Genomic DNA, 575,821 nt, shown 5'->3' on the forward strand with positions numbered 1-575,821 from the left:
TAATAACCCTTCCTCTTGATCATTTGTATCATATGCTTGGTAACTCAGTGATGCCATTTCCTGAATTATTTCAGGGAGTACATGTTTCTATTCAAATTGAAAAATACGTGTAACTATGATAATGCAGGGAGGTGGAGGGTATGGCTGTAAACTTATCGTCTCCTAGAGAAATAACTAAGGGCTAGATAGATTAACCCAGATTGCAGAGCAAATGCTAAATAGTCTGAGTTCCCAATACTTCCATAGATCCTCCTGCCTTGTACAGGACTATTTGTTGTAGGTTATGTACTACTTAATGCTGTCATAAAAATGATCTGGAAATGGTTTTATTTTGTGAAGTGAAATATGCTTTGTAATTTATGATAGTGTAAATGGAAGGAGAAATCCCATTAAATGTGTTAAAGAGTTCTGGTGTCTGTCGCTCTGACCAGATGGCAAGCTGCCAGATGAAAATCAATCGCTAATTACGATCCTGACATTGCTGGGAACTTTCCTGCTGGGAAAACTTAGAGCAGTTTTACTGCATGTCAGCAGTTCCAGGCTGGCACTTGGATGCCCACACAACCACAGCCAAGCCTATGCACACATTTGTTTTGTGTGACCATCCTGAAAAGCCTCTGTGTAAAACTTCAAGTGAGCAATGAATCACAGTATCAATCCAACCAATACCCCAAAATGCCATCAGAGCACTTTCTACTCCCTTGAACACAAACATTTGTATTCAATATTTATTGAATTACCAATGATTATTTTTTTCTGGTCAGTTCAGTAATGAGTTAGGGTTTTTTTAAGGCAGGAGCAGTATTTTAGAACCCTTTCATTTATTTTTTTTGTAGGAAGACAAGCAAGCCATTCTGCTTCTCCCTTTCCCTCTACTATGAGCATACTGGTAGCTTTGAAATATCTCACCATCTGGGGTCTTCCACACACATCTCATCTTAAGGATTCAGTGACAGTACAAACCTGTGTGTTTAAAAAAAACCTATGCTTAGAGTCTTCAGAGAGCAGACATTCTAATCTGTTGGACAGAGGGAAAGGTATGATTATGCATCTTAAAACACAAATATCTCATGAACTGTTCATGTTTGTCTCGGCTGATTTAACAATGCCCAGCATCCTCAGCAGCATACTGAGCATGGAGGTGAAGGGACCTTGTCCCCTCCGTACCTCGTTAGTGCCACCTTGTGCTCACGCTTCATCTCATGTCAGACTTGCTGTAGCCGTCACTGCTGCGTCTGGGGCCAAGCCGGACCTCTGAGATCGGATTGTCTCTGTTCCAGATCCACCATTCAAGGAAATAAAAAGGCAGCAGACTTACTTCTGTAAAACTTACTGCTAAAACAAAAGAAAAAGGATATTTATGGAAGGCTACACTTCAGTACACAGGAAAAAAAAATGAATTACACCAAAACCTTTCCTTTGCTTCAAAGCATTCAGTAAGAGCATAACTTCTCTCACATGAGGCACTACGAGAGAGTAGTAAGAGTCATTGGAGAGAGGCTCCATGAGGCTATGTTCAAGCTGATGTAACTTCCCTGGGGGTCATTTCATCTTGAGTGGAACCAGCTCTGCTCCTCTGGAAGCAGGTGAGATACCTGTGTCTGACTGCACTGGAGCCTGCCTGCAGCTCGGTGTTGGGCAGTAACCTTCTTCCACTCCAGGTACTGGGTGGAGTGCCTTTGTTGGAGTGCTGTGGGTGCAGCGGCAGTGCCCTACTGCAGGCATCCACCCATGAATCCCACCTGCCATTCAGCTAGTCCCATCTTCTGATGTGATGGAGGCAACTCTGCACCTCCTTATAGCTCATCCTTGGAGCTGCGGGATGAGACAACTTGACCCCATAAAGCAGAGGTGTCTTAGCCACAATTACTAAAATATGCCCTGACATTAATGGTTTGTAAGGTGGTAACTTCCCTGAGTGCTGAGGAACAGCTGAAATCTCTTCTTTATACCTGTCTTTGCAAGACTCATTGCTGTCAGGTTTAAATATTTCAAACCTTCCAGGGCAGCTGAGTGAAGGAATTGTTTCCTGAGAACACCACGGTGGAGACAAGGCAGCATGTGCTCTGTCTGACTCCAAAGTGTACTGAAAAGTCAGCTGGCAGTCAAAACCAAACAGGGAACTAACTGTTGAAGGGTTTCCCTAACTAAGACACCAATTTAGGGCTCCTCTACCTAGAGACCAGTGTTGTGAAACTTAATGATCTCTCCTCTGCTGTCAAATACCATTAGAATTAGACAAAGGATGTAGAAATTTCTAAGGAAGAGTTTGCAAAACAAGAGAAACAAAGAGTGTAAGTGCAGATACTGTTTCCTCAGGAAGACTTCCTAAAAATGAAGCTACAAAGCAGACAGAGTTTTGCTCTCAACTCACCATTCTCCAAGCTGATGTCAAATTAAGCTGCGCAATGGGTCTAACAGAGCACAAAACTGGTACCACATTCATTTTATTTCTAAGCAAGAGGTAAGACTACACTTTGCTATACACATAACAGACTCAAAGCTCACACAATGTTTATGCTTAATGAAGGAGGCAGGGCTGCAGGGGCACTTGGACTGAGACTCTGGGGAGGAATGTATCAGGTTTGGGATCTCTTCCGAAATAAGGTGCTTGAAAGACCTGAGCTGTGCATTACTGTCAAATTTAGGATACACGAGGGACTGTGTGTGTAGTGTTGGGCAAAACTCTGGTTTTAGTGAGACCTTGGAGAGGTAGCAGGAGTAAACAGCTGGGCTGAAGGAAGGCTCAAAGTCACACTGTGAGGAGGTGAAAATGAAGGTAGGTACTGAGAGTGGTTTGCAGAGTACATGGAGCAGCTGTGTCTTTTATGATAAGCTCAAACACTGCAGAGTGAGTGCAGTACAAATGAGACACTGTGAGATGATTAACTGTGTTTGCACACAGGGCCCTGCCTGCACTCATACCCAGAGGGAGGGCGTTTTCCTAACCTAACTAGGCTGCTGCTGTCTCCCTGTTCTTCCCAACTGGAGATGGAGACAGCCGACAGCCTCTCCTGCTCTACCTTCAGCTGCTGCCAGCATCACACTCCCACATGCAGAGTACAGAGGGCAAGGGCAGCCTGCTGCCCTGATCCTGCTGGTGGCTGGGGCCAGAGGGGGCAGAAAAGGAGATGGGGCTGGGAGGAAGGCTTGCAGAAGGGTCCACAAGTGGGCATTTCAGCTGTTCAAGCTGCCCAGAGTGTCAGCAGCTGGAGAGGCTACATCATTTTCCCTTGATGCTGCACTATCCCTAAATCTTGCTGTACACATGAACCTGTGTGGCCACAAACCTATTCCAAAGCTCCATCACCCGTGTGGTAAAGAAGTTCTTCCTTCATGTTCCTTCCTGTGTTTTAGTTCATGCCCGTTGTCTCTTGTGCTATCACTTGGCATCACCGAGAAGAATCTGGCCTCATCCTTTTTACACCCTCTCATCAAATACTTACACACATCGACCAGGTCCCACTCTCTTCTCAAGGCTGAAGAGGCCCAGCTCCCTTTTATTTCTTTATTGACAAGCACAGAGTCAAGGTCTGCAGAAAAGGGAGGATGATTTGAGTGCCAACAGACCCTCCTGCCAATAACCAAGAACTGATGAAAACTCTGAGTAGGAAGGTAATTCACAAACGCACAAGGAGAAGAATGCCATCTAACTGGATCTTCAAAGCAGAATTATATTGCTATATCCCCTACAGCTATCTAAAGGCAATGAAGAGACTATAGGGCTCATGTATTGATGCTCTCAATCTTATCTCCATTTTATGTTCTTTAGCTGTAGAGATTAATTCCTTGATTAAAGATCATGGCTGAGATTCAGAAAGCTGAACCTTAGGGAACTATGATTATAGCTGAATGCTCTGGGGCTTGCAGATTCGGGACATCAATGGATCTTGCATGGGAGCCATACTTTACATTATCTTTCTCTGAAGGCATAGTATTCTGGATATAATTATGCTGATGCTACAGCTAGAGCCAGGACTGGGAGTTCAAAGCCTCAAGGCCCTGGATTATTGCAGGATGTTGTAAGGACTACAGGTAGGAAGAAAGCTTGTGCCAGCTGGAGCCAGTGCTTTATAAGCTACAACAGAAATGCGAAGCTGGTTGTAAGTGGAGAAGCTACTTATAACCAGTTCAGTTCACTTATAACCAGTCAGGGTTCAGTTTGCAGTAGACTCGGGGATAGCAGGATCCAAGCCCATCAAAGTTCTGCAAAGCCTGACGAGGTGAGGGTCAGAGTATTCTCTCTTTCTTGAAAGCATGAGCCATCTGTTATTAATCCAAAGGTTAGGAGGAGTAGGGTTGGCTCCAGGATTTTAAACTGTAGATAATGAAGAACATAAACTGCTGCAGGTAATATTTGGTGATACCTGATTTTCTGTTCTACTGTATGGCAGGCATGGGTATGACCAATGTGCATGAAGATCTGTATTATTTACCACATGCTGCTGCCCAAGAACATTAAGAGATTGGGGCTCCATAGGTATGCATAACAAGGTAACAGGTTAGGTACCTAAATACTGAGGAACCTGTGTTATTACTACTGCATGCTGCCCAGTTCTCAGTATTAGGAGGGCCAGTGTCAGTACAGGACAGTTAAGGTTTTCTGTTGTTCCAGACATTAGCTTCACAGGGTAGGGATCAGGGACAGACTTTGGAAATCTAAAGCCTAAAGAACCGAGTTGTTACTGAAGTTGCAAAAACTGCAGTGTGCTGGCCTCAGTAATGATCAACTCTCTCTCCCTGTTCAGTGTGTGGGTTCTCTGCTCAGGAGTATGGATATTGGATGAATTGGGGTTTTTTGCAGGGCCTAGGAAGAGCTAGGAAGGAAGGGTACTGGTGTCAACAGCCACAAATACTTGTATTCTGTTCTGCTGTAGGAACAGGACCTTACTTTTATCTTCAGATACCATGATAGAGGACCAGTTTTATTAATGAGTATAGTAGCTGACTTCCATGCATTGAAAAGAGTGGGTTGTTTTACCTTTTTATATCAACATTGTAAATTTATGCCTAGTGAAGGAACGCACTGAGTGCTGTTGCAGCAAGAAAAGGGCAGGACATACATTTTCACTGTCAGAGCTGTTTTCATATAAACACTAACCTTAGTGACAGTCTTGCGGAACAGCATGTTGTGACTGATTCCCAGCAGTGACTTTGAAATGCAGAGCAGGTTTTGTTGTTCTGCACCACCACATACACACACAAGCAGCACCCTCCCACACGCACGTCTCTTACAAAGCTTTCCAACCTGCCTGTCTCTTTTCAGCAGACCCTGCTTTCAGCAGTGTCGAAAAGGACAAACCTCTTTCACTGAGAGACTCTTTGAAACAGGCTTGACTGGGAAAAAAATGCACCAATTTGATATAAGTCTGGCTTTATGTGAGCTAAGAGGTCAGGTCTATGGTAATCAAAATAATGTAAGTAATACAGCAGTGAATGTTCTGTGTAAGCTTGTAACCAGAATGGAAGCTATAAATGTCAAACAATAACATTGTGAAATAGGCATTTCAAAATAATTATTACCTTTATTTCTCTGTAAATTCCCTTTTTCCTAGGCAGTCCCCTGGGACACAAGATGAGGAGAGATGCTGGTGCTCTCTTTCTCTAAAGGTACAAATAAGTAGCAAAGGAGCAGGTCATATTCAGTAGGGGAAACTTGACCTTATGATCTGTTACTGTCCTTAGCCCAAGAAAGCCCAATGCCCTGGTGCTACCCATCTTTGAAAATGTTAGTTGCATACGTGTTAGGAGGGAATGTAAAGGCTGCCTTTTCTCACTGGAAGTTACTGTTTTATTCCATAGGAAAGATATTTTTTTTTTGCTGCTGATATTAGTATAATAGACAGTTTAGAGCACTTTCAAGTGGTGTGTGCATCCATATCTGAAAGCCGTTGGTTTGAAGAGAGCAATCTAGAGAGTAATGTAAGTGCACACCTCAGGCTCCTCTCCCTCAGTAGCCTGCAGTCACCAATTTCCATACATATTTATGGGCTATTCAGAGAAGCTGCAAGTAGCAGAAGGTGATCTGCAGACGATGAAGGTGAAATACCACTGCTCGCACAAACTCCTCCACATGATCACAGACATCCCTGAGTAAGTGTGTAGGTCATGGGAGGGGTGTTAGGCATCAAGTGTGTGTTACAGGGCAGAGCTCTCCAAAGAACAAATCACCATTTTTAACACGTGGTGTGGTACAAGCAAATCTTCCTTCTCCTTTCTGGATGAACAAAACAAGGTAGAAACATTTGTATGGCCGTATCATAGAACCATAGAACCATAGAATGGGGTGGGTTGGAAAGGACCTTAAAGATCTAGTTCAACACCTCTGCCAATGCCCACTAGACCAGGTTGCTCAAAGCCGTGTCCAGCCTGGTCTTGAACACTGCCAGGGATGGGGCAGCCACAGCTTCTCTGGGCACCCTGTACCAGTGCCTCACTGCCCACACAGTGAAGAATTTCTTCCTACTACCTCATCTAAATCTCCTCTCCTTCAGTTTAAAGCTGTTCCCCCTTGTCCTATCACTACATGCCCTTGGAAAAAGCCCACTCCAGATTTCTTATAGGCCCCTTCTAGGTACTGGCAGACTGTTAAAAGGTCTCCCTGAAGCCTTCTCTTCTCCAGGCTGAACATGCCCAACTCTCTCAGCCCGTCTTCATAGTAGAGGTGCTCCAGCCCTTTGATCATCATGGCCCTTCTCTGGACTTGTTCCAACAGTTCCGTGTCCTTTTTGTGTTGAGGACACCAGAACTGCACACAATACTCCAGGTGAAGTCTCATGAGAGCAGAGTAGAGGGGCAGGATCACCTCCTTCTACCTGCTGGTCACGCTCCCTTTGATGCAGCCCAGGATATGGTTGGCGTTCTGGGCTGCAAGCTCACACTGCCAGCTCATGTTCAGCTTCCATTCAACACACCACCAAGTCCTTCTCCGCAGGGCTGCTCTCAATCTATCACCACGCAGAAATTCAAATCCCAATTTTAAGCCAGTTCAAGTAAAGATACGAGACGGCACTGCCTCTCTTAGTGGGCCAGCTACATTCTCCTTGGGTTTTTCACAGAGGCAATTGAAGACAATTCTGTTTTCTCTAATGCTGCAAAACCTTCACCTGCGCTCACCCGCTGTGTGCATGCACAGAACGTGTTAACGTGTTACCGTGTTAACGTGTTACCGTGTTAACGTGTTACCGTGTCCGCCACGCAGGCTGACCCCATCGCCTCCGCTGCTCAGCCCGGGCTTTCACTACGCCCTCACCCGCACGAAGTCCCCCCCAACCCCATCCCTGTCCCTTCACGGCAGGGTGTCCCTTTAGGGGGTCACGGACCCTCCTGCGGCCCGGCCCCGCCCCGCCGGAGCCGCGCAGGTGAGAGGGAGCCGCCCGGGCACCGGGGCCGGCCACGCTGCCGCTCCGCCCATAGGGGCGAGCCGGGGGCCGGCCGACACCTGCCGCGGCCGCAGAGCCGCCGCTCCTGCTGGCCTCTTGCGTCCTTCCCGGCCGCGGCAATGGAGCCGTAGGGGCGGCCGCTCTTCCCCGGGGGGTAAGGAGAGAGCTCCCGCAGGCGGCGGGCAGGTCAGTGTTGCCTCCTGTACCTGTTGCGCCGGGAACCGGCGGGAGGGGAGGAGGGAGGAGGGAGGGAGCGAGAGAGGCCCCATCGCAGGAGGTACACGGGCTCCATCGCAGGAGGTACACGGGCTCCCGACGGGAGGCAGCAGCCCCAAGGTACCGGACTTCGGGGTCCACTCCTGGGGCTCGCGGGCAGTGAGCGCAGGGAGCGTGTCCCGCGGCTCGGCTCCGGGGCTTGATTTAACTGTCCATCGCGCACGGGGAAGCGGGCAGCGCTTCAGAGCCCGTCACCGGGGCTCGGCCAGGGGCACAGACCGACATTCCCCCCCCCCCCCCCCCGGCTGCCGGTGCCAGACCCGCGCCTCCCCCGGAAGCGTTGCCCGCCTCTCCCGCGCTGGGCAACAGCGGCGGAGGGGCCCGGGGCCCGGCTGCCAGCCCGCCCTCGCTCTCTTCTTGCCTGCAGGAGCCCGAGATGGCGGACAGCGCCGCGGCCACCGCCGCCCCCCGCGCCGGCGTCAAGGGCGGCTCGGCGGGGCCCTGGTGGAAGTCGCTGACCAGCAAGAAGAAGCACAAGGAAGCGGCGGCCGCGCCGCCGCCCCCCGCCGCCGCCGGCGACGCCCCCGCCGAACCCCCCAACCCCGGCGGCAGGGAGGAGCAGTCGGTCCCGTTCGGCAGCGGCGAGGCCGCGGCCGCGGGCGGTGGCAACCGGCGGAGCCTCCGCGTCTCGCACTCGGGCCGCTTCAAGGAGAGGCGGAAGGTGCGCACCTCACTGCTGGCCGACAGCCCCGACGTGTTCGACGGCGGCGGTGCCGCGGGCCATGCCGCCCAAGGGGGCGAGTAGCCCAGGAGGGTTTCGCCCCGGAACAGCCACTGGACAGGGGGCCGGAGCCCGCGGCTGCCCCACAGCCCAGGTTGGCCTCGCTTGGCCGCGTTGGCAACGTGGAGCGGCCCCCCCGGGCCTGACCAGGCACTGTGGGGAGCCCAGCACCTCATGTGGACAAGTGAATCGCATGCAGTGTCACGCCAACACCGCCAAGACCAAAGCCCCAGGTGACGGGACGCTGTGATTGTCTTAAAATAACACCAATAAACACCCCACTCCTTGCACTGTGGTGAGCGGACTCCAAGGTGCTATCCCAGGGCCGATGCTGGGGTCCCTCTACCTTCCCCCAGCCCTTGCCAGGAGCCAACATGCTGACGCCTCGGGCCAGTAAGCCAGCTCCTCTCGGGCCGAGGAGGCGCTCTGCTGCTCTGTTCTCACGCGCTGTCTTATCGAAGGAGGGGGAACAAAGTGCTCTTAATGTGCTCTTTCAGGGCTGAGGACCTCTGGTGGGGCCATGTGGGCTCCTGCCCTGCATTCGCTGACACACCGGGAGCCCGTCCTCTTTGCCCTGTAAGGGTCGAAAGAGAGGTATTGTGAGAGGCAGGTGCTTGCATTGCCCTTGTCCCACACCACATTGTATTTAAATATGCAAAAAGCAGGACTGTGCTGGTGTTCTCCCTCTCCTTACTGTGTAATGATAAGCGGATTTTCAGCGGCTGGTCTCCCATAGCTCTGTTACAGAGGGAGGCAGCTTGTTGTCAAGCAATTCGTGCTATTTACCTAGGGAACACATGAGTTTTGCATAATGAAGATGAAGAAATTATGTGATAAAATGTAAATTCTCTTTTGGGAGATGGGGCTAGCACAGGTAGGGTTGTACTAATGTGGAAATAGGCTTGGGCACAACTGGAAATGTTCTTTACTGTTTACCATGTCCAGGGCTTGTGAAGCAAGATTAAAGATTCCCAGGATTTCTTTTGATAGCAAAATAATGTGCTTTAACTCTGGTAACTGTCTGCTTCTTTTGACAGCTCCTGGATTTTTGGACAAAGTAAACTATAAACCAGATTTGTACTGGTGGTGTGCCTTACAGAGCAAACTCTGCTAAAAACACTCAGCAATTACACATTTCTGGATAGTAGGTGATGTAGCAACAATTGATTTATTTATTTTAAATGCATTCCCAATATACTTTGTAGTTTTTAGACCTTTTCTGAATGTGAGATAAGATATTCCATAGTGGCAGAGACTGAAAATCATTTCCTAGGAGTCAGGTATTACAGAGTTATGATTTTGTTTGGCTGTAACTAATGATTCAAGGTCAATTAAAAATAAAAAGTGACCTGAAAGAAACAAGAGCTGAGTTCCAGGTGAAAATACCAAGTAAAACAGTCACTGACAGTCTGGGCAAGTGCCCCGTGGTTCAATGTGTGTGATAATACATAATGGACTTTGAAAGCTCCTGTGTGATAAAACACAACCTAGCTGGCTTAGGTACTTACTGGCCTGTCACTCAGCTGCTCCTCCAGACTCTGAAACCCAAGGACAGAGGGATAGTAGCATCAAATCTGTTTCCATGAAAGCTTTTTATCTACCCAATGTATGGACATATGCTCTTCTTATTTAGTAAAACCACAAGGTTCTGGGTCTGGACTCCCTTTTTGATGTTCCTGACTGCATGCTGACCAAGGAAAGAGCTGGGGGGGTTGTGCGGGGAGCTCATAAATGTTTCTCCTTGGAGATGCTTTTATTACATGGAGCCTCTTCATTCAAGGGGCATCTGAAATCCTTCTGTCAAGAAGCAGCAGCTGGAGCAAATGCAGCCTCAGATGAAGGGGTGCAAGAGAGAAGGAGGGAAGTTTGAAACCTGGGAACGCAGAGATGAAGAAGAGCCTGTACTTCAGCTACGGCTAGCCCGAGGCTAGGGGAAAGGAGGTGGAAAGGGGTGGCTTTGCTGCCACGGTTGTCATACTGCATTTTGGAAGGCAACATTTATTTCAGGTGAACAAATCTGCCTGTGTTTGTGTATTCTAGGGCCCAAAGAAACTTTGCTGTATGTGTGTGTCCAAAATGGAAGAACAAGTAAGCAGATACTGCACTGATGCATTTCTTACTCCTGTGTTTGGTGCAAGCTCTGTGTGGATCAGATCTTCAGAGGCCTGAGTGTGCAGACTAGTGCTTTGCAGATCTCATGCTGATGCTTTTCTGCATTTTTAATCCTACACTACTGTGAAGATACAGTTTCCTCTCTTCTGCACCCCCGAGTACCTCTTTCTACAGTGAACATCCATTTGCTCTTTGTAAACATTTCAGATTTATTAGTGGCAAGTCTTTACCAAGGCACAAGATAACTCCCAATTCGGGTTTTATTTGAGAAGTCTGGTATGCTGTTGAGATGGCTGCTGTTAAGATTTTATATCAATACCGGTTAATATGTGACTAAATATTCACTGTGTCTTAATCCTTTCATGTTGGAAATTTGGTCAGAATACCAAATCAATAAATGCACATAAAATGACTTGCAGCCATCCTCCATCTTTATCCTGACCTTGAGCTGTGGGAAGGAGACGTAATTCTATCTTCCTGCTCAGTCAAATCCTTGCTTCAATGAATTTGATAGCAGCCACTGAAAAACTAGATCCATGAGAAAATGGGCTGACTGCCTCGTCTCACTTTCCCCACCCTCCTAGCAAGGGCCACGCAGCAGTATCTTTAGGTTAGTACTGACCCATGTACCCCAGCGAGGAGTGAGAAGCCCTGTTGGCCATAACCAGCTTGCAGTGCAGAAACAGTCCTCTTTTTTTCTCAGTCTGAGTATCAGATAAAGTTTTAATTAATCTATACACATGTAAATGAATTAAGCTGATACAGAAAAAGGTGGCATTTCATGGAGCACCTGCATTACATGGGTTTTTTTAACCCTTAGAGTGGAGAAAGTTTAACCTTTCTTTTGTGTTGGGGAATACTTGCTCGGTTATAACAATAGTGCACTTCTACGCATTGAATTATTAAAAGCCTCTTGGCATTCTTAATATAGGTATTTTCCTCATCTCCTTTATAAAGATCATGCACCACAAGGTAAGTGTAGGAAACAGGGCAGCTGAGAAAGTAGTTGCTGTTTGTTTTGAAAAGCAAGCAGTGACATATTGACGAAATAAATGGGAATAAGCAGACAAGGTTCAGCCTCAGCTACATCAGCTGTAGTGCAATTTTCTTAATATTATTCTAGATACTACCAAGGATTGCAGGGTTGGGGCAAAAAAAATAGACATTCAGTAAATAGAGTGAACTTTTCAAATACACTTGCAAAGTATATGCCTGCTTATTCCTGCTCTTGCCAAAACTAAATATACATCTCTTAGTTAGCTGCCTGGTGAATCATTCCCTGCTATTGTAGGCTGGTCAGCCTGGACCTCAACAAAGATTATAGGGAGCACCTGCAGAAAACGATCCTAAATTGGAAACGCTGGAATAAATGCCTTGAAAGCGTCAAGATTTTTAACCTCAGATGTTATGTCAGGGTATGACTTAAACTGAACTGAAAGACCGGAGAGGGGTATCCACTGGTTTGGGGTTTTTTTGTTTGTTTGTTTGTTTTTAATTCTGTTTTCACTGTAGTACAACCAATGATAATCTCATATTTGAAATATCAAGTCACCTGTCCCTTAACAAGATAACTTTATACAAGGTCTACAGTCTAAAGGACAGAACTCCCAGCCTTAGCCTGGGCAGTACAGCTGGATGCTGCATGCTAAAGCCAGTGTTTAATTTAGCTCATTCAAACATCTTATATTTAATTGGAAGAAAAGCTGTTTCAAGTGCAGGTACAAACTGGAAGCTCATTTTGTTGCCTTTTGGGATCCTATCTGGTAGGGCAAAAGAAGGAAACACAAACCTGGTATTTTCTAAGATGTCTTTAAAAAGCTGAGGTGAGAGAGGGTTGGTTATAGAATTATATTTGAAACCATATAATTACACCACTTTGAAAATCAAACCTTTCTCCTTCATCACTCTTTTATTGTAAGTTAGATGGGAGACCTGCTGGCTCTGGTTTTTCATTTCAGAATAAACCAAAAGGGATAAAGTTGCTCAATTTTATAAACACCAGAAGTAATGAAGTAGTCTCTTTTTATCTGTTTTATCCTTGATGACACATCTACAATCCACAAATAGCTCTAAGAAACAATATTTGGATGTAGTCTTCAACTAAAGCATATTGATTAGCAGCTGCAGCTTACAAAATTGACTTGGTGCTCATCTCTCTAGATAAAGCAATATAACATCAGGTAATACGTGTTTTGGGGATAGCAAACAGTTTTCCATGATAGCTGTAAGGCATGATTTTAAATGAAAAATTTACTCTGGTGAGTAATCTTCATCAGATCTAAACATCATGTTTTGTGTGAGTAAGAATGAGTTAGAATGTTCTTCAGGGTATTAGTTACCAGACTATCAGATGGTTTGGGATGCGTGAAGTAGGCTCGATTCTCAGGTGCAAGCCTGTGTGTGCTGTGAATATTCTGCCACCTGTTTGCAATGCTTAAGGTCTTTATCCAAAGTTACTATCTATTATGGTAGCTCCTTTTACACTAAGGAAGTAAAAAGCATGCTCCTCTGCATTACTGAAAGTAAGAACCATACCTATGTATTGTCTGTTAGAATGAAAAATGAGAGGTGCTGGGCACTTGAACTTTGGTGGCTTACTCTTCTTTTTTTTTTGTTCCCTGCTGACAAGTTCATTTTGCTATCCAGGTCTTTGTTTTATCCCCAGCCTGTGAATGTGTGAGCAGATAAAGTATCCGCTCATCTCACAAGAATTGCTCAGTGATGGGAGAGTGGCCAAGGAAAAAGGAAAAGTTGTAATCGATCCATTTCTGCATGTGCTTCTGGGCACATTCCTACTCAATTTTGTCAACAGGAGCAGAACTGAGCCTTAGTCTTGATTCTGGAAACACAGCTACCTGGGAACAGAAGGAGCCTCATAGCCTGCACATCCTTAGTTGTGTTATCTTGGCATTCATTTTCAGTGACAGAGGTTTCCAGAGTTGGTTTACCTAACATCATTGGGTTCAGGACTAGGAGCATGGTGTAAACTTAAAAGAGACATCCTACCAACAGTACTTCTAGAAATTATGTAGCTCAGACCTCTGCAAGGAAGACAAAAAACCTATTTTCTGGATCCTGTATTTTTGGGTTCTTTTCTAGGCATACCAATACTAGAGCAGCCTCCTTGCTGGACCCTAAAGCAACTACAGAAGTAGGATCGATGAAATAGGCAGGCTTGCATAATACACATAAACAGCATTTTGCACTGGCATTCACTTGAGGAAGAGACAAATCAATGACTAGACATTACACTGAGCATTTAAAGGTAGTTTAATTCTTCCTGCAAGGCTGGGAAGCTATAATCTGTTCTCACCTGGCTAGCAGTAGATATGAAAAATGCCTCTAGGTAATGTATTAGCTATCGCAGGTATTAATTAACATCTGCTGAATTGGATCTGAAATGGAAAACAGTGAGGAATCACATTAGAACAGCAAACATTGCTGACCATGATTGAAACCACATGAGCATTGGAAAGCTGAAGCCCCATTTTAAATTATCAGTTGAAGCACTTAAAAAATTATCTGTTTCTGTTATAGACAGCTGGTTTTCCTTCATTTGTATGTTTTTACTTTTCTGCTGTAATAGTTTACCAACAATTACCTTTTCAGTGAGGAATCATAATCACTATATACTATATAAACTATATACACTATATACTATATACGCTATATTACCTTTCTAGTTTCATTTATTGGTTTTCTTTTTTTTTTTTGTTTGTGCTGAAAAACAAATTCTGCTGGTCTTGTCCCCTGCAAAACATTTACACAAAATGATACTCCTATGACCCATGCCTAAACCTAGGCTCAAGTTAATAACAATGCCTTGGAGTGGTGGAGAGCTCTGCAGAAGTGAGCTCACCACTGAAGACTCTTCCTTTCATCTTCCTGAAAAGAAGCATGCATCGCCTCTGCTTTAAAGAAAGGAAATTCAAGATACAGGGCTAAAGTAAAGCTTGTAAGTACCTGAACAGAATGACGCATGTAGTCTGAGACCATGCTATGCTGAAAGTGCCTGAGAAAACCAATCTGCGATAGGTGGTAGCAAGAGGTTCAAATGGACTTTCTAAGGTTTCAGATCCCCGAGAGGAACCTTTGGATATGTGGGAGTTTTAACATCATTTAAACTTAGATGTCATTGCACAGTTACCTCCAGGACCGTTAGGGGTTCTGTGCATTGTAAACTATGGCTGGGATTTTAATGAGAACCTCAGAGACAGGCAGAAATGGAACTGTAGTTTTATTTGTGGCATTGACATCGCACTTGTACACATAGGAAAAACAATTTAGTTATAACCTAAGAAGTGTATTTGAACTAGCGTGGTTGTGTGAGTATATATCTCCCCTCATTCTGCTGCAGATTTCCAGTGTGCTCAAAGGGTCACGTTGACAAAAACATTGAGGTGTCTGATTGCACTTTCTTCAATGGTGTCTCAGTGCCTTTGTGGATCTAAGCTTCAGTAAGACCTCTTAGAAGAAGGAGCGTAGTTACACAAAACTCTCAAAATTGTACTGAGGTGAGGCAGTTACAAAGGTACATTTCTGGTTTATTTACCAAGGCAAATAGAGTTAACAATGCAAAGGAGCTGCCTAATTACACATGGGGGTTTTATTCTGTATTTTCAGCTGTTCGTGCTGAAGCAGTGTAGCTCCTCTCTCCCCTCTTCCCTGGTATATTCTTGCTTTCCAGCTGCTATTTGATCTTTTCCAGTCTTGACTCAAAATTAGTCCTTACAGAGCCTCTCAGTGAGATGGTTTCAGCTCAGCCCCGTGTAGCATTTCGGCAGAGCCATTGTTCTTTTGTCCTTTGCGTGTAGATCAGCTTTTACTGCTAAACCACTTCTTTAGAAACCCCAGTGAAATCTCCTCTTGTGCTTTTTGTCTTAGCTGAGAACAACACCAAAGGTTGAAGATTACTTTAAGTCCTGAGGTGTGTGGAGCCCCCCATCCCTCCCTGTGTTTCGGTGTTAGTTACGGCTTTGGCCTTTACCTGTTTTGCTTTGCCAGCCAGCATGGGCACGCCCTCAGCCGGCACAATACAAACCCGTTTCATTAAGAGCTATTCAAGCTCTTTTTAAAACCGTTTACTTCAACAAATGCCCGTGTCAAGCAGCAGTCATACGACACCTTTCCAAACCCTGCAATCCACAGCAGAAACCAGCTATACAATTTCAACTTGCTTTTAGTTCTGAACCATCACCGTATAGATCCTCAGCTTGTTCCCAAGGCTGGGGAAAGGTCACTTGCCAAGGCTTTGCAGGTCCTGTGTGCAATTTGCATGCTCTGTCGTGGTTTCTGGAAGTGATACCAAGAAGTCTGCTGTCTGGGGAAGAGCAAAAACAGCAGTACAAACTGGGCTTCCTGGGACTGGTAACTTACGTATGTGAACGCCCAGTGTGTGCTAGCAAGTGGAGTATTCCCAGGAGGTATCAGACGCCCAGCCTGGCGTCATAAGATGCCACCTGCCAATACGTGTGAAGGACTTGCATTTAGGTGTGGACCTGTGCAAATCAGCATAGCCTGTTACCCGCAGGAAGCATTTTGAAAATGCTGTCCTTCCCGTCTTGCCTGGAGATGGTGGCATTGGCTGGAGCAGCCCTGCGCACCCCCTGTGACTCCACGATGGTGCTGTTCTGAGAAGGCTTGGAGTCTGGCACACCTCTCCTGGAGCATCCTGGTAGTCCCTTGAGAGGAAACAAGGCTTGCTAAACCAGCAAAACAGAAAGTAAAGCTGCTATTGCAGGAGTTAGTGCCACAGGGATTCTGGAGGAGCAGGTCTTAAATCCTCTTTGCCAAATCAAAGCTACTTGTGCTTTGGCTTGTGGGAGCTGTGTTGCTGCTGCCTTTGCTGTGACAGCTCCTCCGCCTGCTTTCATCTGCCTTTAAGTAGTGTGGTAATATTGTCATGTGGATGTGTTTGACAGATTTGGGAAGAGGTGTGGTTCACTGAAAGCTTGGCTAAAGAGCTTGGAGAGAAGTCATTTTTATGTGATAAAATAAAGCTACATTTTTAGGGAGAGTTCCCCCTCTCTAAGGTCCTTATCTGTTAGTGAGCCACCAGTGAAATTCTTGTGAATGAGAGCTGCGGTATCTTACCTGAAGATGCAGCTGCTCTAGGTGCTCTTTCACTCCAGTAGAAGCTGTACATGTTCTGAGAGACCTTAAAACTGAGACTCATTTTCTTTGCTAATGGATTAGATCCCAACCTGTAGGAAACTTCTCACTCAAATGATAGGTTTAAGAAAGCACATTGATAGTCCTTTTTTATTCTGATGGCAATGTAACATCCCTGTTAGATTAGTCTTGCTGTGGTATTTGCTCATTAGACCACCTGATGGCTCTGCTTTGGACAGCTGCTCTGTTACTCTGTGCTGTTTATCTTCACTCTGAATATGCCTACAGGCTATTAAAAGTGTGCCTGAGGAGGAAGATGCTTTGCTCTATCAGGTAGTTAGAGAAACCTGCCCATCCAACAGACTGGGAATATCTGCAGCCTCAGGTAACTCTCCTGACAGAGATAGATTTGAGTCCCCTCAGGCATGAGGGAAACACAGTTGAGATAGCCAGGTTCCTTGATAAGTGCTTTAAGTGTCAGGCTAGCTATATCAGTGCTGTTGATGGGGCTCAAAAACTATTAGGCAAATTCTAGTGAGAAAAGTCTCTGGAGAGCTATTAACACAGAAATGGGGTTATAACCCCCCAATGGGAACTTCACAAACAGAAAGCCTTGATCTCTTGTCAGAAGTGGGAGAGCATAGTAGAGGAGCTATGCTGTGTTCATCCTGTTAAAGAAATGAGACTGTAGGACATGGGACTATTTGCAGTCACTACTGTCTGAGGGTACTGAACTAGATGGACTTAAGTCTGACCTGGTAAAAATCTGTCTTGTTATGGCAAAATAAAAGTAAGCCTTATGAAGTTCTATGGAAGCAATGGTGCTGGCCCTCAAGCTCAGGAGGAGATCCTGGTCTCTGGAGCATGCCTTGTTGAAAGCACATCCCAGCAGAAAGAGAGGACACAAAAATGTCGTGTCTTGCCCCAGGACTTTCACCTGAGCCCAGCATGGGAACTTTGAGGAGTCCCAGCCTGGAATGGAATCCCAAAAGCAAAGCTCCTTAGAGAACCTGGGATTTGCTAGCAGGTCAGAAGTCATGCATTTTACTTGCACCAGAGCAAGGACCGTTTACCCAAAGTACAGTAAGGTCTGCATTTGTGGGTGCTAATTCCTCTGTGGTTCAAGCCTAGCAGGCACCTTTTGCAACTGCTGTGACGAGCTATATCATTGCTATGTTTTATCTAAACGTGCCTGTACTTTTGCACATCGTGTACTAATTTGTAGGCAGATAATATTCGCTAAATGCTTTTGAATGCCTCTGCATGGGAGCTGCATGAGCAGAAACGATGGCTTTCTGCTCCTAGGGGTGAATGAGTACTTGGCAGGAGTCCCTGTGCCTTCACTGGAACATGAAGTATCCTTAAAATGACTTGTCTTATTCAACAGTAAAAAGAAAGCAAGCCAGCTCCAGGCACCCACAGGGTGACATGACATGCTGGTTTTTATAGCAGCTAAACTGTCCAATGTTCAAACAATAAAATATTCACAATTACACAGCAGTAGACAATGTCCTTCCTGCTGCAGGGAGGGGCTGATGTGAAAAGCTTTTCACCCACATCCTTTGGGAGGATCTTGCATCCTCAACCTCCTTCCCAACGCAGACACCCAAGCCTGTCAGCTCCAGGAGCTTTCCTTTTGCAGTAGATGACAGCTCTTACACTCGTGTACTCTTTCTAGCGACTCTCCAGATTTTAAACCCACCTACCAAGGGACGTATTTTTTGTATCAGCTAAGGTGTAACCTTGTGATGATCTGGAGTGCCCTGGTAGAAGTTTAATCTGCGAGAAGAGTGAGACTTTTACCTGTACAACTCCAGCTGTGTAAGGCTGCCCATTGCATAGTACCTTTTGTGTGTACATGAAATGGCTTAACATTGATCATTTCCTGAGCTGGCAATCTTATAATGGATGGTCTCCAGCCTTAGCCTCATGGAAACTGGCTGTCTTTTTGAAGCACTGTGATAAACCCAGGGTAAAAAAAAAAAATCACTAATAATACTTTTTTTTGTCATCGGTACTTCAGGATCTATTTAAAAAAAAAAAAGGAAAAAAATTAAATCCAAGTTTGAGGTTTTTTTTTTTTTAAAGACATCGACGAATTTCTGTGCAGCAGGAGCTGTTGCAAGTTGCCTGACTAACTTCAGGCAAGGTGATCAGACCACCAACTTTTAGTAACTACTGAGGTTTTATGCTGTATGGATTATGAATCCCAGGCTCAAACTACTGCTCACATGAGTCTTCTCTCACCCTCTTACGCAGTTCACAATCTTTGTGTTGGGCGTTGATAATAGCTGCTGTTATTGATTCTGGCTCTCCTTCAGGAGTGATCCTGTGAGGAGGATTTAAGCTTTCCATAACATTTAAAGCTTTTGCTCTTTGATGTATTAGTCTCAACACTCACTTTGTCCTCCAAGGTTCTGAGAGGCATGCTGAAATTGCAGATTGGGACTTCAAGGGAAAATACATCCATGAGATTCCAAGAGGTTTTAATCAGGCTTTTAATTACTTTAAACATAAATATCCTAAAGCTTTATTCATTGGGAACAGCCATATAAATGGTAATTTTTTGTGTTTGCAGGCCTTCTTTCTGACACTGATGACCCAGGTAAAGACACAGCTTTCAGAGGTTTCTAAAGCTGTCTCCTATCCACAACTAATCATACACTATAGGAACAGCTTAACTTAGCTCAAATTTAAGAGTACTGTGTATAACTAAAGCAGGAATAAGACGGGCCTATAATTTATTAGATTCCTTGGGGAGGGAGAGTTAATCTGATGTTCTTAACACTCGTGCAGGAGATGTCTGGATGCTCAAGGCACTACTAGGGACAAACAGTTCACTCTGCCAAATGTGGCAGAAGCAGAGCTTTAAGAAACAGCACACAGGTCTCTCTCCAGTTCAATGTATCAGCCTTGTTTTGTCTTGGGCCTGGAGCAATCTCAGCCAAAATAGTTTTTAATCCCTGCTCTGTCACCTTCTCTGGTAACTCCATTCACATCATGTGGTGGCTGCTGTCCTTTGCTCAGCTGTACGTAGCTGCCAAGTAAGGTAAAGGTAAAAGATGCTTCGTACTCACGCTCTGCAGTTCCTGAATTTTCTACATCATCTACATTTTAATTTCCTATCTTCATACATGAGAGGAGTTGACTCTTTCATGTGTTAACCACCTCTGCTTTTTACTGGTCTAAGAAAGCTGATCAATGGATTTCTCCCACAGTGTGTTTACACACACTGCCAGCTCCACAGAAAGCACTGTCAAGTTGCACAAGGCCAGTACCTGATTGATGGTCTGATTCTGAAAATACCCAAGAAGGCACCTTGAGCCAATCCCCCTTCTGTCCCCTACCCAAAGCATGAGGAATAAACTTTGTGCATTTGCTATGATTGCTGCAAATGCTGGTGGCTTTCAACTGTAAATTGCACCAGGGATGAAAGGTAGAAGGAATAGGTCTTCCAGCAGCTAAGGAGTAGAACATAAATGCTCTGTGTTGGTTATAGATGCAGCAGGGTAATCTGCCAGAACGGAATAAGGCATGATGGTATGTCTTCAGAAGTGACATACATACATTATAAAACAGGTTTGGATGTAAGTATTTATGCATGTTGTATGCTCTGTGATGGGCAAGCAATCTCATTTCATGCAGTCAGAGAAAACAGCTCAATAATGAACCGGGGTAGGGTTGACAGCCTGTGTTTATTGTTATCTGCATTATAAGCATGACTCAACACCTATTAACAAATCCTACGCTGGTGTTTTAAGTAGTAATGTACTAAAGCTGATCCTGATCCATGGCTGGTAGATGAAAGGACATTTAACTTCCCAACTGAGAAAATCTGCTGAGGATGGAAAAGCTTTCTTATTGTACTGCTGATATCTAATATTCAGTGGAGTATAACAATGGTTCCTGCTGGTCTCAGCCACTGTACAGCAACTTTGAGGTTCTTCTGCTTTTATTCTCCAAGTTTTGTATGCATGAAAGTCTGTATTTCCTGCTACTCCTGGAAAACAAATAATTACTTGTATATACACTGATAGCTTTATTGTGCTTTCTGACTGTGGTATCATTGAACCATAGGACAATACAGCCAAAACAACGCTTTAAGTTAAGTGTGCAGCTGCCACTGTGTGTATTATAAAATGATGCAGATTTGACTGCAGGATCCAGAGATGTTAAGTTTAAGAAAAGACATTTCCTTTTAATTCTGGGTGTGAAGAATGAGGCTGTAAACGTATAAAGGGCATGGGATTAAAAAGTTGTGTCTTCCACAGCAACCAGATCTAAAGAGAATGACTCCCTTGTTACTTGGGAAATAAATTATTAAATTGGACAAGAGAAATAGTCCTCTCATGAATCAATAGTCGTTCAAAAGACAAAGCAAAAGCATCCAAAGGGTAATGGACGGTCAGTTTCCAAGTGCAGGAAGTGGCTCTCAATGAAAAGTCAGTGGAGGTCAAGGTGAAAGTCTATTGATTATTCAGAAAAGGCAGAGTTTACATAACAGTCTCAAGACTTGGCAAATAAAATGGCAGATAAAAGTCAAAATCAGTGCAGTAATGGATCCAGGGAAGACAATCCTTACAATGGTAAACTCTCCAGAAGTTATTACTGCTCAGTAAAGAGCTTGAAACTGTTGTGGTGGCTATTTCAGCATGAATGCCAACTCCATGGTAGTCCAGAAAGGTAAATAAAATGTGAAGATTTATCTGTAAAGGAACAGATAGCAAAACTGAAAACTGCAAGCTCATGTTGTGACCACAGTCTGACTTTTTTTGAAGGCAATTCTGGTCCTTATTTGAGGTAACATACGGTAGGGCTAGAAAAGGTATAGAAAAAGGTGAAAAGATGATCAAAGGTTTGGAAAGGTTTTTGTTCAAGATGAGATTAGACAGATTTGGTTGGGAAAAAGTGCAGTAAAGAATAACACAGCTATTCAAGATCATGAGCAGCAAAGAAGGGTGAGCAGGACACCATTGTTTTCTCCCTCTATGCAAAAGCTTTGAGAAAGCTGTTTCTTTAAAGCAATCTGGATGTATTCTTCATGGCCAATGAGTTAAACTGTGAAACTTCTCATCCTAGGGTGTTGTGGAAACAAAGCATGTAAGTAGGTTGAGAAAAGCATTATGAATAAATTTGCAGGTAAAAATAACCCATCAAAACCTATTAAATACAAAGGTATGGGTTAGATCTCTGTCTCAGGTAGTGCTCAGCAAAATTGTTAGGGTCTGTAGGGTATAGTTCAGGAATATAATTGTGCACTCACGTTATTCTTCATAAACATCTGCTGCCGAGTGCCACAGAGGCTGGCTACTGGCCTGGATGGACCTTTGCTCGGATCAGTGTGACTGCATGTGGGCACCATAAACCTGATTGTTTGACAGGCAAATACACTGAAATTAAGTTTATGCATCAGATAGTGCTGGATGATACATGCTATCTTATGAGAGTCCTATAAAAAGTATACAAGCAGTTTATCATTCTCCTGCAAATATATTGCAGGGAGCTATTATAAACTGGCATGATGTGCTTGATATCTATGCTCTTATCAGACTTATCAGCACTAACTCAGTACTGTGTATTGATGCAGATTATATTATTTTCATAACACAGGCCATGGCAGAATCTTGGCGCCAGAACTTATGATAGTTTAAAAGGTTATTTCTCTGTTAAAGTCAAAGGGTTGCTTTGCAATCAAGGTTTTGTTACCAATCGGTCTGGTTTAATAATAAATTGAAATATGTAACATCTCAAAAGTTAAGATATGCTCAAACTGTGGGTCTGAGATGCATTAGAGTTCATAGTTTTAGATGAATCTCTGAAAACAAAACATGACTTCAAAGAACTAAGAGTTTACAAAATATTGCAAACCTGAATGAATTAATATCCTGAACCCATGTGGTAAGGAGGGCTGAGAAAAGGATTTTTTTTTCCATGATTATAGGGATATCCAGTCTAAAGAGTAGTTTATCTTTAATAGAGATCAACCACATTTTCACATTCATGTGGTACCATTCATTATCTGAGGAACTCTAAGTGTTTTACAAATGTGAGTTAGCTAAGACTTAATGTAGGCAGACACCAGACTAACCTCCTTTTCAGAATAAGACTTCACTGCAGAAAATGCACATAGTTTAAAACATTTCCCCCTGCAAAAGGCACTAAAAGTGCCTTCCTCTCATAAGGGGAAGGTGAAGACACCTTTCTCTTATGTCTGTACCTCTGCTGTGTGACATATTCACATTATTTTAATACGTTGCACTTTGTAATAACAACATACCAATTATTTACTAAAGGGATATCTGGCAGTCCAGTAGAATTCCGTATTTTGTCACAAAAGACACCTTTTATAGCTGTGGTTGAGTTCAACTGAACTTCCCTCTTTACAATCCTGTTCCTGTTGGCAAACACCACTTCTGCAATTGAATTTCCAGTGAGCTCGTGACTCACACAGTGCCGCCTTCTGCAATCCTGAGTGCTAGCTTAGAAATCACTCCTTTCTCTGGAATATTCCCTGTAGGTGAAGTTCACATACTTGCAACAGCAAAGCCATTGCTCACTGATCAGCTTACGTACCCTTTTTGAAAGAGGGGAGAGAGAGTATGGCATTTCAGGGAAGCTGGAAGCTGACATTTGAGGTGAGCAAAGCTGGTGGCTACTGCTGCCCTTCGCTACTATGAGCTACTGAAAATGGACGTTTGGGTTCACCTAGAGGATCAGTAACTGGAGATGTTTCAGCAAACAGGCTTTGGGGTTGGAGACGATGAATCACTCCACTTTAAACAAAAATAACCCACAAAACCAAATATCCCCATGACCAAAAGTTCAGTTTGTGCCCCTGCCAAACGGCTTGTGAATGTAAACAGTAAAGGAAGGGCAAGAAGGGAAAGCTGCAGGAGAGCACGGGGTAAGGCTAGTCCTGGTCAGCCATATTACTTCACTTCTGCCCTGCAGAGTTTTGCAAAGTGTGTGGGAAACATGGCTTCCTAGGAAATGGATGGGAAGTTTCCAAAGAAAATTAAAAGGCGGGTGGAAACAAACCTGGAACTCAACCAAGCTCAGAGCTGGCAGAGCTGACAAAAATGGTAAATTCTGCCTCTCCTTTGGCAGTCGTGGTTTTCAGGGAAAGCTGAGCTTCTCCTTGAAAATTCAGTCCCTTTAAATTACTTTTTGAGTTGAATACCCAAGTCACGAGTCACCGCTTCCTGCATTAGCTAGTGATCAGCTCATGTCTGTATCCGCTTAAATGCCTTGGTGTTTTCTGTGGAGTATTTTCCACAGAGTACTGAGATATGTTTAAACATCTTCTATTTTAAATGAAGAACATTTCAATTAAAGAAAATGAATAGAAGAAAGGCTCTCTCAGGGTGAGATGGAACAAAGAGTTAGCCTATCTTTCTTTTCTTTTCCTTTCATGGTGACGGTGCTTTATGCTCCCTGTAAAATGAGATGTGGAATTACTCATGCGAGTAGGCAAAATGTTCAGAAATTAATCACAGTTTTTTTCAGGGAGTTACAAACAGCAGCCTTTAGGATTAAACATCTGTTATAAGTAACGTCTGACCACTTAGCTTGAAACCTTTCACATAATCCAGAGACCAAGGCCTGCCTCACAACTGAGCTTTACAGGATTCTCATGTAATTCTGTGCAATTTTCAATAGGTTTTAGCCACACAGCTTCCGCTGCTTTCCAGGGAAATTCCCTCAGCCATTCTTCAAGTGTCCTTTCTAGGTTCCTAATCCATCCGGCTCACCTCAAATGAAGCATCTTGATGATTTTAATGAACTGAAATAAAACAAGGGGGAGGGTAGTTGTTGATTTACAGAGATATCACCATTCAAGACCCTGGGAATATGGCTGTTAGGAAGAACTTTGCTTTAGTATGGAACTTACCAGGAAAGTAGTGCAAAGACTTCATACGAATGACAGGATGAGGTAGCAGAACAACTAGGGCAGCGAGAATTGCTGCAGTCTGGGTGAACTCCATTACAGAAGTAAGTCAATGAAAGTGAAGAATGACAGTAATTTACCAAAGAGTCTATATCCTTAATGAGCAGAATATCCCTGTAATTTTACTGACAATGCATTTGATGTACTGTTCTCCAGTTCATTGCAGAAACAGCAGGAAGTCTCTTTGAAAGCAAAACAAGAAAACTACAGAAAAGTAATGATGTCTTCTGTGTCCAGGCCTCTGAGTTCTTTTCTTCTCTAAGTTGCATTCTGCCCCGTCTCCAGGAATGCCATGTTGATATTTGGAGTCCCTTAAACACTGTGTCTCATTTTTTACCCACCAACAGTGCCTTGAAGCTGTTGCAGAGAAAGCATTGAATCAAGAGTAGCGTGGCCTAGAAAGCAATACTTCAAGTCTGTTCTGCATTGATGAGACGGCAAATGGAGCATGCACCCAGGTTTGAATCCTTCAAGCATTAATAAAGAGAGAGGGTAAGTAAAGGAAGTCTACAGGAGGTACTTGATATGCATGAGCAGAAGCCTAGAAAGCATGATATATGAGGATAGACTGAAGAAATTAGTGGGTTTTATCCTAGGATGGAAAAGAGAGAGCAGGAAATGTAATGGTCTTGAAACACCTACAAAATCGCTGCAAGAAAGAATAATCTGCTTCCTGTGTCCTTGGTAACTAATTCAAGGAATAATAGGTCTTGACTACAAAAAGGGAACTTAGATTTGACATTTTAAAAAGCAGAGCTTGGAAAGTTGGCTTTTGCCATACACGGCTTTAAGATAAGAGCCTCCCTGAAATACACCTGACACTGCCTTTGGGCAAGAGGCTGGAGCCAGGGATCTCTTTGGATTCCTTCCAGCCTTCCAAGCAGTTGGTTGTGAAGGGAGAAATAATGGCTATTTGTCTCTACTGGCTGTTTTATGGACACAGGAGGAGCAATCCCACTGAGGAAAGAAATTTATACCAAGTTGATCTTTCTGAGGCATTTATTGGGTCCTGGGAAACATACTGGATGACTGCAATCCCTGTATGGACCTAGGATAATTTTGACTCCAGCAAAGACCATAACCACCTTCACGATACCTGGCATGTACTACAGGAAGGTAGAGTAATACAGAGGAAAGCCTCTTTCTGGGGAAGGTGCAGGATCTTTCTCAGCGGTAAGATTTGTAAGGGGTTGTAGGTGCCAAAACCCAGCCTTATCCAGAATGACTCTGAGGAGTGCAGCCACCTGGCCTTAGGGAAGCTGGAGCTATAAATGACTTCTGCAAAGTGCCTGTTAAAGGAATTAGTGGCTTTGATGAAGAAGCAGTAGATAAAAGCTCTGTAAGAAGTGGCCAACACAGGTGTTTCCATGGTCTGGAACAAACCAGTGTGGGAGGATTCCAAATCTCACGCCAGCGTGTGTGCTTTACTCACAGTGTGCCCACAAACATTTACCTTGTCCAGCCTGAGCAGGAGCCAGTCATTTCCTAACCAAGCAAAAATGCTGTTCAGATAGTTTGCAGCTATAGAAGCCTAAAGGAGGCATGAATCAACATGAAGGAATGCCTTAGCTTAGCCCCTTGCAGTGGTCCTTGGATGTTTCCTTTACACAGCGGGCACCACAGTGCCCACCCTCGAGCTGCACAAATCTGAGGAGACATCAAATATTCACATTCACATCTGTCAGCAGCAAGCACAGCCTTGGAGCAGTAAATCTGCCAACTCAGATTAGCAATTAGCAATAAAATATTCAATTATTAAATAGCAGCAAAAGGCTGTAGCTGAGAAGTTCTAGATCATGGAGTAAGAACTAGCATTTACTGTCTGCCCATTCAGTTCAGAGGTTCAGCTGTGCACCACCCTAGCATGGCTGGGTCTCCTTACAGCAAGATGAGGAGAGGCTCTCACTGCTTACTTGTAAACAGGTTTCACAGATTTCTCACTTGTTCATGGAAAAAGGAGAGCAGGTTAAAAGCTGCCTGGGTAAATCTACGGTGTCCTGTCTGAACACCAGAACACCAGTATCTGCAAATAAGATGGAAAAATGAAGGAGAGGACCCGGTTACAGTACTAGTGACAGTCCAAGAGCAAGCCAAAAACTATCAGGTTGGAGGGAGGCTGCAGAGTCCTTGAAGCAGGGAGACCTAGGTATGGTTGCGTCCTCCTCTGGGAGCACAACCTCTACAAGGAGAGCCTGCTCCCAGCTACCCTTGCTGTTGCTGATGTGGAGCTGGTCTGGCTTGCCTCTAGACAGAAGCATTTTGGGAGCTGTCTTGGTGCTTACTGAGCTATACCCCTGCCCCTTTACAGGACAATGTGATACCGGGTGTAGTTTCTCCCTTCCAAATGTGTTTGGATTTCAGTTTTAAACACAGAGAAATTGCAGGGGGGGAAAATGATCCTTAAATACATTTACTATAGAGTATGGCCTATAAAGCATACAAAAAGTTTATTCACAGAAATATTCATGAAAAGACACTAGGGTTTTTATTAAAAGAATTTTAAAAAAATGTACATATTTTTAGTAGTTACAACTTGACAGGTCCAGAATCTCAGTATCAGTGGGAGATTTTCATGGTTGCATTACCAGTAAAATCTCACATGAATTGGCTCTTATTTTCATGTCATGTAATGTTTTCCATCAGTGACATGGAAGAAAAAATAATTCCCAGTCTTAATGATTGCTGAAAGCTTGAGCTGATGCAAAAAGTGGAGGTAGCAGGTAAAAAATGAGGAAGATATGTTATGGATAGAGAGCAGTCTTGTTCTTCTGGTCACATCCTGTTTGATGTGTCCAAACAAAAATTAGCTCTTATGGAGATGACAGGGCAAGCAGACCATGAAGGGCAAGCCTTTGCAAGCTTCCAGTGGCCAAAATATCTACTATAAACCTTGATGTGTGAGCAGGAGAAAGGTGAGAATGATGGGGGAAGGCATATTGCCTCCCTCAAGCCACTGGTGTAGCCACTTCTAAAAGAACGTTTAGTTCATTTATCTGGGAATGATTAGAGAGAAGACCGATCATATAAGATCATACAAGAATGATTAAAGCACTGCAAAATATACCTCATAGGGTAAGAGAAGAGGAGTTCAATCTATTTAGTTTAACAAAGGAGTCCTAGCATGACAAAACTTTGATCTCAGGCTCCTTGATCTAGTAGACAAAGATATAACAAGATCTGGGACGGGATGGCAGCAAACTGAGATTATAAATAAGATGTAATTTTTTATAAAATCGTTTCAATTTTAAGCTGGTAATAGAATTATTTATAGAAAAGATGCTCTAATTCAAGCAAGAAATTGTTCATGAAGACCTAATTCAGGTATATATGAAGTCAGATTCAATAACCAAAATAATCGCTCAAAACAGATAATCTATGGGTTACTAAGAACATTTCCTATGACTGCTACATTATTATTTCATTATATGTTACAGGAATGTCAAGAGACTCAATAAAATCCAGCATTATTGGTAGTCAGTACTACACAGCTCTGGCCCAGACAGAAAGTCTCTGCCCCAAAGGAGTTCTAAAAGGAATTATTTTATGCCCTTTTTTGCAAATTAAGTAATCTGTCACAAATCAGACAGGAAGCTTGTGGCAGAAAATTGCTTCGGATCTACATAGTCCTTAGCCCTATCTGAACTAAAATGTCATCCACACCTGACACATCCACATCCGCTGTGACATCTACGGATGCTATGTGTTCCCACAGTGAGTGTCCTTCCTCAGCTCTTTGCAGTGCCCATTTGCTACAGCCGCTCATCCCTTATGCTGCAAAATGGAGGCTGCAGATGGAAGGGGGTGAGGAATACTGGCATGTGCACATGGTTCACAGGGAAGGCATCTCGGATGTTACTGATGGGTCAATACTGATGGGATTTCTGGATCAGTGTTTCTTCTTTTTATTAGAGCCTGCAGAGAACAGTCAAATAAGATTCACATAATGTGGATTAGCTGGTAACCTGTCAGTACCAGATAGAAACACAGAGTGGGGAGATGGGAAAGGCAGGTCCATGCTCCTAATTTGCACAAAGCTGAGAACGCTCTCAGGATTCGTACTGCTCTGAAAGCACTGGAAATGCAGCCCAGCAGCTACCTCTCAGCTCACTATAGCCACAACCACACTTTGCTCCTGGGAAGCCATTGCATCAGACTGACTGTCTAGGCTTTGGATGTACGTTGTAGGGTGCCCTATGGTCCTGGTCCCATTACCTCCCCCAGCTCTCTCTGTGTATGCTGTTCCCTGTGCACTGACCACAATGCAAGGGGATGGAGGCAGAGGGGCTTAGTACACAGAGAGGTCACACCAGCTTGCCCCCAGCACATCCAATGCATTCCCAAGAATGGTCTTTAACCCATCCTGAGATTATAACTGCTCCAGGTCTGTCCTCTTTGTGTGGATGGCCTGATACATAGAAGCCCTGAGCAAGGCAGGCAGAGATGCAGTGACAGGAAGGATTTTTCATGGAGAAATGAGCATTCTTCAGGAGCTGAAGGGAACTGGTTTTTGTTGACAGCTATTCCTAAATACACTGAATCTCTTCAGGTTTTAATCAGTTCCCTGTCTTCCTTGTTCTCTGCATTTACAGAAGAGGAAATGATTCTTCTCTGCCTTTGTTTTAATTTTCTATTGTCATGCTGGATTTTCAGACTGCACTTCCAGTGAAGCCGAACAGTTTGAACAGGGTGTTTATGGATGAGGGGAGGAAGCAAAACCCAGGATTTTCACTTAGAAAAATGGAGGCCCATTGTCAGAGAGCTCTAGAGTTGGAATGCGTATGCATCTTTTGGGGACATTAAGTCTGTAGGAAAGAACCACCCAGAGTCAGTAGCTATTCCTTTGGAGGGGACATCCATACGTAAGGGACATCCATATGGAGGGGACACACATGCTTCATGCCTGTGTCATGCAACATGGGGAAAGGAACCCTTTTCATGTGCAGTTCCACCAAACATGCATGTGAACATACATACATGTGCACCCAGACACACTATGCATTGTAAAGAGTTGACTGGTGCTTTTAAGTATTTATGTAACACCATCATTGCTAGTTAATGCATTGGGAATGCTGAACAGCAATTAAATAACAATTAGTAAGCTGAACACTTTATTGTGGTCATAATTCCTTTCCATTTTGCTTAGCAAAGGCAAGAATGTCTCGGCTGCGAGCCAAATGATTGCTCAGAAGGGTGATTATGCATTTCCACAGCATCCAGAGGGTTAAGTTTCCCAAAGAAATCCAAAAGCCAGCAAGAAAGAAGAAAGTCTGTGAGATGCCTTGCACCAGTTACTACTATCCTAATGATGTGTTACATATGGACAAACATTTTGGAAACAGTTTCCTGGTAGAGGAGCTGCAGTCTTGTAGCTAAGGACTTTTTCTCCCCTTCTATGATATTGCTTTTTTATTGTTTCATACTTTGAACACTGTCTTATGAACTCAAAAAATTACACCACTTATTTTCTTATCTTTTTTGGATAAGCAGCAGATGAAAGATTCTGGAGATCCTAAACCACCCTTGTCCATTTGGTCCTGTGACTTGTGCAGCATGCCCTGTGACTGCAAGAAGGCATATCACAAGCTGTTCAGCTGTAACTAAGCTGACTAAATGAAAATAAAAGAGGTAGAGGTAGCTGGGTGTGGTGCCAACCTTTGCTCATGTGCTTTTGTTTGCAGTTGGCACAGTGCAGGCTCAATTTATTTATCTTATTCACTGAAAACCATATCTCTATATTTAGTTGTTGTCAAAAGGAAATGGGCATGTCTTGTGGCTCCTGATTGGGTTGGGAAAAGGTAGTGGTCAGCTTATATTAAATCTAGGTTTTTTTGCTGCAGGACTGCAGGGCCATCCAGGCCAAATGTGGAGCTCATTATTGCTGGAGTTTTTAAAGAGTCCTTAAAAACTTTAAGAGAAACATAGCTATATATAAAAGACTTCTCCAGTCATATTTCAATATGAATCAGAATTATCCTTGAACTATAAGTACCTTTTCAAATAGATGCAGTACAATAACTCATGCATCTATGAGGTATCGCTTTTGTAAACTTTCTTACACCTTTCTCATCTAGGGATGCCAGACTGGATGCTGATTTTGTACCTAACCTACACCTAACTCTCATTTGAAAAACTTGATAGTTCAACTAGGTACGTGAACTCAGCAATGCTCCTGTACAGACAGTGGTGTTTTAAGGCTACATGTTAGACTCATCATTCTGTGATGCTGTGAAGCCTGAAAACCTAATTGCTAGGCTTTGTGGAATTATAGAACAGTTTGGGTTGAAGAGGACCTTAAAGCTCATCCAGTTCCAACCCCATGCCACGGGCAGGGACATCTTCCTTTAGACCAGGTTGCTCAAAGCCCCATCCAACCTGGCCTTGAACACCTAAAACATTTCTCCAAAGCTGTGAGTTACATCTGGCTGTGTCGAAAGCTATTTCGTGAGCCTTCTAAGTCATAATAAACTCTGCAGCATTTGAATACTTCAGCACAGGTGACATCATAAAATTATTTGTTTCCAGGGTAGCCAGATCTGCTGGGATGTCTTATGCTCAGAAAGCAGACTTCTAGGTATTGTTTTCCTTTAGAACTATTTTGCCTCTGCTGCTCAGAAGTATTAAAATCTGACTTTCTTTAGCTATACCGGAATTAAAAGATCAGGCAACATACTTCCAGCCTTTATAATTTTTAAGAGGTCGCCACCCAGTGGTAAAAGAGAGTTAGTGTCATTTTTCAGCTCCTGTAGGGAGCCGCAGGGTGCGCGTAGCAAAGCTTAGAAACTACAGTGCGGATCAAAATACCACCATAACAACACATGCAAAGTAAATATTAAGGATCATGCAATCAAATGAATTTTTATTTTGGTCGGATTAATAGAAGGAGGTAAACCATTTGAAATGTAGATGGCATAGCTTTCCATACCATGCCCTGCTGTACAAGAAACAGCCCTAAGGAGGTAACATTATTTGAACTACTGACATTGGTTATTATGAAGGCAGGAACCTCCTGGACTCCACAACTCTTACTTATCACCATTCAGAAAACTCAATAGAAATGATTGCATTAACAGGTCGACTTTTTTAGCTGGCTGGGTTTCAAGTAGCTAAGTCTCTGAAAAATCAGCATGCTATTATTTAGTCACAGTTCTTCTGGACTGATAAATGTTACTTGTAAGATGCATGATTGCCATAGAGGTAGGATTATTCGGAGGGAGTCCTGGACAATGAGTTGGACATAAGCCAGCAGTGTGCCTTTGCAGAACGAGTCCAGCAGTATCCTGGCCTGGAGCATCTCACGTAAGAGGAAAGGCTGAGAGAGCTTAAGCTTGGAGAAGAGAGGCTTGGAGTGGGTTCTTATCAATGTGTACAGATATCTGAATGGAGGATATATAGAAGATGGAGCTCTTTTCAGTGGTGTCCAGAGACAGGACGATAAACTGGAACACAGGAGCCTCTGTCAGAACATCAGGAAACACTTTTCACAGTATCATAGAATAGTTTGGGATGGAAGTGACCTTTAAAGATCATCTAGCCCAACCCCTGCTGTAGACAGGAACAACTTTCACTAGCTCAGGTTGCTAAAAGCCCCATGACTGTGGACATTTCCATAGAATCACAGAATGGTTTGGGTTGGAAGGGACCTCTAAAGGTATCTAGCTCAGACATTGCTGTGATGGTGATGGAGCACTGGCACAGGCTGCCTAGGAATATTGTGGAGTCTTGATCTCTTGAGACATTCAAAATCTGTCTGGGCATGGTCCTAGGTAAGTGGCTCTAAGTGACCCTGTGTGAGTAGGGGAGCTAGGCAGATGACCTTCAGAGGTGCCTTCCAACCTCAGCCATTCTGTGACTCTATGGTGGGATAGTGATCTGGTGTGTTTCCATTTACCACACCTAGCTTACCAGAGCTATTGCTTTAAAGTGAAGTTCTTGATTCAAAAAAAAAGAAGCTGTTAACTTGAAAGTGCTAAAAGAGGGGAGAATGGGAACTTCATAAGCTACATCTTATGTAGCTCATGTAGTGGTTGATGTATTTTCTCCACTGAATATGACTTTTCAATTACTTTGTTCATTCTTTTTGCTTGCCATTTCAAAAATATTTTCTATATTCTATGATAGAAGTCAGAAAAACACACAAACCCAGCATCATGGATTCTTCTGTAAAGCTGACATACCTCACATGTCACTTTTAGGTTATGTTAATGCTTGGGATCAAAACTAGCAATTTCTTTAAAGCAAAGTCATCTTAAAATAGTATTTTTAGATCAACTTGATTCTGTGTTCCACAGTAGTGCTGGAGAGCTCTGCTATCATAAGGCCTTATCTCATTCCACATTATTTATTGGTCGTAAAAGCCAATTATGCAAAAGGAAAATACGATCTTCAGGACCCTGTGGTCCACATGGTATGTTCAGGTGCAGCCACAGAATTCAGTATAAGTGGTGGCCAGCTCCCAGCCCATAGTGTTTCCCTCCTATGTTTCTGGATTTCATGAGAATTAATTTCATCCAGAACTTTGCAGATTTTGATCTGCTACCTAACAAAAGTGAGGGTGTTTGGGATCCTGCCCTCTGTGAAATGCAGTGCTTGCATAACCATTAATCCTCTCCTGTTTACCCCAGAGTTTTAAAATGTCACTTATACAGGGGGAAACAAGTCTCTAGTTTCACGTGATTTATTCAAGGAAAAATAAAAATGCCAAACAGCAACTTCTTTCTGGGCACTTAAACAAAGAAAGTCTTTTGTGTCTCCAGTGATCCATGAACCTTATCGCCATGAAATGTTCGTGTTGGTAATTCACTGTGATGTGACCAACCACATACATCACCTAATGCAATCAGCTCCAAAGATGGAAAAACACACACATACACAAGATGACTTTTCCTTCATTCTCTGGAATAAAGAGCCTCCTGCAGCTCCATTGTACCCTGTTTTGAGGCAGTGATCCAACACAGACAACCCTTGGCCAGGGAATCCTGGCTTGTGTTTCAGCAAAGGCCATTCTCCAAACTGCTGATACCAACAAGCTTCCTGTTGAGCTGCAAGGGCCGACTGCTTCTCAGGAGCACACCCAAAGGGAATTTTACATAAAGATTGCTGCTTTGTGAAATAACTTTATCTTTCAAGGCAGATTGCACACTTAAGTCCAACTTCTGGCAGTTGCATTGGAACTCAAAACTGAAAGCAAGCTCCAGTCACTCCCTGGGTATCAGAGCAAACTGCTCAGGATGCAGCCACTACCAGTGTCACAATCACACTGTTATGGCATAAACAATTTGTGTCCTGAAGATACTGTGACAAAACTAAAATACCCAATGCTTTATCATGCATATAGTTATACAAATGTTACTCATAGTTGGTAGCTAGGTAACTGTGTAGCTAGGTATGTGTTTGCTTAAGACCTGGGAGGAACGGACTTGTATTTCCCTGCTTCCTGCTGCTTAAAGGAGTAGTGTACTGTTGAAATTTGTTGTGTAGTGGGCAGGATGCAGGCCTAAAGAGTGCAGGAGATGTAAGACTCCCCCACTCATGCATGCATACAAACTGGTGAGGATTATATTGCAGTATGACAGTGGTCTTGGTGCAGAAGAACGCTAGCTAGAAATGAATTCTAAATTAAAGGGACTAGGTCATCTTTGTTTTAGCAGAATGATGATTAGCATGTTAATTGTATTTGGTTTTAAGATGATATAGCTTAAATAGTATAAAGACTACAGGGAAACTGGGCAGCAGCAGGAAATAAAGATGTAAAGCACTTCCATATCAGTGTATTATCTGTCCTCAGGTAGCTGTTGCTGGACTAAACTGCCTGATTTGTGCACCTTGTAATAATTATGCATCCAAATTTATCACACAATTGCAATTTCTTGATTAGTGTAAAGCTTTGCTTGGTGAAAGTACCATTCAAAGTTTATGCCCCAGTCCACTATGTGGACATCTTATACATCAAAAGCTGCTGACGCTGACTGCCTGAGATGTGGTGTTGTCTGATCATACTTACTAGGCTATCTTCTCAACCATATCAAGGTCCCACATGCAATTTCTTTTTTGCAATGGAAGTTTGTGTGCAGGCTGCTGCCTTGACCGGTACATTGAGGAATGAACCATGGACTTTGGGGTAAACGAACCTTGAGGATCTGTGTGCTGCTGCAGTTTGAGCTGAAGAGTAGCTGTGGGCTGTAAAATGCCTGTGTGAATCAGCACAGATGGGATTTGTATCATATACCATGAAGCATTTGCACTTCATCTGAGCCTAGCTACCTCAAACACATGGTATTTGGCCAGGAGGTTGAATAATGAACTGGTGTGTTTAGAATTCTACTGGTTTAATGAATAAATAGCTATGAAGAACACTATCAAAATGGTCTCTTCATTTCTTTGCTTTTATTCTCACTCCTACAGTTATTGCAATAGAAGCAGTGTCAATTTGTGACTTCTAACCTCTGTGATGTGACAAGGTTATTAATCCTTTTGTCAGCTTAAGCCATGTTGAGAGACTGAAGCAGAAAATGAGTATCACCTTTCTTTACCAGCATCCTCCTGTGTCTGGGTATGTGTATACTTAGCTATAATAATGACAACCATATTTATGTCAAACCAAACCCTTTTTCTTTTTACATATTCATACATTAATAGAAATTTAACATGTTTAGCAGAGATTTTATTTCTCTGTGTAGAAGAGTATGATGAAAATAGTCACAATTTTGGCAACTGTCTCAGAATATAAACATCTGTTCATGGGTCTAAGTCAATGTTTGGCTGTTTCCATCTAATCTGTACAACTCCCTTGATCATAATGTGTTTATACAATTTCATTAATATTAAAGTAATGAAATAGTGCAGTAGGCCAATTATCTTCTCTTCACAGACCCAATGTTGCAATGAACAACCTATCAAAGAGATAAAAACTCTTACAGAAGGTAATCACCTGACCTTGCCAGTCACAATCCATGACAATGGTTACATCAGAAAAATCTCACTAATTCTTGTCTCTGTGACTGGTGGCAGTGCCAGAATTTGCGGGGTTTGACCATAGGTCAATTTATACAGCAGCAGTGGTGGAATGATTCACAAGATTGGAGTGCTGCAATGGATGGCTGCAGGCTCTTCAGAAGGGATAGGCAAGGAAAAAGAGGTGTTTGGGTTGCGTTGTATGTCACAGGGTGCATTGACTGCCTTGAACTCAATGTTGTGAGCAAGAAGGCTGAATGTTTGTAAGTAAAGATCAGGGGGAAGGCCAACCAAGCTGATATCCTGATAGGAGTCTGTTATATACCACCCAGTCAGGGTGAAACTACAGTTGATGTGTTCTTTGCTTGCTCTTGTTCTCGTGGGGGACTTCAACCAACCTGATATCTGCTGGAAGTCAATACATCAGAGAAGAAATAACCCAGGAGGTTCTTGGAGGATGTGGAAGACCACTTCCTAACCTAGCTGGTGAGTGAGCCAACTAGGAGAGATGCCTGGCTAAATGTGCTGTTCACAACAGAGAAGGACACATGGGTGATGTGATGGTTGGAGGCTGTCATGGGCAAAGCAATCACAAAATGATTGAATTTTCAGTCCTTGGAGAAGTCAGGAAGAAGGTCAGCAAAACTTCCACCCTGGACTTCTGGAGGGCTAACTTTGGCCTGTTTAGGATGCAGAATTCCTTAGGAAACATTACTGAAGGACAAAGGGAACCAGGAAGGCTGGACACTTCAAGAATGAAATCCTGAAGGCACAGGTGCAGGCAATCCCTATGTGCCAAAAATCAAGCCAGTGGGGAAGAAGACCAGCCTGGCTGAACAGGGAGATAGTGCTGGAACTCAGGGTAAAAAAAGAGAATTTATCACCTGTGGAAAAAGGGACTGTCACCCTATGAAAAGTACAAGGATGTTGTTAGGTTATGTAGAAAGTTAGAAAGGTGAAGGCACAGATGAGACTAAATCTGGCCACTGTCATAAGAGATAATAAAAATTACTTTTAGAAATACATTACCAATAAAAGGAGGGCCAAGGAGAACTTCCACCCTCTGCTGGATACTAGGGGAAACCTAGTGAGTGAAGATGAGGAAAAGGCTAAGTTCTTAATGCTGCCTAGAGTTTGAACCCTACTGAGACTTGGATGTCAGGATTGCTTTAGTTCCACTTCTGTGTGTTAGCAGGGTAAGCCAAGGCCCCAGAGGCTGAAAAACATGCATAAGAAAACATTTGTTCAAAAACAGTTCTGTTCATTGTTTTTAGACCTGTTGTGTTTCATGCTATAAGAACAAACTGCACTCAACTGAATTTGTTCCACAGGCTCCCAAATCACTGGCTTCCCCCTGAAGGTCCCCCTCACTCATGTTCCTGTCTCTCCAGGGTGCAGCTGCTAAACTACAATTGGCTATCCTAAATTCAGTTGAAATCCTATTTTTTTCCAGGAAATTCACTCACAGCCATGCTCAGCCACAGCACCCAACTTGACACCAGATTTATCAGCAGGCTTACTTTATTAAGACAGGATGACAAACAGCAATGGTTTACTGTCAATCACGTAGTGGTCAGTTGTCCAGCTATCTGAATCCTATAACCCTCAAGCAGTAAGTCTATTTTGTATATATTTATTTAGTTCCATATACTTTAGAATCATAGAATAGTTAGGGTTGGAAAGGCCTTAATATCATCAAGTTCCAATGCCTCTGCCATGGGCAGGGACACCTCACACTAAACCATGTCCAGCCTGGCCTTGAACACTGCCAGAAATGGGGTTATCATCCTCACGGCCTCCTCTGGACTTGCTCCAACAATGATACAAGACATTTCTTTTCAAATATACACATTTTAGACTCATGTAGCGTATCATTGGGTATTATCTTTTATCATGCCCTTTCTAAATGGTTACATCCTTAACTCAACCCCTAAGGAGGCACAGAAGCCCCAGGCTTCAGCAATGATGGGTACTCAGATCAGGCTATGTTTCTTTGAATGCTGTAGCTGGACTTGTCCTAGTCTGAAGACACAATAACACAAGTATCATCTGTACATCATTCTTAGTCCCTGTATGGGTTACAGACATTTTGCTCATTTGTCTGGTATCTGAGCCCTTAGCAGCCACACTTTCCTCTTTACTTCAGTTGCACAACTGAAATAATTAGACTTGCTGTTTTCCAGCCCTTTTTTGCATTGCATTAACCTGTGCCTCGCTGCAGAGTCTGCATCTCTACCATTTGCAATACAAATGCACCTGATGTGTGGCCTGAAGTGCCAGCAGTGACTCCAAGGGCTGCCCCGTAACCAAAGAAAGACTACACCAGTCTTGCATCTGTCAGGTGGCCTCCTGCTCTTGGGTGCATATTTCTCTCTTCATCCATCATTTTTGATGAGACCTTTGGAATCTCATGCATCAGCAGACGGGTAAGATGAGAGGTCTGATATACAGCAGGAATTCATTTGGAAAGGGATTCTCTGCCTTTGTGTACAGACTTGTTTGCATCCACTCCTGTTCTTTCTTTCCTCTGTACTGAAAACCTTTCTCTAACCAGCCGATAATGTTGAGTGCAGACTTCTACGTAAGAGCAGAGTACGATAAGGTATCTGCAGCAACAGATGATTGAAGTGAATTAAAAAAGGAAAAAATTTGAAGGTTAAATGTATAGCAGGAGGTGATTTAATTACTTACAGGCTAGGGGGATAGAAAGCCCAAACAGACGAATCAGTGCAGCTGGAATAATGACACCCAGCAGCCTCCCAGGGAAGTACAGAGGAGAGATAAGTTCATCATGAAAGAGGCTTAAGATAACTCACATTACATTGCATTTGCTGTGGGCTAAGCCTGAACGCAGGACAATTGCCATGGCTTAGCTGATTTGCAGTAACTTAAGCTCTCATACCTCAATCACATGTGTGCACCCTAAGGTTGCAGAAACACACACTAGATCAGATTGGCAGAGTTCCATTAAAAATGCAGAATGTAAAAACTAGGAAAGGAAAACTGGATTTGATTCAGAAACAGAGAAAACCATTTTCTTCTGTCTTTTGTAGGTGCAGTTCAAATTTCTGCAATACCTTAACCTTACAGTAATGTGAGATATAAGAAGTGAACCACTACAAGAAGGGTGGAAGTCAATGAGGTGAAATCATGTTGTAGTTAAAATAATGTAAAACTAAACATGAATTTCAGTTTTGTGCTGAAATGGATGAAAAGCGGGATGTGGACATGGATATTTGGGTGAGAATCAAGAACAATTCCATGATTTGGGGAAAAGGAACAACATCCAGGTTTAGTGCCAGAGTCATGGAAACAAAACAGTTTTATCAGTGTCTTTCCCACAGCAGTCATTCATGCACTTCAAATGTTCTTTGGGTCAGAAAGCAAGAAACAGTGCAGTTCACAGCACTTTATAGTTTAGAGAAGAGGAGACTGAGGGGTGACCTTATTAGTGTCTATAAATATATAAAGGGGGAGTGTCACGAGGATGGAGCCAGGCTCTACTCAGTGGCAAACAATGATAGGACAAGGTAATGGGTGCAAACTGGAACACAAGAGGCTTAAACATGTGTGAATTCCAGGGCCAGTCCCAATGACTGGAGTCAAACAAAGTGGACAGTTTCATGAGCAGATAGATGTTCAAACACTCGTTGAGTCAATGACCAAGGTACTCTCCTATAATATCAGACATAAATATAATTCCTTGTTCCAAATCAGTCAAGGAAGGGATCTGAACATCATCTTCCTGTACTCAAGTGAAAGCTGGACACATAGGTAGGTCCAGTACAGCAGAGACAAGAGCTCACTGGGCAGCAGAAACCCATGGCCTTGTTTTGCACTTTGTCAAAGCCAGAGGCTGAAAACCCAGTCAGGGCTGCTGCTTAGGACAGGGAATGAGCCATTTCAAAATAAGTAGTTGTCATCCTCACCTATTCCTCTCGAAGCAGTAAGTCTGTCTCTCCTGAACTGTCCTCTCCACTCATCGTCACAGTTTCGTCCTTCCCCTCCCTCCCTTCCTCCTTTCCTGTGGTAGGCAGAAGCCAGACCTCTTCTCCAAGCAGCAAAATTCGGTTTTGCTGATGCTGCTAAGATGCCTTTAGCTGAACCTGGTGTAAGCACAACATTTTTGTATAATTACTCTCATTTTATTCCAAACTGTATATACTTTAATCAAAACTCAAAAAGAGGTTTGTTCTTTAAAATTAGTTTTAATTCACAGAATATATATGAACTGTAAATTAAAAAATAAACATTTTTTGTCTTTGTTTCAAATTCAAAATTAAAAATTTGGATATCTTAGAAAGAAGTGAAATAAAGGCACAATCCATTATAAATCAGAATGAAAGAGACATACGTGACTTCAGAGACGAGTAAAGAAAAAGATCTGTGAAAGATCATTTACTGTATTAAATGCAATAGCTGTGGCAGAAGCCACATGGTGTGAAACCACTGATTTCAGCAAAACAAAATCCCTTCTTTTTTAGTGGGGACTCCAGAACTGGCTCCCAACTGGAGACGAGGGTGGTATTCAATATGCTGCAAAGTACTAGAAGGCAAAGAAAAAGCAGAAGTTAGCTGTTAAGGCAAACTAGCTGCCTGCTGGATAAAAAGCAAATGGCATAACCGGTGAAGATGTGGTGACCTTGTTGCCTGGAAACATTTAAAGTGAGTTTTATTAGTGACCTTCTGGTTGGCTGGTGTAAAGTTGGCAGCCCAGTACAACCCAGAGGTGTTGATTGCTAACTGTGTGCTAGTGGCTCATTTTCTACAGGGTCATTCTGCCCTTTGTATTGAGGCTAATTCAGCTGGTGAAAGGAGCTGCACGAAGCTGGCTGCTGCAGGGCAACTGTGGAGTTTGGCACCCAGCCTGCTGCAGAGTTCTCTAGAGGGAAAGGGAACTGAAAGCTACCTGCACAGCTTCAGAGGAAGAGCAGCATTCTGCAGCTCTCTGGTGCTAAACGCTAAACACCAGAATAATCAACCTGATTAGTGCTCAGCTGCTCCTCTGCACAGTGTGTCTTTGTTAATATTGGAAACTCAATCAGAAATTTTTTCACCTGGGCTTGTTCTGTTTACTTTTTCATTTAGGTTTTGAGCTGAAGTGCACGCCATGCTTATGAGATAAGCTGATTGGGTAGTTCTGGATAATGCAACACTTTCTAAGGGAATAAATACTCTTGTATCTTTTTACTGTTGCCATATCTAGGATCCTCAGACAGCCGCCTCTGAACCTACCATAAACAGCGCACTCTAACCTCAGAATAAACATTTCATTTCCCAGTATTTCCTAAGAATATGTTCAGCTTTGGCCTGTTTTAGCTCATATTAAGATAAATTATTTATGCGAATTTATCTGTGGATGAACATAGTGACTTGATAAATATATTATCAAAAGCAAATGAAAAAACACAATAAAAGCACTAAATGAAGGGGAATTTGATGGCAAGTCTGTAATAGAGAAAGTGAAAAAGAATGATCTTGCCCCAAATTCTGTTCATATATTTTCCACCTGTGGGATTTCTACAGTTTCATAAATTACCATCTCCTTTGCAAAAGATTATTAATCTAAGTATTCCTAAAGAGAGATTAAAGTTGCAGTGTTAATCATGTTGCCTTCTATTGAGAAGTACTAATGCTTGTGGGTATGTAGGTTAGGTTGCCACAGGTGGAAAAATCAGGGAATGAAAGCTGGGCTATTTTCTTTGTGATTTGTCTTCTCAAACAGGACAGTAGCAAATCTCACAACAGCAGTTTTTGCTTGCCAAAGAGGGTGAGGCATCTTTGCATCAGTAAGAACTGTAGTGGGTCTCTCTCAAGCTCACAAAAGCTCAAAGCAATCCTGCTGCTCCAACAAGCACATTCCACTTGCCTTTCCATCCTTTAAGATCATTCATGACTAGACAAACACCACAATCTTATTTTTGTCACAGTATCTAGAAAAAATGAATTGGCAACTAAGCCTCTTCTGTGCTCTGCAGGGGAAGTGGATGTATAAACAAGAAGTTAAAAAAGAAGCCTTTTACAACACTTCCAGGGCAGTTACTGAAAGGCAATTGAACTCCTCTTGAGAGTTTATCCCAGATACTTAAACATCTGGCTTTTAATGAAGAATTCATTAGCACCTTAAGTCAGAATTAATAATGGAAAGTGCATTGAGTTTCTGAAAGAAAAACAATTGTTATTGCAAAGTATTATACGTTGAGAAAAAGAAGCAGCTCCTTGGTAGCATGTAATAGTTACAGCTCTTATCCACAAATCGCTTAAAGCCACTTATAACCACTATTATTAGCTATAAAAGCCCACTTGGGTTTTATGAACGCTGCAGAACTGAGACAAAAAACTGCTTTGAAAAGAATGGTGTCTTGGTCATCATAAGTCTTTTGGCCTCAAAAGAAAAACTGAGATTTTACCCTTCCACTAACCTAGAAAAGCATCCAAAGACTTAAGTGCAATGTATCTAGGAAGATTTCATTTTAATTAGAACATAGCAGAATAACAGCAGCAAGCTGCAGTGATATCATCAAATCAAGGCTGTTTCTATGGTAACACCACCAACTCCCAGAAATTATCGTGTCAGTTTGCCATAAATAGAAAGAAAAAAAAATGGAAAAAAAATAAAAAAGAAAGAAAGAAAAAGGATTACTGGAGAAAGAGAATGAAGAGGAGAATCCAGTCCTCTCCTTTTCATGCTTATTGTCAACATGTTGTCAAGTTTTATTCTGAAAGAAAAATGTAGTGAGATAAAAGCCTAAGTCAAATTTACACTGCTCCTGCCACACACGTGAGGCCTTGAACACATTTTCTGAAGGCTTTTTAAGTGATTTTATGGGAAAAAAAAAAAACAACACCCTGCAGTGCACTATTCTATACCGATCTCCATCCTTTAAGTGCTGTCTACAACATCGGTGAGCTCAAGACTGGTGTGGGAGAGAGAAATACTTTGGTCATAGATGCTGTATTTCCTCATTTCCATTTTTCTGTTAGCTCTACACTTTGAAAGTTCAATCTGAAAGGGATACAGCTAGAAAGAAAAGTAAGCAATGAATATCACAAACAGATGCTGTTCTTTCCCTCCATACACTTATCTGATTGCTTTCAGTCTGGTGCCTTCAGAAACCACATAAACATAAGAGAAACCACTCAAGTTCCTCCCAGGAATATCTGGAGATGTCCTATCTCTTTGAGGCTCAAGCATTTTTGCACTCTGGCACTTGGCAAGCTTGTTTCTCTGGCTGTCCTCATCACTGCAACACACTCCCTTCTACAGAGACAGTGCCTTTTCAATGAGTCAATTTTCCCCTCTCCAGCCATTCCTTCTGAAATTATCCATTATAATATTTTTGAGCCCTGGCATATCATGGCTAGTAATAGTACCTGAATGTCACACCATTACCTGTATCATTTGCTTCATATGTCATTTGCTTCATATGTATTGAGACAAGGAGGCACAAAATTAAATACAAACCTTTGTAAATAAGTAGAATCAGTTCTAAGTAAGTTTGATGGCTTTGTAACAGTAGTAATGGAAAATAACTGAAGTACATGTTTCAAAGAAAAAAAAACATATAGTCAGAGTGCAGCTAGAGAACATAATGAGAATCCTTGTATAAGATAAACTGTTGTAGTTGACGTAGTTTTAGGTCCTTATGACCTTAGTACAAAAATAAGTGTAAGAAAACAGGATGGAAAAACCGGACGTGTAGATGAAGAGCATCTGAAACTAGCAGATATCCAGGATGGGCTGCAGCTAAACTAACTGATAAGTAGAAGGACAGGATGATTATGTCTGCAGCGTTACTGAACCAATTAAACTGGTGTAAGCATTATCTACTGTGCGGGCTTCAAAGGCTGCCAGAAGTGCTGAAGATTGTTGGAAGAAGTAAAAGACCCCCAGAGACCACCACCACATTTCTGTACACGTGAAGGGAAACTTTCTGGAAGAATGATGTATTACATACTCAGCCTCATGAATATGCATGTACGTACATAATGAATATGTATGCACAGTGACTATATAAGGACGGCTTGTTTAGCAGCTGGGGGACACGCGCTAGGTGGAGCTATCCCCCGTGTCTCCCGGCGCCGCAACAAAGAATATCTGCTTGTCAGCTTAAATTTTGTGGGCGAGTTCCTGGAAATTTCTCCAATTCAGCGCTGAGAAGAAAATCACCACTTAGAAGTAGTCCATCATAATAAATTATTATTGAATTTTATCTCATTGAATGACTGAAAGTAATAGTGTCACTTTGGACAAAACCAGGTGGTGATACTATCAGTAACTGCTGCTGAGAATATTGACAGTGAATGTGATGATAGTCCTTCAAGTGTCATCTTTCCTCTTTAAAAATTTGATTGAAAGTCCTATCTGTATATAGCACAGCAGAGGGCACTCCTTTCTTCAGGTCCCTACAATGAGTCTAGCGTACTTCAAGTGCTCTCATGGGCTGGAAGAGATAGCAACTACATTCAAAGGGGAAAATGCCTTTAAACATCTGTTAAAATGTTGATACCATCACTTGCAAAGAATATGTGTGAGCCCATTTGTTCCAACAGGACTTACATGAATATTTTTCCTATCAGCAGCCCATAAAATATTTCAGATTTTGGTGTTAAGTTCTGGAAAGCTGAGCAGGCATTTACTAACATATATTTAAATCTTGGTTTCAAATGAGGCTATACCTTTCTTTAGACATAAAGGGCCAAATTATTATTTCAAATAAAATCTGGAGTATTTGCAATAATATACCCAGATGGTAAAGCTGCAAATTTGCTTATGCAAACAAATCATGAGACCTGCTGCCTGTCCATCTCCTACTATCTAACAGCATAGACTGGTCCTTCTATATGAGCATGATTTTAAGGACTGTAGAGTTGAACAGTTTTTCAGGTCTGACTGGTGGTGAACTAGATAAAGAAGAGGAGTGGTTCAGAGACAGAGTATAAGGGAAGTATAATAATTTGCTCAGAAAACTCAGTTGTGCCTGAGTTACTGTCAGGAGCAGTAAGGACTACCTGGGCACTTGTACTCAAGGTGACAAAATAGAGACTTACACTTCTCTTTGATTACGCTAATACTTAAGCTGTACATGCAGTGTTAATAGCTGTGTTTGTCATGATGTAGGAGACTTTCTTTTGCTGTTCATCATCCTGTTCTAGGTAAACTCTGAGTTAAATCTTGTATTTGACATATCAATGCTTAAAAAAAGAAATGTTCAGAATAGTATGTTCAAAGCCCAGGACGTAGAAAAACAGTCATGCTGTTTCTTTGCGATAATGTGATAGCTGAAGCAAAAGGAATTTTGTGGGAGGAAATTGTTCACAAAGATCACAAAGTACCTTTCTATTTCAAGAAAGTGGCAAAGGAAACCATCCTCTTGAAACAGACTATTTGTCCCTACTAATTGTTATCTTCAAGTACACTCCCTCTGGTGGGGATGAAAAGGTTATACTCTGAAAAGTGAGATTCAAAAATGGTATTCTGATTCTCGCTATATTTCACTTTTCACACTAATTGCAGGCTAGCACCAGGCATGCTTTCAGCCCATTATTCTCTACAGAGGCCTGCTAATGGTATTTCATCTACTGCCTAATTCTACAGCTTTAACATGGAAAAATTCCTTTCAAATTCAATGCCAATGGAGAGGAAAGAGTAGGTCTGCCTTTCTGCTTTTTGTTTAGCTGTTCAGTAACTGGATAAACATTAACCAGCTGGGTAGTGCAATTATAATTTTTTTAAGGTACTGTAAATGCTTGCAACAGCATATTATCTGGCAGCCTCACAAATATTAATGAATGCATTCTTGTTCCACTCATGCTATTAAGAGCGATTAAGTACTTTCACAGAGGTCATGCAGAAAATGAACTTCAGAACCAAGCACTGAAGAAAAATCCAAACCTTTTTTACTAAGAAATACTTTTAAGACATCCCACAGCACAAACAGAAATAAGCAGAAGAAATACAATTAGCGGAGGAGTTGACATTAAGTACTAATTATTTACTATGAGCCTGAGTGTATTTAGACATCATTTTCAAAGAACTCAGCAAACAGCTTGTTCAACAAAATCAGGAGTAAGGGTTTAGGACTTGGATTTAAAACACTGGAAAAAAGTAAACACTAATATTCTCCTCTAGGGAAATCATCTCTACTAATTATTTGTCTGCAGCTTTCCTCAGTACTGCAGTCTCAACTGCATTTGTAAACATGGCTCCGTTGTTCTGTAACAAGCAACTCAGCCACTTCTAGGAGTTTCTTACTAAAATATATTAGAGCAAAACTAAAGTTCCGAGTTATTATTAACTCTCTATGGAAATGACAGAATTTGTACAGACAACAAGGAAAAGATCAATATTTGGAGACAAACATAAGGGAATATAGCTGTTCATACGTGGGAATGTCTCTGTTAATTGTGGGGTTAGTTAAAAACTCATCAAACACAATGGTTGAGCTGTTATTGCAACAGAATTTTCAGCTGTTGAAAGCTATTCAGAAGTACAATCAAATGGCATGCTAAAAGCAAGAAACTTTTTTTTCCTCCTCTTAAGCTTCTAAGTTTCATGCATTTTTATGCAAAAACTATTTTTTACATTATGCTCAAATGCCTTGACCTATAGATTTAACATGCCATCTGAGTACACGTGTCAGATTGTTCTACTCAAAATGAGTAACAATACGCCAAATAGGAGATGTGGTTCTTCTTCATCCGTTTGGGACACTCTTTATCTCCTCTTAAATTGCTTCATTTACTTTGGGTCTTTTTCATTTTCTTGGGTGGGGTTTTGAGAGGTCTTGAAGATCACAGTACCATAAAAATGCTCTTAGTGAAGAAGGATATTTTTAAATAGGAAAAGGTCAATTATATTTTTGCTAAGAATGATTATCTGGTAGTGAACAAGTTATGAATGGGAAGAATTACCTATTTAGTAATTCTTTGAATTTGGTTTGGTTATTTAAAAAGATTGTTTGTAGTAAAAACAGACTAATCAAAATGAAGTTTCTCTTGCTACAAATCACTCTCCCACCAGATACTATGGCAGGTCACCAAAGGCCATTCACATCTCTCCTGCCTAAAGGCTTCTTGGTATACAGCACAGAGATTCTGTTTCCTCCTGGTTTATGTTAGGTTAGACTACACAATCGTGGTATCTCAGAAATTATAGGCTTATCATGAATACAGCTTTCCACAGAAGGGCTAAGACCAGAAATGTAAGGGTGCAAAACATCTCATTTAGGCAGTCAAGGCTGAAGGTCTGAGCTGGGGTTCAGCTGTGCAAAATATAGCAAGAGAATTAACTGTAGGAGAAAAATACCGAGTATAGCTCTTACATCACTCGGCACAGCCACTCAGAAAGTACTCCCCACGTTGACATGCGAGACACATTCCCAACCTGTGGCAAAACCCAAAATACGTTTTGCAGTTGCTTCCAATATGGTACCAAGGAACCGCAGAGAACATCGCACTGGTAGCCTGCATCTCAGACAAGATGCAGAGGTTGTTCTTTTCTGAAGAAATTGATATATTGTTCGATCCATGATAAAATGTATAGTCAAAAGTAAAAACATAATTTCAGTATAAAAAAAAAAATTTAATAATTATGCAGATAAAACATATGGAAAATAAATTCATATCTACACCCATGCTTCGTAAAATGTATCAGTGTTAGCTATAAATGTTTGAGGCAAGTTTTCTGCATTTGAAACACTTCAAATAATCTTAAATTGGTAGATCATAAAACCAAGGAAAAGCATATCCTATATATTAATTTGGGGTCAGTTTTGTCCCTGCTGCATTACCCTTCCTGTGATCTTGGATGCAGCTGTGAGGAGGAAGATTTCATATGTGAAACCAGAAGAAATGGGGGTTTCAGTGCACTAGCCTTCATAGATCTCCTTGCAGTTTGTACAGAAGTCGTTGGCCTCTTCCACTATCATTGTGTGTTCCAGAAGTGCCTTCATACCAATTCAGCATTGGAAAGGGAGCACTTCTTTTCACCTATGCCTTTTAGGAATGAAACTTACAATTCCTTGGCACGCAGCCCTGTAGTAATCTTTTAATACCATCTAATTCTCTACAGGTTTCTGTAACCAGCTACCACCATGCCAAGAGGCAAGTATTCTACACTTCAGTGTACTAAATGTATGGGAACCATGTACCACGGTTAAAGCTGATTATTTTAAACTAGATCAGTGGATAAACTTTGTACCAGCTGCACAGTTGAAAGTGGTCACTGTTGCACCATACAAATTCTGCTGGCATTATGTGGACCTCATTGGGAAGTGAAAGGAAGTGAAAGAAAAGCCATAAGAACAGGACAAAACCATTTTTTTCCTGCACTTTTGCAGCTTGTTATCATAGAATCATAGTATGGTTAGGGTTGGAAAGGACCTTTAGATCATCTAGTTCCAACTCCCCTGCCATGGGCAGGGACACCTCACGCTAAATCATATCACCCAGGGCCTCATCCAGCCTGGTCTTGATCACTGCCAGGGATGGAGCATTCACAACCTCCCTGGGCAACCTATTCCAGTGCCTCACCACCCTAAGTTCCTTTTTATGGAAACCAGAAGGTGGACAAAGTCCATTTCAGCATTAGCAATCTAACAGCAAATCTCAGCAGAGATTAATTTGCATGAACAATAAAAGCTGTTTTCAAATGTGGGGGTTGGTTGTTTGTTTGTTTTTTAAGTAAATGCTTACTGTTTTTCCCCTGGGGCACTACCTATGGCACATTTGGCTTTGCTTTGTGCTTTGGAGTTTAAACCAGTGACCAGCTGGAAATGGGTTTAAAGCTCCCTGACCCCTGTGGAAGCAACTGGAGCAGATACTTAGGACTGAGAATTATTTAGTCTGACAAGCAATCAGGAGGCAATTTCCAGAATAATAAATCAAACTCACACCTTGGGACAAACAGGACAGAGATCCTGGTTTTATGGCCCAGAAATCGGATTTTATGTCCCTGCCCTGATGGGCAGAGGTGTCTCAGCCCATCAGTGACCGCCATCAGTCTCAGAGGCTGATATTGCATTGTCCGGATCCCAAATGACAGTGATTTGTCCAGACTGCTTTATAATCAAGCAGGGCAATGAAAAAAAAAAAAAAAAAAAAGATTTTACATTTCTACAACTAAGCAGGTTTTCCCAAGAAGATGGACTTACCTCTCAGCCACCTGCAAGCACCATCCAAAGGCCACCAGGCAGACAAGAACACACACTATGATCCTTAAGTCAGTCAGCAGCATCCCCATTCCTGGGGCTTTTGCTGCATGACAAAACGGGGATGTCTAATTCTTCCAGCTGGCTGGAAGACCACTCAGCAGCAGTTCCCTCACCCTGACAAGGAAGGCTCGCTAGTGTGAGGCCTTAACATTTCCATATGCAAACTGCCTTGAAAAAATACAGAAGAAAACAGGATTTTTTTTTTCTTATCCTTCTGCAAATGCTTCTAAGTGCATAATCTAGGGCACAAGAAACAAGGGCACCCAGACAGCTCCAAGGGCAGGCCTGCAGAAGGCTGCTGGGCAGGAGCAGTTTGGCGGGCGGATGGCCTTTGGCAGTGGGACAGGGTAGCAACACCTACCTGCCTATGAGGCAGCATTTTGGCTTCCATATGGGCTTTTAAAGACAACCAGCTCCACCAAGGCACCTGCCTGCGTGAGGGCGCGCCAGGCCGCAGCAGGGCTTCACCCAGCCGAGAGTGAAGCTGGAACTTCGTGAAGGGTGAAGATGGAACACGGGGCCCGAGGGTGGACGCTCTGGCAGCGCCTCCTCTCATAGGGACAGTACCGCGGAGGTACGGCCAGGCCCTGGGCCGTGGTGCTGCCGCCCGCGGGCGCTGTGGGGCGGCGCCGGCTCCCGGCGCTGGGGTTCTGCTGCCGCCAGACCCGGCCAGATGCGGCCGGCGGTCAGCCGCCTCCCTGCGCTCCCCTCTCTCTCTCGGGCCGGTCTCTGTGTTAAACTGTTACTTAAAGAAAACACAACTGTCACTGCCCCGAGGATCGGAACCGGCTTTTTTCCCCTCAAAATCTTAAGATCCTTCCCCCCGCCTCCCAGCCAACTCCCACCTCCCCTGAGGGGAGGCGGGCGGGCAGCCGCCATACCTGGCGCCCTCTGCCCGGGGAGGAGCGCGCTGCGCCGCCCCGGCCCCACGGCACCGGCCGCTGAGCAGGTGGGCACGGAGCAGCTGGGGGGGTTCCGGTGCCTGCGACCGGCCTCGCAGCAGCGCTCAGCCGGGGTGAGGGCAGGCAGGGGTCCGCGGTGGGCGAGTCGGGCCGGAGGCTGCAGCTCCGCGGGGGGCGAGACAGCTCCGCGCACAAACTTGCTCCGCTGCGGTTCGTAAACGGCCGCGTCCCCTGGGCTCTGCTGCCCCTCCGGGCAGGGCCCTGCCCAGGCTGCGGCGGGGGGAGGAGGGCACGGGGATACCCCCGCCTTTGGGGATGCGGTTACTCAGAGCGGTGGAGGAAGCGTGGCTGCTGCTAGGTACGGGGAGTGCGTGGCGCTGCTCGCCGGGTTCACCAAGTGAAGGGAAACGGCTGTTTGCAGGCGGCGGTGGATAGGAAGAACTTTTTCCCCGAGCTCTCGCCCTTGAAATAGGTGTGCTGGAAGAGGTCAGCTGAGAAACCGGGGTTGCGTAACTGGAAAAGCTATTGTGTGTTAAGTGCTGATATACCTGTTGCAGGGGGGAATGCTGGAGAAGTGTTGGAAAGAAGTTCTTAAAGATTTAGTAACAATTAACATGGGTAAAAATAAGGCTAAAACCTCACTTTTTGCACCAGCCTGTTGGTGCTCATACGGAGAGAGAAGGAATGTGTTGATAAAGGGTAGGTAGCAAGAGGGTTTTCTGTTATTATTCTTAGAATATGCTCTATCAAAGGTATTGCAGTGGTAGGCTATTTCACAGCATCTCTGCCCATGCAGAGAGGAGAGGAGGAATGGGTGTTTATGTCCCACAAGGAGTTCAGGAGTTCTAGGAACAGGAAGGCTGCATTCAGCCAGCATGTTTTTTTTTCATCTGTTACTGAAAGTAACAAACTTACTTGGTAACAATCTTACTAAGTGGGATTTCTGGAAGGTAGCAAAACAAATCTGATTTACGAGAAAAGACCCTGAGATTCGCTGACACTGAGGTAAAGGTTGATGATTTCAACACAGAACGATCTTGGGACAGTATGTGGCTAAAATTTACAAGTCCTGCTGATTCAGGTAGTGAAACATAACTGAAATTGTGATAACAGTGATAACTGTTATAACGCATGCTGCACGAGTTTGATTGTTGAACTGCTTCCTCATACAATTAGTCTTTTCAGTTTCTCCATCTGTATATCCAGCACAAATGCCCGTGTATTTAACCACATGTGTTTAATCATTGTTGAAGTCTTCAATTTGCATCCTTTCTACTGACAGACAAGCCACAGGGAAGATGATCAAGGAAATGAATACATCTTTATTCTGTGGTGGCATCTTGAGCTGGCACTTGTTAAGTATGTGTGCATGGTATGTATATATGCATGGTATGTGTGCATGAGGATGGCTCCCGTTCACTGCGTGGACCTGTGACCCAAAGCAGTGTCCCGGCTGGAATGCGCGGGCGGTGCAGACGCTGCTGCCACCCACAGCTCCTAAGGGACATTGCCGAGTGAGGCAGAAAGATTGAGTCTGCTTTGCTGTCAGCTACCAGCTTCCACGTACAAGGTAACATACCAGATGTGCAGTGTGGGACCCTTAAAGAGCATTGTGTAAGTGTGTTTTGTTTCACTGATAGAATGCTTCGGATGTTTTGTCATAGGTGATGATGACAAAAAGTGGGTTAGACTCATAAGTTGATTCTTTTCCTGTAGAAGATCCTGGTCAAGGAATGGGGCTTAACAACCAACATGCAACCCCTCTTGATGTTACAATGACACTGTTATTAAACATTTCTAAGTGTTGTCTACAACATCTTACAAAGATTGAGGCTCCGGTAGGTTAAGTGGTGTACAAAATTGCCTGAAAGTGCAGGTGCCTGTGCCAGCTTGCAATATGAAGCTTGATTCATTGATTGATTTTTAAATTAAGGATATAAATTCTGTGAAGACAGGTGTATAAATAGTTTGATCAGTAGTTTGCATACAGACTTTGGTTGCGTAGGGGCAGTTGCAAAGTTCAATTCATTAGCTGCAGTGCTCAAGTCATTGCTGGTTAAGATCTGTTCCTGAAAATGATTGAGATGCACTAGAGACTCAGATTCTGTGATTGCACTGCACTGGAAAGAGCAACATATGACTGTATTTGTCAAATCATATAGTATAATACAAAGGCAATTGACTACTTTGTTTCTCTCTCTCTCTCTCTATCAGTACCTCCAAAAGGAAATACAAATAAAGATCCTGTAATATGTCAATTTCTGTTCATGCAGTGCTTCAGGAAGGGCCATGCTGGGACTGTGTACATAATGATGGCTAAATCTGAATTTGCAGAAAGTACTTAGATATTTTTTTTAACAGTAAATTAAAACATGGTAGTGTCACATCACAATAATCACACCATAAAAGTCAGCAGTATTTGCTGAATCTCTTAACAGAACATAGCATAGATCTTAATAGATGCTGTTTATACTTTTAAAGTAATTTTGTTGCCTGACGAGGTCAGTATTTTGGGGAATTCTTTGTCCTCTGAAAAGACCTTGAACTGAAACCAGTAACTTAGTCATAATAAATAGAAAAGTATTTGCACATTGTAAGAGATAGATGTTAAAGGCTGCAAAGGTGAATGACATGATTTACTATTTTATATTACAAGTAAAATAAATATTAAGTATTATATAGTTTGATATTAATATTTTTAAATATGCAAAGAAAAGCAGAGCAGTAAAAGGATTGGCATCAAATTTCTTTGTATGTTTGTTAGTCATAACTTGCCTATAAGAATTACATGATCTTTTCAGAAACATTTGCTTCTGCGGAAGCTTTACTCCTGAAGTAAAGACAAGTTCTGTTCAGTTACGAAAAATAGGTAAGACTGGACTAGCTCAGTTCAGCTCTTACCATTTCCATAAGTTACTGATCCTGGATGTGCGTGAGTATCTGCTGCATTATTATGTGGGTGTTTTGTGCCATTCATTTTAAGGTCTAATAGATGAGATCACAGATGAAAAATTGAAGCAGGTGATTGCTTTGGAAAATGATACTGGGCTCTGTTGTGCCAGAATAAAGATTCTTTGTTTCTTCCAAGTATATGTAAAAACTAATATCTAAACAAATATAATAACTGTAATAGCCCATAAATTCTTGTGTCTAAAGTCTTCAGTACTCACACAGAGTTACTAGTGACTGCTATGCAGTTGAGAGGTACAGCTTTCTGGGATGCTTTTACCACTATTATTGTAGATCTTCTCACACAGAGTAGTTGCTCTCTTTAAAAGGCTGAAGCTTTCTGAAAATTAGCTCGTAGTAGCAAAACCTTAATGTGACTTCACAGTTGCTTTTTCATCTTTGATCATTCTGCACCAGGGTTGTTCAGTGGCTTCATAGCCACACTGAATAGTGATGTAAGCAGTGCTATAGTTGCAACCATGAAAAAAAAATGCCCTTGAGACTTTCAAATCAGACAGAAGAAGAGTGTTTTTTTACAAAATTATATTGAGTCTGCCCACCTTAATTTGACTTCTGAGTATTGTCAAGGGGTCTTACTTAGTGTTGCATACTTGATAGCTGTGAAGCTGCCTTTGGATTGCTTTGAAGGTTTGTGAAACAACTATAGAATTTTCATAGGGTGTGAAAAGTGTGCCTTCATGCTTTGGTAATTCAGACAACAGCTGAAATGGATTTCCTTTAGACTACCAGAAATATCTCTCAAGTAAGATAGGGAGGCGGATTCTTTGCAATGACCCTGTTATGAATAGATACATAACCCTCTGTGATGAGAATCGTGTCATTCTGTAGCCAGCCCAGGCAGAGGAGAGCAATATTAACAGCCACACTATTGCTACAGTACAAGTGACAATGCAAAGTGAAAAGCAGAGGAAAATTGGACCAAAGGTCCCTACAAGATGAAGTTCAATAAACAAGAGAACAGAAAATTCCACATAAAAGCATGTGCTCAGTCTTGACACTGCTCTTACAAATGTCTAAGAAAACTACATACTGTGTCTGCTCTGCAGCTTCTATGTGATGGATATGCTATATCCTTCGTTTACACTGTTGGCAACTGCAGTGTCTGCCTCGATAAATTAAAGCATTGGCTAGAAATTACAGTGCTCCTCCTTGATTCATAAGATAGGGGTAACATGCTTCCTTCTAGATGAACAAAGTGAATGAATGGGTTTAGAGATAGTAACCCCTTTGTGTTGGTCCCTTTATGCGCAGGTCTGTAAGTGACTGTTGTATCATTTAACTTTTTCTAGTTACTATATCATGTATTACCTTCTTCATTATAAGTAACAAAAACAGAAAAAGAGGAGAGCATGATATGGTACTGGATCATAAGGGAGGTCTTGAGATCTTTAGTTCCTCTTTTGTATCCTCTTGTTTGAAAGGTATTATGTTATTGCTTTCCTAGCTGGTACAGTTTTGTGCACTGAAAAATACACATGCACCAGCCTTACTGACAGCATATAAAATAGTCCTGGCAGGCTTTGGGCTTTTGTCCAAGTCAGTTACACTTTTGTTGCATGCTAAAGAAGAAAAGAAATAACACTATATCTGTACAAAATCTATGGAACTGCTGTGTTAGTTGAGTAGACACAAAGAAAATCATAAGGTGCAGTAAAGGCAAGCCAGGCTTACACAGACTTCTTTTTTCAGCAACTTCTTTTCAGAGGTCATGTTTACTCCTCCTGGGGATGCATGAATCACTGCAGAAATACCTGTCAAATTCTGCCTGGGATGTGGACTAAGAGTTGCTTTCATTGATCAGCTGTGTGAGTGCAAACAGATGAACATGTTAGTGATGTCACTTGTGTTGCTGCAGCTTGTATTTGCTGGAGTATTTTCAGAATTAAACCCTGAAGAACTGACATGACTTCTATTGAAAATAAAGGAAAATTTAGCATAAAAAAAGAAGAGTTAGTCTCCACCCCCTCTGTCAATTTACTAATTTAGGGGCTAACTTCATACTGTCCCACACTAACTCAGTTGTGTACTGTGTGAGTGATGGATACGAAACCCAACAGGGCATTTAATGCAGAATGAATGCCTTTTTTAGCCTTGAAATGACTATATAGCAGGGGAATTATGCAAAAATGGATTGTTCAAAATATTCTTGGATCAAGTGATCACGAGTTTATATTGACTAAACAGTAAGACTAACTGATGCACCACTACGTGGGATACTTGAGCTTGCTCTGAAGAAGCTGTACCAGGAGCTGCAAAGGCCTGATGTAGCTGCAGAATGTGTATACTGTGGTTGCTTTGCTGCTTTCTTCTGGCCATATTATTTTACGTGGTTGTTTTTCTCCAGTATTTCAATCTTCTATCCAGTCCATCAGGTGAGGCTTTGTACATTGGTGCTAATACTTCCCAGCTCTAGTCAGGGTGTATCTATCTCTTGGTACCTCCTAGAATCACATTTCCTTTTTTCCAGAGCTGGATCAGCCTAGTTCTGCATCTCTTCTGTTTTTCTCAATGCTAGCAACCTGTGCTGATCCTCTAGTGTCATCACACAGAGTTATTTACTTTTGCACCATCTGCAGTGTTTTTTTCCCCCATCACAGACAACTCCACCTTTGAAATTAATTGGGTCTATTTGTCTTGCCTTCCTTGTGTCAGCAGCAGACAACAGGTGAGGTGAATGGTGAAAAGAGCAAAGACAAAGAATAAAGTGGAAGGGGAGGGGGGGAATGGAGAGACTGGTAAACCACTTGAAAAGGAGAGAAATTTTCACAGAGGTAAATAAGGAAAGAAAAGGGCCTGATCCAGCATAACACTTGACACCACAGTTGATGGAAATGAGTGAATCCTCATCTTCCCCCTGCTTGGTCTGACAGCAGCAGATAGCGGCTGTGCCAGAAGTATTCCTGGGAGCTCATTCTGCCACCTGATTTTGATCTACTTGTTGCAAGACAGAAAATTGTAGAAAACTGTTTTGCTGCTTTGTATCAATGACAGACACAAATTCAAAAAAATCTCCTATTGCCAGTTAATCCCTAGAACAACTTTCCTTCTTCAGCAGAAGTTAGTTGAGAATTTTTGGATTCTTAGTGTTTGTTGCTTATTCTTTGTGAACAGGGATAGGTACAATCACAGTCCTCTCTGAATGTAATGACTTTCACAAAGAATTGCAACTGAAGTCCTTTGATAAGGCAAAGGGCTTGATCTTCAGTTTCATAAAACTCATATTGTTTTTTCTGAGAACATAGTTTTACAATCAATTCGGAACTAGGCCTACAAATCAAAGTGTCTTTTGTCAGGGATTTTTTCATGCAGTTGCAAATGACTTTATGATTTGTTGTTCATTCTATAAAGTGAAATCATTGTCCTGAGTAAATGGGTTTAAGTTTGGAGCTTCAAAATTTTGTCCCTTGCCTTTAAAAGCAGCTGTCAATTTTCTGTACAAGAAAGCATATTTACACTTTCACACACATAGGAAATTTTATAAATTTATAAATAAAAGCTGTGACATTTAAGGGGCAATAAGGCACATTGCATTTTACTTTTTTTAGGACAATGAATTAGTTAAAATACTAAAAATGCAATATATGGTAGTGTAGTGAGGCTTCCTTAATAACATGGGCTTTTAGATACCTTTTACTTGCAAGTATGGAAGGCTTACCCTGGGTAAAGAACATCTAAGTTGAAGTTATCAACTATGTCATTGAAAAGGAGCAGTAGTTTCAACAGGACTAAGAGATAAAAGTATGAAAGTAAGAATGCATGTTCAGAAGTTATAGTTGAATTTGTCAGGACATTAGGGCTAGGATTTTTACCTTTGGAAATAGATTTGGAAGGGAAATTAAGTAATCACAGCTTCACTGAAAACCAGGACCAAAGCTTCCCATTCTTTCTTTGAGGTGAGGATTTCCCTGGCAACTTACTCTGCAGGTCACCAGATTGTCACATTTTACATCCTTTATGAATGACAGTTCTTCTTACAGCATTCAGTGACCACAACCCATGCTGGGGCATGGTGCTGATACTGCATTGTAGGGAAGAATAGTTCATGTTGCACTGACAGATTTATTTTCCTTGCATTGCACTAGACTGTGCTGGTAGATATTAGCCTCTTGTGGCACACATAAACATTTCTATAGATTTATATTTTCCAGATGGAAAGCTATGAAAACAGGATCTCTGATGAAACATCATGTGTTTGGAAGTGAAAATGTTAGAATTGAGACATGGATTTTGAAAGTCCTGTAGTCTTCTGATGCTGATTGCAAATTTATATTTGCAAATTCTTTTCACTTGACTGGCGTTTGAAAGCAGACATTTGTTGAGCTGTGTATAGCAAATATAAAAAGCTGGATACTGAATACTGCCTTGTTTGGCTTTTCTCTTTTGATGCTGGCTACTTAATTGAAGGCAAAACTTTCTTTTGTTGGGGGAATCAATTAAATAATTTTAGGAATTTTTTGGTGGAAATCATTCTGTGTACTGGTACACTGTTCAAATATCTCTGTATTATATGAATGATGTAAAGAAATATGTGAATGCCTATAAAGAAATATGTTATTAATAATTATGTGAAAACCTGCCATTTGCTTCTCTGCAGAAACTGCAAAACTTACGTTAACTCGTAACATCAGATTGCCTTACTAAGAGAGCTCAAGTGCTGTTCACACTGAAACTCTGGAGGAGTCTGAAAGTAAACAGCCATATTCAGAATGTGGCAGTGACCTTGAACTTCCACTGAGCTGCACTTTCTTTATTTAGCCTAGCCCAATGGTTAACTTTGTTAATGACTGTATATCGAAATCACCATTGTTAATATATCTAGCAGTGAATGATATGTATGGGTAATATGGTATATTTAAAGGAAACCTTTTGTATAAATTGTTTCCTTTTCAATGTTACGTTTTTGTACCAGTCCTAATTGCTTCTCATTTACCTCATTTGCCTTAGGCTCCTTAACTTCAGGTTAACCCTACATTAGGCATAATATATTTCTTCTTATGTGTCGTTCTTTTCTCTTGCTCCTTACTTAAACGAGGATGACGAATTCTATTATTCTGCGCCCTTGCAGCAATTAGTCTTCTATGGCAGATCCCCATGAAGCAGAGGAAGTTACACCCTGAAATAGTCATGTACAGGGACATGAAGTCATCTGTGCAGCTTTGCCTCTGAAGGGAGTTTTGTCAAGACATAGCACTGTAATTTCTAGCCTCAGCACTGCAGGGAACCCAGCAGAGATCTACCCACAGCACACATGAAAACAAGCATCTCCAAATTCCTGTGATCTGTGCTAGGTCAGCCCTGGCCAATTTGTTGCAGTGTTACCAGGCTCCTGACAGAGTAAGAGTCATGCTGTTTTTTTCAGGCAGAAAAGAGATGCAGCCCTTAGCTGAATTGAGCCTGGTGGAAGTAGTCCAAACCGGGGAGAACTTATGTTCCTTGGCTTAAGTACAGGATACTGTTACGTGCTGTGAGGCAATCCCACAGACCCTCTGTAGACAAATGCTGCTTAAGCATTTCATCACACCTTAAATGGAGGAAGAACCCTCAAGGTTTGTACATTTCAACTGAATTGAAAAAAAAAACAGATTCTGCCTTTAATTGCAGTGATGTACACAGCAACTGAGAGCAGAAATTTCTCTCCTTAAGTTGCATACAATTCAGGTACCATCTGTTAGGAAATGATGAAAGACTAGAGTTTTCTGAGTCAGCTATAGGATTATACATGTGAATGTCTTAAAATACATATAGTAAGATGGATATGGATATGTATATGAGTGTTTGCCTTTCTTCTGTAAAAGAAGGTTGTAACAGTTTAACACTTCTGCACTGTCTTTAAATCTCTCGTATACAGCAGAGATTGTCAAGGGGGTTGTGGACGGGGTAATTTTTGCAAAGGAGAAGACTGTAAAGGTACTCAGAAGCTCTACCTTGATTTTTCCTTCTTCTGTTCTCTAAACACAAGAAATCATTAATACTGAAAATAGTAGAGAGAAACATAACATCTGATGCTTAAATTTATGTGGTTTGATTCTGTTATAATTAAAGTATAAACTGGTTCATTCCAAACAGAATCTTTTCCCAAGTCATTTTCAGTTGTGTGACAGAGACAGCAGAAAACTTTATCTGTGTAACACACATCTACTCTTCTCTATTTTTTTCCTCTTCTCTGCCTCTGCACATGTTCTACTGTCTCTGAAAGATCTGTGATTTCAGCTGGTTTTGGTGATGTTTCACAGGAGCAAATGGGGACACAATTAGGCTCACTGTCTGCTTTTCAGATCAAAAAGTTGAGCAGATGCTGATTCTCCTGTGTAATTTTGAAATTCTTTTAGTTTTCTATTAAAATAGAAGGACTTAAAAGCTATAACTCTGAACAGGATAATTATATAAAAGCTGATTAAAAGTTAAAACCAGATTTTGTGGTCTACTTTTTTCCTTCAGTTTTTAATTAGGAAAATAAGACCAATATTTTAAATAAGCTTTCCTGCACACCTTTAAAATATTTACCCCAGCCTTCTCTTTGAAGCAAAAAAAGACTTGTTAATTTCCCCAAAGCTGAATTAGCTGCCTCAGAATGTGCCGTTGCAGTGATTGCAAATCCAGTAATAATGAAGCCGTTATTTTGCAGTCCTTTCACCAAATTAATTAAAAGGGTTGTATTTTCAATTCCAACCATGTTGCTTCGTATTAATGGCTATGCCACTTAAAGACCTAAGGACTTTAAATAAATATGCTACTAGTTAAGAAATTATTTTGTGTATAAATGCATATTATGTGCATTTAAATAATTGTGATTATTTTTCTCTCTCTTGTCTTTTTCCCTTCTAGACATTGAAGGTTTCATGCCTTCTCTTTCCATGACGGGTGAAGGTATTTCAGCATAGTCTTTGCAGACAGACCTGTGGTACTTCTGCTGAGCGGCAGTGTGGAGATGTGTCAGTTGCTGTTCAAAACCTGCGTTATTTCTTAGTGTGGCTCTGTGTTGCCAGCAGGACTTTGGCTTAGTTGTAAGCCTAGCACTGTGGCAGTGACACTTCAGGAGGAAACGTGCTTCCATCAGAGCTTGTGTACATCTGGTGGCTGGGCAAGCTAAGACCAAATCTGCATAAAAGCCTAGGCAGAGGTATTGAGTTTCCCGCAGGTGAATTCAGCACAGGACTGACAGACCAGAGCATGAAGAAGAATGATCTGCACCTATTCTGCTTGTCTGTGCTCAAAATCAGAGTCTAGGTGAAGACTTTATTTAAGCCTTCAGAAATTTGGAACTAGAGTTCTACATCGAGGACTGCACTGTGGTTCTTAAACCCATCTGCTGTTCAGGCAGGCACTGTGAGAAGAAGCGAGGAACAATCTGTGACACCTAAATTGCCAGTTTTAGAATTACCCTTACCAAGAGTACAAAGAGGCTGATTGTTTTGAGATCAGTTCACTGACTGATGGAATGACTTGTGAGAAGTAGAACAGCTCAAAAAGTATAACTAGTCCTTGTAAAAGTACTTCTGAATTATAATTCTTCAATTTCACAAAGCTGATGCTGAGGGGTAGGAGAAACTTTTGCTTGATATAAGGTAGAGTCATCTGCAGTGGAGTGCAAATGGGATCAAACTAAGAAAAGGAGAAATTAGGCTGAATGTCAGGAAAACCTAACTATGAGAGTTATTTGACTGTGAAAGAGCTTCCCAAGGGTAATAATACAAGCCACATTATTTGGGACACCTAAAATTAGACTTCAGAAAGCACTAAAAATAATGTACCACCTTGCTTTGGAAGGCAGGTGGACTAGAAAAGGCAGGGTTTGGGATTTTCCTGGGTTTTTTTTGCAATAAATTCTGCAATTGTTGGGCCTGATTCTGTTCCGTGATATGGAAATCAAGGGAAGATTTACAATACTTTTTGCCTGAGAAAACTGAGGCTAAACATGCAGGCTTCTCTCCTCCACCTATTGCCAACTTTTTAAACTGTATCTTTTTGGTTTTGTCCTTCAGGGGTAGTTCACACCCCTCTCTTCCAGTTACAAATACATACATTTAGAGGAGAGGAGAAAGGACGTGCGTGCATTAAGGACCATTCATGGCATTTCCCTCTTTTCTGGCTCTTAACAGACACTAGAACTGATCAACAGGGTACTCCTATTTTGGTTTTAATTAATAGAATAGTATCATAGAATCATAGAATAGTTACGGTTGGAAAAGACCTTAAGATCATATAGTTCCAATCCCCTGCCATGGGTAGGCATGACTCACACTAAACCATGTCACCCAAGGCTCTGTCCAACCTGGCCTTGAACATTGCCAGGGATGGAGAATTTACCACTTCTCTGGGCAACCCATTCCAGTGCCTCACCACCATTACAGTGAAAAACTTCTTTATATCTAACCTGAACTTTCCCTGTTTAAGTTTTAACCCATTACCCATTGTCCTATCACTACAGTCCCTAGTGAAAAGTCCCTCCCCAGTATCCTTGTAGGCACCATGTTCTTAAACTATTGTCTGAAATTGTCAGCCATATTTTAACAAGCAGCTTCATGGGTGAGGAGCTGGGTGTGGAGAGAGTGAAAGACAGCCTTTAACCAAGGAATAGAGGCCTCCAAATAACATGTTGATATATTGAAAATGTTGCAGACATCCATAATTTTCTTTAAATACCATGCAAGATAGACGCGGTAATACAAAAGAGGTTCTCAAAGCCAGTCCTACATATTCCAGTGTGTAGATTGTGCAGTTATGACTAAATTTTAATACCCTTTTTGTTATTATTGTAAGTTAGATTGAAGATGCCTACTTTTATCTACATACAGTCCTTCTTTGCTGTCATTGTCTGCTTCTGTGAATGACAGCACTCCTCCTTCCAAAGCTTGAACAAATAGAACCTTTCTGTGGAAAATGGTTCTTCATTGTGTAGGCATAAGATGTGATCACCTTCACACTGTAACAGTAGTTCTATAAAAGACTTATCAATTTGTGTGCACAGGACACCAAGCCTCTGAGTTTGTGATAAGAGAAAGAAAGACACATGTGAAGAGTTTTCTGAAAACTAGTTCATTTGTAGAGGATTTGAAACAGCATGGGAGGAAAGCTATAGTGTGTCTCCAGTATTTCATTCAAGGGCTGTGTACTATAGCCCCCCAAAATACATTCTTCTCCTCTGGAGAAGATTCAGGGGGATTCAGGATAGGGGAGTGGAATACATGGTAAAGTGAACACTACCTCTGCACTGAATTTTGGGTTGCAAATCACACAGTTTCTGTTCTGGAACAGGCTGGAGGCATGGGCACTGGGGCAGGGACGGGTAAGAGAGGCAGCTAGAGAAGTCATTTGGTTGTGTTTCAGACTGTGACTTCTAAATACTAAAAGCTGATTCCCATTTCCTTTCTCCCACTGCTGCTCGCCTCCAGTGTGCTTTACCTCCTGCTGCAGGCATGTGGTCTGCCATAGAAGTGTGGGTTGTATTTTTTTTCGATTTGACTAAGAGCATATTTCCTAATCTAAACCCTTAATGAAGACAAAAGGTCTGTATTGCAGGGTAGGAAGATATTAACCAGAAACATGTTATTAGCAGGGAAGAGTCATTCTCCGTATGTCCATGTTTTTGAATGACTTAATTGAGGAGAAGAGCTCTCTTCTGATAATAGCTTTTTGCATAGGGTGACAACGAGGGTGGAATGGTGGAGATGCTGTGATGCCTGCTTTCTTGAAAAGGTTCATTAAGCCATTATTAAAGTGATTGTAACCAATTCTGTTACAGATCCAGAGCGCTTTGATATGCTAGCCATTTGCATGGCAATCTCTCAAGGGAGAAAACAAGTGTTGCAGAGGCTCTGAGTATTTAATTTTTGATTGATCTTCCATAGAATTTTACAAGATAAAGCAGAGTGGAAAATACTCGGATATTACCTGGATGTTGTTCACGTACACTAAGTAGGAAATGGACAAGGCTGCATATATGTTTTAACTTCATTGCCTCTTCTAATCTGTCCCTAGCAAAACAGCCAAGTATTCCCCTAAAGATTGTAACTTGCCTCATTTCTGTCTTGTCTTCTCTCCTGAAGTTGTCCAGATTTAACTGTCTCATGACTCCTGCTTACACAGGTGTTTCTTAAATTTCTTGACCAAAAGGTTTCAGACAGCTGGAAAAGCATAGAGTGCCTGCAAAAGGAGGGATGAGGTAGTGCCTGGGAATTGTGGCCCATTCAACTTAACAACAGTTTCTAAGAAAACATCAAAATGAGTAACATGTTTCTAAATGCTTGGAGGAGAAAAGAAATGATCATCTAAAGAGATGTATAAAGAGCAAATGTGCCAAATCAATGTAATTTCCTGCTAAGGTAAGGCCTTACAGAAAGGAAAGAAATAGTGGATGTCATATTTTGCTTAATTGTAGGATTTTGACACTGTTTCACATGATATTGTGAAAAGTCTCAGAAGAGAGTCATGACATGGTGAACATAAAACTAAATATAAAAACATATTTGGAGCATTTATCCAAGAATTGTTATCAAAATAAAAGAAGTTATGAAGTGTGGCTTGCAGAGGGCTCACTTTGGAGCTGCCTAGTACTTTCATTTGAAGTTTTACTGATGAAATACAGCAGTTGCATGTTAACTTCACAGACGACCTCAGATTGAGAGGGTATGCAGTCATCCTGGGGGTTGGGTTAGAGATGAAAATCAGTGAGTGATGCACTGTTGTTCTGCAGGAGACATTTTAGGGGGAAAAAAAAGATATGGCTTTTGTTGGGAGATCTGTGTCTTTTTCATCAGTGTATTACAGAAGAATTGTGAAAAGTTAACATTTAAAATGTCAGGAAAGACTCATGCGCCTTGAATTCTTGAAATGTCTGGTACTTGCATGTTGTCATTTGGTAATAGAAGCTTCAATTTGTAGAATTGTTTCTTCAGTTATTATTCTCTTTTCTTTCTTTTTAACATTGGAGCAAGTCCAATGTACCTTACAAAGTTCCTTATTCTGCCCTTAGAACAGCAAACTTCTGGCTTAAAGTCAACAGAGTTTTTGTTCCAGCAGAAATGTCTACATGTGATTTGTTCTCCACGGACTTGCATTTCAGGGCTATGAGGTAGATTAAGGCAAGGTGCAACAGTTAAATCTGGACAGGCTGGCATCTATGCATTTGGTATTCATGGCACTTGTCCAGATCTGTGAGCTTGCTCTTTAGATGAATGTTGTCATCGGGTAACCATAATGAGGCTGTTCGTACTGTAGGGTTGGAAGTAGCGGAGTATGAAATTCTTCAGTCTGCTGAGAGCTAGAAATTTGGCTGATCTGCAGCTTACAGGGTATAAACACATTCTTTTTTTTTTTCCCTCCCATTTTTCCTATTTCTCTTTCTCCTCCCTTCCTTCCCCTCAAGGACATAGACTTTGGCTGTATTTTTGAGAACCGCTTGAAGCTAGAAATCTGAAAGGATGCCTGTGCCGCCGCCGCCACCACCACCACCTCCTCCACCACCTCCACCTCCTTCTGGAGGGCCCCCTCCACCACCACCTCTGGTAAGACTGACTTTTCATCTCTACTAGAAAAAAGCTTAGCTGTAGGAGCCCATTCAGTTCATTTATGACAGAGTATATATTGGGATGCATGCTTAAAATGTTTCTGCTGCTACGGATGCAGGATCAAAAAGTTCAGAGGTGATTGCTTTAGAGTGCACATGGTGAGACTTCAGCATTTATGAGCATTTCTCCAGCCACAGGGAACTCATTTATGTGTTGGTAACATGCAGGTGGTAAATGTTAATTTCTTCATCCTCTTTCTTACAGCTTCTATTAAGACTCACAGTGTTCAGCTGTAGGTGTTGCTTTTACTAGCACATGCTGTCTTCCCAGGGATACAGCACAACATGCTTTTATGCATGTGCAGGAACAATTACTGCTTGTAACAGATCATTACTTTGTTGTGTTATGAAGTAGAACATGTGCCCTGCCAATGTTTGCTTTAAGTGGAGGATGCTCTGAGTGGAGTTTCAGGGTATTACATTTTCCTACAATCACAACTATTGTACCCATGGTAAAACATGCTTAAGTAATTCTTTGTATTCTGCTCTCATTTGTTCATAGCCTGTATCTGCATTGAAATTCTTAGAACATTTTTGAAATAGTGAAGCCTGGCATGGTTGTGTTTAAGATATCAAATCTCTCCTGGCTTCTTTCTTTTCATACATTTTTCTGTCACTGCTGTACTACCTATGGTAAACATTAGTCCCTGTAGCAAAGTATGTAGTACTTCAAATGTACTTCAGTGTTGGGGTATTTTTAAAGAAACTTATTTCTCCCTTCCATTCTCTGGAGTTTTTGCCTGTTCTGTTCCCATGAAGATCTGTTGATTTTGTTTGATACTGCTTTTATGTTATCTTCTTCCAGAAGGAGGTTTCCTTGCCTGTTCCTTTCTGCTGCTTTGCAGCAGAACCATTTTGTGAAACTCTCCATGAATTGTAGAGATGAAGAGGAGGAAGATAAAGACAGCACATGAAATAAGCAGTGCTTGACTCCTTTTACCATTCTGGTTTGAATTTGGGCACCATGAGCGGAGATAGCAGCTCTTCTGGATTGGTACACAGCCTATAGTTAGATACTGAAATATGTGGGCTGAATTTTGTGAGCAACTTAATGCCCAGCAATTAATGTCAACAGGAGCTGCAAGTGTTCTTATCCAAATAAATTTAGCTCAGTAAAATATCTAGAAACATTTTTAGACTCCTCTAACATATGGTAGTTGTAAATGACTTGGGAAAGTTAAGAGGATACCTAGGAACCAGTATGACCAAGTTTGGGATTTTTTTGTTTCCCTTTCTTTTCTAATGACTAAAACCACTACTGTGATAAAGTTTTGATACAAGAAGGCTTATACTATATTTCTGTGGTTTAGTTAGATCAGTCTATTTCAGATGTGATCTTCTATGCATAAGACATGCGGAATTTAGGGAGTTTTATCTTGGTGATATGGTGCAAACTAGACATATTTCTAATGTCTTATTTAAGCCCTCCTCTTTGTAAGTGTTGACACCAGAAAGAACGCATGAACTAATAATAAAGGATTAGTAAAATAACATGGCAGAATGTTATTTTTTTCTGCAATAGCGTAAGGCCTTTTCCCTGTCAAAACTGAATGAGAGAGGGCTGACTGATAGGATCTGCAGTCTGTTTGGTGTGTTCAGCAGAAGCACAGTGTAAGTCAGCTCTCCAGCTGGTGCCAAGTTGCAGAGTAAAATCTTATAATTGAGGAGATAATGAAAAATTGCTCCAGACCCTATTTTCTTTTACTAAGAAACTATTTCCTAGGTGTGGGCATCTGTCTTTTGCAGCTGCTAAACTGCCCAGCTGTTGTTACGCTTCCTGCATCTACAGTTGGAGGACAGAAGAAGAAAAAAATTCTAACAGGCACGTAGCTTTAAGGAACACCTGCAAAACAAATAAGTTTTATTTGGTCAACACCTGGAAATGTTCCAAAGTAAAAGCACTGTGATTAAATCAGAGCATTGTTTACATATTAGCAGTTAAAAGTTAGGTTTTAATTTCACTGTTGATATGCGGGCAAGCCACTGGTTTAACTTACTTCATTTATGTTAAAGAGAAAAACATCTGTGAGTAGGCTGAGGTTTTAGAATCCTGTCATTTTCACTGACGCCATTCCATGGGTACCATAGACTTGTCTTGCTTTTCTAATTATATGGATAACAGAATCATAGAACGGTTTGGGTTGGAAGGGACCTTAAAGACCATCTGATTCCAACCCCTCTGCCATGGTCAGGGACACCTTCCACTAGATCAGGTTGCTCAAAGCCCCATCCAACCTGGCCTTGATATTTTCCTCTTGATTTCACTATTACGAGATTTTTAGCAGTGGCAGTCACTACATTATGTCTTTTTCTAAGTATTTTCTTAGTGAATATTGTGAGTCATGGTCCCCAAGGATACTGCAGTCCTTACTTCATTGAAATACTAAGCACTGTTGGCACTTGACTTTTTTGTACTGTTAACTCCCTCTTACAGCAAAAGAAAGTTAGGTTCTTCCCTACTGTTTTCAAAGATCTTGGATATGCAGATATGGTGTAAGTACTCATACTGAATTCTGGTCACAAAAGTTGTCACAAGGCAATATTAAAGTGATTTGGAGATGGTATTTAAGACATGCTAGGAGCCACCTGTGCCAAGCAGCTGAAAAGCTATTGGCTGTTAGAGTGTACTTAAAAGGAAACAAAATGGATTTTTCAGGAGGGAATGGTAGGGTATCAGCAGTAGCAGATGTAGGTGGCTGAGTCAAATGTAAATATCGCTGATTGGATTAATTGAGCATGTCTTCAAATGCCTGCCTTCTGGGGGTCATAGATAAAGATGAGAGGGATGAGTAGACAGAATAAAACTGTGCCCCAGTGTATTTTCTGGCACTGGCTTATAGAATTCAGATCTTCTCTCTTTCCCCTCCACCCCAAGAAAGAAATCTTAGAAAGGAGGCATTAGGATGTTTGCTCTAAACCTCTTCCAATTTCATAGGCATAAGTACATCACATAAGGAAGGGGTTTTGTAATAGGCTTTTGTATTTTTTTTTTGGGGGGGGGAGGGGGAACATTATGTTTTTATGGTTTGAGGTTTTTTTTAAAAGCTTTCTGCTCCTGAAAAGTGTTGTTTTTTTTATTCACCTTTTGTTTCTTTTACCTCTTTTGCCTTTTAGTTTGGCATATCATAGAATCATTATGGTTGGAAGGGACATCTGGAGATCATCTAGTCCAACCCCCCCTGCCAAGGCAGGGTCACCTAGAGCAGGTTACACAGGAATGTGTCCAGACGGGTTTTGAATGTCTCCAGAGAGGGAGACTCACAACCTCTCTGTGCAGCCTGTTCCAGTGCTCTGCCACCCTCAGTGTAAGAAGTTCTTCCTCATGTTGAGGTGAAACTTCCTGTGTTTTAGTTTATGGCCACTGCTCCTTGTCCTGTCCTGAGCACCACTGAAAGAGTCTGGTACCATCCTCCTGGCACCCACCTTTGGGATATTTATATGCATTAATGAGATCCCCTCTCAGTCTCCTCTCGACTATATGGGACCAGCTCCTACAATCTCCCCTCATAAGAGAGATGCTCCAGACCCCTGATCATCCCTGTGGCCTCCACTGGACCCTCTCCAGAAGCTGCTTGTCTTTCTTGTACTGAGGAACCCAGAACTGGACACAGTACTCCAGTTGTGGCCTCACCAGGGTTGAGTGGAGGGGGAGGCCACAAGAGCACACTGCCATAGTCAGTTTATCCACCAGTATTCTCAGATCCTTCTCAGCTGAACTGCTGGAAGGCATTCTGGTTAACTTTGGTTTGTCGTGTTTCCTGGAGTAGATACAACCACTGAGACTGACTAAAAGTCTTCTTTACCTAATCTCCCAAGGGAAGATTGAGAGAGAATTTTGCTTTGATAAACCACATTCACTTTCTACATGCAGTGGTGGCTTGCTCACTGCTGTGCAGCCTTTGTACATTCGAATTCCTATTGTTACAATCAGTCATCACCTATTAAAATGTTAATATTGAAGGAAGCGTGGATGTGTAGCAGCCCTGCTGGGTAATGCCTTATTCAGAGAAGATGCTTGTTTAATGATTCATATGTTTGTGGAGTTTAAGAAAATACTTCTGCTCTCTTTAGAATTGTTATTATTAAAGTCTTAACATAGACATTAACCCCAAAAGTTGCAAGGATTGGGTGATTAAAGCCAGTAAAGTAGCACCAGGATTTTATTTGCCTTGTTGGCATACTGAAAACTGGGAGAGCAGCAGAAGGAAACAATATGGTTACTTTAGTGAAAGAAGTGTGAAACTTGAAACAATACTGAATGCTGGATGGCACGTGCGTGAATCTTAACGATTATCTCACTCTTACATAGTCCAAAAAAAAAAAAGGAAAAAAGAAAAGAAATAGGATAAACATATGTCAGGGTTTACCACGTTATCCTGACCTTATTTTCTACCCCTGTAGTAAAAAACTCAGAAAAGCAATTCCTCATGGTATAACACTACAATAAATGTACAATTTACAGAGGTGGATTTCCAAGGTTAAGAAAAACATCAACTGGTAGTTTTCCTTAGGGGAATGCTCTCTTCTCCTCCTCCACAGTTGTCAGAGTGTAAACCTTGTTAAGCTGTTTCCTTCAGCCTTCCAAACAAATTCAGAGCTGCAGTACTTATCTGAAGTTTGTGGGAGCTGGGCTTGCTCCCATGACATTTAGCACTACTGTTCTTTGGAAGAAGAAAAAAACAACATATACAAAACAGCTTGGCTGAAGGTAATGATGATATATGGTGTTTTGATTTGGTCTTACACAATATAAGAGAATGTGTGCTTATAAGTGTGTATGCATAATGTGTGTGCATGCTTGCTAGTCATTTATTGTAAAAATTAAGGTAATTCTGCAGTTTTCATTCAGACCCTTAGATGTGCAAGCACAACACTGGGAGAACAGAATCATGAATAGTGCCAACTACAAAAGATGAAGGAATGTGTTTATTAAAATTTAATGTGAGCTGTGAGTAAGATGACATTTAGTACTTTGTCATGAATTCCCTAAGTCAGGAGATACTAGATCATATTTATTGCAGATTGAGTGCATCTTGTTGATGACTGGCCATCGTGCAGACTGTGCTAAGGGCTGGGCTAAGTGCAGCTGAAATCTTTGAGAATGCTTTGTTCCAGCCAAAATAAAGGAAACTGGTTTATAGTGTTTCAATAATGTATCACATCTCATAACCAGTCTGCTGTCACAAAGAAGTGAGAAGCAATTATATAGGAAAAAATGGTGTGCCTTTGCGTGGTTTATGTCACTTAATTTTCAGGTAGTGGAAAGTGTGGGATTGCTTAGCTATGGCATCTTGAAGTGTTACTTCTTTAGCCTTCTATTCTTGTAGTCAACAAATGCAGGATGGGTAAGTGAGAGATAGGAAAGGTTTGGAAGGTGTAAAGAAAACCTAAATACTAATATTGCTCTGTGTGTTTCATGTCGACAAATACAAAGCATGTGTGTTCGTATGTGCTAATCTTGAATGCTTTACTTGAGATCTCTAAGGTGAGCACATTTAATGTATTTAGGTGGTGATTTCAATTTTGCAGGTTTCTTCATAATGTCGTGTGTTGTTCATGTCTGCATGGAATGGAAAGCATTTAAATATATTTTTCTTATTTTTGCTCTCTTTCACGTGTATAATTGTCATATGAAAGTATAGAAATTGCAGCATGTCCCAGAGGTACCAGTGTAAACGATCAGACCCGTGCAGTAGAAGCAGCCTAGCTGCAGAGAACTAATAGGTTAATTTACCATTCTAACCACAAGGTAATATTGCCCTGGAAAAGCAATACGCAGTGGCTACATATTAAATTCCATCTGTCAATTAATGCTACACTTGTAGCCTTTTAATTAAAAGAGAACCCAGAATTATAGCGGTACTTGAGTTGGACTTCCCTGCATGGCTGGAAGGTGACATTGCAAGAAACGTTATTTCTCACTCTTCTCCTATCTTGGGCTGACCATAATTTTGCATGGATGCTGAAAGGCATTTCAGAAAGATCAGTAGCTTCTATACAGGTAACTGGGTGGGGAAAATGCCCTACTGTTCTTAGAATGTGATAACAATTTGTGATACATGTAGGTTGTGACATGTTGAATATTTTGTTATCAGTACTCAAAGTAGTCATTGTGGGGACCCAGCTATGGTAGACAGAGAGAACAAACAGCAGTAGCATCACCAGCTCTCCCAACAGTATATTCAGCCTCATGCTGCTTGATGTTTCCATTGCAATGCCAGGGTCTCAGTTTTCCTGTTTATATAAGAATTTTTACTTCTGTTGTCATCGATGCAGAGGAAAATTTAGGAATTTGAATAAAAAAGGAATTAGAAATCAAAAGGTGAAATTCAGATTTATTTTTGAAGCCAGTCTCAAGGTATTTTTGGTATCTGACTTAGGATCTTTCTGAACTGCTGGGAAACACTTCTAGAGTAGTTTTTATTTCACACTGCCCCCATTTTCGTGGCTTCTGTTACTGCATACTTTCTTTTACTGAAAGAACAGCCAGAATTTGTATTTAAAATGTGTGTGTCAGAAGGTTAAGTACTCACAGAAAAGCCAAATGCCTCAGCAGGTATAAACCATCATATTGATTCTGTTGTGCCTTTGCATTTAGGCACAGAAATTTAGCAACCTACACTGGAAAACTTGAAGTGCACCCTTGTTAATAAGTCCACTGCTCCATTACTAACAGGACCAGTTGAACCTTTGAGTAGACAAGATTTTACATTGTCTGATGGAGTAATGCTAACATAAACTGAAGAGGGCTTTATTGGGCACAGTGGTGTTTGAAATGAGCACTGGAATGCAGGTGTAGAGGAGAGAAACTCCTGCGATGCTATTTGGTCATCTTTTGTTCCTGCCACTGTTTCTGCTGGTACACTTCGAGTAGGTGGATGCTAGAGCAGAGCAGGCACTGGGCTCTGCTCACACTGAAATGCCTCAGCATCTGGGACTAATGCCAGGCGGCGGCTAAAACCCGGGGAAGAGGTCTGTAACAACTCCTGCACGGTACTTCCCTTACTAGAAGTTGAGGAACAAGGCTAGTGTAGGCACAGCCTATCTAACTACACACATTGCTCGATGACCTTTTCAACCTGGCAGGTTCAGATTGCAGAATTTTGTGCGATGGAGACTGAGATCACGGTTAAGCATTATTGAGCTGGGTGTAGATGGGATCGTGAAATGCTGGTCCTGTCATTCTCTTGAAACAATGCCTTTATTGGCTGCCAGGAAGCTATTTGGCAGGTCCCCTTGCATGGTTTACCTCAGAAAAGTTGGCTGGAGGGTGACCGCTCACATGGGAAGCATCTGAAGCTGAGCTTGCTTGAAGGCTGAGAGGCTGCCGTGTTTAGCCATGTAGACCAAGTGCCAAGAATTAATTAGTTTCATCCTATGCTACACAGCAGAAACACAAGAAGCAGCTCTGATCTTGCAATTGACTGTGCAGGTGGAGTCTTGTGCTGTGGCGAGGTTTCCCATCATTAAAAGGCTTTAAATCAGAGGTCAGGGTTCTATTGGAAATAGATGAACCCAAACTGACACGTACCAGATCTCACAAGCTTCTTTATAAGAAAATAGGTTAAAATACTTAAAATGAAAGCAGCCACATGCTTTGTTGTTGAGACTTGTTGGGTTTTTCCTTAAGCTGGATGGGGAGATTGTTTTGATTATTTTACTTTGGATTTGACAGTACATGCATGAAACCACACCTGATGCATATTTAAAGTAACTTTAAGAGGGATGACAATACTCTATTGTACTTCTGTTTGTGACTTCCTGGAAACTGGTTTTATTTTGTTATTTTAATAAGCTTTCTGTTGCAGTTGCGTTTCTCGGCACATTCCCAGGGGAGGCTTTGGCTGCTGCTCTGAGAATTCATTGTAAAAGCAATGCTCCTGCCTGCTGGGCAAACTGCTGCTGCTGCAAATAATCACATGAATCATGAATTCTTGGCATAATTCTAATCTATTAATTTCACCTTGGGAAAACAAGTTCCTCTGGCATTTCAGATTTCATGTTGGCCCACAAAAAGCATAGATGACTTCTATAATCCTATGCAATGTCAAGAAAGATAGCCTGGCTACCTAAGCATAGAATCACAGAATAGTTAGGGTTTGAAACGACCTTAAGATCATCCAGTTCCAACCCCTCTGCCATGGGCAGGGACACCTCACACTAAACCATTTCATACAAGGCTTCATCCAACCTGGCCTGGTTGGATGAAGATTCCTGGTCATCTTCCATATTCTACCTTGTTCCAAAACAACCTCATTCTTATATTAAAAGATTATGACATTGTAGCTTATTAGAATGTTCTGGCATCTTCCTGTCAATGTATTCCTTTGCTGTTAGTTCTTGTTTGGAAAAGGGTGCAGTCTTTAAAGACTTTAATTCATGTAACTACATTAGTCCTGATGGTTACAGAGATCTCCCTATGGAGCATTTGTGGCCAGGAGCTTGTGGTTAAGTGGAAGGAAGTTATAGAGTAAGTTGCTTGCAAGCAGGTCTTCCCTGTTCTTAGTCCGCTCATTTTCATCACCAGTGTTCCCAGAAGGGTATTTTAGCTGGACGTTGCCCCTTAAGGACCCTCACTGTATGTCTGGGCCCTCCAAGACTGTTATGAGCACCAGCCCTGTGCCTGGCTTTCCTTCAAAGGAGCTGGAGCCTTATGGCTGGATGGGGACGCAGTCATCCTCTTTCCCTCTGTTCTCTCCTACTTGGAGAGCCTTGCTGTGCCATATGGGTGCTGAGAACACCCATCATCCTTCCTCAGATGATTTACCAACCCCCAGCAAGCTGTGTTTTCCTCTCTGTATTCCTTCTGACATGACTCACGTACAGTGTCACACAGCTACCTTCACCTTCTTTCGTGATCAATCTATATGTGTCTACACCAGAATTCTACTTATTGTTAATATAGGAGTAATATTTGGACGGGGACTTTTGTTATATTTCCAGTTGTTCAGGCTCTTCCTTGATGGTTTGCAGGTCCTTGAATTAAGGTTTAAGTGTTTCAGTTGCCTCTCACCATTGGTGGATGATTTCTTTGGCCAGACTTGGCACTGTCACATTACTGACCATATTGTCTATGCAACTATTGCTGCTTTTGCTCTGTCTGCTGTTCTACATGCTGATTTTAATTGTCCATTGCCATGTTTGTACACTTTTTCTTTTGCATTTCTTACTGTAAGTTTGGCATCTGAATCATGTTGGATTGGATGCCAGAGAGGGCCAGCACTGGCCCAGGAACTCTTGTTTCCATGAAAGTGTCTCTGTGATCCAGTATCCCTCACCCTAGAGCTTTCTGTTCATCCTTCTTTCATAGAATCATAGAATGATTAGGGTTGGAAATGACTTCAAGATCATTTCCTTCAAACCCCCTCATCTGGTCCCAATTCCCATCTTTATCTTGATGCAACGTCTTTCCCGTCTTCAAAAGCCAAACCTGGGGTGTAGCACACTGCAGTGGTGAAGATGCCTTGGCTCAGCCCCTGTCTGTGCGGGTGTCGTGGTTTAAACCCAGTCAGGTAATTCGTTCGCTCACTTCCCCCCCTTTCTTGCCCTCCCCCTGCTCTCGGAGGGACGGAGAGGAGAATCGAAAAGAATGCAACTCCCACGGGTTGAGATAAGAACAGTTTAGTAACTAAGGTATAACACAAATCACTACTGCTACCACCAATGATAACGATGATAAAGGAAATAACAAGGGAAGAGAATACATCATCTCACCACCAGCCGACCGATAACTCGCCCCCCAAGCCTGACCAAGCTCTGACCGATACCTCCTCCAACCCTGCAGTCCCCCAGCCCTTCCGGCTAACTCCCAGTTGCATCCTGGGCATGACGTGCTGTGGTATGGAATACCTCTTTGGTCAGTTTGGGTCAGGTGTCCTGTCTCTGCTTCCTCCTGGCTTCCCTTCCTCCCTGGCAGAGCATGAGGCTCACAAAGTCCTTGGCCAAACCAAAACATCGCTTGTTATCAGCTCTGTTCCCGAGCTGAAAGTCAAAACACTGCACTGCACCAGCTACCAAGAAGGGGAAAAAATGACTGCTACTGCTGAACCCAGGACATTATCCACCCCTTATTCCATACCATTCACATCATGCTCAGATCCCACATTTTCAATATACCATCACTTATCTCAGTGCACTCTTATCTTAGTGCATGGACCAGTCCCTATAAAGCTGCTGAGTCCATCTGGTCCATGATGTCAGGCTCCATCTCTTGTAACAGTCTTCCAGAGCAGGAGAGACTGTGTGCAGTGTTCACACTCGTGAATAACCTGGGCAATAGTGTCCATTGCTAAGTCCACCCCTCGATCATGAGTCCATCTCTGTGTTGCATCTCTGCTCTGATGGCCTGAAGTGCATTGGGCCCACCAGGCTCAAAATAATTCACTGTCCCCTTCAGCAGTTTCTGCAGCTTGTTGCTGGGGACTCCATACAGCTGCCTTCCATCTCCGATGCTTCCAAAGCACTGGAGGGGCCCAGTGGACTAGATACTTGCCCATACTGTCCCACACACCCTGCCACTCATCACTGTCCAGCCTTGGAGAAAACCTCTTGGTCCCCCTATATCCTCGTCTAACCCCATACAAGACCCAAACCTGACTCTGCTTAACTTTTGAGATCAGACAAAATGGTTGTGGGTAGAACACAGCCTGTGTGTGTGCCAACATGCTGATCCCCATCACAATCAGCAGGCAGGTCCCAAGGATGCCCAAAGGCCATTCAAAACCTTCAGCACTCTCAGACGATGCTGCTGTACTTGTCACTGGGGCTGGTGTAGCTGCTGTGCTTGCCGGCTCTCCCACCGCCAGCTTCTCTTTTCCTGAGTCCAGCTCTTCCTCCTCTGCCTTGCTGGGAAATGCTGCGTGGTCTCCTGCATCCTCCTGGGGCTCGGCGGGCGGCTTCCGGGAAATGCTCTCGGCCGTGGCGGGGCTCGGCTCCTCCGCGGGGCTCGGCTCCTCCGCCGCCTTTTCCCACTGCTCGGCAGCCGCTTCCTTCTGCTCCTCGACCGCCCCGACCTCCTCCACCGGCAGCCGTCCCCTCGCGGCCTCCGGCCCCGCTCCCGCCGCCGCTTGGTCCCCGGGGCCGCTCTCCCGGGCCGGTTCGGCTGCCGCCGGCTCCCGGGGCCGCTCCCCCTCAGCTCCCCGCAGCCTCACGAAGATGGAGAGTAGGGTGAGGGCCAGGACGGTGAAGAGCAGCCGGACGGCCAGGTACAAGCCCACGGCCACGTCCGTCCCGCCCTGCTGCTGGAGCCCGCCCGTATTACAAGCCATTGCCATAAAGCACAATGAGACAAGAACCTTAGCCCAGGCCCCACACTTGATAAACGCTAACACAGCAAATACCGGCTCTACGTAAGTTACAACATTCTGAAGCTGTGAGATCAAGAGAAACGACTCTGAGAGCCAATAAATCAGCATTGTGACGAATGACTATTAATCCGGTCAGATCTGTCGTTATCTCAACCCTTCGTGCCCCACGTTGGGCGCCAAAAAGAACAGATTCCAGCTGGAATTCCAGTTTGGGTCAGGTGTCCTGTCTCTGCTTCCTCCTGGCTTCCCTTCCTCCCTGGCAGAGCATGAGGCTCACAAAGTCCTTGGCCAAACCAAAACATCGCTTGTTATCAGCTCTGTTCCCGAGCTGAAAGTCAAAACACTGCACTGCACCAGCTACCAAGAAGGGGAAAAAATGACTGCTACTGCTGAACCCAGGACAGCGGGTTTGGCCAAGCATGGCAGAAAAAAGCAAGGGTTTGTTAAGGGGTGTCCTCAAACTCTTACCAAAATACATGCTGCTTATGCCTTGTGCCAGCATCTGTGACCTGCAATACCTGCCCGGAGTCCAGAGGATTTCCCCTCTTCTGTGTGCAGGGGTGCTCTTTAAAATCTGAAAGACGATAGTTAGCACTACTATAAACTTCTTCAAATGCCTGGTGCCTTCTGCACTTACATCAGTTTAGTATCTGAGCACGTATACCTCTTAAATATTTTAAGTATCATGGGAGCCCAGAGGGTAGGTCGATGCTCCCATCTGTCTTGCAAGATGTGAGGTGACTTTCCCAAGGTGATGCAAGTACCTTAGCAGTCATACAGCCAGGAGCTCATTGCCATGGATTTCAGTCCATTTTCCTTAAAACCAAAAGTCTCTCAGCAAGTAATTTGCCTGACCCAATCCAGTTTGGGGTGTTAAGGTTGTGATTAATCAGAGCCAGACCTTGTGTGGTCTGTATATACAGCATAAACAGAGCTGTTCTCCTAAACAAAATGATTCACTTTCACAGAATTTGTAAATGGAAGAAACTGTTGTGAACCACAGGCTTCCTGCCCACTGCAAGGTACTGCATGTCAGGAAGTAGCTCTGCATGGGGCATAATAACTTGTGCTTCACAAAACCCCCTTCTGTAAGAGAGGATCCAGCCCTGATCTGAAGCCCAAGGAATTGATAGTCTGCTGCCACCCGCAGCCCTTTGCTGCAGGGAACTCTCAGTCTCGCTGCTCCCATACTTGCTGCTTTCTAATCAGAGCTTCCCTGGCTGTGTCTTCCATTAATTCACCAAATCCCTGCCTCTGCCGAGTCCTCACCAGCATTTCCCTGTGAAGGTCAGTGTGTTGTGCAGGCAGACCACCCTCAGGTAGTTTTCAGGGCTGGTGGACCACACTGAGCTGCTAAAACCTGAACTGTTTCCTCCACCCTATTTGAATACCACTTTGGCTGTTTCCTGTGCAGCTCTAGTTTTCCAACGTTATTTTAAAGATCTGCAGTCCAGAACTGAACCTGTAATTTCATTTTTGCTCACATGTTCTTTTCTGAAAGGGTAAAATATCTCAGAGCAGTGTGCTATCCCTCCTTGCCACAGCACTGTGCTAGGAGGTCTGGCACACTGCTAGAGCCCATTGCCAGGTTCAGGCTTGTGGCACTCTGGATGCAGGCTTTCCTTTCAGAGGTATGGCCAGAACTTTTCATCCAGCCATCTTCAGCTTTAAATTTATATATTATGCATCTTCTGGGGTTTTGTTATTGTTTTCCCTTCATTATTTTCTCCACCAGTGGTGGGGGAGCTTGTCTTGATTTGTTGTCCTTTTTCTCAGCTCCTCAAGCTGCAGTGGTTTGGATCTCTGTATAACTGTGCTGTCCTCATCCCTTTCTCTGCCAGTCTCAGTTATCAGCTGCAAATTTTGAAATGCTTATTTCCATCACTGATGATTGACACTCTGGAATGTCACTCTAGATATTGTGATTTGATGGTATTTTCCTGTTTACAGGTACAACGCTCAAGCATTGACCTTATACCTTACTCAAGGGCAAAGCTGAGTATGTAATTTAGGACACTGAAGACAGAACTAGTGGGGTCTGGTGAGGTGAAAAGGGAGGAGTTCACTTACATCCAGGCTATTTACATGGGTGGTTTGATCTGTTCTATTTCCAAGAATGTATTGAATGTGCCATTTTTTGTGTCTGAAATAGTAGCAGAATAACCTAGTGGCTACTAAGGTAATGAGAATCCACCATTCTCTAACCAATTCATGTAAATAAAGTATGGAATTTAATTTTACCCTGTGTTACCTGAGGCAGCTCTGGTATCTGATGAAACAACTGATCTTCACATTCTCCTCTTCCCTCCTGATTTTCACTGAAATATTGAGATGTTTCTCTTTGTGTAAATAAATGTGGCTGCCCTGCAGATGGCAGGGTAGAAAGCAGCCTCAGGATTACATCTTTTGTCTTGCAGCTGGCTTTCCTCAGTGACTCAAAATGTATTTGTCTTCATGCTGAAACGCTTCTATTGCATGTGATTAGGGTTGAGGATTTGACACCCATAGAGTTCCTCTTTTTTTCTCTTGAGACACAACTTACATGTTTGGCATCTGTGCTTGTGCTATGATTGCAGGCATAGCACGAGTGTGCATCCCAGATTAATTTCTTAATAAACGGGAGGAAGGATCCTTTCTGATTGTGTATCACAAAGCAATATGGTGAAAACATGGGTTTGCAAACACTGACACCAGTAGGTGAATGGGTGAGAGACTTACCTGGGGAAATGGTTATCGACAGGGACTGTCACTGGCCTTGGGAATGCAGGCAGCAAACAACAAATCCGAAGGAACTCTGACCGCTGTGCAACCAGGCAACACTACACCTTGGAGCATCTTGACTTTGTAATGGAAAAAGAGAATCCATATCAAGCTACTCAGCAGCTAATCAATCACCCGAGTCCATCAGGCTGGGCAGGGAAGATTGTATGTCTCATGTACACAAGGGGGAAGAAGCAGCAGTTTGGGCACGGGATGGAGTTGTGCTTGAAGTAAGGGGATCTATTGAAAGAGAAAGGCATCTTGTTTGCTGCATTATGGGCCTGTGGAATAGTGCTGCTGGTTTTATATGCTACAGATTGTGAACAAATTAATTTCTTAACCATGTTACAGTGATATCAAGTCATGGGTCAGTCATGAATACAACCTGTCACATGGGGTATTTTAGCCTAATAGCCATTGGCACATGAAGACTTCATGTTCCAGTAGCCTATCTGCTCAGAGAAGAGTATCAGGGAAATGAAGTGGACAGCTGGCATAATATACGGACACTTGAACCCGGAAACAAAAAGACAGCTGCTGGATCTAATTTTAAACAAGTCTTGATCAGATCCATCTAGATCCCTGTTGTCCTGATACGGGAAAGTCACTAGTGAGAGCAGAGAGGTGTGAAGTTGAAGATACGGGTAAAAAGCTTTTGTGAGAAGGGGAATCGTCCTCTTGCAGTTATGGTATTTCCATTTCTCACAGTGAGTATTGTCAGCTTACAGAAAATGTGAGTGGAAAGAGCTCCGGGCTGGTCTAAGGCTGCTTGCACTGGCAGCTTTTCTGGGCTGGCTTAACGGGCAGTGGGACAGGCTGTCCCGTGAGCACAAAGGCAGGCAGCGCTGCTTCAGATTAGGAAACCGTGTGATAGTATGTGGGGGGTTCTAATATTTTAAAATAATATAGGTTACAGCCTCGGCCAGGTTTTAATTCTGAGTTTTACGTCAGGTGTCCGGAATGCAACGGGCATTAGCAGCGGCCTCGAGTGCCATCTAGTGGGGCTCTGCGAAGCTAGCTTGGTTTCGGTTTGGTTTTGTCAGGTACAAAAATAACCCCAAGTGAAGTTGCATTGGTATAATTCTTCGTTTAAGATGAGGAAATCTGACATCTTATTAATTCAGCAGCTGGACAAGTATTTTCGATTTTGGTTTTGCTTTCAGAATGCTATCATCAAGTTGGTTTTTGTTTGTTTGTTTTCAAGGAATCATAGAATAATAGAATGGTTTGAATTGGAAAGGACCTTAAGATCATCAAGTTCCAACCCCCTGCCATGGGTAGGCATGACTCACACTAAACCATGTCACCCAAGGCTCTGTCCAACCTGGCCTTGAACACTGCCAAGGATGCAGCATTCACAACTTCCCTGGGCAATCCATTTCAGTGCCTCATTACCCCTACAGTAAAGAACTTCTTCCTTATTTCCAATCTAAACTTCCTCTGTTTAAGTTTCTGTGTTGAACTCTCAGCTTTCCTGTGTCCTGTATAACTGGATTCTGTTCTTGTTGATTCAACACAAAGGCTTTGAATTGATGGCTACCAAGGATGGTTTATTTCTAATATTCTACCCTGTGTTTGCTTATGTGTCCTTTCGAAGCACCCATTTCTGTGTGTGCCTCCCATCTAATGCTCTTACTGTTCACAGGCAAGTTCAGAGGTACCAAAGCTGCGAAAGGAAGACCAAAAGGCACGGAATGCACTCTTAGCTGATATCCAGCAGGGAACTCGCTTAAGAAAAGTGACTCAAATCAATGACCGCAGCGCACCACAGATTGAGAGTAAGTGTGTGGTCCTGAGCAAGGTCCTGGGTGAGCTGCACTCAGTTGTGGAGGTCAGCTGAAGGGTGTTCAAAATGAAGGGCAGGTTTGAAGTTCAGGAAAAGGCTGCATCTTCACAGGGCTTTAGGGTGCAGACAGGGGACACTTTCTAAACTTGCATCCTGCTTGAAGATCAGTTAACTATCAACACTTCATAACAGCTCTGTAACTGATCACCCTAACAGGGATTCCTCATCCCAGAAAGATCACAAATGATGAAATCTTTGAGAGTTTCTTAATAAAATGTTTAAGTGGGAATTCTTGGCTCCAGCAGAAATGTTTACTAATTCTTTACTAATAAGAACAAAAAATAACAAGGAAATCTGGAAGCATAAATGTAATGCTGGCTAACACAACTTTTCTGGTGTCATTACTGATGTGAGATTAAAAAGCACCAAACAGTACTTTCTCCAAGATATGGGTCGGAGAGTAATTAATGGCAGTTTACTGTATTACCAGTAACTTTCCTTTCTGAGTGCTTAAAGAGGGAAAAGTCTGGTCTTGGCTATGTTTGGTGCCGAGTTTAGCAGTGTGAGGATGAAGTGACTTCCTGATATACCCTGGGTTTTTTGTTCTTTTTAACAGAACCCAAAGGAATTAACAGAGATGCAGTTAACCCAGCTGTTAACAAAAGTGGCCCTCAGCAGCCCCTGGGAGGCTTATTTGCAGGTGGCTTTCCTGTCCTCAGACCAGCAGGCCAGAGGGACATGTCAGGTAAGGGCTTCATTTGTATCTAAGAATAGATGGGGCGGAAGTGTGATTTGGGGTATAAGTACTTTGGCGTGAGATTTATTGATTTCTACTGGGGCTTTTTCTGAACCCTTAGTTCATCATGTACCCATGGAAGGCTCAATTAATAATGTGCTTAAAATCATCTTTCTAGACCTCAGCTGCCTTATTCCTTAAAACACAAATAATGAGCTGTCTCTGCATGGGGTAGGAAAGAGATTGAATAGATTGTACAGAATTTTGAGACTTTTTTATATTAGTTTAATGAAAACTTCTAACTGCGCCTTGAATATTGAAATCTGAGCTTATCAACTTCAGCACAAATGGTAGAGCAGTCCTATTTCCCTCTCTCCATTAGTGTGCATTTCTATGTTATTACAAGCCTGTGTGTTACTTTAAAGATCTGTATTTAAGATTTTTGCCCTCTGGCTTTTATAAAGCACACCTTTGAGCCAGAAAGGTAGCTTACTGACCTGACAAAGAAGGTTCTTGCTTCACAAAGGCAGGAGGGAGGCATATGTGGGAGCCCTACTGCTGCTTTCACCTCAAGAAGCTCCAGCATCAGTAAGGGGTGACTTGTAGAGTGGCAGAAAATGGCCCCTGGCACTGCTAGGCAGCTGGTGCCTGCTCAGGCAGCACAGAGCAAAGCAGGTATGTGCAGGGAAAGGCAGATCTTGGCTCCACATCCAGGGTTGGTTGTTTCTTCCTGGAAGGCAAACCCAGGATGCACAGCATTGCCTGTGCTAGGGCTTCCTCATATAGCATCAGCTGCAGTAGCTGCTGTGAGTTGTTGAATAGTTTCAATGACCATGCCTATCAGACTATGTAAATATAGAATTGATGCCTTTTTTGACATCTTGCTTTGTGAAAAATCCTTAACATTTAATCAGCAAAATACGTTTTGTAAGGTCAAGTGTTTGGGCATTTGCTGTTGAAAAGCAAACATCTGAACCTGTGCATTACGGGAAGCCTTTGGGCCCTGCTTTTAAGACCTTGGCTTTTATCCGTGGGATTGAGATTCATGTAAAGTTGGTGTGAAGTTTTTAATCGTAAGTGAGCACTTCAAGGGTTCAAGTTGATGCATGTCAGTCTACTTGTGCTGAGGCCTTTTCTCTAGGACCCTCAATTCCTTCAAGCAGACGGCCCATCCGTGTTCAGGAGGCTGTACCAGGCGCATGGGGCTGGTATGAAGATCCAGGCCTCTGCAGGAAAGCCACTTCTTAAACTGTTCCATTTTGCAGAAACTGACGAGCAGGCAGGAGAGCAGAGTCCCTGGCGCTCACTGGAAGCTACCACCTCCTAAACCCCCTCACACCAGGGGCAACATGTTGGATTATGAGGTGTTTCGGGAGAATTAGTCACTCGGGGTCACCACTGGGGAGGGGAAGACGAAGAGCTTGCCCTGTGCAGTGTGTTGCCTGAGGAGCGGGATCAAAAAGCCAACGTATAACGTGTTACCTGTTTTCCAGCTGGGAAGCCCGGGCAGCTCCCTGGCATCCGTCCAGCGGCTCCCAAGCCCGCTGCCCCACCGAATAGCAGCGCTGCCAAGGCGAGCAGCGTCCCCTCGCATCCCACCGAAGGCCCCAGGGCACCTGCTCCACCAGACCCCCCCAGCGCCCCCCGAGGGCCCGGCACCGTGCCCGGGCGGCCCAGCCTGCCGGCACCCCCTCCGCCGCCGCCTGCTGCCAGCAAACCTTCCCTCACCTTCCCCCCTCCTCCCGCTGTGCCCCCCCCAGCAGAGCGCCCTCCCAAGGGGGTGTCCCCCAGCGCAGCCCCTCCTCAGCCTGACAAACTCACTAAGCTTCAGGCAGGTGCTCCACACGCACCCCCTCCACCTCCTCCTCCTCCTCCTCCTCCTCCCCTGCCCTTTGTGCCCCCCTGCGGGTTTCCAAGCAGGACAACCGATTTCCCTGCTGCTGCTCCCACCCCGGCTGAAGGCAGGGATTGTCTGCCCCCCACCCCGCCTCCTCCCCCGCCCCACGCGCACCCCCTGACCTCCAACAGGCTCTCCTTCCCACCCTCCCCAGCCTTTAACAGCGCTCCCGGCAGCGCTGACGTGCCCCCGCCGCTGCCCCCCAAGTCTCCCAACCTGCTGTCCCAGCTCCACAAGCCAAGCAGCATCCAGTCCTTGCCGCTCCCTCCCACCCCCAGCCTCCATCAGCCTGTAGCAGCGGTGGCACCAGAGACCAGGAAGAAGAGGCCCGGCCGAGGCACAGGTGAGAGCACCATGCTGGAATGATGGAAGATAGGGGGGCTTTTCCTTCCCTTTGGCCAGTCATGGAATTGCACTGGTGTCTGGAGACCTTGGAGGGGTGAGGTGAGGAGCAGAGACAGCTGAAGGATGAGGTCCATGGCATGGGAGGAACACCGGTAGCTTGAATGGCGTGCATGTGAGACGTCAGGTTCTTCTTAGCCCTGGGCACATGTGCCATATAGTTTAACTGTGATTCTTGGAAGCAACATGCTGATCAGTGAAAGCAACGTCTGAGGACCGCTGCTTCTTGCCTTTGTGTTGGCATTGCTGCATCTCCAGCAGTCTCCTAACAGTCTCCTAACACTCTTAGGTAGGGCAGTGGAGTGCACACCACCGTGTCTGCCCCATCTGCAGTTGCTCAATCACCAGCCTAGCCATGACATCTGTCTACTGCTGTACTCCTGCAGTCTGGAGCAGTATCGGCATGGCTGGGGAATGTCACAGGAGAGAATAAAAAGATGGGGCAGCTCCAGCCATAGATGAGCAAAGGCAACACAGGTGCAGTCCTCTGCTTTTCAGAAGAGGAGCAGGCAGTGTCTCCTGTGATGAAGGCGATGGGGCCAAAGGTTTCTCCGACTACTTGGGGAGCAGGGATATGAGCTGTAGTGTGCCCTTGAGCAGATGGAGGGCATTTATCAGACTTCTCTGATCTAATGAAGATAATTAAAAAAAAAATGAGGCTAGATCTGTGTGGGCTTGAGAAAAGGAGACAGAGCCTTAATAAGGCACATCTGAGCAGAATGTTCTGTACCCTGTGCTTCAGCAGCCACAGTCGAGGGAAAGATTACTGGTTCCCTTTGACAGCCCTGGGAAAGGCCGTGTGCAGGTCAGGGGCTTCCTGATGGGGGTTAATGCTGCTCAGGAACTGTCTGCTGAGCCATGGTTTTATTGAGCTATCTATACTACATGGTGGCTCAGCTCTCAAGGTTTCCATCAAATTAGCCTGCCTGTCTCCTGGCTGCCCAGGGGGAGCAGCAGGTTGCAGAGGCCTTGGGCTCCTTCCCCCTTACACAGTGCCCGTGGTAGGTGTGCCCAGAAAGTACAAACTTTGATGGCTCTTGCAACTGGTCAGTGAAATGCACAAGAACAATGGTAGTATCGCTGCATGGCTGGCAGGGTGTCAGGAAATTGTTTTCTTTTAGAAATACCATTCAGCAGGGTTGGATTGGCTTGGGTTTTTTTGTTTTCCGTAAAGAAACTGCTTGTTCTTGTGAAAGTGGAATGAGAGTCTTCACCTCCGAACGGGACTAAACCACACTGCAGAACGTTGGACTTTCCTTAGAACTAGAACTAGCATAGTGACTTTAATACTTAATGCTCTAAATCCACGGTCAGGGTTGACAAACAACAGCTATGGAGCTGGGTATGTTTGCCCCCAGTATTGTGTTCCTTCTACACTTCCCCTCCTCTTCTGCAAAGCTTATGCTCGGTTTGTTAAGTCACAATGATGTTTATGCGCTGGTCTGCTATTGCTTTTTCAGGAACTGGTGCTGGGAAGCTAGTCACACCTCCACAGCCACCAGCAAGGTCACCTACAACTGAGCTTACCAGCAAGTCTGGAGTCTCAGCCTGGGCTGCAGCTCATGACCCCTACCCACCACTTAAAAATGGAAACATGCACATCATCGGTAATTTCCTCTAAATCAGATCTCTTAGCCTTAGTTAACAACTTCAGCACAAAAGCCTGTATGTCTCAGACCTCAAAAAGTCAGTCAAGACTTTCTCACAGCATTAACAGGGTAGTATAACCAGAGCCATTAGAAACATTTTTGTACAACCTTATATAATAAGGGAAAATTTAGGCTTTTCACGCAGGCTTTGAATCATCGAGTAGACAAGAAAAGCATGAGCTACCTGAAGAATTATTTAAGATTGTGAAAAGTTGCCATAATGTCCTTATATTACTATTCTTAAAACCAGTTTGTGGATATTTAGCAGCTTCAGTACTATAGAGCAAAGACTGATAAGAATTATTTTTGTGGTCTGGTGAACTGGCCATTCATTCACAGCTAAATGGCTTGAAAACCACCTAGGAATTACCTCTGTACCGCAGTATCATCAATGCAGGAAACTGGAACTGCAGCCAGGAGCTTAACTTCAGTTAGTAGCAGGCAGTGTTTGCAATTAACCCAGAAAACTTGGATGGCTCACAGAAGTACTCACCAAGACTGGTTATACAGAATGAGCCACTATCAATTCCAGGGGAAAACAAGTCAGCATTTTAAACTGAAATGACTTGTGGCATTTTTATTATTATTTTTAAGTCTGTCTCTAACAGTGACTGATGTCTATTTCTCTGAAACTTCCCAGATGACTTTGAATCTAAATTTACTTTCCATTCTGTGGAAGATTTCCCCCCACCTGACGAATTCAAGCCATTTCAGAAAATCTATCCCAGCAAGACAGCTAGAGGTAAGTGTGTAAACATGAGAAGATCTGATAATTATCCAATAGGACTAGAAGCAGGGAGTGAAAATAAAGAACAGAAAGCAGCATTAACTTGAAGAAGTGGACTGCCAGCATAGGCACAGAGAGTAATGGGATTTGTTACAGTGGTAACAGGGACCAAAGACATAATGAAAAGCTCTTAATTAATTAAAGTCTTAGGAGCTAAAAATAAAATTATGTGGCTTGGCATGCAGGCTGTGTTCTGTGGAGTGTTGAATTTGCAGAGCCCTTAATGTTAAAAACAGTGGTGTCACATAAGCAGACTTAGGCAGATACTGAGTTGGGTTTTTTTTGTTCATGAACTTGTAAAATCACAAAAGAAAGGTGACTTGATCAGTGTCATCCATCACATGTTTTGAGTTAAATCCTGCACATGGTGTTTTACATACCTGAGTAACAAGAGGACTTAGTACCTGAGCCTTGTTGGGAAAGTAATGAATGACTGAACCTTGCTTCTCCTTTAATTAAAAACTGGGTATCAGGTCACTGTGGTAAGAGCAGAAGTTCACCTATCCAGCTTTGAAAACTGGTAGTTAAAGGTGCTGAAAGCTCTCATGCCTATATTGTGCTTTTTATAAACCCCTGCCTTTTCCATATTGTTAGCTCCAACTATTTATCTTCAACTTTAAAGTTGAAAGGGATTTTTCTCTTTCCATGTCAAGGTACTTTGCATGACTTTTCATAGCAGCCTCTGTCAGTCTAAATTGTCTGCTGTATGATCTCATTAGAGACTTTTCACTGAAGGGCTACAGAGCATAAGCAATACATGTCTGTATATATATGTCGATATGTATCAGTTCAAGGATTAGATATAAATGCAGCATCCCTGCTGTAGAACTGTGTCCAAAATACATACCCCAAAAATGTATCTATCTCCTCTGATTAAACCTCTCCTATCTATTTACAGATCCCTCCAAAAATCCTCCATTAAGAACACACGTTAGATGAGAAGAGTCTTTTGATGCTCTCTGGATTCAAAAAAGAACAACATCAAGATAATATCTGAAACAGAGGGGTTCCCATTACAGTGATAGAGATTGTATTTGATTTGCAAGTGCTGCGCTGTTAACATTCTATAGACTGGAACAGCAATGTACATCATGCTTTTTGAACTGGACTACATACTACAGGAGTGTTAGTAACAGCTTTTAAATTACTGTATATAGGTGGATACTTTTTAAGAAAAGCAGCATAAAATTGAAATTCTTTGTAGTGTTGAAACAATTCTCAATCATGCTGACACGTTACCTCAGGATACTTTTTTGCAATACATGCCTGGAGTTAATTTTTCCCCTTCCATCATAATTTTAAAGTATCTTGGAAATTCTCCAGTTATTATTCAGCCATTTTTCAATGAACTGCCAGAAGCTAACATGCTACCTTTAGTCTCTTTGTACGGTCCTTTATTTCTTCTATTCTGCCTATCCTCAGATCGCAGCAGAATATCACTTTCATGAACAGATGGGCCCACAATCCTCTTCTCATCAATCATGAAGAGGACAGAGATGACCAGGAGCTGTGGCTGCTGTTGAGCCTACCTCCTATTGAATACAGATCCTTATAGGATAGTGCCTGAAGAAGCCCAGCTGGGTAGGGTGGTCATGGACTTGACTTGAGAAGGAAGATGGAAATTTTCCAAACTGGAAGAAAAGAGAAGTTGTTCTACTGTAAGCAAAAAAAAAAACCCAATGGTGTGTGTGAATACACATGCTATGAAGTATGTATGTAAGGGCAACTGTCCTGTATTTCTGGCTGGCCAAATGGTTATTTACCATTTTGTGTGATGGACTGTCTTTACCCAGCAATTAGGAGGCCTTTGGATGAGTGGTCCAAAGCCTACATTTTAAACAGGCAACTAGAGCTACTACTGTTCACACAAGGCAGTGAGGATTCATTGTCCAAAATACACCATGTGGAGCAAGCACTCCCCAAAGATAGAGTTGGCTGAAAAAAGGTAACAACCTACAGCAAAGACATGAGCTTCTGCTTTTCATATGCAGCCTGGGGTAAGGTCTTTGGATTGCAGAAGTTCAGGTCTGGTCAAAAGCAATCTATTCCCAGCACAAATTACTCTTGTGCATTTCACTGCCTAAGTGATCCTTACCCTTCACTCAGCACTGGTGAGACCACACCTGGACTTCTGTGCCCGGTTCTGAGTTCCTCAGTACAAGAGATATGGACATGCTGGAGAGAGTCCTACAAAGGGCACTAAGGTGACGCAGGGATTGGAGCATCTCTCCTATGAGGAAAGGCTGAGAGAGCTGGAACTGTTTAACCTGGAGAAGAGAAGGCTCAAGAGCATCCCATCGAAGTGCATAAATACCTGAAGGGAAAGTATAAAGGTGAATCCAGGCTATTTTCAGTGGTGCCAAGTGGCAGAACCAGAGGCAGTGGGCACAAAATTGGAACACAGGAGGCTCCGCCTGAACATCGGGAAACACTTTGTGATTCTGAGGGTGACTGAGCACTGGCACAGGTTGCCCTGGGGGACTCTGGAGTCTTCATCCTTGGAAACACTCAAAAGCCATTTGGACACAGTCCTGGGCTGCCTGCTGTAGGTGACCCTGCTTGAGCAGGAGGGTTGGATCAGATGACCTCCAGCCATCCCTTCCACCCTCAACCACTCTTTGATTCCCCTTCCTACAGAAATTGCTGGACTTGGGTTACAACAACCCCATGCAGGCTTGGGGAAGAGTGGCTGTGGCTGGAAGTTTACTTGGTCCTGGTAAGGCTGCACCCTGAATAATATGTTCAGGTTTGGGCCCCTCACTATGAGAAAGAAACTGAAGTGCTGGAGTGGGTCCAAAGAAGGGCAATGAAGCTGATGAAGGGTCTGGAGCACAAGTCTGATGAGGAGCAGGTGAGAGAACTGGGGTTGTTTAGTTTGGAGAAGAGAAGGGGGGGGGGGGGGAAATCTTATCACTCTCTACAACTACCTGAAAGGAGGTTGTAGTGAGGTGGGAGTCAGTCTCTTCTCCAAAGTAACAAGCAATAGGACAAGAGGAAATAGCCTCAAGCTGCACCAGGGGAAGTTTAGACTGGATATTAAGAAAAATTTCATCACTGAAAGGGTGGTCAAACATTGTAACAGGCTCCCCAGGGAAGTGACTGTAACTCAAGAGGTGTAGATGTGGCACTTAGGGACATGGTTTAGTGTGGGACCTGGCAGTGCTGGTTAACAGACTTGATAATCTTAAAGGTCTTTTCCTATCTAAACAATTATGATTCACCAGCCTTAAAAGGGCACTGCTGTTCCAGGGTGAGCCTGGTGCCAACAGTCAGGCTATTTACACTTATGGCATTAATTTATATAATTGCTATAAATTCCCCTCAGTTACAACTGTAATAACATTATAAATCACAGGTAAAGATATTTCCCCATTGCCATGCCTTTGAACAAAACTATTGGGAAAACACAGCTAACTGTGTCTTCACATATCTCTGCTCTTCTCTTAGTTCTTGCGGCAGCTCATCTGTGCTCTATCTCTTACTCACATACATGTGCATGCTCATAGGGTGGAGATGGTGTAAGGGTAAGCAGCTCTTCACCTGCAGGCCTCTAAGAAAGCATCATTAGTCTTTTCCTAGCCTATTATGATACCTTGCTGTACATCATGTGAAAAGAAAAAATTAAGTGATGCTTTGACCAATACTTACTGTCACTGTCATTATTATAGTTACTTGATAAATATGCATGAATATAGTAATAAGCAGTGGCCAGCACATACACTGCTGCTGAAACACCCAGTACCATTTATTACTGCTTTGATGAATATTTTGTTATAGTACTATTAAAGGTGACTTATTGTTGGTTCTCATTTGTTCTGGAACTTGTGTACTGCTCTGTAATAAGTACCATCATGAGGATTTTACAGCTCCTTAATGCTAGATGACCTGCCAGGAGATAACTAAAGGAAAAAAAAATTTTACTCCTGTTTTTATTACGATTAGATGCAAACATCATCTTTCAGGGATTAAATCAAAAAGGCTGTGCATATTTGGAAGCATTGGTGTAATGTTATTCCCTTAATATACTAACTGTTGTTCAAGATCCACTGAAGCTTCTAAGTTGCTATAACCTGGAGATACAGAGAATCACAGCAGCCGTCACTTCCAGTAGTCCCACTCTGTCCTTCCACTAAGCCACTGCTGCACTCAAGACTACTGGTAGTTTTAAGGGTATGTGAGTGCTCTGGTTTCTCAAACTTGTAGAACCAGTGGTGGCTGAAGCAAAAGAAACATATTACTAGAAAATTAGTACCTGGATCACTGTGCTCAAAACAATTTATTAGTTCTGGCATAAGCAGTTCCAAATAAGGACATAAATTCCCACAAGATAATTGCAAACGTTGGTTTCTTCTTTCTTAAGAAACAAGCAAATAAGATATAGTACGGTTTTAGCAGGAACGCATTCTTTCATCTTGCCTCCCTCCCACCTCCCAAAGGTTGCAGATCCAAGTTGTGCAAAAGACTTGTGTGAAGTGGTATATCCTGATCTGAACCCTCTAGACGGGTCAGTCATTTTATCCCTGTTCTCCCCTTGTTCACAAACATCTAGTGCGACTCCTATCAGGATGCAAAGTGCGCAGCAAGCAACAGTTTAAAGCAGGAGCTTTTAAGTTCAATATGATATGTGTTAGATGTACTCTGACTAGTAGTATTTTCATTTGAAGCAGCCTTTCATTCCAAAAGTGGATTTCATGGGAAATCCATTTACTTCGGTGGACGGTGTGCATATAGCACAACACATTCAGAAATGAAGCACAGCCCTTGCAGACCCTATTCTGGCCAGGCAGATAGAAGCTTAATTTTAGGGTTACCTTGCCTATTTTCTCCTTCCCTTGTTTCCATTTTCATAATACCAAGGCACAGGAGTTGCTCCTGCAATAGAGAGTGTGGGAAGAGTGAATTGTGAGTGGGAAGATTATTAGGTAGGGCATAAGAGAAAGTATCTTCATGCTTGTTTTTCCTAAGTGAGAAGGCTCAATGTTTTCTTGTCCAATTGCCAGTTGTCAGGTAAGGCAGCACCAAAGCAATGAGTTTGAATGGAAAAATTTCATTCCAAAAACTTCTGAGAACTAAATGTGCCAATATGGCTATGACTGTTTCCCAAATGCACAACTCTCACAGTATCAAGGTGAGGTGTTGCTGCCTCCTAAGGAGCTTTTATTTCCCCAGTAGAGAAATCCATGGTTCTTCACAATCCCCTTCCCTGAACAGTGAAGGACTTTAATGCCATAAACTAACTTCCACTTATCAAAGATATGGAATTCTTGTCTGAACCTCCTGTTAAAAAACAAAAAAAATCCATCTTTGCATGACAGGAAACAGCGGTCACTGGTTTAATTCTTAAAACTGTTTGCCCTATCTCATTTCTACAAGAGGGAAACACATGAAAAGCAGTTCTATCTGCAGGACTGTCAAGGAAGGGAAGCATGCTGCAGAACCACACTTATCATAAGGAAGCGTAAGACAGACATTTCTAAGCCTAACCAGCTGGATTGCCACAACCACCAGTAACTCACTGGTACCTCCTGGATTCACTGGCCATGTATATGCACAGAGATTATGAAGAACTGTATAAAAGCAGAAAGACGGAGAATAGTCAAGTGTTACTGTTCAACGTCCAGCATCTATTCCCTAAAACAATTCCAAATTTGTAGCTTGTATATAAATATGACATCTTATTAATTGCACCTTAAGAGTCAATAGGTTATATACAGATGTCTTAAGCATCTAGGCTGGCTCTGCATTTCAGTGCTCAGCACTACAGCAGCAGCCAGGTGCATTACAAACACAAGCTTCCTTAAGTCGGGTGCAGGTGAAGGCAAAACGTAACCTGGGGGACCTAATTCTGCTCATTTGTACAGGCATAGCATCAGAAGCAGAGCTACTGTAACCAGATATACCTATCTGAGGCCAGTACAGCAAGGTCAAGAACCAGGACTTACCTTCCTGCCCCCACAAAACTGGGATTTCAACTCTGCCATTCTTTGTATGAATTAGCAAGAGGAAAACGCGAGTCAGCTTTGCTGCAAGCCTAGTCCTGAGCAACAGAGGCAAACCAGATTGCTTTCAATGATGATATGGCAGTTAGCCTGATGAAGTTAATCTTTGCTTTAATTGGTTGCCCAACATACATATTTAAACATTCTGTACTAAATTAGCCAGCATGCACAAAGTAATTGGACCAGTCAGTGACTTTCTCCTTTCACTATATACATACACAAACAGGAACACCACAAGATTGGACAAAGAAAAGCAATTTGTTAACCAGATACAGCTAGCAAGTAACATTTTTTTTTCCTCTAGAAACGTTTTCCTGCAAATTCACAGGTGTAAAGACTTTCTTTCAAGGCCTGAAGAACTTTGCAGTCTTCCAGTGAAAAGGCTAGCAATAGCCACCGTAGCTGAAATGAGATAAAATTCATTTAAAATCCATTCCAAGCAAGAGTGAAATTGAGAAAAATAAAAACTGCCTGCAATGCAACACAGGGAAAAGGAACTCCAGGGACAATGTGGGCAGATGCATTGAGGTAGAAAGGTGGCTTTGGACCTGATTCTGAACACTCTTAGCTTAGTGCTAAAGAGAAGGAGGAGGATTGGAATCGGATCCAACATTTCACATTCACTGGTACTTGGCAGCAGAAACTCAGTATCTAAAGAATTGGAAGTGTTTGCTTACTTTACTTGAAGAACTTTAGTTCTGTGTCAACACAGTCATAGAAAAGATCCACTACTTCAGCAGGATCCAGAACCTCTGCACGGGTGAGGATATCTTCCATTGCTTCTAACCCTTGTCTTTCAAGGTCTAACATAATCCTCATCAGTTTCTGGCCTTTATCCTATGGGCATGAAACAACCAAACTTAATTAACCAGGAAACAGACTCATTAAAGCATTTTACTGTTCTATTATGGAGATCTTTCCAAGTATTTTTAAAGATGAGAAAATCTTTTTAAGTACAAATTATTCCAGTGAACAGGGTTTTTTTTAATGGTTAAAGGCTAAAAGGAACAGTGCTAGACACCTTGCGCATTAAGAAAAATAACCAAAAAGGAGTTGCTGATTTTAAAGTAGAGAAGGCAGATGGAATGAGAGATGGACTGAGGAAAATGCTGTAATGCTTGTACACATGAGAAAGAAGTAAAGCAACTTATTAAACCTGTAAATCTGCAAACAGAACTATGTCAGAAGAGTAGAGGTAGGATTGTACAGATCATAGTATGTATACGCGTATTCCTCAGATCATCACCTGCAAGATGATGATTAAACCTGAAATTATGTGTAATGTTGCAGCATTAAGACTCCAGGTCCCAGGAAAGGCTTTGTGTGCCATTCTGACATACTGCTCTTCATGTTTCTAGACAAGAAGTTCTCTCCTAAAGACAGTGTCATTTTGTTTTATCCAGCATATAGAGCTGACATTATCAGAGACCAGAGGCTTTAAAATAAACCATTCTGAGGGATTAAAAACCACATCTAGCCAAAACTGCATTTCAAAAGAGTTTGTACTAGCAAAGGTTATCATGGTTTCCTTAATCACTAATGAGCGACTCCGAATGCTGTTATGATCTTAGCAAGACTCTGACTTATGCAAACAAAAACTTCAGAAAATCAAATCCAACATGACTATGTGGGTCTGCCAGAAATTGCCCAAAATTCCAATATAAGTGTGACTGGCATGCCCCGGTGATCTCTCCCTCTGATAAACTTTATAACCAATTACCCAGTTTACTGCTGTAGCTGTAATTACAAACATCAAAGAACAGTTATCAAACTACTTGCACCATGACAGCAAAACCTGTATCTCAATCAGCTGGAAAAGCTGCACAGAATAATTCCCTTCCTGCCTTTATTTATTCCCATAAGAGATTTTTAACACTTCAGATTTCTACACTGAAAAGTTTTTAGCTCTCAGGTACTTGTTGCATGGCACTGGAAAGCATCCTTTTTTCTTGCATAGCCTTTTCAATTAGTTCTTACAAATTAACAGAAATCCATTAAATCAAGACTTGCAAAACTGTCATACAAAAATTAGTTCTTAAAAGGCCCCAAAACCTCCAACTATGTAGTTCTTAATCCACCATGTAATTTAAATTATAACATTCCTGCCACCATCCTAGTATGTAATGCTGATACCATGTTGCACTAGCATCCAGTGTTCAATAATCACTTAAAAAGGACTATAAACACAGTGGAGGCTGAATAAGCTCATCAGCTTCTCAGTTTGAGAAAGTAATGTAAAAGTAATGGAGCAGAGCAACACTTCCTGGATGACCAGAAAACCCACCATGCAGAATAGTTTGTCCTTCAGAGGGCATCATTATTCAAGCTAAACATGCAAAAATTCTGAGAATGCATTTCAGTGAATGATTCTGAAGTAAATTATGGAGTTAGGAATGTACATTTACTTTAATTCCAGGTCCCACAGTTCTTACCTGATCGTTCTCAAGGAGAGATCGGGCCCATTCATGTGCCTTGTACAGTTCATGCCTGCGATCAGGTTTCTCTTGGAATCGAGGTATCTTTTTAGCAGGATCATCATTGCCAAAAGAAGGCGACTGTACCTTTGGTACTAATTTTACATCATCAACAAAAAGAAAGGGTTTAAATATGGACCTGAAATAAATGAGAATTACTGCTTGCAGTAATAAGAGAGATTTTATATGTAATTGAAATATTCACCAGGCTATAATAAAACAGATACAGAACAGCAAAGGTAATTCATCTGCACTAGGCATAGGCTAGGCTAGAGTTGGTACTGGTCTCAAGCAAAATAAATTTATGTCCTTTAACGTAACAGTAAAACTTTATTAGACCTTTTACTTATAATCATGTTTGGTCTCTTTCATGCCAGCTTTGTCACTTCTTTAGAAAAGTAGGACTGTATTTCCTCTCCAAGTTTGTTTTACAGAAATCTCAGCATTCAGCCTTGCACCACTTTTTCTCCTCTGTTCATACAGCCATCTCTCCTTCTCCCCCCAGATTTAGCTGTCATTAAAATCAAAACCACTGACAGAATCTGAGAGTAGGTATTGTCAAGTGCATGGAGAAACTGCACCCTGCATTCTGCAGTAAAGAAGCTGCCAGAAATGCAAGGCTTCTGCAAAACATGACTAATAACCACTGACTGCACACAGTCAGCAGGTTCATTGCTGCTACCCCTTCCATCACTGTCATGAAGCCTTGCTGACTAAGAGTTTATGTGACTCACTAGCTGCACGCTTAAAATAATGTGGTTTTTACTGCATTAGAGTGTAAGATAAGGGCCTCTGAACAAGGAGGTTTTTTTACAGCCAGGTTCTCAACCTTTTAAAAAGACAAAAATCTCACCAAAACAATTTGAAGCTTTGCTCCTTTTTATCTCAAAGGATTTGCACCAAGTGAAAGCTTTGGTAAGCAAGCTCAAACTTCATACTTAACCCTGAAAGTCTGAGTTGCATAATGCAAAGTGGGTGAAAAGTCCCTTTGGCATGGATGACTCCTGTAGCCCTCAATAGAATCTAGTGCTTACTACCACTCTTCTTACAGGAATGACTGTCAGCTGTTCAAGGGTGCCATTTTCTTCTCTCCAAAACCTCTTTAACTCAATGCAAGTGGCAGATCTCCTGAATAACATCGTTTAAACCAACTGGAAATTGTTCCTCCAATAAAAAACATAATTGGGTAACAGAGAAACATCTCCCAGGTAACATTTAGATGTCATGAGAAGCTACCTACAGTACACATCCCCTCTTTGCTAGTTAGACACTTTATTTGTTTCAGGTTTGCACCCACTTGTTCAAGAGAGGTGACTAAAACAGTCTACAACCTCATCACCTCAACAAGAACCCACTGGAAAGCAACTAGGCTGGAGTAGTAGTTCCTGGGACCTCTCTGAGCTATATTTACTCTAGAACCTCTGAATTAAGGCAAAGTTCCAGGTATGGCCTTTCAGCCCAGTGGCGCTCACTTAGAATTGCATCGAGATGCCGCTCAGTAACACAAGACTGTCAGATTACACACCAGTAACTACTGATTGCATTTCTAGTTAGAACAAGCTCTTGAAGCATGTTCCAATTTGGGTAGCAGGGTTTAATATCTTTCAACCCACCACCTGCTCTGCCCTCAAGGAACCCCATAATTGTGGCTTACCTTGAAGGGTCTGGCGTGCCAGTGAAGTAGTGAATACAGGGAAAACTAGGGTCCTGAGGCAGAACAGACACTATGCTAGCTGTAGTAAGGAAAGATTCAGAGTCCACACAGACACCGCTGTCCTTGTCACGCAGGACATCAATCATGGCTTGTGCAGAAACGTCACCTATATGGAGGGGGGAAAAAAAAATCCTGAGTGTTCAATGGCGTGGACTCCAGGTAAGGATTTTAGCCTGAATATATTCACAGGGTGTTACAGCAGGTAGGGTCACTATAATTACACCAAAGCACAAATGCAGTGGCACATCATGCACACCAGAACAACAGTGAAGAAACTTATTTTATAATTTCAATCCTGGGTTAAAGCATTAAACTTGAGGGGGACATTAGTGCTTCATCCTAAACTGTGGGAAGTTTAGGGAGAGTCTTCAGCTCTGGTCTTTCTCTCCACATCGTTCACATGTAGAGGCGCTCCCAGTTACATGTTCCAGACAGAATGCCTGAAAAGAGACAGCGGTGACTAAAAATCCCGCTGCATACACAGGAGGAAGATTCAACACTTACCACCTTGCTTTTCTAGGCTCTCCCTGCCAGAAGAGCAGGCTAAATGGTCATCAGTGAGAGAGAACACTTCAGAAAAATTGAAGTCAGAGTCTCCATTCCACCAGCCTTGACTTCTCACGTAATCCCTTAGTTCAGGATGCTCAGCATCAATTTTTGTAGTTAATGAAAGCTGATTGCAAATGCATTTTACCCCCTCTGTAGAAAGAGTCACGTATTAAAGCATTAATACAGTTTTTTCTGGGAGAAGCTGGAAGGACAATTTAATTTCAATTAGGAAACAAACTAAACCATTGGTTAGGATGTACATTGGCATGGCTGCATAACTACACAGCTACACACACACAGAATTACCAATCACTGCAGATTGCAGAGCTCAATTATATGTGCCCTACTTAGATATTTACACTGCCTTCTGATTAATAGTGGTATTTAGTCAGAATACCAGTTTCACAATCTGGACCTCTCACATTCTGACCATGAAATTACAGTGGTGTCCAAATATACCTACTCTTGTCTCCAGTGGTGTATTCCACTGCCACAACAAGGCTCGAGGTCTGACTGCATTTAGTTTCACAAAAATTCCTTGCCCTCCTAAACTGGAAATTTGATTTGGAAGATGGTTTTAAAAGCTTACCAATTGCTTTAAGCTTCCCAGTTAAAAAACAATTTTACTCTTAGTTGCAAGATGGCCTTAAACTGAACTTACTTTTAAATCTTAAATTTTAAAATGGCATGAATTAAAAAGAAAGTTTAAGTAGCCTTCAAAGAATATTAAAGGGTCTTTTAATTTGCTTTTCTCAAAAACACTGCAGTGCTTATATCCATGTATCTACAGCATGACTAACAGTGGCTGCTGCAGATACTCTTCAGAGAGCATAAAGCAAATACATTGGAAGCCAGAGAAAGAGCTGATAAAGTAAATCTCTAAACTAAAACAAAACCAGACTCTGGAATTTAGCACAAACTTTTTCATAAACAGAAACCAAAGTAGTATTTGTGAAAGCTATTACACTGCCTTCCACAAAAGTAAGCTTGCTTTTGTAATGTCTTGTGCATGCAATTTAAATAATGACTAACAATTTAGAGTAGGAAGTTCTCTGCATCGGCCTGCAAAAAAAGTCATTGTAATTCAGTTCCAACTTTTACCAGGGTCACTGAGAGATTGTTCTGATTTACACTCCCAAACAGGAAACCTTTCTTTCTTGAATTTCTTCACTTGAGTGATAGGAATATTTGTGTTTGTATCAAGCTAGGCAAGCCATTCCTTAAGAGCTCTTTAAACATTACATTTAGTGATGTCTGTAAAATAATATTTCATGGGTTTTATCACCTTCAAGAAATGAAAATTTATCAAGCAAATAAGTATTTCCACTCTGACTGAAGAACAGTAATAGGAAGGATTGTAAAAGTGTTTATCCTTAAATTACTGTAAGAGAGTTCCTTGATAAATATTCACTATAAGCTTTACAGAACGGCAGCAATGATGACAGAATCAGGAAAAAAAAAAAAACGCCTTCACACTGGGGAATGACACATTTTCCATGTTTTAGCAGCATTTGTGCAGTCATTTGAAAGCCTAAGAGGCATGCTTATGGTTGCAAGGAAGAACCCCCTGAACAAACTATGAAATACAGAGCTCTTGCATAGCCCGCAGCCTGGCAGCCTCAGCAGACTGCAGGAGATGGAAACTACTTAGCTGCAGCTTAAAGGGACTTCCTGAAGAGAGATGCGCTGGTAAAATTGGAACAGAGCTGCAGTGTCATTTCAAAAAGCTGCAAGCAGCAGGTGAAAGGAGCAGTATCTCTGCTGGGAAGAACGATGTGAAGGTTACGTATTGCTGGATGCAGCTAAAAAGGCTAGTAAAAACCACTATTCTTCAAGTATCAGCCAGGTATGTTAACAGGAGGTGGCAGGATGTCACTGCATGACCCCAGGAACTTCAGGAGCCAACTGCTTTGCAGAATTTGGACTTTGAGAACAGCATTATCATTCTTTCCTCCCCTATGCCGGGTATCTGTTTGTGCTAGAGGACTTCTGTCCCATAGGTTTCCTTAAAATGCAAGCTTTGCTTGGGAAAACACCATCCCCACTAAGGTAAGTTGATTCGTATTTGATGGCATGAACTGACAATAGGAGATCACACAACTTTACACAGGCTGGTGCTATTTCTTTGCTTTGGGATTTCCGAAGTTAAACCTCCCACTTCCCCATACCTGCTATCTCCTACCTTTCATTGAAGGGGAAATGAAAACCTAATTCAATGTACCTGCCACAGCTCAAAGCATGGATGATAAAAATCCTTTCCAGTTACCTGAATTTTTAGTTCATTCAGACATGAGTAAATTTTAAAAATATCTACTCTTATGAAAATAAAAATCCCTTCAAAACCAAAACCAGCAACTGATAATAAATTAAATATAAAACCCGAAACGCTTGTTTATATTAAGACAGCAAATATTTGCCAGCTAAGTTTTAACTAAGTTCATCCACCAAGCCAGTGAAATCTAGAAGATAGTTTGGCAGCTCTGGCTTCACACCTACAGAAAAAGAAACCACCTACAAGTTTAAAGAGCAGAAAAGCATTGTTCTGCAGTATCAAAGAAGAAATGGTGATATAAGGGGACTCTATCTATTGCATTAAAGCAACCAGCAGCAGCCCGTTCTATGTACCACACAACACAAGCCCTTTTCTCAAAGCTATCAATGCTTACCCTTCCTTCTTAATATTTTCGATTTTTAAGTACCAATTTGGGCATTAACTGGATCAGAAAGACATGTGACACATTCCAAACAGTAAATAAATCTAGGAAAATACAACACTTACTGAAGGCAAAAATCTAAGCATGATTATTACATAGCTGAGGTATACAGGTAACAATCTCCAGCTTCACAGAAAATGCTAAGTTACATCAGCCAATACAAATCAACATTAAAAAAAAAAAACAAAAAAGAAAAAAAGGAATAGCACAAATAAAGGAGGTTAAAATTAATTATTTAATCAAACACTTGCATAAACTGGTCACTTACTTAAACTCTGACTTTATAAGACCAATTCTTCCAAAACAATTCTCACAGCTCTTTGTAATAAGCAAGGTTTGCTTTGAGTGATACTGACCTGTGATTTTTTCTGCTGCCCAGTACTTTCCAGAAGTCTCCAGTATCCAGGCTTCATTTCTGTCCACAATCAAAAATGCACTTTGGAAAGTATGACATGAGCTCCCATCTTCATAATAATTTCCACCTTGTCCATGCTCTTCCAACAGAGCAACTATTACATCCAATGCTTCTTTAGCTGTTGCTCCTCTTTCTAGGCCAAGTCTGTAAGAAAAAGGAAAAACTGATTCAGACAGACATATAGCAGTGAGGTCTCCATAAGTTATTGATTTTAAACATCAGCATTGATCTGGTTTAAAAATACTGAAGTGTCATGCATGCCTAGTGTAAGAATTCCTGCTTTAATGAGTTACTGGAATTACAGGATGACATATTAGAGGATATAATTTGTTTCAAGCCTTTATTTTCTACACTGCTTCTTCATTCTGATGCCTGTCGTAGCTGGTTTTTAGTTTTTAAAGAATTCAACTACCAAACCAATGACCTCACCCATGCTGTAAACATGCAATGCTCTATTTACCCCTGCCCCAGGCAGAATAAATTTAAAGGATAATTTGCAAAGGTCTTTTTAAAGTAACAGCTGTATGCAAGCTTACTTAGCTGTACAGAGAGTGGGGAACTGCAAATTAATATTACCAGAGATCAAAAAATGGAAGAGGTATTCAGTATTACAATCTCTGTACAACTTCTCTTTCCCAATGCTCCAATATTCATTTGGCCATCAAAGCTAGATGTACGTAATCCTTGGATGCATATTGCACACTGTAGACAGAAGCATTTTTGCACAGTCATACTTCAGGGTTCCTGCAGAGGCTTCCCAAATAAAAACCACATCATTTTAACACCAGATACGGCTTCCATCTGAACTAAAATTAACCATATGTCTAAAAGAACACAATTTTTAAAGGAAGTTTGAGCAAATCAAGGGTATTTTAGAGAAAAGAAAGCTGAAGAACAATAGGCTCTACAAAGCTATAGGGAATTACTATATCCTGACTTGAATAAATTGGATGAAATAATGCCTAGATATAATTTACAGCCCTAACCAAGTCAATCAATGAAAGCAGTAACTAGAAAAGGCTAAATCAGACCTGCAAACAATTCCACTTCGAAATGTAATTACTGCTAATGAGGAAATGCATTATTTCAAGCAACAGAATACCCATGCCTCCGTCCTTTAGGACAATTACCTGGATCAGTCCAACATTTCTCCCTGTTGGTTATGGCACCTTACTATTTTCTGCTTTGTTTATCTAATAGCTCTGTGGACAAAGTCATTTTGACTGATGGATAGCTCCAAGAAATTCACCTTTTTAAATGTAAGTGCTATGCTAGCCCTTTAAGGTCCCTTTCAATGCAAACCATTCTATGATTTCCCTGGAAATCACATGACAAGAAGACACTACTGTTTCTTTCCTAAAAACTACAGTACGCAAATCAGCTCCTGATAACTTGGATAAAATTTGCTGATCTAAACACTTTTCTATCTGATCTCTGCACTGGGCCTGCTTTGTTAAATAGCTGGCCACTATTAACCTTTGTTTAGGTTAAATTATTGAAAGCAGTGTTTTCATCTCTCTCAGCAGCATGACAAAGGAGAGCCAACTAGAATTTTAGGCCCTAACTTACAGTGACAGTTTCTCCCCCCTCATCATCTTACTTTGCATTTATCATTGTTCCCTCTTGTCTTATTTCTTATATTAGCTGAAACTTGTTCTGTATTGTTGTCTCCATTTTTAGTTCCTATACATTCTTGTTATTCCTCCATTCTTTCCATCACTGGTGCAATCACTTTTTTCAGAGCAATACAGAGTTCCCAGTCCTAGCATGTAACATAGAAATCATTTAAAAGCCAGTCCAAAAGCATGTCTGATTTATTCCCCAAGAGCAATTCAAACAGCTGTCACCGCCACAGGTAAACGAATGGGCTGACAACTACCTTAGTGACCATATAGTCACTAGGTTCACTGATAATCTGCTCCCTTCTCCCCAGTTTATGACCAAAAGCATCAGGCTATAATTAGATCCAAACCTGCCAAGAGGCATAACGTCGTAACTTTTAATAATGTCTCCCTGACATTATTCCTCTGAAACGGCTATGGTCTACCTTTCTCTGTCAAAACTACAGCAGATATTCAGGCTGAAGAAATCTTTCAGGTATTTTTTTTTTTGCAAATGGCTCCAATGTTACATCTACTTCCATTTAACAAAGGCCTAGACTCTGCTTTTGTTTGGGTGCTCCTATCAGTCACAAAGGACAGCAAAAAAAAAAACCCATCCTACACAACAACCACACAGCTCATCTCCACAAAAACGTAGGTCTTGCCACTTATCTCTGCATTGGTGTCCTGGGTAACTGCAGCATCGCCCTCCCACTACCACATTTCAAAGTACCCTTCAAGGTGAGCTGGAAGAAAATTTTAAGTAATTTTAACCCCAGATGACAGCTTGAATTATTCATTAAGAAAATTTCAGTGACTTCGTGCAATCCATTGCCTCAGTACCTCCAATATGCTATCACACTGTCAAAACATTATCTTAAGCTTTTTAATTTATCAGTTAGAGATGCCAGCTTTCCCAATGCAGCAACATACATGATGATGACATTCCACTTTATTCAGTTCTGATGTCTCTAAGGAACGAAATCGGTAAACAAATTAATACAATTTTAAAGAGCATTCTTGACTCCTTGCCAAGAGAGTCTCTGTGCGGCTCTGAAAAAGTGGCTGTACCAGCAATGAGAGGAACTAAGAAATAATACAAACACACAGGGATTAAAAATTAAGTCAATAATACAAAAATAAGGGTGTATTTTACAGCTTTCTTCATATATGCTTTTTGTATGATAATGTTGTCCTGTTCTAACTGTACCAGCATAAGCAAAACTGTACACCAATGGGTCTTAATCCTCAGATACATCAGTGTTCAGGGTAACACACTTTTCAGTTATTAAGCCAGGAGTTCAGTTGCTAAACAAGCTAAAAACTTCGTGAAATACATCTTTACTGATGTGCATTGTGACCTTTACTGAAAAAAAAAATCCTTTTGCCTATGAACTTGCAAGATGAATTTTCAATTTCCTATTTCAACAACACCACAAGCTGACTTCAGAACTATACTACCCTGCTGAAAGATGCCTCTGATCTGTTCAATGCCATGTGCTCTCCTAACACCCACCTACAGCCTTTGCCCATATTGGCTGGATTTTAAATCCTAACTGAAAAGTGGCAATTCCAGATCAGTTCAAGAGAGAGGAAGACTCCCCTAGAGAAAAAGAATAATCATGTTAAGAAAACACAGAAACAAACTCTTAGGGGAGCCTGAGCAGTCCAGCAAAATTTCATTCTATTACTTGGATGACATTCCTGGGTTGACAACTCTGAAGAACATGTTTCAGAGTATAAATCTTTATGTTTCTTTAGCTAACAGCTAGTCATATATGCACACACAGAATATCAATCTTCATCCTTCACTAAGGTCTGACATAGATACAGAAGTCAAACACATACATAGGTGTGAGAAAAATTTGGCCAGCAGAGATGTGCATTTCTTAATTAGGCTTTATTTTTATTCCAGTAAATCCTGAGTGACAGAATTAGCCTGTTCTCAGGTAAAAAGAGGCAGAGCTGGTGCCAACTGCTTCATTGCAGGCGATATGACTGATTTTGTACTTGATGGCCCTCTATTCTATGAGGTGATCCAAAACAGATAAGCTTAATGCAACTGGCCAAGTCTTCACAGTAAGAAAAAGAATCACTTTGGCTGGAACAAGCAGCAGATGGTAGTCTGCAACATATCTCTAGTTCTCCTTGCCTGAAGCACACCCTGCATGCAAGCTACAGACCATTTCATCTGCAGATAAAAAGGAATAGAGGGAATGTAATATCGACACATGATGTTCATTCATAGTTTATTAGCAGTTTCTCCTTATTTTGAGATCTCCTGATTTGCTAGGTGGGTAAACCTAGAGATGCTGGACAACCTATACATTTGAATGTTAAAAAGTATTTTGAGACTGCAGTAACTATGACAAAAATAAGCAGAACTCTGCATCTAAAGTAATGCTTTGTTAAAGTTTCAAAAGAATGGTATTGGGAGGGCAAAAATAAAGGTGGAGCTTGGAAAGTCACCTAACATATCTTCTTTTTGACAAAAGCTTGTCAGATATTTTCTTAAGAGACCCCGACTCTCCCTTCACGAAATTAAACTCATCGCTGCAATTAGCCCTCTGAGGTTCAGCTTCTTCACAGATTCCTTCTATAATACAGAGTTTAGAGAAAAAGCATAACCCAAATTTCCTCATGATTTTCACACTGGCCAGATCCTATAGATCTTAGATCATATTTCCCATTTCCACTGCATTCTCTCCAACTGGCTCATAGTCTTCTTAGTTAATGGTAGCTGGAACCAGAGACTGTATTTCTGCAGAGACAGCATTAAAGAACATCTACAATTACAGTTTCAGGCAGCTATATATCTAATGACAATTTCTTGTAACTCATGCATCCCAGCTTGCTTATGAGAATACCTTCTAAGGTTTTAATGCCCTCTTAAAAGTCAGGTATCTATTTCCTATCTTCTACTCATAAAATTTTTTAACCTATAGCAGGAATAAAGCAGAATGGTCCAACAGGATTTTTCTTGACTAACAATTATTACAGCATATTTATCAACTCACTGATATTTAAGTGTTTTTTCTCCCCTTCAGGAACAGTGGTTAGTAACCACTGGTTTATAACCTGTCTATAACCACAAGTCTTTTTAACCCTATTAAGCATATCCACAACATTTAACCTTTTCCAGTCATCCAGAGCCTCCTTCATCTTTCACTAGTTTCAAGAAAAATGAGCATTAACCTGAAATTGGTTCAGCCCACTCATCAAATACCCTAAGGCAAATGTCAGCAGGACCACTGGGTCTAATACTGATTCACTTAAACAAGCAGTTGTCCTGTTGATATAAGGAAAGCAAGTGCCTGGAAAACATAGGGTTAAGATACTTTTAACTTGGGTCTAAGATAGAGAACAATGTTTGAGTTGTAAGTCTGTGGTGTGATAACAGAATTTAGTAGTCTTACTAACAAGAGTGAATTGTTTCCTTTCATCCTTATAATAAGTGAAGCACTTCTTAGCATCCTTCTAATTATCAGTTAGTTTGGAGACAGTGACTCCCAAACATCTGCTAGCTTGGGAGGCAATAAATTTTGTAGATGAAGGTTGCACCGTTTTAAATCTTTGCCAGCTATCAGAAACTTGCAGCTAATTTGTCATTACTGGGGCATCCAACTGTGCCAAAGGTGAAAAGTGCATCCTGAGGAAGACTGCTTACTTCATCTTGAAGACCCCTGCCCACATGAGGAAGACTACTTACTTCATCTTGAAGACCCCTGCCCATGACCATCGACCATTGGAGGGCAGCGCACAAGCACCAAAAGGGAGGAGACTTATGATAATGAGTACCTAAACTAATTGTAATATCCCACAGAACTCTTGGGAACCTAATGAATATGCATGTTTGTGTGTAATAAATATCAGCTTGCTTAACCCCTCGGTGTGCAAGTTAGGAGGAGCAATCCCCCTTGCACCCGGCGCCGTAATAAACATACCTGCTTTATAAGTCTGAGTTGTAGAATCTGATTTCATGATTCACTGTCCTATCTTCAACTGAGTCTGTTTGCTCCCTTTCTCTTTGTATTGTCTGACCCCTTTTCTCTTGTTCTTTCATTTTCAGCTTTCTTCTCCCACCCAACTCTCCTACAAGAAATTCTCTCACTTCAAGATCAGCATGCAGGTTGAGGCTTACAGGGCAGCACAAGCCTTTTAGGCAGCCAGCCTTCAATAAAGAGACTTACAGGAGTTTGCCAGCATTTATAAAAGGGCAATGGTTTACATTGGAATGCATGAGCTGAAGTGAGACATAGTCGCCTGTTTATGCCTACAGTTGGCTATAAGCCCAGGATAAGCTTTTTAGGTCAGAGTAGGCTGTTGTAACGCAGGGGAGAATGAAGGACACACCAGCAATCCGATTTCACAAATCAGTTAGCAGTTCTTTACTAACAATGGAATCATATCTCTTAGCTTGTCAGAACAGCCACTTCTAGACTATAAGGTACATAGACAAGGTAGGTTTAGTGAACCTCCATTAGACTAGTACATATTTGGGAGCCAAATTCAGATTCCAAGTGTTTTAAGTGTTAACTCAGCTGTGTCTGAAGCTCTGCCTAGACAGGTGTGCTTATACCATTTTAAAATCTCCGGATATCATTGTCACAAAGCTGTTATCTAATATCTTTATCATCTAATCCTTGGTGTTTGAAAGGCTGGTCACAGCTTGGTAAGCCACCCACCTGACAAGATCCATTCCAAGCAAGGCTTCAGATTCAGAAGCTGGTTCTCTGGTTATGACGGCTTCATTAGCTACACAGACTCCATGCTCGTTCGCTCCCATCTCTGCCCCCCAGAGCCAGGAGGGTCTGCTCAGCACAACAGCGTGAGTCTTCGGCACCTGCTCAATCTCAATATATGTGCACTGCAGAGAGAGCAGGAAGAGAAAAAGCAAACCAGTTGCAAGCAGTCTATCTAATGCTGTGACTGAAGTAACACAAAACTTCTGTGTACAGACAGCGCACATTGTTTTAAAAAGTCCATGTCTTATGTATGAGCAGGGAATTTTTTAAACAACATTTAACTGTCATATTTGAACCTTTACAGGCTTATATTGCAAAAGTCTGGAAAAATACATCTCTCTTGGTAGCTGCAGGCTTCAAAGAGTCAAGCAGAACACAGATGCTAAAATCAGAGGAAAGCAGAGGTAGACACACTGTACTGTTACAGTAAAGAAGCACAGATCACGTTTGTACATAGCAACAACATCAAACCATTATACCATCTCACCTAAGCACAATCTCTAGTGTGTTATTAAGTACACAGTATAACAATGGTAACTGGATAAAGTACATCAGAAGGCTTCCCTCTCCTCCTTGCTGCCTCCCCTGCAGCTGCCCCCAAGACTGAGACTGCCAGTAGAAAAGAGGGTGGGGATGGAAATCAAGACTTGAAAAGATTCAGTGGAATGCTTTGATAAGCAGTCAGAGGAAATAAAACACAGGCGTTGTTTTTGCTTAAAGCTGATGTTTCCGCTAGTTTAAATGTGATCAGAGTTCTGTGAATGTATTCTACGTTAAAAATACAAAGGAAGGCTGAAGTCATTGAAACTGCAAGGAAGAAATAAATTATGTTATCCTTCAAATATATTTACCTTTCCCTTGCTTTTGGACTTAAAAACAAGCACTGTTTCCCCAGACAGCATGGAAGAGAGTGTGAGCCATCATTAGATCATTGGCTTGTACAAGCCAAAAAAATGGGGTTTACATTTTATTACTGAGGTCACACTGTGTTCTTCAAGGACCAAACTCCACACAATTTTCTTTTGAGGAAGCTGAAGCTGTCTGTGTTATTTATGAGACACTCTTAGTGGTCAGCATTCCTGTTGTAGCATCTTCCTTGCAGGAAGTAATCTGCAACATTTTTCTGGAAGAATATTTGGTCAGAGGTATCACAGGAAGCAGGATGAGTAGACTGGACTAGTGGACTAGAGGTTGTTTGCCATGAAAACACATACTGAATACATTGGAATCTAAAGCCAAAAGAATCAGTCCGAGATTATTAGCAATGAGAAGCTATTGTTTTTCCCTAACCTGTCTTTCCCCCACTGGGGATTACACAGCATGATCACCTTCAGCCTCTAATCTTGGGCAATGATTTTCACAGTAATAGTTAGGCTAGCATACAATTAAAATGTGTAACAGATCACCTTTGATCAGATATGGCATTTGTAGAATCCTTCACTCTAACCATGCAAGAAGGACACTAGAAATGAGCTTGCCACCTTCATTAGTAATTGTGTGCAAACAGGTCAAACTGTCACCTTTTTATAAAGCAAATTACAGGTGAAACAGGAGGATGACTTTTCAGAGGACACATGATTTAAAAAAAGAAAGGTGGGGAATTCTTTCACTCAAAGGCATTAAAAATAGAATGGGGACATGCTTCCCTTTTCCTTTCTGCTGTGTGCTTGATTTTGATTTCGCCTTAGGCAGTAAGACCCCAGCAGGGACTTCTATAAATACCTGCTGTATTTGCTGGAGAAAATCCCTAATATTTGACCAAGCTGTTTGACCAAATCGCTTATACAGTAACACACTATGATTGTGTAGAGGCAGATTCTTCATCTACTGAGGTGCAACTGGCACTGGCCAGGAGCTATGATCCGACTAATAAAATACATTACACAGTTCACCCTCTGCTTCATTTGCTAACCCAGCCACACTAGAGCAGACATTTCTTATCAGGACTCCCCCTTCTCCATCTGAGCTGTCAGCAAGCAAATCACATTTTTTGACATACTGAGTTTTGTCAGAGCTGTTTGGATAAGCCATGTGTGTGTGACTGAAGAGAGAATAACTGTTATTTCCTGGACATGCAAAATTGGAGCTGCAGCAGCAAGAAAAGGGCTGGACCAAGCACCTTCCCACATTACATGTGAAGATGTGACCAGAGCAGCTATCAGGAGGCAGGGCTGCAGCCAGGCAGACACCAGTACCTGCACAGCACTGGACTCCCTACATCTCATCACAGGTGGTCAGCTAGCTGGAGCCATTCAGGACATGAATCTTCCCCACATTCCAGCAGAAAGCAAAAACCAAGGCACAGTAAGGAAGAGATGTTAGTACTCCATAAACCCCCAGTTGCATAGCATTCTCTAGCTGAATAGCCCTATTATACAAGCCTGCTTATGCTGCTGTTTTGATCTTCCAGCAGAAAAAAAAAAATGATGAAAACACACTGAAAAAGTGATTGTTAGGCTAAAAAAAATGCTGAATGACTCTTCCCTGCAAAACATTCTGGCTATCCTTGCTACCAACTGCTGATTACTCGGGGCCTCATTCCAGAGCCAAACATTTCCAAAACTGCTATTTATGATAGAGATTTTATTGTCAATGGTAGCAGTCAAGAAAGGGGAAAGAGGAAATTGTTTGCTCCTGCTTGAAGGATCCAGAGCATTCTGGGGAAAAAGTGCTTTTGCTTTGTATATACATAATCATATGCCAGAAACCATTCAGAGGCCTCTCTACCTCAGAATAGAGCTGTCACCTTCTAAACTGCTTCTTTACGTTCCCCAATCCAGTGATAAGCAAACATGGACCATATCTTCATATTATTTCCAGCTTCCATACATTAGCTTATGTACACAATGTTCAGGCCTCACTTACATAAACTGCCTTAGAAGACCTAAATAACAGAAAACCATTCCAGTCTGATAGCAGCTGACAGGCTTTGTAGAACTACCATTGTCTTGACTCTTATTCAACAATCCTTTGCCATGGTTATTGCTGAAAAAACCTTGATAAGATTTTACCTTCCCATTAGAACTAATTAATCCAGTAAGCAGAAAAGTAGGGAGTCAATAGGACCGATGTACTAAGGCAGGCATTTGGTTCATATTTGCTAACAGGTATGAGCTTATCAAAAAACTAGGGTCCAGATGTGACAATAGATTATTCATTTTAACAAACCTCACACTCTGCAACTCCATCCCCTTTTCCCCCCTTAAAATAACATCATAAACTTCCAGATAAAAGAATATCTTCATGTAGAAAACAGAGGAACTTAACTACCCACCTGTAGCCAAGACACATCAATTGCAAAGGTAGCTCAACCAAAGCCAGTCACTGCATTCACAGCACAATAAACCATTGCTGCCTATTCCACAGAAATCAGAACGTATGCTTATAACGGCATACAGGGAAGCAAACATGGAAGGAAATAGTGGGGAAAGGCAGCACTATCCACCAAAAGACCTCCCTGGCCACTAGATCTTTAGAGCTCAGATGATGACAAGATTTCAGAAGCAAGCACAAAGGACAACCTCCCTGTCCTCTCTCCTGCACCCCACTGACCTGGCAAATCCCTCCAGCACAACAGCATAGCATCCTGTTCTGCCGAGAGCAGTGTCAAACTAGGCAATGACAAATAAGATGGACATAAGGTCCTGCTGTGATTCTGCTTGCTGCCAACCCTGTCTTTAAAATTCTTGAAGCATCCAGCCTCAGCATGTCGTAACACTATCATTTTTCTTTGAATATGAATGCTAAACCAGAAGAATACTCATACATTTGGTGGTAATGGCTGTGAGTGAGTGGTGACAGGCTCCATTCATTTTCTAGGACCCCAACCCTGAAAGCAGCATAACTGGCATGATGCCCTGTAACAATAAATTCCCATCAGGAAATTTCAAAGCAATAAACAAAGACTTCACATACAAGAGAACAAGCCAATGACTTTAAAGAGAACTGAGCACGCTGAAAACTTTTTATTTTACTTACAGTATATCAAGAAAAGAATCTTATGAAGGCAGTTCTAAGTATAGTACAAGGCACCACTGATCTCCCACCCTAGCCAAGGCATACGCATACATTGGAGGTATTCCAAAACCAGACACAACAGTTATAAGCACAAGAGATTTCTTCTTTCATTAATGAAAAGAAACTATTGTGCAGCTTCTACTGTACCCAAACTGCAGAAGCCCAATTCCTAGCACTGTCAGTCAGGTCATTATGAAATATCAGTGAAATCACACAGGCTTCAGCCCTGGATAACAAAGGCAATAGTCAGGGAATGCTTTAGAAAGAAAAAGTCTTTGAAGAAGGGCCACAAAATTCTAGATTCCAGAGGAGATTCCTCCACACCACTCTCATCAGATCCAGACTTTAATTTGGCATTAACTCTTTGCTTAGCCACTTCAAGCACTGCTGTATCACAGCACATATTAGAAAACAGCAAAATATCTGTACTATTACAGTAACTGAAGAAGTTGCACTGTGGCTGTTTTTAACATGGCAAAAATGTGACAAGGCAGTTTGCCAGCCTGCTGCCTCCATTGCCATCAAGACTAACAGCCTGGCAGGATCTGTCTACAGAGGCAACTCCAGAGGTGACATGGGCTACATGTGCCCGCCCACCATACTGAAATAAGGAACTGGAAAGATAAAACATGGTTGTTCAATAAAGCCCCACGTCCCTGTGGATGTGCCTGACAGAATGAGTTTTACAGACAATTCTGTTGCTGCTTATTTACAGGAAAAAAATCCAATACAGCTAAAAGGACAGGGAATGATCATTCTCTGAAAAGAAAAATATGCAACCAGTAGCACGCAATGCTAGTGGCTAGTTGATGCTCTTAGCACTGCTTGCTTATGCACTTAACCAGTACCAAGTACACAGTGGAAGACACCTGGATGACTTTACAACATGTATTAAGCACAGCCATGGTATCATAAAACTAGCAGCAAAACTGCTGTGCTGCAGTGGAGGGGACACCGATACATGAGGATACATCTAGGCTGAGTACATCTCAAGTAGTCAGCCCTAGTTCTAGAGGTCACGTAGTCAAACCAGAATGGTGAACAGAAGTCTCTCAGCGGCAGGATGAATCCTCAGGTATATAGCTTTCAAAGACACATGCTATGCTAGTATTTGCATCCTCATGTTGTAGCCAGATATAAACAGCAGCGGCATTTACTAGGTATAGAAACACAGAACAAAACCCGTTCTTTGGATTAAGAACAGTTTTTCCTTTTTTTATGAAGAACCTAGCACACTTTATGTGAACTTTTATATTTGCATATTGTTCCTTGCTGTTTCTGTTCATCGATAACTGCAAAATTTGAATCTGTATGCCTCCGATCTCTAGCAGTGTCATTTATCCTGAAGAGTAAGGATGATAGATTTTATTCTAGAAAAGAACTGGAGAAGCTAGAAAAAGCCAAACAGTTCTCCTGTCCAAAAGCAGAACTACTCTGACCTACTCTAACCTACTCTATCAAGCCATCAAGGAGTCTCAGGCAGGGGAGCCATGGTATAGAAATATGGCCAGCAAAATTAAATACGAAAATCTTTAAAGAAATAAAATGCCACAAAGTGCAGCAAGGCACGCAAGGTTGAGAATACTCACTGAAGACAGAGTCAGAGTTGATTTAGCAGTCAATTCACCTCTTGTTCTTTATGTTACATATCTGGGTGATGAGCAAAAGTTAAAACTGAAATAGGGATGAAGCTTATCAATTCAATGGTTTAAAACATTAAGAAACAGATGTCAAAGAAGCTACAAACAGCCCACCACAGAGATATCCCTGGAACTCTCAGGTATCCTAGGACTGATTTCTTTGCTTGGGTACTTTGAAATGCCTGCTCGCACATCTGTTTTGCCATAAGTGAATAGTTTGGGTGAAGACAGCAATTTTTTTTGCCCCAGACAATACCAGCACTCTTCCTCCTCTTCCTCTTTGTTCCAATTTAAAAAATAAAGAGAGCAAGAAAAAAAAAATAGTTCAAGTTAACCAGTTTTGCTTTGGTAGCAGTAAAGGAGCAAAGCAGCAGTACTCCTGCAGTAAAAAAAACAGAGTCTTTGGGAGGGCAGAAACATCCAAGAGATTACGGTTTCTACCTCTGAACTGCTGCTGACTCATGCACTGTGTTACAAAGCAAAGTCAAACACATTAGTTTAAAGGCCAGCCACCTGCAGTGGAGCAGAACAGAGAAAAAGCCCCCATTAGCCAAGCAACATACTCTGTTGAAGGCAGAAACCACTTTTATTAGTTGCTGTCTGCCTGTATAGTGCCTCTCTTCTATCTCTGTGCGAAATCTAAGGGTTAGTTCAAACAAGGTGGCTTGATGCAAGACATCTGCCTTGGTCATGACACAGGCTGCCTACACAGCGAGTTATTGGGTCTCAACTGAGCGGCAAGACCAAGCAGGTACCTAAACTCTCTCAGCACTGTAACTTGTTAGACTACAACCTTTTTTATCTATATAAATGAAAATTTTCATCATGGGCACAAACACTGCTGTGTTTCATCAACGTTTCCTGCCAGGCAGCACTTACCCATGGAGGTATCATAGCAGGGGTACCCCATTCAAGGTCGCAGCTGCAGTAACTTGACTGTAAGAGTGGCACTGTCAATCTAATCTGGAGGCTCCCCAAGGAGCAAATTCTCAATAGATTAGGCTGCTGCTTGGTTTCTGTTATCAGGTTCTGAACTTCTTACCCCCCGATTTAATACAAATAACCCTAACAGCTGGCATAACAAGGAATCAGTATACCAGAATTAAATTGTGGCACTAGCATGATGCCTGGTGATTCAGTTACAAATACCAGAATTAAGATACCTCCAGGTAATACAAAGCCAGCTTTAAAACACTCAAAGTCTGCTTTCCAAGCTTTGTATCTATCTAGCAGTATCGGATAGAGATCCCTCAGTTAGCTTCAAGTTCTGTATCAGTGCTCAGACCAACACACAGCAAAAAATCTTCCTGCTCTTCTGAAAAACCTCAGCAAGAGATGGTAGGGTATCCTTAAAAAAAAAAAAAAAAAAAGTAACAGCCAAACAACCAAAACCACTCAGGTATAACAGCCCCACAGAGGGCTGACTTTAAGCTCAGAAGAGTGTTTGATACCAACATATTAGAAAATTTTTCCATATTCCACAATTTGATAGACTTTGTTGTAGACCACCCTTTCTATTTCCCCACTTCCACTCCTCCATAAGTTGCACAATATTAAGTTAGAAAACCTTTTACAGCTGTACACTGAAACAAGCAACCATGACTATTTTCAAATCATGGATAAAAGGTCAAATCAGAAGAAAGTGAGGTTGATCTCAAAGAAAAAAAAAAATAAAAAAAAATGACCTGGAAAATTCAGCTAACAAAAGGTCACCCACTCAGGACTTCCAGAGAAGAAAGAAAACCACAGCAAGCAGCAGGTTACCAGAGAACAAGAGAAATCTAGTCAGTAAAGTCTACCTTAAAAACAAGATAGAAGGCTTCACTTAAAACTAATAGTGCAAGCTGTTCTGATTAGATTTTGTGACCTGTCTTAATACACATGAATACAGCCTGAATCCTCACAAACTCATGAAAAACTCTTAAAATCCACAACTGGGGAAAAAAAGAACACACTTACTTTTAGTAGAGAAACTCAAAAAAAAGCCCCTGTTTATGGTTAAGGAAGCAGATCTCCACAAACAAGCTTACTAGACTGTCCACTACAACAAGGAAAAGTGCTGATCAGCATCTGAAACTGCAAAATTACAATGCAAGACATGAACAAACTTTTGAGAAAGTTGGAAAGTTGTCACACAGAGAGCAGACCATAATGAAAAGCCCCATTGTTCAGGGTCTTGGGAATCTGCTGACATGAAGGGAAGGAATTATGTTGATGAGTTAGCTGCAGGGTTACTTGTCTGGTAGGTTGAGCCAAAAAGATCAAGCTTAAAACAACTTCCAGTATTGACTGAATTCCCATGTTTAAGGCTCTGCCACAAACTAGCTGATAGCTATATAGCATTGTCTGCCAGATTCCTTTATAGCAGACCTGCTTAGCTAGTTTTATAAAACACAAGGGAAGGAAAACTGTAGCAAGAATACCCCCAACCCAATGATAACTGAAGTGTTGGCAGTTTTCACAGGTTTTCAAGAAGAAAGTAATAATTCTGAATATGTCAAAGGCTGCATCTAGAAACTTTGACATTCCTCTTCACTCTCCCTATTAGCTAATTACCTGACAGTAAGTTTGTTTATAAAATGGATATAGTGTCACATGCCTTATACTTAAAAAACATGAGGCAGCTGAATTCAAGACCTTCCTTAAAGCTTTCTGCAACTTTCAGAGGTACTACTAACTGCACACATGGAATTAACAGACTTTGCACAAGCTCTGCCTATAGGTATACATGCATTTGCTGTAAAACAAGAGTAGTCTTAGACACAACCCTACAACAGGAGAAATACATACATTTCAGCTAATTAGCAAAACTGAAGACCTTACTTCTATTATGCTATTACAAAGCATGCTTGAAACATGAATCTTCTTATTCACTAGTGTCCTTATTTTGTAAAACAGCAAAATCTAAAAGCAAGCCTAGCAGCCTAAAACTTGGATTGTAGAGCTCTTACTGATCAGCCAATCTTTCACAATTCCTACAAAGTGGATTAATATTTTTCTAAAGACCTTTCAAGTGGCCAGTTCTAAAAAAAAAATAAATTGAAAATAGAATAAATAGAATAAAATAAAATAAGTTATTTCTAAAGACAATTACTCCACAGCACTGCCATTTTCTAGACTTGACTGAACACTCACTCTCTGCAGGTGGGGGGGAAAAATCTTGAATTTTAAAGAAGAAATAACAAATAAATCTATGCTTATGGCTGTCCAAAGGAGAGCAGTTAAAGGAAGCGGGAAGAATTTCAACAAAAATCTGAAGCCTGTACGTTTCTGCATACCACTATCCTTGGAAAACCTCAGGCTAGCTAATGAAAAATTATGCAGTAGCACAGACTGGCAGAAGCCAAACGATCCAGCTAATTAGAGCTTAAGCCCCTTTTTAAAGATTAAAGTATTTCTCCATTCCTGTCCCTTTTCTAAAAGTGCACCTTCACCACATTGCAACAAACCTCACCATTAATAAAAGAACCAACTGAACATTTAAGGGGGAGGCTTGAAGGTACTGGCTAGCAGAACAGATCTACAAATGGCAGTGTGCTAGGCAAAAGGACTGTGCTCCTTGCTTCCAAAAGACTGGCAAGAGAATTCAGTTTATGACTGATTGCTATAAAAGGCATTAAATTGGTGAATCATGGGGTGGGAGAGGGATCGTAATAAGATTACATATGTCTTAATTAAACCCTTCATCAAATCATGACATCTTTATCAAAGAATAAAATATAGGGCAAAAAGACCAAAAGAATCAAGTACTCTAACATTAAGTTCTTACAAAGTATCCTTTTTTTATTCAAAGGATAAAAACACTAGAGAGGAGCTTCTGGAAGTTCATCCTTCACAGTAAGAATTATTTACTAAGAGGTGGTGAGAAACTTGCTGCTGAAGTGAACCTGTTGCCCAGAGAACCTGAAGCTGCCCCATCCCTGGCAGTGTTCAAGGCCAGGTTGGATGGGGGTTTGGGCAATCTGGTCTAGTGGAAGGTGTCCCTGCCCATGGCAGGGGGTTAGAACAAAATGATCGCTAAGGTCCCTTCCAACACAAACCATTCTATGTTTCTATAATAACAGATTTTATTTTTCTCTCCATTGCCAGTTCAATGAAGAGAACCTTAAAAAAAGAAACAAACAACCAAACAAAAAAAAAAACCAACCAAACAAAAAAAATTCTCTGAAGTTTTCTTCTTGTCTTACTGTCACACTTGTGTTCTGTGTACTAGCACAAGTCTACAAGGTGCCACCAATACAGCACTAGAAGTAACAGCAAGTTACTTGTACTGTCCAAGTAGTGCTTTTGGACAGGAGGAGAGGATTTCTTCCTATCCAAGATTAAACCATTTAATAATGCACAAGTTGTAAAAGAAGTTGGTAGAAACAATAATCAAGAGAACATTAACTGTTAGAACAAACAAGCCCTCTGACATTTGGAAGTTGTCCCACTTGAAATACAGAATTAAAACTGCCTTAGGATCCCCTCTGGGGAAGTAACAATTCTATCCATAAGGAACCTGTAGGGATGACTGGTGCAAAATACCTAGTATTTTCAGCCTTCTGCACAGAGGAAGTTGAATGCAGGGAACCTCACAGCTCCTTCTTTCCCAGCTGCCAGGAAGAGTGCAAACCTGTGAACTCTAAAAGCTCCTGACAGTGCAGATCAGGCTCTGTGTCCTCTGCTTTTTAGCTACCTGCACCTATCTTTATCTTCCCTTCTGTATCTTCATTCCTTCTTCACCACACTTTCCCCTATTCCCGTCTTCTTGTTTCACTTGTCCCCTTGTTTCACACTTCCACATCTGCTTATCCTTTCATTTCTTCCATCATTAAAGTGAGGCTAAAGTAAAAGCTGTAATTAAAATTACTTCCAGCAGGGTCTCGTTCAACCTGCATCCATGGCATCAACATCCAGCTACAGGATTCCACATCTGGCCTGGATTCAGAGAGAAGCCGCAGTACTGAAAATTGCCCATGAAGCAGGTGCCTCAGCTGCAGAACATGTCAAAGCCAACTGCATGTACAAGTGTTATGTCAGGCTTACAAAGTTTACACTCTTGCTTTCCTCCTCACTTTGCCTTATTAGAGCACAAGTTCTTTTGAGGCAGTGATTTCTGGCTACCAGTTTTGCAACATGCATACCATAGTTAGGTTCCATTATAACTCTAAAACAACTACCATGAAGAAGAACAAGTCATACGGCAAGTGACAAACTTTGAAAATTTGCTCTAACTTACAGTTAGCCAGAATATTCTTCCCTTAAAAAAAAAAGTCTGGCCTGTCTCTGGATTGTGGCTTTTTCCTCAAAAAGCCAAAAAAAGTTACATTCCGAGTTTCACTTCCAGGACTTTCAAAAATCTTGTCTGTTCTCTACTTAAGAGAGGTTTGAGTGAAGGGAACAAGGACTCCACAGTCTGACTGGAAAACAAGACAGCATTCATTTCTTCCAATGATAATAATTTCTCACCGTTTGAATGTAACAGTTCACCCTTACCTCAACTTTGCTTCCTGGATCATGATCTGCTGCAGCAAAGTAGACCACCTCCTGTACTTCATCCCTTGGCCTTGCAGAGTTCTTTCCAAACACCACCAGCCCATCTTTAGAACATGGGGGAAAGGCTACAAAACAGTAACTCGGAGGAGCTGCAGCCATCCTGAAAAGGAAAGGAAGAATAAACAAAACTAGTGTTTGCTGAATTCATAACTGCATGCATTAGAGAATCACTCTTACTGCTACTTATTGTAGCTAAGAGATACTGCATTCCCTCTGTCACTTGATTGTCCAATGATAACAGAAGATTAGCTCACACAAAGCTTATCTGGATTTAATAAAATAAAAAATTATAGTAATTTTCAGCCATTTTTCAGCCAAGGCTTGTGCAGGAATAACGAAGAGGAAAAAAGATAACTGTACCTTAATGAGCCTACTCAGCCCACACACAAAGAAGATACTCTGCACTGGAGCTGTTCAGGAACACATGCAACCTGAAACACAGGCAACCCTGAAAACCTTAGAAAACACTGGAAATAACTGCAAATAGATCTCAAAGAACACCCACTCACACAGTTCATTACCAAAGTGCATGTTAGCACAGAGGCCTGATTTTCTCAGGCCTACATGTTGGTGTAAACAAAGGTAAATCTACACTGTATGTCAACAGACCCTACATTTGCAGACCACTACCCTCATGGATGGGCCACTGCAACTTAAGAGAAACAGGGACCATACAGTCTATACACAAACACTACATACATTCTACATATGAAAGCAGTAGAAACAGACAAAGAGCTGTATGTTATGCTATGCCACAATGTAATGCTGCAGCAGTTTCACATAGTTAACAGGCACCACACTTGGCTGACCCAGAATCACTTGGCTGACCCAGAATCACTTTCCACGAAGGCTGCAAAACCAGCTCTGAGCAACAACCACAAGGTAATATATTCCACTTGCTATCTTTTTATTTGACAAAAATGTACTGCATCAGGGATGCAACATTACACGTGGCCATATTTTTTTCAGGTCACTGGTCTTCTGGTCACTATGGCACTTAGCTTGTGTTCTGACACTGTGAAGTTTTGTTTAACAAGTTCCTTGATTAAGATCGTCTCTCATTGTGATAAATCTCATTTAGAGGCTGTCAAGCCAAATTCTATGGACAAATAATAATTACTGTCAGCGGTAAAACACATGAGCACTGGGCAACATCTGGCTTTAAACATCACCATCTGAAACAACAGGTATGACAATTATGAGGACTTTATAAACATGTGTGAACATGACCATACTCCTGAAATAGGGTGAACGTGGAAGTGCTATTGCCTAGCACCACCTAAAGAAAACTAACTCACAGATTTTGATAGACACAAAAAACCTAATCTTCCAGTTGAAAATACCAAGATCCAGAACGTTTCATTTTAGAGTATTTTCAATTCCACAATATGAGGATCTTATAAATACCAACGTGTATTAAGACAGGATGCAAAATCTAATTAGAGCAACTTGCACTATTAGTGTCAAAATTTGTCTTCAACCAGACTTCTGGAGTGGTTAACAAGGTTATTCTTTAAGCCTCTACATACAGGTTGTGACATAATCTAATTAAACCTTCATTTATATGTCATTTTTCAGTTATAAAAAAAAGGAATAGACAAACAGTTCTGTTGTAGCAACAGACATGGAGGAAAATTGCAGTACCCCATCCTCCCCTAATGAACACAGAGACGGAAGCCACACTCCTAGGAGAACAGGGATGGGCATAAATTATTCAGTGTGTTTTGGAATCTTCCCCTCACTAGCCCAACCCCGGAAAACTTAAATAGCTGTGTATCTGCAGCAAAGCACTCTGAGCTTAGCAAGTCAGAGACCCGACTGAAGACAGGAAGATTTTCATACTAACTTGCTCAAGACTTTTTTGTTTGTTTTTCTGGGTGGGTTTTTTCTCAGAATAACATTATGTACTGCTTCTCCCAAAGCTGCAACTTGGTACTGAAATAATCTTTTATAAACTTCAAGAATTTGACAGCTACAATAACTTCTCAGAAAAATAACTTCATCCTCCCTTATCAGATAGATGTCCTCTTTTCAATCCAACTAATTTTCCTTGTTTGCCAAAACACCCCGAAGATGTTAAGCACAAAGTAGATACTAGTATTATGAAGTTATAAATTATGTGAAAACTGGCTTGCCAACGGTAGCTTTCATAATTGCTATGTCTTACTTATAGCGTTAATTATTTTTTTTTAATAATATTAGGTTTAAAGCTCTTCTAATAACTTACTGTTCGAGCAATTCCAAAGCTTATTTCTAAACCAGTAAAACTGGTTTTGCCAACAGCAGGTTATTTTCTGTGCCTTTTCTTTCAATTGGAAAAGAAAACAATAGGCTTATAATGAAAATGGAGCACTCACTAGGAAGCAGTGGGCAATAGAAAGGACTAGTGTGAGAAAACAGGGTCAAAAAAAGACGTCTTGAAATCTGATTCATGCTTATTGAGCTAAACCAGTATTTACTCTGCACACTTTTTTAACTGCTTTCAACTTAATGCGCCGCGACTTTATCTAAGGAAAAGCTAAAGATGCCCCTAACATCATATATAAAACCCCTCTGGTTTTAATACAAGTTAGGTTAGCTAGGGCTTCTGAAATGCTAATTAAGATTTACTGTTAACGTTAATTAAGACTTAAAATTTCTGAAGTAGCTATTCCTATGTGTAGAGCTACTGCTTTCCTAACAAGGCACCATTTAGGACATGTTAAGTGATGCACAAGTACAAACAGTTCTGCCCTTAATACACCATGCAGAATTTTTTTTTTCTACATCAATATAGTCTCTCGCCTAAGAATTTAATAATACCCAGTTACCATCACATACAGCAATACCAGATCAGTAAAAGATATTACATGAGAAGTCAGCTACCACCATTACAGCTTGTCTTCACAAGAAATCAAAACAACACTCAAGTGGATATCAAGGAAGAAAAATTCAGTGAGCTCAAGCAGTCAGCACTGACAACAGAAAAGCATTCACCTCATGTTACTATGCATAGAATTTAACTGTGAAATCTGCCTTGTGTTGATATGATTTGACTCAGAAGCTGGCAAAACTTCAGCTTGATCAAGCCAAACCTTCAGCTAGGAGCACAACTGCTGCGTTCAATACTAAGCCTAGCTATGCTAGCAAGTTTTCCAGCATGGATGGAACCAGGAACACTACACCTTGCTTTCATTTAGCTTAGTGAGGTACCTGCACAGATATATCACAAAAATCTCATCTTCTAAACATTTTCAAAGTTTGTCTTCAAGAGTTTTTGGCATAACTGTTGAGCTTTCTGAAGCACAGACATAACCAAAGCAGTTATTGCCAATGCTGGCAATAATCAACATCATGTTTTCAAGACAGCGCAGGCCCTTAAGAGACCCCAAAACAAGGGTGGGAGGGTTAACGCTGGGGTTTCAGCTCAGACCTCCACAGCAGTTTGGTCTGATCATACAGCCTATTTTTTCCACTCTCTCTCCTACAGTTCTTTAAATTAAAGCTGGTCTGGAGCAGGTGCTTTAAGTACCAGCAATACACAGGGTGCCAAACTTGCTGGTAAGTTCTGAGCACAATTTTGGTGATTGACAGAATTTTCTTTAACATTTATATTGCATAAAAGATTTGAGGTGCTTTACAAGTCCAGAAGCACATTAAACCTTTTACAAAGACATTCTGTGTATTAAAGAATGACTTCACTATATTTTGGGCTTTTATAAAACAGAAACCCAGCTGTGCTAATGCTTCTGAATTATTTTAGTAGCGTTTAAAGACCTGTTTTCATTGCTACCGAAAAAACATGTACAATATGAAAAACTGAGAGGCAGCATCTGAACAAGGGTCCTCAGATTTGGATCAAGACATTAGGAGAGGAAGAATATATTGAATAGGCCACACATTATTTGTTCTTAATTCTTCCATATTTTTAACAGGCTGACAGAAAAAAAGGTCAGTTAGAACTGTGAAAACTTTGTTCAGGGTACAGTTCTTTGTTCTGAACCCCTGTTTTAGCTTTTAAATTAAGCTGTGCCTGAGACAGCTTATATTTCCATTTACAAATCAAGCCTAGTGTCTTATGCACATAGAGACATGTGATCTCTGCATCCTGCAGAAAAGCAATGTTTCCAAAAACAGAAATGAAAAGCAAAATTCATTCAGCTGCAGGCAGAGAACAAAGACAGCAAACTGAAAGGCACAATAATAATATTGTTTCCATCTCAGGAAACATTGAAAGGTTATTTTTTTAATTGACAATTTGGACAGCTTTAATGCATGACTTATCAGGACAGAGGAAGGTTGCATTTATCAAGAAACTAGAAAGCAGAGACTGTTCCTGAATATAAAGCACAAAACCATGCCAGATCTCCACGTCCCTATGGTTTGGACATCAATAATAGTCAAACTGTTTGACTCTTTCCTTACCACCAACAGACAACACCGATTTACAATTTGAAGGTGCCACTCTCAACTTTGACAGTGTCTGTCTCTCTAAACTGTGTCTGAGAAGATACCTGAGAGGAGTTAGCAGCAGCTGCAACTTGGCATGCTCAACAATACTCTGCCCATTCCTCCCTCCCACCTCCATTAACTACTGAAAATTTCTGAAGAATTTGCTCAAAACAAGTAACATCTCAAACTTCCACTCAGAGATTTGAAATGGCCCTTTTCCCCACTAAGTTTACTTTAATTTTTTAATTACAAGACATAGCAATTCCCTACGCCAGCATAAAATCAAGTTGCGTTTCAAAGCTTCCCTAAGCAGTACACCCCCTTCAGTGATTTAGCTGAGCAAATGCATAATAGGCCTGTAAGGAACTGAAAATATTTCTCTTGCTGCATGTGGGAAAATTTGTAATATTCCTGGCAACAGCTGCCAGGTTTCTTAAGACCATCTAACAAATTAGATACTGGCTATCAAATGAGCATGCTAAAACTCTTCAGCATTTAAAGTCCTAACAAATGGTAAGATTTCAGCTGTTATAAAAGTTTATAGTCCCTTGACCAACCAGTTCTAATTTAATACACCCTTAGCCAACCTTTCAAAGTAGGCAGCTTTCAAAAAAAGATAGAAGCTTATTTTTTGCCTCAAGAAATCTGAATTATGTTAATGAAAACAGTCCTATTTAAAAACAAATCAGGGTCAGTCACCCAGAAGACAACAGATTTAAGTCTCATTTCCATCACAGGCTACACATACAGGCAAAATTCATTATTTATACAGACTTTTTACTGAGTGGATGTCAGTGCACTTAATTAAGTCTCCAAGCAGCCACAGAACTCTGTTCCTTTTGCAGCTGCTATTCCAGTCTACAGCCTAAGGTCATATCTGTAAAACTCTCCATTTCATAGAGAAGCACTTGTTTTCCTGCTTCTGCCACTGGTGCAGAGGCCTTTGCTAGGAGCTCCTGGCATCTAAAGCATCTTTGTACAACACACAACTTCATAATGAGAAGTCGCTAAGTGGTAGCCACGTAGCTTTCCTCTTTGTAAAGAGCCAGCATAACCCAATTTTGTGCTTTAGCTAGGCCTTCATCACTGCACATAAGAGACTGTCCACCTCCAAGCACAGCTGGCTAATGCACACTGACTGGTAGTCATTTCAAATTAGCAACATCATTATGCTAACAAAGGGTAAAATAAAAAGCAAAGTACCTTGCTGGAAGTCTCAGTTTAGTTTAAAAGATAACCTAAAACAACGGCAAGTGTTGCAATACGAGCGACAGAGTTTGCAAATGTTAGGATGTAATGAAACACACTGGCCGAAACCAGCCATTTGGGTACCTTACAGAGAGGCAGTATAGACAGCAATTCCATGCAACTTCCCAATCTGCTGAATTTACACAAAGAGAAGGCCAGCATACCACAGAGACAATGTCCAGCTTCACAACTCCTCAAGTCCATAATAAGCACAGAAATTCTTACTGGCATCTTCTAGCACACTTTCCTACATGTGAACTGCATAAAGCATCCATGGTTAATGACTTTTGAAGGAGAGGATGGAGAGCTAAATTCAGTATCCTTTACCAAAAACACCAAAGTTGGGAAGAGTAAATAAATGGAACTTAAGCCATGCCCAACTCTATGAGGAAAAAAGTTGCAAATTTCCTCAAAAAACCACAAAGTTACCATAAAAATCTCTAAGCATTAGAAATACTTTTCTGGGGAGGCCCAAGCCTACTTAAATCAATAAAGGATTTCCATTCATCACATTTATCTCAGTATAACACGTGTGGGTCTAGACTGTCTGTGTAAGCTCTGGGCTCTAAAGTACTTGGGAAAGGTTACAGCACTATGAATGGCTTAAGTCAATTTCAGTCCTGATTCATCTCAAACCAGTGAAAGTGCTGTGTCCACAGAGGTCAATTTCCTAAATATTTACGATTCAGGAGTCCAGATTTCTTTCTGTTTGTCTGGAGGGTTTGGGGAGCATGTTACAAATAAACCAACATGCTTAGAGGTACTTCAAATCCCTAACTCTAATTCTAAGCAGCTTTTAGACCAATAGTTGAATCAGTAATAGTCCATAGCCAAATGAGTCAGATACTCCACTTCTCCCAAGTTCATGTATTTATTACCTTCTACACTACTGAGCAAATTTAACATATACATAATTTGCACCACAGAATCTAACAGGTGCATTGCAGCACAACCACTTCACAGGGTTAATTAAAGTTTCACATCTTAAGGGTATGGATGGTTTTGCCCTGTTTTAAAGACATTTTTCACAGGGACAGATTTATACATATGTGCACTTCTAGAATCAGGCCCTAACAAAGCTGTCTTCTGGCTGAAATATCAGCTTAATATGATTTTTTTTCCCCCTCTAATTATCGTTACTGGAGACAAATTTTGTATTTTAAGGCAGGTTAATCATAGCCTCTAGTATTATTATAGTAGCACGAATAGAGAGATCTGATCTTAGTTTTGTAGACTCCTGCAGGAAGGTATGTCTGCTCATCAGCAGCATGAAACCATCACATACCTACCTAAGCGTAACAGTATGCTTAGAAACGCACATGAAGGCATCTAGATTTCAAGGTGACTGTATGAAAAGGCACCTTCAAAATAAAGAAGTGGGGGAACAGCCCACGCCGGGTCTTTAAAGAGAAGAAGGGAAAGCAGAAGCTGGGAGAGGGCAGCCAGGGAAGACGGAGACCGTAGAGCCCTGTTCCAAACTGGGAGGCAGGGGACAGCGGGGCACATCGCTTGCCAGTTGCCAGCCCCAACACCAAGCCTACCCCCGGGCCCCGGCCCCCGCGGGGCAGCCATGCTACACAGTGCCCGCAGCCCCCGCCCAGGGCGGTGCGGTGCCTCCCGCAGCCGCCGCGGGAGCAGGTGCGCAGAAGGACATCGCTGCCGGGGAACGGCGCCCGCACCGACACCGGTAAACCGGCTCTGCGCCATCCCTCCCCGCCATCCCTCCCCGCCATCCCTCCCCGCCATCCCCGGCGGCATCCATCCTCCCTCCCTCCCTCCCTCCCTCCCTGCCTGCCTGCAGCTGCCCGGCGCAAACAGGGCGAGCCCCGCAGACCCCTCATCCCCCTGGCCGCTCAGTAAGGCACCGACCCCGCCGCTCAGAGGAGGAAGGGGTCGGGTTGATGCCGCCCTGCCCCGCAGCGTTCCCAGCACGGGCTCCCTACCTCAGCGCGCCTCACGCTCCGCTCCGCTCCCCTCAGCCTGGCGGCGGCCCCTACCGGTAGGAGCAGGCGCGGCGCGCGGCACCCTCCCCTCCCTGCGCGCGCAGCCGCCAGCGAGCCGCTACGCGCGGGGAGTCCCGGCCGGTGCCGCGGCGCCAAGGGGGTGAGGCCGGGGGGCGGCTGTGCTGCGTGCGGGCCGCCCCGTGTGGGTCAGCGCCGGGGCTGCACCGCGGAGAACGTTCCTGCCCTTGCCCGGGGCCCTCCTCAGGTCACCCCCTTTGAGAGACGGCGCCTGATGCCCTCAGGGCAAGCGGTGCCCCGCCGGGTGGGTGACTGTACCCTCAAACACCGCGCCAAAGGACAGGCCGCCAAAGCGCAGTAGAGGCATCCGTGTCCCGCGTGCATGGGTAGGGAGTGGTGCATGCGTCCTCCTTCAGCCCAGGGACCGAGGGAGGCACAATTGTTCCCTTCACATTAGGTGTTGGAAGAGTAGAAGCTCGTTTATTCAGTTTTCGTCATATAATGGGGTGGGAAACTTGTGTCCCTCTGCCTCACACACAGGGTAAGTGCAGGGAGTAAATAAAGCAGGCAATTTAAAATGTGGCTGCTACCTCATTAAGCAGTCAAGCCACCAGGTAAGGAGTCCACCAAACCTGGCAAAGCTATGAGGGTGACCTCATGGCCGGGGACATTTCTGCTGGCCACTTGAGAAGCATCACAGTGGGGTCCTGCCCCTGCAGCAGCTGAACCCCTGGGGACCTCTCAGCTCTTGTGGTGCAGCAGCACCAGCACTGCCAGGCCCGGAGCAAGGCGGCACTGCCATCCCTGTGTGGCATCACACTGAGCACAGCATCCCTCGGCTGTCGTGCATGGAGTGGGTGGCCTGTTCCATTTGCCACATGGAGCTGTCCGGTCTGTTCAGCTCACAACCTGTGCCTCGTACAGAGGTGAGAGTAGCTTCACTGCTAGGGGTAACCAATGTGTGTCCCCAGCTACTCGGTTAAACTGCACGGGTTTAGGAAAACAAACATGGTTCACTGATGTGAGGCATCACCTTTGTGTTTCAAGGAAAGGAACCAAGGAACCTTGCTGCACGCTGCACCAATGCCTGCCTCAGAAACACTTAGTGTGGAGGAGACTGACAGATATGTTTGATGGGAAGACGGGAGGGTTAAAATGAAGCTGGTGACAAGGTCAGAAAGCCAAAGCTGTGTGGATGACAGTAGACAGAACAAAGAGCATTCAAAGCCAGAGCATTTCAGTGCCAGAGCAGGAAGGAGCAAGTGTGTTAGATAGGTGCAGCAGCATGGAACTTGGGGAAGGCACAGAAAATACAGAAATCTATAAAAGAGCATTGTACCTAAGTCCAAGAGATTTTACACTCAGCTATTGCCTCATTTCACAAGTTTTAATGCTTTTTGCCAGCAGAACTAACTACCTGGAAGAACCCTGTCAGCATGTCCTCCATAGTGCTGCACAACTGGGCTGGGTGGTCAGAGTTGGGTTCCTCAGGATATTTGCTTTTCTTCCTATTTCTCTTCAGGATCTTAACTCATTAACAAGGGGCAAGCCAGACTAACACGTCTGCAGAAGCAGCTGCCACAAAAAGCACAAGACTGAGAGTCAGTCCAAATTTCAGTTAGTACTACATGTGATGCACTCCTACAAGGTAGGAATCAAGACACTTAAATATCATACTGCTTATTAGATCAATAGACCTTGTTTAGTAATCTGGCAAAAGAAAACCAAAATGCATGATCTGCATATGGGATCCTACATGAAAAGGAAATTTAGAAGGAAAAATCCTGGAATCATATGCAGCAAAAAGACTTTCAACACCACAAGCAGCAGAAGGATCCAGGGGTCTGCATATGTTCAGAAACTATGGACAAGCTTTGGACACTTGCTGTCAAACTTAATCACAGACCAGAAGTTGTAACTTCATCGTAGAACCAAAAGAGAAAATAATTTGCTGTTCCCTGTCTAAATCTCAGTGAATGTGAAACATTGTGGCATCTGCACCTTTTGGGGGTATATCAGTAACCTGAACAGGGACTAATTTAGAAGTTATTACTTAAGACCAATGCTTTTCATTTTTACACGCCAGGCTGATCATCAGCAACATGGGGACCTTCACGCTCTAAGATTTTCCATTGCATATTTTAAGCAAGACCTTTGTTTTCCTCTGCTATAAGTTTGCTGTCATCAGAGTTACAGTTCAATGTGTGTTGCAATAGAAAAAAGGCTGGATATCTCCTCCTTACAATACCTAACTGAAAGGTGATTTGAATCACTGAAAGGCTGAGGAATTTATACCAATTTAATCGTAACAATTTCAGTTGAACATAACAACCCAAATTCTTTGCTCTGGAGTTACATCAAGGATTAACTGTGTCACAGGCAGCTTGCTTCTTAGAATCGGAAAGATAGCCGATGAAAAGAGCAGGTGCAATTTAAAAGGAGGTTTAAATTATATCCTGTAACGCACAACTTTGCATTACCCGTATTATGCTCACTTAGATGACTAAATCTATTCTCTAATTACACTGGAGATGATTATGTCTGAGTATAATCTACCTAAGAATTATTAGACAGTCTACAGAATGATTACATACTGGCAACACAGAAATCTTTGAGGCTTCCTTTCTGTGCAAGCTGTCATGAACTGTATAAAGCAGCAAGGATGAGTGGTTAGAACATGGTCCTGGGAATTAAGAGGGCCTGGGGTGTGTCATTCTGCAATAAGCTTGCTGCTTGGCTTTGGATAAATCTTGTAACCTCATAGCAATTAAATTACCTCATCCATGAAATGGGGAGAGCATTTACTCACAGCTGTATCTATGAAATCTTTGAATGGAGATTGCTGTGTAAACAGAAAATACAGAAGTATAACAATTAGGACAAAGCCACAATGCTTGTTTATTGATTATTTGCTCTTTGTCTTTAATAACATAGCAACAGAATTTATGGATATTAAAAAGTGATTTATTTCTTCTATAAAAAACAAGTTTCCAATTGGATGAAATATCAAAGAAGGAGTGCAGGAAGGACACATCTTTAGAAAAGGGAATTTCAAAGAACCTTTATTCCATGTTTTATCTGTGAAAGGAAGAGACCAGAAGGCAAATACAGCAACACACAGCTTAAGTTACAGTTTATTTTTGTTCTTTTTTAAACAGCTCTTTAGTTTGAGATCAAAGCCTATTCAGCAGAACTAGTACCCCAAAATCCTCAAGACACTGCAGCACTAATCTTTGATTTGTCATTTCCAAAATACTTTTTTCTGCAAGTTCAAGACAGCAGCCACGCAGGCATATTGCTAATGGAATAGTTTTTCTCAGCAGCATTTGGAATGAAAGAAGTTGGCTTAATGCAGATGGTGAAAAAGACCATCTAAGAGTTGAAATTATATTTTAAAAATTTACTGTAATAGATTTTGGTAAAAGGGTAGTGTATCCAAGAAAGCCTTCGTGTCAATATTCCTTTTTACTGTTCCAAGCCACTGTCCTAGTCTTGTTCTCTCCAATGGAGCACTGATTTGGAGTACCTAAAAATCAGATGAACCAATTTTTAGGGGTTGCACAGAGTAAGTGAACCTACTTGCTGCTAAGTCAGAATTCTAATCTTATACCCATAAAGGCATCTCACTAAATTTAAATGGTTCCTCTCACAGTGAGTGATAAGAATAAAGTAACTTCTTATATGTCTCAGGTAGAGTTAGCAACATTGAAAAACGCTGCAAGACCCTAGATAACAGTTTCACCATAGACCAGTAAATTCAACTGATGTCATAAAATAATGTTAAAGAACAAAAAGTATCAATAGTGCTTGGGTGTTCTGGGTTTTGTATATAGTCATATTCATATGCTCCAGTCTGGAGCAGAAACTTGATAGTACTTTTCCCATGCTGAAGGTGGCTTTAGCCATAATAAAGAAAGAGGGTGGCAGGTGCAATATTCTGATGTGAAGATGTCACCCGCTCGGCTCAGTGAATGTTCAAAATGGAAACCAAAAGAGAAATCGTGGCTGCAGCCCCTTTATCTAATTACACCACTGAAGATTAATCTATGGAAACGGCTGCAGCTGCACATAAGATGTCATAGTAGGCACAATGGCAGGCTGAGGTGTCAAGCTCTTATTCGTGAGCCACAGAAGGTGACTAGTTTCTTCATTGCATGAGTAACATGACAGAACAGAACTATTTTGTGTCACAGGGACAGAAGATGAAGTGCTGCAAGGACTCAAGTAATGATTTACTAAAATAGTATCAGTTCCTTGATTTGTTTTCATGTTTTTCTTTGTTTTAATTTACAGTAACCAGTGACAACATACTTATTTTCATAACCCTAAAAGGTACCACAAGGCACATTTTTTAGTATTGGCTTATAAATTCTGTGAGCCTGGACCTTTTTTTAGTGTGCTAGAACAGAACCTGTAACAATAAGGCTAAAACACTTGACAATAGCTTAAGACTCATAAACAGCCGAGGTGGGTGGAAAAAGGAAACCTGTCATCCTGAGAAGATAAGCCAGCAGTGACAACAAAGAAGCAGAAAATAGAGACAACAGCATTGCTTTCTTATGCAATGACCCTGTTAATCTTCATGTATGCTTCCCTTGTTACAATGCTGCCTGTACAGAAATGCTGTAGCAGACCAATGAACTGGAAAAGGTGTCTCACTTCCCTCTGCAAGAAATGTGCTGTAGTAACTATGTGCTATATAGTTACCCTTTATTAAAATTATATTAAAACTCAAGCATAGTGTTTCACAGCTTAGCATTATTCATAAAATTGCAACAGCTTGATCAATACGTAAGACAAAAAACAGTTCTAGTGTTATGCAGGCGATACAGGAATTCACTAAAGTGACTACATACCTGAAGCAGCTTTACATTTTGCATTAGTTTGTCAGGTCCAAATAATCCATGTGTAAATTGCTGTAAATCAAACCACAGCACTTAGGGAAAAGATCAGACAGTAATTCAAGGGACAGAAAATGCCACTGCGTGATTTATCAGCCATCTGGTGCAGTTCAAACAGCACTCAATCAGGAAAGGTTAGAATCTTCTGATTAGTTACCACAGCAACAGGTCTGCTGAGTACATGTAAAAAGTTATGCATGTATCAGGATCAGCAACCTTTTTCCCCCCTCCCATACACAGTACACTGGGGGCTGTGAGCAGTGGCATACTTTAAGGAGGTCGCCTCGATGTTAAATAGTTTTCCTTATTCATGGAAGTGGTAGATATCTGCAGGTGGGAAGGGACATCTGATAACATACCTCAAACTTTTGAAACAAAAAAGTCCTTTTCACTCCTGCACTTCCAAAGGACAGGAAAATATATATTTTTTAAAAATGTCTACAACTGAGTATCTCAGTCATAAAAGATCTCACATCTACATAAATGTCCTTGTCCACAACATACAACTGGAAAACAGTAGTTCATAGATGGGGAAAATAACAAAGCTCAAACTGTATTGTACATTTCATGCTGTTTGCATGTTATTCCTTATGTACATATTTTAATAAAGAGACGTCTACAATAAATTACCCAGGTGTCCTGGGTTCAGCAGTAGCAGTCATTTTTCTCCTTAGTAGCTGGTGCAGTGCTGTGTTTTGACTTTCAGCCTGGGAACACAGCTGATAACACTGATGTTTTAGTCTGACCAAGGACTTTGTGAGGCTCATGCTCTGCCAGGGAGGAGGGGAAGCCAGGAGAAAGCAGAGACAGGACACCTGACCCAAATTGACCAAAGAGATATTCCATACCACAGCACATCATGCCCGGGATGTAACTGAGAGTTACCCAGAAGGGCTAATGGACTGCGGGGTTAGAGGAAGTTATCGGTCGGTGCTTGGTTGGGCTGGGAGGGCAAATTATCAGTCGGCAGGTGGTGAGGTGTTGTATTCTCTTCCCTTGTTATTTCCTTTATCATTATTATTATTGGTGGTAGCAGTAGTGATTTGTGTTATACCTTAGTTACTGAACTGTTCTTATCTCAACCCGTGGGAGTTGCATTATTTTCAATTCTCCTCTCCGTCCCTCTGGGAGTAGGGGGAGGGAAAGAAGGGGGGGAGTGAGTGAACGAGATGCCTGGCTGGGTTTAAACCACGACACGCCCCACCTTGGGCACCAAAAAGAACTGTCGTGGTTTAAACCCAGCCAGACAGCTGGCAGAGCATGAGGCTCAGAAAGTCCTTGGTCAGACTAAAACATCAGTGTTACCAGCTCTGTTCCCAGGCCAAAAGTCAAAACACTGCGCTCCACCAGCTACTGAGAAAAATGACTGCTACTGCTGAACCCAGGACACCAGGAGTTTTTAAACTTCCTTATATTAGATGTGGATGCCAGAAAAGAAAAACTGGGTAGTACAGAGAGCTATTCCCCTGTCTATTTCACCTGTGATTTCCCCCAGCACAAGAGCCCCAAGCCTGCTCCTGGTTTTACCCTCAGGCAGTGGTGTGACAACACAAACTGACACTGACACATCCCTGTGCTGCCCTCCGGCAGCTGCCTGCTCAAGAAGCAAGGTGTGAAAGCTCAAAGCCACCAGAGGTCTGGCAGAGCATATTAATTGGTGCTTCAGAGCTCACCTCAGCAGCCCACCTTCACACAGCTCCACCACTGGATAGAGGGCTGGTTGTGGCTGTTTCCAAAGGGTGCTATGGCTCAGGTTAACAATAACAGGATGTGGTATCATATGAATATGAGCATTGACTGTTTCTGCTCCATACGTGCTCCCATTGCAGTTTGTGCTCGTTTGTCAGCTGCAAGATGAGCACGACGTGTCTCAGAGCCTTGCTTCAGACTGAGTTCTGCAGAGGCACAGCACCGAGTTATTTCAGAGTGCAAGCCTACATCGAAATGCCCATGTGACTATGTTAAGCCCAGCTTTTAACCTGACTAGTAACAGTGACATTAACAATGAGGACATGATGGCACATAAGGGCCACAATACTGTATGCAAATGTAAATTCTTACCTTCTGTTAAAAGGAAGGTACATCGCCAGTCTTACCTCTCTTAGTGGTCAGCAGTGCTGAGAGTAAAACCCAGCAGGTAGTTAATTTTCTTTAAGCTTGGATTAGTCTGTTAGCTATAGCCCTATAGCTTCCATACCCAGAGATGGACACAGGGTCACCAAAAGCATTCTGCATTGGATTTATGGAATGAAAACCTGTTCTCTAAAGACATATCCCAGCAGATTAGAGAGACCAGAGCTAAGCTGTGCTATTTACTCCCAGAGAGAAAGCAGGGCAAGCACGCAAAAGAAATAGGTATTATCTAGTTCACTATTCAGGGAAAGAGGGAGAAGAGGGAACATCAGTTGCTTTAAAGAAAGCTCAATGGCAGTAACATGTAAGAGAACAGGACTGATTTAATTCTTTCAGTCTGACTCCCAGATGAGAATCAATTATCCTGCACCATTTAATCTCCTTAAGCAGGGCATGCATGACACAAACTAGAAATTAGAAGCATTGTATCTAATATGAAGAGCAGTTCTTAATGGTAGTTAGCATCAGTCTCAGATTTTTTTAGAGGGAAACATAACTGGGAATTGGGAAGCTCTGAAGAGCTGGCTACACCAGCTTTCCACAATCAGCTCTTCAGATTTTTAAAGTGGATTTGTTCATTGTTTACCTACTGGAGATGCAGAATGAAAAAGGGGAAAATAGAGAGGGGGAGAAGGAAAAAACAGGAGAGAGGGAAAGGTAGAAAAGGAAAAGAATGGAAAAGAAAAATACTATCCCTGTGAACAACTTCCAACCATCCATCAGGAATGTTGCCTTCAGAAACTTTGCACAACATTACTTACCTGACAAGTTCCAAACTATCCCTTATGTTCATGGCAAATTTCTCAGAGAAACCCATCTCCAACTTTTTTTACATCATTGAAAAGGATAAAAATACCACATGGCTCTTAAGTGGGTGCAACCCCTAGTTAAACCAGCCTGCTTTTGGAACAGAACCAAAAGAAGTGTGATAATAGGAAGTAGTTCCAGCTGAACCCCCTCCAGGCTGGGAAGGCTAGTAATGAAGGCCCTTGTCTCCCTACATACAAATAGATGAGTTTCCTACCAAGCTTTTCAATTAACATTTCTTGTGTGAAACTGTTGAAACAATCAAGCACAAGCATAAAAACAGAAGCAGGATACCTAAAGAAATATCCTTTTTGTCAAAGAATTGTTTTTCCTATGTACCAGAAGAAAACTAGGGCACAGAATGTAAGCACTACGATTAACTTTCAGGAGAGGCTAAAATTATCCAGGATTATACAAATACATGCAGTTTGTTTTGGTGTTGGTTTGTTGTTTTTATTTTCCTGGTACTAAAACCAATTCAGTGTCAAAGACAAATGAAGGGGTTTGGGGTACTGGGTTTTGGCTTTTTTTTTTTTTGGCAAAAGCTCTATGACGAGGCCAATGTATTTTTAAAAGCAAACTCAACATACCTATCCTGAATATTCTTTAATGGATCTTGGAAGTATGAATTTAAGCTTTGTCCTAAGAGTAAAAATCCATATAGGATCTAGCTGAAGCAGCGATTTCTAATCAAAGTCAGATCAGGAACTAGACTCATTATTTGCAGTAGCTGTATCGGTGGCTGCCAGTGTTCTTTCTTCCAAGTAAGCAGATGCCAGAGAAACTAGGAAACAATATCTTTTGTATTTCTCACATTGCTCTGTAAGAAATACAAAAACTCTCTCACGCACCACTAATTTTGCTCCTTTTCCTTGATTTTTGCTCCTTTTCCTGGAATGCCCCAAAGCAATGAGCTCTCCCCATCCTGCTGATACTCACCTACCACCTGAAACTGTGATGTCTGTATCAAGGGGTAAACCACCTTGTATCTAACAGCAGAAACAATGGGGGGTGTGGGGAGCATGTATGACAAAAGACAATTGTAATTTAAAGGCTGACCTGTACCACCTATTTTTACACTGAAGTACTTAGGAAATATGCTATGGATCATTTCTGTTCTAAATGTCATGAAGAAGAAACTATGGTAGCAGTTTGATATGTACTTAACACTGCAATTTTATGACTGTCACATAAAGCACTCACCAAAACAACTCCACACTGGGAACGTTACTGGCAGCACAAGGACATAAGGTACTGAAAAGTAAAGACTTAAGACCCAATAAAGTGATTCCTTCATTTTCAACACTGTTTGCCTTGTCAGTTGATCTTGAAGAAGAAAGCTTTAAAAAACATTTCAGACTATAAGCACTATTCCTGATACTTTGCCAAAAGCTTTCTTGTGTCATTGCATTGCATATCAAGAATTTTCAAATAAAGGAACTCTGAAGACTGCTTCTGTACCTACAGAAGGCAGCAACTCCCACTGTAATTGTTAGGTTGTGGCTGTGAATGACAGGCTGCAGTTCTAAAAGCTATCAGTACATATTTTCCTATAACCACAAAACAACAAGAAATGTATAAAGAATGCTCAAAGAACAGGGGGAAAGTGCACTGTATGGAATCCTCTCCACTTTTTCAAATGCTGCATTTTACTGACAATGCACACAATGAGGGTTTGTTTCTTCTTCAATACACCTTGCACTTCACACACAAGCCAGCCAAAATGATGCTGGGTACCACTGAAGTTCCAGTATTCCTCATCCCCTCAGGGGACAGGCAGCTGCCTGTTCTTGCTCTCCTGCAGGTAGCTAGCTGGCTCCTGCTGGCACTGCAGCACAATGCCTGTGGATTCACAAACAGATGCAACTGAGGTTGAGACAAGCAGTGCTCTTTCTACCTAAAAAAAATCCCTTCATCTTCACAGAAGGACTGTAACAATAGCAAACAGTAAAAATGTTGAAGTGGCTTCCCAAATCTGCTGCTGATCCTGCACTTTTGAAATCTTTTCTCAGTTCAATTTCAGAATAACACAGCTACCAAGAAGAGCACTAAAACCAAACCCCATCCACTCATCCAGGATAAACCTACATGCAACACCAAATAAAACATCTTGGACCTGCAGCTTTAATGCCTGCTGGCATTAACAACTTACCTGCATGTTCACTAAAAGTTATTTTTATGAAATGCTTTAAAAATCTAAGCAGCAGATAATGCATATGTGCATTTCGCAGCATTCACCAGCTCCGAACTCCTACTTAATAAAAAGGAAACAACAGCTGCCCTTTACTGAAGGCACATACTGGCACCCCATTTTAAGCTTAGCTTGTTATATATTTGGTCAGTCATCTGGGCTGAGTTTAATTTCATGCTTTTATGCTTTCATTCCCTGGCCAGATGTTCACAAAAAACACAAACACTGCAGTCACCTGAAACCCTGACAAACCCAATGCAAGTCTCAGTTCTGGTTTTCTCAGTAGTGCACACACAGTATTTCCCCTTTGGTTGGGTACCTGCCAATTCGCACATCCTAGACACGGCTGCCTGAAGGGTGAACTTCATACACTACCAGCTCTCCTTGCTCTAGGCTACGCTAATTGCCTAGGCTCCCCATGTAGTCAATAGTCGAACTATTCAGCAATGCTTCTGTCCCAACACATGAACAATACACATGTGACATGTTGCCCCCAGATATCAAGTGCTCCGGTGACTAATCAACATACCCAGCACAGAACATGCAAGCAACTTTGGGAAAGCTGAAATCAGGCAAGCTTAACAAGGAGAAAAAAATATCAATGTGCAAAATCACAACTGGTACAAAGAGCTAAATTATTCAATATTCCCTCACAATACAAGAATCAGGATTGGCAACAAGTCTGAAAAAACAAAGGGAAGTATTTTCCAACACTGTTCTACTGTGAAAATCACTGCCATGGAACATTCAAGAAAACTAGACAGCATTGAGGAAAGACCTAAAGGTTACTGAAGACAAAATAGGTGGCCACAATTCCAAGTAGGCCGTAAGCCACAGAGTACCAGAAGGAAAAAAAAAAACAAACCACAAAAAACCCCACAAAACTCCAAACTACTGCATGCCTTGACACTTTTTTTATGCCAAAACAGACAATAACCTGTAAGATCCATATGCAGTCAAACTGTTTAATAAGGTAGTCTTCTAATACTTGCTTGCAACACTAGGTGGCAGGGAAAATACCTACCCCATATACAGCATTTGAATGTAGAATCTCACTTGGCAATTCTTTACTGAGGGTGGTGAAATGCTGGCACAGGTTGCCCAGAGAAGCTGTGGCTGCCCCATCCCTGGAAGTGTTCAAGGCCAGGTTGGACGGGACTTTGAGCAACCTGGTGTAGTGGAAGGTGTTCAGAGACCCATGTATTGCTGGTGCCAGAATAGAGGCCAATTCCTTCCCTGAGCTACCCTGCCCTCTCATTTAAGAGACCATAGGAAATTGCAAAATGATTCTTCCTCTCCAGAAACAGTTTAAACACATGCAAATTGGAGTTGAAATCCTTATGGTCTCCTCCTTCACGAAAACACAGCACTAACATTTACTTCATGCCTCTGTTTTTTCTAAAAAAGTCACTTTATTATTTAAAATTCACATCATTTGTGTGCTACTTGTGCAAATATTGCAAAGGGCAATGACGAAACAAGTTCTGCAACTCAGGCAGTCACAAAGCAGGCAAGCCAATGAGAATTGTTCTTCAGGCCATACTGATCCTCCTGTCAGTATGCTCTTCCCCTTCTGGATATGGGAAAAACTTCAGACTTGTAACACTGTGCTCAAGATCTTCCTCGGAACTTGAAAGGGACTGGTATGACCTTTCTTCATAAATGCAAGCTCTGAGTTTCAAAACAAATGTAAAGGATATCACCTCTGCACTGCAGCATAATTTGCTATTTTCCAAATTACAGACGTTTCCTAGAATCTTGCTGACATTAAAAGTGAAAGTCTGACATTTAACTCCTAGTTTGTTCATGTAGTTTAAAGAAAAATGCAGACAATTATTGGTTGCTAATACTTTACCGTTAGAGAGACTTTCAAGAGCAAAATCAGGACAGGGTAGTCATTCATCTCATTCAGCTCTGTATCAGTTTCTCAGCTGTATAAAGAGATGCTGATGCCTTTCTAGTGCATCTTTTTAAAATCTGCAGGAAAGAAAGCAAGGTCAGCACACTGCTTTTTAACCAGTGACACTCAAGAAGGAAGGGCAAGTAATTTAGCCACAGAGTAGAAGTCATACATAAAGGAGTCGCTGAAAATGAAATCACAGAAAGGCACTGAACTGGATTTTGATTTTCACAATGTTTGATAACAGGAAAGTTTGTTTCATTTCTGAAAAATAAGTTAATACAAAATTTAAAAAACACAGATGTGCAAGTCTTTTCTGCATAAAAGGAGGTACATTTCCATACTTCAAAATAGTTTAAAACATTTGTACATAATGAACAGAAATTCTTTTATATAAACAAAGAGTGTTTCTTTGCTGACAGCAGCTGTCAACTCCAAAACACAGAATTAAGTCGACAAGAGAACCAAACAGTCTGAGTCACTGCCATTTGTGTCAAAAAAATAATGCCACCCTTTTCTATAGCTCATCATGCTTGTATGTGAATTCCCTTGCAGATATAAACCCATCACTGTCTTCATCTTCTTTATCAAATATGTCTTCAACCAAAGCATCATGCTGGGTGTCATTGACCACTGCTCCATGCCTTTCAAATTCTTTCTTCAAGTAAATTTTCACCTATTAGACAAAAGGTGAGAGATAATGTTTTTAGGCTTACGAAAGAATTGATTATTACAGTGTAAAGGAGGGCCACTATGTCCAGGATTGTACTATTAGACAATAGATACCTTCCTTCCTATGCCGCTGCCAGAGCAATACTTGTCTGACTGGTTCTGCAGCCCTGATCAGTGATGGAAGACTCCAGTAATATAACTGACAGTAAAACTAGGGAAGCAGTTGCCATACCTTTATGATATCTGACTGAAACATGAGCCAGGAAAACCTGTCATCTGGTGTCTATACACTAAAGTATAAATAGCTAGGCAGCAGTTATCAGCTACCAATTTGACCAGGCCCCCAAAGAGCTTTTTCACATCCTAGCACTTTAACAAACCAGTAGATGTAAACAGCCAGCCCAAATATATACAGAAATCTGTCCACAATCTCAGTGTTTGCTGCTGTCATGGGAACTACATTAATAAGGATTTATTTCTAGACATCTCAATTTTGAAGGACAAAGATTTGAGGTAGCTTTAAACAGACTAGTGGAATAGTTATTTACACTAAGCTAGTTACTAAAGGTAAGCTGATACTGAAAAATAAAGAAATCTATTGGTAAGGTGCAAGAAAATATGCGAGCTGAAGCCATGCAAGAAAGGCAAAGCATAGAAAGGAGCTTAACTGTTGAGCCAGGAGTTCAAGAGCATTTAGCAGGAGGGATACTAACATGAAAAGGCATAAAACAAAGTCAAAAAAAGCAGAGAACTGGAAAGCAGCAACATAGAAAAAGTCATCTTCAAGAAAGAACAAAGACCCACCCTTCCTCACATGACTGATGATCACCTGGCCAGCAATGACTTTTTGGGTGTCTTATCATTCGTGGTATCAGTTCAGTAGTTATGCTAACAAATAGTTACCTATATTGTGCATCACTCGATAAATAACTGCCTTAAGCGTTCTTAAATATCATGTATTCTGCTTGCAGAGTTGCTCTGTGCACAGTAGTAGCTAAAGATCTAACTTACCTTTAGATGCCTCCCTCAAGTTAAGCTTTCCTTATCCCACTATCCCATCCTGTTAGTTTTGCTCAAAGAAGGGTAACCCACTCACCTCTTGCTTGGACAGTTTCCAGTCATCATTAAGATCCATCTCTTGAAATGACTCATGAGATCGTGGTCCATTCCTAATTTCTAGAAGGTCAATGTTGAAAATCAGTGTACTCTCAGGTGGAATTTTTCCTGCCCAAAATGGTAAACATGAAGAGAAGTTAAAAACAATTACATATTCAGTGCCATACAAAAAGCCATATGCCTCAGATAAATATTCCAGTAATCCTACTACTGTAAAAGCATCTTTCAATTGGAACTGAAGAGGATAAGTAACTGCAACAGTGATAACTATTTCAAACCGTAGCCTGGATCCTGAGCAGCCCTTACAGTACACATACAACCTGAGATGCAACTAGGTTTGTTGGAGACGAGTACATGTTGATGTGAGCTCATATTCAACAATCATCATCACGGGTTTATCAGACCAATGTTCTTGAAATTTTTTTTTTCAAGGCCAGAGCCAGATAAAGTAGAAAACAGTGAAGGACATGTACATCCAGCCAGCCAGCTGGCCACAACTGCAACTTACAGCCAACACTGATGGACAGGGCAGCAAGAAGGGAGAGTCCAGTCCTCCTGACACACCATAAACCCATCAGTGTCCAAATTCTTCTCCACTGCCAACTTACACCTAGTACCTGCTAGTCTGGCACTGGAAAACTCTTCTTGCAGAGAAAGCCAGGACTGTCTGGACTGCTGCACAGGGCACTGAGCTATTTCCAAACACACAGCAAAACCTAAGTACGTGAATCTGCCCAAAGACATGTGTTGGCATCATGCCCTTTCTGAGGCAGCTGAAAGGACCGGTCATTTCCTAACAGCACCAACGACCAGCCCCCCCGCGTCACCACCCCTCAAGGATTCCAGTTTATCAGGCATTGGCTTTTACACTGATGTGATATGCCTTCATGACAATGGCTGAAGCTACTGTCAAAGACCTTTCTGCACAGCGCTTTGCTCTTTATATAGAGAAAACTTGAATAGGACCAAATATATTTCTATATTGGCCAGCAACATCCCCCCAAAATATTCCTGTGCCTTCAGAAGGCAGGGGAAAAAAATAATCCACTTCTTATATTTTGGAGCTATGGTGTTAAACACACCCTGAACTGCAGCAGTAAACAGCCTTGTTTGTTTTCTGGGATTGAATAAATTTATGGGATGAATAAATGTGCAGAAACTTCTGGAAATACAGGGCACAGTGGCCTGCTTAGAGTTTGGAACACGGGTAATTTTTCTGAGTGCTATAGAAAAAGGCATCTGACTCATCATTCAAGTCAGACAGCAAACAAGGTGGGAGACTAGTGAAATTACGTGCATTCAGAGGAAAGCATGAAGAAAATGGAGTAATTTGGTCTTCAAGGGCATAACTTGAATATAGCAACATAATTATTTTCAAATACTTCAAAGTGTTCCCAAAGCAAGTAATTTCTCACAGCAGTAGCAGTGTTTACTTGTTCAACCTTCTTTCACTAGCACAGAGGTGAGGTTTGCAAGTCTCCGAAGAACTGTAGTGCTTTACATATTAATCAAGGCAATTAGCCTGTGATGACTGTGAATACTGCAGCATTTAGTATCTCTTTGTGGAAAGTTACAGTTGTGCCCTGCATACAATCAGCTGACCACCACAAGTGTTGTGTTCTCTACTAGAAACGTGATTATTTCCAATACTATCTCTTGAAACCAACTCTTCTAGAAAAAAATATGTTTAAAAGGATACTTTCAAGAAAGGAAGGTATGGCGTATACTGCATGTATGGAGTACTATGTAGCATGGAGTAATATGAACTATTACTTAGCCTATGTTCAGCCTAGTTGCCTGAAGATCCACACACATAAACACTCCTCATTTCTAAAACAGACTCAGATTAATGGGAGAGGACAGCACCAGGAAGGATTGTATGTTCCAAGACATTTATCCTTTCTGCTGTGGAACCTTGTATTACCTTAAGTCATCATGATAACTGTTGTCAGTTAATAACTGCTCCAAGAAAAGTTAACTAAAACAAACCCCATAAAGCAGAAAAAATAACCATTGCTCAGGCTGTCACTCATTTAACTGCAAATTCCAGATTTGGCTCTCCTATTGGAACAGGAATCTGGAAATGTCTGAAATTTGAAAGGAAAAACCCCAAACCCATCAGTAGTAGCTAGGTTGAGAAATTACTACAAAGAATGCTTTTCTCCGTTTGTACACCATTCAATACATTTCCAGTAGATGCCAACATGACCACCCATGTGCCTTACCTATCTTACTGTCCAAACTGAAAATACCTAAAAAAGGGAAAGAATTAAGTGGCCCTGTATGAAGTAGTAAGAGGTGACTTTTCACTGTATCAGATAAGAACAGCAGCACCACAGGGAGCTTCTTATGGTTCTAAAAGACACCTATGAGCAAGAATGAGGCTTGTACATTCCCATTCATGAGGTAGTACCACAGAGATGCAACAGCCAAAAAGCCAACCATTACCTAAGCAACCACTTCCAGCTTGACTGTAAAAAGGGGAAAAAAAGGAAATAAAGCAAAGGAAAATAAAAAAGGAGGGCACTGTTGAGCACTGCAGGAACAGGGAAGGTACTCAGAACATACTGCGCAGCAGCTACCATCAATTCCTGGGTTTTTTTCCTGCATTTGTCATGTAACCACTTAAGGGTTGCTTCTGCAGAAAATAAATCAGTGAGAAAGAGCACCTGACTCCATCAATTCTTTCTTATTTAAGGGAATCAGCCTGGAAAGCTTGCTAACCTCTTAGGCCAAGAATAACAGTAAAATACAGAGATTAAAAACAACTAAGGGAAGGACTTCAGGTGTTTTACCTTTCCCTTCTTTCCCATAAGCAAGGGCTGGTGGAATAGTTAGCTTCCGCTTCTCTCCCACACACATGTCCTTCAAACCTTTGTCCCAGCCTTTGATAGCTTCTCTTATGCCAAGTGTAAACCACATAGGTTGACCATTGTTATGCTTGTGACTGGAAAAGAACAGAATAAAACACTTAGTCTTATACAGCAAGTTCCATAAAAGGTATGTGGAGCACATGGAATATGCTCAGAGCATTGATACATAATGAAAAACACATCACTATTTGGGACCTTGGCATTTCTTATAGGAAAAACACAGACTTTTAAAGTCTTTAAACCTACAGCTTGCATGACAAGGTTGCTTAAGAAGTAGGAAGAAATGAAACAATATCTACATGCTATTTTTATGACAACACTAAGCAACCCAAATACCCACCTTCACTTCCCTGATCACCTGTTTCCACTTTGATCATACTAGAAAGGCATTTCTACTTCAAAATCTATATTCAAGACCATGCGTATTTGGTAAATTGCAAATCAAAACCCAGTTTGGTCATGATTACAATATACCTTATAAAATGCTGGAAGAATTGGCCACATCTCTTCCAAAAAAGTCATTGGGAAATAAAAAACAGCTACATGACAGATTGTCTAGAAAAATAGAAACAAATGCATGCAAGACATTCAAGTTTAAAAAAGACAGACAAGGCCCTATCCCAGTTTAACCAGATGGTACACCAGGACCACTATCACTCTACCGACAGTTTTAAAAACTCCATTTGCTAGTTATGTAGGAAAGGTACTTAACAAGAAAACAGCACTTACAGAAGTTAGTCAGCAGCAAAAACTTAAAAGAGTGCCACTATAGCTCCTTTTAGAGAGGCAGGTTAACTACAAGAGAAAATTAGTGAGATTTTAGTTTAATGGCCTGCAAGAGCCGAAACATGCAAAACACTGTCTTTTTCAATACGTTCCATATAAGTAGATTTCAGACATGGCCTACAGACACTTAAGCATTTTGCTGTCTCCCGCTATTAACACTTCGTAGTTGTTTTACAGGAAAAGCGCCATCAGCAAGCAGTTGCAGGCTTTTAGCACTCCCTCGACTTTCTGGTTTTTCCTCCTACTTGCATTACTGTGGCTCTGGTATGTTGATTTGTCTGGTCGGGGGCCGGGGAAGAATCCGCCGTTTCAGTAAATGAAAAGCTGTCATTGTGCTGCCAGTAGTGAACGTGTATATATATATATATACTTGTTTGTTTTTTTTTAAATTAGAAGTACGCTTCTCCCCTAGAAGTCTGCTTTAGAAACTAGGCAGAAATTCGTGCACGGAAGAAGACTTATTAAACCACCGATATCATATACCGAATCCTGTGTCTAAGTTCCAGCAGAGGATGCTTAATATCTCCCCCTTTTAACAAATGCCACATGGCTCTACTTTCTACAGACTAACCAGAAAACAAAAGCTAAACAAGGCCTCTTTTATAGCCTCGGCTTGGCAAAGGGGAAGGAGATAAGTTTTACTATTGGTGCTCTTCTTAAACAGCACTACGACCCAGTGATTCCTAAACTGCCAAAGCATAAAGGTAAACCAAACTTTCTCAGAACAGGTGGTGGTGGCAAGGATCTCACTGACAAGTTTGTGCAGCGTTTTTTAAGCTATTTTAATTCAATAGCAAATAAACTCCAGGGCATGCCATGAACACACATCCACTGCTTTTGCTTCCTTGCACACAGGTAAACGCAAATTTTGGGAGGAAGATGTAACCGTATAAATAAAAATCCACCCGTCCTCAACAAAACACTCCCAACAGAGCTATGAGGGACGGACTGCTGTGAGGGGTGCGGATCCAGGCTGCCAGAAGAGATCACCTACATGAAAATAAAGGTATGTATCGAGAGGTATAGCGGTATTTCCCCGCTGAAGCTCACCCGCCAGCCCACTCTAAGGCGGGCCGCCGGGGCGAGCTACTTACGTGGAGTGAAACATGGAGCCATCCCTCTCCAAGTAGCCCTCGTAGTGAACCAGCATCATGTCCCCCCACTTGGTCCTCCTCTGGCATATGAACGGCTTCTGCAGCACCTCCACCTTCACGTCAGCCGCGGGGATCAGCGCCGCGGCCGCGCAGCCCAGCGCCGCGCCCAGCAGTACGGCCCGCAGCAGCGCCGCCATCACCGCTCCACAGCCAGGGCCCACCTCAGCGCCGCGGGGCCGCCATCCCGCACCCCTCCCCTGGGAGGCAGCGACCAGGGCGGGTGCGCGACCCCTCTCGCCCGTCCCGCAGACGTGGCAGCGGGCAGCCCCCGGCTTCCGACGGCCCAGAACCCGGGGTGAACCCTCTGATTGGCTCGCCTGAGAGCGAGCCCGGCAGAAGCAGCTGTCCATTGGGGGACGCCCCTGTTCGTCCCTCAGCTTGTCCAATCAGCGACAGCGCGCCGTGGGAGCGTGCGGGCCTCGGGGCTCCAGGAAGCGAACGTTAGAGAGCGGGGGAGCCCGGCGCGCCGCTCACACAAAAGAGCCGGCTCCTGCCGGGCGCCGATTGGGCGGTGCTCTCACCGACGGCGAGTTTTGATTGGCTGAGGAAGGCCACCTGCTTTGGGCGGTCCGCTCCCGCTTCCCTCCTTTCCTCTCTCTGTCACATGAGTTGCGATTCCTGGAACTGCTTGCGTTTGCGTAGCGCTGCGGGGTCGTTCTGTGGGTGCGCGGCTGCGCTAGAAGCGTGGCGGCGGTGGGCCGGCTCGGCGGTAGGGGCCGGGCCGGCTCTTGCAGGCGGGCGGCGCCCCGCTATGGCCCTGTGTGCCGGTGGCGCGGTGGGGTGCGGGCGGCGGCGGGCGGCGTGACTCCGCCGGGGGGCGGCCGCGCTGCATGGGGGCGGGAGCCGGCCGCCATGGAGGGGGTGCTGTACAAGTGGACCAACTACCTGAGTGGTGAGTTGCTGCCGGTCCTCAGCCTCCGCGCGGAGCGGGCTTCCCCAGCGGCACGGTGCCCTCCTCTGCTTTGTGTGTGTATTGGCTGAGTGTGGATCAACACTGACCCCGCCGTGATGGGGACCAGTCCCGGCTCACCCAGCTGTGCTGTCACATTGTCACCGCCCAGCACTGGAGGAGGCGTTGGACCCGCTTGTGGGGGGTCCCTGGGGTGGTGGGTTGGGGTTCGGGGTTGTTCTGGATGCACTGGGTCATACTCGCCAGCGAACTTCCCCTGTGAAACTTTGACTGCTCTTATGGAGGCGCTGTGGGGATTTGGGGGAATCCTAGAGATGGGAGGAAAAGGTGTTGGCATTAAATTACACTTGGGAGGTTTGGGTGAAAATGCGTTGAAAACAAGAAAGAAAGAACAGGAGCTGGCGTCAGGCCCAGATTGTCGTTTTTGGGGAGTCCCCGTGCCATGGGAAGCTTGATTTTGTTAGCAGACTGGAAACAGCCGTACATGGCTAGGGTTTGTTCAGCGGAGGTGGTGGGGTTAGAAATGCTGTAGAGTCAGGGAGTGTCGGTGCCACCTGTATTCCTGTGGAACGGCCACCGCTGGATGCGTTGGAGTCGGGGGGGGGGCTGTAGTTTAGGCTTGTAAAACCTCTCTGTGGATTGTTGAAGCAGTTTGGGTACTTGATGGTCAAAGGAAAAAAAACGCGACCACCTTGACGTTGCCATGTGTTAAGTTCTGCGCGGTAGTGTGTGTATGAGGGATGCCTTCTTGCTGGAGTTTCTTCTTAGGCTGGAACAGCTGCACCTCTCCGGTTCGTTGCGAAAGTGTAAGAAATCGGGATTAAACCGAGAAAAAGCTGAAGCACAAGCAAGTGATGAATTCAAGTGGCAGGGGTATGGGGAGAGTGGTGCGTGAGGCTGGATTTATTGGTGTGCTGGAAGACTGCTGCAGCTTTTCCCCCCTAGGCAATAGGTGTTCTGAGAGGGGAATCAAAATTTGTCAGGTCTCAGTGAATAGACATGGATTTTTATTTATCTATTTTTTGCTTTTGAGTGATGGAGCATGTGGCTTGGCTTTTCCATTCGGTTTGCAGAACTCAGGCTATGTTAGGCAGGCTGGAACTAGATGATCTTAAGGACTTTTCCAACCCTTACTATTCTATGATTAGTCCTTTCCCCATATAAAAACATCTATGGTTACATTTATCTACAGTTCTGTGTGTTTTTCTTTGCACTGCTTAAATGCTGGTATGTATTTGGAACCCTTGCACTTGCTTTTGTGCCATGAGACCTGGGGAATGTTTGTCTGTGGGAACCAGTGCGTGTGTAGATGACTGACAGGCATTTGGCATTGTAGTATTTGTGCCCAAGTGAGTGTGTGGTAGGATCAGCTGGACTTGTCTTCTGATGATAAGATGAAGCCTAAGAATCAGAAGTATACCTGTTCCATCAATATTAATATTTTTTCTTTTGCTAGCCACTCTGATACACATTTTCAACCAAATGACACTTCATGAAGAAGGATGATGCTTTGCAAACCTCTCTCTAACTGAATGCAGATGGAAGGAATATCTTTTCTTAAGATATATGAGACTTGCATCTGCTAAAAACTAAATGAGGTTTTGTTCTCAACAGAGAGAAAGTCTGGTGGAGGATTGATGCATCTTTCTGATTGCTTTGCTGAAACTTGACTCTCATAGTAAGTGTGGTGGTCAAGGTCACTATGTGCCTTTTAGGTTGTAGAAGATGTCGTGTGTTTGAGAACAAGAAATTTGTTGCTCTGTAAGATAACTGTGCTTACATGTGCTTTCTTTTGGCATGAAATGAAGAATTCCTGCCCTGAAGCCATTAAGTTATAAATTTATGCAATGATGGAAAAAAAAAACCAACCCACATGCTGGAATGTGGCATTTATCATAGCAGTAGCAGAGAGCTGGGGAGTGAGAGACAGGAAAGCCTCCTTTCAGGGATTAAGGGAACTAAGAAGGTTCAACAGGTCATCCAGAACAGCATTTCTGCCAGTATTCTGCCCCTAGTATGCCTTTTGTCTTGATCAAGGTTAATCAGCCTGGTGCTGCATAGTGTAAACGATGTATGCAAAGGGTAGGGAAAATGTGTATCATCTTCGTATGTTGGTGTGTGCCTGTGCTAGTAATACAGTGCTGATACAAACATACACAGCAGGTGTCTTGCGCACTTTCCTCTTCATAACAAAGAACACACCTTTGTTTCACACAGAGAGGAGATAAGACGTTCATTGAAGATCAAGCTTCTGACTGTAGAAAATGAGAACTGCTTTCCCTTCTTGCTGTGAAAGAGGAACTGATATGAGTTTGTTGGTGATAGAGTCTTTTGGTTTTATAACATCGCCATCATGAGAGGTCAAGTCTACATTAACCTATTTCCCCCTGGCTCTTGGTCAGGGAGCTAGATCTGTGTTGTAAATTACATAGTTATTGACAGCGAGAGTATTTCAGAAGTAGGAAACAAGTTTGGCTTTTTGTGGGCAAAGAAAGCATAGCATGATTGCCAACAACTGAAAGATGGATTAGCTTGTCTTACTGCTCAAACAAGTTATCTTGTTTATAACAAATGCACTTGTTTGCTTTGTATAGATTAGGGTTAATTGAATTAAGGTTTTTCCTCTGGTGTTGGTCCTGAGCTCACATTGTGGTTTCTATATGCAGGGGTTCCAGTGCTGCCTCTGAAATCTCTTGAGTTCAGAGAAATGAGATTTTAGAGGTTTTTTCCCACTAACTCAGTGGCCACCAGATAGTGATTTCTCAATGTCCTCTTTTTAAGTGAAGTGTGCCAACTTTGGATCAGATATGCATGCATAGAGGTCTAGCCTCTAAAAATCCACTTGAGATCTTATGTTTGTTGTAAGTGTGTCCTGAGATTGCTCTCATCTGTGATGCCCCCCCAACACTGTTAAAAACTTACAGAAGGAAGGAACTTTGGAAGCAGAGTTACCATTGATGCAGAAAGTGTGATGGCACTTTTTCACTTGGGCAAGTATATGATGCTTCTGCAAACTTCAAATTACAAATCCTAAATATCCCCAGAGGTGGGTGACTTACATCCCGCAGGCACTGTTGACCTCAGCTGAGCCTGCAGTCAAAGCGTGCAAGCTGATCTTAAAAAATTCCAAGACTTCACCCTTTGCCAAAACTCTTTATCTAACGTTAGCATTGCACAGCAAAGGTTGTGGAGGCTAGGGATGGGCTTATCGCATGGATAAAGGGAGTATTACACATATTTCAGTTTTTTATTGTAGTAAGCAGTTGGGGCGATAAAAGTATTGCTCCATACCTTCCCTGTACCTCCTCAGTCTGTTGTGTTGCCACTGCCTGCGGTCCTGGCTGAACATAAGGCATTCTGGTGTGGACAGCAGCAGAGCCAGATCCTGGCTGCAGTGTTGTAGCAGGACTGATCTCAACCTAGGGGATGCTGCTGGCAGAACAAAGGAAGGAGAGAGAGTGGAGGTGAACTGCACATGAAGGCTGCTCTCTGCTGTTTGGAAGCTGTTTCCCACAGGACTCTGACTGAACTCAAGCTCCAATTCACATTCTTTGTTAAGCATACCTTCTGATTAATAAAACAAATTTGTCTACTCTTTGGAGATTGCCTTGTAAAAATCATCTGCAATTTTTATTTCTTACCAGGTTTGTAGAATGTGTAAGCTATTACTTACCCACAGGGAAACAGAGCATGGAGTTGGGGAATACCTTCCTTCAGTGGTGTGTGTGAGAGCTTGGCGCTTTCAAGTTAATTCCTCCCACACACTCTGCTGAAATTCAGTTCAGATATTCAGCTTAGGCACGCCTCACGTGGGATCACTGGCCACAGGCGGGATTGCCACTAACTCTGGAAGAGGTTGTATGTATCAGCTCTTGGCTTGGGGATCAAAGGCGGCTTCGTCATTAGAAAAAAAAATGCTGACTGCCTCCACTGACTTGCCTGGTATTCATTATGTGCTCTGTGAAATGGCTTTGATCATTTTTCTTCGCAAAGCTAAGATTTTCTTCGTATTTAAACATTCACTTCCTTAATTGTGCTGAGTAACACTATCTTATCTTTCCTCAAGGTATGACACATATGCAATCACTAGTGACACTGCATCGCACCAAATACCATAGTTAGCCCTCCCCATGTTCCTGTATGTGATCATCCACTCGTTTGTTGTGGTCTGAATTATTTTCAGTTTATTTGAAGATGTCCAGAGCCAGCACCAAGCAGTATATTTCAGCATTCACATAAAACTTTACATTACTCATGTTTCTAATGATCTGGAATTCCTTAAAAAACTTGGGGGTACAGCTCAAGAAAATGTGAAAAAGCATTAGGTTTTATAGCTTGAATTGGATGTACATGATACTGCTTATAATAGGTCTTTCTTTTGGGAGTTCAGCTAAAGAAATCTGACTTTTTAGGATGGGAAACACGTAAACTTTCAGTTGATACCACGCTCTGGAAATCAGGTCCTGTGTTCTCAGAGATGAAGGAAGTAATTGAAAACTTCATACTTGGATAAACATCTTGTTCAAAAAAGCTTTTGTTTATAATGTTTTTCCTTCTTTTTAGTCTCTGTGTATAGTCTAAGTTCTGGTGGTATAAAATTAGAAGTCTGGCTTTTGTGGAGGTAGACCTAAAGAGGTTTCTGTTTCCTTCCTGTTAATGGTCTGCCCAGTATTGTTGACTGTCCCTGCTTTCAGAGACCAGGTGTTGGTTTAGATGGATGACCAAGTCTCACCCAGTTCTGGCTACACTTTTCACCCCAGATGCTTTTGGCACTGGTTAGTTCCTTCTCTTTAGATTTTGCATAATTATGTTTGTGTGGTTTGACCTTCTTTCTCTTGTCTCTCTTTTCTTCCTCCCTGATCTTCCTCAAGCAATCTTGCTTTTGTCATACCTTTTTGGAATTTAATAATGTGCTTGCAGCAGAAAAGTTTAGTGAGGCTGCAGGAATGGAAATCAATGTCCCCTCTCTCCTCTCTTGGTGTTTGAGCAATGCTGCAGAGCCTACATGGTGCAGTGTTCCCTGCCAGGTATGCTGCAGTACCAGTGCCTCTGCATTCAGTCCTTCTGCACTGAAGTGTGTGCTCACAGGGAATGACTGGGTAGGATAGAAGTGAAAGGTGTGGCAGAATGATCATGAAGAAATACAACGATGTGGTATCTGTGTTTACATAAATTCATTGGCTGGCTGAGTCTGGCCTGATAATCACCCCAGGGGTCAGAGAGAGGAGCAGCTAGTTTGCTGGGGCTGGGAAGTGTAAACAGAGGATGGAAACTCCCAGGAGCAATGAATGACTTGAATGAACGTGTCTGAGCAGTGGCCTGGATTATTGAACTTTTGCCTCCATCGCTCATCACGATCCTGTCTCTGCCCTTCATCCTTTCGCTGTGCCCCTTCATTAATGCCTGACTGCTGATCCGTTGTGCTCTCTGTGCCTTGGCTGGTCACTGGTATAAAATCATTTACAAGCAAATCCCTCAGACAGCAGGATGCTTTTCCACTGCTGCTAGAACTGCCCTAACAGTTGTGATTGAAATGAGTAATTTTTATGGGATCCCTGCAAGAAAAATCATTTGAGGAGTGGATCACTGCGTTAAAGCTAGTTCCAGCTGTTGTTGCTCATGTCCCTCAAACAAGTGCTTTAAAAAGTGATACAATTAAGTACTACATCTGTTAAGTTCATTACCGTTAGGGGCTTTTAGTATTGATTCCTGCTGTTAATATGCACATAATCAGAGTTAAATTGCAATATGGGCATTTTTAGAAGCTGATCTCTAGGTGACAGATAATAGCTCAAGAGGAGAGACATGAATTGTCACACACTCTTGAATGCCTTTCTGCTGTCCCTCATGGATATAGACTGGTTTTTCATCCTGACAAATCGTTTTGCTAGAGAATTAAGACTGCAAAATGTTTTCTATTACCTGGGATTGTCCTTCCCAAAATACTGGGTAGCCTTAGGAGGCTGTATGGAGAAATCAGGCAGCAGTTTTCAGTGCAGATTGCTTATGTCAAGATAACCCTTTAACTGTATTACTTCTGTTCATTGTATGAGAAGGAAGAGGGAAAGTTTTCAAGCTTGGCCTGTGTAAGAAAACTCTTTGGCTGAATGCTTTTCCCTGCGAGAAACCTGGTGGTGACTGACAGCATGAAACGCATGGCCATGTGCACGGAACTTAGTCATGCAGTTAGTTGTTAAGAGCTGGATTGTAAGATTTAGCGTGGGTGCCCAATAGTTGGTGCTCTGGGATCTTGAAAATAAGCATTTCCTCAATTTGTGACATGGAGATTTCCATAGCTTTAATTCCCTAGGGAAATCCTTATGTGTTGGACATTGGTGCATTAAGACCAGCAGTGGGCCTTCTGGGCCAGTATGAAGCGTTTGTGTTGTATAGCTGAGGAGCTCTGTGCACAACTGAGGTTTTTTTCAGCACAGTCCATTAGCAGCTCAGTAGTCTTCTTTCTAAACTGGAAATAAGATATATTGACGTGATCCAATGTTTTGGCTGTTAGATGCATCCTGCAACTGGAAAATATGACTTTCCTTGTAACTGGAATGCAGGTGTTTTGTGTTCACAGTTGCACGAGGAGAAGGTGCTGTCTGCTGGCAAACAGCTGTTATGCAGACAACCAAGACCAGGCTGGGTTTTAGCAAAGGTGCAAACATGGCAGCATTCATAGACTTAAATCAGTACCGACAATTGGGAAAGGACATATATCGGGTTTGCTCTTGCTTTTTTCAAGACACCTGCACACTCTTGGTCCCATTTGAGCTGAGGTTTCAGCAGCTCTTGTCTAGCTTGATACAGCACTGAGCATAGCCAGTGGTTCTTCCACCTTTGGATGCTGGGAGATAAAGCGGTACATGATGGTACGGTGAACATACAGCACAGCTTACTTTGCCCAGGGTGGGATGAAAAGGTGGATATTGCTTATTCTTGCTGTGAGATGTCTCTGACTGTCAGAGCAGCCACTCTGGGACTCTGCTGTGATCCTGCACAGAAAAGCAGGGATCTGCCCCTGCTCTGCCATCTGCAGTTAAGTCTTAGGTCTTGCCTGTAATATTAGGAATATGGATGTGATGAAGGCGTTAATTTCTCCTTCCCATCAGGCAGATGTTGCCGTAACATGGAAATTTCAGAATTATGTCTTATCCACACTTAAAATCTGAATTAAGGTCAAAGAAGTCCAAGGACTATCTGTTGCATGAGTTTTTTTATATAGACTTATGTTGAAGCTCAAGAAATTAATAAACATAAAGTATTGTAGTATTATGGTTGATGAGAAAATGAAAATGAGCTGGCAGTGTGCACTCGCAGCCCAGAAAGCCAACCGTATCCTGGGCTGCATCAAAAGGAGCGTGACCAGCAGATCGAAGGAGGTGATCCTGCCCCTCTACTCTGCTCTTGTGAGACCTCACCTGGAGTATTGTGTGCAGTTCTGGTGTCCTCAACATAAAAAGGACATGGAGCTGTTGGAACAAGTCCAGAGAAGGGCCACAAGGATGATCAGGGGACTGGAGCACCTCCCGTATGAAGACAGGCTGAGAAAGTTGGGGCTGTTCAGCCTGGAGAAGAGAAGGCTGCATGGAGACCTCATAGCAGCCTTCCAGTATCTAAAGGGGGGCTATAGGGATGCTGAGGAAGGACTCTTCATTAGGGACTGTAGTGATAGGACAAGGGGTAATGGGTTAAAACTTAAACAGGGGAAGTTTAGATTGGGTATAAGGAAGAAATTCTTTCCTGTTAGGGTGGTGAGGCACTGGAATAGGTTGCCCAGGGAGGTTGTGAATGCTCCATGCCTGGCGGTGTTCAAGGCCAGGTTGGACAGAGACTTGGGTGACATGGTTTAGTGGGAGGTGTCCCTGCCCATGGCAGGGGGTTTGGAACTAGATGATCTTAAGGTCCTTTCCAACCCTAACTATTCTGTGATTCTATTACATAATTCTAGTGGAAAGCAAGCAATAATAAAATCCTGGGTGTCTGCTCTTTGTGTCTTTTAGAAATGCAACTGGAACTGGCATCTCTTAATTGCAGCTTGTTTTCCAGGCCACCAGTTTGACTTGTTGAGTATGCAGTTCTCCCAGATGGTTTGGCTTTGTGGATGTCTAATGTGATCTGCATGTCTTCAAATGTTTTTTTCTGTCTTCAGGCTTGGCACTTTTGAATGAATGCTGTCTGGAGCCTGAGTTGTGTAACATTTAGGTTTGAATTATGTCCAAAATTCAACTGTGTTATCAAGAAATGTCAAGTTTGCTCAGTGATGGTTGCATCCAGACTTCCTGGAAGTGTAGTGGTGGAAGTAGGCAGGTCTTTCAGGCTGTCGAAATTTCAGCAGAAATACTGAATCCTTAAGCAGATTGCTTAAATATCTGTTTCTGTAGTGGACAATATCAAATCTTCCAGGTACTGTAGGTACTAAAAGTTTCACACAGGAGTGCAGTATGTATTAGGACCTTAACCTGTATTGTGTGAAGTTGTCTGGAATCTCTTGATTTTATTCTATGGCTGATACCTTAAGCTGCTGCTAGCTTTTATTGTACTTTGCATTTTATTGTTTGGGTTTGTTTTTTTTTTTCATACCTGTCTTTCTCCAGCAACGTCAATTTTTACTATTAATGGCTCTGTGTCTCCAAAATGAGCTGTGGAAGTATGAGCTATATTTTGTCCTGTCTGTGCACCACCGCCATAAATGGACTTAGTGAATTCTTCTCCAAAGTTGTATCAGTGCTAGTACCAATAAGACCTTGGAAGGATCGGCTTTAATTTTCTGTATCGGGTGAGGTCCGAATGCTCAGTTCCAAAAATTGCAGTATTCTCAGGACAGTTTATGGGGAGAGAATAAAAATGAATAAACCCAACACTTGTGTCCATGGAAGCATCCAAGTGTCCTTTTGCTGCTTTGATTTTTGTTGTTGGTTATTGTTGTTTGGAGGTTTTTTTCTTCCTTCCCTTTTCTATATGCTTGCCAGTGTGAAGCTCCTGTAATTGAAGATTGTATCCCTGTTGCACTGCCTATGATTTGTCAGCCACACACTATTTTTAGCTGGTTGTTTAGGATAACCTTCCCATGGCTGCTGACTCAGTGAGTACGAGGTGGTTACTGCATCTTCTGACAGAAAGGACCTCGCTGGGATCTTCTTAATTTTTTAAATTGGTTTTCTTTTACAAAAATGTGTTTTTATTGCATTTATCAGAACAGTTCTGTTCTGAAAATGCTGTCGTAGTTAACAGTTGCCTATCATAGACTTTTTAATGCATATCTTAATAAAGAAGAGCTAGGTTTTGCAAAGGATGACAAGTAATTGCTGCTTCCCCCTCAAAAAAAAACAAACCAAAACGAAAAAAACAAACCCAAAAACCACTGCCAAAAAACCTAACCAAACAAAAACCTCAACAAAATATATTGACTCATAGTGTATTTTTAACCAGCCTCCAAAGTGATGGAGGCAGAGTGCCTTGTATGTTGGCTAATTGATTGCACAGCCTTTGATTGATGGGATGCAGTTTGGTTTAGCATCAGCTGCAATTGTAAGCTGTATGGCCGTGGCTGAAATGATTCATGTGCAGCAGCAGGATCTCCAGACTGAATTAGAGGCTTGTATTGACTGTGGCGCTGTGCATTAGTTAAAGGATTGGTTCTGTGCCATTGAGTGTCTGAAGCAATTAACTGCTTCTCTCTGCTGAACAATCACCTCCTTTTTTCTGTGAGTTCCTCTATATCAGTAGTGACTTTTAGGATAATTTCTTTATTTTGGTGGCAAGACAAATAAAAATCAGTCTTGTTTGGTTTTTGTTTGGGTTTTTTTTCAATTCTCATTCTTGTGATTGTTTTCCTCTACATACAAAATAAAGAAGTATTGAGAATACTTTAGGATTTATAATGTTTTTACATTCTTCTAGGAAATATGGGAAAGCTCTGGAAGGGTGTGGAAAAGGATTTAATTTGTTTTCCAGCCTCCCCTAAGGTTCAGCAATCTACAGACCACATTGGCCCAGCTACAGTGGTATTGCTTGTTTAAAAAATTAACCAAACAACAACCCAAAACCAAATTCCTACTATTAGCTTGTGGCTTTAGGGCTTTCAGACCTTAAACTGAGTTGGACTTGGCTTCAGCAGTAGCCTAAGGGGTCAGTCCCTAGGTGGTAAGGCGCAGTCATTCCTGTGGAGTGGAAGCTTCAGCCTCTCACTCCATTGATCCTGGCCAGGGAAACTTGTAGCTCAGTAATGAAAGCTGCTGTCCTCCAGTGATGTTGCTGTCACATTTCTTCTTAAGTTGATGAGCTTGTAGTTTTTAATTAGACATTTAATTGTGCTGTGTTTGTTTCTATCTTTTCATGATGCTGCAGTACTTCGAAAAGAAGAAAACAAAAGGGGTGATTTAGTTCTGAAGTTGGGCAGCAGGGTGGGCAAAAGTGTACCAGAACTATTGATTTTGGTCTAGTCTGGCATTTTGGTTGTTCTCTGGGGAAGTATCCAGAAGAGCATGTCATTAATTCAAGACTTTGTGTGGGCAGCATGGGCTGTTGAGAACTGTTTAATTGAAAGATGGTTTTCAGAAATCAATGCATCCACCTCTGTCCTCTCCTTCCCTTGATTTTAAGGAGTTTATTGCCCATTGTTTTTCAAGACAATGTGGCTAGCCCTTCTAACAAGGAAGGTAGACATGTAAGGCAATACAGCTGGGATGGCTTTCGGTAAGACAGAAGAGGTCGGTTGGGGAGTGATGGAAGGAATTGAGGGGTGGTGAACTGAAAAGGTAAGTTTGGAAGAGAGTATGTCAGTGCCACAAATGTTAGCAAAACTACTGAAAATGACATATGGCATCTCAGGAGCATACTGCTGTGGCCCAGCTGCCTGCAGAAAGGACATGTAGCTGCCAGCAAGCAGGGGTTGTGGTATACAGCAACCAGGCCTGTCCACAGATCTTTACTACTTCAGAGGATTTAATTTTCTGAGGGGAACTGAGAGGGGGCCTACTTGCAGTGAATCCCAAATGAGAGAGGTGGTGGAACTGCAGGGAGAGGAGTAACTGAGAAATGCAGTTTTGTTTTTCAGGCTGGCAGCCTAGATGGTTTCTTCTCTGTGGTGGCATCCTGTCCTATTATGACTCTCAAGAAGATGCCTGGAAGGGTTGTAAGGGAAGCATCCAAATGGCTGTTTGTGAAATCCAAGGTAACTAAGATACAGAAACACTCAGCTGCATGAAATTTTTCTAGTAATGTTGCACTCAAGATGAGATTTCAGGTCCCAAGAGCTATTTGGTATCTTGATTTCTTTGGTATGTATTTGTATTGGTACATATATTAATCTATGTACCGGTTTTTATAGTATTTAAAAAATGCTAGAGAGCTGCAAGCCTCTAATATAATGGGTATTCTACATGTGGGTCACTGTGTTTCATGAGTCACGGTGGAACATCATACAGCTTCGAGTGACTCTTCATATGAACAAAGCTGAAGCTAGAAATATGAATAATAAATAAATACTAGGTCTGCGCTCTCAGAGCATGTTTGCCACATGTTTGAAGTACAGTTAGGGGCTGGAAACCTCAAAGACAGGGTTGCCAGAGAGGATTCCGTTTCCATAAAGGCTCCCAGATTTTACTGTACTGATCACAAAACTGCCTTTCGTAGCCTTTTATCCCACAGCTGTACATGTGTGTGGCCTGTCTATTCCCCAACCCAGAAGTGATGTTATGAAATTGAAACGGGAAGTTTTGGGCTGTATGTTGCCTCTCCTTCATTACTGCTTGACCTGCCACTTAACATATCTGTTAAGATACTCAGTTGGGCTGGGAAGGGGTGAGGGACTGGTCTGAAATCTGTGTTGCTTCCAGTTCATCCTGCAGATAACACACGAATGGACCTGATCATCCCAGGGGAACAATACTTCTATCTGAAGGCAAGAAATGCAGTTGAAAGGCAAAAGTGGCTGGTTGCACTAGGAACTGCCAAAGCCTGTCTGACTGACAGCAGGACACAGAAGGAGAAAGGCAAGAATACCCTTTGTGATTGATGCGTACTAGTATTTGGAAACTGAAATGCCATCATGGCTAGGCTGTGAAGATTAATTTATCTACCTCTTTGCTTTCATCAACAATCTCACTTTCACCCCAGTGAAAAACCCGCTTGCTTACATGTATGGTGTTATTCATGAGTCACTGTGAGACCTCTGGGCTTAACCTTGTGTAACCTCAGCACAGTGACTATGTAGAAGATGGGAAAACATTGAATTATTAATATGTCAGTGATCCTGAGCAAATGCAGGGGCAGCAGATACTTCCTTTACCTGAGGTGAGAAGTCACTTCACCTCTTGGCCTTGTGTGCATCTTCCCCAGGCTTTGCATCTACCAGTTCAAACTGAGTCAGAGCTGAGCAGAAGATGATACTTAGAATCATATAATAGCATCATAGAATAGTTAGGGTTGGAAAGGACCTTAAGTTCCAACCCCCCTGCCATGGGCAGGGACATCTCCCATTAAACCATGTCAGCCAAGGTTCTGCCCAGCCTGGCCCTGAACACTGCCAGGGGTGGACTTGTAGGGTCCTGCACAAAGTGGAGACCTGATGTGCAGTGCTTAGAAGCAGGGCAAAGTTTACAGGTATAACTGACCTGCAGTAGCACGGGTGAAAAGGTACTGATGTATTTGCAGAACTAAATCATGTTAATATTGTTAACAAACAAACTTATTTTGTAATTCTGGAACTTCAATGTGAAAAAGTATTTCTGAAAAATCTCAGATTGACTGTTAGTCATATCTGGATTAATCTGCTCAGTTCTGCAGTCTCCAGTACAAGAAACATACGGACATACTGGACTGAATCCAACAAAGGGCCACTAAGATGATTAAGGAAATATCTGCTGGAAGAGCATAAAAAAGGTGGAGCCAGACTCTTAGTGAATGGATGAGGGGAAATGGGCATAAATTTAAACACGAGCAACTCCACTGAGACATAAGCAAAAATGTTTATATTGTGAGGATGAGGGAGCACTGAAACAGGTTGAACAGAGAGGTTGCTGAGTCTCCATCCTTGACAGTGTTCAAAGCCTGACTAGACGTGGCCCTGAGCAATGTGCTCTGGCTGACCCTGATCTGCAGGGAATAGGACTATCTGGTCTCTGTTGGATCCTTTCCAACCTCAACTATTTCAAGATTCAAATATATATATTAAATTAATCCCTTTATGTTGGACTGGATGTGTATTTTTCCTCCAGTGTTTTCTCCCAGAATCCTGATCTTTTAATTCACAGTGTAATTGTTTGCCCCTTAAACTACTCAGGATGAAATCCCTACTATCCTATTTTTTGTTTTCACTACTTAAAAGGCCTATTAAGGTCAAGTGTTGTGTACTTGCTTTTTCTATGTCCTAAGTCTAGGAGCATATCCTATTCACTCTTCTTATCTGTGATGGCAAATAATAAAACGGTATTTTATCTGTCAGGAGCATAATTTATGGCAAATCCCCCTCACCTTTTTGAGTTGATAGAAAATGTTTTGAAGTAAGGAAGCACTGACTGAATTAGATTGGATAATACTATTTCAGCAGCTGTCCAAAATCATATACTTCAGGATGAATGCAATAAATTTAATTCTTCTTTTGTTTCACTTTTTAGAGTTCACTGAAAACACAGAAGCCTTGAAGACCAAAATGTCTGAACTCAGACTGTACTGTAACCTCCTTGTTCAGCAGGTGCATAAAACAAAGGAAGCTAGCATTTCTGGCATATCAGAACCAGAGGTACAGCTCTAGTTTGGTATAGATCACATCTGTAAACTCTTGAGCATTGTGAACTCTTCTGGTTAGCCAATGTAGTATTCACTCACAGTTACTTAATATTGCACCCTGCTTGATTAGCCTTGTTTATGTTAAAGTTTCAAACTTTGCAAATCTTCCTGACCAAAGCAGCTTCATTTAAGTGCAATCTCCTAATGACAGTCATCTGCCCCTTGCTTTGAGAAAGATGTGAAGGAGGATGCACATCACTTGCTAGAAATGCTGGTGTGAAGTTCCAGGATGCCTCCCCCTGGAGAGATGCGTCCTCAGGTGCGGGACAGGCAGGCAAAACATCTGAAGGTTAATCATTTGTGTGTCCAAACCCTCTCTGTAAAGATATCTGATAAGCTGTTTATGGTGAATTAACAGGCAGTGCAGAAGCATGGTGTAGTTTGTGACTAAAAGTCATTGTTAGAACTTGCAGCTCACAGGTGTTTGACAATGAATAAGTAATGTGGTATTTATCCAGCTCATAGTTCATGCTTCTGGGGGAGACTTACTTTCCCTGATCTTGGTGGTATTTAATTGGAAAGATTTATTGCTAAAAGCATTTCAGCATCAAGAACTGCTGAATAACTGCATCAATAACTGATGAAGAGTATTGTGGCAATGTGATACTTCATTCTGCCCGGTTTTCAATTGCAGTAAATTTTTGTTCATGAGATTTTTGAAGTTACTGTCTGCAGAACATTCTGTATCTATTTGTTTACTTTTCATTTCTCATGTCAGTGGTGTCTTCTGGAATATCATTGTTGAATACATGAAGGCTTAGTATTTAATACACTTTTAACACCAGAGATAAGTAACCAAAAGGTATTGCTTTTAAAATGCAAGCATACTGAGTTTGTTGCAGTCAGAGACTGATAAGATTGGTAATGTTTTGGGGGGTATAGCTCCAGTAATACAGGATGACAGTTCTCTGAGACGCTGACACAATGCATTTTAATTCATGTTAAACAGAAATCATGACTGTAGCAGCTGTGGGCTTTGTAGATGTTAGTTGCTCCAAATCTATCTTCTGCAGTGAGTCTATTTATTCCAATTGGCTTCTTCCCACAGAATGAGATTGATATGGGAGCTCTGTTAAAATCAACCTGTGACACCTTCCTGAAGACTCTTGAAGAGTGTATGCAGATTGCAAATACTGCCTTCACTTCTGAGTTACTGCATCAGACCCCACCAGGATCCCCACATTTAGCAGTTCTCAGAACGAACAAGGTAATGGACAGTATCATCTTCTCTCAGCCTTGGGAGGGATGCTAAGGCTCTGTTTCATAAAGCAGCATTTGCAGACGTAGGGAATGTGGTTTTAACTGTATTAGAGCTAGTAATCCTCCACTGGATGTACCCAGCTATTTCTTGTGGTTTGCAAGTGAGGTAGGGCCATTTCTTAATAAGCAGTGACCAATCTTTTAACTTTTAATGACAGGGGGAAGTTAGTAAGCATTAACTTTCTGGGCCTGCTCCAGCTGCAGACAGTGGTGTTTCAAAATACCTTGGCTGTTTGGCAAGTTGGTCCACTGAAGGAGCTTACCGCAATTATTACTCTCCTAAGCTCCTGCAACATTGGATCTGTGGTAATACACCAATAGGAGCTGATAAGCTTATCTTTCAAGACAAGGGCACTTTCTTGAATCCTGGATCCACAACTTACATAGGCAAAACTGGATCATCTAGCAAACAGCAGATTAAGGTATATGTAGGAAGGTAGATGTGTCACCACATCTGAGAAATATTCTAATGGTGTAATAATGTAGCACCTCTTTTGTGTTTGTCTGTATACTGCCTCCTGGTCAGAGAATTGGGGAGCATATGCTTACTTTTTTGGCTTTTTTGCTGACTCCAATTTGTATTTAATAAAACATGAAGTTTGAGAAGCATGATACAGTTGTCTTGCTTTAAAGAATATTCTCCTTCCCCACTTATCTTACAGATAAAGCACTCTGTTTTGTCCGGTCACACCCCAATGGAAAGGTATAACAAAATTCTTTACTTTCAGTCTTTCTCTAATCTGTTTTTGTTAGTAGCTGTTACTTCCATATTTTTATTCTAGTATTGGATGCAGGCAGAATTGTATAGCTGAGCTGTGTACTTGAAAGCTGACACAACAAAAGGGAGCTGGTTCACCACATCTCTCCCTTAGCAGCCCTTTCCCCTTTGTTTTTCTCAGCCGTCTACTTGGTGACTTACTGGTTAGTCACCAGCCAGTTCTGTCCCACTTCAGTACTCTGTCCTACATCTCAGGTTCCACTCCATAACCTTATAAAATCATTGATAGAGAGCAGGCTGTGATTTGTGGAATAGATGGCAAGGGTATATATTTTAAAGTACCAATCAGGGGATGTCATTATGTTACAACATTATATATTACAACATTATATATTACAACACCTGCCTGTTATTTTTCTTTTTTTATAATCAATTGTGTTATTTTTTTATTATGTCTCTTTTCAATAAAGTTCACTGGAAATATATTCAAACTCAGCAAACTGAGGTTGAATCATTAATCCTACTTGCTGCAAAGAGCTGCCTGGTTCCTTTTATTATTTTAGACAAGTTCTTTTGCTCAGAGCAGCCTGTGACAGCCTATAATTTGTCTGCTGTTTTTCTCTTACTGTTTATGTGTTTTCACAGGAAGAGGCTTACCAAGCAATGTTTTATATACTAACCATTATTCTTTCCCTTTCTTCAGGCAGATGGAATTGAACCCCTGTGAAAATGGCTCTGTAAAAGTAGAAATAAACCATCAAGAGCAAACCCTTATTAAAAGTCTGGAATGTTTAAACCTGGAAACAAATGAAGGAAGTAAGGATGTTTCTATTGACAATCACATAGCAGAGGATTTGGCAGGTAAATACATGCATCAGCATTTATCCGGGATCATTAGTTTTTTAAATGTAAATGGAGGGAGGTGTAGGCTGCTTCAGAGTGTACTGATACCTTGCTTCCCAGGAGGGCGAATGTCAGTGTGCTTTAGTCTGATACGTGACCTTTGCAACTCTTCTCATAACCACAAAGCTGAAGCCGTTGTTCATAAGCTAATGTGGGACTGAATGGGGGAGGAAACTAAAAAGTCTTTCTGACAGGTGGAGGCTCCTCTAGATGCTGATTGACATGTGTAACAATACAGTCTGGCAGAGCTTGGGTTCTCCTTGCGCTGTAGACAGGCACATTATTCCCAGAGGCCCTCCACTAGGAATGCTAGCACCTCTGCTAGTACGGACAGCTACAGTGTCAAAAGGGGGACATTAAAGCTTTGTATGCCTTTCTGTGAGGGGTTGAGCTTGTAGTAGCTCTTGATTGCTATAACGGATCTTTACAGAAAATTAACCCTTTTTCTGCAACTAAGAGTTTACTAGAAAGGACCTTATTTTTTCTATTACCTTAGCAATAGCTTAGGTTTGTGTATGGCTTCAGTAACAGGCTGTTGAACTGCTTGAGTATAAAATTCCATCCAAAGTAGCTATATTGTTAGGGGCTGGTGAACTTAATTTTGGTAAGCCTATATAAGTAACACATTATTTCTGCTAGTCCTGTTGTATGGACTGTATCATTTGTGAACAGTAGCTTTCTCTGCCTGGCTGTTATTCCAAAACATATGTATGCAAGTCAGTGAATTAGCTGAAGTCTTTAAGCCCAAGCCCAAGTTAATGAACATGGTGATTTTTCTCTTAAATGGGTTTTCTCTTGATTTATTTCCCCTCCCCCTCCCCCCCCCCAATTTCTGTGGCTGATGTAGTATAGTAAGTCCCTGCAGAGTAATAATGCATGTGTCACCATTTAGTGTAACACCTCAAGAATACAGTGCTAAAGTAAGGAGATCAACCTAATTCAAGTCAGGTTGGTCGTATATAGTCTTCATTGGCACTTGAAAGTCTTCCTTTGCTGGAGAGACAGATTCCCTGAGAAATCTTGCATGCTAGTTTTACAGTCTGGCAGCAAGATGTGCTGTAGCTGTGGCTTGTGTGCTGCAGATGCTGCGAGTATATCATTTTTGCTTCTTGACTTGTTCTGTGTAGTTCTTCATGAGGTCAGAAATGCAAAGGATATATAAGACTTTGTCTTCCTTTGTAGATGCTCGTGCAGTGTTCTGTTCATTTGAAATGGATGTGCTAGACCGCAGTGTGGAAGGGACACTTGGATCTTTTTCTGAGAAACTTAAAGATACTCACACAAATCGGAGAGAACATAGCAGCCTTTGATATCATAGCAGTATCCATCTGAACAGCCAGGTTTTTTTAGTTATCAGAAGGAGCAAACAAGTCACTGTTACTCTTTTGCTTTTGAAAATGCACTGTGCCACTTTATCAGCACTGGGGAAGTTAGAACCATGTAAGAAGTAGTCTTTCTTTTGAAGAGATGGTCTGCTCCCTGCTGCACCCAATCACTTCTTCAATCCTCTTCTCTCATAAGGCTGTCCTTGCTTGAAGGTGTGTGGGCTCACCTCATTGGAGCCTGGTGCTTGGCCTGTCTCATTAAAAGAAACGGGAAGAGTACTGGTTGAAATGTGGTTTGAGGACCCAATGGACCTATGGTGAGAGTCATAGTGCTGGCAGGGAAAGCTTTTAAACTTGCATGATCCAGATATCCAAGTGCCTTCCATCAAATAGGAAGCATCTCGATGAATAGGAATAACCATATGGGTAGGTAGCTGTTTTCTATGTTTTTTTCTTCTGTTTCCTATAAATGTAAGGCATTAAAGAAGATGGAGAGAGCAAGATGCAGGCTGTAGAAAGCCCTGGTGCTCACAAGTTGCTGCAGTTGGAAATTAATTCTTTAAGTGGATTGACTCTCTGTGAGGAAGACAGAAATGACAATGATTCTCCTACCTTCTTCAGTGTCATGAGCAATAGGTAATACAAATTTCAGTTTAAAAGATTATTGAAACTTTGTTAAGCCTTTAATTGACTCACTTTTAAGACTCTTCTGTCTGTAAAGCTGTAGTTGCTGAGATTACTTAACAAGACTGCATACAGAACAGTAATTGAAGAAGATATCCTTTGTAGAATTAGCTGTGCAGAGTAGAGTAGAGTGGGAGGTTTTTTCCTTGTTTGTAATTACAAGCCTTGCACACCACTGAATGTGTATTTTCTGCAGTTATTTTCTTTAAGCGAGTGAAACAAAAGTCATGCTGGTTTTGTTTCACTAGATTTTATTTGGTTTTGCATATATCTATAAATTTTACCTCTATGAAAATGAAGTGGTCATGAAATGTAATTCTGCCTTTAGAAGCTGCACAAAATGAGTTAAGGTAACAGTCTTTTCTGCTTGCCATGGACACCAGGTTCAGTGATATTGAACTTCGGGAGGAGGAGGGCATTCCAACAGAAGAGTTTCTGGAGTCATGTTACGCAATTGTGCCTGTTCTTGGTAAGCAGCTACTTCTTTTCTCCTGACTACTTTTGACTGCTGTCAGCTGCAAGAAAAGGTGGAGCAGTTGGTTTGAAGAATTAATTTTTCTGCCAAACTGATATAGTAGAAACAGTTGCTATCAGCAGAAGCAATTTGACTGATAGCTGAAGATGTTTCTTACTCCTTCCCTTTATACAGGATCCACTCTCATTTAGTACAAACTCATGTATAGTCTGTCTGGAAATATCTGTCCGGAATAGATAGATTTCTTCCCCTCAAGAGCAGTGTGCATACCTTACACATCCAGTACAGCTGACAGCACACCATTAGATGAACTAGCAATATGATTTTTTGAAAGACTTCTATCTCCAGCTAGTGTATCCCCCTACCTGCTTGGTCCTTGCATCTAACAGTGGGTTGAGGTCCTGTGAGCATGCACGCTTTTGAAGGCTTCCAAAGTGTAGGTTGGTGTATTAAACGCTTGTATGAACATTGGTTCTACACCAAAGAAAAAACTTTGATTGTTCATTTATCGATTTTATCGATATTCTCTTGCCATGTAGAAGGATTAAGACAGTAAATGAAATTAATTGTTACTAAGACATGAAGACATGAGGGCTGGAAAAAGGCACAATTTTAAAATATGGACTTTTTTTCTTTTCTAGACAAGTTGGGGCCAACTGTTTTTGCTCCTGTTAAAATGGATTTTGTAGGTAACATCAAGGTAAAAGCTTACTTCTAGCACTGATTTTTTTTTTTTTTTTTTATTAACAAAGTATCTTTTTTAGGGACTAAAGCTTAAGAATCTTTGTTGTAGGAGTCAATACTGGAAGGCTGTTTAATATTTGATAATGCTACCATCTGTCAGATCAGAATGCTGAAATGCCCCTAATTCTGTTCTCACAGTATATGTGGTCTTTGATAAATCCAGTTGTTGTGCATAAGCTTATAAAACACTTGATTGACTGCCATATAAAAATTCTGTTACACCTAAGGAATATGACTTGATTCTTAGCTCGATAGGTTGTAAGTCATGATGAGGTGGTAGCAATATTGACTTTAGACTCTAAAACAAACTGGCAGGGGCGGGACGAAACCCTTTCCTCAACCAAGGGGGAGGAAGTTAGTGCATTAAGAAACAGCTCCTCAGCAGCCCCAGTTCTTGTTCTGGAAGTCTTCCAGCTCCAAGTCTGAAAAAGTTTGAAGTGCTGCTTGTGAGAGAAGATGTACTCATAGCAAGACTTCATAGCTTTTCTTTAAAGGGGAAAAAAGAAAGGCAAAACATATCTTCTGAGTGGATGATAAGGAGCATCACATGCATTCAGGTTTGTTTGGTGCAAAGACACGTATTTGCTTATCTCACTGAAGGTAGTCAATGAAAGACAGAAAATAGCAAGAGAGAAGAATGCTATTTAAAAACCTAAAACCTTGAATATTTATTGTCAACTGATAGGAAGCTACTCCTTTAATGTATAAGAAGAATCTGTTTATCTGCCCCGGCACTGGAATAGGTTGCCCAGGGAGGTTGTGAATGCTCCATCCCTGGAAGTGTTCAAGGCCAGGTTGGATGAGGCCTTGGGTGATATGATTTAGCGTAAGGTATCCCTGCCCATGGCAGGGGGGTTGGAGCTAGATGATCTTAAGGTCCTTTCCAACCCTAACGATTCTATGATTCTATATATTTTCTCTCTTGTTTTTGTGAAGAGTTGTGTATAACAAACTTGGGAATAAATTAAAAAAGCTTAAGCATGCTGATGACTGCTAAGTGTAATCAAGAATTTGCAGCTTAGCAGTTGTCAGAAGGTAGTCTTGCTTGTAGTTGAAGCATGGGGCAAATAAGACTTGCTTGGAGAGCAGCTTGAGTTAACTCCTATCCACCAGTGTGCGGGGTGTCATGTGAATCCAAAGCATTTTGTCACACAGGTTCCATGTAAATCTTTGACTGAGGTGGGTTTTTTTGGTGGCACTACCCAGATGGCTAGCCAGATGTGTTTGGGGTGGTGCTCTGGGAAGGCATGTCCAGCATGGCAGGGCAGTCGTGCTGTGGGGAGTGTGTGACATGGTTGGGTATCTGTGGTATGCTTTTGAAGGGAAGAGTTCTGGTAAATAGGTGGTATTTATAGGGCAGGCCACTCTTTTGTCTTAAAAACCTAAAGCTTTGGCTCTTGGTTTGTTGTTTTTTTTTCCCCAGAAAATAAACCAGAAATTTATAACCAACAAAGAAGAATTTGATACTCTTCAGAAGATAGTGCTGCATGAAGTGAATGCAGGTGTAGCACAAGTTAGAAACTCTGCGACGGAGGCTCTTCTGTGGCTGAAAAGGTAAGTCTTGTATCTGCTCACCCTATGAACTGCTGAGGTGCTATGAGGGACCTTTCACCAGTGCAGGCTTATGTATGTGGAGCAAATCAGGTACTTTCCACAGGCTTCATTAATCCAAATTGGCTAGTTTCAAGATTAATATGTCATCTGTGGTTGTATCACTGCAGTTTTGCCAAAAGGCCTGCAAAAGCGATGCTAGGCAACTGTTTTTCCCATAAAAGTGAAGTTACAGTGAGTGACTGATCTTTCTGGGCCAGAACATCAAGCAGGCGATTTCAGGCTGTGGCAGAAATGTTTTAGCAAAGTGTTTTTCCTTGGGCAGGGAGAGAAGCTGGAGGTTGTGGCTCCATTTTTTTTAAATCCAGATTGAAAATAACACCTTAATTCTGAGTTTTATTGCACTTCTGAGTTGTATTGTGACTTTAGGGGCTTTGTTATACTTTGGGTTACTTTGTTATAAACACGGTTTCTTTCTATTTCATGGGTTCATCCTGACAGAGGCTTAAAGTTCTTGAAAGGGTTTTTGACAGAAGTGAAGAATGGGGAAAAGAATATCCAAACAGCTCTGAGTAAGTGCCAGTTGCTTTGTTCTTTGTGTGCTTCTGATTTTACATACTTGGCTGCTTTCCTACTCATTTAGAACCTGTTTTCTTTTCTGCAGTGACTAATGATGCAAGTAATCTCCAAGACATAACTTTTTTTGAAAACCACAGTTTTGAAAATGGCCACCTTCAAGTGGATTACTAGATAACTTGTCAATGTTGATTTAATAGCAGATAAAGATTTCCTTAACTGCCATACTTTTGACAAGGGAAAAAAGTACTCATTCTGTTTTCTCCATGAGTTTGCAGCAGGAGTGCTCTGGAATTTATAGCTACTGTTGTGTTATGTTTTTAGTTCCTTGTGAGATTGGCATTGCTCTTTGAAATCACCTCTTTGCCAGCAGGGTTGTGTACTGCCTATATCAATTAGAAGGGAACTTGTAACAGAAGTGAAGGAATTTTTTCCAAGTACACAGTTTCTGACACTTTCCGAATTAGGCTTTGCCCACAGCAAGTATAAAACAAAATACAAACCTGCCTTAGACTTGATGTGGTTATCCCTGAGTAAGCAGGAAAATGCATTGGTGATTTTTCAAGGTGAACAGCTCAGGGAAAGTGTGATACAATATCAGATACTTAAAAATTCAACTGAAGCACAAGAATATGAAATTACAACAGTAACAAACTAAGACTGGGAAAATATGGCTCAGAGATGTTTGGATTTGTATATAGGAAGTTTGTATGTGAAAGTGAAGGTGCCTAGGAGCATAACAACGGTCTTCATCAAAGGCTACACTCTGGGCGTTCACAAGAGAGATCCTGAGGGTTATTGCAGTAAAGGCCTGGTGCTTTCTTTTCTACTGGTCCTCAAAACTGGACCTTCAGATGTGAAGATGGAGTTCTTGGTTAACACCTGAGCTGGCTAACCATCAGCTTGCAGGATTGTTTAACCCCATATAATATGTTCTCAGCTTTGCACTGGACTGAGTTCTAGACAGTAGAAGAAGTGTTATTTATGAAACGCAGGTAGTCAAATGAAAAATTACATTTGCCTTCCTGTCTGTTAGAACACTTACTTGCTGAGCATGTGTTGAAGGAGATTTGACAGCAGAGCTGAGACCCCAGTGCAAAAATCCTGTATCTGTCATCAAGGTTCAGTTATAACTGTGGTGCTCAGAAACAGACATTATTTGCATCCAGTGACAAGAATGTATCACGTAATAGTAATTTCTAAGCTCTAAGTTCTCTTTGTGATGCAAACTTAAAACTGCCATACATTTATCTCTTGATTTATTTATTTCTTATTTACTTTTCCTTTAAGACAATGCTTATGGAAAGACATTACGGCAGCACCATGGTTGGGTTGTCCGCGGGGTCTTTGCAGTAAGTATTTATCTTGCTTGCTGATGAAGGTGGGGGTCTTGTTCGTGCGATCTTATGTTGTATGTAATTAATAACCTATGTTAAATTTCTAAGCATTACAATTCATAGATGCCTTTGTCCAACCTAATTGTCACGGTTATCACTATGTTTAGTATTGGGATTTCAGGGTGGAACCTGCTTTCTGGTGCCAAACCAGATCATGCTTGCATGTACACTTTGTTCATTATGTGTTTTTCAGCACAGACTTGCAGGGCTATTAAATTAAGAAATTAGAGTTTGAGGTTGCTTTTTTTGAGGATTGATCTGTCTTTGGATGTGATCATTCAAGACGGTTTAGTGCAGAATGTGTCAAGAGTTGTAGTAGAATATATCGGCTAGAGGAAATGGTTTATTTTTTGTCCAGTCTGGCAGCTCCCCCTTGTGTTTATCACTGGAAATTATCACTCAAACTGCAAAAGGAGAAAGGAAAGCTTCATCCAGGCAATCATAACAGGGACTTCAGCTGGGAGAAACAGAAATGTTGGGGAGAGCTTTCTGAAGAGCATTTTGAGAATGGGGCTTTAGTGCAGTAGTGCGTGACACTGGGTTGGGAGTTCCCTGAACAAACTGTACTTTATTTGGGGTTTGTATTTAGTGTATGTTATTTATCAATACAAAATATGATATACAGAGGCTCCCTAAAAATCAGGCCTCCCTAAAAATCAGGCCTCCCTGAAGGTGATTTGGACTGGGGATCTATGCAGGGATAATAAAAACAGTAAAATAAAAAGATGTTAGCCTTCCTACCAGTAAAAATCCTTAACATATGCATGTACACATAAATACATTAAAGCTATACAATCTAAGTGCAATGAGGGATGTCTTGGAAGTTTTTCTTGGCTTTAGTTAGGTTTCTTTTCCTGTCCTGTTTTGCAAATCTGATGGCTTTGTTTCCTCTCCAGTTAGCTTTAAGGGCAGCTCCAACTTACGAAGACTTTGTGGCAGCCCTGTCTGTAGAGGATTGTGATCCTCAGGAAGAAACATTTTACAAAGGAATGCAGAGGGACCTCAACATTTACTTACCAGCCATGGAAAAGCAGCTAAATATCTTGGACACTCTCTATGAAGTACATGGTTTGGAGTCAGATGAGGTGGTATGACTACAGCAAGACCACATCTTAAAACTTCAGGGACTGTGTCTGTTAACAAAGATTTCTTTCATTTGATTTATTTTTGGACCTCATTTCTGTTTTTTGTATCTTTTCACGTGGGAAGGATGTTGTGAGTGTTTTGGGGGAAGGGTGTGTGTGATTTTTACTTTTTTGTTACACTTTGACTGTGTTTAAAGGCAGAGGTACTGTTTCTTTTTGGGTCATAACTGTGTCCATGATGAATGGTTTTGATTGTTTCTCTCCTGCCTGTGTGCTTCCTTTTCACCTCATCAAATTAACAGAGCAGAATTTGGCCTTTGCTCCCTTAGAGGAGATCTTTGTGTGCAGTGGAGTATTGGGATGTCAACACGGTGCCCAGGCAGGCACTGCTGGCTCTGGCTTTCCCATGGTCTGTGCTCACTCCCTGTGACTGTGTAGGACAGGGTTAGAGAGTTATAGTTAGCACAGTAGTAGAAGGGCACCTAAATGCCAGCCTATAAGGTATGTGGTGAGTTTGTCCCTTAATTCGGGTTGCAGCTTTTTAATGGAGCACCTCCTCGGTTGGGGGATCTTCATCACAGGCGTTTGTGGCTGGTGGTCTGAGCTTCCCCAGGAGCCAGCCTTTGAAACTACGTGTCATGTTCCCTGACCAGCTCCCAGTATGTGTTATGGTCTCCCTGTCAGCTCCTGCCAGTGGTCCACAAGAAATTTGCTGGCCCAGACAGGGAAAGCCCAGCTAATTTCAACAGTGCTTCACACAAGCAATTGAAGATCATGTCCATCATTCTGGTTTATTAAAGTTTTGGTGGGTTTTTCTATTTTGCGTTTAGGGTTTTCTTAAATTCACACAAAACCAAAGTATTTGCTTTTAAATTTAATACAGCTGGTAGTTTAAGAGGCAGATTTCATTAAAATCCTTCCTAAACTGCCGTTATGGGCAGTGACTTCATGAAAGTGGATATGAAATGCGTAAAGTGTAGGGGAAGCTAGAATTTGTCATGGAGCTGTTACACTGTTATTGGACCAATTACAAATCTAAAAACCTGAAATGACATACAAGTGACTGGAAATTAAGAAGGTAAGATTTGCCCTTTTTCCCATTTTGCTGATGCAGATGAAAATGTGCTCCTTAATACTGCTGCTATTAAAAACAAAAAGGGAGTTTTTTTACCTAGTGATATGGAATGGACAAAATTCCTAGTTGTGTTGATGACTAGAAGGTTGCCTGTGAATTACTGACTGCCCATTCAAAGCATAAGCAGGTCTTTCAGTGGTGATGTAGGGCTTCACATGGCTTTGTGCAAACAGTTGAGTTTAGCTCATACGCAGGAGAAAAGGCTGTGCTAATAAGGTACTTGTAATTAGTAAATCTTCATAAATATAGAAGTCAGTGTCCCCATACAGGAGAAGTACTGGCTTTTCTAGGCTAAAAACCATGTTGTCAGTAAAATGAATGTACTTGCAGACCTGCTGCTCTGCATTGCTTTGTGATGGGAGCCTGTCTGCACATTGAATACTTGATCCTTTTTAAAGAGCCTAGCATTGTGAGCTTTAAGGAAAGCATGTGATGCTTGAAGAAAAGACCAAATCTCACACTTGCTGTATAAAGCAAGATGCCAGGGCTTTAATTAGGCATTTGAACAGTGCAATTTCCTTGTTCCTATCATCTTCTCTGAGTTGTGCCTATCTGTAGTTCCTACGTACTCCAAGAGGATCAGAAGGATGTAGGGTTTTTAGTCTTTTGGATTTTCTTAATTTAAGTAGTATATATTTATGTCTGAGTACAAAGTTAAATTGACCAAAGCTCCATTCAATTATTTCACTTCTTGCAGTGCTAAAAATGAGGTAGAAGTTCAGCTACCTGCTGCTTCTAAGCATGAATGCAAAGAAACTACTCGTGAAGCAGAACAACTAACTCTCCACCCAGCATGGTTTCCTCAAGGTTTTCAGCTGTTATGTGGAAAGCTTTGCTGTAATAGTTCTTAGCTGCATGCTTTGGAAAGGTAATGGAGACCATAATTCCACAAAATATTGGCTGGAAGAGATCTCTCTTCTCTAGAAATTAACTGTCAGATCATGACGAAAATTGAGTTCCCTTTTTGCTCTAAGCTTTTCCAGTAGCAGGGAAGTTAACTATCAGGAGAACCACTGGTTTGTTAGTAGTGCATTATACCCAGTATTTGATGCAAAGAGTAAGGAGGCTTTATTTCATAGACAGAGAACTTTACAGCTTCATTGTTTCATTAGCTTCAGCAATTACTAACTCCTACCCTTCTTCTTTCTTCTAACAAACAGAGTGGTCCACACTGTGTACCCTCTGACCAGTATGGCACCCTGCCTCAGAGCAGGCTTCCTTGTCTTGCTCTTCTGTGTAAAGTTGGTCTTTCTGAACTCTGGAATTGGTACTTGAGAATGTTTTTAGGAGACCGTGGCTTCAGGAGGCTCCTGTGTGTTTGTTGTTAATGGGGGCCTTCTCTTGTGGAGATGGAATTGAGCAAGGTCTCCTTGCCTTCAAAATTTACACTTCACCATGCACTTCTCTTGCAGGGTGTTGAGCACTTCTAAGACCTACAAATGCTATCTTTCCAGTCAGATCACCACTGAGAAAGAAACCTGTGCACAATATTGTAGGGCTGAACTCCAGGTTATACCCCTAAGGATGCAGTAGACAGATGACCAAGAGGAAGTGTATACACTGCTACACAGTTCTTTTCCAGTGATGCCAGTTTGGCAAATGGATTGCTTTTGGTTTTAATAATCATAGAGAACAAGCGACTGACTTCTGGACTTCAGATTTAGGAATGGAGAGAAGGCTGCTGTTTTCAGTTTGATTTGTTTGGTTTGTTAATTTGTTAGGGTTGTTCTGGGTTTTTTTTTTAATGACTGACATTTACAAACAGCTGACCTGCACACTGATAAAAGTCTACATGATCCCCGGATAACAGCACCCTTGCTCTGTGTACTTTACATGAACTTTACATGTTTCTTATACTGCACTAGTCTAAACTTTTGCATCCCTTTCCTTAGAAATGCTTTCGGCTGTTTCCTGCAGTGTCTAACAGTTGCATATTCTCAGGGATTTTACTTAGCCATGGCAAAATAAGAGTAATCACAGCCTTACCCTAGTGGTGTAAGGCTGGTTTTTGTGAAATTGGTATAGCTGAGCACAGAAGTCTGATACAGCTAATGACACTGGCAGTGTCTATCTGGTGCGCATCCTTGCTGAGATATGGTAAATCCCAAAGCAGTCTGATAGAAGTGCTGTCTAGTACTGAATAATGGCAGTCAGCATATTTGAATAGAGATCATACAAGCATCTTTGTAATATAGTGCCGTTGGCATTAGAGCAGGGCTCTCAAATAATTTCAGTCAAGTTCTGCTTAGCAGCGGGAGGCTGTTATTTATTTTATTTATTTTATTGTTGAGGGTTTTGGTTTTTTGGTTGTTTGGGTTGGTTTTTTTTTTGGTTGTTTGGGTTGGTTTTTTTTCAACTATGTTCTGCGGCCCCCTCTGCTATTTTAAGACCCTGTACTCGGTTGCATATTGATGTACTGTGACTTTACAATTGTATAATATGAACTGGATACTCAAATGCTTTAGTGTAAACTCAAGGAATCTTTGAAACATCCTGTCTTGACGCTGTTGTAATATGGGTCTCCCTTTAACAGATGCACTTAACTTTTAAGGGCCATATACCTTCGCTTACAGGCTCTCGGTAAAGAGGATTTTAGGTTACAGCTGTGTTTAAAAATGTTCCATAGTTTGAAAAGTGTCACTTAGTTGGCTGGATGTATAAAAAGTATGCCCAAAATTGCTCCACTTGTTCACAAGGTGCTTTGGCCCAGGGGTGTGGACCATTATAGAAAACAGTGTTACCCATGTTCATGTGCTGGACCTAACACTTTTCATTGTTGCTTTTCATATCACTTCAGCTGTTGCGAAAAATGTCAGGGAGCCTTAAAGTGCGCTTCAGACCCCAGAAAAGTTTGTTAGCATGTTCCTCCCTGACTGTATTTCCCTCTTACCCCACCTGGTCCCCATCCCTTTGTTTCCTTCTACTATCATCTGACAGGTCTTCCATTGTTGCAGTCACGTCAAAACAGCTCTCCATAAGAACACACAGCAGGAAATTTTAAGTGGTACAAATGTAAACTCGGAAAATTGGACCTGAATTCTTTGGCAGGCAACCAAGCATACAGTCAGATGGAGAATGTGCGGCTTTTGTTTGAACTTTCTCCCTGGTTTGATATATTTTGCTGGGAAAACCACACCACTTGGAATGTTTACTTTCACTGCTGAAATTTAAATTGGGACACTTCAGACTTGGCAGCTCTGCCTCTTGTGAGTGAAAGCACAGGGATTATTTTTGTTTTTAATTGACTTCTCTTACCTGCATGGTACAGATAAAACAAAAAGAGAAGGGGGCTGGGAATAACTGAATTCATGCCGTGCTGCTACCTTCTGTAGCCTCTTGTGAACAAACCCTGCAAACTACTGCATGCTCTCAGCGATATAAAATGACCCTTGTGCAGAATAGCACACTTACTGGCTCTGAGCAAGCCCAGGCAGTAGCTGATCCTGCTCATGGTTCACACATGGATTTAAGCATTTACTTTGAAGTTAGAGCATAGGCATATGGATCACTTAAACACTCGTGCACCCTCCCACCAGCAGTTCTTAAAAATGTGATCTTTGATGTGATGGAGGTGGGTTTTATATGTGTGTATGTGTGTATATATATATATATATATAAAAACACATATATATATATATGACACTTCCTTGTTTTCATATCCTGATTTCTGCTTAACACTGTTTGTTATTTTTTGTTTTCATTGCAACATTCAGGGGGTCCAAAACTTACTTTAGTTAAAGCCATCTTGAAAGTTTGAGATTTATGTCTACTTGAAACCTGACAAGTAAATCTCATTCCAGAATATGGTGACTAAACTGAAAACCAAAGCAGATTGCTTTTGTGTTTTCCTTTTCTCTTTTCTTTTTTCAAGCCAATTTTGGGCATACATTTTACCAATGCCAAGCTGAGCTTATGGAAAGCCTTACTTATACATACTAAAATACATTACATACATACTGAAATACATTTAAAGATGAAGAGAAGGTATATTGCCTCACACTTTAAATTTACCTAATTCTAAGGGCTTATTCATGCCCCCAAAATCACCTGTTCCAGTGTAAGCGTTGCACAAGTTGTGCTTTCATAAGCAGTTATGTCCAAGATACTTTGGAGTTTCCAGTCTGCATCATCTCTCAAATCATACAGCATCTGTCTCTTCTTCTGGAACATTGTTAAGACCTTTGTCAGACTTTTATATTATTTCATTATAATAAACTTATTTTAAATAAGCATGTTTTAAAATCTTGCTTTCTCCATGCATGGATTTTGTTTCTTCTATTGCATTGGGGGCCTAAAGTGCTCTTCAGGACTGCATCTGTTCTAGGTACTGTGTGAACAGTCAAAACCAGTATGTTTCTGGTTCACAGAAACTAGTTGTATGTATCTTTGTATGAAGAATGTTAACAAACGTGGAACCTGTTTAGATGATGAGAATAAAAGCTGTTTCTGGCATATGGTTGTGGGTTCTTGGCCAGTGTAAATACATAAAGGCTGTAGTAACAAAAACCAGCCTGACAGCGTGAGAGTAAGTATCAAGCACAAGTATTAGGATGGAGAAAATGAAGTGCAGTAGATGCTGCAGGATGCTGGGCACTTCCAGACGTGGGTGCAACCAAGCTATGTGTCTGTCTATCTGGAATATTTCATCCAAGATGTTGCTATGTATTTTTTCCTAATATTTCAATATATTGATCCAAATATATTTATTAACAGATATTTATTCCTCTCCTTTTTCTCCTTTTGTGTCTGTCACAGATTTTAGATTTGTTTCCTGCATATCATCATTAAAAAATACATCAGCCTTGGAAAGCTTCCAGCTTCCCTTCCCAACCCTCTTGAGAGTTGGTTCCCAGAGAAGCTGCAGTGACAGCAGCACAGGCTCAATCTTGACTTTGGGGATGAGGGGAAAAAAAGCTTTTCCAAGTTTCACTGTGTTCTTGCATTCCCCTGACCTGGTGTTTTGACTTGCAAGGCCCAGTAAAATTTTTCCAGGATCTTTTGCTGTTTACCCACTGCTTTAGCAAGACATCACCGTTAGTGCAGGAGTTTCACCTGGAGCAGGGGCACCTGGAATTGGTGATACTTGTGTCCTGGCAGAGCTGTCAATCAAGGATTCACTGAGATACTGCTTCTCTGTCAGGATCCCTAATGGATCCTGGTGCCAACCAGCAGCATTTGGCTGCTTTCTAAGTGTGTACCTTGCTGTTTTCAGCAAGATGCAGTGGTGTGTGGCCTGTGCAAAGTCCTGCAGTGATGCCGAAGAGAGAGCAGGTCATGCTTTTCTCAGAATCTAACAGATTTGATGCTTCAGAATGCACTTTACATCAATTTGTCTTCCTAAAAGCGCTCCTGCTCCAGCTATGGCTTTCCTCCAAAATAATTTCCAATCAATTTAGCATCTGTTTCCAGTGTTGGTATTGTCAGCTCATCTGTAGGCAACCAGACGTGCCTCAAATAGTTTCCTATAGGTCATAGTTTTCCACTTGCTTCCTTGCTTAGCAGCTGATACCCAACCTCCTTCCTGCAAGCAAGAGGAAGACGTGTCATGCAGCCTCCATTGTGTTGCCTCTTGCTTGCCCCGCTTTCTCCCTAGCGTGACGTTTGAACTGTGGTCTCAGGCATTCATCACTCGCTGAGCCCAAAGCTCCACGTCCCACGCATAGAGCAGCAACCAGCTTTCCCCAAACCAACAGAACATGAAGCTTTGCCCTGCAGCAGGACACATCTGAAGTGCAGCGGAATGTCCCTGTGAAACCTGTGCCCCTCCAAGCACTGTGGCGTCTGGGGGAGCTTTCTTGACAAAACCACAGTAGCAGACCCTCACCAAGAGCAAGAGGTACCCTCTCCCTGACAGATCTTCCTTCTGCTACCCTTGTGTTGGGGCACCACCAGTCCTGCTTCAGAAGATGTGCCAGCCAGGCACAGGGACCTTCCTGCAGGCACTTGTCTGTAATACAAAAGTTGTCTCCTTGTCAGGGACATGCTGAACAACAACAAATTGCATATTGGATCCTGCCAGGACTTTTTGGTTTATTTTCTTCAGCTTATTCAATTCCCCTTCCCCAAAAGTCTTTTAAGGATTTGTATTCTCTCACCTTTAATTACAGCACCCTGTGGGTGTGTCCTGGGTTCAGCAGTAGCAGTCACGTTTCTCCTTCGTGGTAGCTGGTGCAGTGCTGTGTTTTGACTTCCAGCCTGGGAACAGTGCTGGTGATACCGATGTTTTTGGTTGTTGCTAAGTGATGTTTACCCTGACCAAGGACTTTGTGAGGCTCATGCTCTGCCAAGGAGGAGGGGAAGCCAGGAAGAAGCAGAAACAGGACACCTGACCCAAGCTAGCCAAGGAGGTATTCCATACCACAGCACATCATGCCTGGGGTGGGGGGTAACTGGGAGTTACCTGGAAGGAAACGGGCTTCCGGGTGGGACTCATTTCTTGGCCGGTGGTTTTGTATTCTCTTCCCTTGTTATTTTCTCTTATCATTGTTGTAGCTGGTAGTAGCGGTGGTGATTTGTGTTGTACATTGGTTGCTGGACTGTTCTTGTCTCAACCTGTGGGAACTGCACTCTTTCGATCCTCCGGGAGCGGGGAAGGGGAGAGCCTGGCACCACTCACTGGGAGTGAGTGAACAAGCTGTCTGGTTAGGGTTTAAACCATGACAGTTCTTTTGGCGCCCAACGTGGGGCACAGAGGGTTGAGATAATGACAGATCTGTCTGGATTAATAGTCACTCGTCACAATGCTGATTTATTGGCTCTCAGAGTTGTTCCTCTTGATCTCCCACTTTCAGTATATCGTATCTTACTTCCATCTGGTATTTGCTGTATTAGTGTTTTTCAAGTGTGGGGCTTGGGCTAAGGTTTTTGTCCCATTGTACTTTATGGCAATGACTTGTAATATGATAGAATCATTGATCATGAAACTGATCTGGCCTATGTTCCCAGTGTGGTCACCACCTTTATACTTTGGGAGGTATATGATGGAGGTGGTTAGCAATTACACATCTTTTTTCTCCTTCTCAGGTGCTCAGCCTGTGAAGGAGACATTCTTTTAACCTCCCAGTCCTCCCCTCAGACCATTTACATTTGAGAGTTTTGAAGTTTTTGAATGGCCTTTTAATGCTGTTGAGACTTGTTTGCTGATGGTGATGGGGATCACTATGTTGGCACGCATACAGAGTATGTTTTGCCCACGAATGATTTCAAGAGTTAAGCAGAGTCAGGTTTGGGTCTTGTCTAGGGTCAAATGATGATGTAGGAGGACCAAGAGATTTTCCCTGAGGCTGGACAGCCATGAGTGGCAGGGTGTGTGGGATAGTATGGGCAAGTATCTAGGTCAGTGGGCCCCTCCAGTACTTTGGAATTTCACTACTGAACAACTGCAAAATCCAGAAGAATTAGTAAAACACTTAAATGAGGTGTGTGGTCATTCTGGCCATACCAGAGATGGACAAATCATGGCAACGTGCTGGGGCTTGGCCTATGCTTACAGGGCCTTGTGCAACACTATCCAGCACCTTCAAAAGGAAAAGAATGTTGGTGGATCTGAGGGCAAAGCAACAGTCAGCGCAGCTACTCCAGCTCCACGCACAGCAGCTTCACCACCCCCAGCGACAAGTACAGTTGCTACTCAAACTTTGGCTGAGAGAAAAAGCCCAAAAGAACTGTTGTGGTTTAAACCCTAACCAGACAGCTTGTTCACTCACTCCCAGTGAGTGGTGCCGGGCTCGCCCCTTCCCCGCTCCCGGAGGAACGGGGAGGAGGATCGAAAGAGTGCAACTCCCACAGGTTGAGACAAGAACAGTCCAGCAACCAATGTACAACACAAATCACCGCCGCTAACACCAACGACAACGATGATAAGAGAAAATAACAAGGGAAGAGAATACGATACCACCGGCCAAGAAGCGAGTCCCACCTGGAAGCCCATGTCCTTCCAGGTAACTCCCAGTTACCCTGCCCCAGGCAGGACGTGCTGTGGTATGGAATACCTCCTTGGCTAGCCTGGGTCAGGCACCCCATCTCTGCTTCTTCCTGGCTTCCCCTCCTCCCTGGCAGAGCATGAGCCTCACAAAGTCCTTGGTCAGGGTAAACATCACTTAGCAATAACCGAAAACATCAGCTTCACCAACACTGTTCTCAGGCTGGAAGTCAAAACACAGCACTGCACCAGCTACCACAAAGGAAAAACATGACTGCTACTGCTGAACCCAGGACAGGGTGTATAAATCACTGCAGCCTTACTCACCTCCATCAGTCACCTTGAGAAGGTTGCTCTCCCTGAGGGCTTGAACCAGCCTCTGAATGGAAGCTATTTCAAAGAACTTGGACATGCTTCTTGTCAGTCAAAGTTTCTTTATGTGGCACTTTGTTTTCTATATTGGTCCTTATGTAGAGAGTTCATACATCCAGGCTTTGCTCCCTCTGAAATAGCACTCTCTTCTGTTGAAGCTGTTCCACTTTGGATAAATTAATTAAGTATTAATTCACATTTTCTTAAGCCTGTATCATCAGGCAGTGTGAACAGCCTGTGAGTATGTATCTGTTACCAGTACAGGGAGAGGATTCATCTGTCCACTTCATATCTTCTTGTCCACAGATCATCTCAAATGGAGTGCTGCTTTCAGCTATTGATATATGTGCTTCAAAACATGTCAAAGTAGGCTGTTCCTGCACAAATGTAACTTTTCAAAGGTAACTATTTGTTATTACTCTTTTTTAACAGAAGCTGAGAAACAATCAGCTCTCTGCGGGGGTGGGGAGGGGAGGGATCTTGCCTTAAAGGACTTTTCTTGTGCGCTTCAAAATTTGGTGAACGAAGACAGGGTCTGGAAAACTGCCTGGGTTCTATTCCCTAAATAAACATCAGACTCTTACTCCATAACTGAACATCAGACACATCTGACCATCTCCTTAAATCAGAGCTGTCAAGCATGTGTCCCTCAGCCTCAGCAACAACCTTCAGTTGAGCTGTAACTGGTGAGGGTGCAGAGGGGAGCTGGGGAGCTCCTTCTGCTCCCAAATCCCCATGCAGTGCATAGGTACAGTAGAAATTAAGAAGACTTGAACCTTCATGTGCAGATGTGCTCACCAAACAGACCACCCAGCCGTGAAAACAGGCATGGGTGTTGCCGGCAAGGAGAGAAGCCAGAGCCCCCTGAGGCATCACTGTGCAGTGTTGTGTGGTGCTGCAGAAACCCCATCACTGAGACACGGTGAACAACCTCTGGGGTGGTTTTGCCTGTCTTTTATCCCACAACCAGAGTCCCACCATCCTCGGGGCTCCAAAATACAGGGACAATATGTGTAAAGAGAGTATGGTTTTCCCCTTGCACATGGTCTGTGTAACAGACACTTGGCTGCTGAATGCGGGAGGGATAATCTCATTATTTGTATGTCCTCAGGACTCAGTTGTTCCTTGCCTATGCCCAGTACAAACTCTTTTAAGTCAATCTATTTGCCCCAAGGGCCAATCACATCAGTTCAGGCATTCCTGCTGTGGTTACCCCCTGGCAAACCTACAGGACATTACCGCTTATCAAATAACAAGGTAGTGTGGAGTGGAGAACAAATATTTAACATCTAGATCAGCATAACAGTTCAGTCTCATACAGTTTAAGGCAGAATGAGCCTGCCAAGCCTAAGCAGCAGCAGGTACAGGTCCCTGACTTTATTTAGAAGTTGTAATCCTGCAGCATTTCACACCAGGTGTTGTCTTGCTCAAAATGTCCTGGCACAGACCAAGCCTCTCTGCCCTTCACTGTGACTACTAAGACCTGTGATATTGCCAGCTTTACCCTGCTGGACCCATGCTTCTGCTTTGGGGTTACTGCTTGGTTTGACAACTAATCTCTGGTCAAAAGACAGCAAGACAGTAACTCATTACTGTGGTAACCAGATGGTTTATGATGGTTTGTCTGAATGCACTGGGACATTACAGATGAAACTTGGCTTTTTATTGTACTTCTTGACCAGCCTCCCCGTGGGTTTTGGCCCATAATACTCACATTTCAACAGGGCACTTCTGGACAGTTCAGTTGCCTCAACTGTTCTCTGTTTCTTACCCCTAAGCAGTCATCCTCCCCTTTAAATATGGTAACAATTTGAAACCTAAGCAGTCCTTAGTATTACCTTGCTCGGCGCATCCCATCCTCAGAGCAGTAGTGCTAGGTAGGTAAGACGAGAAACCCGATGGAAATGTATGAGATGAATTATATTGCTATAAAGTGTCAGGGTTGCCAGGTTTCCCTGTATGTTTGCCCATCAAATAACCTCCAAGAGGAAGGCATGGGGAGTACCAAATGTCTGACTGGCTTAGTGCAACCTCCCTCAGCTCCTGCATGGTGAGCTTCGTGGGTGAGGGACATGAAGACAGGGAGCAATGGGAGCTCTTCTCTTCCAAACAAAATTCATCACTAAAAGGTTTCTGGCCCCCCACTAGCGGGTTTGGGAATAATATGGACTCCCCAGGCTATTTCCTCCTTGCTTCACCAATCTGGAGATGCTCTGGTTAAGAGAGCAAAGGAAAACCAGTCTTACATGCCTGCATTTCCATGACTTAAGTCAGTGCTTGCTGGTGGTTCAGTGGGAAATGCCATTGCATGCCTCTTCCTCCAGGAAGGGTGATGGTGAATGGCTGTCATCCCCCCCTGCTCACTCCATACCAGGGATGCTGTGGACCCAGACAGGTCTCTGTCTTCTCTCCCAGACGAACCCTGAAAGCTTCCTCCCATGCCTGGTACAAGGGTCAAGCACATATATTTTGCCACAGGCTTGAATTTAATGCTGATGTCAGCTTGTTTGCTTATTAAATGGTGACACTTTAAACTGGCTGAGAGAGGGTCTTAAGTTGCTGAGTTTCTAAATATACTCAATGTGCTGCAGTGAGAGGAGGTTTATGTTACCTCCTCTTCCTCCTGGCTGATTTATTGTCCAGTTACCTCAGATCCCTGCTCCATCAGGCTCTGCATTTGTGTTGTCACACACCAGCCGGGCAGGCCCCCAGCCATGCCTGCAAAACAGCTCTGGGATTGCTTTGTCCTTCCCTGTGTCCTGCAGAAGATGCCACTGGTAACATTAGCCCTGGGGGACAATGGGGACAGCCTGACACATGGCTTTTCCTGAAGAGATGCATGTGTGGCATCTTTTCCACCCTGAGCACGATGGCCAGAGAGGCTCTTGCTCCCTGCAGTGCCCTGCAGCACTGCTTAGCTTGATGGGCTCAGCTCCATGGTTCTCCTTTCCCAAAGAAGATGCTAAGCAGCAGCCAGTGCAGGAAGGGGTACTTGTTCAGCAGTGGGTGGGAAGGCAGCAAAATACAGCTGTTTAAACCCTATTCTCTCTCACTTGAGAAGATCATACATCCAGACTGTGCCCTCCATCAGATGCACAGGAAACTGTTAGAGTGAATTAAAATCCCTAAAAGGCCAGGGCTATAACTCAGTGCTTTTTAAGTGCCAAGATTTTGTTGGGGGAGGGGGGAGGGAAGTAGACAGTAATGTGATTTGCAGCAGGATTACACTCCTCTAATATAATTTGGCCTGGCTACTCTTTCAAACACAGCCTTTCCTTGGCTGGGCTGGTTCAGGGCCATCCTCCTAACTGCCCCAGTAATTACTGATGCAATGAAAGCATGTGCCCGGCCTTTGCTCTGGCCTCTGCAGCCCTGGAATCACACCAGCCTTCAGCACAGAGGACTCCAGCAAAGAGCACATTGCTGGGCATGGGGCTGAATGCATTAATCCTGTGGGTTTTTTTCAATGACCGTGTTCAATAAAGACACAAAATGTCTCATTTGCTTGGGCTTTGCTCCTTTTTTCTCTTTGATTAAGGTTTGGCAGCACTCAGACACTCTGCAAGTTGCACAGTCCCTCACCAGATCAATAAGCATCAGTTACTCTGAGCATTCACTACCTGCCTGCTTTAGTTTGTCTTTCTGTCAGCACCTTACATTGCCTGTAGCAAAGCTCAATAGCCCATTACTCAGTGTTTTCCATGCGGGAGAATGGTTTCCAGGGGAAGGACACTTGCTTTGCTGTATCCATCTCCTTAGGTATCAGAGGAAGAACTTGAAGGTCTATCACAAAGTGTTGTCTGTTGCCTCACCCTTTGTGAGTTAAAACATTATTTTTCCAACATCTCTTTAAAGATCATGTGGCACTGCCTTGCCTGCGTGACACATTTGACTATTGTCACAGAATCACAGCACAGCACTGGTTCACTTCTCTAGGGTTTATTTTGGTCTATTTTTTTCATACATGCCCTGATTGGATGCAGAGTGCCAAAACTGTTGAATTGTCCCCACAAGCAGCTAACCTGGGACTTTTTACTGTCATTACTCATAAAGAGCTGGTGCTCAAAGACAGTGCCTGTTCTGGGGAGCTCACGGTGTAAGGATAACCACCAATCCCCTCTCCTCTGGTCCTTATCACTGAGACTGGAATGGGAATTGCACCAATGTTACCTTTAAGAAGGAAAGAACTGTGGCCAAGGGGCTTTGCTGTGACATTTGGGGGGCTGTGACATGCAGAAGATGTTTGGAAAGGGATGACGTGAGAGGCTGAAAAAGAAGCCAACTAAACCCAGTGCCTGCAGAGCAGTGAGGGCATTGCAGGGTTTTGGAGGGACTACAAAGGCTATGAACTTTGGTGACATTAAAGAAAACCATAAGGATGAAGAAGGGCCATGAGCTGCATGGCCAGATTTATGGGCAAGGATGGGGTTGGCTACAATTCTGGATGATTCAAAGTGAAGAGAGACATGATGTAAGCATTTGGAAAGCCAGAGAGGCGAGTGTCACAAAGGTGAGCTTTTAGAAAGGAGGGGCAGAAAATATATCGCCCCAAAGACTCATTCATCCTCTGGCTGTCAATTCACTTCCACTTCCCCCAGGAACAGACAGCACTGCCCTTCTCTGGGATGCCCTCTTGTACAAAAAGCCTCTGTTCAACAGACTTGCCAGCTGCTATGGCATGGCAGGAGCCTTTTCCCAAAGCCTGGGTACTGGCTGCTGGGACTGACCAAACCCTGGGTGCCACCACCACCATTCCCAGTGTCCATTAGCACCTGACACCTCTGCTTTCTGGTTTGCAACCAGCAGCTCAGCTGCTGATAGGAGTTACAAACCAGCCAGCAGGTTATGAGGTAGCAGGAGGAGATAACATCCAAACTCAGGTCAAAGCCGCCTTAAAGCAGCCCATGTGACGTTGATTACAACCAGAAATCAGTGGAAGTGGAGCCTTTCTGCACATGGCGTGTTGCAAGGGTCAGTGTGGGGCTGAGGCAGAGGTGAGACGAGGCATGGGGATGCACAGTCACAATCCTGGGCTGTCCATGCTGGTGTGACAACACAGAGCCAGGTCCAGAGGCAGACCAGGAGAGGCAGCAGGCATGGGAGAGGAGGCACCGGCTTTTTTCTCTCCCCAGTGCCTTAAACTAGGTCATTGTCTTTAAATGTTACTAAATGTGTTACTAAACCCAAAACAAAGTGGGCGAAAGTAAGGACACAGCAGAACTAAGGTAGCACAATTTATTGACATGAGCTGCTAATACACGCAGTAGGTAACTACATATATTTAATTATATATTAAGTGCAAGCTGGATTTTTAGTAGACATTTAATACAGTGCATGGCGTAGGATCGTACTGGTTTTGTATTTCTCTAGAGCTGTGTACTAATCACTAGAGAACTCTCCCACAAACATTTGCTGCTCCAAAAGGCCAGGGAACTGCAATACCCCAATTAACTTTTGAATCAGTCTTGGCACATGTTAAGGAACTCAGAGAAGGAGGGAAGACATTTCACAGCAGTCCAGGCACCATCCAACTGAAGAATCCCCAATTAAGGGTAAAGCAGGTATGTCAGAGATAAAGAGGAAGGATTTATTTTGCAGCCTTTTAAATCATATGTACTTAACAACTTCCCAGATGTCTTCCTCATGCTTTATCATCTGAGGGAAGCAAGACAATAATGACAGAGAAACTTGTTTCATGTCTTCTTCCCCCCCCCCCTTATATCTTACATTGCTTTCTTTCTGTTAAGATGCTGAATTGTTTGTGCTGTATTAAGGAAGTCCATTTAAAATCCATGCTTTGTGAATGTTTTCTGACCAGACCAATATGCCCCTTCCTGAACATGTGCAGCACAGTACAATTGTACTACATGCTCAGATCTGCTGTTGCTGTTTATATTCCCTACCTTCCACACACTTAGCTTTGCAACTTCAATGTCCTTTGGAGGTAGGAGCTTTTAAAAATGATGAAGGTGAAAGGCCACTGGAATCATCAATTTTCCCAAAGACTCCAGCCTTTTGGGGAGCAGAGATGAACTCCTTGGAGAAGGTGAGGGGTTCAGATAAAGTGTCTCCAAGCCCAGGATAGTAACACCAGGCAGATATTGCCAAAGGTTCATCTGGAGGGCTGACCAGCAGGATGTGTTGCAGGAAGCATGGCTGTCCTCGGGAGCCTCCTGCCAGGATGCATACTATTGCATGGTGTGACGTTGCTGGAACCCATCACAGCACAAGCATGGGAAATTACAAGGCAGCTGTGCTAGCAGCCAGATTTCCAAAGCTTACGGCAAGTTCCTGCCCCAGTGGTTCCTTGACCTTTTATTAAGACCTCTATTTAAAAAGAAGAAAAGCAACCAGATGGAAAATTTTGAACTGGGCTACAGATGCTGGTGGCTTGGCTTCATAACAACATAAACAGCCCAAGTAAGTGATAGACACAAAGAGCACACCAACTGTGGGTTTTGTTGTTTCCAGTATCACTTTGGACATGCGGAGTTAAAGACTGCTATACAGGTGGCGAAAGCTGTGTGCATTTCTTGATTGCTTTAATGCATTATCATTATAACACAACACCCACCTTTATTTAACCTTTACAGCAGTACCAGTGTGAGTGCGGCTGTTGCAGTGCTGTCACTGGTACAGATAACTCTTGCATTTCAAACAGTTGTGTGCAGCATTGATCGTGAAGCAGGAAAGAGGGGCTTGTATGAAAATAACACCTTGATTTGAGGTTTTTAGTCCCGTATTCTGCACATCCATTGCTTCATTTTTCTCTGTTATAGACTCTTTCACACATAACATTTAATATGCTTCCCATGTGAAATTTGATCTTTAATGCTTACTAATAAATAAGTACATAATTACCCTGACTCCTATCAGAGCTAATATAGTTGAACAAACTTTCTTAAAAACAAAAATACATGTACATTACACTGTTCATTACACGGCATGTATAAGCATCCATGAACACCCTACTCCAAGGCCTGATTTACAGCAATACAAAAGTGAGAACATACACTGGGGGTACCCCAGACACAATGGTGGAAACAACAAACGGGAGAGAACAGCATATAACCGGGATTCAGTGATGAAGGTTGGATGGACAAGGGGATGAAAATGAGAAGACCTTCTAGTACAGAAACCAGAGTGAAGGCAATGTGTACATAGTCATGCTGTAGTTTCAGGCAGATGACCAATGCTGTCTCAGCCCCTTCGGGGTCACACAGATCCCAGCCAGCTTAGCACAAAGGTGAAAAATACAGAAAAGTGTTCCTTCTTTATCTTTGCTCCTTGTCTGATTTCTCTCGTGGGAGAGATCTCCTTGGTTATTTCACAGTATATTTGTCCTTTTGGCCTTCTGGTCTGAAGTTTCAGGACTCCTGTGATTGCATTGCTATGCATGCGCGCAGACGCACACAGCCAAATCTCTTAGCCTAAAGGTGAAGATAACTAGGTTTTTTTTGGCTGATTTCTGATCCTGAAAGCATTTACTGAAGGGCATCTGCTCCTTCAACCCACGAAGGTGTACAGTTACCCTTAATGTCACTGAAGCCATCACTCGTGGATACAACACTTGCAAAGTTCACATTGTAATAAAAGAGAAAGTCTCTATAAACAGCGCATCCAAGATATGCTTCGTGTTTATGCTTAGGAGGTTCAAAGACAGAAACCCTGAAGATCTTACATGTAGGTTTAACAGTGCTAAAAAGAGGTAATTGTTACACGTTATTCCTGGTTAGTGAAACTCAGTTTCCAGTGGCTTAACATGACATTTGTGATGGAGGGTGAGTCACCACCCACAGCCACATAAAGGTCTTACTGGCAAACACGGTTTGACATTTCTCTATTAAGACAGGATGCAGTGGTCCTATTTTTTTCCCAATCTGACAATTTAAAAACAAAAGAAAAACATCTCAAAATGGCCATCAGCAGCATGATGTCTCTTTCTTTGCTTTCATACAGAGGTGGGTGGGTATATTTTTTGTCCCAGTCCTTCTTGGATAGATGACAGTGTAGCACCTAGCACCCCGCTGCATGTGGGATGCTACCCACCTCCGCTCCCCTCATGTGAAGTATCGACACTGTGTAGAGTCGATGTAGCAATAAGAAGTGCATCGCAATTTTCCATAAGACCTAAAATAAAAGAGAATATTTCAGTTTCAAAGTATGCTATAGTTCACATTATGTGGATTCTGGATATACTCTCTGTAGGAGTGATGAACATCAGAAAATGCCATATGGAGTCTCAACATACAGGAACCAAAATAAGAGGGTAATTTCATCAGTGCTCCACTGTGCTCCCACTTGTCAGCAAAACAAGAGTCCTGAAGAAACTATGAGAGAGGATTTAATTCCAGGTAATGTCAGTTAAAGAATAAAATCCCTGTGGGCACTGGGACTTGAGCGGGGGTGGGTGCAGGAGGCCTTGGCACTCACCCATGGGAACTGTATAATGAAATATCTGAGCCTTTGAGTTAAGTGTTTTTCCAGTTACTTCCAATATCTCCAGCTGGCATGACTGTGCCTGTCCTTTAACTTATTTTTTGCATACTTGGAATAATGACAGTGACACTTGCACACACTCGAGATTAAAAAAAGAAAGGAGTGTACAGGTCCTTGCAAAATAAGGAAAACCAGTGATTTTAGTCTTTCTACTGACTAAAATTGAGTGCAGTGACTCTACCTACTGAAGACCTGAGCAGAGCTTTTATTGCTAGCATATGTGGAAGTGAATAACTCATCCATCAAATTATCCACAAACTGTGGGTTAAGCAGCCATTAAGCAGGTCCTCAAAGCTATGCCCTGGGATAACCCACATTCTCAGAAAACCAACATAAAATCTCAAGTGAAGGTGTGTGAAATAAGAGGATGGATTTGGGGACTGGAAAGAGTAGAAAATGGGAAAAACCGTTGTAGCAGAGCTCTTGAAGGAAAGGGTGCTTTGGGATTAAACTCCCACAGGAGTGCCTGCTGACATACTTATTCCATTTTACTTATGAGTCACAGCCTTTTCTTTAGTTTAGCAGATAATTTACAGACTGCACGCACAAAAATAAAGTATCTCAGTTGCTCTTCTTTCACAGTAGAGAACAAACTGTTTGAAGATGAGATACTTGTAAAATGTTTCAGATTGCCAGGTTTGCTTGTACTCCATATTGATAATCTCTTACACCAGGAGTGCTCCAACAATTACAATGGAAGGATTAGCACAGCACCTGATTTACAAAGACATCCTGTGGTTTCTTACTCCTGTCAATTAGCACATTACTCTTCCATAAATGATGGGAGCTCTGTGCCTAATTTCATTTGCAAATTAAATGTTTCCTGCTAGTCAGTAACAATACCTGACAGTTAAATAGGGGTACTGCTGTAGGAGGCAAAATGCTGACCAGAAGAAGCTGCTTAAACAAAGGCAGAGAAGGCAAGTCAACAATAAGCAGACGTTTTAAATGAAGGCCATTGCTAAGCAGATGCATGGCTTTGTATCGCAGCTCAGTGAATTTCCTGGTCTTTGGAAAGGTCCATAGATGACGGGTTAATTCAGAAACAAAGATACCAGTACCCATTAAAGGTAAGGGCAACAGGAGGAAGGTTGGAGGTTGTGGTTTGGTTTGTTGGGTTTTTTCCTTCAGTGTGATCATTTCCGTATCATGGTCTTTCCTGCTCCTGCCATGTTATGGGTGAGCATTAATGCAATGATAATGCCACAAAATGAGGAAACCTTGCAAATATTGAGCAGATATATGTCTATTTACCTTTACTCATTTTGTACAATAAGAAGTGTGTGGTAATCACTGAGAGATGAGATTTGGCTCTTAAAGTCAATGATATACAGAAATAATCTGATAGTCTTTCTCTCCCACTGCCTGCAGTGGTCCCAGTGGAACAAGCTTGAAGTGGGTAATACTTTTTTTGTGTTAAAGCTGGCAAAGAGAAAAAAGAAAAGCCAACCAAACAAAAGCCCCTGAACCAAAGTCATACACACCCAGGGAGATATGTTTTACATGTCAAATATCCAAAATCCTTTCCATCACAGTCTTCAACCCCTTCATGTCTGTAGCCATCTCCACAGTAAGCACGGCGGCATCCTGGTGAAAAATACAGAAAGAAATACTTTCAAGGCACCTCATGTGTACAAGAAGCAGGTAAGGTAAGTGGAACTAGATTTTTAAGGACAAAGTATAAAACAAGGCATTTTGGGGAGGGCATCCTGTAAGAACTGTCTTAGGAGGAGGACTATTCTTCCCTATATATGAAAGAATGGTTAACTACTAAAGCTGTTTACACAGAAACACTAATCACAACAGCATTCTAATAATTATTATTAACACAGATAATTACTGTCAAAATGAAATAAATTAAGCATAAAATAGAGTTAACATAAATAATTTCAAAAGAACACTCTGAGGTCTTTAAGTGGTTTGAAAATCCCAGCCTAGACCTTTACCCAGTATTGCACGGTATCTATATGTGTCTACTGCAAATGAGTTCCCATATACCAACAGAATTATGCAGACCTATTGCCTGTCTATCAAAATTAAAACAGAGTATGTTATGATTGCCAAAAAGGTGTTTTTCCCACTGCTGACTCCTACTGACTGGGGTGTGAGTGGGCCTTGTGGCATTTTTTCATGGTGACTGAAGTGTAGGCTGTTGTAATTTGTGGGTTTGTTTGCTGTTCTAGCAACCGGACTTTGCTTTTGACATCTTCAGCTTTTTGAGTGTGACTCAAATGCATTTAGCTAAAATCCCTTTGACATCTTCTTGGAAAACTGTTAAGGTACAGATTAAGAGGACACTCAAGAATAGGGAATCTGTAGGAGGTAATGTGAGTTACTTACAAAGAGATATTATTGATTTCACCAAGCATCTGTTATTAGAAATTGATGCTTCCAAGTAAAACAAGCCTATTTTACAGTTAAATCTACCTAACATTTGGTTAACTTTTTTCTTTTGGTTCAGTCACAAGAGCAGAAGGGTGACAATGTGCTCACTTCCAAGTAACTCAGTGATACCTCTTCAGGTCACATCATTGTCAGAAGGCCTCGACTGACCTGAAGTTTTGTCCAGCATATAGTGCAAAGTAACATGATGTGCCTCCAGACAAGCAATGTACAATGTTGCAGGCACTAGAACTAATGAACATCATTTCCTGCATGCTTGTTCCCCAGAGTTAATTGCAAATTCTAATTGAATCATTTTCTCATGCTCAGAGGCTGGAGAGCTCATGCTCTCTTGCTGGATTACTCTGCAGTCAGGCAAGCTTAGAGGGATATTTGGTTATATGATTTCCTATACCTGTTGCAATAGTATTGCCTTTGAAATCTCTTTCCTGTTGTCATCGAGAAGTTGTTTGGGATTCCTATGTTATAAGAGGAAGCGTGGTGATGGACAGGTGGATAGGTAAACTCATATAGAGCATGCACCACATTTGCAAAGTCAGGTTAAAGAACAGAGTGCTATATAAACGACAAAGAAAAACTAATCTGTCAGTGCCAGCTGATGCTGGTTCTGAAATGTGAAGAAGCATCCCTTTGCTAGAACTAACAGAGTACCAAACTGGATGTATGTCAGCTGCAGACAGGGTACAGAGCTGTGCTCTGGGGAAGGAATCAAGCGGTAAAAGTAACTGAAAGGTAGATATGAAGGTTGCCGCAGCTGCTTGTATGCTTACATGCTCTTTGCTATCCACAACCATCAAAATGAAAGGAAGCTCAATTAGACAGGAATCAAATGTTATATAAACCAAACTGTGAAGGTAGTGAAGGCTGACACCTTCCCTATGCAAGTGAATAACAAAATCCAAAGCGGTTTTACTGGACCCAGGATCTAGCTTGTGCTGGTGTGTAACATCCACATGCACAGAGGACCTCAGTTTTCACACTATGGCTATTGTACCTAACTCCTCTGCACTCTATCCACAAGCCATGCAGTACTTGTGTGACTTACACAGCAGTTTACCCTGTGGAAACAATTAATGCACCTTCCCAGTTAGAAAGAGGCTTCTCTTGATGTGCTGTAACTTACTTATACAGTCATCAGTCACAACCGTATTGCCATCATCGCACTCTTCCCCATCCTGTACAATCCCATCTCCACAAGTATTGCCATCCTCGAAGTGGTAATCCATGGGATAGAAAGGGGATAGCTGGCCAAACAAACACACAGCGATTACTGAACTGGACCATGAGCAGCCTGGCTAGCAAGCCGAGGTGAACGGCTGTGGGGGGCAGATCCCACAACCAGGTTTTCATATCCCGCTATTTGGTGGCTCACAGAGTTTATACAGAATCTGATTAAAAATCCAGTGGACAGAAGAGATATCCTGCTCCTGATTTCAGCAGGACTTAGTTTAGCAACACGAAGCAAAAATGAAATCCACAGGTTTGGTTTGCAGGGTTTGTGTTTTTCCATACCTTTGTACCCCGGTGAGTTTTGCCTCATTTTGTATTAAATAAAAAAAGTTCTTTACTATTGTAATTCCCCATTTTGCTCACCAGTGGAGCCTGGTTCACAGAGGTGTTATCACAACCTGCAACTCTGATGAGTTAATGCCTCAGTAATTAAGACTCCTGTGAACAAAAATCACAGAACTATGTACAGTTGTGGCAGTGCTCAAAACCGAGCTTTTTCTACATATGACACCTTAAGTACAGACATTATGTTCTGTATTTAAAAATGAAACATACACTCACGAGTTTTCTGAGACCACAGTCATATTTTCACCTGGACTGGGAGCCATCCAAAGGTATCCTTGAAATACAAAGATCTCTGATCTCTTCTAAAAGCTAAGGCATTTTCTGTGTTTAACCGGTCCAATTCTTCTTGATTATTCACCACAAAAATCTGGGGCACAGAAAAAGAGGTGATTGGTGACCCTCTTGAAGCAGTTTGGCTTCTCACAGAATCTAGTTTTGCCAACAGACACATAGTTAAATAATCACACAGAAAAAACGTTTTGTTTTTTCCAGATACAGACTGGTGTGAGAACTTACACCCCTGATTGCCAGACCATAAAAGGCTCCTTTGTGATCAGTGAGACACAAGTTTCCAAAGGAGAACTGCCTCTCCTGAGCACCCAGCTATGGCTCCAATGGCCCCTATTACAGCAGGTACTTCCACAGGTAATGAGCATGCAAACACTTATGCACAGTCATTGCTGAGGAAAACTGTCAGATGCTCAAATGGTTAAAGGCTGGAACAACTGCAAAATCCACATGGGCATACATGCTTTTTGGAGGTTCGTCTGTAATGTTTTAGGCAAATAACTCATCACTCAATGCAACCTTCACTTTTACTACCTTGTATTTTATTTAGACTCAATTTGCATTGAAATGCATGTTTCTTTATATGCATGCACTTTGGTCTAAAGCCAAGTCTCCAATTAAATAGAAAAAAAGAAGTTTAAAATGGAGAAATTAGGATGAGCTGCTCTCTTACCCTTTTTTAAAATGTCTCAGCGGCTGCAATGGGCTGTAAGGGGCATTAGGAAACAGTCTCTCCCTTCAGCAGTTTAACTAAATTAATTTTAGCAAGATTAAACCATTTTTAAATTAAGAAAAAGCAAATGGAGTGCTTCTGGTCAAAATGGATTCAGGGCTGAGCCTGATCCCCACCAGCAGAAACAGAATTAGCTCTTTTTAAAGCAAAATACCCTGAAATTTTCACATAGCAGAATATTCCCATAGCCCTCAACAAAGGCCAATTTCATTAAAAAAGCACTGAATAAAATTGCCTTCAGCTTGAATGAAAGAAAGCAAAGAAATAGAACGCCAATAAAGAACTGATCCTGTAATTGTGCTCAGGAGCTCAAGCCCCAGCCCCAGAGCTCTAATTTCCCTTGAAATCAATAGCAGATCTGTGCTCTCTGTTACAGACACTGGCCTTTGAAATTGCAAAAGGTTTAAAAACCAGAATGAACCTTAGCCACTGACAGAAGAACAGTGCTTTGTTTCCCGGCCTCTCCCCTCTCTGGCAGTACTGGCACTGCAGGAGCTGATGGGCAAACGGGTGAGTGCACCGGGGACTTGCTGCAGAAGGATGATGCTTTGGCAAAGCACTCGACACTGGGACTGGGGCACAGAGCACTATCTCTGGGTCTTTTCCGTGTACAGCTATAGAAACCCTGACAATAGTTTCCAAGTGGTACAAGGAAGGCTTCAAAGCTGCTGCTTTGATCTGAACAGGGGATCTGAACAGAATAAATAACAGCAATGTTTAAGTTCCTGCTCTTGACACTCCAGGGAGTAAAACAAATGGGGCAGGGGTACGGGGACTGCTGCTATGTGTGTGCTCCACTTCCAGAGAGCTGAGGTTTGCTGCTTTGTCATCCCACATTTCTGAGGACAAAATGGCATTTGATCATCATCAATTGAGGGTACACAGTGATAGAGCAGGGTATTATATTATTAGGTGGTCACATTCTCATTTCCATCTTTTAAGATCTAATATGAAACTGCCTGATGGAGAAGGAAGACCTACACAGAATATTGCAAGCCTTATACCTTTTCCTACAAGTTCTCCAGCCATGAAGCACATGATAGGTTTTTTTGCAATAGCATGCAGCGTGATGCCATATGCACATTTATTTCATGCACTTTATTCTCTCACCATTACATTTTCAAAACAATGGGTTTTTTTTTGTAATGCAACAGAGAAAGGGATGAACGAGCAGCTGACAAGACTTGCAGTACACTCAAGCAGAAGATTGAGTTCAATGACCCGGTTTAATGGGAGGTGTTGCGAGTAGGTCCTTTTCACACACTGTAACAGCTTCCTGACAACGTGACAGATGGGAAAGTTAACACAGCTAATTGCTGCTTTTTGTCGTTCAGAGGGGACCAGACACCAGCAATATCCATGCATGAGTGGAGTGGCTGGGCTGTGCTGGTACACAGCAGCAAGGCAGCATTTTTATTGCTGATTGAGTGCTACAATGCACAGAATAATAAGGCAGGGCCCAGCAGAAGGAAAATGTGCAGAAACAGTATTTACAAAGTCCAAAGAAATCAGAGATGAAAAATCGCTAAGTAACCTTCCACCAATGACTTCTCCTTTGAATTGCTGTGCCCAATTTGCCTACTTAAATGCTTTCAAGGATGCTGAAGATTGAAATCAGCTATTCAAAGCATATGTCTACAGACAGGAGCTCAGAAATCTGACTGCCACGGTTTGTAGAGACTCATTTTTGCTTCAAGGTAGATGGCCCGTGCTTTGGGATCCCAATATTCAATTCTAAAATCACTGTTTTTGCAGAAGAAGATACAAAAAATAATCAAGAAAGAGACTTCACAGACCAATCTGAAATATATTTCAGTTTACTGAAATAAAGAGAACAGTTTACGTATGTACAGTAGAAGATGAAAGAGAGCATCCTAAGGCTTGAAAAAGGTTTCTAAACACATGCTGCATTACTGATGGTTTGAAACAGCTGCATTTCAGCACCACAATCACAAAACCCTCAGACTAGTTACGAGACCAAACTCTTTTGCACCAACTGGATTGCAGAGGTTTTGGATGCTAGAAATAACACATTGCCCACATACAGACATCTTCCGTCTTAAATCAAAAATATTAGTGAGTAGACCACCTCTTACAATAAAACTACTTAAGAACTGCTCACACCATCTCCCAGAAAATCTGCTTACCACAGGGACTTTTGGATAACTGTGTCCAAACACAGATTCCTCATATGGTGGGTTACTCATGTGTTGTGGGGGTCTGCAAAGACATCTCCCTGGAAGTCCTGGAAGTCCTCTTTCCCCTTTTGGTCCTATTGCGAATTGCCCTAGGAAGCAAAATACCAGGTTGCCCTTGTTGAGAAATTAATATACAAATCACAAACACAATCTTAGTGGAAAAAGTACAGGTCAGGTGGATATAAGCTTTCAGATACGCATATCTCCCACTGAATTCACTGTGAACTGAGGGAAGAGATTACCTTGTAAGAAATCTGGAAGAGGACTTTTTACAAGGGCATGTAGTGATAGGACAACATGAGAAGGTTTTAAACTGAAAGAGGGCAGATTTAGATTAGATATTAGGAGGAAATTCTTCCCTGTGAGGATGGTGAGGCACTGGCACAGGTTGCCCAGAGAAGCTGTGGCTGCCCCATCCCTGGCAGTGTTCAAGGCCAGGTTGGACAGGGCTTGGAACAACCTGGTCTAGTGGAAGGTGTCCCTGGCCATGGCATAGGCTTGGAAATGGATGATTTTTAGGGTCCATTACAACCCAAACCATTCTGAGTCTATGAATCCTATGATTCTATGATTAGCAGAACCACCAATTCCAGCACTTCAGGAGAAAGACTAAAGTTTGTACCACAGTCACATTATTCTCTTTTTAAATTTTCTACCAGGTTTGCAGAGAAAGAGACACTATTTGCTTAGAACAAATATCAGTCTGTTTCAATCAATAGAAATTTAGGACATGGTGAACACACAGATCACTCTATAGCATCTATGCACCAAATTTAGCAGAGTCAGTCTATGTGCATATCCACAACGCATAGGACTTGTGCATTTATATAACCACTTGAGCAATGCTGTTTCAGAGATAGAAAAGACAACTAGAAATACAGGAGAGCTGTAAATTAAAATGTAAGAAATACTGCTTTTTGACTTCAAACTTTGGCAAGGATGCGCTACTCTGCAGAATTAGACTGTGAGCCAGCACATTCATACTGCAAGCAGTGACATCATTACAGCAAGGTCTTTTAGGATGAGAATTTATATTCTAGAGGAAAAAGATTAACAAGCCTGACACCACATAAACTTTCCATGGATGGAATTATTTCAATCTCAAGACAAAGACATTTCATAATGGGAGACATGAGGTATGTGAAGATTCTGAAGCAAACCCCAGCTTCACAGAGGTACCATTTCCACATCACCACAAGAAGAGACCTTATGCTCACAGATGTAAACAAGGGAAGAAAAAGGGAAAGCAAAATGGAAGAGGACATTGAACAGATCAGCTGCAGTAAAAGCAGCTGTTGTCCATTTGAAACAACAGTAGTTTCCAGATGGCTTTGCTTTTGTTTTCAGATACCTTAGAATATATCCAGTCACTGAACACTGTGGGCTGTGTATTGTCCTTCATGTCTACACTTGGTCCTACAGAGTTCATGTGCATGCATATCTTTGAAGCTGTACAACTACCAGTTACAAGATTTTTCTCATGATTTCTACTACACTCACAACTGCAGCAAGCACAGATCTCCAGCACTTAATTAAAGCTTTTCTCCACTGCCTTTTCCCCCCACTGACTCCTGTCCCTCCTCTTCCTTTCTTTCCTTAATGCCATTGTGACTTGAGTTTTATCTGGTTTGCTTTTACAGAGCTGCACAGTGTATGTTGATCAGAAACCCGTCTTCCACTGTAAGCCAGGACACTTGGAGAAGCTGCAGACCTTTGATGGTGGAGATTAACTAGTCCCTCCAAGGCTGCCAGATGGCTTTTCATTATCCCCATCTACCAAAGTCCCACAGGAACCATTTAAGCCCGTATTTTTTTTTTTTCTTTGAAACATCAGAAGCCAAAATGTAGGCTTTAAAGTGAGGTATAGAATCCTTACAATGGAACGAGGATGGCATGACCTGCCTTCAGGAGAAATCCTCTGCTTGCTGTCAGTGGAGAATCAAATGCATACCTGCAACACCTTTTGTAAAGGGGCCTATGTAGGCATATATGATGAGTCAGGAGGGGCTAGGGAGGAAGGGACACTGCTTACCTGATCCTGAAGGTCCAGGGGGGCCTGGCTGGCCGGAAGGACCAGGCCTTCCAGGTGGACCCATGACACCTGCAGGTCCGGTGTCTCCCTTCAGCCCCTAGGAGAGAGGAGACATCCATTTATTTGATAAACTATTCATAACACACAACCTCTTCCAGCCAGCAGTGGCTTCCCTTTCAAGAAAGCCAAGACATTTGCAGTAGAAGCATGCAGCACAAGCTTCATAGCCACCACCTCAATGAAGAGGTGCTGTCCTCTTCTACCTGGAGACAGAAAAGTGTGTCCAGGCAGGGCTTCTGCTCCTAAATGTGGACGGTCCCAGAATTCTGCTCTGTGTGGAGTGAGGAATCACCCTGACTTCAATTATTTGATAGCCTTTCTTCAAGGATACCTTTTACCCCTGATAACTGTCAGTGCAGCTCAGACAGAAAGGGCTGGTGGAGCTGAAATAGCTGATCCTGGAAACCCTTAGTTACTGGAGTAATAGACACTGAAAAAAGAGACAAATCACTAAGCAGTCAGCAAGGGCTTCCACAGTGACATTTCCCAGTCTTAGGGGGCCATCTTTCAGAAGGACACTAATGACTTTGATGCCCACACTGTTTCCAGAAGTACCTTAGGCGCCTGGACTCCTGTATCTCCTTGACTGCCACCACAGGTAGAGCTACGTTAACAAATCACAAGGTAAGCAAGGGCTTGGCTTTAAGAAGTGCAAGCTAGTGTGTGGCAACCCCATACTGACAAATAGCGTTTCTCCAGTACCTTATCTCTCAGTCAAAGTGCTGTAACATTTATCTATGGGAGATGAGCTTACACACAGTTACCATATAATAGCTAATATTCTGCAAAATCATCTGTAATTTGCCTCATGGGATCCTGCTTCTGCAGCCATGACCTTAGGCATTTGAAATTTTCACCCTACAACTATTCAGCACCTTCATATTTATACTCCTGAATTTAATATGGTAACACCTATTAAAAATACCTATATTTATCTTCCTGCTCATGCAACTCTCCAAGGCTTGGGTTTCTCAGCTTTATATTTCGGAAGCATATTACATAGCTTAAAGTGTAAATATCTGATTTGATTTTATGCGACAGCATACATTATTTAGCATAACAAAAATGATGTATGTTGTGTAAGCTTTCTTTTAATAAGAAGGGAGATGAGTTCCTCAAAGATGGCGTAATTCTAGGTTAATGTAAATTCACGGGCTTATGATGAGTGGTTACATGTCCGGTTTCAGAGTAATAGAGCATATGGGGTTAAGTATGCTAAAATAATCTGTTGTTATATAATATCTCATATCCCATGGATACATTTGAATGTTGAGGAAGGTTGATTTTGCCATGCCCCATAAAGAACTTAATCGAATATTTGCCTTGTTTAATCCTATTAGGTAAGCTCTGTGCCATCAAACTCATCCAGGATTTATGTGAATGTCAATGATGCTGATTCCTAATTACTTCTTACATTATGCAACACAGAATGAGCAGACCAGGATTTTGTAGCCCCAAAGAAGTCTGTGGGAAACCTCTTTCCCCCACAGAACAGTGATCTGGCAGAGACAAGCCAGTGCCAGTTGGACACATACTGCCTGAAAATGAGCTGTCTTCTATGTCTCCTGCTTTGGAGGAGTGATTGCTTAAGGCTCTCTTGCTTAGCACAGATGGATTAAATAATAATGGTGGAGATTTATATTAAACATGCTTGCTTGCTTCTTTTCAAATGTACACATGGCACTCAGAGAAGCTTTCCCCAGGGACAATATTTATATTCCCTTCCTTTCTTTCAAAGTAACGTTGTCTAAAGCCCTGAGTCATTGCTCCTTATCAAGACTGAAACCCTAGACTTGCTCCTTAGGGTCAAGTCCCAAGTTACGAAGCTTTGAGTGTTATAGCTCAGAGGGCAGTGAGGCTGTGACTTGTGACTCCCACCTCCTGGTCACCTTTTAGGAAGAGCCTGCCCAGAGGCAAGGGAGAGCTGAAGAAGTCAGTGAGATAATCAAGACACATCTTGAAATGGAAGTGGAAGTGACACCTTCCTAATTTAGCTGCTTTTATCTAGGGATGTCAGCGGGATCAAGAGACAGGAAATGGCCCCATGTTGATGGAAACTATCTTCTCAGTTGAACAAACAGCCAGACAACTACAGCACTTAAAGGCAGCACCCAGACCCACAGAGCCTTAAAATACCACATTCAAGTTTTTTCAAAGGATTAGAAAAAAAGAAAGGTTTTCATGCAGAAGATCAATACTAAAACTGCTTTCAGGGCATAAGAAAGGTTTGTGTATTGAGCCTTGGGCCTAGAAATCCTAATTTAGGGCCAGACTACAGTTCTTTCAGTCACACTGATTGTTGCCTTAAATTATGGCATGCCTTATGCCACCACTTTGTGATTAAGACATGGCAGAATGTGACAAAATGTTGCAGGTCAAGTAAGGAACATGCTGTGTTCAGGTGCTGTGTCTTCTCTTTGCCTTGTGCTATAGAAAGACATTGTGTGCGTATTACTTTGGCAGGACAGATGAGCACGGTTCATAAAAACAACAAGCAAAACCAAAAGAGGAGAGAGCACACATCAGCTTTTAAAACCCGACAAACCAAGGACAAAAGCCCCATTTCTTGTGGGTCACAAAGCAGACGTACTTTGCACAGACTTTCCCTACTTGGTGACCTGTTTTCCTTTCCTAACACACAACTTTTAGGTTTTCCCCACACTGGCTATTTTTTCACTTCAGATATTAGCTGACAGCATCAAAGCCCCAGCAGCAGATGTGCCTCTGTTTGCAGTGCTGGGCATAACCATACTGCAAATAAAATACATTCAGCTAAGCCTATTAATCACCTCATCTACAAGCTCCTGTGTCTGAGCAGATACAGATGTACGTTAACACCAAGTCAGCGCAGTGAGAACAGGTTCCCTTCCCTGTTGGTCAGCAGAAAGAAACAGGCTCTGAGGCAGCAATTCAGAGCACCAGGAACTGGTCTCCTTCGTACCCCCAGTATCATTGTTTAAAATGAATACAAAAGGAAAGGTGCACTCAAAGAGGCCCATTTGGTGACTTGAACAGGTAATTGTACTAATGTTGCTACCTCCTCCTTGGAAAATGCTATGGTGGACGAGTCAATACCAAATTTACACACAACTCCTGGTCTTCACAATTCCTCTGAAAGTCTGAAAAAAATAGTTCTACCAGCATAATTATTTTGAACTCTAAATAAGGACAGTTTGTCAGCTACCCCATTCCTGAACAGGTTCCTTACAAGATTACCATCCCTTAAAGTCACTATGTGTCTTCCTGACCTTTCTCAGAGCAGAAGAATCTGTCCCTGGCATGCAGTACTATGGTGAGAACTGCCATATAAATATCTAGTCTAACACAGCAATCTTGATTTAGAGTTAACAGAGGAAATGGGAGAAACAGAGAAGGCGTTTTAGTGCTTTGGTTCTTTGCACTGCATGCCAAACACCTCCAAGACCTTGTGGCTCTGAAAACTGATCTGTGCTGACCAACACTTGGGTCTGCGCAAAGCCTGAATCAACCAAATTGGATAGTGTGGACAGAAAGCATCTTCCAGGCAGGCTAGGCAGCAAGGGCAGAGCCTGAATATACACTGGATAAACACTTCATACCTGTGCTAGAAACCCAGCGTGCATTACAATGCAATACAAGGCTGCATGTTGGACATATAGACCAGCGTTTTTTATCCCCCCCCCAGTTTAATCTGTTACAGCACACGATTCCTAGCATACAGACAGCTCCTGCTAGTGCACACAAGCAGTGGTTTTGTTAGCAGTAGTGTACCTCTTGACAATGGTGAGCCAGGGAGAAAATTCATGCACAGGCAATGGGACCTCCCTTGCAGGATGCTAATGCTGCCCTTTCTGCCCACAGCTTCCTCCCAGGTGAGGAAGAATTAGATTTTGTAGCATCAACAGCAATTCCTCTCCCCATTCAGAGGCTCAGAAAACAAGTGTTTCCCTACAAACCTTCTTTCACTCATCCCAGGAACCTGTTATTGTGAGAGGTAGAGGATGGTATTGGTTGTTGAATTTTAGATATATCCCATTTGCCATTGCAGCCTGCCTGTAAATCAAGCAGCCCTGCTCCCTAAGTCACCTTCATGGTTAGGATCTACAAAGTGTAAGGCACCACAATGTTATATCCCACACTGTCTAAGACCTGAACCTTGTATCAACTATCTAGCCATCAGATGGGGCTGAGACTGTAGCTCTGTGTTGCTTAGGACTCCAAGGAGGTGTTCATGGTCTGCTCAAGCTCTATTCAATGAGTTCAATACCAAGACAGGAAAAATATGATTTTCCCCATGTTGCAAGGCCAGAGAGCTGAATGATACAGGTAAGGTTCCAGCCCTAAAGCTGAGGCTTTAACTCCTGCGTAGGCTGTACATGCATATGAGGGGCTTCAGAGTTTCTGTCTGTTCCTCATGTGATAAAGTGCCTGGTATCACACAAGCACACACCACACATATGCCACGAGTCACAGGAAAAGGAAAAGCCATGATCCTACTTGTTTGCCTCGTTTTCCAGGTCTTCCTATAGGTCCTCTGTGTCCTGGTACTCCCGATTGTCCCTTCGGGCCCATCTCTCCCTTGGTGGGTGCAGAGGGAAGGAAGGAAGCAGGATGTGAGTACAAGATTCACATGATTCCTCTGGATAATGCTGGCACTGTTTCTTTCTCAAAAATCCAAAATTCAATGAAATATTTTCAAACAAGTGTAAAGTAAAAAATATTGCTTAAAATTTCCCTGAAAAATCCTTATTGAAGAGGAGGCCAAACGGAAAGATCAGAAACATGCTCAGAGACTTGGAGAGGCCAAGGCTAGCAAAACTCTCTGACGCCTTGGCAATATCATGCTTTGCTGTTAAGATGGATGTATAATAAAATCACTCATGGAAAGGGAAGTGAATTCACTCATCTTCTAGCCTCCTTAGAAACAATTATTATTTCCTTATCCTAATTTCAGAGACAAGATCTGATTACATCTTAAAATTATCCTCCTTCAGAGTTTCTATCCAGAAGCCAACATCCAAATTTTATTGTTTTTCAAGTAGAGACTTATGATGACATAAAAACTGGTCAGGGTTACCACTGCCATTTGTAGTAGTGTCATTTGAATTCAGAGTACCAAGAAGGAAACATTTATTAGCTTCAAATGAAGAATCTCCAAACAATTAGGGCAGTTATGAATCTGTAAACAAGGGTTTGATTATATTAAACAGGAGGAAAATTATAACTAAACCAGTGTTCTGAGGAAAAAAGAGAAACACCAAATGGCTAAATTTCAGGGTTTTCTCCTAAGATAAAAGGTCTGAAGAATTTGATCATCAGTCCAAGAAGTCAGGTATGACTTTCAATGTCTTATACTTTCCAGGATGTCCCTGAAGCCACTGATTGACCCTTAACTTAACACAGCTCCCCAACACACCACACCCACTTACTTTTTGTCCCAGCATTCCAGGGAAGCCTATTTCTCCCTACAAAATAAAAGGACAAAAAATTATAAAAAGATGTGGAGTCATCTTTGCCAAAGCAGCACCTTCCCTGGATGCAAGAAGAACAAGTGCCATGTACTTAACCAGATACTGGTTAAAGAAACCCACACTGTGATTCAGCACTGTGGGCGATGCAGTAGGTGGAGAATTATAAGCACAATTTTACTGTAAATCCCCTTGTACAGTAACACTATTCCTCTGCCACCTGCTTCCTCTCCAGCAAGAACATCCTGATCGTATTTTGTCTGCAGGCAACTCTGCTACCTGGACAGCTCCTGCATTTTGGAATAGCATTTCTCCATTTACATCAGAAACAGTTTACTTTTCCTTTCTCAGTTAAAAGAACCCCCAAGCCATGAATCTAACCCCTCCTTTTCCCTCCTATCCTCAGCATTATCCTTCACCACTTAAAACCATTTTGGCAAGCTGTTGTGGTTCTGGACTGTACAGGCCAGGAGAGACTGAGGTTATCCCCAAGGAATTCCTTCCCTCACTGTGTGCTGGCACTGAAGGGCACATGGACATGGATGCTACCACCCTCCCATCAGGCAGGACCACTGCCTTCCCTCCCCATTCTTGCCCTCCAAGGAAGATGCCTCCAGGCTCCCTTCCTCCAAGCCACTCCTGGTTTTTGCCATCAGAAGTACGCTAGTCCTCATGTGCACATTCAGCTAAAGCTCACAGCTATTTGGAAAAGAAAATTACCTGGTCTCCTTTGACTCCTTTGTCACCCCTGTCACCTCTGGATCCCTGGAAGGAGATAACAGGGCAATAACAGCTTAATTACTACCATTTCATGAGGAAGCAATAAATATTTCTCACATGAGGCGTTATTTAGAGTCACACATAATACAGTATTATCTTCAGAGTGAGGCATATGGTTTGATACCCTAAAATGTTTCCTTTCTACTTTCATTGACATTACAACAGAATTAAAAGTAAGGCTTGCAGGAAAAGGGACTCATTCTCCCCAGATAATTACTTTAAATAGGTGCTTTCCTGGATATAATGCTTCTAAACTTGATTTTTTTCCCCACTTGGCTTCATCTAAGTTGAGGTTCCACTGTAAGGTCTTACAGTAAAAACTGTCTGTGTGTCAATGTATATATATATATAGCCTAAATAAACCAGAGGGACAACAAAGAATTATTATACCCATTCTACAGATGGAGAAGCTGTAGTGAGGTGCACTGTAGTAATTTGTTCACAAGACAGGGTGTAAAACTCACTTCTTCAGTATCCCAGCTGAAAACACAAGACTGTGCTCCTTATTGATGCTTGTTTTCATTTCTCAGTGGGACCTTTGGACTTCCCCCCATCAAAACCCAGTCTCATTTCTACAGTTACTTTTTTTGCATAACTGTTTCCAATGGTTAAATTACACATTATTCTGTTGTCACACTGACCTTTTCTCCTCTAGTTCCAGGAAAACCCTAAAGGGAATGATAGACACTTTAATGCTTCTGGCTTTCAACATCACCCAAGAAGCTGAACTTTCAAACTTTGAAGTGAAGAAAAAGAGTGAAGCACAAATAATTAACTGCATCAACTTGTAAATGCAAATGAATATTTACAGCTTCTAAAATTGCACTGAAACAGAACTATGAAACATGAATTAAAGGCAAGACAACTCAGCCCAAAAGCCAACATGAAAAAGCCGGGTAAAGCCAGCAGGTTTGATATTGCTTTAAAATTGAAACAAGCGAGATAAAATGTAGCTGAATAAAGCCTTAGATGACACAATTAACAATCTAAAATATTTTTAGCAATAATCTTCTTCTTCTGGGTTGTTGGGTTTAGGTCCGTCCGTCTGTCCCCCCCCCCCCCCAACCCCGCCCCGGAACATCTCTAAATTATATGTAAGTAATCTTTCAATGTGAAGATTACTATAAAAACAAGTTTTTCTTTCAGAAACATACAATAAACAAGGGTATTCAGTTCTTCTTTCTAGTCCTTTATTTGAATAAACTGACTGCACAATCTTTTTCAAGTACCTAAAAATATTGTGGCTTAAATTTGTAAAGGCAAAGGCTGTGCTATAGACCATGATGTGCAGACACTAGAACATTCAGACCAAACTGTGCTTTCTATCTGACTGTCAATACATATGCATAGATTTAGTAGAGGACCAAAATGATCTCCAGTCTTGTGAGGTGGGTGGAAAACACTGCAGACATGATTTAATGCCTCAGATATACTTAACAACTCCAGTTTTCTAGTGGGATACAATTATATATGAGTTTTGCTTTTAACATAAATTTTTGCATTAGAATAATTTATACCTAAGCATTTTTATGAAAAGCCAAAAACACAGCCAAGCCCAACCAGACAACATAACCTTGCTTGAAGAACACATCTTTTAAGCTGTATTAGAAAAGATGCATCTTGACAAATGCTATCCAGCCAATTCATGAGGGAAGCAGCTGTCAGCAGAGCGTTAGAAACCAATATGTCTGAAAATGCAGCATTTGGTTAACAAACCTTGGAGCCCATTGGTCCTCTTGTACCTGGCAATCCCATCACACCCAACTCTCCCTTTTCACCCTAAAGGGGTCAATAAAGAGAGTTATTCATTGTGGCTCTCTGATGAGGTCATATTTGAATGTCTGACAGTTTAGCAGTTGAGGTTTTACGTCAAATGATTGAGACAAGTCTGACCTTGGTGTAATATTGTAGTCAGAGCTCTGTATTTCAATTATATCCTGCCTGAGTCCTCATATGTTATCTTATCCTTCTATTGGCATTTTCTTGGATGCGTAACTTCTGCTTCAGTTTTGTCAGATGCTATCAAAGGACATGCAAACAAATTAGAAGCAGCAGTGCATCGTTTTTTCTGCATGAAGGTGCATCATCTCTACCCAGCATCACTTCCACTGAATTGCAGAAAATAAAGGTATTCTGCTGCAAGTCCTTATGGCTTGGGAAAACATAGTGAGTAGTTTTATTGCAGCTCTGAGACATAATGTGCTTTACAGTGGTTTGGAGCCAGTAAATCATGAAAAGGCTTTACAACAACTTCTCTGGCTGCTGCCAGCTAATTATATCTAGCGTGAAATTCGGAGTAGTCCCCGCAGACATGCAGTAGCACTACAGCAGAATACAGATGGCTCTCATTCTCCTTTGGCTTTCACTGTCCCAGAAATGAAGAGGATTCTCACATTGGCTGCTGCCCCAGCAGAAGCTCAGAAAGGACTTGAAGAAACAAAGTAGAAGTAAGGATTAGACCAACATTGTGTCAAAGAAAGAGAAGTAAGGAGACACAGCTAAAAACCATAAAGCAGAGAGATGGGAATGAGAGAAAAAAAACAAAGCAAAACAAAACAAAGAGCATCTTACTGGAGAGTTACAGCAAGAAGAGGATGCAGTAAATGACTGTAGAGAAGATGAGTAGTCTGGGAAGATGAGAGATGAGAAGGAGAGAAAGGAAAGAGAGACACAACCAATGGAAACGAGCAGAGAGATCTGCTGGCCTCTATTTGACTGGAGCCTTTACTGGCAAGCAGGAATCTGAAATTTATAAAGACAAGGCGAAATGAAAATGTGAACTCATCTAAGGAACACAGGAGACAGGTATCAGAGGAGACAATAAAAGCAGAAGAATTGGAATCAAACAGCAAGTATCACTTGCAGTCAAAGTATAGGAAAAAGTATTACTACTGAATATGAAGGATGCTTCTAGAAGTGTGATGAAAAAGCATAACAATAGGCAAAGAGGAGATAATATCAAAAGTAGGAAGACTTGGTAAATAAAACTAGAGCTTACATAAGGAAAGGCCAAGTGAATGATTTTTCTGACTACCTTGCTCTTAGTACTAAGTCTGTGAGAGAAGGAGGTAATTGAAGCTTCCTTCTACCCTCACTGCCCCTACTGTCAGAAATCACAGCACACAGTGCGTTTTCAGGGGGGACACCATTTCCTATCTCACAGTTCAAAGTGAACGTTGTCTCCTTTTAAGCAACACTCTTGTTGCTTGCCTACATTCTATAATATGATGTTTTTCATCTAACACATTGAAGATGTGTTAGGGTTGAGGGTCTGTTTTCCAGATGTGGCTTGAATTCAGAAGTCATCTACTATAATTCTTGCAGTCCTCTGAGGTGGTGGCACAAGCATCCATGGAGCAAATGAAGAGTCAAAGATTTACTGGAAAATGTAGCGTTGAACTAAACATTGCGTGCAGTCCTTTTTCCTGATGCGTACTGAATTGAAGGGAAGCAAGTTATCTCAAAAGTCCCAGTAGAAACGCCATATGCTGCGGCTTCTGTAAGGAGCTGTATAGATTTCACATGATATTATACTCAGCAAAGGACTGTCCTGAAGCTTTTCCATAATAAATGAAGAGGAAGCAACCACTCAGCAGTAGCAAAGCGGGTCCTGACATTTCTTCTGCTGTTGGTTATTAAAAGTCACAGGAATAAATGTCTGTTTGTATGGGAATTAACTTCAAAGACATGATCAGTAATTCACATGGTTTGTAATCTCTTTCCGCTGAGACCAGCCTGGTGTTTTCCCTCTGATCGCATGGGCATATAGTTGCACTGCCAAGAAGTACAGATTCAGGCGAAGAGATCATCATAAAGAATGCTCATAAAGATGATGATCAGCTTTAAAGCACTGATCAATGTGACTGTGAGACACCAGTGCTTATCAATGAGTCTTCATTAGATTGATTTTCGGTTTCCCTCTGACATATTTTAATCAACATAAGAAGTGCTACAGGGGCTAGGCTGAAGGTGGATAAACCTAACCCTAGACTGGGCAGCTCTTTGCAGAGCAGTGTATGAAACAAGACAAGCACAGAGTGTCCTTGCACTGCTGCAGCTTCCCAGCCTTTAGCAGATAATCGCTTAGAGACTTCCTAATGACTTCCCATGACAACTACCATGTTCAGATCATGATGCTGAACAGGTTATTCCATGTGAATTTTAGTCTTACCTTCGGTCCCACAGGTCCAGGCCATCCTATTGGTCCTGGCATTCCAGGGACACCCGGGGGACCTGGTCTACCCTTGAACGGAAAACACCAATTACAACAATTCAGGCAACATCATTCCTACACACAGACCTCCACTGCAGACAGGAAGTAGGGAGGAATAAAGTCTTTTCAGCAAAAGACCTGAAAACGTTTCTTTACCTTGCTGTTAATACAAAAAGAATACTATATTATATTCATAGTACACTTTATGTTAATGCTGCTGGAGGAGGTGTGGGGTTACAGAAATACCAAATTATACTGATTCAAATAAGCAGTTTAGCTACACAGTAAATCTATATGCAGTTAAAATAATTATCCTAAAACCCCAGTATGAATAACTTAAATGTTCTTTTCATTTAATAATATGATGTAAATCAGAAAGACTTGCATGTAGTTAGTAGATATCTATGTTAAGAACAGAACCAGGTTTTTAGCTGAGATATTTCTACATTTATTTACTTGTTATTTTGAACATTCTCATATTACTAACTATAACAGCTTCTTTATAGCTACTTTATGACTAGCAATAACTACATACATACAGTTATTTATCTATTTTAATTACTGTCTGTAAATCACTGCTTGAGTATCTCCTAAAATGCTGCAGATTAGTGCTACTCCACTGCTTTATGCCACTTGACAATATGATCTTAGAAATGTCCTTATGACATCTGGGGCCATGAATGACCTCCCATGAGCCAGACAGCTTGTAGCAAGGGTTAAACTGTTTTATTTCCAACGTGAGCAACTTCTCTTTCTGGACCTATTAGTTTATTTTAGAAGAGCAAGTACTGATGTATTACATTTAAGGTTGTACTTTCTTGTAGATTGGTGGGTGACCCTCTCTAAGACATTACTGTTTTGAAATCTTGAATTTATAGAAGTAATATCTTTGTTTACTGTAGGGCATTTGCAATTTAGATTAAAGAAAAAGACCTCTTTTGTTTATGTGTTTCATATCTATTTGAATTACTGATTGGTGTTAAAATCCTTTGTATGTTATTTAAAAGGTGTTAAAATCCTTGGTGTATTATTAGAAGGGTATTTCTTTTCCTGGTTAGTGACTACCCTCTGCTTATCTCTGATTTCATCCTACATTGCTGTCTTCTTTCAAAGTTAATTACATTAAATGGAGGTACTTAGTGACTGAGGTAACGTATTCTGTTTCATCACATGTAGGGACACATATTTTGGACAGCATATCATGGCTCATGTGTCACCAAGCATAGGACTGTAGTCAGCATATTGTATTGGTGCCAGAACTTTGGAAGTGTAATCATTGATGGTTATCCCCCTTTTGGGGGTATTTTTCTGAGCCTTGTTTAGACTTTGGAGAAGTAAAAAGTTTAATGTTGTTTTGGACTTTTCTCTCATGCACCTTTTGTGATAGCTCGCATACTCCTCTTTCCCTGTCCACAGAATGCGTAGGTCAGGTAACTTCCTATAATTGTCTGGCCAGAGATGTATGCTTTTGATGAGGGAATTTGTCGAATTCAAACCAGCTGGGGCAGGTCTCCAAACCAGAGGGCCCAGCTCTCCAGCCTTCACCTGGCGCTCCATACCACCCACCCTGAGTACCAGGAGAAGCAGCACATAGAGGTTAAACTTCAGCACTAGCTAATCTTTATCTAACTATTGTCTGCAGCCCTCTCTGACAGCTGTTACTTGCCAAGTATTAGGTGGGCTCTGAGAGAGCACTTTTGTTCATACCTTTCTTCCTGGCCTGCCAATCTCCCCCTGCCAGAGAAAGGAACATGTTAGTCCCATAGGCACCACAGAAGCACAGAGGTTCATTCGTCAATGCATTTATATGGAAAATAATATAAATTTGGGAATACCTTTGTGTTCAGGACTTTGCTTCCAAAGGTAAAATGAGAAAAATTACTTTCAAAAAGCTCCTTGGTTTTTCCTGTGTTCTCAGCCTTAAATCTAGAGTCATCCCCTTGTATAGTAAAGCATGTAATTATGTGTCCAGCTTCAGGTATAAGGCCCCTAAAATTATCGTCATGGAGCAAATGACCAAACTTAACATACAGGTGAATTTTAACATCTGAGCTGACCTGTACAATTAACATGCATGGAGAGCCCTGTCCTCCCAGAAGGACAGGACATTCAAAGGCCTTTGGATCAGTACGATCGCTGACTTGTACACCTGAGCTGCTTTCTTAACACACACTCTAGACAGAGGTAGCTATGGTGAGAAGCCATAAAAAATGCATAAAGACTGAAAACCTACACTGAAATATGAAGCTTTAAATTACAGATTCAAACCAATTCACAGCCTTACATTCAAATTAAACCAACCCCCCACATCAGTAAGGCCCATCCTTCGCTAATCAAAAGGAAAAAAGTGAACATGCCCCCACCCCCTTCTTTCTTCCTCAAAACCACACCAAACTCCATAGCAAGCGACACTTACTTTCTCCCCTTTTGGTCCCACTATACCAGGAATCCCTTGTGGGCCCTGGGGAGAAAAGTGAATGCTGTTATTAAACTACAGTAGTATGGAGGCACTAGTGGTTGTCTTCCTTCAGTCCCTGCCCCTGTAGACCCTGTAGGTCTCTCCTGGGAATAAAGTTTGGGATGCTGGATATGGTGGTTGACCATGGGCTCTATGGTATGATCATAGCGTATTGCCTGGACATGTTTCTCTCCCTCAAATAAGGATGGTTTTCTTCTTTCAGGAGACTTCTTAATCCAGACAGACCTTGAACCCCATCTCAGAGAAAAAGAAATCAGAAAAACAATGTTGTTTCTAGAGAGCTCCAGGTCACAGATCACCTTTCATTTGTGAATGACCAAGGAAAAAACTCCTATGAGCCTGTATCAGAGTGTTAGATTCACCATAAAAATCACTCCAGGTTTGAATCCTGGCTGACTTATGCTGTCCAAAACATAATGCAAATTGTACATGAATAGCAGCAAAGTGTACCCTCAAATGCAAATTACTCCAAATATTTTTGTCAGTGGAGTTAAAGTTTTCAATACTGTAAATCAGAACATGCCCTATTAGAGTGAGAGCCAAATTTTATCTTGTTACTTCCATTTTACCTCAGGTTGTTACACTGTGAGTTAAACCATTACAATTCCAGTTCTTTTTCTTATGAAAAAGTGTTAAAATATAGCTCTGAGTCAACAGTAGGAGGTTTTAGAACACCTTGGAAAGCCGGGCAAACTACAGCAGAAAAGAGTTCAGAATTACTTCTTAGATTACTTTTTTGTAATGGTAGCATTTCTTTTCAGGTGACCATTGCCATAAAGTATTGCCCAGAGGACTGCTGGCTCTTACACTGTCCCATTACGTGACACAGTCCCATAATGTATAATTAAAAATTCCAAAGCCATGTTATACCCACCCTACTGTCTGCTGCTGTGATAAAATCTGCCAGCCTACTCCATTGAAAAATGTTCTTGGAGGGATCATAGGTCATCTGGTTGCAAGATCAGTATTATTTATAGCAAAGGACCTTGTGGAACGATAGAATTAATATTTCTGTTCTTCCACTTAGGTCAGAGAGAGCATTAAGAGGGTTTTTCTTAAACAAAGATTCTAGAGAAGACTGAAATAACAACAGCTTCTTTAATATATACTGCAACTCTGGATCATGGCCAACCATGCTGCCGGGCTGTTCCATACTGGAGGACAGGACAAACACTTCCCATCACTTCTCACATCATTCACATGCTAAATGAATCTGCCTCATCCTGCATCTCAGCAAAGACAAAATGGCAGAACAATAAAGTCAAAGTTGGTAAAACAAGACTTTGTGGTTTTCACATTGCAGCTTCTAGACTGTTTACGAATACCTTCTGAAGTATTCACTCCTAAATAATTAAAGCTAAGCTTTTTTCCACATAACTGAACCTTTACTGCGATCTATTGTCCATGTGTTTTAAATAGTTTTTGGGTCCTTGTTAACTTTGCAGGCTGCCCAAGCCCTAGTCACAGCTTTTGCTGCAGCAAAGGTCCTGTGCCATGTCTGCTATTAGCTGTATTGCAATAAAATCTGCACCTGGGGGCCTTGAGGAAGATCCCTGTCCCAGTGCACCAGGCACAGCATGTAGCTTGGGAACTCCTATGCATCAGGAGAAACTGGCATTACGTCTCCATTAATTTTTCTTTGGATAGAATGAACTGGAACGGAAGGGCAGACGGGTGATCTTCTCCATGCTACAGAGATGTGTGCAAAAATGTTACCCCTACAGATGGACCATTTCCTTGGAAGATTTCTGACCTCACTCAGAACATTTCTGAACATACAAATTGTACAGAATGAAATGGGAGGTCAAAAAGAATGGCCCAAGGCTACCCAGCACGTCCAAGGCAGAGATGTTGGAGGTCATGCTAGACCACATCCACATCTCCTGGATCCCATACCACTGCTGTCCTAAAGCCTTTCCTTGTCTTTGATGTTTCCTGTAGGTGTTTGCAATCTCAGGGATGTACTCCACTAATATGAAAGTTCATTGCACTTTTTGTGCATCCATTTACAGGCTCACATGAAGGACAACAGAAGGACAAAAGAGAAAAGTAACAAGAGCCTCTGAAGGAAGCGATTGCACCTCTGTGATTTTTGATGGGTGCTACCCACAATAAAACTCCACAACAAACTAAGAGTGAACTTGAAACCAGAGTACACAAGGCAGAGATGAGAGCATAGTGTAGAATGCCTATATGATTTATGCATAGTCATGTCACTATGAAATTAAGCTAGAGCTTGATATGCTTATTAAGAGGCAAAAAGCATTTGCAGATGTTTTACAGCTTTGTAAGGACCTAAGAGCAAGTGAGAGAACATGTGGTTTAATCATAAGGGCATCACTCACCTGGGGGCCAGGTGGCCCTGCAGGGCAATATGATTTAGGCAGAGAGGGAGCCTGTATTATCGGGTGCTCCTGACACAACTCTTTCATATCCAGGGAAAGGAGTTTCTACATAAAATAAAACATAGGAGTGAATATGCAGCCGTATGTAGCCTGTTGGAAAAATGCAATAAGAAAAGTGCCACAAAATGCTACAGCCCCAGGAGAGTTTATTTGCCCCCTTAGGGAGAAGCCCAGGGTTTGTCACAAGGTTAACTTCACACGTGTGAACATTAGCGCTTCAGCATAGTGTCCTGCCCCACACTTCCTCCTCTTCCTCTCCCAGAGGCACACGGCAGCCGGGCTGCCATACGCCTTTTAGAGCCAGCATGGGATCCTGGCCTATTCTTAGACCTGACCCTGCTCTCTCTGTTCCACTTCACATGTATCTGCATCTCTCCAAAAATAGCATCTTTGCTCTAATAAAAGAGACTATGCTCAGCGAGGGTATAGGCAGTGTGAACTTCGATCCAGAAGACACCAGCCCATAGGCTTTCATTCACTCCAGACCAGAGCAGATGTCTTTGATAAGCAACAAAAGCTTAATCTTTTGACTTAAAAATTAGGATTGTATGAGTAAACTGCGTTATGGCTTGTGACAGAAGTGATATCCCCTGGAAATGTAGACTAACACTGAGCCAGAAACACCAGATTAAAAAAACTGATCTTCAGCTTCCCAGCAAAAAGCCGGTCTCCAGAAAAGTTCCAGCTAGAGACTCCAAAGCACAAAGTTCATAGTGAATTCACGTGGCTCCCATCCTCATAGTAACTAGTCTTATTCTCTCCCCCACATAAGGGGGATGATGTGAAGGGTGAATTTATGCTCAGATTACTCTCTGGGCTGCGCGGGGAAATCTCAGGGCCCTGGTCCCAACCTCATCCTCAGTGAAGGAATATGCCACATTCCTAAGGAAATCTTGTCTCTGGGTCTCCTTTCTATGGACATTAAGGCGCAGGGAGGGGATGAGGAAGACGGAAGCAACCAGATTTTGGTCTGGTGGAAACAGCAGCCTGGGCTCAATCCTTATCTCTCTGAAGGCAATGGAGAATCTTACACTGTATTTTTTCTTGGGTTAGTTCTTGCTAATGACTATTTCTATGCCAGTAGCAATAATTGCAGTATTTGTATATGGTAAATGAATAGTAGAATTAAGAAAAAGAAATTATGGAGTAGGTAGAAAAATTCTTAATGTTGGGACGGAAAATATATCAGAGTTAACAGACCATAGTAATAACAGTAACCGGGCAAACATACCCATAGTGTCCTGTATGCTGCGTATGTTAACATGCATATAGGTACGTATCATGTAGAGCAGATATGTGCATATAGGTACGTATCATGTAGAGCAGATATGTGCATATAGGTACGTATCATGTAGAGCAGATATGTGCATAGGTGGGTGAGTGAAAATTGCATACAGCAGCTCAAACATGTCTGTGTTTCTGCAAAATGAAATGGTGGGAATAGATTCCATTGGAGGATTTTGGGACCTTCATTTCACCTGCTGGATAAGGCAAATGTGATTTAAACCAGGACACATAAATAACATACACCCTGAAATCATTGTGTGGGATGAAAAACTGCCTTTCTGTCCTTACTTGGTTTATTGCATTGCCATTACGCTGAGTTCAGGATTGCCTTCTGCTAAGTAAGTTCTCAAAACAGAATAAGAATATTTTAAGTTAATTGAATTAACTGCCTGAACAAACCCTACTTCATTTCATGCCTTGATCTATTTGAGATTCACTTCCAAGCCACAGTCTGGGATGTGAATGATTCTCCTAACAGAGACATATCAATAAAGCCAGATCAAAGAGGTTTGTTGAGTGACACCAGGAAGCAGTGCTTGAGAGGATGCTTCAGTCTTTGTCATATATAAAGAGTCATGTAAAAGAAAGAGAAAGGCTCCAGGGTCACACTTACAGTGTTCCAGCCATGCCTGAAGGACGGTGGTGGGAACAGGGGCGGTGGAGGAGGGATGAGGAGGCAGCACGCTCTGAGGTTGAGCTGTTTCTTCTGTTCCAAACAAGGGAGATCTGTTCAATACAAACACTCATGGGTTGTCTTGAACACCACAAACATTTCTTACAGCTTAAGAGGAGTTTCCATTCCACAGGGTTTTCCTACATCTTGTGTGCATTGATTGCAACACTGTAATCCAAGCAGGGATTTAAGAAACCAGATGGTCCCTCAAGTTTGTAAGTTCCTTCTTGTGCTGAAGGAAGGCTCTGTGGAGATTTAAGCTCTTAATGTGGCTATTTTGGAAAATATCAGATAGGCAACACTAGAAAATAGAAGTATTTCTTGCTTTCTCTCTCCTCTTCCAAAAGTTTATTAGAAATAGCATCTTCTCATTCCCATTATAGTCTGCATACCACCAGGAACTCTGTGCTGTTGCCCACTGACATTCCCTGTGAAAAAAAATGTTTCAGGCACTTGTGTGATAAGAGTGGGAAGCTGTTCTACAGCACATTTGCTTATATTTCCCCTGGGACTGAAATCAGGTTGCCTTATTCCTGATTCATGCATCATCCCTAAGAATAAATACTCTGCAAGCCAGATTTAGCTTGTAACTTCGTCACCAGCTGACCAGTAAGGCAGGATCTCAGTTGTGTTCACCAGTGTATTCAACCATTTCTAAGAAGTAAACTTCCATCAATAATCTGAGAAGCAGTGACCAAAGATTCAGAGAGAAAGGGTATGAGGATGATGCATTTATAATGGAGGGAGAGTGTTCTGCATCAATTTACTCCTTGGGAAATACATCTCTAATCACAGTGGGGGCCTTCTACAAAGGTTTTGCCAAGGACAGCAAACATTTATTTATGTCTGTTGGTTTCTTGCTTTGGCAAATGGCAGCTGGAATGAACTGAAGGGTGGCAGAGAGCCAAACACAGCAGGAAGAAAAGCCTATGGTGGAGTATCTGGTATTAATAGAAAATCCCTAAATTAAGTTTCTAGGAAAGCAAACTGGATAAAATTGCTGGATTTGTGTGCGAATTAATCACAAGCTGGATATTGGTCACATCCCAAGGTAAAACAAATTTTCCAAGGGACAGAGATACTCTGAGATTTTTCAAATGTCTCAGAAAATGTATTATATCAGTTTTAGCATCCTATGCTGTTAATGGGGGCAGCATTTTCTCAGTCCTGATGCACAGAAAATGTTCATGCCCAGAGGAATTTGATTCAGCAGCATTCAGGGATAGTTTATGTCATCCAGATATTTTTCTCTAACAAAATACTATCTGTGATGATACCTTTGAGAGGTGAGTCAATTGAAGTCTGAAAAGTTCCATAATGAAGACTCTTTCACAACTTTTGCTCACAAGTTTGAAACTGAACTAGAAACTGAAATTTAAGAGAAAGGCAGAAGATTTATAATAATAATGAAAAAAATATAGACTCATAGAACGGTTTAAGTTGAGAGGGACCTTAAAGCTCATGAAGTTCCAACCCCCTGCCACAGGCACGGACACCTTCCACTAGACCAGGTTGCTCCAAACCCCATCCAACCTGGCCTTGAACACTGCCAGCATCTCTGGGCAACCTCTGCCAGTGCCTCACCACCCTCATAGTGAAGAATTTTTTCCTAATATCTAATCTAAGCCTACTCTTTTTCAGAATAGACCCATATTATTTCATTTAAAAATTTAGATACATACTGAATATGCCAATGCCTGTTAAAAAGTAGCAAAGGTTTGAGTTTGCCTGTCTCCAGTCTCACAATCAATAAAATAGAAAGATAAGTAGAGCTAAGTTCTGTATTGGCTTATCCTGAATTCAGTCACTCTTATGCAGCTGTAACTAAGGTCTTCAATTTTTACTACACATGCTTCTGTCTTTTTTTTTAATTTCAGGACTGTATCTGAACATATTGCATTGGGACTAAATTGCATATTACTGAAACAATGGACAGCTGGCAATTTAACAGATCAAAAATGTGCTTATTATTTTATTTTAGGCTATATTCCAATATCATGACTCTTTTTTAGTATTACTTGATGCCAGGATCTAGCTAAATTTCAATAGGATTGCTATCGTTCAATAAGAATAAGAACATCAAAGCTGGCTCAATGTGGTTTAGTTGCTAAGAGATCACTACCAGGCACTGTAGAAAAAGGTTTTAGTTACTGCAGTTGCCTTGCTACTTTTTTTTTTTTTAAAAGGAGTAGATTAAAGTGTTGCCTTTTAATTATTTTACAAAAATAAGATTAAATATAGATGTACATCTATAGTCCTAATAGTTTCAATTTATCATGTCCTTATGAGTAAAGTCAAGTCCTGGGTTATAAAGTGTTTGGATTTTCTTTCTTAGCAGCAAAGTCTGAAATTCTGTGGAATAGGATTATTGTGAAAAACACTCTAGCTAACCAAGTTCGTAGCAAAACAGCCACTGATTTCAGTCTTTATAGTCTGAAATCAGGTATCTAATTTCTATTATGTAGGATAGATATCAATTATAAATGATGTGGGCAGATAATATTCCAGGGCCTCCATCATTAACCATGGCTATGCTCTGGAAGGTGTATTTTTAAAGCAAATATTTAAGAAAAGGCTGGTCCTGGACCCAAGGACCAGGGTATGAGAGGTGACAGGACAGCAGACAGAGTAAAAAGCGGGTCACTGAATGACTGCAGGTATGACTGCTATAATTTGACCTTCCAATAACCACCACATCCCATTGGTACAGATTTTGTAACTGCGATGGGTCCGGGACATACAAACCAGTTTAGTACTGGCTTGTTTTATATCACAACAGGGTTACCTTGACAGGCTTACAGGCCCTGTGCAAATGCAATGTATATTTTTAGGCTCCAGGTTAGCTTTGTTTGCTAAACACAGCTTCAGAATACTCCAGTCCCCATCAATGGAAAAAATCTTAGCCCAAGAATAGGACTGTCATAATTTTCTGTGAAATATGAAGACCCTGCCTACACAGAGTGTGTGTTTACATATCTCCTATGGAAATTGCTCTGTCAACAACTTCAGTATCAAAGACTGTGTTCAATAAGAGAAGGAAAACAAAATGAAAAACTCCTTCTAAGACTTGTCTAAGTGACAGATGTTTTCAAAGAACGTAAAAATCATAATAGTCAGCTTTAAAATAGAAAATCTGTACCCTTTTCAAACTCAGTCTATTTTTACAGTCCACACTATATATTAATGTAGTTCAAGAAAGTAACTATATATACCTATGGGTATACTGGCAATGGCTGCTTTATAAAATAACATATTCTAGATAAGCTGTTGCAATGTTTCATTTTGCTCCTGCAGGCTGCTAGCTTCTGACCATAGCTGAAGTTTGGGAACTCTTATCTGAGATGGTCTGACAGAGTCAGGGGGAAGCCATCACCCATGCTGAGTACTCTGGAATGGGGCTCATATGAAGTCTCTGAGCTCTCCTAGAGCTGATCCTAGAGCTGACCTTCAACCCTCAAACCCCCTCAGCTACACTACAGTGGGGGTACCAGAGAAGTCCTGTCATGGGTTACAGTTGGATTTATAGGATTTCATTGAAAAAAACTCATAAATAAACCCTGACAGTTACTTTTTACCTTAAAATCTGAAGAAGAGAAGGCTGCGTGGAGACCTCATAGCAGCCTTCCAGTATCTGGAGGATACAAGGATGCTGGAGAGGGACTCCTCATCAGAGACTGTAGTGATAGGACATGGGGTAATGGGCTCAAACTCAAACAGGGGAAGTCCAGGTTAGATATAAGGAAATTCTTTCCTGTTAGGGTGGTGAGGCACTGGAACAGGTTACCCAGAGAAGTGGCAAATGCTCCATCCCTGGCAGTGTTCAAGGCCAGGTTGGACGGAGCCTTGGGTGACATGGTTTACTGTGAGGTGTCCCTGCCCATGGCAAGGGGGTTGGAACTTGATGATCTTAAGGTCCTTTCCAACCCTAACTGTTCTATGATCCTATGAATTGCAAAGCTGTAGGCCAACTGTCAGGAGGAAAAGCATGGAAGGAAAGAGATACTTAACATGTGTTTCCCTTCCTATTTGCAACCACATTCTTCCAGCAAGCCCTGACGGGAAGCTGAGCTGCTATCCAAAGGCTTGTCACCCTGACAGCAGTGCTGGTGGCCTGCCCAGCTTGTGATGGGCAGGGCTTTGCTAGACGGGGACCTCTGATGGCTGATACCCCATCACAGGTGCTTCTCCTGCTTGGATGGCACTCAGAATTAATAATAAACAAGCTGGGCAGACCAGCCAGTTAATGACTGTGGGCTTGTCACAGCTGAATCCGAGACTTTCATCTGCTTTCATCTGCTTTGTTGTCATTCATTCAGGCTCCTCTTACTCTTCTCGCAAGAAGGGGGCCACAGCCACCTGGTGCCTTTCAGTACATCTATTGCAAGGTTACTATAGCACATGTTCCTTTTAAGTTAGGAAAGTTTAAGAGCCTGCCAAAGGCGCCTTTTGAGAGCCATACAGGTCAGAATACTTTATTTACAGAGCAGACGCAGGAGCTAAGCTCTACTTTAAAACCCCAAAGACATGAAGCAGCATATTCACAATACACACCTCTTTAAAACATGTTTTGCAAAGCTTTCTGACCAAAAGTGTGCCTTATTTAAACAGAAGCATAGAATAGAGCTCGTGTCTGGAGCTGGGTTGAACAGTCAGGTTGGCAGATGGTCTGCATCTCTCAGTACACTTTCGAACTTAGACCCTACAGTTGATAGGCTAAATATGTCCTTCCCTATAAACCAGCTAACATAAACGTGCCAAAGAAGTATACCAAGCCCTACAGCTTAGGTAATGGTGTCTGCGTGGAGAAGGAGGTGGTGACCCATGAAGCTCCCCTGGGAGTTACAGGATGAGACACAGAGCTGCAGCTCTCCCCTGTTTCTGGTTTCCTTTTGCTTGAAGTGGGGCTTCAGAGTATTTAAGGAACAGAGAAAAGCTGATGAGAAAATAATTCGCCATCTTTCTGACAAAAAAGTAAACAAATCCAGCTGAAAACTTTCCAAGTCTCTTTTCAGCCAAGAAAAACTCATACAAATCTGAAAATACTCCATTTTTAATCCCCAAAGTGGCTATGGGCTGTGGCAGCAGTAATGTGCACTTCAGCAGCTGGCTCACACTCAGAAGCTGTCACAATAAATAAGCAAACAAACAAACAAACAAATAAATGAATAAATAAAAGTATTTAAAATCAGTCGACGTTCAACAGGCTTGACAATAGCAGGACCCTGGCACACTGCCTGGACAGCGGATCTTGGTATTCACGCGGCCAGAGGAGCAAGGACACTCTGTCCCATGTCCCCACCGAATACTTAGCCCACGTCCCCCAGCATCTCCAAGCACCTCCCATGTGCTCACGGGCAGTGAGGCCCCAGTGAGCCCCTTGCAGCCTGGCTCAGCAGCCATAGGTGGCTGCATCTTTGCAGGACAGCCTTAGAAAATGCTGCAGAAATGGCAAGATGCAAGATTTCTAAGCAAGGGAAAGGCCTTTTATTCCCTATATGCAAATATTTCAGACGTTTAATCTGTGTGCACGTGCATGTATGAGGGCAATGCATATACCAAAAGATTATATTCTGTTCTCTCAGATTGACTGCAGTAGGAAAATGCTGAGGTCAGTACAGAGAGAGAAGCGTTTGCTCAGGTAGGTTCTGCACTCCAGCTTCACAAGAACATGAAAATCCCAGTAAAATCTGTCATGGGTGTAACATGGTTTATTATATGGGTTTATAAAATAAACCCATGCCTTATAAATCCCTACAACCACAACAGGGCTATTTTGTGCCATTTTCCTTCTATCGCCTTCCATTTGCAGATGTCCGGAGTTCTAGACACTGCTACACAATGTTGGCAACTCGATATGCTCCCCTTTAGTGCATGAGAAACTGAGGCACAGAGAAGTTAAGTAACTCCCCCAAAGCCACAGACAAGTCAATTACAATACCAGAAACAGAGTTCCATTCTGGTAAACTACAATATCTCATCTCAGTCATTTTATGAGCTGGATTATAAAAACTCAGCTGCTTGTCATACCAGCAGCGTAACATATATACTCTATATAAAGCCTAAGAACCTTCTATGATCTGTAGAAGAGCCTGAAATTGAAAAGATTAATGCAAGATGGCTGCTGCATCAGCCCCAAAACTTCTACATGTCATTCACTGCTGCACAGTCCTCTCCCACTTTATCTGTGACATCAGTAGCCACACAGCCGAGAGACACCAGTGCCACCCTTCTGCAACTGCAAGATCGTAATCTGTCAGTGCTGGTACAGATCAAACATGTACTTGACTTTGATGTTGCTCCACTGTGTGCTCAGAGAGTCCCAGACAATCCCTATGAGACTGTGGGTGTTGCTGTATGCTCAGAAACACTTCAGAGATAGGCTTTCAAATTCCTCTTTGAGACTGTGCTACCATGGACTAGATTAATTCCTCATGACTCCCTTGCTGTGACAGATTCACAGCCCAGCTGACTTTATTCTCCCACCCTTCACAAAAAATAACTCTGCACTCACTTGGTATTGTAAAAAGTCATTAACTTTGTAGTCTCAAGAAGCTAAAAAAAATAACTCCATCAACATTTTCCCTGGATAGAAGAAAACTGAAGTCGTAGCACTGCCTTCTTTAGATAAAGCATCTCCCTTTACTTGTGTGCATTCCCTGGGCACATGTATTTATGTATACACACTTGTTAGCTGCTGAGAAAAATTGTTAATAGCTTCTCTTTTCCCCACAGTCTCAGTCCTCTTCTGTATTCTTCCTATATCCATCTTCTCAGCCCAAATGCCTTTGCACCATTAAAACTGTGTGACTATAGAAAGCATCCTCCCAATGCCTTCACCGTTAAAATAGCAATTCCTTGGAGAGAAGGGAAGAAACAACACATCTAGTTTGGGGTCTGTCAACTCCTGTGGGGTTTTTATCTCTCGCCTATTTCTGATCTTTCTCAAAGCCCTGGAATTGAAGGGTTTTCCCAGTGCTCTTCTAGTTGCTAAGGGGCAGCATGATGTAGGTCTGTGAATGTGTCCTGAGTGAGTCCAGTATTGCAGGACAGCTGAATGTGCCCCTTGATTTTGCAATCACTTTCTATTCTAGCACTGAGTTAAAGACTGCAGGGATACATGGCCTATCCTGACAACAAACTTCCTCCCACATAAGCACAAATGATATTTTTCTGTAGTTTTAGCTAAGATTAACAATTTCTTTTGCTGCAATCATGCTGCTGGTGCTCCTGTGCCAATACAGCCTATGCAATGGGAGTCTCTGTATCCGATATGAAACAGGCTGTAAAAACCAAGGAAGCTAAAATGTGAAGTCACAGGCTGTTCCCTTCCTGCGCAGGGGTTTGGTAACATTGACAAACCCACAAATGAACTGTCTGTACTAGAGCAGAGGTCTACAGGCACTAACTGTCTACAAGTACATAGGGAATAAACTGATTTTCAGCACTTTGGATTGCTTGTCAGTGGAGCTCCCATCCTTGCCCTGAGGTTCCCTTTTGGACCTGCTGCTGGCTGTCAGAAACATTCACAGGTTATAGAAAACCCTTCGGATCAGTTACTGCTTCCTTTGCTGGAGAGAAAGCAAGCACTGCCTCAGCTCCTGTCCTGACCTCTGTTCCTGGCAGGTGGACAACTTGTTCACCACAAAACAACTACTGGCTTTGCTTTGGTTATGTCTCCAGAGGAGCTTCCCCAGCCTCAGGCTGGACAGCTGCCTTACTTGTCGTACAAGTGTTGCCCAGCGGTGCAGTCCCAGCTTCCTGCACTTCAGGAGTCCAGGTATGAAACATGCCTTCTGTATTTCAGCATGCCTCTGCCCCCATCAGCTCACCACATGAAGCCAAACAAGTCCACCTTTATATTCAGTCAGAGGCAGCAGGGGAACCCAGGGGAGGGACACACCATGTGGTTCTTTGATATGCGTTTTCTTGAGCAAGTGAACATTCATACCTTAAGCAGCATTTCACTGAACCCTTTCCCTTAGTTTTCATTATAGTCACTGAATCCTTTTTGACAAGCTGAGCACCTTGTCATCCACTAATGTCACAAGCAGGTCAGAAGCCCCCATTCTTGTCCTGCATGCAAAACCCAGAGCTGTATTCAAGGACAGTTTACAGCTTCCTCACCAGTGGCTGTGTCTTCTGATTTTTATTTACTGCTCCAAGGCAAATGCCACAGCCTTCTTAACTGCCTCTGATAGCCTTTCCTTGTCTCTTACCCACAGGATCAAGTGGGCTGCTAATCACTGGTCTACTGCTAACTTCATGGGACACCCTGAGGATCCTCTGCTATTGTGACTTGCATCGCTCTTCCCCTTGCCCTTCCCGACATGAAGCTGGGTACAGGCACAAGGTCGTGGACAGGCTGTGCACCAGCGTGGCTGCTCTGCTCACACTTGACTCAGCACAGGTGTTGCACCATATGCCACAAGGGTCTATGAATCCTTAGGTAGTCTCATCCCTGACTATTACCTGCATTGACCTGAGCATGGAACCCAGCCTGTGATTGTCACAGGTCATCTCTACTAGGGGGTGGAACTATGGATAAAGACAAATCAAGTGCTTCTTTAACCTGTGTTTATTTTAATGACCCATTTACTTAAAGCAAGAACAACCACACCACACTGGCCTGCTGTTTTGCTACCAGTTCAAGCCTTTCCCCAGAGGCTGTTCAGGAACTACCTTCTTCGAAGGTTAACCGCTGTACAGCTGCTCTTTTTTGGTTTATTGTTCTAGCCATTCATTTGGGCCTATCCCAAAGTTATTTGTTTCTCTCAAGCTGAAGACATAACTCTACTGAAAGAGGCTTCTGTGAGTCACAAACAAGATAGATAGAAAGCTATTAAATGCCCAGCCCTAAGAGAGTTCAGCCCCAAGACCTTTTCCTAGCCTGATCCACAACCAGGGGACTGCCTTGCTTTATGGCCAGTGGTACTCTGCTTGCCTTCTCCTAATGAAGCCTCTGCCAGGGGCTCATTTCCACCAAGAATTTTAGTCTGCCGAAGATTTCCTGCTCGTGTGTTCCATGAGAAAACCCTTAAGCAACAGTGTCAGGATGCTGGGCACCTCCTGGGCCCACGCTGACTTTCCAGAGCAGAGCCAGGCTTCCTTCCCTGGGCTGATATTTTTGCCCCTCAAAGATTCATCTCTGCTTGCTAGTCACCTTTGGGCTGTTTTCTTAGCAGGCTCTGTGAGAGTCTTCTGGCTTTTACATTTGGTCTCATTTTAAATCCCTTCTGAATCTTTCTTACTCCTGCAAGCACTCTGATAATTTTTTCCCTTGTGATTTTACATAAACAAATGTTTACAATTGCTCTCTTTAGAAACAAAATCATCCACCTGACATCTCTTCTGTCCTTTTGAACAATATTTAGAGCTCCTACAGGGTGTTTCATTAGAGGAAAAAACCTAAAACAAACCCTAAAACAAACGTGAGGGTCATATATTACAGAAAACCAGCCGGGACCCTGATTCCTTCAGTGTCAGGAATAGCCACTTGGTTTTGTGTTTTGTCTCTCCTGATGTTTCTTTCACACATGAAAATCATCCTCTTCCCTTAGTTGAGCAGCACAGAGTGTGCCAAGGTACAAAGCATCAAGATACTGTTCTTATTCTCCAGCTGTTTCTGGTAATTTAAATACTTTCCCATCTCTGCAAAACCTCAGAAACTTTCAGCCTGGGTGATTTGAATAGGGGAGGAGAAGGAATGAAGGGGAGAGGACGAGTGTCTTTCTGCTGCCTGAATTTGGAAGGTGGCTCCCTTCAGGCTGGTTCCTACAAGGTGCAGGCTGGTTCATGTAACCCTGCTAAAGATTAGTATAAACTTCATGCCTGGTTTACATCATGTGAGTGCAACCTCCTCAAGTGCACAATGCAGGAACCTCAGAGAGCAGAGCTTTGACACCATAAACGCAGTGGCATCAGGGTGGGATACAAGGGGTTACCCTGAAAAGAAACCTGCTGTCTCCAGGAGGGTTGAGCTACCCATTCCTGGGGATCTTCACTGCCACGTGGAACCACAGCAACATGCTCGAGCATACTGTAGTATTATTCCCTGAAGTATTTCCTCTAGGATCGATGCTTCAGTACCAGAAGACTCAACTCTTTGGAGCTGCTGTGACATTGAAAACACTTCCAGAAACAAGGATGCTCTGTTGCTTGAGGCTGATGGGAATATAACGTGGAGTTGGCAGCAAAACAGACAAAGATCCAGATTATCTTTCTTTCCTCAATTATTCTACAAGACAAGTCTGTTTCCACCTTACCAGTTGTTTATCTCAGCCTTCCAGTTACTGCTTTGTGACCTGTAAACCTCTTTGTATGTGACCTGCTGCTATACATAAATTAAAGTACTTTTAGCCCAGAAGTTTTCAGGCATACCTGGAAAATACCCAAATGCATTTCCCAACTGTAGGAAAGACAAGTTGTCCCTTAAGAACATCCTCACTGTTAACTGTGATTAGTTATAGAATTCGCAAGCACAGTGATAAACCCATTCTTTAAATGGGAAATTACATCCCGGTGCCAGATGCAGCTGACAGTTACAGAACATTCCAGAAACCATTAAAATAACTGAGAATTTGAAGAGAATTAATTCACCTCCTGTACCTGCTGTGAGATTTCAATCAGCTTTTTTCTAAGGAGATATTTCTCAAAATGCAGGAATTTTTTATTACATCATTTTTCATACTAAATAGCCCTGATTAACAAATAATAATGGCACACAGGTATGTAACAGCCTTCCAAAGTATGGCTCTTAATCCAGCCCTTCAGCTGTGGGGTTATGACTGAATATGCCTGATGCTGTTTCGTTCACATATTATCAAGTAAACATTAATAATACATTTGTGACAAAAGCCTTCATAATGCTTGCTGGGTATAAAGGTGATTCCCAGTGGCTTGGCCAGAAGAGCATGGTGTGGGGCTTTATCACAGAGCTGTGCATGGGGTGGCAGTCTGCCCAAACCACCACATGGGCAACCAGATTTCCCAATCAGGTGCACACCTTCTCCAAGCCTAAACCCAGAAGCTGCTGGCTGGCTGCAGTCTGTGTGGGGAGCCCTGGGGTCTCTTGCAGGCAAGGCTCCAGGGCTGCACTATGGAAAACATTCTAGTGCAAAGGGCAGAGCCTGGCATTTTCCTTCATATTTGCCTATTCTACTATGGTTTCAGTAGAGAAGATAAGTTTTTCCCCTTCTAAGGGGAAAGTTAATTGTTTTTTTTTAAGGGAGACAGTTAAAATGGCTTCTCTAGACACACAAGTATGTGCCATATGAGAAAGTCCAGGTCATGCAGGTGATGGATACATGACATTCTTGTTTGACTTGGTGGCCTGTACAAGTGCCAAATAAATTTAAGGTCTAATAACATATGTGTTATTGCAAAGCAATTTGGAATATATGAGTGAAAACAAATCTTGACAATGCCTGTACCTCAGCATTAACTAATCTCAACATAACGGAAAAAGCCTACCCAACTGAATAGAAATGGTAACAAATGTAAATGCTCTTTAGCATCCTGCAGAGCCTAGTAGAAAAAAATATTAGTTCCTAAAAGTCTGAAAGAATGGATTAAATTGTTTTTCAAAGCATGTACTTCTTCACACATTAGGCTTCTCTAGATGCAATCTTAAAAGCTATCTGAAATGACTACAGGACTATAATGGCTGCATTACTAAATCCTATAGGGCTTTTCCCCAAAGGATACCTGCATTACTCTTTTGGCCCTCAGAATCTTATTATTTTAATATCTTTAAATGAATGGACTGTTCAGACAGACTCTTTGGAGTGAAATACAGTGTACTGGTTCTGCATATTTGAAAAGATTAAAAAAAAACCAAACCCTTAGAAAAAAACATGCATTCTGTAACTTAGTGCAGAAATCTGTCACCTCATAGAAGCTACCCTCTTGATGCTCTTATCTTATAAATGCCCTGAATTAAACCATCTGGCTCTGTGGTCACACCAGAGATCAGAGAGAGAGAAAGGCCGTGTGCCTTTAGCATCATGTCTAAGGCTTATTTTATATATACCCTTAAAATGTGCACCCTTTTGGGCACTGTCTTCATGTGAAAGACACAGAGGAGGGGGGATCTGTAGGTATAGCTGACCCTGACCAATCTCAGTTGAACCGTCTCAGATTTGACACTGAAGGAATTCAGGATGTTAGTCAAAAGCATCTCTGTTGACAAGATATGGAAGAAGGTGGGAAACAGCAATTTGCCTAAATTGGTACAAGTTCCTCATAGGAGAGATGGAGTCAGAGCTCTGGGCAGCTTTCCCCTTCCTTTGCACAGAACGTGGCTAAAGGAACACCTTGCTGATGAAACTGTAAAATCTATTAAGTGGGATTTCCAGGGCCCTGCCTCAGCTGACAACTAATTTGTTTTGCCTTTGCCTAGCAGGGATTTTCCATGCAGTGGGCTCTTGTTTGCTATGTAAGTCATCCAAGTATTTGTTAGTGTCATAGCCAGAGCCAGATGATGTTTATTCTGCTAACATCCAGTTGGACTCTGGCAGCGTTCATTGAAGTCAGGGCTTTATTTATAGAAGCAGATATACATTGAGATTCATTCTCTTTCCCTTCCTGTAATCCACCTAAACTCATCCAAAATAGAAAGAAACATGCAGACATGCAAGTAGTATACTAATTGGGCCAGATCCATGAATTAGCACAGCACCATAGAAGCCAATGGAAAAAAGGCATTTTAAAGCAGCCGAGGATCTTGTCTGTTATTTCTTCTGGGGAAGGGAAGGGAGGGGTTTAAAAACAGAGATTATAAAGAAAAAAGCAGAAACAACCAAGCAACAAAACATGCGGCATGTGGCAGAACAGGTCTGTAGTAGTGCAAAATCCTTTCACCAAGATCTACAATTTCAACTACTTGTCTTTTTCCCCTGTGTTCCCAGTTACTGGAGACTGCAAGAATCAAAGTGCAGAGAGCTCTAAGCAAGAAAAAGTAACAAGACTTAAAGCAATTTACCTGCTGAAACTGAGAAGACATTGTCAACGTACGCAGTCTGAGACAAAGCAAAGCAGAAGACAAGCTGCAGGTAAGATCCCCAGACAAGCGGGCTGAGGACCAACATGCTGGCTGTGCCCTGGCAGCTTCCACCTCAGAGGCGCAGGGCTGCTTTGGGGATCTCTGTCTCTACCCTCGCTCCCTCTCTGCCTTGCCTGCTCTCTGCCTCTTCCTTCGCGGTGGGATGCGTGTGTGTCTATGTGTGTACGTCTCCCTCTCTCTCTCCCCCCCCCCCCCCTTCCCGTGCCTTTAGGAAGAAAGAATGACAACCATTTCCCATTAAATCTTCTCCTTGCACTAGACACGGTTATATTTAACTCCTGTGCTGGATCAGTTGCCCCTATTGTGGACATTAGCTGCTAAAACTGGGGCATGGGGGATTCTGGTTTTGCTAACAGAAGCAAAAAGGCACTTTGGATAATAATAATAATGATGAACAGGAAAGGGAGAAATGATGAACGGGACTATAAACAGCGGTGCAGGCAACCAGACACCGATGTCGAGATGGATAGATCCCCTGACCGATCATCTTGTACAGGTCACTAATTGCCTTAATGAGAGAGATGAGCCATGACCTAACATCTGTTTGTCACTGGTAGTTACAGGCGTTACATTCATTTACAGAGTGCAGCACAGGCTGGGGGATGCCATGAAGGCTTCACAAACCACAGCAGAGATTATTATTTAGTACTTAAGTGAAAACAACAGTATCATTGCTGATAGTGCCAGACATTGTAGGACGTAAGGATTTACTGACAGGGTGCAACAGGTGGAAGGAACAATACTTGTGTCATGATGGGGTGAGCGAAATGCCATCAGCTCCCAAGGTGGTGATGGTCAACACTCTACACAGCAGTGCGGGAACAAAACAAACCTCTGTCACTCTGAAAAGCAGAGTGTTACCTGTACAAAAGCTTGGTGTTTCTGTGCCTCATTTGCAGCTCCCAAGCGCTTTGCAAATAAATTTCTGTCCTGTGAATAACTAGCAGAGGGATCTTCCTTTCTGCCTGGAATCTGACTGTGGTATCCGTGAAAAGCAGAGGTACTCCTTTGCTGTCAAAATGGTCATTACTCCCTTTCTTCCAGATGGAGATGGTTTTCTTTGCCCACTGTTTATTGCTCCTCCCAAGACAAACACGGAAATCTTTTGGATTAATTACAGAATTGATGGGTTTTATTTTTCATTTGAGTAAGGTACTCATTGACAACGAGCTGTTCCCCTGGGCATTAATTCCTACTGAGTACGCCACTAAAGGGCAAAGTGATGTATTTCCACAACTCTAGTTAAACACTCTTGACTGTTACATATTGCAAACATATTGACAAAATCTTTCTAAATGCAATGGTTTGATAGGAACAATCACATCTGCCTTATATATTTCTGTCCTTATAATATAACCACAATGCTTTCTAAAATCTATTTCCAGTACTGCAACACTTTGGATAACTGAATTTATTTTTTAATCTAATTCACTTTATTCCGCTGTCTGTTACTTTTTAGTAGTTGGCTATTTTTGGTGAAGACAGTAGTTTGACTTCTTCCTTCTGAGACCAAGATGACCATGGATCAAGGAAGTGCCATTAGCATGCCATTTAGGCATGCTGCATCTCAGAGGGAAAGGCATAGCTCCTGCGAAGTTCATCATGACAAACCCTAAGAAAGCCTGCGTAGATGCTGGAAGAAATTGCTCAAAAGTTAGAATGTCAAAATTTTATCAAAAGTTCACCTCTGAAAACATTTGACCGATTCAGTAGTTAGAGCAGCAACTGAGTAACTTCAGCTCCTCCTGAAGTCTTCCTGCAGTCTTTTAGCAACAGAAAATTCGGCAAAAATTTGTAGTGTAAAATATGTTCTATTTGATAAGGAAATTAATTAATCAATCCAATAATACTGCGAAGAACTAAAATCATGCAGTAGGACCCATATCTTTCCCCTCCTCCATCACCTTGTTACCAATGTCAGTTCTTGGTTCTTCAGCCTAGACCAGAAACATAGGGTTTGGAAAAAATGCAACATCTCCCTCAAAGAATGTTGCAAGGAATTCTATCATAAACCACATCCACCCTCTGATCTGCTTTAAAGAAGATAGGAACAAGGAATGTAGCTTTTCCTTGTAAGAAGGAATACTGTATTAGAGGGGACCAGGAACGATGTAGGAAGCCAGGGCTGCTTCAGATTTTAAATGATGGCTTTGCACATAGATGGCTTTGCAGTCAATGCTTAGGTAAAATTTTTGTCAGCTTTTTTCAGTGGAGAACCATGACTAAAAATGAGTGTTTTGTCAACATTCTCCTTTCTTTTGACACAGCATCTCCATCACTCTAAAGTCTGAGCCTGTTTGAATTGAACTGGCTTTTAGCCAATGCAAGAAAAAAAGCTCTGTAGGCAAACAGTCTGCTGTGGCAAACACCATCATCCACTAAAGACTCAAAAGGAGATGTTTGGATTTATGTTTGAAGAGACCTCTTCATCATGATGTAGTGGTAGTTCAACTCATTGCTTTTTACTGGGACCACCATTAGGTCAACACAAATGAGAGCTCTTACTCATTACAAGGCAGCGAGCCAGGCCACTTTAAGGTGCAAGTGCTGCGTTTTGTTTCCTCTCATTTTAAGGTCCTGGCATTACCAGCTGAAACTGCTGGCAAGGTTGCTAATGGTTTCAGCAGGAGATGAATGAAGTCTGTTGGAAATAAAATGGACAATAGCTGCAGGCTTTTTGCTTTTGACTTAGGTGACAACGCACAAGACTGACACCCAATGCTAGATGACAGGGGTGTACACCTGGTTACACTGCTTGTTTCTGACCACTGTGGCACTGGTGCATGCACAGAGACAGTCCTGAGGAGGGGACGTGTCACGTAGTAGTGCGAGTCTCACACGATGTGAGATATCTGACAGACCTGTGCTTTCCAGGCCCCTGAGCCATCTGTCATCTGTGAACTTGCTCAGTCAAGCAGTGCATTCTTACAGCTATTGCCATGGGATCATAAAGCCAATGGAAAGCTTCTGCTCCCTCCAGATAGCTCTCCAGCAGGTAGCTAAGGTCAGTGCTATGAGATTAGAGGTAAGTCCTTGTTTCTATTATCCAGAGCTGCTGTTGCTGGGTGTAGTGAAAACCCACATTAATATGACTTCACAATGCAACCACTGAAGAAGATGCATAAATATTTGGGAATAAAAATATTTTAAATCTTTGGGGGAATAAATACATAAAAAAATCTTAACATTTTTATACAAATTTATGCCATTGCTAGAAACAGAAGTAATCGATAATTCTTATTCTTGTCTCACCTAGAATTGTGACTCTGATACCAGGAGTAGCATTCATTGAATGAAACTATAACGGCTTTAGCATTATTTCTGTTTCAGGTAACATTAGCTTAAGAAAGAAACACAGGAAAGATTTCACACTGCAGTTTCTGAGTCTTATAAGACACCCTAATGGCCTGAGTGAGAACAAGAGGCTTTGAGGACTTAGATTTAAAAAACTTCCACTGTTCTACAGGGAGAACACCAGAACACCAAATGTTATCTGCAGTTTAGTGCTCAAAGGTAAGGACCCCCCCAGTCTTATCACAGCAAATCAACTGCAGTTTAAAAGAATCCTATTTCGAGTAGCAACTAAAAATGCCAAAAGCCAACCAAACCATGATGGAGAAAAAAAGTCCACACATTCTACCTGCTTAAGTAACTGTTGCTTGAGCTTTTCAACTCGGATGGTGTTATCTGAAGTACAAAGGCAGCTGCTGATGTAAAGAAGACATTAAGTGCGGAATACCAACAAATGACTTCACCATGCTGGTATATTTTAATCTAATTCAGAAGCCCCTGTAGGAGCAGACCCACTAACTGTGTGCGATGAAGTAAATTCAACCACACGATGAAGTTCTGGCTCACTCCACAGCTCCACCCATGCCAGTCACCCAGCTGGATATCAGGCACAGGGCAGGTGGCCAGTTAAAGGCAAGCCAGAGCTAGTAAATCTTCAGATTATGCACTGGATGAACAGGGTGAAACCAGGACATTGTAGCATCTTCCAAAAGCAACCCCTTTTTGGAAATCAGCCACTTAATGGATGCTACACACTGCATAACGAATGGTGGGCTTCTGGCCTCCTCTCTATAACCCGTGTTCACAGAAATGCAAAGCTGGCCAGGGAATCCCAATTATTTTTATACTTTTCAGAGTATTTTTACATCTTTGTTTGTTTCCAGAGCTCTCACCCCATTTTTAGAAAGTTCAGCTCAAAACTCTAATTTTGCACTTTTAGACCTATTGCAAAGACTCAGTCCTTCACTTTTTCTCCTCCGATGAGTAATCCCCATGTATCATTTATTTTTCTATTGATGATAATGGAACAAACTACCAAACAGAAAAGTTATGGACATAATTAAAAATAATGGGATAATGCAAAGTGACTTCCATCAATGCTATCAAAACCCCACTGTGGACTTTTAATGGTGGAAGACACAACAAAGTAGAACGACTTTAAAACAATAATTCAGTCGCAGATCTTTATAAGATTACTCTGACTCCCCTTTCCTGTTTCAGTTGCATTCTTGACCCTGCCTTTCAAACTGCAAATCACTGTGGGATTGTATAGAATTTTGCATAATGGCAGCGCTACCTTTCACAGCTGAAATATGTCCATATACATAATATGGTAGATATGCAGAACGCCTCTGCTTTCCTACAGTGCATGCACGTGCTGTAAAAATCTATACAAGAATTCCCTGGACTTGCTGAATGTGTTGATCAAATAAGCAAAAAGTTTGATGGCTGCTGACAATGTTCGGGTATGTGGTGCACACAGAGTAAGCCAAACACATTCCTATTGTGCTGTATCTACTGTGCAGGAGCAGACCAGCATGCTCAATGCATGATGCTTCTTGGATGAGATGCAATCATCACATATGATCACAAGCCTGCACAGAATCAAGAGATGTGTCCAGGATTGCCAGGTATTTGGAAATCCTGGACAAATATAAAAAATCCCAGAATTAGTCATAGAAAAATGTTCTACTGGAAAAGGAAGATGCTCATAGAAATCCACATGTACAATAGCTTTGACAACGGGAGTCCTGGCCAGCCGAGATCTACGTTTACTAGTAGGGAAGTAGATAAATAGCTTTTTAACATCCTAGGGTGGTGAATCACAAAAAAGTCACAACTATCACCCAGTCTGTTCTTGATCTTCATATTTAGAGGAGATGGAAATAGGCCTCAGAGTAATTCTTCCATCTTATTTTCATTTGGATTGTTCAGTGCTGCAATTTATTTCCGTTAGTAAAAGCCTGCAGAACTCGCTGCCCATACTAGTATCACTGCAGTGCTGCTGGAGGCACAGAACAGAAGAATATCTGGCAGTAGCTGGCTCTCAAGACTCCTAATTTATGTGATTTATCACCTAGCTTGCCAAACAGCCCAATCAATTAAACTCTACAAGGCACAACCTCCTTTTTTCTCTGTTAACATTCTTGCAGGAGAACAAATACTATTGTTGCAATGCTCACACTGGTCTCAGGACTTTTCATTCCAGAGAGCTTTATGGATGCTGGCAATGCAGCATCCTATTCCCAGTTTTCATAGTGCATTACAGCCCATTAAGGATGCAAGCAAACGTGGATTCAAACACCAATGCATGCATACCTAGGAGGATACCTCTTCATAGGGTATCTGTGGCTTTCTGTAAAAGATCCTTATCAGATGAGCTGGCCAGAGAACCAGAGATTCAGGAAAAGACTTAATCACGAGTATAACCTCAGGCATGCAAGAGAAATCAATGAAGCTGCTGCTGAAATGAAGCATGTGTATAGGTGCCTTGCCAAACAAGGCCTTGAAAAAGCTTCAGATACTTTGTTTTCAGCATAGAAGGATGCCTCATTTTCCTGCAGCTGGTTTTCCTCTCATGAGTACCTGTGGGAACTAAATATTTATGGATCCTGTGCCTTGCAGAATGCAAAACCAGGAGCAGAGCTGCTGAGCCCAACTGGGGAGCAGTAGTAGAAGACAGCACTCATGTGCTTTCCCAAAGGCCTGACAAAACATCATTATGAAGCTGGGGATGAGTAAAGAAATAGGTCATAGTAGAACATGATGAAGTATCAGTGTGTTGCCAAATTTGCTTGCCCGTTTTTCTAATTTCAGCAAATGGATGGCTACAAGTGCTGACTATGAAGTTACAGCAAGCAGAACTCAGTAAGACTTCTCCAACACCATAGCTGCTGGGCAGCCCACATGTGTGTTTTAAAACCGCCATAGTGTAAGCTGATGGCAAATTTCATGCTGATCTCCAGGGGTGCTGGGTCTTACTGTGGCACTGCACAATGCCCAGCCATTCTGGGATGCCAGGGTTGTCATCTTCCAAACACAGACTAACAGCTGAACCTAATCTAACTGGACAAATGCATTTTCCCAGATTCCTTCGCAGAATCAGGGAGCTGCAATTAAGACTGCATTAGCATTTCCTACTTTTGAAGCTTCAATCATTTGTATTAAAGACATCCGTAGCAAGCAGCAATTTGGCACACAGAGGAAAACTTGGAGAAAAAACCAGCTCTCACTGCTAAGTTTTAGTGTAAAGGTCTCACTGATTTCAGCTACACAGGAAGAGGCCCAGCATTAGCTGCTTGCTTCTGGTAGCTTAAAACCAATGGTAGGGCTGAAAGATTATTTTTTCCTAACTTATTTGCTGAGCACTTGAAAGACATCCTTGTTTGCAGAGCAAGCAGAAGTTTTATGGCCTGGCTAATGAGGTTTTACATATCTAAATCCCAGCAGCCGTGCCTCCTTGCTGCAAGATTGATGCACTGCTTTGGCTGGAACTTCAGGTACACCTTTGAAGTCCATCAGTACTGACATCAGTGCCTCCAATGAGAAGGTCTATAAAGTGACACGTGCACAGTATCTCAATGACAGTGCCAAGGAGACAGATGACAAGTTCTTCAAACGCTTCCAGAAAGTGCCAACTTCTTTTTTGCTAAATACTTTTTATGTACTGATTTCATTAGAGAGAGGCTCAGATCCAGACACTGTGGAGCTCAAGCTTGGATGAGTGCCTGAGGATATGTTGTCACCACTGCAGCTCCAAGGTGGTGCAGAAGTAGGCAAAGCCACTGTAGCCACCATAAGGAGAGCAGAAGGGCCTCTCGCCCAGTCTGGTTGTTTTGAAGTTTCATGCTGCAACAGCTACAGGTAGTCATTGTCCAAAATTCATGCCTAGGAATAGTGATTGCTTCCTGGAAACAAAAGCCACAAAACACTTAGTGAAAGACCATATAAGCCTTTTTACACCTTAAGTCTACACTATCTTCCTCATGTGGTAGCATTACCAAGTCCTAGAGGAAATCTCCCACCAGCTATGTGCAAAGATATCCTACAATGCTGACATTCATGTGTCTGTAGTCATTTACATGACCTAGCTTGGCTGCTAATCCATTTCTTCAACTCCAAAATCCAACAATTCAAATCCTGTCTCCAAAAGCATCTTTTCCACATCCTGTTTAGAATTTGACACAGGGTATTACACAACTAATTGCTAGTTGGATTTCTCAATGTCCTATAGCTCCCAAAAAGAACTCTGGTTTAAACTATTCTATACAGTATTTTCAGTAGTGTGCTTCTGTATCTCTATCACCCCCTTGAAAAGATTGATGAAAAGATTTCTAAGAATACTGACCCAAGCAAGCAAACTGTCATTCTATTAATTCTCCTATTTCTGCACTATTTCAGTCAGCCTAAAGATTCCTGGAAAGAACAGACACTGAACTAATTCTCATTTATATTAGTGTGACATAAATAGCTGGAAGAGCCTGCTTTACTGAGGGCCTTTTTAAACCTTGTCCATCTGTTTTCAATTAAATCATCCAAAGAAACAGCAAATTACTCATTACAATATTCAGTTTTAAGTAAATAAATAGGCAGAGGTTACACTGCCTGTATGTCATAATAAGCTCTGCTACCTGGTCTGACCTCAGAACACCACTAAATAGGCCACCTCAGAACACAGCTCTTTTCACTACTAAGCACAACCATCAAGCTCTTTAAATAGCATAAAAAGAGCTGCAGTGGGGATTTTGATTTCAATATATAGGAACTACATCAGGAATGAAGTGTCATTTACATTTCTTAATAGGACTTTTACTATAGTTTATAGACAGTATGTGCTAGTTTCTTGGGTACTGAGTGGCAGGCCTGAGGAGGTATTGCTACTTGTTTTAGTGTACTTGGGATTTTGCATGCATGCTTAAAAACAAATCTAGCCAGACCAAGTATACATCTCACTCCTTAAAGTGGATATATGCTATATGGCATAATAATCACAGTCAAGCATACACAACATATACCCAAATGTTCATAGAGCAAACACTCTACAGAGTTCATTGCAAACTAAATGAGAAAACTATTAAAAAGTCAGTAATTACAAACCAAACCTGTTTGCAAGCTGAGCATACCAAGAGTCTGAGAACACACACACTGAACACTTTATCTTGGGAGGGGTTGAGACAGTAACAAACCTTACTTCCCATTCTTTATTCCTAGCCCGTGTTGTTGCTGCTGACAGTTTCACCTGTAGTCCCACAGCTAAATTATCTGCTGGGTTTTGGGCATCTCTGTAATGCTTTTCCTGTAACCACTTGTTGGTCCCAGGTAAGTCTCAGTATTTACTCTGTACTTCTTTCACAGCAGATTCCCTCAGCTGAGGCCCATCATTTTCTTCCTCTTGAGTTTGAGCTCTTGAGTCTGTTTGATACTTTAAATTCCATGCTCTAGCCTTGAAGAAAAATTTCCAGCATCTGGAGCCACATTCATCTCTGGGGACTTACGGCATCTGTAATATTTTGCTCCTTTTAATAAAATTAGGACAATTCAGAGATACTTTCTCTTTCACCTCCAAAATGGTTTTCTTTCATATAGTTTCATCTACCCAACACTGCAGCAGTGTGAATTCTTTTCTTTTTGGATTTCATTATGTTATCGCCTTCCCTCATCACCCTGAAAGTTTCAAATTCTTTACCTTCCATTTTCTAGGCATCTTGACTTAAAATGAATTGTTGAATAACCACAGTAACATGCACAACTTTCCTAAACATCCAATGGAAGCTGATTTCCAAAAGCTGACACAAAACACTGATATAATTTAAATACTCTCATTAAAAGCAAAAAACATATGAAAATCACTTTTTATTAATTTTCAAATATAAACCAAGAATTTCTGTGTTTGTGTATCCAACACACATGATCTCCCCTGTGGTCAGTTGCAGCATTAACTCCTACAGATATTTTACATCATCATAACAGATTGTGTTTAATCACTGCAACATTAAAATCAACTTCTGAGAGTTAAAAAGAATGAAACAAAATTGGTGACAAGATGCAATGTTCTACCACATTCCTTGCAGAGTACTCCAGGAAACACAGCAACTCTGATGTCTCAGCAGCCATACACTTGTTCATGAGTTGTACTCATTCTGCAAATTTTATCTTTCTGCACTTGTTAGCAGCCCTCCTAAGGATATTGCCTTGTCTTGACTCAAGCAGTTAATGCCACCTGGCTCTTCCCACAGCCATAACAAGCAGTGGTACCTCCAAGTCAGACTATGGTACTCTTGCTCATGTCTGATGCTCTTTTTCTGCAAAAGCATGCAGAGATAGACCTCTGCCTAAGAGTAACCCATGGCCTCATGCCAGACCCAGACTGAAGTCCAAGCACTAATAAGCCAAGCTTTTTGCAACAAACCTAACTGTAGGCCTGGCAGCAGATACTGCACAAGTGCCTTTAACTAGTTAACCGGCACTTAAAGTCAATGGAAAAATAGACAATAAAACAATCGAAATCCATGTCACAGCCAGATATTTCCCTTACATATATAACAACAAAGAACCTCTTGTGCATTTAAGACAACACAAAGTAACCTGTTGAGTTCTACATTGAGTAGTGTAAGATCATATCATCAGTGTTCCTGCACAATCTGCTAGAAAGACTGGTATAGATTCATTTGTGTCTTTCATTTTACAATTTCTTTTCATCTTAAAGAGTCCTCTAATAGCAGTTCCAGAATCCCATTTTGTTCCAATGTTTATGTAAAATGGAGTTGTACCAGTTCCACTTCTGGAAACCGATACAGCTTTGCTTCACACACTGCCTTGCACCACCATCATCTTCTACTACAGGTTAGAACGAGTCAGCCAGGGAAACTCCTGGAAGAGAAAAAACAAAACCAGAACAGAATAAAAACTATATCAGAATGGACAAACAGTAGGAGGAACAGGACAGAAATATGTATTGACTACCCAATGGAATCCACAGCAAGTAACGACTGCTCAGAAACTTTCTGGTCTCATGTTGTCAGGTATGAAAAGAAAGAACCATAAATTACAGAAAGAGTAGTTAAAGACACTACGCTTTTTCTGTGGTTTAAGTGACACCACCTGAGGATTTCAGAGGTTGCCTACATGAAGTCTGTAGAGAAAGAAAGGAGAATATATACATACCTGTTTCTTCCTGTCGGACTGTGGATCAATCATTACATTTATAAGAGAAGGTGTTTGCTTGTCAGTCAGGCTTGTTTTCAGAGCATTCTGCAATTCTTCTGGTGTTTTAACAAAGTATCCTTTACCTCCAAAGGCAGACATAATTATCTCATAGCGTGAATTTGGCAGGAGAGACACAGGAGGCACACTGTAACAAAATGGAAAGCCTCTGATTAATGGCAGGGAAGAACTGCCAGACACCAATTTAATTACTTCACACTTTAAATCAGTGCTAAAATGATTATTCATCTGGCCTGATAAACTAAGTGGAAGAACTAAGTTTCCTATACCATTAATACTATATTTATAAGGTAGCATACTAATTTTCATCTTCTGGAGACATTCCTGAGCGAGGCTTTAGCCTAGTTCTCTTGTCATGAGTTCTCAGCTCCAGAAGCAGAAGCCCAGTGTAATCTCAGAGTGCAAGTTTCAGGTAATTTTGGATATTATCATGTTTTTGGAGGTTAGCCTGATATGTGTGGCCTGAACTGCTGCAGAATGCTGAGACAACTAATAGAGACACATCTCTCTGCTGCACAGTTGTGTAAATTTGGTTGGTTGCTTACCTTTAATAACTGGTTCATACTTACAGGAACTTAGCCTAGAACTAAATTAACTTCATGAAAAATTTTAATCCAGATCACAAAGCATTAAAAGTGAAGAGAATGACCATTTTGGCCACTTCTTCCTTAATTGACAGGCATACTTTGAAGATGCTCACCATGTAGCAGGATCTCCAAAATTTAACATCTCCTTCCAGGCATCTGCACCCAAACCAGTGTAAATCCCATTGTTGTTTATGATGATAATCAGGATTGGCAAGTTGTACCTACAAACAGATGCATTTGGAAGAATTCTGAAATACAGGCACATTTCTGTAAGGTATTGAAAGTGCATTAAAAGTGTTACTTTTCCTTAAAAGGAAAATAAATATTTAAAAAAAAACACTTCCTCCTGAAATGTGATCTACCCATCACTGGTGATAACACACTAAATCAAAACAATATTAAAACAACCATGTGTATTTTTTGGCCTGTTTTCATGTGCTGTTATGAGTACCACATCTAAGACCAGTGTTCTTGGCTGCCTAGTTAAACTGATCCTGGCAATATATGAAGAAGGTCTTGAGCAAAAACCAATTACCTGCAAATAGTCTCCACCTCCATCCCAGAAAATCCAAAAGCACTATCTCCTTCTATGCAGATGACTCGTTTTTCAGGTGTTCGGTCTTTAGCTACCATTGCAGCTGCTATAGCAAAACCCAGTCCAACTCCCATTGTTCCAAAAGTACCTGCATCAAGCCTAAAGAGGACAATACAGAATTACTATTCCTTCATTTCTGCTCAAGCTTTTAAGTTAATCTATAGTAACTTGTCTTTACTTCTAATTATCTTCCATATAGTATTCAAATACTGCTTCACAAACAATTGGTATAAAGAGATACCAGATGTATAGCTTATTATATTCAGCCAAACATTTTATAAGACTGCAAATATTTTAAGGGATATAAACATACTGGAACTCAAAATTAAGAGCTGCCATACACTAGTTGTACTACAGTAATGAACTATTATTGCATGCTTTTAGCTTGCATAGTAACAATATTTCAAAAAACATTCAATTACTGTAGAGATAGGCAGACTACATGAAATCTTTCCATGTTTAATTCCTCGAAGCAATTGGTCAAATACTGCTGTTCTAATTTTAGTCTTCTGTTCAAATTTTGAAATCAAATTTAAAGCTGTAATTAAGTTAGATCATTTCAGTCAGAAGCACATAATGGATACAAAAGTACATAAGGAACTTGATTATTCTGGAGTTAACTTTACAAATTCACTTTCAGATATGTGCAATGCAACTTGAAAAGACAATCATTAACCTTACTGTGCCTTTATTTTAAATAAGGGGTGAAGGAAATGCAAACTCTTCCCCCAGCTTTACTGGAAGCATGGTTTTTTTTGTTTTTTTTTTTTGGTTGGCTGGTTGTTTTCCTGTTCACAAAAAAGTATTTAGGTTCATTTAGGACTTTAGGCTACTTTCACAAGAAGGCACAAACGTCACAGTCAGACCAGCAATTTCACCTCACCAGACAGAGCTCACTTTTCACCCCTATTCAAGAAATGGCATTTAATTCGATCTTACATTAAAACTAGACTAGCCATAATGACATACCAACACACACCAACACACAAATTTGAGTGCCTATATTTTAGGTATGCAGGTTTACATGAAAGTGTATCCAATATACAATCCAATTTTCAAAATTAGTTGATTCTTTTTAAATTTTCTCTGGTTTTAAGTCTGTTTCGAAGAAAACCTCTTTGTATGAATTCTTTTCAACTTGAGAACCCAACAACTGCTTTTATTTTAAATCAAAATTTACCAGACTCTGAGCACAGAAGTAAGTATCTAGATCAGGGAATTTAACATGATGCTCTTCACTCACCGCAGAAGAGCGATAAACTATCTGTTGCAGAGCACATAGAAAAGTCACAGAAAATTATTAAAATCTAGGACAGGACATCAGAAAATGAGTGGAAAACTTCCCTTAACCCTCTCCCAGCATACTAGATTTGTTTTTTCCCCCCTCCCCCATTTAGAACCTTTAAAAAGGACCAAAAAAAAACCTCTGGTCCATCATACTCCTCACTTAAATGTTAACATTTACACATAGATCTATCCTGTTGCCAGAACAACAAAGAAAATACTGCACCTTTGACGGGGATAGTAATTTGGAAGCATAGTTCGTCCAATGTCCATGGTGTTTGCTCCCTCACTTACTAAGATGCAGTCCTTGGGTATCAGTTCTCTGATGTGGTGGAAGACTGTGTAATAATTCATAGGCAGAGATTTCTGTAATGCTAATCCCTTAAAAAATAAGAGACATTAGTAACTCCTATGGGTAGACTTTACAATATGGTGCAGAACTGAGACATGTAAATAATAATGATAGAAATAAAACTGCACCCTGCTAGGTAAGGCTGGAGTATTTGGTTTTCCATGTACTATATCAAGATCACTCCTTCTGTTCCTGTGCTGGTGACACAATGTATTTATCAGAGGCTCACTGAGCTCTGCAACCCTGGATGCCCTCTCATTAACAGGAAGCTATTAAAACTCAGTTTAACCCTAGAGGCACATGAAATTTTTCTGCACATATGTTTGACTATTGATAACCCTAAGCAAGCTGTCACCTGTGTGCTGGGAAGTAGTTCAAAAGAGTGATCTGCTAGAATTTTAGATCCCAACCTCAGAAACATGCATCTGAACTTCCAGAATATGAGATGCACAAAGTTAGGCATATGCCAGGCATCTGTGGTCTTTCGGCCTGAATAGCTACTTGCTTTTGATACAAATTATAATCCCACCAACTCTGCTAGCCAGCACAATTACAGAAGAAAATTAAGAATGTATCTTCATGTAAGCTAGCTTCCACTTGGACTACTTGGAGGTACCTGGAATATCTGTCCATTGCCCAGAAGTCACCACTCATAATACAGCAGCTCTGGCTATGGTCTTCTGCTACTGGTTTTAAAAACCCAGCCCCAAAGTTCAGTGGCTTCCACACAGTTTGAATTTATAAAAAAACCCTAGAATACTTAACTTACAGTTATTAAGACTTAACTTACAGCTCATAAGCCTGACAAGAGTAAGCCTGTACCAGAATGGCATGAATTTTCAAAGCCTGGGTGACATGACTGTCAGAAGTAATTAAGAAGTTTGGACATAAATCAGTGACAAAATCGACTATGCACTGGTACCTGTTAAGGAAAGAAACCTCTTTTCTTTGACATTACCTTTGATCTTTCCTCATTGTTCAACATTTTCTCTCGTAGTCTCTTCCACCACTCTGAATTAGAAGGATATTTCAATGGTCTTTTGCTGAACTCTTCCAACAGCTGGAAGAACATTGAAATGTTGCAGAGATTTCTTTCAACACATTTCAAAAGCATAAAGAATAACATTACCAAGAAAGATCCCAGCACAACCACAGTAACACTAATCAGAATCTTTTAAAATTAAATACATTGCCTGAAAAAATGGTTTTCCTTGAACAGTTTTCTTCTTTTTCTCTAGTAACTTTATATAAAGCAGGGGAGACTGAGTTCAAAACAGGAGGACACCTGATATTACATTACCTGTCCAGTCACGGCATTTATGTCACCTAATAAAGTTGCAGCTGGTCTCACATTATTTCCCAGCTCTTCTGAACAAATATCAATCTGTATTTCAAAAAGAAAGGCTACCATTAATTCAAGGATATTAAAGAGATTTTTTTTTTTTCTTCAGTTACAGTGAAAAACATGGTCTAACAACATCTTCACACTTGTTTTGGCTGTACAGATAAACCCTCTGTCTTTCATTGACATGACACAGGAAATCCTTTATTTAAAGGAAAATCCTGTGGTACATATCAATTTTAATAAAAGTGTATATATATGTATATATATATATAATTGACTTAAAATTAACTATTTGCTTCTTACAAGCTCTTGCTGACAATTTAGAACTTTATCACTAAAATCACCACCACCTTCTCCTTGACATTCTAGTAATTATATGGAAACTACAAATCCAGGCTTAAGTATACCTTAAAGGCTACAGAAAGCAGTAATTTTCTTACTAAGTCTCTGTGTGCTACCTGGCAATAAGAATTTGGATAGTACAAAGAAACTGAAAAGTAAATTATGACCACTGAAGCAACTTCCCCATTTTCTTTATCAGTGATGTAGCAGGCCTCTTAGGTTACATGGAATACTAACTTATGATCAGGTCACACAGGCTATGAACTGAACCAGTATTTCAATACTGACAGCGAAAAGATATACTTTAAGTGAGGTGAAATAATACTAGTTTTCTTTGCCTTCTTCAGAAGAAGGAAGCATAAAAAATGTATTATTTCATAAATCAAAAGGAACTGTAGCTTACAAAAATTATGTTATTCCTCTGGAAAAGATGCAAAGTTTGGAACCTGAGATTATGTTCCAGATGACTGAAAGCAGGCCAGTGAGCACACTGAATCAACTACTATTCTTTGATCACTGACTCTAAGGGAGGAGATTTTGAGGACATAAACAATTTAATAACTTGTCTAACAGCTGGCAGATTGCCAAATACATTAATTAGTTAAATAGCCTTTCTTCCTCTTATTAACATTTCTGAGTGACTTAACTCTTACAATGACTGACTCTGGATCTGAAAGTAATTCTATTTCAGAAAATCTGCCTGGGAGAGCAATCAAACAGCTTGCAAGATGTCACACTTTCAACACAATTTGCTTTCAATCACAGGAATTCCAGTGTTCCAAAGATCACACAAATATCGTGAGTCTAATCCTGTATTAGCCAGCTACATGGAAACATCTGCTCTCCTCATTAGAGCAGCACCAAGTCCTTGGTAGCTGGAACAATGTTGTAACCATTTTTAGAAAAAGACAGGAAAGTAAAAAAAATAATGAAAGAAATTAGAAGTATTTCTGGACAACTACCATAACTATGGTGCACTGTTCTCGCTGTCCATAGTGTACTTCATGTGGCAAGTAACGCCCTACCGTAACTATAATGCACTGTTCTCACTGTCCATAGTGTACTTCATGTGGCAAGTAACGCCCTACCATAACTATAGTGCACTGTTCTCACTGTCCATAGTGTACTTCATGTGGCAAGTAATGCCCTACCAAAATAATTTACAGCAATTGCTCTAGGCAATGCAGGACGAGGAGGACTTTCTGCACGTGACAAACAATCATTTTCCTGCTCACCTGAATAACCTTTACATCTTTTTGAAACCTTGGTGGCAGACCAAAATGCAAAATCCAATTCAACCTTGCACCAAGCAAGATGATTACATCAGCATGCTGTAATGCCCTAGTAAAGGGAAAGAAGAGAATTAGATAAGGAGGAGTTAGTATTAAATTTAATAACATTTTCAAAATTAGAAGTAAACCTAACCACCACAGCAAGCCTCAGAATATACATATATATGTATATATACATATAATCCTTCCTTTCTCTAAGTTGCTTGCTTAGCCCCAAAAACCTGTATCCTTTTACATAGCCAATCATCAAGCCATTCTTGAGTTTAAGCCCTCAGAGAAGCTGTGGCTGCCCCATCCCTGGCAGTGCTCAAGGTCAGGTTATATGGGGTTTTGAACAGCATGGTCTAGTGGAAGGTGTCCCAGCCCACGGCATAGTGTTGGAACTAGATGATGTTTAAGGCCCCTTCCAACCCAAACCATTCTACGATTCTATGATTTTCCTGATACACCATGTTTGGGAAAGGAATTGTTACACAGTAGAAGACTTACAAGATGCTATAACTATGCAGAGGTTAAAGCAAAAGACTTACTACTCTGACACTGGCAACAGTGGATGCCAAAATTAAGATTATTGCGGACCTTTCATCTTGGACTCCTGATAACTTACCTTTCAGCTGGGCAGATAATATTTGGTATGTTCTTTTATTCTCCATTTTTCTTAACAGCATGCTTAACAGTGATAAAACTAAGATGCTCAAGAACAGAAATATTGTAATCTCAAAGAATTTAAATGCTCCATCTGTAAACTGACTGTGCATATTCATACCTAACAGGGTTCTTATAGTCCATTCACATTAATTTTGCCAAAAGACAGAAATACCCCACCACTTACAAATGACTTGAACCACAGTCCTTCAGTGTAGTTTGAAATACCTTATATTTCTTTTTAAATAATGTGGAATTTAGTCATGGTGTATTGCAAACACCATGCAGAGACAGCAAAACTTCAATTGCAATTATGTGCATCTTAAGCTCTTGTTTATGGTTTTAAAATAAAAAGCCGGCAGCGCACCAAGTTAAACGTTTAACATAACTGTTTGCCAGTTTCATTTTATGTTATGAAATACATACTAATAACATTGATAAATCTACTTGTCATAGATTTCAGTTACGGAATATTAGCTATCAGATAAAGTATCTTCCTGGCCAGCACTCTTAGAGCATTGTCAAAAGTGATCCACCTAAATCTGCTGTCTCTTTCCAAGCAAGATCTTCAGTGCTTTAAAACGAGGTACAAAGTGTGGCTGAAAAATTTGTTGTATGCACTTTGTCTTCCCTGGCATCTGCAGACCACCACAATTCTAGTTGATTCTTAGATGTTAGGATTAGAAGCCTTGCTTTATATTTACGTTGATCTTGCTGCAGCTACACAATTTGGATGGTTATCAGGAACTACTCCTTTTGCCATTGGTGTAGGCAAAAAAGGCAGCCCACAAAGGTCCACCAACTTTCTGATGTTGCTTTCAGCATGTGAATAAGCAGCACCTGAATGAAATGAAAGAGACTGCTTAATACTACAGAAACCTACTGTATTTGCTTGAACTTCAATTAACCTGATCACATTAGTGGTAGAAAGAGCACTATTTCTCATTATGAAAGTTGCCTGTTATTTTTCATTCTGGAGAATTCAAAACATAATATGCCAAACTACAGGTATTTGGGTTCAAATTTCCCATTTATTTACAAAAGCCTTCTCCCTCCCTCCCTCCCTCCCTCCCCTACCTGCTAAGACTTTAGCTGAAGTATTCAGCTATTTCTGTGAAGCAGGGCAGGGAAAAATAGGAGATTTTATCTAAAATGATAATTTCGAGTGCGTGAATTTGGTATTATGGGGCCAAGACTTCTGCAGCAGCAACAGATGACAGCTTTTGTGTTGTGTCATTTTTTGCTTGCCCCCTGCATGCTGTTGTACCACATGATCCATAACAATCTGCCCAAACAGATTTACTATAAGCCTTTAATGAAAAAAAAAAAACTCAAAAGATGACCTTGTAAAGCTGTGCACCTATACATACATTTACTGTGATGCTACCTTCAGTACATGGCTGCTGTATTAAGGGTGCCCAGGAAATCTAGAAATCTAGAGCACTGACTGGTGCTCATGCAATAACATAAGTCCGTAAGTCTTAAATCCTGAAGAATAAACTTCTGTATTTCTTCACAAACTTCTGCTAACAACAATACGTAGCAGAAAGTCCAGAGGTATTTGTTAAGTAGATCCTCAATTGTTGACATCAACAAAACATGCATTTATGTATTTGATTACCTTTCACTTTCAAAGAACACCCTTTCGTTCATATGTATTAAGCCAGAGAGAGGGAGGAAAAAACCCCCACCCTTTCCTGATCTACCTTCCATCTACTATTTTGTTACCTAATCAATGAAAAGATCTATTTCATCTCAATCATTTGAGTCCCTGATTAAATGTAGAACCTCTCCCCAAGATACAGATGATACCAGCAACTGCAGGATAACAGCTTGGGTGAAATAAGTAGGTTATTTCAATTCAATTCAGTTCTTAGAAGTATTTGCTTGGAATTTTGGAAGTGATGCTTTGGTACTGCCTCCAGTCTTAAGAGAGTGGTTACCCACTTTTTTCTAATCAAACTTGTCAATTGATGAAATGCTTTTCGCTTATACTAGATGAAAAAGGCCACAGTTGCACAACAGAACAAAAATACTCTAAAACTAGATCAGATTTTAACATCAAATTTGGCAAAGTTTATAGGTTTTTAGGTTTTGCTTCAGATACTTTTTTTTAATAGACAGTGCGAAGGATATGGCTAACACTTATGGGGAAAAGAAGTCACTTTAGTTCTTATTCTTGTCCTGAACTTGTACGGTTCAAAGCAACATCAAAGCATGCTACCTTTGCCAATGATGAGCAGAGGCTGCTTGGAAAGAGCAATGATAGATGTTGCTCTGGATACAGCAGAGCTTTCAGCTGTGCTGATGGGAGGTGGCAGGCAGCATCCCACGTACCTGGAAGTCAAGCAAAACAAAAGAGGCTCTTAAAAAATTCAAAACAAGATATGTTGAAAGATAAAGCTGCAGTGGCTACACACCATGTTACTCTCAGCATTTATCAGAACACAATACATTTTTCTTTAAACAGGCTTTAAAGCTTTTCTTGAATATTCCTTTCATCTCACAGGTAGTGTTGTTCCAGAGATTTACAAAGTGACATCATACTGTATTAACATCATATTACTTCATTCCCTTTTTGCACATTTCATTACAAACTATAATCCATGTCGCACTGTGATGGAATGTTTACATTCAGAGGCTAGATTTTCTTGTTCTAAGAAAATGCAAAAATAACTAAAGTTTATTCAGTGACTTGAAAAATAATGAATGTAATCTTTACGCACTTGACAGAGCTCTTGTTCACCTGAAGAGTCACAAAATCTCCAGGTATGTCAATATAGCAGGAACCTGGACGACCATATATGCTGGTTCTTACAGCCTAGAAAACAGATAATCAGTGTTAACCACCGCTTGAAAAGACATTAAGAATCTTTATGTGTAAAAAACCAAGAAACCCCTTCTGCAGGCAAAGAAGGAACATGCTATTTCATACTGCTGAACCATCCCAGGATTGATTTTTTTCCAATAAATTCAAGTTTTGATACATTTTTCCCTAAATGCAAACAGAAATCTTTCAGTAGATGGACAGTATTAGACTGCAAGTTCTTTGCCTAATTCAGTTAGACAACTACATTAGCTGCTGTGTTTGGAAATCCTAAATTAAACTTTCATGCTGCATTCTATTTAAAGTAGCACAAACACTGAAAAAAGACAATCAGTGCCTCCATTTTCTATTCCTTTGCATTCCAGTTCTTTTATTGCAGGTAGATGAACTGCTGCATTTGCACTTCTGGAAAACAGTAGCACTGTATGCAGAATTTAGCCTGACATGGCTGAAGAGTTGCTACAGCAAGAGACTTTTGTAACCCCTTCTGAAGCACTAAAGTAAGGAAGTGCTCTCTCTCATTCCCTCAAAAAATCCCAACAAACCAGCACCAAACTCAAAACTCAAATATAACCATCTCCTCTGCCCACCCTCTAAATCTCCTTCACATAATGAGAGTGGTAGAAGAGCTGGAGTTTGTATTATTACATTTCTAGATATTGCACCTCTCCCTAAAAGCTTTTTGTTTCATAAGAATGTTCCAACTCTGACTGAAGCTAACAAAGAACACTGCAGGTATCAGTAAGCATCAGGCTAGACCAGAATTTGTTTCTAACCTGTTCCATAGCACTGCTCACAGGAAAAGCCCCTCTGCTTGTTAATTCACTCCATCACCTAACATCTGCTGGATAAAACTGTTTTTGGTAACAACTATATAAATAAACCCTCAAAGCTTATACAGAAGGAGACAGTTATTTAATGCTCTCTTGCTAATTTAGTATTTTTCATACCTTTTCAATAACAGCAGGAATAGCTTCTAGGCTGCTTGGGCGGACAGACAGCTTGTTGCACAGCCTACCAGCTTCAACCTGAATAAATGCATATAACTATTATATCAGTTTAGCAAAGTGATTTGATTGTTTCCATCTCATTTCATCATGAATAAAATGGAAGAAATGCCAAGTGGAAAGCAACAAGCTGAAAACCCCTATGAAGAAAAATGCAGTTCCTCAGTTGATACAAACTGTCAAAGCCCTACTCATTCTCTTAAGTGCTTAAGTATTTATTCTTTTTCCTCCTGGAAACTGGTGCTACTTTTCTTGGAGAGTTTACTGTCTTCCATCTCAGAGCAAACAAAGGCAATTTATACCAACTGAGAACCTAAAACGGCTCATGAATTCTAGCATGAGTATGGGAAAAGACATTCCAGGTTATCAGCTATATTTATAGTGTCAATTTTTAACCAGTAGATGGAGCAAGTCAACAGCATTATAAGATCTGTTAGGAAACATTAGCTTTTGGTGTTATTCCCATACTAATGAAGAAACAACATCAATTATTTAACTGCAACCTTTCTGTAGAAAACTGTATGTCTGTGTACCTGAGGGAATTCTTGGAAAGCTCCCATGGCTTCCTGATTTCTGTCAGAAGCGCCTCCAATAACAATCAAAGGCCTAGAAAAGTGTATTAAAAACAAACAAAACAAAACCAAAACAATCTTAAGCATACAGATTTTTTTAATAACTGCAATCAGATCTCTAAATTCCTTATGGTCAAATCCTACTGCTCTTAGCATGGTGTGCACCTTCAGCACCCACAGATCTCAACAGGAACAGGAAGCAACCTCTACAGGAGCAGATTCTAAATATCAATGTGTCAGCTGGTAGAGTTCCTAGCAGCTTCTGGGTCACTAGTTTTAGGACAATCTGGACATTTTAAGTGAACTGCATCTAGCATAAAAATTCAAAACTGAAATCACGTTTCTAGAAATTTTCTTTTAAGTTTGACAGCATGGGTGGCAAAGCGGTTTGAGAGGAATGACAACAGCTAATCTAAAAAGCAGGTACTAATTGATCTAAAAAGTATCAAAATGTTTAAGAGGCAACGTGACATGAACAAACACTAGAAATACAGTAGGAAACAATCCTTTCAGAAATATTTTTTTTATATATATATATATATATATATGCAATTTGTAAGACAGCAGAAGTTAGCTAACTATCCAACAGCATTTCTTCCTGCCTTCAGTTTTTAGCAAAAAATCCCAAAGAGATGAACAAAAAATTAACATGCCTATAAGCATTCGTGTTCTTTCTGAAATTAGTTCATGGCTATGTGAGAAAGGCAGCATTAATTTACAATGCAGGTTATACATTCCACAGGAGCACGTTTTTATTATCACTTCTACAAAATAATTAATTTCCCTACAGTGAATAACAACTGGTCTTTTATTCAGTTTGTAGGTCAAATCTTCAAAGTGCTAAATGATGAGTCAATAAAAGAAAACCGATTTATGAATTTGCTCATTCCTCCAAAATAAATAAAATATTGGATCAATAGCTTTCTAGGCTTTTTCTCCGAAAAAATTTCTCTTCAAATACAGCCTTTCCTTTGACTGCATTTATCTACGCAATGTATTAAGCTGAAACGTTTACAGTGAGCTCAATGCATAATCCTAAATTTAGTCACCCTAAAATTTGGGGATACCCATACCTAGAGCCAAGCTTAATAACCACACCACCTCTCTGCTACAAATAAAAATAAAAAATAAAAAATAAAAAAAATCACAGTTCTAATCCCCTGACACTGCGAGATGAGAACTTCAGGCTTATTTCTGTGAAAAATCATTATGGAAAATGCATTTGATGTATGCTCTAGATATTTTATTCTGCTGATTCTCTCCTCTGAGCAAAATGCCCATCACTATATATAACCAGCCTGTTCACAGTGACAAACCTTATGGTCCTTTCATTTACCTTTTTCAAATTTATTTAAGTATGTTTTAAGAAAACAACTACTGCTTCCCAATACTGAACTATAATTAAGAAAATGCTTTACTCTTAAAAGAGTCAACTCCAGTAGCTGTATCTTGCAAAGATTTGGTTCTGCTTTTAAAGTTTACACAGTTACAACCAGAAAGAAGTTCTTCCCCCAATGAAATCATTGCATTACTGTCACAATACTGAAGACACTTTAAAGAGCAGTGTTTATAAAATTAAATCAAACGTAACAGTGGGGCAGGAAGAACATCAACTGTAATAAAACTAATAAGAATAGCAAGCCTTATGGAGGAGTAAGGAGAAGTAAACTGGAAAAAAAAATAAATCAGATGCAATTTCAGGTGAAGAGCATGGTATTTCACCATGCTACTGTATACAGAAAACTTAACTATTGCAAACACTTCTTTGGAGTCTATTCTCTTAGCCAAAGAAGATACTAAAACTTTTGCTCAGGTTGAGGCAGGAGAGAAAGAGGCAGCACGACATGTAACTTTTAACATGAAATATCAAAAGGTTTTACCCTCAGAAAGGCAGTCTACCAAGGCCTCATTAGCTACCTAGGGAGCTAGATTTACATGTCCAAGTGTTCACTGTGACAAGCTTCCAGGACAAACCAAAGGCTCTTCTACTCAGCCTAGATGTGCTCAGGCAGTAAAATCTAAAAAGCACAATTAGCATTACATTAAGCTATCAGACTGCTTGACTTTCTTACAGTTGGCAAGTTTCTTTCTCACGGATGAGAATGAAACAGAAGAGGATCAGAAGAAAGGGACTCCAGGCTCAAGGAGAACAACTCAGAGCTTTAATGACTATCCCTTAGTCCGAGTTATGTCAGAACAAGCAGAGTCAGATCAACTATTAGCTTACTTCTGTAAGAAAGGAACCAAAACTCAGCCATTGTATCACATTAACAATGCCAGATGTAGTGTCATGGAATCACATGACACTTGGGAGATAGCTATGAAGGCAAACCTCGCCTTACAAATCAGTGTATTCACACCACTTCTTTACAGGGGATGGTATACAGCAAGAGACTTAACACCTTGCTGCCAGAGAAAGAGGAAGATCTAATGTGTAATGAACTGAATGTGGCTGTTGGGACAGACAAGTGCCAAAGCTGGCAGGAAGGCAAGCAGCAGCACACGGCTGGAAGACAGGTGTGGCGATGATATGGGCCTATGTCTCTTTATGCAGACTGTGCAACATTGGTGTAACCAAACTCCCTAGTGTGCATTGTTTTTTCACCTCCTTTGCTTGGCCTACTCCTGCTCTTCCCTTGCAACACTTCTCCATAATTTCTGCCCAAGCTGCTGTCTAGTGAAACAAGCTAGAAAGCTGATTAGTTAACATAAAAATCCCATTTTCCTCTTCAAAGCATGGCACCCTTTCTTACAATGGTTTTGCAAGCCAAAAAGTAAATGTGAAAAAGCATGTTTGGGATTCTCAGCCACTCAATGGAGGTGCCTACTAATGAACGAGCCAAGAAAAAAGTTTCATTAGGCTAAACTTAGGGTCTGTGAATGCTCCTTTCATCACGTGGCAGGCAAAAAGCAAGCCTGATGCGACCAATGAAAATATCACTGGGCAAATACTTTAGTTTGGCCACCGAAAACCAGTTTCTTGCTATATTGTGAAATCTGTTGAACTAGATAAGTCACTCCCTTCACCTTTTACCAGGAGTTGATACAATATCAAGTCATGGGTCTGTTTACCTGATAAGACCTGTTTACCTGTTCTCAGGCAAAAATAAGTGTGAGAAAACAGAAACAAATCCTGCAAATCCATAAGCAAGTGCTATGAATGCTTCTTTCTTATAACCAAATCCATGACTGCTCAAAAGCAAGGTTTTCAAATGACTTTTTTTATCTAAGGTCACATAGGGACAGCAAAACTTTGGCCAATTTTTTTTTTTTTTTTTTAAAAAAGCATTTGAACACTAGAGATCTTTTTTTCCAGAAACTTGATTTGTTACCATTCCATTATGAAGCTTCCCTTGTCAATCAGCCACTGCTCATCTTATGCCTCTCATCAGGTGTGCTTGGTATTACCAGAGCTTCTACCCAAAATACCGCATACAGCTTTCTGAGTGGCAAACCAGCTAAAACTGCTATGCCTCAGTGAAAGCTTATGGGAGTAAATGCTATCACTCTGTACATCATTTAATTCAATATTTAATGACTGCTCTAAATGTCTGTGTAGAGAGAAAATAAGGATTTTAACAATGCAATTGTCAATTTGTTCACATATGAAAGAGTAATTCAACAGTGATGTGAATTTAAATTTAGGAAAAAACCTTTAAAAGTCTTCATGACCAATAAAGCATTACAGGCTGAATATCAATTTTATTTTCAAATGCATCCAAACAATCAGGTATACTAACAGATTCCCCAATATATGCACGAGGTAAGACAAAAAGGAGAATTTATCCATGAAAATACAAAACGGCGGATTAAATGACTTTTAGGGATGATAAACCAGGAATTTGCTTCTCATTACCCACATGAAAGAAATAAAAGTCCCATACTAAATACTGTGGAGCTCAGCATCTGCAACAAATAGCAGCAAACAATTATTAGACTTTTAAAGGGAAAACATAGTTAAATTACCAGCAATTCACAGTTGCGTTTGCCATCCCACCAAGGGCATGTAAAAAAACCTGGCCCGGACACGACAAGACATACTCCTGGTCTAGAGAAAAAAAAAACAAACACCACAAAAAAAACAAAAAGCCTGAAATTAAAATATTAATCATGTCATCAACGTGCATGAATTCAAGAGATTTGTATAAAGGACTAAAGACAGACATGGGAATCAAACTATTTAGTTATCAACCTAATTGAAAGAGCAAGTGAACAGCTGTTACGTGCTACCCCCACAGACACCTGCAATGTACACAGGCTTGTAACACAGCTCCTTACTTCTTTCATCACATTTATACAGAATTTATGGAATGCTTATGTTTGCAGTTTTTTCAACTTCACTTCAGCACAAGATATCAATAAAGAAAGCTCACAAAGGAAGAAGTGCTTCCAATCCAACACAAATTTTATCAGTTTAATTCCAGGCAGAGGCACTTCATATTCTATAAAGTGATAAGAAATGCTCAGTAGTTAAGAATGACTTTTTTTTCTTCAGTAGCTTTACAGACTTTATGCATATCAGAAAAAAATCCACACCCAAAAACCCCCAGCTTCATTCAAGAGGATTATTCAAAGGATGAAAAACTATAAAACTGTATGTAACAGGTGTCATGCTTGCAAATGGAATAAGGAATGGTCGCCTGCATCACTGGTATGCATTTGTGAGCAAGCAGACACCAGATGTTTACTTTAGAAAAGGATCCAGGGGATACCCAAGAAGCACACCTCACAGGTCACAGAATGCTTCCCAAAGACCTTAAGAACAAAATGCAGTAAAAGAGGAAAAGCCAGTACCTTGTCTGGGAGACTGTAAGGCATACGATCAGTCTGTCTGTACTGATAAGGTATTTGTTTAACAATAAGCCCAGATGACGAGATTGAGGTATAACAGGTCCACCAAGTTGCAAAAAAGCAATGGTGGTATTTCTGCCGCTCATACCAATGGTGTATAGCTACTCGTCAGATATTAAAAGCGGGTGCGGGGAGGAAAGTTATAAAGTGGGCAATATTATAGGAGCTTAAGCACCTCATTGCTTCTGCCCTGAATCAGAGCAACAGAAATATTGCTAAGTCTTATTGACTATTATTTTAAAATTCATGTTTTATCTTAGGTGCCTTACATCTGCACACACTGAAAATACCCAGCTCCAAACCAGAGAAATGTTCCTAGCTTCTGTTGAGTCTAACACAGTTACTATTATAAAATATATTACTATAAATATGGAATGTACCTGCCAGTCAAATATCCAACAGCAGATGCAGCGTAACAGGCCTATTGAAAAAATGGGAGTTGATGATACAATTATTATTATTTACACATTTAATGATATCTTGTATATAACTTTCAACAAAAATACTGAAAGCAGATATAGATTTTACCCTTATAATCAGAGCTTAAATATAAGCAAACGCACACCTTCACCCTCCCCATCATAAGGTGTATTCATGAAGGTTCATGTGAAAAATCTCATGACTGCCGTCTATATTTCAGATTCCTGTTTTTCCATCAGGAAATAATTGGGATTAAAAGAAAAAAAAAAACAAAACAAAACCCCAAGCCCCACATATAAAAGAAAACCCCTAAAACCAGGGAAAGGAGTATAGCAAAGCAAGAATCTTCTGCCTTCTGGAGTAGCACAGAAGAGGGATTTGCAAGAGAAAAGCAACAAGCAGAAATCCAGCAATTACTGGAATGACTCACTGTACTTCAGAAATTTGGCAAAAGGTTGAAATCACACACTGCAGAGACTAATTAGAAGTTAGCAATTGTCTTGTAAAATCACACACTACAGAGACGAATTAGAAGTTAGCAATTGTCTTTTACAAGCTGAGCTGCTGAAGTACTTCTCATTCCTAGTGCCACACTTAGCTTTAGCTACTTCAACATTTCAAAGAAAAAATGCTTTTTGAATGATTGTGGCAAAAGTTATACCTACAACTTGTGTTATCCTAGGTTACCATCAGTATTATTTCAGTTTTTATGCTATTGCTGTAGCCTATTTATCTATTAAACACTCAGACACAAATTTTACCTGGTAACAACATGTGATCAAGCAGAAAGGAAGCTTACAGGTGACCCACAAACACCAAAGGCTTCACACCTGTGACACTGCCAACTCCTTCATATTCTCATGCTTTTGTCTTGAATTCAGCACTTTCTAACACTTAATGGAAAAAACTCATTTTGGAATTTATTTTTCTCTTTAATATATAGGCTGCCTCTATTTAAAAATGCAAGAGTTGAGATTTTGCGTTTCAGTTTCGAATACTATTGTGGTAAGAAGAATAAGTAACAAACCCCTAAAAGTTTACAAAAAAATTTTCCTCAAACCTAAGAATAATTCTAGGTAACACAGCATGCTAGGAATCTCAGCTTAAATGAGTGGAAACACAGATATCTTATAAGCTTCTGCATGGAAGGAGAAACAGCTTTTAGTATCTTCACGCTCCCACAGATACAGACGAACTGTGTGAGCAAAAGCATAAAGAAGAATGAGAAGAAACCCTCATTTTCTTTGCAGCATTAAGATAAGGAATTGTTGACAAAGAAAGTACATTGATACTAAAAATCTCTTTCTACTTTTCATATGCCTGACATGAAGACAAAAAATGCCAGTGATGTTCAAGAACTAGGTAACAACTTGATGACATATCTGTGTGCAAAAATTCAGAAATATTTGGAGTAGGTGTTACTAAAAGAATCTTGTTAATGGAGCTCAAAGCATGGTGTTGTGTCTCCATGGCAATCAGGTTTTAGAACTAAGTGGCAAAATAATGCTGTACATAGAATTTGGGTTCACATACAGTTATTGTCATTAAAACTTTTACTGCTTCATTCTGCAAGGAAGCAATATAACTGAAGCTATCTGTATTTAGAGGAGATGGTAAATAACTTTGAAGGTATGCTTAAAAGATTTTTTTTCTGCATGTGTGAACAGTATGGACAAAAACCCACTTTACTGATGAACCTTGCACCCTCACCACTAAAATGTGAGTGATGGCACTCTATCTGTTAAGGCCACAACACAGTTTATCAGCTTACACCAGATCCTGATGTTAATCAGACAGGCAAGAAGGGTGTAGGCATATAAAATGAAATTTTCTACCAAAATCACAATCTGCATTAGAAAGAAATGTAGGAAGCCTAGATGGAGACATTAAACTCAAAATCTGCAACCATCCATGAGTGCTGGATTTGAACTGCAGCCAAAGCAGAGGCCTCTTCCTCCCATACAGGTAGAAGTACACTAAGGAGGGTTTAATTAGCCTGTTTTCAACTCAAACGTAAGCAAACTTATATAACATAGCAAGTAAAGAGCACTTAAGCATTTTTGTACCTACTGGCCCAGTTGAAACAGTACAGCCATGCATAGGAGCAGTTCTGAGGCCCTTATGTTAATTGTACCTAATGCTCAATGTTCCACAACTGGCCTAGAGGGCCTGGGATCAACTTACAAGAACCTGCTGTATGAATCTGAGCTCAACACTTGGTATCTTCTGTTACTACATACAACTTCAGTGTGGACCTGGAAAATCAGGTCACAGATTGAAAGCAGCAATCTCAGAATAATAAATAATTTGCTAAAGGCAAATTACTAGTAATTGAAAAAGTGTAACTTTAAGCTCTGAGATGACACTGGTTTTGCTTTAGGTAAAGTGGCAATGGCTAAGCAAGCGAAAAAAAAACAAAACAGAACAAAAAAACCCAACAGATGTGCAGCAGGATAAGACCCCTATCTTGGCCTGGGAAAGCACCATCCAGCATGACACAGTCCATAGTCCAGGCACAGAGGACAAGGGGTAAGATCTGTTCATAGGCCAAAACATCTTATAAGAAGAGATTTTGAATCTAAGGAGAAGAAAAATGCCCACTTCGGTTTCAGCTGCCCTTACTGAAGGGTCCTTGAGCCTGATCCCCTTGACAGCTAGCTCCATCAGCACTAACCACACTGCACCACCTCTAGCATATTGTATACTCACAACTAACTTAGGCTGTGATTATCAAGAGACTGCTTTGAATATATAGTGAAAATTATGAAAGATTAAGAACTAAACATTAGCAAAGTGTATTGTTAATGAGTAACAATCATAGCAATAACGATTTTCTCTGAAGTCTAAAACATACCCGGTTATCAGTCTTCTAAACTATCACAGCAACCTCTAACTATCCAACACACACGCCCCATCGAATTGCAATATAACTATTCAGTGTTCAAAGTGCATAGAGGACATGAGTTAAACTGCTTCAAGCAAATCTACAACACATTACAGACCACAGGAGACAAGCTAATGGATATTGGTAGTACTATTTGGCTTTTAACTTTATGCTTTAACCTAGCCTTTCTAGTCAAACAGTTTATTCTGCAGTTTTATGGGCTTCTGCTACATCTGGCCCAGAAATGAGGCAGAAACTCAACCCCTCAGATCATATACAGCTGCCTTCACAAATAAAGGAAGCAGCTGTATACACATCCTCCACAGCTGGACCACACAACTAATAAACTTAGACAATTAAAGCTATGACATGTAAATATTAAGTGTATCTTGAATATACTGTGTATAATCTTCTACCCTCTTCTCTGCCAAGCAATCACTTTGCCTCCACTGAGGATAAAGAACATAACCAAACCCACTCCAAGATATCCTTGTTCATCCTCTTCCAGTTCACAAAGAAGAGACCTCCTGACATTCTGATGTTAAAACAAGTCTTCACATTATTGGTATTCTCCTAAGCAGAAATATCTCACCATTTACACAGTAGGATGTTTCTTGTCTTATGCACTATAGTAGAAGAGTTTAGTAAAGAGTGATAAGTAGGACAGCATCTCATTTGGCAGTACAAAGTAATCTTCTCTGTTAATTATAGACACATGAGTAAATTAATTTTAATCATGTTAATAACCAAAGCTAAAACTCAAATCCTTGCTAAATGGCCTACAGGAATAAAAAGGCTGTGTTGAACTCCCAGTCCTTCAAAGGAATCAAATACACATTCTAAGTGTGTTTGTATATGTTTGCCTCTCTCATGTGTTAAAGATTTTTCCATGTAAAGACAAGAACTCCTTTATAAATTCTCATATTTCAATATAAGGATGTAAGGATTAGACAACAAAAACATACAGCTTGTAACCACCTGATTTAGAAGGACTACTATTATAATACTTTGTTGTGCCTGGGATGAAAAATGAAGGCTATGAACTACATGGTGGGAAACAAAAAGGGAATACTGCTGCAAAATACAGGCATCTGAATACTGTGCAGGTCCAGAATATTAGGAGTTCCTTGTAAAAACAGTAAAATTCTAATTAAGGATGTTCACAGAGAGACAGAACCCATAAACAAGTTAAAACACAAGAAAAATCTCCTGGTAAGATAATAATCATGCAATTTATTTATCTGTGGGCATCAGAGCATGGAAAGCTGATGGTCCATTTGCTAGCAGCCCAAGAGCTAGCAGACAGCTAACCAGCTTGTGTAGCAATCCTTGAATTGCTACAGGTATAAACCTGAGGTTCTTAATATGCTCCCTCAGACCACCTAAGAAACTACTGAATGCTTACAGTGCTACTACTGGAGAAAACCAAACAAATCCAGAAGTACTGGTATAACATCAAAATGCTAATGAGCTTCAGTCAAAGTTTGGATACCTAGACAACAAAGGCAGTATACATATATAGAGAGTCTAAGTATATGATCATGCTTGATTTTGAGCATTACAATTTTCTATGGTTTGCTGTCTGGTGAGCTTTTAAAACTCAGTTAAAAAAAAAAGAAAGATTATGCCAAAAAGGGCAAAGATCGCACCAATCCTCTCCCTTATTCCAGAATGACAGTAACTGCTTCTTTACAGGTTGTTTTAAAGGAGCATTCAGAGACCACACTCTTGACGTAAAATAGTTAAAGATTTGGTCCTACTATAGTTACATACTTACAGCTTGTTCATTTCTCATTCCTACATATTTTAGTCCAACCGCTTGGGCTGCAATTGCGATTTCAGTGACTGGAATACCAACAATGCCAAACATGTATTCAATATTCTAAAAGAAAAATGTTAAGAAATCAGAACTGTTTCCAAAAGACAGCTTTAATAAGCACATACCAAACATAATCATGCCAACTACACAAGCAGTCTAAAAGTAAGTTCTAACAGATATACATTCACACAGATGTTCACAGGCCACTGTGGGAACACATGAATCTACGATACATACAATGCCAGCTGATGTCTGCAGCTCAGTCCTGTGCAGTTGTAAAAGCACTGGGTTTTGGTGGCCTACAAGCAGTGGAACAACTGTTCAGCCCAGATCCCCAGTTAATACATACTTTGTGCTTTTTTACTGACCACTTCTTACTTGGGAGTCTCTGCTACACCATTTTCCTCCTTCCTCCATCTCCTCTGGGAACCCCTTGCTGTGTTTCATGTTTTCACAGAAAATTAACACCAAAAAGGCCCCAGGAAACAACTACAGCACCTTGCACAAAGAAGCTTTCAGACAGAGACTGTGCTTATTTTTGTTACAACTGAACTACCTTGTCATGTGTGACAGGCCAAACAAAAGGTCCTTTGTCGAGACCATTAGCAGTTCAGCACCATCCCAAGTTTAGAGACAAAAGGGAATTCTGATAACTGTGAAGGTGGAGCAGCAGGCACATAAAGCTGCCACACGTACAGCCGCACATTACAGTCACCTTTGCTCGATGGGAACAGGGATCTTGAGCTCGGGAGGGGACAAGCTCCTAAGAAGCCAAAGCTAAGCGAAAGGCTGGAGAGAGCCGCACGAGGACAACGCCACACGGCTGCCCAGGGACACGGCGGGAAGGGGCAGGCCGCTCTCGGGCGGGGCTCGCTTATCGGGCTCTGCGGCGGGACCTCCCTCCTCCCCGCACAGCGGCAGGGCAAACTCTTCCCACCGGCCCCGGGAGAACAGCAGCGGCGCTCAGGGTGAGTCCGGCCGCGCACATTCACTTCCCTCCAGCCCCGCTGTGCCGGCGGGAGCTGTCCCTGCCTTCTTGCCATAGAAATCCTGCTTGCCGGTCTACCCCTGCCCTCTTACTTGAGCCTTGAGGGACTCGGCGATGAGCTGAGCACCGCTAACGGCTTCCTCCCGCACACCGCCCGCGGAAGCCATGCCAGCTGCGCGCAACACCAGGAGCCACTGGGAATAGCGCCGGGACCACCGGCAGAAGGTCCGGTGCCATTGACTGGCACCTCCCTCAGCCAATGAGGCAGCAGATAGGGCGGGCCTGGCCAATGAGGCAGCGGAAGGGGCGGGCCCGAGGGTGCGCGAATATCCACCTCTGACCGCGGGGGCCAGGGCGGAGGCTGGGGAGCTTTCTATTGCCTAGAGCGGGCAGCCAATCAGAGGCCGCGAGCTGCCGCCACCCTCACGCAGGCTTGGGCACCGCGGGTGCGGAGCGCCGAGCAGCCGCCAGGGGGCGCGGCGGGGCGGGGCGGTGGTTCTGAGGGGCTGGAGCGGGGAATGGTGGGCACTGAGCGGTCAGCCCCAAACCGGGAGGAACGGGAACGGGAACGGGAACGGGAACGGGTGGTCGGGTTCGCCGCCCGGCCCAGGGTCTGCCACGGTTGGCGTGCGGCAGCGCGACCTCGAGGCCCGTGGGAGCAGCAGGGCCAAGCGCGTTTGTAAGTAGGGCAGCGGCCTCTGCAGCGTGACCCTGAAGCTTTCTGGAGCTGGTTGGAGATCGCTGGCACAAAGCGGGGCAAAGTACAGGCTGCTTCAGGTGGAGGAACCCGCTGCCAGCGTTTTTGAGGAGAAGCGGGAGCATAGTGTGAGGCACTTCTCTGAAGTCACAGAATCACAGAATGATTTGGGTTGGAAGGGACCTTAAAGATCATCTAGTTGCAAGCCCTCTGCCATGGGCAGGAACACCTTCCACTAGACCTCAAATCGTATCTGAAGGACGGCACCATGCCAAGTGCAGGTGTTGGAGAAGTGACACAGTTCAGAATGTTCTGCCCCACCTGCTGACAGATTGTGCTACCATCTGGAGTTTTTCGGGCTGAACCACTAATAATGGCAGCACTCAGTTATCCTTGCTCATGAAGTTCGGTAACATAGATCTTGTAATTATGAGACAAGGTGTACGTCAGGAATCCCGTGAAATATAGAAAACTTACTGTAAAACATATTTGAGTGGGCAGCATTCTTTAAAAATAGATTGCACTCTGGATAAAAGCACAGTGATATAATGCATTGTACACAGAAGAAACATTTTTCAGAAAAGGAGATACAAGGTACCTGTTTGTATTGAGCTGTGATTCCACTGCAAAAAAATCCCCCCAAACCTCATAAAAAAAGACTATATACAAAAACATATTTATGCAGGGGACATTGATTTATTGGTTTCAATATACCAGAATGACAGCAACATCATGGATATCACTAAAAAAAAAATACAAATTTCCATAGCCATTTTTAAATTTATTTATTTTTTTTTACTAATAATTGTTAATGTTAGTATAGCTTAACAGGCATCATTCACTTAAGAGGACCCAGACTAATGTGCTACTTCTGTTTTTCAGTCTGTTGGATTCTTGCAAGTACAAAAGTGCTCAGAAGCAGGGTATGTATTGTTTTGCACTGTGTATACATCTGTGTATGGTGAGAGTTGACAAACTTGTAAGTTTCCAAAGTTGTTCAAAAGTGAATGATTGAATGCTTTGCTTCACAATGTACTGTGATTAGTTGATTCTGGAAAACTGAATAGGAAGACAGTCTGCACCGGGACTGGGGGAAATTGTCTGAGTTGACATCCAAACTTAAACACCAGTCTTTCTACCTTTTGTATAGAACTGTAACTAGAATACCGTGACTGCCTGACAGTATACTGTGTCGAAGTACTCATGTTTGAATGAAATCACTCTACTGAAACATGTCTGCCAGGCAAAAGACCACATAGGTCACAAGAAAGGGACAGAAAAATACAAAATTGTAAAGCATTTCAGTTCATGCAAATTTCTTTTAAAGTCGTGGCTCAGGTGAGGTGACAGCTCTGTAGACATTAAGCAAATAAACTTCTTTTCAAGGAAAGGATTTATTAGTGTAGAATTTTGCATTGCAGAAACCAGCAAAAGCCACCAGACTCTGGCTGAGACTTATTTGGAGCCTCAACAGTCTGTAAGGGCTGAGGAAACCCTGATGGTATCCTAATTTTGGCTGGAAAGGTTACTGTCTCCAGGCTCAGACTCTGGGCTCGTCACAGCTCTCCTTGTTAGAAGCAGCCCATTAGATAGAGGGGTTCTGTTATTTAAGCTGTCAACTAAGGGAAAGGCAATCGGGAGCACTCATGTAAGTGCTCAGACACCATCAGTAGTACTAGCAGTAGTCACTACCAAGGGTAAGGACCCAGAGGAATTATTTTAGTTGGCTCAGATTCAGCCAGTTGGGACTGTGAGTTGGATGTTCACTGCCAAACCTCCTGTGCGTCTAAACAAGGAAGGGGGTTCAGGGTAGTACTTTGGGTGTTTCAAGCCACTAGAAAATAAGACATGGTGAGGGAAAAAAAGAAAAAGAGAATTCTTCAAGCACATCTGTAAAACAGATTTTGTAGAAGCCCATTAACTGCTAATTCTTTATGTTGGTGTTTTCAGCTTAGAAGGCCAAAGGCTAATTTTGTAACCTGTAGTGGTTCCAGCCTGTGATCTGAAACTCACCAACTCTTGCCATCACTAGTAATGATGAATTCTAATTACATCTTAGTTGACAACTTAATTGAGGAACAGCTGACTAGAACCCATTCCTGTCCTAAATAGGTGTTTTGACTCTAAAGGGATGACAGAAATAGAAAGGAGTTTTGTCAGTGGAGTGCAACACTGTTTATTTTAAGTGGCTTCCTTAACTGTGAGAGGCTTTCTACCTCTCCTTTGCCTCCCAGTGCTACTGCTTTATATCTTAACATGTACTTTGGTATTTCATTTGCAGAGCTAAGCTACACAGGACAAAGTAGGATCCTCTATTCCTGATATCACACCCCCTCCCCCATAAGTACCAAGTGTTTTCCTCAAGATGCAGGAGAGCAAGGGTAGCTTATTGTACATCACTTCTCAAAACTGTTTATATAAATTGAGTAACTTTAATTCATGTTGACAGAGATGGCAAGGCTTTATTCTGTTTTTGTTGTGCTTCAGGTAACTTTAAATTTACTCTTGAAGGTCTGTGTATATTGACACTTTGCTGAAAATGCTTTTGAACAGGACACAGTTATTTAAAGTACCAACACAGATTTAAGGTTTAGAAACAATACGCCTGTGGTCAGTTAGGAATTTAAAAACAACACACTCAGTTCAAATGCTGCTGAGAGTCTCAGTTACAGTCCATATTTAATAGTAAACTTTAATTCCTGGCATGATTTGTTGATTAAGCTCTGTCCACCCCACCTGTTTGGGTTTTTTTTCACTCTAGATTTCTGGCATGCACCATGGTGGATCTGTGCTGGAAGCTGTTCATCTGCTTCTTTTGCTGTCAAGTTGTCTCAGGAAGAGTTAAGAGGGAGGGGCATTATATTGCTGCTGTGTATGAACATGAGTCCATACTGAGTCCTAACCCAACAGCCCTGGTTGATCGACAGTCTGCACTGGAGCTCATGGGCAGGAACCTAGACATCTATGAACAGCAAGCAGTGGCTGCTGCAAGACAGGTATGCCACAGCTTAGTAGCAATTGCATGTGTCCTGTGTTTATGTAGAGTAAGTGCTGTTTGAGGATAATCTTTCACATTTGTGTTCCCAGGCAACTAAAGCCATATTTATATACATAACTACGGTCTGGTTTTTCAGACATTCTGACCTGCCAGCAGCTCTGAAAAAAATCAGGCCAATTAGCAGCTTGCCTGGCTTGAGTTATTCCAAGCTTGGAAAAACATGCCTATAGTTATTTAGTATAGGGGAATTAATTTTCTATTTTGGTCTGAATACCCAGCTACTCTGTTTTCCTAAATGGAATGTTTTTATTGAAAGATTGTCTTACAGGCAGCTGTCTTTGGGCTTGATTTTATTCCAGTGCTCTCAATGGAAATTCCTGAATGTTTCTAAAAGCTAAAGAAGTTAAATGCTTTGGAACTTAATGTTCCACCATTAACAACTTTGTGGAAGTAAAGTTTTCCATTCCTTTCTCCTGCCCTCCATGGAATGGTTCTCAGTCTAAATAGAGGAGAGAGATGAGTATTTCTGGCTGTTCTTATATACAGCTTCCTTTCCTTCCCTCCCCAAGAAAATCCAAAGCTGGTTCTGGTCAGAGGAAGCAGAGAAGAACTGACTTGCAAGTTTCACACAAGTGTTGTTCTGGAACAGAAGAATTACCATTTTTATACAATTTGAAAACATTAATTTCCATTATATATGTATTTTTTTTTTTTAGATGTTCAGGTGACTGGGCATCACAGTCCAGAAGCATAATAGTTATGCAGTATGGCATCCAGGACACATAAATTATCCCAAAGCCATAGCACATTTGATCTGACTTTTGAAAAGTCACAGGAAAGTCAGTGTCTGATGCTGTGTCTGATATAAGAGGAATTCACCCCATTTTTAGGAACAGTTCAGATCTCCCTGAACTTCAGGTAGAGCCAGCCTAGCTCTGGCATGGCTACGTTTCTACCAGAATCATAGACTCTTAAAATGGTTTGGGATGGAAGAGACCCTAAGGGTCATCTCATTCCAACCCCCCTGCTATGGGCAGGGACATCTTCCACTAGACCAGGCTGCTCAAAGCTCTATCAAACCACAGTCAAGCTGTTTCTGGAATCAGTACTCCCAGTACTCTATCCAACCCTATATACCTAATCAAAGTGTATAGACTGGATTAAATGATGATGCTTGCACCTTTGACGTGGGTACAGCACCTTTGACAAAGTTCATGTGCTAATAGTGTAATTCTGAAAAGCAAATGCAGGCAAATTTTAACATCATTAGTTTCTAACATCATTAGTTTTTAACCTGAATGATGTCATTTTCATGATTCATATCGATGGAGAACGTAGAAAGAATTGCACCCCACCTATACCACCCAAGGAGACCTTTCGCTGTGCTTTTTGCAGCCGGATTTGCCTATCTCACATTGGCCTTTTTAGTCATCAGAGCGCTTGTAGTAAGTGTGGGTAAAGCCCTTCCCAAATCTTTGTTCGTGAAGTCAAGCCATGATGATGGTGATCAATGGAGAATACTTTTGGTAAGACTTTTGATGAAGTCTGCTCTTATTTGCATGCCTTTAACATCCAATAAGTTATTTTTCAAGGTAAGAGGTATATGTCAGGTTAAATAAATTGTGGTTTTTTTGTATACAGATAGTTATACCTATTATGAAGTCAAGGAAGAGATACTTTGAAACTACATTTTTGTCAAAACATACTTGGGTTATCCTTTACTTTCTTAGCTCTTTTTACCCATGAGATTCCCCTTTTCCCTTTCGTATATAGGTTGGTTTTCCTTTGCCTACAAAACACGTCTTTGTTTTACATACAGGGGGCACAAATCATTGTTTTTCCTGAAGATGGAATCCATGGCTTCAATTTCACCAGAAGTTCCATTTATCCTTACTTAGATTTCGTTCTGCATTCACAGTCTGTGACGTGGAATCCGTGCAGAGAGCCGTATTTGTTCAATGACACAGAGGTAAATGTAGGAGTGATTTCTGCAGAGGTGGAATAATTGAATGCTAGATTTGTGCTCCAAGTGGGAAACTGGCTGTAGTAGTTTTGCTTAAGGAGGTGAGCAAGAAGTTCCACAACTCATAGTACTAGGTTCTGTTTTCATGAACTCACAAGTTTATGCAGGTTTTATGCTTAGCAGAGGAGAGTTTTACATGCAAGAAGCTTAGCTTGTTTATGAACCATCTGGATTTGTCATCTCATCCTTCCCAACCCATGAAATGGTGATTACTCTCTAATAGGATACATTGTGCGATTTAATTTTGAACAATATTGTTTTATATAAAACAACAGAACACTATCTTCACTTTTGATGCATTCCCATTATGCAGTTTTAATGACCTAATGACATCAGAATATTCTGACTGGTGATTGTATGTGAAATGATCAGCACAAGTAACTGGACTTGACCTGCTATAATGTAATAGAGGTCACAACTTGGTACATACCAAGTGTGACCTGCAGGGTACAGAATTGGTAGTTTTTGACTGTTCTGAACCTGAAGTGAAAATAACCATGTTTAGTAATACAAACTATTCTTATTAACGTTACAATAGTCAATATAATGAAAGTAATTCTGCAGGTGCCTACTAAGCAGAATTTGTGTGCAAACATGAATCAGGGTTATAAATGGTGACCTACTTCACCCTGTGAATCTTTACTACCACTGAGGATGGGCAAGCAAGCCAGAGCTGAGTTTGCCATTCAGATCCTATTTGGAGATTGCAGTACTGGTAGTCTTTGATACATACAGCCTATGGTGCAGAAAAAAACACCCCAGTAATACTGTAGTCTGTGACTTTTTGTATTTCCTTTCTATAACTATGCAAAGTCTACCCATTTCCATCTCTGCTTGTCTCAAGTTGTAGCTACAATTTTTATTTTTATTTTTTTTTAATTATAGAGTAAAAATATCTAGTTGTAGGAACAAGCCATTACAGGTGCAAATCATTGAATCATGGAATGGTTTGGATTAGAAAGGACCTTAAAGCTCATCCAGTTCCAACACCCTGCCATGGGCAGAGACACCTTCCACTAGACCAGGTTGCTCAAAGCCCCATCCAACCTGGCCTTGAGCACTGCCAGGGATGGGGCAGCCACAGCTTCTCTGGGCAACCTGTGCCAGTGTAATCACCACCCTCATAGGGAAATTTTTTTTCCTAATGCCTAATCTAAATCTCTCCTCTGTCATCTTAAAGCCACTGATGTTCATAATTAGATGTTTGCTGTTCTAAAGGCAGACACACAGGTGAGTTACGCTGCCTTGTCAAAGCTTTCAGTTGACCTGTGGTGTTTTAAACCACTGGTGATCCTGCAACAGTCAGAAGTTTCTGAAAATGAATACCCTTGAAATAGAGAGATTTACTTACTTCTCAGGATATAGAACCCAGTTTGTTGTTTTTTTTTTTGTCAGTGCTATTTTTAAAATAGTATCTGAAATATTTTTCAGTCTAGAAAGTTACTGGTTCCGGATCATCAGAACTTTTAGATTTTACAGATATGGTCAAATGTGTTCCATTCCAGTTGAAAATAATAATTCAAAAAATATTAAAGAAGTCACAGCTGCTTAAGTAAAGCTTACTCCTCCGCATTCTTAAGTGCTTACATTTCCCCCTGCTGTTCTCCAGGTTCTTCAGCGTCTGAGCTGCATGGCACTGAAGAACAAAATATTCCTTGTGGCAAACTTAGGAACTAAGCAGCCCTGTGAGCACACAGATCCTCACTGTCCCTCTGATGGAAGATACCAGTTCAATACCAACGTGGCGTTCAATGCTGATGGCATGCTAGTAGCCACATACCGCAAACACAATCTGTACTTTGAATATGCTTTTGATACCCCACCAGAACCTGACTATAAATTCTTTGATACCCCTTTTGCTGGCAAGTTTGGCATGTTCACTTGCTTTGATATACTTTTTTTTGAGCCTGCAGTGAACCTCATCAGACAATACAATTTGAAACAAATCGTATATCCAACTGCGTGGATGAACCAGCTCCCACTCCTGTCTGCTGTAGAATTTCAACAAGCTTTTGCAACAGCTTTCAACATCAATATTTTAGCAGCTAATATCCACCACCCTACCTTGGGCATGACAGGGAGTGGCATATATACTCCAGTCAAATCGTTCATCTACCACAACATGGAAAGTTACGGTGGCAAGCTCATAGTAGCAGAAATTCCTGTGATTACCACAGATTATAAAACCGATGTGGAGAGTAATGAGAGAGTCAGAGAAAACTTGCATAATGCATGCAAGACTTTTATAGGCACCTCACTGGATGATCAAGTTTGCTTTAAGGAGGGAGAAGAGACCCCCAGCAGAGTGTCAGAAAAAGGAAATGAACAGTTCCTTCCTGTATTTTATTCAGAAATGATGTATGACAACTTTACTTTTGTTCCTGTATGGGGGGAAAAAGGAGAGGTCAGAGTTTGTGCCAATACCCTTTGTTGTTACTTAAACTATCGGAGAGCTGTTTTAACCGATGAGTTATATGCTCTGGGAGTTTTTGATGGGCTCCATACAGTGCATGGCACATACTATGTCCAGGCCTGTGCATTAGTAAAGTGTGGTGGTCTCAACTTCAGCACTTGTGGAGAGGAAGTTACACATGCCACTGCTCTGATAGATTTCCAGCTATGGGGAAATATGAGTACCCCTTACATCTTTCCTTTACTGCTGACATCTGATATTACCTTGGACTTTGCTGATCACATGGGCTGGAAAAACAACCACTATTTCATAAGCAAAAATAGAACATCTTTTGGCCTTTTGACAGCTGGTCTATATGGACGATGGTATGAAAAGGACTAACAGATACTTGATTGAATCAGAAAATAACTGCCTGTATGCTGAGAACATATATCTTAAGTTGTTGAACATCTGTACTTCCTAAAGCTTCAGGTGTGTTTGTACATGACTACTGATTGGATTTCACATTTGAAATGATAAGTGAAGCACTTAACCTTAGAGGCTGTAAGTAAGTATTATCTGTACCTTGGTATGTTAAGTCCTACCAGAAGTAAAAGAACTGCCTTGTGAGGATAAAGGCTTGTTGTAATGCGTTGTGATGTTTTATGTAGTGAAAATAACATTTTTCATTTCAACTGAATTTGTTTCTTTTAAATTAATCCTTTGGTTTTCTAGGGTCCTGGCTAGGAGCATGGAAAGGAATGGAATGGAAAGCCATTGCAAAGAAGAAGAAAAATAGAAAAGGGAATGGAGGCAGACATACTGTGCATGAAAATATATCTGTATACATACATATAGCTTGTATATGGTGAGGGTCTGAGTTTTGGTTAGGGTGCCATGATTTGGTGTTCTTTTCTGATGAGTCAAAACCTCCCAGCTGAAATCACAGCCATGCACTGGCCACTGGGTTGTCTTTAGTCCTGTTAGAAAACTCTGTGAGTTTTATCATATACTTTTAACAGTAACTGAGAGTTACAGTTGTGAACAGCTAATCTGGGGAAGAGGATATCAAATGATTGTGAAAAACTAGGCTGCATTAAGACACAATTTCCAGCCTACTGTGCAAAAAACCATCAGCAGTGAATATCAACGACTATATTATGTACTGTTTAAATACTTTTGACTTTCCCTGTTTGAGAGATCATTTCAGGACTGTTTTGACTTTAAGATGTCTTACATGTTGTTCATAAATTCATTCAACAAGAGCTATGAAAAACACATAATGAATTGTGGGTCAGCAAGATTTTTGCATAAATACTTTGTGTGCCAGATGGCAGGATCCTGCTGCTAAAGAAGTAAAACACACCGTTCTTTCCAGAGCAGCAGCTAGCAAATGCTGTAACTGTTGTACTGCAGTAACAAACTGTGCTACTGCAGTGAAGAAGTTGGGAAGAGAATATTCAAAGGATGTAAATTTGAGGTTAAATTCAGGTAAGATAATTTATAAACTTTTTCATTTTGTGTGGTCATATTGGCTGTTATGACTTAATCTGCATAATAGCTGTTGACTAACGGAATAAATGCAACCATTCCTTTGGTGAGTCCCCATGTTCCAGTTGCTCAGTCTGTTAGTCAAGCCCAGAGGAGCAGAGCACTGACAGGACAGCTGTGAGTCTATGTTTGGGTAATCTGAGTCAGTTCCGAGTTGTGTTCAAGCTCAAACCACTGTGGCAGCTACAGGTATGTTCACTGGAAGGTGCTTGTTGTGGTTTAAACCCAGCCTGTAATTCAGTACCATGCAGCCATTCGCTCACTCCCCCACCCTGCTCCTGGAGGGATGGAGAGGAGAATCGAAAGAATGTAACTGCCACAGGTTGAGATAAGAACAGTTTAGTAACTAAGGTATAACTTACCTTAATCACTACTGCTACCACCAGTGATAATAATGATAAGGGAAATAACAAAGGAAGAGAATACAACCGCTCACCACCCACCGACCAGTACCCAACCCGATTGAGCAGTGATCTGACTCTTCCAGGTAACGGCCCCCAGTTTATGTACTGGGCATGACGTATGGAATACATCTTTGGCATGGAATACCTCTTTGGCTAGTTTGGGTCAGGTGTCCTGTCTCTGCTTCCTCCCGGCTTCCCCTCCTCCCTGGCAGAGCATGAGACTCACAAAGTCCTTGGTCAAAGTAAACATGACTGAGCAGCAACTAAAAACGTCGGTGTTATCAGCACTGTTCCCAGGCTGAAAGTCAAAACACAACGCTGCACCAGCTACTAAGAAGGAGAAAAATGACTGCTACTGCTGAACCCAGGACAGTGCTCAATAAGCTCCTGCTTTGAACGAGCTCACTTTCTGGCTTCAGAAAGCAAAACAACCAAGAAGTTGCTCAATTTCTACCTGAAGGTTTCTGAAATATTTACGCAATTAAGTATATAAATATTGGCTATCTTGGGCTCTATCAAACCTTCCTTATCCAAGTTCCATTACTGTGAGCCAGGGCCTAGTCACATTCAGCTTTGATGCAGCAACACAAGAAGTTTGTTTATCCTGCAGCATATATTGGACAGAAATACAGAAAGTGGAATATCTGTATCTCATTGGTTATAAACATGTTGATGTAAAAGGAGGCCATCCCACTTCAGGGTTATTAATCATTCATTCTTTGGCACCCATAGCAGTGTTCTTGCTAAATGCTGTACAAATTCCAGAGCAGGAATTTGGGTAAAACAGAAGAGCATTTTTGGTGCTTATTTGTGCTTCTGGTTTTAGTACCGTACAAACAAGTCTAAAAGGAAGAAGAATTTCAGCTCTCAGGACAAGCCTCCCCACTCTACTTCGTAGGCTGAAAAACACACATCCTCTTGCACTAACTTCTGTTTTGGATTTAGTCCTAAACCAGTATCACAAGGAGTTAGGCTAAACAAGCAAACAGTGTTGCATGTATCTTCTGTGCTTAAGGAAAACAAAAGTATCTGTGAGACACTTGCAAAGTGTGTTCTAACTGTGGGTATGTCAGAACTATTAGGAAACAAGATGTTCTGGCCTTACTGTTTGCATGGGGCATGTTGCTCTGTCTCCTCCCTGAAAGTGTGTTCTCATACTTTGTTCAGCCAAGAGCAGCCTTTAGCAGAAAAACACTGGAGAAAGTGGGTCAGTCAGTACTAGACACAATGGAGAATTACCAGTAATTACCATCCCAATCTTTGAGTGACAACAGACATGTCCTGTTCTGAAATGGGGTGACTGGACAGTAACCTGTGACACTCACCATCACCGATGGGTGGCTTTTAGAAGTCTGCACTGGAGTATCAGTCGCAGAACTGCCCTGCTGAATGGAGCACTGCTCCCAGACAACCTAGTATCCATGTGAACAAAGCTACATACTATTTACTGAAGAGGTACAGTCCATCATCTGTTATCTCTTCAACAGACATAAATAGTTTTATTAAAGCTTCCCGCACTGTTTCCATGTGTGAGTGCAACAAAACCAAACCAGAGCACAAGGATCTTTAGGCATACAGAAAGTACAGGTGAAGCCTAGAACAGCTTTAAGTCATACAGACAGCAGGGGATGATGTCTTTAAAGGGCCTTGACACTGCCCCCAGGAATGGGAGGACAACCACAGAAACTGTCCAGGTAGGTGGAACAGCATGGAGTTTCCTCATAAGGGATCTGCTGATTTGGGATTCACATGACCAGTGAGTTTTCCAGGTGGATGTGGGATACTCTGATTACAGGGAGAGAAACCACCAGAAAGCACGTTAAGGGCACATTTAGTAAAGAGGACACTGGAATTGAGAGGCATAGGAACAGCCCAAGGAACTGGTGACAGCCTGGGACAAGATCTTCACAAGGCACAAGTGCACATAAGCTTATGAAGTCAGACCTCTGCAAGTAAAATGAACCAGTGTGAATCAACTGGGCATCAAGGGCTTCTGCAGCCAATGGAATAGTAAGGAAGCCATCATTATGAGGCACAGCACGGCGTGGCCCAGGCTCTGACCTCTTGCAGCATCAGCTATTTAACAAACATCCCAGCATCACAGAAGACCCAAGAGGACCAACACAAACCACTGACTGCCCTTTCTGGCTACTTCAGACCTACCATCTAAAGTGAATACAAGAGCCAAGTGAAGAAAATAAGGTTTTCAGAACTGTCACAGGATCTGAACAGTGCTTAACCACCACTATGGCGTGCACACAGACTCAGTGGCTCAAAAGAGCCACCCCCTCCCTCCTCCTCCGTTTATGTAGGTTTTTAAAAAAGTGACAAATGCTATTCCTAAAAACCCCAAATATTCACAGGTTGAAGTGAGAGTTATATCACTCAATCAAGTTTTTAATGGTCAGCGAAGCTCTTCAGAGACCCACTGTACTCTCCTTCCTCCCTTCACTGGGAGGACAGGCATCAGCAACACAGGTCAGAAGTCAGAGACAATTGTTTAGTGGCACCCACAGCAGATCAAATGAATTCTTGGTAGAAAAGATGAGAAATGTTGAATTTGGGAAGTCAACAGATTCTTAGAAAGATTTTTAAGATTTCAGGAAAACCATGCAGACAGCTTGAATAACAAAGTTTGGCACAGGATGGGAAATACCTGCCAGGATGGGATGCAAATCCTTGGATTTTGCTTTAAAACTGTTTAAGGTATCGTATCTATTCTTTCAAAAACAACATCTGAGACCTCAGCGTCTTAAGCTTTCTGAACCAAGTCAACTCCTAGGTACAGTGAGAAGCAAGCCTGCATGTCTGTCACCTGACCAGGCTTGGAAGCTGGGGTTTGGTTTTTGTTCTGTTCTGAGTCTGAATAGCAGAATTTCTAGTTGCCTCCATTTCAATTTTAATGACAAAAAAGAATGTAAGGTGTTTTTCTCCTCTAAATATTGACTGGCACTAACAATATTAAGACAGCTTGAAAGGCTCTTTAGGTTCCATATTACTCAACTGTGTTTACGGTTACATGGTGAAATACTACAAGGTTCCTTTCCCAACCCTGAATATTGTTAAAACAAAGCTCCCTCCATTCCCTGTTTGGTTTATTCTCATGTAAATGAGCACACGGCACCAGAGAAATACAGGTGTCAGATACTGCTTTATTTGAAGACAAACAGACTATGATACCAGAATACGAGGATATTAGAGACTGGGATACCAGGTTGGGAAGAGTTGCAAGAAATCTTTAAGTCCTGCAAGCAGGGATACTCATCTTCTTTCCCTGTCAGGAGTGTTTGCTGCAACATGAGTTGTAGAGACAGGAAGCCCACAGCTTGAAAACTGTAGTCACATCTGTAACCATTTTTCCCCCAGGGAAAAGAAACGAGAACACTTGCAGTTTTCCTGGACTCTGGGTAACTGAACAACTGAAAGAAATGCTCTTTTCTAAGGCTGCCAGTTGGGTCTTTCTCTCGGTAGATACAATACATGGATCAAACAAGTGGCCTGGGTGGCATTTACCACATCCAGCCAGGCGTTTGCTTCTCCTGTTAAACACTAAAATGGATTTTGTGATAAGGCTTATAGAGCATTATACGTATTTTAAGAATCAGTTGTTTTGCCATTTCAAATTAATGCATGGTGATTCCTTTACACTTAACATGATTCAAAACATACGGATATGAGAAAACTGGAGTGAGAAAAGGACTCCAGAAAAAAGAAAAAAGCCACTGCTACCAGCTAACAACTCAGAGGCTTATATTGCATCTCTTCACATTTAAGGTCTCAGGTTTCAGTCTGTAAAGGAGACCCGGGATTTATAAATTCTTACATACAATGTTTTACTTCTTAATTTTTACAGCTTCAGATTTATAAAGAATTTTTTAATCCTAATCTGAAAGAATTCTTCTCCAACCATCCCATTAGCTTCTGCAGCAGATCAAAGGATTATGAGGAAGTTATCACAAATCATTGAGAGATTACTAAAAGAAGCAATAATTACCAGTCTTAGATTTAAGGGTTTGTATGAATTTGCTGGACCACCTTCAAGCATTTAAATACTTACTTTTTCTTGATATTAGAACAGATTTTGCTGAGTGCAAGACCAGATTTTGGCAGTGGTGGTAGAAGTTTACTTACGAAGAGATTAGAAAGGCACTTCTCTCCAAGGCTATTAGTCTGATTCCAGCCTGGACTGGATTACCAGGAATTACTGTTAGCAGGAATCCATGCTTTTTAACCAAAAGTATGATGCCATTTTTGGCGAAGCGGATACATACCATTGGCAGAGCCACAGAGCAAAATGGTAGGAGATGGGGAGACCGGTGGTTCTCCTGCTGGCTTCTCCTCCAGCTGCAGCCAGGGAGCTCCCTCGCCCACCATGTGGTACATCGAGCCAGAGAGCACATCCTCCAGAGCTGCTGTTTCCATCAACATTCACCCTCCTTTTAATTCAGGTTTCAGTCTTGAAGATGGGAACCTCACTGATCCAAGCGTGGAATTTCAGTAGTATGGGAACCCTCGACACATCCAGCCTTGTTAGAAGTGTTCAAGGATGAGGCACATCAAACAACTTCACACGATATATGCCAGACAGCAGTCCTTTGTAGTGTTCACTGTCGCTTACAATTCTTCTACAGGCTTATCCTCTCACCCAGTTATTGCATGATTAACAAAGTTCACCACAAACATACAGTAAAGAGGCTGAGCTACCAGAACAACACTTGTGTACATCTGCAACAGCCAGATTTAACATAAAACTAGAATATAAACGGAGTATGTTATTCTGGATTACTGCAGTAGTTGCCTTTAAATGGACATAATCTCTAGGCAAGGCAGGAAAGCCAGTCCCTCTCAAAACCAGAATTATTAGGTTGAAGAATCTGTAAGCATAAACTCATGCTCCTTTTCAGTCATCTTCCTTATAGATGCAGTAACAGCTTTGGCACCCTTAGTGCCCTTTGGGTAGATGTTAAAAGGAGCAAAATTTTGAAGTAATGTATTTTAAATATTAACTTTTTTTAACCAAACATTTATTAGATCTTTAGCCTAGTAGGCAAGTCAGAATTTTAAACAAGAAAATATGCAACCAGGAAAAAACCCAAACCAACCAATCACAACCAAGATCCAAGTTAAGAAGTGTGTATTTCTAGCTCTGATTGTTCCAAATACACATTTATTTTTGATATATCCGTGTGGCGAAGCAATAAGGAGTAACAGAAGGAAACACAAAGCAAGAGACACAGAGAGGTCAAGGTTTTAAGAGATTACAAGAAAAACCTTTTTGATCACATTCTTGGGGGGGGGGGGTTGGGGGGAGAGGCAGACTGATTGTTAGCTTTGAAAGCCAGGTTGGACGGGCCTTGGAACAACCTGGTCTACTGGAAGGTGTCCCTGTCTGTGGCAGGGGGTTGGAACTGGATGAGCTTTAAGATCCTTCCAACCCAGATCATTCTACGATTCTGTGATTTTAACAGTATCCTGTATTCATGCTACCACATAGTGACAGCTAGTGACAGCTCAGCCTAGGAGATTAATAGGCATTTTTTCCTGCAGAACACATCTTGAGAACTTAAAACCACATAAAGCATCCCACAAGTACACAGAAAGCTGAGCAGAGCTGGTTGTCCTCATTCCTGAAGTCCATGTGACTTCTGTGTTTTCAGGATAAAAAGGGTTTCTTTTATTCCAATGTACTGCTTCAGTGGTCCAGCCGAGGCTCACTGATCTCTCAGTGAAAATCCAAGAGACTGCTTGGATGAAGGCTGTGACTATCATGTGCCTATTCACTGGTACAAAAAGAGGAGGATTTCTTTTGGAAAGACTGAGGTTCCAGGATCACTTTCCAGAAATGAACAGCCCTCCACTGAGGTATGAACACCTTCTTTCCAAATGCAAACCCCTCACCAGCCACAGACAGCAGTGTTCTTGTTCCCGGGAACAAGGAACCTTCTGTTCCTTGACCTCTCATTAAGAAAGCTGTCTCCGACCACAGTAGCATGTTCTTTAAACAAGTAATGTTCCAGTTTCGGAGTAAGACCACATTCCAGTACTAGTCCCAATTATCACTTAACAAGGCACAATTACTGTCCTACCCGTGCTGCCAGGTAGTAATGGAAGGATTTTCTTTGTTCTCTTCTGGATTTAAATAGGAACAACCAAACACCTGCAAATTGCAATCTACAGCCTCACTATGTAAATTCTCATGATGAGATAGATGAGACATGAATCACAGAACTCTGAATTCCTAAATGGAGCATTAACAGTTTGTAGTAGGACAGATGTTTTGCTCTTTAGAAGTTCACTCACAAAACTTAAAAATAATGCAATTTAATGCAGTGAAAAAGTTTTCTTCCTCAAAAGGTGAGTAGCAATGAAAGGGAAAAGAGGCACAATTTCTGACTAAGAAAACAAAGGTGTTTGACAGCCCTGTTTCCTGTATGCCATACCCAAATCTCTTTAACTTTCACACCTCCATCATCCAGGCATACAGTGGATGTATGTAGCTCAGTCTCTGCTCCCCTGATAATGTTTCAAGTAAGGAGAGTCCCCTGCTATGAACTGCCCTGTGGCTACAAGCACCACACACTGAGGTAATGTCATCTTGAAGTCAAACAGAAATTAGTGCAGATAATAAAGGTATATTAATATCCCATTTTCTCAGTTTCTTTGGATCAACAAAAACTGGACAGTTTCATTAACAGAAACATTCAGTTACTACCATTTTAAATAACAGGCATGCTACCTGGCATTCGGAATCAGATTTTCCATAAGCGTATGAGGAAAATGGGTCTGCTTAGCCTTTGTATTTAAACAGATGCCGTGAATCTCAGGACAGACCAGTATGGAGTTTGAGTGCTGCCTGCATGCTCAGCTGAGGCACGTATGTCACTCCCACACTGCCCCATACTTGAAAGATTCAGAGGGAACAAAGTACAGAAATCACCATCTCCCCCAAGTCATCTAATTCTGCTCACAGACAAACACTGCAGTAGAACAATGAGCACAGGCACAAATGGCGAAGAAAGTGCTACTTAAAAGGAAGCCTAAAGGAATAATGATGTAACTGACATTTAAAATGCTTTAAATGTAAATAGCTCAGCTTCACTTTAGAATGAAAATGCTGGCAAAGCCTTTGTGAAGTAGATTTATAAATTGTAACAATTCAACAAAAAAGACTTCGTCATTAATGCTCTGTAGATACAAATAAATTATTCATTAGTAGAACTCACATTTGCATTTTATTATACACCGTAAAATATACAAGAATCTTGAAGTACTGAAAGAGTGCAGGTAAATACAGTATTCAAGCAGTCACTATTTCTATGTACATGCTCATTAATTCTTCAAAAACCCCTCAAAATTATCAAATAGATCAAAATATTGTCCCGTGTTTCCACACTATGTTCAGAAAACCAGCTGATAATTTACAATATCATGAAGATTTCCAGGTTCACAATACAAAAAGGATAAAAAGGAAATTGGAATCAGTTTGTAGTAATTTATTTGTACTTTACCAGGACATGCAAGGATTCCTTGCATGTACACAGACAAAGTCACTTGAAAAGTAACAGTTATAGTTAAAGCAGAGCCAAATAAAGTAAATATTCATATTTAACAGACAAAACTTGAGCTTACTCATGTCAGTTTTTTCATTCTTCAGGCAATTAAAAACCCCACAGTAGTCTGTTATAAATTAAAAAAAAATAAAAATCTCTGGGCACATCTGAACTACCTTACAGGGACCTGTTTCTGCTGTCTGCTTTCTAAATGGAGCACAACAAAGATACACAGCTCTTCCCACAGACCAGACACGGTACTTTATCCTCTAATAGGGAAATATACTTTTAAATTCACCTCCCCCACCCCTGTAACTCCAGGATAAGAAAACAAAAAAAGTGACAGGGATATAAAATTTTAACCTTAGACATGAATTTCTGATGGGAGGATTGGACTAATTATTGAAAAGAACTCCCAGTCGCAGCAGGGTTATTGAGACATTGCAATTTTTATGTAGGTTCAGGATTTCCAGGTTACTCGTGTAGTTTTAAATTAAAAAAAAATAATAATCTCAATCCAAACCCCAGAAATGAAAAAACAAAAAGAAGTCTAAAACTGTGCAACAATTACCGCTCCCCTCCCACCGCTCCCACCCCTCCCCTTGCTTATTTCACTGTACATGCTTCACCCTGACTTCACCTTGTTAGCTGGTTTAAATTTAGTATTATAAAAGTATGACAAGTTTGTTTTCATTTCACCTAAACAAAAAAGAAAATAAAACTTAAAAGCACGTCTGCTTTCTTTCATGGTACATTTAATAGTGTCGGAAGGCTTTCAGATGATTAAAAAAAAAATAAATCAACATTTAAAACCAAATCTAAACTTCTTTTCCAGAAGTAATTAAGGTTTGGTTGAAACAACTTCTCAAATAACCTATTCCAGTTTTCACAAAAACTTAAAAACAAAAAAATCTTTTAAGTTATTTGGTCCTTTGGCAATTTGCAGCACAAACAATGCCTCCTGTACCAAACTCATTTATTGCCTTCAAAATGGTTTGAGTTTCATTGATAATATTTCAATCTAGCATCCTTTGCGTTGTACAACAGTGTCATTCATTTACATCAAGTAGGGTGCCCAGTCTGCAGAAATTACTCCCGGCACCAGAAACAGAATGGTAGAATACAGTTAAATAAACAGTTTTGACATTCTTTTTTTTTTTTTTTTTGCCATGGATTCCAAGTACTTATTCAAGAATTTCTGCTTCTTCTGCAAAATAAGCTCTTAAAAATCCTCCTAGAGTCTCACAGATATTTTCTTAATATGCAACCACATAAAAAACATCTTCTCAAAGGTCTGTCCTCTTTTTGTATTCAGACACTGATAGCTTTATGACAGCACAAGTCTGACCTTCCAGCGTGACAGTGAACTCTTCAGACCTACAAAACACAGCTTCTAATAGGTCTCAGAATCTGAGTCATTGAGTTCGTCCTCTTCTGTGTATGGATAGCCACCTTCCCTGCCAATGTTGTTGAAAGTACAGTATGAGCTATGGTCACTCCTCATGATGGGCAAGGAATCGAAGGTGACAGTTTTTGAGGTGTTGGTGTAATGATTAATGGCATTGAACGTAAGGGAAGGTAATGTACTGCTCGATGAAACAGGCATCATCGTGGCCAGAATGAGTGCGAGACAGTCAGCCACATCCTTATTGGGCGCACAGGCCAAAGCTGGTGTGTAACCTAGGAAGTCAAGAGAAAACAAAACCTTCATTTAAAATGAGGACAATGTAAAAGTTTCCCCAAGATCATGTCATCTTTCAGCTGCAAAAGTATTTTATATCACTTAGTTCTGCACTGCTTTTTAAAAAAATAAAACAGAACCACCATCAAATTAAATGTATTATCAATTAGAGTTTTTTAACTTTCAGTGACAAAACCAACCCAGGAGTTAGTGGGTTTTGTTAAGCGCAATCAGACACTCCAGGACAGCCAGAAAAGCCTGGCTATGAAAATGGTGAGGCAGTCACCTGGCTGGGGAGAGGCAGCTAAAGGCAACCAGGAGTGATGGGTGAAGGCATTCACTAGAGAGCCGCTGCAGAAACTGCAGTTCAACATGTCAGGGACTTCTTCATCCAGAAGCTTCCACATTCACCACTAACGGTTATATTAATAAGACTGGCCTATCTCAGTAACAAGCTGGTTAAAGCATCAGGCCAGTTAACTGAAAAGGCAAAGTGCCCAGTTTCAGCCAACCTATACTTGATTGCATTATATAGTAATATAAACTATAAACCTAGGGTCTAATGTCTATTTGAGGGATATCAATAAAGAAATCCACAGAAGTCTAAGAAATGTCAGCTGGACTAGCAGCAGCAGGCTACAACTTGCAGAGAGAAACTACTTGATGGTCCAACCGGTGTGGCCAAATTCCTGCCAGGCAACGCTACTGTGACAAGCCCCATATGCAGAGGGGGCTCAGCTGTGGAATGATTTGCAGTCAGGTTATGTAATTGAAGTTTCTTCTGGGCAACTGTGCCTCTAACAGTCCCCCAACATTTCTCTTTTTGCAGCTTCCCCCTTTGCTACCTACTTCCTTCTACTACTAAATGTCAGGAAAATCGCTTCCAATTCTCAGTGGAGATCCTTGCATTGCTCCTGTCTCTGGCTTTATGGCTTACCATTCAGCAAGGCACCTGAGGATTAGTTTTGGCACATGTCTTAGGGTATATCTGCAACGCTGAGGCACTGCAGTTGGCGGTGACAATAGCAGCTCTAGAAGCAGGGCAATCACATAAGTACAACCACACATAACAGCTGATTCTGCTGCCAAGACCCACACAGAAGTGGGTGGCCAGATCACCATGTAGCACCCTTGCTGTACCTCTCACCTCACGTGGTAAGATTTGCCCACTTTGAGCTGAACAGAAGGACTCACACTTGGGTACATTTGGGAGTAAACTCCTGCACCACCCGCAGTCCACAATTTAGAGGTGGTTAAACGTCCAGGTAAAAGGCACACAAGTCATTTAAAATAATATGTGGCTTTAAAGCAAACCGCAGGATGGACCTCTATCCAGATCTTAGGAAGGCATGGAAAATGAGGCAGTGCCCGTTCTACCACAAGCATTTCGACTGCTAAGGAATCATCTTTATTGCAGAAGTAAATCCAGGCCAAGTTTTAGGATAGAGCCCATGAGTAGTCACTGTGTCGTACAACTGCACAGAAGTTTTAAACCAGTAGGCACATTATGCGAAATAACTGTAGATGCAAATTGAGAAATGGCAAGCAAGGACAATCTTGCAGTTGATTATTTGCTCAGGACAGACCTTGTGCTTGATGCTCGGAACAGAGTAAGAAACAGTCCCTGCCCACAGGAGCATACAGTCCAAGGAAACACACGGGTATGTCAAGCACAAAACGCACCAGCTGACCATGCGATAGGGCCGTACAGAAGTGCAGCGCAGCAGATGTTTTCATTGTTAGTAAGGTATCACAGCACTTAAACAGCTCAGTTAACAGTCTGCAGAAGAGACACATTTTGAGAGGATTCAGAAGCAAGGGCCAGCGCTCACTACATGTGGGTGAAAACTGCATTTCAGGCACGTAAGGCACAACAGAAGGCTCAGAATTGATATTCATATGCATACAATATCTACAGTTGCTGGAGGTTGTACGAAGGTAAGATGACACACAAAGTTTATTCAAGCTGGCCATATTCAACACCATTTCTTTCACTAATGTGATTTGATAAAAGTTCAAAGAAGAAAAACAAGCAGTTATCTGCTACCTTTTCGGGTTTTTTGGTTTGGTTCCACTCCAGTCTGGGTCATGTCATTCCCCTCCCCTTTTTTTAAAAGACTGCGTCTTGCTAAGATCTCAAATACTCACAGTTATGCTCATTCTAGAACAGAGCACCACAGTTCATCATAAAAAACATTAAAGGCCAACATAAAGACTAAACAGATTACTTGTTTCTGTTAAACGTTCTCCAAAACCAATGTTCATACTAATATTTGATGGTAGGTCTTAAGCTCCTGGCTTTCATTAAGTAGGAATGAAATATCACAGTTTTATTATTGCCTTAAGTAACTGCTTGCACCATGAAAGACTGACATCTGCATCCTCCACCACTTTATTTTAGTCTATGTTATTTTAAAATGATAAGAACAAATTATATTTTTATCTCTCTTAACTGCAAAGTGCTCATTTATACTTCAGGACAACAGTAGGTGTAAATACTTAAGATGCTGGTAAAGGTACCAGCTCCAGTTAGATACTCTTCCTCAGTTCTCATACAAAGCTCCCCACAATCCGTACTTGTAGATGGGGCGATAGAAGCAGTGAGGTGAAGCAGCTACCTCGCCCAACAGAGAACAGAGCCTGCGTGATGGACACTGCCTTAACAGCAGGGCTCCCCCAGCCCAGACTCAGAGCTGCTCCCTCCCTGGGGGCCTGAAAGGTTCCATGAAGGCGCCCACAGGAAAATCAGAGGGTTATTAATGTGGTTAGTGCAAAGACAGCTCTCAAGATAAAATGAATGAAGTCTCGCACTTGGGAAAGAGAAGAAAGTCATCTGAGGCATGAGTAATCTCATAAGCATTTACAAGAAAAATTCCTTCCAGAAATCTGGAGATCTCCAACATAAACCAGAATATGAGTAAAGGAAGGACTGGATTCTTTTCCAGGGGAAAAAATAGTAAAAATGCCCCCCCTTTTTTCTTAAAAAAGCTTGAAAGGCTTTTCACTGTAATGATGAATCTAGAAAATAAGAGAAACCTCTGTGCTATGTAATTCTCTGGAGTTGTAGAGAATGCCTCCTTCTCACTGCTGTGGTACATGTTAATATGACAACTAAAAGACAGATTGTAGCAGGAAATGCAGCTGGCCTAGTAAGTTAAATAGCAAAGGAAAAACCCAAAACAGACAAAAAAATGGAAAGTTGGTTAAGTGACCAAAAAAAACCAACCCAACCCTTCAGGTGGTATCAAATGAAACAAGAAGTTAGTAATCTCTTTTAAGACAGGCAAACTTGCATAAATAATTCAAACTCAATGCAATTTTTTTAGATGTGGGTCACGGCAAAATTCCATCATGACAGGTTTGGAAACATGGGAAAAGAACTGAAAGATCTGAGTGAGAACTGCTACTGATGTCACTCCCCCCAAAATGCATGAATTGTACTCTTAAACCTTAATAACACCATTATTATTAATTATTTTAATATCACAGTTTCTCCAAGGCAGGTATAACAACAGCCCATCGGTACCCTTTTGGGTCCTTGAAATGCCCTCTCCTGTGACAGTCCATGGCAAGGCTGCATGAAGCCTCTGGACCAGTCACAATAGGGTGCTTCTGCCACTCCTTCCCAGTCAGGCTGATTTCAGCCTACCGTACAGTCAACTCTTGGGATCCTCTTGTCACTCCAGAAATGCAAGAGGTTCTGCCCCTTGACAGCTTGATGGCATCAGGGTACACTGTGCACCGGTATCTACTAGAGCCTTATATTCCTGTGGGACTGATGTGCCAGGCCATCTGATCCACACAGTCCAGTAAATCCGGTTGTCCCTCTCCTCCACCTGCCTGGAGGCAGGAGCCCTCTAGTCCTGGTCACAGCATTTTCCATTTACTTCTTCACACTTCTTTCTATAGGATCAGCCCTTCTACTCCCTCTGGGGAACTGCCCACTGGAGCAGCAATCTTCTTGGAAGAACCCCCTTTTGTAATTGTGTTTCCTTGCAACTCATGTACTCGTGTCTCTAGAGCTAAGGCAGATTTTCCATCCCACTTCCTCATGTCTGCTCTGTGGGCATGCAGGTAAAATCACAGGGTACCCCATGGTCTGTACCTTCTATACCCTCTTAAGAAGGTCTCTATATCCTCTTAAGAATAGCTAAAATATTCAAAAGTGTTTATTTCTTCAGTCTGCTTTGCTAAACACAAAGCTTTCACCACTAATCATATTTCTTTTCCACTAAAATAAAAGTTTATCCTATATTTTTACTTTATGAGAACTGAATAAATTAATGGGTTTTGTTTTGTTTTTAGAAACACACTCCAGCAGTAGATGGTAAAATCCAAGATAGGCAGACCTAAAGCAGAACCTGCCTATCACTACTGCCAGGTTTTCCAACAAATGTAAAAAGTACAACTATGGAAAATCAAGAAGACTTTTGCAAGAGGTTTTGCAAGCCCACGGGCTTACTAATAATACTTACAAGAATTAGGAAATAAAATTAGTGACAGATGAACATTTCCCTTGCCCTCTCACAACTTAAAGTATCCATCACTTTGCACACACTGTACTTCAAGCTGGCACGTTCATCCAACAGAAAAAGAATTCATTATGAATATTGTCAAGGATACTTAAAATGTTACAAACAAAGCAATTGCTATTAGAAAGAAAACCATAGTGAGGAACAAGATCAGGCAGCACTCAGTTACTTTAAAACATGAGCAGAAGTCTTAACATGTTGCAGTTACACTCCCAGGCTGCCAGAGAACCGTGACTTTTATACAAGCTTCAGTTAGCATACTGTGATGAGAAACAGAATCAAAAGATAGGTCTCCCAATCTTTTCATTTTAGGGAGTTTCACTTAGCAGTTACCCATGACCACTATTTTAGGCAAGGAATGATCTTTGTATCACCCATATCACTTTAAGCAGTGTAATCCCAGAAACAAAGTCACAGTAAACATTAAGAAAGCAAAAATTTTCCAAACTGGAAATACAATTAGAACTATTAATTAGGTACATCCCAACCCGATCCAAAAAACCCCAATAAACAACAAACCAAAAAACCCAAACAAAAAATCCCACAGCAAATCAACAAAAACAATTCCCAAACCAATCCCCAATCCCAACAAACCAATAACCAACCAAACAAAAAAAACCCCAACCAACAAGCAAGAACATTCCCTCTCCACCCTCAAATCCCAGCTACTGCTTTCATTTAGGCCCCATTGGGGTATGGTGTAAAAGCAGGAGCTCTTGAATGCTTTTAAAAACACAGCTTTGGAGGAGCACAGATGTCTTACAAGAAAATATGCAAATAAGAAGTCAGTAGTTCTAATTTTCTTTTTGTTCTTACAAGGGGTAGGATTTACTCTCTGTGAGAAAGCAGTTACTTTTTCCTACGTCTATGTACCAAAATACACTGAAGAGCCAGAAGCTTGAGACCAGTAACTGAGCTCTGTAATTTGTACTTGCTTTTAAAAGACAACACCAGTGTACCTACCATGACAAAATGAATGGCAATTCAATCCAGATTCTTAATAGCTGAAAGTTATGTTTTACTTTAAGCATTACTCAATGGTTCTTCTGACCATTCCCAGTATGCCAAAGCCAGTGTATTTATAGGGCATACATATTAACTACAAATGCAAACCAAGTATTTCTGTGCTGTGACCTGCATTGTTCTGAAAGTTTTCACTCTCCTTACACTTCTACTGCTTTGCTAAAATGACCCATCACCAGCACATTTCTGTCCTATGGGTGAATGCACTGCAAGGCTCACGTGAAATTTCCAAAAGGTTATTGCTTCCCAGCGAGCTGAGTTTAAGATTACTGTTCCTTATGAGGAAATTAAGTTTTTCTTACCATTTTCATCGACAGCAAGTACACTTGCTCCCTTCCCTAAAAGCTCTTGAACTACAACCGTTAGTCCATTCCGAGCAGCAACATGCAGAGGTCTGTGAAGACAAGCAAACTCTTATATAAACCTTAGAACAAGATATTAAGTAAGATAGGTAGCTTGCATCTACTTAAATAAATATTAAAGTATTTATACTTGTATGTTATTTACACATTATATAAATATGGTAGATATAACAATTAGAACAGGAAAACCAGCAAAACGCTTCTCACTGCCAAGGAGCTCTACAGTAACAATTGTGCACTTTCTTCTTTTTATGGCACCACACAGTGGGGAAGTAGCTACTAAAAAAGACCTGTCTGCTTGTGAAATGTATCGTGTTAAGACCCTACTGTTGATAAATCCTGAACTCTTGTAATAGATATTGTCACATCTGAGAGTTACTGTGCATCACCGGCAATAATCATTAGCATGCTAACAGCAGAGTTGTAGTCATATTTTATTGCACATATATGCTTTTAAGAGAATGCAGAAGTATTTAATCTTCCGTTTAGAAACTACTATATTCCATTGTGACTGAGATTAAAAAAAAATATTTTAAGTGTAATGCAAGAAGCAAGAAAAGCAGATTACTTTTAGAAACCTGAAACTGTTAACCGTAACTCCATTTTACAGTGACTTGATCCATCAAGGAAAGTATAGCTTTACCTCCAGTATTATAATTGTATCTTTTTCAAATGCAGCAGTTTTTCAGCAGTGGTTCCCACTGATTTAAAACCCTACCACCATTCAGCAGGAACAGAATAATCAGCTTACTTCCCTTCTGCTTTATAGTGCTCCTCATTCACTTCAAGATTCTTAAAATTGCTTGAACTAACTGTGACCCATATTTTGATTTGGAAACAAGTGACTCAGACCAGAAATGCAAAAGATACAAATAAGGGCAGTGGTATCTACGGTGCTTATATTCAAGTATTAAAATTCAAGAACCACTGCACACCAGATATACTGAAAAATGTACTGTAATTAAAACAATTTTAATATAGAGGCAGTTTTAATGCCTATCTTGCCACAAAGGACATTGTTTAAGATGATTAGAAAGTCAGTTTAATTACTAAAACACATCTGTTAAACCAGTAATATTTTAAACAACTGTTAAAATCTTGCAATTTATATGAACATTTCATGGAGGTGTGAATATGTACCTATTTTTCCCCATGACATCCCTTGATCAGACTACATGAGCCAAGGCATGTGGGTGGAATTACATGAGCCTGCAGTAGCATACTTTCCCACCTCTGTTCCCATCTCATTATTGCTTTCTCTTCTCTGAATCTCACTTAGAGCCAGAAATGAGGCAATCAATCCCCTTCCTGCTTTCTGGTTATTTCATGCTGCTTGAGGTATGTTACGGGGAGCAGCAAGAGCAGAGGAAGAAGTCTTTAACTCCTTAGCTCAAGCTAATTTCTGAGAATAGTTGGAAGAACTGTGGGAGTTGACACATTCCAGAAGTGATGTAAGGCCAGAAAGATACATGAGTTACTTGTTCCAGTAATAATAAATTACTGTTTATTATTTCTAAATGATAGCATTATTATAGCAGTCTAACAACTCATGTACATAACTCAACTACATATCAAGTGTCAAATACTGCCTGTAACACAAACACATTCTTTAAAAGGAAAAAGAATGCAGTTATTTTAATAGCTCATCCTGACATATATTCCTTAGTATGACATACGACTATGTTTTTAAATTTTCTTTATGATTGTGCTAACAAAATAGGCTTAATTCTACTTGAGAGAACGTCAAGAAATGTTAAGAATACTGTATTATCTGTAATATTGAACAGAAAATAGTCTTTCATCGTAGTAGGAACAGGTGTCTTTTGCTATCAGAAAGAATGCTGAAGAATAAAAGCATACTTCATCTAGATTTTTTTGTTTTAATTAGCTACCTTTGAAGAGCAATTCTTAGTTTGCCTTGAACAACTTGCAAACTGAAATGAGTTTTAACTGAAAAAATGCAATAGTTTATAAACCAGGAAAATACTGGTTTACAGGGGGTCTCAGTGGATCACATTAATTCCACACAGGATTCCCTGAGTCACAATGCTGTAAGATTTATTTATTGTACCTTTCATCCAGCTAAAACTAGAACTTTAAGTATGAGCAAAACACTTTTATTTCAAGTCGGTTCAACTCTTGGTACTTATTAAGCAATTAAAATTCAACCAATATGGAAAAAAATCTGAAAAATCTCCTTCCTCTATGAACAAGACACACCCCAAAAACTCATCTGCAAACCACACTCACTGCTGATACGTACGTTTGCAAGGCTGCATTGGTGGCATTGATGAGGTTCCTATCCGTAATCTTCTCCAGTATTAACAAGGCACTAGTTTCATGACCCTTAATACAGAACAAACATCTGTCATATAACAAATACTCTTCAAAAATTGCTTTGGATGCCTTTTAACATTAACAAGTTATTATTTGCAAATAGTGCTCAATAACATTCAGCACTAGTAAGACTACATACACACCTTGCTGCAAGCCAAATGGAGTGCTGTGTTCTTAGAACTGTCTTGCAAAGTCAGATCAGCCTTAGCACTGCTAACCAGCACCTCTGGGGAAATAAAAGATCTTCCTTAATGTCTTATGTTTGTGCAAAATGAAAACATAATTTTGACAAAATACAGCCACAAGAACACTAACTATAAGGCAATTTTACCCACAGCAAGCTTAACAAACATAAGAGCAGAAATACATAAATCTTTCTCTTTACCAACTGTATTCGTCTGTCCATTTTCTGCAGCCATCATTAAAGGTGTTTTCCCAGAAGAATCTACAGCATTTACTTGAGCATTGTGGCTGAGCAGAAGCTGTAGACACTCAACATGATCTGTAAAAGCTGCTGCATGAAGAGGAGTTCTACAACAGATCAAAAGACAATATGGCCATGTTCAGCCATGCTTTCTACTGTATTTAAAGTGGCATCCTGACTGTCATCCTGCAGATACAAAAGACTGGGCATTCCCTCCCACTGATCTTTGAAGTCAGTATTGCCTAAACTGTGACTGCTGCCTTCAGAAAGTCATCTTCAAGTTCCAAATAATTCCTGTATGTAGTTTATAACATAGATACAGAGACAGATAGAGCTTGATTCAGAAAAATAAAATATATGTAAGATACTCCCTACCAAGTGATACAATTTAACATGCTCAACCTTGCCTATTCCAGCCCAAACCAGCATAGTCATAAAAAGCCAATTCAAGTTTATTGAATCAGAACAGGATTTTTAAAAATCTAAAATTTATTTCTAGCATAGAATAAAAAGAACATCTTCAAAAGATAAAAACAGGGAAGAGGGAGTTAACTTAAGTAACAAATATACCCCCCCCCGCATTATTACAGAATATTCTTTCACTGTGCATTTACACTCTTACCTTCCTTTTGAATCTGTTGAATTTACAACACCAGCACCTAGTGTATCAATTAACATTTCTGCAGCACCTTCATTGTCATTTATCCTACAATGAATTAAACAGGCTGTTATTTACAGAATGATAAATCTTTTGTTAAATAAGGTAATGAAATCAATAAAGAATAATTTTGCACTTCCTTACACAGCACAATGCAATGGACTGAAAGAATTTCCTTCCATTTTCTGGAAAATTTCTTGTTCCAGGAGGAGTTCTACACAGCTGTCGTGACCTAAAGCAAATAGAAGAGTTAGGTATCAAAATCAAGGAAAGGTCTATTTATGGATTACAACAAAAATTATGTATCTAAATCAGATTAAGCAGTATTTTATTTGAAAGCTTCAAAGACACACTCTTTGTATTTGATAGGACTATATTTAGGAATGAAGGCGTTTTTAGAATCCTGAAAATCAAACTAACGTTTAACACTGTAAACTTTGTGAAATTTAGAAGAGATGTCATGCTGTCTGAAGAACATCCAGAACACTAAATTTAGTTCTTTACATGTCCACATTTCCAACTCTTCTGTACATTCATCACTTAGTCTTCATGAAAACATCTCCACTATTTGAGGTTTAGTTTTGTTCCAATGTCTTGCTCAACAGAAAGAAAGACCAAGTTGATAGTCATGACAAAAGCTTGAGAAGAACACATTCTACCTATCATACAATTATTTGCAAAATTCTATAGCCTGCTTCTGTACAGGTCACTAATGATTGTAACTGTTTGATCTTCGATGCATATATGCAGAGAATCTTAGTTCAACATTCACTGAAGTCTGAAGATTTGCATTTTCACAAGTCCTGTCAAAGTTTCATTCCGCAAATCAAGCATATTTCAGTTCTGTTTTATTCAGACACTGGCCACTCAAATGGACCAAGCTGAGTTTAATTTAATGAATGTAAAAAAGAGATGTTATTCTAGTTCAAATTATCATTGCATTATGCAATTGCTTCAGCTGTGAAGACAGTTTAGTTAGTTATTAACTTAAAAAAAATGGGTAAAATGAAGCTCTAAACCATTACTTCTTGATCTATCATGTGACTCAGGGGTGAAATAAATGAGAACCTCTATTATGTTGGAAATGAACACAGAACAAAATCTTAAGCAAAGGAGCTGAATAAATTTCCTACCTTTTAAAGCCTGCCTCATCCCCATATTCATGAAAAGTATCAGTGCAAAAAAAGATCAGTGAAGAAAAAAATAAATTTTATTCAATCACTTCCATTACTTTGGCTTCTTGTGCCTATCTAGACTGATTTGAAGCAAGTTTAAAAAAAGATTTAATCTGAAACCATTCCTTCCATGACTGTGAAGGTAACTTTCGGGGGGATGTGTGACACTTCTATTCACAGGTACTATGCTGAATTTCTTGAAAGACCCCTTGAGGCATAAAACTGAAAAGGCAGTTCATAACAAAAATGCAGTACAAAAATAAACACCTCGTATTATGGATTAGATGTTAATTCATTCCCCCTCAAGATATCATGTCTGTCATCTTGTCACATTGACTAATATAAACTGGAAGACGAATGATTTTATGTTGCTTTTGTAAGTAGTAATAATTTCTATCTCAATATCAATGAACACATTTAGACCTGTACTTGAACTTGAATGCATCTTACCATTATAGCAGGCCCAATGCAGTGATGTATAGCCGTGATTGTCTGCTATTGCAGGTACTGCATCGGCTGATGCAGCTGACTGCAGGAGAGCTCCTAGAACACCTATATGTCCACATGCAGCTGACAAATGTATAGGGGTTCGTCCCCTACAGTCTCGCAATAAGGACTTAGCACCATGTTGAAGCAATGCTTCCACACACTCCTCGTGCCCAGTAACTGCCTGCGAGAGACAGACAGGTAATAGCAAGTTTGCAAATATTCATAAGAGCAACAGTGTGTAACTAAAGCAAGAAATGTCAGGCAATTTCTTACATTTTTAAGTAATGACAAAATAAGCACAGTTATATTTTTTATTCCTGGAAACAGCCATTCTGTTGGAAAAATAGCAATGTATTATAATATTGATGATAGAATAATTTCTTGCAATAATACTGAATGAACTGCTAATCTCCAGGGCTCATTCAATTCTCTTATCTGGCAGACACTATAAACAACCAGTACTAGCATATGGCATGCATCATCCTTTTCTTCCTCCTGTTAACACTAGCCCCCACCCCATAACAAGCTGTACTCTTGTGACCTCTCCAGTCAACACTTTACAGCAAGATTAAGAGACTCTATGAGTCCAAACCAATTCTGAGGGTATGTAGCAAACAGGCAAAAGCCAGACTTTCGAAAGCAACTAAAAAGACAATTAAAAACGAAGAACAGCAAGATGAGAATAATGATAAATTCACTAACACTACATATTAAGTCCTTATTTTAAATGAATATGTGTAAAACTGGAAATGACAGAAAAGGAATATTCTCTTACCCCTCTGTGTAATGCTGTCCTTCCCCACTTATCTTTGGCATCTACATTTGCTCCTTTGTTGAGGAGTGAATAAACGCAGTCAGTGTGCCCATTGAGAACTGACAACATCAGAGGAGTCCTAAGCAGAGAGTAAAAATAGCACAGTTACTATCCTTCTGGTCAATTTATATTATCAATTATCTTCTCTAGCACTAACTTCACTCCAAGAACGACACTTGTATTTCCTTTTTAGATTCCAGAAAATAAATATCCCTCTATCAGAAGGCCTGATTAAGGTACTAGAATCCATTTTTCCAGCATCTGGGTAATAAGACACATTTTAGTTTCCTCTCAACTGAACATTTTTCACCAACAATATTATGCTTATTGCAAAATACAAAACCACATTTATCCTAGTTGAAATATCTATTTATGAAGTATCTATTTATTAAAGTAATAAATTAAAAACCACCAATGTAAAATGTTTATGTTTTCCTTTTATAAAATGCAGTAAATTGTGAAGAACAGAATGTGTACAGTTTAAACTCACTGTCCATTTCCATCTTGAATGTCCACTGCATTCTGTGGTTCTGCATTTCCTATCAATAGCCGCAAACATTCTGAATGACCATTGGTAGCTGTAAAACATCATAAAAATACAAGTTTTATATTAATTGCTTTTGAGTAAACAGCTCAAACAGAATGGCAACCTGCTTTGAGTAAAGCCCGTTACCTTGACAATGCACTGTACAGCTTTACCATTGTTACAACTTCAATTTACAAAACAAAAACAAAAAAGAAAGAGATGAACACCAGAAAATGATTTCAGAAATCTGGCATTCTCAACTGTATAGTATTAAAAGTAATTAATTCCAGCTGTCAACTGCTAACAGGTATTTGTTTTTTTACACATAAATGAAGTTGCATACATTAACCATAATTAGAATATATGCTTATACAACATCCACAAGAAGGAGTAATTAAATACAGTAATTAGCATAACTTTTGCTTGTTTTAAGGCACAGGTAAACACATAGCTAGTCAATCATACACAGATTCTGTTAGTGAGTGTAGCATCTGCATAGTTATGAAATATTAACTGAAACCACATTTAGAAAGAGGGGAAGGAAATGTAATGCACAGAAGTAATTAACCCAGCAGTTAAAAAAAAAAGGGAAAAGAAAAGAAACTAAGAATTGAGAAATCACATTTAAATGCAACTCATGGAAGATAAATGATTGCTTGTTGGAGGGGAAATTATTTCTGACATACAGCTGCTGTATTCAGTCCACGTAACAGTGACAATTCACGCTTCTCTAGCTGACAGAAATGCTAACAGAAGTTAGGAGAGGCTAAATCAAATAGAAAAAAACAGCTTGTACTCATGGACAATAAATTAAGTGGTTAGAATGATGATGTTTTGTACATAATGCTCTTTTTACTGCCACATTTCTGAAACACTGTAACTAAAAATATCAATTTAAATAAGCCTTTTTTCAAAGACAGGGAAAAAAAGACTATATCATGAATGCCAGACTTTGAGAAAAATAGGCTTATACACATTTTCTAGGAAACCCAGCAAAAAAATATTGCAAAGGATTGCTGTTATTTTGAAAACACTCAGCAGTCATTTAAATCCTTGGAAAAAACCCAAAGAACAGTTTTCATGTCTCTTCTCAAACTGGCAAAATTCTCCAAGACTCCAGTCATATTTAGAAGCATTTTACTGCCAAGACAGGCAACACAATTCACATACCTAAATTTGGGCCTACAGTTTGGGCTGCGCAAAAGATGAGGAAAAGGAACATGTCACTGGGACCTGTCAGCACAGCTAGCCTAACTAGCTGAATTAGCAAGAACAATGCACCCTTCCAGAGAGCAGTGTGGAACAGCACTCCTGCAACCAAAATGGTTAATACTGTTTTGTACCTGCAATGGCTTTGTTACACCTTTCTCAGCATAGCACATACCTTAAAGTCACTGTACATTCCTAAACACAACTTCTTAGAACATTAATGAGACTTCTAAATACAAAGATGATCCACTTGAAAAGCCAGTATTTTAGAGGCTGGAGGTTAGCACATACCTGCAGCATGTATTGGGGTCCTCTTCACAACATAATCTTTCACCAAGATTGATGCTCCCTGGTTAATCAGCACATCTACACATTCCACATGTCCCTTAAAGGCAGCAAGATCTAGTGGTGTCCTTCCATTATTATTCCTCACATCAAGGTCCAGCAGTGACTGTACCAGCACTTCCAGAGCTTGATGGTGGCCGTGATAGGCCTACAAGAGTAAGAAAATGCTTCAGTTTTCCTGTCCTTCTCATTTTTCCCTTTCTTACCAGGATTACAGAAAGGAAACAGTGAAAGCTGTTCCGTGAAGCAAGTTTGAAGTAAAATGCAAAAACTGTCCTGTAGAGCTCATTCAGGAATAGTAGCACATATTTCTGCATTTCATTTATTATTATTGATCTATTTAAAAAAAAATAATGAATAAACATGTCAACAACCATCTGCAATTAGATGAGCTATCATCACTAAAGAATGAAATACTTACAGCCAAATGCAGTGGACTTATAGGCGCTCTGTTGTCTGAATCATTCAGCATGTCAGTACCTGATGTTTCCATTAGCTTAGCAGAGAGAGAAAGTCAGAGTAAGTGCAAAACCCCCCTCATCTTTAAAAACATTCAGCATAATTGCTACAGTTTCTAGCATACCCATATTGAAAAATAAAGAAAATTAAGAATAATAATATAAGATTACAGTTTCCTTAGCAATTCTAGATCTCCCTCAATTTTTAAGAGTCTGAATTGCAATGAATTCAACGCCCCCCTTATTCATGTCCCAAGATTAGTTGTTTAATTTTGCATACCAATGCAATAATTAAATCAGAAACTAATCTAAAATGATTACAACTCCTGAAGCAGCCATATGAAATAATACACATAAAATGCATACAAAGGGACAACAAGGACAGGTGAGAACAGCTGCAGTAGAAAAAAAAAAACAAACCCAAAAAGTAAGCATTTAGATTAGGTGAAAAGACAGCAAGAAAACAATACAAAAAGCCAGAAGGCAGGACTGATTTCTCAGAATAGAAAAACATTTCCCAAAGAGAATAAATGGACCACAAAAAAGACACAAGCATTATAAAATAGGATGAAAATAGCTAAGCATATAAATTTCTATTTGTTCCTTTCAGATACACTGTAAAGTTTTAACTATTGCTCTTTTCAAGACCATATTTCAATTAGTACACTAGTAGAATTAAAATATAAAAAGCATTTGAAAAACACCAAATATATTCAGATCACTATGTTTCCATTATCACACTTTTATGACATGGCCATATGAATGTTTAAGTAAAAAAAATAAATAGCTTAAAAATAACTTTCTATTTTAAAATACTGGACTGCAATTAAATCTAAACTGCAACTGAAATGGAACAATATGTCTATGCATTGAAGGAATGGCTGAATAAGTCTAAAAAGAAATAGCATTTTAAAAATTACATGTTACAGTAGTACTTTAACAGTGAGAAATAATGCATACTTACAACATCTAGAGGCGTTTCGCTTGCAATCTGCAATTAAAAACATGCAGAATGCAGTTTGAATACATTTGAATATAAAAGTATATTTGTATAAAACCACTAAGTTGTATAACAGAGGAGATAAAATTAGCATATCAAATAACATACACAGTTTTACAAAGGGTTTATTAAAAAATCTACCTGAGGCTTTATTATCAAAAATTCTATTATATGGCCATTAGTTTCTGTCACTATGGGAACTATTTCAAAAGGCACCCTTACTTTACAGGTTTTCCCTACATTTTTATTTGCTCCTTCAGACATTTGGGAAATTTCCTAACACTTCCCAAGTGGGACAACCTTGGTTATAGTATTTCAGCCATAAGGAAAAAAATTAGCAGTATATTCTGAGTTAAGGAACAAAATAAAACTATATCCCACATACTCAACCAGTTGCCTCTTTATCTCAATGTATTACCTTTTTAGACCAGTGTCTAGCATCTTTTAGCTTCTCACCTTGCCCCTTCTAATTTTAAGGGTACCAAGTGCTTAAATATCCTCACAGGGGCTGAAAATCACTCTTGACGTAGCTTAAAAATGAACAATCAAGGTGGAGGAACCCTCTGGCCTCTATCATCCTATGTAAGAGCAGCTGTTACAGCTTTCATCTATGATAGATCTTCTTACCAATTCAAGACATAAGCGATGACCATAAGCAGCTGAATAATGTACTGCATTGTATCCTTGTTTGTCTCGGATCCCTGGATTGGCATCATTTCTTAGCAAGTATTCCAGGCACCTATTTAAATTGACATAAGCAAAACCATATATCTAAATGTTGAATTTCAACTTTATGCTAAGTGTCGAATTACTCAAATTCAACTGGAAAACAGAATACAGCACACAAGAACACTGATTTAATGTACAATACTGGCTAGGAGTAGAGAACACCTAGCTCATTACACCAAGTCTTAAGGTCAAACACAAAGCTTCCAAAATTTGAATGAATCCTTTTCTGCAGACATCCTGCATCCTCTAAATTACCTGACTTCACTAAAACTAGTATTTCATGGCTATTTTCCTCCTATCTATTACAATTGCAGTTACTTTTGTTAATATAAATGATTCCCATTTTTGTATTTTTTTTTTTTTTTTTGTAGCAGTACATTTTTTTGTACTTAATGTAGAAGGAAGACAACCAATAGCTCAGTTTTTCATGGTTGGTATCCACGAGTCACACACGCATACGCTTCCAATACCAGACACTAATTTATCCATTTATTTACTCAGTAAACAGTTGTTGGCATACTTATATCCTACCATTCTTTACTTTCATTACACAAAGTTATAAGGCAGAACATGGTCATCACAATTTCAACTACAGCCATGAGGATGAAAGATTACTTTAAGTCATCTCCCTTTCCCTGTTTTTCTAAGAGATTCCATGTATGCACACTGGACAACTCCAACCAATCACACTTCTTATTAATAATTTTATGTTGTCTATCATTTCAGCAACACTCTGCAAAGTCATCATCATGACCCTGAAAAACAAAAGCAGCCATCGCTGGCAGGAACACAGCATGACCCTGCAGCATCAGAACTCTGTATAAGGAAGGGGTCAGCAAGCATAACAGAACAAGTTCATCGTCTCAGTGAGGTCCAGTACCAGCTGTGATGAAACAAACACATTTCAACAGGAGTAAGAGACAGCTGTACTTGGTCAAAGGCCTGGTAACCTCATGGGTAACAACACTGATTTGCTGAAGACCTGACATTTGCTTTTCCCGTCATAGGTTGAATAATGTACAAACCATGTGAGTGAAGATGAAAGGGGGGAAAAAGCTGCAGGAAAAACTATGAACAAGGAAATGTCCAGTTACAACATATTCTGTCTCATTACAAAGTTGAGAACAGGAGTACTCTCATTTTCATCATTTTGTGCCCAGCATAAAGGACTTAGGTAGGCAGTGAAAAAAGTAGGAAACCTCCAGTTTTAAAGAATAACATATGTAACATAAGAGATAAGTAACTGCACAACAAGTTCAATGTACCTAATAAAAAGCTACTTGTAAAGCGTATCTATGTTTGTAACCAACTAATTCAGGTTTTCTTTGCCCGGTAAACAAATGCCTGGATTCCACTAATGGCAACTGAACCCACATGTTTTTATTTGAAATGAAACAGGATGAGATTTCTGAGAGTCCAGGGAAAGACAATTTGTCCCACTGAGAATTACTGTCCCTACATTTTATTTGTCCAGTCATCTAACTTTGTTAATTTTAATCAGTAATTTTGTATTAACATTCATGGCTCATTTATAAATGTTAAAAACTTCTGGCCTTTGCTATCTAAATCTCTATTTCTTTGTTTTCTCTATTTGTGTGCTCACAAAAAAAATACAATACACTAAATACTGCAGGAAGCAAAGTCTACTAAAAACCCTTGAGTACCCATTCTTTCCAATGAAAACCACATAATTATTTTTGCTGTTTCTTCTCATCCAGGAAAGAGATTGAATTTGCATCTTTTGCATACTTAACTGTCCTCAACAGGCCTCTTTAAAGGAGATAATCAAGCTTTGTGAAAGCCCAGATAAGTTAATTTTATTTCCCATTTACTTACTGGTGTACTGCCTGTTAAATAATTCTAACAGAAAGAGCATGGGCTTTTCTCCCCTAAAATGCTGCTTAGTTTATCTCATTCTGCAAAGACGTTTCTTTCCCTAGTCTTGTCAAAATGAGGCTTACCCGTGTTTGGTCCAGATCAGAAATATTTGTTAATAAACACAAAAAAGAAACACTTCCAAACAGCAACAAACCAGAAAATAATTTTCAACAAAACCGTCCTTGTCCCTAAAATCTGTCTTTAGAGATGTCTGAACTATAAAAATGCCCCAAAATATCTTTGGAATTTCTATGTACATAATTTCCTGACCTTTTTTTTTCCCAGACTTTATATTCCAACTCAGTAATCATTTTTAGCTTCATTCCTGTTTTGAATATGAGCTGAGCAGTTCTGGTTTTCCAGCTGTTACTAATCATCTTTCTGCATCAATAAAAAGCTTTTCCTCAGGCCATTCTGCTTTGTAGCCTGTCTTCTAGAAAGACAACTGTGAATCAGAAGGGCAATACCATGTGCCTTCCAGAGACGATTCTTTTGAGTTATCTCCCAAAGCTCTGCAGCATTATCATCATCATTCTTGCTTGTGCCTTTTATAAGACAGATGGCAAAACGATGTCATCTGAAAAACCATTATAGTTTGGAGGTTTTCAGAGCAACTGTGAAGCTAAAATTAATACTAGCTCAACTTGCAAGGGGGCAATTAAAGTACAGCAAACTCCAGCAGGAATTGAAAAGTATATCTAAAAAGCAACAATTTTGTTTTGAAATAAAAAGGCTTATACTTTAAATGACCATGTAAGTACTATTTGTCCATCTTTCAAAACTCAATCTGCAAGTTACATGCCACCTTGTTCATACTGCTACCTCACTTTTTAAAAAGTACCTTGTTAAACACGATGGTGTGGCACAAAGCAGCACTCTTTTCCAGTGAAGGTGTCACTGGGTGCATTCGGAACACGATGCTGCATACCAGCTTGTTCTGACCTATGTGAGTGGGGGCACATGCAAATAGCACTCTTTCCAAGTCTCCTCAATATATACATACAACATCTGGAGCTTAAGTAACCTCATGAATTTTGTGCTATGTAAACTTTGCATGTAAGCATTTAAGTAGTTGATAACTATGTTAAATATAACTTAGTTACAAAAAAAAAGCCCACTTACAAGAGACATTTGTAAATTTATGGAAGTTGCTGGATGCATTTTGTTAATAAAAAGTTTATCTACTTCCAAAAAATTAACACTAACAAGAGTTTTAATGCCAAACATGAATAGTTTAATCAAACACTAAATGGATAAAGCATCTCATATTGAAATGTTAATCTCTAACCTGATGTAGGCCTACTCAGTCTAGTTTTCTAGCGTATTTCTGGCACAGATTTTGGGACAACATTAAGAACCCTACCTAAAATACATCATCTTTCATCAGAATTTAATTTTAAAGCAAAATGACTGCACATAACTGTCATAATACCCTCCACAAATGATATTTACTCAATAACCCACTACACAGCAGCTGGGATTAAAAACTCTGTTCCCAATGAATTACTGAATTAGGACATAACCAAAAAATTGCAGTAATTTTTCCTATTGTTATTTTTTCACAGAAATATGTTACATATTTTATATAAGACACAAATATTTCATATACAACACTGTCAGATTTAATCTTTAAAAACATAAAAAAATGCAAAAAAACTTTCATTTGGCAAGTCTGAAGGCAGAACATACACAAAATTCACAGCTCAAATGTTTCTAAGGAGAAAGACTTTAGTACAAAGTATGCCACTTACTTTCCATCTGTGTCTGATGCAGCTGCATAGTGCAGAGGTGTACAACCCCTCTCATCAAGGTCATTCACACTAGCTCCAGATCCCACAAGGGCAAACAGGCACTGATAATTACAATTGGCAGCAGCATAATGGAGTGGAGTTCTTTAGTACACATTTAAATAAAAAGTACAATGGTAAATAACAGCAAAATAATATTAAAGAGACAGAAAAAGCAAAATAAAATGAAACTTAAATCCTCCTCATTTTCTAACAAGTATTTGTGGTGAAGAATGCATATTAAACAATGGGGCCATTCTATAATGCAAAACAACCACTAGGGGATCTATATGACAGCCAAAATATGCACAAACTTTGTTTTAAGGGAAGCTCTATATGAGTTTTCTTGTGCAAACATACAGAGGCAAATCAAGTTTACATTAGAAATATTCTTTACAGTTAAGTAATTTCAAGCCACGTGTAAAAAATATGGACAAATCCAAGAACTGCAGAGTAACTAAACAAGGTCAAAAGAAAACAATTGACAAGTTTCTGACAAACAGATCAGAATTTTGTTTGAGGCAAGCACATTTATTTTTAACTACAGCAATATGTCTGTTATGTTAGTAAAGAAAACGTCTAAAAATATGCCTTGTCTACTTAAAAAAAAAAACCAATTAAAAATTAGTACTTCTGTATATTCTCAGTGAAAACTTATTCCAGCTTCAAATACATAAACAAGCCTCTAAATAAACCACTCTGGATAAAATTTAAAAACCATCAAGATGACTCACAATTCCATTTTCTATTTTTAAAAAGAGATTGCTACTATATCTCAATTTTGAGGAGAAAGTCAAGCACTTTAAAGAGTTCTATCTTTTCCCTCTCCCTTTAAACTACTTTTCCCTATTTCTTTCCAGTTTTGACTATTTTATTTTTTTTCCTTTCCTGAAATAATTGTTCTATGTAACATGCACGTTAAATAAAAAAAATAAAACAACAAAAAAGCAACTTTCAATGACATCAGTTGTGACAGATCATCGTTCCTTTCTCGGGAAAGATTGGAAGTGGAATTTAAAGCAAAATACATCATTGACTCCATAACATTCTCCTCAAATCCTATTCCTGCCATTCACATCCTGGAAAGTCACATTTTCCATGATGTGATGTGAGATTTTACACAAGTACTGATCATGCCATCTAAACTAAAATATTCCTATACTAAAAATAGAAATCAATGTCATTCCAAAGACTGCAGAGCATGAACAAGGAAACAAAAAGGAATGGATATAATGAAAGGAAAAGGTGAAGCAGTTGTAATAAAATAATGGATTTTTTAAATAAAAAAGCCTAGAAATATAAACAGATTTATAGATTTGACTTACAAATTACTTGGAAAACATCACTAACGTCCTTAGATGAGAGCAATTTAAACTCATTAGATCCATCTTATAAGCAAAAGAGGCTCAAAAAATATTACAGTCTAATACGGAACTCGGTCTTTATAAACAAGACTAAACACCTACTTAATACAACACAGTAAACAAAGTATGTTTGTAACTTTTGGTAACATATGCTGAAGCATAATTTATTAGACTTGCCTTCATAGAAATATGCTACTTCTGTAATACTTTTAACAGTCCTTAGCAATATACAAATCTAGAAAGTCTTACCTCCCAAATCTGTCCTTTTTGTTGAAGTCTGCACCAGTATTAAGTAGAAGATTTAGGCACTCCAAATTCCTATTAAATTAATGCAATATTACTTCTGATTGCAAATCTTTTTTTTTCCTTAATAGTGGCCTCTGCAAACATCAGAACTGCTACACATACACATCTCATATGTTGGTTTTAATGGAACTGAACTATTGTATGAACATTTTGAGAAATATATTTTTCTATGTAAAATAGATTTCAGAATTGCAGGGCCAAATCAGGAAAGAGGATAAATTCTATTGATATCAAAAGGCATGCATAAAGCGCAGAAACACTAACCTAATTCAACAGACATGTAAATTCTTTAAAGCAAACAAATAATAATACCTGCATATCACATGCTTTTTGCCTACCAGGATTCCAGCACAGATACAAGTTTTCACTATACAGTTAAGGCCAAATAGAAGTTGCAACATAAATATTTCACTTTTTAGTATAATTTGTTTTCAATTCAATACAGTCATTATAATACATGTACCATACTTCTTATAGTTTAAACACTACCTTAATAACTTTTCTAAACTGGAGATGAATGAGCAAATGTGTCACAAATTATGTGGGTTTATATGAAAAGATAGCATTTTACCCATAATCATTTGCAACAAGGGTGTTATCTATCAAGTACTTTTTGACTTGGAATGATTACTTAACAGTATTACTTAAACAACATTGAAACAGAAAAATGAAAATAGCAATATCATGGAGTTCTTGTGTCCCACAAAGTGTATCATGAAATTTATTACCCAATTCTTCCAGGCAATTTTGAGTAGCTGCTATAGAAAACCTACAATACAATAACAATAATCAATATGGATCACAACTCAAGTGATGAGCAAGTAGTTCTGACTACTTCAGCCACCTAAACTCTGGAATTTAATTATGGCTTTTCATTTAGTTAGAATGATCTTTTGTTTAAGGATTTGGTAAGAGCATATTTCCCAAAGTTGCTGCTTTCCACCTCATGCCCTAGAGTGATCTTAGCTGGGCATGCCATCTTTGAATGTTGTAAATTCTAAAAATTCCATTAATCCTCAAGCATAAACCTAAGGTAAGGCTTGGACACTGCACTCCAGTAATTACTTATTGAGCAGAATATTTATTATATTGTTTGTAGATAGACTCCATCTTGAAATTATTTTAAAGTTTACATAAATTCCAAGAGAAGAGGGCAGGAAAAGCACAGAGAGGAAATAAGAAAAAAACAACAGGAATGATCAGCAATTGAAAAGAAGAATGCTAAATATGAAAGCATGAATGCTTTTTTTACATACCCTCCAGCTGCAGCTGCATGAAGGCAAGTCCTGCCAAAGTCATCTGGTGTGTCAATGTCAAAACCTACAAATCCAGTATTTTGTAAAATGGTTATGTAAGACCACCTTTGACAAAGCTGTACTCATCTACCCTTAAGAGAAATGCTTGCTCAGCAAGCTTAACAACTCCTTGCAGAAAAGCACTTATGCACTGAAAATTTACTTCATTTGCAACACATCCTTGCTATTCACAGTATTCTGAAAAACAGGCATTCAAATAAAACTAAAAGGGCTAAAATAAAACACAAGTAGCTGCACTGAGGCAAGAGACTATATTCCTTATTATCCTATTTGCCTCCTAATATTTCTGTGTAAATTAGTATTGAATATAAAATATATGAAGCACTATGAAAATTTAAGAATATGCTAGAATTTGTCAGTGTTACACTGAGATTTATTTATTTATTTAATGGGGAGTTTCAGCATTACTAAATCCAGAAGCTACTTCCATTTCATCTTTGAGTTTAGCTCTTTAGTCCCAGAGAAAAAATTCTGTTAAGCTGGAACAAAGGCTGTAAATAGTAATTACTTATAGAGAAACCATTCAGAGAACACTGTAGCCTTCTCTTCCCCAACTGTGTGAACTATATAACTTCAAATTTAAGATCACAAAATTTAACTCTGCAATTCCATATCTAACCATGTATTTTGACATGAAGATTGCTATTTCAGTCAGGTTGAAAAGCTACATTTTTGGTTTGAGAAAACTACTGTATTCTCCTAAGATACTTGCTTTTATGTAACAAAACTTACTCATTAAATCTCCAATTTTAGTACTTTTGCCTGGGAATGCAATTATTTTTTTTTTAAAGGACTGTTCAACAACGATAAGTAATCAGTAACATAGGATGTGTTATTCAAGACTCTTTTCCTACTCTATATCCCCCCAGATGTGGGCTTTGTATGCGCTACTCGGTTCTCCTCCCATTTCAAAAGGCAGTGATATACAGCAAACAATTTATGATTTGAAGAGTAGTCTTTGATGCCTTTCCACATCCCTAGGTTACTTGTCTAGCACCACTAACTACTTAAATGTCATTCAGTACTGGGACAGGGCAGAGTGATGTTTGTTGGGGTTTTATTTATTTATTTATTAAATTATTATTTTTTTTTTAATTTAAGGTCTGCACATGAATATTACAGAATTTAAAAATCAGAGATTCTTGATTTACATAAATGAGACTCCTCCTCCCAAAACCTAAAGAGCACACTGCCTGCAGACCAATCACCACACCAATAGCGTGCAATAATAAGCTGTTAGCAGAATCTAAGTCTTTCCAGTCTGAAGGCTGAATGTACTCTTTAAGCCCTTTCTCCTCCAGTAAGTTTGCTCAACTCATGTAAAAATCACAGAAACCACTTGCAAGTCTTTCACAGGGCTTCCTTTGCCATACTGAATCTTCAGTAAGGGCACAGCCAGCACAGCACCGTGTGCAGAAAGGAGAAAGAGCCAGAGTATTCCTCACTTCAAATACATCCAATTGAAATACTGTAAACTACAGGACAGTTCTTCCCTGAAGCAAATCCTTGCAAGTTTGTCCATGATGGAGCAGTGAAATAAAAAGCCTTACCAGTGGTAGTTTTAGTTATACTTCTTTAGTTCTTCTCCCAGGCTTTCCTAGCAGACAATATAAAGCTGGGGAAGAAAGTGCTTACTCTTCCTTCTCCCCAACCCTGTGCCCCCCACTTTTCTTTTTTTCAAAACACATTAAGTGCCTTCAGTTTAATGTACAACCATTTAGTTTATTTTTCTTCTTCTGTTCCTGACGTTTCCACACAGACACATCTACTTTCTCAGAAGTGCAGTGCTTCTAAGAGCTCAGAAATCACATCATTGCAGACTCTAGACAACAAGGGAAGTAATAACCTTGCAACTCTCACAACTTCAGGGAGGAATCAAACAATGAAAACAAAGCAAAGTTCAGGTTAGATTTAACTAACAACAAACCACCAATGTGACGTTTTTTTAATGTAGTGTCTTCAAAACTACCAGGCATCAAGTTTTTTTAATGTAATGTCTTCAAAACTACCAGGCATCAAGTACAGGAATAGACTAACCTGTATTAAACTAAAAATATCAAGGAATGGAAGTGGAAGATGCTCCATGAAGTCATTTAAAAGAACATTAGTCTCTGTCCTTGAAGTTCAATTCTGGTCTGAACCAGTCATCACACCTCTATGCCCAACTTAAAACACACAGACACAACAAACTATAAATATTTTTATCTATTACTAAATTAAGACCTAATTAAAAGCTATTCTATGGAATAAAAAGTATAGTACAAAGCAGCTATAAGATTTTAAAAGAGTATCCTACCTGATGAGAGAAGCTTTCTGCAGCAGTCTGAAAATCCACTTAATGCTGCCAAATGGAGAGGAAACATTCCATGTATACCCCGCCTAAGATACACCATAATCAGGTATCACAGTTTCATTACAATTAAAATAAAACAAACACAATTGTGTCCCAAAGTGCACATGCATGGTTTGTTCAGCAAACCACTTAATTAGAATACCGAGCCTTAGGAAAATTTCACATATTAAACGCTTTCTTCTAAGCTAGCAGGACGCATTAACTCAGTGCAACAGCCTATTAAAACTTTCAGAGCTTTTATTTCACATTAGAGGAAAATCCATTTCTCTTTCCTTTTGTACAAATTCCAATGTACTGAGTAGCTACTTAAAAGCACAGTACAGGCTAACACACAAAGTATTTCCTATTTCAAGTTGAAGATGATATTAAAAACAACATACTAGTCTTGTTAATCTAATAAATACATTTCTAAATTCTATCAGCTTGCATTCATGTCAGTAAAGTTACCTACTTTGCAGTGTCAGCACCACTTGTAATCAGAGTGTTGATTAATAGCTCATGGCCATATCTAGCTGCTATGTGCAAAGGAGTATTTCCATTCTTATCTTCACAGTCTATTTCAGCTCCTACAATAGAAAGTAATTACTAAGTAGGCATACAGATACTTTTGTCACAAAAATAGAATCATAGCACTGATGATGTTTTGCATTAACAACTATCCATGAATGAGTACTTTGGATTTAAAAGTCTATACAGATTTCAGTGGCATTTAGTAATAATAAGCCCCCCCTTTTTACCATTTTGAATGATGGTTTGGGATCTGGAAAATCTACCATGGATTGCTGTCATGTGCAAAGGTGTTTTCCCGTCTTTACTCTGGAAAAGAAGAAAATGTCCATGTTTACTTATGGCTAGTAATAGCCACAAAACTTCTGCAAGACATACTGGCAGTGACAAGTCAGCATGACATGGCAAGCTGCTCTTACTCACTCTTCTAGCTGTGAGTGACAACTCAGTGTTGCCCACTCACGGTTATGCCTTTGTGATAATTGCTCTCAAGAGGATGATGATAGCGCACAACTTTAGCAACAAACCTATATCCAATTCTGCTCCTGCCCAAGTCTAAAACAAAACAGTGATTGTTTCTTTTTAGAAAATAGGTGTATTTACTTACTATAGAGGTTTACACATTAGAAGACATCACATTAAAAAGATCATGTGTTTCATGGAATTTTCTGTGAAATCATATTTGTAAGCAATTTATCATAAACCACAAGTAATCCTAGGGTAGAACTATTCAACCACAGTTGGTACTACACATTTGACAGATATATCAAATGTGCACTTAAGTAATTTTATTCAGGAAAGATATCATTTAGATAGACCAACAGTAAGGCAGAAGGTAATTTCAATTTTTAACAGCACAATCACAATGCACTTAGGAAACCATTTTTCTTTCCCCCTTGTTATTATTACCTGAGGAGTACTTCCCCTACACCCACTTTATCACAGGTAATGGGAAAACGCAAACATGACCCTCACAAAAAACAAAAGCAGTCTTGGGTGTACACGGATGCCACATCATAAAATTTTAAATGTTGGCTTTGAAGAATATGACATGAACATATGCGTTAATATATCACACATTGTTGATATGTGCAAAAGCGTCTTCCCATCTTTACTTTTCCTTTGGAACCAAATGACAAAGCTTCTATGGATGTGTTCGTGAAAGTTTACTGGAGACCCTTTTAGGCAGAGTTGGATGTGGAATTGTCAGTTGTGCCACTGCATACACCACCTAGAACAATGCAATTATGGGAAAAGTTGTATCCTCAGACCTAGACTGAAAGAAATAAAACACCTAATAATGAAAGCCAAGTTATCTCCAGATGTTTTAGCTACCAGATTTCTTTGACCATAAGGAAACCAAAAGACACGTCCACATATCCACAGCAGATGCAAAGAAACACGGAAAATGGGGCTGAAATCCACCTGAGAAACAAAATAATAGTCCAGTTCCTATCAGCAGAGGACTGAAGGCCAAATAAACACATCATAAGTGACAACCTCCCCAAGCAATCTCAATGCTCCGATTTTCTTACAAAGAGAATTCTCTTCTTATGTCTACTTTTCATCTTTCTCCCCACGGTTTAGTTCTGCCCTCCTTATCCAACCATTAATATTCTCTGTGTCAAATTTTTTCCCCTCCTTTGAAGCCTTTTTTTTTTTTTTTACAAATCTGGCATCTCTTTCCCTTACTTTTCTCCTTTAAGATGAAAGATTAATTAAAAGGAAAATAATCATATATGCTCAGTTAGAGTGAGTGACTAAAAGTGGCTTGGGTGACTCATGTTCTGAACTTTAAAAGGGAAAACTCTAAGAAAGTAAGGAAATAAATTAGCGAAGTAATTATAGACAGAAGAAATTAAGAGCTCAGATAAAGCAGCCTGCAATCTCACTGGCTCAGATATGCTAAACCTGTATCTCAAAGGAAGGCCGATGAAGAGTAAGATAGAGCAGAAGAAAGTAGTTATGTCATTAATCTCATTAATAAAGTATCTGTCATTAATAAAGTAGCACATTAATAAAGTAGCTTAGAAGGACATAAAAATAACAGTATTAGAAACTAAGGAGTGTGGCAGTCAAGTGAGAACCCTTGCAATACAACTTGAGTAAGACCTTGCAAAGGACAGCAAAATAAGCCAAAAAATAGTTTTCTAGTTGTAAATTAAAACCACAGTACAATCAGTAATGGATTTTTAGATTCACTTCACTCAAACTTACTTACAAATGCACTTAACGTAGATTTCTAAGACATTGGGTTTGATTATCCACAGTGCCTCTTTCTAGTCTAACAGTCTCCAGTTCCTTTACTACCAAGGAATAACATAACACACAACTGTCTATCAATGTATAAACATAGAACAGGCATAAAATTATACGGTGATAATTTCCCTGTTGAAACTAAACTGCTAGGCATAGGATTGCATTCAGAATTCTGTTCTCAGACTTCACTATGGAAGGATACACAGAATCAGATCCAGTAGCCAGAGTTCTTCAAGCAAGAAACGGGAAGGCTCTATTTACTGAACAAAGCAACATTTCCTGAGACATCAGAAGGCTGGACGGCATAAGCAAGGAGGTATCTTCAGAACTACGTTCAAGTTCTTATTTTTTTATGCCTGTATGGTCTACCTAAATATTACATTAACTACTAAGTCTGATTTATGAGATCAGATAGAATCAGAGCACATGACAGAATAGCCATGGGCTAATGATAACTCCCGTTGTCTTCACTGAAACTCAATTAAGTGCAGTAATAGGAAAGAGATCACCTAAGTCTCCTCTACCACTAGAGAAAACATATCCACAAAACACTTAGGATCATACAAAATTTGCTTAGAACGGTAATTGCTGTTAGAAAAAATTAACACACAGGACAAGGTGTTTTATCAAGTGATTACCTGGATATTAACTGTACTCACACTACTGAGCTTTACAGAGGTTCAAAGGGAAATGTGGGTCTATCATGTCACAGCTTTCCTCCAAGTGAAATCTCCCCCTGGCAACAATTCTTATGTTCTATTATCACCAAAGGAAGTAAAATACTTTTTTCTATTTAGGTCACTGAATTTTCAAGCAGCAAAGGGGCCCATAAAATAATTAATACTGTCCCATTACGAACTCATTTCAACGTGCTCTTCCATGCATGGAAATCCTGAACAGTGAGGAGAGAGTGCTGCAGTAATGAGCAGTACTTAACAGGATACACTGTTCTACAGCACTACATGGACACTGACAAGACTTCAAAACCAAGTATGAAATTATGTCCTCTGTCTACAGAGGTGATAAAAAGCATATAATATATTTCTATTGTTCCATTATCTTTTGATACATATTCCCTTCTTGAGATGAGGCCCCCATCCACGGATATGCACAAACACCATCCATCTGCCATCAAGGGTAAGATGGCAGATGTTTCCCTTTTGCTCTCCCCCAACTACGTCATTCACAGCAGAAAGTGCTCTAATAGTACTGTCTAGTCTACACCTAAATTATTATCCATTCCCTACTCTGTTACCTCTAAAACCCACAAAAACAGTTGCACAATGGAGGGAACTACTGCATCAAATCACACAAGCAACATATTTATGATGGAAAATAAATCTTTCAATGATTTTAAGAACTACTTTGAACTTCAGCCTTAGTATCTGTAAACTGAAAAGATTTGGTTTCAATAAATACTTAGTGAGAATGCTCTAAAAGCATCCCATTTTAAACCTACAATTATTCTTAGCTATACAACATATTCTAATTCAATTTCCCCTTTCTATTTTTAGGGATTGTTTTTCTGATTAAATCCAAGATTTATCCTTAAAAGCCCTTCCAAGGAAGCAGAAGTTGACTTGGAAACAGTTTTAGTTTGCCTCAGTTCTTGCACTTTTCAACTGTGCAAGTGGTAAGTTTTCATATACAAAGTAAGGCTGTTCATAAAAACCAAATTCATAGGCCAAACGCAGCCATACTGGTATAAATCTACAGAAACGCTCATAAAAGAATTACAATGGAGACACACGTTGGTGCAGAAACATGGAATAAATGCTGTTTTCAAGCTGTAATTGCTTAAAATCCCTACATGACACTACTTGATTCTGTCACCTGAGAGTAAGCTTAAGAGAAAGCCTGGGTTTACCCATACTAGATCTTCCAACAATTTCTTCAGCATTACACAAACTGACAAATCTATACTTTGAATAACGTAACTTCAAACTGAATGGAACAGAAAGCAGCAATGCATCTCTCTGATGTTAAAACACCTTTTGTCACCTCCAAATAAAAATACACCCACATTACAAACTTCAAAGAATTTGGGAAATTTGCCAGTCACTTTGAAGATATTAGCCATTCTTCACACAATTTCTAAGGTTAATTTGTGTTCTGACTAGACTGAGTCAGTAACTACAGTGCATACTATACATAAGATTCTTATTTTAAGTTCAAACATAAAAGATTATAGTGATTTTATCGGTGTTCTATTATCCTAATAGAATCTTGGAAGTTTTTGGTTTTCATTCCTAACCTACAATTAAGGTGTATTTGAACATGAACAGCCAGAAAAACCATTGTTACTTGCTGTACATCTTTCTAAGATGAAGTCCTCCCCACTTCTACATCAGAAATATGTACAATGTCTTGAACCCTTGCAACCCAGTACACAGGCAAACAGTAATCCTTTACTTGGAAATATTACACTTTTGTTCTTATCTGTGTAAGTAACATACATATATAATTATGGCTTGAGGCCATTTCCTCTTGTCCTATCACTTGTTTCTTGGGAGCAGAGACCAGCCACGTCCTGGCTCCATCCTTCTTTCAGGTAGCTGTTGAGAACGGTTAAGATCCCCCCTGAGCCCTCTCTTCTCCAGGCTAAACACCCACAGTCCCCTCAGCCGTTCCCCATCACACCTGTGCTCCAGGCCCTTCACCATCTTTGTTGCCCTTCTCTGGCCCTGCTCCGTCACCTCAATGTCTTTCTTGCAGTGAGAGGCCCAGAACTGAACACAGGGTTTGAGGCGCAGCCTCACCAGTGCTCAGTACAGGGGGATGATCACTGCCCTCATCCTGCTGCCGCAGTACTGCTGATGCAGGCCTTGGCTGCCTGGGCACAAGCTGGCTCATGTTCAGCTGCCCATTAATCAGCACCCCCAGGACCTTTTCCGCTGAGCAGCTTTCCAATCACTCTTCCCCAGGCCTGGAGTGTTGCCTGCTGTTCTCATGAAGGAGAAGAGAAACCTTGCGATACATTGGTGTAACATAACGAACAACGTACAGAACAAGCTGCGCAAGTGTTCCTATTTCTTCTTTATTGCCAAGAAAGGGGACGGCTTTTGAAACTGAAAATTCTTGTAACATTCAGATGTGCAAAGAGCAATTGAAGCACAGCTGTTCGAAGCTCACAGGAAGAAACACCTCCAGCTTGGGGGCCAGGTGATCACAGCCTGTACCTCCATCTGAGGGAGGGGGCAGAGGGAGGCCGCCATGCAGAAAGATCATGAGGAGAGACAAGGGGGGGCCATGAGGGAAGATCATGAGAGGAGAGCAGGGGTGGCCATAAGGGGAGATTGTGAAGGGAGAGAAGGGGTGGCCATGAGGAGTAAGGGAAGATCGTGAGGGGAGAGAAGGGGTGGCCATGAGGGGAGATTGTGAAGGGAGAGAAGGGGTGGCCATGAGGAGTAAGGGAAGATCATTGAGGGGAGAGAAGGGGTGGCCATGAGCAATAAGGGAAGATCGTGAGGGGAGAGAAGGGGTGGCCATGAGGAGTAAGGGAAGATCGTGAGGGGAGAGAAGGGGTGGCCATGAGGGGGGATTGTGAAGGGAGAGAAGGGGTGGCCATGAGGAGTAAGGGAAGATTGTGCGGGGAGAGAAGGGGTGGCCATGAGGGGAGATTGTGAAGGAAGATAAGGGGTGGCCATGAGGGGAGATTGTGAAGGAAGAGAAGGGGCAGCCATGAGGGGAGATCATAAGGGGAGATGAAGGATGGCCATGAGGTGTGGGCATGAGGGGAGACTGTGAAAAGAGACAAGAGGCAGCTGTGGGGGAAGACCATGAGGGGAGAGGAAGGATGGCCATGAAGGGCGAGGGGAGATCTTGAGGAGAGAGCAGGGGTGGCATTGAGGGGTGAGGGGCGGTAATGAGGGAAGATTATGAGAGGAGATCACTGGGGGAGAGCACAAGTAGCCACGGGGTGTGAGGGTTGACCATGAAGGGAGATCTTGAGGGGATATGAGGGGTGGCCATGAGGGGTAGGGGTGGTACCTATACATTGTGGGCCACTATGGGGAGCAGATGAGGGGTGGCTGTGAGTGGAGATTATGAGGCAGCCATGAGGTAAGATCTCAAGGGGAGATCAGTTTGCCCTCAGTGACATGGTTTAGGGGTTGGCTTGGCAGTCATGGAGTAATGACTGGACTTGATCTTAAAGGTCTTTTTCAACCTAGTTGATTCTATGATTCTGTATCCAGTCTGGGACATTATACAGAGCAGAAAGCGTGCAACAAAAATAAATGGACTGTGACCTGTGTATTTTAGGACAAGCTGACAATAAACCCTATAGCACAGCTCTTTATTTCTCCAGGGCACTTTGGTGGCGAATTTTTCCACAACTGAATTTTAGAATGTTTTCATTAAATGAGCTGAATGCTTAAATAGAAGTGAGCAGTAACATACATCTAATGTTTTTTTCCACATTAAATATGTCCTTTTAAAATCACTCCCAAATTTTCAATGAGCTACTGATTTTGAACTAACAATAAGTACAAAATTGTATTTTAGAATTAGTTAACTGAGAATCAGTTATCAGTGTGAATATCTTATATGGAGTGAGCCACACACCCTGTGATTTTTAACAGAAAGATTAGCTATTCTAATATTCACCTCTTATATGGATTGTGCTGAAATTCAGGCCTAATTACTGAACAGACTTATTTATTTCAGAAACTAAAGGATAAATTATTCTCTTCCTACTGCATGTGGGCAACAGAATTATAAAAGGAATACCTGGACTCTTCATGCCATGTACCCATTTCCCACTTACTCCAGAGCCTGAAACCTCTCAAGACACCAGACACTATCACTGAGTATTTCTGAATATAGTTAAATTTTTATTACTGGAGTAAAAATCAACTTAATACAAAACAGGACCTCCTCTCTCACATCTCAAGATCTTACCCTACACACTAGAGAACATAACAGAAGATACAGATTCTGGTTTGCTTTTATAGGTATGTGGATTAGAAATTCATCCCACACTAAGACTGATTCTAAGAAATATTCTGCAACCAAAGACTTGTGACCAAGCAGAGATGTAAAGCATACATTGACTCTGCTCACAAAGTTCTGTTGGCATAATAAAAAAAACCCAGATGTTTAGGACTTTGGCCTATCTTTGTAATACACCTGTCATGCCTCTCCCTTATTAACTAGATTTTAGGATCTTGCATTATCAGCTCTTCAAACGCTCCAGCAATTAGACTCTCATACACGTTCCTCTGGAATAGCCTTGATTTTTTTTTTAATGTGGCTTATTTTTAAGAAAATCATGTTCTTTTGCATTTTTCCACATGATTTGCTCTTTCTCATAGACTGGGAAAGATAAGTATGTGGAATTCTAACATTTAGTATAACCAAGACTGACCAGAAAGTATTGCTATCTTTCTTCTTTACCTTTCTGGGCTACTTACTTACTACATGCCATCAAGGTTTTCAGGTTCAGATCAAGCTCCTTGAAACAACATACTGGCTCACTTTTTCTACAGCACTTCTCACAGAAGTACTCCATCAATCAGTGGAAATTTCTAAACACTATCATAACAGTGATTTTGAAAAGTTACCTCTCAAAGACAAACTGCAACTTCAAGAGTGAATGGATGGCTTTGGATTCACCTACCTTCATATTTACATCTGCTCCGTTACAGACCAAAAGCTCTAAACACAACGCTCCATGTGTTGATGCAGCAGCAAAGTGCAGAGGTGTAAAACCCTTCTCATTCATCTGATTTACATTAGCACCACAGTCTATGAGTTCATTCACTACAACATCTTGCCCATTGTAGCAAGCTACATGGAGAGGTGTATTTCCATAGGCATTTGGTTCGTTCATCTACCAGAGAAACAAAGCAAACCAAAAACCCAAGGTTAGTTATTAGGCAAAAACCTGTATTGGCGCAGCATTTAGTTACGACAAAGAAAAATCTCATGTTACGAATATATTTTTCATTATGTTTTGGAAATCTTCAACACCAGAAATTAAAAACAAGTTCTGGATGTAGTAGTTTGACTGAGAAGTGCACACTGGGGAAGAGTACAATTACTTTATAAGTGAGCCAACCTCCTGCAATTGTCTTCACACCAGTTTCCTGTATGTAGTATGCAACCTTACAGAACACACACATGGAAACAAAGCCAGCAGTGGCAATTGGACAGACACCACAAACTAAGCACAGCACAGAGCTCTATCAGTTTTCAACAGCATTTGCAGGCTTCCATTAAGAACAGAGATTGAAGGGCAGGGGCAAAGTGTACTGAAGTGTAAGTTGTTGTTAAGCACAACATGATAATTCTGATCTACTTCTCAAGATAGAACTCTGGCAGCACCCTCCAGCCTTGTAAGGCTAAAATGTAATTCACCATGTAGATTTCTTACAGTTTCACAGTCTGTTGTTAACATACTTTCTACATGCAGGTATTGTACCATAGAGCCTTTTAATTCAGTTTGAATTTCAATATTAATTTGGCCTACCTTATTGTGGTATGCAAGTTTCTCACAGTTTTTTTTATTACCCAAAACTTATGTGGTGTAAGAAAGTCAGTAATGTCTATATTCTACAAGTAACTGAAGCAATAGAGTTAATTTCCTGCAGTTTAAAGATGATTGCATTACAAAGTTAGGAACAGAATTCCTGAGTTCCGATACAATGAACTTAGAGTAAGACATACCAAACAAACAAAAAAAACTACTATAGACAAATTTATGTCCATATAATTGTGCAAAAATTGTAAGGTTCTTAAATTCCTTGGGCGAATGAGGTTTTATAACAAAAAAAAAACCACCCCATGTGAATAAAGAACTTTGGAAATACTAATTTGATTACATCATATGTGTGCTACAATACTAACAAGAGCATTTCCAACAACAACAATAGAAAAAAGTATCACTTCATTTTATTCTTCCTTACATCGACTCCAAGATCTAGAAGATATTTGACTACACTTATCATCCCACTAGATGCTGCAGCATGTAAGGGTGTATATGATTTCTTGTCTTTGCATGTCACTTCAGCTCCATGTGCCACAAGTAATTTCACAACTTCAATATGACCTAAAAGAATAAAGATAAAAAGAATGAAGCTGCATTTTGTATTAGACAGCACAACTTTACAAACTTGAAAATTATACAACTGTTATAAAATGAACAAGACATTATTCACTTGGACCTAATCCGGAAAAGAAAGAATTGTTCTTGTATTCTAATTGTATCGTGATCTATAAAAGCAGCATAAAAAATATTTCAATATACCACCTCCAATAATCATAGTATTTCTACTACAAAAATAATCTTGTATATTAAACCAATAAGATCTTGTCTTCTGCTTACACAGGATTTTTTTAAGACTTGAAAAGTAGGGAGGTGAAATAACTTTGTAGTTATTAAACATTTACTGCAAATTTCTGTTAACAGCTTAAGAGAGAATGTGGCTGCCACTCTTCCACCTTCATCTCAACTGCAAACACTCCCATTAAGGTTTTTAAGAACTTCAGCATAGACTTTGAAACAGTAACACAATATGAAAATATTCTATGTTTAAATAAAAATATACACATACTCCCAATCCAACTTCCTTTACTTTCATAGCCTTTAAAATGTGGACCCAAATCATACGGAAATTAGCAAAGCTTTATTTTCACCACTGACTCACACCTCTGAGAAACTTTTGAAAGCACCAGCTATTCCCTTAAGTCACTGGGAGAATGGGAAGATTCGAGTGGGATTGTGGAGAAAGGATGACCTGGGGAAAGTTCCAGGTAAGAGGGTGGAAAAGGGAAAGGAGGGCAGGGAGCTCACCCTGAAGCAGTGGGCAGCCACTCCCTTTTCCAGCTTTGGAGCTGGGCCAGGGTCCCCAACACTGCACCACTTCTGCAAAGGGCAGTGAGCATTCCCTTCACCCTGCCTGCATGCTCCCCCACTAGTCTGCAGGCAGCTGTGACATTGCATGCTAAGAGAAAAACCATAAAAATGGAGTAAGCAAAAAAAAATTAAAATAAATCATTCTTGCTCAGTTGTCAATTTAACTGCCAAACAGGGCAATCATTGAAAACACACAATCATGAAAACATCTGCAGAATAAAGGAGCACACATGAGTTAAATAGACCACAATACATTTAGTGCTTTACCTTTGTAACTGATGCATACAGACAGATGTGGGATTATTTGTTTTACCTTTCAAGTGACACCTTAGTCAGAAAAGGGGTGGGGACCACACTGAATACTTTACTGCTTATCTGGTCTAGACATGTAAGTAAGAAGTATCAAAACCAGCCTTCAGTTTAAGTGCTTTATAAAAACGTCCTTCCTTTCTCAGTAACTAAGAGAATTTGCAAAAGTTTGAATAGCAAGTGTCTGCCCAAAGGAATACAAAGTCAGTCACCGTAATACCTATTTTATGCTGCATATCCAACAACATACAAAATGACATTTCATCCAGCTATACTGATAAAAAACATGGAGTTCACCAGTGCAATGTGAAGTGCTGCAAGTATTTCACTTCTGCATTACTTCAGATTGTAGGAAAGCAGAGAAAGAGACATGTAAACATGATAACCATCTCTGACCAAAATATAGTGGGGACAAGAATGAAAACAAGCCCTATATGAGATAAAATTACAGAAGATACTGAAAGCAGTGAAAGGACTAGAGACACCGAACAGAAGAGTGACTGAAAAACTTCAGAGAGAAGAAAAAACAAAACAAAAAAACCCTGACCTGCATTGAAAACGCAAGCAGCAATCAGTAGAAGACACTCAAACAGAAGATGAAGGTACTTGAAGTGGGAAGCGCTGAGGAGACATCCCGATACACTAATGAGGGCAACGCTAACACACAAGAATGAAAGTCCATTTTAGTCGCAGCATTGCAGCTAAGACAGCAATGGAGCCGGGTTAAAAGCAGGAAGGAAAGCAAACAATGGATATAACCCTAGGAAGTTATTTATAGTAGTGACGGAAAGCCTAACTTCTTTTTTATTCCATGGTCAGTTTTATATGACGGAAAAGCTTTAAGGCTTTCTTCAAACAATGGGAGCAGTGTAACATGGCTCTAAACTGGGGGAGACAGAGACACAGTTGGTTTGGTTTTTTGTTTCTTTTTTTGAAGAATTTCAAAAGCTTTTTGTCTGCAAGAATATTTAGGTTGACAAACATCAGATAAGTGAAGTCTGTGGAAAAAATGTAATTTAACAGAGTTTCCTGTTAATAGCCTATGAAGCAGCATTGACTAAAATTTGAAAAATGTAGCTTGCCTGAAAAACAGAAGACTTTGCTCTCCTCTAGTTAAGCACAAGCCAGAAAACATCTCTGTTCTCTCACTAACACTCATCAGATCTCTGCCATCTCATGCACAAGTTCATTCAACAACATCTGCATAATCACCTTGAGTAAGGTGGCTGGACAGCCTGTCACAGACACTGCTTTGCATTTGAAAGTAGATTAGAAAATACTAACATAAAATATCACAACAAACCTTCAACCAGTAATGAAGATTGCTCTTTAACTTCTTAGTTTCAGGTACTGGTATTAGTACTTGAGATGCAGTATCATACAATTGTAAGTTAGAATGGTAATGCTGTGACATCACTTCATAATTCACTGGCACATCCAAGACTTTTCCTTTTAAGACAGCTCAACAGCATTCTGTTGCTCTTAGCATTTCACACATGGATTTCACAGCTTTATTTTACATTGCTATCAGGTTATTTCAGACCTGTGTTGTCAGGGACATAAGACTAACATGAAATTGGCCTGAAACACAGTTGTGCAAAGGCAGCAGTTAGCAATTCCACTTTGGTGTGAGAAGATCACCACTGAGGTCTTACATACAAGCCCAATTTTGTAAATGTATGGGTTTGCATTTACAAAAGCCAAATTCTCAGTCCTCAGACCAAAGTACATTTCATACAATGAGCAACTCATTATCAACCCTCAAAACTCAGGGTAAGGTATTTGGCAACTGTATTTAAGTAAGTACTGCCCCACATGCTGCTGCTTGTTTGTTTTGCTCAGTATTTAAGTTTAAAATTGTATTTCCACTTTTAAGTTACTGCTTCCATTTGCTCTTTCCTGGCAAGACTGGGAAATATTGCTTGAATAAATGTAACAACTCCAAAGCAGTTACATGTTATTCAGTGCCACAGAATAATGGATGAGTTAAGCAGTAACCTTAAGTCTGTTTTTAAGAGCCACCCCACACATATACACATTGCACAGCATTATGCCTATTTGTAAGTAATTCTCTGGTTCATAACAAAGAGCATTAATACCAAACTGCACGAAGGGTATATCAAAATGTAACAGGAACAAAAAATTACAGATAATGAAGTCCTGTTTGCCCATTTCATCTTCAAAAAAATTCCCAGGCACTCAGATTCATACAGCACTGAAGCTACTGCTTTTATTCGTCTCCCTTGGCTGGATAAAATTACAAAGCGATAAGCTAAAACACGGAATGACAATCAAGACCATGGCATTATCTCTACTGGCTTCTTCCTGAAACTGACACTGAAACTTAATTGTTCACTGCTCATATATGACACACGTCGCACGTGCTCAAGGCCATTTTTAGACATTCTCTTGAAGTTAAAAGAGGCACTGTGTTTTTATGTCTTCTGAACAGGTACAACATATTCTGCAATGACAAGTGCAATCTGAAGCTGCATGTGAGTTACTTAGAAACAAAATGATTAGTCAAAGTTAAGAACTCTTTATCAGTGTCAGCCTAGGACTCTCAATATGCATTTTCTATAATTCACCTTCCAATGGTTCATATTGCTCATATTTTAAATGAAGCTCGAGCTAAAAAACTCTACTGTTCATTATAGCTATGCTGAAGAAAACGATTCCTACCACTTAATAAAATGGAAGTCTGGTAAAAGGCAATTAAGTGCATTACTTTGACAGTACTGCCAATCAATACCATTCTAGGAATTATCCACTCCTAGAATAAGAATAGCAAGGCAAGAATTTGCAGTTTTAGAGATGAAATACTCTTCTTTTAAAATACAATCCCAAAGGTTGATGTAATGAACTTGTTTCAGGGGCTCCTTTTATTCATTGCTTACTCTCTATTTGACATTATTGCAAAAGTTTTCACCTGTCATTTACACAGAAATATGTAAACCCATTAAATACACGTTATTTTTTTTACTACCACAACAGTAATCAACTGAAACATATACATACCCATATATGCTGCCCAATGGATGGCTCGTCTGTCTTTCTTGTCAAATGCATTAATATTGGCCCCTCTAGATAACAGTAAGCTGATCATCTGAGATAGAAAGAAAAGCAATCCTTTATTCATAATGTAAAACTCTGCTTAATTTAGACAGAGAAAATCATAGGAGAAAAACAAATACATGCATTTTCAAAGGATTTTATTGTACTATTTTTTGAGTATTCCATAAGCTTGAAAAAGCTGTCTGCCCACCTTGGCAGCACTAATGAAGCGACCTTGAGGAAGACAACTTCTCAACAGAAACACTTCCCAGTTAAATATGGCAAATTTGTGGAATCTTTGAAATCTTCTGGCAGGCTATTACCAAGGAATTCACTAAAGTTAATCTCTAAAAGCAAGCCTATTGCCAACTTGTCTCCAACCACCTATACACAATTACAATGGGAATTTCTCAGCAGTGATTTTTCAGGGCTTGAAAACTAGTGAGTTAGAGCTTATTACAGGCATTTCCTCCATATTGCAGTGAAAACACATACAATATGTTCACTATCTACTGGAGAGAAAAATATCTTTTTTTCCTGTTTAAAATTTATCTATTATTAGTTTAACTCCACTTAACGGGAAAATCTGCTTCCGTCTTAAGAAAGGTAAATGCTGCAATAACCTTCCAACTAAATTATGTAACAAGTATTTTTCACAACCATTCTGTATACACTTGCATACAAAAGAAATTCAAATACAAAATAGGGGCTGGGGTATTTCAAAGGGATGTGGGAAAGCATGATTTTAAACTGAGAAACTAAACATCAGAAATATGAGCGACACAATGACAAGTGAGAAAAAAGCTAAGAAGAATAACTCTTACCTCAACATGTCCACTGAAGGCTGCATGATGCAATGCTGTTCTACCTGCTCGATCAGACAGATTTACATTGCTTAGGAGAGGCACCAAAGCTTCAGCACATTTCACAGCTTTGTTTGCAGCTGCTATATGTAAGGGTGTCTGCCAGTTTTTATCACGAGCATTGACATCTGCTGAATGCTTTAACAACACCTGAACAGCATCCTGAAAGCATTTACAAAAAGAGAAGCCACTGAGTAATTTGAAATGCCTGCCTTGAATCAAGGACAGTATAATGGAACAGAATGATTTCCACTTTGTTCTTCTGTGAACATCATCTTATGCTTTGGGATTTGTACTTTACCATAAATCCAGATCTGGGCATGTTCTCAAAAACATAAGCAATACAATCCCTACAGGGTTCAACTGAATCAACCATTTCCAGGTCTTTTACCCAGTTCCTTAAGGTGGCTGGTAAACTGTTTTGTCATCACAACTTATTTTCAAAGCTGAATAAACCTCCTTAGGATTTCTTCCATTGCTAAGGATTAGTGAAGTACTATGAACTTACAATGCATTTTGATCAATTTGCCAAGCAAAAATTTTGAACTGTTAAAGTCCAGAAATGGCAAAGAGAAGAACAGCTTACTACATGCACATTTAGAAAACCTCAGATAAAACAGAGCATGGTCACAAAAAGTTTCAACATACACTGTTGCAAAACTCTTGCAAACCGTTTCTGATGTTGAACTCAATTCCATCTCACAAAGATTACCGATTTCCTTTTGTTACAAGTACAAGCTGTGAGAATTTGACAAATAAGACTAATTCTTACAGCAAGATAAACAAATAACATTAAAATATGTGCACACAATTGGCATGCATTAAAAAAAACAACCTGTTGGTGATATCAACATGATGATGAATACTGCATTCTGCATCAACTCGGCCACCTTACCGCAATTCACTAACTGCTTTCAGTGACCTTCCAGCTCAAACACTTGGCATACAAATAAACAGCTGGCACTTTGAACTTAAAGCATTACCGCAAGTAGTTACTGGAAATTTTGAATTACACTCTGGTACAATAGCTAGGTATATTGTACCACTCCAGAAAGTACACCAGGCATACAAATATAGATGCCTGCTGTACGGCAGGATTCACATGGAGTTGCTTCAACTTGCGCAGTTGATAGCCAAATCCATAATTCCAGCAATTTTGCATGTTTCAATGTCCTTGTTTAATTGCAGCTGTCTTTGCTTCAAGAGTAAGTCCAGTTGTTTTACTGAAATAATAATCAAGAGTTTTTTCATTACAGCTTTTTTCATCTAATGCCCAAACCCCATACATGTTTGCCAGCTGGAAAACAGTGTCTACATATATCAACCACATATGTGGGCTTCTACGACCTACTGTGTTTACAAACAGAGAATTCTGACAAGCACCTAAGCACCTATCACTGCCTTTTCGGTAAACAGTCTGATTGGTTTACACGTTTGATTAGCATTTTGTTTAAAATATTCTACAATTTAAAAAAATACAACCACGGCTGGAGTTCTTGGAGTTACAATTTAGGTCCAGTTTGTCTGCAGCACTCCCCTCTGCAAGCAGTACTGACAAAAGGAGCTTTTATTGTCCCTCAGCTCTGAAGAATGAAGCGTTTGATGCTTTGGTCAGCTCCCAAAGGAGCAGCCTAAAAATACATCAAGAACAACAAACAGCACTTGGGAATAAGGCGCCCTTGAAGATTCTTTTTCAAACACTGTTTTGAATAACACAATCTCCACAAAACTTAGCTATTCATGCTAGCGACAAAATACTGCAGTTTATCCAGGAAATTCAAAAGTAAAAACTGAAGCGAGACTTGCTAAGATAGTTGGTGGATGAAATACTTAAGTTCAATGCTTGTCAAAAGTATCTGTCTTCTCACACAAAAATTTATACAGAATCTTTAAAAAAACATTTTTGATACATACTGAAACAAGCATTGATTTGACTCAATATCTCTAAGGAGACAATTTTGCATAAACTCTTCCACATAACAAGCACAGCATTTCTCTGTTTTTATCTTCTACAGGCATTTAAAATTTTTATTAGGACATCACCAACAGAGGAACAACAACAGAGGCATTTTTTACATTACTATATTCTCCCAACTGTGTGATTGGTAGACTTCAAAAAACTTTCTACATATTTAATTTACAGATTTTAGGGTGATTCTCAAAACTATCAGTACTTATTAATCACTTTTTTTTTGAAGATGTTTGCAGACCTTACAGAACTATTTCTTCAATGTCTGAAGAGACAAGTATGTAAAAAATGAAGAAATGCAAAATTATGCTATAAAAGCTGTACTAGATTTTAATCTCTACTTTCATGCTAAACAACTTGAGTTACCTTAGGAGAAGTAAATTGGACACCAGAATACTTCATGCAGAACCCTCTGCTAGGGAAATGGTAGAGAGCAAAGCTGAGAACTGGAAGGGTAGAGTTTTCCCCCTTTCCTTCATCTCAGACACGTTATATATATACACACACATATATATATGTCTGTGTGTATATACACACACAGAGGACCTCAACAGGAAAACCAGTCTTGCAAAAAAATTCTGCAATTCCAAACATCTGGAGTAGTTTCACTTTGTAATAACTAAACAATGAACAGAAGTTAATTTGAGATGTCTTAAAAACACAAAGCAGTCATAAACCCCAAGCATACCTCACTACAAGATGCCACAGCCCTGTGTAGAGGAGTCAACCATTTGCTGTCTTTGGCATTAACTCTAGCTCCTGTAACAAAAAATAAGAGTAACAGAAATTTGTAATACCTTTATAGAAAAACTTGAATATTTTCAAGTACAGAGACAGGACTATTGGAAACTACTTATTTTAGGCTCATAATACAGCATCATGCCAGAAACGGAAAGGAGTCTTTTCTCCAGAAGAAACCCATCCTTTGAGGAAATTCTTTTTACACTGCACCCATAACAGTTTTCCATCAAAGCATACTCATCTTTTTACACTAGGTAATCCTCTATCATCTTTTACACTTCCAAAGGCACATAAAAGACTGTTGGGTAGAAAGACTGGCTCCTTGCCATCATTCAGCAACAAAAATCTCATACTTTCCAACTACAGTTGAAATTCTGGATTAAAATAAAGAGGCTACATATATTCCCCATGACTCCAGTTTCCCTGTGGTTGGTGGGTTTGAAGTGTAGTTATATAGAATAAAGCTGTTGCTTCTACTGGGAGTTTAGGAATGAATCTTCTCTACTCCCCAGGTCAGCTAACTCACTTCATGACCCCCTGGATCTCCCTTCATGAGCTGAACTGCAACAAGCACGCCTCTCTGCTTCTAAAGGAATACCTGAGAAACAGCTGTGTCTCTTCCCTCCCCAGGAAAAAGGTCTTACAAACATCTGTAAGGGACATAAGCCTGGGTTTGGATGTTAACATTTTCCTCTTCAAAGGAAAGAAGGATTTGGGGATTATTTTTTTTTTGCTTGAAGGAAAAAACTGAACTGCATTCTAACTTCAACAAACAAGAAAACCTAATGATTAAGCTCAATGATTTAATTTCTTACTGATATACACACATGCATATGTATATATATACACATATGGCCCTTATTAGTGTGCTCTATGTGACCCTGCTTGAGCAGGGAGGTTAGACTAGATGACCTCTGGTGGTTCCTTCCAACCTCAACCATTCTGTGACATATGTGGGTATGGAGACACATATAATTGACGGGTTTTATACCTTCAGTGGAAGTTTAACCATCTTTACTTGAAAACTGTAGAGATTTTAGAGGGATGTGGTAACTTAGACAAAATGCTATAGCTTTGAAAAAACAGTTCACAGAGCAATATATATCACATCACACGGTAACATTCATGCTACATGGTCAGAGATTATTAACTTCTCAGGCTAAATGTAGTACTGTTATGTCAGAACCACCTTTTTTTCTATGCAAAAAGCGGAAAAGGATAGAAGGCCAGTAAAACAACAAGATGTCAAACAGGCTGCTGGCAGGATACTCAACTGGGAGACAGGGTATTTTAATCCAAGTCTCCCAGACCTGCATCAGCAAAGAAGTCTCTCCCAGTCCAGCTGAACCAAGCTGAACCTGACCAAGAAACTTAGCAGTCTGTATAAAATCGTGGCTGCGTATACTAAGCAAACCAAAGATTTAAAGTCAGTTCTCCAAGTTAATCAGTTTCTTGTCAATCCATCCCTTTCAGGCTTGAGAACACAACATGGAAGCTGACGCTAGATCCAAACTCCCTCTTTGACCCTAGGGTCTTCCAAGTGCCAGACAGAACCTGAGGTCTAATCACTGGCTACAATCACTGGCTACAGATTTCAGAGGCTTCCATCTTTCCTTACCCAAATTTCAGAAGCTTTGGGTGTCATCCTATTTTCCAAGTTCAAAAGTTTTTAAAAAGTAAGTTTGAAGGAATGGGAAAAGTTCAAGTTCATCTGAAGAACCACCCCTAAAAATCTAACAAAAGTTTAAGACACTTAATTACAAATATCTGCTTTTGTCAGCCATTGTAAAGACCTAGTGTACCGCACTATACTGGGTACCATAACATAAGGTACTGTATAAAATTCTCCACAGAACTCTAACAAAGACTTTCAGGAGTCTAGAAGTTACCAGAAATGTCACAGGACTCTTGAGAATCCAAAAGACAATAACCTGAATAATCAGTAAATGAGAATGTAAACAATATATTTTAAATGTATTTATAATTCTTGATTATCTTCCAGGTTGTTAGCCACACCTTGTTTTCAGCAGTCAAGACAAAAATAAGAGCCAAATGGTACTCCAAGCTTCACCTGACTTAATGTGTACAGCCAACACCAAAGAATGATGACTTTCAAAGCCCTACCAATTTTTACTTCTAATTTTAGGATACTAATGGTTTTGAAGCATTTTAAAGGAATTATGGAAGTTCCTAGGTCATTAGCCAAACCACCAATCTGACTGTCCTCAGGAAAATGCATTTCCAAGACTTGAGATCAGGTCAGATCCACTCAGGAGATGAAGCCTGAGACAGGAGAAGCACCATGTCCAGCAGAAGGGGAGAAATGGACATTTTCACCCAAAAGAAGCAGCGGTTACCTAACCCCTAGTGAGAACGTGCTTAGGGTACAGCCTGTGTATATGAGTTAGCCAAGTTGTTCCCTGACGTTTCTGGTACTTTAACACACAGCCTAAAAATCTCCTCAGAAGTGAGCAGGAATAAATACAAGAGAAACTGCACAAAAGATTTTCCCAGTGGTAAATTAATCAAAACGCCTACAACTAAAGGAAAAGAATATCTGAAAGTGTTTGTTGTTTCTGGTGAGACAGAAAACCAGCATTAGCCAAAGAAATGCCTCAGGAAATTTGAAGCAGTATCTAAAAGCAGCATGGTCCTCTCAAAAGAACAAAATCAACAATATCTGCTCCCCACCCTGTAAGTCATCATCCACCCAAAGAAGCAAGGAAACCTAGATCTAATACATCTACTAATTAGTGCAATCCATAGACACTAAGATAACTTTTCAAATGTACAGAAAAATTGTAGATTCTTTGAAGAAGTAAAAAACCAAAGCTGACTTTTGACAAAAGATTTGTAACTGACAGACTTACTTAAGAAACCACCACCAAGCTTGTGCGTCCTCTCTCCCCCCCCCAAAAAAAAAACACAGGAGTTCAAAAATTGCTAGCAAAGTCTTTAAGTAATAATCAGAACAAGCACACTACCAAAAAACACATATGAACTATTAATGTGAGAACTGGGAGTTCTATAGCTCTAGATACGTTAAACAAAACAGTATTTTAAATTAACACAGACATATTTGCCCCTTAAATTTCCTCAAGAAATGTTGCCAAGAATGACTTAAATTTCATAAATCACCTTTCCCCAGACAGCCTTGTATCTCAGGACATAATCCCTCTACAGGTTGTTCTTTATTTCCTAGCAGCACACGATTTGGGGAAAATGTTACAATTGTTCCCTTTGCCATAAGATGCTCTCTATGAGACATAAAGCTCCCTCAAACCTATCATACTCCTACCATGCAACACTGAGGAAGTTACAGCCTTAATCCACTGGGCTAAAGCTCTACTCCAGATTTGGAAACAAACGTTGGAAAATATATTATACCTTTACTGAGTATCTGTTGCTTAAAGATGATTTGCTTCAGGGCTTGCTTGAAGACAGTCTGAACACATGTATGTACATAATTCACTGTACAACACTGCCGATGCAACATTATCTCTGTGAAGCTCAACTTGCTGACGTGTTAACCAGGGCATTTCTCACGTTTCAAATGCCTTCAAATGCCAGTTATGCAGCCGTTTGTTCTTTCAAAGCACAGTGCAGGGTACCTCAATCCCTAATTTGTTAAAAAGGCAACAAAGAACCCACCAAACTCAAGCTTCCCCCCCCACACACCGGTTCTTCCAGACTTCAGGTGCCTGGTCTTAAACTGCTCAAATATTTCATTTATTTAATGTAATTTTTTTTTTATATTTCTTTCCTTTAATGCCATAGAGCTCACAGGAAAAGGATGTGGTGGCTTCACAGAGATAAAAAATAGAATACTGCAACACAAATACCCATCATCACTACTTTAACTTGAACTTGAACTCTGCAAAAAGGAGGGAAGAAGCTTACATATTTTTCCTCTCTCCCCCTTGAATCTTACATTTCCTTTGACAAAGTTGCATTCACAAGACTGACAATTACAAAAGTATGTTTTATTTAATAAATCTATTACAGAAGCTACTGAAAAACTCAGTGATGCTTACTCAGGCAATGAATGACTGGGCAGGAAATGCTGCAAGGAACTGCCACACACCTCCTCCTTCATCCATAAAGTGCCATGTAACTATATATAGCCATGTCTCAGCACCTCAGTGTTCCTCTTGTAAGAACTTTCGCTGAGACTCTCTTCCCGAGCAACTCTGCACCAAACTCTTCCTATTTGAAAAGGTCCTTGAAGACTAATGAATGCAGTGGCTGCATTTCTTATGTGTCACTAGTTGGAAATAGATTCAGAAAAGAAATACAACAGTACTGACAAGCCATTTTTTCATGTTCTGTTTGTAGTCTGTATTTTTAGACTGATGGTATTTTCCCTTGTTACTGTACAAGATGTGCAAGCGATTGAACAATGTAATATAAGCAAATAAAGCAGAAGTGTTTTCATCCACATATGCAATATGGACAACCGATGATCAGTATTTGAAGCTCTGAAATGTTTATTTAGGAATAAAGTGTGTAAAATCTTTAGATTACATTTTAAGAAGTTAACAAACTTTGTCTCAACAGCCAGTATATGGAAATAATTCCAGGAATGATCTTTGCAGAAATTAGGAAGATCTCAGATTTAAATGACAGAGAATAACCAGCAGTCCTACTGTAATTAAATCCTATTTAATTACAGGCTAGTATTAGCTTAAGAAATTTTTCTTTCCTAAATGATCCACTTTTTACCTAAAGATGATGATCCTGGAAGTACCCAGAGTGGCAAGCAGAAATTCTCAGACTACACTGCAGAATGAACAAGAGGAGGAGGAGATTTTCATTAGATAGAAAAATATGTCAACATTCAGAAGGAAACACAAAAAAAGTCTGTAAAGGAAAAGGCAATTTGAGAGATAAATTGGAGCAATCAGTATTAAATATCTAAGGCAATTTCCTAATGAAAACTTTATTGCTTCAGTAATAAAGAACAAGACCTTATTGGGAGAAAGCTTCTTACTTTATAAGCTAAATGCATAGCAGATCTACAGAAGAGTGAAAAAAAAAAAATCTGAGGGGGACAGGACTGGAATATCTTTTGAGCAGCCACAATGATGCTTTGACAGCAGTTTTTTATTTTTATTGTTTAAAACAAAATAACCAAACAAAAAAATCCACGCACCAAAACAAACACCCCTTTCCCCCATCAAAAAAACCCGCATGTCGATACGCTGGCCACAGAAGGGGAGGAAAACGACAATCAAGTCAAAGCCAATCTCCACAACTTTGCTGTCTTGTCAATATAAGAAGTCTGTTTCATAACTTCACAGTTTCTGCCACAACCCTGCCATCACCTCAAGTTTCAGATTGCTGCACAAGGTTCTCTGACTCTTTGAGCTACTGAAAGCTATTACCATTTCTTAAGTCAGCTCCATTTTCCCTCCCAGTGAGCATCAGGGCTACTTTTTTTTTTTCACAAAAACTGACTGTTACTGCTGCCAGAAGGAAGTTAGGACAGCTCAAAACAGTAGCCAACACCACTGTCAAAAGAAGAGGAAGCAGCCGAAAGATACAGCCAGTATAAAAGGAGCCCCTGTGAAATGCCTTTGGCATGTGGATACATCTGCAACCCAAACAAAGGGAGCTTCATGCGGCTGTTAAAGCCTTTCATCAGCTGAGCTGCGTGACTGTCATTGCATGTACTTTAATAGCTGGATAGCTTCAGAATTAGATGAAAAACACAGGTAGAGTGGAGTTAACACTGAAGGGTCTTTACTATCCTCCAAAATCCGTTATTACTGTAATCATAGTTTTCCAGCATCAGCACAATTCTTACATTTTCCAGCTGACCCAGAGGAAAGCACAACAAAAACTCATGGGTTGCCAATCCTTAATGAGAGTGAGTTTGACAACAGATTCATGCTGGGCTCCACGCAGTGAAAATTTTGGGTTAAATAAACAGAAATGTGGTGTTAGTATATAAGTATCAATGCAATACACTAACTAAAACTATTCAGAACAAAAGAGCAGATAATTCAGATGTTTATTTTCATGAACTGCACTGATTCCAGTGAAAGCAGTAACAGTCTGCATGATATTTTAAAGAAAACAAACATGAATCAAAAGAAAACATTCTGGAATCATGTCCTGCTCCTCACGTGTCTCTTGCCTGCAGAACAGACTCTGATGACATTAGAAGAAAGCATAGGACAAAGAAAGAATAACTTTTTATAAAGCTAGAAGCCTCCCCAGAACAGCAGACATGCAGAAATTAACTGAAAGAAGGGTTTAATTTTTTTAATCAGAACTTCTTGGAAAGAACAAAAAGTTGGACATTCAGTTAATTCTTAATTATTTTACTTTTCTACTTCTCCGTAGCTTGCCATCAATTATTTACACAATTAAAGTCACAGAATCATAGAATGATAGAATGGTTTGGGTTGGAAGGGACCTTAAAGATCATCTACCCCCTGACATGGGCAGGGACACCTCCCCTAGAGCAGGTTGCTCCAAGCCCAGTCCAACCTGGACTTGAACACTGCCAGGGATGGGGGCAGCCACAGCTTCTCTGGGCAACATGTGCCAGTGTCTCACTACTCTCTTAATAAAGAATGCCTTCCTTGTATCTGATCTGAATCTACCCTCTTTCAGCTTAAAACCATTCCCTCTTGTCCTATCACTACATCCCCTTGTAATAAGTCAGTGTAATTATGCAAAGTAAACAGATGTGTTTGTGCACAGGGATGCAGAGCTGTGCATACATCATAAAAATAGAACTGTGATGTGTAACGACTCTTCACAGAGTCATACAAAAGAGAAAATGCTTCTAGAATGATGATTCTCAAGTGACTAAAACTTAAACCTTCCACCAATCTGCATACTATAAGCAACCATCTTCATGCCTTTTATTTATTTTTCACCTCCTTACCTAACAAATTTAGGAATGCTATTTGCTTATCTAGGTACAATCTAATAGGGAGATTTGATTTGAATACTTAGACTTCCACAGACCACAGTGGTATGACAATTTGCTGGCAAGATATTCACATCCTCAGGGGACAAGTTTATTAGTGTTCATAGAAGATCAGTGTTTCAAGGTGAAAAACAAAAGGCAATCTAAATGTCCCAGCCTCAAACTGGAGTCACTGAAGCAATTTTCTTTGCTGTTCAGAGTCTGTATTCAAACTATCACCTTCAGGTCCCTTGCCCAGGTGAAAGGCTACAATACGAGAGGTCACAGGGCAACCTTGAGGTTTGGTGCGAATATATCTCAAGAATTCAAAAACTAAGTAAGTATGCTTGTAAGACTGAAAACTTATTCCACAAGAGTCGGCAAAAAGGCTGAATCGCTTCCATCTTCAGAATGTGCAATATGGGTTGCTTACGTCTGTAGCAAAGTAATGTATTTTAACAGCAACATATGGTCCAAAATACATACTTGAAAGCAATGTGGACCCCTGGACTGGGATGGAAAAGACATTCCAATCAAATTAAAAAAGCCCTATGTCTAAGTAACAGACAATACACACTTTTTAATAGAGAATGAGGAAGAATCATGCAAAAGCAGTGGAAAGATTAATATTGACTTCAGTCATTTTGAGATCCAGTTTGAAGAAAGAATAAAAAAGGCAAAGCTAAGAGTCTTTATAGTATAGCCTGCACAACAGGAAAACTATAAAGTGGTTCCCAGTAACCTTCCAGCAACACTCTTTTAGAGGGTATTACAAATTGCAAAGCCAAGCTCTCACAATGTAAGAAATGCTAGGATGAAGTATTCTAATTCATTTCCTGGTGCATATATATTACAATAGGGTAGTTAAAGCTAAATACAAAATTTTTACATGGAAACTTACTGCACAGAGTAGACTGCTGTTATTTATTCAACAAACTATTTTTTCATTGCTCAAAAAGAGGTCTTGCAACATGGCAAGTGTTCTCCAAACCCTGCTCTGGTAACAGATGTTCTTTATTTTCTCCCTAATGCTCACCTATTAGGACAAAATGTAACATTATATATCTGTCTCAAAGGAGATATTTGATTTCCAGCTGAAACACAATAGATAAATTTTCCCTATCTTTATGAAATGGAGAGGATAAATACACTAAACCTCTGTGCCCCATCTTCCAATTGAGAGAATTTAAAGAAAGATCTTGGCTTGTGCATTCCAAGGCGCCTAGACCTGATTTCTCAGAGAACCAGCTGGTGCAGCACTTTAGATACAGCTGTGAGCACTCACACTTCACAAACCTCAAAGATTTTAAATCCAGCATTCAGAAATGAGGAAGACTAAATTGGTAGCTGCTTTTTAAAGAGTCTGGTTTAAGCTGCTTGCCTAAGATCACAGCTTGCAAGCAGGTAATACACAAATAGGCAGCCAAGTACAGCACAGCCTTTCAAACTCAACAGCCTTAGCATGCAGACATCACTTTCTCATCCCGCAATTAAATGCCCCTCTTCATTCACATACAGATACATCAATAACTGGCATCTGTGCCTCCTTCACTGTACCACCCCGATTCATTCCCAAGCACACCCCCTCCTTGTGAAATTCATGAGGCTGTGCTTTTACAGCAAGGCACAAACACATAATTGAAGTCTGCAGCACAGCCCATGAGCAAAGGTTAGACTGATATTGCCTATACAATCCACAGCTTTGGAAGCTCTTGATTTTGCAACTACTCAACATGTTGCTTTGTGTAAGTAACATTTATTTAATGAAAATCAAGATTTATCTGAGATACATCAATGCCTCCCAGTCTTCTTTTAAAAAAATCTACAGACACAGCATCATCCCACCACCTCTCCATCACGCAACAGCTCAACTTTGGACTATTCATACAGCCCTAATTCTTAGCTATTCACTTCCCTCCTTTGTTCTCCCATTTTTGTCACAGTTATACTCACGCTATGTGCCCAAATAGCATGATGTACCTTTCTTCCTTTAGTGCCATCCCCCAATCAGGATCTTGTTTCATTAATATCTGAACTAAAATCTTGCTCCTTCCATATGCCCTTTGTCCATGAGAGGTATTTTCTTCCAATTGCAGTTCTGGTAACTGGACTCTGTTCACCCACACCAGTCAGAAGATCCACTCCTAAAAGTATCTGACTACAACTTTTGTTTGTAACACAGCCAGTTGTTTGGGGAGTTTACTTGGTTTTGTTTTAAATCACTGTGAAAACTGAAACAGAAAGAAATATCCTTGCAAAATCCACGATCTCTCTTCAGAAGAATGGGGTCTATGTATTTTCAGGAGTCACCAGAACTTGTTTTTTCCTTGACAGGGAAAACCAGCACCTTCTCAGTAACACAGGTGAAATTTTCTCAACAAGTTATGACTATAGAATACTTCCATGAGAAAAAAACCCAGACAAAACACCACCATAATGTGATTCTAATTAATTATAAGTATATATAATTATATAGAGTAAATATATGTAATGAGAAAATTATACCTTGCTAAATTATAAAAAATTAAACTGGACCAAGCAATGTCAACTGAAACTATGGCGTGACACCTACAATCTTTAAAATCTTATTTCCTTAAAGCAAAATTTATTAAAGGTTCATGGAGAGGATAGTGATGGGGTGTTGAAATAGCCAGCTTTGCACAGGTAAGGTGCACCATTTAGCAGACTGAAGATCTAAGTAGTTCTATGGGGCTGTTACAAGTTTTAATCTTTCTGTTTAACCTTAAATCTCCATATCACAAATCCAGCTTCAAGCTACCTGACAGGCAGATTTATCCAAGATCAAAACCAATCCATATCAGTCATGAACTTCTGCTTACAAGGTTTTGGGTTAGTTTCATTGTTTTCTACCTTTTTAAGTATACTGTTTTACAGAACTTGCACTTTGTCTTAGTACAATTAAATAGGAAAAGAGATGTGAGAGTTTAAAATACTCAGCTGTTCCTGATTCTATTCTGTACATTTAAGCCAATAGCAAAGGATACTTAAAAATAATACCATCAACTCTGGATGTCATCCTCTGTGTTCAATTTTATCTTTCTGAAAACAAAAGCAATGCTAGTAACATCTACCTATAACAAACTATCATGTCTTTAGACTAAACCACTTAAAGCTGATCAAGCTACAAATAAAGATAGCTGTGAGAATGGTTTCTACAAAGAAATATTTTAAAGCAGAACTACACAGTATTATAACACTGATAAGTTTTGAACCCAAAATTCCAGTACAAACATCTTTAATTTCTATTACATTAAGTATCTCAATAAATGCTAAACAGTGTGAGATGTACATAAATATTGCTTTGGATGTGCATAGAGTTTTTTTTTTCCATTAACAGGAACAGAACATACCAGATAAAATAAGTAGTTCAATAATTTCTGCATCTCCCAGATAGGCAGCAGCATGTAAAGGGGTCCTTTTCTCATTATCCTGTGGTAAGAGGGGGGAAAAAAGGTTTTATTTAAAATAAAAAAAGTATGTTTTAGCATTCTCTATGAGTTATGAAAAAACACTGTATGAAAGTGTATCTTCCAAATATTGTACATTTTATATTCTAGAAAACAATTACGCTAAAGACTTTAGTCATGTTAACTAAGACCCGCATGCTTCTCCCTTAGGAATGACTAATACCTACCCATCCAACTAGCGTTTTCCTGACATACACAGAGCAACCCATCAGTTAGAAATCACCATTTACTCGTCTCTAGAGACAGGAACTTCAGGCCGAACTACACCTTAGAAACCGTGTGTCACTTTCATATGCAACAATTAGTGAGAAACATTTTCTGTGGGAAGTTTAAAGTTAGGTTCAGCAGTTACTTTTCTAAACCTAAAACAGAAGAGAAGCTGGAGTGAGCAGGGGCAAAAATACCTAAATCCAATTTCAACTGGTTTGTTTACTGTAAATAAACCAAAAGAAGGTAGATATGCAATTTATTTTGCAGAATAACACTGAAGGAAGCAAGTTAGACCTGGCACTATGGATCAGTTCTGGCTGATCTAAGGTCCTTTTGAAAGTACAAGCAGGGAACTTACTTAGCCACACACAATATATACTAAGATTCACTCCTGAAAGAGTAGCACAAAATACTCCTCAGCTCTTTCAATATCAGCGCCAATTTCTCTGAACTAATTTATAGCTTAACCAAAAGATCACTTTCATATCACAGCAAGTGATTAAACTGGACAAGAGCCAACCAGTTTGCTCTCTAAGAAAAGACTGATGAGAAATAAGAGGCAGACCATCAATCAGCATCTTGGTTCTGGCCTAAGCTCTGCTTAGATGGCTAGAGTTGCAAATACACTGGGGGTGAGGGATTATAAACAGCAAGAATTTTAAGTCACAAGACATTTCTATTAATTTCACTGTTGATTCACAGCTACAGCAAAATTAATGCACATTTCAATTGACATTTTATTGTGAAGAGCGTTGCTCTCCCTTGCCAAAATAACCTTCTTCAGTGAATCCTTACTTGAGAGCTAAGAGCATACAAGATGGAAATTAAAGCTAATCTCAGGAGAGATCTGATAGTGGAACTGGAGCTGAGACCCAAGAAGTCACTTCTAAAACATAATATGCAATTTCAGAACTTCAACATTCACTTCCATGTACCCAAGACAACATCACACACACAATCCCTAGCCCAGAAGAACTACTCCCTGGTTAGTACCTGCTCAGATAATGTCGAAGTTACACAGTCACCATTTTATCAGTGTTTCCTAACATAATTTTCTAAATTACCACAAGCAATCCCAAATTGAGCAGTGCAAACCTGACACTGATGCACCCAGAATGAGAAATCTATAGTACTTATCACTAACACCACATAATGCCTCACAGTACCAATTACTTGCCAGCATGTCTCAATTGCAGATTACACATTTGTGACAAAAAGACAGCCCCTGGCACCAAGGACTTGCTATCTAGGGAAAAAAAGGAAATAAAAAATAAAGACACAGACAGGAAGCACAAGGGAAAAAGTAATACACATATTAAACTTGCTACTCAGCCCAAAGGCAATTAAGAGCTGCCAGCAATGAGAATCGGTTTTCATTCCTCTAGTTTGGAGGAGTAGAGTGACTACAGCTAGCTAACACTTTGCAACCCCTTTTAAACCTTTTTGATAATGCTAAAGAGCTTATAAACTATAAGAGTAAGGAACAAGCAGAACCAAGTACGATATTATACTGGCTGCAATTTCATTGTAGAATTTGAGAAAATGAGATGAGTGATGAGTTTGTCCCTCCACAGAGAAAGTATCTGCTCACGAACACAATAACTGCATTCCCTGCTTAAAGGGCAAAAACTCACTATTGTAAAAATAGTAATCATATTTATTGTAGTGTTGGTTTGGCTTTTTTGTTTGGTTGTTGGTTCGTTGTTTGGCTTTGGTTTTTTTTAATGTCTAAGTGGCAGAAGTCAGACAAGTAACCAGTCTGATACAACTTCTCATAAATCATCCAATAAAATGGGGAGAAGGGAGCTATTTGTCTAGAAAAATATTGATCACCAAACACCAAATATATTTTCCTGAAACATCCATAGTCCAAATTTCTGGCAAAGTCAAGCCATGCTTCTCCAAAAATCCAACCTCTACAAACAGAAACTGTTGAGCACTCTGAAACCACCAAGATACAAATATGAAAGCAGCTCTAACACAAGCAACATAGTCATAGAATTGTTTAGGCTAGAAAAGACCTTTACAGTCACTGAGTCCAACCATTTCCACTCCAGCACTCCCATGTTTCCAAGCTGTTTCCAGTCATGCAAATCTTTCTGTTAATGCTGCTCTTAAACTGACAGCCTGAAAATACTCAAACCCCAACTCCCCATTCTGCAGTAGGGAGTACAAACTGGGAGTGTAGGATGCAGGAGGCTGGTGGATCAGGGTATGACTGCTGGGATGCTCACAGCTTGTCATCTTCTAGGTCAGCTCCAGAGACTGGTATTTCAACAATCCCAAGCCCAAGGGTCTCTACTGACCACAAGTATTCTGCATGCCAAGGGTGCTTTGACATAAACCCTTGCCCCCCGGTTTCACAACTGGCACTCTCTCATGCTTCCAAACAATTCTTTTTAAATTTAACTTCTGTGAGAAAGCTATTGGTTTAGTTAAAAAACCTGTTTTTCAGAACTTACTACAAACACAGAAACAGAAATGCTGCATTCAGCAGGCCATCAGCAGTATGCAGAAGTCTTTTATTCCACTAAAAGAAAATCCTAATTTTGTTCCAGGTGAAGTTTTACATTTTTTTGTGAACTTCAATAAATTAAATCTGAGAAAAATTAAAGAGATTTCTGTATTTTAAATGCCAGTAAAGAATTGCTGTACAGACCAACCACTTTTTACTGAAGAACAGTGACGATCTGATGAACAAACTTGATCTGCAAATAGAGAGTACTCCATTATAAAGCATTACAGTAAAGAATGCTAATCAAGCTTTCAGTTTTAACATGCAACCTTGGAAGCAGACATCTTGCAGCGCTGATATATCATACAGTCATAGAATGGTTGGGGTTGGAAAGGACCTTAAGATCATCTAGTTCCAAGCCCCCTGCCATGGGCAGGGACACCTCACACTAGACAGTACTAATATAAATACTGGTCCAAGTGTTGTTCCTTTAATTTCATAAACTTAAATGTCACTAAAAGAAACATTCCAATAGAGAAGCAGTTTTGTACATTAAAGGCACTGTTACACAAAATGTAAAATCTAGCACTGTTGGTACTATTTAATTCCCAATATCACACTGTTACTGCAGTATTTGACAATACAGAAAAGCAAGTGTTGTGCCATCTTAATTTTCCAGTTCAAAAATCTGCAAGGCAAATGGGACTATTGCAACTCTCAGTTGGCTGTAAAGCTCTTATAGAAACACATCACCCTAATTGCATTAGGCAGGTTTTTTTTACACAGTTGAATGAGAATGTTGGCATTCCAGTGGAAACAACCAAGAAATTTATATTCCTTATATGGAATGCCAAATTTTAATTCCAGGTATTGGTCACTGGTGTCAATAAACTAAAAAGGCAATAAAAGGCCTGACTCCTTAAAAAAAATCAATTTTCAGAATGGCAGTTCTGAAAAACCCCAACATATTTATACGCACCTTTGAATTGCATGACATAACAAACATATAATCCTTCCATTCGCAGTACTTCTATTTCTCAGGTTTTCAAAACATTTCATCTACACAGGGGTTTCTATAAGGATTGCACCATGAGAAATACATAGGAGGCTTATGACCCTGTTAAAACCAAATCTGGAATAAAGTGACAGGGTAGTGGTGCTACAAGATTCTTCTGAACTCCCCTAACCTAGAAAAAAGGATAATGCCACCTCTGTTTTATTCTACCTAAAACATGAGGTTTAATTGTTTCACCATTTATTTCATGGATCAAAACTTCTACAATGTCTTATTAACCATTAATAAGCATTAGTTTAGTCTATGGCTAATTAAAACATGCAGCATTCAAATCTATCTCTTTTTAAAGTAGTAAGCATCCTTTGAATTATAATAATTTATTCCTGGTTTGGGTTCTATCTCAGCAATTGATTTAGAATAACTATACACAACTATAGAGAGCTTTAAGGAACCAGATGGCTTTAAAGGCAGATCTCTTATCCCGCACATATCCAGTAAGACTGCCATAACCTGATTATGCCTTCTCCATGAGTACATTAGACTATAATTTCAATTTGCCCTTCAAATAACTCAACACTAATTCAGAGATTTCAGATAAGTCAAAGTATTTTTTGGAGAAGCATGAATGCAACATCCCCCTTCATAAAACCCCTTCTTTATGCGATCTGCTCTTCAAAACCAAATTTTGCAGTAACACTTTAAAAAGCTCTCATCATTTCGTGATCACACAAAATATCATTTAATAAGTGTTTTCTGCTGCATCACTTGTCAGCTGCCTGCTTCAATACCATCTGTTCTGTTTCTTCAGAAATCAACCCTAAATACACAATTCTAAATCTTGAAAGAGTTTCAATGCCAACATACCCTGTAATAGCTTTAATAAACTTTCTTTGCAAGTTAGACTATTTTTAAATGTAACACTTCATACAGTGTATTTTTCGGTTAGGCTAGAGAAATAGGACTATTCAACCAGCATGATTTGTAACTCCTGAGTTCACAGATAACATATAAGAACATGATTACAAAATACTTCCGATTCTTTGAGTGTCCAAAACCACAGAGGTCTCACCCAGTACGAAGCCCCACTGCCACACTTGAGAGTCACTAGAACATTGAATTTTATTTGCAGGTTTTGCTACAGATTTGAGAATTATCATTTCATAAGGTAGAAAAACTGCACTCAATTTCTTTGTTTGTTTTTTAAATGAACATATTTAAATATTTGGCTTTAACATTCCAACTTTAAACTTCACAAAAGTCTGAGCTAGGTATGTAATTCTGTAACTGAGGCCACTATCTCTTTGGAAGTGCCTAACCACAAAGTGCTATCTTACACATATCTTAATTAGAACTTGAAAATTAATTGTATGATTGTCAACTGAAAGTAGCAGAAAAAGACTAAATACCAGGCTTTCAAAACTTTTAAATCTGTGACTAATTCATTTTGTATCCCTATCTTGAGTGTAATTAATCTGATATTTCTTTGGACTTTTTTTTCTTCCTCCTAAAGTTTCTTAACTAAATTACATGAACATCACATTGTCAAAAAATTAACAAATTATAACTAATATTGCCTAACATAATTTTGAGAAGCACAGTTCTGTTTTCTAACCATATTTCAAATTTAAGACACAGCTCCAAGAGCAAGCCTAGCAAGCTACAATAACAGTCTTTTGCATGCTTAAAACCAGGAGGAAAGCACGTTATTAACCACAAAAACAACACATATAACACAGCTAACCACAAAGTATCCTTTGAAGCCAGATGATAGATACATTGCAGCTGACATGAAGAGATTTGTCAGGCTGACACCGTTAATTACTGAACTAATGATCATAGTACTGTTTGCATAAACACTTGCACTGCATTTGAAAGAAAAAAGGGGGAATGGCTTTAAACTGAAAGACAGCAGATTTAGATTAGATATTAGGAAGAAATTCTTCACTGTGAGGGTGGTGAGGCACTGGCACAGGTTGCCCAAAGAAGCTGCGGATGCTCCATCCTGGAACTGCTCATGATCAGGCTGGATGGGCCTTTGAGTAACCTGGTCTAGCAGAAGGTGTCCCTGCCCATGGCAGAGAGGTTGGAACTGCATGATCTTTAAGGTCCTTTCCGACCCAAGCCATTCTATGATTTTAAATTTCCACCAGTATGACTTTATCCCTACACATTACATTTCAGGGCATATCCTTTTCATGGCATTTATTAGGACAGAGCAAACCTACACACTTTCAAGCAATCACAAAAAAAAAAGAGAGGAGTAATCTTTGCCCTCTTGCTTATTACGACAGCAGTAACCAGTGACTCCAGAGACCTTGTCTTGCAGAAGTGTCTTCAGCAGCAAGGGTCACTTCAGCTGTAATCTCCAAACCTGAGTGTTGTTTGTAGTGAAGATCTTCAGTACCAATTTAACAGTGCATGCTCTTTGACTTGATTATAGATAATAAAAACTGTCACACTGTAGGTTAAACCACTAAACCATTTACTTTAGAGTGCCACTGTAGCTTGCGGAGACCTTAAAAAACTAGATGGCAGTGATACGTATGCAGTAGAAAATAAAAGGTAAGTCAGAAAAGAACTACAAAGCAACCTTCAAAAAGGTCACAAGAACATTATTTTATGAAAGACCAGGAGTTTATATGAGCATATAAACATCACTCTAGGCATGCATGCTCCTTAAGAGCACAAGCTTAGTTTTCTGAATTGCCACAAGAAAAAACATCCTCAAAATCCTGCAACAAGGTAATTTTTAGTGGATCTGCACTGGCACACAAAGCAAGTAGCAAGCACTCTGCTTTTAGGATGTTAGAAGGAAACACTATGACTATATAATTGCCATGGAGGCACTAACTCTCCTCTTCAAAACTTTTTCAACTCAAAAAATCAATCTCTCAGCAACTGCAAACAGACAAACCATAGAGGTGTTCAGGTTCTGCATATGGACATATTTCAGAGCCAAGACAGACATTTAACTTGCGCCTGGGTGAATGGGCAAAAGGAGGAACCCATGCTGAGTGGCATTAAAAACTACAGAACTGAACAAACTTTTTGTTCTGATTTTGTCACTAACAGCTGTGATAAAAGACTAAGAAATCTGGCAATATAAATCTTCTGAGCTATATCCACATTTCCATCATGAGAAATGAATGAACAAGAACAACAGAATGAACCCAGGTCAGGAAGCCTCCATCCACGGGACAGAAAGGTATCTGCCATGATGAGAGTTTTCGGGGGGGGGGGGGGGGGGGGAAGTAAGTATCACAGATACCTCTTTATATGGAATTTCAGAGACTATAACAATGGTGACCAACTAATGCGCTCCATAATAGAACAGCTGTCCATTCCTTTTCAGGTTATTGGAGCATCCCAGACTATCACATGTCTTCCCTGACATGAAGTGCATTGGAGTCTTACAGAAAAACAGCTGGTCAAACATATGAGTTTTACCTTTACCTAGAGGAGAGCAGAACGACAGTGCCTGTCTCACATCATTCCGCATTACACGACACAAAGATAAATGGGAATCCCCATGAAGGAGGAGGCAGGGAAGAATTCATGCTGCATGACTGCTGTCTGGACATCTTCTGCAATCCCAAAAGCATCCTCATTTATTCTGATGCCTTCAGACATTTTTTATACTGAATTTCTGCAACTGAATTTGCTGTTCACAGAATAGTACCAGAATCCATTGAAAATAATTTACTTCCTACAGAGCTAATGATTATTTGATTCCACTCATAGAAGAAAACTAAACTGACGAAAACCTCTATCCTCACTGAACCATTACCCACAATTAACACACAAACTAACATCTTACAAATAAAAAGCTCATTAAAAGTTTGGCTCCTTTCTAAAATGCCTGAAGTGTCAGAGTAATCTGGTGGGAACCACTAAAACTAAGTCTGCAGAGAAAAAACGATCAAGCATTCATATGTATATATTGTAGTGACATATTCTATTTGAATACTCACTTATATTCAACCACATTTATTAAAACTTCCTTTTTAAGAACAAGTAAGATAGCTCAGTTGTATCTTTCCAGTATTTTTGAAGTATTTTTTCCAGTATTTTTGTGTATTTTTCTTTCCTCTAACTCAGAACAACTTTTAGGGTCAAGACTATTTATTAATACACCAGATCATTTGGGGGGCGGAGAGAGGGCAGGGGTGACAACAAAAAACCTCACCATTAAAACTTAAAAAATACCCACTCACAAACCTCTGTAGCATTTTAAACGATGCTGTATTAAAGAAAAAAGGATACAATAATATCTCATTAAAAAACCCTTTCCCTTGGCTTTACCCTTCCTGAATACCAAGTAAACGATTTGTAAACATTTACCTGGCATGTTTAGCGGAAGCAAATCCCAGCTTTTAATCAGAATGCAGTTGCTGGTAAGAAAAATAATAAATAATAACCCTGAAACTGTTTCTGAGAAACACGAAGCAGTAAAAGAGAGGACTTTCCATAATGAGCATACAGTGATGCGGAGCACATCTACATAACCCAGCCTATGCTCGCAGAGCGGGATGAGCAAGGGACAGTGACTGCCTCGTCTTACCCTGTCATCTATTCCGTAACAGTTGAGGACACAAATAAGAGAAGATGCCAAGAGAGAAAACAGTACAAAACAGGCTCTGTTTATTCTCCCGTGAAAGATCACACCACACTAGGTAAGGTATGCACATCTCCACCACAATTTAAATCCATCACATTATGTTTGAGTCCATGACACTTTTGTTCAGAAAAACTGAGGTTTCTGCCTTTTTCATTGCAAAGCCTACTGCTAGAATGACAATCCTACACCTGTCTGATGTAAGCCAGGTATTCTTTTCACTAACTGCATTGTCTTGGTGACAGGAAAAGATGTTGTTGTGTGTTTTATGTTATCACCTCTTCTTGAAGCAAGCTAAAACATTATGTTTAATAGCTTCATAAAGTAAGGTCATCTGGCTGCAATATGCAAAGTCCTGTTTAGAGATCCTTGAACTATCCTGATCATCTGACTCATACTAGCAGACAACACAGTCTGTGCTAATACAGAGACAAATCGTTAGGCAAGAAAAATCTATTCTGAAGAATGAGAGTTAAAAAATCCTTCCACCACACAGTGTCTGCAATACAAAACAAAAAGTCCCCTCACTGATCAGAAAAGAAACCCAACAGAAAGCCGCTGCTAGAACAGAACAAAACTCCCCCAAAACGGCTGGTAAGCTCAGATCAAAGTATTTTACTTGCACTATTTCTTAAGCTAAGCGGATAGGGGATAAGCCTAGAAGATACATGTCATTATAGGAAGAGCTAGGAGCAACTACAGCAGGATATATCACTCCTTTGAGACAATAAACCAGCATAATGTAATTGATTTATAAGTTACCATAATCACAAACATACATAACTAGTATTTCATGCAAATAAAATCTGAAGTTAATTAATGATAAGGAGGAGCCATAATAAAGCAGGATTTTAAAAAGACTGAAAAGAGAATAGAATTTCATTGCTTTTGGAGACAGAAAGGTACATGCTGATGATATTACAGGCCTGAGAAATTCCCCCTCAAACTTCATATTACAGACAGACACTGTATCTGAACTTTTGGGGCACACTATTCATCAAGAACCCAGAGAACCCCTCATAGTAATGAGCTTCCAGTTCATATGGTCTTAGACACGACACCAGCACGAGCCTTTCTAGGTTCTACAATCACTGAGACTCAACAAGAGACTTCCCTACAACATGTAGTAGTAAATGAGAAACACTTTCTTTTCCAAGTTTTTGATATACATCCATCCTTTATTAGAGTAGATTTAAGGAACTTAAAAAGGGTTTTCTGCCTCGCACAGTATCTGTGTACAAGAGCCAAACTGGATGAAGGAAATGATGGTGTTTACTGATAGTGCATTAGATATTCCATAGTAGATATGGCAAGATGGCTTTAAACACTTGCAAAGTGGAGAAATTCTCTTGTTCAAAGGTGTGCATTAAGAGTTTTCACCCAGAAAGCTACTGCAAATAACCAGTGAATTCAAATCCTATCTTGCTGTTACTGGCAATGCATTCTTTACGGACTGTGTCAATGTTGGAAGTTAACACACATTAACTCTACTGAGCTTTTTTGTTCTCTCTGCTCTTTCAGTGGGGATGTTCTGTTCTCAAATACCAATCCTTTGCACGACAGGCACAGCAACTGCCAGGAGTAACCCCAGTAAGCTCTTAACTATTCAAGACCTCGCCTCTAGCTTGTTTTGTAAAAGCAGCAGGAAATGCAGAACTTCAATTATGCTTTGAAGGTTACAGTCTTTAGTAATAATCACTAAAAGTAATACGGCAAATCAGACATGATCTACAAAATCATTATCACTAAGAATCACACTGGAGACTCAGACACAAAATCCCTGAAACACATTTAAATTTGATCTAAGTATTCTTGGTTCTCTACATCAGTGCCAAATTTTCAGTGTTAAATAACAGTGACTGAAACAAAACCTGTCTGTCAAATCCCCAACTACTGTAAAACAAGTTCAGTGCGCAGCCAATATGGTAAAACACCACCATGCAGATAACCAAGCTTGTTTGCCCCGTTTAGCAAACAGTATAACCATATTAGCATAGTACCCAGTGAGCTTACTAGACCTGATGAGAAGGAAAATATATTAGCCTGAGTAGTAGACCACACTAATAGCAATTCATACGAAGTCTCTCAAGAATATTTCTCATTACCTGTTCAAGGCAGCACCATGCCAAGTAACCACATGCTTCTTTTCAGAGAATCCTAACCTTTGCAATGGTAACTTTTTGAGAGAGAAGAGAATCCAGAGAATTCAGCATACCAAGTAGCAACTTCCTGATGTTAGTCAGATTATCGCATAATTCTGCTGAAGTTTTGTTTGATCACTAAAAACAGACACTCAATACATCTGAAAATATCATCAGCACAGGCTAAATACAGTGTTATCAACATGAGGCAAGGAATTATTCCTCTTTGGACTGGCAACTTTCCCTCATTAAGAGTTTCAATTCTGAAGAAAAATGCCTAATTATACAAAACTGTATTTAAAGCACTCTGAATCTCTTTCTACACCAGAACTGGAACTCAACACCATTTGGACACACTTGATATTGAAGCTGAAAAACATGATTCACTCTAAGCCACTTAAAAGGAAATAAGACATCTGATTATTCATTACAGATGACATGCTTGAAAAAACATTCCACACTAATGAACAGGAAATCCACCACTTTTAAAGTTCAGTAACAGTAAATAACAGCTATATTATGAACTAAAACCTTTGATTAGCTGGGGGATACTCTTCAGAATATAAAACTTGCAGCAAGTTTCCACAAAACTCAGACGAATTAGGTCTCCAAAGCCCCACTTCTGGAATCAGTCAGGCTTCAGATCCATGGATCAAACAGCCTTGTAACAGATCCTTTAGAAGTAGAAGCAGCTTTCCTATAGGAAAAGCTTCCCTACATTTCTTGCAGCAAAGCTTCTTCCTATCCCTTCAGATACATAACATGAATATTCATGTTTTTAAGAACTGTCTTAATTCTTTACCAAAATAACCCGTGGACATTCCCATATGGTGGTGCTGAACTGTGTCTACTCCCTTAAAAATACCTCATTAAAACTTTAGCATATTTGGTGGCAAGATGTTGTACAAGCTAACTCTGTATCTTGTTAATAAAACACCAAACAGATTTGCCTGTGATAGTCACATAATGCCCTTCTGAAAAACAATTCCTAGACCTTCTTGCTCACAAGACACTTCAGCACCACATTAAGACTGATGTTCAGCTCCAAGTTCTGAGCAGGTGGAACCTGCTCCTGTCTGCACAGGATTACAAGCTCCCATAAAATAGGATTCTTCACAGTATTTTCCTGCCATTCTTCAAATGTAAAGAATTTTCAATGAAATTAACACTACAAAGCCAGAGAGCCTTAGGACTCATCATTTCACCAGGCTGCTCACACAGGAAACGGGGGGTCCTGTTAGTGCTGGAAACATTTAAGAAAATTTTGGAAGTCCATAAGCAAGCAGGACAGAGAAGATGAGCGCTACCATTAGTCCCCCAGACTACATACTATTTTCATCTCTCCCATACGCACAAAAAATGTATCTACATATACCTCATGCAAAATGAAAACATACCAAATTAAATAAAGCCATTAACTATAAAAATGGCCAAGCCTGTTTTGTGATTTATGCCCATCCCAACTCCATCTGCTCCCTGTGAGGTCTTGCTGCCCACCACTTGCCCAATACATCTGACTCTCTGCTCCAGCACCGGAAGCTGGGTTCCAGTCAGGGGCTGCCAGGCAGGAACTGCTGCACTATGTCAAGCCCTGTGCTTCTCATGGATGTTATTTTACTGGAAGGATTCTCAGTATTTGTTTATACAGAAATATTTTATTTCTTCTGTGACCTCCTACAATCATTTCAAAGGGCTGTTCTCACTGTCGATTCATTACATGTTTTCTCTCATTAGCATCTCATAAGCTACTATGTGAAATATTTGATTATATACATGTTTTATATATAACTTGTCTGTGTATCTATGTAGGCACACACATGTACATATGTGTCTTTTCAATATGTAGTTCTTATTTGCAGGGAAACATCACAGCAAGTCATTGTGTTTGATAATCCAGTGGATGAAACTGGATTAAAATTACTAGTACCAAATTTGAGCTGTAATTCATCCTATGTTCTTGTCATATTGAAAAGTCTTTCAAACTCACAAACACCTGTAATTTTATCCCTTAAATCTGCTACATTCTAAACTGGAAATAAAACCAGATCACAAATAATGTTCAACCGAGCATAAACCTTTTTAGTGGGGAAAAAAAAAGCCCAAACCAACAAAGAAGCCCCCCCCAAACCAACACGAAAGTTGAAAAGAATTTTAAATTGATAAATAATTTGGAAAATTAACAAACAGTTTTAAAACAATCTTTCCTTGATAAAACCTGAAGCTATAACACATCACATCAGCTACAACTAACACATTATAAAATATGGGAAATGAAAATTTGCCCTCATTCCAAACCTCCTTGAGAAAAAAAGTGTTCTCAATAGTGGAGAACACGCAAATATTTCTCTGTACTTTATTAACACATCAAAAGTCACATTGCCGTGATTACAGACTCGAGATATTACAACATTTTTGGAGAGAAAGCCTTAAATTTAAGATTGTTTTAAATAGGTCCAAATTGTGCATTCCTCCAAGGCATTATTACAGCTACACATCCACATTGTCAGTCTAGACAGTTCAAGTTACAATAATTACAGTATCTCCTTATTAAATGTTTGCCTGCAATTGAAAATTAGCAAAGACCCATTAAGAAAAAAGTACTTATTTTCTTTTTTAAAAGTATTGCTCAAGAAAGGCAGGCTTCACAGCCTGACCTATTCACATAGGAAGTAAACCAAATGAATAAATAAACTGTGCTCTTCAGAATATCTTACTATTTTCTGGATGCCATCTGAATTCCTCCCTCACATTTACATCAGCAAACCAGAAGTGAAGAGCGCTGATTACAGAGTCTGCCCTGCCAGGGAATACAGTAAGAGGCTGCTCCACACTACCAAATACGTTAGTGCAAGTTTTTGTTGCCAACTCCAGCTGCCAACACAAAAAAGTCCTGCAAATAGTCTATGCTGCCTGCAGAATCATGCCAAAATAGCTACTAAGACTGGGTCCAATGCACGCCTGAGACAAACAGACTAGTTGGCAAACGCGTAATCTCTCACCTCTTCAGAAACAGCTTGAAGAATTAAAAACTGCACGATTCCTGCTTAGCCTTTGCTACATTATGCTGGTTTTTAACTCCTGTTTATCCTCACCAGTTCAGATACCAAAGCCACATGGTAGCTTTGCTCTGACTGCCAAAAGCTTTATCTAATAACAAGAAGTGTTACAGATGAACTGGCCTGGAAAACTATTTCCCTGCAGGCATTCTCCGGTTTTACCAAATCACAAACGGTTACAAAACATCACAACCCTTTTCTTCTGATCAAGTCACAGTATTCCTGAAGCGCAAAGGAGTAGGATTTGTCACGCCTGCATGCCCATTGCTTTTATCTGTCCCATGAAAATCTCAGTGCAAAACTGTCAAAGCTAACTCCAGTGTTTTCAAAGCTATTTCCGCTCCCTGTTAAAAAAACAGCCTCCCTGAACCACCCCCCCCCCCAAAAGCACAGAAACATGGTATTGCAGAGGAACCACCACTGTTTGAAAACATTACGTATTCACCTCCTCTGAGCACTGACTTCCAGCTGTCCCAACCAACAAATTCTTACACAAACACGGCTCGTTACAAAAGGCACTGATAAAAAAAAGGTATAATTCAAACAATTAATGCAAAGTAATTAATGCAGAAAGGTTTTTAGAAGCATAGGTATGTCAAAGTAAAGTGAATTGACATCTGTAGCTGTATGCATGCACACCTTTTATCAAAAACAATAATAAAACACATCCACATTACTCACTGGTCAAAATATTGGCTACAGAAAGATAACATAAGGGTAAAAATATTCCTAAAGATTACTTTTACTTCATTAGACATTAAGGTTTTTTGTTTATCTGTAAGGTTCTGGACATAGAGAGCTATTTCAATGTCATTGCTGAATTAGGCAGCAATTATAGTTTTCCACATAATGATACATATAAAAATTCTTTTAATATATGAAGTAAGTACTGCATGTATTTGTATTATCAGAACATTGAATGTTCCATATTTCAGCCAAGTAATTCAGGATTCCCTGTTCTAGACTGCATTCTCAAGTCTGCAGAAAAAAAAACCAGTAACCCACAAGGTTAAGATAAAAGCCAGGAGCTCACACTCACTACCAGGTTTTGTCCTATTTAACCTCTTTCAGTACTTGGCATCACAAACAATCCTTCTTGGTTTCTTAAATCGTGCTCTAATTTTCATTATTAATTCGTGAATTTCTAGGATATCTGAAACTCTCAATAATCTGTTTCTCCTTGTACCCAAACCCAATGTTGTATGTGAAGTCCTAGACTTGTCACCAAACTAACAAACCTATTCTGGTCTCTTTCAGGATATGCAACGACCTCCAGAGTAAAATAAGCTAAAACATCACCAGGAAATCAAGTAAGATGTCATATCTTACCCTAGACCAACATCAAGAAACATTCTCCTAGCATGCAAATAACACACAGAAATTACTCAGACTTCAGCAGGGCTGGGAATGGAGCCCACATCTTTACTACAACAGCCAGCAGACAGCAACCCTATTGCTCAATATAATAGATTCAGATACTTACACTTACCCTCCTATTTGGACCTAGCACTTTGGTGCTACCAGATCATACCCCTTGTAAGTGCCAGGAACAAAACTCATCATTTATGGGCAACAGTTCACCATTATCTAGTACAGGTGGGGGTAAGGAGGGCAGACAGGATTGTTTGGTTTTATGGTTTTGTTTTCTTTTCCTTTCTTCCCAAAATAGTAGCACAGGTGAGCTTTATTATTTTTTTTTTTGTTACTTACTATAGAAAAAAAGCTGTGCTGAATGGCAAGTAGTCCAGACTGGAAATCATACAGATAACCCTGATTCCAACAGTCCTCAGTACAGCATGCAGAATTTCACTTTCCCATCTTACACCTTATGTTAGAAGAAACCGCACCAACTCTCACATAAAGCAGCTTTAAAATATATTTTGTAGTTTAAATGTATTTTAATCTCACAAAGCACAATGAGCAGTAAGATACAGGTGTTTTGTGTTTAATTTACGTATAACATATGTCAATATCACTATCTTAAATAGGAGCAGTAAGAACTGTCCAACACTGGGAGAGATCTGTGTGATTTGGGGATTCCTCCAAATAGAGCACTTGTTTGGCTTAGCATAAGAGCAAGGGGCACACTGACACCAGTTCCAGAGAGGATCAGATGTTCATCCCCTCAGCTAAGATCAAGTGCAATCAGATTATAAAAACTGCATATTGGGTTACCTGAAGTATCACTTGTCATGGCAAGAAATATTATCCTAATAGGTCTAGGAGGAGGACAGATTGTTCTGATTTTGAACAATCATTTCAACAGTCAGATAGGAAACCTTTAAACTATTTTTAACAGTAAGCTTGTATGCCCTCCACAGAATTATATTACCATTAAGTAGGTGAGATGAAACATTCCATTTTCATGATCGTTTAAACTGAGTTTACATCCTAAAAGTTTGGGCTATGAATGCAAATAGCAGTTTGCAACAGTAACAGGTCTCCAACTCTGAAAAACAAACAAATCCCGATTTAAAAAAGGCAATGCTGAAATAATTTAGTTAGCTGAAACTAACTGCTGAAAAGTAGGTACCATTCAAACCAGCCATACTAATCTAATTCGCAAGAGCAGGAAATGTTGACAAACCCCATTAACTGATGTCACATATGTCAGTTATGACACAAGGTCTTCCTTACTGCCAAGTCTCAAAAAGCTCAGGATGGTACGAAGAAATAATAATAAATAACATACATATATATACATACACACAGAGAGCATAGCAAGAGCCATGCATAAAACAGAAACTGTATCAGGTCTGACGTATGTGGTACGTGTGATTTAAGCCTGATCCATGAAACAAAAGCAGGTGCTGTTTCTCAAGCTTTCTTGCGGAAGGTGGGGGGAGATGGGGACAACCCCTTCCCCTCCATTTTTCCATTAATGGAAGCCTCAAGAGAGTTCACTTTCCAAATAACATACTTGAACAAAGTTCCTGTAAACCAGTTATGTCTATAAAGATGCTGCCCCCTTCCAACTTGCAGAGAAGGTTAAGCCTTTCTGAACCACCATTTAAGCACCTAGGGATACCCTCCATTAGCTCCTTCTTCTCAAAAGATTACAACTGCAGGGTGGAATACAATACATACTTTCTAAATCTAGACTGAACTAGTGACTCAAGAAGTCTGGTGTGGCATGAACAGAGAACAATCTTCTTCCTGAAAAAGCCTGTTTGCTATCAGTACGTCATCTTACAGTCGCACGCCTCAACTCATGCTATGAAAAGCTGCCTATCTCAGAATCTTTCTAAATATAATGCTATGGTAGAAGACATCATCTGTTTTAGGAATAATGCTCCAATAAAGGCCAACCAGGGTGCAATCTTTAGATATTACCATAATATCTAACAGTTACCACTGCCTAGCTTTAAGAAGACAAAAGTACAAACTCAGCTCCTTTAGCTTTAAAAGACCGAGCCAACTGCAATTAATGTTCATGATAACATACCCTGGAAATAAACAGGTAAAAGAAGCTCAATGATAACAGAAGGAAAAAACCACCCACATTTCATCAAGACACTAACAACTTCTCTAGATGAATGTCACCATCACAACAAGACTTACAACAGCTCTATCTGCAGTTCACTACCGGGCAAAAGTAATTAGCAGAACCCTGCTAGGTCTCCAGTTGCAGAGTCCAACCCATGCTCTGGGGACAGGAGGAAGGAAGGAATCTCAGCTATTAGAATACAAACTGCAAAATAATTAGCTGCTCCTGAGAGGGGGAGATGACTCTGCAGAGGCATTGGAGGGAACAGCTCTGGAATTCAAACAACTGTACTGAAGCACTTGGATAACAAAGTGGAAAAAATCTAACGTATACACTGCTCTAATATAATCCACAACTGTCAAAGCAGTTTATTGCAGTCCTTCTCTTTATTAGGAAATATACATAACCACTTCATTTTATTCACTTTTTCCCTCCTGTCCACACCAATTTTTAACATGTAACTAAGGGGACAACTCTGGATCTAGGACATACAATCTCCAGCCAAGTACATACAGCAAATGGAAACTCAAGGAAAAGAACAAAACACAGAGGCAGACACAAAGAAAAACCCACTAGGCAGTTTACTTCATATCTACCAAATAATGGGTGAATTTATGTGCTCCTTTAGTTCCAACAGCATTTGAAGGGATACACGTGAATGTAGTATTAAATACTGTAGGAGGACTAGAAGTGCCACGGTAGGAAGGAGTGGTCACATGTGATTAAGCATCTGCCTAAGCTGAACAAGGTGGGTGCATATTCGCACTGGATGGATTCTAAACACACCTTGTGTGTTTCTAGCCTAAGATGCACACACATTCTGTTAAAGGGACATGTATCCACAGAAAGGAATAATAACCTCCAGAGTTTTTATCTTCTACCTACAGCATTTTTCTTCACTGTTAACTATCTGTTAGTCTGAAGTAACCACCTTCAAAGACATCAAACAACTGTCTGCTTTCCTATTTAAGCACATCTGCTGACTTTGTCTTTATGGGCAACTATTTGACAAAACTTGAGATAAAACAGACACCAAACCCAAACCACTACAACACATACATACTGAAGTCTAGCAGAGGCTTTTGTAATAGATAATCAGAAAAACAGAGAGATACTAACCTAACTTTGTTCACAGGGACTATAGCTATGAATGCTAAACCTGACTTACACATGAAGGAACAAAAATGAAACAATATAGACTAACCAGCTTTCAAAAATAAAAATGGCAACATGACCAGAGTGAACATATGAGAAGTCTGGAATGATATGCAACTGATAATCTGCTGTTCAGTTATGAGAGCAAGTCTTTTGATACTGTATTACCCACCATTCTATCTTGCTTCAGAACATGCAAAGCTACTGAAAATGGAAACAAGTCCAACCTCATCAAACAGAACCTCAGATTTGACATCGACTTACAGGGGGTGCCAACTCAAGTTCTTCAAGACAATGTGAGGGCTCTCTTGTATTTCAGCTGGCATTGGTCAGACATAAATTCTGCATAATGCTTTTAAATATCAAGATATACAGACCAAACTAAGTATTTTCTCTTGGTTTACATCTCTCACGAAGAAAATGTAAAGAATTATTATGGTCTTGCATTGGCCACTAAATTGTATCTAGATGTCGGCCTTTGCTTTTTAGCACCACTCTTGCTCTGATCACTTGAAAGAGAAACAGCTACATATATTCCCATAGTTTTATGGCCTAAAAAGTTTAGGTCAGTCTGCTTTAATAATCAAAGCAACTTCTAATCAAGGTAAAGAGCTTATGCTGTATTATCCTGCAAAATGTCAAACTTTGTACTAGAATTTCAATAGAAATTAACTACAGTAACTGCATGTTGTTCAAATCTTGGAAGTTCACCCAGTGAAATAAACTCCATTTCATTTCTGTAGTGCAGTGTCTGGGTTTGCAGCACTGCAAACAGGACACAGAAGCAGAATTTCTCATTTTTACTTATTAACATAATCATTAGGCTTTCTTTTTTAAAACCCACTAATAAACCTACCTACTGAAACCCCAGACTATTTTCTTATACTAGTCTACTGTATACTATACACTGTATTTAATCAAGGCCTACATAGCATCACTCTTGTCTAACTTTCCAAGAAGTGTGATGCAAGTGTATAAACAAGCTTTTCAGTTACCCAGGCACTGGAGAACTAACATCTGAAAGGAATATAGAATTAGGTCTTTACTATCAACACAAATCTACAAAGCTACACTCCTTCTCAGTATTAAGCATAGGCATAGGCTTTACTTTGCTTATTACGTAAAAGCAGTAAAATCTACAACTCACAAATTAGCAGTTTTAAAGTGATTAGTACAGCAGAAAGCTGTATCAAAACAAAGCTAAAACTTAGTCAAAGCTAATGGTGTTTGGTTTTACCTGAAAATTAACATCTTCTTTCTTAAAAATCAGTGCTCGAACTTCATCGGGATCTCCATTAAATATAGCTTGAACCAATGGTGGCTGAAATGAAGGAAAAAACCCATCTTAGAATATAACCCATTTCAGCTTTCAGAGATACACACATGTTCTTTTGATACATAACACAAACACAAGATAATGACGAAATAAAACATCCCAGGCAGTAATAAAGAAACCAGCAATACCATTTAGAATTGAAGAAATGCCAGGTTTCAAAAATGTCAGACACATGAACATAATGTAAGTCAGTGAAATATTGAGGGGAAAAAAACGGCCAGAAGATTAGCTTATAACAGCTGAAAACAGAACTCCCCATAATAAAATTAGGGCTGTTATGTGCTGCAAATTCTATACAATATAAGCAAGCAAACCCCTTTTACATTCGCAAGTGACTGAAGTTACTGAAGTTTTTCACCTGTTCGGATAGAGTGGGAAAGCAAAGTGCATCAGATGAGTATGGTAACAAATTCACACTCACACACATCTATTACTAAATATAGCAGGGTTTCTTAGTCAGAAAAGCTGCTGAGGTATGCTAGCAAGTCAAGTCAAGTCAGTCACTTGACAAAACAAAATAAATCAATAAAAGCGCAGTCACCAGCATTGACCATTTCCAGAAAGTGGGAATTTGAATCAGTTACATCAAGATTTTGACTTATGCTATTTTTTATTCTAGCTGAGAATAGCTCTTGCTTGATGTACATTATATACTCTATCAGTTCTCAAAATAAACACAGCATATTACTGCAATGCAATGGTTACATCAGTTTCTAAAGTAGTATTGCATAAATGTACCATTGAGGAATAGGGAGTGGAACAGGGGAAACCATTTTCTTCAAATACAGTTTACAAAGCCTTCTAAAAACCCTCTGCTATTAATACAAGAGTTGAGATCTGTTATTGCTGCACCATAAATAGTTACATGGAAAGGAATGGGCCCTTGCAAATATTAACTCTACAACTAAGTTTTTGTTTTTTCCCTCTTCAGTATCAGCAGTTTTCACCACTTTGTCTTGTTTCAGCATCATGCACATTCATGTTAATATTACTATTGGTATTTGCAACAGCACTGTAAGCAGGAAATATGCCAACAAAGGACATGCCTTACCAGCACTTTTGCAGGGGGTGACGGACGCAAAGATACATTTTCCTGAGGTAATTTGGAAATGAATGTGGGAGAATCATCTTCCTCCTCCTCCAAAACAACAATACAGACTCGACTCATTCGATCCGTTTGAGGAAGCAAAAGCAAACGGAAAAATGCCAGCAATGGTATTTTTGGAACCAGACCACAGGTATCACAATAGGGACCGTATGAGGAAACACTTTCACCTGTTTCACATGCACTCACGAAGTTGTGAGCGCTACTGCTGGTGTGTTAGCATTTTAAACAGGACACTGCAATCCCCCCTCATCTTTCAGATCTAAACACCCAGACAATGCTCACAAAAAAGTTGTTCTCGTTAAAATAAGATTTCCCTAGGCATTGAAACCACAGAAATGGAATTGAGGAAGGGCTGATAAAAATATCCCACGATCCAATTCCATCCGAGCAGCACTCACTGCTGCACACAGCTGTCCTCTCACAGGCAAATGTCTTTGTTAATGTCACAACTTCCACGGTGTCCTTCTACCCTCACAGTGAAATCATTGTTGCAGAAGACACGACACGGTCCTATTGAGGACAGAACAAGGAACAATTGCCCTGAGAGAGACGGCCGCAGCTATACCCGCTCCCGCAAGGTCAGTTTTAAATCAACCGTCGCAGCCTTTCTGGTGACTGAAAATAAACGCGCCTTCTGATCATCCTGTCATTCTACAGCTTCCTTTTCTCAGTGCAAGAAAGAGCCCGGCCAGAAAAACACATCTCATTTCCACAGTTATTCAGGACCTGCTTAGAGGAAAATAATTCTTTCCCATGCAAGAAAAATATCTGCAACGTGCAGCGCGGCTGCAGTACATTTACATGCGATGAGTCAGACCACAGGGACAATGAACTCCTTGAATAATGCTGCCGGTGGAATCCAGCCTCCCCAGCCGACAGCGGCGCAGACGGTGTTACTCCATCAGGGAGACGAGCAATGCGGAGTGTTCGTTTCTCCTTCAGCGGGCAGTAGCTCCATCAGAGAACGCGCTACAGAGAGATACTGTTGAGGAGGAATGCTTCAGCAAAACAAGCCAGCTACTGCACATAAAAGCTTGAATTACTGCCTGAGACTTCTGCAGAAGCAGTTCATCACTCAAGTGTTTCTTTTGATCACCATGTGCATACAGTTCCCATGATAGTCTTCATTCAGATTGATGGGGAGAGGAAAGAAGAAAAATCAGACTCCGTACATCTTCTCTGAGCCAACTTCTTTATCCAAACATCTGTCACTGTGCCAACCTGCTTCTCCTCTTCAGTTAGAGCTTCTGCTTATCAGGTTTTTCACTTGACAAGTTAAACTACACAATCAGCAGATAGCCTTGCAGAGCTTAGGAAAAGCCTGTCTGTCCGAGCCGGTCACTAACAGCCCGTAGGAGCAGCGGACAAACTACTGCCACAGCAGCATTCCCACTGAGCAGCAGCCTGACGAGCAGCGACTGCAGCCTGGCGGGGTGAAATGCCTAGTAATGCTCACATGTCACACTTACCAGAGAGCTCAGCCACTGCTCCCAGCGCAACTTCCTCTGGCACAAAAAAAAAGGCCGCCTTTTTCTTTCTTTTGGGGGCAGTCTTTGCAGTTACGCCTGTGCCAGCCCTGTGACTAACGCAGCCGAAAACGTAAAAATCCTATCACTGGGAGCAACTGCTTCAGATTTTCCACTAAAAGCCACAAGGAAATGTGGTGTGCTGGCTCTGCTAACAACAACTGGAGCAGTAAACAACTCCAGCATTTTAACTGCTCTCATATGGCACTGGACAGAGCAGCAAAATAGCCCTCGCTTAACTCACTGAAGACAAGGAACTCCCCACACGAATAATCTGAAAATTAAAGTAAAATCACTCTCTATGCAATCAGCTGACCATCAGAAAGACAGCTACTAATGGCCAAACCCACGGTTACTTGCAACTAGTACAGACAAACTTCTCTTTGGCTTGACAAAAATTACATTGAGTATAATTTAAATATAAAATAATAATAATATAAGATAATAAAACATAATATAAAGCCCTACAACTTGCTGAATAAATCTTTCAGTTTCAATCTGCCTAAACGGTGCTGGCTTGTGGGTGTATTATGTAAATGGCTTCTGTCAAAGTTGCTGGATAAGCTCCAGTGTTACAGGAACAGAGGGAGGGATTTTGTTTCTGCTGTGCAATATGAAGGCACTTGTCCTTCAGTGGCTGGAGAGATCAGATTTTGTCAATGGTGAACAAGTTCACAGCTTTCCAATAAAGCATTTGTACTCGGGTTTCACATATAAATCCCAGCAGAAAGACAGGTTTAAGCAGTACATTAAATGGCTTGGCTATTAATAGACATACTGAATTCCCACCTTTGGAGGCCACAGGCAGGAAAAGCTCACATCACCACTCCTGAAATAATGTCTATGATAGCTTCACTGCAACATAATGAGTTGCTTAACACACCCCTGCTGGCACTTCGTGCAAGTGAAGGGATTTATAAATGCAAAAGAGCACCTTAGCCTTAGGCTTCCTGAGCTCAGGACTGCTGACCTGGCTGAATGCAGCACCAGTGTCTGATTCACCATGAAATTTTGGATTCAGATTTCCCAAGTGCTCTCATTTCTAGCATGTGACTAACAAAACATCTCTACAAATGTATTCGGTTCATTATATAAAGCCCCATTGTTAGCACACTGCACTGCTTTGTTCTAGCATTTCAACCATTTATTAACAAGAAACAGCACAGATTCACATGAACACATATGACAACTCATGTTCTTCCTGGCCACAGCAAAACCAGTTTAAATATAACCATGGACATCCTCAAGACTCATCTACTGCAACACCCCACTGCCTGCTAAGGAACACAGCAACCACAAGCTAGAAAACAGTTTGCCTTCTATTTGTGAAAAATGCCCTAAGGAATAGACGCTGCAGCATAGTTGCATAACTAAACACTCATTAAAAATAACAAGAAATATTAACACACACACACCGATTTTAAGTCTACGAGCAAAGTACACTGACAAAATGCATTCCTGGGTTTCATACAACACATACACTTGTTGGATAATGATCTTCTAACTAAGATCATATGCTTCTCCAATCAGTACCTTGATATAGTAAGCAAATGCTAAGGGTTTCATATGCTTGCTTTGGAATTACCTACTGGACATGTTGCTAGAGAGAGATAATGCCCAATTTAGTTCAAATTCTCCAAAAGCTAATGTTCTTGGTGCACTTAAAATCAGCTACTCACCTTAAAAATGTATATGCCTTCACAGTCAATTGTGAAAATACAGAAGAGTTAATATTTGACTCTACCCTGATGATTATTCTAGAAATCTTACATGTAAGTAAATAAAATACAAACTATTTAAAAAAACAAGTTAATATATTCCTTGCATAACATATAATTTTGAATGGCGACATTACTAAGGTCACAGACTTAAAAGCCAATACATCCCAGTTTGCATTAGAAGAGAACCAACACAACTGAGTCAATATTACATTGATCTTGATAGCAACCTAAACCATGTAAGTAAGCAGAACCTCCCCCCCTACCACTCGCACTAAGAATGTGCATGTGTGCAATTACTTCCGTAACTAAAGGACAACCCAGTTCTAGAAGCATTAAACTTTTGGTTACAATGACGTAGCACTCATAGGTTACTTAAAAAAAAACAACCTTCCCTGCTTCCATCCCTTTCAACTGAAGGCAGAGCCTTCACCTCAATGCAAACACCATCTCTAATCATCCAAGGTATCTTGATGTGCAAAATACAGATTTCTAATGCTACCCCACAGCTATTCTGAAAGCCAACTGCTGAATTTCACAATTATACTAAAAGAAATCAAACAAAGGTTTCAGTTTTTCAGCCGATTATCTAACACTTCTAAATTTCAATGCAGGAGAAGAGATAACAGTAACAGAGAACAAAAGCAGAGTAAATTCAAGAGGATTAATTTAAGCATCCTCTCCCCAAAGTAATGTAGGGATCGTAATGGATTTTTGCAGAGGTATAAAGAAAGAACAATGCATCTCCCAAGAAAAACTTTTCAGTTTATCCTAATAAAACTTAAAGTAACTGAAGACAGCTCATCAGCATCCATCTTCTCCAAATGTCACGTAATTCCAATCAGAAAGCTTATTAAATGAGTTGTAGGCAAGAAGGGTCAAAAATGGCCTAACTTAAGAGAAAAGAACATCATGTCTGCTGAGGCTTGAGGGTGATTATCCAACAGCCTCCACAATATCAAATGGTTAGCAAAGTAAGAGTTACATATTAAGTCTAAAGTATTAAGAAGTGCAATGGAGAGAGAATAGAAGGAATTTTCATGTGGACAATGGTGAGGATATGCATTTTTGCTAAAAAAGCCTTTGTGCTCTGGCTCCAGGACCTGCTTGCAAATAATAAAAAATAAGTAAATTGATGTTGTAATTTTCAAATTAGACTTGCCAAGAGACTTTCATGGGTGCATACAGACTGAATATGTTACAAGAATGCAATCTGCAGGTTAAAACACAGACAGCAGCCATGTCTACACCAGACAGTAAAAACATGAACTCTGAATTGGCTAAATATAGCATCCGCTTCTACAGACCTACCACTGCTGATGACACTGAAAACCTCACTGAAGCACATTCAGTATCAACAAACCTACCCAAATAAAGATTTCTCTCTTGTCAATCAGCACTTACCAAGCCTTTTTTGGGCTGAGATTAATCCAACTGGTTTAATTTTGTATTTTATGCAATTAAGGATCTAGGAAAGGACAGAAATTGTTCTGTCACTTGCCAGAAAAAAATGCAAACTTTAGAACCAAGTCTTGTGAATTATTTTTTAAACAATTCTTACGAGTTCTGCAAGGCAAAAACCTCAATCTATGGATTTCTTCAGAAGACAAAGACTGCTTATAATAGCTACAGCTCTAAGTACACAGGCATGTCCCAGTAAAAGCAGATTTTTATGTAATTTAGCTAGAATATTTACTAAAGTGTTGCCCACATATAGACAGAGATGAGTGTTCAGCATCACCATGAATATAAGCTAGAATACTTCTAGAAGCCTTGTGAGTCACTCATCTGAACTCCTCTGCTGTTTCCTCCCCACTCCTGAGGGAATGAGGTGGCGTCAGCAAAAGGAACAGTCAAAAGCAACAAGAAATTACTACCTTTCTTCCCAATCTTGCTCTGTTTTTTCCAGAATATAGCTGGAATGCAGAAAAAGGAGAGTAGTTTTAGCCTCCAGACTCCACATTTCTGCTTCCAAGGACAAGCAAAATAGTTTTGCTTGCACTTCCTGGATACCACAGGCAGTTCTTTTTTTCTGATGCAAGTATACAGCTTCTATTAAGTCTCAGAGGTATTTTCATTAAATTAAGACTTCGCAATTAACAAAATCCAGTAAATGAAGTCATCGCAACAAAACCTGAGACACCAGCATGACAAAGAAGACAATCTAGCATTCATCCTAGCTTTACAGGAGCAGCACAAGAAAAGTTTGTAATGCAAGATGTCTGTTTATGATTAAGATGTAAACTTAATTTGTACACTTAACCAAACTGTAAGCTTTCACACATATGTGCTCTGGCTGGGGGCTCCTACTGACTCAGCATCAGCATCTAATCGCAGCCACTTCCCTGCCTTTTGACTGAAATGGAAGGCAGCTACTACACCCAACAGCTTCCCTAATAACAACCGTGTATGTCTGACGTTGGAATTGTCATCCTTATAAAATCAACTAGAAATCAAAACAACTCCTGTTTGAGGAAAGAGAGACCACCAAAAAAATGCATCTATCCACATACATTGTTATGGACAGTTAAGGTAAGTCTGCATCCATGAAGACAGAATAGATACAGACAATCTATTTCAGGTAGTATGGTGTGGACAGGTGACGGGTTGGTTTTAAAGCAGTTTTTCTTTTTTGGAGAAGGTAAGTGACAGGAGACAACTTCTGCTGGAAAATGAAAATATTACCTCAAAATACCAGCACAAAGAGAGAAGCAGGCAAAACACTTCAGCATTTGTTAAACCCACACAAACCCACAGTTATTAGCTCTACACTTAAAGGTGTTTTGCAAGTATGACAGCTTTTAAAAAACGTTTTTGTAATACAAGAAGCAAGCCTCACTGACAGTTTACACATTATTTTCACCTGTTGGCATAGCGAAGGCAGAAAAGACACAAGACACCAGAAATACTTTTGGTCCCCTTAGTTCCTTCCAGCTCAGACCATGTCCACAGCTAATTTTGCTTTCTGGCACTGAAAACCGCATCAATTACAATAATAACCACAGTATCCTTCCAGGAAGAATTACTGAAGGCAGCAATTTCAGCTGTGCACATCAGTCTGAGAGCAGAGCTGAAGGAAACAAAGCAAGCAGAAATCAAAGGCCAAGTCTCAGCAACCCCTGTTTGCTCTTTCACGTGTCAGCTGTGCTCTCCCAGCAGTACCCAGCCAGTTGCTGGGAGGTGAGGCTGGGCAGGAACGCACCGATAGCGGAGCGAACACATCAACCCAGAGACACTGGAAGACATCAACCCACTGTCACAGCTGGCACTGACAGCCTGATGCTTCAGGAAGTGATGCTATTGCTTCTTCCCAAGGAGAAGAAAGAGATAAAGGTAGTTTGGCTGGAGCAAATGCATGACTGCAGAATACCTCATCTCGGTTTTATACCATCTATCACATTGCCTTGAAAGTGCTTATACTCATAGTGCATACACTCTCATAAATTAACTACAACTTGAATTAAAATCCTAATAAGATGTATTAGGGCAGCTCGTAAAACAACTAAGAGAATTCCCTTTGGGCACAAAGGCGCACACATACACCAACGAGAATTAGTACATCTCCTTTGATCTACTTTTCTACTGATCTACAGTCATACTCTAATGATGAGCACAGGAAGTACTGATCATATATATTTTCCCTTCAAAAAATTCTTCCTGCAATACTGCTTCTGCAAACAGAATCAAGCTCATAATTTATTAAAATTAAATCCAAATCCACATAATAAAAGGTCAGTTTAACATTGTCTTATTTTCACCATACAATAAGCTTGCTTTTTGCTCTTCACAGATGTATTCTGGGGCTTGCAGATCAGTGCATGGTCTGCTCTTTGAGGACAGGTACTATAATGCACAAGATCATCATCCCTCAGAGGCTGCAGCCCTGAATATTAGTACATCTTCTTCTAAAGTACAGCATAAAAGGCTTAGCAGTTTCTTCTTGCTGGGATGCACTGAAACCAATTCCCTACGCCTGTATCCCAAGGAAATTAAGCAATTCTCACTTACCAGATACTTAATCAAAAAACCTCAACCAAGCCAAACAGGAAAGCAAATCCTGACTGTGATCATTCACTGTTACACGGGAAAAGAACAAGTTCCAGCTTCCCTGATTTCAGAGGCTTTTTTTGGTTTGTTTTTTAACAAACCGCTGCTTCTTCAGTAGATGATTAGGAACACATTATACTTGGTCCACTGGGACAGTCAGCTTCCCCACTGAGGCTCACTTAGCTGTATGGGCTACAAGACAATAACCTTTATCCTCACTTTTCTTTTTCCTTAATTTTGGTTCTTTTGCTGGAGGCTGGAAACCCCCTTAGAAGAAAGGTAGCACAATGCAATGCACCCAGATTCAGCACTGGACAGTGCTGGTGCTGAGACTGAAAATTAGGGAATTCTAGCTGGACCCAAGAAACCTGGAATCAAGTCTATCATTTCCTCATTAAAACTCTGCTGGATTGCCATACCGCTGAGCTTCTGAAGCAGCAACCACCAGTCAGGTAGATCCCTAGAAATAAAAGAATTGTTCTGCTGCCTGTTACAAGTGACCAATCTGATTCTATTGCTATCTCCACACTAAATGATGACACATAAAAGCTGTCATTGCAGCATGTTTGATGAGTTTGGAATAACACAAAGCAGTTACTCCATTCCAAATCACATCAAGGTTATTCCTCCCAATACTGCCATTTAATGCAGATGTGCAGGTCTCCTTTTCCCCCTTCTCCGCCCCCTGTAATATTCATTAGATGACTAAGTTTTCTCAGCACCGTTTCAGTTGCACCAGAGTATATATCACTTTTGAGCTGTGCTTCACGTTATGTAGAAAGAATAAAGAGACCTGAATTGACTAAAGCATTGAAATGAGAGAAAAGATTCAGGTTCGTAAGAGAAATATCAATTTTGAGAGATAAGAACAGTAGCAGGTAGCCACAAAACACAAACCCTTGTGTTCTACGAGACCTTCTACAAACTTGAAATGTGATTCTTACGAGTGAGTTTTTATCCCGTACCACTTACAGAATTTAGGCAGAAAAGTGAAGTCAGTTATGCCAGTCAGTAGAGGGCTTTCACAGTTTTGTATCACCAACCACATGAATCCTCGTGGAAGTTGCCATGGTTATAAAATGTTTGCTTTAATACATTTGTCTGAAATTCCTATGGAATTCCCACACGGCCAAAACCAGCAGTGGTTGGGAGGGCTCCTCCAACACTAAAGAAGTTGAGTCAGAAACACATACCACTTCCGCTCAGAATATTATCTGGGAAACACTAAAAAGTGATTCATACCATTTTGAGCCATGGAAGGGAGGAAACAAACATCACATTCAACTATTTAAAAACTTCAGTGATGACTCACATCAGCTTAGGACATTTCCAGAATCCGCTGCTTTTCTCGAGTAACAAATTGATTTAGACTGTTGAAGAAAATAAGCTGTTAACTATTGAAGAAAACAAGTAAGACTGATCCGCTTCCAACAGAACCATTCAACTATCAAAGAAAGAATAAAAGGAGAAGGGCTGAGGGTTTTTTTTTGCCTCCCCAAAAGATAACACAAACCCCAAGAAGCTCAGTGGGTCATATCTCTGTAGGTCAAAGTCGAAAGCCCACCAGCTGGTAACTGCACCCATTTAAGTTTGATTTTAGCTGTATTTGCAAAAATGAGCTTGGAATTTTTCCTTCAGCAAGCCCACTACCTGTTGTGTTTCAGCCACATTAGTGGGGATTCATCATGGTCCATGTTTGGCTTGGGCTCACAATGTTATGTGATTTCAGCAGCCAGTACTAACAAAACGTTAATCCAGACACAGAGGCAACAAGATATAAACAATTAAAAGCAAGGAATAACAAACAACGTGTGAAAAAGCTAAGAACAGAGCACAGCAGTATATCCAAAGAAGTATTACACAGCACTCATTGGCCTCCTGTGATTAAATGAGCATAAGGGGAAATAAGAAGTGTTGGACTGAGGAAGGAAAACAACCCTAAGTTGGTGCAATAATATAATATAGACTGCTTTTTTCCCTACCAGAAGGGTATGGGAAAGAAGACATTTTGCATGGAAGCAATTCCTGTCTATCACTTCCCTAGTCTGGCCATCTTAGGAAAGGAAAGTTAAATTAGCTTTGAATATCTGTCTGTTATTCATTCATGCGCGTAACATTCTGATAAATAAAAGCACTATTATCAACAGGAAACACTGTATTTAGAATGACAGAGCAAGAGCAGCAGATATTTCCTCAGAAGACTACACAACTTACACCATTCAGAACACAGCTCAGATCTTGTCAGCAAGAAAAGCACAACAGAATATACTCCCTAAAAAAAAGACTATTCTCCATTTTTGTCACTACTGAGACTCTCCTAGCAGAAAGTTTTGGAAGTCAGCAACAGTGGGGGGAGGAAGAGGCTGAAATACAACACAGCTCCAAAATTCCCAAACTTTAGAAAAAAAAAACAAGAAAAATTGTTGCCTTTAGAAGCTTCTGTTCAGATTTTCCTACTCATCAGTCATGTGATGGCACAATCTGCCTACAGCCCAGGCTCCCCCTCCCTGTTCCACCCAGGGAAGAGTGCTGTGCCAAGGGCTGCGCTGGGGGGGAGACTGGTGGTGAGGGTTTTTTTCCAGGATGGGCTTGGGAGGGGAGCATCCTGAATACACTGACTAATTTTCTTTAAAAGATGTGAAAGTTTTCTGCTAAAGATGTTTTAAATCGGATTCTCTCTTGCACAACAGTTACAAGAGTGGAAAGACGATGATGAATATTTGATTGGTACAATACTAAAACTGCATATCCCATTCCTACCAGTGCCAATACTTGTAATACAGTTCTGGACAGATATGAATAGACTGTGGCCACAGAAGCCACAGTTCAGCTGGATTGCTCACATGTGGGATTTTGTTTCCATACATACCAGGGACTCAAAATACCATATGCAAGTAAACAAAATGATTTCTAGTTGCTATGGATACCACATTTATGCATTTTATCTCTCTTCAGTGTGTAAACACTCACCAACACTGTATACAAATTGTTCTGGTTCTCTTTAAAGTAGTGTAGGCCAATAGCTGCAAGCTAAATTTCCTAGAAATTATTAGGATCCCCTTTCACCTCCCTCATGTCCAAGAAAGAGAGCAACTGGAAACACTCTGGAAAACACAGCTGGATAAAATCCACACATTCACACAGATACACGCACGCACACTACTACGGGATGAGAGCTCATCTCAACCTTCTGCAGCTGCCAAAAGGGATGGCTGTTCCCAAAACTGAGCAATGAGAAATACAGGAACAGCCAAGAGTCTCACTCGCCTGCTTTTAACCTTGCAAAGAGTCCTCCCCTCAATGCCCAGCAGAGAGGCAGCTCCCAGGAGGGCTCTTACACGCCCCTTCAGGATAAGAGCATGTAAGCAACATTTACTCTCGTAAGTTACTTTTGCTATCAGTTTTTCTGTTACTTAGAAAATTAAAGGCACTCTCCTTAAAAAGCTGAGCAGTTCATTACTGAATTAAATTTCAAAAATTATACAAAGTATTAATTTAGAACACTAATTAAAGCTTTATCAGCCCAGAAATCCATTTCTTTTATGTTTGGGGTTTGGGTGTTAGGTTTGGGTTTTTTAGTGCCATCTGAGGAAGTGGATGAGTCTGATTTTAACTGCTGTCCCCCAGAGAGACTCTGCACTCCTCCCTTCCCCACATGAACCATGCACATTCATATCCCTTTCCTCAGCCAGCACAGGCCCCTCTGTGATTCAAGTGCTCCAAACTTTTGGGCTCTTTTGCTGGTGAATTATTCGAGCCAGCCCATCACAGGCTGACAGCTGACACAGAGCAGTGGGAGCATTCAGACTGCTCACAGTGACAGAAAGCCATGCAATTGCTATGCAAAACCACACCCATGAGCTGAGCTCCCTTCATCAGCAATGTGTCAGAACTACTTCATTCCATTTTCCTTTAAATATCTCAAAACAGCCTTCTTGACACCTGAACTTCTCCAGACGTGTACACTATTACAATCAAGTGCATCTCTCACAAAATCCATTCCAATTACACAAAAACTCACAACACGAACTCAAGTTTTTCTCCCATGATTTACAAATCACTCCTGGTAAGTTTCTTTTTAAAAGAGCACAGCATTTTGTCAAGTAGGAATGTCACAGATTATGTTACTGAACTGGCCCTATAGCATTTACATGACAATAGGAACAGGATAGAGAATTTTAGGGCCCATTTTAAAAAAATGCACATAGAAATAATTTAACACACGAACAAGTTATGTATCACCATACAGGCACAGCAATGCAGTTACAGCCTTACACAGTTATCCCTAAATGACTTAAAAACTAAACTTGATGTTAGGTTTTTGTTGTTGGGTTTTGTTTGTTTGTTTTCCAAACAGGATCTTTTGGGGTTCATTTCTTCCAAAATCTTCCTAACACTGGCTTCAATCACTGATTTGTTTAATTAAGATGACACCTAAAGGAGAACTTGCAAAGTCTGGCACTCCTAGAAGTCAACAAAATGCTTTATAAAGGAGTACTTATACTGTGGAATCAGAAAGATGGTATCAAAACAGAATACGTAATGTATGCGAACAGTACATTACTTATTTAAAACATGAGGATTAACTTTTGTGTACCCTTGCCTCCAAAACTCCACAGGCAACCAACCATTTTTTCAGAAGGACATGTTGATCTCTCAGGTTTCTTCTTGATGTACACTGACACCTCATGGACATTTAAAAAACTTTTAGCGCCTACTCTCTTAGTTCTGTCTTTCTCTGGTTTTAGAAACCCAGTAACTTTTCTTTTATGTCTCATTGTCCTCTTTTAGAAACGTCCACGGCATCATTTGGTCTATTGCTGATCTTCTCTTAATAAAATACTTAGCATTTGTTTGTGATGAGCAGGGGGACTGCGTCCCCAAACACTGAACCACGGAACGCAGAAAGACAAGGTATCTCTCTCCAGCTGGAACCAGGGACCTTTCCAACCCAAAGCCATTCTGTTATTGTATGATTACCTAAGAATGTCAACAAAATTCACCATTTCCAGTTTAATTTATGTCAAAGTAGCAAGGAGCTTTATTTAGCACTGTTGTACCATAGAAAGAAATGTAAAAGGCAAGGCTCCTTACAGATTTGCATTCTGCAGTAGAAGCGTGTTATCCTTCACTTTTCCCAAGAGGCTAACATGTATGAAGAGAACAAAACAACCCTCTGCTATTTCTTCCTTCTTGTTTGAGACAGAAAAAACACCCCCTCCACCACCAAAAAAAACCCACCCAAATCCCATGTGACAAGGAAAAAGTCCATAGCAATCTATGTAAATAGTCAAGTCACACATCATGCATCTCAAGTCTGATACACCAACAAACTACTCCTTGCTGAATAAAATGATGAAGTCTTCAACACTGAAAAGTATGAGAGTAATACAAATGCAATAGGCTGATAACACTTATTTGTTAGGGGTATTACCTCTCTTCCAAAATACTGCAGAGCTAATTTAATTAACAACATCCATGCAGTATTAATACACAGGGGAAAAAAAAAAAAAAACAACCAACCAATTCTTTTGAAATACTTATCTTTACCTAAATCTGCAAGACAAAACTACTTCAAAGGATATTGTTAGTTCTTAAAAATTAAAAGAAGCTCCATCATGTCTTTTCTTTAGAGGTGCTACTGCAAATTTATTGATGGTGTACAGAACACTTGAATTTTGTTTTCTGAAGTGTTTCTGGCATTCCGAAACACAATATTCAAATATTTTGACAAAATCTGTGAGGCTTGACAGTTTTTATAAATAAAACTATAAAACCCAAATGTAATAAAATCCTTTACCTCATCTCTTTTCCATGCCTAAGGGAAGAGGAAATGATTCTCAAGTATCTACTCTTAATACAAACTTTGTTTTACGTTTCTTCTCAAGTGGACCTTGTGTAGCATTAAAACCAAACCAAAAAGGACAGAAAGATTCACTTTACATCCCAGAGAAAAAACATCCCATTAATTCCTTGTCCCAAATGGCTCCTGGCTTTTAGCAGAGATGGAACAACCAAACTGCCAGTCAGCATATTTTCCCAACACATTCCATTTCACCCCAGCCAAAAAGCAGCAGCTGGTAGATTCCATTCATTGTGAAACAGCATATACTTTTCAGTCAATACTATCACCATCTGGTCAACAACAAGGGAAATATCGCACCTATTCTCATTTATAAAAGATTAAAATCAGGTCATCTTGAAGCACACACTTGAGAAAAAAATTCCAGTGTAACGCAGTTAAAACTAAAGCTTATTTTGCTCCACTCATATATATGAAAGAGGGTTAGCAACATGTGCAGAAATGGTAGATGATACTAACTACTATAAGCTTTGATAAGATGATACTAACTACCATATTCAGCTTTGCAACTCGGACAAACTTCAGATGCAGGCTTTCTGCATCAGGTGCCAGAAGCAGTTAAAGACCACAGGGAAGGGCAAACAATAAAATAAAAAATAAATCAGCTATTACTAAGATTAGGAGAAAAATTAATTTCATATTCATCAATAGCATTGCTGATAGCAATTCAAGTTACAGCACCACACTATTTAGTAGCTGCTACATGAAATTTTGAAAGATCAAACAAACATGCGCTACTCTGATTACACACAAATAATGGATTTACATTTTGTGGGTTTATTATTATTGGACTGACAAAAATCAGCCCAAATGTCCTTGAGTTGAAGTCTCTTATCTACATACTACACGTTTTCAGATAACTTGTAGCTGTCTGGCAACCCAGTTTGCTGAATTGCTTATCCCAGAGAATAATTTTCAGCCATAACCTGTTAAAAGTGGACTAACAAGCTCTGTCCAAAGACTATGCATCCTCCATCAAGTGCACTTTTTGGTACTATTTTAGCTAGCACTGTATTTCTAAGCAAGGATGTCCACTGCTTTTGTATTTGTACAAGAGCAAGATAAGGTGTATCAACAACCATGCCTTTCAGTTTTCTAACTAAACCCCTATTAACTGTTACCTTTACAGGCACTTCATCCCCAAGAAAGACATAGAGGAAAGGGGGAAACCAACACTTCTTTCCACCATCTGGAAGTCAAGACATTTTGCCTTAACAGATTGATTTGCTTTTAAATTGTGCTGGTTTGATCCCTGTTCAGGACAGGTCAGGGGAGGAAAAAAAAACCCCAAACATATGAAAGTGGTAAAGATCAGATGAGAGGACAGGTCTGCAACCTGAAGCTTCACACATCTACACCACAAAGCAGCCTGGCCTCCAGATTAAGGAACTAACAGAAATGTCTCATGTATATGTCATATATATGTCTCAACATATGCCTGTTTTTAATCTAATCTCAAATAAAAGGTACGAGGAACAGGGTGAGATGAGGCTGAAGGTAAATGGCCTCCTATTTTCTAACCTGGTGGTAGCAAGACTGAAAAAAAACGCGTAAGTGCTGCTTCTTTCAGGGTAGGGGTCTCCTTCAATATCAAAACAGTACAGCTAGGAATAAAAAACAAACCAAGAAACAAATCAGAACTGATGAACATGCAGCCTGCTGATTAAAATGGCCTTATTCAGCTTTTACTCAGCAGTAGAGTCTGAAGTGATGTACACTAGCTTCTCAGGTAAATTCACTTCTGAAGTCAAGCAACACAAACTTCAACACTTTCCCAAAATCAAAACAACCTATGTATACACAGTTCTTCCAAAATTGTTACAAAAAAGATGACATTCACATCTCACTAAGTTCCTACGATTTTTTTGACCATGCCAGTTGTACATATCCTTCCCTCCATAAGGGCTTCAATTTTCCGAGAGGAATCAACAAAAAGTAGCATAAAAACTCAACAGCAAACAGCTGGCTTTTCAGCTCAGACCTATGGCAAAAAATTTTCCAGTAAAACTGTGGAAGTTGGGAAGGACACTGGCTTTATACCACTGGAGCAGTTATGTAAGCAAACTCTAATGTCAACTCTTGCCAACATGGACTACTTTGTTCAGAGAATCCATAGACAATACTCTAGCAATTCCAGCATGGGATAATCTCCCATTGGGAAGGACTTGACACAAATGCTCTTTCTGTAATTTCACAACTACTTTTAAGTGCAAACAGTCTCAACCTGTTTTCCCATGCTAGGAAGAAAAAAGGAATTATAGAATAGCTAGGCTTGGAAGGGATCTTAAGATCGTCTAGTTTCAACCCCCCCCCCTGCTGTGGGCAGGGACACCTTATGCAAAACCGTATCACCCAAGGCTTCATCCAACCTGGCCTTGAACACTGCCAGGGATGGAGCATTCACCACCACCCCTGGCAACCCATTCCAGTGCCTCACCACCCTAACAGGAAAGAATTTCCTGTTAGTATATCCAATCTAAACTACCCCTGTTTAAGTTTTAACCCATTACCCCTTGTCCTATCACTACAGTCCCTAATGAAGAGTCCCTCCCCAGCATCCCTATAGGCCCCATTCAGATACTGGAAGGCTGCTATGAGGTCTCCACGCAGCCTTCTCTTCTCCAGGCTGAACAGCCCCAACTTCCCTAGCCTGTCTTCATACGGGAGGTGCTTCAGTTCCCTGATCATCCTCATGGCCCTTCTCTGGACTTGTTCCAACAGCTCCATGTCCTTTTTATGTTGAGGACACCAGAACTGCACACAATACTCCAGGTGAGGTCTCACGAGAGCAGGGTAGAGGGGCAGGATCACCTCCTTCAACCTGCTGGTCACGCTCCTTTTGATGCAGCCCAGGATATGGTTGGCTTTCTGGGCTGCAAGCACACACTGAAGCTGGCTCATGTTCATTTTCTCCTCAACCAACACCCCCAAGTCCTTCTCCGCAGGGCTGCTCTGAATCTCTTCTCTGCCCAACCTGTAGCTGTGCCTGGGATTGCTCCGACCCAGGTGTAGGACCTTGCACTTGGCATGGTTAAACTTCATGAGGTTGGCATCAGCCCACCTCACAAGCGTGTCAAGGTCCCTCTGGATGGCATTCCTTCCCTCCAGGGTATCAATCAAACCACACAGCTTGGTGCCATCGGCAAACTTGCTGAGGGCGCACTCAATCCCACTGTCCATGTCAGCGACAAAGATGTTGAACAAGACCGGTCCCAACACCGATCCCTGAGGGACACCACTCGTTACTGGTCTCCAGCAGGACATTGAGCCATTGACCACAACTCTTTGTACTGCAGCCATCCAGCCAGTTCTTTATCCACAGAGTGGTCCATCCATCAAATTGATGCCTCTCCAATTTAGAGACAAGGATGTCGTGTGGGACAGTGTCGAACGCTTTACACAAGTCCAGGTAGATGACATCAACTGCTCTATCCCTGTCCATCAGTTCTGTAGCCCCATCATAGAAGGCCACCAAATTGGTCAGCCAGGATTTCCCCTTAGTGAAGCCATGCTGGCTGTCACCAAGCACCTTGTTGTTTTTCATGTGCCTTAGCACGCCATCCAGGAGAACCTGCTCCAAGATTTTGCCAGGCACAGAAGTAGATGAGCTAGAGCCTAAACGGAAAGGCAACAGTCTTACTCAGGAGTCACTGTCGTGAATGAACAGAAGAGACCCAAGTGAAAAGAGAATAACCTGACATTTCAAATGGAACAGTGATGCTCAGTCTTGAAAAGAAGACACATAAAACAGTTATGAAACTGAAGCAAAGAAAAGAAAAATCTCACAAGAAATCACACTGAGTGCAACTTCAGGTATAAAGCTGAAACACATCAAAAGTACTACAGCAGCAACGTAAGTCTACTTGTGTTCTCTTGAAGACTTCTACCACCTGCTATATCAATACAAGGTCTAAAAAAAATTTTATCGTGGCCTTACACAACCCAGAAACTATCAAAATAAACATAGGCAACAAAAGAGTACCACCACAAACACAGTTCGCTTGTTTTCACGCTATAAAAGTTAAATTAGAGGCATCACTTCCTAACAAGTTTTACCTTTATTTTGCTTACCCATTTTATCTACACATAGCTAGCTATTTGTATTTATTTATAAGTATAGCTAGCTATATTTAGCTATACTTATATAGCTATATTTAGCTAGCTATAGTTACCTTTCTCCAAACATGCAAAGGACAGAAACACTGCACACGGAACACTAGCTCAGGTTACTGGGCATACTGGTATAGGCTGGGATACAGTTTAATTTTCTCCACAGTAGATTGTATGAGGCTATGTTTTGGATTTGTGCTGAAAACAGTGCTGGTAACACAGGGATGTTTTAGTTACTGCTGAATAGTGCTTGCACAGCACTAAGGCATTTTCTGCTTCTCACACTACACCACCAAGCAAGAAGGCTGGTGATGTGGAAGAAGCTGGAAGAAACAGAGCTGGGACAGCTGGCTCACTGACCAAAGGGATATCCTAGACCAAATGACATCATGCACAGCACTAAAAGCTGGGGGGAGAAGAAAGGCAGAGGATGTTCTGAGTGATGGCATTTGTCTTATTATGTAACTGTTAGACATGATGGAACCCTGCTCTCCTGGAGATGGCTGAACACCTGCCTGCCCATGGGAAATGGTGAATGAATTCCTTGTTTTGCTTTGCTTATGTGTGGCTTTCACTTTAGCTGTTAATCTGTCTTCATCTCAACCCACATGTTCTCTCGTTTTTACCTTTCCAGTTCTCTCTCCCATCCAGCCAGGGGAAGCACGCAACCGGTGTGTGAGGCTGAGCTTGCTCACCAGTTAAACCAAGCCAGAAAACAGCAGAATTACAGTAACATGCAACCTTGCCACACTTACCTTAAGCGGAATAAAGATACTGTTTAATTACATGTCCTTACTGCTTGGTGAGTTAGGGAAGTAGATATTTTTCAATTAAGAAGAATATCCATGATTCCAGTTTTCCAAGATCTCTAAATAGTTTAGAGATTTCCTGTATAGATCAGCTCTGTGAGGGAGACCAATAAAACTTACATCATACGACCCACGCTGGATTTCCTTAAATTTCCTATTATGTTATTTCAATAAATAACCTGAGCATTTGAAGAACATCAGGAGAACAAGAAAATACAAAACAGAAATGCCAGACAGCTTTATATGAATACAGAAATTCCTTACAATGAAAAGTGCCATATGACTAGGTGCAGTAATGTTTACACAACATAACAAAGAAAGATTAACAATGGAGTAGAAATGGCCAGAAGGCAAAATCATTTCCTAGTTTACATGAAAAAACATCAGAAGTTAAATAGTCTTTCACTACAATTAAATATAACCCAGCAGATCACAAGCTGGATATATTTTACAGAAACTACTACTGTCACCTCGGAACTAAAGCTTTAAAGTATGTTAAAACTGTTGCTATTGTTTACTGAGGCAAACAAACCCGTATCTTGGGTTGCTATTCTGTTTTCTGTTTGCAGAATAAGAAGCACAAGTGGCACATTGATACGCCAGCAGTTCTTGGGACAGAACTGGCAGTGTAGTCAGCAACATGTGAGATTTCCCAAGCCAGAGAGGAGACCACTGGAAGTTTCAGGGTACTTACTCAGCTGTGGCCCTTACTGCCAGTGTACTTTTTGCTGATGCATCTTTTTGGTGGACAAAAAGAAGGAATCTCTGTTTTTCCCTCCTCCTCTTGTCTGGAATGTTTACAAAGGAATCCTAGCCTCTGTGGAAGCCTCATTTATACCTGGTGAATGTAATGTGTGTGACAGGGGGGAAGTAAACCTCAAGATTCAGCTTCCATAGTTAAGAGGGCTTGTTGAACTAGGGAAAATGGAGAGGTTAAAAGCTGTGGTAAGCAGGTATGGAATCTTCCAAAATAACTGTATAATTACAGCAATCTTTAGAGAAGTCTTAATGATAAACTAATTACTCAGGTCAAAAAAGAATCCTCAGTCACCTTTCCAAACTGGGCAGAGCAGCAGGTGATGTACTGAGCCCCAATATAGGCAAGGGCAAAAAGGGACTACTGCTATATTTACCTGTTCCCAGTGTTTTCCTTGTGCTGCCACCACAGTTACCTTCCTAGCCCATAAGCTGATCTATTAAAGCCCAACTGGCAGAAAGCTAGAATACTTTGGCCAATTCATCCCCCAAAGTGACCTACTGTAAGATCAGCTGAACACCAGCGCAAGAGGAGGGTGAGGAAACTCACAAGGGAGGGATATTAAGGGAGACTACTTTTGTAACACGGGCTTGAATTTACTGTCTTTTCAAACAGCACTTAAAGTAACTTTGCTCATCTGTGCAGATGCATCTTGGCTTCTGGTCTCATCTGTAATACAGGCTTTTAGTCATATTCCCAAATTATGCTGTAAATAAAGTCTTACTTTCTTTATGTTCTTAGAAAGTAGGTACAAAAATTGCTGAGCAGTGAAATTACAGAGCAAAAGTCTATAAAGACCAGACAATAAATAGTGCAACATAATCAATGGTACTTAACCAGGGACAATGCATCACTTTTTCTGTATTTTCTGCACACACAGCCCCCATCATTCCGGTCCACACACAGTGCTCAGCAGCAGGTAAAGTAGACAGCATACATCAGATGCGTGAGCTGCACAGACAGCAAGTCACCCTCAGATTTGCACGACCACCCTCACTCCACCTGCAACACTCTCCCCTTACCCACACACTTGGCAAGCAATTTTTGTTTAGATAAGCACAATGAAGTATTTTGAGCACGATGAGTACTGGTCAGAGTATTAGTTCAATATACTTCATATTTTTATAAGATTTTTCATCAAAAGATACCCTGAAAAGAAATGTCCTTAACAGGATTCAAACTTTGTTTCAGTAATACATCGCACGTTTTCCGATCTCACAATTACTGCTTTCTGAACTCTGCGCTTTTTAACTTGATCTTTGCGGTTGGATTTGTGCTTGCATTACACTGCTTTGAACTGTAGATTATTTCCCACAGTTGAGAGAAATCCAGAATCTCTAAACTGAACAGCAGAATGATGAAACACGAAAGCTTTCTTTTGATGATTTTTCTTTCCTTTAAATTTCAGGCTGTCCAAGCAGTCCAACTGTTAATCCAAATAGTAATTTGGACAACTGCATGCGACTGTACAAGAAGTGCAAAGTAACACTCTTTTTCAGTTTGAAAGAAAAAGAGCACGACCGCTGGAAACCACTCTTAAACAGCGCAGCAATGTCAAGTTTTGTCACTTGGTGGCAGCACACCAAAGAAAAACGAAACACTCGAGCAAGACGGCAAAACGTCTCGGTCAGCACATGCTCCTTTACGTCTCCCATACAAGCGCCAGAACTCCGCAAGGCTCTAGTGGGGTTCACAAATCTAACATTGGCACCTAAATTTTTAAGACTAGTGACTTCACATTCAAGAAGACATTAAAGGCTCAAAATTAAAAGAGCCCTACTTCAGTCTGACTAATGTTTACAGGTTCACCGGCCTCCACCAAGATTTGGCATGCATTCCCAAGTGCATGCTAAATGACATTCCCAAGCAGGTGCAAGCATGGGCAAGCAAACAGAAGCAAAACTTGAAAGCCTGACATCCCGCTGGTGCTAACTCTTCATTCAGACAGAACTAAAGAGGGGACTTTGATTCAGACACACCATCAGTTTGGATTCCATTTCTCCCCATGCTGCCAGAAAAGGCCTACAAACACAACAGAAAACTCACTACAGTGATTTAAACCTCTCCTACTAGCATCTCTTTGACCACCTGATACCACTGCAAGCATTACATAAGAAAGGCAGCACCACATGCAGTAAATACCTGACAGTGCTACTATGAACCATGACAATGAACCAGAACTGATAGCTTTTACCCATTTAAATAATTTATCCTAAGCAAAGGTCAGACTTATTAAATTAATAATAGGTCATAATAATTAAATAATTTAATAAACATCCAAGAAATGTCTGAAACTACTGCTACTGAAGCAGGAAGATGTAATGAGAACACAATGATCTGCTGTTCCTTGTCCTCTTGTTAATGCAGCAACAGCTCATTTACCACATGAGAAACAGTTTCTCTCAAACTGATCTTGTACACCAACATGTACAAAGCCAGACAAATAGTTGTTTTATTTCTGTAACTAGATGATAAACAGCTTTATTTTGCACTACTTGTACCCTACATGCCAGACTTACCTATGGCTAATAAGATACTACCATATGTCATCACATCATTATCATGCAAGTTGAAATGGAAGTTTTTAGATGTATTTTCTATGTATTAAATGTCGATCAGCATAATTTCAACACCTTAAACATTTAATAATGATCCCATGCAAAAGCAATAAAGTACTTATAGTATGATTTTTTTTTTGTACTATGCATAAGCTGATATTATTCAAATACTTGACATCTGAAACAAAGAATTTCAGAGAACAAACTATCATTATTCAAGCATTAGGGAGACTGAGTCATCACATTAAGCTAAGCATAAGGAAATACACTCCACATGAAGCACAGAAAAGCAACTGTGATATTTAAAAATATAAAATAAATTCAAATAGAGGGGATAAGCTTTCCCTCCCTTCCTCACACCTGACCAAATAGCTTATTGTTATCTGCAGTCTGGTATGGCCCTTCAATTTGATCAGCTTTATTAAAACTACACTTTCATCGGGGGACACAAACACACACATGAAACAACTCAGCCTAATCCATCATAACAGCAAAAAGATAAAATGGAGACCAAGAGATGAAAGCAAACAGAAAGCAAGATTAGCACGGCAATTTGCCATCAGAGGGAGTGCAAGCCTTAAACAAAGGCATTCAGCTTCCAGGGGAGAGCAGACATGCAGCTCCCGGGTGATTATGAACACCTACACAGGTTTAAGGGAGGGCTGGTCCTCCACATTTTTTGTTGATAAACAGCATATATGGGAAACAGCGGCAAGAAAACAAAGAGAGCTGTAAAACAGAGCTACTATGCAGTTTTGATACAAAGACAGACACGGCTATGGGATACTGAACAACAGCTTGCAAGATCTGTCCATTTAAATTAGTAATACTAAATAAAAGTTAGGAAAAAGGTGCTCCTGGTTGGCTTTCTCGGTAAGCTTACTGCCTTCAGAAGTACAAAAGGATACTGCATGCATTGCCATATGGAGCTTGATTTTGGGTCTGACTGAAATGAAAAGGGACAAGCAAAACAAATAAGGCACTCATCTATACATTAGCCTGTGCTTTATCCCATGCTCTCACTTCTCCCTTGCTGCTGTTCAGTGCCAAGTGTGACTTAACAGGCTGTACCATCCTCTGCATCACCTGTTAAAAGTAGATCCTCAGCTGAGGCATGGATAAAAGAGGGGAGAACGATCCTACTAAAACCGAAAGTAACACCCACCCTCCCCCAAACCAAACACACAAGTTCCCAAGTCTCCTTTTTCTGCTGCTAGAGAGGGAAGACATAACCCTTTTCTCAGCACATTCAGGACCTACTGGATGAGGTCTAGTTAACACTGAAGCTCTAATAGACTCAGCCTAGTTGAGCAGGGAGAATGTTTGCCAATTTACTCATGGCCCAAGGTGCAGAATATATTAGCTTCCTAACACTAGGTAAGTAGTTACCTGTATTTCAAAGGTACTGAAGAAGTAGCAGAGTAGGGTTACAGTACCTCAGGGTATTTTCTACATGTGAATGGTGGAGCAGCTTTCTTAGGAAATCTACATTTTTCCTATTTAAAAGTGGCCTCCACAAAATCAGCAGAATTCACCTTTTAAAATGTAAGTTAGCTTTTTAAAATTAAATCAACTGCATTTTAGTCGGGGGGGGGGGGGGCACCCAAACCAAACCATCAAAACCAAATGCAAACAAAATCCCCGCAAGCCCAATTGAGAAAGGAAGGTGAACCAAAACCTGATTTACAGCAAAATTATTCTACTTGGGGAGGGGGGAGGGAAACACTCTTTTTCACAGGAATCAAAAGCTGGAGGAACATACTTGGTGTTAAGTACCTCGCCTGCTTAGGACAAGTGTAAATGAGTCATACCATCTGTACTCACATTCAAAGGATAGTCTGGCAAGATAGCAGGGAGAACACAAAGCAGTATGACGCTCTGCTCTTAATGTTATGGAAGCATTTAAACTGGGGAATAGAGGAAGACTTACCAGTTAAAATAGGAACTACCCACATTAAAAAGACATTGCGCACCTTATTCTCAGAATCTGAATTATTGGTAGAATTCTACACAGTAACCTATAGTACTACAGATACTACAGACTGACATATAAAGGCGCTGCAGAGGCTGATTAATGTTATATTTCATATGAATATATTTATCCCACAGAATAATGCAAGAGACGATCAAAGTAGAAAGCTAATAGATAGTAGCAAGAAGTCATTCCAGAACATCAATAATTCAGAGAGAAGCTATTTAAGATAACCATTTGTTACAAAGACAAGACAAAATGCATCGACGAAAATACCCAACAGAAACAAGGCTGGCAAGCAGCCTTCTGAACAGAGTTGTGCTGATCAGAGTAAAGCAACAACCACACTGGAAGAAACAAAGGACCTTGCAAAGATGCGGTGTGAGACTGACCCCAGCAAAGGGGGCAGAGGTCTCATCCAGACAGATGTGTTGTGGCAGTATCTGAGTGAAGGTGGACAAAGCCAGTCCCAACATCTGCAGCAGCATGCCTCAGACGTCTCATCCCAACAGAATGGAGCTGTGTGGGTGAGGGACCTGAATTCACAGAAACCATAACCAAGGTGTAAAGGCTTATCATGAAACAAATTATTAATACTGGAAAAATGTGCAAAGCTTGGGTTTGTTTTTCTTTTTAAAAGTCCTTAAACTACATGGAAGGCTGAACATTATTTATTGTAATAAAAACAATACATTTTAAAATGCAAACCCAAGCTTTACTTTCAATCTCAGGATATGTAAATTGACATATAAACTCACAGAGGGTAGATTTAGACTTAGATTTAGTTGACACTTAAACTAACAAAGGGTAGATTTAAATGAGACATTAGGAAGAAGCTCTTCCCTGTGAGGGTGGTGAGGCACTGGCACAGGTTGCCCAGAGAAGCTGTGGCTGCCCCAGCCCTGGCAGTGTTCAAGGCCAGGCTGGATGTGGCTTGGAGCAACCTGGTCTAGTGGAAGGTGTCCCTGGCCGTGGCAGGGGGTTCAGAAACAGATGAGCTTTAAGGTTCCTTACGACCCAAACCATTCTGCGATTCTATGATTTTTTACATCAGCTCAGAGTCTGTAGTACTAAATTATGCTACAGACTGTTTCAACATAGCACAAACACGTAGCTTATTTATGATGGTTACTTTTAAGGTAGAATAGTTACACGAAGGACAAAAAAATTCTCCCAAAGATATTCCTGACATCTCAGAAGCTAGAAGGGATGAGAACAGACATCCACCTACTGTTCCAAAACCCTTGTGATAATTTGTTTGTATTTATACCAGGCTTCGAGGAGAATTAAAAGCACAATTAATTTAAAATGGCATCTCACTTTCTCCTCCTGCCTTCATCTTTCAGTTGTTTGAGAAAACTGTTCACTATCCTAAAAAGAAAAAAAAAAATAAATCTGGAAAAGAACTTATGTTGGTTTATTTACTTTAACTTTTTTGCTGGTAAAATCAGGCATGTTATTGCAGTGCATTCTGCAGGTTATATTAATAGCATTTACAATTCCCAGTAGGTTTAGCAGCAGCAGCTATTCACAAAGATGTCTGCCCCCAGTAATCACAGTTCACAAGCAGGCACATTAACATAAACCAAGTATCATTAATATATATGTCCAGCTGTGAACAGAGTTGATTTGAGGGGAGGAGAGGATGTGAGGGGGGGTAGGAGGATGCTATAACCATAGCACTTCCTCAGTGACTACCTATTTACCAACGACTACCACTCAGAGGCGCTTCACAGGCAAATGAAGCAGTAACTCAAAGCTGTTTCCCTATGAATTGGCAGAACTGTCAGAGATCATGGCAAAAGTATGATGCCATTTTTAAACGGAAGTAGATTCAAAAATAGATTTAAGAGCACTCCTGCTGTTGGATCCTACTTAATGATTTGCTATTCAGAAAAAAAGCTTTGAGCTAGAACAGTTCCCTAGCACAAAACAAGAGGTGAAATAATGAATCTGCAAGCCTGGAGAATCTTGAATATATGAAGCACTGCAAATGACCTAAGTGAAAACACGTGTTGATCCTCTGATGTTCACAACACTGTTGAAAATCAAAAATGATCAAGGCAGAAGAGTAAGATCCTCCAGAGATTCCAGAGACCTTTACCTACACGTTATTTCAGTGTGTGCACATGGATCTCCTCAAACAATAACTGCATGCACAAAAATTTCTTATTATATACCTGGGATTGAGATAGTTTAAAAAAAGCACAAACAAAACCAACCCTACTACAGCTCAGATACCAGTTTTACAGTCCTCAATTTCATTTTTACTGCTCTTTTTAAGTGCTTCTGAAAGAATTTCAGTTAAAAAAAATGGGGAAGGAAAGCAAGATGGATTCTGATCTGACATAACACTAAAAGGACTGATAAAAAGGCAGACAATAGCATTGCTTCTTAAGCTGAGGGAACAAATCTTTAAATACTGTTTCACACATATTTTAGCAAGGTAATTATCTGGATAAAAATAAGGAAGCGTGCCATGAGTCACAGCAGTTCAGGTGTGAATCAATCCATCAAGAAAGTTCACAACCAGGACAGGATTTTTTTTAGAATCTACAGCTACTTTTCAAACACACTGTACTTTAATAAGACCAGAACAGTCATGCTTTCCAACCTGAACAGGCTTGTCACATTCAAAGAGGAGTTTAGAATTCAAGAATTGATGTTCATACATGTTAAAATCAAAGAAGAAAACACAGGTTCAGAGCTATTTGAGTACACATTTGCCCATAGTGAGTTACTTCTCAAAGGTCACAGTTTGGCTTCACAGAAACCTCAGTGCTCGAAACACAAGAGAACTGAAGAGTTAAAACCCCTCAGGTTATTACCATGGAACACTGCCTTTCTGGTACATAGCTGTCACATGTTTTAGAACAGCCACTGGAAAACAACAGTTAAAATGGTTATTGGGTAAAGGGAGGAAAGCATCAAATACTTTAGCTATCTGCCAAGGAGCAAAGATCAGACTTGATCAATAGTATTTCTAGGACAGCAGGGTGGCAGTTGCTGAGGGAACCTTGTACCAGTTGTATCACCTTTAAGAACTTCTGTATTTAATTAATGGGATTTAACCACCACAACTTTATTTCCATGTATCTAAATTTTAACATTTCCAGTCAACCTAATATGAGGGTGGGAAAAACACAGGGTTAGGAGCATTTAAAAAATACTGTGAACCTACACACCCATCAGAAAGGATTTGTTTTATCATTCTATTTCAAACAAAAAATACGCACTTGGGAAATGAAATTAAGTGATGGGCATAAAAAGAATGTCTACTGGAAACATTCAGCTCCTACATTAACACAAGCAAATCATCATATGTAAAAACCTCCATGGACTTTCCCACCCCCCAAAAGGAAAGTAATACATTTTAAAAGGCTATCTTTAGAGTGATTTTTCGAAAGCAAAAACAGAAGTACATCCAAATGGCCCCACTGGATCTTTAATGAGAAAGTGCTGCTAACACATACGGAATAACAGTGCATGTGGTCATTTGGCCACCAACCCAAGCTGTCAACTTGGCCACCAACCCAGCAGTTGTCAACTTAATCCTACTATGTCTTCAAAAGGCCATTTAAAAAAGAGGCAGAAAACCATAACAAAATATACGGAATAAGCAGGTTTTGGAATAAACTTATGAGTATGCAATTTCATATAAACATCTCCAGAACTGCTGGTGCACATGGAGTTTTGTTGTTGTACCAGCCTCCAGGCTATTGTTACAGGACAAAAACATGGCTTTAAGGTGGGACACATCAACTATTTCTCTCAGAACAGAGGTGTTAACTGTCAAGCTTTTCACACAGCTCAATGCAAGCTGTAAAAGAGAACTGGCCAGCAGACTTGAGGCATAATTTCAGCATATGGATGCAGCAGCGCTTCACCTTACAAGCGGTCCAGATCAGTCAATGACAGGTCAGGTATCTGAGCAAAAAGCATGATTTGTGTTTTACAGCTCAGTGTGGTTCCATGGGAAATGCAGAGGACACTTCCGCATGCTCCAAACCCAGTTGCTTGGATAGGATATAGAGCTCAGCAGCCAAACATCTCTTATCTGCACTCTGCCAACTGCTTAAAGCTTCAGTCACAACTGTCACTTCCACATGAATGCAAGAGCAAAGTTAGCATTGTTACCTGCTATGCAGAAGCAGCATAGCTGACTCGGCTGCATTAATACAGCCTGCAAAGGGGAGAAAGTCAGGTACCAGAAGCTGGTCATCTTCTCTGTCTGGTCAGAAGACTACTGTGCATAGCGGCACAACTTTTAAGTTCAGCAGGACGGGTCACTACACAAGAAAAAGCAGGGTTTGCAGGAAAAATTAAGGAGTAAAGAAAACATTTTAAAAAATGCTATTAAATTTTCACAGACAATGGAATACTTGAAAGGGGTGTGAAAAGACAGGTTAACTGCTAGAGATAAGCCCACCTGCACGGTAGACACAGACATTCCCACGAAAATCAATCCCAAGTAATGCCACCAACCTAAAGCTGAACACTTAAACCAAACCGAGACCTTCCTCATTTATAGCTGAAGTGGCCTTACACTGACCAAACAGAATTCACTTCCAAACTACATATGGTTACCTCGAGGTGCAGCACTCTTAAAATAAATAAAACAAGTCAGATTTTTCCTTGACAGACAGGAACCCAACGAGAATGGTGCCATGCGGAACTGTAATGTTTTTTACTTCTTCAGGGGTGACAAGGATAGGGGTCAGATGGGAAAAGGTTGGGAAAGGACAACCTTCCAAACACAGAACCAAAGAGTGATGTGCACTTAATGGGATGCAATCCAAAACAACTAAAATCAGGACAAAAGAACCACCCTATAAAATAATATTCCAGCAAGCATACCACATCTCTCCACAGCAGTGAAGCAGTGCTGCAGCAATTTCTCTGCCCTCTGTCCTAGACTCTTTAAATCCCTCCACATAGGGAGGAGAACAAGCAAACTACCACTAAATACTTGGGAAGAATACACCTCCCTACCAGGTGTACCCCTCATTAGAACAGATAGCTGACTGCTTTACTAACACTTTAAAAGCTAATTTCTACCTATATTTAGATGAAGGGCAGACACAGCCAAATCAAAGTAAATTATCCTGGTTTCTATTTTTGCTCTCTGAACGCATTTACATAGCATGCAATAATCTTTACAACGCATTAATTACTTCACTTTTATTACATTTGCTGTACCTAAATGCATGATTTTATCAGGGCATTTGATAAAACCAGAAAACGATGGAAAATATTTTAAGCTGGTTTGACTACACGTGCCACTAATTAAAAAGCTTCTAAAAATGTCTTGAATTAAGCTGTCGTATGAAGAAACTACTATGGACAGTTAGGGAGCTGAATCAATCACTTGGGGTTGGTCACAAAGCTGTCAGTTTCAGTATAAGTACAACTGTGCCAAACTTCGTAAGAGAAGCTTTTCTTTTCCCCAGCTTCTTCTGGTTTTCAACACTGAACAAGCCAAGTAAGAGAAGTAATTGTAAAGAAAATACCATTTGTTCCAGAAGAGGCTACTGTTGTCTAATACCCCTTTCAAGCAGTGAACTTTCACAAACTCGTTCCAAGTGCTTAGCTCATGACATCCATCCATGAAACTGTTCAAATTTAATCCTTTGGCAACAAATATACATACACTATTTAAGCATCTTTTTTTTTAATTCTTTGTATACAAGCAGATGGTAAACTTAGATCTTAACAAGTTATAGTCATGTATTTCCCTAATGTAACTTTTAAATTAGAAATTCCCCTGTCCTGTTCGCTACATCCTCGAGCTGAACGCTCCCTCGAAGTTCCCACAATCCACGCCAATAAACCACACTGAAAATAGATTAACCTTTTGTCTAGTCTTATCACTAAGAACCTTTGTACAAAATAATACAAAAAGCACAACAGAAAGTACAGCGTACCTCTTGTAATATAGAGAACATTAAGTACAGAAGAGCAAGAAAATTACCATAAATGCCATGTAATTCATAGTATTGAACCTGATTTTTAAACACTAACAGACACAGGTGTTCTCAGAACTTTGTATACTTCTAACAGCTTTCATTTATATCAGCATAGTTGAATAAGATTCTGCTATCACCTCATACTCCCTTCTTCTGACACAGAAAAGATGGAACTGGATTCTTACGTAAGATTTCTTACGTATCAAATTACTTTTTGTCCTGGGTTCAGCAGTAGCAGTCATTTTTCTCCTCCTTGGTAGCTGGTGCAGTGCTGTGTTTTGACTTTCGGCTTGGGAACAGAGCAGATAACACTGATGTTTTGGATTGGCCAAGGACTTTGTGAGGCTCATGCTCTGCCAGGGAGGAGGGGAAGCTGGGAGGAAGCAGAGACAGGACACCTGACCCAAACTGACCAAAGAGGTATTCCATACCACAGCACGTCATGCCCAGGATGTAACTGAGAGTTACCCGGAAGGGCTAATGGACTGCGGGGTTGGAGGAGGTATCGGTTTGTGCTTGGTCGGGCTGGGGGGACGAGTTACCAGTCAGCTGGTGGTGAGGTGTTGTATTCTCTTCCCTTGTTATTTCCTTTATCATTTTTATTATTGGTGGTAGCAGTAGTGATTTGTGTTACACCTTAGTTACTAAACTGTTCTTATCTCAACCCGTGGGAGTTGCATTATTTTCGATTCTCCTCTCTGTCCCTCTGGGAGTAGGGGGGAGGGAAAGAAGGGGGGGAGTGAGTGAATGAGCTGCCTGGCTGGGTTTAAACCACAACACTTTTTTAATTAACACTTTGCAAAATACTTCTTTATTGAATGTTTGTCAGCCTGGTGTCCTGTGTGCCTCCCCTACCACTGTGTTCCATTTGTGTGGTTTACACTTTTATTTCACCTATTTGGGCTTTGACACCTACCAGGACCAGCACTAACACTAATATCCTCCACTCACCTGCTCTACAGCCTACAGCAGACAGATGACCTGCTCATGGAGCAGCCCCTGGAGGACTATGATTTTTAAGCAAATATATAAAAAATAAAAATCAAAAATGTTGTTGCAGAGCAGTTTCAAGAACAAGCATAAAGCAGAGGCTGTAACCTGACCTTCACTGTGTCTTCCCAGCTTCTAAATAAACAATTATGAAGGCCAAGGGCTCTAAGTTAACCCTTCTGTATTCCTTACTTTTTAACTAAAACTACTTATAACAACAACACCTCCTAAGAAACATACAAGTGGTATATATACAGCTCTTTGGTGAAGACTGGTAAGTGTGATTTCATTATACCTTTACTTTCCAAAATAATTATTCCCAGTGCAATCTTACAGTCAAGATATTTAAAACAAACAACAAAAAAACCCCAAACCACCACCAAACACTCAAGCTTTGTATCATTGTTTATACCAGAAAATTAAACCAGAGTCCAATGCATGAATGCCCTCAATCGTAACCCACTGATTTGAACAGCTTTGCAGCAGGATCAAACTGGGAAGCAGAATGAAGTGAGGAAGTCCATTTTGATAAGGTTTTCATTAACGGCAGTTTGAAACACTATCTTTTCCAACTGCTGATAAAAATATTTGCACAGCCAATGTGCTTATGTTGTGGTATCCCATACAACCATACTAGGTGATACGTGGAATATAAACCAGTAAGCTTAACTACTGGTTATAATTCAATTTCTCAGAGAGCAGAGATGAAATATTTTCTTCCATTACAGAAGACTTCAATTTATTCCTAGGCTGACATGCTTCATTAATTATTGTTTGTAGAGAAGTGACTAATTACTATTTTAGCTTATGCCAACTTAGTAATTTTTCTACAAGTGTATTTTTTTACTAGATATTTCCCTGCCCCAAGCATGTATCTTCCCTCAGGGAGATAGGGGGATCACTAGTCACAACAGGCATGGCTCCAAGCTGTCACTGGATGGTCTCCAAGAATTAGAGCCGCACATATAGAAGCATACAAGGGAGTTAAGAAGTTGAAGGGCTCTCTGTGCATACATGTTTCTCTGAGGGAAAAGGCTGCAGCAAGTTCAGACTACTTTTGCCATACAATTTTCAGTTAACTGGACTACCCAAACACCATCTTATACTTCCCTTGCAACCTCTCGAGAACAGATTAAGGGAAGAAAAAAGTCTTTTTGATGTAATTTTCAGAGCTCTAATGTAAAACTATGAGTAGTAGAGCACGTTATTAGCCTAATAAGGGAGAAAAATGACTTTAAAATGCTGCATTTTAAAGAAAGCTGGCATGCAGTTGTCATACGTGAGACTGGAAAATGTTGAGGACCCTGAAAGGCAGCACATGTGGTAAACAAGTATGTTACAGAAGAACTTTTCTTGTTTCAGTGTTTTCACAGTCAGTATAGTCAACATAAGATGTTATAAACAGAAGCAGGCATCCTTAAGACCCTAGGTTCTCCCACAGTTAAAGAGGGATTCACAACCACACTCAAACCCCAAAACAATCTGGAACCAGACAAGAAAATTAAGCACACTGCTAACTTCCAAAACATACTCTAAGAAGTTCCAGGCCAAGAGTGTTAAAGCTACTTTCCCAGGGAGGCTCAAGGCAGACCACATTCAAATTCCTCCAATCCTCTCCCAGCCCCCAAACCCAAAGACACTCACAGAAGGCACTTCTTGACTGCTGTTACAAAGAAAGACATTGGAGTAAGTTTATCTGAGCCAAAACACTCCTTTCTAGTTCTTACTAAGGAAAACTTTCAAGGAATAACTTTGCAGTCATTTGCTAACCTAAATAATTCATCGGTCCTCCCCCTTTTCACCACTTGCAGAAGAAAAGAATGAGGGACTGCTTAAGCTCAGCTACAACCAAGCATCAAACTGTGGCCTCAGGCAGGAGATTCAATCATTACTGTTAGAAACTTTGCAAATGAAAAAATATATCCCAAGCAGCAGCTTGTCATTAAACTCCATCCTAAACCTGTGAAACTCCTACCCTTTCATCAAAATGTACTTATCCACTGACTATAAAGACTGAGGTTCATTCAGGCAATGTACCTACTCCATTTCTTACACATAGTCCTACCCTAGTCCCTACCAGAAATACAGGCATTCAGTCCTTCATGTATTTCCTTCTCCTATCTGGTAGTTGGCCTTCACTGAATTTCTAAGTAAGTCACGTAATTAGCAACACTTTGGCTGTTAATTAACCTTGTAAAAGAAGAACAGAATAACAAGAAAAACCTATCTTGATGTTTCTGCCTGCACTGAACCTTGCTTGCTACAGGTCACTTTCATGGCTTCTTACCTAATAAAAACCCCATGACAGTGCAAAGACACACCAAAGCAGTTGCCACCTCACTTCTGCAACCACACCATACAGTATGCAAACTAAGAACCTGGCATTTTGAACAGGCACCCTGTGACGAGTCATTGCTTCACAGCCATGCTACATGTCACTGCGTTCTACACAAGACCAGGTCTTGAAATCTTCAGGTCAAATGACATCATTCCAACAATCCCTCCTTTCTTGAATTATTCATCCTACTTTTACAAGCTATCTTGCCCAGAAAGAAGTGGTGTCAGGGAACATAGTGGGCAGTGTAGTTATGATATATAAAAAACAAGGGGGTAGAGGGCTTTTGAGAGCATGTCTAAAACACATGTACTTCAGTAGAGGCAGTAAGGGCTCCCACAGTGCAGAAGGCTCAACTCCAGCAGACATTTCCTGCAGACACATTCGTCCTTTCTTTGGGTCCAGCTAAGTGTGCTGACTGCTACCACAAGACCAAGCTTCAGGCCTAGAAGATGTATTTCTGCTTGTGGTCATTCAGAAAGCAAAGAGAAAGTTTTCTATAGAACCTACTCCAGAGTGACAGTTCCAAACAACTTTGCAACACCTCCAGCCAGCATGGAGAAGAGCACTGCTAATACCAGTATGGCAAGCTTCCAGGGAAGGGGAGCCGAACTTCTCCTGTGACAGTCTCCACAGACACCGCTGGCATTGCTATTCCTCCTGTCATTCGAACAGATACTATTTCTTTGGCTTATGTAAGTTCCAGAGAAGAACTTTATAGAAGGAAACGTAGCTCACTGCTCCCCCATGTAAGGGATTGGATGTAGAGACAGGAAACCAGTGTGATACCCTAAATACTTACAGTATTTTTTACAGCCACTGCAACAGCTAAAGAGACTTTCAGAGCAACCTTAGGTTGAATTACACAGATGTCATCACCAGCTTTTTCACTCATGCCTGTTTTTCTGCAAAATTCTACTTGTGGGCACAGACAGTAATCTTTCAACAGCTGTGTGCTTGTGGATGGAAAGAAACAGAACACAGAATCATGGGGTAGAAGTGGAAGAAAAAAAAAGATGAGCTAGATGGTTACTAAGGGATAAAGAATGATACAGGATGTTAATGGCATTTGCAGCCTTTCAGGTGACAGAGAAGTGAGAAGAAAAAGTGTTCTTCTACAAGTCCTCCTTAACAGTGAAAATTGCCTCCCCCAGAATGAAAGAACACTATTATTATTTATTATTTATTTATTTCAGGCAACAGATACAGCTGAGCCATAAAACAAGATATTGCTCCTGGAACTGAGACAGGAGCAAAAGAAATGAAAGCTATCAGACAGTACCAGTACATGGTTCTAATTTGGCAAACAGACTGCACAGCAACACATTATTAAGCATATGAGCACTTTCGATTGATCCTCATGTTTTAGCAAACATTAGCAAGAACCAAACAGAACTCTGTAGTTACAAAGGAACTGAGGCAAAGGGGAGGTAATTCCATTAACGTGCTATATCTGAAGTGTCCTTGTACCATGACTTGGGATGTTTCACTAATTCAAAGCAATGAGTAATAATGTAACCAAAAAAAATAATGTTAGCATTTTGTTTTTCTTCACCTGCTTATTTTATGCGTGCTCTCCCTTCATTTTAGCCTACCAACAATACTTTGTGGGGTGACGCTGGTGAGAGAATGAAGTATTAGCAGAGGCAGAGTAAAAGCAACAGACACCACACAGAGATCCGAGACAGGAAAGAGGCATGAATGCTTAGGATGAAAAGAAAGGCGTTGCACAGACTACCTGACCACTATCATGAGCAATGGACACAAGAAGCAGATGACCTAAATAAAGGACATGGAAGGAGAGAATACCAATTACCCCTAACATTATACAAAACTGTGTCTGCAGCAATGGATTTAAATGACTGCATTATGCATTAGTTACAGATTATGTTAGTATATAAATAACTACAGAACTTCCTGAAAGGGGGGTTTGGTTTGTTATTTCTTTTTTTATTCCCAGCTCAGCTGTCTGTGACTCAAGTAAGTCCTTCCGCTATAAGTTAGGTAGATCCTTGGTCTCTTGTGCTGCCAGCTGCTGGATGACCACATTCCTGAATGGAAGGTTCGACCTCCTCCCTGTTTAGAGGTACCAGTACAGCTGGAGCTATCAAAATGTAGGACAAACAGCAAAATTTTTAAATGAAACACTGAATTCCTCATGATTGCCAGAATTTCTGTAAGCATTAAAATGGCTCATTTTGTCCTCAATGCTTTAACTACTGCAGTTCCATTCCCATTTTGTCATACTGACTAGAATCCTTGCTTGTGCCCCCTTCTCCTCCTTCCTTAAGGTAACGTTATCTTTGCTTTCCTGAAGTTTAAATAAATAAATAAATAATGCAGATGTACTCATGTTTTCTTCTCTGTATGGGATGGAAGTACAGGATTTCAGCATAAAGTGAGAGTGAACCTCAAGTATGACTGCAGAATAACCAAGAATAACTTATAAGCAAATGCTCATCAGCTGGAATTAGGAAGCCCATTAAGTGACAGTTCACTGCTTGAGAGTATGGAAGCATTAAATATTTAGTATGGCTTCACAGCAGTTCAGGAATCGGTCAGAAATAGAATAACCCACACAAAAAGGCAAGGTTACGTTCAAAACCTAACATTCACTAGGTTCTCCTAGCATGAGTCAGTTATAGTTAAGAGGCATTCTTTCCTACTTCTTTCTTCTCCATGCCCATAACAACATATGCTTAAGTGAAGTGTTAGAACAGGTAGACCTTTGCTTTACACTTCTCAAATAAAATTCCAGTAATTTTGTGAGAAAAGCATTCACGTGTTCAGGCTGTCCTAAATAGGGAGGCTTAGTCACATATGCGATCTATTTACTAGTGTAGTCCACCCAATTCACATACATACATTACTGTAGAAATAATCAATGAAAATCTAAGGTTATATTCAATTCACAGTAAAGATCATCTCATTATTACAGGAGAGAAGACATTAGGTGCTTCAGCTAACAATTAGTTCCTCAAACTACAAGGATGCTAAGGACCAACCATTTTGCCCCTGTTTCATTTGCATATCACTGCTGGTGCTTCCTGTTTAACTCCGCACTCAGGTGGCTACCAGTCTTACCTTCCTTTCTCTCCCACCTACTCAGTCCCACCACTCTTGTATTAGCTCTAGGTTTGTGCTGAAATAGATCGGTGCTGTACAATTTATCAACACCTGAGCAATCACAACTGAAGTAACACTGTTAAAATGGTACATACCCACCCCTTGACCCTGCCATTACAAAGGACAGGAAGAATAACACTCCCTGAAATTTCAGAGCTTAAATATTAAGATTCTGTCCTCATCTGCACAAAGGATAACACCAAGACAGCTTATTCCACATTCATCATCAAATGCCAGATTAGAACTTGTCCCCCATCCCCAACAAAGGAAAACGAGCCCCCCAACACTCAGCATTGTAAGATTGCTCCCAGCACTCAGCAATGGGCTGCTTTGTTTTTTATTGATGTGAAGTGTTTTGTGATCTGTATTATGATACAGGTAATTTAAACACAAACATTATAAATAACTTTGAAACAGTCACTCGCTGTAACTAAGGCAACGAGTCTCCCACTCAGTTTCCAGAAATAGGAATAGAGGAACAGAGGTAAGAACAAAATAAAGAAGTTGGCAGGAGCAAGAAAACAAATGATCGGGTATTAGTCTGACCTCAGGAAGGCCCAGCTGACCAGAGAGAAATAAAAGGTGCAGCATCCGAGAAGCAAATTAGCTGATAAAAATGAAGCAGAGGATGTGAAGTGTGGACTACCAAAGATACTTATTTCAGTCATCTTATTCCACAACCCATTTCAGTGAATGAAAACAGTGACAGAAATTTGGGAATGTAACAATCCACATCAGATAGCAGATTGCTAGCTCAGTCTCAACAACTGTTAGTTTCCTACAGGAATCACTGACTTTCTTGTGAGTGCTAAGGAAGTCTCTTCTTCATAGGCAAGTCCCTAATTCCGCCCCCCCCCCCCCCCCCATGTGTGTGCCTCAAATGGTCACAAACCTTCAATGCTATCTACATGAATAGACCTTTATACCCCCACAGAAGGCCACAGAGTTAACAGGATCTGCCTTGAGGATCTGCCTGCAGAATCAAGGCTCGCTTTGTTTCTCCCCCACCTTTTATTCTAAAATAAAGAAGTTTATTTTCTTGATTGAGAACTGCTCGCTCACAAGTCAAAGTTCCTGAGTTACCATCAGGCAACCTGATCCCCCAAAATGAACACGTGGTAGAACCAGGTTTTCTCAATACATTCTAATGGAAGGGCTGGTAATTACTTCGTATAACAAGATAAATGGAGTTCAAGTTACTCAAAGTTGTCCACCAGTTAAAGAAACTTATCTTGTCAGTACATGTGGGCTCTTAGCCTGGGAACATGAGAATTAACGGTAAGACTTAAGGTATCTTGGTAAGTGTTACAACTTCCTAACTTATTTATCTTCTGTACAGTTAAAACAGATTAGATGCAAATTTTAGGAAGAAGGTGTGATGGGGGATAGAAAACAGAGTGATTCTCAATTTCAACAAGTTTCCTAATTTTTAAAGAACAGTAACTTTAAAGTAACTTCTACCCACAAAAACCCAAAACAACACAAACACACATATCTCATTAGCTTATGTCTGAACAGAATTTATAGAGCAATACCACATAATTCCATTCCTGCCATACCCCTCCTTCATCAAACAGCAGCAATTCCTTTTCATCACCACAGGAGACCATTCCTCCTCTAAGTGTAACAAGGAACTAGTTGGGACATTTATTCTTGGCATGAATTCTAAAAGAATGAACTCTAACGCTGGCAGTAATGAAAATAGCAACCATAGAGGCATTCAGAGCGTTCACTATGACACTGCAAACATTTGTTTAACTGCCAATTGAACAAGACCCATCTTAGCTAAGCGAAAGATATAAATGGGCAATAAAGAAATCAGTGCTCTTACTGTTCAAGGACTTTCAAGATAAGTGGTCACTCTAATATCTTCATGTAGTTGTTTATATGTCGATCCTTTCCACTCACATCTGACTCTGGGAATAAATGCATTGCCCCAAGCAGAGTTACTAGTCACACAGAAAAATCCCATACAAATTCTTTTCCAATGTTCATTATTGTGAGCCCTAAGATTCCTTCCTATTACATATTTCAGATTCAGAGAAGAAAGGAAACGTATAATTAAAACTACGATATACCAAAAGAAAAAAGAAAATAAAGCTTTATCAACTATCATGACACTGCATCCAATGAGCTTTGTCCCAAATAGTTCTATAGCTGCAAAATTAAAGAAACATTCAAGCAGTTTTGATCAGAGCGTCAAGCATTTCAACAAAAGCATACTGAAATGTAGGCCTATGCTAGCCTAGAAGACAACCTGTAGGCACATACACAGACAAGGTTTGTAACAGAGAAGCAACAAATCCCTCTGCTGTTAGGCAATCCAAATTTCACCTACTAAGAAAAACTAAGCTGTCAATTACTCCTTGGATGTAAGAGAGACTAACTCACAACCCTATAAAGTGAAAATTTACTTGTCCTGGGAAACAGATGGTGTAACTGGAAACTACGAATAGGAAAAAAACCAGAAGACACTTAGCCATTCACAGTTAACTATGCAGAGTTGAGAGGGCTTTACACAGGACACCAAGGCATACCGTTACAGAGACTCACAACTTACTCCTTTTCCTCTCCCCCTCCAAAAAAAAAAAAGGCCTGATAAAACACCAGTGAACCTTCACCTAAACTTTGCCTTCAAGGCAGTTGATTTCAGGAGAGTACCACAGTGTTTCCAGAAGAAGCAAACTTTTACAGCTTCCCTCTCACCTGGCATTTGAGTAGTTAAAGCAGCTTCTGATCTAGAAGAACCTGGTATACAAGCACCAATCTATAAGGACAGTAGGAAGGCAAACTGAAGAGCAAATACCTTAATCATAAGGTACAATTGCTATATTTTTCATCTCACAATATTTTTCATCTCTACCTGAATAACTTAACCTTCAGTGACAGCACTGGCAGGTTTGCTTCCTTGTTTTTAAATGTTTCTGTTCAAAGTTGCACATCAAACCAAGAGCAATAAGAGCAGTCTGCAGCTTCCACCTTGACACTTGAATGACTGTTCTTTCTATCCCAGAGTTAAAGTTTGCTCAGCATTACAGGCAGCAACTTTGCTCAATATAGTTCAATTTAGCTTCAAAAGCAATTTTTGCAAATATGACTTATGGGGTATTTTTTATACCTATATACTCTGAACATAAATCACTTCGGAAAGTGCACCTTGGATTACTTCAAAACTTCGAAAGATACTCCTACCTCACAGGGTTGCAAAGCAATAAGGCTCAAACAGCATTAACACAAGTTGTAGATAATGTACCTGCTGGCTGTTTGTTGAACCCAAGGAAAGACCTACTCTTCTCAGTGCACGGAAAACATTCATTCTGAAAGTCAAGCGTGTCAAATCAGCCTCCAAAGATAACCAAATATTTGAGCTTCACAAACACCTTAAGCATCCATAGGATCAAAGTTTTGTTTATCAGTGCACTAAGTAAATTAAATCAACTGCAAGCGGAACTGGGACTTCACCCTCTGAGCTCACCTAAGACCCTCAGAGCAGTTTCTCACCTCACTGTAAGCTCACAAGCACTGCTTTTACACCAGCTTGCAGTAACTTCAAAAACTAAACTAAATCAAGTGTAGGAAAATAACAAGCTGCTTGTATGCCCTAAGACTGCCTCTTCTGGCCATAATCCGGACATTGAACTAAGTAACGCGTTACCAAAGAACCAAATCAACAGGTTTATGTTGATTTTTGAAAAAAAAAAACAATCTTCAGAACTATACTAAAGTAACAATTTATTTAGTAGAAGTTTTGTTCCAGAAAGTTATTGATCTGGCTGTTGTAGACGGAAGCTAGCAAATCACTTCCTACTTAGCTGAACAGTACAACCAACAGAGCAGCCTTTGCACTTGCATATGAAACCCAGCTACCACTTTAGAGACAGACTTACTATAGGGATTACAAATACACATTACAATTTACTTTATTCTAAATGAACATATCACTGTGAAGCAAAGTATATGGTTCAAGCAGACAAGGAGCGTATTTCATGAAATACCAGAGGCAAACACCTCTACTTTCATATAGTACCACAGGGTGGTTTTTATAATGAGCAGGTGGTATTACAATCTTAGTGCAGCATCTTGTCCTGAAGTCAATACATCTCTCAGCATACTGCAGAACACTGACCTGAGGAATCCTCTGCAATTTACAAAACTGAGATATTTCATGGTAATTTGTTGTGATTTCGGGCATTTTTAAAGAAAAGAATTTTAACAGAATTTAGTTTGTATGAACAGATTTATCAAGGAGCCAACACTTATCCAGCAGAAATACAGGCGCTACTAAAAAATCACTCCCTCTACAAAGGCTTCTTGAAAACCAGCACTCCACTCCCTCCTCTGCCTCTGTTCCCTGCTCCTAGCACAGCCCCTCTGAGTGAACGAATATTCCAATTCCCAGTGTACTGATGCACCTTTACATGTCCATGAAGTTTTTAAAGCAGTCCACCTCATACTTCTAGGTTAAAACCTGCGTTATGACAGAAACCAAAATCCTCACAGGCATTACACTGTCAGACCAGTGGTCCCACATAGCGCAGCAGCTCACCTCAGCATCAGCCAACAGCAGGATCCTTCCCAGAAGAAGAGTTCTAAAATACAGTCATTTCATGTTAACATACTGAGGATGGGGGTTTTGTGAGTTATCTCACACTGATTACTTGCAGAAGAGTTGTATTCCTTGGCTCTAACAGAAGGACTTATTTAGTAAGTGAACAAGTGTTCATTCCTATGGAGAGCCTCACGTTGGACAGTAACAAAGCCTTACAAGAAACCTAACTCAAAGACACTACATGTATTTCGATCCATTCATAGATGAGGTTGTAAAATAAAGAGACAGCCGTGGATGCAGACTGCTGAAAGGACCATCAGGTAAGGATGGGCCGATACTGATCGGCATCATAACCAGACACAGGATACCAGCTGCCAATCACTGCCAAGTTTCTAGGTGGGCTTTTACCCTGTCGTGCCTTTTTTTGGGGGGGGAGGGTGGGCCCTCCAAGCGTTACAGCCAGTTATCTGGAGTATCAAGGAGACCAGCAGCAGGGTGTGGGAGCGTTTACACTGAATCTGGTGTAACCCACACGCAACCATGAGAAAACACATTTTCTAGCAAGCACCTTTCTACAGGCGGCAAACTGGCAGCGCAGACCCTCCCACCTTTGTATCTCGGTACCGCACAGGAGACAATAGGTAGGACAGGGGAGCCACCAGAGGAGGACAGGGCAGCCAAGACAAGTATTTTTCATGAGCAGGGATGGAAACCGAAGGAAGAGGCTAGCAAACAAAGAAGGGTGTGATGTGATGAAAGCAGCCACTGAAGGCACGAGAAACCTTGTTTTCAGACGGGGAGCGCGTACTCGGGGAAGGTTTGTCAACACCATGGAGGAGCAAAAGACACAGCAGCAGAACAAAAGATTCTTAAAGGCCTGAAAGGGAAAGGTGGTGCGTGAAGGGACAAGCAGGCGGCTCTCGGGCACGGGAAACTGCAACCGGGTGCACTGCCTCGGCCCGCTCCGGATCCCGCAGGAGAGGAGCCAGCTCCCGCTGCCGGGCACGCCGCCTTCCACCGCGGCTCCTGAGCCGCCGCAGCCGGGCGGCTCCAGCCGTTCCCCTCACGCCGGGCAGCAACTGGGCCCCAGGATCCCGCAGAGACCTTCCCGTTCCCACTACACCGGCGCGGGGAGCACGCAGACCCCCTCATTACCCCTCCCGGGCCTGTCCCGCTCCCCTGGCGGGAAACGCGGCAGGAACCCCAGCCGGGGCAGCCCCACACGGGCAGGGCGTCCTCTCTTCTTCCCTCCCTCCGCTCCGGAGCCGGCCCGCCTCGGCAGCGGGAGGGGAAAGCAGCGCAGGGAGCGGGCGGGCTCCGCGGCCACCTGTTAGGCCCGATACCTGCGCTGGGCGGCGGCTCACGCCAGCACAGCGGGGCCACCGAGGGGGCACTGGCGACTACACCAGGAGCACATGGTGCCTGCCGCCGCCGGCCGGGCGCCACCCAGCCCGGTCCGGTCCCCGCCGCGCCGCGGCAAGCAGCCATGCTGCCCGCCCTGCCCGCCGCCTGTCACACACACACACACACCGCGGCGAGGAGGGGGCGGGGAAGGGCGCGCAGCCGCCTCGCCCGGAGACACCGGGAGGGAGGGGAAGGGAAGGGAAGGGAGAGAGCAGCCGGCGCCGCACACCCACCTGCTCGCGGAGTTTGAGGAACACCATGGCGAGGCCACCGCACGCACCGACCGACCGACCGAGCGGCCGCCGCCTCCGGCCACCACGGGCTCCGCTCAGCCGCGCCGGCCACGCCCCCCTCCGAGCCCGCCGCGGCCGCCGGCACCGCCCCGCGCCGGGGCCTCGCGCCGAGCGCGCGCGGAGGGACCGCTAGGGGCGGGGGCTGGCCTAGCCACGCCCCCTTCCGACCAGCCCCGCCCCTTTCCCTGCTCTCCCGGAGAGCTTCCTGAATTAACCGCCCGCAGACATCAAAGGAGCCCGCCCGCGCCGCCGGCCGCGGCCCCGGCCCTCACCACCAAGGGCGGTGCTGATTGGCCCGCGAGAGTCTGGGCGGAGTAAGGGCGGCGCTGATTGGCGGGGCGGGCTGGCAGGGGGAGATAACGTGAGGTGGGAGCGGGGAAGCAGCTGTGCACGTAGGAGCCGGGCCGGCCGGTGCCGGGACAAGAGAGCGCCGGGGCGGGGTTTCGGTACAGCCTCTTGCGGGAGTTGGCCCGAGGCAGGAGGGCCCCAGCACCCCTCGGCCAAGGGGAGCGCTTGGCCCCGGCGCCTGCTTGCGGCCCTGCGGGTTGCGGTCATCGCCTGCCAGCCCCCAGCAGGTGTGAGTCCCTTCGCTGCCGAGAGGAAAAGGCGTGAGCCGCCCTCACCTACGTGCTGAGTGTTCATCTCTGGTAGAGCATGAGGAGAGATGTCACCTGTGTGAGTCCCGTGTATTTTGAGAAGTAATTTGCAGGCTTGGTCGTAGGCCGGTAAATAGAATTGACACCTTCATAGGTAAGAAGGCTTTAAAAGCTTCTTGTGAACGGAACAAAAAGCATCGCACAAAATACAGTACAGAAATCACGTGAAGTGCAGCTCTTCATAACGTAACGCACAGCCCAGTGAGATGGCTCTGCTGTCCAAGGTGTGTTTGCTCCTGAAATGTGACACGCTCCCCCCAAAAATACCAAAATAAACTGAAGAGACAGGGGTTTTTGAATCTCATACTGCTACAGACAGCACTAATGTGAATGATCCAAGTTTCTTGACTTGCCTGTGGCTTCAAAATTGATTGTGACTTCTCCCTAACACTCCACATGTAGTTAAACCTACTTAGAATTTAGAGTTACCTCAAGGGAAAGACAGCTTAATAAAGCTGTTATTCTGCCTGAACATCCATTTCTGAAGTTTTGCCCTCATTCATGAGCTTGTTGATTCCAGCAGGAGCCTGACACAGGAACAAACTCTCCTGATGAGATGCAACATGATGGGCAACATGAGAAAATGCGAGTTTTCTCTAGGTGTTAGCTGAGGCTCATCTTTCGTTACCTTTGAATACTAGTGGCCTGATGGGCCAGTTAGTATCTTAACATGTTATGTTATTTTAACCAGTTCAGATCGCAGTCCTTTTTCACCAGCAAAGGAAAAAGCCTTAACATTGTCATGCTTTCTAAACAAGTTTTGCTGACTTCCAGATATGTCCAGAAATTGTAATTATGGTAAGTAAATATTTTAGTTAATTCAGATAGGCCCCTACTTTAGTACTTGTGCCTTTTACCTACTTGGGTTTTTTTGTGAATAGAAGCATACTGTATGCAAATACCAAACAGGTTGATTTTGACACTATGCAAAATCGTCGAGGACTGTGATAACAACGTGGTAAAGAGACTGATGGTTGTGGAAATTAGAGATAATTTTATCAATGCAGTCAGTGAAGGAGAAAATGACATCAGGAAACGTTGCTTTTGTCTGTCCACAAATTAGACTGCTCCTTTTCAAAGTGAAGGGAATGTCTGGGAGCTGATAAAGTTCTGCTTCCTCCTGTGAAGCTTATCAGTTTATGGAGTTACTCAGAAAAAAAAGACCCATCTACTTTCAGTTCACCTGCTACTTAGAGCAGTTTTTGTATGCAACAAGTCATCACATCAAAATGTGGTGCCTGGAATCACTAGCACCTCTTGCAGCTTGGAGCCAGGCCCTGTTTCACTAGGGGAGGGTGCATCTTTATTGTATTGGTTTCCCAGCTCCTTACTCCAATACTCAGACTATAGCTAAGGACAAGCCAGTTGGTTTTACCATATGTACTTAAATATGTCATCGGCCAACTGATCTCTGTCCCCAGATCGTTGTTTTAGTTTCCCCCTCCCCGTGAGTAATGAAATATGAAAACAATATGAAAAAGTTTAAGGGGTAAAACATGGAAGTTATAATGCTGATCCTGGAGATCCTGTTTCAGTTTAAGCACGAGGAGTTGCTGAGGTGGGTTACATACATGAAAGTGAATAACACAGAAGTAGGAAATTTCCTGGGTGTTGTTTCCATGATAACAATCAGTTGCATGTGGATACTTTTTCTCAAGTCACAATATAAATTATTGTCCTATTCTTATTCTGCATAGAACAGTCCAAATGGTTATTATAACTGGAAAAACATATGACAGTATCACCAACAATATCATCTGATCTGCTAATGTACCACAAAGTGCATTATTTGACTGCAGAGTGATAGAAATAACAGAAATGAAACCTCAAAAGTTAAATGCAACCGTGCTGTAAGGAAGTGAGTGCTTTTTCTTTATTTATTACCCTATATTCCAGGGTAACTTCACCCATGTTGCTTTTAAATGCAACTGTGTTAGAAGGTCGGTAACTCCCGAGGCATCCTATAGGAACAGTAACAGAATGTTTCACAGAATTCTGTGAGTATTGCCAGACAAACATAGTGAAAGCCACAGCGTTTCTGATAATGTTCAGAATATACATTCACCAAGGTCAGAAATTTCCACAACACTTTAAATGGGACAGTTTGTAAATTATTAGCAACACTGCTCTCCTCAGAGCATACTTTCAGCAGAGCACCACAGACTTTAACTGCATGGCTCCCCATTAATGTTAAACCTTCACGCTGTAACTTAGCCCACAGCGTGTAACACTACCCAGTGTTTTAAAGATAGGACCATATGTGCTGCACTGAAATACATAATGGGATCAAATTGAAGAGACCATGGAAACCTCATACTGGAGATGTTTTGTGAGCTCATCTGTAACATGCTCATGATTTATTTAGTTTGCCAGGAATGCCTGTATACTTAGCTCTTTCTAAACAGGTTTTCAACCCCAGTGAAGCAGGTATTTATTCTTTTTTCATTCTTATACATGGGTAAACAGGCACAGAGGTCGACAGACTTAACACAAGGTCATGGCATGAGTCACTGCTGCACTAGGAATAGAATCCAGGGACCTGATTGCCTCTGCCCTGCTCCAAACACTGTCCTGTATTCCTAAATCAAAGCAGGGCTGAGTTTATTTTTACACAGAACACAAGGTGTCTGAAATCAATATAATGTTATCATTTCCTATGGAAGGATGCTTTTATCTTTATGACCCTGAATCAGCGTTAGTTGGGAGCTAGTCTTCCAATAGAAGCCACACTCATTTTATAATGGTATGCTGGGACCATCACCATAAAGGTTTTTACACATGCTGTGACACATTTTATCCATCAAAATCTAAAATAGTCAAGGTTTTGTAATTCTCTTCCATTTTGAACAACTGGCTGTTCTTAGCTACTGATTGTAATGGAAACATATTGAATACCATAATGGCATCATCAATCAAACACCATCGATTGGCATTTCTAAAGCACCATTATGTTTATGGATGCTCATTTGACCAATTTTGTCCCTGTTTGGAGCAGACAGGAGGAGAGAAACTCGTGCCCTTCTTATTCAAAGAACAAGTTTAATATCAGGAGGAGGGTGGGGCAAATATGAGTGTCCTTTGCACAACCAGCAAGCATCAGGGACCTGCCAAACAGCTCTGAGTTCCTATCAGTCAGGTATTCTAAGGAAAATTCAAGTAGAAGTGAGAGAAAACAGAAAATTAAGAATATGTAGAGTGAGGCAACAATGGTAAGAAATTATATCACTTGCATTTTGATGGAAAAAATGTTGTGGGGTGTTTGCAAGATGTTTGGGGTGTCTTTATGCTGCATAATTGCCAGTATTAATAGTAAATGATACATCGAGGGGATACAAAGGTGCCTTTTACGTAGGCAGCAATTTTGGCATATTAGAAATCTTGTTCACATTTCTTCTAGTGCAAATAATATGCAACTCCCCCCCCCCAAAAAAAAAAAATAAATATTATCTACTTCAGGATAATAGAAAGTCTAAAAGAGGCATAAAGAAGGTATAAAGGACCCTGAGCTCTGTGCTAACTTTTACACAGAGGAGAATTCTATCCCAAATCTTGTTATGATTTCTTTTTTTAGTAACTCTCAAAACTGTCCAAACATTAGTGAAAAGAGGTTGTACACCTGTGCGAATGCAATCAGAAAAGACTATTAATTCTGAGTAGCTGTAAAGCCAAAATGAATCAAATAAAGAAATAAATTGTACCTTTACTCTTAACTCAGACAAGGAAAGAAAAAGAAAAGACATAATTAACATATTTTCTAGTATTAATACATCCCAAAATGACTCCTTTTTAAAACCTGTGAATATCAGCACCCTTACACACTGTCACATCAGCTTACCTTGAATTACTGTTTATAGAACAGGATGTTTTGTTACATATTTCTTTATAGGAACAGAATATTTTATCAATATTTTAATAACAAAATATTCTGGTTTGTCTCTATAAATAAACAAATGCCTGAAAATGTCTTTTTGCCGTACTCATTGCACCTCAGAATGGACAGTATTGACTAACTGGAAACTCCAGTGGGATGTGATCTTGCAAATTATTTTTTCTGGCTTGGCCAGTTCTTCAAAGACTAACAACCAAAGTGAAGCACAGAAAGGAATGGGTTTTGGTCAGTCATCTTGGCTAGCCTAAGCTTAATGCACAGTAAAAGTCTTGGGAGGTTTTATGTGCCATGCTACTCAGGGGTATTTTATTAAGGATGCATTTTGCCAGCACTCTAGCAAAGTATTAAATGGAATAGTAAGTGGAAGTAGTGGGAGTATTTAAGTGGAAATGTTGATTTTCATGTGAGAAGCAAAATAAAGTTCCTGACTCCTGAATGGTAAGTTTCTGAGCATCCAAACTCCTTACTTTCTGATGATGGATGATGTAATTCTAATATCCCAGCCAGCTGCTTGTTTAGAGAAGATTTCTGCATACATAATTTTCCTCTCCTGATGAGCTAGAGATGCTTTATTGACTGTATCCTCTGGGTTTTTTGATTTCAGAGTGCTCTGTTCTCAGTTGTGGGAAAGTGCTTCCCATGCATAGTCTACATATACATATAGTCTACATGTTTGGTTATAAAGCACTGAAGTAGTCACCAGGGCAGGGGGTGTGGGAATGGAGAAGAAAACATTTTTTCAAATGGCCAGATTCCAGTTGAAATGAGACTTGTGAAAGTTAGCTACATGTAACACAACATGAGCTCAGAAGGAGGACAGTTAGGGATTCTGCTTTCACATGTTCCGTTTCCACACCCAGTACTGCAGGAGTAAGCACCACAAAAATGGGGACAGCGTGTCCTGCATAGAAGGTGAAGATGAAGAAAAGCTTGATTTATGAATACCACAGTCATAGTCAACTTTCTCAGCTCTTCCTCCCCTCAAGACTGCAATATAAACCAAAATGCAGCAACTAAACACGTGTTCTCACCCAGTAATAATTTATTGCCTTCTGCCACTTTATGTAAATGACGAGTACACATACAAATGTGGTGATGCAGCTGCATTGCCACACACTGAGAACCTCAGATAAAACTTTGAAGTTCATAAAACACACTTACAGGCTCCTTAATTGCTACAGCAGAGAGCATTTAATTGTCCAAACACAGTGGAAGGATAATCACTCTACATCCATTGTGGAATAAAGGTTCTGTCATGAAGAATATCTGTCTTTAAAGCTGCTTTTTTCTTGAAGTATGATTTTTTGAGTGCTTTGATGGTGTATGAGAGCCAAGAGACACACTGATATGTATGTAAACTCTTAGATAAACACTTTTATCATCTAAAGGAATAAAGGTGCTTGAGGCAGAAGACAGGAAGCTCTGGGAAATACGCTATTGTGATGAATATATTTGTCAACTGAGTGCCACAGTGATGAATTTCAGGGAAGATGAAAAGGTTTTTCATGACAGCAAGAAATTTGTAACTCAAAGAAGAGAGAATGAAACAAACAGTTTGCATTTATCTTTGCATCTCAATAGACAACCTTATTCCTGTTTTCATTATGTTGTCTTCATTCTCATGCTAAAGGATTTCCATCATATAAAATATTAAAGAGAAATGGAGTCTTACAGGTAAGGGTTCATACTCCTGTCAGTTGCAGCAGTTAGAGAACCTAATATATGGTTATTTTAGTTTGAGGGTTTTCATTAGCACTGATTTTAGAGCTGCTTGGGACCTGACAGTTGACATGCACAGAGAGAATGCATTAAAACGCCTACAACTTTGTTATTAATTACGATTTGATAACTTGCTCCCCCCATCCTCCCCTAAAACATATGCCATGACAAATGAAATCAGAAAGGCATTTCAGCTCTTTGAAAGCTGGGTCTGCCACTACAGCGCTGAAATCAGTGTTTGGTTTCTTTTAGTAGGTGAAAAGATTGAGCCCTGAGTGTGAGTAGGCTGCAGGCAGTGTGTTCTGTGCTCAGGATCTGTACTGGTGAGCATGCTCTCCCTCCTCACCTGCCACAGCCTGAGTTTCATATCTTGAAGGGCATGCTGCATAACCTGTATTTTCATTTTTTAAATAGCAAAGTATTATACTTACTTTGGAAAAGGGGAGAGAATAACCTCCAGATCAGCCAGCACTGAGAGGAATGTAATTAAAGCTTTTTTACTGAAGACATTAACACCAACTATTCCCTAAAGTACTGACTGTAGAGTTCTACATTGCCATGAGGTGAGTTTTCTAAATTCAAATTTATATACACTGAAAGAACATAATTAAATTGAAAACCTGGAAAAGTTCCATGTAACATATTTGGCAATGGTTCTGCACAGGCAACTGGTCTGTGCAGTGTTGATTTAGGGAAAGACCTTGCATTTGCACACATGCCTATTAGTAAGTGAAGCAGAACATGAACATGTATTGAAAATGTTGTACACATGTTGGATTTTTATTTCTGAACTGCAGGTTTTCCAATTATATAAAATATTTTAAAATGAATTTATTAGGTTTTTGAGAATGATGTCATGCAGTCTTACTGTGGAATTTAAAACACCTTGTGTTATCACAGTAAGCTATAAGTTGAATGCCTTCCAAAGTATGAATCTTGGCAGAGAATCGCCATTAGACCTGCCATAGATACAATGCCATGTAGCATCCTCCTTACATTAGAAATATGGCTCATATTCACCCACCCACACATCCATTATACTCCATAAACATATCTGTTTCCTTACTGCTGTCATTTAGAGTGGGCATTTGCCTATATGTGAAAGTTTTGATTTTACTGTAATTATTATTTGCATTAGAGTTATAGCTAATATTTCCTGCCATTAGTTTCTTTTGCAACATGTTATAAATATCAAAGCAGCGCACTTCCAGCTGAAGAGAGTCCATTTTAGCAGTAGCCACTGTACAAGCACAGTACAAAAGGGCACTTTCTCTCCCAGAGATCATGCCCTGAAAGCCTAAGGTAAGCCACAGCAGTGGTGGCTGCTGTCAGCTAAGGGTAACCTCAGCAGCGCTGGGTGCTTGCAGGTGTAATGACTGGTTGAGGTAATGGCTGGATTAGCTTTTGGTGGGCTCCCAATGACAGGCAGGGTTGCACAACTGCAGACAGCTGCAGTGGAGGAGGAGTACCTGAATGATGGCAGACAAGGCTTGTGGGGATCCCTCCTGCTGGGTGTTTGGATGGAGGAGGGAATGGCTACTGCACTGCCCAGCGGAAGGTCAGAGCTGCTGACCTGTCCAGGCTGATGTCAGTGGTCTGAAGTGGTGGGGTCAAACTAGTGAGATGGAGGTGAATTAATCTTGCCATGATTTTAACACTTCCAGAAAATAAACATGTCCATCGGCATTACAGGGCATAAAGAGCCCTGAACCCACAGCTCCCTGGCAGCTCATGGTGGAGGAAAGCAAGCTGTTTTACTGCATGGTGCCTCAGCCCATGGTGCACGTTCCCCAGCCCCGCTGAGCATCCAGCCACTCACTAACCTGGCATTTCAGCTGGCTGGGGCAACAAGCCGGTTCTATTGCCTGATCACATCTGCTCTTAGAGATTATTAATAACTTCACCTGTGGAGACCAGCTAGAACTGTACCTTTCCTTGTGCCGAACAGATCAAAATGAAATGTAACTCCAAATGCCTTTTTCTGGCTAATACCTTTGCTCCTCTCCACGGAAAATCCAACACAAACCCCTTCACCTGACATCTGGTAGAGACATGTACATCTTCAGGGCTGAGGACACTGCACAGCTGACCTCTCAGGATGGAAACCCAGCAATGCCCTCTCCACTGACATGGCCAGATCCTACATGAATGGGCCCATGGCCCATTGTTAACAAGGATGTACAACTACTCACAAGGCAAAGCAGAAATAATGTGCAAGGCAAATGATTTTGGCTGGGAATCACCTATTCATCCATCTAAATCAGTGTTTGTTTTCTTTCAGTACACTTTTGGACAGGTCTGCATGAGGCTGTGCCGTGTGAGGACACACAGGAAAAAATGGGAGGGAAGAAGAAAGTTGATACTTCAGTTATGGTAGTAAAAAGCTACATATCTCAATGCAGGATATAAGAGCTGTGTGTATATATTGGTAGGTCTGCGTGTGCTAAGCTGCAGATTTTCACCCAGTGCAATCATTCTTGTGATTTCTCTTGGACCATCAGCTATGCTGAGCTGGAACCGTCTCCTGGTAGCTGAATTTCAAGTTCTGTCCAAACACTTCAGCAGAATAAGAAATAGTATGCATGGGCATACTCCGACCAACCATAAAGCCAAGAGGAGATACCCATTATCTGAAACTTTTACTGTTCACGGAAGGTTTTGATCTTCAGAGGGTTTGCAAAACTAAATCAGCAGAGTCAGGGGAAGCAGTATTTCCTGGGGATAACCATCTTGGCAGGCTCCAGAGCAGAACATAGAATCATAGAATCAAAGAATAGTTAGGGTTGGAAAGGAACTTAAGATCATCTAGTTCCAACCCCCCCTGCCATGGGCAGGGACACCTCACACTAAACCATATCACCAAACTGGTGTGTATGGCACATCAGTAGATGGATGTCTGCAGGCTGGGGACCATGCTGCTCACCTGGGGATGGCATCAAGGAGTCACGGCCAGACCCAGGCAGCCAGCACCCACAACAGCAGCCTGGGAAATGTTGGTTATCTTCCAGCTTCATTTTTCTGATAAACAAGTGTCAGATGTGCTTGCTAAATGAACAGTCACCAAGATAAGACTGAGTGTGTTTTATAAACAGAATGAAAATCTCGGTTTATGGTTGTATCAAAGAAAGACTGTAGTCCCTGTGTTTGAAAAGTCTAAGAATGTGTACATTCAGTAGGTCACGTATCCTGAAGTCTAAGACTGCAGCAGGGAAATAAAAAGGATACCAGCTTTCTTAGGTTTAAAGATCTCATGACTTCCGCCTGACTCTGAATTCTTGGGGTTGGCACTACCCTCATTTCCATTATCACACAGCCCCATTCACTACGTTCCTGGGGCCAGCATGGTGCTCTTCCACATCGAGAAATGCCAGGGTGTGTGAAGTGCACTACCAGCTCTTCCCTCACTCTTTCCAATTCCTCAGCAGAGGAGGCTCACGGTGAGGCTTTGGCTTCACATGATCTGGTGTAAGCATCCCCACCCCTCACTGGATATGTGAGCATCTCCAGATGCACCACCATGCACCTGCTTCTGCTGCCTGGTCAGCCTGGGTGAAAAATAAACACTCTGTTTTCCCTTTTTCCCTGAGTGATCTTTAACTGAGCTTTGTCCAGTGAGCCAGCGCATTGCGCAGCCACGGAAATAATCCTACCGGCAGTGGTCAAGGACAGCACAGGGCTGGGAGCCATGGGACCGCTTCCCCTGGCTGCTGCCAAAATGCGCGTGTGTAATGCACATCCGTTAGTGAGGCTGGGACATCTCAGGGTGCTCACTGATTGAACTAGAGGCCTTCAGTCCTTGCTAAATCTGCTCTTCAATGAGTGTGGTAGACAGAGCCTGTGCCATTCTTCTTCCTACTGAAACAAAGGGAAGAAGCGGCGAGATAGTGAGTGATTGTTTGCATCACAAACACTTTCGTGGAAGACACAACTGATTTCTTTGAAACATACAGGAAAGTGATAGTAATTACCTCACCAATTCCACGTGTATGTGGTTCCTCATTTTGGATCCAGAGCCATCTTGCTTCTGTTCCACTCATTGATTCAAAACATCAGGCTTAGGAAAACTCTGGAGAGCAAAAAAGAAATCCTTGCTATCCCTTTTGTAATATAAACTTAATTTTTCTTTACATTCTTCAAAATTAAAGAAAAAAAACTTGTATCAGTTTCATTTAGAAAATAAGAAGTATTTTATTTGCATTCACACTGACATATTTAAACTTGTTTTTAAATACTCTTATTAAGTCTAATTATCCTCCCAAAATATATTTACATTTAACAGTGTTTTACAGCACCCCGTAGCTTACTTTCTATAATATGTCAAAAGAAATATGGGATGCTTTCTTTGCTGTCTCACACAGCAGTATAATAAAGAAAATGGAGAACCCGATTTTCTCCTCCAGTATGTGTCCCAAAGACAGTGTAAGGGAGCCTGTGGTCTTTTCTGAGATTATGTTTTATATTTGCATTCCTAGTCCCCTTTGGGTTAAGAACCACCCCTTCCCCCAGAAACCTTAATTTGAAAACATGGAATACATTAAAATCATCTGATTGCATGGTCAAGGTATGGGAAGGGATAAATTAACTTGGGGGTGGCAAGGGACAAAAAAGGACTAGCTGAAAAACTATTAGCTCTTCATTACTGTCATATCTACTGATTTGTAGCCCATAACAAACCTGCGTATAATACTGTAGCTGCTAAGCCCTGTGACTTAAGGATGAATCCCTTCAATTCTTGGGTAATTGAATGGCAGGGACCTACTGTTGGAGTCCTTTCTTCATAAAGAAGTCATGGCTGCTCTCCAGAACGTGTGCCTGGGTTTCTATCTGTGGAAGCAAAAGCCAGCGTTGGATTAGATTTCATCCTTGTAAATTGTCAGTCGCAGTCAGAGTCCCAACCTGGACAGGGGAACTTGGCAGCCCTCAGGTCTTACAGGTTGTACACAGCTGCATGTGCACATACGGTAACACTAGCAAAAATGACATTTTTCATCATTTCACTATTCCCTATTGGATTATACACAAATATTTATAAGATGTTAGATCTGCACAGAATGCATAAAAATATATATAACATATATATATATATGTATGTAAAAGCTGTATAGTTCAATGTGGTTAGAGTACTGCTACACCTTATTTTCAAGGTCACATAGAAAGTGAGTATATTTTTCATGCAAGTAACAGAAAATGCTGAAGTTTGTTTTCTAGAGAAAGAACAAACCTATTAGATGATCAAGGGAAGGGAACAAACAAATCAAGCTAAATCTAAAAGAACAGTGTAAATCTGTTAAGCTGGTAATTGTCTATGTGTGATAACCTTATTTTAGATACTACATTTTTCTTGCAGTAATACTGACACAGCGCTATAAAATTTAGGGCTTCTTTTTATGTCTGCTCCATCCCAGTGGGATCTCTGCCTGAAATACTGCTCCAAAGGATACAGCACATAATCAGTCCCTTTGAAACAGCTTCAGTAATACTGAATCCATGTAAGTACGGATGCCAGTTATGCTAATGGGACCATGCTTCTTGCCATCTCCTAAAAGCCCTGTAAAACTATTGTCACACTCAGCAACTAAATTTATGTAGCATATAACCATATTGAGTGCTGAAATTTACTGCATGACGGAAGTGATGCCAAATGTGCCTAAAACCTAAGCATGCTAAAAAGATAAAGCAAGCAACAGGTAACTGTAGAAAATCTGGGAATGTTTTTCCTATCATCACCTTTCTACCTTTCCTATATACACATCTCCAGAAGATGCAAGGCTAACATAAACGATGTTTATACTGTCCTTTCTTAGAATCATAGAATAGTTAGGGTTGGAAAGGACCTTAAGATCATCCAGTTCCAACCCCCTTGCCGTGGGCAGGGACACTTCACACTAAACCATCTCACCCAAGGCTTCATCCAACCTGGTCTTCAACACTGCCAGGGATGGAGCATTCACCACCACCCCTGGCAACCCATTCCAGTGCCTCACCACCCTAACAGGAAAGAATTTCCTCCTTACATCCAATCTAAACTTCCCCTGTGTAAGTTTTAACCCGTTACCCCTTGTCCTATCACTACAGTCCCTAATGAAGAGTCCCTCCCAGCATCCCTATAGGCCCCCTTCAGATACTGGAAGGCTGCTATGAGGTCTCCATGCAGCCTTCTCTTCTCCAGGCTGAACAGCCCCAACTTCCTCAGCCTGTCTTCATACAGGAGGTGCTCCAGTCCCCTGATCATCCTCGTGGCCCTTCTCTGGACTTGTTCCAAGAGTTCCATGTCCTTTTTATGTTGAGGACACCAGAACTGCACACAATACTCCAGGTGAGGTCTCACAAGAGCAGAGGGGCAGGATCACCTCCTTCGACCTGCTGGTCACGCTCCTTTTGATGCAGACCAGGATACGGTTGGCTTTCTGGGATGCAAGCACACACTGAAGCTGGCTCATGTTCATTTTCTCCTCAACCAACACCCCCAAGTCCTTCTCCGCAGGGCTGCTCTGAATCTCTTCTCTGCCCAACCTGTAGCTGTGCCTGGGATTGCTCCGACCCAGGTGTAGGACCTTGCACTTGGCATGGTTAAACTTCATGAGGTTGGCATCAGCCCACCTCACAAGCGTGTCGAGGTCCCTCTGGATGGCATTCCTTCCCTCCAGGGTATCAACCAAACCACACAGCTTGGTGTCATCGGCAAACTTGCTGAGGGCGTGCTCAATCCCACTGTCCATGGCAGTGACAAACATGTTGAACAAGACCGGTCCCAACACCGATCCCTGAGGGACACCACTCATTACTGGTCTCCAGTGGACATTGAGCCATTGACCACAACTCTTTGTACTGCAGCCATCCAGCCAGTTCTTTATCCACAGAGTGGTCCATCCATCAAATTGATGTCTCTCCAATTTAGAGACAAGGATGTTGTGTGGGACAGTGTCGAATGCTTTACACAAGTCCAGGTAGATGACATCAACTGCTCTACCCCGTCCATCAGTTCTGTAGCCCCATCATAGAAGGCCACCAAATTGGTCAGGCAGGATTTCCCCTTAGTGAAGCCATGCTGACTGTCACCAAGCACTTTGTTGATCTTCATGTGCCTTAGCATGCCTTCCAGGAGAATCTGCTCCAAGATTTTGCCAGGCACAGAGGTGAGACTGACTGGTCTGTAATTCCCCGGGTCATCAGTTTTCCCCTTCTTGAAAATGGGGGTTATATTTCCCTTTTTCCAGTCATCAGGAACTTCACCTGACTGCCATGATTTCTCAAATATGATGGACAGTGGCTTAGCAACTTCATTCGCCAGCTCCTTCAGGACCCACGGATGGATTTCATCAGGTCCCATGGACTTGTGCACTTTCAGGTTTTTAAGATGGTCTCGAACCAGTTCCTCTCCTACAGTGCGCACAGGGTCTTCATTCTCACAGTCCCTGCATCTGCCTTTCGAGACTTGGGTGGTGTGGTCAGAGCCTTTGCCAGTGAAGACCGAGGCAAAGAAGCCATTCAGAACCTCAGCCTTCTCCAAATCCTGTGTAGCCAGTTCTCCTGAGAGCTTCCTGAGGGGGCCTATGTTGTCCCTAGTCTGTTTTTTATTTGCTATATACCTGTAGAATCCCTTCCTGTTATCCGTAACATCCCTAGCCAAGGGATGAACAGAATAAGTTAGATGAATAATAAGATGAATAGTTAGAATAAGGCCCATTCTACCTGGGCCTTAGCTTTCCTAGCCTGGTCCCTAGCTTCCCAGACAACATCCTTGTACTCTTCCCAGCTTGCCTGTCCTTGCTTTCACATTTTATAAGCCTCTTTTTTCAATTGAATTTTCCTCAGGAGCTCCTTATCCATCCAAGGAGGTCTCCTGGCCCTCCTGCTGCACTTCCGTTTGGGATGCAGCACTTCTGAGCTTGTAGCAGGTGATCCTTGAATATCAACCAAGAGTCTTGGGACCCCTGCCCTCTAGGGCTGTATCCCATGGAACCTTACTAAGCAGGTTCCTGAAGAGGCCAAACTCTGCTCTTTTGAAGTCCAGGGCAGTGAGCTTGCTGCACGCTCTTCTCAGTGTCCTGAGGATCTCAAATTCAACCATCTCATGATGGCTGCATCCAAGGCTGCCCTGGAGCGTCACATTTCCAACCAGCCCTTCCCTGTTGGTGAACACAAGGTCAAGCATGGCACCTCTCCTTGTCGGCTTCTCTATTACTTGCAGAAGGAAGTTGTCTTCCACACAATCGAGGAACCTCCTGGATTGCTTGTGCCGGGCCGTACCGTCCTTCCAACAGATGTCAGGGTGGTTGAAGTTCCCCATGAGAGCAAGGGCCTGTGAGCGTGAGGCTTTTCCTGTCTGTCTATGGAGTGCTTCATCCACAGGTTCTCCTTGACCAGGCGGTCTGTAACAGATCCCCACAGTAATGTCTCCCATAGCTATATTCCCTTTAACCCTGACCCACAAACTCTCTGTGGACTGCTCACCTGACCCCAGACAGAGTTCCATACTCTCCAGCCTATCCCTAACATAAAGGGCAACTCCCCCTCCCCACCTGGTGGGCCTGTCTTTTCCAAAGAGCCTGTAACCTGCCATTCCAACACTCCAGTCACAGGAGCCATCCCACCATGTTTCTGTGATGCCTATTATATCATACCCCCGTAGACGTGCACACATCTCTAATTCCTCTTCTTTGTTCCCCATGCTACGGGCATTTGTATAGAGGCATCTGAGCTGAGCTCCAAATGAAGCCGGCTCATTGGCTGGAGTGGCTGGGATATCTCTACATTGCTCCGAACATTTATTATAGGTTCTGGCAACTGACTGGGTGTGTTGGGATGGAATGATGCCCCCCTCCCCTCCTTGTTTCTCTCCACAGCAATGCTCCACCCCTAGGAGAAGGCACTGGGAAGCTATAGGAGGCTAGCAAAAGTCAAAGATGCCCCTGAGAAAAACAAAGGCACATCTTTAACATCCTGGCTCCATTTCCGCTTTTGGGCTGATAAGATCTCATCCACAAATATGTCATTCATGCCTTGGCTGAGCATTGCTTTAGGCTCAGGCAGGACCAGTCACATGTGGTTTCTCTTTTCCTCTCTTGTGTCCTCTCACTCAGTGGCTTCTCCACAAGGATAACTCTTCTTCCCAAGCAAAATGTGTGGGTTTCAAAGCTGACACATTGAAATACCTACATTCCTTTCCCCCCTACAATGCCCTTTGACTAGAAGCTGCACATACTTTCTGTAGGCATAACTTCAAAATAAATGCCTCAATCAGGAAGCCAAGGAGCTCAAGCTAAAGACTTAAATTTCAGCAGAGGGTAGTAGCACGTGGTCTGAGTGCATCACCTCAGGCTGTAATTTCAATATTCATTTGCATATTAGATGGAAAGTATGTATATATACATGGACCTGTACATACTTAGGGTTTAGAGTTTCTCCATCAGCACTACAGAAATGTCTTTACAGCCTGGCAATGTTATAATCATCTCTGTAGTATATCATGGGCCAAGGTACAAATCAGCTTATGTGAACAACACCAGTAAGGTTACTACAAAATCCTGCTGAGGACACTTCTAGTGTGTGGTGGGAATAATTAATATAGATCATGGGAAGACACAGGCAGGATTTTGGGTTCATCAAGAATAAAAGCTTTTACACATGATTAGTCAGGAAAAGAGAAAATGACAATGCAAGGTTGACCAGTCTTTACATTACAGTAATAACTTCTTGCATCAGTGGAAAGTCCTTCTTTACTAGTTTGGGTTTTTTTCCCATGGTAAATCCAATTGGCATCACTACAGTTCCAGGACTGCAGTGTTTCAGCAGCCCTTCATCCTTTCTTCACGCACACTTATTACAAATACTACAGCCTTATGGAAACAGCTTTGAAATCTCCACTGGTGCAAATGTATCTGCCTTCAATTCTGTCATGGCTATTGCAGTCCACAATCATTTTGTAAAACCAATGAAAACCTACAAATGTTAACCTTTTATAAAACAACCGTGTGCTGTTGTGTTCTCCCATCCTCTCAGCTGCCTTTAAAGGGACATCCCACTAATGACACTAATTCCATGATGGACAACGGAAGTTTGGAATTAGCACTGCAGTTAGTGGCTGGCAGCTTTTCTGGGGACAGACTTCATTCTCTGTTGTTCTTGCAAATCCATGCTCATGTTCCTCTTTTACTTCACAGGGTGCTAGCTAAAGGGCAAAGGCAGCCTACAGTGTGGGGCATTCTTGAACTCATGACCCGCAGATCACCTGCTCTGTCCCCACTCCATAGACCACCGAGCTGTTCATGAAGCAGTTTCTAAACCCTAGTCGTTTACAGTCTGCCACTTGAAAATCTATCTTCACAGTTTCAAAATGAGGTAGAAAAACTAATCTTGCCAGGTTGTCCTGGCATTCACTCTGCCTTTTCTTGAGTTAGAGCCCAGAGATGTACTATAATGTTTGACCATTAGGCTGCTCAGATGCCCCGAAGACAGGCTAATTTCCGAAATGAAGTTTCCAGGCACTGACACTACCACATAGTGCTGGCAGTGTTCAGAAAACTAATATTTATTTTTCTAAAAAAGCCCCCAAAACAAAACAAAAAACAACAAACACCTTTATTATTTGCTTAACTGGTTCTGTAATATTATTTCTGCCTTACATACAGCTCTATTTTAACTTAATTATGTTTGCCATCCGCTCAATACTCCAAAGAAAGGATTTGCTTAGAAAAAGAGCTGTGTTCTCTACCACAGGTAGCATTGCCTTTGACTCCAGAGCAAAGGGGCAAACAGCTGTCAGTACCCAAGGGAATGCTCAGGAGGAAATGTCTCAATCTGACAAAGAGAAGCAAAGACATGATATCCCACTGTAGGAAGGTAGAACCTTCCCTCTCCGTTTCACTGCAGGCTTTAGCCTCCCATCCTCATGTGTTTCTGAGGATCGCACTGTTTGTATGTATGATCTGAACTGCTCATTAGAAGTGTTGAGATACACACACTGGATAAAATGCCCTCAGAAAAACCTCACATGTCCTCCATGGAGTTGCAAAAATGTGTACAAAGAATGCAGAAGGATACAATGGGAGGAAGGAGTAAAGGTATGTGCAGAGCTCAGCTGTGTGAGATTTGCCCATGCTTTATGCTATTCGAAGCTCCAGTAGCGATTTCATCATTCCTTGCTTGCTACTCGCTGCTGCCACCGCGTGTTACCACAATTCTTGTCTGAAATAGTAGCGCCTCTTGCAATAGACGTGTATCCTGCTGCGGGCCAGGAGGACCTGGCAATGGTGAGACAGCACCCCAGAGGAAAGACGTGAGATGGGCGAGCCATCCCTTGGCAGAATGGGCATTGCTGGACACAGTACACCGAACTTCAGAACAGCCCTCTATAAGTAAAAGCATCGGATTCTGAATCAAGGATTCGTGCTATTTAATACCAGTAGAATTTATAGATGTGTGTTAGGAAGTGCCAGGCTAGTGCAAGTACATGCACTGACAGTCTCTCCCTCCCATGACTTCCTCTTGCACTTGGATCTTTTTTCATGCTTTTGGGGAATGACAGATGTATTAATAATGAACAAATGTGGACTGCAATCAGGAAAGCAGTTTTTCCCTCATTCTGATGATGTGGTATTGTGCCTATTCCCTGAGGAATGAAAGCCAGCTTTCCAGTTTAGGCTTATTAAAAGTAATTGTGGATATTTTTGCTATCAGTACAAATGACTAATTAAAAAGTTTTAACATTTGCTGGGTCTCCGTGATACAACATGTGGGTAAGTTTTACCCATGTCATTACCCACTGCATTAAAAACAAATCAGGCTCTCACATAGTAGGACAGCAAGCGAAACTTCCCCACTGTGATTTGATTTTCTGGTAAAGTTATTTCATTGTAAATAACTCTTTCAGGATGACATTTAAGTGACAATCTGTTGATAGCCAGTCACAAGCTTATAGTATATCATTTCAATGGAATATCTTGATATGTGAGTTTGTGTAACAATTTGCTGGTTTATAGTCACGTTGAGGGAAACAGGGAACATATGCACAGCTTAGCTGTTGTCTCTTCCCTCTGTGTTGCAAGGTCTGAAAGCACATGCCTAGGTACAGATGCAGTGTTACCAGTTCTCACACTGGTTAATGTGCTACCAGCACATACTCCTGGGCTGAAGAATGATTTCAGAATATCAGCTTGCATTTAAAACACAAAAGCAAGTTTCGTTTCCAGCTTTTGTGACTAAGAGATAATGGACACGAGAGCAGATTTCAGCAGTGTTGAAAAGTAACCATCATACACTAATATTAAAGCCTATATTTTAATAAACAGGACAGATTGAAGTAGTTAGTCTGTGATTTCAAGGGTCAGTTTTCAAAGAAGCAGTAAAAAATGTGGGATTCATTTTATTCTGTGGGGCAGGACCATCTTTATTGATGGGAGGAGAAAATGGAGGGGAACTGACTTGGTTTGGTGTCAGTGTAATGCTAGCGTAGGCATCAACCCTGTGTTCACCCTGTGTCCTATTGAGATTTTTAAAAAGTATAGAAAGTACAATAGGACCTAGGTCCCTCAGATGGAATGAAGTTCATTACTTTGAGCCCCAGCTCTTTCCACTGCCGACACTCCTTTTTGTGGCATACTCTTCATACGTGCTGCAGTTCTGGGCCTTATGGCAGACCCAGCAGTCTGTCTCAGGCTGTCTCCAGTATTACAAAGTTAATATTCCATTTTCTTCTGTTATTTCTTCTATTTCCACCTCATCATGAAGTGCTGTGTTGTAACATACTTTCCTGTTGCTTACTGATCAACTACTGGCCCTGAGAGAAGCAAGAAGAGAAATGAATGCAAACAACTAGGAGTGTCCTGTCATTAAAAACAATGAGGTTGCATTTAATTTCACTTTCTAGAACCATTACTTCCAACTGGTGGAGTCATGTCATGACATTTTCTACTTGAGAGACAAGACTAAGGACAATAAGGTCCTCAGATTCGTGCTGTTGTCTCTGACTCTTGGTTAAGGTTGTATGTCATTACAATGACGCTATGATGACATATATTCTTTCATGTTTGGCAGAGGAAAGTGGTTGTGGCTCCACTAATTTACTTCAAAGCTGGTGTGGGTGTCCTGAGTGCTCTATAATCTTGAAACAACCACTGTTGCCTTGTTGGAGCTGTCACTACAACATTTGATGGAAAACAGAAAAGGAATCAAAGTGTGCGTTTTGGAGGATGTGAAGGGATTCAAATCAGTTTAGAAGGAAAAATAAAGACAATGTTTATTTAACAGGGTAATCTACGCGAGACTTTCCTACCAAGTACAAAAGGATCTACATCACCTACCTCTAGGGCAAGTCTAAAAAATACTGCAAATGATTTAGGCAGTTGTTAAACACAACCTTTGCTCTTGGCAGCAGCACAAGGAAAGCAAGAAATAATTAAGCAAGCAACTGTTGAAAGCGCTACTGACCAACTTCAACACTGAGTTTGTTTTCTGCTGCGAGATGTTTTTGCCTCTCGTTGTTCCGTTTTCCCATCTTGAAAGTCAGACACAGACGTTATTTAGTGTCTACAAATCTAGTTATGGTAATTTGCATTGTACATTTAGAATTGGCATCAATTATTTTCATACATGCTGAAGCATCCAGCATTACTGCTTATATTTTTATGTTTCTGGGTTATACATTTTTCAGCAATTCTCTGGAATCTGCCAAGTGAGGTACAGTATATTGCTGAGGTCTGGGAAAAAGGCTGTACTGGGTGGGCCAAATGCTCCTTCAAGGCATCAGAAATGAACAAGAAGTCTTTTGGTGCTTTGCCCCTTCATCTCACTGAGCAGAATCAAAACAGTCTAACTGCTCAAAAAATAGCACTGGACATCTGCCTGGCTACTGACAGGTGCTAAAAAGACTTTCTAAATTGCCTAAGTGTTTTGCTACCAAGCATCTCTTGATTCTCATAACATTAGGAAGCTCAGCACTTGGAAAATCTCCCTAGGGTCCAGATTTTTTAAGGTATTTAAGCAGTTTTACAAAGGCTCCAATTCTTTTAACATAAGAACCCAAATGCACTTTATTTTTAGACACCTACTGAAAAAAATTGCCCCTTTTTCTCTTACGTGAAACACTTGCAGCAAGATGCAATACAGTAAAATACATATAGGGAGCCTCTTTTAAGCAAGTATATTACAGGGTGGTCTACCCTGAATAACTTTTTTCTCAGTTTTTATGAATGAAAGAGAATATTTCTTGACTTTATAAGGAGTATAAATTTGAATAGGTTTTGATGTTAGAGCAGACCTTCGGAAGATGATGGCACTATCTACCCTGATAAAAGAGGATAGAAACCAAAAAATCACAGGCTTTAGAAAATCCAGGAATTCAAGTATTGAAGTAACAACAAATTCTTTCTGTGTAAACAGTAAAAACTGGACAGAGAGTTGTAGGTCCAACTAGAAAGTCAATCAAAAATAGATGTCATGTTCATTGTTTTCTTATCCCAATTTAATTCTAATAATTGCAATCAAACTAATTAACACGAACCATTTCCAATTATAATATCTCACAAAGGGTATAAAAATCAACAATGTCATAAAGCTGTGCAAAGTCAAACATTACTCTTGAGTTCTTGGATTCCCTTCCAGCCTTCCTCACTGTGTTTCTGAGATTCATCATGCTGGAAAGCCTTTCTGTAACTAATTTGACCAGCAACATTAGTTCCCACATTAAATCCATTTTATTCATGGGATACATGAGCAAATGTGGCTACAAGTTCTCTGAGGAGAAGAGCATTGCATCCATCATTTCATTATAATTTGTTTCTGAGCGTGCTGTGGTCTAACTCAAGAAATTTGTGAGTTATCAAGAGCCCTGTTAGTAGAATGCTTCTGCTTTGTTTCAGTTTTGAAGGTTAGAGGCTGGATGCTCAGCAGTAGCTTGATTTCTGTAGCCTAAAGGGTCACTGAGAGGATTATGCAAAAAAAGAAGAAAAAAAAGGTGCATCATTTTTCTTAAGATAACATTAAGAGAACTATTTTTTATTAATCTTTAAGTAATGAGTGAACTTTCCTCCATTATCTCACAATGTGTACCCTTAAATGACATGCCTTTATGCTAGCCACATCATAAAATGAAACCTGTCAGAAACAGGTTAAATAACTGGTACAGTTTAATAGCCCATGTAAATAAAATGCAAATGGTAAGCAAATAACTTTAATAATAATAAATAGGTCTAATACTGACATTGCAAAGTAATGAAGCTTGCACTGTAATGAATCTTTAGAAACACAGATGACAATTTGCTTTAATAAAAACAGTTTAACCTTGATGGTGAATACAGCTTTCAAGCCAGACAGATGAGATAGGAACATGAAGTTATATTCACAGATATCTATGTAATTTGGGAAAATGGTGCCTTACATGCAAGGGAATGTCTCCCCAGCGTCAAAGCATGCCTATAAACCAGTAGCATCCAAAAGGGAATGCCTACATGTGCACAGACTAATCTGGGGTCTTCTTCAGGCTGTAGGAAGTCAAGAACCTGAGATGGAATCTAGTCCTAGGAAGAGCTGCTCTACACGTTGCTGATATTTCCCTGGACTCCAAGACTAAGCTGCTTTACCTGAACTCTCATCTTTATGTATTGTCCTTAAAGACAAGCCCTCTGTCCCTCTTACAGGAATGTAGTTTCCTGTGCTTCCACCTTCCTGAATATATGCCAGTTTAAATAAGAAAACTGCTGTGTGCATTTCCATGTAATCGAAAATAAAGATCTCTCATCTTCCTTCTTACAGAGCACTTTAAATGCCACATCCCAGCCTGACATTTATTGACAGAGGCAAAAGCTATTAACTTGTTTATCAGCCTCCCGCCTGCTCTTGGAGGAGCTGAAGATGCAACACAGCCGTCTGGGCAGTCCCTTGCTGTTGCTGTGTACACTCCTGGTAGAGAGCAGGCACTGACAGTGCTCAAACACTGATGCAGAAAGAGCCCTTCTCAATGTTCCCAAAAACTTCCCAGACTCACACCCATACACCCATGGCTGAGGATACCTTCCCTGGTTGTCCTTCCCAAGAGGTCTGCCGCACCACTTCCATTCTGTCCCTGGGGATAAACTGTGTTTGGATACTATCTGCCCCTCCCTGATCCTACCTACCTGGGAGGCTGGAGTGATTATATCCTGTCTTTCTGCATTTTCTGATCCTGTGCCTCATCAACACTTCTCTGCAAATGGTTGGTATCTGCAGATCGGTTTTCCTGCAGCATGTTGAAAGTGCTGCTAGCCTTGTGGGAGACATCAGCACGGAATGTGAGAACATCTGATAAAATGCGCTATGAAGTCCCATCATGGTTTGTCCTCCCTCATTAATATAAGGTTGTTACTGCATCTCATGTTTATTATCACTAACTTCTCTTGAAAGACCTGTCTGGAAGTATTTAGTGTTTTTACAGCTCATCTCTGAAACATTTTTACCTTATTCACTAGCTATTCAATTCTGTTAGGCACTGTAACACAAGAAAAAGGTCCCCATAACAATTTCCCAAAGAATGAGCATAAGAATCAAAGTTAGATGTCAAAGTGCATTCACTAATAGCTATTTGAGGGAGCAAGCAGGGTTTATTCTGTTACTAACCAGCATTTCTGATTCTTGGGCTAATGACAAGTCCATCAAATCCTGCTGCTCACCAAAAGCTATAATCAGAAACAAAATCTAGATGAGGCCATTTCTATTGTTCTGTAGTGTGTAAGGTTAATGTCATGTACTTTGAAATAGCTCTCGTTACATTTCAGTAGGACTTCAATAGTGTAACACATACTGTATTCCCCGGATACAATAATAATTATGTTCTTGTAGCCTAAAGCAGAATCATCCACTTTTCTTGGAAAAAAAAACCAACCATCAAATCAAGGCTATGATAATGAATAAGGAAAGATAATTCAAGCTACACTTTTTGTTTCTTACTGTCCTGGCATCTTTCCTTCTACTCTTTTCTGTTCAGCTTAAGTGCTTTGACTTCCTAAGCCAATTCTTTAGCTAAACTAGTGCTCTAATTTTAGGTTTATCATATGGCCTAAAAGACATTTTCTTTGAGTGATTCTGCAGTGTGGTTTCTATACAGTCGTTACTGTGTTGGGGGGGCATAAGAAGAAAGAACATTTAGACTCTTTTTCTAATTCATCCTGTGTATATTTGCAAGGAATTTAGCTCCAAGAAAGCTCTAAATGGTAAAATGCATGGCCTCACAACATGCTGTAAGTGCTCATTATTTGGTATCCTAATACACTCTGACTGCTTTTGCAAACAGATGCTCCAAATACTGTTCTTAATTAATATCAAGGGTTGGTTTCAAATACCGGTCTATGCCAGAAGAAGATAGCATAAGTCCTGGCAACAGGCCCTGATCTAGCAAAAGGATGGTTATGAATGCCCGAAACACTTGCAGGCTCCACTCTTTTGTAGGCATACTTGACAGACATCAGGATATGATGCAAAAAGTCTGGATTTGGGGTTATTTCTCAGGTGTCAGGGTGGTAGTGCAGTCCAGATGGCCACTTGACATCAGGTGTGCTTGACAGCATGACTTGTGTGCTTTGGACCCATTGCTCTCCAGTCAGGCTGGAGAGCTGCTTAGTCATATCATCAACCACTACTACAAATCCATTGAAACTTTTAATGAAGATACAGGAGTTAAGGTCATGGAAGGAAGAACTGTGTACTGACCTTTCACTTAATGCCTCGCTTTTTTCTTGTACCTGATGGGATTATTTCTGTTTAATAATGGATGTGTGATGTTTTTTAGATAGTAATGGAGTAATGGAGATGGTAAAAGATTTATTTTGGGTGTGGGGAGTAGCTCAATACTCAGATTTTTGGTGTTTGGTCTTGACAAAGAGGAGATAAAACACTTGGAAAAGAGGCAAAGAAAAGGAAAGCTGGTAGCAAAAGAACATTTTCTTTGAGCCAATGACTTCTGAACCATGCCACCATTATACAGTGTAACCCTTCTCGAGCAGACTAAGTAGCTTTGAAGAGCACCATGGCTGTACTGGTGCTCTACTGTCTGGCACCTACTGGTCTGGTACCAGAGATTTCAGAGATTTCCAGCGATTTCCAATGATTCAGCATTTATCTGCAGAGTCAGGGCTGAAGAAAAGCAAGGACTCAGCTCAGTTCGATCAGCCATTGCATCATATATACTAATTGTACATATAATACTAAGCAAAGATTGTTTTTTTAGATCATTTCTTCTCATGAGTTCACAACTTTGTTCTCAAAAAGGTTTAACCTTGGACAGCAAGGCTGAACTCTTAGCAAGAGGCACATACAAAACAAGAACAGGAAAGGAGCAGGAAACAAGAATAAAAATGGAGCAAGAGACAGAAATGCAATTTTGCCAACTCATTTGCCTCTTGGTTCCCTTCTCTAGCTCACTGGATAGGTTATTTCTTTGGCTTAACTGGATACCCTGGACTCAAAGTCATGGGTAGCCTGGGGCTGATAGGCTAATAGAGCTTGAAAGCTTTCCAGGCTGCCTATTCTCCCAGCCTGTGTCAGACTGTTAACCTCCCTAAAGGTCTCTCTGGTCTATTTTCCAACACAGAAATTTTAGTCAACTGATTAATATCCAATGCTCTTTAATTTAAAAGCCATAGTGTTACCACTGTCCTTTGCGTAGTATGAAGTAGGGTTTTATTTAACTTTGCTGTCTTCTTCTGTGCACATCTTTGTAGAGCAAACTGATTAAAAGTTTTGTTTGCTTTACAGATCTATATACCCTCATGAAAACTGAGGCACTGTGAAAAACCTTCAGTGTCTGCATCTTACCAATCTAGTGTTTGCTTCATGTTCCAGTGTAGTTTAAGGCTTATGACTCTCCTGGAAAAAGATGCACCTTTTTGATAGAGAATTTGATTCGTAGCACAGCAGAAGCAATAAAATTGATCACCTGGGGATGTACACCCAGGTATTCCTGAAAAATTCCCCCTGCTCCTGTCCTTGAATGGGAATGGTCACAAAAGGCTTGCAGGCAGTTCCTGTTTGGAGTAGGTGTCTGCCTTTTTCTCAACAGCTCTGTTGTGTAGTAATCTCTGAAGAAGATTAGAGGCACAGCTCTAAGGTGGTAATGCCTTTTCTCCCCTATCTCCACTGGCATTTTTAAGTGTTGACCAATTTAAGCACTGGCTTTTTACCAAGCCCATCTGTTCTACTTTATGCCACTTCTCTGCATTATAAAAGAACTAGAGGGCAGCTACCGGGAGGCAAAGCAGAGTACAATTATCCTCTTACAATACCCTCACAGTATCCTTCTCTGGATGCAGTTTACTGCTTGGTATCCTAATAGAGTTTCACCCTGGGTGTGTATTCAGCAGTCTTCAGGGCTAACACACCATCCATGAATAATTCCTGAACAGCAAACAATAACCATGATTAAGGAATGGGAATAATCCATGCTTGGAAGGATCTTGGCAGCAAAGATACAAACACATGTTTGGACCTGACAGATGCTATGGAGGAAGCAGATACAAGATAGGCTGGGGCAGCACAGTCAGTGCGTGGTGCTGCTGCCGGTCGGCTTGGACCCTTAGACTGAAAGGGCCCCTGGAGTCCAGCAGCCAGTGCCATGTATTTCCTCCCCAGGGTGCAAATGCTGAGGAAAGCAATGCGAAGAGGGGAAAACAAGTACTAGCACATGAATTCATGAAAACTCCAGCATGTGATTATGCAAAATGCAAGGTGTGGCTGGATGCACATGTTTTCTCATTAAGATGACTTTCGTATGATTGCAACCAGAGACAAATCTGTCATCATGCAATCTATTTGTCGTTTTTTGTTTTTTTTTTATTTTCCTATTTTGGTTTTATGTGTGTGTGTCTACCTGCAAAAGGGAAAATCAGGTGAGGAAAAAGGAGCATATAAAGGAAAGGGTTGTATTCCCTATAACAAAATTTCCCTTTAACAAATAGAGATAATTTATTGTTAATATGCAGCTTATTCTACCAGAGCCAGATAAGAAATTCCACTCCTGCCAAGCATTACAAGACCATCCCAGTCAACAGACTCTTTAACATGTCCAATTGCATGGTGTCTTATCAGCAATAAATTACATTCTTAGTCGGTCAATAGAGTTTTCAACATGCCAGAATCAGGACTAGTTTTCACAAGTTCAGTCAGTAGACAAGCAACACCAAAATATTCAGTACAAGCTGCTTTGAACAATCAACTGTGTAATGGCAAGTTTTAAACTTGTGAGGGATTGTTGTATGCACCTCCACACAGATAAAACTGTTGCTTTGTATGTCAGTTATTTCTGCTTGTACTTTCCTACCCAATTGGTTTGCATGTCTGGCAGAGCACAACTAATTGCCTTTTGGAGTATAAAAAAGGTCTTGATCAATTCTTTTCTTGGAGTTACAAGAACAAACAGTGTGATTGGCAGAAAGTCTTAAAAGAATTGTGGAATTTTTGTCATCAAAGAGCTAAAGCAACCACAGAATCAGAGCATAGTGGAAATGACCTAGGAACTTCGGAAGGACTCAGCCCTTTTCATTTGTGCTTGTAGTGCACATACAGAAATGTTGAAACCCTGCAAAAATGTATTACTGAAGTGGCAGGACTGTGTTGACACAATATTGCAGTGTTACGCAGTATTGTCTGCAATCCTTTTTGGATAACACATTTAGTGTGCCCCCTTCCCCAAAGGCCAGGTTGGATGGGGCTTTGAGCAACCTGGTCCAGTGGAAGGTGTTCCTGCCCATGGCAGGGGGTTGGAACTGGATGAGCTTTAAGGTCCCTTCTAACCCAAGCCATTCTGTGAATCTGTATATGGTGCCATTCAGTTGATTTGTACAGTGCAACGTAACAGAAGACCAAATCCCAGTGAGGTAGTTTCAGGACTTTATCACTTATGGCATTGGCTATATTGTAGCAATTAGCTGTTTGCAAGAATAGAATCTCTCTCCTTCAGAGTACCATGGTCATGACAATGCATCAACTATATGAGAACATTACACACTTTTATAGGCACAATTACAAGGACTGAATGAGTTTGTTGAATATATTTTCTGTATGGGGTAATGCTTAACTGCAATCACACACTGAATGAAGCATGCACATTATCTCGTGTGACCTGATTAGTCAGAAATAGTGTTTCCACTCTTTGGAATGAGATTGTTATCAGTTGCAATAAAACAAGCAAGACTATACTTGATGTGAACTGTGTGCTACTAACATCGCCGAGTCTTTGGACTTGCGTATGAAACATTTGAGAGACTAACCCTAACAAACTGAAATGGAGGTAAAGCAAAGAGCTTCAGAACCTGATTATGACAGCAATGAAGGTGTGAGATAATGAACGTGTTTTGGGAGAGCCACTAGCAAGACTGCTTCTCAAAGAAACAAGAAGTGTTGATACTATCTGTTGCCTAAAGCAGGCCAGTTTCAGCCTGATTACTTTGCCTCTTGTCTAAACTGATTTCTGTAAGGTATACAGGAAGTTCTTGTATCAGGAATTTACTAGACTCAGATGTGCTTGATCATATGGATATTTACATGTTGACATGGAGGTGCTTCCCTGCCAACCTCTGATCGCAGCTTTAAATCATTTATACAGGGCAGTTGCCAGAAGCTGGAGCCTACCTCCTGCTTGGGTTGGAATGGGCTTCCTCCCCCAGCTGTCCCTGGAGGCCCCACGCTTGTCCTCCCATCTGGACTGTGGTCCTTCTGGTTTCCCCTTTTTCTAATTACAGAGAAATGGTTATTTCTGGGAAAAGGCATGTTCTTCAAGGGCTGTGCCTTCCTTTTGCAGAAGGAGCTGGGTGATAGCAAGCACAGCAGGGCACTTACTCTGACTCCTCCCACCTGCACATTTGCTTCTGCCTTTATCCTCATTTGAGGGTCTTCTACTGAGCTTCCGATGAGGCATCTCTTAGTGAACTCTGTCCCTTCTTTCCCAGAGTTGGTGCCCATTATTTTGACACCATGTCTCAGATTCTCAAGTGTGAATGCTTTCATATCATGGAGGTCTCTGGGTCCAGGGCTTGACTGCCCTGTCCCCTTCCTTCCAACTCAGTCACTCTTGATCCATGGGGCTCAAGTACCTTCTCATCCCAAAGGCTTTATCTAACATTAGTCATTTATCAGTTTCACAGCTTTTCAGCCAGTACTGCTGGTTTTCCATCCAGCCTGTCCTCACAATCCCTCCAAATACCTTTGGGGTTGTCTCCTCCAACCAGAGTAGTCCTGACATGTATAGCTATCCAGGATACCAGGTACTGTCTGCATCACTCTAACCAAGATGTTCATTAACCAACTCCTTGCTGCAAGGCAGTTCTTTCAAACAAATTAGTGAGTGCTTGTAGGACACTTTCCTTTGCTGCCATTTTATTCTTTGGTATCTTCTCCCCTTGGAAATCCCTACAATGGTCACTGATACTCTATCTGTAGGACAGACATTTACTACCATAGCTTGTCTGCTGCATTTCCTCCTGCCATTTCTGTAATGCCACTGAACTCTCCATGCTTTTTTCTTTGGGGAAGGACAACTGCAATACCACTGTCTGGAGATCTTCCCTGCAAGCAGCAGTGTATTTTTCAAGTGTGGTGGCCTCTGCTACTTCAATGTTTCAGTAAATCAACAGCTCAACAGTTTCAACAAAGCAAGGCCAGTTCCAGCATCATTTTATGCAGGATCCCTATCATGCAGATTGTCAATTCTCTCACCCTGACAGTCTAATGAATCCCTCCATTTTGCCTTGTGCCCATCTGCTTTTCCCACCCTTGTGTACCAAAGACTCAATCTTCATTGTAAGTCAACACAAATGTCTCCCAAGTTCTCCTTTTTGACTGGCTTTCAACTATTGTCTTACAACTTTGGATATATGGTTGCTGGCAGCTGTTCAATGCACGACTGCCTACCTGAACCCAGAGTCCCATATTCAGGTACTTTTTACCTGACTTCTGGTCACACTGTGCCTGGGGGTGGCACCAGTCAAGCGACTCTGCCTTTCGAGGATTCAGGTCTCTAGTGCAGTGCCTTCCGGTCCTGCTACCAGTGTTAATGAACTGGCAAAGAAAGAGTCCTCTTCAAAGATAAAACTGATGAAAAAATTACATTCACTGATGGGTGCCACAAATAGACTAAATTCTCTGTCACAGGTCAATGGGACACCAACGTTTGTTCACTAAGTTTACAAGGAATTGAATAAATGCAGGAGAATAGCCAGAAAGAGCTAGTCTTTGCAAAAGCATTCTCTATGGGTCAAGAAGTCACAGCACACTGCTGGCACTTATGTGAGTATTTTGGGGAAACACAGGTTGCCCTATTATCTTCTTTGCTCTGCTTGCATTATTGCCGACAGTCAGAGACAGAGACGAGACATGGGGCCGGCTGGATCTCTGCCTGATCACCTTATAGTATGCTAATTTTCTATGTTATGAGACTGTATTTACAAGTGTTAAATACTTCCAGGAAGTTCTTGGAGGTACTGAGAAAGCAAAAATGAAGATTCAAAGGCGTCTCCAAGTTAAAAGCTTGAATGATCAAGCTGTTGATTACACATCAATAGCAACAAACCAGAAAGGACGGGAGAAGATTTTGAAAGCAAAACCTGTTCATTTGGGTGATTGTAAGATGTCATTTAGGGTCATTTGCTAGAAGTAGTTTCTCTGGTTTTCAGTTTCTGTTTTCTGGTCTTGAGATCTGAAATTGTTGAGAGTTGTCGCTAATTAAAACCTACGTTAATGCAGAAATTAACCCCAGAAACTGCAACAGAATGTACAGTATTTGCAACTGCCCCTCACTTGTTTATGTTGCTGAGACGAATTCAGACAGAAATATCAGAAACCTGTTTACTGAACGAGCAAAGCTGTGGAGCTGAGCACATGCTGAGTGCCAAGGAGCACTTTGTTCATCGTTAACCGACTGAAACCCGACAGTGCCGAGGCAATTCCTTTGTTGAGGGGATCACACAAGGCAGTCTGTAAGAGCCTGACAGCCTGGTTCGCACAGCTTCGCTGGCTTAATTAACTCTCTTCTGCTCCTGGGGAGGAGAGAGCCTCGGCACCAATGAGAAGAGCCTCTCAACTGCCTCTAAAGCCACTGAAGTGCCACCAGCTCAGACACTCTACCACAGGGCTAGCTGGCATCACAGGCTGCAGCTTTCCCTTTTTACTTCAGTGAGTACCTAGGAGGAGAAAGCAAATCTGTTTCCTGTTAAAGAATGACTTACACAGGCTGTTTGGCTTCCCCTTGCTAAGTTGGTGATAGGGCATTTGGCTGTGTCTTCCAGTGTATGTTTTGTACAGAAAATACCTGATGTACACCTGTGACTTGGCTTTGCTGTTGCACAGATGTGTGCAGGAGCAAACACAGGTGACTCATTGGGTTTTGCTGGACCTAGCTAAAAGAAGTAAGCTGGACAAGGTCCAGGAACAGGTCCCAGGTTCATGTCTAAGTTTGTCTGAAGGGTAGCAGTTCAGGAGGAAACTGGCATTGGAAATTGGCATTACCAGAGTCTAGATCACAGTGGTAACATGTGCCTGAGCTGGGGCAGAGCTCCTAGCAGAGGAGAGAGCAACACTGTCTGCTGGCCAGAGTGCCTGGCCAGCCCTCTCTGCCCCACCGATGCACATCAGCATCGTGCCAAGAGACCCATGGTGCTGAAAAGGGAGAAAACAACAGGATTAGGGCTGCCCCACAAGCTGGAGAAGGGACTGCTGATGCTGCTTCTTGCAGTGCTGGCACATGGCTCTGCTGTCAGCTGGGGTTGCCTGAGTGAAAGGAATTTTAAGGAATTTGGATCAGTTTGTTTTTCTGCGCAGAGGATGCAAGCACTCAGTGCTTTACCTGGGGGTAGTACAAACAATCCCTGTATCCCTCTGTGAGCCAACTTGTGCTGAACAAACTTGTTTTATCACTTTGGTGTGCTCAAGGCTGTTGTTTTTAATCATTTTGATTTCAGCAGCACCTCAAAAGACCCCACCACAACCAGGGCACCATCTTCCTAGCAATACAGAATGTAAAAACACCTTCCCCAAAGAGGGGATGATCTCTCTGTCTTGGAGGCTAAAGGGAGGATGTGAGTGAGGAAAGGTGCACTGCAGCAGGGTTCTTGCTCACAAGCATCCATCAGTTTAATGGCTGAGTGGAGGCTGGAAGCTGGGCTTCCTGGCACTGTGGTGTGCATCCACTTTTCTACTGACCCCAGTCATCACATCCGCACTTTTGATGATTAACGTGGAATCAGTCTTCTCAGCCATGGCATGTAGTGCAGATCTTTGTGGCTGGGCAGGCTGCCTGAGTACTGCCTTTGTAAACACATCAGATCAGCCCTTCAGCTGTCAGGGTATCACCCCACAAACATTCACGTAAGAGCTAGCCAAAACAGCTGTCAAAGAGAGGAGCAACTTAAAGCCAGGTCTGATTCCATAACCCTCCCCAGAGAAAAAGCCCTCATTTACAGCCCCTCCAAATCCTGGGCTTGAGTGATTACCATTTGAAAGATGACAGTTATATATTCAGAGAATTTGGGGTAACTCTGAGTTGAAGTTTCCTTCTACAACAGATCCAGCAGGAGAGAAGAGGAAATGTGTGGTGCAGACAACAACCATCATTAGTAACATCTCTGCCACCTTCTCTGCAAAATTTCAACTTCAAAAAGGGAGAAGTGCCAGACACTCAGAAAATACTTTTTATATTGTGATTTTAAAGGAAGTGCTCGAAATACTGCAGTGATGGATGACATTATAAGATACTCAAGGTTACATTAGGAAATAAACTACTTTAAAATGAGGAATCGCAATATGAACTGGCAATCACATCTCATTCAGCATGCTGTTATTTATCTATCACCAGAAGCACACATGGTGTTTAGCAGACAAAGGAAAAAATAAAAATCAAAATTAAGCACAATCAGATTGGAAGATTCTTTGTCAATTATTTTTGTTGCATTGTGCTGTGTTATATTTGTTGGAAAATGCCCATTTATTAAAAGGGAAAGATTTTGAAGAGAAAGATTTACATAAATGAATTTTGCATGTTACTTTGTTGAAAGAAAACATTCATACAAGGAAGTGCTTTAGACATCTGAAATGAAAACATTTCCATGTGAAATTAACCTTTTGCTCTTACATGTAAGTTGATGCATGTTAAAAGTACACCATCAGTTCTAACAGAGTCAATGAAAGGTTGCAGAGTGATCACAAGTAAGCTTTGTGATAATTGCACTTACTGTAAACTGTAAGGCTCTTTGTTTTTCACCCCGCTTTGGTATACAACACGTTCTATAAACTGCTTATTGATCAAATTTTTGGGTAAAGTGATGCAATGAGGTATGAAAACATATCAAGAATGACAATCATGATAGTGCTGGGTGGCAAAGACTGACTGAATCACACAGGTTTAGACACACAGACAGGTTGCAGACTGTGCAGGCTGAGAACAATCCAGGCAGAGCAGTAGCATAAGAAACATCATAGAGTGTCTCCTGGGAAGAGACAAAAGGAGCCTCAAGGCCAGGTGAATTGACAGGGCTTAGGGGAAGACAGGCAGCAGGGGAGCACAGAACAATACAGAGTGTATTGCTAAGGAAATGGCTGAGCCATTTGTGCTATAACGAAATGTCAGCATGAATATTTCATATGTTGACCCTTTTTGTAGTTTCAACATATTGAAAGATGGTGACTGTAATTGACATTAGACTCTGGGTAGAGAATGTAAATCCTGTACTAGGAGATTGACACATATTACCCCAAAATGCAGCTCTTGGCTATGTTCTGCAAGGTGACATGCATTGCTACATGTATTCACTGAAGGAGCATCATCATTATCCACCCAAACCTTAATTTCCCATGGAATATCATCCTTGCACTCTTTTCTTTCTAGTTAATGTTACAGTTTCATATATAAGGGCACTTCTGGAATAGAAAGGTATAATAAGACTTAGTAGATACAGGTTGAAACCAGACAAGTTCAGACTACAAATTAGCTAAGGCTTTTTTGTTTATCAATGAAAGTAACTAAACATTAATGAGGGCTGTAGTGGATTTTCCACAATTGGAAAGCTTAACATTATAACTGGTTGTTTTTCTAGCACCAGACACTACTAATGAGTTTTGCTTCGGAATTAAGAGAGAGGCATTCCTTGGTCTGTGTTATTTGTGAGATCAGAATAGTCTTTTCTGGCCTAAGTTGCTGATTACCCTAAAGCAAACACTCCTTCCCTCAATAAGAAGAAATTTATGAACTAAAAGCTAATTAGATATGCCTCAGGTTCGAGCATACCCCTTTTATAATAAAAGCTATTTCCCTGGCTATAGGTTGTATAAAATAGCATCCTAGATACAGGATATACATTGAAGCACTTTAAATTATATACCTTCTGGCAGTTAATGCAGTGTCTAATGGACTCATCTAGCATAGGAGTGAAAACAAGATGTGCTATGAAAAGGTTTATGCACAGACCCTAGCATAGGCTGGTATAGATTCTTTTCCATGTTTCGAGATCACAGTCTCTGCTGTCCTTCCCCGTGAAATCTGTCAAGCAGACCTCCTGTCTGTCTGAACCCCAGACTCCATGGAGGCACCACAACTTCACTTTTTTGGAGTGCCAGACTGGGGCTCTTGCTGCTCTCTGGGATGCTGGAGCTGTCTCACTGTTGGAGAAGCCTTTCAGTGAGGAACTGTTGCCAAGACTGCCCTCTCCTCAATACCAACAGGGCTTTACTACCAGACACATTCCTTGTGCCGTGCTCATAGTGTGTAAGAAGTGCACAGAGGAACTAGCCAGCAGATTGATCCCATGGACACATCTGTCACGTTAGCTGAAAAGCCTGTATCAATCCCCGTGCTTGTCCAAGCAATCCAAGGCATGAAGTTCATGTGCCAGAGGCTTTTAAACTGAGCCCTGCATGCACTGAGAGCACAGAGCCCTCTGGTGAAGGGGCTGGGCAGAGAGCATCTTCTAGGTGACCTAGAAGAGGGGGGTTTACCAGGCAATCTCTGCCATGAAGACATACCTTGTTGACCATGAGCAAGGTTGCATGCCCTTCCCATCTCCAGGCACTCTGGGAGCTCTAAGTGCAGCACAGGCACAGAGCACTAAAGGACCTGGAGACTACTCCTGTTGCTGAAAGTTAGTCACTTATTGAAGTGCTTTGCTGCATTAAACCCTTGGACTAGAGACTTCTTCACCAAGTAGTGCAATGCCATTGTCTCATGTGGCATTTAACACCAACCTGTGCAGTGTATTTCTCTATAGGACCTATAATGAGAAAGCCAACATGTATCAGGCAGAAGATGGAAGAATAAATCCCAATTGTCTTTACCTCACTTCAGTTTTGGCAAAACTTCCATGTTGTCATCAAAGGGAAGTTGTTTGTTCCAAGTAAATTTAAATATTAATATAGGCTAAAATGCAGGATAAACCAAAATCAAGGGAAACATTTTCCTGATCTATAAAACAGAGAGAGCAAACTGCCAACAGGGAATAATGCTAAATGGGCACTTTAAACTACTCTGTGGAATGTGACTTTGATCAATTCAGTCCAAGCCACATTAGTCTCATAAAACCTGAGAGTAGCATTTTCTCCCAAGGGTTTCCTTTGAGGGATATTCCTCTCAGAGTGCAGTATCATAGAGACATTTAAAGATTATAATATTTTTTGCATATATTAAGCAACTGCTGAGTCAACATTGATCAAGACATGTTTCCATCATTAGTTTTTTAAATGCACTTTCAAGTTCACAGTACAATTGTTGTCACTGAGCTGGTGGAAGTAGTAATGACTAGTGAAAATTATTGTACCATGACCCTGTGAACTACTTTTGACAAGCAAATACTTTCCAGGAAGCCAGTAAGGAAAAAACCCAGTGTTCTCATTAACAGTCTGTGCTCTTATTCAGGTGGAAGACAAGGTGGGTATGAGATTTTCATTGGCACATTCTAACTCTTCCCTCCCAGATTAACTGGCATTAATGTTCCCAGGTCTCAGTGACGGTTGCAGGCTCATTACAGGTGCTGCTTTGCTTGTATATCATTGCTGTCCCACAAGCATATAATTTATTGCTTAGAAAGGATTTCTGGATATTTTCCCAGATGTAAAATCACAGAGGCTTATATGCAGTGCTCCAGCTGACGACATCCCTACCTGCATATATTCTCTCACATATGCACACACTTGGCTTTGAACTCTGACATTTATCTTGTGTCATAAACTCCTTCAATTAACCAGCACTGTGCATTAGTATAATTGTTAGTCCTGGCCTGAATTCTCTTTTGGAATAGCTAAGCAGAATTGCAGTAATGTTGTTGTAGTTCATATCATATATACAGTCTGCTAATAGACATTTAAGGAGGCATTGGTGAAGGTCTTGCTTTGGTAATGCTCTTGCTTCAAGGTTATTTATATAAAAAGGTGTTTAGCCTTTGTAAAGAAAACCTGTGCATACCTCAGTTCTTCATGCACAGTAACGTGACGCATTACCTTTCCCCCTGAAGTGATCATCTTCGCTTCTCTATATAAATGTTCAGCCCATTAGGACAATTCAGGCCTTAAAAGAAATGAAATGATTCATTGAAAGGTGCCCTCGAAAGTGCAGGGCCATAAAATTAGAACAGAAAAGCCAGCATGAGCAGGAGCAGTCCAGTTCTGGACTCATTTGCCTATGTCAGACTTTTTCACCTTTTAGACAACAAAGTGCAAGATGATCCAGTATCAACTAGAGTTTGGGAAGCCCATGGTGTGACCCATAAACACACAGTTCAGAAGAGAGCGAAACTCCAATCATGTTCTTAACTATCTGGTTCAATTTTGTGGAGAGAATTTTTTCCCTCTTGAAATATCAGGGGACACAAAAGGATCTGGGAATGCCGCCAAGCACTGCTGGATCATCACAAGGTGGGATTTCCATCAGCAACATTGCCTGTCAGTCAGTCCTAAATGGTTCACTTTAAGTTACTATGCTAAGTTCCAGGCCCAGGGTGCCCACACCACTCATGGATGACGGTAGGGACAGAATGTGTACCAATTTTTTGCTGTTTTTTTTTTGACAGGGAGCCAAGAAGTCGCTTTTCACAGTTGAGGGACCAAGGATTGTTAGAGCAGCAGAGTTCACGTGTCTCCTGTCCTAACACATACCTAGGAGAGCTTAAGAGCTCCGCCAGACTGCCCATCTTCATCGTATTGATCCCTGCTGCAGCAAACCCAGCAGGGAAACACCTTTAATTAAATAATCAACTATCCTCAAGTCCATTGGTTACTGCTGAATCACAGCAGTTTGAACACTAAAATGATGCTCTGACAGATGTTTTTAACAGTCTTTTCTAGACAATCCAGTGTTTTTTCACATGGAAAGGGCAATGGACCTGCTTGGTTAGAGTGATTTGTTCCAGACGTGGCGTATTCTCACCCAGAGTAACAATTAACATACTCTTAAGAAGGCATGGGGGGAAGGGAGGGGATGGGGATGGGAGTGTGGACTGGAAGACTTTCCATTGCTCTGAGATAATAGCCTTAGTCACACTTTACAGTACTGTGCCATTTCCATGAATTTACCCATAGCGAATCATTTGTTTCTAGGGTGATTCATAGCCACTGCTATGCTGCTTTCTGTCTTCTTGGGGGCTTTCTGCAGCACAAGGCTTCTCACAGTCACAGCAAGACCCATGCCTGAAGAGGGCTGTCACCAGCATCCAGCCTGGGCTTCTTTTCTGGCAAGAGAGGGTGATAAGGGTGGCAGGCTGAACAATGGATGCTCCTCCGCAAGCAGATTAGCAGGGCCCTGCAGAACACCATGTATCCTTTAAGGGATGCTGTCAAGAAGAAAACAGCAGGTCAAATCCTTGGTGAGAGCAAATTAGCCCAGCTGCGTCAGCTGCACTGTGGTTGGCGGAGCAGCACCAGCAAATAGGAGCTGAGGATCTGACCCCATCTATCTAGCAAAACCAGCATGTATGTAGGGTTTGAACAGTGCTGGAGAAGGGATTACTGCAATACAAAAGAGTGTAAGCTTTTTGCTCACTTTCCACCACTTGCGCTGTTTCCCATACTCTCTGCTGGAGCCACGGTGCTGGGCAGGTCTGACCGTTGTGAATGCATCTTTGGCTCTCGTGGGACTGTAGAATGACCACATGTAAAAGCCACAAGGCTTTCTCACTGAGATGAGAACAAGCTGCAGAAAGGTCTCAAGCGCATCCAGTTTCTAGTACACGGAAGTCTGTATCCAACCCCTTCTCACTTTGGGCGGCAATGGGGAAGAGCAGCAGCAGAATTTGCTACCCTGTGCCACCCCAGCCTGCTGGCACCCACCGGGGACCCCCGAAGGATGCAATGCTGCTGCAGCTCTGCTCCGGGGATAGCACAGAGAGGAGGGGACAGACCCTCCCTCCTGCCCCCCCGCAAGCCACAAACATGATGTTCTCTGTGGGAATGTCAAGTGCATTTTGAGAACTGACAGAAATGTCATAGCACATCACAAGTGCTTTCATCCCCTCACCAGAAATAAAACACATGTCAGGTCACAGAAGGCTGTTTTCGCTCTTACCAACACTGCCGGCTGTTGTCTGGCTGTGTAGGATCTCCCAGCCCCTCCAAAGGCATTTTTGATGCCAAGTAAATGGCATTTCATGAAAATGCCTCCCTCTCTCTTCCTCTCAGAGCTGTTTTTTGTTTTGGTTTGGTCTTGTTTCAGTTTGTTTTTTTGTGGTTTTTTTGGTCACTCAAGTCTGAAATTAAATGTCCAGCTCTCTGGAGCTGGTTGCTTCATGTACAGCTTCATTTGCTGGTGTTTTGATATCACTCAAAGCAGGATTTTTCCAGCTTTAATGGATTGTGGTTAAACTTTTTGTGGAGTTTCCCCTTCAGATGTTCCCAGATGTCTCAGCTGACACTTCCCTGGCACGTATTTCAGGGAGAGAAAAATGTAAAAAAAAAACCCGTCACTCATTCGACTGGATTTTTTCTTGCTACAGTGCTATAATAGTGTTGATAAATACTGAGGAAAATTGGCATCAGCCTCTTTTCTCCCTGATGGCCTGGACATGTCCAGTTTCGCTTTGCTGGCTGATCTGCAAACTTTGTTGGCGGGTAGCCGTATGGTTTTGTCCACAGTTTTGGCCTGCTCTTTTTCACACTCACTTCCTGAACTTAGAGGGTTTCCCAGAAGTTATCTTTGATTCTCTGTCACTGTGCAATCAGCATACTAACAATCCTGTTTAATGGTAGGCTTCCAATTACTCCTTCTTACTCAGTGATCCAGTTGCCAAAGGCTGTTTGTTTTATTAATTTCATGGAAAATCCGCCCTAATAATTTGCCCAGATCTATTCAGTGCTTAAACTGTGAAATCAATTTTAATAGGCCTTAAGGAATGCGTATGTAACCCATCATATGTGTGTCCTCAAGTGTGTCTGATTCCCAAATGAGGCAAATCATGCCCATTAATTTGTGGCTAATATTTTGCTTGATAAAGTAAGCATCATGCATTTATGAACCAGAAAGCCAAGTGTCTTCAGTTTCTGTGGATTCAGTTAAGAAGCAAACTGTTAAGTTGAGCACTGGAACAGGTCTGTGCTTTTGGAAAATCAGCTGGAAGCATCTGTGTCCCACTGATGCAGCTTTGTGTCAGCCTTCTGTCTCCAGATGCATTTGAACCTAGAGGTATTTGAGTTTTTCCACACAATATTTTTGCCTTCCATCTGTCTGTGACAAGCAAAGTGGTTTTTCTGGGTTGCCCTATGCAGAAATGGTCCAGAGATGGCCCAGGGAGCTGAGTACCTGACACCTCTGAGCATACTGAAGACCCCAGATGATTGCTGACAGATGTAAAGGCTCGTCCCATTGCATTTGGCCAAACGTTTTTGTCTTTGCTGTCATTAAATATCTAAATATTTTGGCCTTTAGCTTCTGGCACTAGTGACCACTCTCTGCTCCACTTGTGGAACTGCCCAGTACGAATGAGTCTGGGAAATCTTACATGCTGCTACTCAGACACTTCCCTAGATGTAGTGATCTTTCCAGAAAAAAAAGGCTGCATTTCCATATTGCCTGGCTGAGGAGCTGAAACTGACTTTTAAGATAATTCAGGTGGTAAGAGGTGGTGGTAAATTAAGATCACATTTATTACACAGCTCACTGAGGGGGTTTAGCCAGAGGAAGACACCCAGCTGTAACATTAACTGTTTTTGTGTAATCTCTGTAGTCTTTATGTCTGCAAGTTCTCATGGGTTCTACATAGTGACTGCAGTTTCTATGTGTTTCCTCCTCACATATGATGGGCAGGAACACGTCTTTTCTGTAACTGATAATCTGGTCACTGCAAGAAGGCAGGCCGATGCATGTGGGTTTTCTTCTATTGGTAGCTTTTAAAGCAATCAGTCAGTTTCCTAAAGACTGCCTCAAATGAGCATCAGTCCCACTATTAATAATTTGATTTCAAGGTGAACTCATGGGCATGGCACATCCCCAGCACAGTAATTACTTGGGGTGCTTAAGAGCAAGGAGAGCTCCTGGAAGATTTTATAGAGTGCTAATTATATCAGAAAGGTTTTTAATGATTACTTTCTGTACAAAGATGGAGGAACAGAATAATGCGTATATTCTGCATATATCCTGAGTGCTTGCAAATGAATCTTCTCTGCATGAGGGGCCTCATAGCTACTTTACTAAGAAATATTTCAATCTCCACAGGAGCTCTGGCTTAGTCAGGGTCAACAAATGACTGCACCTTGGTCATAGCACTGCCCAAACTCTGCACATCTCTGCTTCCAGAGCCCCAGTTTCTCTCCTTTCATCTCTCAACAACAATCTCTTTTTTAAACAATAATTCCTACGACAACTATCAACCCTCTAATCAAAAACCTTCCTCTTCTTAATTATGTCCTCCATGCTCTTTCTGTGATACACACAGGTCTGATTCAGTCCCATTGTATAATGCACTCCTGACCATGCTGGTAAATTAAGTAGGAGTGTGGAAGTGTTTCCAAGATCAAGGGCAGAATGATCTTCCTAATCCAGGTTGGCATTATTTATTAAAGACTGTTTGAAAGTAAACCAGAACTTATACCCCAATGACATATAACCCAGTGGCCCTTTTTACATATTACAAGCTCCTAATTTCATAGATTTTCAACGACTGGGTTCCTAAGTGCAAAGAAACTTAACTAATACATCCAAAATCAGATCATTGTAATTTAAAGGGACCAGTGGATATCATCACATAATATCAGGAAATGACCCAGTCCTTCCAGTTTAATTTGGCATTGAAGTAAATATATTCCAATAACATTTTTGAAGGTAAACTGTAGAGGTGCTGAGATATGATGTATTGATTAAAATACACCATGTACTTTTTATTGGAAAATATCTTCCATAATATGTGAAGTTTAACACATTCTTGTACTATAAACATAAATTATTCATAAATAATTTCACTTACAGGTTTGACACTTCATAAAGCATAATTTCCAATAAGATGAGCATTTTTGAGAGGCTCTTCTCTTTGAAAAGAAGTGTAAACAGTCATATATTGATATTACAAAACTGAGCCTTTCATTACAGTAGAATCATCTGGAATCCAAATGCAGTGGTCCTATATTTGCCCTATAGTTCAGAAGAACAAGGAACTTATCCCTTACATAGCAAATTTGACATTCAATTTCTAAGCCTCTTTTTAAAGTTAATAAAGTTCTTCCCCTGCCTGAGGATATTTGGTGACAGGTGATAATCTAACTTCTTTAAATCTTCATTCTCCCCCCAAAAGATTCCTAAATCTGATGTGCTGGTTGTCTTGTTCATGGCATTTGGTAAACACTAAGACCAGAGAGATCCATGCTTGGTCTCCTGTAACCAATATGAGACCTCCTTGGTCAATATGAGGAACCTGAATGAATGTCCTCATGCACACAAGAGCTGGGCTCATTCTGCTGCTGCTGAAGAAAACTGCAGCAGCTCCATTTACTTCAAGAGGTGTTTGCAATACAGAGCATCTTCTGAAAACTTAGGCTGCTCATATTCAGTGCATATGTGTAGGCTTGGAAATTCTGGCCATGCTTTACATGTGTGCAAGAAACACCACAGGAAGACACACCTGGATACCACCACTCCTGGTGAGCCATTTTGACACCATCTGTGTGGTTTTTTAAACTACATGGGGACTGTAATTTTTAAGAGAGTTCCTTATTCCAAGGTGCCAGTGTTTGAAACACTGTCTGTAACAGCACTTGCATGTCCACTGCTGCAAAGCAGATTATTTAACAATCCATTAACATGTCCCTTGGTTCCTATAGGAATTTCACATGTGTGGACATTTCTGTCCCATAGTCTTCTAGCAAACTTGGGTAATATCACAGCAATTTTAGCACCCACCTTCAAAAGTGAAGAGCAATGTGAGCCACATGCAACCACCACGTGAAGCCTGTTCACCACAAAGTGGAGAGCTCTGGCACAGCAGGACGGAGCAGACCTCAATGAGAAGCCCATTCAGGCATTGGGAAGGGACAGCCAGCATGGGTAGGAGATAGATTTGGGTCTACTCATTAATAACATTGCTCTTCCTTTCTTTAAAACAGTGTGATATTCTTCAGTGTTTAAGCACTCTACATCTGTTGTCTCTTTATTGCTCACCTTTAATTATCTTTCTAAAAACCACGGCATTCAGGACTATTTAGTCTCTTTGTTTTCCAATAACTAAAACTAATGACCATTTTAATGCTTTAGATACATTCTTATCTAAAATGTAAGAAAGAAAAGTCTCCATTGTCAACCTAGATGAAACCAACATGTTTAGCACACTAGCCTGTGTTACAAGCTTGAGTATTTTTTAGAAGTGAAAATCCGAATTCCCACAAAAATAAAATACTGGGTGTCATTTCTTAGTGACTGTTTTTTCCCAATTTAGGAATTAGATTATGTAGAACAGATGGGACCAAATTTTGCTCCTCATTTGCATCAGCCTAACTCTGTTTATTTCAATGACAGCAGCTCCTAGCACAGTTAAAAGAGGTGTCTCTTTCTGGAGCTCCTGGAACATCACAGCTTAATAGCAAAAAAAGGCAAATGAATGCTTTCAAACCTCTTTGATTAAATAACCAGCAAAATGAAACAATTTAGGCAGCATATGGTGGTGTCACTTTCACAAAAGGTGTTATCACCAGCACACTAGGAAGATGGGATAGTTAATGTCAAAAAACAGGGAAATACAGTAAATAAGTCAGAGGGTAATGGTAGTGCACAGAACAGTGCCAGGAAAAAAGAAAGAAGACACAGACCCACCAAACAGGAGCAGAGATACCACAGAGCAACAGAGCTTATGTAGATGAGGGAGACTTTCTGTTCAGCTGGAATATACATTCTAGTTTCAAAAGCAAGCAGTTTCTTACACCTCTTTAATATGAACACACAGAATTTCTACCAACATGTGTGTATGTGTATGTATACCCATATATATATATGTACACCCATACGTGAAATTAGCACCACATCTTAAACATGTAACTGGGGCTTCAACAAAAATACTACTTGCTCACTAAATGTCATGGAACAAATCCATTTATGGTATTTTTATAGAGCATTTATGGACATTTATTGCAGCAATACTTACGTGGCTGATCTGAACACGACCCGCACACAGATCTGAACACGACCCGCACACAGCTGAATATATATATTTTCTTGACATTCATGTTTGCTGTCTGTATCTAAGGACAGTGCAGCCAGCTCTGCCTGAAAGGACTCTAGCATGTGTAACATGGACCCATACTGCCCAGCAGGGATTTATCCGGAGGCATATGGTAGGTAGCTTCCCAGGGTGCAAAAACCATTAAAAAAAAGCAGGCAGTTGCAGTGAAAATACAAGGGGAAGTCCCATGATCTGCCCAGGAGCAGACCTTAACCTTGCACTATGCAATGCTCTCACATTTTGCAGGATAGCCAACTCCATCCCCCTCCCCTGATGAGCACTGCTCTGGGCCACTCAAACTGGGAGCACCAGCATGGAGGTTCACAGGACCATGTCAGGTCATGACCTGGTCAGCCACTGTGGGACAGATTTCAGTAGAAACAAGTTTCCCCCATTACTCTCCGTTTGCCTTTGCCAGCCACAGAGGTTTTGAGTTATTCCTGTCTATTGCACCAAAGCGCAGATTATTAGCCTATGTGTCAGCCTGTAATTTGTTTCATGATGTGAGCCTGTACGCCTGAGTGGCTCTGTTCCCCTTTCTTTCAACAAAGACAGTCCATCCTTTAATTCAGCTGGAGCCCTTTTTATCTGGCTTCCTCACAGATCCCCAGCAAACCATCCTCTTTGCTTTGCAAATGATAAGGGTACCTGCACCCTGGATTCTTGAACTCCAATTTTATGCAAGCTACAAGGAGACTGTACTTCTTCAATGAGCACATCCTGACCCTCTGAGGTACTGAGCTTTTGTTCTCCTCCAGAAACCCCCTTTGCTTCAGAGGAAAGAAATGCTCCTCAGCATGTGCTCAGCGCCTTGCACGCCTCACAATTAAGTCATTTCCTGAAGGCCACAGAGTGAATCAGAAACAGTGCCAAGAATTTAATGCTGCTTCCTGAATCCATCCCCTGCTAACCATGAGCACAAAACCGTGCTCTGTTTACACAGAAATTAAATGACACTGAAGTTTTACTATTGCATGATTACACCCCATTTGTAATTAATTTTTCTCTCAGCTCTCTTCTCCATATTCCCATCTGGAGCATTAATTTCCCTGTTGAAACTGCATGTTTTTTAGAAGTCCCAATGGGAGAATCACAGTTGCTGGCCAGATCTGGGCCCTGAAGGGCTGTCTGTGCCAGCATTCCCCTCTCCTGCATAGGAGACGTCACCTCCTCCAGTCCCTTTTGTCCTTCTCCTGGACCCTGCAGTGCATTTGTCCGAGGCCCTACTCTAGGAGAGAGGAGGCTGAAAAGAAAAGAGGACGCTTCTCATCTCTCTTTGCAATGAGGCAAAGAGGTCTCCTAAAGACCGGGTCCGGAGCCAAAACGGGGGGCTGCTCTTAGGCGAAGTCTTCCCTCCTCTGTCAAAACAAGGGAAGAGAAACATCTGCAAACCCAGCATATTCCTCTTGCAGGATCTGCTCCTGGGAGAAGAGACAAGATTCAGGGCTGGGGAGAGATTCAACATCCTGCAGTCCAGAAACTGGACTGGAGTGACCTCAGCTATAACAGTTCAGACCCAAGCAACATAAGGGAATACTGCTGAGATGCTGTTTATGTCATTTCCATGCCCATCTCACCATATGGCCTTTCCTTCTACTATCTGTTACCAGAACTGATACTGACTATATCAGACTCTTAGAAGGGCTTGGCTTTTCCTCCCACTGTATGACAATACTTTTTCCACTTATGGCTGCTTATCCAGTACTGTAAGATCCCTCCTTCTGAAACCATGCTAGCTTGCATGCTCCCACCCAACTGAAAACGAATCTACATCCCATCTGCTCTTCATGCTGCAACGCTGAGTCCCCTTGGTCACTCATATCATTGCTGCCACCCCTTTGGGGTTGCTATCTCTTCCAAGGGAGTACAACCCACAGCAGGTCCCCAGACACATGGCACTGGCGGGGGGTGGGAGTTTGCATAGTCTGTGCAGCTCACACTTGTTATACACTGCCTGTTGGAGATTCACACCACATTCTGCCTCGGGCCTCCTACCAGGAACCAGGTCTCAGAGACCTGCCCACTCTCCATAAGCTTCACTGCAGCGGGGGACTTTCCTCTCAGGCTGTGTTTTAATTATGTTGTCAAGGGTTTAGCCTTTATTGAGTGCTTTGCTGTACTCTGGACTCAGCCTCATCTCCGACCAAGAGTTCAACATCTCAAAATCGTAACCTTGGCTCATTGGGCCAGTTGTGTACTTTTCTGTGCTTTCAACATCCTTTTTGTCTGACACTTAAAAACATGGTGATCACATTTCATGTGCTGTTGGTACCATTCAAGTGCCTGTAAGACAGTTTCACATCAAGCTGCATTCTCTTGAATTAAATGGAGACTTTCACAATCATCAGATGCTTTAGAAAAACCAATGGTTAGAAATTAGGCTAGTTTAGCTTAACTATCTTTATTTGGGCACCCGTTGCTTGCAGTTACAGACAGACTGAGTCACTGTTTAAACTCTTTCTGGTAGCTCTTTATATTTCCAGAGAATTTCAGCCTTGGGAAGCAGAAAGCTTTCACACTTACTTTCAGGGAGTATTCTCACTTTCTTTCGATCCTGGTTCCCTGTATTGCTCAGCAATTACTGCAAACCCTGACGTCTGGGCTCCCAGACTGCTTCCCTCCCAGTCCCAGTTATAATCAGACACAACTTTGAGCCCAGCCCACGAGAACCTCTTCAGTGTGGGCATCAGCTCTAACTGGGTGTTGCATGGACCACTCAGGAGTGCAGCTCCCTTGCAAAGGCAAGCCTGCAAAAGGTGATGAAACTGCTTGCAAAGCAGAGGTCAACACTGTTAGGAGCCTCAAGAGAGGAACACGGGACCTTTCTCACAGATTAAACACAGAACAGAGAGTAGAAATCAGTATATTCTGTACAAAACAGTGGTTTTCTGCTTTCCCTGTGGGGAAAAAAGCAGGCGTAATTTCCAAGAAGGATATGCTAATATGCACAATATGATCTCTATTTCAAAGAAATCTTCCGAGGTGTCAATAAATGCATTGATAAGACAAAATCCAAAGCCAAATCACAGCCCCAAATCCATAGATAGGTCTCCCCTCCTCCCTCAAGAAAATAAAAAATCGTACACATTGTACATCAATCTGTTTCTTGGAAAACTGGCATATTGCAACACCCAGGGTTGGCTCAGATGCTTCCATAGCAGCCAGACTCTTGCAAGCTTGAGCACTGACTGCTGAGGATGGCATCAGGCTTTTTTCCATGGCAATGCAGACCACTTCTGCTCAGCCATCTGTCTTATCTGTCACCTTTTAAATTTCACTGCTGTCCTTGTCCTTACAATTCTGACATTTCATATGCAAGCGTGCTGCATTCAAATCCCCAGTGCAGGATTTCTCCATAAAATTCCAGGTGCTGTTCAGAGATTTTATTTAAATGAAGGAATACATGTATTATCATCACAGGGAAGATTATAAGAACTTGCTATTTTTTTCCCCACTGACTAAGCCAGTGCAATTTTATTTAAGATTACTTAAGAGATCAAAAATGACAGGCTTACTGAAATGTATTCTGGTTTTCTTATAGGCGCTACTCAAATTGTTAATTCTGCTCCCAAATGCTAAGGAGTTACATAATGATAATAATTACCTCGCATTTCTATGGTATTTTCATGTCATGAGTATGTTCTGCAAGCTGAACACAGGAATAAATGGAAATGCCACCATTTCTGGGGGCTTTACAGCTATTGTCAGTGCTAGGTAGATAATCAGGAATGATAACCTATCTAAATAAAATACTTCAGGAAGGCTTGTTTGGAATGCAGACAGCCCCAGAATTGCAATTTTCACATGAAAATGTGGCAATTTACTTAAAGCTCCTGCTTTTCAAATCATGGCATCACAAAGTTTTTACTGGACATCTCTCTCTTTTGATCTGCAATTGAGCAAAGCTTAAACACAGGAAACTCAGAAGCTCGAAAACAAATGAAAGCAATCCCTGCTATATTGACTTAGAGGCAGCGTTATGATTTGAGAAGGAAGGGGAGGGTGCACCCGCCCTTTTCAATACATGCAGTCAGCAGGCATGGTTTTTGATATTATGCTGACTGCAACTTGTCACAAAGACAAGATGCAACCCACGTTAATTAATAGAGGCCTGGCAATCACTGCTCACACTGCTTCCAGCGATCTGTGTGTTCAAAGAACAAATCTGAGTCTGATCTTCACTCTGAGTAATGAATTATGGAATACCTGAAACCTGGGATTATAACATACATTACTCCACTGCTTACAGCCTGTGGCCATATTGTTATTAATTCTTTGCTTTATTGATTATTCACATTAAACGTACATGATGGAAAGTCCTCCTGGTCCCTCAAGAAGCAAAATGCTCCCTAGATCCCTGGACTGAGGTTTATGGATGTCAGGATATATGGTAAAATCCTTCCAAATTTGTCAAAGATGTGAAATTGCAGAGGATTCATTTAACCACACTGAACTCGCATGGGCATGCTCCTATCAAGGAGTTAAACTTCTTGAATTTGATCAAGTTCTCTTTGTTTCTGAAGGAGTTAAATTAAGTCATGGTGCAGCCATTTTAGTTGTGAATGGGAGTCTAATGCAGGGATTAGAGGAGGCTGAAATCAGCTTCTTTCTTTCTGTGAAGAATGGCCCTCAGTGTGATGATCCAAAAGGAAATCCATGTCCTTCCACAGCTCCTCCTGCAATCTTAGGGCCCATTTTTAACCTCTAAACTGGATAAAATAGTAAATGGAGCAGATAACCACAAAAGGCACAGCACTTGAACACAGAAAATTAACAACCTGCCTGCCGGCACTTCATCAGTTGACTCAGCAGCCGCAGAAGGAGACCCTTCAGTTCTCCCTGTTTATTTGCTCAGGATGGGAATGCTGCTGCTTTTCATGCACAAATGCCAGAACTGCCCTGGCCTTTGCAACCCTCACTGTCTTAGACATTTTTGGGAGTGCAGAGAAAATGCCATCACATTGTTTACAGCCCTCCTGAAGGGGTTTAATCCAGAGGATGTACCAACTTCTTACATCTGAGCCCCTTCCAAGTTTCTTGGCGTTACTCCTGACAAAACAAAGGAGGAGCGGAGGTAGTCAGGAATTGCAGAAATACTGGCCCATTGTGCAGAACTTGCAAATGCTAGCCAGGCTTTAGAAAAATGCAGGAATCCATGGCTGATCCAGCAAAAAGAGAGAACAAGATGAAGATAGCAAGCAAAGCCTGCCTTCTTTCCAAGCTGTGTGGTTTGTTTATTCGTATCAGGACCACAGAGCAAAATGGGTGGATATTTTGTTTGTTTCTTTCTTTTTTTTTCTTTTTTTTTTTTAAACAGAAAGAATGACTTGGCAGCAGGTTTTAATGTGAAGAAAGAAACGCAAGTCAATACAATCTAGATGATTGTGTCGGTTGCTTAAACTGGCAAGCTTAAAAATTCCAAGGGTGCCACTTTATCATTTATAATTATCTAATGTTGCAGTGCCTTTTCCTTTATTCTGCTTGGTATTTGAATTAAACTGGAATCCAAAATCTCAAAGCCAAACCATTCGAAAGAGATTTTTAGGAGGAGAGGGAAGAAGAGTTGCATGTGAATTCTTTTTATTTGCAGTCCAATCTAAACCCACAAAGGCCTTAATTTGAGATTCTCATTTAAAAAGGAACTGACATCCTGAAAAAGCAAGATGTGAGAATGTGTTAATATTTTAAAATCTGAACTGAACCACAGCCTTCATTCGACCTTGACTCTAAACCTTTAATGCTTCTTTGCCTCACCCCATCTCCACATGCTGCACATGTAGCTAGTATCTCTCCTGCCACAATTCGGGTTTTGTGTGCCATTTATTTTGCTTTTCCAGCAAATTCTCTTTTTTCTTCCTTATCTATAAAGAGGTCAAAAAGGAGAATTACCGTGCGTAGGAAATCGGCATTATTTCCTTTCTCATTTGCAGGCAGCTGCCAAGCACAATAAACGCATCGAGCTGCAGCTAGGCTCCCTTCCTCGGCTGCCCCCCCGCCTTCCCAGACCTGGCCAAAGAAAGAAGCACACCAGCTAAACAGGAAATACTCTGGGAATCGGGAGAGGAGCGTGCTGTTTTCTGCGCTGAACAGCAGAGGGGAGCAGCGGAACGGAGTCTGTCCGGCCGCGCACGGGCTGCGCAGTCCAGCAGCCGGAGAAGTCCCCAGTAGTGGCTCCCCAACACTTGGGAGGCCCCAGATCCTCTCATGCACTAGCATTTAATATATTTCCTCAATGGCTGTGAGGTGAGCGAACCTTTTTGGCATCAGACCACATCATCTTCGGGATGATGCAATAGGGAATGCCTGCTATTAACCCTGTGTTACACTCTTCGTGGTCCAGATCTGCAGAGATGTTGAGTGCCTAACTCCCACGGGTTTGGAGTGGTCTCCACAGCCCTTTGAATGTGTATCAGCTGCTGTTTCCCTAGGATAAGTATGTATGAGCAAATGACACATCCAATTATATTCAATCAAATTCAAGCTAGCATGTAACAGACTCTGGAAAGAAGTTCAGAGTGAGGGAAGTATATAGTATCAGTACTTGAGCATTCATACTTTGCTGTGTCTGTAGTACCTATTTATTTCATACAGCTGATGCCGGGGGAGATGTGGGAGCTGACCCACTAAACTGGAACTGGCTCGTATTGTGTTGTGAGCCCTGTGTGTGAGGTGTTAGGAAGCACTCAGCCTGGAAAAAGCTCATGGGAAGGGCTTAAATTTATGAAGCAAAGGATGGGGAGGCCTTTTCAGAAGGCTGAAGACTACAAATATCAGCTGCCTCCCAGGTGATATGCAAATCTTGGAAAAGAGGTTGCCTTGAAAGTCACCTGGTCTTCATACAGACCAGCACGCAGATATTTTAGCTGCCTGCTGAATAGCCTTGGCATGATATCAAGCTAGGATTTGTAAGCAGATAGCCTGGAAAATGTAATAGCCTTGCAGGATGTGGGGCTTGCTACAACCAATATAGGGTTTGCCATAGGGTCATATCCACTGCAAACTGTGGTACACCCAGATTTGCAATACAGCATATGCCTGTAAGTCTGGGGAGACATGGCCTGGAATGACACTTTTTTGAGGTGAGCTCCTTCAGATGCAAGTATTAAGCAGGTAGGACATAGATAGTACCTATGTTCTTTAGGTAACATGTACCTAAAGAAAGCCATCCCTATTGTGAAGTTTGTTTGGGAAGCCAGGCAGAGACCCTGCATACGTTGGAGCAGATATGCATTTGTAGAAGACCCTAAACCAAAATCCTCATTTTAAACAGATGGAGCTGAATACAGAACGAGAAGGGGCCATGGTGAATGGCATTTTCTGGAACAGAAAAGAAACACAGGGTCTTACAATTGTCCTTCTGGAGTTAAAACCGGCTACTGAAGGTACAGCAAGTCTGGAAGTGCTGCTAGGAAACTTGTTGGAGGACAGTAGCTGAGAAGGCTGCTTTGAGTCTCCCAGCAGAGCACAATCCACTAGCTGAACTGGGGTGAACTGCAGCCAGGAATAGGTAATCAACGAGATGTGAGGGTCAAAAGTCACAGGCATTGGATGCACATTCTAAACTATATGTGCATCTGCACACATATGTACATGTTTGTGTATCTAGTTCAACTAGTAGCTGAGGTGATGACCATATGTACAAAAATAACCAAATTGACAGTTCGGTAAAGGGAGGAAACCTTGAACCTAAGCAACAAAGACTAAAGCAAAATAAATCCATCAGGAGGGTATAAAAAGACTGCAAACCTGTAAAAACAGAGAGCAAGTAAAAGCACTTCAGGAACAACGGAGAAACAGCCTTAGCTTCAATGAATGTGCAGTTAGTATTTGGGGAAAACATAGAATTAGAGGGTAGATTGAAGACTCCATCTAATAGCACGTGTTAAACTTAAGAAGTTGAGGATCCCAGCCCCAGTTTGAGAAGTCTTTGGGGGTAAGAAACTCTAGATGTTCTCATCTCTAAACCGAGTATGTGAATTAAATGAAGAAGTTACCTGAAAGGTCATCCTGCTCCAAATTACTCTTAAGCATTTCAACTCCTTCAACCATGCCATTCTGGCAACAACAGCATAACATTTTAATAAAAAATAAGGCAGATAAAACCCCCTACATAAATTACAGATAAATTGGAGTTCATTTTCTAACCAAACTGTGAGGTAATTTGTGTAACAGGGGTCTCTACACCAAAATTCCAGCCTGATTTCATCCATTCAGACTTTTTCTCCCTGCAGTCTTGCTGGCCTCTCTTCCTGCACAATGATAATATCAATGCTGACTAAAACCTTGCATACATGATTTCAGAATACACTTTCACAAGCGTATCTTGAAATCTTCTTCACAAATGCTTCTTGCCACAGTGAAGAGTCATGTCAGCAAATATTAAAAGCACCAGGCCCGTTAGTAACAGTAGCTATGAAATGAGAGCAGTGCAAACTGCCAGAGCATTAAGGCTGTTGCTTTTGTTGTGGAAAGGGAGTGCCAAAGCAGATTGCATCCACTAGACAAATTGAACAGAGCAAAGAAATGATCCACTAAAATAATAGCTGTCTACTTCCCCCATAGCAATCTGTATTAATTCATCTCAGAACAACGAATGTATAGGAGCTGCGAAAGGACACAGCCAGAACCAGGAAGAGGGAAGAAAGAAGATGAGACACCCATGGCCGAAGTGTGGTGGGCATGATGTTGGGCTGAAATACATTGCTTCAAAAGCACTTACAACAGCTCTGACATGGGGAGGGACTCAGCTGTGAAAGTGGTGTTAAGATATCTGTGGCTGCTGCCACAGAAAATACTGAATTCCTGCCCAGGACCCTGATGGGTGTCCCTCAGCCCCGGGGAAGTCAGGCACAGACCTGCAAGAGGTGTTTTCAGCCTCTGGGACCTGCAGAGGGAGAGGCCTTGCAGGGGTGTGAGGAAATGTCACCCAGCTCCTGAGGACAAAAGCAGCTTCTCAGAGCTGGATAAATCCAGCTTGTATTCACAGAGAAGTTACAGGCTTGTAGGGCAGGGCACAGGTACTGAGATGCCAGTCAACATGGATGAATAAATTGGATCTGGAAGCAGACATAATGATGAAAGGAAAGTAGCTAGAGAAGGCAGGGCATGCCACCGAAGCCCCTTTATGAAGTGGGCTGAAGGAGAAATGTAAACGGGAGAAAAGTCCTTTACTTCATGAGTGCCTGTTGCTGGCCACTATGTCTTCCCAGCACAGGAGTACATTTGCTAGAGGGCTGCTAATGCAGACACGGATGGCATAGCACTATTTTATTAACAGACGTATTTTATGTACTGGGTATTTTGTCACCTGCAACTGCAGTGTTGGCATTCCTGGGGTCAAATGTAGCTTGTAACACTGTCACAATTAGCCATACGCAATGATTTACAACAGGATCCTGGAAAATAAGTATTGGCATTTGATCTGGATAGTGGGTCATGGTGAAAGAGTTTTAAGGATCAAACTAGGCACAACCTTTGTATTATAGCTTAACTAAAAGATCCTTATGAAACCAGAGAGCCTATAATTAACTTTATAAGAATACCTAGCAATGCAAGCATGTTGCTCAGGCTGCTCCCTGATCGCTCCCAGCAGAGTGCCAGCTCTTTCAGTGAACAAAGCAAAATCACTTGCTTTCTCCCCAGATGGAAAATAAAATTAGACTAAAAGAGATGTAAAGCTAAAAGGGAAAGGAAAATTGGAAGGTTTAAGGAGAGAGGGCAGACAGAAGGGGGGAGAGGAAAATGACTACTGAGGAATATTTGTCTTGCTTCCTAGTATTTTTGTGTGTTATGGCCCTATTTTGGGCTGCAATGTTATGCAAGTTCCCCAGCATTTTCTTACCCGCTATAACAGTGGTGGAGCCAGATGGATTTTGCCAAAAGAGGCTCCCACCTCTGTTTTGACTTTTGCATTCAGCAGTGGTACACAGTTGTTTTTTCCCTTAGCAGATCTTCTGCAGAATGGGTTCATGTTGGCTTCATTGCTTCCAGCAAAAAGAACATCCAAAACCCGTAACCACACAATAACATCAGGGTGAGGTTTAGTCAGCCACAGATTTGGGACCTGATTTCAAACACAGGCAGTAGATTTTCCCTCACATATAACTTTTTTATTTGTTTTCATACTTAAAATTCTCAGAAATAGTTCGGCAGAGAGTCATACAAATAAAGCATAGTGAGACTACATGGAGCCCAGGGCATACAGCATAAGGGCTGGGATTTATTAGAGATTTTAATGTAAGAAAAACATTGTCATTACTCATATGTAGGAAGTGGCTGCTTCCCTTAGCTAGAGTGGACAGGGGAGCTTAGTTGAGCCCCCTTCATTGCATGATACGGGTAAAGCATTTCCAGCAGCATCTCTGCTGTGAGCATGAGTTTCTCAGGAGAGGGAAGCAGCATGTAAGATTTGAGCATAAGATGAAGATTATGACTCAATGCATATTCTGTATAGGCTAGCTTCACATAAGGGCACTGCACACAGCAGCAATGGTGGCTTGCAGTTACACAGCTCACAGCCCTTTAACAACTCAAGAACCCCACCTAGCAGTGGGTATTTTAAAAGAAGAGCAGCTGTTATGGCTGCTAGCTCTTCCTCAATGCCATTGCTGCAGAATGCTGCCTGTAGAGGTGGCAATGGAGCACAGACCAATAATTTCTGTACTTCCGCAGTACACTCAAGGCTGAATAGCTCAAAAAATGTAATTATGATAGAAAGAGTATCCTGTGTAACCAGGGTTCCAGGTTCCTTCTTTGGTATCTGCCAGTGACATGCCTGAGCAGTCTCATGCCAGCTCTGTATAAGCAACCATCTCCAGTATATTAAGTGCTGTCCCACAGAGAAGTCACCTGCACCCTCCTGTCTGCCTCAGTGGACCAAACCTCTGGAAATGAGCTGCAGTCACTAGAAATGTCAGGTAAAGCTCAGGTATGTTATTTGCAGGTAGAAATAATGTTTCAGACAGTGGTATTCACTTAGACCAAGGCTGGGTCCGCCCTGTGGCCTGAAAGTGCTAAATGAAGCATTAAACAAAGCAATGCATGGTGGCAGTTTGAGCAGATAGTATACAAGTATCAGGGCTAAATGGAAGAGACAGTTTCTAAGGCTCACTAGTCTTTATTTGGGAGCTGAACTGATGTAAAGTTGAAAATTGAAACTGATTTTAAAAAATCAGGTCCTATGATTAGAAGATTTCCAGAATACCATTTTAGTCACTACTGTTCTCCACAAAATAAGCCTTGCTAGTAGGACGGATGCTGACAGAGCACTGTTAAAAAGATACGCAACACCTACCTTTTCTGGTCCTGTCTTACAGGGAAGTGACACTGCAAGGATACTGCAATAGCAGTGCAGCATAAAAGCACACCTAGCTTGCTCCTGGGAGACCACAGATTTGACTGTCATGGAGGACAAGGCAGAGCTTGGGTAACCCCACTCCTGGTAAGCACTAGCTATGACATATTGCAACCAAGAAATTTCCTCAAGGTGGAAAAATATTTGTCAGAAGGAGCTTTTTTTGTTGACTCTACCTCCCATTGCAGTATTGTTTGGGGATTTCTAGTACCAAGAAACAGTACAGACCTCTATCAGGCTTAAGAGAAATGCAGCTGTCTAGTACTCACATAGAAGTCCTTTGAATAGTTAGTTTACTGTGTTTTACCATGGGTACAAAACCAGCCCAGGAATGGCTGTGTCTTGTGATAACCACAGACAAATTCAGCACAGAACCACGATTAGATGCACATCGAGGCAGATGTACTTGTCTGTTGAGGCCTGGGAAGTTTTCAAGATACATTCCAGCAAGTCCTCTTGAAAACCAAGTCAGAATTTGAAAATATTTCTCCTCTTTTCATTGGCTTCCAAGCAAAACCCATCATATCTTGCCCATGCTGCAAATGTTTAGGAAATCCACCCCACATCTGGACAATTAAACTGCCTGGAGGTGCTCCAGCCCTGGGCTTTGAAGAAAACACTTTAAACGTTGAAAGAAAACACTGATAAACCAAAAATAAGGAGATGGGTGGATCCTATCAACTTTCATAAATCCAAGATCATGTGCATATGTATTTAATTGCAGAAGCAGTTTCTGTTCTGCTTTCAATTGCATTAATCTGAAACGTTTTTATTGCTCCTCACATTTACACTTTGAGATTTTGCCCCAATGTGCTTTTTTAATTAATAGCATTTCAAACTGCTGAGATAACTTTCAAGCAAGATAACTGTTGCCCTGTGCCGCTACATACCATATACTATCAGTTTATCTTTGAAAGGTTTAATAAATAGCGTGACATTTCAGAGCTTTCCTCCCCATGGGAAATGACTATGCCCAATATTCCCTTCCTGTCCCCTTTTTAAATTGCTCTTTTGGCTTCTTGGTTTTGCTGGAGGGTTTGTAGCCCAGTTGTGAGTGCTTGCTGTGGTGAGAATGTTTTTCTACTCCCTTTAGTGTGAAATTCCAGGTACAGTATTATGTCACATCAGATCTCTGTGAAAAAATGCATCTTGGCTCCAAAAGAAAAGATTAAGGGAAAAATCATACCTAACCTGCCAGGAAAATATTTTTTCTCCTTCAGCATGAAAACAAAGTGTAGAGTCAGCTGAGAGGTCTAAGGATTAAAGGGAAAGTACCGTTCTGAGCTTTTCTTAACCTCTGATCCCAAATTATCTAAAGGAAGTGGAACAAATAAAGAAAACCAACCTTGTTTATTCCTATATAACAGAGTCCATCATTAGCAATGCTTTACATTGGTATAAACATTACTGCTGGTTTTAGCAGCAGTGCTGTTTTCAGCAATTGTGTCTAGCAAAATAGCTTGAAAAATTATTGGCTAATACAGAATGACGCCTTCAGCTTCAGAGCCACTTTGTCCTTTATCTGTCTAGCAGCCACAGGAATTTTCTAGTGCTAAGTAAAAGCAATGAATTGTAACACAGGCAAGCCTGGATCTTTACTGTTATATTTTACTAAACTGGCTACAGTGCATTAAACTACAGAAAAGACAAATAAATACGGAGGAGGAAGAGGGGAAAAGGACTGACACAGCAAATTTTATGTTCTTGTACACAAATAGCAAGCACTTGGCCAGAAGGGTGTATTCAGCTGAGGGACACATGGAGCAAATTTGAGTACTGCGTGCTCTTCCCGTCAAACTCCTGATGGCCCCAGGGAGAGGCGCGTTCTGCCCCAGTGTGAGCGCTGCCCTGTGAGGCAATGCACAGTGGCCTGGTGCCCCAATTAGGCAGAGAAGAGCTGCCTCATCCCATAGTCAAGCTCCAGTGCACTTAGTGGAGAGCAGAATGTTCAGCTACTCTGGGTCAGACAGAAAACTTCATTAGCTTTACCTGGTAATCCTACTCACTGGGATATTAAGGCAGCTGATGGCTTTTCTGGCCTTCTTGTGGCAATTGCAGAGCTGCTGCTTCCTATTAGCAGCAAAATAAAAATGGTGCCTCCATCAGTTTCTCCCTAAAGAGCTCAGTGGACCTTGTGTGCCTTGGTCCCCTCTCTGTTACACAGCCAGAGGGGCAGGAGAGCCAATGTCCCCTGTAATTGAGCAATGCTTTGGGTATGTGTTTGAGACCTTTTGGTGCCAATGGGGCACTTGCAGCTGGTCACAGGAAAGAAAACAAAAGAGGGGGAAGCATCCTTAAAAATCTTTTTTGCAAGCACCCAGCCTAACCTGCCAACATAAAACAAAGGGGGTAGTATAGCACAAAGATCTGCTGCAGCACTTACTAAAATTGACAGGAACATTAACACCACTTTGAAAGGGAATTTGATAAATGCCTAACTTGAAGCTGACCAAGGAGAAATGAAGCGTGGCAGCCAGGTTTTTTATTCAGAGAAAACAATGCTACAAAGTGTGAGGCAGAACCAGCAGAAAACAGGGACTCAGAAGATGGAATACACCAACACGCTGAGAAACCCTGCACTGTGCTCTTCTTCATTTCATTCTGAAATGTCCTTATGCCAAGTAGCAGCAAACTAGGGGAGCAAGCAGGGGTCAGAAACTAGAAATACTATCCCAAACTTAGCAAAGATTCCCATCTTAGCATGCCTCATACTCTTGATCAATCCAGCACACACACACAAAAAAAAACCTTGGCAAAAGACTGAGCATTTCAATTGGATAAATTACTTCCACATTTAATCAGCCAACACTGAGCTGTATTTATTAGTGAGTGCAAAACTTCTGGCAATTTGAGGCAGCTGCTTATGTCATTGTCTTCTCTAATGCTATTAAAACACTGCTACGTTATCACTATGGAGTCTGACAAAACATTTGTTGTGTGGAACACGACTCAAAAGTCACGAATTTTAACCAAATTTGGACGTAAAGAGAACATTTTTCATAACTGAATTATGTTTTCTGCCATCTCTCTGGCCGGTTCCACAGCTCAGCTCTTATTGAGGTCTCTTCTCAACATTTGACTCATCACACTCCTGGAGAAGAGCTGCACAGATAACAGGCACCTGGGGCTGATGAGTGAACCCTCGAATCAAAGGTGTTGGGACCTCAAATGAAACATGCTACGTTTTGATGTAGAAATTAACAGCCACAATGTTTTGTCTTTGGTCAAACAGATTGTTTTGGTCAGCCTGACTTGCAATGCCTCATTTTGGGAGTGCCGGGAGTGGTAGGCTCTTCAACATGTTCTTCGGGTATAAAACCTAAATTTTATTTCAAAATAAAAACTGATTTTAGGAGAAAATACTGAAGACATAGATTTCAGCCACCTTAAAAAGCTTGCTTTATAAACTGACAAATTCAAAGATAATTTTCTTTGCCTTAAATCTGCATTTTTGGTCACATTTGAACAAAAAATGCAAACCCATCACCAAGATCCACCCTTGAACAAGCTCCCCATACAGAATTTGAGCCAAAAGGATCCATCTTCAGTGATGGATCTCTTTCTCAATTCAGTTGTTTGCTTCCACATTATTTGAACTACTAATAGAGTACTTTAACAAATTTTCAAGCTAAATTAAGCCTCAGTAATTCAGAAGTTCTACTGTGCAGTGAAGCAATGCTGTAATTGACAGATCAGTCTTCATTTAAATTAGCTCTTGGGAGGATTAGCTATATGGGGATTAAATCCTTTCATATCTGACCCAAATCCCCCCCAAATTAATATTAGCTCCCTAAGTCAGCTGGTTTAAAATGTACTTTGATCACCTGGGGAACTTGTCTCTACTTCTGACTGACAGGATTGCTGTATTAAAAACAAACTCATCGCTCTTCTCTTTTGCCTGCCCCTGAAAACATGCCATGAGCCTTGTAACTCCACACAAAGAGACTCATGTTTCACATCCGTGCAGGTACATATTCATGCCATCTGCAAATGAATTCTTATAATCTTCTTTTTTTCTTGGTTTGCTTGGAAGCCAAATACAGGCTTCTTAATTAAAAAAAAAAAAAAGAAAAAGAGTAAAGGCAGAATATTCCAGGGTGGTCCTAATCGTCTCATCTTGAGTTTATATTGTTATATGCCAGGGATGGAACATATGGGCAGAATGGAATGTCAGACAGGCAGAGTATTAGGAACAGGCAGAGTAGCATAAAGCAAGCAACCTTCATGTAACTAATTTACTATGTGTTAAACTGGATCAAATTCCTACAAATGTGATGTTAAACACTTACGTATGGCAGTATATTTTTATAGAATGGGATTAAGAAATGATGTAAATTTCCAAGCATAAAATTTTGGCTAATCAAAATCTTTTGGCAAGTTAGCCATTTTCATTTTGAATGAACGCTCCATATTACCACTTTGTCTCTAGGAAAGACTCTGTCTTCATAAGATCCCTTGAAAATTAAATGAATAATTTATTTTCCCGACTCAAAGAACTTTCCCTGCACCTCTAGCATCCCCATTTATTTCCATATATTTTATTCTGTACAAATCAAGGGGGTGTTTTAGTGGGATCAGACCTTATATGTGAAATACAAGCACTTAACCAAGTTTCCTCAACTTCTGACCTATTAGCAGCAAAGACCTGTCAGGAGATCCTGCAGCAGAGGAATTTCTGTTTAACGAGGAATGCCAGCACCTGACAAAATGCGTGGCTTTTGGAGGAGAAGGGGTTATAGCCGTATATAGCAGATTACAGCAGTCTCCAAAGTTATAGATGGAGACTACATCATCACCCAAGTCTCTAATAATGTGTTTCAAGATGAAGAAAAAAACGTGTTACAGCACAGATCTGGCTCTGCTGTTTCCTCCTGGTTTTGCATGACTCAACCCTCAGCTGCAGTGATGTGACTGGAGTTACCCTTTTGATCTGATCAGTTGAAATTCAGGATCTTGTCTATTCAAGCCAGAAGGAGAACTGGAGGTGGACTGAGACATCATCTGAATAACTCCCTCTGTGTAAAAACATATTCAAGGTCTTATTTCTTACACACAGGAAGCCTTGAACCACCCCACTCACAGATCTAAACCTCTTTCAGTCTACTTTTGGACCATATGCCTCCAGATCCAAGCTCTCCAAGTCAGGAGTGGCATCTCTGGCCAGAGAGAGGCCCGTAACTCATCATTTGGTGAGATTTTCCTCCTACCTGGCGGAGCAGATCAGCATCCTAGCAGAGGTGCAAGAATGGTGCTGCCAGCCTGCCCTGCTCCCAGCTGCACCAAAGGACACGTATCCATCTGTGTGAGGCTGAGCCCAAGCACATCTATCTCACCTCTCAAGGTTTCTTCAAGGGAAGTGATCTTAAACCATCCATTTTTAAACAAATCTAATTGAGAAACAACATCACCTGGGGAGCCAACTCTGAACCACTGCGCTCACCTAAGGTAACTAAGAAGCGTTATATTTCTGTGCTAGGATCCTCAGCTGTACTTTTGCCTTAAGAAAGGCACTGTTTGTGTAGCTGGCAGAAAAATTCTTGATAATGCCTTGTGAAGCACAGCTAGGATGGCAGAGTAAACAAAGGAAGCGACTCAGAACTGGTACAGTCACACTTGTAGCAAGATGCAAATGAAACCACTGGCTCTTTTAAGTGCTTTGGCCTGCTGTCACAGGTCTTGGGGACCCTGCAAAGCCCACTGGCAGCAGCAAGCACAAGGAACAACACAAATGCTGCTCTTTGCCCTGAAAAAATTTCTATTTGAAAGGTCTCACCCAGCTAGTCCATCTCTGGAGTCTGAAATATGGAATAGAGGGGCTGTGTGGCTTTCTGGAAGCAGGCAGCACTCCTGAAAATTGTGTCTTGAGCAAAACGAGGAATGTTTCTTTGTTTTGGAGGAAGAGGAGGAGGGATGGTGGAAAGAAGGTGGCTCTAAGGAGAATCATATGAACAACAAGGAAGGAATCATTTTGTTTTCTTTACCATCTAATTAAAAAAGCATGCTACAGAACATTTAGACTATGGAAAGGGCCATGTCTCTGGGACTGCCTATTTTGATTTGTGGGATGCTCTTGAGCACAAAGGATATATTATAGGCAAAAGACTGGGTGACTTAAGAGTCACTTCCACCACATGACATTCACCAAAATATCTGGGCATGTAGAATGTGCAGATGCTTTGCCCATAAAGCTGTGTTGAAGGGCAGAGACTGCCTGAGAGAGAGCCACACTTCCAGTTAATGCATGTAAGATTAACAATCAGGAAAATGGAGGCGGGTGGATGTGCAGGGAAAAGTTCCTATTGTGCAGCAGATGTTTTCAGCCTGCTCAGTGGAGTCTTCTTCCAGTTTAAAATCAGGGAGGCCAAGGTGAGAGGACACAGGCCAGTTCAGGAGTTCATAGTCCTGTTGACTAATTTTTCTACTAGTGAAATGTCAGGGTGTGTTTGCTTGCACTTTGGGATGTCTTAATTCCCTCCTTCTCTCATGATTCCTGTCCTGTAAATGCTTTTACTATTGCTGGTTAATGAATTCACTTTAGCCTGGCGACTTATCTACTAATGTAGTTTGAGCAGCAGATAGTTGATGTTTACCAGGCTGGAGTTAGAAATAATTCTCGTGTTAAATTTGAATGTTGATTCTGAGGTAACCCAGTCAACACAGAGCATAGTCCATAAGTAAGAACAGATGCAAAATTAATCACATACTTTTTTTCCTGTTTCCTTTCCTATGACTTGTCTATTCTTTCTGTTAAACCCTGACTCTCCCCATCTTTTCCTTGCTGCAGAGAATGACACCTGCATGCCAAGCTCACAGGCAAAACTGCCTTCTACAATCTTTCTGCTGGTAAACACAGCAAAGTTCTCATCCATCCTTGCAATCCCAGGAGTCACTGTAATGACAATGTTATGTGTGACCAAAATGGTGCCTGGAGGTGCAGGCTGCAGCGTGACAGGAACTGAATGTCCCTAAGTGGCCAGTGGCCAGAAAGCTGAGAGCACATACCACAAGAAACACTGCTGTATGTCTCCCTGTATCTTTGCTTTCCTTGCAACAGAAAGGCTTTTGTCTGTCCTACCATGGCAGTTCCTATGGCTTGTTTTATGTTGTTTTCTTAACCAGCTGTTCCCACAGTGATCCTGTATAGCAAGGAGAAAAGCCCCAGAGGTTTACCTTAGCTGGAGTGCATTAAAAATTCCTTCAGGCACAATGCTGCCCAAGTACTCATGGCAGTGCTGCAAGGGGAACATAGCATAGCAAAGCTGCTAAAAATGGTCCCGTACATTCCCCCTTCAAATTCCCCGGGCTAGGAAGCTTGCTGATCTGGCATGGCTGCTGAACAAGCAGCTCCAAGGACTGGGTAGGGAGTCCTTACGGGCAACAGGGATGAATAGGGTCCATCCTGCTCTCAGGAGGTCTCTCCCAAAAAGGCCACCAGGCTTTACACTGCACTGATTTTTGCTGGCTAGTGTTATTAGAGAGGCTGGACTCTGTATAATAAAGAGTCTGACAGACACTGATGGGGCTCCTACAGCTATTGCTTTCCTTGCCCTGCTGCCTTTGTTAGGAAGGATTAAAAAGGTTTCAGGGGCAGGTTATGAATAGGCTTTGTTCTTTGCCCTGTAGGAATGTTGTAAAGGCAAATGAGAGACGTGCACTGTGGCAAGCTGACTGTGCCTGTATCTGGTCTTAATAGCATCCTGCCTCCCATTTTGACACCACAAGACTAGGATTTCACGGTGAAAAGACGTAAATCAACATTAGCTACCTTGGAGAGTGTAAATGAACTGTAAAGTACACAATGTGCTTGGCTACTGTAGTTAAGAGCACCAACGTGCCACAGTCCACGCCACATAAATTTTGGGCAGTTGAACATAGCCTCCCTGTTCTTATTGAGAGCCACAATTAGTTAGTATACCTTCCTAGCTCAAAACAACAAAAGCATGGAGGGCAACTACAGGAAGACTCCTTAGGACTATTGCCATAGCTGTTGTTTATCCTGAGGTTATCAATGACTGTCAGATTCCCAGCCCTCCCCAAAATGCAGGTTGAGAGAAGAGAAGCCAGTAGGGACTCAGCAGTGATATAAAAGGATGTGGCTGGGAAGGTGGTGGAGCTATTGATATCAGTGCTGCCTTGCCCCAGGTAGGACTAAAGATGTGCCTGTCACAAGGATAGGGTAAGTTTTCCCCTGGAGGAAAGCTTGTCTCTCCCTCGCTGCACCTTTTTCAGTGGCCTTCAGGCAGTTAGGACCTTTTCAGTTTGGTCTAAGGATGTCCCTCCACCCTCCAAGCCCTGTGCTCAACTCTGTTCTCAGCTGGGTCCCTGCAGTCCAGAAGAGTGGCTTGATCTGCTCTTTATTTCTGTCCTGCAACTTGGACAGCCAAGAAAGGCACTTTAAGTATCTCAGCTGGCTGTCTTAAAGGGTCCCTGCTGTCAGTAAGGAGAGGATACAGGTGACTCCATAATGTCCAAAGACAGTTTCAGCAAGTCCTTGGAAGAATGTTTTGCTCATTTTCTAGGGCATGTATCTGAAAAACACTGACTGGATATTAAAAATAATAAACATTTGTTAGGTAATAAATCCCAGACTGTGCTTCCTTGGTAAATTAGATGACTGTGTAGGACTCTTCAGTGGCTGAAGGCAGATTCTTTCATGGTGGTGTCATTTGTTTTGAGCTTTGCTCTTTGTTACCTGGTTTTGCCTAGACCCTTCTCTACAAATGAGAAAAAAAACCCTCTAATTGCCCTTTGTGTAATCTTAAGGGAGAAATTCAAGTAACTGGTAAGGTAATAAATCCTTACTACAGATCATCACTCATTTTTCTTATGAATATAGTTAAGACTTTTACTACCGGTTGGAGAGGGAGAAAGCAAAGGTTAGTGCAATTCCTCTGCTTTGTTACCACAACAGACTGCAAAAAATAATAAATCCCTCCCTCTCTCCAGCTATTGCACTAGTCCAAGTCTATGCAGTGGGACTGTGAGTCATGTCACCAACAGCTCTGCAAGTACAGAGCTATTTCTACATCCTAACAAAAGCAATTCTGTAGCTCAGGATGACAAATTCATGAAACATCTGTGAAAGGTCATGAAACAACCTGCCTCTTTGGGACAAACAGGCTTTCTTCTGAGGTCCCACATTTCAGTGAAAATCTCTGTTTCCCGGCACATGTTGCCAAAAGTTATATTAAAAATATCATACCATAAAAAAGAAAAAGTGTTGCTATAGCACAGTGCTGTTTTATTTAGGTCTTTTAGCAACCTCAGAAGGGCAGTTGTAATATTTTAAGAAAACAGCAAGCCAGCAGCCAGGTATTAGTATTCTTCACACTGTGCAGATGCTTCCTTGCATCCAAGCCAGACCCATCCCTGCTGTCTGTTTCCTTCTCTGTATAACCTGAGCAGCTTAGGGGCCAGAGGCTGCATATTTTCTGTATGTCTCCCTTTTCCATTCTGGAGACTATTCCCAACAAACTAAGACAGCTACAAGGGTGTCTCCAATGAAAATATGCTAACTGAGGGTAAGGGTGAGGTGAGGGGTGAGAAAGACCCTTACAGTAGGTCCTGAAAAAAAGTTAGCTTGGGAATCTGTGTGTCCACTCTGAAGGGAAAATCTGCATCTTTTGGAGAGCAGAAAGAGATTCCGCCTCCGGGATGAGTCGATCTGCAGATCACCATGTAGCAGTTTCAAAGCAGAAATCCCCTCCTGTGGGTTTTAACACAGGAGAGGGCAATCTGGCCCAGGTTTAAAAAAATCCCCAACCTTTTAAAACCCCTGGAACATAGTTTGCCTTTCTGTTTTGTCACTTAGAATCATAGGTGCCGCTACTGCTCTATCCATTGTTACACCAGGCTAATACTTTCCATCATACCCATTGTTTCCAGTTGCTTGTAACTTTGTCAGACTTCAGTTTTAAAGGTCTGAAGTCTTCCATGCTTGTTCTTTGCCTAAGGTCAATTACAACATACCCCTGAAAGTTCAGATGCTTTCCAGAACAAAAACTAGCAACAAAGGCAGGTTTCTCCATCCACTTGCTCACATCACTGTGAAGATTCAGAGCAGGAAGTTGAAATTTGGCAGGAAGGCAACAATGAAGTTAGAAAGATGTGCCGCACCATTTCACTGATGGTTCTTTTTAATCCAGTTGATGTAGACTTGATAAGCAAGGTACCAATGCCTGCCCCTCCTGCATGCATAGCTGAGTTTGGTGAGTTCTCAGTTACTCTGTTCCTGAAACAGTGTAGGTGGTAGAAGCTCAAGCTCCTGCCACTCACATCCTAGGCACTGGTGAGCCTGGTGCTGTTTTGAAGGGACTGTGTGGGGTTCTCATGCCATATGGGAGAGAGACAATGTGGCACAATCTGTTTTAGGCTGATGCTGTGGTCACTGTTGTAGTGGTAGAGCAGCCCTGCATTCCCAAGTCACCGGGCAGACACGTCTGAACCATCTCATCTGTGCCATTGCCACAACCCTGTCTGTAAAACTGGGGAGGATGCACTTCTCAATAATTTTATCAACCATTGCGACGGACACAGCATGCTAACAATATAAATTGCATTGGTACCAAGCCTGCCCTGGTCTTCCCTGGTGCACAGTGGGAATATTTGCACACTGGCCTCCTGCGTGACCTTCCAGGGTTGGCTCCCCTCCCACAGAATGTACTGCCACTGACATGGTGCACTTTGCAGAGCAATCCGTGCAGCAGTAGGTATTCCTGAGTGGGGTATCTGTGCTCTCACTTTCCAAATGGACTTGGTGATCAGCAGATGATCTGTTAAGGGACTTAGCACTCATATTTTCTAAACCTTTTTGCTAACATTTCTCATTGAAATCAAGGATGGGCTATGCCCTTCATACTTATTCAGTGGAAGTAAATGGGTAGCATAGTTTGGAAAAGAACAAAAAGCACTAGGCAGCCCCGCTTTGTGGGCTGGTTCTTTGAATAGCTCTCAGCAAAGCCACCAGAGCAGAAACAGCCGCATGAACTCTGGCTCACAGTCCCTCCACAGTATTTCCTGAATTGCTTTGACCTGACAAAGGACAAAGTATGCAGCAAAGGTGTCACCATCACACAGCTGCACCATTTCCAGGTCTGTGGCTCCTGACATCCAATCTGCCTCCAGCCTAAAGGATGGACCCAAGAGACTAAGTTCCCCAATCTCAACTGTGTTCAGGTTGCTTTGTACCACTGATATATGGAGGAGGCAACAAGACAGAAATGAGCTCTTGGGTAAAAGACATTCTTAATGTTGCTTCTTCATGCATGCACATTTTGATACATCATTCATTTTTAAATAGCATTTAAACAAGCATGAATTAGAAGTTCTCTTTGCAAATGTTAATGCTCCAAACACCTAGGACTGTATGCTCCATTAACTTTCAAGGAAGTAAAGGCTCATGAGTGCCAGAATTATTGCTGAAAATAAGGTCTAAGTTGCCTAGATCTTGGAAAGTCTTCTGCACAGCTTTTAATTACATGCTTGAATCATTAAAGCATGTACAAAAAGAACATTATAAATGTGTATAAATATCTACTTAATGGACACACACATTCACATGTATTTAAGGTGGCTTTTCCATACTATCCACTTTCTCTATTTGTGACTAGGATTGAGCCAAGACATTGATTTGATATTTCCTTTTCTTCAGCTTCTTGTAACTTTCTCCCATTTACTCACAACCTCAGAATTACAGTAACTCTTACCACAGATAGGAAAAATTATGTATTTCAGCTATTTTCTACCATTATCCAAGCATTTTTAAAAAATTACTCTGAAAAAATGTTATTAAAAAAAATGCTTTCAAAAGGAGGGTATTTTACAGTAGTAAAAGGTCTGCTGATAAAACTGCTGTTTAACAACCAGATCCATAGATCTATACTGATGTACTGCATGAATTTGAAAGGAACTGCTTGGCCTGGTAGGCTTGTACAGGCTGGGATATCCTATCACATACAATTTTCTTGCCTCTCAGCACTCACTACAGATGTATTTCTATTGTTTCTTCACCACTTGCCCTGTACTTTATTGGAAAACAAAACAACGTACAGTAATCCATTATACTACTTTTGAAGAGAATAGAGTTTTAAGTTTTTGAAACAAGAAGATTTTCTTGTTCTGGATTTGACCAGCACCAGCAGCACTACACTCCAGCTCAAAGACTTGGCTTTTATGTTGCAATTACATTACAAATAAGCTATAGGATAGACCAAGATACACTTGAAAATTGAGATGCAGGTAATAGTATTTTGAAGAAAGTTTTTTCCAAGGAAGATTTAAATCTTTACACATTTTGAAGCCTTCTTTTGAATCAATATCTAATAGGCCACACCACTGACTTACACTCCAAAATACACCTGCATACATATTAGAAAATTACCATGCCAAGGGAATATTTTCCTTTGGATTTTACTCCTGGTCCTGTGGTTGTTCTGCAGTTTGCACTAACTCAACAGCCAGTGACTTTGGCTGATTTATGAAGGACAATCAGCACTCTGGCAAAAATGCTCCAAAATCTATCAACTGCTAAGAGAAAGGACAAAGACATAAAATTGGGTTAAAAAAAAAAAGGAAGGGGAAAGGAAAAAAAAAACACCCCATAAATAAATTTAAAAAGGAAGAGAGCTGAATTCAAGCTGACAAAGAAGAGAAGAAGACCAAGAGAAATTGAAGCAGGAATAAAATACATGGAGTACCTAAGCAGTGAATTCTTGAATGCTTGGCTAATTTGTGGGGGAATCTGGGAATCAAAAAATACAGGGGAAATAAAAGCTCCCTAGTTGTGGTTGTTCAAAAAATAAATAAAGGCCATGTATGCCAGAAAAAAAGACCAGGTGAAATATGAAAAAAAAAACCCAAACATTTCTATGCAGCAATATGACCATGTATTAAAAATATTGGTGTCATAAGTATTTTCTCACTTTTTAAGGTGCAGGACAACACGAATGGATCTTCAATTAGAAAGAGAGATTCCTCAAATCCACCTCCATTTCTTCAAGGACTTCAGTGAGAGGAAGAATTCTTCAACAGAGCTACACCACTAAGTGCCTTTTGGAAACCTAACTGAGCTCTTCTATCTTTGTGTTTGCTAAAATTATTCCACACAGTGACTTTGCCTCAGCTACTCTATTAGAAGCTGTTAAATTGGGCTGCTTTACAAAGTACTTAACACACTCACATATCCTACCCTTGACACGGTCTTAGAGATCATCTTGGTGTTGAACAGGTCAGACGTAAAAGTTTCAGCAGGGGATGGGTCAGTGAGGAGAAGGAGAACACAAATTCTTTGTGGCAGAGCAACCCTAATTTGAATCAGGACTTGGAAGACATTCATTTCAAGCACCAGCCTTACAAACATATCTCCCTGGATGACAAATCATTCCCGTAAGTACACTGTAACTAGTTAAAAGCAAACCCACTTTCAGAGTATATAAATACTTTGGGGCTGGTTAGAACTACCCACATATTAACATCATATATTACAGTTGTATCAGAGCAAGTAAAAATTTCAAATTACAGTGGTAGGATCTTTTTTATAAGCAGTTGCAGTGTGCTGGAGATAAACCTTGGAGAGCAGATGCTTCAATGGAGAAGGGGCTCTGAAGCATGACCTACCTTTACCTTCTTTTCTTCTTTTCATTTTTTTCTTGAAAAGCAGGATAATTAAGTTCATCACATTACATGACGCAAAGCAAATTATTTGTTCATCCAAGGCTGTTGTACAGAAACCAGTATCTGTGGTTTCCACCGCACTCTCCAAAGGAAAGTGGAGATCAGCATTTCCACTTTGTAAACAATAACTGGGCAGCACACAGAGCAGAGGGGTTTATCCAAAATCATGTGACACTTCGGTAACAGAGATGGAAGTAGAATCCATGTCTCTTTGCCGTACTTTAATGCCTTTATCCTTACTGAAACAAGTGAGCAAACTGAAATGCAGTGGAGAGGAGCTTGCAATGACCACTACTCATTAACTGTCCCCTTATAACTGTCAATTGAAACTGATGCCCAGCAACTGCAGCAACAGGAAAGGTAAGAAATGAGCTGCAGTTTAGTGAGTTGGTGTTGACAGAAAGAAAATTGCAAAGATGTGGTAACTAATCTCAAAGCCTCCCTGGGCTGAACTGCAATACAGTCTGGGACTTGGGCAAAAACCTCAGTCTCCAATGAATTGTCATGTACTATAGCTTTATAACCTCAAAGAGAAACGCCACCAAAAGCTTTCTGACAAACTTCAAAACCCATCTGGTTATGACATTCATAACATTGCTGAGTACCAAACCTGCAGTGTTTAAATCATGCAGATCTGAACAAGAAGAATGGAGGAACAACAGAATGCAACACTGAAAAAAGGTGGGAGAGTATGGGAAATTTTACACGTTTTGCTCATCGTGCACATCTGTCTCCTCTGTTTGCCCTCTCTGTCAATCCAGATGAAATGATTGAAGTTGTTCCTTTAGCCCAGTTGAACTGCTGTTTTTCTTCACAGCAAACCTGGGAATAACTGGATTTTGCAAGGAAAAAATAAACAAATGGAGATTTTTCATGTAATTCCAGCATGGAAAAACTACTAGCAGGCTTAACACTTTTCTCACATAAACACCTGGGAAAAGCACTTCACAATTCAGTCTTACGGTAACAATTGCAGAAAACATGACTGAAATGGAAATTAACATTATTCTGCACCCTTTCTTATTGTTCAAAACTAACTTTGTCTTGCCAAGCAGACATACGAGCATATATCTTTCATGAAATTAGACACAATGCAGTTGCCTTGTCTTCCAGTGGGCTGGTGGTATCACTCATCTATTCAATAACAAATATGGGCCTAAGCTTATTTTTCAAGCTCTAAACTTTATCCACTGTTTTCTCTGGAAAACCTCTCTATTTCAGTCTGGTTTTTGCACTCCAAAGGACCGAACAAGTTGTTAACGTGTTTGCCAAGCTAATAAATCAGTTAGCTGGCATAATTTGAGAAAAGTCTTGCATTCATATGCAACATCTTTATAACTCACTTGCAAGGACAAGAGCAGTCACGAAGCAGTAACTTAGCTCAAAATAGGTATGCAAATGTTGGCTGTACTGGATCACTAAGCCACCTGCTAGTCATTTGCATCTACTTAAACAGAGCAGGGTTTATAGGAATAGAGGCTGCTTTCTTTAATATCTGTTAGGATCTAGCCAGGACAAATTTAGTTTGTTAATGAAAAAGGTCAAATTCTGCAATCCACACACTAATGAGAATTTTGAAGAGCTGAAAATGACAGCATTAAGAACACCTGTGTTCACAGAATCAAATGAGTCTCCAAAATAAATGTCAAGATTGCTTTAGAGGCAGATGAGTTATCTTATGTGCTTGTATGCAGGAATGCAGCTGTCCTTGCACTGACAAGTTTAATACCAGAACATGCAGCAGCCATTCCAGGTAAATAATCTTTCCACAGAATTATAATCAGAAAGCTTTATCAGAGCAAAGATTTTTTTCTCCTGCAAAGACAATAGATGCTACCCTGAAATGCCAAGCATGGCAGTTTCTATGTGATACATCTGCCTGCCTGTGATCACCTCTTCAAGATTTGAAGTCTATGTGCTGCCAACAAACAGCCATACTACAGAAAGTGTTTGATCCCACTGAAGTTTTTTCACTATGCAGGATTGTGTCTGGCCCTGAATCTTTTCCAGCTCTGCTTCCTGCCAGTATTGTAATAAATCCATTAATAACTGCGGAGTTACAGCAACATAAGCCTATAGTCTGCCTGCCTCTGGTGGACTCATCTATTAAAACAGAGGTCACGTCCCTTTGCTGGTCACTAATGAGACCAATAGAAATCTAGACCTGCTACTGCAGTGGAGTCAATGCCTTTACTGGCTGAATCTTTAATCAGAAAATACAGGTGTGACCAGACAGCTAAAGCAGACACAGACCAGGCATCATCAGCTTTGGAGTAAGTACCCCCTTACATAGAAGTTTTCTATAATCTCAGCAGGGCCTGATTTTAGGATGCTCATGTCTGATGAGGTAGAAAGGGCGTATGAGAGATCCTGGACACAACCAAAGCAAATCTAAGACATTGCTCTTCACTGTTAACTGGTGACTGACAATGAGAACACTGCTACAGATTTTAGCATCAGTGCAGTAAAAGTATACCTAAATAATCAAAGAGCTAAGAAAGTAGGAGTAATGCCAGTGTACACCAGTCTTAAAGGGAGATATTTTAAAGAATGCTTACTAAGTGATGTAAGCATTTACATACCCTGCTTACATATCAGTATGTTTTTCTTCTCTACGCGTATTTTTTCTGCATAGATTTATCTATACAAAGTCTACACAGCACATAAAACTGAAAGGTGGAACATATGTGTCTGATAAACAGCCTGTTACAAGCTGATTGTATTTCAGGATTGTTCCACTTCAGTTTACAATTTGTTTTATGTTCTTTTGAAACCGCTTTGGTAAAACTGGGATTAATTTAATACACATTTTATTAAGATTGTTTGCAGCAGGGTAAAACAAAATTGTGAAGTACAGCAGACACTGAAGCACTGAGCTGCCTGTAGTGTTTAGGGCAACTAAAAATAAAGCATATCAAACTACAGATTTCACAAATTTCCTGATTTCTTGGCCCATTCACCCTGTCTCAGATCCATGTTAGAGCGAAAGGTCTCTTATACAATTCAGCCTTTCCTTAGACAATATGATAGGTATAACACTAAATTATTTCCATGCAGCCACTGTGTTCAAACGACGAAATTCTGAGTCCAACTCATTTTGTAAATATGCTATAGCTGTTCAAGGGCTCTCTGAGCTCATGTGATTGGATTGATGGCCCTCAATGGTCAAAAGAAGGGAAAATTCTCTGCTGGGAATTTTCCATCTGGTTTACATTGCAGTTCAAAATCTACGGATCAAAGAAAAAGCATTTTCTCTTTCACTGTGTTATCTAACATGAGCCAAAGTATTTTTGGGTCTGTTCCGTGGAAAAGCAAGAGAGCACCACTTTATGGAAACTACACCTGGTTTTATTAGTTTCAAGTCACTTTTTAAAGTCATAATGTACAGTAATAGACATGGGCAAAAGCCATGTGAGTGCCAGTACAGGGAGCTGAACAATGAAATCTTTGCTCAATTTCTATTTAGTCCTGAACAAAAGCTGTAACACCCATTCCTAGAAAGCTAATCAGATGCCTGCAAGCTTAGAGCAAACATAAGCATACTTTTGGCTTTTTGCCTCCACAAATCAATAGCAGAGCTACCAAATTCCTTTAGAAGTTTTAAGGCTCTCCAGACTTCAGAGCTTGGGCTAAAACACAGCAGTCTAGAAAAACCAGTTTAGTTAGTGATACAGAGTTTTGATCTCGAGCCTTCTAAGGTAGACATGCTCTGCTTTCTTTACCTGTTAGGCACTTTCTTCTAATGTTTCCTAGTTATATCAACAGCCCCTCTAAGTCAAGTTCTGGTGCTTGCTTCTTGTCAGCTGGCACCCAGTCATACTGCCTAGCTAGCAGAGTTGGCTTAGAGGTAGAAAAAAGCCTTTTAAAAGAGAGAAAGCAAAGGAAAAAAAAAAACACACAGACACACAGAAACCCCCTAAACAATGTGCAAGAAACACGAACTCCCTCACACCCTGAACTTTACAGGAACATAACAAACAAAATCATAGAATTGTTTAGGTTATAAAAGACCTTTACCATCATTGAGTCAAACCATTAACTTAGCACTGCCAAGTCCAACACTAAAGTGCCTCATCTCCATCTTTTAAATACCTCCAGGGATGGTGGAACAGGCAGCCTGTTCCAATACTTGACAACCTTTTTGGTGAGGAAATTTTTCCTAATATCCAATCTAAATCAATCCTGCTGCAACTTCAGGCTATTTCCTCTTGTCCTGTTGCTTGTTACTTGGGAGAAGAGACCAAAACCCACCTCTTTACAGCCTCCTTTCATGTAGTTGAGGAGAATGATAAGGTCGTGTGTGTGCTCCCCCCCCTGCCCCGAGCCTCCTTTTCTCCAGGTTAAACAACCTCAGTCCCCTCAGCCTGTCCTCATTAGACTTGCTCTCTAGACTCTTCACCAGTTTGGTTGCATTTCTTTGGACACGCTCCAGCACCTCAGTCTTTCCTGCAATGACATATTCTTTCAGTGACAGGGTACAGGACTTCCAAAAATCCCTAAACACTCCACAACCAAACCTGAAAAAAAAGCATGAAGTAGCCAAAGCTTTGTAGTTTTTCTGTCACGTAAACATTAGAGAGACCTTTAATAGCTGTAACTTTACTGAGAAACAAAGGATGTCAGTTACATAGCCAAATATTTTGTTCTGGATTGCTGATGAAGTCTTTTAGTCATAGCAGTATTTTAATAGGGATCATAAACACAAAACTTTTTAAAAATTACTAGATTTAAACTTAGAAGAAGCATAAAGATTAAATAGATATACAGAGTGTACCCATCTGATCTCATCAGATCTTGCTGGAAAGACCCTCAGACAGCAACTAGCACAGGCAACTCAGTGTGTTTATTCTACAAAGTCTGTGAACAGCCCAAACTTGCAAGAGGTAAAGGAGCACACATGGGATCAAGTACAAACACCCAGAGTGTCTCTGACTGTTAGAAAAAGCTTCTCCATCTGCAGGAAAACCAGACATTTCTACATCAGTCTGTGTAAAGGAAAAGAATATACCCAAGAACAGTCCAAAGTGCACATATTCTGAACAAAAGAAATTTCAGTTACAGAAAGGAAAAAATATCATAATTCAAGAACTAGATACATCCACTGATCAGAATATTGCGTGATTTAGATGAAATGATTATTACGAACAGGACATGACTACAGTGATTAATGTGACATCTGAATCTAAAATAAAGATTTTGCAGAGAAAGTTGTCTCATGTGGAATACAGATGGGTAAAACTTAAGGAGTACACAGGGCAGATTATTTGCTATAAAGAAACAGTCTTGAGAAATAAAATAGTTTGCATTTGCCTATGGAAATGGAATACCTGTTTTGGGGTTGAAGACGTATTGAAATGTATATTTCATGTAAAGACTTTAAAGTGCAGAGAATAAGACCTTGAAAACGGGAAATATTTCTATAATGAGGAAGAAAACAAAGCACAGCTCTGCATGAAAGCTGATGTGCTGTAACTGTGGGCAACCACCAAGAGTGCAAGGCCAGCTCCTTCCCCATCCTCCTTTGGGGCTGCAGCATCTGCTGTCCTCTCATGCATTGGTCCAGCTCGATCACTCCAGCCCACTCATCTCCCACAGAGCTATTTGCTGTTCCAGGAGTTAGTCTGGTGTTGAATCTGTTCCTGCCTTGACCAGACATTTACCACCTGTTTACCATAACCAGGCTGTGTGTGACAGTGAATGGAAGGGGAGCAGGACTGCCTCTTCTGGTGGCAGCCTGCAGTTAGACCAAGTCCCAGCGTAAGAAAGAGATTGCGTGAGGAAGAGACAAATTGCCAGCAAATAAAGAAATACCATAGATGCTACATTGCTGTCTGGTTTTAATATTAGAAAACTTCTTAAAAAATAAACATTGCTTAAGTTTTATGACAGAAAAGGCAGAATGAAAACTGTCTGAAATTGCACACACAAATACGTGCAAGAAAATATTAACTCTATGGTACAAGTTTGGCCTACTAGGAGTACTAGTTGATGGTGACTCTGGGCACTGCTTCTGCATTACTCCTGTCACTATCCAAATCTCCTTAAAGAATATGTGATCTCATGTATAACCTCTATATTTAATAACTTTGACAAACTGAGGGTAATGACTGACATTGAATCACAATTTGCTTATTATGTTTTGCAACAGCTGTGATTTGAATGGTGTTACTTCATAACCAGGAAATTACAGTTAAGCCATCTTATGGAAAACTGTGTCAATACTGCTAAAATGACATTTTAAAAACCTGGTTAGTTAAGTTTGCATAGGTAGGGAGTATTAACCTCCAGGGCAACACACCTAGGACTATCACCTGTTGAAATCCTGTGTAAGAATAGCTTTATAAATAGGCCACTAATACTAAGAGTTTTGTGAGTGCTTGCAAGTACAATGAGAAGATAAGACAAAGAAAAGCATTACAATCATAAGCCTATGCACATATATAGTATAAAAACACAAAGTCCTTGTCCCGAACGCATCAGTGTCTAATGAAGCTGCTTCTGTGAGTTGATTGTGATGGTTGTGAATACAGGAGAAGCTCATGTATTTGAACTCCTGCATGGCACTGGGTTTTAGCTTCCAATAGGTACTGTGGGAATTGGAGCTGCTTTTCAGAGCAAATTAAACAAGGACTTGAGCAACGGAGATGTTGTAGCAAAACACCCAAACCCACTCAAAACAGACGAGATTGTGGTCAAAGTCACTGTGGCACTTTAGTTTCATGAGAGTAAAAAAAACACTGAGCCAGCATTAAATTACGTGCATCAGTGACAGGAGCAGAGGAACATATAATGAGAGGCCTCAGGTTTTTGTGGGTCCCCAGGCATGCACATATTATTACATGCTAAAAAAAAATAAAATAAATAGCAAACCATGAATCTAGAGAGAAAAAGCATTTCTCTGGCAACTGCAGCATGGGCTTATTTCTAAAGGAACTCCATAAACCCTAGCAGAGAGGCTCTGTGAGCCAAAGGAGAAGAAATATATCTGGGAATGGTAGCAAACATAGGTGGAACCAAGAAAATCCAGCACGCTCTTTTAGTATTGCTCCCTGCTGAATGCAAACGTCACCTCAGTGTGTGACGCTTTGTTCAGATCTGGAAAGAGCAGGATATGGGAAATAAATGAAAATAGAGGTCTTGATGAATTCCAGGATTGGAGGATTGAGAATAATTCATGATGTATTTAATGTTAGCTCCTCTACTGCTTATGAAACTGCTAGAAATAATGTATTCATTTGTTATGCATACAATTAAAACAAAAATCTTTCATCTGATTGCGAGTTGTTTACAGAGACCAATAATTATCTGATATATCCATCTCAGACAGGTCAGTAACTACACAGACTGTCTCCTGGCTAGATACATAAGAATAATTTACAGTCAGAAAGGATGGCTTAGGAAGCTTGATTCCCTTGGCGAAAGTTAGCAATACTGGGGAGGCAGAGGATTTAAAAAGTGCAAGACATTTCAGACATGTAAACTTGCCTTGTGAGGGCAGTTTACATTGCCTGATATGTTCTCTTCCAAAACATTAGCTTTATTGGCCAGAAGCCCAATTCTCTGGTCACATTCACAGAGAGCTCTCATGTGAGCACAGACTCTGACACAGAGAATGAGAAGCTCTTGAAGTCTGTATCTTGGATGATATGAAAAGGAATAAAAAAACCAAACCATCATGTTCTGTGAAATAAGTATCAGTGCCAGCTTATTACAAATACTTGTGGTCAAGATGCTTAGCAGATGTGCGAGTATATAGCATTACTGACTTCAGTAGCGTAAAGACAGCCTACTCTGCGTAGGGCAAAGCCTTGAGCCTTCGTAGTTAACAAGTTTTACTTCTGTGGAGGTTTGCATAGATAATGCTCAGGTTGTTGAGCCATTTCTAGAAAGCAAAACATGGGGCTAAGCAATTTTTTATTTTTTTTTTTATAAAATGAATTATTTCCCTCCAGAAATAGAAGCCTTGCACAGAAATTTGACTCTTATTTCGGCTAAAAGGAACACCTCGCAATTCCAAAACTTCACAAACGCTACATGAGGCTGACAAAGTACATATTCCTGTATATATGGATATATAGCTGGCCTGCTGTGATAACTTCCTGTTTTCTGCTGCTGAGGAATTTTATTTGGCACATGAAGTGGTTGCTAGCAACCACATATGGCATCCCTGCCCCATAGGAAGGGCTTTATGCAGGGTAACACATCCTCAGATGGCTCCAAGTCTGCAGTAACGTGGGCAAACTGCCCTGGCAGTGGCTGCCATGTTATCAGGCAGATGGGATCTGGGCAACCATGTGGACTCACCACAGGTGAGCAAACCAAGGAGCAGCTCAGCCTGCTGGGCTGTACTAAGGAGACCAGAGGAGAGTTGAGGGGGTCCCTTCCTCTACCAGCCCTGCGACCTGGCAGCTTGACCCAGGAATTTTATGCTTTGTAAGAGTTAAAGTACACTGAGGCAGTTTCAACCATTCTGGAGGAGAGACAAAGCCATTTTTGTGAATGGTTGAAAGCCTCATATGGGTTGAAGCTTGTGATTTTTTTACTGTACCTGGCTGCCCAGGACAGTGAGGTAATACATCTCCTCACGAGGTCAGGCATGGTCCCACAAGCTATAGAGCAGTCCAGCACCAGCACTGTTCCATCTCTACCTATGCAGGCCAGATGCTTGTGTTTTACAACCCGCAACAGCAAAGACATGAGGCCCACTGACTGCAGGCAACAGTACATCAGCATCTCACACCAGACTTGGGTTTTGTCTTCAACAGACATTCAAGGTGCCTGTGGCAGTTTTCTGTTGGCTCTTGAAGACAAAGGCTTCTTCCCAAAGGATCAGTTGATCAAGCTGAAATACCTGGTTTGGACTTCATCCTTAGGACAACCTTCATATTTTGCCGAAGCAAATGGCATTTTTTTCCTCTGGAAAAATTCAGCAGAGGCAGTTAACCTCAGCCACATGTATCTACACTACTAATATATTTTTTACTATGTTATTGAAGCCTGGTGGATTAGAAAGCCTGCTGCATAAATTACACTTTGCAATCTTTTGCCAGCAGCTCAGGGAGAGACTAATTTTAACCAATCATCATCCCTTCTCCTCCTTATGGGCTGTACTAATTTTCAAGGGATAAATTCCCCATAGCTCTCAGGGTTCTAGTTTTTAGGCTCTTAAAAACCAACATAACTATATTATTACATAATGCAGAAATACTTTCAAGTCATTATTATTATGAAAAAAAGAAATAAAAATCTCAAGTTTAATTTGCCCAGACTCTTGCTTTGGGAAGGGGCTTGGTGCAGGCAAACAATTCAAGGAAAAGCCCCTTTGGGCTTTAGAGCATGACTTGGAAACCAGGACATATTGCTCCCAATGCAAACTGACACCTGCTACACCTTCCCTTTACACTGTTGATGCAGGTGAGCCTGGCAGCAGGTTCAGGATCACTTCAGTGAGCAGAGCTAGCCAGAGAAACCACAGCAAAGAAAGACCCCATCAAAAACCCAGGGGTTAATGAACCGTGCGGCAGCACCTTGAGATTCTCATTTCATTCCAATGAATGGTTGTAAATGGAAATTAAAACCACCAGCAAAGCTAAAACCATGAAAGGAGGAAGAGATTTACAGTCACCTGCATGGGGAGTTTTGAATCCCTCATTCCCTCAAGACAGACTCTTAACTCACCCAGCAGGAACTGTGGTTTGTTGAGCTGCTTTGTCCATACAGATTTTCCATGTAAACACCCGGTACATATAATCTGTATTCCATGAACTGTATGTGTTACAAAGGGTGGGACCCACAGACAAAAAAAGCAAAGGTGAACAGACATGTTAACTAGTTTTTACTCACTTAGGCTCTTAACATGACATGGAGAGAGCACTTGATTCTTTTTCCATATTATACACACTCATGCACACCTGTGAGGGGTTGGCTGGTGTTTTTTATTTTTATAATAAGGTCTATGAGAAAGATTTCAGGAAGCTGTTACTTTCTGAAGTTCTTCCCTAACTCATGAAATCAGAATCTATTAAACAAGAAAAAAGTCAGCTGCAGTGATCGCTTGTGCTCTCTTTTGGCAGCCTGTTCTGCACAGACAGCCATTTTCAGACCCTCTGTAACAAGGACGTTAGCTAGGCTCTACACTGTCAAAGTATCTGGGAGCTGGAAGCAAGTCTGAATTGCAAACTAAAAACATTTTAGACACAAGATGTTTGAGGAGTGGTTGTATAGCTGGAAAAAGATTATTTCATCAGCAGGTTTTTGGCTAAAATAATTCCCACTATATGAAAGATACCTTCCTCTTTTATCTAAGGGAAAACTGAAAAAATCCAACAACGTAAGCTGACTTAAATCATATGCCTCAGTTTTGGAATTAAACTGTTTGATCTTTCTGGTTTTTTGAGACCCTGGGAGCTGCAGTTTGAGGCCTTAGTTCCTGCTCTACTCCAGCGCATTTTACCAATAAACTGTGGTCAGATCAAAGCTGTGTTTCCTGAGAATTTTGATCATAGGTTAGCACAGGAAATGCAGGTCACCTGGGGAGCAATGCTGGTACAGAACTGAAGCATGAGCCTGTGAAACTATAAATTTCATGAGGCACTGCAAGAGCAGTGGGAACACAGGCTTGTTTTGACCTGAGCTAGAACAAAGTATTCATGCTCTATACAACACACTACTCGGACATTTTTATCAGAACCATAAAAATGAGTCTGAATTAATGCCTTCCTTAATTTGCCATTCTGTAAAATAGAATTTCAGACTTTTCACCCCAACTGGACACTTTTGCTTTTGAAATAATCTGGGTTCTCTAACAGACAGAATTTACTTCTCTGTGAGCTCAGTAAGGGCAGCTCATGTCTCTCTCCTTGGAAGAGGTGGTAGAATGATGGACTCAGCATGCAGCTGGGAAGTTGCTCTCCAGAGCAGCTGGAGACCCCAGAGTGTATAATTGGAATAGGAAAATAATGAGCCCTTCTTAGTATGTGTCTTTCAGGAAAACACACCTCTAATCCCTATGGTCACATCACATAGTGAACACTAGCAACATGTTGTTTAAAAGCAGGAATAGATCAAATTTTAAGTAAAAAAACATAGGCAAGAGGCATAGAAAACAGTAACTATAAACCAGCTACACCAGTAAAAAGTTGAATTCCCACTGCTGTGAGAATGGGAGCTTTCTACCAAGGTGAAAAACAAGTTCCTTGTGGCAGCAGCTGGGAAAGAGATGACACTGCAAGGAGTCACAGCACCCATGTCCTCAGCATGACTGAGTAGCCACTCAAGCAATAGGGCATGACACACCTAATTCCACAAGGAAGAAGCCTACAGAGAGGAGCTGTACAATAACCACTAAAGGACAGGGAGAGAAAGGGGTCAGTTAACATTCTGGCAGGATGATTTTGGCAGTTGTTAAATCCCAGGATACTTAGGCCTTTATTAACCAGGAGACTGACTTCAATTCCTAGACCTCCTGTGTAGCAGAATAGAGACCAGAGCACTACTATGGCTGACCATTTTGATACAAGTAGCCTGCAAAGGAAATTTCCCTGTCTCAAGTTTCAAATCAGCTGAATTTCCAGGACCATTCAGATCAGACCTAGGAAAATGTTCCTTTCCCTCCTTCATCACAAAGTAAGTGCAGAAGCCTCCAGCTTGGAAACACTTTAGTAAGTGTAAAATATGTGATGGTCTGGGCCAACAGAATAATCGAGCACTGGAGTAAGAAAACAGAGGGGGGTGACCTGACCAGCCACAGATGGCAGAGAGGGGAGAAGGCTTCCTGACCTGGCTTTCATAAGCAGGGTCAGCCCACGGAGATGTCTAGTCTGCTTTCTGAAGAGCAGTTAAAACCCCACAAACAAGTGTGACTCATGATTTCTTTATTAAGTGAGAAATTGAAGCAGAGGTATGACCTAACTGCTGATACCCAGCATAAGCCCTTTAGGTTCTCAGTAGGCAACATGCACATCTCTAGGGGTCAGACAATTTATCTAGATTACACTCCTGCTATAAATCCCCTTCTCAATAAAGGTAGCATCTCTGCCTCTCTCCGTTCCTAATGTTAAGGAGTCTAGTTCCTGACTTAGGAGTATAATCACTGTCATAAGTTTGGTGCTGCTGGTACTGCCAGGCTGTCTTTTCTCTTTGTAGTGTCAGAGCTGTAGAGCAGGCTGTTCTCTGATCTTTCCTAATGGTTTCTGTCTGCTTCCAAACAAAGGAAAAGCATAATTTGTATTTGGTTTGTGATTGAATACCAACATACTGGTAACAGATATACACATAGCAAACAATGGTTTTACAATGAAAGACAAACTAAATATTAATAAACATCACAAAGTCTTCTTGGGGACCTACTTGCAGAAAACAGTTTTTAGGACTATGTACAAGCATAGGGCATTACTGTAAGTGATCAGTGATACTTACAGCCACTACGACACTAAATAACTCAAAATAAAGATAATAGACTGGCTATACACACACACACACAAAGCAAACAAAACCATCCCACCTTCTCCTGAAAGATTATCACCAGTTGGCTGGCTGACAAGAGGTAGCCCCATCTGAAGCAAGCAAGGTATAATAAGAAAAAACAAGGATGCAATAGTTTTTATTAGGCCAGCATGCACTTCTGATGCAGTGGTTGAGGTTTTGGGGGTACATATGCCCTTCTCCAGGTCTGAAATAGAAACAGCAGCTACCAGGCCAAATGTGCATGGGAGCAGCCAGTCTGAGTTTTGAGCATAGCAGCTACATCTAGACTGTCCTCATGTCTGCATGATGTTCCCCAGTGAAAATGTTCAGCTGAGAACAAATTGTGAATTCAAGCCAGGCAGCTCCTTCATCACCACTCACATGGGTTGTGCCTGCCCCTGCCCAGGCAGCTGTTTTTAGAGAGGGATAGTGTCTATGTAGGCAAAGATAGTAAAAAGCAACAAGGCAGCAAGTCATTTGCAGGCCTAAAACAAAGATAAAAGCCAAGTGGAAACATACTCCACGAAACATTTCTCCTTTGAACTGCTTTCCTTCTAAGGAGAAGCAAATGTCTTATCCTGACAAAAGCTACAAATGAAAAGCTCTGTAGTACTTTTATCACTAAAGTTTCCTATGTTAAAAAAACAGTTTTGTTTTTTTTTCTCCTAGTTTTAGTCTAACCCAAAAATATTTAAATGTAGAAGAAAGAGTGAAAATAGAAGAAAAAGGGGCTTTAAACTGTAGACACATTTTTTTCTGCAATGAACTTGGAATGACTGAGGTTTGTAACAAAAGTTGAACGTGTAATATTTTCCACTGCTTACGGTTCCCTTCTGAACTTCCATTTTGTGGGAATACACTTGGATCACTGCTGACCTGTCTCTGGAAAAGGCTTGCTGTGTATTTTGGCTTGGCTTCCTTCCATTTCTACTCCTCTAAGTCTGTTCCCCATTTCAACATCTTATTGCCACATTTCCAAACATGTTACACAGCCCTAAAGAAACAATTTATAGGAATATTAGAAATTCATCTGTGACCAAAGAAGCACTTTTCCCTTTTAACAGTTCATTCTCTCCTGGGAACCACAATTACGTGGCTGTTTGCTCACTTGTTTACAGGATTGTGCTGGATGTGATATTTAAACAGGCAAGTGACTCAAAGCAGTACAAACCTGTGAAAGCCAGTGCTCTGCAGCAGTGTTTCAAAGCAAAACCTGGCTGGAAATATTCTGGGAAGACTCTTCCAACAGAGCCTGGAAGAGTCCCATAAGTGAGTGTGTAAACTTCCTATAGCCAGTTGTGCCAAATACATATACAGAGGGATCCTGCTTTCATGTCTATAGCTTGAGGTAGCACCATGCTGATAAGCATCTTAAACACTCCAGTGATCAGTTATATTCCTAAGTATAGGGCACTCTTATAAAGCCATCACATACAAGGATATGACACTGCATAACTTATCCCAGGACTGGAGTTACTCATACACAATAAGTAGGTCAAAGGTAGTCTCACCAAATGTACTGAAATCCACAACTGTTGCCTGATCTTACAGACACTATTTGCTTGAACACTGGCTCCCATGGGATACTCCTTCAGGCTGTCAGTTTGCCAGGTCAAAGACCTTAGTTCTCAGTATTTTATCAGAAGATCAAGTTCAATGTCAACTTCTCTGGAAAAAGAGGACCCCTATTATGCGAGGTTAAAACCTGAGCTGCAATCGAGACCTTTTCATCTACCTCTTCAGAATAACAGCTTCCGATTCCTAACATGCAGTGTATTTTGCTGATCTTCAATTGCCTTTTTTACTCCACTCCAAACATTACTCCAGAGCTGGCCAGGTGGGGTATCTACCTGCACAGTTTACAACCTGACACATCAGCATGAAATAAAATGACTGACTAAATTTATGCGCTCACTACAAGCTGCAGCTCATGGTCACATTTGTTTCTGCTCAGCTGTGCCTCCAGCACTTACAAAGACCTTTTGAAAAGGTTTGTGGCATGAATTAAGGGCATTAGTTGCACAAGCCATCTCCATGAATTCCACCTTCAAGTCAACTCAAAGGAAGTTCTGTAGCTCTACAGTACTCTCCACAGTTGTATGCATTCCTGTGTTGTGCAGCTGGCATAACTGTCGTGGTTTAAGCCCAGCCCACAACCCAAAAAACATGCAGCCGCTCTCTCACTCCACCACCACCCCCCCCCCCCCCCCCCCCCCCTTCTTCTTCTGCTCCCAGAGGGATGGGGAGGAGAATGAAAAGAATGTAACTCCCACAGGAACAGTCCAGTAACTAAGGTATAACACAAACCACTACTGCTACCACCAATAATAATAATGGAAATAATAAGGGAAGAGAATACAACCGCTCACCACCCGCCAACCAATATCCAGCCCAATCGAGCAGTGACCTAGCCCTTCCAAGTAACTGCCTCCAGTTTTACATCCTGGGCATGACGTGCTGTGGTATGGAATACCTCTTTGGCTAGTTTGGGTCAGGTGTCCTGTCTCTGCTTCCTCCTGGCTTCCTCTCCTCCCTGGCAGAGCATGAGAGTCACAAAGTCCTTGGTCAAAGTAAACATTACTGAGCAGCAACTAAAAACATTGGTGTTATCAGCACTGTTCCCAGGCTGAAAGTCAAAACACAACACTGCACCAGCTACTAAGAAGGAGAAAAATTACTGCTACTGCTGAACCCAGGACATAACTCTGGTATAACCTAGCACTAAAGTGGAGGACTGTGATCAAGAGCTACTCAGCCTCCCACAGAAATAAGAAGTCTAGAGAGACTATCCAAGTCAGAGAGCACAGGCAGAGCAGTGAGCTGCTGAGACAGCAGTCACAACTAATGCTGCCTGACTCCCACCTAAAGGTAAAGCAGGTCTATTAAAAGCAACACATTCAACCTCACCTGTGAGCACACATGGAGATGGCCTCACAGACACAAGATGACATTCTTAACTGTAAGGCACCCAAGATATCCAACACAGTCTGCACTAGCTTCAGTGATAAGCATTTTATGTTTTCCTGGCCAAAAGTGGTGAGCTCTGCAATCTGCCAAGGAATGACACAAAGAGACTTCTCTCACCACAGAGAGGTCTTCATCAGAGATAGGCAAAAACAAGTTTCTCTATCACTGGTGCCATACAATTACCAATAATACCTTCAGCCTGAGAACATGGGTACAGAATAACACCCACATACCTGTGCCTGAAGTGACAGATATCATTCCTGCCATACATTGTTTCAACATCCTAGCAATATCATTTGATGTCTTTTCTGGCTTAAACTACTGCTTACCTATGACCATCAACACCATTGCAAGGACAATGTGACACCTAATTACTGGGTGACATGCAGTCAGTACACAGCAGCTATCCAACCAGCCTAACTGGTCATTTCAGCTACCCCTTTCTCATCATTCTTTCATAAGTAAAACCTCAAGAAAAAGTTATTTTTTTAATAATTCTACCAGTAAAACCGAGGAGGAATGATGAGGCACATGGCAGGGAAAGGAGTGAGGGGCAGGGGGAAGCAGAGCTGTTATAAGCTGCTCCCCATAAAGCCACTTAATTGTGTAATACACCCCCAGCTTCTAAATGTCAGCAGTAATGAGTAGGTTTTCTCCTGCCTCTGCAAGTTTTCCATTTCTCTCCAGGACAGAACTGAAGGCTATGTGGGCAGTAACAAGGGAAGAAGTAGGCAAACCAAGTGACAGATATTTGTCAAAAAAATTAGACAGAACATTCCCACATCCTCTTCAAAGATTTTAGTTGCTATAGAATCACGAGAATAGCATTGGGCTATAAAGGCACTGTAAACCAATAATGTTCTCTCATTGTCCAAACTAGTTGAGGGGTAAACAGGAGAAAAATATAAGACTAAAACCAGAGCCATAAGCTATTAGGAGCTCTTGCAAATGAAGGAAAATTGATTTGAGCCCTCCTGTGTGAAATTTCTGGGAAATAATAAAGTTAATGAAAACCTGCCATATCCAGATTCAGTACAGATATTTACTGATGGCTGTGACAGCACAGTGTGATCTGTCAATTTGCTGGCTACCCTCAACAACAAAATACTTGGACTTCCTTTATCAAGGACATTTTATCTGCACTCAGACTGAAATACACTATATCCTAACATACCAGGACCTTAACAGATGTACCACAGAGATACCATGGGGGACTTGTTTCCTCCTGTGGGAATTTTAACTTGTCAGTACTAAAGCAAAGCTCAAAGATGCATTGGCCATTGTTTCTAAAGCACTTCAAACATAAAGAACCTGATACAGTGTTAGTAAGACCACCTGCACTGACTTTCACCTGTTCAAGAAGAGGCCGGAGCATCCCAGAGCTGAATGTCCTGAGGAAAGGACAAACCTGGGCTGGGATGAATGCTAACGAAGAGGCCCAGGGCGTCTGCTGTGCTGTTCTGCCATTTCCACCACAATTACAAGAGTACAAGGGTAGAAATGACCCTTGCCCTGGGCAAGCACAGAACAAAAGAAAGGGAGGGACACAAATGTAATGCTTTTGCTAGAAGCAGATGTAATCACAATGGGACACAGGTAGAACAGAATGGTTCAGACTCCATACTTGCTTTTGTCCCCATCTGTCCTTGGTGTCCACCTAGATCTTGTTGCATCACAGCACTCACTGCAGGCCTGAGTCCCTTGGTACATGCTCCAGTGGGATCTGGGTCCTCCCAGCCCCACAGGGCCTGCAGTTGCCATCACCACATAGGAACATTATCTGGTGTGGTGGCAATGCGTTGGGGTTGGCTCCCACTGGGACTCTTTAGGCAGCATGCAAGCCAAGCCTCTTCTTTTCTTCCAAATTACCATTCCTCTTGCAAAGAAAAGTTACTGAATCAGAATAAAGCCAGGCAGGGTATGAGGAGGCCCTGGGGGGGGGGGGTGCTGGTCATGGTCATCAATGCCCTGCTAGTGCCACAGGAGCCCATACCTTGCAGACAAGACCACAGTGACAAACAGTGCCTGGAGGCACTAACTTTATTATGCTGATAACGGATTTGTTTTTCACCCCACATTTAGAAAAGAAAGCAACTTCTAATCGAGAAGAGGAACAAATGCTGAAAAACAGGCAGGATTTTTGGTTTTGTCTTTGGTGAGGGTGATGTCACAGCAAGGGTGTTTGCAGCATTTCGTTCTGGTCCAAGATACTTCCCGCATAGTTTCACAGAAGCAAGAGGGCTAATTATCTCATATATACCTTCCTTAGTGAGCAGTCCCATCTAACCACAGCAGTCAAGTAACAAATAAGACTTTGCCCATGCTTGTGTTTTCCATCTTCAGCAGAGCATATATTTTATTTCCATTAGATTTTCCAACCAATTTTCTCCCATCCATGGCAGACAGAAGAGGGGACAGTTAACTCCTGACTTTCTTGAGGCCATCTCATTTCAAAGCCTGCTATCTAGATTTTCTGTTACTCTGGAAAGTGAGGGAGAAAAAGAACTACACAAATAATTCTACTTATTGTGCTATGAGTTTGTGATAACAATAATGCAATTTTCTCCCCAAATCCTCAGTTGTTCTTTCTGAAATGATTGACAAGAGTGAATACTCCTACTCAATATTTGATTTTCTTTCAAATAAATTCATCATTTTGAGGTATGTTTGGTTGTTTTCCCCCAAAATACTCAATATATTAAAGCAGTGACTAAAGACAAGAAGATTGCTGCTTTTCAAAGAAGTCAACCCTGTGAGACTTCCCGTCTCTTCACCATTAAGTGCATTAATAGGAATAAGAGAATCAAAGAGCGTTCCCCCAAAACACATGGATAATAAAACCTCACAATAACAGGCTCTGGCCCTCATGGATCCAGGAAATTAATGCACCTGTTTACTTCTGAACAATAAGAGCTCTGAACACATAAAATCATAGAATAGTTAGAGTTGGAAAGGACCTTAAGATCATCCAGTTCCAACCCCCCCTGCCATGGGCAGGGACACCTCTCACTAAACCATGTCACCCAAGGCTCTGTCCAACCTGACCTTGAACAACGCCAGGCATGGAGCATTCACAGCTTCCTTGGGCAACCCATTTCAATGTCTCACCACCCTCACAATAAAGAACTTCTTCCTTATATCTAACCTGAACTGCCCCTGTTTAAGTTTTAACCCGTTACCCCTTGTCCTGTCACTACAGTCCCTAATGAAGAGTCCCTCCCCAGCATCCCTATAGGCCCCATTCAGATCCTGGAAGGCTGCTATGAGGTCTCCACGCAGCCTTCTCTTCTCCAGGCTGAACAGCCCCAACTTCCTCAGCCTATCTCCATACGGGAAGTGCTCCAGTCCCCTGATCACCCTCGTGGCCTCCTCTGGACTTGTTCCAACAGTTCCATGTCCTTTTTATGTTGAGGACACCAGAACTGCACACAATACTCCAAGTGAGATCTCACGAGAGCAGAGTAGAGGGGCAGGATCACCTCGTTCGACCTGCTGGTCACGCTCTTTCTGATGCAATCCAGGATACAGTTGGCTTTCTCAGGTAACTGAGGATCACTGTTCACTCTACCATTAAATCTCTGCCACAGCAGCCTTCCACAATCACTGTCCAGGATAAAGAATAGTACTGCGAAGCGTGGAAAAAACCTAAACCAAACCCAAAGAAGAAACTTGTCTTTGTACTTATTCATGGCCTATGTGATGGCTGCTTTAATCTGGATCTTAACTTCCTCTAAGAAAAGATTTCTAACTCATTAAAATTGCCCACACTTAACAACTCCACAAAATCTAAAAGCAAGCCGGGGTGACAGGGTGGCCTTGTTGTCATTTATGCCTATGGAAATTTGGTGGACGTATGGCCACTTCCTAAATGACTATTTTGCATGCTGTGTGCTTATGGCAGAGAGAGGAAACCAGACAATGAGTATTTTGTTTAAAATTCCCCAAGAAATTTCCTATCTAGGTAGTCCAAGCAACATCTATAAGAAGAAACCGTTACTTTAAGATAATATTTTATGTATATCTTAGTAATTACAACTTCCTTTAACATTTAGACTTCACTGTGTTTGCTGTTTGAAAAAGATTATGGTAACTATACAAGCCTATGAAAGCTAGAATTGTGTTCTGAAGCAGCTTAATAATTGCCAGCTTGGTTTTTAGCAAGTGAGGAGTTGGAGAGAGCTTTGTGCCATACCACAAAGGCATCAGAAACTGAAAAACCTGAGGGTAAGGAAATACAAATGGAGAAAAATTATTTTGAAGTATATAATCTGAAGTTAATAGGTGATAGCAAGGTTAATACTGTAAGGATTATGAAGCTCACACTGCAGAAAAGTGAAAATAAAATAAACCAGCATTTTTTAGCTATCCTTCCCCCTTTTAAAAATGTATATAAAAAGGGAGTATTTCTCTCAACTAGCTTCAAATTAAAGACTAAAATATATTGGTCATTTTCCTTCACTTCTGGTTGACAAGCTCATTTTCACACCAAGGTAAAACACAAGTAGCTCAAGAACTGCCTGAGGATCACTAGAGGATGGGAAAACTGCATAATATCCTGTACTGCTTGTATTACCTGCTCACAGTCTAACAGTACGTTACAATATGACTCAATTTAGCCTCAGGTTTGCATAATGGAAAACTAGAGCACTGCTGATTTAAGCTTAATTCATATACAGATGCAAGTTATTGTTTTTATCACTTGTATCTCAGGGGAGCCATCAAATCAAATAGACACTTTCCTCACAGGGAAAAAGAAGGTAAGAATAGCTGTACTAAGCCAGAGTGCTATATCCTCCAGCTCAGTATCCTTTTTTGGACAGGGACCAGTAAAAGATGTTGAAGTCAGACTATAAGAACAGGCTAAACATACAGTGATACTTTGACAGAATGCACTCCAAGCAATCAACAGCTTTAGGACTTCTCAAGCTAGAAGCATACACTCATGTATCCCAGCTGCTAATGAAGTTTTCTTCCATGAGCTTGTCTGGTTGCTTTTTGAAGGTGGGTAGAGTTTTGGTCCCCACAGCACTCTGTGCCAAAGGCTGACAGAGCTTAACCGTGGATCATGGAAGATAATTCTTCTGCCTCCTGAACTTTTAAACCTGCTATTTAACTTGGCATCATGTAATAGAAGTAGTAGAGAAAAGAGCAAATGACTGTTCCTTGTCTACCTTCTCTGCTACTCTTTGTTTGATAGCTCTCTACCATATTCCTCCCTCCTATTATTTTTCATGCCGAAGAGTTGTAATCTGTTATGTCAGGCCTTGAAAGGAAACCATTCGGTATCTCTGATCATTGCTCTATTCTTTGGGTGTTTTCTCCCTACTTACCTCTTTTGAGAATGGAGGATTCATGAGTTGGGCATGTCATCAGCTCTTAGAGCGGCACAACTGTTTCCCCTCTTTTTCTACCCTATTCCTTTCCTAACACCACCTAATTCTCTTTTTGCCTCTTTGACCCTCACTGTGCACTCAACTGGCATTTTCACAGAGCTGTCCAAAATGACTCCAAGATCTTTTGTGATTACTAATAGCTACTTCAGAGCCCTCCACTGCATATGTGAAATTAAGGCTGTTCTCAAAAGCACACTACTTTGCAGTAAGCATCAACAGTAAGCATCAAATAGCATTTTATCACCTAGTTATGAAATGTGATTTTTCTACACCACTTTGAAGTAGACTCTTTCTCCTCTCATCATCCCCTACCTCCCTTTGCCAGATCACCCATCAATAATTTGGGCAGTGTTGGCACTAATATTGACCTCTAGGAGACTCCAGTTATCTCCCCCATGAAATCTCATTCGATATTCCTACAGGTCAAGTGAGATTCAGTGTATAAAGGAAATCATCCAATGTAATTTTGTGTGTGGCACAGCCTGTATGGTGTCAATAAGCACACATTTCTCTTAAATCCCAGGTCACATCTGTCACTTTCATGCAGATGTTTTGGATACTGCAGAGCATTCCAGGCAGCACAAAGTGCCTGTTTTTAGGCCACTGGGTCCAACTCTCTGTTTCTTGTTTCTTAATGAATTAGAGACATATAAGGACAATTGCATTGCTTAGCAGTTTTGTTCCTTTTCAAAAGTTTGGAAAAGCTGTTCTGGAAATTCAGACCTACCATATAAACTTTTTACACATGCAACTGCTTTGGTAAAACCTCTAATAGATTTTCAAGGGATGAAATCCTTCTAGAAAAGCAGGGATAACACTTTCCTATCACACCTTACTTGTTTATGCACCAATTTTTTGTTACATTTTCCACAGTTTTCTTGATAGAAACATTAGACTTCCACTACTTCCCAGAACTGCTGAAAAAGTATTTCATATATTGAACTCACATTTGCCACTTTTTAATCATCTGGTACTAAGGCAATTTTAGGTGCTAAATTATAGACTGAAACAGTTCTACTTCCCTACACTAAATGTTGATGCAAAGATGCTGAGCTAATCTGAGTGCTGTCTCAGCATAAATTAATCCATTAATTAATCTGTTATCCACATGCCATGATCAGCCCTTGACAAAAATGAGAGAGGACATGCATCTAATACTTGGTCTCTGGTGCTTTTGTGTTTAAAAGCTATAGCCATACCAGCAATTCCTCCTGGGGTACACACAACCAAGAGTTAGCCAAAAAAAGTTCTTCTGTCCATGTGGTTTGTATCTAGTCATTAGCAGAACATCCTACAGTAGCAAAACAGATTATTTTGGCCAGCATCTGCATTGGGGCTATGCTGCTCTTTTCACATCAGCAAAAAGCTCTCATTTATCACTGACATTTCTACATCAGCAAAACTTTTAGAGTGGAGGCTTGGCCTATGTTTTAGTAGTTTCCCATGGCTGCCCCAAGGGCCACAGCAAAATCTCAGCTCCCCAGAGCTCTGTGGCCTTGCCTTCAGTTTCAGTCTTCTGGCTGCATCTTTCATTCTACCTGTGCTTTCAAAGGAAAGTAGCCCCAGCTACTTAAACATGTTTTCCACTGTGCCTACACCAAATACGTGCCACCAGAAAAGTGGGGGTACAAATCATTTATATGGATTTTCTTTGGAGAGATGGAGGTGAAAGCTTCTTGGGGATATTTAATCCATGAGTCATCACCATCATTAAGATGTCAAATCTTCCTGTGAATTCAAAACTTGAATAACTGTTTGAAATCAATTAAACAATGTCTCCTTTTGTGTAATGAGTTGTAAAATTATTACATTGCATCTAAGTGAGTATCCTGTCATGTAGAGCTGTTTTAGAGAACTCATTTCTCTTGTCCACGAGGGACTCTGTCTCCAGATGGAATTTATTCCTTCATAGGGATCTTATTTCTCTGTAACTTCAGATGCAAAATCTCTCTATTTTGTGATTTATTCACAGCAAGTCTTCTGGTGAGGTACTCGAATCTTGTAGTAATATTTAGACAAGCTCAGTTTCTGGCTAAAACTGCTGTAGATTATTCCTAGCCTTAGCCAGTATCATATCACATAAATGCATTAGGCCGTTTTTCTGGACTACATTGTCTTTATGTGTACTGGAACAACTACAGAATAAACAAATGGAAAGGCATTCCCTGTGGCTGACCTGTGACTTGGAGTTCTGTCTCAATTCCTTGAGCTCCATTTTCAGTGTACAAAAGTAAGTCCAAGCATCAAAACCATACAACAGTCACTTCTTCTAATGTCCATCTGTGGTTACTTATCTGAAAGGAATACAGTGTGTAACGTGCCTTCATGAACACCCATGCATCAATGCATCTCTATTCACATCTATTTCATCACTATGTTGCACAGATGTCTATCAAGGCCAATGCTATTTTAAGCACCTTTTGTTCCTTGCTTTCTTCCTTCTCCACCTTCATGGGGGGAGGAGATCACTGGAGTCTCCTAGAGATCAATACTAGTGCCAACACTGCCCAAATTTGATGAACGGAGAGGAGAAAGAGTCTACTTCAAAATGGTGTAGAAAAATCACATTTCATAACTAAGTGATGTTTTGAGGAACAAAACAAGGAAAATTTAAGATGAAAGTCAAGCCATGCTGACTCTTCAGTAGACTTTTGGGGCTCACCCCTGCCTGGAAGATCCCCATGCAAAAGGACTAAGTCGGGATACTTCACAGCAGATTACAGCAACATGAGAGAAACAGTGTTACTAAAACACCACACTATTTAATGCAATGGCCTACTTTGTTGCCTCAGGATTTCCCAGATGCTAAGATTAGGGTTACTTCTGTGCCATGCAAAGGGCCAAGGAGCAGGGAGGTTGGGAACATTAAGAGATAACAGACTGAATTTTGACTACAAAGTACAGGAAGATCTTGGAGTTAGATTTATGAAGAGCAGCAAGTTCACAAGACCCTTTGCATGTTACCCCACTGCTGCAGCACGTTTTCAGGAGTACGTACAAACTTCAAAGGTGCATCCAGAAAGCAACGCATAGAGCAGGCAGCCCACATTAGCAGACAGCAGCTCTGCAGAGGGCTGCACAGGTGCTTTCCCACACACAGCAGCACAGGATGTGCACAGGGTTGCTGTGGCACATCCAGATGCCCATCAGGGAACTGGCTCACTTGGCAAACATTGCAACTTGGACAGGAACACATGGTGCTTCAGGTGTTAACCACAGAGGTGGCACAACTGTCATTCCCTCTCAGGATTTCAAAACTTTTCAAGAGCATAATTTTCACCTTGGAAAGACCATAGAAATAGTAGGCTATAGAGGCTGGAATGAAGCATTAGTTTAAGAGCATGAAATCAGAGATATCCTTCCAAGTGGGTATGGTTGACAATATGCTATGATAGGTTAAAAAACCCAAAGAGCCATGATAAATAAATATCTCTGGACAAAGGGTTGAGGACAGGGTGGGAGATTCCAGTTAGGTGGATGCTTTAGCCCAAACATCAGAAAGAAACCTGCAGATGTTTCAGGGCCTATTTCAGTATACAAAGCTCAAGCTAAGAGTCTATATAACAGATGGCAGTTTCTGAGTCACTAAACATTATTATTTGGCAACAAACTTATGCTCTCTCAACCGTTTCTTAAGGGATTCTTGCCACAAACTGCTGTGAAAGCGATGTGTATTGTGTAACATTCAACTGCAGCTTCTAAACTGACAAGCAGAGTTCCATATAACTGCAGACACAGATACATATTTAAAGATCTAAAGTAAACTTGGCATACATCTGCCTGAGTCAGAGAAACCAACACTGAAGTCCAGAGGCCCCCCATTTTCTGTGTATTTCTGGGTTATTTATGTTTTTACTACACTATCTCCTAAGAGATCAAATATTTTTTTTTAGGTAGATTTTGAGGGAATTTCAGTAAATATGACAGAAGAATTAAATCTTAACACTAATGTCTGTCACTGGAAACAGCTTCTGTAAGATACCTTTAAAACACAGACAAACCATGTTTATAGGTTGACCACAATGCTACCATGAGTGTTACACAGCCCATTCAACAAGTAGATTCAGGCTGAGATCAGATACACAAAGAGATTCAGGTACCCAAATGCTTCCTGATTTAATTTAGTCTGAGTTTGATGTGATCTAGGTACCAAACCACTTTATAGGATCCGGCCCTCTGTGTCTTTGCAAGGCTATTGGAGGCATTAATCTCATTGACAGGATCAAGAAGTCCCAGCTCCAGTCTCATCCTCCGTTTATTAGGCTATAACTTTTCCTCAATTGCATCAACAGTGTTAATAGAAATAACACACGACTTTTCTGTGATAAGGGTCTTTATCATAACAGCCTCCCAGAGAGTCACAGTGTCTACTGTAGAACTAATAATAGACAGCATTCATGCAAGGACATAATTCATAAGGCTACACGCATAAGACATGCACCAAAACCTCATAAAGCACCAAATGAATTATGCTCTGCATAAAACCAAACAAGCTGCATGCACTGAACAGTGATATGTTCAACGCAAGCTATCTGCATAACAGCTGCATACCTTAAATCCCAACAGAGAGAGAAATGGGAGATGGTAGGCAACAGCCAAATGACTGTGTATCACATCTTGGGCAATGATGTTGTTATTTTTGCCCCTGTGGTAACTCTTTCTGCCCCTTACACATTTTATTCCTCTCCTGCAAGACTGTTGACTAGGAAGAGAAGGAAAACTACAAGCAACAAAAGCAGAGACTATTCACAAGAGATCAGTATGGTCTACTTAAATCTGGGAAGAAGTACAAAAAAGGGGAAAGGATGGCTTGGCTTAAGGCAAAAGGAACCTTCAGAGTTAAAGCATTTTCCTCTCAGAAGGAATATCCTCTTCCATAGAGCCATAGAACTTTTGGAAGGGACCTTAAAGCTCATCTAGTTCCAACTCCCTTTCCATGAGCAGGGACACTTTCCACTAGACTAGGTTGCTCAACTTCCTCCCCTGTACAATACCATACAGTTTACCAAGTGAAAGTCTGCTGGATGAAATGCTTCTTTCTCAGCAATATGCCAGTGATATCTAGAACTGCTCATAATGGAAAGCAAAGCCTGCAGCTACATTCTATAAACAAATGTTGTTGCCTGTAACCACATATGTAGCCAAAAAGCGATGACTCCTTTCTGTGTTGCCATTTAAGTTGTCATTTTTGGCACAAACCTGCATTTTTGAAAAAGAATCAAGGCATCATGTTACACAGAAGAAAGACATCATGTTCCGAGCTGGAAAAATACCCTCCCTTTCCTCTGGGTTTTGTCTATCAAAACAGGGCAACAGAGCTTTGTAACCTTGATATTGTACACTGATGAAAAAAAATCATACACTGCTGTATCCTGATCATTGTGCTAGGTACAAAAAGTATCCTATACCGTTAGTACTTATGGTAGCAGCGGTTTGGGAAAGGAAACAGTTACTGATATAAACTACAGTCACAAACAAAGAGAAGATGACTCTTGAGGATAATTAGCATACAGAAACCTTTTGGATTTAACTTTTAAAATTCATGGGCTTTCCTACTATTTTCTTTATGTATGCTGCAGTTTTATTTTGTGGCTGATTCAAGGAGCAACAAACCTATTATATGGGTAGTATCACAGATTCATGTCATTGCAGAAGTATGTAGAGTGAAATCTTATCCTTTCTGAAATGTGCAGGAGTCTGTCATTGAGTTCAATAGGGACAGGATTTCAGCCATCAACTGAAGGTGTTTCTAAGTGGTAAGATGAGGCACCCAGTGTAAAAGCGTACTAGTTAATGTTAGTGCTTAGACAGAATTTTGTGTCATACAGTTTTGCTGCTTGAGGGACTTGCAGTGAAGGCACATGAAATTAATTTCCAAAGTCAAGCTTCGTGAACTCTCTTTCTGTAACTAAGTACATACACAGAGTTAGATGTCATTAGAAAGAGCCTTTGTGATCTCTTCTCCTCCTATAATGTTTAATGCACCTCTGGTTAGCAAAAAGTGCCCAACAACTCTAGAGAGGTCAAATGTTTTCTGACTTGACTTTGTACTAGCAAACGTAAGATACTCCCTAGAGATTTAACCTTGCCAAGCTTTCTCCTCCTCTGTATTTTGTACTCACAAAAATAAGACATCCATGCATCTCTACTGGTATCTCACCTTACCCCTGAGCTTTGGCTAGAATTATCTGCAACACTTCTGCTTGTAGTGACTTCACTTCTTACTATCTTTTTTGTTTCCCTCTTAACTTTTTTTCTTTCCAGCAAGTAGGAAGCAAAACAAAATACTGACTCACAGGCTGAAATAAATCACTAAGTCCAAAGAAACCTTTGAAAGAGATGGCGGTTTTCCTCTCATCAGACTGCATAATCTTTAGCATATTGTTTTCCTAAGCAACACATTCCTTCTCAGAGAGCAGTGTAAAACCACCCCACATTTCTCATCACTGCATGTTTTTACAGTTGTTTGGTTGCTGCTTCAGATATTGTAAAATGCACCAGTTCAGTCAAGTGCTGCTTCTGTCTGTATGAAAACATGCGTAAGAAATTCAATGCCTTCTTGTTTCTTTCCCTTCTAAACTCCCATCAGCCACCATTCCATCTCTTTACAAACAGTATCCAGATGTTAATAAACATCTCAAACTTACATTCTTCAACCTTTTCCTATTCATCTTTTTCTACATTTTATTTTGTTCATGCTGCAGCCTTTATTGTTTGCTCGTATTTCCAGCTCACCACAAAGTATGCTGTATGAGTGTCAACAAAAATTCCTTTAATATGAACCAAAACAACATTATTTGCTTCAAATCCAGGGAAATGGAACCTGCATTTAAATTTATGCTCGTTGGAGCTCTCACTAATAATTTTCTGGATGGGAATTTAGTGTGGAGCATCACTGAGTGTTCTAGTTGGAGTTCGAAAGTGAACTTTTATTTTCAGACTTCACAATAACAGAGATTGAGGATCTTTTCTGCATTTTTTAAGTGTGCTTCATTCAGTAGAAAATAGGTCCCCAGATCAGAACTATGCATTGTAAACCAATACAGGCCTGATAAGGTTGACAAGTAACAGAAGTAGAATATGCAGCACCTTACACAGGCTTTGTAGCACCACTGAACACACTTATGGGCATGCTGATTTGACTAGAGAAAGGGGTTTTTAATAGCAATATGGGAAATATGAAAACATATTATAATGTGTTTGCCATAGTTCCCACAATTGTATGTATAGTGATAGAACCTGACAACAATAGAAACTGGCAAAAAGATCTGCTAAAAAGTAGTGGCCTGTTTCCAGAGTCTGGGGACTGAGGCTTAAACAAGTGGAGCTCTCTCCCAGGGTTTATGACCTTCTCAGGAAGGCTGCTGCAGGGAATCTGAAAGATTCCAAGTTATTAAAAGAGGGTGACAGAAGGTCTGGGGAATCACAGAGTTTGTCAGGGAATCTGAAAACTCCAGCTACTCAAGACATTGTTCCTTTGAAAACCACCTTAGGATCTGAAGTGTGGTGCAAATCTGAGCTGGACTTTCACTAACTGAATCACAGCTCTCCTGCCGTGTACCCTGTCCCGCAGAGATGAGGATAATCTTGTTTGCTATTGAAAAACTCGCTTGTCTGGCTGCTATTTGTGCCACAGGACTTACTATGAAGGGTTAAACCCTTGCCTCCAATTAATATTGTTTAGTGAATCTGATGGGTATGCTGGGTTTGCCAGCCCAAGCTGAAGAGTGGAGAAGAGCCAACAGCTTACCTTATTTCAAAGCCGTGACTAGGGCTGGCAGCATTGAGGAGATCAGAAACATGGAGCAGACACTGTGGGAAGCCAAAGCTCTTCTGGGACATAGAGCCTTGACAATGTACAAATATTGCCCTTGGGCCTCATGTTCAGATCTTCCCTCAGGGGAATTTGATGCTAGAGCATAAGCTATTTGCTAATACCTAGGGTCAGAAAGCAGTCTCTGTGCCTCCCCTGTGGGACTGAATCAAACTTAACCCTGACCAAAATCCATCCAAACCAATGCTTTTAGGTCATTGCTAAACTCATACTAGCCTTCTGGAAAGTGTTCCTGCTAATCACAGTAACAGCTTAGCTATCACTGCCAGATAGGCACTAGCTGAGCACAGGACTGTCTGCACCTGTGCAGATCTGGAATGCTATGTAATATCCTATACTACTATGGTGCTTGTCCTCGACACCCATGACTCCCCAGCGGGTGCAGCACCAGCCCCTACACAAGGACACTTGGTGTTGCCTAGTATCTCTTCCTTACCAGACTCTCATGCTGTGTGCTATTGCTAGCTGCTTTCCTCTCAGAAATGGTCTGGTTTCCAGCTCATATGGTTTTAAATGGATTTGGAATTACCAAAGTGGCCAAGATCCCACCAGTGGCCTCCATGGGAGCAGAGCCAGAAGAAAAATCAGCCAGAGCAAAGGAAACAGAAAAAAGCCATGGTTCAGCTTTCTGGTTTTACTTCTCCAAGGACTTTGCAAATGGAAGTGAGAAAACTTTAAAGGAAAAGGAATTATGTAGAAAATGATAGTTATTATTACAGCCAGCCTCTGGAGTCTCTGGTAAAATTAGAGACCCACAGGCTAGATTTTGCATCAATACAGTCCTTGGTTCGAACAAGCTCCAACCCAAATAAATAAGAGAGGAAGGGAAGAAAGGAAAACAGGGTGAAGAAAGTTAAATCAGAATAGTAATAGTGCTGTCCTTGAGCACAAGCCCTGTGTTCCGCACAAAGGTAGGAGAAGAAAAATATACACACACACGAAAGAAAAAGCAAGCATAGGAAATGTCTTTGTTACAGTCCCCTGCTCTTGCCACAGTTCCAGGGTTGCTATTTGTTCCCTTATTAGACAATCTCACTTTCCCTGGCAGCTTAGATTATTTTTCCCCCTCCTATCCAGACAAAAACATCAGAAACATGACATGAAACTGCAACTCACGCAGTAGATGCTCTGTTATCCTAAAATCATAGAATGGTTTGGGTTGGAAAGGACCTTAGAGATCATCTGATTCCATTCCCCTGACATGGGCAGGGACACCTTCCACTTCAAAGACTTGTCCATCCTAGCCTTGAACGTTTCCATGGATGGGGGCAGCCACGGCTTCTCTGGGCAACCTGTTCCAGTGCCTCACCAGTGAAGAATGTTTTATCTAATACCTAATCTAAATCTCACCCCTTCCAGCTTAAAACCATTCTCCCTTTTCTGTCACTACATGCTCTGGTAAAAATTCCCTCTACAGATTTCTTGTAATCTGCTTTTAGGTACTGGAAGGCTGCTCTAAGGTCTCCCCAGAGCCTTTTCTTCTCCAGGATGAACAAACCCAACTCTCCTAGCCTGCCTTCAGAGAAGAGGTGCTCCAGCCCTCCGATAGTCTTCATGGCCTTCCTCTGGACTCACTTCACCAGTTCCATGTTCTTCTTATGCTGGGGGCCCCAGAGCTGAGCACAATACTTCAGGTGGAGTCTTGAAAGAGGGAAGTAGAGGGGGAGGATCACCTCCCTCAACCTGCTGGTCATCCGCCTTTTGATGCAGCCTACCTTACGGTTGGCTTTTTGGTCTGTGAGCACACGCTACCAGCTCATGTTGAGCTTACTGTGACAGGATAATAGAAGTCAGTTGTGATTTGAGCATGATTATGGGAAAGGCCTACATTATTTTAATTTGGTTTTAAATAATCTGTGGTCTGTAGCTGAATACTTGTTCAAGGAAATAACAGGTGTAAAGTGATCACCAGGCAGCAAAGGACCAGAATATTAAGATAATTAGTTGCTGCAGTGACTCAATGTACAACACTTCCCAATACAACATGTCAAACGTATTTATGGGTAGGATTTTCTTGTTTGGGGTGGTAGGAGAGTAAATACTCCCCTTATCATGCAGAGATCTCTTCAGAGAATGCTCCACAATATCCATCCACTCCAATTTTGGAAAGGTTTTAGAGATACAGCAAATATGACATAACATCAGGTTAGAATTAAGGATCACGGTCACTTCAGAACTAACCAATGCCAAAAGCCACATAAGAATTTGGTATGAAAAGCTAGAAATTCAATACTCATTTCACAAAATCCCACCACCTGGAACTAACACAAATAGAAAATGAAGGGACCTAGACCAGAAACTTCATATATGCTGTAGTCAGCCTGATGCTGAGACATTAGTTCAATCTTGTATTAAAAAAAAAAAAACAAAAAAAGACATTTCTCTAGATCTTTAGAGGCGATACTTGGTATAGCCCCTTCTGCTGTATTTTGACTCTCATTTCAACCCCTCCTATTGCTGCTTTTTCTGTTCTTGCTGAGCACTGGTTGAATCTTTTTTATTGGAGAAGTATTCTACACCAGCAGGAAAAGTCACTTTTCAATTTATCAGCTGACCTGCTGCGTTCTGTTTGTGTAATTGTTAAGCCAGTTCCTTCCCTGTTCTGTATTATCTATTTTACATAAATAATTCATGAGTGTTTGGGGGTTTAAGAGTGTGCAGTAATTATACAAAGGATCATATAAAATATTTATGAAGTTTAGATAAAATATACCTGCTGTGTGGATTCATTACCTACCAAGTCTTACCTCAGTTGGACTGTATTTATTTATTTTGGCTCTATTCTCAGAGTTACCCAGCCTTTCCCACTCTTTCAAGCCATATAATCTTCTAACCAAGGAAGTTAAGAAACTAATATCAATGAAATCTATTCAAAGCTTTCACTTTTACTGATTTTACACCTCCAGATATTCATAGATATCATAAAACCTGATCTGACCAGAGCCAGATGGCATGAGTATGCCTCATCCATTGTACTAATGGCTTTAGAAGGGATCACTTGAACAGTAAAGAGCACATATCAAAGAAGAAATGCTTTTTCTTGCTTGCACTGAAAGACGCAAACCAGCACTTAAAATGCACTCAAAATTAGATAATCTGACGTCTTCTTTAAAAAGGCCAATATTAAATAAACAAACTATGTCATTAAGTGTATTTATAAGGATACCATGAGATGATGACATAAACGAATGAGTTTTGCCAGACCCAAGTTTCATCTCTGTATCACTGCTCCCAAAGGGGAACAACTGTGCAGTTATCATTCCATTACACTGATACATAGCTTTTGTTCCTTCTAGAAAGTGAAAAACTAGATTAGCCAATTGAAAACAGCTTTGCTCATAAAAAAAATAAAATCATAATTTTGTCTACTTGATATTAGAATGAAGAACTTCAATAGTCAAGGGCTTATCAGTACTTCCTGATGAACTAGTATGTTAGGCCTGATGTCTTTGGTGTCCTTTTGTTTCCATCTGAATCAGTGAACATCTTTTAACCTCTGATATTTCACATTTGTTTCCAAAGAAAACCCTTATATACATCATTTCTTTGAACAACAAAAGCAGTGTCCTAAAAGTATGGTGTTGAGCATGAAGATTATCTTTTTCACTGCAACACTTAGTGGCTTATTTAAAAAATAATATCCCATGACTAACATAATTGCATAATGATGCTAAATAATACTCAAAAAATTAATGAAAGCTTTCTAACAATGTTTTTGGAATACACCCTGAAAAGTCTGTTAATGAGTGACCTTCAAGTCAGGAGGATCTCAGGGATTATATTCACATGAGCTGCTTGCTTTAAGAGATTAAAGGATAGGAGACACAAAAGGCAACATTGAGCAATCAATATATCACTACTGATGGCTGCACAGATCCACTAATACACCAACTCCATTGTCAACAGGGGTAAAGAAGGTGATAGAAACACTGGTGAGGAAGCTGTAGTACACCAATGCCCAATTATCTTCAGCTTGGCAGGCTATGTGAACCTTTTATAGACCACTTGATTTGAGTGGTCATCTTTTTTATGGATAACACACCAAAGAGGATGAAAGAATAAAACCCTCTGAGCATTAGGTGCCTGCTTTTGAGTTTTAAACTTCTATACAGATTTCAACGAACAATCTCTACATACTCATTCTGGGAAAGATTTTTGGAACATTGGTCTGCAGCTGGGGTGGAAGAAGTGCAGATGAGTCAGTTCTTGTTGGTTGCATAAACTTTTATTTCTAGTAAATGGTTTTCTAAACAAGCATGTCATTCCCCCCCCACTTGCTGGTGTTGATTTGGCATTGATTTTGTCTGCACCAGAACAACAGTGGCTGCTATTTTCATGGCAAGTTTTGTTTTCCCATTTTGGTAACTAGAAAAAATAGTTTTCCCAGCACTAATGAACCCAATTTATCGTGATTCCAGAGCTGACAAGTTGTGGCTTCTCTGTGGGTACACTTAAGCTTATGCTTTTCAGCTGAGTACAATATTCATCCTGACTCCCAGCTGGATTTCACTTACAATATACATGACCTAAATGGAGAGCAGCTCCTTGTAACCATGATCAGAATCCAGCCCAGACAGTTAATTCAGGAAAGGAACATAAAGATACCACAATAGTATTTGATATGCCAAGGAGAGCATTGTTATAACATACTAACATGCTAAATATGGTGGCAGAGAATGAGCAAGTAGGTAAAGACTCTCCACTTCATGCTGCTTTGATGGGGCTTAACATATGCAAGAGATATGTCACACAAAGTCTATGGTTAGGTCAGCCTCCATATGTAGCTAGACTAGTCCAAAAAGTCTAAATTTCCCTCACTGGGGCACTGCCAGGGACATCTGTGCAGGAATGGGAACTGACAGCTCAGTTGTCCTAAAAATCTCTCCCACATCCATTCCAAGCCAGGAGCACAGCAGCCAACACAGGTGGGACAGGACAGAGGCCCCCAGCCAACACGATCCAGCCCTCCACTTGCTGTGCTCAAGTACCAACACACAGATCAGTGATACACAGAATAGGAAAGCCCAAGGCCATTTCTTGCCCCTCTTCGACAAACGCTGCTACTCACCACCATGTGGACAAGTGTGAAAAGTGGCAGCAATAAAGACACCAAAGGATGGTGTCCTCACAGTAAACGATCTAGCTTCCAATCACATTGTGAAAGATCTGTTAGTTTGCATGGGGCAATGAGAACTGAAGCTGTTTCACTGATTTTTCCACCCATTATATTCCACATCCCTCAAGCGCTGCGTTCCACTTTCTGTAGTCACCTGGGGCTAACTTGATGTGATGCACCAGCACTTGCATTTCCAGATCTGGCACAACGCATTTACAAGCTGTAGGCATCCTCTGCTCCTTATTGTGCCTTGAAGACACGCTACAGGTATCCATCTCTTTCCTTGTCCCACTATGCAGTTTGAGGCTACTCTAGAAACATAGCTCACTGCCTGCCTTTGACTTTGCTCTTGTTTGAGTGGGGGTAGCTTATTACCTGGTATGGGACTAATACTTCCACTTTTTCAGAAGGGCAGCTTCCCAACAGCAGCCCAACCATGCCGCAGCTCTGTATGCCGATGCAGATAATGGGAGCAAATAGATCTGCCTTTCAGTGGGTATGCTTTATTTTGTGGGGTTTTTAAACCAATAGTCTATTTAAACACTTGTGTCATTATTACAGAGTGTAGAGAAAGAGCAGGACAGCTGCTGGCCTTCACTTCTGCCAGGAGGCCGGCTTATCTTGGTACCTTGTATCAGAGATAGGGGCTAAATACTACTGTGTACTTGGAACCCAGTTTTAAACTTTGGAGGCAAATAACTCTGAAATGCATTAAATCTGGTTATTTTAGTTCCTTGTCTGCCTGAAAGTCTTGGACCATTCCTATAGTTTTTCAATGCTAAGCCCTTCAGTCTCCACTAAGGAAGCTGGAAATTGTCTGTGGTAACTTGACTATTTTATCAATTTAAGTTATTAAGGTCTTCCAAAATAGCTGGAAATAATACCTAAACGAATCTTAGCTGTAAGATAATGGATAAATATCCAGACTCATGGACTACAAGATTTGATAACAATTTTAGAGGGAATCAAAACAATTTGAATTGAAACAAAGGTTATTTGTCCTCTCCACACTTGATAACCTGGGGTCACCCCAATTACATTGGGTAATGGGTAAGGAAGGAAAACCAGAGTTGTCAGTGTTATCACAGGGCTGACCAGAAAGGGAGCCAAACTCCCTTATTCCTGAACTTTAGCCACTACAGCCCATTTTCCCTTTCACTTTCTCTAACCAGTAATCAGCTATTTGTCCATCCCTTTCCCTTCAGTTTCTAGAGCCTATTTCAATGGGGGCTCTTGCATCTTTCTCTCCCTTGCATCTTGCTCAATCGTCTCTTTGCACTTGGTCCCTTAATTATAGTTAATTATAGTTCCTATAGTCTCCCTAAAACAGGCTGGTGTGAACCAAGTAACAAACAGCATTGCCTTAAATGCAAAGATGTTAATGGACTAAGTGGACAGGAAACAAACTCCAAGACGACAAAATTGCTCTACACAGTCCACACTGAGGAATGTCTCCAAATATGAATAAACAAGATGTAAGGGACGCAAGGGCATTCAGTCACGAAGATGGATGAAGTAACAGTTTCTTCTTCTCAACTGCCTGGCATTCAAAATATCAGTGACATGGCAGCAAGCCTTGGCTGTAGTACAGCTTGACCCTGTATGGATAACAGTCTGTATCTCTGCCTTGCGGGTGCAACATTTATGCCTTGTCAAACAGTAGTGTGGGAACATTTGCAGAGTTTTGCCTCCAGAGTGCAGGAAGCAAATAATTGCATGCAATTATCAGAGATATCCCAAGGGCACACTAGTAAACACATGTAATAATAGTATTTATTGTTCTTCTTTCTCTAAATGGACTCCAATTAGCCTTGCTTTTCTGACAAAACCTTCCCATTCCTCTCAAAGCAGGATCTTGAATAAGCTTCTTGTGTTCGGTGATGCAACTCCTCAACGTACTGTAATGTGCCTTATATGAGACAGGACAGCTGAGTAAAGACCCAACACTGACATTTTGTCTTCTGTTACAGTTAAGCAGTTATGAATGTGGACAAAGCAAAAGTTAGAAATTCAGGCAATAAAGTCTCCACCTTGCCAGAATCCAAATGGATGAAGCTTTCTTCTCAGAATATGAGATAACAGAGATACAAAGATTCAATCAGCCCCTCTGCAATATATGAACAGTGCATAATTTACCTTTATGTCAATCTGCCTGTGAGTACTTCAGCTGCCATTCTGACTGCCTGCCATCATGTGTTGTCTATTTATGTCGTGAGAAACAAAGGGATTTGGTGTTTGGGTTCTTTTCCAGTTCTTATGTCCTTTAATTTCTGATTTGGAAAGAAATTCACTGACTTTTTCCATTTTTCTTCCTCTGCAACTCCTATCAGAGGGAAGAAGAGGGAGTGGAAGAAGGGCAATACGAGAAGAACAGAAGGAGGAAAAAAGTAAATACCTCAAGCATGTCCTCATGCCTTTAAAATTCCAAGAAAGGATAATTTCCATTTCACTTCAGCCACTCATCATCGCCTATAGAGTGCTTGGGGGTGGAGGAGTGAATGCAGTAAGAGGTACATCACAGGCAACTGAAGCAGGAAACCTAACAGAGTTTTAAAGGTCAGGAAAGTTTCTTCTCAGTGAGCTGGAAGTTGTGATGTAAAGCCCAACCCTTTCATAGAAAGGCTGGAAGAGACTCTAAAGATCATTTAGTTCCAACCCCCCTGCCATGTGTTCATTCTCCCATTTCACTGCTTACAATGTTATCCCCAGTTCACTCTACATCAAGCTTTAGAGGAAGTGGTTTTCTCCATTGATTCTCCAGAGGTGTTTGCTTGTGGCCACATCTAAATACCACTTGTGCAATTCATGAACCACTAACATTACTTACTCCCTTTTGTTCCCTAATTGATCTAGGGAAAGCAAAATGAGATAGAAGCAGGTTGCAAACAACGGTTGTTCACTGAGTGACAAGAGCTTTGGCAAACTCAAGCTGAACATGAGCCTTCATACAAGAACGCTGTATGAAGATTCTCTGCTGTTACCTGAAGTCAGCAAACTTCAACCCTTTCACAAGGCAAGCATCTGAGCACTGCTGTCAGCAGTGAGGCCACTACGTTGGTAATCAAATAATGTCAGCTCACCCAGCCCAGGGCTTGGCAGACCCAGATCTCTGCTCCTTGCATGTCACAGGGTATCTTCTGGTGCTGAAGGCTGCCTGTGAGGAGGGTTGATTCCACAGTCTAGCAAAGCTGGCTGTCAAAGAAGATTATCTAAGCATTCAGCCTACATTTTTGATTTGTATTTGTCACATTTCCACTAATTTATGCTTATAAATAAGCTATATGTATACATTAGCTTTTCTACATTTTAACAGTCAAGTATTTCTGAGTGAATATTAAAGAGATGGTAATAACATGGCAAGGCTAATTAAACATTGAACATGTTGCTATGTAGCTAGCATTTTAAGAACTACAGATGCTGTGGTGGGATTTTATTTATGTGCCAAAAAAAACAAAAAACAAAAAACCCTCTTAATCAGAGATACATTATTCAGAAAAATAAAATATCAAATTATTTCAGCTGTCAAAAGTAATAAAAAAGAATTGGGTGGAAGCAAATCAAGCCATTTAACAATTGTATAAGAAAGCTCCAATTTATAGCAGGAGGTGAGGCTTGTTACTCATACCCTAGATGATCATGGCTACGATAACACATTTATGATCGGTTTGCATGAAGTAATCCAATCTTAAATGGAACAAAAAGAGGTAAATACATATTAATACAAGCACAGATCAAAAGTGTCAGCAGATATGCCAAATGAGAGATAGAGATATCAAATATCTTTTAAGAGTTCAGTAAATAGCTATTCTGAATGTTAACAACAAGTGCAGGCACGCAATTTAAACAAAGTCTGAAGGAGCAGGCAAGCCATACTGCACTGCTCAGCTGTCTCTCTCACCAAGCATCCAATACCATCACGCAATTGTTATTTTCTTGTTTTTAATTTATATGTTAAATCAAAGTCTGAAATACAATTTTCCATATGAAATCTAGTTGCCAGCTCCACTTCAACTCTGCTAATGTAACACTGCAAAGTTCCTTATTTCCTGTTATTTCCATGTCAACCATTAACTTTAAGCTTTTTTGTTACCTTTAAGTCTACAGTCACTGTAGACACCCTTTGATACATGAAAACAAACCTAACTTATCATAGCTTGTACTTCTCAATCATCACAACAGCTATACTGCAGCTGTACAGACATCTCATTGTGCGTTCTGATAGCTGTGCAAATTACACTGGGTTTACACAACTGAAATGTCTGCAACTTAAGCAACTCAGCAGGCAAGTACCCAACTGAATGTTTCCAAGAAGCATCAATTCTTCTAAGAAAAATGGTTAGTAAAATTAAGTGTCAAAACCAGATATGGCTGTATCCGCAGAGTCATCAGGTCTGATGAATGGCATAGTGGCTACATCAGTATGGAGAAAAGTCATAATTTAAAGCCATGTTGGTGCTGCAAAATGAGCTAAAATTTGTCCTTTGGCTACAACTACTGCATATAAAAGGACAGAAGCAGGTCCCACCAATTTCACAGTGTTAATGAGGTATTCTGAACTTTTGAATGATTTTTAAAACCTGGAATATATCCAAGCAGCACTCCCAAGTCCTGCAAAATTTCCCTTGAAATAAGGAAGATGTTGGCATACCACATTTGAGCAAAAATAGACTTCTGTAGTAGGATGAAGCATTGAGCCATTTGGACCAGTAGCAACAAAGATTAGAAGCAGTTAACGCTGGTGTTTTATATAAACACAATCAAGCAGGTTATATCCCAGAATTTCAACAGTCTTCCCTCTTCCAGGCAATCCATCACCCCTATGGTGTAATAGGGAAGCCTCCAGACAGGAGAAACATTTTCCTATGCCGCTTTTTCCTAAGGTCTAAAGATTCACTGCAGGGTTATTTTCACCAGTTGTCTCCCATAGGTCAAAACCATCTGTTTAAGATACGCATCTGTAATGAGTATCACTGTCATGTTCCCCAAGGCAGCAAAACACAAGGAAAATTTTGGCAAGATTAAAAATGAACAAAACACCCCACTAAGACTGAATGCCAATATATGCAAAACTGGTTAAGTAGTAGCCATGCATAAAAACCTCTAACATGAACTCTGCTCCCCAAGATTGTCTGTGCTCCTAAATTTGAGGCTTTGATTGCTGAGTCGAAGATCTTCTTCATGAACCTGTTTAAGGAATATACACTATAGTGACCAGAGATAATTGCTTGCATCCAAAGCATAGCACCTTGTGTTAGAGAAATCTACCATCCTCAAGAAGGAATAGCAATCTGAGAAGAGGCAGCAGCTGCTGAGACAACCCTTTGAGCAGACTGCAAGGAGGGCATCTTCCACAGCAAAATGGGAAACAACAAATGATGTCCAATGGATGTGAGCTGCAACCTTAAGGGATGGTAGAAGATGGGTGCTCTAATTATTTTTTTGTACAGAATATTTGCCTTGAACAGGTAGAGAACATGACATGAGAAAGACTTCAACTTGAATGATAGCCACTCTTCCTAATCCTCCCTCACTCCCATACTTTGCAGCGGGTCTACAGAACCCCCAGCTTGAACCAGAAAATTCTATCTAAAAAGATAAAAAGCTGCCTGGCATGATACATGGCAGAGGATCCAGATCCGATTTTTCTCAGGTCCCTGAAACTCTTCTCCTGACACTTGCAGCAGAAATGAGGATAAGAATTCCATGACCAAAGAGACAATCATATCTCTTGAATGGGGTTAGGAACAAGGCAAATTGAATGATCTGAAAGATCAGAGATAGTATGGATGTCCCTGAGCCTAGTTGAGTCACTAGCAAAGTAAGTGTAAGTAAGATTAAGGACCAGTTGATGAACTATGCCCATACTCACATTATGGAGAGACTTAATTAGCCAGAACCCAGACCACAAATGAAGCTTCTTTTGGACTTACAAGCACAAAGGAAAGCTGGCAAGAATTCAAACAAAACCAGAGACCAGCTCAGGTAAATGAACCTATCTTTGCTTCAAGAGCAACATGGGCAAGTATCTTTGTTTTCATATTAGCAGGAGAAAAAAAATGTATGTACTTGTCTTACATCTTTGTGCAAATCATTAACAAAATGACCATGCTACAGCGCAGTGTAGTACCAATTTTCATTAGAAACAGGACAAATGAGACTATGTCTGACAGTAGGCCACAGCTTAGCAAGTGCAAGTTTAAATCATTTGCAAGGAAGTGTGAATTTAAAAATGTAACAAGCAATTCCCATCAGCACAAATTAAGGGCTTGGTAGAAAACAGTTTCAAAATAAAATGCCTACTGCAAAAACTGTAAAATGAGACTGTGATCCATATTTAACACTCTTTAATTAAAAGATACCAGTGGAGAATGGATAGTTACTTAATGACACTTTTCTTGTCAGGTTGAAAACTAGTGTCTGCAATGTCACAAATTCATGTTAGAGTTGCTGAGGATTTAGAGAGATATAAACAGGCAAAATGACACCCTGAATCTGATTAGGAACCCCAAGATCTCTTAGTGTCCTGGTAATAATTCTTTACATATCGTCCATGATAAGACTCAAGTGTCTGCTTCACAATATATTAAATAGAGGTCATACAAAACAAATCACCACAGCAAATGAACTTCATGTGTGAAAAAGCTAAAAGGTTTTTTTGCTCCAGAAAAGGTGCAAGAGAATCAGGCATAAGGCCATTCATTCTGCAAGATGGGCAATAAGGCAGATGGATGGGGCAGCCAGTCACCCTGGTATGGCAGTGCATGGCACAGATGGACTTTATCCAGGAGCAACACAGCCAATGTTCCTCAGGAGACCGGAAGACCACATAATAAATAGCAGAGCATGTCCCAGAGACTAATTGAGCATAACAGGCCCTTGGGTTCTTTTAACACATCTCGAACCTTCTCCTAATCCAGATTCTAGTCCATAAGGAGACAGACTCCATATGAACATCACTTTCATCCATGGAAAAGCTTAAAAAATACATCAGACAGCAAGTAAATATTAAAACTTCTGGAGAACAAGTCATTTTTTTGTAGCTGTTAAGAGCCACTCTGAGCTGTGGGTAACAGCGCATCACAAACTCTTTCGGCAGCACTCAAACCTCCATTGTGAGCCCACATTTCAAAGAACCAGTGGAGGATTAGTAGAGACAAATTTCTCATCTTACTATCTTGATATTTCCTAGCCATTTTGAGCCTTTCTGTAGAAAGGGTGTTCTGGCTGCAAACTCATTCCACCAGTGAATTTTCTCTTATGAAGGAAATGGCATTCAGAGCTACAGGTATTTACATCAGTCAGTTCAACCTGCGTCTAGCTGCTAGTTTACTTTTACAGCTTTGTAAAAGAGCCTCACTTTAAGGTCCCTTCCAACCCAATCCATTATGCGATTCTATGGTATGAAGTCCCACACGAACCAGCTACTTTTACACGGACAACAGCTGTTCCACCAAGAATTCATGCAGGTTAAATGAAACAAGACCAATACTTTTCTTAAAGAATTATACCCATTACTGGCAGTAATGAGATTCACATCTAGCTTAAATGGGTTTGGTCCTATGCATTGTATTTAAGCACCCAATGTTAAATTTATTCCTTTGCTGTGCTAGTGTTCCTGTTCGTTTTTTTCCCCCAAATGAAAGATGAGAGGTGTAACACAGATTAGTTACATCTGAGACATTCCAGCACATTGGTTTGCCAGCCATTACCAATCCAAATGGAGTTCTGTGTGAAGCTTCTGCTAAGAAAGCAAAATGCAGACAAATTTTTCCAAAGCTTGCTCAGATAAAGAGGGGATCCTTGAACTCCTTTGCAGGAGCCAAGCAAAATGCATTAGCTTGCACTTCCAGTATGCAGGGCCAAGGGGAAAATAAACAGAGAGCTAGCCTCACTTACGCCATAAAATGACTGAGGCAGCATGGAAGAAATGTTCTTCATACCCTGATAAAACATACAGGCCAGCTTGCTTGTATCCTCATTTCCAAAGGCCTGTGCTTTATTAACAGGCAAAAATGCATGCTTCTTTTTGGGTGCCTGTGTGATGTCCAGTGTTTCCCATTCCACAACTTGAAGTTTGAGAGACTCCATACTATCAAAGAATGCACCAAAAGTGATGCTGTGCAAGAAGGCGAGAAAGAGAATGACATGCAGTTTTGTATGTAATATGATCTATAGACATTCATACTGCATGCAGTAGGAATAAAATTAGTCATTAGTTAGATGAAGTATAAATTTTACACTCCTGTAGTCAGTTACTTAACTGATCTTTCCAGAAACTTGGCAAAAGAAGTGTATTGCAGCTATGTATATATATTATACTTAATGATGGACATTAAGCCTGCAGTCATAAGATCCAGTTTGCCTTTTGCTGCTAAATTTGTACTGCAGCCTCACAGATTTTGTAATAGTTACTGACAAGGTAGTCCTGTGAAACCATGACCCTGATTAGTAAAGGGGTAACTGCACTCCCCTCTTCATCTTCATCAGTCCCAGCTGGTTTATACCAACAATAAATTTGGTTCATTCTTTGAAGATGAAAGTTGTTATAAAGTGCACTTTATTAAAACCACTATAAAGACTTGTTATTTTTGCTCATATACTGCTGAGTGATGGTTTCCAGAAGTTTAATGGCACCCCCTGAACTTGCACACTCACTTTACTTTCTGGCTTGAAAGATTCCTCTTAAAATTGTAAGCCAGTTTTCCAGCTTTTGGTGTATGGCTTCTAAGATGCTTCAGGACTATAGATCAGCCTCTCTATAACCCACACAGCTGTGTGGGAATGCAGATTTACTGTGAGGTAGAAGTGATACTGCATCTTAAGAGATGGAGATGATCCAGTGGACCAGGTTCAGAGTCAGATGCTGATCTTTACCCTTGAAAAGGCCATGTTCTGGTGAGTCTGGATTTAGATTTGACAGTGCCAAATTCTCACCATCTTTGACCCCAATCACAAACCTCCCACAACTCATATAATCACTGAATGGTTTGGGTTGGAAGGACCTTAAAGATCATCTAGTTCCAACCCCTTGCCATAGGCTGGGACATGTTCCACTAGACCAGGTTGCTTCAAGCCCTGTCCAACCTTGCCTTAAGCACACTTTCTCTGGTCAACCTGTGCCAGTGTCTCACCACCCTCATAGTGAAGAATTTCTTCCCAATATCTAATCTAAATCTCCCTTCTGTCATCTTAAGGCCATTCCTCTTTGTCCTGTCACTATAGGCTCTCGCAAAAAGTCCCTCTTCATCTTTCTTGGGGCCTCTTTTAGTTACTGAAAGACTGATAGAAGGTTTCCCCTGAGCCTTCTCTTTTATAGGCTGAACAAGCTTATTCTAGTGATGATTTCTTCCCCTGCATGACAACTTTCTTTCATAAGAAAAAGCCTGAGAAACCTGCAGGGCCATTTATTAACTTCTGAGAATTTTCCTCCCGCTCTTTCCTTTTGGTACAGAATCTCTGAATCACTGTTTTCCAAAACAGTATCCCAAGACTCACATGAGCTTTTTTTTTTTTTTGAGGCTGTTGACAGAAATATTTGTTCTAGCAGAAGAACAGCCCGGCTTTGATTACCCATACAATGATACAAGTCTAAAGTCACCAGGCACTTCCAAAAAGGATGCCATCTCCAGGTATGAAGCTTCCTACCAAAACTGCCTGCTTATCATATATTAGCATACAGCTCTGCTGTATGGATGCCAAGAGTATGATTTCTGAGAAGCATTCCAGAACCTTGAACAAAGGCTTTGTTCAAATTACTAACTGCAAGCCAGCCTCCTGAGCTCTCTTTTTCTCCCGCTTTAACAGTTCTATCATTTGTTTCAATTTCTGTATTAACCAGCCAGCTGGCTTCTCAGACCACATCTGGTAACCACCTTCACAAACCAAGCATCCCATCTATGCCTAGAGAGGCTTTCTCCTAAACAGGACAAACTAAAAACATTAAAAATAAAACCCTCAAGAATTCATATGAAGAGGAAAGGAATTAGTGAGGGGAAAAAAAAAAGAAATCTATTGTTTTATGCCATATACAACAGTTAAGAGAAATAAACTTTCACTTCAGCCATAAACACAGAGAAAATGAACTAATAGTCATATATCTCAGTTTGTGTTCTTGTGCAGCTCGAAGTACATCCAGAGTCTGGTGGGTGAATGACACTAGTTTTCCTGGCATTTGACAGCCAGAAATCCCTGCCTAAATGATCGTTACAAACCAAATGCTATTTTCATAGCCATATCTTTAAAAAGATTAATCAGTGTCTATTAACAATCTGACTTGCTTGGGTTTTGAGCAATTAAGCCACTTGTGTCTATTGCTTCTTGTTTGACAGTCAGAAGTGACCACAGCCTGTACCTTCTGCTACCTCTGCCCCTTTCCTAAGCTGCCAAGGAGTCAGAAGTTTGAGAGACTTAACCTATTGTTATGAGAATTCTGTTCTAGCTTAGCTTCCAAAATCCCTATTCCTGCCTAAGTTTTTGTTAATAACAGAAAAAAGAAGGCAGAAAAATCACAGAGACAACTCCTAGAAATTACAGGCACAAGGAGGATTTTCTTATAGCAAGTGTTCCTTGTAGCTGCATGCCTCACCTCCTTCAAAGGCTATTTTTTAGGAAGGACACTATTTTGCTTTTTACCAGTTCCTTTGGAACAACCTTTGCATCAAGGTTGTCTCCTATTTTAAGACAGGGGAAAACAGCTGATCCAAAACAAACCAGGGCTCACAATGACTGTCACAACATGGAAGCAAGTCTGCTTCTGCTAGAGAATTTCCTTTAAATTGTTCTAAGTTCTAGCCATTACTGAGGAACTTCCCAGAGCATCATTGTTGAACAAAATGTATATAGATAGCAAATTTTAAAAGTAGACTAATAAATTAGAATCATATACTTAATTCAGCTGTAGAGAATTCAGTTCTGTACTGCTAGAGGGGTGGGAATAACAGACTTTTATCTATTCCAGTTTAAAAGAAAAGAAGGCAAGGAAGGATCTTTAGCAGTTGTTTTACTGATTTCTTTAGTCACCCTGCCACAAACCAGAGCACACAGCACAGGACAGTAGGATAATCGAGGTGTGAATGGATGTGTGAGCTACAGGAGTAGACCAGGCTGGTTTTATTTTCTACATTTATATTCTCATATATATCCATGCATATACATGTAGTATATATGGAGACTGGAGTTCTAAACACTACACATTTCCTTTCATTCTCTTTAAAATCAAGCCTACTTTTAAATACATAGGCCACACACACAGCTCCCACAGATATCAGTGGGAGTGCATATGTGCATCTTTGGGCCAAACATAGCTTATCTAGCATATCTTAGGCATGAAGCCAACCTTCATTTTTTAATACTACTTTAACTTCTATTCACTCTACATGAGTATCAGTGATCCCAAATAATTGTAAAGAAAAGCACAGGGTTTGCATTGGATACTCGAACAAACATTTCCAAGACCTACATCAGTATACAATGCTTCATATTTTGTAGAATACCCACCCATTCCTTTCTCCCCACTCTCCCTGCATTTCAACAGGGGAGGGAGAGCGAGGGGAGGGAGACCGAGGAGAAGGAATCCAGCTCTTTATTCTTGGAAGTGAATTTTTACCTACGCACAGCTGAACTGCATCTTAACTTCAGTGTTAGTTCTTATGAATATAATGTATTTTAAAATTGGAATTTTAAAATGAAAAAAATTAAAAAACATAGGTTACTTTCATTTTGTCTGCATTTTCTTCGTACTAAAAATGAACACACACAAAAATAATACCTACTACAGCCTTACCTCAAATATCAACCCCATATTTACTCCAGCTCTTTCTTCATAACAGCATTCCCACACATGGCCTCTGTGCTCTCAATTTATGCTCACCTGCTACCCAAATGCAGCTCATTAAGCTGCACACCTGCAGTGACTTAACTTGGGCTTTACTCAGCTCCTAATCCTCCCCAACAACAGTGAACTTGTTTGATTTTCATGCCATCATTAGTGTCTTCTCATCAGGTCTTTCACAACTATGATATTGTCTGCTAGTTTCCTTGATAAATCAAACCCATAATACTCTGCAGGTATCTGAAGAACAGTTACTATATCAAGTATTGACAAATATGTAACTGTTCAGAAAAAATATAATAAAAATTATTATAAAAAAGGTGATTTCCAGCTTAAGTAATGTGGATGACCATTGCATTGAAATAAATGCAGTCACGTTCTGCATGTCACTAAATGCTTAGTATGTCAAGAGACTCAAGAACATTTAAAGCTTTTTCTTTTTACTTACCATAAATACCATTTCAACTAAAATTACTTTTTCTGGGAACAGCCTCTCCATATGAATATTGTGACTTTTGAATGCAACCCATATTTAAAGTTTCTGGGGAGCACACACTGTTTATCCATCTCCTGTATATGCAGAAAGAAATAGAGTAGATGTGAAGTTAGAGCTACGCACCAGAGAAAGAGTACATGGCAGGGAAAAAAGGCTTTGCTATGGGTGTCTCAAGTATAACACAGATTTCTAGAGATACTTTGTTTGTAAATGGTTTCCTGGCCTGTTCTGTGGGAGTAAAATACATTTCTGACCATGGGTGAAACTCTACCAGCAGAGCTCCCTAGGCAGGAGGATTTCATTCCTGTGACCTTTCACTTGTAGAGCTGAATTTACCGCTGAAGTAATGCTACTGATGTTGTTAATATTACATAAGGGATGAACTTCCCTTACCTCATTTGTTTCATTTTTAAAGCCAAAAAGGCCAGGCCAGCCACTCCAAAGAAGTAACTCGCTTTATTTCCATTTCCACCTCTGCAGCTACAGGAATTTAGAGCCTGTTAAGAACCTGTCTCGTTGTCTCTAATGGTGAGTTAGATTTTATGGTCAACATGGGATAATTTTTAGTAAAGGATGTTGACACTAAAACAGTCCAAACCAGTCGCAGTTTAGAGCTGGATTCAGGTTACCCCTGATTGGGGAACTGGGGGTTGAAGGTGTAACTACAGTTTAAGGATATTAACAGCAGTTGAGTATAAGAGACAGAAAGTAGTGATGGTACATGTATTGCCCATAGTGCTTGAGATATATAATTTCTAGGTAGGTTAATAATGATGAAAAGTCTCATGCCTTACAAATACCTGGGAACTGTCTAAGGCTATGTTAGAGGGTAGGTTTCAGGCACAGAGTACATACTACTGCCCTTAAAGTCCCGAGAGTTAAAATTTCTGAGTCTGCTAAAGGCTTTGGTGCAGTAAATCCAGAAGCTATCACTACTGTGATATATCCCCTCTACTTTCCATCAAGTGCTGCTGACCTTCAAGCCTACAGAACTGCTTTTGCAAAGCAGTGCAACGGTCCATGGCTTCCAGGCTCCATTTTACATTGGCCACATGATTTATGAGCAGAAATTTTATAAAAATGGAATTTCAGCTGCATTTCCTTCACTGACAGCTTGGCAAACATCTTATAAAATATGTTAGTGCCAAAATCCCTGCCTGTGATTAACAGATTTTATCAAGCTTTAATAGCCTCCAAAACCAAGTTCCAAGGAGTCTTGTTCTAACTTATTGTTAACTTGCTCTTAGAAACTGTCACTGAATTAACAATATTTGGTATAATGCCAAGTACACAAAACATCTATAACACCTGCAAATAAATTATATCTTATGATAATCTAAAAATGTGTATTTCTTATTGTATCCTGGGAAAAATGGGGAAAGAAACTTGGTTATAAAGCCACCACAGTTCCTGCTCTCCATGTAATTAGTCTCATTTTATGCACTGACTTTCTTCACATCTGTGCAAATGAAGCCATTGTTACAACGCACAAATTGCTGTGGCATATATAATACATGCAGCTATGAAACCATGAGTGCTGCTATGTATTGAGTCTTTAAATGGAAGGTGGCACATCTGCTTTTGGCATAGAAGTGTAAATCAATCCAAGATGTTTATTAAAGAGTAAGTAACAACCTGTCCACACTCTCTTTCTTCCATCCAGACTTGGTTTTGTTCTTGCTTTGTTATTTTCCTGGCACTTAAATATGGGCTCTGCGCATTGAAAGTATGTGTTGTTTCTTCATGTGCGGATAACATAACATGTCACATAATATTTAACAAGTATGGGATGGGGAATGGTTTGGACAAAATCACAAGCCAAAATGAGGTAGGTAGGAAAGGGTAAGTACAAACAGCTACACTTCAGTGACTGAAAGGTTTATTACTCTGGATAAGGCAACTATGTTTCCTAATACTTTTAAAATTAAAATTATTTGATTTCATGCTCTAGCTCTTGGCCATTAGTGAGCAAAAATCGCAACAGTGAAGGGTGGTTAATATTTTCTTCCTCATCAATCAGAGACATGAGCAAGCATTAAGGAATGGAGTAGTCAATACGTCTTGACTTTGTATTTACTAAAGGCATATACACTTTCCACAACTGGTCCTGCCTGAGCAGGACTGGGAGGAGACTAAGTTTTTCAATGCTTGCATGGGTTGACCAGCAGGAAAGACAACACAATATTGGCACTGGTCAATACTCACACCAGAGACTGGCCTTTTCAACCAATGTACTTGGCTCAGCCTGTATGTAACATGTTCCTCTCCTACTGTAGAACAACAGTCCAAAGACAACATCTTTTGTGGGCGGCCTCTTTCATGGGCTACCTGCATGAAGCAGCACTTTAGAGACTGGAAGTGGGAAAGAAGGCAGTGGCTCCAGGCCTGAAGGTAGAGCCTGGGACATGCAGTGCTCCTTCCTCTTCCATCAGCAGATGTACAGGAAAGTGTCCTAGGATGCCTGGAAAGAGAGACTCCCCCACAGCTAGGCAGGAGGAGCAACCTACTCTGTGTCCAGGGAAGGACCTACTTTGTAGTATGCTTTTTAGTAACCACAGGTAGAAAGAAGATACCACGGACATGGTCTTCTTGACTTCCAGGCTGATGAGAAAGCAAAGCTGTTCTTCAAGTACAATTTGGAAACAACTCATGTCCTATCAGACACTGAAGGGCTCACTCATTGGAAAGACAATCTCTCTTTTGTACGGAGTGAAAAAAACACAGTGCTCTCCTCATCTGTTTTTAAGAGATGAAGTCGGGAAACATGCAGGTTGATGGGAGATGGTTCAGGAAGGCTTGTTGTGCAGAGCTGAAGATGGTTGTGAGGAAGTTTCAATAGACAGGTACATGCTGGACAGGGAATAGGTGCTGCTGAAAGTGTGCCACTCAGTGTGTTATACTTGCATGTCCAATTGACTAAACTGACCTCCAAGCATCTTCTGTAACTGCTCATTTCTTCTTTGTTAAAATGGTCAAAGACCAGATTCCACAGGCATACATTTCAGTGATAATTTTATCTATCAGCTCTGTCCTAAAAGTAGGAAAGATTGCTGTAAATTTGTCAATTTGGTCTCTTTTCATTTGTAGCTGAAACAGAACTGACCCAGGTGGATTTATTCAACAACACAGAACATACCAGGACAGAATGTATACAGCAGTTACCACTGCAGGCTAGAATTATCTTGATCAGAGTTGTTACAGCATGCTGTTATAATACTTTAGCCAGGACAAAAATATTAATTAAATTAAAACAAAACTTTTGGGAGGATCAGAAAAGTAAAAAAAAAAAAAAAAAAGAAAATGAAAGAAAAGAGAAAAGAAAAAACCCCAGTAACACTTTCTCCCATTTATTCCACATATTCTTAGGTTTCTCCTTTTCTTTCATTTTCTTTTCTTCCACATGCCTGATAATAGGACTCTGTGGAACTGAACCTTTTGCAAGTCACTGGTGCCAGCTTTTTGCAGAGTGCCTTGGACAGGTCTCTTCATTTCCATTTCATTTTGTCTTTCTATGGCTGACACATATTGTTATTTAAATGAATGCTCTTGAACTCATATATTTTTAAATGCAAATGTGTGCTGCTCCCCTATTGAATTAAAAACATCAATACTTTTTTCCCTGTGAAAAATACAATAAAGAGTAATATTCTCAGAACGGAAGGTGGGTGGGGATGTTACATTTCTGTGCATTTAAGCTAAAAAAGGGAGACATACACACAATGGTGAAATAGAAAAATACTTGCTAAATCTTCCTTCTACCCAAGATATGATTAAAGCAGTATTACATCTTTTAAAGAACAGCTGAGGTAGGAAAGGTGCCAAGACACAGACTGGTCACACCACCTCAAGGTGTTCTGTATAAGATTGGGTGGGGTAGCACACACAGAAATGAGAGATACTACATGCCCCCAGCAATTTTAAGGTGCTCCATCCCATTCTTCCTCTTGAAGGACATGACTCATTTTAGTTTGAAGGTAGGTGTCCTCTCTTTTTTAAGTTTTCTGGAAGTTGTTTACCAGGAGCCATAGACTGAAGTTACAGAACATCTTACAGGGAAGTTATGGGAAAGATGAGAAAATAGAATAAATCCTTGGTTCCCTTTAGAATATATTGCAAATTATTTAGGCTTTTCCTTTGCCAGTAATGTCTAGAAATGTACTTTAGAACAGAAGGTGAATGTGGAAGCTCTGAAGTAATCACATGCCTCCTCGAGCTGGAGCTTTCTACTCATCAAATCTTAGAAGATATGCAAAAAACCACATCCCATGCATCAAGAGGGTTGGTAACACCTGAGTTAATATCCATGCCCGATCTCTGCCAGACCAAGAGTCATGTGACACTGAAGCATGTGGACTGTCTCATCCCTATCCCCATTGGACAAGCATCCATCTTGCAGCAAGAAATGTCACTGTCCTTGCCCACTAGCACCCGTGCCAGCAATATTAGCAAACAGACCTCAGAGACTGAGCTCCCCTTTTAGTCACAGAAGTTACTGTTTTCTTTCAGTGTCAGTAGTTGTTGTTCCAGCCCAGGCTTTCTACATGTTATTCCTGGACTAACAAAACCTTGAAGTGCTGCTTGCCCTGCAATACCAAATTTATGGATGAGGAGACAACTTCAGTCTGCCAGGTGATAATTTGGCATTCTTACGTCAGTGTTAAAATCCTTGCAGCTGTAAATATTTATTGAATATGAAATATACTCATATACTCCAGCTAGCACATTACCATAGGAATAAATCTAACCTTAAATAAATCATGTGCACTACATCTTTTATTCCATTTAAAAAAATTCTTGCTTCTTGCTCTGAGCTTTCTTAGCTTAATATGGTTACTCAGAAGCAGAGCGATTCGTGGTATGCCTTGATTTGTGTTTTAATACAGCATTTTGCTTCTTATATTTCACCTCTTTCAGCTTTTGCAAAGTTTTGATTTGATAGAACACGAACAGTGAGGGCATTAGGACCAAGAGAAAGACACACACACTGCTCTGTATTATGTCTGGCAAAGTGCTTCCTGACTGAGTGCCGTAGTTATGTGTGAAACAAAGTCAGGGACCGACTAGTTCTCATCTGTTGATCACAGTTAACTTGAAGCCTCTGAACGGGGGAGAGCTGTCAGATCTGCTTTCAGAGATAAGGAGCTTCAATCCAGGCAGCAACTGCAAACTTTGAAGAAACAGGGTCTACTCTGGAAGGAAACTATAAGAAATGGAATTTCTTTTCACTTAGAATTTATAAAGGAAAAAAATCAAAACTTTACTTACTCTTTTCATCAGATAAACATGTGCTTTCCTAAGCTGGGACTCTGTTCATAAGGGATCTACTTTTTCTCACTGGATCCATGCTACGTTTTACTACAGTAAGTGCAATATTAATAGGAATGCTATATTTTGTCTGTAAATAGAGAGGAAAGCATGAAACGGCATCAGTGAAATGTGAAGGGAGCAAAAAAATCCTCTTGGCAGATAGTGAAAACCAGGGCTTTGCTGCAACCCGAGGACCAGAGTCTGAGGAAGATCCGAGTAATATTTAACATGACCATCTGTATAATTTTGTCACCAACAGTATGTTCTTGAGGAAGAAGTGCAGATATGGATCACGTAAGCTGCAATTTCTCTTGTTGTTGCTGATGCTGGGCTTTTTGCTTCTGATGGTTACAATGCTGAATCCACCCAGCAACCAGAGCAAGGAAGGGACTTTCCAGCCTGTGGAGCTCAACCCCCGGGAAGGCTATCAGGTGGACTTTGCGGAGACCCAAGAGATGCTGGAGACCCAGGAGGAGAGCCAGCAATATTACCCTTTGGATGGGCTGTCACCCTTCATCTCCCTGCGGGAGGATGAGTTGATCGTGGCCGTCGTGTCCCCCACCGGCAAAAGGAACCACAGCAAGGCCAGGAAGGGTTATCGGGTAGTGAAGCAGCAGAGCAGGAGGCCGGAGGGGAAGGCAGAGGGAGACCCCGAGTCCCAGCTCCTGCCCCTTCCTCTGCAGGCTGCCGGGGAGCTCGGCCTGGACACCCATGGCTTTAACGAAGCGCTCAGTGAGCGGATCTCTCTGCGCAGGGAGCTGCCTGAGGTACGACACCCGTTGTAAGTAAAACAGCCTATTTCATTTCTGAGAGAAAACTCGGCTCTTGCCGCCGTCCCTCTGAACCTCTCCTCCTCCAAGCCCCACGTCTTTCCTATCCACCTCTCCCCTCCGGTTCGGGTAACGCTTTCCCGGGCGCTGTGCGAGGAGCAGTGCCGGCTCCCCACACCGAGCGGTGCTCCCAGCCTTCCGCCGCGGCCCCGGCCTCGCACCCGGCGGCAGCCCGAGACGCCCCAGCCGGGTCCCAGCTGCCCAGCCGCGGCCCTGGCACACAAGCCCCCGCGCTGCCCGGAACGGCGGCAGGCGCTGCCAGAGCCCACACGGGCGGTGCTTCCAGCCCTCAGGATTGCCCGCAACGGTGGAGGGGGACAGGCAGGGGCGTGAAGGCAGCTACGGCTTCCTTGGGGGCGCCGGGGTACGAACGAGCGCAGCGCGCCCGGCTGAGGGCTGCGGTACGCCCTTACCTGCGCCTCCCGCACCCCTCCCCGCGGGCACCGGGCGGCTGAGCTCGGCACGGCACGACTCGGCCCGGTCCGTCACCCATGGCAACGCGGCGCCTTGCGGGCGGGAGAGCGGGCAGCAGTGCCCCCTGCCGGCAGCGGTGGGCGAGCACGCTCCGCAGCGGCAGGTGCCGGGCAGGGGAGTGCTCCGTGTGCCGCGGAACGCCCTGGTACCCCAGCGGTTGTCCGCCTGTCTGTGTGTGTGTGTCTGTCTGTCTGACTGCCTGCCTGTCTGCTGGGGCTGGGAACGGCGAACGGCCCTATGCTCTGCGCTGGGCGCCTTGGGTGTGCGGGGCTGTCAGGCACGAAAGGTGGATACACACCAGCTCTGTGGATACGGGACTCACAGAATTATTCAGGGACCTCTGGAGATCGTCCAGTCCAACCCCCCTGCCAAGGTAGGGCCACCCAGAGCAGGTTACACAGGAACGTGTCCAGGCAGGTACGGAATGTCTCCAGAGAAGGGAGACTGCACAACCCCCCTGGGCAGCCTGTCCCAGTGCTCTGCCACCCTCAGTGTAAAGTTCTTCCTCATGTTGAGGTGAAACTTCCTGTGTTTTAGTTTATGGCCATTGCTCCTTGTCCTGTCCTGAGCACCACTGAAAGAGTCTGGTACCATCCTCCTGGCACCCACCTTTGGGATATTGATCTGCATTAATGAGATCCCTTCTCAGTCTCCTTTCAACTAAACAGGACCAGCTCCTGCAATCTCTCCTCATAAGAGAGATGCTCCAGACCCCTGATCATCCTTGTGGCCTCCGCTGGACCCTCTCCAGAAGCTGCTTGTCTTTCTTGTACTGAGGAACCCAGAACTGGACACAGTACTCCAGATGCGGCTTCACTTCTATTCAGTGAATAGAAGGGGAGGATCACCTCCCTCGACCTGCTTAGCTGATCCTTGTGGAGCAGAGCTTTCATGTGGCAAGCATTCATGTCTGAGAAGAAGGAACTGCCGTTCATGTCCTTTCTGTCATTTTAGGATCAATGATCTAGGTCCTGCAGTGTCACAGGCAAAGCATTACATGGAGCACTATAAAGTGTTTGTTCTTGGAGCACTCATACTTCACTCCTGCCATCAGTGCCATGGCGCAGCTGGTTGGGAATGGCTTTGCAGGCTCAGCAGCTGTGTTCCCCCCCAGCCCTGCTCTGCCCAGGTGCTGAATGCTACAATGCAAGCAGCCACCCCTCCGCTTCCCACTGCTAGGACTCATTCTATGGCTTGACAGATCTCATGGTGGGCCCCTGCCAGGGCTATGGAGTCACTGGGCTTGCGGGCTGATAAGTCGGGAGTTGGAGCTTTCAGTTCTTTTAGTATAACAAGTGACCCGACAAACACTGAAAGGAAACTCCTGGGAGGAAGGAAGGTGGAGATTGGTGTGTCTGACCAGACCTGCCAACACCACTGTGTCTAGCAGCTGTGGCCAGGCTGTAAGGCCACAGCAGTGTTGCGTGTGAAGCCCCATTTGAACCCTTACATTTGAACCCTTCATGCTGCCTTTGAAACCTGGAGACTTGAGAGCCAGTTACTCCAACTGCCCAAGGACCATTCATCACAGCTCTTAAAAATGAGATGAGGTATACCTATGGAGAGGGGAAGGGATGTCAGTGGCAACCTGGTTTGCTTGCCTCCTGTAACAAAAGCTACTGCAGCTTTCCTCCAGCACACGGTGGAAAGATGCATCAGAAAACTTAGAAGTTAAGACACAGAATGTATATAATAATAATATTTCTAGTGCTCATTTTCACATGTTTAAAGACCCCTGGTGGCTCTGATTTCAGGGAATAATCTGAAAGATCTGTTTTCCTCTCTTGGGCTTGAGTGTCTAACGTATCAGGCAAAGAGAAACTCACAGTGTACCTAAAAAGGTTTTGAGTTTCATTACAAAAGCATAGCTTCCACTTGAGTGCTGTTGGGAGCTGAATCTCAACAAGACATTTTCCTGAAGGTGGGTGGGAGTCACAGTTGGCAGTGCCTTTGCTGTGTCAGAATTGCTCTCCTGTTCATTGCAGCATGTGACAATTCCTTATTTTTCACAAATGGGATTAAATCACTATGTCTCCTATCAGTCACAGCCTTGACTTTTTGAAATGCCAATTTATGATGGACAGTCTACAAAACTGCTTCAAATTACAGGGAATGTATTTCTGTATACCAGTACCCTCTTGCATTTTTCTGAAGATTAGATGTCTCTACTGCAAGTCTTTGCCAAATCTCCATGGCAACTAAACACTCACAACTTAGGTTATGTATTCAAGTACAGTTATTTTCAATTCTTTTCCAATTAAGATTCCACCACAGCCTTATTTTCTTGCTATAAGCACAGCACTAGCAAGAAGGCATTGTAGCATTATGGTGAAAAATACAGGTGCTTAATAGCTGTACTGAATAGTCCTCGTTGGAAGCTGCCTGGTAGTAAAGGGCCTGCATCAGATCTTCACTTTTCTTAATTTCCCCTGGATTCTTCTGCCTGAAAATACAAACACTTCCAAGTCATGCGAGTCTCCTTTTCTCCATCCTGCTGAAAATGGAAACAATTACCCCATATGAAATTGTGAAGTAACAGCTTTGTTGATTACAGAAAATCGGTAAACCAAGGACAACACGAATTCATTACAATGTAAAAATCATCAAGAGGATCTCTCTTTACGCAAAAACGATATTGATGTGAAATATTATAAACTATAATAAATTATTATAATTGTGCTCATTTAAAATTGATATTCCACTGGTTTCTCTATAGTAGTCATTTATTTTTATTTGTTATTAAATCATTCACTTACGGCTTCCTTTAAATGATAAGCAGCTTTGTGTCCTGGATCGTGTCTAGCACGTAGGGCCTAAGTCCATGAATAGAAGCACTAAGTAAAATGGTAATAAACATAGAAATATAAAAATTATATCCCTTACATGAGGTTCTGCTGAGTAGCTAATTGTTTAACAACCACTGTAAAAGCTGTGTGAGGATTTGCTTGGCAGTACAAAAATGCTGAAATAGCAATGGGCCACATTCAGCCAATTCTGTAATTTCTTGAAGAACTTCTTGTTGCTAGAGGTTAAATGAGTTAGGAAACAGAATAACTGCTACTCAGAAAATGGAAAGATTTTAAAATGTGTTTTCTAATGTGAGCAAAGCACATACACAGGCACATTCTCTGCATTCCTATAATGGGCATTTGAAGGCCTTTTCTGGAAAATGTGCATTCTTACGCCAGTATAGCATGTCCTATGTCTCTGAACCAAGGCTGGTACATCAGAAAACACTTTTTGTTGTGAATGTGGTTTGTAGATCCTTTACTTACATTTATGAAACACTTATTGTCTGATGAGGGTTTGCAGTTTTCATATACTGTGAGGGTGAATAGGAAGTGTTTTTCAGTCTTCAGTTATCTAAGCAACATCTAATTCACAGTAACTTTGATGGAAGTTGTTTCAATGTCATGGGTGAAATCTTGGCCCCATGGGAAAATGAGGAGTCCTGGGATCAGGACTGAGATGTTGGTTTCCTTCCCTAGGATCCTGGTCAGGCAGTGCACAGGTATACTGATCTGTTGTGCGGATGAATTCTTTTACTTGCTAGTCTTAAAGGTACTGCATTTCAGTTTGCTATTTTCTCTGTTACTTGAGAAAATGTGGAATTGGTGGAGGCTGACTGACCTGCTTTATCTCCTTCTCTGCTTTGTCTAATTATCTTTTCAGTTTTTCTTTGCCTTCTGGACCATTACTGTTTGACCTCTGTGTTTTGAGGCAGTCAGAGCAGAAGAAAGTATCCCAGAACACAGCAAAACTTTCCTTTTTTGTATTTTAATTTTTATAGTGTCATTCCCATATTTTCATTTTATATTCCAGTCTCAGACACTTTAATACTCCCTTTTTTTTCATTAGAAATTGCCTGAGATCTTTAAACTGGTTTCCATCCTTGAAGGTTTAGGTGTAGCTTACAACTTTGCTCTGAGAAAAAAGTACCCAGTTGTACCAGTGTTGCCAGTGTCTCCCTCATTTGATCCCATGCAGGTGCCTTCAGCAAGAATATGACTCCAGTCTGCCTACTGCCAGTGTCATCATCTGTTTCCATGATGAAGCCTGGTCTACTCTGCTGAGAACCGTGCACAGCATTATGGACACAGCCCCAAAGGCGTCCCTCAAGGACATCATCCTGGTTGATGATCTCAGCCAGCAAGGTATCCCCTATTTCTCTGTATGTGAGTTTTTTTTCCAAAGCTTCAGGGAAGAAACTGTCCTCCAAGAAGTGCACGAGGAAAGCAGGAGACAAAGAGCACCCCCAGGAAGAAAGCTAAGCAGAGCTCTGAGCTGGCTGCCAGGTTTCACTCTTCAATCCCTAGAATTCAGCTTAGCCTTTTGATTTTTTTAATACTTTCTTTTTTCCCCCATCATTTCCAATCACCCTGAACTTTTTTTACTTTAAAATAAAATCATAGTATGCAAATTTTAGTCTTCCCACTGGACCAGATCTGCTGTCATAATTTCCAGACTTGGACTTTGGCTGAAGCATAGAGTGGAAAACTCCACATTGCTAAAGCAATCCAAGAGCCTGGGAAAGCCAAACACCTGTAGTATCTCATTCTGATCTGCGCCTTTTATGAGATTATGAGAACAACCACCTTTTGCTAAAAAAAGGGTAGGAGGCTATAAAGTTTCTTACAGGAATAGCTTCATACCTAGTGAATCTCAGTTTCCATCAGTCTCTACTTCTCTTCGGCATTTTGCTGCTGTGGGGATATTTGGAACCTGGCTTACTTGGCCAGGTAAAACAAATGCTCCCAAAGCATTTTACCAGCAAGATGTATCATCTACTACTAATTTGCTTTTCTATAACATCTTGAATCAAAGCTAAAACATTTTGGTAACCATTCTGTTTCTGACAGGGCCCCTGAAATCAGCTCTGAGTGAATACATTTCTAAGCTGGATGGTGTGAAACTCATCCGGAGCAACAAGAGGCTTGGAGTCATCCGAGGTCGGATGCTAGGAGCTGCACGGGCAACCGGGGATGTGCTCATCTTCATGGATTCACACTGCGAGTGTCAGAAGGGCTGGCTGGAACCCCTCTTGGCCAGGCTGTCCAGCAATCGGTAAATATCCTCCTGATCTTGGAGCTCCTTCAGATGCCAATTTCTGCTAAAAGAGATGTACCTGGGAAGCTTTGGATATTTTTTTTTTATCCTCTATAGGTTACCTTCTTCCTTCTGGTCACACTGCTTTTATTTTCTGCCTTAAACACCACATGCATCACTCTGATGTGTGGGAAGCAGGGTAGGTCACACAGCTCATAACCCTCACTTCACATCCAGCATCACTAAACTGTCAGAGTTTGTATCCATTTAGAGCTATAAGAAATCTTGCTGGTGGTCTGAATTAAAAAGGTTGCAGTCTCAAGCTGTTCACAAATTGGCAAATAGCCACCACAGAAACTACTGCAAGACTTCACCATTTTTACTTTTTAGATGGCGTGGTGATGAAACCAGGGATGAAATGCTTTGTTCTGCTGAGCCAGTTTAGTTACATGTCAGTGTCACCTGTACCTTCTCCGAAGATACAGATTCATATTTTCTGAGTCTTCATGTTTAGGTTGGTGCTTGGCTCAACCATGCAGTCCCTAAGTCTTTCAAGAGATTAAATCACTGCAAATATTTCAAGAATTACATAGGAGTAAAACCTTTATTAAATGGACTTTTCTGGGAGAAAAATATTACACATTAACATCTCTATCATTACCCATTTTTCCATTTGGGAAAAAATGAATTGCTAGAGAGAGTAAAATTAAAAAACCTCAACCTTTAAAACTCTTACCAGACTGTTAAATAGTCATACTAAAGACCTTCAAAGGCTCTTCCTAGGCACTGGAACAAGCTGCTTTTATGGCTGATTATGTTTGCTTATAAGAGAATTAATATGATTTTTTTAGAAATTATAACATCATTCAGATAAAAACAGTACCAATACTGAAAGCAAGCGTAATGCTGCCCTAGGATGTCAGGGATACTCTTTTTAAAAGGTCCTCCTTGGAAAAGCAGATCGTTTTTTTTGTCTGCTGACTTATTGGATGGTTTATTACGACCATGCTACATGGTTCTTCTGCCGTGAGCTATAGTCTATTGTTGATGTTCATGCAAAACTGTCCTTATTCAATGTTGTATTGCTGAAATTAAGATAGTTACAGAAAGTTAGGACCTCACCACACGTGTGGTGATTCACTGTCAAAAATTACCCCTTTTAAGGGAATGCAAAGCCACCAAGCCTACTATTGCTCTGAGATTTCGTGAGAAAGGGATTCTCTTCCTCTGTAAGGGCTTATATGCTCATTCATTCTTCCAGGAGGGCAGAATTTAACACTGAGTTAACTAATGGCTAATAGGATTAATGGAGCAAAGCTAATAGAGCATTTGGTTAATAGAATGGACTAAGCCATCCCTTTCTGTATGCTGTACCAGTCACTGTCTGAGCCTGGAGGCTTTGTCGCTGCTAGTGTAGAGAACCTGTCTCATTCTCCTCTGCACAGGGAGGACATGCTCTGGAGCACCTGGCAATCACTTTCCTTCCCTGTCCCTCTTTCCCCAGCTGAAGAATGGTGATAATAACACTGACCTGATAAGGAAGTTAATTCATGACTTTTCTTAAATTGCTTGTAATGCTTGCATGGAGATCACTATGGAAATGTAAGCATTAGCATAGTCAACCTGGCCTCATTTAGCAGTTGAGGAGCTGTTAAATTGAATCATGTATACTCCCTGAGACTACCCAAATGAGGTAAGTGCAGTGAAAAAAAGCTCATAGTGACTGGAGAAATATTCATATTTCCTCTTCTTAATGTACCAGTCAAGCTCCTACTCATGCACTTTTGCTGAAGAGACAGGATGGGAAAACAATCACCCAGAGTGGGTGAGTTGCTTGCTGGCAAGGCAAAAAGCAGCCTTTCCAAAGCTCAGACCTTTGCAGCAGCTTAACCGAGCTGGAGGGAGATTTTAACTTTGAAAATTGTGATTAAGTCTAATTTTCTAGACTTCTGATCAGACCTGCCGCTGTTACTGTGACCTGTCTTACAGCAATGCTGCGAGATCCTTACCCAAACTGAGACCTCACTGTGAGCTAAACACACAAATGCAGAAATCCCTGCAGTTCTTAGTAGACTGTGGTAATTACAGACAGGACAAACACGACAAAAATTATACCACTTTAACAGGTGTGGAAATATTGGACAGATATTTGACATTTCACTTCCCTACATGATGGCTTTATTCACTAATGCAAACAAAATTATTTTCAGAAAAGTATTCTTTCCAAAATCATTACTCATGCATTTATGGGCACCTTGACTGGGACTAGTTCTGTGAAGCATACCTAACGAATTGACTGGGAAGCTGTGCATCAGCTTAGTATATTGCCTGGAGAATGGTTCAATGGTTTGTGTAGCGTCCCATGACATTTTGATTGTTCAAGGGTGAATACTGTACATACCTGGACAACATTAGAAAATTCGTTGAAATGCCCCATAGATCATTTCATTTGACAACTGTTTGTGTTCCAGGCTAATTTCAGGTGAGTAGCATAGTGCATAGTAATGCAGCTGTGCCATTATTACAGTCATCTTTCAAGGCGTTTGCCTTTTCCAGGAGACTGCAGGAGACAGCTGCTAGATTGTATTCGGTCCAAAGGCAGTGAAAGGCGTAGAGGGCATATTATGAACTGTACCATGAAGCCTTGAAAAGATTCTTTCTTCAACCGAAAACCAGTGACCACCATGCCGAAGCAGGATTAATTTTTAAAAAAATAGATCCTAAGTGCGGTTCCTGAGAATAATTCATAAAGCAAAATGAGCCTTGATTATATTCTTGACAAGGAATTCCACCTCTTAAAAAGACATAGGCACCATAACTGTGGCAGAGGAGTGGCTTGCAAAGGGGTAGCTTGCCCTTAGGATCTTTCCCCTTTCTCCTTGCTCCTTGTTGCAAGGGCTGATTTCCCCTGTGTTGGTGCACTGCCCATACCACAGTTCAAATATTACATTCGAAAACAGCAGTATGTGATATTATTCAGAGAAGCCTATCTAATTTCTAAAATTCAAAGGCCTCAACTTAGGACTGTGATTCTAGGTCACTAATCTTTAATGGAAATGCTGTTAAACAGTAAGAAATTAACACAGCAGTGGAAAGGTATCTCATCCACTCCCACTGGATGCTCCCATTCCACTCCCATCCACTCATCCACTCCCAATGTTTGCTCCCATTCAGGAGTGAATTGGAGCCTCTGCTTGTAGATACAAGAGTCCCGCTGTCCAGAAAATTTGTGTGTGCTTCTAGTTTTATGGTAATACACCAGAGAGAAGGGAAATATTTTGCACTACAGTTTAACAGGTCCTTCATCTCTTTTCATCTGATCCTCCACTTCTCAGTGGCCTATACCCCAGCTTTTTGAATTACTGAATACATAAGCCATCTGTTTTCTACTTTTTCTCAGACTCAGGGAAGCATGATCTTATCCATCCAGAGCCCGCGGAACCCCAGCATCTGAGCATGCAGTTCCTTGCTATTCTCCTTGTTATGAAAACTTTCCATATACTTCACATATAACAGCCTGACACTGGGACAGCTCCTTTTGCCTGTTCCTTTTACGTCCTCCATTTGCCAATAACACTCACTTCAAACTCAGTAAACTGATGTTCTGCATTTACATGATACATTAGGTGAAGATATGCTATCTCTTTACAGTCTTTCACAGTTGATCAGGATCAGTAGGTGACCTGTTTTAAAGAAGTTGAGGTAAAGAATCTGAAGACAAGAATATAAAGCCAAAAGCAAATATTACTGCCAAAAGTAGGCGCAATGAGGATTTAGCATGATCTATGGCACAGTGCCCTGACTGTCCAGTGTGAAAAGCTATTGGTTGTTCCTACAGATTTTGATACCCCACATACAGATTTGAATATTTTAACAAAAAAAGACAGGTTTAAAAGATTTATTTATTTTTTTTAAATAAAGCATTCCTTAGCAGTCTACCTAGCAAAGATCTGAAATGTATGTTTAGTGGTTAGCACATAAGCGGTCCATCAATTCAGAGAGACTGTTCATATGCCTTGTGTTAGTCTGGAGCTGGTCTGTAGGGCAATATTTGAGTAAACCACTCTGAAACTGGTTGAGCAAAATATGTAACTTTCATGTTTGGGTTTGGGGTTTTTTCATTGTTGTTTGTCCTTGTTTAAAGGGGGTTTCAAACATATTAAAATCTGTTCCTTTCCCAGCAAAAGAAAGCACAAATCAATGAAAAGCACTTCCAAAAACTAGTGTATCTAAAACTTCAAAACAGATGTGTTAATTCAATCTTCCTCTCCTCATGTTACTTCTAAAAATAGAAAAGAACATAATGTTCATGGTGAATGCAAAGGGTCATGGGAAGAATTTTCATTTGCAGTTGTATTTGGTTGAGAAATCCCAAACCAGGAAATTGTTCTTGTTTGGGTTGCTCTTCTTCATGGAATTGTGACCTTTTGTAGTTCATGTGTGTTCCAAGCATTTGAAATATGCACAAATGAGTCAAATGGTTCAAAGCCTTGCTGATAGTTGTGTTTGAATTTCCTGTTTTTCCCTTTCCTTGGATTCCACAGAGTAAAATTAGCAGTAGTTTGCCAGTGTGTGTTTCATTTCAAAGTGCCGAGAAGCTGCTGACCGTCTGCCAGTTACCCAGTTAAAACAAAACAGAATAGCTAAGAACATTTTCCAGCTTTCAATTGCTTCTGCTGCAGATTTGCCTTTAGACTCAAACATCAAACTATCACTGAATATGCAGAAAACAGATATGTTATTAAAAAGAAAAAATCATTAATACCAAAAGACAGGTAATGCACTGCTTGATTAAAATTAAAATTGGACATTGACCAGCATTCACACAAGATAAAGTTACCAGATTCCTCTATTTCAGGTCAGAAAGACATTCCTAGCATTTAAAGTTTTAAGAAGGTGTGTTTCTTTTGGTTTCAGCAGAGCTACACCAGTTTATACCAGGTGAAGACCTAACATTACACACCAGGTTAGAATGTGACCTATCCAGTGTGCTATTTTCAGCTGGTTTAAGGACTGTAATTTTCTGTGTCATAATTTGCAGATAGTTTGGATAATTGCTTGGTCTCCAAGCCATCACAATCCATTGCATCACTGCAGATATTTTTCTTGAGTGGCGTCGAAGAATTAATACCCAATAACAAGCAAAACAAAAGCGTGCATTAAAAATAAACTGTTGTTGCAATAAGAACTAATGCTGTGGTGCATATTCTTATGAGCAATTGCACTGATACTAGAAGCATTGGCGTTTTGAGTTTTGTAGCGGCAAGAAATTTAAGGTAGATGCAAAAAGAACAGGTTTCAAATGGCTAAAATTCTATGAAAATGTAGGATAATGTGAAATGTCTGGATCATCTGATCCAGAATATGTTTGAGCATAACCAAGTATCCACATTGTCTCTGCCTGAACTATATCTCAGATATGCACATGTGGTCTAGTCTTCATGGTCAAGGTTTTTTGAATGGTTTAGTCTACAATGCCTCCATTGGCTTCCACTCATATACGCCCTCCTGATATTTCCTTCTTCGCTCCAAAATGGTAAAATAAAGTACCCTGGGGTTATTACTTCTTCAGTCCTGTCTGGATGAGATGGATAAACAAGTAGCAATAGATAACATGCATTTCAGCAAGTAGCATCAAACTGAGGTGGGAAGTACACAATGGCAACTACACTCCTAACAGCAGTTGTCAGATACTCATACACAGGAGATTGCAGCAGGCTGCAGAAATTACAATGACTTTTCATTTTTTTGAAGGTTAGTCTACAAAATTCATTTAATTTGTGAGGTGGATTTTCCCCAGCATATTAAAGAAAAAAGCATCTGCTTGTGCTAGTCTATGAGGACACTGCCTTTTAAGTAACTTCTAGAAGCAGTTTTCTTTTCATGCTGTTAGTGAGTAAAGGTTAAACACACCTTGCAGTAGGAAGGCTCCTGCTGCCTTGAGTTGGAGGTGGTTGCTCCTGTCCTGATTACAAACTATGTCACACAGGTATCATGAAGAGAATCAGGGGAGTATATAAGCTTTATTGGTTTTACTATCATTTCTTTCCATTTCTTCTGGAGTCCTGCAGGCGAATGACAGCAAATAACTGCCTTGATGTGCATGCCTACAAATATTGCAGGTGACCATGAAATTGTCTTTCTATTTATAAACCCAGTGCTTGTTTCTAAGAGTGCCTATTATTGCATATTACAAAGGCTGGATTTACACCTGAGCGGAGAAATATAATCACTTCTTTATTTTAAATCTTTCTGCTGTTAGTTCATCACAGTCTGTTCTTATTAGGAAACAAAGGAATAACTGAGTCATTTTAATGCTATCCTCTGCACTGTTCATCTTCATACAATTCACTAACAGTAGCCTGTGCTTATCCTTGGGCTTTTAAAATACTCCACAGGAAATGGTAACTGTGATAAAGCAAAGTTTGGAGTTTCCCCACATCCTGATACTGAAAAAACATTATTGTAGTGATTGTAAAGGCAGAGAAGATATGTCAAGATTACATTAACATGACCTGGAGCTACCATCTTCCTCGGCTGGCTGGTCTCTGCCTCAGAAAAGTAAAAAAGGCAAAGCACACTGGGGACTCCCGAGATGTCCTTTCTTTACCGATAATATTACGTTTTAAGCATATTTCTCTCAAGAGTGCTCTTATAAATGACCAACTTATCAATCTTAAAAAGAGAAGATAAAACCTCCTACTTTTGGCCCCAAAATTGATAATTCAATTTCTCTCCCTCAGTTTTAACAGGAAGTTATTTTCTAGGGCAAGAGCTACTCCAGAATGATTTGCTGTATGGATTCTCTTACTCTAGAACACAAATTGGAATCATGCTGTTTACAGTGCAATGGCTTTGTTCTAGCTCTTAAAAGTAGATTCCACACTGTGACAGTACATTTGCAGGAGCATTTTAAGCTTGTGATAAAATCTGAACAGAAACTGATTTATTAACTCAGTGATAAATGTTTTTTTCAAAACAACCAGCAGAACAAAATAAGGGTAAGTGACCAAAAGCAATAAACTCATGAAGTGTGTTGAGTATCTACAGGAAAATCAAAGGATTGCAAAGTGAGGTCAAAATTACCTTTTGCTTTACACTTTGCATCCATGCAAAGCCTGTAACATAAGAGATTGGGGCCTCTGTGTGAAATATCTTTATGAGAATTCTGACGGCTAACTCATCGCAAAATCCTGAATAGCTTTATATGACAACGCAAGTGTAGGTTATCAATAAATTATTGATCTTTAGCTTCCTCACTGCAGCCTCAGTATTCCCATGCACTGAGCACCTTAACTACTATCAGCTGGGAAAGTAAGGGCACTCAACATTTAGAGGAGTGTTTGTGTTTGACAGTGTCAAAGAGGAGAACTACTGTTTATTAATAGAGTTTTGAACTTCATTTTTGCTTTGGCTTTGAAAATCAAGGCTACTGTCTTTTTCAGAAACAGTGTCATCTCCCCCGTCATAGATGTCATAGACTGGAAGACTTTTCAGTACTATCACTCAGTGAGCCTGCATCGAGGTGTTTTTGATTGGAAACTAAATTTTCATTGGGAACCAGTGCCAGAGCATGAAGAGAAGGTACGACAGTCTTCCATCAGCCCTATCAGGTAACAGTCCATCAGCCAATATGTCTATGCTCAGCTCAGCAGCAAAACTGTACAATTTGGCTCATCTTCCAGCTAACAGGAGAGAGATGTGGTTACTTGCATATGCTCAGCTTATGTTTTTTTGAAGGGATAGGCTTTTGGTTTACACTGACTTTGTCTGGCCCTTAGTAATCATTCTAACTAGATTACAGTCATACTTTCAACATGACAAATATATTTAGCACATAAAACTAGTACACAACCTGACCAGACAAGGTGTGGAGGTTTGTAGGGAAAGCAAAAGATGGGTCATACAGAGTTAAAACAGATGTCTTCATAGAACCATAGAATAGTTAGGGTTGGAAAGGACCTTAAGATCATCTAGTCATGATCTGTTTATCTCTTGTTTTGGATGTACATGTATGTAACATTTCTCAGTGTTATGAGCCTTATTTGATAAGTCAGCTCTTGGCTCCCTTCCCCAAACAAATCCTAGAATTAGGTTCCAGTTGTTTTTTCTTTTGGTTAGGTAATCAGTTCATTCTAGATTCAAGTGATGTAATACTATCGCTATGCAAATGGTGGGATTTTCACCCTTTACGTAATTCCCTAACCAAAACTCAAAGCATTCACCTCCAAGCTTTTCTACGCAGGAGTCCTGTGGTAGCTGGTGCAGTGGTGGCCATGGATCGACACTACTTCCAAAACATTGGAGCTTATGACTCTGACATGACCACGTGGGGAGCAGAAAATCTGGAGCTATCTATAAGGGTAAGAACCTTAATTAAAACACCAAGTTGTGGTAAGTATTGGGCTTTTAAGGAACCTGAATGAAAAGTCAAGCAGCAATTTATGAAAGCAGTTACGTGCAGAACATCTTGGGGTATGGGGCTAAGACTTTCCTTGCAGAAATCTATCCCCACGCTCCACGGTCTGTCAGGACTATATCAGAACATGCAGCTGCTGCGTTAGGAGCATTATGTCAGGAGAAGGAAGTTTCATTGGCTATCAGTATCTTCCTGAGGACTGAGTCACTGGTTTCAGCACCTTCTCAAAGCTGCCTAGTCTTTTTTGGCATTTAACATGCACCAAAGGGAGAGTAGATTTATTTCTTTGCCAACCTGTAGTTTAAATACTGAATTGTTTATATTAAATTGTTTGCATTGTTTTTTTTTCAGGATACAAAGAGGAACTGATATTAAAAAGCAATGAAAACTGCAGACACAAAGGGTGTAGAGTCTTTAATGTCCCAGACAAAAGAAGGTGTGTCCCTGGTGTCTTCACTACACTGCACTGTTTGTGCACAGAAAAACATAAAAAAACCTATAAATAGCCATACTCAGAATCAAATGTCTGATTGCCCAGTATCTTCTCTGTATTTGTGGGAAACAATGTATGAAGAAGCACGTAATAATGTTCTTGCTGTTTCCAGCCATGTGCAGATTAGCATTTCCTGAGGCAGAGTCTATAGTAAGGGAGCTTCTCCTGTTTAGATATAGGTAACCTACATAAGGCAAACTCTTTTTGTGTTTTCATCTGTGTTTCAGACCTGGCTCTGTGGTGGCTCTGTAGAAATTATTCCATGCTCCCGAGTTGGGCATGTCTATCGAAATCACTTTCCCCATGCTTTCTCCTATGAAGATGCCATTGTGAGGAACAAAATCCGAATAGCAGAGACCTGGCTGGGCCCTTTTAAAGAGAACTTCTACAAGCATGACACAGTGGCTTTCTTAATCAGCAAGGTAAAGACATCTGCAGTGGTTTATTTCTGAGGGAATGAGTGTGTGCTGAGGTAGGTAAAGGGGGTGGAATATGCGTGGGGGTGTCTGTGTGCAGTCAAACATTCAACGTGCATGGTGCTGGGGACAGTTTGTATGAAACCTTCCAATGGAAGTAGCTTTCAGATCAAGAAGGAAAGAAACTTGTGCCTAGGAGTTGTATGCTGAAGTTATCAAATCTCTTTAGAGTATGACTCCTCTGAATGACTCCTTCAGCTTGCCCAACAAGCTCTGATTTATTTTTCCACTGATAGGATGTAGAGGGTTTCAGTGCACCTGAAGTGGAAGCTAGTGGCAGTGTGTGCTCAAAGGGCCCTCCTAGGAGATTAATTTGTTGTAACTGAAGGTCTTCCTCATGTGATTCATGAGGATATTCAGTAATATTCACGGGTATGTGGCAAACTGGCGTCTCTCCTACTGAAAGAGAACTCATCTGAGTGGTCTAGTGCCAAAAAAAGGTGATTTTTTTTCCCCCTGAACTTGCAGGCATGCAGAAGCAACTGCCTGTAACTGAGAAGGTCTGATCTCAACGTAGCCTTTATTTACATGTTACTTTTTCATTAGAAGCATCACTCAGACAGCAGTCTGACCTCCAGGGATCTGGATTCCTGGCAGCCTGTAAACCAAGACAGGCTTACAACCAGGTGTGTGGTGTAGCCCTGGCATGCAGCCACACTTGAATCATCTGCACACCCACCAACTGCAGAATGACCATACTTGATTTTAAGCCACTGTATAATTCATTGCAAATTAGGGTCAGTCAAGGGACTGTATATCCCATGCATTACAAACCAGTGAATGTTTGTTTAAGAATCATGCAGCTGTGGTTAATGTTGTTAATGGTAAGTTGTTGATAATGTTCTTAATGTTGCTGCAGCTGTCTGGAATTCTCTGGCTCCAGTACCTTTTCTTATAATGATATCTTGCCCTACAAGCCAGTGGACAAACTGGGGGCAGTTTTGAATGAAAACATGTCATTCATCTTCCTATTCATTTAGCAATGCCATGCTTCTAAGGCAAAAAAGATCCACTGAAACATTAAGTCAAAGCATGGCTAGGTGATTTGCAAAGTGTCCCATTCAGTTTTACTCCTGCATTTCAACCCTGCACACCTCAGGTATTGCAGTATTGACTATCAACTAAGAAAGCCAATTCAGCAGGAGCTGCATGAGAGTAGGGAGAAGAAAAGAGCTGTGTGTCAGCCTAGTCTGAACTCCTCATGCTCCACCAGTGGACCTGCATCTCAGGCTGCCTGAGTCAGCCTGCTATGGTAATCCTAGAGTCTGAGCCCATCATGTTTCCCTTTTCATTCTATTTTCACATTTTTTAAAAGCTTCTCCCTCTTTATTTGAACTCCACTGGCCAGGCACCTGTTAATTGACTTGCAAGTGTTACAGCTGTGTAACTGGAAGGAGAACACTAGGCCAAGTCTTTTAAGATGGGCAGTTAGGCCCTTAAATCATTTAATAATTTCCTGAAGGCCTTTCTTGTCAACTCAGAAGCAATTTTCTGTACTAAAAACTACAGCCACCAATGCTGCAGTTGACTAGCTGTAAGCACCATGACCTTTTGCCTGAGAGTTCATTCTAGCCAGTATACTCTTAATACTTCTAAGTAAGATGCTCATTCAAACGATCAATTTTATGATCTCTGTGCTCAGCATACCATAACATAAAAGGCCCTTTTCTTTGTTCCTTTCTTTCACAGCCAATATTTTCAGTATGTCAGTGCAGCGAGATGTTACTCAAAAGACACAAGGAAGCAATGACATTATTGACGCTCAGCTGCAGATGGGCCCTGCGGGGATTTATTGCTCTGAGAGGGTGAGCGGAGCCACCTATTGGCCACTACAAAAATCTCTGAGAGCCCACTGCAGAAAATAACCAGTGGCCCCGTTTAGCTTGCTTTATAAGTCTTCTTGGTTTACGGTCTGAATCACATCTTGCACAGGATTCCTGTGGCATGAGTGTTAATGCAGATGAATAAGGCGCTTCCCAGCTCTCCACTATTTCAGCCACTGTCTCTTTTTCTCCTTTTCTTGTGTGGTGGTTGATAGATTTCATTTACAAGAATAGTTTCCTTTCAGATTGGTTTACACTGATAATTATTTTCTTTACGTTATTTACACCACTTATTCAGCATCAACTGCAGAATGTAACTAGTATGAGAAAATGAGATTTCCTGCCATCACCTTCTTCAGCCAAAGCAGTCTCATGAGAAACACCTCATTTTAGGGGACCATTTCACTTCTTTATTTCTCTTTTCCAAGAAAACCTCTTGGAAGCAGGTTTGTGTGGTGCTAAATTGCTGAACCTTGTTGTTATGCTTATTGAATTTAAGACTATATCTAAACTGTGAGGTTCTCTAACCTATTGCAACTCTCGAGCTTTGCTGATGCAGCTTACTGCGGCTGGCAAACAGTGCCACATGGCATGACTGATCTCTTCAATCACTCCCTGCCTTCAGAAACTGATACCTCTCCCTTGATATCAAAGGCCCTTCATTTGTCAGTGTTTTCCAGGCATGGAAAACAAAGCCCTTTTCTCTTTCTTATGGATGCAGAGAGATAGCCGGTCTGAGGGAAAGTTATTTACAGGCAGTTCTTTGCTTATATTACGAATTTTAATTTCTGATGTAGGAATCAGTCCAGTTTCCTGGAATCCAAACCTCCATTTTTTAAACGTAGAAATGTGAAGGGGGAGGTCTACAGCTGGCGAGAAAGAGCAGAGAGAATCCAGGGTGGTGAAGTATTTTAGTATTTGAGCACTGAGAGATTTAGAGAAGTGTTTCATGTAGTTCTGAAACTGAAGGGTTGACACTTACCTGCCTAGAGGTTTTCAGAAATGTTAGCCATCTTCAGTGCTAAATACCCTCAAATATTCCAACTGTCAGTCCTTTGCAGTGCAGACGCTCATAGCTTCACCAAGGGCTGAAGACATTTGTCTTTCTTCAGAACAGAATTGCTACCAGGAAGGGCAAGAGCTGATTTTGTGTGCATATAATTCAAGAAAACACATAAATCATAGAAAAAGTTTTATGCCTTTATAGCCACAGAACACATTCACTTACAAGATTTAGTAACTATCAGATAATAATGGGATAGATTATATTTTGGGTTAAACTCTCTCATCACTTAACATCCTCCTACCCTGGAGGACTGACAATAACTGGGTAATTTGGGCTGTTAAAAGCCAGGAAATTGAATTTTAATTGATGGGGCAAATTCTGTACTGAATGACAATCATCTAATGCAATTCCACTGATTTCAGTTTAACAAATATCAAGCTTGGTCCTGACTTTTTAATTTAAAAAATGACCAAGTTATCTTGAAGTATAATAATAACTTTTAGAGGAAATATTTATTTTTACAGTGTATGCTACTTCTGAAACATTTGCTTCCATCATAATGCCAGACTAAATGCTGTTTTAGTACAAAGTTGGAGGAAGGCTATAGCTGGTCCTCCTCCTCTGTGTACTAATAATAGATATATATCAGTTTCTATAACATGCAGGATAGAAGAGATGGTAGAAATAATTCCTATGTAGTCATTTTCACTTCTAACATCTCTAACACAAATATACCAGTAACCTTGCTGTCCCTATGCCTTCTCCGTAAAGGCAGAGAAGCCAGACTGCAGCGAGCGCCTTCAGCTGCAAAAGAGACTGGGCTGTAGAAATTTCCAGTGGTTTGTATCAAATGTGTACCCTGAGCTCTCCCAACCTGAAGACACACCAGGATTCTCTGGCAAGGTAAGAGAAAATACGCTATAAAGAATGAGGAGTGGGTTTGCATTGCTCAAAGACCACAGTATTGCTTCCATGTACCAAGTACTCAGCATAATGCAAGAGGCTGTTCCTGCTTTGAAACATTTGTCCAAACAAACAATGCAAGAAGGATAGGAGGAGAAAGAATAGAACAGTGGAGACAAACAACTGGTCACATAAACATTGAAAGCCAGCCAGGAGCTGAACCCAGATTGTCTAAAGCTCAGAGGATCCTAACCTTAGTTTCCTTAGGTCCCATTAGTAAAGGAAAAGAATTGTGTTGCTTCATGCAGATGGCCTTTTTATATCAGATCATTTTTCAAGATCAATATGCAAGATCTAGTTTGAGAGAAAAGAAAAAAAGCCCGAATTATGAGCAAAACCATATATCATAAATGGATACAATCACCAAAAAAGTTAGCTGAAGGATATTTGTTTGTATCTGATTGTGCCTTATTTCAGTATAAACCTTTACTTACAGCTTTACAATACTGGTGTTGGCTTCTGTGCAGATTACAGACCTGGAAGAGCCATTGAAGAAGGCTCTATCGAACTCTTCCCTTGCAGTGACAGTATAACCCAGGTACTGTATATTTGAAGTTTATAGGCGCTGCATCAGATTTAGGGAACCATCCAGAAAACAGTAACTCCAACATAAAAATGACTGGGTTGGCATTAGTGGAAACACTGATGTGTTCAAAATTAGACATGTGCTAAAGCAATGACACCCATTTTTCTGCATCTGAGTGTCATTTGAAACACGGCAATGTTCCATGTGTCACTGAGGCCAGATACCTATGCTTTGCTCCAGCAGACATCATTAAGTGCCTACTCGCTCGTATGTTTGGTGGTGTCCGGAGAACAGAAAGTCTGGGAGTAAAATGTAACAATATCAGAATAATGGGGATGGGTTTCTTCATTAGTGCCTAGTTTAGTGCTTAAACTGCAGTCAAAAGACAGGAGAGCAATTCATGTAAGCTCCCAGGTTGGCATCAGACTATCACCAAGAGAAACCAAACCAATACAGACTGACTGCAGATATTTACTCCAAGTCCCAAGCAAGTTCTGCTGCTTCCACAGAGCTCAGGATGAGCTGCAGGCACATTTCTAACTACAGCGTGTGCAGACGCTGGCAGAAACACCCATCTGTTCAAATATTTATTAAACTGGAAAATTTTATTATATGATGGGTTTACTTTATCCATAATTGCATTCCACAAAGCCTTACCTTAGGTAAATAATTACACCAGAATTAGCTAGCTGAGGGGACTGCTTTGCAAGGTCAAGGCTGCTGGGTCACCATCACTCATGTTTGGGTTGCATCTTAGCAAGCATGTACAGGAAATTATTTTTGGAATTAGCATTTAAAACTGAATTGGGTTGTCCTTCCATCATTGTTCAAACAAACCCTCCCTTTTCCAGCACTTTGAATATAACAGCATGAAGGAAATCCGGCTCGGTTCTGCTCCACTGATTTGCTTAGATGTCAGACATGGGAAGGTTATCCCTCAAAACTGTACAAAGGAGACAGACAACAGTCACCAGCACTGGGATGTCCAGGAGGTCAGTAGTGGCTGCTGTGAGGGGAAGGCAGCTGATGGTGGCTGTGGGATCACTGGGTGATTGGCAAGATTCTTGGGTGGGGAAAGGATGAGGTATTTGAAGGGGAAGTTTCACTTGTGTACCATTTATAGCCAGGAAATGTAGGATGCCTCTTGCCCCTCTACACTGTCTATGTGAAATAAATTTGGTTTAAAAATACAAATTATAGGAATCCTATCTGAATTCATATGTCCTTGTTTTAACTGTTTGTCTTACTGGCTTTATAGGAATAGAATCAGAATCAGCAGTTATGAAAATAAGAGCAGGGCAAATCTTGCCCACTTCTTTTTGGCAGAGGAAGGCTCTGTGAATCCTGAACCGAGCCAAATGAGAGCCCTTTGGGAGTAGGGGAACATTAAATCTCCTGCATTGTAAGAGACGAGCAAACTTCCTATTTAGAGGAATTTGGTATTTATTCAGTGGACTTCACTCGGCTGTGCAGGAGCTCCTCTACAAGACTGAAAAAAGTCATGCTTTAGGACAGCCTTGGAAAATAGTAGTGACTGTAGTTCTAGGGATGCTGCAATCCTCTGGTACAGTTCCTGCTGTAATTTGTTTTGATTCCTAAGGAAGGGAAGCATGGGTCCTTCTGAAAATCTGTGGTCTGTAGGTCTGTAGTTGATGTTGATGACAACCTGTACCCACAGGAAACAAATAGTGGTGGAAAGAGATGTATTGAGTTCTGTACCTACCAATCCGGTCAGCTTTGAAAGGAATTTTGAATACTCACCATGCCCTGGGCTAAAAGCTAAACCCAGCCATTATGTTTAGAGCAATACTGCAAAAATCTGAATACCCAGTCATTACTGATGATCTATTGTATGTAAAAAGTTTCAGAAACATGGCCTAGCTTTTACTGGAAAACCCTTCTTTTTGATGTGTTCTTTTTTTCCCTTCTCCCATCTTGTAGAATGGAATGATTGTCCACGTCCTTTCTGGCAAATGCATAGAAGCAGCAAAGAGTGAAGATGAGAAGGACTTGGTTTTATCTGCATGCAACAAGAATGCCTATCAGGTGTGGCAATTTGAACGTTCCCATATGCTGCGCCAGAGATGACTGACAGGTCTCTGTGGAGGTCAAGCCTCCAGAGTCTAACATTACTTCTGTTTGGGATTTAAGATACATTTCCTGCATGGACAAGAACAATGTTTTGTGTTTGCTGTTGCATGCAAGGAAGTTATGAAGGTCTCTCCTTTGAAAGCCTGGCTCAAATAATTGCCATCAGTTCCTTGCCTATTCAGCTCTAGCTAAAAATTCTATTTATTCTGTGAAGCAGGGAATAAAGATACTGTGAGCATCAAGGGATTCTCAGCTCTGCTATTGCAGAAGACAGTTGAGTTTTCCTTTGAAGGAAACATGGAAAATTGGCTGCCAGCGAACTTGTCTTCAGCATATTCTGTAACTTGTGAGGATACAGGAAAACAAATGTTTGTGAAACTTCTGAAACTGTAGGAGGAAGCCAGCCAAACCAGGATAAGAGTTTCGCCTTGTTTTACAGAGCACTCAACTCACATAAAACAAAGTAGATTTTCTATGCACAGAAGTAGTAGATGTTTTCACATCTAATAGCTCAAATTTTGTGTTCCAAGTCGCCTGAGCCAAATTTCTACCCTCTATGAGACTGCATAGAACAAAAATTAGCACTTAATTAGGCACTAACTGCTGTAATTGATTTGGAATACCAACAGTCCTCAGTGTTTGGCACACCCTTCCTTAAATCCTTTGTCCACAGTCTGATTTGAATGGGAGAATGAGACTAAAATGTTAGCATTTTTTTGGTTTTGTTTTCATGCAATTTAAGAACAACTCTTCAGGAAACTTTTTGTGGACTATGGAAGATGATTGAGCTAGATTAGAAAGAAGGGTAAGAACTTTCCTGCTTATTTTGAAATGGAAAGCATCAGTGGCATCCATTTGCTCTTATAAAGCTACAGTGACAGAAGTGCCGGCTGAAAACATCAAATGAAGGGAAAGAGCCTGTTTCAATAGTGGCTACCTAAGAAGAAAATACTGGTGCCTACTTCCACTTGCAGCATGAGTTAGGTCTCTCACACTGTAAAGGATAATGGCATCATTAACAAAGCTTAATTTGGTTTTGAGACCTTTTTTTCCCAAGAGACAGATTATTTTATATTTTTTTTAATGTAAAGCCCATTGTTTGAATGTTAGAGAAAGGAAGAACAGCAGAATATGCTCAGAGCCTTCCAGCCACCTGCTCTTGTTAAATAGTAATAAATTGGTTTCAGGCATATAAAACTGATTACGACAGAAGACACGAACAGCATTTTGTGTTGTGCTGTCCAAAACATTTCCCAGTGGGGTCTCTGCTTTGAGTGCCACAGATTCTACACCATGTTCAGGCATTGCTCCAATCTTCCTAATTACCACTTACTCTTTGACAGCATCAGGATCTAGTACCATTTGCTGCTGTGTCATTTAAAGTTTCCTGTGATATTCTTGACAATGCTTCAACTTTCAGCTGAAAGGATGGTAGCAACTTCTTCAGAACCCCAAGTGACCCCTGATCATTGCCCATACTGAGGGTAAGAAAAGAGAACTTCTAAAATGGCATATATGCTGTTTTATTGACATGTGATTCCTTTGTTTTAAATTATAAGTATGTCAGATTTTTAAATTATGTGTTATTTATTCTATTTTGGATTCTACACTTCAGCATTTAGCTTAATGTTAAAAAATGTATATAGAAATATGATCACTGATAACAAGTGGGATTTATCACAAAGAAGAATGAAAACATTTTTTGTTTTGAGAGGAAATCTTTGGAATTAAACTGAAGAGACATGGACATCCTGTACTGCTTTTAACACAATGATCAGAACCTAGAAAGTAAGGTTTGCTGTAGATATATGTACAATAGAAAAGTACCTTACATTATACCTCTTCCAACAATAAAATGAAAAGATATGGTTTGGTACCATTTAAAAAATACTTGGTTTTATACTCGTTGCTTTTAGTAACAGTGTAAGTATGTGTTCAGTTTCCAAGGGAACTGAATTCCAGAGTACAGGCCAGAAGGGTCTGTGGTCTAGTTGGTTTCCATATGGGGACAGCCAGGGGACATAGACTGTGGGCCATACCATGGAGCACACTTCCCCTAATATAAATATTAAAAAAAAACAACCCAAAACAAAACCAACCAAAAAAAAAAAATCCAAAGGAAAAACATCTATCCCCTATATTTCCTAGTTTCCTTCCTGTATGCCTTTTAAATGGTTGGTTGGTTGTACCAACCAATTTGTGGTCATTTACACTTTTGCCCCTGTGGTTAGATCCATCAACTAGACTCTTCTCCTCACACAGGTTGTACAAGGGGCTCAACAAAGCATCCCTGCTAAGGGTGCTGGTGTGTTTTCCTCATTTTTGCCCATCTTTCACTCAAAACTAGCAGACAGCAACACTTCGAGCATCACAAAACACACAATTACTTTTAGCTCTGTATTTGGTCAGGGACAACATTTCATTTCTAATTCCCATTGACAAGAGGAAAACATAAGAAAACAATATTTCAGGCAAGCATGAAGGAACAATTTTATCTCTGAAGGCCTCCAAAGTACAGCCTTGGGCAAGAGCAAAGGAATTCCAGCATAACACAAGTAAACATCTTATAGCATAACTCCACCTTTTCCTTTGAATTTGTCAGCCCAGGCATCACTAGTGCTTTGAGCCAAACCCACCCATGAAGCTGAGATAAAAGGCCAGATTCAAGAACAGGTCACCTTTCAGTTGACAGCGCTTACTAAATAGCCTGGTTTATTCCTCTTCCAGCTCACTGGAAATGGAAGAACATAAAAGCCTGAAGTAATCTTCAACTTACTTTTAAACGTAAACCTAGTCGATTCAATCAGTATTGGCAAAGTCTGGGGCTTGTCCTGTTAGGTGAGGTGTCATCACTAGTGCAGGGAAACAGAATAGCAGCATTTGTTCCATGTATTAACCTGAAGTTTGAACAGGGGGAAGGTTAAAGCAACTGTTAGGATAAATCCTGTAGCACAGAAATGTTCAGGGTATCTGTCAGTGCCTCCAGGTCCTCCCTTAGAGACGCTGATGCAGCTGTAATACTGTCTGCTTCCTAAAATGCAATAGCTTCTATTACAGATTTCCCCAGGAAGGAATGGGGTTATGCTGAGGTAACCAGAACAAGGACAGTAACAGCCTAGATTTTCATAACAGTTGGAAGGTGACGTGAGTGAGAGCTTTCAAATTCCGCCTTTGTATCTCATTTGATCTCCAGCAATTTGATTCAAATTACAAATGTATTGGAAGAGTGACTGTGAAATGTGAAAAAGGAGTGTCTTGCAAATACTGGTAACTTGGCTTATGTTTTTCAGCTATGCAAACTGCACACTTCTGCCCTGAATAAAGTATACCAGTGCACAATGAAATGTTGTATTTCTGTCCATTGTGATATGATTGGTCGATGGTTCTTTTTCCTTATGCTCCATAATAGCTGCAAAAGAACCCTGTTGGAAAGCCTCCAGTGGCAATACCTTCATTTAGCCATCACATAATGGCCTTACAGGAATGTACAGGAGGATCCTGTCTCCACTCGCTTCTTGGAGGGGGTTTGTCTTTATAGTCCTGTGTCAGAATTCCTATCAAGTTTCAGTGAAAAGGTCTGAATAGGGACTACAGAAGTGGAATCTCTGGAAAGCACAATCCCTGGCACACCCTTGAGACAGCTTACAGCTGCTTCTTCACCAGGTGGCTTGGGAGGATGTACTAGAAAAACAGTCTGGCTCCATGACTTGGGGTAACAGGCACAGTGGGGTTGATGTCTTTCTAGCTGCAAATGGTGGGTTAGTTTTTTTTTTGCAAAACAGCTATCCCACTTGGAGATTATTATGCATTAAATATGGACAGGATTCACCTCTGTTAACTGCAACCCCCTGAAGAACAGCAATTGTTTAGGCTGCTTCTACTGGTTAGCAGAGACCTCTTCCAAAGGTAATGTATTTAAAGAAGATGGGTCAGTCACTATCTAGAAGTGCTCACTTTCTCTACTGATCAGAGGGAGTCTTAATGATTAATTTAGATGGCATATGTAGCCTTTAAATGGGAGTTAGGTGGAAGGAACATCACCCAGAGGGCACCCAGGCTAAAATCCCTTCCAGGAGCCCAATCCCAGTGCCCACCTCTTTCAGTTCCCCCCAGATCTGGCTTGGGTTCAGGCATAGAGAAGACAGCCAAAACCAGACTTCCTTGCTACCATCTGCAGTTTCCTCAGATAAGCTTACATCCAGCAGCACTCTTCCTAAGATAGCATCTTTGTTCACAGACTGAGAGACCCCACTGTGAGGGTGCTGTGTGACTGCGTAACCTCATCCCAACACAGTAAGAACGTGAATTTTCAGAAAAGTCTGTAATATTTTGAAGATGTTAATGCTGTTATTAATGACAAATCTCCTACCTCTTTCTGATGAATAGGCTAGAAAGTTACAGCAGAATTTCCACCATACAGAACAGATATAGATGTCAGGATTGTTGGCAAGGTTCTTCTTTTTCGCTTGAACCCAAGGTACATGCAGAGCAGCCTAAAGGCTGAATACAACATTCAGTTTCTAAGTAGCTACACAATGACCTTTGCTAAAGTCCATGCCCTTTGGCAATACTATGATATGTATTTACACTAACAGTAATTTTGTGTTGCAAATTGAGAAAATGGTGAAAATGATCCATTTTTAAAAATATGCATACATAATATATTTTAAAATATTTAATATATTAGTTATTAGTGATTAGTTAAGATTCCTACCACAAATCTCTCTTCTTTGCCATGTATTTGTTAGTCTCTCAGTCTTACACACTGATAAAAAATAATCTAATAATGTAATTTATATTGTCATAGGCATAAACAACCTTTAAAGGATTACATCCTTCAGTGTCATGTTTTTCACAGGATTTTTTTCTCAACTTCTGACCTGAATATGCTACTAGGTGAAAACTGGGGGTTTTACAGTCTCTTTCTCATCATGTAATGTGACATTTATATGAAGAATTTAATTGCAGATATGAAAGAAAATCAGCTGGTACTTCAATACATCAGGAGTTCATCTCTCAAGACTTGGAACATCAGATATTTATATCTGAGTACAAGCCATTGTGAGGCTGCTTCAAACACAGAGTATTCTGTCAATCACCATTTACACATAGGGTTTGGGATTGAAGGAATGAAAAGGGGTCAAAAGCTGTAGCCAAACTAAAATGTTTAATGCCAAACAGTCCTATAGAGAAGACAGTTCAGTGCATTAGCAGCATCTTCTTTTTCTTTACATTTTATAGTATACACTGCCTGCTTTGCCTGCTTAGAAGTCAAAAGCCAAGCAGTGAACAAAGAGACAGTTTGATAATCACAGTATTTCAAGTGGGCAGACATAAAACTCATCACACCAATTAAAAAGAAGCCTTGCAGTTCTCATTGGCCAAATTTTCTATCTAAAACACTGGCTTTTTGTCATCTTATCTAATTGTCATTTGATGTGTCATACCCATCAAAAACATCACCTGGGCTGCCAAGAGCTGCTGTTACTTACAGATCAGTCAACAAAGGATATAGCCTGGAAGACCCTCAGTGTGACTGAGGCACAAATGCTTCCTGAGTTTATGTGGTTCAGCTGATGGATCACCATCAGCTCCCCAATGCTGGCAAGAGCTGCTTCTTCAGGGCAGTGTGCCGTGGATGCCTTTATTTGCAGAAGCAAAGGAAACATTAATTTCCTAGTGCAACACACCGTGCTCAGGCTGTGGTGCCTGTGCAGATATGTGCACATACAGCCTCAGGAACAGAGCCTGGTGCTGGTGCTAAGGAAATAACATTTAGTTTCACATAAACAATGAACAGTTTCAGCTCCAGTTCCTGCTGTTGGAACAACCTCCTGCGTGCAGCCCAGGACAGCACCCCTAAGGTTTCCTAGTGCCAAGAACAACTCTTAAATCAGTGATGCGAGGGACGGCTGGAACAAAACAGGTCTTGACACTGTGAAGTAACTTGATAAGCAGAATAAGTACAAAGAGCCACAATTTGCTAATTACAAGAAAATGCCCATCGTTTCAGAAAAATACAGTATTTTCTAAGTTTTCATTCAACGTTAGGCACTGTAACATGATGCTCAAGCTTGGCAGAAAGTGGTAATTCCATTTTGCAGAATTTCCAGGGTTACTGAGTTCAGTTTGGTTTCAGTATGGAACAAGACCAAGTGTTTCCTTTATTTTCTGAAACAGAGCTGGGATGCTCATTAGAGTCATGATGAGAGAGGTCCCCAGGCCAGGCTGCCCATGGCAAGGTGATGGGCTCCGCTTCCTTGTCATCCCATTGTAAGAAGGAATGTTTTCCTCTGGGATACCTGATGCATTGCTTTCAACAAGCTGGCAGATTTTGATAAGAAATCGGTTTGCTGGAATTTTCTTTGCCAGTGGATTTTATTGTTCTTTAGTGAACACATTTAGAACAATTACATGCTATCAAAGACTGCAGACTCAGCAGAATGCGAAAAATCAACATTCAAATTTTAACAGAGGGAAATAATAGAGAAAAGTGGCAAATGGGAAAAGCTGGATTTAATTTCAGTTCCCAGGTATGTCCACCCATTTCTTTTTACAGCACTGAAGCACTGTACAGCAAGGCAACAGGGCTACAACAATAACAGCAGCCCCAGGATTATGTTGCAAGTACTGGCTGCTAATGGCATGCCTGGCAGGGAAAGCTTTTCTCTAAACTTTCACGCATTCAGGCCATTTGCTTTCTCTTTGCTCTCCTTGGCACCTGGGGTGATTTTTCATCTCTCCCTACCTACAAGAGCAAGCTCTGGCGGGGAAAGGACAAAGCAGGAGACTGAGGATTAAGGAACCAGAAGCAAGTCCTCAAAGCTGCTTCAGCAGCTGCCCTGCTGTTCAGTACCATGGCATTTGATAAATTCTTGGTTGACCCTCGCATTTCACTTGTCAGGTAGATCCAAGCAACCTCAAAGCCATCATCCATAGCTCATCCCTCCCTGTTCTAACTTGGGTGGCATGACAAATTAGCTGTGTATTGCCCAAGTGTAAGCAAAGCGTACCTCCCACTCCTCTAGGGCACGACAGGAACGCATGAAAATCACTCTGGATCAGAGACAAAGCTAATCTTTTGGGTCCAACAGGCAGATGCTGTTCCTCCAGTGTGCCTAGCACTAACCCATGCTGTCAGCTAACTAATGGGGGGTTTCTGTGACCTGATACTCAGGTCCACCTTGCAAGAATTCTCCAGTGCCAAATACATAGGTATTTCCTTATTGCTTTTTGTGCCTCCTTTTCTTATTATCATTAGGACCTCTAGTGGCAGAACAAGAAAGGGTTTCTAGAAAAGATCATCTTGAAAAGATCTTAACCTGAAAGCAAGACATGAAATACCAGTATGGCCATGAACTCCAGCCAGTAACGAGTGAATGTAGAAGTGCCATTTCTTTAGTTAACATCTTGGATATTATCCAGGAAGAGTTATCTCATCTTCTTCCCTCTTGTACAGAATACTGCAGAAGAAGAAACTGAAACGGGCCTCTCCATTTGTGGAGTGCAGAATGCTTTTGTGCTAACCAAAGAAAATTACGGTGCACTGATTTAAAAAAGCGCTACCTTTTCTCCCCTCTGGCACCCCAAAAAACACCCTACTATTATTCTGAGCACAAGTTATCCAAATCCAGGGCTGCTACTGCATAACTCAGTGAAAGACTTTAGTCTGCCAGGAAAATATCTAAGACATAAAATATACTTACAGCTACTGTTTTATGCCCGTCAGTAATCTTTTTAGCAAACAGCTATCTTCAATTACTGATCTTACATTATGGGGTTTCAAGGTGACTCTGCAGATGAAGGTTTAACCCCCAATTTTCTGTTTCTCAATAGGAATACTCTTGGCATGATGAACACTGGAAATGTACTGCAGACCATGAAACTCTGTCCCTCCAGATAACCCTCATTCTGATCCTTTACAACAAAAAATGGTTGTTTTTTATCTGCAGCCCTTAGGCAGATCATTGCAGCAGTGCCGGTACCATTAACCCCCCCACACCCTGTGTGGATCTGGTTCTGCCAGGCCACCGATTTCCCCCCCCGAACCAAGGAGAATATTAGGCTGTAAAAAGGGCAAGAGCAATTTATACATGCTCCTTTATAGGTCTCATCAGTGCAATTATATTATTAAAAATGTTTAAAGCACACCTGCAAAATAAATAGTAAAATTAAAAAAAAAAAAACCCTTGATGTGGACAATGGCTTGTTCAGCCAGCAAGAACGCAGGAGAGATGGATCCTTTTTCCTTCTTTTTGGCAACAGAATGACAATCCTAATGGAAAACACAGGAGAGCAACGAACAGCATAAGTGGCAGGACAGAGGTTATTTCTCAGACTGTGAGAATGTACAGGTGGTCATTTGATCTACTGAGACCAATACTTCTCTTTTCCTGGCTGGGCATGTCACAAATACGCACAAATCTATCTTGACGTCTCCTCCCTGCCCTATTTGAGAGGCTCATCTCACTGAGCTTTCTGCTGGACTGGCTATCATGAAAAAAATGGTGGAATTTCCACCAGCAAACCATCTATATTGTGAACTATGGACAGTCTTGGCATTGTCATTTCATGGCAGTCATGAGCAATCAATTACAATATGCTAAATCTCAGGGAAAATACTGGAAAGCATCTGCATGGTAAAGGTCTGGATAGTGCAAGAATGAGCAAAAGTAAGCAGTATTTCACATCGATAAAACCCATCGGACAGGTTTAAAATACAAGAGTCAACTCAATGAGAAAGCAGAATATTCAAAGTGAGTGGTTTCAGATTTTCTAAAAATGCTATTTTCTAACAGTCATTGTGTCTCCAGGCATGGATGTAGCTCTTCAAATCTCACTGAGGCATTTTGCTTCTCAGTTAGCGTTGGACAACTGGCTAGGAGCATCAAGAGTGGGTGTAACGCAGTAGGGATATGTTCAGGTTATGAAGCAAGTTACGGTGATAGAGGTTGAGTCTTATCAAGTCTCTGGAGGGTGTTTTAGTAAGAGATTGTATTGCTGCTGAACAAAATAAGTGAACAGAAAGAATCCAGCACGTATGTACAAAAAGAGAAATCAGACTCATTACTCCCCAAGTAAAGTCCCCTGAAAAATTAAGTTTTGGATGAACAAAACCTACTCACGGATTGGTGCCAAGCACCAGCCTGTGTGGAGGGATTGGGCAGGGTGAGAAATACTGTGATATCTTATATTGACTTCTTCAGAATGAAATTAATAATCTCATAAATACTGACATGCTTCAGCTGACACTTTTGTACCAAACTGAGTTCTATTGATTAAAAATTGCTTCCCCTTTCTCCTATTTTTCAGTTCAGTGAGAGAATAACCAAGAGCAGTTACAGAACGTGCCCTTGGCACTTCAAATACAGCTCTGGTGAGGACTGCATCATGCGCTTAAGAAATCAGGGTTTTGTCTGTGGTTCTGCCTCACCCTGAGCCTCTGATGTGAATGACACCAAAATGCACTTGCCCAGCCTGATCTTTGGCTGACACAGTGAAGCAGCAACCAGACAGAGTCTGAAATATTTATGAGAGAGAGTCATGAAGGGCAGGAACTCCAGAAATCTATTATTTACTGAACACGGTCTTTATTCTCTGTTCATGGGTAATTCATTTAAATTCTGCCCTTCTGTTAGGTGAAGTGGATCTTAAGTAGCATCCCCAAAGCAGCCCGAGTTACTCCAGATTTACACGGCTGTGCTGGATGGCAGGATCTAGCTTGGAGCATTTTACATTAGTCACGTCTCCCCAGGTACTCTGTGCCTAGGGCTCAGAGCATCCCCAGCCAATTTAATCTTCACAGGCTGCCCTTGCAAGGCAACCTGAAAATGTGTTTACAGATCTAGCACAATAATTTCTCACTGCTCGGGTTGATTAACCTGTCAGAAATGCATCTCTCTCTTCAGACCTCTATTTCTGCAGGTGCTCCTGGTATAAACGCCTCAATGGTACAAAATTGAACTAGACAAAATGTGCAGACTCTTTATTTGGCATGGAAAGAAACCAAGGACACGGCCCTGTTAGGGTTGCAAAAATAAAAAGAGTATGGGGAATTTGGCCTTCCTCAGTGGAAACTCGACATTTGGGTGGCCCCGCTGCAGCCTGTGTGGGGCTGGCAGTCACTGTCTCTGAATGAAGAGGCTGCCTTAACCTGGATCGCTATCAAATCCTCCCTCCATGAGACCGTGCATTTGGCAGAGGTACTGACAGAAATTCTCTGGCTGAGAAAGTGCAATCAGATCCTGTTAGGCATAAGATCTTGAGAAAGGGGTCTGTTACTTTCAAATGCTAAGAAAGCCTGACTGCGGTTGTTTGGCATTTTCTCCAGTTGCTGATTTATTTGAATTCTTCAGTTATAAAAATCCCAGACTTGAAAAAACTATCAAGGGAAAAAAAAAACAAAAAGCATTTGCAAGGATCAGAGTGTTTTGTAGGGACTATGTTAACTTCTTCAGAGCGTATCTTCCATACATCGTCCCATGCAGCACTAACCACTAGGTTACTTGCTAGGTTTACTGAGCAAGAAACAAGTTCTCAGATTAATGCCTGACCAAAGAGCTGGGGTGGGGAGAAAGCCCTTTCTCTCAGAAACAGGAGGAGGTGGCCATGAACCAGCACACTCCCAGGCTGCCCCACCACCATGTGCTCTCAGTGTACACACAGAGCAAACCCTATAGGAAGGGCTTAGGCATCAACCCTCTGCTGCTCACCTTGCTTCTACAGCAAAACCACATCCCTACCTTACAATGCAGCTTGCAGTGGAGAGAAGTAGTGGCCACAGAAACATATTTTGATGCCCAAGGCAGGATGTCAGCTTGGTGTACCGTCACCTGCTCTCCTCCTGGCCTCTTGTCAAGGGATATTAAAAACAGTCTTGGTTCCAGTTCAAAGGACTGCTTAAACTTCATGAACCATCCCCACCAGGGCTCATCTTTTGCTGCTTGCCATGTCCTTTTCACAGTCCTATGAGGGGTTGCATTTGCCCATCAGTGTCCCACTGTGCATCATCCCAGAGTGTGGGAATTCTGCTGTTTGTCTCAACAAGAAATGGATTAAGTTCCTGCCTCCACAGCTTTTACTTGCCCAAGGAAAGCTCGCAGGCTATGACCCCGGGCTGTTTGCAAAGCCTGTCAAAAACTATTTGTGTATGGAGAGCGCAGCAGCGAATATCACAGTTAAGGCTAAAAGGCAATTCTATGCCAAGCTCCTTCTAGGTCACTGACTTCCTAAGGGTATTCTTCCAAGAAATAGCTTTATCTTGAGTAGTTCTGCATGAGAAGAGAGATTGTGAGTTAGTATTAACCCCTTCTTCAAAAGGAAAAGCAAGAGCTCTTCACTCTAGCACATTCATCACCCATGATTTATTCAGAGTAAGAATTTGCCTCCCTACCCTTACCCAGACCAGTATTAGAAAATCTATCCATTAGCTGCAGGGCAGAGCTGGGGATGGAATGGGACCAAAGAGACCCTTGGTCTGCCATGGGACAGTCAGTTCTGCTCTGATGGACTTACCTGGTGTGCTGGCACAGTTCATCTCAGCCTCTAGGAGAGCAGCTTTCTTTACTAACTCTGAAATGGCACTCTGACAGTTGGTTTGTCTGTATCTCTGCCTCATGACTGTTTCCATATCTAAATTCAAAGTCTGGTTCTCCTTACCAAGCTAAGGGATGTACACCAGAATCCACTAACACAGTAATACCTCTGCTATGCACTGCACTGGGGGGTCACAGAAGCCTCTGCATAACAGTAGTCAAATAAGTGTATTCTACCACAATGACAGAAAAGGTAGGATATGTAAGGGTCATATTTTACCTACTACTTTCTATATTTCTATAATCTTAAAATGTTACAAGCTACAAAACCGGTCCTCTGTCATGGTGTGATACAAAATGATACATTCATGCTGCAGTACACGAGCTCTGTTAGAGGTCATCGTCTGAAAGATCGAATAAATACCAGACAATATTTACATTGGCTTTGCGCAGGTATGTGATTTCCAAAGAAAGATGCAACAATGGGCCTATGATCAGACACAGGCAGAAATGAGAACTGCTGAGCAGTACCTATCTCAATGTATTAAATACTAAATAAAACCCCCCAAAAATTCCCTTGAAAAACCTGATTTTTCCTAGGGGATGCAAAATCCTTATTCTTCCTAAGATTATACCAGAAACTCATATTTTGTAAATACCATAGGACTACACACAAAAGATCATGCTCAAAAACATTTCAGCTATTTAGTGTTCAGGTGAACTGGAATAACTTTTACTTGAAATAACAAACATGTCAAAAAAAGTTGTTTTCCAACTACAACTAAGACCAAAGTAAAATCATTTACTATGGAGCAGAAACAGCACAAACAGGGCACTGAAGGAGTGACTTACGGCTAAGTGTATTGCCAGCTCCTGTTAGTTTTACTCTGAGTCTTATGATAGTTGGATCTTTTCCTAGAGCAACAGCTTCAGCATTCAAACAACACAATAAGGATCTTGGCTTTGACTTAAAAGTAAAAAATGACCACCACATAACAGAAAAGAAAATCTTGGTAGCAAAATGAAAACACAATCCCTAAGAGCTTCAGTATGAAATAATGAATTTAAAATACTTTTTTTTAATACTACTATTTTAAGACAGACTTGGGATCTTCAAGGGCCCAACTCATCCATTTTGAAAGCTTGGTTTCAGCAACATCAACAAATTGACTGAAAATCTGTCGGGGAAGTGACTCTGGGAAAAAAACCTGCATTAATCACAAGAAATGAAAATACAGAAGAGAGCAAACAGAGAAGATGCTTAGGTAACTACATATATGTGGGGCAAATACTCATTAAGTTATTACTACTCTGTGAATACAAAACAAATCACTTGTCCACTAGGAGAAACAGAGCAGGCATAATATTGTAATACTCATGAGTTAGTCTAGATGCTTCCTTTGGAAATGTTTCACAGCATGACCCGTTACCTGGGTGTCTCAAAAGTCTCCTTCTCAATTACACAGCTGCCCACAGCAATATCACACATATTTCAAATTATTCCCTTAGATCACCATATACCAGCACAGCTCTTCTCCTCCCCAGAGAAAACCAGAAATGGAGGCAGACATTGAAAGTGAAGAGAAAAGGCCTGGAGGGCTATTTCTGCCTCAGAGCATGTCAGTGGACACTGTAATACAGCTACTGTCTCAAGAAAAAAAAACCAAAACTCAGAGGAAGAGCACTAAAGAACTCACTAAAGAGCCCCACTTTCTGCTTCACCTGGTTAAAGTGGCAGATTTGCATGTTGCAGCACATAACCTATTGTGGAAAATACCAATCTGTTGTTCAGTTGGGTTGTTTTAGAAAGACAATTCTTACAGTAGCTATGGTGATTGCCTGCTCGGCTGGACAATGGCACTGCTGGCTGGGGCAGCTCTGCTGCTGACCTTGGAGCACCCTGAGCCTTCAGAACAAGGTTCTCCTGGGTCACTGGGCACAGCCACAGGGTAAGCAGCAAGGCAGTGATATCCCATGTGACAGGAAGCCTGTGTGGACTGGTGAGCTGCCAAAAATTCTGGAGAGGCAATCTGGCATGCAAACAGAGTGAAATGGTGGAGGCAAGGGGTAGGAAATAGTGATGACAGGTCACTTAAGCTTCTACCTTTTCAGCTAGTCCCTTTTGACCCACTTCCTCCCTGGCTGCAGGTGACATTGACAGCTGTTTTCCAGCTCAGCACAGCAGCTGTCAGTCGTTGCCTCTGTCACTCATAAAAGTTGACAAGTTTCAGAGCTGATGAGCCCAGCACCTTCAACATTACACAGGAAACCTCCATCTCCTCCATGCCACAGCTGTCCCAGTGGAGAGACACTACGAAATCAGCATTTTAAGTTACCATGAAGAAGAATCAAAGCTATGTCCTAACTAACTATAAAGAGAAAGCAATCCACAAGGAACTATAGTAGAAGAAAATCACAGCAAACATTTGTTACTATATCTTAAATCCTCTCTGTAAAAAAAATTTTAAGAAGTTTGCAGTGTAACAAATATCCACCCCTACAGTTAGCCTGTTCTGAACATCAAACTGGAATAGAGAGAAATGGGGTATATGAAAACTGTTTTGCTTAGTGACAATACATAGTTGTCAGTTCACTTTCTTCACTGAAATTCTGAAATTAATCAGTATCTGCTTCTTGGTAAACAGACTCATAATCTATGTAATGATCTGTATTACATGGATTATAGATTACATGTTCTACAAAGGGCTTTGTTTTGATTGATGCTGAGGACCAAAATTAAATGTCACGATGGAGGGACGAACTGTTGATGTATTTATATCAGGGTCCTTCAGGACATCACGATTTCCCCAGCGTACAGACAAATGGAACAAGTGCCACATCTGAAGTTGGTGGCCTTATGACCTCAGCTCTTGGGGGTCCAGAGTCTGTCATGACTTATAGAGCAACTATTCAAGACTAATCATGAATGCCACTGATATACAGGCACAACGAGCCAAAAGTACATGACCTTCCCAGCAAGCGTCTTTGAAATGCAAAGGATCTGACTGCTTAGAGAAGCAGAGCCTCTTTAGTTTAATGAAGAGCAAATTTCATTTCTTCCCATATACTTGCCACAGTATATTACTTGTTTTCAAAATTATCCAGGAGTTTTGTGTTATTTAACAGCATTGGCAATTTTAGAGCTTAAGTATCTGAAACTGATAATAAGTTGTTCTACCCTCTCTAATCTCTAGTAAATACAACTTACTCCATTAACGTTCATGTGATATTGTTTTCATCACACAGCACTCCTCCACGCAGTCAAGGACCTAATCAAATACATAATCAATCAACCTGCTTGTCAGACACAAACAGCAAGCAAAAGGCTTCTTTGTGTCCTCCACAATTGCCTTTTTAGAAAACAAGTGAACCATTGGTCTGTAAGAACATGCAATACATCAGTAACGCACAAGGGGCCTGAATGCTCCCTGTGGTGCTGTGAAGAAACCTTGTGACTGAATTCCAGAAGAGGAACATTTCGATGAGTTCCTCAGATTGCCCTGACTGCTGCTTTGGAATTACACAGTATGGATTTTTTTTTTAAAGCTGGCTGCAATCACTGGAGTCAAAAGCTTCTCACAAGTTAACAAAAGACAAAAGCAAGCAGCTCTTTGGCTTTAGCACCACTGAGCTCTCACAAACTGTTGCTACAGAATTCCACTCCTTTCTGCAGAGCAGAAGGGAAAGCAACAAAACAGCTTAACAGTTTTTAAACATCTCTCTTGGATTCCCAAAGACCAACAAGAGAGATACATGACATCCATCCTTGTTTTGCCTCATTTCTTGGGGGGGACAGCAACTACTTCTTGAGATTCTCAAGATGCTGCAACGAGACTGAGTTGTGAGCAATTTATGTGAGCAGATGTGGCTATATCCTTTCCTAACAGCATCAGCCACAGTACTTTACTGTTGTTACACTGTAAAAAAGCTCCAGAAAAGCAAACACAATGCATACCTATTAAAGCATTAATATATACTACATAACTAAATAACTTTAATGTACATATAAATTGCATTATACAACTTGGATCCTACTCCTACTTGGTAAGAGTATGTTTACCATGAAACCTTCAGCACTGACAGTCCCAACTGATGATCTGAAGTAATTAATTTTGCCAAAATTAATCTTTAAAAAGTCATTCCCTGTATTTTAGACGAGTGGGGAACACTACAGAGAATCACTTCAAAGCTTTCATTAGCACATGCCAAATAAAATTCAATTGATAAACACTTTTTAAAAGCAGGTGGGAATCCAACCTTATGGTGTATAAATAAATCTCTGTGCAAGTTTCATAGGTCTTTATGACAATGCCTTAATCTTCATTATAAACATTAAATGCAGTCAAATTACTTCTGTAAAATCCATGCACCTTTGGAGATACTACACCTTGCAATTTATTTTGATGTAGTTATGTCAGACATTCCCTGATGTCCCATTTGAAACTTACTCAGTTTTATGTAGAATACTTGTGCAAAAATCCTTACTATATTCATGCAATAGAAATGTGAACAGAGATTAAATAGGGTTCCTGTAAATTTTCTTTATAGCATCTCTTAATAAACTGAAACACTTTCTTAACTAAGCTGAAGAAATTCCAGTATCACAGACTCACAGAATCTATGAATCATTACCACAGCAGCAATTCAACACCTCTGGAAATCACTGTGGCTGGTGCACAAGCACAATAAGCAATGGCCCATTATAAGGACTGGTGTAGTCTTAAATATCTTTATTTAAATAGACAAAATAAATATTTGATAAAAGATAGCTAACCAAAGTACCACAGTTGTTTGGGGTTTTTTGAAGCAGATCAAAGCAACGCGAGTGCCACCTCCTGGTTTAAGCATGAAAACACTTTGGGTTGTGCACCTCTACCTGAAGGGTGCAGTTTTGTTTTTGTTTTCTTCCCCACCTTTAAAAAATAAATAAAAAAATTGACTGTTCATCTTCAACATTCACAGAATGTTGGAAGAACCAAATAGTTAAACACAAGAAATTAGTAAGATTTGCTTAATGTTATTGCCTGAAGCAAAAATAACTGTATAAATGCTGCACAAGTATTTTTCCCCAAATTTAACTTCACAGATGTCAAATCCTACTAAAACACATGAATGACCACAATTTTAAATAAATACTTAAGTGCAGTGGCTTGAAGTAGTCTTGGTGTTAATGTACTTTTGAGTATATACTTCCAACTCCTTTTTACCTTAAAAAATTATTTTTATCAGTTATGAGAAATGCATGCATCTCCTAGCCAGGAAGTCACAGAACCTCACAAAGGAAGGCTGAGGAATTCAGTAAACGCACTACTACAAATGGCACAAAGAACTGCAGTCCAGTTTATATCTGCTGCAAGTCAAATCACAAAGTTGTTGAGAAAACATGGGTAAATTTCTGTCCACTCTGAGTTTAAGTATCAGCCCGCACCCTGGGTGATGCCACACTATGTCAAAGTGGCATCACATCCTCTGGACTTTTAAATTTTGTTTCCCAATATTTTTCAGCTCTCTGTGCCATTTCATACTGCTACATGCCCAAAGCCTTCTTTTATCCACAGGCTAAGAAGCCATGCTAGACAAATGTCATAATTTCACAACCCCACACACTTCTATGCATTGACTTGCTGTCATAATTCAATCATAATCCTCAAGTATTCTGGAATACATATGGCAGCTCATATATTTTTAAAATGTAAAACCCCTTTGAACAGAAGCCATTCACGTGCTTTATGTCCCAAAACATTCTTATTCAAATTATGAAGACAGACAGTTATTGCACTTGTATTTTACAGCAGCGAGCACTTCCAGGAGGAAAACCATGTCTCTTTCTGCAGTTGCCGTCCCGATACTTTCTTATGCTAAAGCAGTAACAGTTCATGATGTCCATCAGCACTTTATCAATTCCTTGTTTGGCAGAGGTTCTGCAATGACTTCATCACGCATGAACTGCTCCTAAAGACAGCAAATAAAGTTTTAGCTGATTTTCATTATTTCTGGAGCTCCTCTCCCCCACAGAAAACACCAGACACCGATTCTGCTTTCTAGCCTGGGTATAACTGCTATAAATTTGTCTCCCAAAACATAAAAAGCCACAGCATGCCCACTAGGTATGAAAAGCAACCTGACAGGTTCACAAGTACAAGGCTACATGACAGGGTCATAAATACATCTATGCTAGGGTCACAGATAGCTCTTAGAACCGCAGAGATTGTTTTGCCTGTTTTCCGCCCCATGCTCCCACAACCCTATTCAGTGTGTACCAGGCGCTTCTCAAACCTGCTGTCGCGCTTTCTTCAGAGGACAGCGAGCCGGAGCCCGGCTTGGCAGGCCCGGCGCCAGGGAAGCAGGCCGCCCCGCGCCCAGCAACCCCCGTCCGGCACCCACCTGATCGTAAATGACGCGCAGGATCAGGGAGCAGCTGGGGCAGGTGGCCACGTCCTCGCCGTTCTCCAGGTCCTCCTGCAAAACCCCCGGGACGGCAGTCACCGGACCATGCCTGCTCACAGACCCACGGGCCCCGCGGCCTAACACTGCTCCATCCCTCCCCCCGCCGCCTCCCGCGTCCCTACGCGGCCACCATTACCCGCGTGATGAGGAAGCGGTCCCCGCAGGGGCACGGGTAGCTGTAGGTCTCGGTCTCCTCATCGTACTCGAAGTCCTCAATCTCCACCTCATCGTGGAACACCGACATGGCGGCCGCGGCGGCGGGTGAGGCGCGCCGGAAGCGGCGCGGCTGCGGCCGGGACGGCGAGGGGAGGGGCGAGAGACCGGCGTCACGTGATGCGGCGGCGGGCAGGGGTCCCGCGGCGGAGGTTGGGGGTCCGTTCGGCTCGGCTCGGCTCGGCTCGGCTCGGCTCGGCTCGGCTCGGCTCGGCTCGGCTGTGGGACCCTTCTTGGTCTGTTCGGGTGCCAGGGCCGGACGCGCTGTGCGGCCTCTGGAAGCGCTGCAGCCGCTTCCCGACAGGTGCCCTCCCCTGCACGGCCTTGCCTGCTCCTCGTCCGGGAGGCGCAGAGCGGGGTTCTGTGGTAGCTGAGGCGGGGCGGCAGCAGTCCTTGTCAGGACGGCCGCGACCTTGTCAAGGGGAAAAGCTGCTCTCGGTGGTGACCTGTCCAGAGGGGTGCGTGCTCCTGGTGAAAGATTCCCTATCCTGCTTGCTTAAGCGTGCTTGCTTCCCCCTCAGCACTCGCTTGGCTGTAGTTTATGTAGTAATTTTCTCTTTGGTGTGGCACAGGTTAACTAAAAGTAGCTCTCTCCCTTCAGATAATACTGACGTAGGACTGACCGAAAGAAGAGATGCAGTTCTACATCTCAAGCGATACTAACTCAGGGCCAGTGGGTCAGAGGATAAGGAGCATGAGTGAATTGCTTGATTTTACGTGAGGAGAAAAGTCATATACAAACGCAGCGCCCATTTCTGTCTGTGGAGGAAAGGAAGAAAGGGAGTATTTAGAGTGGCTATTTCTGTAAGGACTTGGGTAAGAAGAGAATAAAAATTAAAGGGAGAACATCCCTCTGGACAGGAGCTTGGGAGGCCGAAGCACTGTGCTTGAAGGGCAGGGAAGTGCTGAGGGGATGGATGAGCGGAGAAGGTTGCAGAGGTGATATGGGGGTGAGGCAGTTCATGCTCTTTAAAGGCATGACTCATGTATGGCAAAGGAGAACCAGGATTTATTAAAAGAGATTTTGGAATGTATTACTTGCAGAGGAAAAATTACAACTAATTTTTATTGTGACTTTGAGGATTGGAGCGTAATTGATGATAATGTAAATGGAACAAGTATCTTGAACTACTGTTCCAGAGTTATTTTAATTTATGGTAGAGTCTCACTCTTAAAATAGCCTGTATCAATAGGATCTTTCAGGTTTGACTTCAGAGTTGTAGCTGCTACAGTAAAGTAAGTCTGACATTTTGTTTTTAGTGTTACGTATTGATATTGAACGTTTGTTTGGGGTTTTTTGCATTTTCATGTGTAGAACTGAACACACTTGCTTCTTCAAGTGGTAGCAGGGGAAATGAAAATGAGGCCGGCCTTAAGTGACTGTCAACCTTGGCAGCAGCATGAAACGAAATGTGTAAAATACACAATCAAGAACCTTTGTGCTGGATTTTAAAGTTAGGCCACTTAATTTACCAGCAGATGTCGCTGCATTTAGTAGAAACTGACTGCAGAAAGGGTTTGGAAGGATTTAGAAAGAAAGAAAGTAGATCTCATTCTTTTGCCTCCAAAGCAAAGCATCAGGCATTATGTGGTTCATTTTGATGTTGTGGTGATTTAATTAAGTCGTGGCTCTTGGTGTAAACAACTTACATAAGAATGACCACTTTCAAATCTGGTTCGTTTTTACTTTGAATTAGTTAATGTGATAGAGTGAAAAGCTTGAAATCACGACTCAAAAGTGAGAAGCCTAAAAAAAGATTACATAGATGGATATAACCAAGATGTGCTACCTGGTCATAAAATGATCTCATGAATTCAAGTAACTCAGTGATGTTTGAGCACTCTGGATTTACAGACTGAACATGCTGAGATAGAGGAATGCAGTTTCTTCACTGGATGTGTACTTTTCCTTGCTAAAATATTTCAAGATTGTTAATACTTTTGTATCAATAGTTTCTGCACATTTGTGTGTAGAAAATGCTAAAATATTTTGTTTAAATAGAGTACTCTGTGTATGCTGTGGGGAAAAATAAAACAAGTAATTTTGCTCACTGCTGGTAGAATAATTTTAAATACTTCTGCTTTGAAAAGTTGCAAGCTGCTGTGGAATTAAATGCTAAAAAGCTATTAAAAATTATGGGCAGTTAAAAGCTGCAGGAAGTACTTATGCTTGAAAGTGGGCATTTTGAGCACTTACAGTAAATGTATTCCATTTCTGAGCACACTGATTTATGAAAGCTCTGCCTCCCATTTGTACATGATTACAAACAGACAAATTACTGAGTGACCAGCCAATGCAGCAGTTAGTGAAAGCCCAGAGAGTATAGGCCTGATTAGTTAAACAGGCTGGATCGTTGCCATTTCAAAGGATTCAAGATGAAAAACAAAAACATTTTGAAAGTAAATTACATGCTTTAAAACAGTGTGGGAAAGGACATGTAACTGGAAGTAAAAGGTTAAGAGTGCTTTAAAGAAGCAAGGGGACTGCATCATAGAAGTAATAGAATTTGATAGGTGGTGATAATATGATAGAGAATCATGCTAATCCACTTCAGGAAAAACAAAGGCATATTTACAGGCAATGAGAAATATCTCTTGGCTTACTATGAACCTTTTCCTACACTTGGTAAATGAGGAGTGTTTCTGACTTTGTTTGGATATTGTATGTGTCAGTTTCTCTGTCAGAGCTGTATTTGAGTATGCAGTTTTGAAGCTTCACACCATGTGTCCATTGCAGTGCATGTAAGTCTCTGCCACTTGCTTAACTGGTTAGAGGTCTAAGTATTATGTAGGATATTTGGAAGAATGAGGGATTTACATGTTTCTAAATAAACCTGTAAACAAAAAGTTTTATTTAATGTTTATAAAAATTTCCAACCAGCACCCTTTCTTTACCAACAGAAAGGAATGCATATCCAGTGTTTGATCTTCTTTCAAACATAAATATTGTTTGAGCTTTTAAAATCACAGATGTGTTGGCTGGAAGGGACTTTTGGGTGTCATAGAATCGCAGAATGGTCTGGGTTGGAAGGGACCTTAAAGGTCATCCACTTCCAACCCCCTGCCACACACAGGGACACCTTCTACTAGACCAGGTTGCTCCAAGCCCCATCCAGCCTGGCCTTGAACACTGCCTGGGATGGGGCAGCCACAACTTCTCTGTCCCAGTGTCTCGTCTAGTCAAAGCTCTTGCTTGGAGCAGTACAGTTGATATCACTGGATTAAACCAATTCCATGTGTAGACTCTTGTACTACTTTAACTTCATGAGGTTTCTGTTTTCCAGTCCTGCAGCTTCTCAGTGCCCCTTTGAAGTGAAGGTATACCATTGAGCATGTCAACCGTCCCTCTAATTTAGTATCGTCCACAAGTTTGCTGATGGTACATCCTGTCTCATCATCCAAATTATTGGTAAATTTATTGAACTCTGTCAATCCTGAGGTACTCTTACAGTAACTGGAGCAACTTGAAGCCATCAGGTCTTCAATTCTGACTGCCTAGGCAGTTTTCAACCATTCCAGCTGTCTGTCTGGCCTCAGTTACCTAATGTGTATGCCATGGAAGATGGTGTCAAAAGCCCTGTAGGTCAGTCAAGGTGTACTGTATCCATTGCTGTCCCCTTAACTGTGTGACCACATTTCATCACAGTAGGTGCTCAGATCTACCAAATATAATTTGGTGTTGGTAAATCTGTGTTGCATCTCTTTGATTACTTTCTGTGCTTTCACACAGCTAAAGGGACAAGCTTTGAGCATGTCCCACACCAGTGGCTGAGGTGGTGTTGACTGGACACAGGCAATGCTTCTTGCCTCTCTTAAAAAATGACCACACATTGGTCCTTTTCCAGTCCACTGCAGACTTTCTCTGATAACTGTTTTTCGTAGGTAACAGACAGTTGCCTCACTAGCATGTCAGCTGTGTCTCTTGGCAACCTTTGAGTGTAACCCCTCTGGCTCTGCATTTGAATAAATCCAGCTTCTCTAAGCAGTTGCTGGCCCCACTCCTACTTATTCCTCTCTTTCCCAAACACTGCTGGTCTGGGTGCAGGCTTTGTCTGTGAAGAATGAGGCAGAAAAGCTATTGAGTATGTCATTTTTTTCTACACCATCTGTGACAAGGTTGTCTTCCCTTTCAATTGATGGATGCACATTTTCACTTCAATTCTTTATGATACTTTTGTACTTTTCAGATTCCTTCTTGTTGCCCTCTATGTCTATTGCTAGTTTCAGCTCCAGGTGAGCTTTGGCCTTTCTGATTTAAAGAAAGTAAAGGGTGAAAACAAGCCATGTCAAACAGTGTGTATTTCAGTTAACAAGTATTTATGTGTATTTTTCAGGAGCTGGTGGTTCTGGCCCAGTCATCATGGCTTGTGCTACTATTCATGTGGGTTTTACTGTTCCTCAGTTACTGAGAGGTGTCAGCAGAATTCTTCCCACTCATTCTGCATTGGTGGTGTTGAGGCACTCTGCTTTTTGTTACTGCACAGTGAACAGGTGGGTTATCTACAGACAAAAGCTTTTTTTACCCAAATAGAATGTCATGGTAACACTGTCAAAATGAAGCTGATAAATTATTACAGACCTAGAAATACTTATTTAACTCCCAATTATATATTTTTACTTAATTCTTACTTAGATTTATGTCATCTGTAGTCCAGATTACACTGGTAAATTGTTATGTTAATAGAAATTCGTATCAGTAAGGGACAGTAGCGCAGCTGTCAGAATGACAATTATCTTTGTTGGCTTTTTGTTGCAGCACAATAAAATCAAAAAGGAAAATGGATCATCTAGAGAGGACAGCAAACAATTTTCGCCAGGAGGTTAGTGTTCTGTGCTTTACAATGTAAGTAATTTTTGTGTGTGTGTGAAGAAACTGGGTAATTACATTTGGTTTCGTATTGTCTTCTGCTGGAGTCTGTTTTACTTCTTTTTCTCCTCATTTTTTGTATTTGATACTGTTATAAAAAGAAATGTATTTTGCAGTCAATGAGTGGAATGTAATGAGTTATAAAAACTGTGGGTGATGTTTAATTTATATTGGACAGGAAATTTGATAGAATTCTGGCCAAGTTTTTGGATTCTGGTAAGTTACAAAAGCACATGGATACCCATGATCTCTACACAGACTTCTCAGTTTTTTATGCATTGCTATAATTCTGGTTCAAAGTTGAAACTAAAGACTGTGGAATATATCCTTTTATAATATAGGAGGTAAGGTTAAAAAGTGTTGACATTTTGAGGGGAGAGATGATAGACACTTATAAAAAGGATCTTTAGTTTGTTTCTAATTTAATTCACATACAAGGAAGATAGATCATTATTCTCCACCAAAATCCGTAAGTGCTTATTCTGGATCTTGGTTTTGTGCAGTAAGCAATCGTCTTCATAACATTCAGAGGTGAACATAGTCTTGTATTTCATGCAGGTATTTCCTTCCTGTAATTAGCTGAAGTAGATGTTTAGAAATCTTTTAATACTGGGAGAATATGACTTCAATTCTCAAAAATGTTTCAATAGCAAAACAATTCTGCATTTTTCTTAGACTTTTCAGGATTAGTAGGGTGCTTTTTTTCACTGAAAAAATCCCATCTTTAATTCCCAGGAGTTGGGAAACAGTGCCAAGTTTTTCTCCATTATTTAGTTAGCTTCTTTGTCTTGAATAGGCAGAGACATGACAGGCCAGTCTTGCATGTGTCATGCAGCAGGGCAATCTATTCTCACACTACACAGATGTTAATGTGCATTCGTGTGCATAATTTGGTCCTTCTCTCTGCTAGATTTTTCCCTAACTATAGTTGAGAATACGTCACAGTGAGTTCCCTTCTCAAAAGGAAGCTGGGTGGAGGGGATATGTAGGTAACCTCCAAAACCTGAACATTCAGAAGTTGTTGCAGGCTGTAGATGGATGATACAAATGCAGCCTTGTGCTGCTTATTACCAGAGCTGTCAAGTTGTGAGCCAGCTTTAGGAACTATGTGTCTCAGAGCTCTGCCTGAGCTACTCACACCTAATGTCAGCTCGAGTACAAATTAGCATTGCATGTGGACATACAGCTGCTCAGGGGAATCCAATTTATGCCAAATTAACTCGGTACATGGAGAAAATGAGTGTAGAGTCAGGCAGAGGTAGATGCACATTCTTCGTTGCTTCTGACGTGGAAAAAGTGATTGCACTTTTGAGTTTTGCAACCATGTTTATTTTATTTTGGGTATTTCTGATTGCTTGGGTTGCTTAGCATTTATGCTGAGCAGAAAAAGTAGGTACCTGGTAAACGTGTGGAAAATGGATCCTTATGAGGTGCTGGAAGCCCTGAGGTTGAACAGGGAATGGGAACTGTAAGGCCGTAGGAAGAGAAGGAAGCTGTATGGGGCAGATGAAAGAGCAGGGCTCAGTTTTTGCTACCACAAATTTTCAGCAAATCGGAGGATTGTGCTGTTTCCTTTTTATTTAATGCTTGATTTATTTTTTGTTACTTCATTTGTGACCACTTTAAAATCCATTTTTTTTTTTAATCCTCTGCTTGGTTTTGAATTTCATGTAATCAGCAGTTGGTTTCCCTCAGTCTGTATGGCCTTATTTGGCCATTTCAGTCCTGTAGAAAGATGAAAGAACCACAGATCTGTGTTGCATTAGTGTACATGCTACACATCGTTCCTGTTAAGGAGTGGTAATGTGAAGGACCAGGGCAAGGAAAACCTGCCAAAACCTTTCTTGAAATATGAAGTCTGGAGTCTTGTGTCCTCTTCCTTCTCTCTGCAGCCTTGGTTTGGGCCAGTTGGATACTCTTGTGATGGTCCAAAGTACTGGTTGAATGCCTTCGATCACCCTGGCTCAAATTTCATTTTTGTAATAACTTTATACTGATGAAGAATTAAATTTCCAGTGCCCTGTTAGATCTACCAGCCAAAGAACAAATTAGGGAGTGTGCTGAGGAGTACAAAAGGGAATGAAGAAGATCCAAACTTAATGTCCATTTCCTGCACTTATGGTTTCCTCCCTCAGAACAAGCATGTAAGTCATGGGTCTGACATTTCTCGTTAACTTAGAGTGATTGCAGTCCCCATTTAATACTGTCTGCTAAAGTGGAAAAGAAATGTATGCTACTTCATTTTAAATTGGTACATGTCCTGCTGTTTAATGGGACAGTGGATGTGTTCAGATGTTGCCTTATGAATAAATTAATTTCCTGCCATGTGTTTTAAATTAGAGGATAGTTGCTTAAAGTTTTGGGGTTTGGTTTTTTTCATCTGTTTGATCTTATACAAATGAGCAGTGGTGGAGTTGTGGTGGTATTATTAGTGCTTCCTGGTGTGGTAAATGACACCAGTATATATTAACAAAGCAAAATCTGTATATTGCCCTGTGTAGAAAATACTTAGGGTATTGTTTTCTTTTAGAGGAAGAAGGTTAATAACTATAACTCAAAAATACCTGAAAGTGAAGGTCAGGGAGGGGATGAATATCCATGCTGTACTGATAGGCATCAAAGAGTTGAAGTGGGATGCTCCCCATGAGCAGTCCTATTGCAAAATCTGCTTTTCATTTAGAAAAGCATTATATTTCTCTTAATTCTTATTTAAACTCTTTAAAAGTGGTGTCAGGTATGGCTCTTCCATCCCCCCCATCTGGTTGCCAAACAAAAATTCTTCTGTTAACTAGCAATGAATGCTTGTGTTAGTTTTCTTGTCTTCATACATGTGGTCAAATGGGTATGTGTGTAAATGCAGTAACACAAGAGTTGTTGGCTTGTTGATTGGTGTGTTTTGTTGTTTTTTTTTTCCTTAATTCTCTATGTATTAATGCATAATCTTTCAGTAATGCATTTAATTACTTGAAACTAGATACAGATCTGGAATTCTTCGGTAGCAGCTGATCTTGTACAAGTTTCCTTTGTCAGTCTGTATCAGAGATCTTTTTACTTTGTTGCTGGAAGATACAGGAGTGATTGCTTGTACAGATGACAAAAGAATCTGAGAAGTGATAACTAGCAATTGCTTCTCCTTATTGTTACATTCTCTTCAACTGAAATAACTTTGTGCACAATCTTGCACAAAGAATAACCCTGACAAAAATGACAGCCATGGTGGATTGTAAGTAGAAAACTATTTCTCCATTCAGTGACTGTGTAAGTGAATCCATTTTTGTTTCTCTACCTCAGTGAAAAAATACTGGTGCTTTAGGTAATGACGTGCCACAGATACCCATCATTTTGCATGTTCTCTCATACACAGATTTCTGGAGTACTTTTGCTGCAAATGATCTCTATGTAACACAAGGTCTTATTTTCTTTTGTTAGGTAATTTCACAAGCAAAAGTGTGTGGAATCAGCAATGAATCGGCGACAGTCAAAAGGCTTCGTTTGGCTATCACAAATAAAGATTTTACTTTCAAAGCAGGACAGTGGTAAGATCTTCCAGTATTTGAGAGGAAAATTACTAGCAGAAGTGCACTGTAACAGAATGTTAAAAGGCTTCTGATACTTGAGCCTTGGAAAAAATCCTTAATTGATACAATACAGTGTCTTCTTACTGGGTGCTCTGTCAACCAACTGATACTTGGCATAATTTTAAACCAGCCATTATTAAATATGCTAATAGTAATTTTAAAAAGAGCAAAACCTACTAATTCTTTAAATGTTCAGTTTGATTGTTTGGTATTTTCCTCTGGTTTATGCATATTACATTGTTTCTTCAAGAGTGCTTTGAAGTACACTGCACTTCATTCTGCAGGCTGTCTTTACTGTCTTTATTTACTAGTTATATGGTGGAGCTGAGACTGCTGATTCGCAAGTTACTTAGTTTGGGTTTATAATTAAATCAAAATTGCCTGTTAACTTTTATTTCTTGCCCTAGAAGTTTCCACCCTGAAAATTAAGCCTGTTAGGTCAGATTAATAAATATAGATAAGCAAACCTGAAAATAAAACCCCCTGGAATTATTAAGCCTTTGAAATAATGAGCTGTTTGTTTAAGCAACCTTAATGTTTTTTTCCTAGGGAAATAGTAGATTTTTATGTTTGTCTTCATCCCTTGTTAAAATACTCTCACTCCATCACTTTTTCATTTTCCCTCTTAGAAATTAATTTAAAACTAGGAGTAGTTGCTTCTGGCATTGGGCATTTAAAGGTTCTTGAACTTTTTATTGGCTTAGGCCATCTGAAAGTGGTTTTGCTGGAATCAAAGTATAGCTGCTAGGGTATTAACAGCATATGTTACTCATGTAGTGTTAATATGCTGGCTTTTAAATTTAGAAGCAGAACACAAGATGTTGATTGCAATAATTTGTTTGTGGAGTAATTTGCTGCAGTTTTTGCACATGTGCAGTGACTCATATTAAATTCTTGCTTGCCAGTACTTGGAAAGTGCATTTACCCTCCAAAAATGTTGTAGAAATTATCATGTTGAAAAGGGAAAGCTTTAATTATAATTACTCTTTTTCATTTTCTTCTTCCTTGAAAGTATTCTAATGCTATTGTAAGGTATACAGCAACTTTTCTATACTTGTAGCTGTAAACTGTGGTTGCCTTTTTTGATGAGCTCTGCAAAACATGAGGCCACAATTTCCTGAGTAGAAAAGGCCAACTTGTTAGAATTTGCTATAGTAAGATGTTACAAAGATTGTCACCAAAGTGTATATGTTTCTTGAAAGTGTTGTAATTACCAAGTTTTTCAGAAGCAAGAGTGAATTTGTTTTGTAAGCATGCTGCCAGATAGTGGTCTTGATCTGGCTTCAAGTAATAATGAAGAGACCTGTTGCTGGTGCCCATTTTGATTTACTAAAACATGCATCGAGGTATATGCGACCTTGGGTGATATGATTTAGCATAGGGTGTCCCTGCCCACGGCAGGGGGTTGGAACTAGATGATCTTAAGGTCCTTTCCAACCCTAATGATTCTATGATTCCATGATTCTATTCATGTTATAAATACTTTGAAGAAGTAGTGTTATGGTTTTAATGTTTCTGATCAAACAATTGCTAATTATTATTTGTTTCTCAAAGATTTGGCTTTTCCCTTAAAAGGATGGAAATGAAAAAACACCGTCAAATCTATTTTACATCTTTTCAGACCTGAACTTGTTGTGGGTTTATATAGTTTGGTTTTTTGTTCCCTCCCTCCTCACTCCCACTGCTCTTCTTACTTCAGCTGTCACAGATAGCATTTCTTTAGGGAGTCCTCGTATCTTTCCTCACACAACTTAAGATGAGGCAGGCCATCAGAAATAGAAGCCAGTCCATTATAATAGGGTATACCATGCCCTGAAATTTCATATATTTATGTAACTGGGAAAGAAATACTAATATAAAAAGAAACATACACCTACGTTAGTACTTTAGAAAGGCAAAAAGTGCATTTGAGTTGTGTTTTACAGCAATGTTTGGTTTTGTATGTATGTTTCCTCAGCAGGCACAGATAATATTTCACTTATATTCAAGTAGAACATTTTGATTTAAATGTAAGCTGTTACTTTACAGCATAAATGTAATTTCCTTTTTCCTTTTCATTAATGTAAGTAGTAAGATTATTTTCCACCAGAGGGTAGTAAAGAGCTTTAGTAGCATCTTGAGGTGTTCTTTGATACAATAAATGCTGCAATACAAGAGTCCTTTCTAATCTCTTAGATCCTTATTACCTAGAAAGCTGAGCCCATGGTCAGTGGGGCTGCAGAAGCCTTCTCAACTGTTTTTGTTACTGACCTTTCATTTGCAGTCAGATACCTTTATACACCATCAAGCATAAAGTTAAAAGTGATATCACTGTAATATTGTGTATATCACTGTACATGCTTCAAGAGAAAGAGAGGAACTTTTTCTTCGAAGGGTGAAGCTTTGTGGAGAGTAAGCAGACAAGATTCTTTCTTTAGAAGCAGTGAACTGTTCCAAGGGCTTTTCTCCTCCCTCAGGAATTTGTGATCACCATGAGGAATACAGCCTTGCAGTCTGTATTTCTTGTTGTATTCTCATTTAACTAATACTGAACCAGTCTAACTCAGGCTTGGATTGCATAACAATTCTGTAGTACTTGGCATTGCTTACCAGTCTACTTGGTTCCTAAGTGGAACAGCACAATTAGTTTTAAACATTAGTTTTCTTTTGAAATACAGGGAGTTTGTCATGTACTGTAGAAAACCAAAGTATTTAAACACGTATGCAACACAGAGGAGTTTAAATGCTAGATCATAAACCAGCTTCTAACTTTTCCTGATGCTATTTGCAATATGAAAGCCTTACTTTTATGAAAATAAATTATAGCTCATATGTGTTAGTGACTTGCCCTCCCTACTCTCTAACTGCTGGTGTTGCAAAAGCTTAGCCGTGTCTCGCCTTCTAATCTGTAGAATCCCATCTGTAGAAGTAATCTGCTTTACTTCAACTGTAAAAAACTTGCAGTAATTCATTCCAAATTCCTCTCAAGAGATGGCTGCCACCAGAGGGCACCGCAGGTAAAGCGATGCTGCTGCTAGGCACTGCCTTCTCACATGAGGAATTCTGTGCAGACTGAGGTATTACTTCAGGTATTTCATATTTCCTGAAAAAGAAAGCGTTTAATCTAAGGTCATTTCCCTAAAATTAGTTTCCCAATCTTCTTATGCTGGAAAATTGAAGAGCCCATCAAAGGGACCAGAAGGAGTGGGATTTAAGCCACTCTATCGGACCATATTGTGGTTTTGGTTTAATATGCAAATAATTTATTTAAACACTCAGAATTCCAGTCTGTTGGAAGATGTGGCATCTAACGCCAAAAGTAGAATGGTTTAAAAACCTGCTAGTTTAACAAAGGTGGTGACATGTTTCTAGATGAAAATAATTCTAAGGAAATTGCATTACTCAAGATTAAGTCCTTCTTTGGAAAAGCTATGTTGTGGAAATGAAGATGTTTTTGTACGGAAAGGATAACTGAAGCAAGGGCAGCCATGTGATTGTGGTTATTGTTTTCCATGTTTGGGGTTGTTGGCTTTTTATGTTTTTTGAGGCTTTTGTTTCTGATCTATTTTTAGGGTTGATTTCTTTATTCCTGGAATGTCTGTAGTTGGGGGATTCTCAATGTGTTCAAGCCCTGGTTTGTTAAAACGAGAAGGAATATTAGAGCTGGCAGTAAAGCACACTGATCATCCTCCTGCCCACTGGATTCACACTGAGGTAAATAAGACTAACTGTGAGATCTGGCTGCTTTTTTATCTTTCTTTATGTTTTTTGAGGAGGGGGAATATGGAGGAACTGGTGTGTGTGATTTCAGACCACATTTTGCTATTAACTGCAAACCTCCCGTTGAATTATTCAACCATTTTTAATACAATGTAAATCTTCAAATCTTTTGTTCAGTAAGGGACTGAAATTGGATGTTAAATTGGATGAAAACCCTCTCTTCTAATTTGTGTCCCTGAGAGCAGGCTGTGTTACACATTGCAGAGTTACATCTGGTAACTTGCCATGGTTCCTGCCTATTTCAACAAATACAAACTGGGAATCATTGTCAGATGAATACAAATAGAGATAATTAAGGGAGAGCAAAGGGAGATATTTAGATCAGTTTTTCTGAAATGATAAACCAGCAGAATACTTCAGAATTTCTATAGTATTTGTTTAAACATGCGGTATTCTTGTAATACTGGCATAACCCAAGGCTTGACTTTTGCTGTATTAAAAGTGAAGTCTGACACTTTGGCCTCTTGCAGTCCCTTGTTTGTCCATTTACCCCATTTAGTTGTAATCAGAAGAGTCCTGTATCTGTTGCTGATCATATTTCATAGGTGATCTGTCCTATCAGCTTTTGTTCTTTTCACAACCACATATGATCTGTCCTATTTACTGTTCCCAGCCTGGCATTTATATTTCTTAAGTGTGTCTGCAAAGCTTAAATTGGCAGATTCTTGTAGCCTTACAAATGCTGCAGTTTTGTTCAGTGGCCAACACTTATAATAAACGTTGATGCAAATTTAATAGAATCAAGAACATGCAGAGTGTTGCTAATCTAGTAGTGAGCATGTGACCATCCACATGGTAGATTTTAACTGGTGTCGTATCAAGTTCTCTATCTCCACTGGAACGTAAACAGAATAACCTTTGTGCAATGTTGTGCAGGACTTTGAGTGCACGTGCCAGCAGACCCTGTAATGCCTAAGAGGTTTGTCTGGTTTCTGGTACTGCTCCTTAAGAGAATAGGAAAGCCTAACTTCATCATTCCCAGTTTCTGAAGACTCTTCTGGGATTTTTGATGCAGAATTTAGAAGGTTGTGTATGTGATGAGAAAAGTCTGGTACCTAATTGTTTAGAAGCTAGTTCTGAAAGAAGGTACCTCAGGGTAAAAGATGTTATGGAAATAGTACTCATTTACTCACTGTTCCTGGGTTTTTAGGGGTGTTTAATTTTTAATACTACTATATATAAAACCATAACTTTTAGCACAGTGTATTTTATCGCTGTAGGGATTCATAGCCTTTTCTTTAGAAAAATGCACATGTAATGTATTGATTGCTTCACTTCTCTGCATGAACTCTTTCAGTGCTCTATGTACAAAGTGGGCAAAAGGACACTTTCTCACCATATTACTCCAGAGTCTTATTGTTTGGCTTTTTTTCTTGAATACTGACTTACTGTTACCATTGCCATGGCCGAAGCACTGAAATATATAGGAGACTCCTGGTTAAGAGAGATTCTTCCTGTGTGCTATGTCCAGTCTTGATGAGTTCTGGCTGGTTAAGGAGGCAGATCAGACAATAATGAGATTGTTTCTCCCTAAAAATGTCTATTTCCATAAAGGGTACCATGTTCTATGTACTCCTGCCACAGGAATTTGGAACACTTCTGGACTCGTGCGTCTCTCAACCAGAATCAAACATGGGAAAGCTTGGCAGCGTACATTGGAAAGGGGAAGACAAATTAGTTTTAGCTAATGAATGCTGATTGTCTTACACTCTCATTGAGAGCAAATACTTTATGCAGTAATTAAGAAAGGCAGAAAACTTTTTTTTACTGGCCATGCTCACCACTTCAGGAACCTCTGTGCTGTGTGCAGTACCCGTGTCCAAAAGCCGCCTCCCTGTTCCTGGTAGAATTGTTAGGTGTTTAGACCTTTGCTTACTGTACGCTTGTCATTAATGGAAGTCCTTTTGTTCAATTACCGCTTCCTGATATCGGCAGTTTTTGGAGGCAGTGTTTTTGTTCTGTAAGTGATTCATTGCAGGTTTTCAGCAGTTCTTGTAGCTTTCCTTTTTTTCTTTTTTCCCTTCTCCTTTCCCAACTTCTTTGGTTTCCTCTGCTCTTTGTTTTTTAAACCCAGTATATGGCCTGAAATGAATTCTGTTTTCAGCTCCAATTTGTTCTGTGAGCTTGCAGTGAGGTGGGAGAACTCACCTGACTTCTCTGTACTGTAGTTTCACCCTTCATTGCGGGATGTGGTCCTGGGTTACCAAGAAAATGCTGACCCAAATGGGGATTTTTTTTTGTTGCAGCTTTAGTTTTCCATGCATCAGAATAACAAGCTTTGGCAAATTTCTGTAAGAAAGAATTTCTTACGTATAAGTGGAGAGGAGGAGAGGTGGTTTTCCCCCGCTTTTTCTTCTTCTGCAACTCTGAAGTTGGAAATGCCAAAGGGGTTCTGCAGGAATATTCTCATGGATTCTTGCTTCACTTTGGGTGGTTTTTATTTTTCAGGAATGGGGATGGAAAACCTGCATCTGTGCCACTCATTCTGGCTTCCTTCTCTGACCTCATAGCAAGGCCTCTTTTGACATGAGGCTGGGTCTGGGTAAAAGTGTGATCTCACACATTAACCTCGGGTTTTCACAACCGCATCTTGCTATGGAAAAACTCTTGCATGAATCACTCCTGTCCCAGCTCTTATGGGGGGGAGAAGGGGGAGTCACCATCCTGCCTTATCAGAAGAGTGAAACTTTTGAAAGGAGAACTAGATCCCTAGAGACACTGAAGCAGATTAAAACAAACACGGTTTCCAGCTATCTGAACTGTTTCAGCTTTCCCTCACTGGTCAATAAAAATCCCAGCCCAGAGAGTCTTGTGACTGTGGTGCAAGAAGAAGTGTATTTCAGCTTTTGCTTTGAGTTTTGAAAGTAAATGTCTTCTTTTCCATCCTAGTGTACTCTTGACTCAGAAGTTGCCCTGCGAGTGGGAGGTGATTTCTTCTTTGATCCTCAGCCTGGTGACTCCCCTGTAAAACTAGTGCTGATAGCAGGGGGTGTTGGAATTAACCCATTGTTTTCTATACTGCTGCATATAGCAGATCTGCATGGATACCAAGAGGGTAAAGGAAATGGATACAAAATGGGAACAGTGAAGCTGTACTACAGTGCAAAAAATTCAAGTCAACTCTTATTTAAGGTAAATTAAAAGTTGGGGTTTTTTTAAATGTAGATCTCAGATACTCAGCTATTAGTGTGTGTATCATCCTGTTGCCAGATTCCAGAGAGCCCCTCTGTGGAAGACACTGCACAAACACATTCAAAATTCACTTTATACTTCTAACCCCATGTGTGTTTTGTTACTTATGCCAGTGGACAAATGAAACATGTTATTGGACATACCTGGTCTCATTGACTGCACTAAGTCAGTTACATTTTACTATCATGTCATAAAAGCATTATAGTGTATGAAAGATTATATATAATATATATACACACACTAATAGTATACATAATGCTGTATGCTAAAACACTGTAACCACAGTCTCAGTATAGATTGTATTGAACTTAAAGACTAGCAAGAGCAACTATAGCCAAAGGAGATAGCTCCCAATATAATAGGGGAGCTTTATTGATAATGCATTAGTTTAGTTATGATTGGGTACTAGTTTATGAATGAAGGATTTATACCTAGTTGTAAAATTGCTTATACAGTGTGTCAGTAACATTTACTTAGCAGTTAAAGATAGTTGTCACACTCGGCCATTAAGGTTCACCAGTAACATTGTAGGGTCAAATTAGCAGAGTTTCTGTAAATCATCCCTAATGACTGAAATTTCTTTTGAAGTACTGAAAGATTTTGATTGTAAGAAAGAGGTGAAAATTGATCATGATCCCAGAAATCGTGTGTAGGATCCATCATTACCTTTTCTTCTGTATTGGCACTGTGATTGATTGCTTCCTTTGGAAAATCATGTTTGTTGTTAGAAGCACTGGAACCTACCTACTCTTCTGTTTGGCCAGCTAGTGATCTCCCAGCCTGTTCTAAGCATACACTGAATTTATTTCAGTGCAGGAACTAACATTTCCTAAGTAAGTGTCACTTCAGCAGTGTTATGACAGCAAAGCTTTTGTGTTAATGCTTCTGGGACAGAAGAGAGCACAATAATGTCACAGTGCTTAAAGTACATCCTTCCCCTCAAGTCCAGAACATGTATATGGAATATCTCCTGTGCAGAGGATTGAGGAATTGAGGATCCCTTGAGTCTTTATGCTGTTGTGAGATACATCTGTGTAACTCTTCAGGAGGAACTGCTTGGTTGTCACTAATGGTTTGAAGGACCAGTTCCCTGCAGAAGCAGCTGTGTGTAGGCTGACAGGGATGGAGGACGATGCTGATGTAATCGGTTTAATCCTCATGTTGGCTGTGCTGTCATTTCACAGGCAGAGGCACTGTGTGTGCTGCTGGAAATCCCGTTGTTTAAAATGGCAGAAGCATAGTGTTAGAATGACAAGAGATGGCATCCTAACTTTGCTACTGTGAGATGGCAGTTAGCTGGGCTTTCCTGATTTCATGTGGAATGAACGTGACCTGTATTTACTTATTCTGGCTGGGATGCTGGGGCTAGGCCTTTTTCCTCAGGGAATTCCCTTAGTGGTCAGCTTCATTATGTACACTAAATTACCAGGCTGCAAAGAGCTGATGAGCTGTTGAAATTCTCCTTCATTTGATTGGAGAGCCTGTCTCTTGCCTTAGGATACTAGAAAATGGTACTTTGGTGGTTGATATCATGTGTATATTTGCCACTTTGTGTCCATGTCAATGAATTAGAGAGTGATGGGTTACTAAAAGGTGTTGTGAGTGACTGCAGGATTATTTAAGCAGGTAAGTCCTACCTTAGGCACGCTTTGTGGCCGAGGCCTAGGACTTTAAATCAAGAGGACGTGGTTAGTTTCAAAGGTGCTATCAAATTCTACATTTTTCCACATGAAGGAGACTGAAGTTTAGAGTCACATCCAGAAAGTGAAAGCAGGTGCTGGTGGAACAGTGAATGGCACTGTCTGTCTGTGCTGCTTGTCACGCTGTGGCTTCTTAGGAAATCAGAAACTAGATCTGTCTGTAAAATAGAATGTGTCTGGGGGATTGTGTTAAGCAAGCTATGGCAGACTGTCCCCTGTAATAATTAGTGGGTACGCAAACACATAACAAAATGAGCTAATTTACCTCTTCACAGAGTAGGCATTATTTTTTGTTTTGGGATATTTGAAGAAAGAATGTCCAGTGTCCATTCCTGCGGTGAAAATCCCGACTAGCACAGAGTCTAGGCAGTAACTGCATCTTGGGTTCAGAACTAAGTGCAGCATCTGACCGACAGATTGATTTACTTTTTACTGTGATTTGACCTTCAGCTGCTGGGGTTTTGGTGGGAACTATCACAGTTGTGACTTAAGGAACTGAAAATTACAGTTTCTTTTCTGGAAAAATAGCATTACACTGTAGTTGGTTTTCGTTGGAGAACATGAGAGAAAGAGTAAAGGACCCAGTAATCTTACCAGATAAAGCAGACAAGATTCAAAAAGTTCCTAGCAAGTGGTAAATGCACACTGCAGAGTTTTGGTTTTTAAATGGAAAACCCACGGATGTGGAAGGATCTAAACAATGAGAATTTGTATGTGGTGGAAGTCATCAAAGGACATAAATGGTTCTTGGGTCCAAATCTTACAAATTGCAACCTAGTGTAAAATAGGAGAGGAGCACTGACAACACAGCTGGCAGTGTATTCACATTCCAGTTATGGAAATTCTGTGTACGTGTGCAGGTCAGTGCTCTGAAGTCAAGTCCATTGAGGTCTCAGTGCAGAAATGCAATAGTCTTGGTGCTGGGTAATAATCACCAGTGTTGTGGGACTGTGGGCAGACATCTGCTCTGATTTACTGGCCTGTGGTGTAAGTGAGTGTTTAACATTACAGAAAAACATCCTTGGTTTGATGAATGCATTTCCTGGAAAGATCATGTGTCATTTCCACGTCACCCAGCAGAGCTCACCCATCTGTGAAGAGCTTCAGCCACATGTTACAGGTAAAGATCATGGCAAGGTACAGCCACGATATCTACAGTCTAAATTTGATTACATCCTAGAGGATGAAGTTAAGTGCATAATTTAGCTATATGCATGGTAGTATTTTTACATGTAAAGATTCAAAATGAGATGCAAGTTAAACCTAAATAATTTCACTGTATGTATTGTGCTTTGCAGAAACATTTTACCTTTGCAGTTTTTGTTTTCATTTCTAATAACCCTCCTCTGTTAATTCCAAGCTTTATACAAGAATTTCCCACTACAAATTTTATTCCAGAAACTATTAAGCAAAGTGTTTACTTTGCTGAAGGTGGGATTGATGAAGGAGAAGCTAACTGCTTCTAAGGGACACTTCACATTTCCCCTTCTGTTGCATTTGTGTTAGAGATACCTATTTTTTTTCATCTGAATGTGGGATTTTTAGTCATACGTAAACCATGTTCCTCTTCAGTGACTGATGCCCTATGCCTTCGAACTGGAAGTACCGAAATCCCCTGAAGAGCAAATGGGTTTGGAAGCCTCCAATCTTGGTAGCGATTATCCTTCAACAGGCTGGGCATTTTTAAGAGATGAGAGCTTAAAATACCTCAACCCAGTCATTCTCTTTGAAATTACTTCCCCATTAATATTTCTTTTCTTGTTTCCTACTTCTTTTTTGTCAGAGGGAAGAATATCTGAAAAGGATCTAGAAAAACATGTATCCAAGGATACTGTATGGTACATCTGTGGTCCACCTCCGATGATAGAATCCATATCCAAACTCCTGTCTGACATTGGTGTTCCTAGAAACTGTATTTTCTTTGAGAAATGGTGGTAGTGACACCTGCTGAACAGAGAAGATGATACTGTTTTTTTTTCTAGTGTATTTTGATAAGCTAAAATGCACAGAAATGGACTATGAATTATTTGGAAGATTCTGTTATTTCACACAGGAAGACGTCCTCAATCATGAGGATGTTCCTTTAAAGTAACCATAATACAACTGTAATGCTGCTGCTTTGGGGGAAAAAAATGATTTTATATTAAAGACATCAACTGTTCTGTTTTTTTGATGGGCAGCTTAACTTCGTATGGGTAGCAGCATATTTTCACTTTATTCACTTGTTTGTTAGTCAGCTTCTTGAAAGCTGTGGAGTGCCTGATTCAGTAGTTGCAGAGAATTAGTTGTGCAGAAGGGCCAGGTAAGTTTATAACAAATAATCATTCAGGCCACAACTTCTGACTCTGCTCCAAGCTGTTGTGCTAATGACAACACACTGCCTTCCCCAGGTCTGTATCCTTCATTTATATTTTATAGAAGTCAAGTTGCTGTGACTTCCCTCTTGCCTTGTCTTCTTAAAAGAAAAACCCCCTGCCTTTTATGTGGTTTATTTAAGTAAGGCAACTGTGCTGACAGTAGAAGACGTGTTTTCATAATCAGACTCAGACCTGAGCTAGGAGTGTTGAGTGTTAGCCTCTGATGGAGCTGGATGGGAGTTACTCACGGGAACCTGCCTCTCTTGCTGGTGCTGTGAGAGCCCATCCCGCTTGAGCTTGTACAGGCCGCGTCCGCTAAAGCAGCTGGGACAGGGCACCTCCATAATCCTGCTGCAGCACTGAGTTTTAGCAGTCTCCAGGAGACACCTGTTCTGTTTGGAAAAGAGTCTCTGAAGAGTTTGCACTTTCAAGGCAGGAGTGTACCTCTGGGTGCAGTGACTGACACCAGGTCCCTTCCTGAATAAAGCTTCTTTCTCCAACTTGTAGAAAAACTCATCCTAACAATGATGAGACTAACAAAAAGCCATAATGAGTTTGTTAAACACTGCTGTAGGCAGTTCAAGTCCTTAAATGATGGAGATTCCCACTGTACATTTGAAGACCTCAATAAGGAACATTTAAATTACTAAAAAGCTTAGATTATTATTGAATTATTAAAAATGCTAAAGATGTAAGGCCTTCTCTTTGTTAGTGCCTCCTTTCCTTGAGTTACGTTTCAGACAACAGCCAAGTAGGTAACGCAGCAAGTTTCTTGCTCTCAACATCCCTCTGCTCCACCTTCAACAGAGGTTGCAAAGATACCGATCCCATCACCCAATTCCCAGGCTGCAGCAGTACTGTTGGGGTGCAGCACTTTATATATTTCAAGCATAACTTCCAGTGCCTGGCTAAAACAGCCTGCAGCCCAGCTCTAGTCCTCCCAGAGAGTCATTTCAGCTCTGGATGCTGGGTTTAGCTTTGAGCCTTAACCTCTTTTTACCTGAGTCTCTGATAGGTTTTAAAGCTTATACCTTCTGCCACATCCACATTCACCTCAAGCCTCAGCGATAACCTCGCTGGGAAACTGCAGCCCCTTTTTTGTCTGCAGCACAGGAGTACAGCTGCAGTTGTTGCAGAAGCTGAGTGAACAACTGAAATGTCCTAGTGCTTCCTGGGAGTCAAAGAGGGTGCCATGATGAGAGAGTGCCTGTGAGTTTTCACCTTCTGGTGCCTGCAGCCTCATCCACTGAGGTTTGTTTTTCTGTAGCGTGCAGCAATACAGGCAGCCAAAATGAGCTGTGGCTGCAGCCCCAGGGGGGATGTCTCATCACATTCCCTCCCGCACAAATGAGGAAGATTCTTTCCAAGTCCCCCCATTTCAGGGGATGGTTCCTTGTTTGTTCACTCTGGAATGTAAATAGGACAGTGTGCTTGTCACAGAAAATAAAACCACAGTGGTTTGTGTTCTCAGAGATGGCAATTGACATGTCAGAGCTTGGTGCTTGGAGGAAGCAGGCTGGGTGTTTTTCTAGGAACATGCACTAATAGCTATTGGAAAGTCCTGGTGCCCTAAAATAAAAACCATGCATGATGCTCCTGCATGCTTATCAGTGTAATGACAAAGAGGTTCCAAGAAGCCTTTAAATGCTGGTTTTTGTATGACTGTTAAATCATTACATGCATAATGAACTGGTTTACCCTTTTTTTTCCCCTTAATGCACAGACTTTCTTCAGTCCAAGCGACATCTCGTTCACAAACCACTCCTCAGCCTTGCACCAAAACGTCCATTTAACAAAAGGCATTTCAGACCCCCTTATCTCAGCAATCCTACTCTTTTCCCTCTAACCTCTTTCTGTCATCCCCTGTTATACTCAGACCAGTGCTTTGGGGCAAGGACACACCTCGCTCATTGTATGGGCTCACCCGCTTGAGGAGCAGCATTAAACACACACACAGAATGTTGAAAGATGAAGAAAACAATTCCTTACCTCCCCACCTCAAATAGCAGGAACCTCAGCTCTAAGTTCATTCTTACCTCGCATGGTAATCCTGCCAACAGGCACTGAACTCCTTCTTGCCATCGTGTTTGTAATGGGAATAAATGCCATTTCTGAGCCAGGAAGCCAGGGAAGGTGTTAACATCCCTTTTCCTCCGTAGCCTGTTCCTGTTGACACTTCTTAAGAATATTTTAGAAGACTCATCTTTAGCCTAGAGTCTAGTGGTCTTGTGGCAAAACATCAGTTTCACCTTAAACTATGTTACTGGATCCGAGTCCATAGTAATTAAATATCAGCAATTAACATGAAGGTGGTGAGGCCCTCGCACAGGTTGCCCAGAGAAGCTGTGGCTGCCCCATCCCTGGCAGTGCTCAAGGCCAGGTTGGACTTGAGAGGCTTAGAGCAACCTCGTCTAGTGAAGGGTGTCCCTGCCCGTAGCAGGGGTTTGGAACTGGATGAGCTTTAAGGTCCCTTCCAAACCATCCTGTGATTCTGTAATTGAAGAGAGGGAAAGGGAAATAAATAATTAAAAAAGAAAGAAAATTCTCCTATACATGAAGATATCTCTACAAGTAATTAAAAGAATATGCTATTAGCCCACACTGGTGGGAACAGAGAGCAAACCCTGCTCTTCAGCAGCTACTGAGGTGGAGAAACATCCTCATCGCATCACTGAACCATAACGTGCCATATTAGAAACTGCTTTTTCCTCTTACATTTGTGCCATCAGCTCAGGGGCAACTACACAGAAAAAGCAGACTGATACTTCTCTTTTTTTTTTCCAATAAAATGAAGCATGCAACGTGTCTCCATCTACACATTTAAACTTAGTGAGATAGATTGCAGTTACCTAGTGCTACAGCCTTATTAGACCCAGTCTTTCTCTCCTTCTCGTGACACACACTTTACCAGTTCACTGCGTGCTCATTTGGTACAATGAATATAAAGTATTCCTATAGGATTTGCATTCATTAACTGGAAGCAGAGTCGCTATTCAGTCATCATTACCTCATTTTAGGAGCTTTTAGAGTGAATAACAGCAACTAAATGGAAAAGCCTTTCTCCCCCCTTCAGCGTCCAGGTAAGGTCCTGATTAGAGTCAGCTGCAACACGTGGCATCACAGGCACCTCTCAGCCAGCAGAGGCTTGGCAAGGATCGCCTTTTACAGCCAGAGGCACAGCTCCACTGACAGGCTGGGAGAGACACAAGTTGCATCTACAGCTCTGAATTCATAGGTGCACTGGTGCTGTTAGCCAGCGTTCCTCCTGCTTTTGAGAAGCATTTATCAGCAAGAAATTAGTATCTGCTCTTCCTATACCCCTTCAGTTTGGGAGGATGAAATGCCTCATGAAAGCTGATGGTGCTTTATTTCTGCCCCATAATTAGCTCCCTGAG

At 41.0% G+C, this 575,821-nt stretch overlaps 12 protein-coding genes and 1 long non-coding RNA gene across 24 annotated transcripts; 6 read left to right on the forward strand and 7 right to left on the reverse strand.

Annotated features, from left to right (window-relative positions):
• Nucleotides 1-7,394: 7,394 nt before the first annotated feature.
• Nucleotides 7,395-10,043, forward strand: PRR15 (proline rich 15). The gene is made up of 2 exons (XM_062602107.1): nt 7,395-7,568; nt 8,026-10,043. The coding sequence occupies exon 2, from the start codon at nt 8,035-8,037 to the stop codon at nt 8,401-8,403; it is 369 nt and encodes a 122-aa protein (XP_062458091.1). The 5' UTR covers nt 7,395-7,568; nt 8,026-8,034; the 3' UTR covers nt 8,404-10,043.
• A 39,437-nt stretch (nt 10,044-49,480) lies between these two features.
• On the forward strand, nt 49,481-87,554 carry WIPF3 (WAS/WASL interacting protein family member 3). Of its 3 annotated transcripts, none has more exons than XM_062602092.1 (8): nt 49,481-49,663; nt 63,952-64,090; nt 79,864-79,996; nt 80,621-80,749; nt 82,234-82,980; nt 84,500-84,646; nt 85,329-85,430; nt 86,374-87,554. In XM_062602092.1, the coding sequence occupies exons 2-8, from the start codon at nt 64,007-64,009 to the stop codon at nt 86,412-86,414; spliced, it is 1,383 nt and encodes a 460-aa protein (XP_062458076.1). In that variant the 5' UTR covers nt 49,481-49,663; nt 63,952-64,006; the 3' UTR covers nt 86,415-87,554. The 3 variants fall into 3 exon arrangements, with proteins under 3 accessions (XP_062458076.1, XP_062458074.1, XP_062458075.1); XM_062602090.1 differs by lacking the exon at nt 49,481-49,663 and adding an exon at nt 61,565-62,501; XM_062602091.1 differs by lacking the exon at nt 49,481-49,663 and adding an exon at nt 62,518-62,672.
• Nucleotides 87,555-89,732: 2,178 nt separating this feature from the next.
• On the reverse strand, nt 89,733-124,645 carry SCRN1 (secernin 1). The gene is made up of 9 exons (XM_062602093.1): nt 124,504-124,645; nt 116,822-116,981; nt 105,627-105,808; nt 99,282-99,484; nt 96,167-96,361; nt 95,603-95,768; nt 93,907-94,087; nt 92,152-92,311; nt 89,733-91,876 (listed from the first exon to the last, which is right to left on the reverse strand). The coding sequence occupies exons 2-8, from the start codon at nt 116,978-116,980 to the stop codon at nt 92,153-92,155; spliced, it is 1,245 nt and encodes a 414-aa protein (XP_062458077.1). The 5' UTR covers nt 116,981; nt 124,504-124,645; the 3' UTR covers nt 89,733-91,876; nt 92,152.
• Nucleotides 124,646-136,668: 12,023 nt separating this feature from the next.
• On the reverse strand, nt 136,669-143,419 carry FKBP14 (FKBP prolyl isomerase 14). Its single transcript, XM_062602088.1, has 4 exons — nt 142,995-143,419; nt 141,037-141,188; nt 138,222-138,349; nt 136,669-137,129 (listed from the first exon to the last, which is right to left on the reverse strand). Exons 1-4 carry the CDS (start codon nt 143,402-143,404, stop codon nt 136,971-136,973), a joined length of 849 nt encoding a protein of 282 aa, XP_062458072.1. The 5' UTR covers nt 143,405-143,419; the 3' UTR covers nt 136,669-136,970.
• Nucleotides 143,420-143,692: 273 nt separating this feature from the next.
• PLEKHA8 (pleckstrin homology domain containing A8) lies at nt 143,693-168,784 on the forward strand. Its single transcript, XM_062602089.1, has 14 exons — nt 143,693-143,946; nt 155,021-155,137; nt 155,802-155,957; nt 157,581-157,705; nt 158,801-158,959; nt 159,675-159,715; nt 160,434-160,591; nt 162,435-162,594; nt 163,026-163,111; nt 163,759-163,817; nt 165,285-165,415; nt 165,914-165,984; nt 167,279-167,340; nt 168,282-168,784. The coding sequence occupies exons 1-14, from the start codon at nt 143,907-143,909 to the stop codon at nt 168,477-168,479; spliced, it is 1,563 nt and encodes a 520-aa protein (XP_062458073.1). The 5' UTR covers nt 143,693-143,906; the 3' UTR covers nt 168,480-168,784.
• Nucleotides 168,785-183,611: 14,827 nt separating this feature from the next.
• Nucleotides 183,612-229,804, reverse strand: COLQ (collagen like tail subunit of asymmetric acetylcholinesterase). 3 transcript variants are annotated; one of them, XM_062602085.1, is made up of 17 exons: nt 229,671-229,804; nt 212,911-213,023; nt 210,951-211,055; nt 208,543-208,587; nt 207,834-207,860; nt 206,085-206,156; nt 203,630-203,692; nt 202,555-202,581; nt 201,854-201,898; nt 201,095-201,130; nt 200,163-200,243; nt 195,627-195,723; nt 193,544-193,683; nt 190,623-190,742; nt 189,924-190,044; nt 187,882-187,984; nt 183,612-186,028 (listed from the first exon to the last, which is right to left on the reverse strand). In XM_062602085.1, the coding sequence occupies exons 3-17, from the start codon at nt 211,035-211,037 to the stop codon at nt 185,959-185,961; spliced, it is 1,134 nt and encodes a 377-aa protein (XP_062458069.1). In that variant the 5' UTR covers nt 211,038-211,055; nt 212,911-213,023; nt 229,671-229,804; the 3' UTR covers nt 183,612-185,958. The 3 variants fall into 3 exon arrangements, with proteins under 3 accessions (XP_062458069.1, XP_062458067.1, XP_062458068.1); XM_062602083.1 differs by lacking the exon at nt 229,671-229,804 and adding an exon at nt 225,950-226,222; XM_062602084.1 differs by lacking the exons at nt 203,630-203,692; nt 229,671-229,804 and adding an exon at nt 225,950-226,222.
• A 5,355-nt stretch (nt 229,805-235,159) lies between these two features.
• On the reverse strand, nt 235,160-258,555 carry HACL1 (2-hydroxyacyl-CoA lyase 1). Its single transcript, XM_062602082.1, is given in 18 exon segments — nt 235,160-236,191; nt 236,486-236,672; nt 237,246-237,353; nt 237,668-237,826; nt 239,238-239,392; nt 240,322-240,423; nt 240,664-240,747; nt 242,286-242,391; nt 243,692-243,827; nt 245,212-245,324; nt 245,714-245,808; nt 246,765-246,842; nt 247,355-247,427; nt 251,360-251,406; nt 251,408-251,441; nt 252,625-252,665; nt 257,326-257,430; nt 258,448-258,555. Coding segments are annotated over 18 exon segments (1,731 nt in total). The 5' UTR covers nt 258,523-258,555; the 3' UTR covers nt 235,160-236,158.
• Nucleotides 258,321-267,239, forward strand: BTD (biotinidase). Its single transcript, XM_062602086.1, has 5 exons — nt 258,321-258,335; nt 259,935-259,975; nt 261,814-262,048; nt 263,870-264,019; nt 265,683-267,239. Exons 3-5 carry the CDS (start codon nt 261,830-261,832, stop codon nt 266,865-266,867), a joined length of 1,554 nt encoding a protein of 517 aa, XP_062458070.1. The 5' UTR covers nt 258,321-258,335; nt 259,935-259,975; nt 261,814-261,829; the 3' UTR covers nt 266,868-267,239.
• An 8,394-nt stretch (nt 267,240-275,633) lies between these two features.
• Nucleotides 275,634-393,375, reverse strand: ANKRD28 (ankyrin repeat domain 28). Of its 3 annotated transcripts, XR_009961444.1 has the most exons (29): nt 351,228-351,513; nt 350,078-350,161; nt 330,590-330,668; nt 320,244-320,314; nt 317,548-317,748; nt 316,688-316,775; nt 312,411-312,553; nt 311,123-311,335; nt 303,474-303,552; nt 303,188-303,302; nt 302,680-302,762; nt 300,324-300,387; nt 299,011-299,079; nt 297,362-297,502; nt 293,631-293,742; nt 292,968-292,994; nt 291,967-292,041; nt 291,492-291,693; nt 289,956-290,043; nt 289,427-289,544; nt 288,613-288,832; nt 287,132-287,219; nt 286,952-287,035; nt 286,291-286,436; nt 286,049-286,131; nt 285,832-285,914; nt 283,509-283,600; nt 279,335-279,431; nt 277,517-277,650 (listed from the first exon to the last, which is right to left on the reverse strand). XR_009961444.1 is itself a non-coding variant. In XM_062602045.1 (28 exons), the coding sequence occupies exons 1-28, from the start codon at nt 393,272-393,274 to the stop codon at nt 277,364-277,366; spliced, it is 3,162 nt and encodes a 1,053-aa protein (XP_062458029.1). In that variant the 5' UTR covers nt 393,275-393,375; the 3' UTR covers nt 275,634-277,363. The 3 variants fall into 3 exon arrangements, 2 of the variants coding, with proteins under 2 accessions (XP_062458029.1, XP_062458028.1); XM_062602045.1 differs by lacking the exons at nt 279,335-279,431; nt 351,228-351,513 and adding an exon at nt 393,248-393,375 and having other exon boundaries at nt 275,634-277,650; XM_062602044.1 differs by lacking the exon at nt 279,335-279,431 and having other exon boundaries at nt 275,634-277,650; nt 351,228-351,512.
• Nucleotides 393,376-439,049: 45,674 nt separating this feature from the next.
• LOC134155164 (uncharacterized) lies at nt 439,050-442,192 on the reverse strand. Its single transcript, XR_009961452.1, has 2 exons — nt 442,090-442,192; nt 439,050-441,249 (listed from the first exon to the last, which is right to left on the reverse strand). It is a non-coding gene; the product is annotated as an uncharacterized LOC134155164 (long non-coding RNA).
• A 69,491-nt stretch (nt 442,193-511,683) lies between these two features.
• GALNT15 (polypeptide N-acetylgalactosaminyltransferase 15) lies at nt 511,684-538,123 on the forward strand. Of its 2 annotated transcripts, XM_062602077.1 has the most exons (11): nt 511,684-511,954; nt 512,892-513,413; nt 517,924-518,090; nt 518,796-519,000; nt 526,428-526,595; nt 527,228-527,345; nt 528,122-528,316; nt 531,971-532,102; nt 532,599-532,700; nt 533,540-533,680; nt 534,630-538,123. In XM_062602077.1, exons 1-11 carry the CDS (start codon nt 511,929-511,931, stop codon nt 534,774-534,776), a joined length of 1,923 nt encoding a protein of 640 aa, XP_062458061.1. In that variant the 5' UTR covers nt 511,684-511,928; the 3' UTR covers nt 534,777-538,123. The 2 variants fall into 2 exon arrangements, with proteins under 2 accessions (XP_062458061.1, XP_062458062.1); XM_062602078.1 differs by lacking the exon at nt 511,684-511,954 and having other exon boundaries at nt 513,208-513,399.
• Nucleotides 538,124-551,026: 12,903 nt separating this feature from the next.
• DPH3 (diphthamide biosynthesis 3) lies at nt 551,027-553,039 on the reverse strand. The gene is made up of 3 exons (XM_062602079.1): nt 552,897-553,039; nt 552,698-552,772; nt 551,027-552,265 (listed from the first exon to the last, which is right to left on the reverse strand). Exons 1-3 carry the CDS (start codon nt 553,002-553,004, stop codon nt 552,200-552,202), a joined length of 249 nt encoding a protein of 82 aa, XP_062458063.1. The 5' UTR covers nt 553,005-553,039; the 3' UTR covers nt 551,027-552,199.
• Nucleotides 553,040-554,240: 1,201 nt separating this feature from the next.
• On the forward strand, nt 554,241-572,235 carry OXNAD1 (oxidoreductase NAD binding domain containing 1). Of its 5 annotated transcripts, none has more exons than XM_062602048.1 (10): nt 554,242-556,382; nt 557,161-557,206; nt 557,308-557,464; nt 557,730-557,793; nt 561,270-561,376; nt 564,970-565,111; nt 568,067-568,103; nt 568,209-568,309; nt 571,081-571,189; nt 571,853-572,235. In XM_062602048.1, exons 1-10 carry the CDS (start codon nt 556,350-556,352, stop codon nt 572,005-572,007), a joined length of 951 nt encoding a protein of 316 aa, XP_062458032.1. In that variant the 5' UTR covers nt 554,242-556,349; the 3' UTR covers nt 572,008-572,235. The 5 variants fall into 5 exon arrangements, with proteins under 5 accessions (XP_062458031.1, XP_062458032.1, XP_062458034.1 ...); XM_062602050.1 differs by having other exon boundaries at nt 568,212-568,309; XM_062602047.1 differs by having other exon boundaries at nt 554,241-556,382; nt 561,270-561,373; nt 568,067-568,309.
• Nucleotides 572,236-575,821: the final 3,586 nt, after the last annotated feature.

Source organism: Pezoporus occidentalis, unplaced genomic scaffold, assembly GCF_034315485.1.
Source record: "Pezoporus occidentalis ecotype Australia unplaced genomic scaffold, CSIRO_AGI_Poc_V1 ctg75, whole genome shotgun sequence".
In the NCBI taxonomy this organism is placed as follows: domain Eukaryota; kingdom Metazoa; phylum Chordata; class Aves; order Psittaciformes; family Psittacidae; genus Pezoporus; species Pezoporus occidentalis.

What these genes read in the sequence shown, in the direction of transcription:
- BTD (XM_062602086.1), top strand. Translation starts at nt 261,830, where the DNA reads ATGGTGGATCTGTGCTGGAAGCTGTTCATCTGCTTCTTTTGCTGTCAA. An exon ending in CAGTGGCTGCTGCAAGACAG is followed by an intron (nt 262,049 to 263,869) that starts GTATGCCACAGC and finishes TTTTACATACAG; the next exon opens with GGGGCACAAATCATTGTTTT. An exon ending in ATTTGTTCAATGACACAGAG is followed by an intron (nt 264,020 to 265,682) that starts GTAAATGTAGGA and finishes GCTGTTCTCCAG; the next exon opens with GTTCTTCAGCGTCTGAGCTG.
- ANKRD28 (XM_062602044.1), bottom strand. Translation starts at nt 351,344, where the DNA reads ATGAGTCGAGTCTGTATTGTTGTTTTGGAGGAGGAGGAAGATGATTCT. An exon ending in CCATTGGGCAGCATATATGG is followed by an intron (nt 312,554 to 316,687) that starts GTATGTATATGT and finishes TTATTCTTTTAG; the next exon opens with GTCATATTGAAGTTGTGAAA. An exon ending in AAAAAGGACAGATTTGGGAG is followed by an intron (nt 297,503 to 299,010) that starts GTAAGACTTTCT and finishes TGTGTACTAAAG; the next exon opens with AACTCCACTCCATTATGCTG.
- PLEKHA8 (XM_062602089.1), top strand. Translation starts at nt 143,907, where the DNA reads ATGGAGGGGGTGCTGTACAAGTGGACCAACTACCTGAGTG. An exon ending in GGCTGTTTGTGAAATCCAAG is followed by an intron (nt 155,138 to 155,801) that starts GTAACTAAGATA and finishes TGTTGCTTCCAG; the next exon opens with TTCATCCTGCAGATAACACA. An exon ending in CATAGCAGAGGATTTGGCAG is followed by an intron (nt 160,592 to 162,434) that starts GTAAATACATGC and finishes TATAAATGTAAG; the next exon opens with GCATTAAAGAAGATGGAGAG.
- GALNT15 (XM_062602077.1), top strand. Translation starts at nt 511,929, where the DNA reads ATGAGGAGACAACTTCAGTCTGCCAG. An exon ending in AGACAACTTCAGTCTGCCAG is followed by an intron (nt 511,955 to 512,891) that starts GTGATAATTTGG and finishes TGTCACCAACAG; the next exon opens with TATGTTCTTGAGGAAGAAGT. An exon ending in TGATGATCTCAGCCAGCAAG is followed by an intron (nt 518,091 to 518,795) that starts GTATCCCCTATT and finishes TGTTTCTGACAG; the next exon opens with GGCCCCTGAAATCAGCTCTG.
- DPH3 (XM_062602079.1), bottom strand. Translation starts at nt 553,004, where the DNA reads ATGTCGGTGTTCCACGATGAGGTGGAGATTGAGGACTTCGAGTACGAT. An exon ending in ACCGCTTCCTCATCACGCGG is followed by an intron (nt 552,773 to 552,896) that starts GTAATGGTGGCC and finishes GGGGTTTTGCAG; the next exon opens with GAGGACCTGGAGAACGGCGA. An exon ending in TGCGCGTCATTTACGATCAG is followed by an intron (nt 552,266 to 552,697) that starts GTGGGTGCCGGA and finishes TGCTGTCTTTAG; the next exon opens with GAGCAGTTCATGCGTGATGA.
- WIPF3 (XM_062602092.1), top strand. Translation starts at nt 64,007, where the DNA reads ATGCCTGTGCCGCCGCCGCCACCACCACCACCTCCTCCACCACCTCCA. An exon ending in CAGCGCACCACAGATTGAGA is followed by an intron (nt 79,997 to 80,620) that starts GTAAGTGTGTGG and finishes TCTTTTTAACAG; the next exon opens with AACCCAAAGGAATTAACAGA. An exon ending in TCCCAGCAAGACAGCTAGAG is followed by an intron (nt 85,431 to 86,373) that starts GTAAGTGTGTAA and finishes ATCTATTTACAG; the next exon opens with ATCCCTCCAAAAATCCTCCA.
- OXNAD1 (XM_062602046.1), top strand. Translation starts at nt 556,350, where the DNA reads ATGGTACATCCTGTCTCATCATCCAAATTATTG. An exon ending in TCTCATCATCCAAATTATTG is followed by an intron (nt 556,383 to 557,160) that starts GTAAATTTATTG and finishes TGTACTTTTCAG; the next exon opens with ATTCCTTCTTGTTGCCCTCT. An exon ending in CAAACAATTTTCGCCAGGAG is followed by an intron (nt 557,794 to 561,269) that starts GTTAGTGTTCTG and finishes TTCTTTTGTTAG; the next exon opens with GTAATTTCACAAGCAAAAGT.
- PRR15 (XM_062602107.1), top strand. Translation starts at nt 8,035, where the DNA reads ATGGCGGACAGCGCCGCGGCCACCGCCGCCCCCCGCGCCGGCGTCAAG.
- SCRN1 (XM_062602093.1), bottom strand. Translation starts at nt 116,980, where the DNA reads ATGGCTGCAGCTCCTCCGAGTTACTGTTTTGTAGCCTTTCCCCCATGT. An exon ending in CTTGGAATGGATCTTGTCAG is followed by an intron (nt 99,485 to 105,626) that starts GTGGGTGGCTTA and finishes TTTTTCTTACAG; the next exon opens with ACTTGGCCTAGAAAGAGGAG. An exon ending in GGCACGCCAGACCCTTCAAG is followed by an intron (nt 94,088 to 95,602) that starts GTAAGCCACAAT and finishes CATTTATTTCAG; the next exon opens with GTCCATATTTAAACCCTTTC.
- FKBP14 (XM_062602088.1), bottom strand. Translation starts at nt 143,404, where the DNA reads ATGGACAGCTGCTTCTGCCGGGCTCGCTCTCAGGCGAGCCAATCAGAG. An exon ending in TTATGGGAAAGAAGGGAAAG is followed by an intron (nt 138,350 to 141,036) that starts GTAAAACACCTG and finishes CATTTTGGGCAG; the next exon opens with GAAAAATTCCACCTGAGAGT. An exon ending in GGAAACTGTCCAAGCAAGAG is followed by an intron (nt 137,130 to 138,221) that starts GTGAGTGGGTTA and finishes TTTGTCTAATAG; the next exon opens with GTGAAAATTTACTTGAAGAA.
- COLQ (XM_062602083.1), bottom strand. Translation starts at nt 226,055, where the DNA reads ATGTTGGTCCTCAGCCCGCTTGTCTGGGGATCTTACCTGCAGCTTGTC. An exon ending in AAGGAGTCAAAGGAGACCAG is followed by an intron (nt 201,131 to 201,853) that starts GTAATTTTCTTT and finishes TTTATTTTGTAG; the next exon opens with GGAGAAATAGGCTTCCCTGG. An exon ending in TGTAAAACATATCTCCCTGG is followed by an intron (nt 186,029 to 187,881) that starts GTGTGTATGACT and finishes CTTTTATTTTAG; the next exon opens with GTCTTATGGAAAATTGCGAT.